Here is a 576,716-nt window from a genome sequence, read left to right on the forward strand (position 1 = left end):
CCTGCTATCGGTTTATGTTCCCCCTGGCCTCCAATCTAGCACCTTCCGGGACCTTGGTGGCGCCATTTTGTCCCTGCCTTCGGGCCTGCTGATCCTAGGGGGTGATTTCAATTCAGTCTGCTCCGGCACTCTAGACCGTCAGCCACCGAGAGACCTCCCGGGTTCCCAAACGTGGCTGCCGACCTTCCTTGACTCTATGGGTCTGGTGGATTGTTGGCGGCTATTACATCCGGCGCTTCGCCAGTTTTCATTCCTCTCCGGGGCCCATCGAAGCCTGTCCCGCCTGGATTATGTCCTCACCCTGGCGGCGCAATCGCCTGCTGTCTCTGAGGCGCGTTTTTTGGCGAGGGGCGTTTCCGATCACTCGCCGCTGTGGATCTCGTTTGATTTTGGTGTCCTTTTGTCCAGCCGCCCGACAGCGGTAAATCCCTGGTATTTCCGCAACCATAACACGCGAGCACTTTTGGCCAAGGCCATTGACCTATATTTTACAGAAAACACTGGCTCAGTGGGCTCTGCGGTCACCCTTTGGGAGGCCTTCAAAACGGTGTTGCGGGGTGAAGCCCTGGCTCTCATCGCGGCGGCTAAACGTACTCGTGATGCGGATCTCCTGCAGGTTGAGGAGGAGGTCTTGGATCTCGAGTCCCGTCTGGGGCCCGGGCCCGAACCCTCTCTCCTGCATGAACTCTCTCTGAAACAATCGGAGTACCACGATCTCGCCACGAACGCAGCTCTGATCTTAGCGAAGGAGCAGCAAGGCCGCATCTATGATGTCGGGGACAAGGCTGGTAAATTGCTGGCCTGGCTGGACAGGCGGGAAATGGCAAGCCGGGTGGTCCCGGAGGTCCGGTGTGAGGACGGAGTGGTGGTTACTGATCCGAGTGCCATCGCCGAGTCTTTCGCTGACTATTTCCGGGGGGTCTATACCTCCGGTCCGGATCGCTCCGAGGCTGACTCGGCTGAATTCCTCTCGGCGATAGACCTTCCTTGCCTCTCTGAGGAGGATAGGGTAGACATTGACCGGGATATCACTGCGGACGAGATCGCCCTGGCGATCCGCGCACTGCGTGCGGGCAAAGCAACCGGACCCAATGGCATACCGGTTGAACTATACAAGATCCGGCCGGACGTGAACTCCCCTCACCTGAAGGATATGTTCCTCCGTGCCCGTGAGGATGGCGTCTTCCCCCTGGACCAGCGACTGGCCACTATAGTGGTTATTCACAAGGATGGCAAGCCGCGGGATGTCTGTAGGTCCTACCGCCCTATTTCTCTCCTCAATGCTGAACCCAAGATCCTGGCCAAACTGTTGGCTAATCGATTGATCGGGGTTATTAGTGACCTGGTGCACCCGGACCAGTCTGGTTTTATACCCCGCCGCAATACTGCCCTTAACCTGAGACGCTTGCACGGGGTTATGGCCAGAGTTCACGCCATTACGGAACCGGCGGTGCTGGCCTCCCTTGATGCCACAATGGCCTTTGATTCCTTGGAATGGAATTATTTGTGGGCAGTGTTGACGAAACTTGGATTTGGACCGGGTTTCCTGGGCTGGGTGCAACTCCTTTACGCCAGCCCCCTGGCTGCTGTTACGGTGAACGGTCGCATGTCTGCTCCCTTCGCGCTTCAACGCGGCACCAGACAGGGCTGTCCCTTGTCTCCGCTCCTGTTTGCGCTGGCTCTAGAGCCCCTCGCGGCGATGCTGCGCTCGCACCCTGACTTGCATGGGATCTCCTGGTCTCCGGGCTTTGAGGACAGGATCTCCCTGTATGCAGACGACATCCTGCTCTACCTCACCTCCCCTTGCAAGTCGCTTATGGTGGCGTGTGATGTGCTCAGACTGTTTGGGCGCTACTCCGGCTTGATTATTAACTGGGCCAAATCCTCCCTTTACATCCTCAAGGGTGACACGCCGCGCCTCCCTAGAGGTTGCAACATCCAACTGGCGGGACAAGGCTTTAAGTACTTGGGGATTTACATTTCACACAACCCTAAGGCAAGGTATGACCACAACTTGCTCCCCCCGCTCCACCGACTGCGGCGGGATGTGGAGAGTTGGCGTAAGCTCCCTCTCTCGTTGCTGGGCCGTGCGGCATTATTTAAAATGATGTCCCTGCCCAGGTTCCTGTATGCCTTGCAGAATACTCAGGACCTTGTCCCGGCCCGCTACTTCAGGGAGGTTGAGAGCCTGCAGCGTGCCCTTCTTTGGGATGGACGACCTCGTGTCGCTGTCCGGAAGCTTACCATGCCATGGTATGATGGGGGCATTGCGTTACCAGACGTGCGGAGATACTACTGGGCCTCCCAACTTACAGCTATAAATCATGGTTTTTACGGTCCCGTGGACAGCCCTGGCTATGCCATGGACCGCTGGCTTTTACACGGAGGCAATTACTATCGCGCCCTATATTCTAGATCCTTCGATCGGAACCTCACGGGCCCGACCAAGGCGGCGGTCCATACGTGGCGAACGGTCACTAAGATACAGGGCTGGCAGGGCAGACTGATGAGATTTACCCCCCTCTTTAATTCCGACATTTTGGGCAAGCTTTGGCACACCAAGGGCTTTGAGAAGTGGGACCTCATAGGCATCTCGAGGGTTGAGGACATGCTCTCCAGGGGGGTGGTCAAGACTTTCCCACAGCTGCAGGCGGAGTATAAATTAAGTGGAACGGAGTTCTTCCGCTACGCCCAGCTGCAACACGCAATAACCGCCGCCAGACCGGAGGAGGGTGATATCCCAGAGAGCTCGCCTTTGGAGGACAGGGTGCTGGACGGGCATATGCCGGATAGTGCCATCTCTCTGTCCTACAAGAAGCTGATAAACGTTCAGGTGGACCTCCTCCAGTGCTTGCGGGAGCAGTGGGTGGCCGATGGGTTGGAACTGGACGATGAGGACTGGCAGAGTGCTGCGTCCTCCCCTAAGGAGGTCGCCATTTCCTCACGTCTGAGGCTGGTCCAGTTTAAAATTCTTCACCGAGTATATGTCACCGGCCCCAGGCTTGTGCATATGGGCTTCTCGCCGGATGGCCTATGTCGTCGTGGCTGCGGAGCCCTTGCCACCTTTCTGCATATATTGTGGGAGTGTCCCGTTATTGCCCCTTACTGGGAGAAGGTCCATAGAGTGATGCGGGAGGTGACTGGAGTGGAGTTAGCGGCGGAGGCGCGTAGGTGCCTCCTAAATGTTTGGGAGCCTAATGACTATGATACGGCGCAGACCCGATGGGCTACACTGGGCAATATGGTCGCTAAACGGGACATAGCACAGAGGTGGGGTTCCAACGTGGCCCCCCTGGTGGTACAATGGAAGGCCAACATGGACTGGTGTATGTTGCGCGAAAAGACTGTGTATACTGCCAGGGGGCGGCCTCAGACATGGAACAAGGTATGGGGAGCCTGGAACGCCTACAGAGGGGATTTGTGCCTACCACCTGCACCGTTGCCACGGGATGAACGCTTGTCGCCTTAGACGTTGACAACAGCTATGTTACTCTTGTACTGATTCTCCTGTTCTTCCTTTCCCCCCCCCCGCTCTTTGCTACATTCTGTCTCAGTTCTTTCTACAACTTTTCTAGCCTCTGCCGCCTCCTACCGACTCATGGTCTTTTTCCTTCCACTGCCTTTTCCGCGCCCTCGGGCGCTTTCGTTTATGTTTCTGTGTGTAAAATAAAAAACAACCTGCATTGTTCTGACATGAATCGCTAGGCACTATGGCCGTTCTGATACTTTGCTGCCTTGCCTCCGGGATGTTAGGCTGAATAGCTGTGTGCTTTCTTACAATAAAGGTTTTAAAAAATTTTTAAAAAAAAAATGTCGTTGCAAGTTTAAAAAATCAAAAGCAACATAACACTTGTTTCCAAAAAAAAAAAAGTTCTTTTCAGAACTAACTCTATGTACCAAAACGAGCTCGATGAGCATATTATAAAGGAAAGTTTATCGCCGCTTTCTTTTAGTGCGCGACCGGGTGCGCGCACCCACCTATATATTTCGTGAAAAGTTTGCAATTTGAGCCTATTGAATTTCTTCATAGACCCTTCAAAAAACTTATAGTACATGAAAGAGACTAAACCTAGGCTAATTTTGTATTATTATCAACATTTTCATTAAATACAACCAAATGTCTTTTTAAGCTTTGTACGAGACTGGATGTACACACCTTTGTATTTTTTTAAAGAAATATAAAAGGTTTTATAGTTTAATAATTATATACTTGAATCGAGCTTAAAAGATATACGAAATCCGGATTTGCTTGGATTGACTCCTTTTCACGTTTTGAAACTTTGCTAAATTACACCGCTACTTCAAAATAACGTACGTGACTAGATAGTATCATCGCGTACAGGACCTGAGACGCGCATGTGAAGTCATGTGACTTGAAAACAACACTTCCAATTGGTTCTTAGTAGTTTCTATTCTGGAATTTACACGAAGCACTCCACCCACTTCCCTCACTTTCTTTTCTACTCTCAAGAGAGAACAACGTCGAACATCTTCCGGAAGACTTTGCTGAAATGGCTGCCGTTCCGCATTCATCTTCCAAATCTGAAGAAAATGAGCGACCACCTTTAAGAAGAAAAAATGAATCTTTTATTTGGCAATTTTTCACTTATCCTGAAGATCAAAAGAAAGTGAATGCGCCAAAAGTAACCTGCACGATATGCAAATCAGAGCTCTCAAGGGGAAATCCAAGTAAAAAATATTCCTTTTCCATACATACCATGCAGCGGCATGTCAAACAAAGGCACCCTGAGCATTATGCAAAAGCATTGACAAGAGCCCTGGCCACGCTATTACCATCAGAGGTGGCCAGCACATCTTCTGGTGGACGACCTGTATCTCCATCGAGTGCTGAGATGGACTTGAGACCATATCTTGCGAAGGTGCACATGAAATGCAACGAGTGTGGAGAAATTCTTTTGTACGGAGAGCAGAGCCTCATTCTTATTAAACTCAAAATTGAGAGCCATAAATGCCCCAAGAAAAGATAAATTTCTTCATTTCATTTTGATGGTATGACATACTTAAAAATGTCGTTGCAAGTTTAAAAAATCAAAAGCAACATAACACTTGTTTCCAAAAAAAAAGTTCTTTTCAGAACTAACTCTTTTTACAAAACGAGCTCCAAGAGCATAATATAAAGGGAGTTTAACGCCGCTTTTTTTTTGTGCGCGACTGGGTGCGCGCACCCACCTATATATTTTGTGGGAGGTTTGCGATTTGAAGCTATTGAATTTCTCCATCGACCCATCAAAGAACTTATAGTACGTGAAAAAGACTAAACCTAGGCTTATTTTTTGTTATTATCAAAATTTTAATTAAATATAACCAAATGTCTTTTTAAACTTTCGTGCGTGACTGGATGTACGCACCTATGTATTTTTTTTAAGAAATATAAAAGGTTTTATAGTTAATTAATTGTATGCTTGAATCGAGCTTAGAAGATATACAAAATCCGGATTTGTTTGGATTTACTTCTTTTCACGTTTTAAAACTACGCTGAATTAGACCGCTACTTCCAAATGACGTACGTGACCAGATACTGTCACCGCGTACAATCCTAAGACGTGCATGTGAAGTCATGTGACTTGAAACCAACACTTCCAATTGGTTCTTAGTAGTTTCTATTCTCCAATTTACACGGAACACTCCACCCACTTCCCTGGATAAAAATTTTATCTGAAAACTTTTAAACCCTCCTCTTATCAAACATTCGACATCGTTAACATAACAGTGTAGTAAATAAAACTAGATCCACCCCGTCCCTTAATTACAAGGGACACATTACTGTGTGAAAACAACTTTTGTTTTCACGCGATAATGTGAAATACTGAGCCTGTTACAGGATTTTCTTTCACATATATGTTCCCATTCATCTTCAAGCACTAACACTGTGGAAAATACCACCGATAGCGGTGATATTTTTTAACGCCGAGAACGGGCGATTTATCTCGCTTAGAGCCCTTGCTATTATAAAGGTTTATCTCCTAAGTCTCTGATTCTCCAACTGTGCAACGCGGCTCCCCTGTGTGTCGTAATGAGGTGCTAGGGGCGCCGCGCACACTCTACTGTGACTAAGCATCCATAAATTCCATGGACATCTCTACCCTGCTATCTGCAATTGTAAACATCAAAAGGAGCTGCGCTGCGCCCCTTGGAGAGGCCTCACTCCCACTGCTACAGCGGCTTGGCAGTCGCCAAGATCCACAAGAACAGCGTCTCGGATCCATTGAACTTCTATGACGGTCTCAATGAAAATAAGCACTGAAGAATATTCAAGTATGTAGTAGTCCTCCTGCTACAGCATACAGAATGCATTCTGTTAGGTATAAAAAAGGGAAACACCCACGCCACAATCATACAGAACACTTCCTGTAAAGAAGCCTGTGATTAACTTTAAAACATAAGGTTAACCTTTTTTCACTCTCTCATCATTGTTAAACATAAGTATTTATAATACTATATTAAACAATGCCATGGTTCTTGCTTTTTTATTTGAAGAATCTTGCAATCATTCACAAATCCAATACTCATGCCTTCTTTTTCGTGAGAAAAATCTTGCAACATTATATATCTACATAGAATAGCAGAAAAAACATAACACTGCAAAGGCCAAAAACTCTACTAAATGCAGATTTGTAACATATAGGGCAGATTTATGTTAACTACTTCATACCCAGATATCCACCAGTTAATGTGCACCACAGTATGCTAGTGCTCCGTAACCCATGGTGTGCCACATTTAAAATGAGGCGCACCATGGCACAAAGACAGCATACATGCGTAACATATCTGTGCAGAAAAAATAATACATTACTAGAGTTGTATGGCAAATGTAATGCAGCTACAGCAAGGCTCACCAGTGCACTTTGGGGCATATTATCAAGCAATAGCGATAATTATCGCTATTGCTTGGTTACAGACAAAAATTTACCGCAGCGCTGCGGCGATTTTTACCGCAAATAAACCTTGGTATTAACAAGGTTTAACGCAAATGCGGTAAAAATCGTTGCAAAGCATGAATATCGCTGAAAAGTCAGCATTATTCATGCAATAGCGAGCTAATGCTGTTAGCCATGTTATCCACCTCCCATTGGATGACATGGCTAAGAACTGCTCAGGGCAGGTATTAGCTTTTACAGATATTACCGCTTAGCGCAAATATATCTCTAAAAGCTAGTAATAGGAGATAGCGATGTTAGCGACTGTTTTCAGTCGCTAACATCTTGGCACGCCCACTTTGCATCTCATTAGTGATAAATATAACTGACATGCAAAGTAGGGCCCAAGATGGTCGCTATCTGCTACTAGCTGTCGCTAACTTGTGTTAGCGGCAGCACACAGTTTTGAAACAGCATGGGCCTGAAAGTCACTGAGTAAAATCTCATGGATTACAGTCAGCCACTTTCAAGACGCATTACTTCAGAGGAACACTTCTTTATGATACAGGGCTTTAGAATGTCACATATCTCCTAGATTCATTAATGTTGTATATATGATACTTTATTTCCACTGTCATTATAAAAAATAAAGTGACGAAATTCTAGCGCAAAGAGACGCAACGTCATTATAAAGCTGCCACAATCTGTTTTAAAGTACCCTTTAAATTACAACCAACACTCTCTTTATAGAGACCCCTTAGGTTTTTTTAACAGCTGTTAAATCCTTCCATACTCATCACAAAGCCGCTCCATCACGAGCATTGCCTCAGCTGTCCTCAGGACGGACAACATTTGTAATGGACTTGCCGCTGTGCTTGCGCAACACTAACATTGCGCTTCCATGACACGTTCTATTGACTAAGCAGAACCATGACGGAAGCACTCTATCATGAACACACCTCAACCATGGCTCGGAAAGGAGTAGCTCTATCATGACCATACAAGTACCACTCAGCCCCCCAGCCCCCTAATCCTGAGGCAGAATTACCACTGCAACACAGGATTTAAAGTCCTGCAAAGAACTCTATGTAACATTTAATATCATTTTCCACCAATATTTTCATATATCAGTATTGCTAAACTCACTCACTGAAATGTCGCTCATTTTATTAAATCACTTTTAAAGCATGCCTTATAACAATGCACCCAATCCTATGTGGAAGTGTTTATATAAAACATGACATTGCTTTGACGAGGATAGACAAAGAAATAACACAATGATGTAAACGTTTCTTTATTTTATATACTTACCTAAAAAAAATAAAAAAATAAAGTACATTTCTTTTTAAAACGTAGTACCTGTGGAAGAAAATTAAAAATAAGATTATAAAGTACATTTTATTAAAGAAAAAACAATAGGAGACAATAAGAGAGATGCAGAGAAAACTCTTGGATATTATTAGGTGAACTTACCTTATAAATATAATATCTGTGGAGGACAGTAAAAAAAAATCTGTTATAATACATATTTCTGAATGCAATGTAACAAAATAAGTCAAACAACATATTAAATGGTTTATTTTTGCTGTCCTCAGAATACATTGATTTTCACTATGAAGAGTGATTTCAATATTAATCATCATATAACAGCGGGGAAAAAAAAAACCCATACAAAATCTGCATACATATTATAAATACCTGAAAAAAACATGTCTTAAATGTTTTCCTCAAATTCGCAATTTCTTGAGTAAGCACACTACATCTTCCACAGTTGCAAACTAATTAAAATATACCACTTATTTTTCAAGATATCTCAACAAAGCCCCGTGCAAGTATCTCCTATAAAAAATATATTTGAAGGACACAGTTTCTTCTCTCATACCTTTCCGCGTGGCCAAATTGTATAAGCTAACTCATTATCTTTTAAATACCTCTCCCAAAAACGTGCGTTCATATAAGTTTTAAAATAATTATCTAAAGTACTCATTTTCTTCTCTCATATTTTTCCACGGGGCCAAATACTATGAGTTAAGTACTTTTTTTCTGAAATTATTTAATCTTAGTCTTATCTTCCTACAGCAAGTCATTCTACTAAAATTTGGGTTCCAAAATAACAGATAAGAGTTAGTTAAGGCAAAAGGCAAACGTTTTTTAAAAGTCAATTGGCTATCATTGCAAAGCGTCCAGCAACTAGCACACTTCAAATAAGCTGTATAATGTCCTGATGATGTAGAAAGCCCTTCATGAAAAATAATGGCTACAGTTACAAATGTTCTTCTAGAAATAGAAACTTGAGAAGCCACAAAATTTTTAATTAAAGTTGACAATTTACTCCCATCAGCTCTGCATCGTTGAAACATTAAAATTACATATTGTCCGTATCTATGGATAAATAAAGTTGATAACATTTCAGACTTGCATTGAGAACAGACCATGTTCTGATGCGCATCTTTAACTAGTTTATTAAAAGGCACTTCTTTGCAGTCTGGTAATGTCAAATATAAAAATCTTTCACTGTGTATCTCAGTACTACTTAAAAATGAGCAATTATCACACTTATGTTCCCATTTATAAGAAAGGCCAAAAAGACTATCAATATCTACACCTTCATCTTCCAAAACTGTAAACATATACATGATAAATTCCTGACAATCTTGCTGAATATTCTGAGAAAATTGATTTACTCCTGCACATATGTCTAAAACATTCCTTAGTTCTGAAACACTTGCTACTTCACTATCACCACTACTACATATTTCAAATATATAATTTAAAGAATAGCAAAATGTTTGCTCTTGATTTTCTATAATCTGTTCCTTAACATTTTTCAGAAATAATATTAACTACTACATTTGCATAGCAGTTGACACCAGACCTATTTTCAAACTTAAATACAACAATCTCTTCACTACTAACAGTTTTGCTACGGCTACCAACAACAGCTACATCTTTTTTTCGTCGTTTCTCGACTACTTCAGCACATTTGTCCTAATTTTTCCTTTTCTGACCAACTATACGCCTTTCAATTAAAGGATATTGAGGTAAACTTGGAGCATATTCTCTTCTTAACCTATTATACTCCTTCACACAATTTAAATCTGCACTAATCTTTGTCTCATCATAATCAATTAGATAAAGTCCACATAAAGTTCTAACTCGCGATAAAGCAACATACGCCATACCCTCTTTGAATACAGTGCTTCCAATATTTACCAAAGCACAATCTACACTTAAACCTTGAGATTTATGTATAGTCACTGCATATGCCAAACAAATTGGAAATTGCTTACGACGGACATATAAGTCTTTCACAAGCAAAATACGAGTTGAACATCGACTAATTTGTTGAACTTCCTCAATTCCATCAAATTTTATTCTCAAAAATTCAATCTCATCTCTATTTGTATAATTGACAAAACTAACAACATTACCCATTGCTCCATTTACCAATCCTCTTTCTACATGTAAATTTCTCCTTAAAATTATCCGACAGTTTAAACATACATACCGATTTTTCTCTAAACCAGCAGTTTTAGAAATAGTTTTTGAAGAGAATCCAATTTTAACTTCAACTTTTCAGACAAAACAATAGTACTACCTTCATGCTCTATTCTATCTTTAGCTTCCAGTTTCTTAATTTCTTGATTTTCTAAATTCAACATTTTCTCATTAAAAACTGAACATTCTTTCAGAGTTGGCATCAAGCATATCACTGACTTATCTGCTACCTCTTTACTATATATTTTCTCAGGTACATTATCTTCATTAGGAAACAGCTTGGAAAGTAATCGGGTTCGTAGAGTGTGTTTCGCATCTTCAGTTAGTTTTCCAATCCTAATATCTTGAAGAATATTTCCATATTTAGTATCCTTTGCCTGTCGCATATTTTGAATCAGTTCAGTATATTTGAAATGTGACCATATATTTACATTTCCACTACTGCCCAGGCACTTTCTGGTCTCCTCATGTGTAACAGTTTCAAATACAGGTTGTCCTTTCACAGGAGTTAGCTGCAGTAGATCTCCAAAAACTATGACATGTTTACCTCCAAATAAAACATCATACTCTATCTTAAGTGTCTGTTGCATTCTTAAATGCACAAAAGCAAGCATTAAATTGGATACCATGCTTACTTCATTAATAATAAGAAGTTTCATTTTTTTAAGGACTCTAGAAACTTCAAAACAAGCTTCTCCAGATAGCTTCTGATATTGTAATTTATTTTCATGTTCAACTGGCAGCATCAGTAAACGATGTAAAGTAACACCTTTAATATTATGTGCTGCCAATCCAGTTGGAGCAGTAACAACACACGACAGTGTTGACTGAGTTGTTTGCTGTAAATATGTAGTAATTCCTTTAATTAGGAAACTTTTACCAGTCCCAGCTTCTCCACTTACATATAATAGAATAGATTCAAATGACATACATGAGCAATCTTTTCTCTCATGACGAAAGCCATGCTTAATGTGCTCTGTCGCTTCATCATATATCTGTCTTTGCTCAACATTAAACTGCTTCTTTAATTCTTCTAAGTCGATTACTTCCTCTTAACCTTGCTGCATTGCTCTTTCCACCTCATCCATGGCGGTGGCTGCTTCATTTTGGATAATTGGTTGTCCCAGTGGATCTTGACTTAATGAAGCCGAACTTTGACTACCTTGTGAACTATCTCTAGCAATCTCCGCTGCAATTGTCGCTTCTTGCTCTATTTCATCATTCAACATTTGGAGATAATTACTAAAAACAGGACATTCAATATTAATTTTAGATGAGTTGAATGAATCTTCATAACTATCAAAGTCTCCAAGTAGTTCCTCTTCTCTACGCCATGGTTTAAAGAGTTGCAAAAGAGCAAAATAGTAAAATTGTCTTTTGTCAGGTGTTTCGCAACTCAGTTTCCGATGATTTATCAAGTGTCCTTTTCTTTGTTTCACCAGACATCCTTCATGTCCAATTACAGCGTGTACACCTTTATCAATGTTCTCCGTAACATTCCTTTTAAAAGTATAATTTTGAAGTATTTCATACAGACAAATGTTTTCAAGCAGAGTACTTCTATTTGGATAGCATGTATCCAACATATTTGTTTTCAAAATGTCTGTACTGTTTGGTTCTTTCTGGGCTAAATATTCAATTTCTTGCACAGGTTTCAGAACATGGTTTCGTGTTTCTGCTAGGCCCAAACTCACCCAGAGAATAGTCCTTGATTTAGCATAAAGACTTGCTGATGATAATCTGTCACAACATTCATATGCTCCAATTTCTCGATGAGACAGCATCTTCAAACTGTACGTATACAATTTCTTGCTTAGGCTCTTTTCATGAGAAATGTCTTCCCACATCTCCTTCAATTCCGTCTTTTCAGATTTCGTAATGTAAGACGTTACATATCGAGCCACAGCAATAGAATTGTCTGCAACATATTGTATGTCCATGTTAGCATTCCACATGGACAAAATAACTGGGTTATAGTCATTTATATATTTGGATTCTTCACCTCTTCTTAAATTTTACGTATTTTTAGGTGACCTCCTTCTGATATTATGTCGCAAACATGACATCAAATTGTTGACTCTTCCTTTTGAAAGTACCGGTCGTGCAAATCCAAAGCGACATTTGGTGTAGAATTTGCTCTTTGATTTGAATTTTCGCCGACAATATTTTCCACAACGATGACTTTGAAAACGTAACACTTTTCCTCTTAAGTCCTTATCAGTTGTACTATTAGGTATGTCACAAGTGGCATACTGTTCAATAAAAGACAGTACAGTCTCATCCGAGTCTATTCCAAATTTAGGAGCATCCTTGATCCATAACAGCATATGAATATGAGGAGCACCTCTTGCTTGATATTCTTTTCTCCAAAAGAAATCCAGTACTTGACCAAGAGGCGGATTTTTCTTGTTTGTAATGAAAGACATCATAGCTTCAAATCTATGATTAAAATATCTGCAAACATTAACTGGATCTAATGAACACAGTTCTCCAGGTGTCTTGTAGTTTATGTTTTCTATGTTTGCATTCGCCTCCCGAAGAAATTCAAGTAAATCTTCCCAAGCATACTCTGCACAGCTTAGAGTTAAAAACCATGTGGGTGCTCCTAAGTTTCTAAGCATGCACTTCAAATCTCCATGACGACGGTACCAATACTCATTAGTACCCCGCTGACAAGCCATTAAATTAATTAGATGTGAATCCAAAACACTATCATTCTGTTGCACTTTATCCATAAATTCCTTTGCTGAAATATTTTGCAGATGTACACCACTTTTAAGATATGATTTACTGCATAAGACAGACCAGATAAGTCACTTTCAAACAGAAGATAAAACAAATATGGAATGCATTGGCGAAACCTCGGATCTTCTGCATATAATCTTGTTGTCCGGTACTCAGATGCAGGAATCTGCATAGGTCGTTCATCATATTGTGTACCTTCACCTGTAGGAAATAACTGTGGAAAACAACGAACTTCTAAACTTTCTTCCCACACAGTAATAGGATTTCCTTTCGCCTTTTTCATCTGAAATAATTCAATAGCATTCCCTATTGCTTCTTTGGAATGCAGTGGATGAACACTGTAATGTTCATAAATTTCTTCAGTTCTGGATACATCAACTTTTTCAATTTGTCCACTAGACAAATCACTATCCTCTTCTTCACTTACATCTTCTTGTTCTAGGTATACATCTTTGTAGTACTTATTGTTTTGCACTAAATACAACGTTGCCTTTTTCACTTTCCTAACATCCACTAAATCTTGCCAGATTTTCTTACTCTTTGTAGGTACACCATTAACTAGAATAACTAGAGGTTCCTCTTCTACATTTTCAACACCAATTGTTTCCATATTTTTTTTTAAATCAAGTGGCAAATACACAACTCTACCCTTTAATCCTCTTTGTAAATCTGAAGGATTTAATTTACCAGTCTTAGGCTCCATACGAACAATAGCCTGAAAAGGATGTACACATTGAATCAGAATAGTCTCATAAGTATTTAAATCCATCAATTCTGATGGAATATTTATCAACTCTAGATTATTATGAACAGCTCTAGCAGGCATTTTATTTTCATTTAATTTATTATAACAATATTTACAAACATGTTGCTCAAAACCCAAATCAAAATAGTTTTCCACCAACAAATAAGTTGCAAAATCTTTCCATTGACCATTACTTTCATCTTCACTATGGCCGAGATACCCGCCACCCCCTCTCAACACACTCCCCAAGGATGGGAAAACGGAAACAGTTCTGAACTTTTGGAAGACGGGAGGGAGTGACCCTCCCGGCCGTATTTATTAAAATATGAAACAAAATTAAAACATTAAAATAACAGTTTCATATTATGTACAATTTCATTACCACATTGCGATGTTTGGCTAACCTTAACATATTCTCTAATACAAAGGTTCTCCTAGCCGAACTAACATTCTACAAAACATTAACTTGAAATTTTGAAATTGTACATCCTAACGTTTAAGGGCCAACGGCAAGGTCGTAACCGGTGTCAAGATCCCTAAACCAGAAATATCCCCCTCACTTATGAGGGGCGACCGCACAGAGGTGTACCTCAAGTGCAACTACCAATTTCCCTTGACTTGACGGGGGCCCCAATAAACTCGGCGCCACTTAAAGGTCGTCCGAGGACTCGTGTGAGGTATCTAGAAGGTAGCGTAGACCCCCTCCCAAACCCCACACAACTTACCACATCTGCCGTCGCAGATATCCTGGCCCCGGGAAATTCCCCAGGAGGGGGCTGTAGCCCCTCCTACCCAGGAAGGGGCCTTGACCGCCTTTCCTTTCCTTTCGGCGTCCCATCCTTAGAAGGGACCGCCTACCCGTTGAGGGGCCAATGGCCACCTCCCTCGAGCGCTCCCATCCGTAATGGGTGACGCCCACTCATAGGGATCTACCAATTAGTGCTCACCGATCATGACCTTACCGCCCGACCAAAAAATAAATACGACAATTTTAACTAAAATCACTCAATTACCAACAACCATAAACATTTCACGTATGATCACTGATCATTACTAGTGCAGAATTACTTTATTCACAAAACATACTGTAGCTGACCATTCTTTATTGCATACTCAAAATAATACGACAATCACCATCACCTGCAAGAAATAGAATCACCACATCAAAACTTTATTCAAAACAACTGGCTGTCCTCAGGGGCTGGTGGGTGGGTAAAAATTGGCTCTTCGTTCCGTCTCGAGCTCACGTGCAGCGAGGGGGTGCAGCTTCAGAGCACAGGAACAAGAGGATGCGTTCTTGGCTTGTTGCTCCTTTTAACCGTCTTCAGGGCGGGCGTAAAACCCGCCCCTGCCTGCCCCTAGGGCGTGGCCGTCCGCGTCAGTGTCTAGGCCAGCCCACTCTAGGGCGGGAAAAAGCGCGCCCCGGCTACGCCGCTTCGGGCATACCAGCCGAGGCTCGCCTCCCGCCCAAAAATGGCTTCCCGGGGGGCTCGTGGTACTCAGCCATACGTTCGGGGGGACCGAATGGTCGCCCCTTTCCATATGGCCGAGATACCCGCCACCCCCTCTCAACACACTCCCCAAGGATGGGAAACCGGAAACAGTTCTGAACTTTTGGAAGACGGGAGGGAGTGACCCTCCCGGCCGTATTTATTAAAATATGAAACAAAATTAAAACATTAAAATAACAGTTTCATATTATGTACAATTTCATTACCACATTGCGATGTTTGGCTAACCTTAACATATTCTCTAATACAAAGGTTCTCCTAGCCGAACTAACATTCTACAAAACATTAACTTGAAATTTTGAAATTGTACATCCTAACGTTTAAGGGCCAACGGCAAGGTCGTAACCGGTGTCAAGATCCCTAAACCAGAAATATCCCCCTCACTTATGAGGGGCGACCGCACAGAGGTGTACCTAAGGTGCAACTACCAATTTCCCTTGACTTGACGGGGGCCCCAATAAACTCGGCGCCACTTAAAGGTCGTCCGAGGACTCGTGTGAGGTATCTAGAAGGTAGCGTAGACCCCCTCCCAAACCCCACACAACTTACCACATCTGCCGTCGCAGATATCCTGGCCCCGGGAAATTCCCCAGGAGGGGGCTGTAGCCCCTCCTACCCAGGAAGGGGCCTTGACCGCCTTTCCTTTCCTTTCGGCGTCCCATCCTTAGAAGGGACCGCCTACCCGTTGAGGGGCCAATGGCCACCTCCCTCGAGCGCTCCCATCCGTAATGGGTGACGCCCACTCATAGGGATCTACCAATTAGTGCTCACCGATCATGACCTTACCGCCACAGGCCGGATAGTTGACCGGCTATCCGGACCCCCCACACACTCCTACCTAAAGGTCATGTCTTAAAGTCCCCAGCCAAGCTATCAGGTCTCCTATGAGTAACTCGTTCCCCACCCGGGACAAATGAACACCATCCCCCAAATACATACTGTCCCCTTTAATACAATCTTGCGAAATAGAATGCAGTGTACTTGAACGGAACAATCTACTCACTTTATTATTAATTTTTCTCACTGAATGATTCAGAGCAGAAACAGAAATAGCCCCCGCCACACTTTCCGTGGGATCATATGGGACCATGCAATTGTGCACCCTGGAACTCTTCTCGCCAACCAACTTACTGTGGAAAGCATCGCCTCAAGAAGAAGTCGTCTACCAGTGGTCACCAAATCATTGCCCCCAAGATGTACTATGACTACAGATGGCGGTGACCTCGTCCGCCCTAACAAACCCTCAAAATGATTGAAACTGGTCAATACAGAGCCCGCCCTTTCCGTAGAAGGACACACTGTACCCGTATTCCCCGGCCACGTGAATCATGTCACCTGCTTTGAATACGTCCGCTGCCCGCCTCACGTATGAGTGGCCCACGACCCACACCTCCTTTTTCACAGCCGGTGATGTCTGACCGCTGACCCGGTGTTGGGTCGACTGCACAGTCCGCCCCGCCTCGTAGGCTTGCGCAACTGAAAACCACAGAAAACAAGAAGCGTGAGTACATCATTACAGCTTCACAACATGTGCAACCGCACATACCTTTTATAACAGTTCGAGGACCAACGCCCCACACGTTTAACTTGTTCGACATTCAGACCCCTGGCTGTAGCCTCTGTAGCAGCCCCTATCCGAAAGGAATGGGTCCCAAACTCGCCGGGGTTCAAGCCCGCAGCGGAGATTGACATCGTAAGCACCCGCTGAAACTGAAACCTCGTCAGTGGGGTGGTGTCAGCGTGTCGCAACAATGTCCCCCCCCATGATGCCACCCTTTGCGCTAAATATTCCTCTACGCAACTTACCGGGCACATGGAGGACCCGGGTATCCTTTGTATGATTATGCAGTCCCCCATCGCACCCTGGTCGGTCTTGGACCTGACAAACGAGATGGACATTGTCTCCCCTCTGACCTGAACGTGCTCACGGCACAGTCCCCCCGTCACATCCCGCTTGTTCCTCGCCACTAGTTCGCTTACCCGCATAGCCCCATGGAATGCCAGCGCAAAAGCGGCTCGGAATAACACTGTTTCATACTGGGATGAACACGTTGAAGGGAGTACAGATAATAACAGGGCCAGCCTATCCAGACCTATCGGGCGCCGTTCATCTACTCTGCGACCCTCAAGGCGTTGCCACCCACGTAGCGCTTTTTGTACAACGAAAGACGCTGTCGGGTCCTGGATCCCATAAGCCCTAGCCATAAAGGAAATGGCTGCCCGATGCCTCTGGGCAGTAGCCACAGATTTGCCTGCCTGATGTAAAGACAGCAGGAAATTTACTACCCACTCCTCCTGGCCCCAAAGCTCCCCTCCAGCAGTCCCCAAAAAGGCCAAATAGGAACGAAACGCCCCTTCATATGCCTTCCTTGTCCTGGGTGCTAAACTCTCTCCCACGAGGTTTCGTAGTTCGGGGCACCGAGAGACCAGAGAGCTTCGGGAAAGGGTGCCGCCACCGGGTCCGCTGTGGGCAGAAAACCCCAGAAGGCCTGCATACGGAAACGAGAAAGCGCATCAGCCGCTTGGTTCATCACCCTGTCGTAAATAATTAATTTACCGGTGCTTAATTTCTATAATCAATAAGAATAACTCATAATAAATAAGAGGCAAAATCCGTGATATTTGAGGTTTCTCAAAAGGGTTTTATTCCTATAAAAGGAATTGGGTGATTAGCATATTGGCTCGAGCCAAGGTGGCATACCATTCCGTCACCACATAGGTTCGGGAAGGGACTGACAGACAGAGTCAATGGTAATATGCGAATATGCAAGTATGCGACAATACATTATTGACAGGCATTCATATATATAGTCAATGCTTTACAGTAAAGGCATATGCAGGAGGCGTAACAGCTGAGAAGAGAGATAAGAATGCGTATACGTAATACAAAAAGGCGTTACAATAGGCGTGCATGAAGGCGTGAACAAGAACGTCATTTAACATGATGTCACAGATAGGCGGATCCATGAGTGAATCCGGCAATGTCAGCAGAAGTACATGGCAGAGATGCGCGCGCAGCAGTATGACGTGTAATGTACGTGTAACCTGAGGGGTGAAGGGGGACTTGACATTTAGCCCTACAAGTGTAGACGGATGTCTGGATGTCAGATCAACCTAATCCCAAACCGCATCTAATATCTCATGTTTAAGGAACTGTATTATCTGGAGGGAAAAGGTCTCTCGAACAAGGGGCTATTCTATACTGGCTGTGAGTGCGTGTATGAGCGTCTACGTGTCTGCATGAGACGCGAGGGGAGCGAGGGGAGGGCATGGGCCTACCATGAAACAGGGCCATGAATTACTTGCATAGAGACAGTGAGGCCTAACCCTTTGCTCTGCAGCTGGAAGGATGTTGACATGAATCTACCAGACAGGAATGTATTTTCGAGGAGTGGAGCAGATAATTCGAAGGTTGAAATGCAGTCTTGGCAGGCAACGGGCTGAGCCGAGCACCGTTAGCCGCGCAAGAAGTAAGGCAGGGGTCACTGGCACAGAGGTAGCCTGGGCTGAGGCTCTCAAAGTCAGAAGGCAGGAAAAAGAGGCTCGATGGCAGAATTCAGGCCTACTTCGCCAGAGCTGAAAAACGTGTAAGGTATACCACAAAAAGACGTTGGCATAGCATATTTAGGAACTGAATATTCAATCCGTTCATGGCGGATCTGAAAGAGAACATGTTAATGTTGGACGCAAATGTATTTGCGTCTTCATAGCTAGCACAGGAGGGAAGTTACATGCACTTCAAGCTAGTACATGGAGTCGGTGGGGTCTAAGATAGGGGACACAATCGATCATAAAATTTATATTACCTCATTCCCTCCTTGTCCCCTACGGACCCTTCATGATATATCGATCTGCATGAATCGATCAATCTGTTCATGTAACATCATTTGCTCCTCTTTCTTCTTTTGACGTTTTGAATGGGAATTTGAATGCGGAATACATGATGTGGCGCACAAGCCGCAAATCGCCGGCCCACATTGTAAACACAGGCAGCAACTGAATACTATGAGAAGGCCAATGCCTAGGAAGGATAGGATCTTCCATCCCCAAGCGGATAACGTTGTCCAGAACCAACCGGACCAAGTCCAGGTGCCTGGATCCTGATGTATCAGACTTGCAATTTTATGGAGACGTGTTATAGCGTTATATACCGTTGGCGCGTTTTCTGGAATGAAAACACAGCAACTTGACCCGATGACCTTACAAGCTCCACCCCTATCAGCCAGGATGACGTCAATAACGAGACGATTTTGAAGAACAACAACCCGCATGGCGGACTGCTCCTCTGTTAAGTTACCTAAAGCTGAGGTAGTTTCGTTCACTACTGCTTCAAGGGTTCTAGTTAATTTGCATATCAGTTTACTGTTAAAAACAGCACCTAAGTAGGGGAAGAAACCTTTATTGAAGGCTGTGTATTGCTCCCATGCCGTTTCTGTGTAGTCGACAATCGGGAGGTCTCTTCGGAGTCTAGTGTTTACTAGATTGGTATTTCTGTGATAATCAGGAGGAGCTAGGAAAACAGGTGGCAGAAGGAATGCAATGTAACAGGTACCATCCCAATCTGGAGGCAAACGTATGTATGCGATATGACCACAAACAAAGTAGGAATGACGTGTAGCTCTGAACGTGGACTTGCCTTGATCACTGAATTCGATCACAGTAGTACATTTACTATGACCTAAGTGTATGGAACCATTTTTTCTGATACATAATTCACCTTTGACTGGTAACACTGACATAGCAGGCAATACTGGTGCAGTTTCGGATTCAACAGTAAGAATCATGAGGTTGATTGTATAATTTCCCAATCCATATACTTCATTTTCTAGATCAGTTCCTGTTCTAGTGGGTAGTCCTTTCTTGTCAGGGTAACAGACTTTAAGTAGAACTGAGTTCAGGTTTCCCCAAACCCAATTCCCATCGTAAACAGCAATGTCAGAATCTAAGGAATTAATCAATCTAAACCATGCCCCACAGGAGCCATTGTGAGTGAACGGATACGGAAAAAGGGGCAGAACTCCCTTGTATTTCTGGTAGGGAGGGAGTCGGCCATATATCCAACAGTTTGTAGCATTGTTAGTCTGATGAGAGTAATGTAACATACTAATGAATGTGTTGCTGCGCAGCGCAAGTCTGTAAGAAAGTTCGTGTGAAGGTAATTCACTAAAAGAATGTTCGGCAGTGACGTTATAAGCAGATTGTACATGCTTGAAGATAGGGTAGTAGATGTGCAGCAGGATACTAGCAGCAATAATCAGAAGACTTAGAAAAAACATAATTAATAGTGTCACTATACAGTGACTACGGAGTGATTTACAATATGCACGTTTCTTGAGTATTCTCTGTCTATCTCTCTCTCTGTCTCGATCTAGGGGATACATGTCAGAAACTAATTTAACCGATTCACCTAGGGGAGGACTTAAACAATTAATCTGTCTGACTTGCTAGATCGTAATTTTAGTCTATATCTTTCAGAGGCTGTTTTCTCAACCAAAGGGAGCTTTGAGTCAGTTTGTGTAGGAGGGCAGGGCTTAGAGTCCAAGTCCGAAGGGAGTCCGTGGAACTTCTTCACGTGGCTGGAATGCAGCCACCCCTTCCTGCCCTCTACTTTGACGGCTGTCCTTGTTGTTAGAAGAACCAATTTCGGGGTTTGCCAGCGGGGCTCCAACGGACTTCTCCGATCGAAGTTGCGTACGAAGACATAATCCCCCGGGACCACCTCGTGGGGCTTCACATCGGCGTTGTCGGGAAAGGCTGCAGCTACCTGTGAACGACAAGATTGTAGTGCAGACATCAAGGAGGCAAGGTAATCTGTCAGCATAATACAGTCAACATCTGTAATTTTTCGCGGAATAGGCGTCCCCCACATATTCGGAGGCCTACCAAAGACCACCTCATACGGGGATAGCCCGGTTCGAGAATGGGCAACCATCCTCATATAGAAGAGGGCTACCGGCAAAGCAACTATCCAGTCAACGCCCTTCTCTCTACAGATTTTGGAAAGTCGGATTTTTAGGGTCTGATTATGACGCTCCACGAGACCTGCTGCCTCGGGATGCCGGACACAGTGGAACTTCCACTGATAGCCTAACAGGAGTGTAATGTGTTTCACAAGCTCGGATGAGAATGGCTGACCGTTATCTGAGTACACGATACGGGGCAAACCGTACCGCGGGAAGAACTCGCGAACCAGTTGCTTGGCTGTTGTTGGAGCAGTATAATCTGGGACTGGGTATGCTTCTGTCCATCGGGAAAGTGCACATACGACTACGAGGACATACTTGAATCTTCGGCAGCGGTCCATCTGGATATAATCCATCTGGAGGACTTCAAAAGGGTGATCGGGAGGCTGGAATCCACCTTGCTCTACAGGGATGCTTTTACCTGGATTAAACTGACAACAAATCATGCAAGTACGCACTTTTTGTTTCGCTGCTGCTCGTAAGTTCTTGTTGTACCATATGTGTTGAATGCTATCTAGCATTGCCTTTTCTCCTAGGTGTGCTGGACTATGTATCGTGTTAATGATGACCTGAACCATAGAGTCGGGGAGAAACCATGTAGATTTTCCCTTCGTCATCCATCCCTGATCTGTTTGGATCCCTCCTAGTTCAGTCCACTTCTTGATTTCGTCTGGTGTGGCATGTGTCTGTATGTCAATTACATCATGGGCGGGATCCCTGACTGTCATGCAGTGTGATGGTGTCGGAACTATTGTCTTTGTCAAGTCAGTTGCATGCATTCGATTCTGAGCAGTTTGCTTAGCTGTTCGGTCTGCCAGGTCGTTACCCTGGGAGATCGTATTGGTAATCTTTGTATGTGCCTTACATTTCATGATAGAGATTGCAGTAGGTAGATGTATTGCATCTAATAAACCTTGAATAAGGGGACCGTGTTGGATGTTGGCACCGTGAGAAGTTAAGTAACCTCTCTCTCGCCAAAGGACTCCAAAGTCGTGAACGACTCCGAATGCATAACGTGAATCAGTGTATATGTTGACTCTCTTATTTTTGGCTTGAATACATGCTTGTGTCAGAGCGATGAGCTCTGCTGCTTGAGCTGACAGGGTGTCAATACAATTTGTTTCTATAACTTCGGTGTCTGTAGTGACTGCGTAGGCTGCCACTAATTCTCCTGTACTTGTTCTCATACATGAACCATCCACATAAAGTGTCAGGTCCGGATCTGGTAATGGGACATCTGTCAAGTCCTGTCTGGGTTTTGTTGTAATAGTAATGACTTCAATACAATCATGTGCCAATGGATCTACTCCATTTAATGGCAACAATGTGGCGGGATTCAATGTGCTGCAGCGTCTGATTTCTATGTGTGGTTGAAACAATGTCAATTCATAACCTGTCAGTCTTGCTATGGTCAAGTGTTGGGTCTGTGTGCGATTTAAAAGAACCTCCACAGAATGTGGAACTTGTACTGTCAATTGATGCCCTAATACTATGGCATCGCTCTGTCTGATTGCTAAAGCTGTCGCTGCAACTGATTTCAAACATGCAGGTAAAGCTTGAGCTACTGGATCTAATGTGCTAGAAAAGTAAGCACACGGCTTGTGTGAACCTGCTTGTTCCTGGGTGAGGACTGACAAGGCAGTACCTTCACGTTCTGTGACAAAAAGTGTAAAAGGTTTACTGTAACATGGTGTTGCTAGAACTGGTGCTTGGCATAAGGCTTTCTTTAAGTTTTCAAAAGCTTGTGTATGTTCCTGAGTCCAAGGGAGGACAGTCGATGTCGCTGCCTCCTGGGTTGTCAACTGGATGAGTGGCTTTGCTAGAAATGCATATTGGGGAATCCATTGTCTACAGTACGAGGTGAGGCCTATGAAAGCCCGCACCTCCTTTTGTGTCTTTGGTGGTGACATGTTTACAATTAACTGAATGCGGTCAGGAGTGAGCTGTCTCCCCACTTTGGACAGCAAGTGACCCAAGTACACAACTTGCTGAACACAGAATTGCAGCTTCGAAGGGGACACCTTGTGCCCCTTGTCGGCCAGAAAATTCAGAACTGTCAGTGATGCATTTTCACATTCGGGTTCGCTCCGTGCGGTGATCAGCAGATCATCGACATACTGGAGTAGGGCAGTGTTAACTGGCATGTGAATACTGTCGAGTTGCCTTTTCAGTGCTTGACTATAGATGCTGGGGCTTTCTGTGAATCCTTGAGGTGTGCGTGCAAATTTGAAAGATCGTCCATTTAAACTGAATCCGAACAAGTATTGGCTTTCTGGATCAATTGGGACACTGAAGAAGGCGTTCTTGAGGTCAATTACAGTAAAGAACGTCGCTTCTGAATCAATAGCTGTCAGTAATGAAGAGATATCTGGGACCACAGGATACTGTGGTACAATGCATTTATTCAATTCGCGTAAATCAATAACTAATCGATAAACAGGTGGTGCATTTGGATCAGTACGTTTAAGAACTGGGATGATAGGAGAATTACATACATTGGAGTCGGTTTCCACAACCACTCCTTGTGCAATGAGCTCGTCAATAATTCTCAGTAAAGCCACTACAGCATCTGGAGGTAACTTGTATTGTCGAATTCGTGGTAATACCACTCCTGCTTTGAGTGTGACTCGATATGGTGTAATGTGCATACAACCTACATCAGTGGGGCCTTGTGCCCACAAGTGTGCAGGTACATTCTGTAACCGGGGATCCATATCTCTTAATACATAATGGCCTTTAAAATCTCGCAAAAATAAACGTACTCCTTCCGGAGAACAGCATATAATAGCTCCTAGAGCTTTTAGTGTCTTTATTCCTAATACGTTTTCTGGGCATGATTTTGTGAGCAATAAATCTGTAGTCCGTGTCAGAGGACCAACTGCAAGGGGGAGTGGCTGTGATACTTCATTAATAATAGGTTTTCCTGAAAATCCAAGGGAAACATTCTGTGAGCCTGAGAGGGGTGCCCCTGGAACCTCATTGTGACTGATTGTGGTCCTGCTTGCCCCTGTATCAATCAAAAACTTTCTGTCTTTTCCTAGCACCTGACTGTGTACATAAGGACCCTCTTGATCTACGGGAACTTCAATAAGGGGCAAGTCAAATTCCCTCTCTAGGCTGTTTCATGTGTATCGTTGATAATCAGGGTAGTCGTTCTGTGCATACTGGTACATCTGTTGTGTTGTGTTCTGTGTTGCAGTTATAGGCTGTTGCTGTGGGACTGCCACAGTTTGTGATGAAGCTGGCATAGGCGGAATATGTTGTATATTCTGTGGTACTTGTTGCTGGACCTGATCTTGTCTAGGTACGCGCGGTCTCTCCTTGGTCTTACCCGTGGAGATGTTGTGTTTCAGAACGGCACAATCGTTTACATAATGACCTGGCTGTTTGCAGTAGTTACATGTCCCTTTAACAGGGGCTGTCGAATTACTGGGCTGGGTCCCACCCTTTTTATGTCCATCGGCGGGAACTGACTGAGCAACTAACATTTTCATTATCGTGTCTTTCATACGTCTTTGTTCATGTTCTTGTTCTTCTCTAATTCTATTCTGGTGGTACTGTAACATTTGTAACATTTGTGAAGGGGTGTTAGCTTGCCAAGTGCTTTCGACTTTCAATACTCTATTCTTAACCTGGGGCAGTGAATTCTCGACTAATTTTGTTACAAAAAGATGTGGATATGACTCGCTACTTGCTTTCAGACCGCTATTAATGCCAAAACATTTTTCAAATCTGGTATAGAAATCACTGGTATCTTCCTCGGGTTTCTGTTTACAAGCTGAAATGGCACCCCAATCTTCCTTTTTAGTACTTAGCAAACGTGGCAACACTTGTACTAACAATCCTGGTAATGCTTTAACTTTATCCCCGAGCCCTTGACCCGGAATTCTAGTACTTTCTTCGTTTTCCAATGCAGCCCAATCAATCTTTGTGTCTCCCACCTCCCACTCTTTTTCTTTGAGTTTCTCGTATATACCGGGAGGCAGTAACACTTTCAATATTTTCATAATATCGGGATAAGTATAATCACCCATTAGTATCATGTCTTTTATTTCACGGTGGAAACCTGCGGGATCTTTGTCATGACTAGGTACTAATTTTTTCATTTCCAATAGTTCTATTTTAGTTATGGGGGTGTACACAAACACACGTCTAAATGTATTGTCTGCGTTCTGTACTGGGTGCACTTCTCGCAACGGATTCTGTCCGTCCATGTAATACATTTTTCTTTCCATGACATGTGCTGAGTCGATCTGTGGACATAGGAAGGCGCTATATCTGTGTCGGTGTTCTAGAATTACTTTAATTAGATCGGTACCTAGACCTCTCCATTTGTTCATGAGTAGTTCTATTAATATATCAGGCAAGGGGCCTGGATCAGAATGTTGGCTTCTATACAATAAGAGCAGGTGTTGTATCATGTATGTACCAGCTAAACGCTGTTCACTCGGTGTCAGGTTCAAAAACGTATGCGCTAACGCATCATCACCATATTTCTCAGAATTGTCAGCCCATTGCACGGCTGACCTGGCTAATTCTTGTTCGTCCATAGAATCGAGTACATGGTACCCCATTCGTTCTCGAAGTCTGTTATCAGTAGCTTGGAATAAGTGTTCAGGAGTTCTTGGATTGCACATGGCTTCTTGGAATATTCTTTTACTTTCTGGACGTACTGGCCGTATTGAATTATTGAAAGGTCTTCCCTTACCTACATATGCTATCGTTTCTCTGACTGGTAATTGTGTCTGCTCTGGGGTATGCTCATGCTCATCCTCCTCCTCTGAGGATTCAACTTTGTCTGAATCTATTTCCGGTGGTGGCTGTCTTTTCTCATGCATCTTTTTTATTGCATTTCTGATTCTTCGGTACATGTTTTCTACACAGGCCTCTTTATCGTGATTCCCATCTGCGATATTCTGGCCCCACCGGTGGAGTGCTTTCACGTCTTCCGGGTCCATACCCGGCCTATCCACTTCCCTTATGAAACAGTTTATAAGAAACCGTAATATCTTGGCTTTCGTATCCACTTTCTGATAGGCCATGGCCTCCTTAATACTTTCAGGCCCTACTCCTGTCTGTACGAACTGATATATTCGATCTAGATGATCTACCATTCCAGGTAGGGTTAATAAGAAATTCGTGACTCGTCGTAAACGTACTGATGCGAGCAACATTCTTTCGTCATTCTTTTTACCAGGCACTGGATCATATCTACAGTCTGCAAGACGATCTCCATGTAGTGTAATATCGCCTATTCTAGGTGTACGTTGCTGTGCTAGGTCTCTATAAGTCAGCCGATGGGCCGATGGCGGGGTCTGGTAACCTGTCGCTCCTCCGGACGCGCCTCCTGAGGCGCCAGCTCCGAAGGGGTTCGTTGAGTGAAAAGCGGAGGGAGCAGGCCCAGGAATAGGTGGAAGGACAGCTGGAAGACCAGGAGGAACAGGAGGAGGAGTAGCTTGTCGGGGAGGAAGGGGCTGACCATCTTGGCCGGCAGGAGAAGGTGTGCGTGGCGGTGCGGTATTTACATATGCGGGGGCCACATCGTCTAGATAGGACGAAAGGAAAATGTCCTTTGCTGTTTTCTGGTGTATTTTAGTCGGGAGTAGTGGGGGTGGTAGCTCTTTTGGTACCTCCGGGGTGGCTTTAGGCAAACCCTCAGTCAAGAGGGGGTACATGCCGTTCATGAGTGTGTTTCGCTGTCTGTCTACCTGTTCTAATTTTACTCGGGTACCTTCCTCAACTAATACGTTTTCCTGGACTTTCTCTGGATCCTCCCTCCTTTTCTCTTCTTTTCTAAGTGCTTTTTCTGTACGCCTATGTGATTCTTTACGCCATAATTCAATGGCATCCTTCTGTGACTGTCTGGCTTTCTTTTTCCACAATGCTTCCTCTACCCTCATGATGCAATCTGCATCCCATGTCCCAGCAGCAGGCCATCTCTGATTCTCGGATAATTCTTTAGTGTAGTCCACCCATAAGTCGAGGAATAAAACGGCATCTAGGCCATGTTTGTGGTACATAAAGTACCCTGGAGTGTCCCTAGGTGGAATGGAAACAGCTTCTTCTAATACCCCTTTTCTAGTTTTTATCTGTCTTAATTTGGAAAACAAAGGCATCTTGAAATCTGGCTACTTGGTTCTTACTCAGATATGAACACACTGAACACAATAATCACAATAATTACGATCGAACAATCACTCATACCACGACATTTTGAGACACATTAAAACATTTTAACATGAATGATGACAATTAGAAGGTAACTTGCTAACTGCATAATACTAGATACACTGCTCAACAGTGCAGACTGGATATACTGCTAAACAGTACAGATACACTGTCTAAAACAGTGCAGACCAGGTCTGTGTACCCACACCTGTCTTGACCGGCACAAACTAATGCGCACGTCTAGATGCGTCCCCAGCAACGGTACTCACCGGGAAGCACGGAAACGGAAGGCCTCGGAAACCCTGGACTGGATTCGGACTGGATTCGGACTGGATTCGGACTCGACTCGTGTCGCAGATACTTCGGAACTTCGGAACCTGGTGGGCCTCCGTATACCTCGGATCTTGCTCTCTCAGCTAGGCTCTGGTCGGGATCCTCCGCACTTCTCATCGCCTCGTCTGGGTGTCGATCGCAGCCTCAGTCACCTCCGTTGGCCTGAGGGAGATACAGGAAATCCTGCGGGTACGCGTAGATGTCCGTCCGGCTGTGGCAGGGGGCCAGGCCTGCAACGCACCACCGGCGCGTGAGATGGGGGAGGGGTCCCTATTCGGGCGCCAAATTGTCGTAAATAATTAATTTACCGGTGCTTAATTTCTATAATCAATAAGAATAACTCATAATAAATAAGAGGCAAAATCCGTGATATTTGAGGTTTCTCAAAAGGGTTTTATTCCTATAAAAGGAATTGGGTGATTAGCATATTGGCTCGAGCCAAGGTGGCATACCATTCCGTCACCACATAGGTTCGGGAAGGGACTGACAGACAGAGTCAATGGTAATATGCGAATATGCAAGTATGCGACAATACATTATTGACAGGCATTCATATATATAGTCAATGCTTTACAGTAAAGGCATATGCAGGAGGCGTAACAGCTGAGAAGAGAGATAAGAATGCGTATACGTAATACAAAAAGGCGTTACAATAGGCGTGCATGAAGGCGTGAACAAGAACGTCATTTAACATGATGTCACAGATAGGCGGATCCATGAGTGAATCCGGCAATGTCAGCAGAAGTACATGGCAGAGATGCGCGCGCAGCAGTATGACGTGTAATGTACGTGTAACCTGAGGGGTGAAGGGGGACTTGACATTTAGCCCTACAAGTGTAGACGGATGTCTGGATGTCAGATCAACCTAATCCCAAATCGCATCTAATATCTCATGTTTAAGGAACTGTATTATCTGGAGGGAAAAGGTCTCTCGAACAAGGGGCTATTCTATACTGGCTGTGAGTGCGTGTATGAGCGTCTACGTGTCTGCATGAGACGCGAGGGGAGCGAGGGGAGGGCATGGGCCTACCATGAAACAGGGCCATGAATTACTTGCATAGAGACAGTGAGGCCTAACCCTTTGCTCTGCAGCTGGAAGGATGTTGACATGAATCTACCAGACAGGAATGTATTTTCGAGGAGTGGAGCAGATAATTCGAAGGTTGAAATGCAGTCTTGGCAGGCAACGGGCTGAGCCGAGCACCGTTAGCCGCGCAAGAAGTAAGGCAGGGGTCACTGGCACAGAGGTAGCCTGGGCTGAGGCTCTCAAAGTCAGAAGGCAGGAAAAAGAGGCTCGATGGCAGAATTCAGGCCTACTTCGCCAGAGCTGAAAAACGTGTAAGGTATACCACAAAAAGACGTTGGCATAGCATATTTAGGAACTGAATATTCAATCCGTTCATGGCGGATCTGAAAGAGAACATGTTAATGTTGGACGCAAATGTATTTGCGTCTTCATAGCTAGCACAGGAGGGAAGTTACATGCACTTCAAGCTAGTACATGGAGTCGGTGGGGTCTAAGATAGGGGACACAATTGATCATAAAATTTATATTACCTCAACCCCCGGCACATGTCTTGCCTTAAATAGGACATTCAATTGCATACACAACAAGACAATTTCTTTCAGCAGCCTCAGGATCCATTTGCATCGTGCCGCCTGGCTATTGATACACTCAACCACGGTCATGTTATCAGACCAGAATACCACAGAGTGATCTCTAAACCCCTCAGGCCAAGTTTTCAGGGCCACCAGAATGGGGAACAGTTCAAGAAAAGCAATGTTACTCGTCAACCCATCCTCATGCCACCATGACGGCCATTTTTGAGCCGACCATTGTGTGCCAAAGATGGCACCAAAACCAATGCTCCCTGCCGAATATGTCCACAGCCCCAGCTCCTCGGAGGACACCGCCGGTTTGTTCCAGACAACTCGACCATTGAAATCCGCCAGAAATGCCAACCAAATGCGCATGTCCTGGCGAACCTCGGCTGAGAGCCTCGTGCGATGGTGACCCTCCTTCAGGCCGACCATGGCCTGAGCGATCGAGCGGGAAAAGGGGCGGGCCATCGGTATTACTCTCAGGGCAAAATTCAGCTGTCCCACCAATTGTTGTAATTGCTGCAACTTAACCTTAGACTGACTAATACACGTCACCAGGGATGCCCTGAACCTAAGCACTTTTTCTCTTGGTAAACGAAAACAACCCTCCTCCGAGTCGAGCTCGATCCCCAGAAACTCGAGGCAAGTCGAAGGACCCACCGTCTTACCGGGTGCCAATGGCACACCAAAATGGTTCATTAAGACACAAAATTCATTCAAAGCCTGACCACATTCCGGATCCCCGGCTGCCCCTAGAAACAAAAAGTCATCGAGATAATGCATAACCTGATGAAACCCCGTCTTCCTTGTGAAGACCCATTGCAGGAAACAACTGAACTGCTCGAAATAGGAACAAGATATAGAGCACCCCATTGGCATACATCTATCCATGTAATAGTGTCCCTGAAACGTGAAACCAAGAAGACGCTGATCGTCTGGATGTACCGGGAGCAACCGGAACGCTGACTCGATATCAGATTTCGCCATCAGCGCACCGGGCCCTAGGCGATTCAAAATGGCTACGGCCTCATCGAAAGATGCATACCGTACTGAACACACTGCCGGGTCTATCGCATCGTTTACGGAAAGACCACGTGGGGCTGATAAATTATGTATCAGCCGAAACTCACCCGGGTCCTTCTTGGGGACCACCTTTAAGGGGGAACAAAGTTAACAATCGGTGGCACATTAAACGGACCGGCGACTCGACCTCGAGCCACCTCTTTCCCAATCTTCTCCTGTACCACGGTCGTGTGCTGCAAGACTGATATTTGGTTTTTGCATTTCGCTAAACCCTGAAACTCCCCCACTGGGATGCGGAAACCATATGAAAACCCGTTCCGCAACACCCCAGCGGAAGCGTGGTCCGGGTATTCGCTGAGCCAAGGAATCTTTTTTTTTTTTATTTTTTTTTATTCAATCTTTATTTCGACCATTTGGTCATAAAAGATACACATACAATAAAATCACATGAATCTGTCACAGTTATTAAAACATCAATGCATACTATTCAAATAAAAACCAGACTTTACAAATAATTGTTAAAAAGTAAGCGATTCTACAATCTACCCAGCATTTTTTAAAAGACGACTGCGCGTATGCAAAACATTCGTGAAGAATTTGGAAAGTGCAAAAACAGTTGGGCCGGAAACATCGCTTTTTAAAATCCTGTACATCGGTACATATTCCCTGCCACCCAAATTCTTGATCAATGGCAGCAGCCAGTACTTTCTAGCTGTCTTGTATGCTGGGCAGAAGAAAATCACATGCAAGTCATTTTCCTCTTTGTCAACGCAAAGAGGACAGAACTTGGTAGAAGGGATTTGTGCCCAGGTACTAGTAAAGGACCGTAAAGGCAGAGTGCCGTATCTCCACTGGACAAATAACTTTCTGGTGAGTATGGGGTAAACGGGATCAAGAGCTTTCTCAAATGTATAAAGATCCTTGGTTTGCAGGAATAAGGAGGAAAGGCACCCCTCTGTCTGGGTAACTATAACCCTTACCCTTTTGTGTTCGTGGTACAGCTTCGCCAGTGCTCTCTTAGGAATTCTTGGTGCTGTATTAGCTGGTTCGGTCCACAACTCGGGGAGCCCCAAATCTGTGCAAACTGACTGAATGTTTTGGACCCAGGGAATACTGAGCGCCTTGGGGTGTTTTAGTAGTTCGACCAGTTCCGCCCTGTAATCGGCGAGATCGTCACCGCTCCATAGCCTGCGCCAGAAGGCAATGGGTCTTAGACTTATCTCGTCGGCAAGTGGCCGTAGCCCTAAATCAAGCCTCAGAGGGAGAAGCGGGGTGCTAGAGGGAAGTGCGGTAATTTGTCTTAAAAACCTATTTTCTGTGCAAGACAAATTCCGACATGGAATGTGGCCCCACAATTCAGCCCCGTACAAGATCGCCCCCCTTGCCTGTGCCTTATATATCTGAATTAGGGCCCCCAATGGGCGATAGGTCGAACCGGTCATCATCCGGGAAATGCCCCCGGTGATTTGTACTAGTTTAAGGTTAGCCCTAGTTTGATGGGTCTCCCAGGTCATGTTTTCATTGAGTGTCACGCCGAGATATTCGAACGTGGCAACTCTTTCCAGTCTCGTTGCTCCTAGTAGGGGATTCGGGCGCTGTTTGGGGCTTGGGTTCAACACCATATATTTGGTCTTTGTGGCATTGATTTCGAGCCCTCTATCCTGACAGAAGGCCACAAAGGCATCAAGTATCTTTTGAATGCCCACGGGTGTCTTGGATACCAACAGCGTGTCATCCGCAAACATTATTGCGGGTACACTGTTGCCATTCAGTTTAGGGGCATCTGTATAGTCGGTGGCATTTAGGTGAGCGAATATCCCGTTGACGAAGAGGCAGAACAGGGTCGGCGCCAGCACACAACCCTGTCTTACCCCTCTGCCCACGGGAAATCTATCTGTCAGCTCCCCCGACCTCCCACACCTCACCTGGGCATAATTATTATGATGCAGCCTCTGTAGGGTCAATAAAATGTCTGGTGGAACGCCCATCCCTGCTAAGATGACCCAGAGTTTTCCCCTGGGCACGAGGTCGAAGGCGGCTCTTAAGTCCACGAAAATCGTGTACAGACTACCGCCCTCGAACCTCACTGTCCTCCAGTAGATCAAGTTCAGTCTAAAGACCTGGTCCACAGTCGATACCCCTTTCCTAAAGCCTGCCTGATATGGACTGAGGGCGCCCACCTCCTCAATCCATTCCTGAAGCCTGTTCAGGAGAACCCTGCCGAACAGCTTCTGTGCTACATCTATCAGGCTAATCGGTCTGTGGTTGGCTGGAAGCAGGGGGGAACCTTTTTTGAAAATCGGGACCACCTCAGCCCCCAGCCAAGTACTGGGGATTTCCATCCCACCGAGGACACCATTGAAAAGGGCTGCGAGGTAGGGCGCCCAGACGGTGGTCTCCTGTTTATACAGATCTCCCGGTAGCCCGTCCAGGCCAGGCGCCTTCCCCGAAGCCAGGCCTGAAATAGCAGCCGTAACCTCACTCAGTGTTATCTGATCCGCCTGCAAGCCCTGTCTCACTGGTTCAATTAGCACAGGGGGTTCTCCGGACTCAGCGCTATATAGCGACTGGAAGTGGGCCTGCCACATTCCAGGAGCTATATTAGGCACCACTGCCGAATGTAGACTCCCTGATCCCCCATTCACCATTCTCCAGAACAGGCGTTGGTCTTGTACAGCTAGGGCCTTTGTAAGCTCCTCCCACTGGTTTTCCTCCCATTCTATTTTGGCCTGTGCGAGAAGCTTCTTATAGGCTTGTCTGCATTGCTTGAGACGTTCCCCTCCTTTGCCCTCCTTAATTACTCCAAGGAGTTCTGTTTTGGCCCGCCTGCAGGCTATGTTATACCATTGTGTTTTGCCTCGGGGCCATGGTATCAATCGGAGTAGGTAAAGGCGCCCCTCGGACTATTTCAGACCTGTTTGGCGCCTCCTCTACCCCCGTTATCACCCGTTTTGGCTCTGCACATGGACTCAGGATGGGACGCTTGCCCACACCCGCTACATTCGTGCCTAAATTTGCATGACCCCTGGGGCCTCGTACATTTACCCCTGTTAAAGTTCCAACAACTCCCCTTTTTACCTGTGGTGCCGTTCGGCCTGGACTGGTATTCGTTACTCGGGCCTGATCGAAAGGAGGTCCCAGAATATTGGCGGGAGGACTCCCCCACACTACTCCCTACTAATGGCAAATTCAACATACCAGTATCCGCCATTTTTGACCATGACACAGAATCGTAACAATCCCAAGTTAAGTTTTTATCATGTTCTTTCGCTTTTCTGAAAATATTATCGTAACAGAACCACTGATTGCCCCCATGTGACACGGAATACCCCATGATCCGTGACTATTAAATCGGCAATTCAGACAGTAATTCGGGCCTACGTTCGCCCAGGATGGATGTAAAAATCCCCCACGCCTTGCCCCAATTGCCAATGTTCTCATTTACCTTGAAGGCGGCCATCTTTGCGCGCCAAACACTCGGATGCATGAGCTCCTTTTGGCTCTTAACATATTCCATCTCATAATGATCGGTAAGTAACGAGAAAATGTTTACATACTCATCTGCCCATATCTTCTCCTTAATAGCTAGAGGGACATGTTGACCCAACTTTTCCCTTCTTGACGGGGCAGACTCATCCCTCGCAATCGGCAATGGCCGCTTACCTGAACCGGAAGCTGTATCTGCGGCTGAGCCTATCCCAGGTGGCTTTCCTCCTGCCGCGGCCGGCGTGATGACTGGCGATGCTGCCTTAGCCGCCTCCCTTGTTTCGCGCAGTTGCCTCATCAAAACCCGTGCGTCGTCAGCCGTGGCGCCCTCGTTATTTTTACCCAACCACGCTGCTAATTGTGCTGCCAGCTCAGGCGGCATATCCTCCCCGGACACGGGGGTGACCACCACGGGAATCGGATTCCCCTCCGCCGGCACCGGAGTTGGCTCTTCGAGTGGGGTACAGGGAACCGGGATGTCCCCTCCAGCTGCTCCCCTTCTGGGCCTCTTGCCTTTTCCTCCCGGAGCTGCTCCAGCCAACGGACGTTTCGGTCCCTCTTCCCCATCTTTCTCCGCCATTCGCTTCTTTAGGTCGGTCACCTCTTTCATAAGAACACGCAGCATCTGGTCGGTAGTCATTCGCTTTCCAACTTTCTTAGGCATTCCCCAACAGAGTATCTGTAAGACAAACAAGAAAGATTACCACATTCAAAATTGGCTCTTCGTTCCGTCTCGAGCTCACGTGCAGCGAGGGGGTGCAGCTTCACAGCACAGGAACAAGAGGATGCGTTCTTGGCTTGTTGCTCCTTTTAACCATCTTCAGGGCAGGCGTAAAACCCGCCCCTGCCTGCCCCTAGGGCGTGGCCGTCCGCGTCAGTGTCTAGGCCAGCCCACTCTAGGGCGGGAAAAAGCGCGCCCCGGCTACGCCGCTTCGGGCATACCAGCCGAGGCTCGCCTCCCGCCCAAAAATGGCTTCCCGGGGGGCTCGTGGTACTCAGCCATACGTTCGGGGGGACCGAATGGTCGCCCCTTTCCATTTTTAAATATAAATCAACTAACCTAGTTTGACTTTTGTAATGAATGCGTCGACAACAGACACAAGAAAAATTTGGTTTCTCACCTGCAATTACCTTAAACTTTATTATTTCCTGTTCAAAATTTTCAATATTAACATTTCCAACATTTTCGAACACATTTCCTTCTATAATTATATCAGTTTCTGCATTATCTTCCTCTGGACCAAAATAACTTACCTCAATTTCTGCACAAATCTTCTTAACATCTAATTCACATCCATGCAAAAGAGCACTATTTAACTGTTTAAGTTTAAGTGCTGGACTTTTTGCATAGTACAACTTTCTCACTAATTTTCTCATTTTAGTATGATGCACTGCTAACATCCTGAAATGATGAAACACACTCTGGCATATTTTTTTAGAAAGACAAGCCAGAGAATGGCCTTGCAGACCTATTTTTTCTCGTACTCTGCATTGATCTAATTCTTGCAACATTTTAATTTTTTTTTTAGACTTTTAGTGTACTTACGTAAGAAATTGCGAAAGAAATCAATTGAATCCTGTCGTACACTACAAATGCTACTACAATTCCAACTGTAAACAGGAGCATTAGGACGTACCTCTAAAGCTTCTCTAGCCATAACCTCTTCTGCATTTCTAACCACAATTTTCTCTTTCTCAATAACACAACCATCCTTCACCTCTTACGCTCGACCACTGGTGTCAACTGCATGCAACAGATCGTTACTTTGAAAGTAACTCTCTTCATTGAAAAATGGCTCAGAAGTTGAAGTATGCATCCACTTCCCAGAAAACACTTTACAAAAATGACTCCTATTTATGTGTCTCTTCCATTTACTTTTACCTTTTAAAACTCGAATCGCCTTATTTAAAATATTTATTCTATTAAGTATTAAAATAAATAATTTTCTTTTTGTCTCAAATGCACGCTCAACGATACCCTCTATATATTGTTTCTTCTTAAAAAAAGCAGATCTTCTTTTAGAAACTTTCTCCTTTTGTAATAAATTCGAAACTACTCTGTTGTAAAACATACGCTTCCTGATTTGGCTGAATTGATTAGTCCGGGTTTTACTGTATACTTTTTCTTGTCTCCTAATTCCAGAAACATTTTTATCTTTGATTCCATATCTCTTTCTAGATACTGATATCGTTTTCTCCTTCTGGACTTCAATATTAACATTTTTCCCTCCCAAAATTCCTTTCAAAAACTTTTTAGTTTGCTTACCAGGAGCACTCTTCTTTGTATCCGTCCTCTCTTTCTTAGAAAATTGTTCAATTCCTTTCTTCTTCAAACTGTAAGTCCGTTTGTAGAGTTTCTTTTTTTCAATTCTGGTCGGCATCTTAATTTAAAATTTTGATGAAATTGTCAATCTATAAAACACAAAAATAACAAATATTATAGTTCACTACTAGCATATACCGTACAAATTAAAACCACGGATTCATTTCCTAATAGAATACAGATAATAACAGAAAATCTCTGAACAAAGTAGTAAATCCTGTAGTGAATGTTTGTTCTAAATTTATCACACTCCATATCTGTTTTAACATTATAGACAGTGTTTTATTTTAATTTTTAAAGCATACAAACAGTACACTTTTTTCAAGAACTATTGGTCATCGTAGGTGTTTTAATCTTTTTTACTACAATCTCTTTTACACTTCATGAGAACATATCTTATCACTCTCATGAAGCACATCATCGACGAATATATCAAGAAAACTGTCGTCACGAATGCTTTGCCATCAAATTTTTTTTATTAATTCAAAAGTTCATAATTTAGAAGAACTTCCAACATTAGTTCATCAGGGACTTCTTCAAGTCCATTGTCCTCATCTCCTTCTACCATCTCTAAATAAGCTGAATCTAAAGATATGTCCATGAAATAATTATTTTCATCTGTTTCCTCTTGAAACACCGCGTCTAAAAATTTTCTCCATCAGTTCATTAATGATGTCAAAATGAATTTCATTGTCTTCTGACCAATTCTCCATAACTAGACTGTTTTTATTCTTCTGTATCCTTTTAAAAAAATATAGAGACTAAATAATATCTTTTTTCATAAGTGTATAACTGAAAAGTACCTTTACTAATTTTTAAACTACATATATTTTTATAATCTCTAACTTATTAACTCTATATATTGTAAGATACCACATTCCTCTTGTTTTGAAAAAGAAATTGGCAATATAACCCTAAACATTTACACTGAGCTGTTTTTTTCCATTAAATAATTACTGTTGTTAAAAGACATTTCACTGTAAAATTTATTTTTAGATTTTCTAGATATCTGAAATATTTATTACCTGTACAATAATTTTGAGAGACCCATTTTTTCAGTTCATCACTACAAAGTGCAATATAAATGTATGCACGCTGAAGAAAAGGATCACACTATACAAACCATAGCATTCACTTAACAGATTACTACTTCTCACAGAGACAGTTCCATTTATGTTACAACAGCATACTCACCATGTAAATGTCATAGCATATGCAAAATGTCATACTAACCATGAAGAACCACCTCATAATAAAGCTCTGCATTAATATGTAAAAAAGTGCCTATACATAGTATAATCACAGATATGCAGGAAAGATGACCATCACATTTAGAACCATATCATAATACCTCTCTGTAAATAAAGGTGAAACACTGCCAAACATAATACAACAAGATTTCAAAAATAATGAGCACTTCACAAGAATTGATTAAAGGAAACCTGAAAGAATTATACTCCAATGATTTGTAAATCTCAACTCCTTCCAAAAGAACACATGCACCAAGCTCATTAAAAGATAATTTGAACTGTCAATGGAGAACATCTCAAAATACATATCTAGTATAAGCAGATAGAACCACATGCGAAAACTTTAAGATAAAATCATGTTCCAAACATTTAAAAAATATTCTTTATTATTTTCATCACCACCCACAGAAATTGCCAAAGCAAAAAAAGTAACTCACCTGAAAAAAAGAATATATTCCCTCAAATTGTATAATTCAAAAGGCAGGTTGTGGCTTTCAGGCACCAAACACTCTAAGAAAGGAAATAATAAAATGTTATTAACTAATTACAAACTTATTTCCTACACAATATACAGTCATTATAGCATTGAACAAGCATAACTGATAAGTTCCCCAAAATCCTCTGCATTAAAACAAAATACAAAATTTCTCATTTATAAAAGCATTGAGCCACAGATATGTCACTTTTTTCCATGTTAAAATTGATACACCTGCAACAGTAGGCCTTCATAACTAAAAGCCCAAGTCACAAAAAAACAAAGGCCTTATTTATGAAGACCTTGCGCCGCCAGTGCGTCACTTTTAACATGGGAAAAAGTGACGCACCGGTGGAGCAAGGCCTTCATACATAAGGCCCTATGTTCATAGACAAAAAATACAGGGCCAGCATTAGACACATGCAAGCAGTACACTTGCACAGGACCACCAAACCCCAAAGGCCACCATGTTAATATATATCCTTAATATAATAATCCTCTGAGAATGGATACATATTTGCGTGGCAGCCCATACCATAAATTTGGCGTCCTCTGACTCTGATCCACTACCAAACACCCTGACACCCCCCCCTCTTCACTGAACTCCGCACTCCACCCCACCCGGACCCCCTGTTACAAACCCCCTACCTACCCTCCCTGCCCAAGGCCACCATGAGCCTAGAACCGCCCCTGGTAAATTTATAAGACACAGCATTACTAAAACTCAAAGAATAGGCGACAGGCAGATAAACTAAATAGTACATAAAGACACATATTTTTTACATAATCCCATTGAAAAACATGTAGTAATTTTTTTTAATCTATCATGCAACTGGCCCTCCAGAACCACTTTGAAAACTCCTGCTTTAAACCTTTACATTTCATTTTTAAACCATACACTTTCAATTACATTTTTTATTTAATTACAATTCCTGTAATGTTACACACCTTTTCAAAAATACACCAGTCCCTGTTATTATAACGATTTTTTTTCATTCTTCATCAGTGATACTTTCTTAACATATAATGAAAATCACTATAACTTTATAAACGACAAAACTAACGCGGTAAAAATAACTCTCCATTTGCTTTCCTTTAAGAATGTAGATTATCTACCCCACGCATGTGATCCTTGATATTTGCATTTGGCAGCGAATACCGACCTTGAATCGGAAGACATGAACAACAGCTCCATTGTCACATTTAGAACTTAACGTAGCATCTGCTCACACACATATCTTTCACTTAGCCAATATTCACAGAGAACAGCATTCGTGTAAAAAAAAAAATTGACCTTCCTTTACAATTTGCTCAAATGACTCCCTTATTTTTTAACGCATCCTCCACTTCAAGACAGGCTATTTTTTTGATAACTACTAAGCAATATTTAAGTGACTACTCTGCTAGAAAATTTATCAAGTCATTCTGCTACTCTTCACTCCTTAGCCGGCGACCTATTTCTGTGGAGTTCTTGTTGAACTGGCAGTGCTGCGTCGTTTCCCTTACCATCTTGGTAAATTCAAAATGGATGTCCCTCCTATCTTCGCAAACGAGCCGGACCACTTAGAACTATTTCGACAGAGAATGCTTCTCTACTACGGCACCTTAGCACTCTCGACTTTGAATACTTCATATCGATTATCATTTCGATATTCGTATTTCACCTGTGTGCAGCCTGTATTTCATTGCCTGAGCTGTGATTTCATGTGGGCCCTGGACTTATGTCTCTGCAACTTGGTACCTCCTGAAGCGAATTACAATCACCTCATGAATCCGTTAATTGATCATGAACAGCTTTGTTACAACGGAGGGTTTATGGCCTTTGCAGCGATACAAGGAGTTCTGGGCCATTGGAATATATTCGCAGCGGCGCAAGATTTCCTAACAGAGAGCTACATCGAAAACCCACCAAGCTGTCCTCTGATGGTAAAAGAGGCTCCGATAATAACAAATCATGAATACTGCTTTTCTCTTTTCAATAGGATGGCTGACATGTTTTCAAATGATAACAGTGATTTCCTGTTAGAAGCAGAAGCTACCTACTTTGCCTACACAATGCTTCGATAACTCTTATGCAAGCCATTGACGTCCTCATTTCCCTTTGCCTCCCTATATTCTTCACGTTCTTTTGGATATTTTCTTAACAAGAACAGACCTATTGGCTTTACTAACAGTGGACATTATGATTTCGTGCTGGTTACATTTTGGTCTTTTATGTGGACTAAATTTTTTTCTACAGCTACTCGATTTTCAACTTTATTTTTTTTTAAACTCTAATCTCAACAATTCTATTGCATATCTTATCTTTTGTTATTTCAAACGTACTCGAAGCAAAACTCGCTAATATATGCTACATGTGCCCTGATTAATGTGTAAATATAGAACGAGTTTTTTATAACTGTAAATGCCATTTCGCCTTTCAACTGCTTATTTCCGCCTCACACGCCTCTGCTCCTTTAATTTTCCATAAAAATAATTTTTTTTAATACATAAGAGAAAAATATGTTCTTTCAATAATATTTCCATTGTTTTTCGTGCTGTATTTCAAATGCAATACTGCAACCTTCAAAAGATATCTCAATACAGTAGTTCTTCTCAACAGTGATTTGCGAACCATCCAACCGATTACATACATACACCTCTCGCCATTTTGTCGCTTTTGGCGCCTTTTTTTCCCCTCACACAGTAACATAACACAAACTAGATAGTGCTTTGCATGTAGACAGCTGATTGATAAAGTGATGATGTATAACCACTAGCATTTTCATATATCGTTCCTAAACTGAAAGGCCAGAGACCTTCTTCCATTTATTAAAATATAATATACTTCCTTATAAGAGTGTACAATTAATTTTGCGAAACTATATTCATTTTTCTTCAACTATAGCGTTTGTATTCCATGTACTACTGACTATACCGATTACTTTGTTTTTTGCAATGTCTGTACTCATATTACATAATGATTTGCCTTCAAAACACTGCATTTCTGAATAAACATTTCAAATATACACATTCTCTCTTTTAATCCATAATCTCAACTGAAATGATTATATATTAAAAGAGTATTCATGTGTTCCACATAACCTCAGCTGTACTAACTTAATGTTTTCTTTTGTCGACCTCACTTACTAATACTACAACCCGCAAGCCTATAACGGCCCGTGAACTCTTTCTTAGTAGGTCGCCACCGTACACACAGTTGTACCTCTGTTTTAAAAAAATGTATTACTGTTACCAAGCACCACCACAGTTCCGCTTGACTCAGAGTTAATCACTTCTCCCACGCTTCTACAGGCCAGACGCTATGTCGTATTTCACTCCTTATCACGCTTTCATCTCCACAATAACAAACAGTTCTCCGCCAGACACCAGAGAACAGACTACAGATGCAAAGGCACCAACAAGTGAAATACGACATACCCTCTGCTCTGTGAAAGCAACCAAGCGGTAATTCTGAAAGAAAACATTCAGTAGCGCTTCAAAAAAGCAATGCAATTATATAATTATTTTTTAGAAAACGTTCCAACTACTTTGATAGGACTATCTGTGTGTGCCTCCACAGCAAACTTCCTCAGCCCGGACTGAAGGCAGACACAGACAGACACACACACACAATAACATAACACAGGGCAACGGAGACGGAAAACAGAAGGGACATGAAGATGCAGTCAAACAGCAGGACTGAGAGAGATATTTTTATACTCCGTTTGCTACCTCAATTTACGAACAGATTTACTGCACAAATCTGTGTACAACCTCATGGTCAAAACTTTTCATTTTATTTCACTCGACCACCTCCCCTTCTCACCCCACCAGTGCAAGCCGCGGCCCCCTTCCCCCTCCCTCTCACCCCACCCCCACCAGTGCAGGCCACGGCCACCAACCACACTGTAATTTTGTCGTCTAACAGAAACTTTGTGAATACCTTAATCATTACCACTTTGGCCCCCTTCCCCCTCCCTCTCGCCCCACCCCCACCAGTGCAGGCCACGGCCACCAACCACCCTGAAATTTTGTCGACTCTCTCTTTCTGCATTATCTGTCTCTCTGCTAATATAATTTTTTCACTTCATGAACAACTTCTCTCATTATATATAAACGCTTCAAAATCTCACAAATAATTACTCTCTATATTAAAAATATTTTATACTGCGTATTCAACATTTAAATGAAAAAATTAGTTTTAGAAATACAACACATTATGACAGTCAAAAATTAGTTTTCTTTCAGGCTACGAGGAAAATCAATCAATGTTTGTGACTGAACTATATTTTACGGTACATGATAAAACAAACTGTTACAGACTTACCTTTACCAATGCTTTGTACGATGTACAACAGTGACAGACACAAAACAGATATTCGTTTGACGGAACTCTCTATTAAGCTTCTATCACTGCAACCAAAATTCAATGGCACAGATATCCAGTCAATACAGACTCATATAACTCTCTTCAGCCAATCACATTTCGTCACGCAAAATTGTAAAATCAAATTTACATTTCAATTGGTTGTCCTTCACAATATTTTTAATCTCACGTAAAAGTCACCCATCACCCACTGCCATCTCTGGCTGTTTCCATGGTAACACCTCATTCTGCACCTGGCTGAAGGCACAGGTCAAAAGTTCATATCTCAACTTTCTACAGCAAACTAACAAGACTGTTTTCCCTCCAGAAACACCTGCCAATCCACAGCTCTGTTACATGTCATTTTTTTCACACCCAATAGTACTTTTCGTTTAACGTAAACATTAACATGCAACGTAGTCTTCAATCTCAAGGTATTACAATCAACCAATCATTTTTATTTTTTCAACCACACCCAGCCTCATCCTTTTTTTTATCCTGACTTTCAGCTTCTAACTACCATTCCACTTCCAGAACCCATCGGAGTACGACTGCATATCCCTTGAAAATGAAGGTCTGGCTTTTAGGACACAGTTATATTCACTGGAGTGGAAAATATGCAGCAAGCAGACGAATTTCCAACCTTGATTTAGCAAATGTGCAGATAACGTGGATTGGCCAAAGAGGATTGAAATGTCACCAATTGATTCCATTGGTGAAAACTTTTATGCATCTCCCAGAACCAGACCTTATAATTGTGCACTGTGGTGGGAACGATCTAGGCACAATGACTGGGGTAGGTCTGGAAATGCTTCTAAAAGACACCTTTCGACAATTGATGACACTTTTTCCTCGAACTGCCTTGGTATATTCCAATATATGCCAAAGACAGAAATGGAATTGGTCCAATCAACATTGTGCACAAATTGAGAAAGCAAGGAGACATGTAAATAAATCTGTTTCTGCTTTCCTCAGAGATTATAGCATGGGTTCTTTTTACCACAACAACTTGCGTTACCACATGCAAGACGTCTATAGGAGAGACGGTATTCATTTCACGGATGAGGGAAACAGAATCTTCCTCTGCAACATCAGGGTCTGCATCGGTACTTACTTATAAATGCAGAAAAAACTCAATTAACACAAGGGCTCTTTTCAGAGCCACCTTATATCTAAGCACTCAAACTTCTGATTTATCTCTATTTTCACACTCTTGTAAATAGGTGTGCGCGACCGGGTGCGCGCACCCCGCAACTTAAAAAAAAAATATATATATATCTTTTCGCGTTTAAGGGCCTTACTGCACACCCTAAGAAAACCTACGCAGCAAGACAATCTCTACCTTCTCCCCTTTCCATGTTTCAACGCTTTGAAATGAACAATATATTTACTCGCAGTGACAAAATGGCGGTCAACACTTCCTGATTTCCTTCGAATCGAACGTTAACAGACGTCACGCAGCAAAAAAAAGATCCCGCTCACGCGCAGCCGCTTGGGTGCGCGCGTATAGATATATAATTGACTTTAACTTTAATTATCTCAGCAACTACTGAACGAATTTACACCATTCCAAAAAAAGTGTAATCTGCGAACCGAACTCTACAGTTTTGCCAAATTTCTTATAAATCCATTCAGCCATTCGACCTGTAGCCGAGTCTAAACGTCCTATGGAAAATAACATGGAGAAAACACGTTTTGGGACCCCCCTTTTATCTCAGCCCCCACTTGACCAATCCCCCCCAAACTTTCAGGGAAGGAGCGCAACGGACCGAGCCATCTTCTTTGAGAAATTCGCAAAGATTCATCCACCAGGGCCAAAGTTATTCCAAATAGAATGTTGAGGATTTCCTATGGAAACTAGGTCCTATAACTACCTACTGGCGACCGCCAGTAGGTAATATATATATATATATATTCACTGAAAAAAACATAGGTTTCACACCAGTTATAGTTAGGAATTAGCATTTAAAAAACCTATCAAATTCACTGAAAAAACCATAGGTTTCACACCAGTTATAGTTAGCTGGAAATTTTACTGATATAAAACCATTGAAATTCCCACGTTATAGTTAGTCGGACTCACTATAACTTGCGCGTGCAATGCACTGCTGATGACATCACATATTACATCACTCATGACATGGTCAGTGACATCACTCATGACATCACTGATGACACCATCCTTGTGACACAGTGACAGACCTCCTCTCACTGTAAAGTAACCTTTGAAACACATATTGAAAAATAGAAAGTAACATTTTCAAAAAATTGCATATACCCATACCAGTTACAACAACCAATTCAGTAATTTCACCATCTATATACAAATTCACACATTCACCAACAGTTTTATGTATTCACTCATACATATACTCATTCATCATATGTAGTGATACCCCTATTCATTCTGTTACACACCGACAGTCATCAAAAACTTACTCATACATATACTCACACATGCAAATAAACTAATAAACATCCATTTATTTGCATATACAACTATACACACATTAGCACATTACTTCTAAGGAAACTTACACATACTTACTCTCTTAAACAATGACTTACAGAAACACATACTTATTTAAACAGGAACTCTTTCAATCTCTCACTCTCACATATACTTATTTATATACATCAATGCTCATATATACAAGATTAAAACATATGTAGTTACTCATAAAGACACTAGTGAGAGAGGCATTCACTCACTAACACACACATATACACACTCATCCACCCATACAGTCCTGCACATATGCTGTCTTCAAAACACATATAAATAATGAGTTTTGCATTCATGCATCTATGTGGTAAGTAACACCCCACCAAATCATACAGACACTCATACTGATACTAAAAAAACATCTAATAACCCATATACACACACATGTAGCTACTCACCAACCCATGCAGCCACTTGTACACAAAGTAAAACACTGATACATATATTTAAATATTTAAACATTACTCGCTAATATATGTATTCACTAAGATACACTTAATAAGCCAGTTAACCAATCAATTTTTTTTTAAAAAACATCCATTTAGACACTTATTTAAACATTTATTCTTCCATCGACCTTAACATATACATATATAAAATATATTTATTTTTCAGAAAGATACACATTCACTGGACGATGTCATCAGTGATGTCATTTGAGATGTCATCAGTGATGTCATGAGTGATGTCACTGACCATGTCATGAGTGATGTAATATGTGATGTCATCAGCAGTGCATTGCACGCGCAAGTTATAGTGAGTCCGACTAACTATAACGTGGGAATTTCAATGGTTTTATATCAGTAAAATTTCCAGCTAACTATAACTGGTGTGAAACCTATGGTTTTTTCAGTGAATTTGATAGGTTTTTTAAATGCTAATTCCTAACTATAACTGGTGTGAAACCTATGGTTTTTTCAGTGAATTTCATAGGTTTTTTAAATGCTAATTCCTAACTATAACTGGTGTGAAACCTATGGTTTTTTCAGTGAATTTCATAGGTTTTTTAAATGCTAATTTTTAACTTTTTGTAGGGCTTCATACCTATGTACTTTTTATTGAATTTCTAAGCTTATTTTTTCGCAAATGTCTTTAGCTGAGAAAGGTATGTTTTTCTAAAAATGAACCCTATAATGTATATTAAGATACTATTTTTATTTTAAAAGAGTATTTTACTTTTTTTTTAAAAATTTGACTTTGGAGCGCTCCCGGTGCGCGCACCAGTGAACGCCCTGGTGCGCGTACCGTCAGCGCTCCAACAAAAAAAAAGAAAAAAAAATTAATGAAGGAGTGACCATAAGGAATGGGGACAGAGAGAGTGGTGTTAAGAGAAAGAGAGCTAAAGGGAGGAACACAGAGGGACTGTGTAATAGATAGTAAGACAGATAAAAAGTGTAAGAGGAAATAACTGAGAAAAAAAAATGAATAAGGGAGCAAAAGAAGAGAAGAAATAGGAAGAAGACTAAAGCAGAGGTTTTGAGAAAAATGTGAATGGGTGATGAAAGTAAAAGGAAGGAGAGTTAAGCATGTGAATGACAGGTAGTGACGGAATGAGAGGAAAGGAATAGTAGTGATGGAGGGAAAGTAAATAGCAGTGAATATAAGCAAAGAGGGGTGAAACAGGGTACATGTAAGTGAATAAGGGTAAGACATGGGGAATAATAGAGCGAAAGAAGAGAGAGAGTAAAAGAAGGAGTGTCACAAAGGGACTAAGTGAACCAGTAAAAAAGGTAAGTGAAGGAGTGTGCATAGACAGAGGTACTGAAAGAAGTTGAATGTGGTAGGAAGTAAACATGGAAGAAAAGAATAAGTGAGAAAAGCAAAGTAAGGAAACAGGGGTGAGGTAGGGTGAGAGAAAAATAGTGAAAATAAAACCAAAGGTGATAACAAAAAAGATTTTGTAAACACACTTACCATATAATCAATGCAAACTTGTATCTGTGAAAGATAAAAGAAAAAACACGTTATAATTACTTAAAAATATATAATAAAATAGAAGCAACAGTTCATGAGGTTTAAAAATCTACAAAAGTTTACTAAGAAATGAAGCAATAATGAAGGATACAAAAACAGAAAGGAAGAAATGTAGAAAGAGAAAAAAAAGGAAAAAGAAATAGAAAGAAAACAAATTCCTAAAGATAAATAAGATACTAAAAGAATGTAAGATATCAAAACAAAATCAGTAAAGATAAGAAAATAAAAGAAAAATGAGTGAAAAGGAGAGAAGTCTGATTGAGAAACTATAAATAAAAAAGAGGACTAGAAGATGATTGAGAGTGAGTGAAGTGAAGTCACATAGTGAAGGGATGAAAGGAATGAAGTTAGTATAGAACGATGGATAAAACAGGAGTGAGAGAGTAAGTACACAGAAAGACAAAAGGAAGAACTAAGTGAACTACAGTACAATGAGTGCGAAAGAAAAAAAAATGGAGAAAAAGAAAGAGAGGGTTAGGAAACTAAAGCAGTGGTACTGTGAGAATATGAAAAAGATAAAAAGTGGTGGAAGGAACAGAGGAAATGCAGACAGTTCCTATTAGATTGAGAAGTTGTGAATGAAGTGCACTAAAGAAACAGCGATGAAAAAAGAGTGTAAATTAGTAAAGAAAGGTAAATAAGGGTGAAAAAGAAAATGAGTGTAAGACAATGTGAACACAATATAAATTACACAATGCAAACTACACAATAACTTCTACAATATGTTACATTATTTATTTTTGCTGTTCTCAGAATATATTGAATTTCACTTAAATTAGTGAGATCAAAGTCTTCATCATATAACAGCGGGAAAAAAACCCATTCAAACATACATCTCATATATGTACACTAATCTTTGATTCACTTACTTTTCCGTGAGGCCAAATTGCAGATAGTGAAGGTCCTTTTGGTGGAAAAAAAAGTCTGCTGTGCTCTATAACTTCCATTTCATCGACTTCCTATGAAAAAAGATCTAACAACATCATATCTTACACTTTCCTCACGGCCAATTTGTGTCAGATATATCAGTATTTTTTACTTTGAGATCCACTTAAAGTATCTACATGAGATAAATAATTTAAAATATTAGATTAACTAACTAACTAACTAACTTTTATTATCTATTCCCGTCTTCAAAGGCCAATTCCCTTTACTAAAACTTTGGTTTTAAAAACACTAGATAAGAATTTGTAGAGTCATAAGGCAAACGTTGTTTATAAGTTAAATGAGAATCATTGCAGTAACTCCATCCATTTTCAGATTTTAAGTAGCATGTATAATGTCCTGAGGTTGTCGAAGATCCATCATGATAAATAATAGCTTCAGTTGTAAAGGTTCTTCCTGAAATTGATAACTGAGAAGCTACAAAATTTTTAATAGAAGTTGTCAATTTAGTTCCATCAGGTCTACATCGTTGGAAAACTAAAATGATATACTGACCATAACTTTGTATAAATAATGTGGATACCATTGGATAGTTACATTGGGTAACTGCTGCTTTAACTAGATTTTTAAATGACACTGATTTACAGTCTGGTAAAGTCAAATATATAAATCTTTCAGTGTCTATTCTAGTAGTACTTGATGAACTACAATTGTGGCAGTCATGCTGCCATTGATAAGAAAGACTGAAAAGATTATCTACATCTACACCTTCATCTTCCAAAACACCAAACATATACATTAAAAATTCCTGACAATCCTGCTGAATGTTCTGTGAAAATGTATCTTGACCAGAACACATATCTAAAATATTTCGAATTTCTGTTACACTTTCTATTTGTGCTGTACCACTGCTACATTTCTCAAACACAGATTTCAATAAACCACACAATCTTTGATCCCGATTTTCAACAATCTGTTCTTGTAAACTTTTAAGAAAAAAAACAACATTAATCACTACATTAGCATAGCAGTTGACACCAGAACTATTTTCAAACTGAAATCCAACAACATTTTCTCCACAATTCTTTTTCTTCCTGTTTTCAATTACTGTTTTCTCTACTTTTTGTCTTTTTGCAACTACCTCACTACAATTATCCTCATTTCTTCTTTTTCGGCCTACCACACGTTTTTCAAACAGAGGATATTGAGGCAAATGTGGAGCATACTCTCTTCTTAATCTATTGTATTCTTTAACACAATCTAGATCTGCAGAAATCTTTGTCTCATCACACGCAATCAAGTACAATCCTGATAAAGTTCTGACTCGTGATAATGCCACATATGCCATACCCTCTTTAAACACAGATCTTCCAATGTTCACCAAAGCACCATCCACACTTAAACCTTGAGATTTATGAATTGTCACCGCATACGCCAAACAAACAGGAAACTGTTTTCGGCGAACATATAAGTCTTTTACAAGTAAAAATCTAGCAGAACCACGACTTATTTGTTGTACTTGTTCAATGCCATCAAATTTTATTTTTAAAAATTCAATTCCATCTCTATTTCTGTAATTCACAAAATCAACAACATAACCCATTGCTCCATTTACCAGACCTCTTTCAACATTTAAATTCCTTCTCAAAATGATACGACAATTTAAACACACATTCAGAGTCTTTTCAAAACCAGCTGTTTTTGAAATACTTTTCTCCAATGAATCCAATTTAGTTTTAAAATTTTCAGACAAAACAATTGTTGCACCCATATGCTCTATTTTATCTATTGCTTCCAGTTTCACAATCTCTTCATTTTCTAACTCTAACATTTTGTTGTTGAAGATGGAACATTCTTGCAGAGTTGGCATCAAACATATCCCAGATTTCTTCTCAGTCATTTTTAAAAAAATATTCTCTGGAAGAATGTTTTCATTTGGATACAAATTTGAAATTAATCGACTATGCAAAGCTTTTTTCCCAAGCTCAGTCACTTTTCCAATTCTTACATCTTGTAGAATATTTTTATAATCTTCATCCTTGGCCTGTCGCATATTTTGAAGCAGTTCAGCATATTTAAAATTTAGCCATATATTAACATTTCCAATGCTTCCAAGGGACTTCCTGGTATCTTCATGTGTGAGCATTTTAAACACTGGTTGTCCTTTTACTGGAGTCAACTGCAATAGATCTCCAAAAACAATAATGTGTTTTCCTCCAAATAACACATCATACTCTGTTTTAAGAATTTCTTGCATTCTCAAATGCACAAAAGCAAGCATTAGATTTGAGACCATGCTTACTTCATCAATGATAAGAAGTTTCATTTTCTTCAAGACTCTTGAAACTTCAGAACACGCATCTCCAGATAACTTGTTGTAATGCAATTTATTATCATGTTCAACTGGCAGCATCAATAAACGATGTAGAGTAATCCCTTTAATGTTATGTGCTGCCAGACCAGTTGGAGCAGTTACAACACAAGACAGTGGTGAATCAGTCCTTTTCTGCAGATAACTTGCAATGGCTTTAATTAGAAAACTTTTTCCTGTCCCCGCTTCTCCACTTACGTACAGTCGGACAGGGTCAAATGATATACATGAGCACTCTTTTTTCTCATGTCTGAATCCATGTTCAATCTGCTCTGTGACTTCATCATATATCTTTTTCTGCTCAATGTTTAGTTGCTTTACCAAATCTTCTAAGTTAACTCCATCCTCTTGAGCTTGTTCCATAGCTCTTTCCACCTCATCCATGGAAGTGGCAGCTTCATTTTGGATAATTGGTCCTCCTAGTGGATCCTGGCTCAATGAAGTAGAACTCTGACTATCTTGAGAACTGTTTCTAGCTATCTCTTCAGCAATTGTGGTTTCTTGCTCCATTTCTGCATTCAACATTTGCAGATAATTTAGAAAAATAGGACATTCTATGGTATCCTTAGTTGCATTAAAAGAGTCTTCATAACAGAGAAAATCTCCAAGTAGTTCCTCTTCTGTACGCCATGGCTTAAAGAGTTGCAAAAGAGCTAAATAGTAAAATTCTCTTTTGTCTGGAACTTCACAACTCAATTTTCGATGATTAATCAAATGGCCTTTTTTCTGCTTTACTAGACATCCTTCATAGCCAATGAGTGCATATTTTCCATTATTGATATCTTCTGTGATGTTCCTCTTATAACTGTAGTTTTGAAGAACTTCATACAAACAAGTGTTCTCAAGGTGAGTACTTCTATTTGGATAGTATGTATCCAACATATTTGTCTTCAAAATATCTGTACTGTTTGGTTCTTTCTCCGCCAAATATTCAATTTCTTGTACAGATTTCAAAACTCGGTTTCGTGTTGCAGCAAGACCAAGACTCACCCAAATGATTGTTCTTGATTTGGCATAGAGACTTGCTGATGATAACCGATCAGAACATTCATATGCTCCAATTTCTCGATGCGACAACATCTTCAGACTGAAACTGTATAATTTCTTGCTTAGACTCTTTTCATGTGAAATGTCCTCCCACATTTCCTTCAGTTCTGTCTTTTCTTTTTTTGTGATGTAAGATGTCACATATCGAGCCACAGCAATAGAGTTGTCAGCAACGAACTGAATATCCATGTTAGCATTCCACATGGACAAAATCACTGGGTTGTAATCGTTGATGTACTTAGATTCTTCATTTCTTTTCAAATTATATGTATTTTTGGGAGATTTCCTCGTCACAGTATGTCGTACAGATGACATTAAATTATTTACTCTTCCCTTAGAAATCACTGGTCGAGGAAATGCAAAACGACATTTCGTGTAGTACTTTTCTTTGTTTTTAAATTTTCGACGACAGTACTTTCCACAACGATGAGATTGAAAACGTAAAACTTGTTGCCTTAAATTGTTTTCTTCAGTAGATTTTGGAACAGCACATGTTGAATACTCTTCAATGAAACTCATCACTGTTTCATCTGAATCTGATCCAAATTTGGGTGCATCTTTAATCCACAACAACATATGTATATGAGGAGCACCTCTCGCTTGATATTCCTTCCTCCAAAAGAAATCCAAAACCTCTCCAAGGGGAGGATTTTTTTTGTTGGTAATAAAAGACATCATAGCTTCAAATCTATGATTAAAATATCTGCAAACATTCACTGGATCTAAAGAACACAGTTCTCCTGGTGTTTTCAATTCTATATTTGGTATGTTTTCATTTGCCTCCCGTAGAAATTGAAGTAAATCGTCCCATGCATACTCGGCACAGGTAAGAGTGAGGAACCATGTAGGAGTTCCTAAGTTTCTTAGCATACATTTCAATTCTCCATGACGACGAAACCAATACTCATTGGTTCCACGTTGACATGCCATGAGATTGATTAGCTGAGATTCCAAAATACTGTCTTGCAGATTAACTTTCTCCATAAAGTCCCTTGCACAAACATTTTGAAAATGAGCTCCACTTTTCAATATATGATTAACTGCATAAGAAAGCCCAGACAAATCACTTTCAAACAGAAGATGAAATAAATATGGAATACATTGACGAAACCTTGGATCTTCAGCATATAATCTTAGAGTCCGGTATTCAGCTGCAGGAATTTGAACTGGTCGATCATCATATCGTCCACCACAACCTGTTGGAAATAATTGTGGAAAACAACGAGCTTCCAAACTTTCTTCCCATACACTAATGGGACTTCCTTTTGCTGCTTTCATTTGAAACAAGTCAATTGCATTTCCCATTACTTCTTTTGAATGCAAAGGATGAACAGTATAATGTTCATATATTTCTTCAGTTCTAGACACATCAACTTTTTCAATTTGACCAACTGAAGAATCACTATCTTCTTCTATAGCTGTTTCCTCTGCTCCAACACTTACATCTTTGTAGTACTCATTGTTTTTGACCAAATACAACGTTGCCTTTTTGACTTTTTTAACATCCACTAAATCTTGCCAGATTTTTTTACTCTTTGTTGGAACCCCATTAACTAGAATAACCAAAGGATCTTCTTCTACTCTTTCTACACCAATTGTATCAATATTTTTCTTTACATCTAGAGGCAAATAAACAACTCTTCGCTTTAATCCTCTCAGTAAATCTGATGGAGGCAATTTCCCTGTCTTAGGCTCCATGCGTACAATAGCCTGAAAAGGATGGACACATTGAATCAAAATAGATTCATAAGTATTTAGATCCATCAATTCAGAAGGAATATCTATCAACTGAAGATTATTATAAACTGCTCTAGCAGGCATTTTATTTTCATTTAATTTATTTAAACAATAATTACAAATACGCTGATCCAAACTCAAATCAAATGTATTCTCCACCAACAAATAACTTACAAAATCCTTCCATTCACTATTATTTTCCAATTCACTTTTTGCATATAAATCAACTAACCTAGTCTGAATCTTATAATGAGTCCGTCGACAACACACACAAGTTAAATTAGGCCTTTCACTTGCTTTCACCTTAAACTTGATAATTTCCTCATCAAACTTTTCAATACTTGAAATCTGTCCATTATCTTCTGTATTACCATCCATTACTATATCTATTTCTACACTGTCCTCTTTGTTCCCAAAATAACAAAACTCAATTTCTTCACAAATAGTCTTCACATCCACTTCAGATCCATGCAAAAGAGCACTGTTTAACTGTTTAAGCTTAAGTGCGGGACTTTTTGCATAATACAACTTTCTCACTAATTTCCTCACGTTATTATGATGCACTGCTAACATCCTAAAATGATGAAAAACACTCCGACAAACTTTTCTAGAAAGACAAGCTAGTGAATGCCCATGCAAACCTGTGCTTTCTCTCACTCTACAAGGATCTAACTCTTGCAGGATCTTCATTTTTTGTTTGAGACTTTTCTTACTATATGTACGTAAGAAATTTCTAAGCAAATCGATTGATTCCTGTCGCACACTACAAATACTACTGCATTTCCATGTGTACACTGGACCCTTAGTACGTCTCCCTAAAACTTCATCAGCTAACACCTCTTCTGCATCTCTAGATACAAGTTTCTCTTTTTCCATCACACAACCATCTTTCACCTCATATGCACGACCACTGGTGTCAACTGCATGCACCAAATCATTTTCCTGAAAGTAACTCTCCTCATTGAAAAAAGGCTCAGAACTTGAACTATGCATCCATTCACCAGAAAATATTTCACAAAAATTACTCCGATTAATAATTCTTTTCCATCTACTGTTCGATTTGAAAACATCAATGGCCTTATTAAGGGCCAGATGTAGGTAGGCTTTTACCGGGTGGTAACGGCCGAAAATCTGTAAAATCGGCCGTTACCGAGGAAATGAGATGTAGGAGGCCATGATTTACCGACTTGTGAAAATCCGAGTCGGAAACATACCGACTCGGTAAGAATGACCCGGTAAAATTACCGTGTCGGAATATACCGTATACATAAATACCGAGTTGGTATTCTCCGACTCGGTAAATCAGGAACGGTAAAAATTAGCCATGGAGATGTAGGTAAGCACAAAAATACCGATTCTGCCGAAAAACGGTATTAATTAGTCGGTATTTACCATGCATTGAAAGCAGGTGGTAACCAAGGGAGGGCTATAAAAAAAATCCCAAAATGCACCTCAGGACCCATGATGGCGGCTTTTTACATCATAGCAAGACGGCAGAGACTACAGGCAGCAGGACAGAGAGAATGGCTAAGGGAGGAACAAGTGTACAGGCAGAGGATAACACTGTTCCAATTGACAGAGCCTGAAATACTGCAGAGGTACAGGCTACACCCAGACACCATCAAGCAATTGATCAGGGACCTACACCCTCTCCTGGACCACCCAACACCCAGGGCCCATGCGATCCCACCTCATGTCCAGGTGCTATGTAGCTTACACCTGCTGGCCTCAGGGAGCTACCAGAGTGTGATAGCTGCAGTGGGTGGCGTGTCCCAGGGCTGCCTGTCCCGCTTCTTCAGGCGGTTTATTGACGCCATGATGCAGAGGATGGGGCATTATATTTCATTCCCTGTTACACCGGCAGAATTAGCCAAAACCAAGACTGACTTTTATCACCTGGCACACTTCCCTCACGTGATCGGCTGCATCGATGGCACCCACGTCCCACTCTGTCCACCTGCAGCCACAGAGCACATATACCGGAATCGCAAATCGACGCACTCCATCAACGTCCAGGTCATATGTAATGCAGGTAACCTCATCACTGACATCGTAGCCAAGTTCCCCGGAAGTAGCCATGATTCATACATCTTCCAGAACAGTGGAATATACACGCGCCTACTTGCCGGAGAATTTGGAAATGGATACCTGCTAGGTAAATCACATTGACACACCCTGACACTCACATTAGATCTACGTCTCATGTACTTGCAATTAATGTCTATCTTTCTCCCCCTAGGCGACAGTGCATATGCCCTGCGGTCCTTCGTGCTCACTCCCTACCTCAACCCATCCACCAGGAGTGAAAGGCGATACAACGTGGCTCACAGATCCACACGAAACGTAGTTGAGCGCACATTTGGACTCCTAAAGAGCAGGTTTCGCTGCCTCCACAAGAGTGGAGGTGCACGGCAGTACACCCCAATCATCTGCTGCAAAATAATAGCGACCTGTGCAATGTTGCATAATCTCGCCACCAAGCAAGGCACTGAGGTGGAGCTCACATATCATGAGAACATTGATGACGACCCAGAGGTGGCAGAGCCCCAAGCTACAGTGGCAGCAGCAGCTACAGATGGGAGACTGAGACGGGCAGAGGTTACACAACAATATTTCTGAGTGAGTAAAGAGACACAGGCATGAATGTAACTTTGTTGAAGTAGTTTAATATTCACTACGCCACAGCATTGTTAGCTCACATTGGGCTCACTAATACAAACACTCCATGAGTGTGATGTCACGGTTAACACCACCGTGACTACAGCCTTGGTTGGAGTGCTAAGTCATTGTTTGTGGGCACGGGCCACAGGGCGGGGCTGCTGTGGCTGTGAATCTATGTCCTCACGCTGGCCTGTCACACTTCCACCACGCCTGCCACTCCTCCGTAACTCATGCACAGGAGTGCCTGCACCACTCCTGCTGGCGGACCCCTCGCTTTCGGCAGCACAAGTGTCGCCTCCAGTGCCAGTCTGTTGCGCGAGCACCAGCTCCATTGCAGAGGTCATCCTGGCCATGCCTTCACTTAAATTGTTGCAGCACTGCACTATGGCAGTTGCAAACGTGTTCAGGGCCGTGGTTTGCTTGCGCGCATCCACACGGGCCTTGCGTCTCGCCAAATGGTCCCTGTCCAATTTGTCACACAGGACAGTCATGCACTGTGTGATATCCGATATTCCTGTCGCCATGGATTGCATGCTCTCTGCCATTTCCCCTATGCCCTTGCCTACTGCATCCAGTTTCTCATTTGTTGTGCGTGCGTGCCTCTGAACCCCCATCATTGCTTTCGCCTGCAGGCGCTGCACCTTCACCATGGTGGCCTCCAGTCCGCAGAAGACACCTTGGACTTGCCGCACATCCTCTTCCTCCCGTGGACGTCGCCCTCGGACACTGGCCCGCGTGACTCTGGGAGTGGGCTGCTGCTCGGTATTGCCTCTGTCCTGTGTGCCACCCTCCTCCTCCTCCTCCTCCTCCGATGATGTTTGAAGTATTCTGCGAGGGGGCACATCATGGCTCCTGACTCTTCCCAGCACTGGGGATGGTGATGTGGGGGTGGGTGATAGTTCTGCCGCTCCTGTGTCCTGACTACCGAATAGGAGAGGGGATTGTGGATTTTCAGCAGTTGCCTCCTCAGGTATCGGGGCTGCCTGCTCTTGGTCCTGCCCTGCGTGAGATGTGCTAGGTCCGGCTCCTTCCCTCCTCTTCTCTCTGACCTCAGCTGTGCTGCGCTTTGACTCTCCTGTGGACAGACATGGACATTGTGTCAGTAATGTTGATCACCTGTGTCATGTGATAAAATACACTTCTATTGCACTTTAGCCTGTCTCTCATTTGCCTATGCTACTTGTCTGTTGCTCCCCTTGCTGCAATGCACGCTGACTGCTCTGAGGTATCTACACGTGACTACATTTCACAGGATGCATTGCAGGACATTAGTTAAACCTGTTGTGGAGTCTGATTTGTCCTGTGAGGGGAATAGGTAAAAGGGTAAATGATAGTGTTCTTGCATCTTACCTGGTTTCTTGGCTCCTCTTGCTGAGCTGTCTGCGTCTCCTATTCCGTGTATACATTCCTTCTCAAGGGTGGATGCAACCATCTCCTCGATGTCGGTGAGTCTGGGGGCTCTGTTTCTTCCTCCGCCTGTAGCATCACTTTCCTTGCGGTGGGCAGCAAGCTTTTTTTTGGTGATAATGCGGATGTCATACCACCGTTTTTTTAGGTCTTCTAGGTCACGGTGGGTGACACCAATGGCATTTACCTTGCCTTGTATGTCCAACCAGGTGCTGCGTTTGATGGATTCTGCAACATGCAGAGTTTGCTTTCCTAGAATTTTGCCATAATGTCTGACAACCTCCGAAATCAGCACCTGCAGTTCCTCCTGGCTGAACTTCTGCTTCCTTTTGCGCTCTGCAGCTTCTCTCTGTGCCTCCTGGCTCTCCATCTTGCAGTGTATTTTTGTCTCAGGTAAGGCTGCTCCACACTCTGTCCTCCTGCTCTCCTGACTGTTTGTTTCTGCACCTGCATGGGCGTGGCCTGTCCCAAGTACTGGGGTGTGGTGGTTGGATCTGATTGGTTAGTTCCCCTGTGGCTTGGAATTTCGGTGTGGTTGAAGTACCTGATTGGTTCACAGGCGCACATGTTTGTCAGTTTCAAATTCTTCGGCGGATAGTTCCGACACGGTAAATACCGGGTCGGTGTTTACCTACTCGGTATTTACCGGGTCGGGAGTTGCCATTCATTCCTATGGGCCGTGGCACCGGTGGATCGGTTTGGGTTTTTCCGTCTCGGATTTTACCGTGTAGGTATATTCCGAGACGGTAAATACCGTTTCCGATTACCGACTGGTTCCGAGTCGGTATTTGTTACCGCCTTCATTACCTACATCTCATTTTCCTACTCGGTAATACCGAGTCGGTATGACTCGGTATTTAAGAGGTCGGTAAATAAAATTTACCTACACATGGCCCTAAGTATCCTAATTCTATTGATTATTAAAATAAATAATTTTTTCTTAACTTCAAAAGCCTGATCAACAATCTTTTCTACACTTTTCTTTTTCTTGTAAAAAGCAGCTCTCAGTTTACTTTTCTTATCATTTTTTAGCAAATTTAAAACTACCCTATTGCGAAACATTCGCCTACGAATGTCCCTAAAAAGATTTACCCTTCTATTGCTATCCATTCTCTTCTCTCCTGCTCCAATGGAGACATTTTTTGTGGGCCTCTCCTTCCTTTTTAGATTTGTTGACTTTTTCTGAATATTCACATTAGCAATATCATTTTTTTTTCTACGACATATGTTGCGAAGAAAAGACGTAATTGGCTTACCAGAAACTTTTCTGGTGTTTTTTGAAGTAGTTGTTGAAGAGGATACCATAAACTCTGTTGTTGATGTTCTCCTTTTCCGTATGGTATTTTTGATAATTCTTTGCCTTGAAGGCATTTTTGCTTGCTTTTCAGAAGTTGATTTGAATCTGTTGTTCTGTTAAAAAAACACATGAAAGACCACTATTAGCAAACAACAAAGTAATGTTAAAAAGCAAACAATATAAACAATAAATTGCAACATATTTAAGTTTATACAATAGCAACTCAGGGCCTTATTTATAAAGGCATTGCGCCACCAGTGCGTCACTTATTACCCATGTATAAAGTGATGCACCAGCTACACAAGGCAACCATAAAAAAGGGCCAAATGCAAATACCAATCAATTGCACCCAAAAATCGATTTTTGAATAACATGTAAGAATCACTGCGCAGAACCTATGTACAACCACTCAATATCATCAAACAAAGTCAAGGCCTTATTTATAAGGGCCTTACGCCACCAGTGCGTCACTTATTACCCATGTTTAAAGTGATGCATCAGCTGCACAAGGCAATCATGAAAAAAGGGCCAAATGCAAATTCCAATCAATTGCACCCAAAAATCGATTTTTGAATAACATGTAAGAAACACTGCGCAGAACCTATGTACAACCACTCAATATCATCAAACAAAGTCAAGGCCTTATTTATAAGGGCCTTGCGCCACCAGTGCGTCACTTATTACCCATGTTTAAAGTGATGCATCAGCTGCACAAGGCAATCATAAAAAAGGGCCAAATGCAAATACCAATCAATTGCACCCAAAAATCGATTTTTGAATAACATGTAAGAAACACTGCGCAGAACCTATGTACAACCACTCAATATCAGCAAACAAAGTCAGGGCCTTATTTATGAAGGTCTTGCGCCACCAGTGCGTCACTTATTACCCATGTTTAAAGTGATGCATCAGCTACACAAGGCAATCATAAAAAAGGGCCAAATGCAAATACCAATCAATTGCACCCAAAAATCGATGTTTGAATAACATGTAGGAATCACTGCGCAGAACCTATGTACAACCACTCAATATCAGCAAACAAAGTCAGGGCCTTATTTAAAAAGGCCTTGCGCCACCAGTGCGTCACTTATTACCCATGTTTAAAGTGATGCATCAGCTGCACAAGGCAATCATAAAAAAGGGCCAAATGCAAATACCAATCAATTGCACCCAAAAATCGATTTTTGAATAACATGTAAGAAACACTGCGCAGAACCTATGTACAACCACTCAATATCAGCAAACAAAGTCAGGGCCTTATTTATAAAGGCCTTGCGCCACCAGTGCGTCACTTATTACCCATGTTTAAAGTGATGCATCAGCTGCACAAGGCAATCATAAAAAATGGCCAAATGCAAATACCAATCAATTGCACCCAAAAATCGATTTTTGAATAACATGTAAGAATCACTGCGCAGAACCTATGTACAACCACTCAATATCAGCAAACAAAGTCAGGGCCTTATTTATAAAGGCCTTGCGCCACCAGTGCGTCACTTATTACCCATGTTCAAAGTGATGCATCAGCTGCACAAGGCAATCATAAAAAAGGGCCAAATGCAAATTCCAATCAATTGTACCCAAAAATCGATTTTTGAATAACATGTAAGAATCACTGCGCAGAACCTATGTACAACCACTCAATATCAGCAAACAAAGTCAGGGCCTTATTTATAAAGGCCTTGCGCCACCAGTGCATCACTTATTACCCATGTTTAAAGTGATGCATCAGCTGCACAAGGCAATCATAAAAAAGGGCCAAATGCAAATTCCAATCAATTGCACCCAAAAATCTATTTTTGAATAACATGTAAAAATCACTGCGCAGAACCTATGTACAACCACTCAATATCAGCAAACAAAGTCAGGGCCTTATTTATAAAGGCCTTGCGCCACCAGTGCGTCACTTATTACCCATGTTCAAAGTGATGCATCAGCTGCACAAGGCAATCATAAAAAAGGGCCAAATGCAAATTCCAATCAATTGCACCCAAAAATCGATTTTTGAATAACATGTAAGAATCACTGCACAGAACCTATGTACAACCACTCAATATCAGCAAACAAAGTCAGGGCCTTATTTATAAAGGCCTTGCACCACCAGTGCGTCACTTATTACCCATGTTTAAAGTGATGCATCAGCTGCAAAAGGCAATCATAAAAAAGGGCCAAATGCAAATTCCAATCAATTGCACCCAAAAATCGATTTTTGAATAACATGTAAAAATCACTGCGCAGAACCTATGTACAACCACTCAATATCAGCAAACAAAGTCAGGGCCTTATTTATAAAGGCCTTGCGCCACCAGTGCGTCACTTATTACCCATGTATAAAATGATGCACCAGTTGCACAAGGCAATCATAAAAAAGGGCCAAATGCAAATACCAATCAATTGCACCCAAAAATCGATTTTTGAATAACATGAAAGAAACACTGCGCAGAACCTATGTACAACCACTCAATATCATCAAACAAAGTCAGGGCCTTATTTATAAAGGCCTTGCGCCACCAGTGCGTCACTTATTACCCATGTTTAAAGTGATGCATCAGCTGCACAAGGCAATCATAAAAAAGGGCCAAATGCAAATACCAATCAATTGCACCCAAAAATCGATTTTTGAATAACATGAAAGAAACACTGCGCAGAACCTATGTACAACCACTCAATATCAGCAAACAAAGTCAGGGCCTTATTTATAAAGGCCTTGCGCCACCAGTGCGTCACTTATTACCCATGTATAAAATGATGCATCAGCTGCACAAGGCAATCATAAAAAAGGGCCAAATGCAAATTCCAATCAATTGCACCCAAAAATCGATTTTTGAATAACATTTAAAAATTACTGCGCACAACCTATGTACAAGCACAGAATATAACTTTTGAAACATCACTGTTTCCCAAAAAACAAATCCTTTATCTTTCAAATGTTGATATCAAGCATTATCAAAAATCCAAAATCAAATCAACAGCAAACAAAGTCAGAGCCTTATTTATGAAGGCCTTGCGCCACCAGTGCATCACTTATTACCCATGTTTAAAGTGATGCATCAGCTGCACAAGGCAATCATAAAAAAGGGCCAAATGCAAATACCAACCAATTGCACCCAAAAATCGATTTTTCAATAACATATAAGAAACACAACACAGGGCTTATATACTAGCATACCATTTGACTTCTAAAACATAACTATCTGCTTCTAAATATTCTCCATAGAGCAAACAAGTCTCTATGTAAATTAAATAATCATTACTTACCTTTACAAAAGCTTTGGAAGATTGAAAACAGTGTCAGACACACACACCAATTTCTCTTTAGCAGAGCAAAAAGTGTGCACTCAATACACTGAAACCAAGACTGGCATAGAAAATCTCTAACTTTGTACACATATGCCTTAATTCAACCAATCAAAAGTTTTCCCTCACTATTTTCAAACCAACACCCTTCCCCTCTCAGATCTTTCTATCTGTTTCCATAGCAACTCCCTCCTAACTGAACTCTCAGGTTCAAAAGTTTATTGTACAATGTTGCAAATTAACTCAGCAAGGCTGTTTGACCTCTCAATACACCAGCCTATCCAGAGTATTTTAGCTTTTAGTGACTTTTTTTTAACCATTCAAATTGCTTCTTTAACACAACACAACCATGCACCCTAACTTTAAGTTTTCAACTATCTGAATCCACCAATCATTGCTTCTGATTCAAAAGCAGTGAAACTCCACAATTATTTTTTTTGTAAACTCCTACTGTTCCAACTGCCATTTCATTCCCACACATCATCTGACTGCATCAGAACCATCTCTCATCATGTTTTCTGTCTGGATCCTTGGACACAGCTACATCCACTGGGCTCAAAGGTATGCAGATAGCAGACATTTTCACAACCTTGATTTATCAAATGTGGAAATCAAGTGGATTGGCCAGAGAGGATTAAAATGTCACCAATTGATACTATTGGTGAAAACCTTTATGCATTTGCCAAAACCTGACCTCTTAATAGTGCACTGTGGAGGTAATGATTTAGGCACTATGACTGGGGTTGGTCTGGAAATGCTTTTAAAGGACACCTTTGATCAATTAATGACACTTTTTCCACAAACTGCCTTGGTATATTCCAATATATGCCAAAGACAGAAATGGAACTGGTCCAACCAATTTTGTCCACAATTTGAGAAAGCACGGAAACATGTGAATACATCTGTTTCTGCTTACATGAGAGACTATGGAATGGGTTCAATATACAATAATAACTTGCGTTACAACATGCAAGACATCTACAGAGGAGATGGTGTGCACTTCTCAGATGAAGGGAATAGAATATTCCTCCTGAATTTAAGAATGTGCATTGGAACCTACTTGTAGGTACCTAAATCAACCACAAAACCCAAAAGCTCTTTTCAGAGCTACCCTACCTCTGATCATTCAAAACGTTTATATTTTTCTAACTTTTTTCACTATTTTTCACCATAGTACGCTTTCCGGTATGCTTAACGGTGCGCGTACCAGGCGCTCCCCCCGTGGAAAATGAAAGATTTTTTTTTTTTAACCTTTATGAGCCTCCTAAGCCCCCCTCAGAAAACCTAGAGGGTCAAGAAGTCTCTACCGTGCCCCCTTCTACCCATACCGAACATTGTTTACCCTCCATCTTGTGTCTCGATTGTACCGAAACACAAAATGGAGGACTCCCGTAACGCTGCCGGTGCGCGTAAAGGAGCGCGCACCAGTAAGCGCTCGATAAAAAAAGGTGGGAAAGCAATTTACAAAAAGACCACTGGAGACACTTTCATCAAATATAGAATAGGCCCTACTACATAGCAGTCCCTACCATTTACCCAAATTTGATGGAATTCCATTGAGAAAATTATGCTGTAGGCCTGACTAAATATCCTGAGGTAAATTACATGACAAAAACACATATGAAATGTTAGAATTTACAACCAATTAAAAACTTTTTCATTTTCTACGATTATTTCCTGACGTTTCATTGGTTAAGTACAAGAATATATATAAAAGAAGAGAGGGAAACACAGCCATTTTGACTACTGCTTCCAGAAGTACATTTGAGAACAAATTACACTGACAACTTCAACTGATTTCTCCAAGGTAAATTGTTATTATGGAAGTATATTGTACACTTTAAGTTAATTTCTGAAAAAATATTCTGTTAGTTATATACTATCCCTCTGTAAAAGTTATAGATAGAGATAGACTTCTCTGTAATAGTTATGGATTGAGTTAGGCTTCTCTGGTATACAGTACCCTAACTCTACTAATATAGTTAATTTGTATGCAATTTTCAGAAAGAAAATGGAAGAAGAAAATCAAGGAAATGTTACTTCTATCAAAATAAAGGTGGAAAAACCAGAAGAGCAAAAAGATGAAGTAGATTTCATGGATGACTCTTTGGATGAACAGTTAATAGAATGTTTGGAAGAAATGGAATCATGTACTTATAATTATGAGGAAATTCCGGACAATATTATGTTAGAAATTTTATTAAATTATGAAAAAGAATCAGAGGAATAAATTTATATTTAATAATTTCAAATTGTTTGAGACAATATTCATTTTTATATGTAATTCATAAAGTATTACCAAAAATGTTTAAAATATAAAGTGAGACTTATAGTATACTGTTCAACTATTTTTCTGTTACATAGTAAGTTTACTCATAGTTACTACCTTTCTCCCACTATATTATCTCATATGAATATTTTACACCTCATTTTCATAAGGGAGCAGGATAGACTACTCATGATCCCCTAGAAATTCTCAGGGAGTGCTTAAAAGATCTGTTTCTCCTTTCCAGACAGACTATGTTATGAATTCCATATACCACAAAAAATACAATAACAACATGCAAGATGTCTACAAAGAAGATGGTGTACATTAAATTTAAGTCTCTTCATTAGTACCTACATGTAGGTACTTACATAAAATAAAAAAAATTTAAAAAAACAATTAATAAACATACAATTTTTTGAAGTGATTATTTTTCCATAGTACCCTCCACGATACGCTCCCCGGTGCGCGTACCAGGCGCTTCCCCCGCGAAAATCGAAAAAAAAAAAAAAGGTGAGACCCCGCGGGGCCCTTTAATGGCCCCCACATCAAACCTAGGGGTACAGGGGGTGTCTACTCTGCCCCCTTATGGTCATTTCCCCCTTTGTTTTGGCCACCTCTCGTGTCTCGATCCTACCGAGACACAAGATGGCGGCCGCTCCGGACTGTTTAGAATGTTTACAGACAACTGAGAGCTAATCAGCTTCCTGCGCGCAAGTCGCGTGGCGCGCCTGGAGCGCTCACCGGTGCGCGCACCGGAGAGCGCCTATAGATATATATATTTTTTTGAACCTAAATTACTCAAAATCCACTGGAGCACATATCTTGAGACATAGCAAAGGCACATCGGGCTACCAGTCCCTACAATTTTGCCAAGTTTGGTGGAAATCCATTCAGCCGTTCGGGCTAAAAGTGAAATCGACCGCCCTATGGAAATTAACATGGGGAAAACGCGTTTTGGGACCCCCCTTTTATCTCGGCCCCCGCTTGACGAATCCCCCCCAAACTTTCAAGGAAGGACCGGAGCTCGACGAGGCCATTTTCAGGAAATTTTCAGGCAGATTCGTCAACCGGTGCCAAAGTTATTCCAAATAGAATTTTGAGATTTAACATTGAAAAAAATCCTAACTATAACTACCTACTGGCGACCGCCAGTAGGTAATATATATATATATATATATATATTCAATGAAAAAACCATAGGTTATAGGCCATATATAGTTAGGAATTAGCATTTACAAAACCTTATTTTACTCGCATAAAACCATTGAAATTCCATATATAGTTAGCTAACTATAAGCGCTAACTATATATCGCGCACCCGCAATCCACTGCTGATGATGTCACATATTACATCATTCATGACATGGTCAGTGACATCACTGATGACATCACTGATGACATCTCAAATGACATCACTGATGACATCACTGATCACAACATCCAGTGATTGTATGTGTCTGTAAAGTTTAAATATGTTTCACATATTGAAGAATGAGTGGATGTATAAGTGTCTGGATGAAGAATTTAGTAGGTGCATGACTGACTGTATGAGTGAGTGATTAAATGTGTCTCACTGAGTACATGGGTTAGTGACTAAACTGTCTTAATTCGTGCATCAGTATGTTTGTTGTTGTGTAAGCTGCTGCATGTGTTGATCAGTAGCTATAAGAGTAGCCATATGGGTTATTGATTGGTTGCCCAAATATTTGAATGGGAGGCTGAGTGTGTGTGTGGGTGGCTGGGAGGTGCGTGACTCTGTGCATAGATGTGTAAGCAGTTGATTCACTAGGAGTATGAGTTCAAGAGTGCATGTGGAAACAGCTATATGGGCGGTTGACTGTGCATGGGTGTGTTGGTGAGTGAATGGATTTCTCATTGCTACATGTGCAAGTAAGTACGTATGTAAAACACAATACATGTGAGAGTTGAGATATATAAATAACTGAACATAAGAGCCAGTGAATGTGTGACTGGCTGTATCGATCACTGTGAGCTTGTATCAGGGATTATATAAGAGAGTAAATATGTGTTATTATATGTTTGAATAAGTAAGATGTGTATAACTGTATAGTTGAGGAAATGGAGGTGTGATTGATTCTTTGCATGACTGACTAGGTGTGTGAGTAAGTCCATGGATGAGTGACAGTCTGTGAGTGTCTGTTTATACTGAGTGTATGTAAGATTATATTAGAGTCTGAAGAGGTTCATTGTATTATCACATGAGTGATGTGATCAGTGATGACAAATGAGATGTCATCAGTGATGTCATTTGAGTTGTCATCAGTGATGTCATCAGTGATGTCATTTGAGATGTCATCATTGATATCATTTGAGTTGTCATCAGTGATGTCATTTGAGATGTCATCAGTGATGTCATCAGTGATGTCACTGACCATGTCATGAATGATGTAATATGTGACATCATCAGCAGTGGATTGCGGGTGCGCGATATATAGTTAGCGCTTATAGTTAGCTAACTATATATGGAATTTCAATGGTTTTATGCGAGTAAAATAAGGTTTTGTAAATGCTAATTCCTAACTATATATGGCCTATAACCTATGGTTTTTTCATTGAATTTTCAAGGTTTTGTAAATGCAAATTCCTAACTATATATCCACTATAACCTATGGTTTTTTCTGTGAATTTCATTGGTTTTTTAATAGCAAATATGAAAAGCTTTAAAATGTCAAGTACGTGATAGATAAAAACATTTTCGTATTTATGCACGCTGATGTGCTTTGAACGCTGCCCCCCCCCCTCCCCTCTTTTGCCTTAGTAGTACTCTCTCTTTGCAGATACAGAAGGGTAGTTAACGCAGGCCTTTACCCCCGTTGTAATCCGTCGTACCTCCTTGTCTCTCCATTTGATTGATTGTTGTCCAAGCATTTACTGTTTTAGAATTGGTTCTCTTTGGATCATTCTCTATTTACAAACAAGCACAAAGTCGCAATACTCTGTTTAGTCTTTGCAGATAGTGAAAAATCGTGTAAAAAAATAAAAGTAATCGAGCAAAATCAGTAGGCCACTAATTGGATCTCTTTTTGACCTCGCTAAAATAGAAATATTAGGAACAACCCTTCTTGAGAAATACGAAAATAGTGAGATGAACTGAGCTCCACACCATGAGGGCTGCAAGACAGCTCAGCTCCATCACCCATCCCGCACAAAATAATGACAAACCCTATGCAAATATTAAAAATATAGACAACACACCAGCAAAGAAATAGGGTAAAACATTTTATTAAAAAACTATTTACATAACGTTGGTTTATAAGATGATGTCAGTAGTGGACCGATGTGTGAATAGATCGAAAACAGCACAAGGCTCCAAGATCCGGATAGCAAGCTCCTGGATGTTGGGTGCCATAGTTTAGAGTTCTGAATTTCAGCCTTTTTCAATGCCTGTGCTTTGTTGAATCAAAATGGCGGCTTGACACAAAGCTGACTCAAGCGTTGTTACTGATGCTATGCAGACCAAAACTGGTTTTCAGTTTGTACATTTTTCTAGATTTTTCAATCCAAGTTTGGTTGACTTTGTAGAACGATGGCTTCAGATTTTCAACATACGGTGTGGTGGCGCTGACTGGGAGGGGGCGCTTCGCTCCTGCCCCCTCCCCAAGTAAGATTTTCATACGTGAAAGTACGTTAATGGTTTTGGTCCCTGAGATGCTTCGATGTCACTACCATTCTCAAATAGCATAAGTTCTGGATGTTGGGTGCCATAGTTAAGAGTTCTGAGCAGCGCTTGTAACACTGTCTGAAGCTTATTTCCACCTACTGCAGCTTCACTATTCTCAAAGTAAGTGAGTGTCGTTTGTGGACCTGACTGCATTAGAAAACAATATGATATGTTACCTTCCTAAACAGCTTGACGGAGGCCCCTGAGGGGCGCTGTGATGGCCATGGACTCGGAGAAGACGCTTGGCTCCGACACCCTCCCCAAGTCTTATAGCACTGGTGTAGCCTGAGATCGCCCCCGACATAGGCGGCCGGCTCCCGGGGTCCGGCGGTACTTTTTGCCTTTTGATGACTCTTCAATTCTGGACCTTGTCCCACAATCCGTTTGACCTGAAGACAAGCTGTAGTGAGGCGCCCCTTTATCGTTTTAGTTGCCATTCCGCCCGCTTTTGCTACACTGTGCCTCTTCCGCCATTCAGCTGTTTTCCGCCCGCTCTTGCGACTACAGCGTCTCGCTCACCATGTAGTTGAGATGCGCCCGCTCTTGCGGTGCAGCGATAGGCGGCTGCCACAGGACTCTCAAAATGGCGGCCGGCTCTTCGGTTTTGGGCCTGGTCCACTAAAATGGCCCTGGGACACCTTGGAACTCGGACGCTTGTCTGCTAGGGCTTGGATCCCATTCTCGAAAAGCGTCCCCTCAGCCGTGAAGATTCTACAAAAGTCTTGGGGGCCTCCGACTCCCGCAGGCTTCTGGTGGGGAGCGGCTGCCATGATTGCTCGTGGAATGGCCACGACGGAGCTACGAGATGGTAGTGGTCTCATGCTGACGCCAGCTTTAGTCTGAAACATCCAGAAACACTGTAGACTACCAATTCGATCAGTTCCGGTAGCGCCCCAACATGACCCGGAAGAGAAGAACTTGCCCTCCCCTCTTTGACTGATGGCTCTTGTTGCCTGTCCCCTCTGTTGTCATTTAACAGAACTTTTTGGACTGCTGAAAGGGGTTGTGTTCTGAACGCTGGTTGGTGGAGACATTTAGACTATATTCTTGACCTACGTTGTCGCGTAATGCGTTTTATGACACGCCGCGTTAGCGCACCCGGAAGTGATCCGAGGCGCGGCGCGCAGCGCGTAACGTAAGCATAACAGGTCATGTGACTTGTTAATAAAACTTTTCATTGGTTCATTTTACTTTTGTTAATTTAATGATGAAAAGCTTGGTCATATGACCTAAAAATTACGCTTTTTATTATTTTCGAACAATATTTTTTTTTCAAACATATGTTATAATATTCCAGGCTAATGTACTTTCCCGGAAAATTTACAACTGTCTTGCAAGTAAAATATATTCCTTTTTCGAGAAAAAGGGCGTTTCTTCCTTCCATGACGGAGCCGTTGAGTAAAAGAGATTCGGCCTGCTGTCTTAGTCGCCGATACGCCTGATTATCAGATTCTTATCGACCACTTTATGTTGCAGACATGAAAAACACAACTGCCCTTGACCATTTATCTTTACTGCGTTCCTACATATTATACCTTTTATCCGTCATGTAATTGGACTGCTTTATTTCACTTGCCTTTTACTGATTCGAAAACAGTCACTAAAAGTAAAAACTTTACAAATGAAAATACTACTACCGTGTTTTGTTTTAAAAACCTTTATTGTGAAAATGTCAGTATACAAATACGGGCCTATAACCACGTGGGCCGGCCACGGAGCAAACTCAAATCGTATATGATGAGGAGACATTTACACTGTAGAAGAACGTAACGAGCGGGCCATTAGGTGACAAGAACAAAGGTGTCTAACAGTTGCGGTATCGGTGGACGTACATTTTGTAATTAAAATACGACAGGGCCACTTACAATAACATTTTCTAGATATACATTTGCGGGCAAAGAGTTACGAGTCCCATTTATACCGGCGCCATTTTGGGCGAGGCCGGGCAGGTCCAAGATATAGTCAAAATGTCTCCACCAACCATCGGCCAGACCAGAACCCCTTTCGGCCCTTTATGTTACAAGATGATGTCTTCCATTCAGAAAATATTGGTGGCAGCATTTTGAAAGGAAACAGAAACAGCCGTTCTCCTAGTGAGTTTCACATTGTTACATTTAGGAAGAATGTTGAAGAGTAGTATGTGGAAAATCTGAAGCCATTTTTCTACAAACTCTCAATCAGACTTGGATGGAAAAAAAAACCTGAAGAATGTACAAACTGAAAACCAATTTTTGTCTGTATAGCACCAACAGTAACGCTTGAGTCAGCTTTGTGTCAAGCCGCCATTTTCATTCAATCAATAGCGTCCCCCTGCACACATTCAGGGACCTGGTCGTGTCTTCAGATGAAACGCATTGTAGGAAAAGAAGCAGAAAGGAAAAGGAAAAAAGTTCCGCCGGACCTAGTGAAGCTGCAGCAGGTGCAAATAAGCTTCAGACAGTCTTACAAGCACTGCTCAGAACTCTCAACTGAGGCACTCAACATCCAGGACTTGCCATTCGGATCTTGGCGCCTTGTATTTTTGTTTTGTTTTTGATGGAGGGGAAAGAACAAAAAACAGACATTGAAAAAGGCTCAACAGTGCAGGGCGCCTTGTGCTGGTTCCGACCTATTCACACATCGGTCCGCTACTGACATCACCTCATAAACCAACGGGGCACCCCACGCCGACTTTCGGCGCAGCATTGTAGGATGGCCACACCAGTGCGGCAATTTGCTGGACACCACCTCGGTGCCATCCAGATCTCGGCGCGTTCATTCATTCAATAGCGTCCCCCTGCACACATTCAGGGACCTGGTCGTGTCTTCAGAAGAAACGCATTGTAGGAAAAGAAGCAGAAAGGAAAAGGCAACAAGTTCCGCCGGACCTAGTGAAGCTGCAGCAGGTGCAAATAAGCTTCAGACAGTTCTACAAGCACTGCTCAGAAATCTCAACTGAGGCACTCAACATCCAGGACTTGCCATTCGGATCTTGGCGCCTTGTGCTGGTTCCGACCTATTCACACATCAGTCCACTACTGACATCACCTCATAAGCCAACGGGGCACCCCACGCCGACTTCCGGCGCAGCATTGTAGGATGGCCACACCAGTGCAGCCACTTGCTGGACACCACCTCGGTGCCATCCGGATCTCAGCGCGTTCGAGTCACTGTGCCGGAAGAGTGACCGGAACTCAGCTGAACACGCCGTCTTTCGGCGCAGCATTGTAGGATGGCCACACCAGTACGGCAATTTGCTGGACACCACCTCGGCGCCATCCGGATCTCGGCGCGTTCGAGTCACTGTACCGCAACAGTGACCACAATTCAGCTGGACACGCCGTCTTTCGGCGCAGCATTGTAGGATGGCCACACCAGTGCGGCAATTTGCTGGACACCACCTCGGTGCCATCCGGATCTCGGCGCGTTGTGCTGCCTTCGGCCTATTCGCACATCGGTCCGCTACTGACGCCGCCTCACGTGCCAACGGATTTTCTACGCTTTTTGTAGCCCTATGTCGCATAACAGGTCATGTGACTTGTTTATAAAACTTTTCATTGGTTCATTTTACTTTTGGTTTCCTAAAGATGGAAGGCTTGGTCATATGACCTAAAAATAACACTTTTCATTGGTTTAGAACATTTTTTTTTCCCAAACGATGAAAGCCCCACCTTGTTTCTGGATCATTCAGACTGAAGCTGGCGTCAGCATGAGAGCACCACCATCTCGTGGCTCCGTCGTGGTCATTCCGCGAGCAATCATGGCAGCCGCTCCCCACCGAAAGCCTGCGGGAGTCGGGGGCCCCCAAGACTTTTATACAATCTTCACGGCTGAGGGGACGCTTTTCGAAAATGGAGCCCAAGCCCTAGCAGGCAAGCGTCCGACTTCCAAGGTGTCCCAGGGCCATTTCAGTGGACCAGGCCCAAAACCGAAGAGCCGTCCGCCATTTTAAGAGTCATGTGGCAGCCGCCTATCGCTGCACTGCAAGAGTGGGAGCAACTCAACAACATGGTGAGCGAGACGCTGTAGTCGCAAGAGCGGGCGGTAAACAGCTGAATGGCCGCCACCTGGGGAGGCCCGTTCACGCCGCCTCCCCCCCCCCCCCCGGGCCGCCGCACGCCAATTTTCGGAGCAGCATTGTAGGATACCAAAACCAGTGCGGCAGTTTACTGGACATCACCTGGGTGCCTGTCGTACATGTTGTGTCAGCCATGTGACACTGGACACAGACCGCTACTGACGAGGCCTCCCCCCGCACCACCCGGGACGCCCCACGCTGTTTTTCTGTGCTGCATTGTAGGATCCCTAAACCAGTGCGGCACCCAGGCGACATCACCTGGGTGCCGTCCAGAACTCTGCACGTTGTGCTGCCTTGGGACTATTCGCACAACAGACCGCTACTGACGAGGCCTCCCCCCGCCCCACCCGGGACGCCCCACGCCAATTTTCGGAGCAGCATTGTAGGATCCCTAAACCAGTGCGGCACCCAGGCGACATCACCTGGGTGCCGTCCAGAACTCTGCACGTTGTGCTGCCTTGGGACTATTCGCACAAAAGACAGCTTCTAACCATTGTTGCTTTTTGTGTTAATAAATGTTTAAATGTTTTTAGTTTTTGTTCTGTTCATTATCGTTAAAAGTTAATAAAGTTTTATAACCTTACTTTGTTGGAGTGTTATCTATTTTTTGAAAAACGGGTGAATGGGGCCTTGAATCGGGTTATTGTCATGTGTGGGCTTTGGAAGTGTGCTGCTGCAGGATCGGACATTTCAAACTCAAATGCACGTTCTTTTTCTTACCTTTCCGAAGCATGGAGCGCAATAGCAGGCAGAGAAAGGGTGATGCACGTGTTGAACACTACCTGACCTGGCAAGTTGCTGGCAGTGCCCCCCCGCCCGCTCCTGAAAGAGGGCACACACACACCGCCGCCCCGAGTACTTCACAAATCTTTAAAAGACCATGCGCTTGTTCATGAGGCTTAAATGGTTTATCACCTCTTCTAGAACCCCTACATCGACCCTCTGACGTTTCATGGAAAAATTACCATGTAACACAATACCAAGCCCTATCAGCTGAAACCCCCAAGGAATCGTGGGGCATATTATCAAGGGGGTTTATCTCCGCTTTTTTGGCTTTAAAAACCATGAAAGCGGAGATAAAATTATTTCCCTATTATCAAGCTGTCGCTAACACCAGTTAGTGACACCTAAAAGGAGATAGCGACCATCTTGGGCCCGGCTTTGCATGTCAGTGATACTTATCACTAATGACATGCAAAGTGGCGTGCCAAGATGTTAGCGACTGGAAACAGTCCCTAACATCGCTACCTTCTATTACCAACTTTTGGAGATATTCGCGCTAAGCGCGAATATCTCCAAAATCTAACACCTGCCCTGAGCAGTTCTTAGCCATGTTATCCAATGGGAGGTGGATAACATGGCTAAGAGCATTAGGTCGATAATACATGAATATCGCTGACTTTTCTGCGATAATAGCAAGGTTTATCTGCGATAAAAATCGCCGATCTGCGGCGATAATTTTTGTCTCTAAACAAGTTATAGACAAAAATTATCGCTAGTTGTTAGTAATATGCCCCCGGGTTTTTGCTTGCAGAAATCGGGAGGCGGGAGACTAGCACTGAAATCAGTACTCACACGCCTGAATCAGGAGAATTGGCATGTCTGAATTCTCTACAGCTGGGGCCATAAACTACATCCGCAGGGGTAGGTGATAGCCTGGGACCAGCCTGGCATCTAAAATGGCTGCCGTGCACGACAAAATTGTGGCATTCGAAAAAAGGCAAGATGGCGCAGCCGCTGGAAGAGATATATCAACATATATCAGCCTCCTCAGCCACCCTCAGGAAACATAGGGGATTAGGATATGTCTCCCGCACCCCCTTATACCTAGTACTTTAATTAACGAAGCACAAAATGGCGAATTCCCGTTTCGCTACCAGTTTGCGGCCCAGTTCGCGGCCCGTGAAGCGCTTCTACCGTGAAAAATCATTTTTTTTTTATTTTCCCCACGGGACCCTTTAATAACCCCAACAACATTCCTAGGGGGTCAAGAGGGGGATACCTTGCCCCCTTTCATTAAATTCCCCCTTAGTTTTTCACCTTTTCTTCTCTCTCGATCCTACCGAGAGACAAGATGGCGGCCGCTCCGGACTGTCACGCAGCAAAAAAAAAAAAAAAGCTCACGCACAGCCGCTGGAAGAGATGTATCAACATATATCAGCCTCCTCACCCACCCTCAGGAAACATAGGGGATTAGGATACGTCTCCCGTACCCACTTATAACTAGTAATTTAATTTACGAAGCACAAAATGGCGAATTCCCGTTTCGCTACCAGTTCGCGGCCGCGCTTCTACCGTGAAAAATCATTTTTTTTTTATTTTCCCCACGGGACCCTTTAATAACCCCAACAACATTCCTAGGAGGTCAAGAGGGGGATACCTTGCCCCCTTTCATTAAATTCCCCCTTCGTTTTCCACCTCTTCTTCTCTCTCGATCCTACCGAGAGACAAGATGGCGTCCGCTCCGGACTGTTTAGAATGTTGACAGACACCGGAGAGCCAATCAGCTTTCTGCGCGCAAAGTTCCGATAAGCGAAAAGTAAGCGGACCGGATCGCTGCCCAGAGCGCTGTTACAGATATATATCTTGGTTTGAACGTTAATTTCTCAAAAACTCCTGGAGCACATATATTGAGACCTAGCAAAGGCACATCGGGCTAACAGTCCCTACAATTTTGCCAAGTTTCGTGCAAATCCATTCAGCCGTTCGAGCTAAAAGTGAGTCCAACCGCCCTATGGAAAACTCAATGCAAAAAACGCGTTTTGGGACCCCCCTTTTTTCTCAGCCCCCCCTTGACGAAACCCCACCAAATTTTCAGGGGCTGCTCAGAAACAAAATGTGCCATTTTCCTGAAAATTTCAGCCGATTCCATCCACAAACGCCAAAGTTATTAGACATAGAATTTTCAAAAGTCCCATAGGGAAAAAATTCTAACTATATATACCTACTGGCGAACGCCAGTAGGTAATATATATATATATATATATATATATATCTATATGTGTGTGACTTTTTCGCACATACTTTGTGACTCCCCCTCCATTACATTCAGAAGGGCTCCTTCTATGAGAGACACTTTAGTGAGAACCAGTCCTGAAGTTATGACAGCACCCACCACCTGGCTTTCCCTTAAAGCCGGTTTTTACAAATGCAAAAATTGCAGAGCCTGCAAATTCGGTATCAATAAACAGGAATATACTTATGCATTTGATCCCGAACCTGCCCAAATTAAGGGTCGTTACACATGCTGCACCGACTTTGCGGTCTACATACTTGAGTGTACCTGCCACCTTAAATACGTGGGGAGTACCATGTTGCAGGTATTTAACCGTATCCTGCAACATTTGCGTGCCATTGTCAACACAGATCATAACTACCCCGGTGCCCGACACTTTAATCTGGTTCATAACAATAACCTCAAAGATCTTACTTATTTTGTCATTGATGCTGTCTCCAAGCTACCCTGAGGGGGTAACAGGGAAAGAAGGCTACGGCAGTTAGAGTCACAATATATCTTGACACTGGATACTAAGATACCTTTTGGGTTAAATACGGGCGAAGACTTGCACAATTATTTGTAAATAGTTTTTTGCCCATGTGTTATAACTGAGCGACCATTTCTGTATTTATCTGTTGTGGCCATGCTCTTATTTATTTAACACTGAAACAGACAGGCATATTTCAATGTGTGTATTTATTTTATACATTTTATCCATGGAACTTCTTTTATCCAATATTTATGACCTTGTGACTATCCCCGTTTTACTCAGTTTTAGCCCGTAATGTTGGTTTTAACTGGTGTTATGGGATTTTAGAAAACTTGGTTTTAGTTGGATTTTAGGAGGATCACTTTTGGATGTTATGTATATAAGCAGGAATTGTGTACATATTCATATTTATACTGTTGTTCTAACTCCTGTTGTACTTGCTATTGTATATGCTGCTTCTACTTGGCACTTTACCTGCATATTTGCACACCTGTTTCGCACTGGATTTATCCACGTAATTGCCATGTCATTATGTGTTGCTACCCCTTTGCACTTTACTTGTGTATTTGAACACTCTTTGCAGTATGTGCTGCTACCTCTTGGCGCTGTACCTGCGTATTTGCACACTCTTTTCTAGGTGAAATCTATTCTTGACTCCCTAGTAGCAACTACTATATTTTTATATAGATGACTTTAGTTGCTTAGTTTGCCATTATTTCCAGTTTTTTGCACTTTCCACTATGATTCCAACTTTACTCCATATTTTTCAGATATAGATTTGCTACCTATATGTTCTTTGGCACATTATCAATTAGCTGCCTAAATCCTGTCTCACTGAAACTATTATACAGTACGTGTCACGCACAGCACTTTAAATTGCACCTGCACTTTTTTCTATGTTTCCACTACTCCTCATGGTGGTATTTTGACTACATTTTTGAATAAACAGTGATGTTATGATTCCTGATTGCGAAATGTGCCCGATTAGTTTTGGCCACTCGGCCACACTAAAAGGATATCAATTGTATTTTTTTTTTCCCCTTAATGATGCTTCTCCATTCTGGATCTGGAGTCAATCGTTACTGCCCAGACCAGAACTGGGCATATCTATACTCCTCTCTGTCAGTTCTCTTGCCAGTATCCTTCTCTGATAGGGTTGTGATCTTATTTGTATCCGGGAGTTGTCTGGGGAACAGGTTATGTATTCCAGGGCTATCAAGCCCTCTGCTATCTTCGGGTTTTTTAGGACTACCTCAATACAATCATAGGTGTCGCGAGGAGATGTAATTCTGGTGGTTTTTAGGATGTCCTCCCTGATAACAGACCTACACCACCTGATATACCTAATCCAATAGATTGTCTTATTAGTTAAGGAATCCGGAGTCTCATGGTCTCGTCCCATGGGTATTTTAGGAACGGGTTGTGATCTTATTTGTATCCGGGAGTTGTCTGGGGAACAGGTTATGTATTCCAGGGCTATCAAGCCCTCTGCTATCTTCGGGTTTTTTAGGACTACCTCAATACAATCATAGGTGTCGCGAGGAGATGTAATTCTGGTGGTTTTTAGGATGTCCTCCCTGATAACAGACCTACACCACCTGATATACCTAATCCAATGGATTGTCTTATTAGTTAAGGAATCCGGAGTCTCATGGTCTCGTCCCATGGGTATTTTAGGAACGTTCACCATATAAACCGCCTGTGTGTGATTACGGTGATCATTTCGGTGGAGATTAAATGGTTTAAGGGAACTCGATTTTAGCTCTTGCTGCCAACTTTCCTTTTTGTTCTCGCCCTTTCTATTCCTATCCCCTTGTATGACATGTTTTGTGGTCACGCTTTTGGGCAAGTTTGTCAAACTATTTCCCTTTACATGCGGATTGCCTATCGGTTGGGTATTCCCCCTTTCTTTCCTTGCCAACAAGCTGGATATAGGTGGAGTAGCTGGCAAGGGAGCAGGTGGAACACAGATCTTTCCTCCAGCCGTGCTGTTATTCGCTGGGCCTGTCATGTACCTTGTCCTGAAGAATCTTTTTGGGCATTAACTATAACAGTCAGGAGGTCGACTTTAACTTGCAGCGTCTCCACCATACCACACAGTTGTTTGATAATTACCCAAAGGGAACTGGTTGTGTGCTCGGGGGACACCGGTACATCGATATGCCCAGGCACAGATATAGAATTTTCAATAATGGTGGGCGTCAACGGGACTCCTACTGAAGTCTCACTCCCTATCTGTGACAAAACAGAGTACCTGTTGCAACTAAATAAGGGTTCTAAGTCCACAATACTAGTATCAAATTCTACAGGTGGGTTCGATTGTTCAACACGTGACTCATTCTCAACGTTAGATACAATGTTAACCCCTGCCCCCATTACAGATTTACCCAGAAACATATCCGGAATTTTCGCCGCACCCTTTTCCTGCCTATTGAGCAGATCAGACCCTGTTTTTGTAGTCCCATCATTAGGTTTCTCAGCAATTTTGGGTGCTTGGGTCAGTATGTCCCCCCAATCTTGTATCAGATCGTCTATTAGATCCATGACACAGTTGGCTCCTGCGTTGGTCATTCGTTTGGGTTTGATTTTACATTTTTTGGCTTTTTTTCCCACCCTTTGGCACCCCACCTACTGACTCACCAGAGTCTTCTGCCAGTTTCCGTTTCCCCATGACTCCGGATCACTAAACCACACTGTTAGTTACAAGCAAATCACACAGTACCTTAGTTGTAAATCCAAGGGACTTGGCCCAGCCCTGTCCCTGCCTGTCCCGGACTTTCACAGACTGTCCGCCCTTTGTCAGGGCTTCGTCCGGCGTTGGTCCCGCGCTGCTTCAAGCTGACGTTGTTTTGTGTGCCGGTAGGCAGGTGGGCGTGCCTCCGCGCTCTGCTGTTCTCGCACCGGCTCCTGGGCAGTGGAGTCCCCTGCGGAGTTGTGGCGGGTGTTGCGTGGCTCCTCCTAGAGCGGGAACTACTGGCTCCTCGTTGTGGCGCTACCGGCGAGCTGTTTTGTGCGCCGGTGGGCAGGTGGGCGTGCCTCCGCGCTCTGCTGTTCTCGCACGGGCTCCTGGGCAGTGGAGTCCCTTGCGGAGTTGTGGCGGGTGTTGCGTGGCTCCTCCTGGAGCGGGAACTACTGGCTCCTCGTTGTGGCGAGCTGTTTTGTGCGCTGGTAGGCAGGTGGGCGTGCCTCTGCGCTCTGCTGTTCTCGCACGGGCTCCTGGGCAGTGGAGTGCCGTGCGGAGTTGTGGCGGGTGTTGCGTGGCTCCTCCTGGAGCGGGAACTACTGGCTCCTCGTTGTGGCGCTACCGGCGAGCTGTTTTGTGCGCCGGTGGGCAGGTGGGCGTGCCTCCGCGCTCTGCTGTTCTCGCACGGGCTCCTGGGCAGTGGAGTCCCTTGCGGAGTTGTGGCGGGTGTTGCGTGGCTCCTCCTGGAGCGGGAACTACTGGCTCCTCGTTGTGGCGAGCTGTTTTGTGCGCCGGTGGGCAGGTGGGCGTGCCTCCGTGCTCTGCTGTTCTCGCACAGGCTCCTGGGCAGTGGAGTCCCGTGCGGAGTTGTGGCGGGTGTTGCGTGGCTCCTCCTGGAGCGGGAACTACTGGCTCCTCATTGTGGCGCTACCGGCGATGCGGGACCCGCGGCAGGGGGTCCAGCGAGCTGTTTTGTGCGCCGGTGGGCAGGTGGGCGTGCCTCCGCACTCTGATGTTCTCGCACAGGCTCCTGGGCAGTGGAGTCCCGTGCGGAGTTGTGGCGGGTGTTGCGTGGCTCCTCCTGGAGCGGGAACTACTGGCTCCTCGTTGTGGCGCTACCGGCGGGCAGGTGGGTGTTCCTCCGCGCTCTGCTGTTATCGCATGGGCTCCTGGGCAGTGGAGTCCCGTGCAGAGTTGTGGCGGATGTTGCGTGGCTCCTCCTGGAGCGGGAACTACTGGCTCCTCGTTGTGGCGCTACCGGCGATGCGGGACCTGCGCCAGCGGGTCCGGCGAGCTGTTTTGTGCGCCGGTGGGCAGGTGGGCGTGCCTCCGCGCTCTGCTGTTCTCGCACGGGCTCCTGGGCAGCGGAGTCCCGTGCGGAGTTGTGGCGGGTGTTGCGTGGCTCCTCCTGGAGCGGGAACTACTGGCTCCTCGTTGTGGTGCTACCGGCGATGCGGGACATCAATTGTATTGTACATTGATATCAAATGTTGGGTGCTGACCTTATGATGCATTTCTTTGTATTTACATTTACTTGTCATTTTAAATGCATGGTGGCTACAACCAATATGTTCTCTATGTCATATCAATAAGGAGAGAGGTAGGGAGCGAGCAACATTCTTATTCCCCACTTGACATTATAAACAACAATGAAAGAGTGTTACTAGTTTGAAAACACAAGGGTATTCGAGCACATAGAGAAACAACACCTATTTGGTGTGTCTAGAAAGCCCTCACTCACCGACCTAGTCGGTGACATGCTTCATCATTGGGCCCCACTGGGAGTGACCGAATGCCACCCCAGTGTGCTTCAATGCCAGATTTACTACGGAGCAGGTAATGTGAAGATGTGGGAGCTAGGTGACAATCTAAGTGACTAAGGAAAGTGTAAAGTGGTGAGTTTAAAAATGTCTTTATTGTATCAAAAATTATTTTAATGGCTGATCAAAGAGACATATTAAAAATGTGTTGGAGAACTAGACCAACTAGGTTGAATTGTCTGTTTCCAATAATATTAAGTGACGGTCAACATGTTTCTGCCAATGTCGGTTTTATTTACCTGGCATTCGTCAGGACCTAGGGTGAACTATACCCCGGCGGTATGGGCACGCTAAGGCCCACCCTACCAAGGGACGTGAAAGTTAAAAGTCGTCTGAAAAAAGTGCAAATGAAAGGGACCACACGAAAACAATTTTGGTGGTTGGTTCCCTTTAGTGTCTCTGGATTCTAGAGACCACAAAAATTAAAATGAACTTGTGCGGTGGGAGAAACTCACCACATAGACCTCGGGAGGGGGGTGATGGCGTATTTGGCACACCTCCCGCGACGCCAGGCACCCGAATGTAAACCTGCACGCTCTCTCTGAACCGGGTCTCGACGATGTAGGAGGAGTGGTTTTGTGTATAGCTCTACTTAAGACACACCATTAGTAATGCACGTCATGTGATCAAGACCGGGGCCACCTGGTCGAAACGTGTCATGCAATGGAGGTCATCAGAACAATAAAGCACGAATTCCACCAAGCTGATTGTGGTCCATACCTGTTTTTTCCGCCCGCAAGGGGAATTGGATTCTGGCAACAGGAGATGTTTGCCTATATATATGTGTGTATTTTCTATATGCTCCATGATCCCGCACATGGGCACGGATTATTCATAGATTATGACTATTGATGAGTATCCCCTGGATGAGAACCATACAACTGAATGACCACCAGGTGTGGACACAACAATCATATACTAATTGCAATTCCATGAATTGCATTTACATGATTACCTGTCCCTACAACATGCGTCAGAATGGCATGACCACACGTATGGTCAAAACAAGAATAATGGAACAGCAATATACGCTGCAAGAGGTTCTCAACCAGGCTGAGTAAACACTTTGACAAACCTTACTCCCCCGACCACCTGTCTTGGACAGTACAGGAAATACATCTCAATACGACCAATACCTACCTGTTCCAGAAAGAACAGAGATGGATCTTTTGCTTGTCTACACACGTAATAGACCTGAATGACAATATACCTTAAGGCGAGATACATAAAGGACACTTCTTTAAGCCCCTATACTTCATTACTACTATCTTGATTTCTGAAGACTTGACTCTTACCATCTGATCATAACTAACTGAGTTATCTTTGACATTCCCTCCTCTACACTGACCCTGATCGTACTATAGTGAGCTTAACCACTGACACCTATTCCGCATATAATCGTTATGACAGGGACATGGTTATCCAACCAATTAGGATAACTCCCTCTTGCACAATTTTCAGAAAAAATATTGGTCCTTTGCAAACCCACAACACATAATATTTATTTAGACCCGCAACAGAATTTTAAGACTCAGTCATTCTGGAATATTGGTGGTAATTAAGCCACCTCCTGATTAATATGGTCTCTGCTCCATTTCAAGATGGTGTCGGTTTTTCCCTGCTACCACAATCCAATAGGACGCTTGTCTTTGCCCTTGTTCCCAACCAGCAGCTGTGAGAGAGACTAGTGGTATGGTCAAACCATGATGACGTATCCTGCGATCTCTTCTTTTATCCATTAGACCGGCTACCCCGCTCACAGATGAGCAATAGCCGAGCCAGGGGCAGATCGCACGCTTTCCGAGACGATCTTTAACCGTAAGTAAGACTCAGTGTATGGGTGGTGCCCATCTACGTGGTAAATGGCCACCACATGGGTACCCGACCTTTTTAAAAATTATTTTTTATCTACCCCCACACCAGGCGGCACAACGCTTTTCTAGTGCGACTCCGCCATTGCTCATGGAGCCTTTGCCAATTTCTATTAGCTGTAAAGTCCCTTGCTAATTGTTGGTTTTTACCCTTGTTTTTACCCTTCATTGCGCATGAGAGACCCGATCAATTATATACGATAAGCACCCATTATTGCTAATAGTGGTCACCACCGCTGTATACCTGATGACTTGCATGTTGTATACGAATGAGCCGTGACATTATGTTTGAACTCACGCCCATCTAGTATTTCACATGAGGTGTCTTGAGCTCCTCTCGACTCCGTGTGTGACCACTTGATGAAACATTTTCCACCTTAATAGTTACTGTATTCCACGGCCATGATAGATCATGTTTTGTGATTATTTATGTACTGTTACACCAATTAGGTACTAAACTGAAGCATGCAATTGCATTACATCCCCATTTCTGTTCAGCACCAATACTGACATTGAATAATATTGCTGCTCTCTTTTTCCATTTCTTTCCTAGGTCGGTTTACCTATCAATTGCACCAAGGTATACTATAGGCCCTTATGCACTGGGCCTGGCACGGCTTTTGGTAACAAATGTACTTCTGACCATCATCCCTTTGAGTAGTTTATTTATTTTTTTTTACTTTTCACGGTCCTGACGAATTGCCTTTTTTTTTTTTTGCATAGTTTTATATAGTGCAAACTAGACCTGAACCGAATCGGGTATCAGAACGCTTTACATAGCACCAGTTACGTTACATGAGGACATACATTCATTTTAGGCACGGGGAGAATAAGTGATTTGCCCAGAATCACAGGAGGTTTTGGCTTTGTTGCCGAGACTCAAACCCAGATCCCCCAGGACCAACGCTTGTATTTAGAGCTAATGTGGACCTTTATATCCAACTCTGGCCTATGTCTGTTTTTAGTATAACCAAGGGTTCCATACATTAAATATTGACCTTATTTAACATTGTTATTTTTAACCCTCTACTCACTCACAACACACCTCGTACTTCACTACGGCAACTTAAAAGAACTCCAGTAAAAAGCCCTCCTACATGGCCCATTGGGCATTGCAGCGCCGGCAATAGGCGCAGCCCTATGATGAAGCATGGCAACCCTTGGGGTGTGTGAGGGCTCTAGCTCCTGAAGGATCAGATCCTCTGACTTAATCCCTCAGGCTTCCTCGACCTCCCCCACTATAGGAACTGCGCACCTCTATGTATACATACATTCCTGGGGGTGTGTGTGTTGAACCTTGAACTGCCCTCTGTCCCTCCCAGTGATTATTGATTTAGCCAAGACACTACTTCAGGTTAGACTCGAGAATATTTTCTCTACACCTCTGGGGAGTTACCTGCCAGAGTGACATCAATCCGAAAGCTGCAAAGTAGTCCCGGGGTCGTTGCTGAGTCCCCAGTCATCATTAAGAGACCACAACAACTAACAACAATGGATCATAGTGTCCCATCCTTATACCAACTTCGCAGATGGAGGATGTATATTTTAGGTCTGCTTCCCTGAAAATGCTTTAGGTTGGTTCCCTTTCATGCGCCTTGGCCACACCACCTTCCAGGTCTGACCTTTGTGTGCAAGGCTGCTCTGACCAACAGGACAGTTTCCAGGTGGAGTGCCCACCACAGAAGTGTGAACAGGCTGCCCCCAGCTATTTACGAACCATCTTCATAGAGATCAAGAAGTGAGTCAAGAATCTGTGCCCCTTTTAACGACTCATTTCCCTAACAGATACTGCAGAGGCTTCAGCCTGTTCCCTGTAATCTACCCAACGGCAGCTGCAGTCCGAGACGTTTGCAGCCCAATTTATCAAAAAGACCCCTGGAATTTCGAAGTCTGGCTCATCTTTCTTTCCTCACTGTAGCGTCTGGTGTACCCCCTCCCATTTAGATGTCAGCAATCGAAATGGTTACTTACCAGTAGCAGTTGTCTTGCAGCTTGAAGACTTTTCTGGATTCACATTCTGTGAATCTAGTCTGTCATCTAGTGGTTGGGTCCGGAAAAACGTGCTGTGTCTGTCTTTTTTTTCTCTATTTTTAGGCTTTATCAATCATCATTTGGTGATCAGTCCATTCAGTGTGTGATGTCAGACGTGCACCCTAGAAGTTCCAGTTCGTGGTCGCCATCTTCAGATTCTTTTTTCCCCTTGGCAACCTTGGTAGTTTGAAGCTTCCTTTTTTAAATGGTGTTCACCTCGCTTGTTTGTTCCCCACATTCCCGGGGAGGTGGGTAGGTCACATGTGAATCCAGAATACTCTTCAAGCTGCAAAGCTACTGCTACTGGTAAGTAACCATTTTGTTTTGCAGCATGAATCCTTTTATTGGTTCACATGCTGTGCATTATTATAAGAAAACAGGTTTTTTGCAGGTTTATCACAACTTTTTGCCCCTATTTCTAGCTACTAGGTAATGATTCTGAAATGCCCTGAGCCCTGCTAAATAGGCTCAGTGCATGTGCTTTGACCGTTAAAATGGTTTATGTTTAATTGGCTTGTTCCCAATTAGCATTGCCTAACTTACTAGTAAGCCCACAAGTATATGGTACCATGTGTACCCAGGGCCTATAAAAGAGTGTCTCCCAAGGACTGCAGCACTTATTGTGCCATGTCTGTGTGGAACAAGGTAAAATGTGGCTCCCAGTCTGCCTCTGCAGACTGGAAGGACCGTTTTAAACTGCTAACTCAACTTTGCTATTTAAAGTAATGGCAAAGCCCAAACCTCCCTTTTTAGGTCTCGGCCTGCGTAGGCTGCGCTTGCGCAGTCTCGCTGAGCGAGAAATTATGTCTCAACAAAAAATACGTCCCCCAGTCTGAAAAGGACGAGGCTTATCCGCAGCTGCTGCCACCATTTTGCTTAGAGTTTCAGGGACAGCTAGCGACGCTCCACGAGGCCTTATGGAGGTTCCGGTTTGTGTGTGCAGCCGCCCATTGTCAGTTCTTGTCAGCTCGTGTTTGTTGCCTCTGTCTGCTGAAAACCCAGGAACTCATAACAAAGGCGTTCAGGTCGGATCATGGCCAGAAGCGTGATGGCGGTGACGAGGCGGGCGTAGCTCACCTTTCCATCAGGCCTGCCGGGTGAGTCATGTCAATGCGGTGCGTCCTGTGAAGTCAAACAAGGCGTGCCCGCCTGCTTTGGGACACCCACAGTCCATGGGGATTTGTTTCCTTGTTTGTGAAGTTTTGGGTGAGGAGAAGAGCACGCAGGAGTTTTGGCTGCTGTCCCCTGCAGTCCAACCAGCCCGATAGTTATCGTTTTCGACAAGGGGTCAGTCAGCGAGGGGGCCGGACATTACTGGTTAGCGGGTGCCGTGTCAGGTAGTCGCTGGTTATTGTAACATCCATGTTATGTACACATGAAGGCAGAGCTCTGCAAGTTTGAGGCATCCCTCCGCATATTATGTTTTTGTCCTAGTGAAACTTTAAAACCGTTCAGGCTCGTCCTCCTTTTCTAGACTTTCTTTCTTATATACCCCTCTCACATTCCCCAACGGTCGATCTGTCCTTTTCCAAGTATCTTTTTACCTGCCCGCTTTCGGTCTTCTCCGACCCTTTCTTCTCCCTTCTGTATATTTCCGAAGTTTATATCACATCTCTCTGCCTTCCCTGACAACTTCTCCCTGCCCGCCGTCATGTCCCGCCGTCTCCTCTTCTCATCCACACTGTCTACTTCTGTCTTTATCCATCTGGAGATAAGCTTCCCTCCAAGATTTCCAAAAGCGCGAAGAGGCAAAGGAATTGGTGAACTATGCGAAATATGTAAAAAAACGAAATCTCTCCGCCTTTTATTTCTCTATCTATAATCTTTTCCCATTTCTTTCATTTTCCTCCTTTCTCTCTGAACTTTTTTTTCTTCATGTCCACTTCTCCTTTCCTTTCCTCCTTCTCTGTCTCCTGCTCGTTTTACATATTTTACAGTGTCACTGAGAACAGATGCTCTTTTAATCCGCTTATTGCTGCGTGGGTCACTGCCTGCAGCTTTGTTTGCTCAATGGAAATACTCCTGGACGTGACATTCTCTTACATTTGTAACGTGTTTTTGGTCCTTGTGGTTCAGTTGAGGTGCTCAAGGACTACTGAGGATGTAACTGCCATTAACAAAACCGGAATGGTGATGCCAGCCAGGGCTCTGAAGAACAGACTTCAGGTGGCCACCTCACTCTGTGCAATCACATTGTTTCCATTGTTTGGCTCTGTGTGTGTGGGGGGCTCTGTGTGTGTGTGTTGGAGGGGATCTGTGTGTGTGTGTGGGGGGGCTCTGTGTCTGTGTGGGGGGGCTCTCTGTGTGTGGGGGGCTCTCTGTGTGGGGGGCACTCTGTGTGGGGGGCTCTGTGTGTGGGGGGGGCTCTGTGTGTGGGGGGGCTCTTTGTGTGGGGGGGCTGTGTGTGTGTGTGGGGGGCTCTGTGTGTGTGTGGTGCTCTGTGTGTGTGTGCGGGGCTCTGTGTGTGTGTGCGGGGCTCTGTGTGTGTGGGGGGGGGCTCTGTGTGTGTGTGTGGGGCTCTGTGTGTGTGTGTGTGGGGCTCTGTGTGTGTGTGTGGGGCTCTGTGTGTGTGTGGGGCTCTGTGTGTGTGGGGCTCTGTGTGTGTGGGGGGGGGGCTCTGTGTGTGTGTGTGTATTGGGTTCTGTGTGTGTGTGTTTGTGTTGGGCTCTGTGTGTGGGGGGCTCTGTGTCTGCTAATACTCTCTACTACTCTCTAATGCTCATCTATTGCCATTGTAAATGACAATACCATTTGTTTATTTATGTTTAAATAAAAATGAAAAAAATGCCATTTGCAATGCCAATAGCTCTAACTTTAACGAAGCAGAGGCCATTGCATTGTAAATGCTTGTTAATATGCAAGTCATGCCTATTGCAGGCCTAACGAGTCTCAAGGTAGGGTGCTGTATATTAAAAGGTAAAAAATGCAAAAAGAACAATTGATGGAGAGAATGCAGAACAATGTCATACATTCACCCCAGTACAGAGACTGGGGGTGAATGTTTGCATTGTCCAGCATTCCGTCAATCAATTGTTTCTTTTGCATATGTCGCCCTAAGTGGGAAGGGTATGCCCAGACCTGGGTCCCATGCTCACTACACCACTGGATTCAAGCTAGCCTGGCAGATAAAGGGTGATGTCCTGAAACCGGTCCCAGGATCCTTGTTTCCGGTCCAGGGAGCACCTGGCTTGGTAGTTCGGGCTGGAATGGTCCCACAAGGAAAAGGGCCAAGACTGATTTGTATACGGCTGGGTCTAAACTCAGGTGGTGTGGTGAGCAAAAGAATGATGGATTTAACCCGGATCCTTGTGACTGAGGGTGAATGCTTGCATGGTCAAGCATTCCGTCCATCCATTGTTTCTTTTGCATATGTCTGTCTGAGTGGGAAGGGTATGCCCAGACGTGGGTCCTGTGCTCACTTCACCACTGGATTCCAGCTAGCCTGGCTGATGAACGGTGATGCCTTGAAACCGGTCCAAGGATGCTTGTTTCTGGTGCAAGGAAGACCTGGCTTGGCAGTTGGGGCTAGACTGTTCCCACAAGGAACAGGGTCGAGACTGATTTGCATATGGCTGGGTCTGAACTGGGGTGGTGTGGTGAGCAAACAAATGATGGATTTAACCCAGATCCTTATGACTGAGGGTGAATGCTTGCATTATCCAGTATTCCGTCCATCAATTGTTTCTTTTCCATGTGTCGCCCTAAGTGGGAAGGGTATGCCCAGACGTGGGTCCCGTGTTCAGTACACCACTGGCTTCAAGCTAGCCTGGCTGATGAAGGGTGATGCCCTGAAACCGGCCCCAGGATGCTTGTTTCCGGTCCAGGGGGGACCTGGCTTGACAGTTCGGGCTGGACTGTTCCACAAGGAACAGGGTCAACACTGATTTGGATATGGCTGGGTCTAAACTGGGGAGGTGGGGTGAGCAAAAGAATGATGGATTTAACCCATATCCTTGTGAATACTTGCATTATCCAGCATTCCGTCCATCAATTGTTTCTTTTGTGTATATTAAAAGGTATGCAGACAGAATCTTGAGTTGGAAATGTCGACCAACACAAATATTGAGTTGGAAATGTTGTGACACAGAAAGATTTGACAGCAAGAATATTGTGGTAAAGGATATTAAATTTAAGGTAAGAAATATAATTTTCAAAAATATCAGTCAATGTCGTTTGCAAAAATATAGTTCAAAATATCGATTTTTTTAAATAAGTGTTATGTATTTTAGTGTATATTTTAAATGTATGTGATGTATATTTTTTGTGTTTTTTTTAATCAAAACTATTTTTATTGAAAGTTTGCACAAGGAGTAGAGGCAATATTACATACAACTATTCCCATCATCCCTTCATTATCTAATGAAAACACAGTTGCTCCATGTGTGGCTGCCATCACCTTAAACATAATACCAGTTCTGTGTCCTCTATCCCAAATAGTTGTGTTGTATATATGTACATTTAAAAAACTTCTTCTCAACTATTCCCCCCTCCCTCAAATCTCTACCCCAACAACTATGGTGGTGCCACGGTTGTATCCACATTAGCCTTTGGGTGTATTGCGTGTCTCAGGAAGTGGGTTGTAGGCCCTATCGCCTGAACAGGTGTTGGAATGAGTTGACTCTCTTTGCCTCATTCAGAGTACCAGAAGGCAAAGAGAGTCTACTCAACCCCCCCCCCCCACCCACCCCGGGTAGAACAGATGCATTGCTGTCATAGAGGGAGGGCATACCACCAGACAGAGTCCCTTTGTAAGATATGACAACAATGGTCCTCATTTATATTCAAAATATTTATACTCTTCTCCAAAAATATCCGCTAACCTTTCCATGGTGAGTATTTTCCATAATCGAGAGTGCCACTGCGCCAACACTGGTCCACCTTTTACCAGGCCGCCGCGGTTGCCATTTTTGCGGCCCCCATAATCGCTCTGCCTGCCTTTGTTTGGTGTTCCAACATTAGGTCCCTAAGGCCCAGGAGAACAGTCTCTACAGAAGTCGGGATGGGGTACCCCAACAAGTATTTCATCTATGCAAGGAACTCCTCCCAAAATGTCTTAATGTTGGGGCAGTCCCACCATATGTGGCGAAAATCTCCAGCCACGCCAAAACCCCTCCAGCACAGTTAAGTGGTCTCTGGAAATATATTTTTGAGTTTGGGGGGTAGAGGTACCAATCAAAGAGTTTTATAGGTAGCTTCTCTGAGATCTAATGAGTGATTATTCTTGGCGATATCTGACCATAGACTATTCCATTACCCTTCCAAAATCTCCCTCCCAGGCAGCGATATAGCATGGTCTTAGCAGGGAAAGTAGCAGGCCATGTATGAAAGAGATCACCCCTTTCAGTGAACCCACCTTCCTTACAAAGGACTTCACCGGTGTAGGATCTCGCGTGGCTGCTTCCCTAACTTGTGGGTGCAGAGCCCTTTTAAGTTAGAGATAGTGAAAGTGTTCGTTGGGTGCTACATGAAAATCATTCTGACAGAGTTCAAATGTAAGTATTTCAAAGTTATGAAAGAGGTCCGATAGCATTAGGCACCCTCCCTCCCTCCAAGTGAGGAATGGCCCTTCATGTAGAGCTGGGGGAAATTCCGGGTTAAAATGGATCGGGGTGTATGGGGAGGGAAAAGTTGCACACCCAAGCCTTTTAGCGACATTGTCCCACATTTGGCAAGAGGTCCCCATAGGTGTGCTTAAATAGGCATTCTGAGGTCTATCCTTCTTATGTTTCCAAATCACATCCCAAATCGTCCTCCCAACTATCACCCGATCCATATGTAACCAATGTTTTTTTTTTAAATATATATTTTTATTTTCATCTGTATCAACCAAAAAACGAAAAGTAGAGCGTCACATTTGGTTACATTTGTGCAAAGATGAACATCTATAATCCACATCACGTAAATTCCCAACCCCTCCCCTTTCCGGGCTGTATGAGTCTTTAAGTCCCACTCAATCATTGATCCCTGCAGCGGCATCCCCCACGTTGTCCTTTTCCAAAGAGTCCGAAGACAGGCCGGCCATCTTAACAAAAGTGTAGTATGGCTCCCTCCATTGGCCAGCTAATCATCGCCCAGTGCTCCATCCAGCCCATAATATATCCTCCATTTACCCCAAACTCTACAGAACTTTCGTGGGTAGCCTCTCGCTTTGTATGTGACCCTCTCTGCCACCATGTACATATCCAATCCCTTCTTCCATTCTCGGAGCTGGGGAGGTAATGTCGCCCGTTCTAGTGTGACTTGTGTGGCCAGGAATAGGCGTCCCCTGCCCCGCTCTCATTATAGAAAATACATACATGTGCAAGACGTCATAGTATCGCGTTCTAACCTATAGGTGGGGTGGTCTGCCGTGGCATGTATCTATTCATTCACCGGGGTCAGATGTGCCGCCCAATAGTAGGCCTCAATATCAGGTAGGGAGATCCCTCCCATTGTATTGGTTAGGTTGTAATGTGGTCAGTGCGATCCTCGGCTGTTTCCCGAGCCATAACAGGGAGCGTATAAGGGAAACGAGGTAAGGTAATCATTTTAAACATAGACTCCCAGCCAAGGATCGTGAGGGGGAGAGCTTTCCACCTCAGTGCATCGGCAGCGAAGTTGGTAATGACACGTTGAATATTATTCTGATATGAAAGCCCCCTATCTGTGGTGAGATAAAACCACAAGTACGTGAACCCAGTCTGTGCTATTTGTAGGGCATGGGTAGAGTGGGCCAGGCCTCCAAGGCTCTTGGACTGTATATGACCGATTTGTGCCAGTTTATGGTACATCATGACAAATGTAACCAATGTTGGTCCGATTCCCTCATAGACCATTCTGCTATCACCCTCAGTTGTGCAGCTTTGTAGTAGATGCCAAAGTCGGGTAGAGCCACGCCTCCTTCGCACTTTGGCCTTTGGAGAGTGTGGAACGGGAAGCTTGCCCTATCATTCTGCCAGACATACCATGTGAGGACTTTGCGAAGTCTGGAGAGGAAGTCTCTCTCAAGGTCAATCTGAAAGCCCTGGAACACACACAGAAATGTAGGCAACACTGTCATCTTTATTGCGTGAATCTACCCTAACCAGGATATATATAGTGGTTTGCAGCATTTGAGATCTTGTTGTAGCTGGCGTAGGAGGAGGGGAGATAGTTTGCCCTAAACAACCCTTCCAGGCGGGGGGGTGATCTGAATCTCCAGATATGTGAGTGTATGCTTGGCTCAGTTAAACGGGGTTTCCTCACGTAAAAGAGTTGCCTCTCTTTCTGACAGTGTGAGATTCAGGATGGATGACTTGTTTAGGTTTACCTGGAACCCTACTACGCTTTCGAACTTCTTCAGTTCTTCCTGAAGAGCTTGCAATGAGGATCGGGGGAGGTAAATGTAATCAATACATCGTCCGCAAACAGGGACAGCTTATATTCCTCGCCCCAAATATTTTATCCCCTGGATTGCCGAAGGTGGCTCAAATTAGTGCTGCTAAAGGTTCAATGCCTAGGGAAAAACAGCTGGGGGGCAGCGGGCATCCCTGTCTCATCCCCTTGATTAGGTCCAATGGCCATAAGCACACCCCGTTAACCTGCAATCAAAAACATGGGTGCGCGTAATTAGCTCTGATCATGTTGAGAAATTGCCCCCCAAATACGAAGATTTTCATTGTGTGAAACAAAGCACCAACCCACCCTGTCAAAAGCTTTTTCCACATTCAACCCCACCAATATTGCTGCTATTTTGTGTTTGGAAACTTTCAAAGTGAATTGTCCTGCGGATATTGTTGTGGGTTTGTCTCCCCTTTATGAAGCCTGATTGATCCGGGTGGATTAGGTCGGGCTTCAGTTTTTTTAATCTAGCTGCTAGTATTGCCGAAAATAATTTGGTGTCTATGTTCAACAGGGCAATTGGCCTATAGGAGGCACAGAGTTGAGGGTTTTCCCCTGCATTTGGAATCACTGTTATCACGTCTTCAGCCATTGAGTCTGTCACCTTTGGCCCCGCCGCAATTGCATTAAACTGAGCGGTCAGCTGAGGAGTAATCTTAGATGCATAAGTTTTATGAAAGTGTGCAGTCAGGCCCTGGAGATTCGTTAAGCTTTAACACCGCTATCGCTCACCCCAACTCCTCCTCAATCATAGGAGCGTCTAACGGCTCCGTCCATTCTAGTGAGATATGGGGGCGAGACAGCATGTCCTGATAGTTTTTTGGGGGTATTGGATCTGTGGGCACTTCTTGGTAGAGGTCTCTATAAAGGGACCCAAATATATTAGCTTTACTCATATCTGAGTGTTCTAAGTCCCCCCTCCCCCCAATCGTCGCTGATCCCCTTATGTATTTCTTCTCCCTTTTTTCTCGAAGTTGTCTCGCCAGGTGGAATCCCCCTTTGTTCCCCTGGGCATAGCATATCCGACGAAGCCTAAGGAGTGTGGATTCCACCCTATTGGTGTATATCGAGTTGAATTTCCCTTTAAGGGCGCTTAGTTTACGCTGCAAGATCCAGGTGGGGCTCTTTTTGTGTTTGCTTTCTATTTCCTCGAGTTCTACTTCTAATGCTACGCGCTCTTTTGCTCTTAAGTAGTTTAATGTGTCATTTAGTTAGATGCATTTACCCCTCAACACCACCTTGAAGGCATCACAGTTGTTTAGGGAGGTCGTAGGTTGCTGCTGGTTCATTTGAAAATATTCCTTAATTGCTGCCCTCAATTCGTCTCTTACAACTCTATCCTTTGTTAAAGAGAAAGGGGAAAAAAACATCTTGGTGGCCCCGTAGCAGCTGTTCCCCATTTCATGCAGATCCAGATGAGGCAATGATCTGAGACAGTGATCGGTGAAATCTTTGTGGCTTGCAAGGAGCCCAGGAGGCTTTGAATAATAAATATATAGTCTAGGCGTGAATATGTTTGATGCACGTGAGAGAGAAAAGTATAATCCCTGGTGTTTGGTAACAGAGACCTCCATGCATCGTTGAGGCCCAGCGTCCTAAAGGTCTGTTTCACTCCTTTGGGAAATCTTCCCGTGGATGATCTGTGGGATGTGTGCTATCCTCTGTAGCACACCAGGTAAGAATAAAGTCTCTCATGAGGACTATTGGGCCCTTCCATCATGTTAAACAGAGATGTTAAGAAGGCTGGCTGGCTGGCCTGTATTGGGTACGTATGTCTAAACAAGTGTGCACATTCTTCCCCTCAGTTTACCCTTTACTGTTATCACTCTTCCCTCCTAATGTTTTTATGCCTTCTGTCTGGAACTGAATAGATTTGTGGAAAAGTAGTGCCACCCCTCTCCGTTTTGTCCCAGTGGAAGATCTAGGAAGATCTATATATTAGGGAGTAACTTTTGTACCCGAGTCAGTTTTCTTCAGAGTGCTTTAAGTGAGTTTCCTGAAGTGCCACTATGTGATCCAACAAGTATTTCCAAATGTTTTGGTGCTTGAGAGGGGAGTTCAGGCCCTTGGCGTTCCAGGAGGCTATGCTAATCATCCCGACTCACGTTCCACCTCCCGCACCCACCCAGACTACCCCCGTTTGTGTATCTCATCTCTTCTCACCTGGCCCTCCATGGTTTTCCCAGTCGACACTTTATCAGAACACTTCCCATTATAGCTTTGTTGTGTGGATTGTCTATTTCCCTTATAAAAAATCCCACCCCTCAAACTGTGAAAACCAGAAAAATAACTAAACCTTTGCTCAAGAGCCCCCAGCGACATATTCTCACAGGATGAAGTGAGTGTTGGCAGGTGCCTCGGTCTAGGCCCGCCACCCTGGCGGTCTCGTCTGCTTGATATATATTTTTTATATTCATTTTATTTTTTAACATATTTAATAGTTATTATTTTATTTATATTTAAAAATCGAAATTTTGTAATACTATATTTCAAGCAGCTACCACCACCACCATGCAGCACCAAGGACGAAGACCTGACGTACAGTTTCACCAGAGTTCACTAAACTCGGAAGTTCTGTTGGAGAGTTGCTCGGACCCTCAGAAGGAAAGTTATCAACCCAGGAAGGATTGACCTGTGTCCCCAAAAACAGGCGACCAGTAGTCCAGCGGCAACTTGAGATCACAGAGGGCTTCTGGGGGACGACCTTGCAACCAGCACCCCCACCATTTTGGTGGATCGAGGAAGACCTCTATCTACCACATCGAGTCCACAGCATCCTTAGAGTTTTTCAGCATCCTTCATCCCTTGAAGCAGGACAATGCACAGGTATCCATTCCAACGCAGATAAAAGTGCCTGTAACTGCCCCTCCCTGTGAAGTTAACTGTTCTTGCTCTCCCCACTGACTAGCTCCCTGCCGGAGTTGGTAGGCCCAGGTAATTCTAACCGACTGCACTGCCACTTACCTAAGTTTTCTTTGAAAAAGTTTGTAAGCATCCAGTACATTGACTTTGCCAAGTCTTGTTCATGGCTGAGAAAAATTACACTGATTTATTATTGCTTGTAAAATCTTTATCTTCGGAACTCTCCAAGAGGATCTTTTTCACTCTAGTGTCTAAATCAAGGCTGCAAGGAGAGCAGCAAGGGACGCTCAGAAGGCCAAACGGCAAAAGGTAACAAAGGCTCCAAAAGGCACAGACTCTAGACAGCCACCATGTCCTCGACATTGAGACATGGCACACGTACAAAGGACCGCACTGGTCCTGAACAAAGGACACTGATGGTGTCAAACCTTCGAACCAAACCTTGGCACTAGCTTGAGAAGGGATGAAGGAGAAGGAAATGGACCTGAAGCATAAAGAGCATGTGGAATAAACAGACTCGAAGCAGAGATGACAGCTCTCCTGCAGTGATGACCTCTTAAAACGAGTGAATCCCTCCGAGACCCTCGTATTCGAGGGAAATGGAAGGTGCAAAACCAGGCATCAAGATGCCCTTGATGCTAGAGCACAATGAAGAGGAGCAGGAGGAAACACTCAAGGAATCAGAACCCAATTTCTAGTAATAGATTGTATTTTTAGAAGCATTTCCTCTAATGTATTTCAGTGACTCCTGACCCCAAGACAGAAGTAGGAGAAAGGAAAGTTAGCTTGGGGTGCGGGGGTAGAGCAGCAAAGTAGGGAGGAGAGACCAAACATAAGGGGGAAGACACGAGAAGAGGAAGGAAGAATGGGAAAATGCTGGGCAAAATAAGAAAGGGCTGGGCGCAGAAGAGTATGGACGGAAAATGACAACTAAGTTCCAAAGGAGAGGAATGCGGGAAGAAGGGCACTGCAAGGGGAACTCAGTGAAACGGAGAGAGGATGGAACGGAGCGTGAGAGGGCTAAAGTAAAGCAGACTTAGCCTAGGGAATAGAAAACATCAGGTGTGCAGCACAGGTTTTCTGTGCGAAGTCACCTTCAGGGCCCAGACCTGCTAGGGCAGCTCCTACCACACCTGGATACTTCGAGAGAAAGAAGGGCGAGGCACATTCTTCCGGCGTCCTGTTCACCGCGGCAACTCTTGCTCACAGCCAGAAGTCCAGCAGCACCCCCCCCCCCCCACACCCCACCCCACCCCACCCCATCCCGAAAAAACAAAACAAGAAGCTCACAGCCAATGTCAGCAGGCTGCAGTAGCACAGTCATCCAGGGTTGTACTTAGAGGCCTTAGAAGGCGAGTGTGCACTTGTCTACGAGACCTAAACAGAAAGCGCGGTAAGGACGGAGATCTGCGTGGGTCTCAGCAACCAACCAACCACACAAAAAAAACTCCAATAGAAAACTTAAATGTCCTATTATTTCTCGTGTTTCCCTTTTAAGCGTAGCATCTGCCAGACTGCCATCGCTCGGCCTCTAGCACTGGATGCCTGGGCTTCTCAACGGGGAGTCCAGAGGAGGGCGTAGTGCTTGTGAACACTACCAACCGCAAAGGCAGCGTTAAGGTGACATGCCCTCCGAGGTCGAGTGCCACGAAGTGATGCAAACACTCGACTACGTCATCTTTCTTTAGTGTCCAATTTTCCTCCCTTCTAGCACCAGTGATCGTAACTGCTAAATCTACTAGAGTTAAAACCAGGAAACTGACATTTTTCGTTGTTGCGTTTTTTAATGACCCGACACTCCACAATCTTAGATACAGGGACCTGAGACATATTGGCAGAACCATCATTCACTTCTCGACAGCTTAGCCATTTCACAGGATACACAGATCTTACGGGCTCAGGCAGCAGAGCAATCTTTCATGATACACTTATCCTATAACCTAAGGCGTGGATGTCCAACGTACGTCCAAGAGAGCTCGATTCATGCCAGAATTTTAGGTTAGCGATTGTCTATGTTACTGAGTTCCATAGAGTTTAGTGGATTTAAATAGATCGCATGTCTTTCAGGCATGGATCTGCCCTCTTGGATCTAAGTTGGACTCTCTGGCCCAAAGTCTCAAACACATACAACTCAAGTTTAAAAAAAATGTACACTCATACGGCAGCATTATCCCTCAGATTACTCTCGTCTCTCAGGCTCAGGGAGATATCACTCCAAACATTTACCATTCTACTTAAAAACATTGGCGCAAAAGTAAGCTGTGTCCTATTCTCACATGCTCAGGTGGGTAGGTATTGAGGGTGAGGACTATCGATACCCAACATTAGCTCTTCAGGGCCTGTGGTGAGGTGGGCATAGGCCACAGATATCCCTTATGTAATATTAAAGTCCCCCAAAGCCCATTAAGAACAAAACAGAAACCCAGCACATTCCCACTCAACGGACTTGAAGCCTCTGCACAGTTAAAGCCAGGAGACCCACTTCCAGGGGTCATATCACCCGTCCAGTTAACCCCCGACAGACCAAACCTCCCGCCAGGTTAGAATGAACAAAGTGGTCAGGAGCCCTATGCAGATATCAGGGCCAGGGAGAAAGCAATTTAAAAATATAGGGTTTTGGGTAGAGCCAGAGGTTCATCGTTCGCAACCCATCTCCTCTGGGGTAGTTGTCCAAGATCCAGAGTCATTGCCACTTCTAAAGCACTCCTGAATGTCCGACGCAGTTACATGGCTCATCTTTGGAGGGGCTGCATCTAAGAACCAGCCACCAAAGAGCTCAAGGACACTCAAGCAAAAGTCAATGTCCAGAGGTGACAGGGTGGCCCCCCTAGGAAGCAAAGGCATCACTCGTCAGGGTGTGGCGCAGTCCCCGATACAGCCGCCCAGTGTTCATTGCCATTCAACACGTTACCCAAAGGCCTTGGCGTGCCTGGGCATGGTCCAAGAAAGTCTAGGAAGCACTAAGATCAGAGGCGGAGGCTCCTTGAGCGTACAGGCCCCTCTGCAATACTGTATCCTACTTCTTCTTGGGCTCCTTGCAGGCTACCACGTATCTCTGTGCCACGTTCAGGGGTGGCGAGTATCCGTCGGCGTAGGATGTGTCTTCAAAGAGCACTGAGTAGTCGTCCTGCGGCTGTTGGAGAAAAGGGAGACGGCAATCAGTGAAGCAAAATAAGGTTCTATTTGAATTTGGATAAAATGAGATCAAACACTGAAGGGATGGGTGGAGAGTATAACATAAGGTGGGGCAGAAGCATAAATACTAGTAAAACAAATCAAGCGGCTTTGGTTTAAGATGGATTTGCCTGTGAGAAGTGCGCATCAGCAGTTTTAAGGTTTCTTTAATTACAATTACGTGTCAGTGTATGAATCTCTGGCACATCTTGTACTTCCACAAGTAGCTAGAGAGAAGTCCCACTGGGCCACCATGAGATGAAGTGTAGCATGTTTTAAAAGTCATAGTCTGACTCCAAAAGGCAGTGTTCCTAGAAACAGTTGATTAGAGGCCGTTCAGGATGTCTTCTTAGGGGGCAAATAATGTCAGGGAGTAACACTCACAACAAATGGACTAGTAGATGCCTGTATAGTTTACATTACCATCGCTTTTCATCACATGTTACCAACCACACTGTACCCACCACCCCATATTCTCGGATTAGTAAACAGCTGTAGTGATAAAGAGTTGAAAGGTTAACTTGACCTTTTAGGTCGAGCCTGGGCTGCGCATGCGCGGTTCTGCGAGGTATGCTGTAGTCCGGTACGGCCTTGAAGCACCGTCCTCCCTCCGCCCATATTATTAATTGGCTTGTGCCACTGTCCACTGTAAAATGTGTTTTTTTAATTATTCAATAGGCTTAGTAGTCCCTCCTTGTCTTATTTTGTAAACTCCCATGAGGACATCCACTGTTACGTGTGTTGTTACGCGGTAGGCTTAAATTACAGCCTCTGAGCACGATTTTCTCAAACAGCAGGCAGGACACGGTCTCTAACGCTTTACAAAAAAATATTTATAGCGCAGGCACCAAAAGCAATAGGTCTCGCATTTGCGAGATTTTAAGCTACTTTTATTTATCATTTTAAAAAACAACACTTAAATAAAAGTAATCATTAACAATAGCTCAAACTCTTGTAAATGCGAGACCCATTGCATTGCAAATGCCTGTTTGAGACCTCTAAACGATTACTTGGTGGTTGTTTAGTAGAGCTAAGCTCTTTCCTTCTGCAGTTGCAAACGGAGTTCTCAGTAAGAGGAGAGTGGAATGTGGACAGACGAGTCTTTGTGTCTGGTGGGCTCTGCTGTATTAGGAAAAGTGAACTGTCAAGCAATCTGTATAGGGGGAGGGCCACTTCTTGTGGATTCTGTCACTTCAAGGGCCTGGAACCTGTGGTCATCTTACAAGTAAGGGCACACTAATTTAATGCCAGCACCAGAGGGGCACAAAGTGTACAAGGATAATGTCAGCAAACAAGTGGACGTGTAGGTGTGATGGTACCACCAAAAGGGAGCAGAAATGTAAGATTAAGAGATCCACTCCCCCCACAGTGCCCTCAGAATAATGTCCTTGCAATACAGTACTCTATTGACCTTTGTCGACGGCTGTGTTTCTAATCTAAACCCCAAGATATTCAGTAGTGTGAAAATGCTTGGAGTTCATGTGACTTACAGTTAAAGTGTAAATTGTAAAACAAGCCCTTATTTTTTGCCATACCTGTATTCTCCCACGTACAGCTACCAGGCAACAAGCAACATGTTGCATTATTTACTAATATGACTATTAGACTATTATTTCCAGTACCGTGTAATTTATGTATGTATCTGTGCCTCTACACACTCTGATATCTGGATGCTGACTGATCACTAGTACCACATTGTTAATGTGTAGCTTACTTTACGTACTTGTCTTCCTGTACATGTATACCATTATATTGCAGTCTCCCACACACACCTAAATCACCGCCCCATCATGGATCCTATCGGCAAGCACACATATAAAATCAACTACCCACCGGCACTCACCAAAAAAGCCGCTAAACGCTTTAAACACAACTTCCTTAGGTCACACCATGAAACACCCTTTGCTGACACCTACTTCTCACCGGTCAATGGATCCCTGAACACTGATATCATCTTCCACACCACACGCAGAGCTCAATGGCAAAAGGCGTTCCACACCCTACTCTCCGTCTCTTCCACCAAGAAATCCTCTCACAGCCTAACTCTTTCCATCACGCCATCCCAACTCTTTCCAGGCAGAGCCACCATCACCATCTACAATAACGGGATTGTCCTATCTCAATCCACAGACAGGAACCTGGAACTACTAGACAACTTGTTCCCGACTCTCATAGAGCACCTCTCCAACTCGCGGAACAACATCTCAATGAGGGACACACCTATTACCCCGGACCCCCCATCTCCTACCCGCAACTCTTCTATCCCAGTTCAGCACCGGGCAGGTGACTCAAGCGCATCTAACACTGACTCAGATTGCTCCCCCTCATACACCACCCACACCCCCACCCCTTCTCCCAACTCACGGTCATCCACACTCCTCATCAACACTACTCACACACCTACAGATGGCCTTAACACCCCGCTCACCGCAGACGGCACAGCTCCCTCCCACAGCACACCTAATCTAGTTCAACACCAGAACAACACCCCTATTTACAAATCCCCCTCTCTATCCCCCCCTATACTCAGCCCCCATTACCCTCGAAATAACCACGCAGAACACACACCCTCTCTCAATCTAACTACCCCTCCCCACAACAGGGCCACCTCCAATCTCATCTCCCCTCCTACTCTCAGCCCCCACTACCAGACCGGTTCCCCCACCACCACTATCAGTCTCCCAGACTACACCCTGATCCGCCCGCCTACCATCAATGCCCTCACCCAGACCGCCAACCTCCTACCTACCTCATTCACTCCTCTCCCGCCCAAAACTTCTCTCCCCCCTAACATCACCCAGTACACTAACACAACGCAACCCCGTTCGAACACCAGCCCTCCCTCCCATCAGCACGCAAATTCCCTAGTCGGTCAGTCACCTTTGGCTACCACCCCCAACCCCACCCCCTCCCCCTCCACCTACCTCACGATGGACAACACCCCCTCCACCTACCCCACGATGGACAACATCATGGCCACTCTCTTCCAGATCAAAGAAGACATACACATCATCAAAGAACTACTCTCCATACACCCCACACATCCCTTACCCACCCCCACGACCCGCCCCAAACTGGCCACTCCCCCCCCAGCAGACACCCTCACACACCCGCCCAAATTGGCCACTTCCCCTACGGCCGACACCCACACCCTACACCGGGCGTCAATACCTGTTCATAGTCGCAAATTCTGTCCTCGGCCCCCTCGCCGTCCCTGCAACCCCGCACACAACTTCACCTCCCAACCCATCGTGTCCTCCGCCCTCCCAATCAACTCTCCCCCAACCGGACCTCAATGCCAGCTCGCAATCGCAACAACCGCCCTCGTCGCACCCACAACCCTATTTCTGATCTCGACACACTCACCCTTCTCCGCTCCTATGACCCAGCATCCCAAAATGACACAACCTCCCTACACCTCACCATCCCCTCGATACACTCAAATCCACTTAGACCCCCCACACTAAACAACAGATCCTCCATCCCCAATAACCTCAGAAGAGTCCCCCTCGCTCTTGAACCACCCACCACCCCCAGCACACCCCGTCTCAAATGCACCCTCCTCAATTGTAGATCGGCCTCGAAACATGCCGCCGCCATTGCAGAGCTCCTCTTATCGCGGGACCTCGACATAATCATACTGACTGAAACTTGGCTAACTGAATCTTCTACACCTATAATGGACATTCTAGTTCCCCCTAACTACCACATTATCAGGCTCGACAGATCAGGCCAACTGGGGGGTGGAATCGCATGCATTTACAGGAACAACATCTCTGTTCGGAGAGCCAACTCCACCTCACTACCATCTCCAAATTCCTGTGAATACATCTGCCTCGACATTATCAGTGAGGGCAAACCGATATGCTCTCTTCACAGCATTTACCACCCTCCCAGGGACAACTCCACCTTCTCCCAACAAATCATGGATATGATCTCAACCAATTCCGGGCGGCAGCTCACCCAAATATACCTTGGGGACTTTAACCTCCATTGGAACGATCGTAATGACGCGGTGGTAAATAGTCTTAAAAATGTCCTCGACGCTCTTAACCTCACCCAAATATGCAACAGCCCGACCCACGAGAAAGGCTCTATCCTTGACCGGATCATCTCCAAAGAGGACTCTATCCTACTAGAGTCCATCCAACCCTGTGACTGGTCAGATCACCATATTATCACATTCTTCATCAATGAAAAAGTTAAAGTCAACCCGACTCAATTCCCCAAACCGAAAGTTTGGAAAAGAGACATGAAAAAACTCAACCCAGGCTCTTTGCCCCCCAACAGGCTCAATCTCCTTCTTCCACCGACAGACGATACGGACGTTCAAACCCTGACTGACCACTATCTCAATGCCATGACCACAATAATTAATGAGGCTGCACCTATGCAGCTGAAAAGAGTCACTACTAAAATCTCCAACCCATGGTACGACGGGAGTCTCAATGAGGATAGACGAGACATGCGAATGGCTGAACGTATCTGGAGAGCAGCTCCCTCTGCAATGCACCTAAAAGACCTGAAGAAAAAGAGAAACGCCTACTTCAGGAAAATAAAACGTACAAAATCAGACTTCTTCAGCCGCCAGCTCGACCAGGCAAAAAACAGACCGAGAAAACTATTTGAGCTTATCAGATCACAATCCAAGGAACAACCCCAACCAATTAACACTGCGAGTAAAGCACCCTCCTGTGAAGACTTCGCTGCTTTCTTTATCCAAAAAACTGACAACATAAAAAGCGATCTCCTTATTGATGCAAGCCTCCATTCCAAACCCCAGTGCCCAGCAACCGCTGAACCAAAAAACAATGCTACATGGTCAACCTTTGGCACATACTCGGAAGAAGAAATTGGTAAACTGCTCAACACCCTGAAACCATCCAATCACCTCACGGACCCCTTGCCTGCCTCCGCAGTAAAAGACTTTACCCCTCTGCTTCTCCCTCTCTGGACTAAAATTGTCAACAGCTCTCTCCAACAAAGAAGCATCCCTGACTCCCTCAAAGTTGGTCAAGTCACACCTCTACTAAAAAAGCCCACAGCCGACCCCTCTGACCTCAACAACTACCGACCCATCACCAATATTCCCACCCTCGCCAAACTACTAGAAAAATGCGCACAACTACAATTGACTAAGCACATTGAGCAATTTGATCTCCTCAACCCGCACCAGTCAGGCTTCCGAGCGGGACATAGTACTGAAACGGCCATGACGCACATAATGGACGACGCACTTCAAATGCTAGACCAAAACGACACTTGCCTCCTCATCCTTCTTGATCTCTCTTCAGCATTCGACACTGTTAAACATGAGAATCTGCTAGAATTCCTAAACACAAGAATGGGCTTATCTGGTACTGTTCTCAAGTGGTTCACTTCCTTTCTTCACAACAGGACGCAGAAATTCAAGAGCAACAACCTGATGTCCTCGCCAATACCTGTAACGCTAGGAGTCCCCCAGGGCTCCTCTTTATCCCCAACTCTGTTCAACCTAGTCATGGAACCACTCACCACCTTGCTACAAGCATCCAATGTACACTTTCACATGTACGCCGATGACACCCAACTTTATCTCAAATTACAATCTCCCAATGACATCCTGCTCCTGAACGCAACAATCAGATGCACCCAATCCTGGCTTGCCGATAATCACCTTAAACTCAATGCCCTGAAAACAGAGTTCCTTCTGATCTCACCTCCAGCTAAGAGCTCCACTGCTCAAACCTGGCTTTAACACCTAACTGCACTCAATGTCCAACCCACCATCGTGGACTCAGCAAAATCTTTAGGCATTACACTTGACACCAATCTCAACATGCAGCAACACATCAGCAAGGCAACTAAGGGCGCGAACTTCCAGATCAATACTCTGAGAAAACTTAAACCCTTCCTCCCAGCCAAAGACTTCCAAACCGCAGTACAAGCTATAGTCATCCCCCGAATTGAATACGGCAGCACTGCACTAGTCGGACTCCCCCTAACCACAACGCACCCCTAAGAGCCTCCCTAAACGCTGCAGCGAGACTCATCACTGGGTCAAAAAAGCACTCCCACATTACCCCTGACCTGAGAGCCCTGAATTGGCTGCCATTTGATGCCAGAATACACCTGAAAATCGCCTGCATGACACACAAGGCGGTTCACCTTAAATCACCCGGTTACCTCGCCCAGAAATTGACAATATCTGGCGGAACCAGAAACACTAGAGGCACAAATAATCTTCTGCTGAAACCGCGAAAATTCCGGAAGGAAAAAACATATAAGCGCTCCTTCTCTGGAATGGCACCTAGGATCTGGAACTCTCTCCCTCCAGAAACAAGGCTTATCCCATCCACTACACTCTTTAAAAAAGAAGTAAAAGCTATCCTCATGGCTAAATACACTTGAACTAGTATCTAGAACTCTGTTAACACTGTACTACATGCTTCTACCTGCTTGACCCCTTTGCCTACTTGTATGAGTAGTCTCCCTCACATACCCCGTATGTAACCTAGTTGTACTGTTTGATTTATTGATTTATTTGTATGATTACGCCCCCATCATGTACCCCTCTATGTAACCTATTTGTACTGTTTTGATTTATTGATTTATTGGTATGAGTACGCCACCATCTATGTAAAGCGCTCTGATATCTGCAAAGATCTTGTCCGCGCTATATAAAACTTTTAAAATAAATAAAATAAATAAATAAAATACTAGTTGCAATGTGCCGGCAAATGCAAGGACATAGCACACATTAAGAAAGATCAGATACTTCACAATAAGCAATAACATGTTTTGAAGCAGCTTTCCACCAAGGAAACACTAAAACTGGTCGGGTTGAATAGACATAAACACGGAGTCCAGACACAGTGCCTAACATATTTCTCATACACTAAGTGGCAAAATGGTGGTGTGTGGCAATCTTGTACCAAGATTTGGACATATCCTATGAACCACTTCTTTGTTCTGTGCCACAATACACTTATTGAAAATCAACCCCCACACACGCACACCTCCAGTGTAAGCCTCCCAATCTCCATACATCGACCCACAATCCCTACATTGAAGGGTTGTAAAATAGCAGCATAACTGTTCGTTAGTTCGGAGTTCAGGGTCCAAATAAAAAGACATCTTTTGGGAATAAAAGTACAAAGCATGGCTTTGTTTAAGGATGAAAATCCCAAAGTGTTCCCAATATGCGAGTGTGGCTGCTGCCCTCTTGAACCAGGCTATAGGGTGACGGACGAAGGCAGCATACTTATTGTGAGGGGTATGGGTCATTTATACGTGTAGCCCCGCCAAGAGACAACCAACCCTCTCACTTTTGGAGATCTGTTTGTTGCCTCACAACTCGGACAAGTATAAAGAGTCCCTGTAGCTTGGGTACTGTGTGTTGTGGGTCTGCCTGTACGCAAGCCGAATGGTCAGTGTTTGGGTCAAATGGAATCCATGTTTATGTATTTGACAAGGTTGAGGTGTCCTTTGTACTATACTACTGAAGCAAGTCAAAAACAATTTTGAGTGATTTTATGATATGGAAACAAGTTTCAGCAACTGCCAGTGATTGCTGTTTGAAGGAGGGTGTGGCATCACATTTAATTCCCTGGATTCTGATCACTTTCACTGTGTTTGGCGGGGGGCAGTGGTTAATGATATTGTGAATTCCTCTCTATCCTCCGGCATAGTGCCGGATGAATTGAAATTCACCATTGTAAAGCCACTAAAGAAAAAACAAAATATAGACCCTTCTAATCTCTCCAATTATAGGCCCATATCCTTATTACCCACTTTAGGTAAGATCACAGAGAGAATGGTCTATAAAGAACTTTCCAATGTTTCTGAATCAGCACAGATTTTCCACCCTCGTCAATCTGGCTTTTGCCTGAAACATTCCACGGAATCCGTGCTACTGGAGAGATCGGACACCATGAAATTTATCACAGGCAATGGCAAGAAGGTAGTGCTGATCCTTTTGGATCTGTCTGCCGCTTTTGATACCATCTCTCATAACATCCTGCTAGCCAGACCTAAATCTTGCAGCGTTTCCAACATTGCACTGGCCTGGATCACATCCTTCCTGTCTAGTCGGAGGCAAGCAGCCTCCCTGGGTACTTTTCTATCCTAAGAACGCACCATCACCACGGGAGTCCCACAGGGTACCTCACTTAGTCCACCCCTCTTTAATATATACATGGCCCGCTTATCTCCCTCATTTCGGCTTACAGGATTGAAACAACATCTTATGCTGATGACACTCAGCTGATCCGGTCCCTTGAGAAAAACTCCACGGAAGCTGAAAAAAATTTCAAAGCCTGTCTTACGGCGGTCATCAAATGGATGAAAAACAACCACCTCAGTTGTAACACGGATAAGACAGAAATCCTGTTGGTAGGGAAAAATAACCTCTTTCAACCCAAGGACTGGTGGCCGGAAGAGGCAGCAGCCCCTCCATCCACTGTGGAGGTGGCCAAAAACCTGGGGGTGTGGCTTGACTCCTCCTTCTCCTTCAGACCCCATGCACTTAAGGTGGTGGGTACATGCTTTGGCCTAATTAAAACCATGAAAGAATTCTTTGATTTGATTCCGCTTGCTGCAAGGAAAACAGTGGCAGTGGCTTTAATACTCTCACGCCAAGCCTACTGTAATAGGCTCCTGGCAGGGGTCAATAAATCAACCCTGAGGAGACTACAGGTAGTGCAAAATGCAGCAGCTAGGTTGGTCTTAAAACTGTCCCGTAAGGAGTCAGCCTTAGCAGCTCTGCAAACCCTTAATTCGCTTGCGTTACACAAAATAATTTTATTCATACTTCTCCTCACGACTTTCAGAGCAACTCGCCGATTAGGGCCAGTATCTCTCACCACAAGATTTACACTATACACGACAATGAGGACACTCAGATCTACTTCTGCAAACCTAATTGCCAGGCTACAAACTTAAAACCAGGGGAGGGAAGTCTGCTACGGTGTGAGGGGCAACGGCCTGGAATTTCATGCCAAACAAATTAAGATCAATGGAATCGGAAAAGCAGCTTAGGAAGTCCTTAAAGACATGCATTAATGGAACATCTGATGAATCTTGCTTTGCACTCATCTAAATCCTAACTCCTCACTGCTGAAGCTCATTATCTCATAGCGCCAGGAGGCTCCCTTGGGAGTGACAGTTTGCGCTTCATAAATGCCACATTTCATTTCATTTCAGTGTCAGCTGGCCACCAAATATTAGGGGAAAAAGTGTTCTCTTGTCCTAGTGGTAGTATTTCCGTCTTTTCCGAGTTGCACTTTAGATGATTGGTTTTCAACCATTGGAAGTGGATGGTGAGACTCTGCAAATATGTTATTTAATCACACGCACAGAACACTCATTGTGGGGACCTGAACATGTTACCACTCTTGTGGGGACTTACTCAATAGTGATAATTGGCTATTAAATATAGTCATGGCCACTTGGATAAATGTTCATTTGATCAAATATATGCTCAAATAACATATCCACAGTTAAAATACTGCATGTCCCCTAGAGGTACATAATAGAGTAATTAAGTTACAAATGCATCAGAAAATACCATGCATCAGGATTGCACTAGAGAAATTAAAAACTGTAACCATTTGCTTATGCTCAAAGTCTTAGGAGAAAGGGTCCAGCATATGGAGAAAAAGTATTCAAGCAATGCGGTCAAGTGGAAACTCAATGCGATTAATTACTTTCATTTACGTCAAAGTAAATATTGGATCACATTTCCCTAAGGGTGACATGTTATGTTAATGTCGGCCTAAGGATGGTGTGAGATGATGTTCACAGAAGTGGTACAGGATAATAGTAGTATTATTGCCTCTTAATGGTCTACAAGCATGGCAATAGTCTCCCAAGAGGTAACACGTGAAGCAAATGATGTTCAAGTCCCCACAGAGATAGTGTGTGATTATAGGAAGGTTGAAGTCAAAACTCAACTGTAAATGTATTCTTGTTGAGTCCTACAAAGATAGTGTAGGATTATAGGAATTTTAAAGTTCCCATAGAGATATTGTGTGGCAACAGGGTCGCTCAAGTCCCCACAGAGATGGCGTTTCGTTACTAGAATGTTCAAGTCCCCACAAAGATAGTGTCTGGTCACTGGGATCTTCAAGTCCCCATAGTGACGGTGTGTTATTAGGATGTTCAAGTTCTCACAGAGGTAGTGTGTGGTTACTGGGATGGCATGCTCAAACCTGCACGTTAATAGTGTTGCAATGTCCAAGTCTTAAAACAATTACATGTGAAGATAATGATGTTCAAGTCCCCATGGAGATACAGCATGATTATAGGCATGTTCAAGTCTCCACATATTGTTTGCTTATAGTAGTGTTCAAGGCCCTACTGAGATAGTGTATAGAGATTATCATGGCCAAGTACATACAGTGATAGCGTGTACAAATAATGCTATTCAAGTCCTCACAGAGATACTGTGTAAGTACAAGCATGTTCAAGCACCCATATAGTGTGTTAATATAGTGGTGTTCGGGTCACTACTGAGATAGTTTGTGAAGAGAATCATGGTCAATTAACCACATTTACAGTGTGTAAAGATAATGTTCAACTCCCCACAAATTCAAGTCCCCACACAGTGTGTTAAAATAATCATGTTCAAGTCATCAAAGTGATTGTATGTAAAGATGATGTCTGCATTTCTACACAGCTAGTGTGAAGATACAGATGTCAAAGTGCCCATAGAAATAGTGTGTGAAAGTAATCTTTTTGAAGTCCCCACAAAGATATTGTGTGATTATAGTAATGTTCAAGTCCCCACCGAGATAGTGTGTGGTTATTGCGATGTTTAAGTCCCCACCAAGATAGTGTGTAAAGACAATTGTGCTCAAGTCCCTTCAATAATATTGTGTAAAGACAATATTCAAGTCTCCAAACAAATAGTGAATGAATGTAATGATGGTCAAGTTCAAACAGTACTAGCGCATGACTATAGGCTTGTTCAAAGCTGCACATAGATAGTGTGTGGTTATGGGGATGTTCAAGTCCCTACTGAGATTCTGTGTGGAGATTATCATTGTCAAGTCCATATAGGGATAGTGAGTAAAAGATCGCTATTTTCAAGTTCCCATCAAGATAGTGTATGGTTGGGGGAGGAGCTTCGCGGGCAACCAAGATGGCCGCGTAAGCTCGGAGCTCCGCGGACCTTCCGATCCTCCGCAACTATCCTGCTCGTAATCCTGATCCACGAGGGTGGATACTCGTTGCTGGTGGCTACCTGAGGCGAGCACCGTTTTCAGAACTCAAATCGGTGTCTCCTACGCGGAGCTACGTCGAGTGGGACTCCGTGCCAGCTCGGTGCCATTGTCTCTGCGGACTCCGCTACTACGTCTTGCTGAACTGTGGAGTGCCAGCCTGCTTTCGTCACCGGTAAAGTGAGCCGGATAGCGGTGCTAGTTGGACGGCGAAGCGCACCTGGAACTGTCTCCCGCTGACGTCCCGGACACCGTTCCGGGTTTCTGGGCTTGGACTTGCTTGGCATAGCCCTTTGTTCTTTGAGACCTAACATGGCGGGCAAGGGTGACCTCGACAAGCCATCTAATAGAGGGGGGCGCAATAAACCGCAACAACAACAGCAGAATCGGATTGAGCGCTACACTCAGCTGAAAACACTGCCTGCTACAGGTCCCTCTGCCAAGGGCATCCCACACTCGGGCTCGCCGGACGGCTCTGAGCCCACCTTGAACGACATTTTGGGAGCCATCACTAGTTTTCGGGCAGACATGCAGCAACAGCATGAAGTCCTCACACACAAGGTGGATGGCATGGCCGTTGATTTGTCCCTCATCAGAGCCGACCTGGGCAAGACTAATGACAGGGTCAAGAACCTGGACATTAAAACGGCCAGTCTCACAGAAGACGTTTCGGATATGCAAACGGAGGTCCGGAACCTGCAGAGGACGGCGGAGCACTTCGCGAAGCGGCTGGATGATTTCGAAAGCCGGGCCAGGCGGCAGAACGTCCGCATTGTCGGCGTACCGGAGGGTTCGGAGGAGGCGGCGACGGACCTCCTCGTTGAGGATTTGATCAGAACACATCTTGCCCCGCCTGGCCTCAGTAACTTTTTCTCGGTGGAGCGTGCCCACCGGGTGCCGGGTGGCCCGCCGAAGACTGGCGTGGCGCCTAGACCCATCGTGGCCCGGCTGCTTAACTTTCGCGACAGGGATGCCATCCTGCAGGCCTCCAGGCGCCATGGCCCTCTTAAATTTCAGAACGCTGATGTTCATTTCTACCCGGATTTCACCAGGACAGTGCAGCGACAGCGCCAAAGCTATTCTGGGGTGAAGCGCCGGCTACGGGACCTGGGCCTTAAGTATTCTATGATGTTCCCTGCTAAGCTCCGGATCGAATACGAGGGCCGTGCCCTGTTCTTCGACTTCGCCGAGAACGTCAGTGACTGGCTGGACACTCTACCACCGCGCCGAGAAGCACAGGAGGACCACGAGGGTGGCGCGGCTGGCGGCCCGGACCCATGAGACTTGGTTCTGTAATGGGTGACTAAATGACTCTCTTGCTTGCCTCTGGGGCTATCCAATGTCGCTCTTAGTTCCCGTATTATCTTTCCTGTCAGTACATGGAGGGTGGCGGGAGGTGTTCGCGGAGAGTCCTTACTCCCCTGGGTGTCTTTTTGTAGAGTAGTTATGGGGCGACAGGCACACTGCTGGTTGGGGGGGCTTTTTAGTCACATGCAGGGGTGCAGGGTGGGGGGTGCAATTTCGCGGGGTTTGTTCCTTGTTTGTTCTATTTCTTTTTCTTCTTTAAGGCAATGGACTGTGTGTTTTGTTGAACAATGTATGATCGGGTCGAACGGAGTCGGGTGGGGCGGGTTGCTTGGGGATGGGGGGTAGGAAACTAAAAGTGCTTAGCTGGAATGTCAATGGATTAGGTGATAGGGTCAAGAGAGGGGTGGTGCTACAGCTGATAAAAAGGAACATGCCTGATGTGGTTTTACTGCAGGAAACGCACTTGGTGGGCAACTCTTGCAGGGCCCTGAATCGCAGGGGTTATAAAATGGTCGCCCACTCTGGGTTCTCTTCGGGCTCCCGGGGGGCGGGCGTCCTTGTACGTGCGTCCCTTCCGCTTGAGATAGACGTCACCCTGCTAGATGATAGGGGGCGTTACGCAGCTGTGGCAGGGAGGTGGGAGGGGCGGTCCCTGGCCCTGCTGTCGGTTTATGTTCCCCCTGGTCTCCAGTCTAGCACCTTCCGGGACCTTGGTGGCGCCATTTTGTCTCTGCCCTCGGGCCTGTTGATCCTGGGGGGGACTTCAATTCAGTCTGCTCTGGTACCCTGGATCGTCAGCCACCGAGAGACCTCCCGGGTTCCCAAACGTGGCTGCCGACCTTCCTTGACTCTATGGGTCTGGTGGACTGTTGGCGACTTTTACATCCGGCGCTTCGCCAGTTTTTGTTCCTCTCCGGTGCCCATGGAAGTCTGTCCCGCTTGGACTATGTCCTCACCCTTGCGGCGCAATCGCCTGCCATTTCTGAGGCGCGTTTTTTGGCAAGGGGCATTTCCGACCACTCGCCGTTGTGGATCTCCTTTGACTTCGGTGTCCTTTTGTCCAGCCGCCCGGCGGCCGTAAATCCCTGGTATTTCCGCAACCACAACATGCGAGCGTTGCTGGCCAAGGCCATCGCCTTATATTTTACAGAAAATACTGGCTCAGTGGGCTCTGCGGTCACCCTTTGGGAAGCCTTTAAAACGGTGTTGCGGGGTGAGGCCTTGGCTCTCATCGCGGCGGCCAACAGAACTCGTGATGCTGATCTCCTGCAAGTTGAGGAGGAGGTCTTGGACCTCGAGTCCCGTCTGGGGCCCGAGCCCGAACCCGCCCTCCTGCATGAACTCTCTCTGAAGCAATCGGAGTATCACGATCTTGCCACGAATGCGGCCCTGCTCTTAGCGAAAGAGCAGCAGGGCCGCATTTATGACGTCGGTGATAAGGCTGGTAAGTTGCTGGCCTGGCTGGACAGGCGGGAGATGGCGAGCCGAGTGGTTCCGGAGATCCTGTGCGAGGACGGAGTGGTGGTTACTGATCCGAGCGCCATCGCCGAGTCCTTTGCTGACTATTTCCGGGGGGTCTACACCTCCGGGTCAGACCGCTCCGAGGCCGACTCGGCTGAATTCCTCTCGGCGATAGATCTTCCTTGCCTCTCTGAGGAGGACAGGGTGGACATTGACCGGGACATCACTGCGGACGAGATCGCCTTGGCGATCCGCGCTTTGCGTACGGGTAAAGCAACCGGACCCAATGGTATACCGGTTGAACTATATAAGATCCGGCCGGACGTGATCTCTCCTCACTTGAAAGACATGTTCCTCCGTGCCCGGAAGGATGGCGTCTTCCCCCTGGACCAGCGACTGGCCACTATTGTGGTTATTCACAAGGATGGCAAGCCGCGAGATGTTTGTAGGTCCTACCGCCCTATTTCTCTCCTCAACGCCGAACCCAAGATCCTGGCCAAACTGTTGGCTAACCGATTGGTCGGGGTCATTAGCGACCTGGTGCACCCGGATCAGTCCGGTTTTATACCCCGCCGCAATACTGCCCTTAACCTGAGACGCTTGCATGGCGTTATGGCCAGAGTTCACGCCCTCACTGAACCGGCGGTGCTGGCCTCCCTCGATGCCACAATGGCTTTTGATTCCTTGGAATGGAATTATTTGTGGGCAGTCTTGACGAAACTTGGTTTTGGGCCGGGCTTCCTGGGCTGGGTGCAACTTCTTTATTCTAGCCCCCTGGCTGCTGTTACGGTGAATGGTCGTATGTCTGCTCCCTTCGCACTTCAGCGAGGCACCAGACAGGGCTGTCCCCTGTCTCCGCTCCTGTTTGCGCTGGCTCTGGAGCCCCTCGCGGCGATGTTGCGCTCGCACCCTGACTTGCATGGGATCTCCTGGTCCCCGGGCTTTGAGGACAGGGTCTCCCTGTACGCGGATGACATCCTGCTGTATCTCACCTCCCCTTGCAAGTCGCTTATCGTGGCGTGCGACGTGCTCAGGCTGTTTGGGCGTTACTCCGGCCTGATTATTAACTGGGCCAAATCCTCCCTTTACATCCTCAAGGGCGACACGCCGCGCCTTCCCAGAGGCTGTAATATCCAGCTGGCGGGACAGGGCTTTAAGTACTTGGGGATTTATATTTCACATAACCCTAAGGCAAGGTATGACCAAAACTTGCTTCCCCCGCTCCACCGTTTGCGGCGGGACGTGGAGAGTTGGCGTAAGCTCCCTCTCTCGTTGCTGGGCCGGGCGGCGTTGTTTAAAATGATGTCCCTGCCCAGGTTCCTGTATGCCTTGCAGAATACTCAGGACCTTGTCCCGGCCCGCTACTTCAGGGAGGTCGAGAGTCTGCAGCGTGCCCTTCTTTGGGACGGACGACCCCGTGTCGCTGTCCGGAAGCTCACCATGCCATGGTATGATGGGGGCATTGCACTACCGGACGTGCGGAGATATTACTGGGCCTCTCAACTTACCGCCATCAATCATGGTTTTTACGGTCCCGTGGACAACCCCGGTTATGCCATGGACCGCTGGCTTTTGCACGGAGGCAATTACTATCGCGCCCTATATTCTAGATCCTTTGATCGTAACCTCACTGGCCCGACTAAGGCGGCGGTCCATACGTGGCGGACGGTCACTAAGATACAGGGCTGGCAGGGCAGACTGACGAGATTTACCCCTCTCTTTGATTCTGACATTTTGGGCAAGCTTTGGCACACCAAGGGCTTCGAGAAGTGGGATCTCATAGGCATCTCGAGGGTTGAGGACATGCTCTCCAGGGGGGTGGTCAAGACTTTCCCACAGCTGCAGGCGGAGTATAAATTGAGTGTTACGGAGTTTTTCCGCTACGCCCAGCTGCAGCATGCAATAACTGCCGCCAGATCGGAGGAGGGCGACATCCCCGAAAGTTCCCCCTTGGAGGACAGGGTGTTGGACGGGCATATGCCTGATAGCGCCATCTCTCTGTCCTACAAGAAACTAATCAACGTCCAGGTGGACCTCCTCCAGCGCTTGCGAGAACAGTGGGTGGCCGATGGGCTGGAACTGGACGATGAGGACTGGCAGAGTGCTGTGTCCTCCCCTAAGGAGGTAGCCATTTCCTCGCGTCTGAGATTGGTCCAGTTTAAAATCCTTCACCGAGTGTATGTCACCGGCCCCAGGCTGGTGCACATGGGCTTCTCGCCGGATGGCCTCTGCCGCCGTGGCTGCGGAGCCCTTGCCACCTTTCTTCATATACTGTGGGAGTGCCCCGTTATTGCCCCTTATTGGGAGAGGGTTCATAGAGTGATGCGGGAGGTGACTGGAGTGGAGTTGGCGGCGGAGGCGCGTAGGTGCCTCCTGAATGTTTGGGAGCCTAATGACTATGATACGGCGCAGACCCGATGGGCCACACTGGGCAATATGGTTGCTAAACGAGACATAGCGCAGAGGTGGGGTTCTAATGTGGCCCCCCTGGTGGTACAATGGAAGGCCAACATGGACTGGTGTATGTTGCGCGAAAAGACTGTGTACACTGCCAGGGGGCGGCCTCAGACGTGGAACAAGGTATGGGGTGCCTGGAATGCCTATAGAGGGGACTTGTGTTTACCACCTGCACCGTTGCCACGAGATGAACGCTTGTCGCCATAGACGTTGACGACAGCTATGTTACACTTGTACTGATTCTCCTGCTCTTCCTTCCCCCCCCCCCGCTTTTGCTACATTCTGTCTCAGTTCTTTCTACAACTTCTCCAGCTCCTTCCGCCTCCTACCGACTAGTGGTCTTCTTCATTTCCATTGCCTTTTTCGCGCCCTTGGGCGCTTGTTTAAGTTTTTGTTTAAAAAACAGTAAAACAACCTGCATTGTCCTGAAATGAATCGCTAGGCACTATGACCGTTCTATACTATGCTGCCTTGCCTCCGGGATGTTGGGCTGAATAGCTGTGTGCTTTTTACAATAAAGGTTTTAAAAAATTAAAAAAAAAAAAAAAGATAGTGTATGGTTAAAGGTTGGTTCAAGCCTCCACATGGTGTATGATTATAGTGTTGCTCAAATCTCAACTGAGATAGATTGTGAAGATAATCGTGTTCAAATTCGGAGATGGATAGTGTGTAAAGATGATGTTCAACTCCCCACATGTTCGAGTTCCCACATAAAGTTTGTGAAGATAATGATGTTCGAGTCACCAGAGTGATAGTATGTAAAGATGATGTCCACATCCCCACACAGATGGTGTGTGAAGATAATGATGTTCAAGTTCCACAGGGAAGTGTATGCGCATAAGAATATTTAAGCCCACAATGAAACTGTTTGTGAAAGTAATCTTGTTGAAGCCCCCAAAGAGATAGTGTGTGATTATAGAAATGTTCAAGTTCCCACAGAGTTAGTGTTTGTAGGAAGGTGGAAATCCGACTATATGGTTACCCCAACTTTTTGCCTAGTGTTTAGCTGGTTTTCGACTTAGTTGGCCTGGGATCCTGCTAATCAGGGGCCCAGGCTATCTGCTATGACTGTAAAATGGACTCCATGTACTTTAGGTACATCTCCAATTGGATAGTGGGTCATCTTTGTGAGCCCCTGTATAGTGTTCCTTAGGTACCCAGGGCATAGGTGCATCCAAGGCCTACCAGGGGCTGCAGCATTTATTATGCCACCCCTGGCTGGCCATCCAAATTGACACAACTGGCTGATCACTCAGCTGGGGCAAGGTCGTGTAATCACCCCTTGCTTAGATACAGTATTCATATATCTAACCTTATATATAGACACATATGCACCTATAAGTCACTCCTATGGCAGGCCTTAACAATCCTGAAGGCAGTGTGCTTGGTTTTATGTGAGATGGTGCTCTAGCATGAGCTGAGCCTGTCTGCAGCTTTCGGAACCATGTCCTTATAGCTGTTCTATGATATAGCCATACAATATACTCTTAAGTGCATTATAATCCTCGCGGGTAATGCTAACTTTGGTTTGGCTTCATCAAAACATGTCGTGTAAGGTGTCATACGCTTTGGAATACTACCCCCCTTGCCAGTTCTGGCGACGGGAGTAGCATTCCACCCTTCTAGAGGGAGAAGACATGTTGTTCCCGTTAATCCCGGTTAAAGTTAACCAGAGCCTCAGCATCACAAAATGGATGCTGCTGCCACAGACACAAGTCTGACCTCCTGCTGCTGGGAGTCCTTCCAGCGAGGGAGGCTTGGACAATAGGTTTCCTGTCTTGGGAGGTGCTAGCACCACCCCAGACAGGCCATAGTGTATTGGGGCAGGGAGGGCTGAATTAAATGAGACACTGCCTGGGGCACACAAGGTGCTCCATGCATAGCCCGGTTCAAACCAGTTGCTAGGGCACTCCATCCCCAGCTCTGGCGCAAAACTGGACAAAGGGAAAGGGATGTAACCACCCCCTTCCCTGGTCCCACCCATAGGTTGGACCTAGCAGGTAATCCAGCCCCTTTAATTCGTATAAAGCTAGGAGCTGAGTCTAGAGACTTTAGATGTATCCTGAACTGAAACTTGAAACAAAACTCTGGACCTTCGACATTCTACTGCAACTAGCAGACTGAAGAATCTCCCTTGTGGTCAAGAAGTGACCACCCTGTGCAAACAGACACCAACAGCGACATGCCGGTTTGCTTTGTTGACGCTCCCGCCAGAGCACAGAGCCAGACAGGAACTGGACTTCCAGACTTCTATGACCAGACTCACATCTGCAGCAGAGCTGAGACCCGTGGAGGCGACGAGAGACGTGGGACCGGACGTCTTGAAAAACCTGCTTATTGCAAATTGTGTAGCTTCTGAGGCACCCTCGAAGTTGTGCATTGGGGATTGAGAAGCCCCAGCCCGAGCCACATTTGCACCAACGCACAGCCCTCCATGAGCGCCGCGTGGGGCCTCCTGTTGCCTTTGAGCTCGACGCGCCTTTCCAGTCACTTGCCCGTTGGCTAGTGACCTCTGTGAAGGCGATCCTTTGAATCTACACTGCTGGCCTGGTTGCTTCAGGCCTGCTCCTGCTTCTCTGAAAAGGAGAAGCCCCCCAACCCTTGCTGGTCTGAATCGAAGCGAATATTCGATTCCTGCTTGGGTCGCATTTGCCAAGGCTCGTTGGGTCCAATCCGGGTCCCGACGACGCAGACATCTCGATCCATCGTGGGACAGCTCGATTCCAGCGCCTGGTCGTCGTCGACCTGGACCTCGTGGCTGCAGAGACAAGCTTCACGACATCACCTGATTGCTTCACAATATCGCCTTGTTCCTTCCTGGTCACTGGCTAGTGACCCAGACTCTGTCCCCTCTGCTTTCAGGTACTCTTCACCCTCGATCCCATCTTGGATCCAACCGGACACTTCTCTCCTGGTCGTTTGCAGCCTCTTTTCACAGGTCTCCATAGGATTCAGCGACGAAACCCAACACACCTATGCACCCGGCTCCTGTGGGCGAGGTAACGAGAGTACTCCGGTGCTCCTGTGGGTATTGACTATCTAAGTGTCCTAGCTTTCAGTAGCCTTGTTGCCACCTGCTGGTTTAGTAAACCCCTCCTACATGGTCCCTGTGCAAACACTCCACGGGCCCCCCCCCCTCCACCACACTGGCGTGTGAAGTTCTTGAAGAGCCCAAGAAGTCGGCTAGTTAACCTCCAGGCCACCCGATTACCTGGCTCCACTTCTCTGACACCCTCATTCCCGCAGGATGTGCGTGGGAGGGATCAGACTCCACCGCATTGGCTGATGAGGTGAAGACGTGTGAACGTTACCTGCTGCTGGGGTGGACGGCTGGAAGGGCATTGGATGATGAGGCTACCTGCTGCTGGCGCGGATGGCTGGAAGGGGATTGGATGATGAGTAAAACCAGAGAAACAAACTCCTGATGTTTGATGACTGCCCACGAATTCCACATTTAAGACACTAGCCTTCTGCAACCGGAGAGCTGCTCACGGCCAGGCTTTGCTCCGCTGTGCGCTTGTGCTGGGCGGCATCATCGTTGTGGTCAGAGGAGGGCCTGGCTTTGCTCCACTGGTGGCCTGGCCGGGCTTGGCTCCGCCGGGTCACAAAAAACCACAACTCCCAGCAGCCCCTTGCGGCAAGGAAGCCGCCGACGCCCTCGAAACCAGGAAGTGCCTGGGGGCATAAAGGAGCACCTGCGAGAGAGTGCTGCGGGAGCCTTCTGCAACCGGAGAGCTGCTCACGGCCGGGCTTTGCTCCACTGTGCGCTTGTGCTGGGCGGCATCATCGTTGTGGTCAGAGGAGGGCCGGGCTTTGCTCCGCTGGTGGCCTGGCCGGGCTTGGCTCTGCCAGGTCACAAAGAAACCACAACTCCCAGCAGCTCCTTGCAGCAAGCAAGCCGCCGACGCCCTCGAAACCAGGAAGTGCCTGGGGGCATAAAGGAACACCGGCTCCCTCGTCCCGCGGGCCTGCCCGGGAGAAGCCCGGGACAAGGGCGGGGCCGTCTGCGGCCGTCAGAGGCCGGAGGAGGCTGGGCTGGGCCACGGACTTTGGCTCCTGTATTTGGTCTATGGACATAGAGTAAGCCCTACTTTTTTAATCATTGATTTATGTCTTGTTTTAATAACTTGGTCTTATTGTCCTGATAGTCCTTTGTACCACAATCAGGCTTGACTCTTGCTACCTCATTTACCCTAAAATTTGCATCTGTAAAGCCTCATTATGTCTAAACTCAGGTCGGCTAAACCAGCGGCAGCAAATGAGGTCCGGACAATGGATAATTATCTTGTTAAGGTTGCAAGCAAAATTAATAAAGACAGGAGATTATCACTAGGGAGGGGTAGTCCAGATAGTTCACCTATAAAGCTGAGTGCACCTTCCACACTGTTGCCTCATATAGACAGTGGTTTGCCCGCTGCAAATAATGATGACATAATTAATGACGATTCCATTATAATGCCAACAGAGGAGCGGGAAATTGTAACTGAAACTACCCCTAGTCAGAGATCATCACCCTCCCCAAGGCCCTCTCCACCTCAAACACCTGTACGGAGGATAGTGCGTGCCTGCAGGAAGGCACCTGTCAAAAGGGTGGTGGGTAGGAAGACTAAAAAGACAGGCCCAACACCACAGAATAGGGAAGATAGCCCAGAGCCTGTAAATACAGTGGGTGGGAGCACTTTACATCCAGCCCACATTGAACTCTTGGTTTCCATTATGGAGACTAAACTAAAGGCATTGATTAGACCCCTGGAGGAAAAGATAGATTTAGTTGCCAGTGAGGTCTCTAGACTTGGTAGTCTTATAGATTCCCACATGACCCGGCTCCCTACTCAGATGAGTCCTCAAACTGGCCTACAAGGTCATTTGGGTAATACTGCAGAGGGACCTGTTGGCCTAGCACCAGTTAGCTCTAGGGATAATGGCCTAGGGGTTACTGCTCAGGTGCCCACAGTTGTACATGCACCGAACATCTCAACTGCAAACCCACTAATAGTGGCAACACCTATAGTACAAACACCAGCACAACCCCAAGTAGCACTAAATGGTACCCAAAATAAACTAGCAGGGGGAGATACGGCCGGGCGAAGTAGGATTAGGAGGAAGAACTCTGTCAACCTCCCACCGGAGTGTGTTCCATACACAGTGGTTTTAACAAATGTACCTGAGGTTGACTCCTGCCTAACAGACCCTAGGCTAGAAACACATGCAGCCTTAAAAAATAAAACCCTTGCTTGGTTGAATAGGAACTGTGGCTTTCCGTATGCCTTTTCTAACGATATAATATCTACACGCTGAGTCAGTTGGATTGGCAATGGTAGGAAAAATACAAGTGGGGACTGTATTATTATACATTTTAAACATCCGCAACACGTTGCAACTGTCCTCCTTAGAGCTGCCTCCCTACCAAACCTTGATAACTCAGTATGTGCTAGACCTCTTGGTTTTTTCTATAATCATCTGGACAACTCCCAACATAGAGTGCCTCATAACCAAAGGTATCTTGCACAGGGGCATGGGAGGGGAATGACTGGTTGTGGGTCGAATGCTCCTTTAAATGTACCCCTGCAACACATTAGAGCGGACTCTTACTGTTATCAGGTGGCAAACAGGCAGTTTGATCACAGTTTACCTCTCTATAATCGTTTTTCTGCCCTGTCATCATTAGAGGAAAACGATTGACTGCCTGTTGTTCCGGAGAATTCTAGTCAGATATTAACTCAGTCTTTTAAAATTGCTACTTGGAACATAGCTGGCTTGAAGAACAAAATTGGGAATGACGATTGGCTACAGTCATTAAAATCCTATGATATCATTGCCCTACAAGAGACTTGGGACCAAACAAATAGTTTCTCTTTGGATGGATTTTGTCATTTTTTCAACCCAGCCAGTAGTAGTGTGGCAGGAAGATCTAAGGGGGGTCTGTTAACCCTTTTCAAATTGGACATAAAAGGAACTTTAACTCAATGTTCTTCGGGCTCGGAAAACTGTCTGATTGTTGAACTATCTATTCAGGATAAAACCAAGATTATGTTTGTTAATTTTTATAATTCACAGGCAAATGAGCATACCAGTCAAAACTTGGAACTATTGGATACATTTTTGTCAACGTACAGTACTAATGTAAATGCCTTTGAATTGATATTACTAGGGGACTTTAACATTCACCCATGTACACTACCCTGCATTATTCATGATGCTGATGGTCCCCCCCCTCTCCACACCTGTCCATCTGGAACATACTAGGCGAGGAGAGCTCCTCGAAACATTTCTTGCAAGATGGAACCTACATGAATCAGGATGTGGGGATGGGAAAGATAGGTCCCCTACTTTCAAGGGTAAAGACGTGGGCACTATTATAGATTATATTTTTGTGTCTTCTTGTTTGTTAAATAATGTGACAAAATACTATACAGAGGTGTCAGTTTTTAGCGATCATAATCCTGTTTTAATTGAAATGATGCATTCGGATTTAATTTCTTTAAAATCAGTAAAAATTAGAGGGGGACAAAATGTTATGGTAAAAGATCAAAACTGTAGGCTGAAATGTACAAAAATAGTCCCTGAAACTTTTCTTCAAGAGGTCTTGTCCAAAGTGGAGGATGAAGTTGCAATATGCTTAGCGAATAGAATAGAATGTAAGGATGCTATAGCAGCATTTGATAATATCTGTATTGAAATTAACCAAAGTCTGCAGAAAAAAATCGAGGCAGCCCCCGCAACAGGGAAAAAGATGGTTCGATAGGAAATGCTCAAAAGCGCATGGCGTGCTATTAAAAACTCTGAAAGCCATCCCTAAAAACCGCACAGATATTGCTAATGCTAGGATTGCTTATAAAACAAGCATTGGAAATGCAATAGGTATCGCATTAGGAAAGTTTGAGCGATTGGTATTGTAAATGACACTTTTTTTATTAATGTGTTGGTTTTGAAAATAGCAAAATTAATAGCTTTGTCAGTTACAATGTCAATAGTATTAACTTTCGCAAATGTGACACCTATAGCATTTGTAATGCAATGTGTGTTGTATTTACGTGACTTAGATGTATTGATATTACAAATAACAATGGCTTTTAATTTTGTAAATAATTAATACTTAAATAAAAGTTATTGTAATTTATAATGGCAATAGCTTAAATGTTTGTAAATAACTTTTCTGAAGATTATGTTCAGTGTATTTTATTGTGACGAAAATCCAAGAACATTGCATTTGCACCTACACACAAACAGAGGCACACACACACACATAGATGTGGTGGTGGTGGATCTGGGGGATATGGTGGTGGTGGATGTGGTGGTGGATGTGGTGTTGGTGGATGTGGTGGTGTTGGTGGATGTGGTGGTGTTGGTGGATGTGGTGGTGTTGGTGGATGTGGTGGTGGTGGATGTGGTGGTGGTGGATGCGGTGGTGGATGCGGTGGTGGTGGATGCGGTGGTGGTGGATGCGGTGGTGGTGGTGGATGCGGTGGTGGTGATGGATGTGTTGGATGTGGTGGTGGATGTGGTGGTGGTGGATGCGGTGAAACTGGTGGTGGATGTGGTGGTGTATGTGGTGGTGGTGGATGCGGTGGTGGATGTGGTGGTGGATGTGGTGGTGATGTGGTGTTGGTGGATGCGGTGGTGGTGGATGCGGTGGTGGTGGTGGATGTGGTGGTGGTGGTGGATGTGGTGGTGGTGGAAGTGGTGGTGGATGTGTTGGATGTGGTGGTGGATGTGGTGGTGTTGGTGGATGTGGTGGTGGATGTGGTGGTGGATGTGGTGGTGGATGCGGTGGTGGATGCGGTGGTGGATGCGGTGGATGTGGTGGTTGCGGATGTGGTGGATGTGGTGGTGGATGTGATGGATGGGGTGGTGGATGTGGTGGTGATGGTGGATGCGGTGGTGGATGTGGTGGTGGATGCAGTGGTGGATGTGGTGGTGGATGGGGTGGTGGATGTAGTGGTGGTGGATGCGGTGGATGTGGAAGTGGTGGTGGATGTGTTGGATGTGGTGGTGGATGTGGTGGTGGTGGGTGTGGTGGTGGGTGTGGTGGTGGGTGTGGTGGTGGTGGATGCGGTGTTGGTGGATGCGGTGGTGGATGTGGTGGTGGTGGATGTGGTGGTGGTGGTGGTGGTGGATGTGGATGTGGTGGTGGATGTGGCGGTGGATGTCATGTCTAGCGCTTGGACGCCTCCGGGCAGCAATTCGCGCTGTATAAATTCACATCCTATCCTATCCTATCCTATGTTGGATGTGGAGGTGATGGTGGATGTGGTGGTGGATGTGGTGGTGATGGTGGATGTGGTGGTGGATGCGGTGGATGTGGTGGTGGTGGATGCGGTGGTGGTGGATGGGGTGGTGGTGGTGGATGGGGTTGTGGATGTAGTGGTGGTGGATGTGGTGGTGTTGGTGGATGTGGTGGTGTTGGTGGATGTGGTGTTGGTGGATGTGGTGGTGGTGGATGTGGTGGTGGATGTGGTGGTGGTGGATGCGGTGGTGGATGTGGTGGTGGTGGATGCGGTGGTGGTGGATGCGGTGGTGGATGCAGTGGTGGTGATGGATGTGTTGGTGGATGTGGTGGTGGTGGATGTGGTGGTGGATGTAGTGGTGGTGGATGCGGTGGTGGTGGATGCGGTGAAACTGGTGGTGGATGTGGTGGTGATGTGGTGGTGGTGATGTGGTGTTGGTGGATGCGGTGGTGGTGGATGCGGTGGTGGTGGTGGATGTGGTGGTGGTGGAAGTGGTGGTGGATGTGTTGGATGTGGTGGTGGATGTGGTGGTGTTGGTGGATGTGGTGTTGGTGGATGTGGTGGTGGATGTGGATGTGGTGGTGGATGTGGTGGTGGATGTGGTGGTGGATGTGGTGGTGGTGGATGCGGTGGATATGGATGTGGTGGATGTGGTGGTGGATGTGATGGATGTGGTGTTGGATGTGGTGGTGATGGTGGATGCGGTGGTGGATGTGGTGGTGGATGCAGTGGTGGATGTGGTGGTGGATGGGGTGGTGGATGTAGTGGTGGTGGATGCGGTGGATGTGGAAGTGGTGGTGGATGTGTTGGATGTGGTGGTGGATGTGGTGGTGGTGGGTGTGGTGGTGGATGTGGTGGTGGTGGATGCGGTGGTGGTGGATGCGGTGTTGGTGGATGCGGTGTTGGTGGATGCGGTGGTGTTGGTGGATGCGGTGGTGTTGGTGGATGCGGTGGTGGTGGTGGATGTGGTGGTGGTGGATGTGGTGGTGGTGGTGGATGTGGATGTGGTGGTGGATGTGGTGGTGGATGTGGCGGTGGATGTCATGTCTAGCGCTTGGACGCCTCCGGGCAGCAATTCGCGCTGTATAAATTCACATCCTATCCTATCCTATCCTATGTTGGATGTGGAGGTGATGGTGGATGTGGTGGTGGATGTGGTGGTGATGGTGGATGTGGTGGTGGATGCGGTGGATGTGGTGGTGGTGGATGCGGTGGTGGTGGATGGGGTGGTGGTGGTGGTGGATGGGGTTGTGGATGTAGTGGTGGTGGGTGTGGTGGATGTAGTGGTGGTGGGTGTGGTGGATGTGGTGGTGGTGGGTGTGGTTAAAGTGTTGGTGTATGTGGTGGTGTATGTGGTGGTGTATGTGGTGGTGTATGTGGTGGTGGATGTGGTGGTGGATGTGGTGGTGGATGTGGTGGTGGATGTGGTGGTGGTGGATGTGGTGGTGGATGTGGTGGTGGATGTGGTGGTGGTGGATGTGGTGCAAGTGGTGTTGGTGGATGTGGCGGTGGATGTGGTGGTGTATGTGGGGATGGATGTGGTGGTGGATGTGGTGGTGGATGTGGTGGTGGATGTGGTGGTGGATGTGGTGGTGGTGGATGTGGTGGTGGTGGATGTGGTGGTGGATGTGGTGGTGGTGGTGGATGTGGTGGTGGTGGATGTGGTGCAAGTGGTGGTGGTGGATGTGGCGGTGGATGTCATGGTGGATGTGGAGGTGATGGTGGATGTGGTGGTGGATGCGGTGGTGGTGGATGCAGTGGTGGTGGTGGATGTAGTGGTGGTGGGTGTGGTGGATGTAGTGGTGGTGGGTGTGGTGGATGTGGTGTTGGTGGGTGTGGTGGATGTGGTGTTGGTGGGTGTGGTTAAAGTGTTGGTGGATGTGGTGGTGGTGGATGCGGTGGTGGTGGATGTGGTGGAAGTGTTGGTGGACGTGTTAGATGTGGTGGTGGATGTGGTGGTGGTGGATGTGGTGGTGGTGGTGGTGGTGGATGTGGTGGTGGTGGTGGTGGTGGATGTGGTGGTGGTGGTGGATGCGGTGGATGTGGTGGTGGATGTGGCGGTGTATGTCATGGTGGATGTGGTGGTGATGGTGGATGTGGTGGTGGATGCGGTGGATGTGGTGGTGGTGGATACGGTGGTGGTGGTGGATGCAGTGGTGGTGGTGGATGGGGTGGTGGTGGATGTAGTGGTGATGGGTGTGGATGTGGTGAAAGTGGTGGTGGATGTGGTGGTGGATGTGGTGGTGGTGGATGCGGTGGTGGATGTGGTGTTGGTGGACACTTACCTCGAAAGAAACAAGAGGGAGGGCATTGCTGTGGGGAGGGGGGAGGAGAAATGCGACACGGCCGCAGCAGGGGGCGGAGCAGGGAGAGCGGCCTTTGAAGTGCACTTTACACGTCCGGCCGGCCGGCCGGCCAGCCGTGAAAGCCTTTGATGTACAGTCTAATGTACTGTGTTCTTGCAGTGTGGACTGTTGTCAGTTTCTCAGATTTACAGTACAGTTGCAGTTGATTTTCCGCATAAACCTTTTAAGTAAAATGTGGCAAATCGATATATAGTAAATGGTTTCTGAAACGTGTGGCTAAGCTCTGGATATGACACATCAATGCAATATACACTCTGCCATTGTAAGTGAGAGCCTGAGCCTGCTGATGGCTAAAACTGGCTTTTTTGCTTCTTCGGGGCATGCAATCAGGCATGTAGCCGGGAATGCAGTCGATGAACAAAAGTCCACGGATGATGCAAATGCAAGGACAGCCTGCGTACATGCACCCGTCTGGCATGATGGCAGGAATGGGCCCTGGACAGATGGGTCCTGGAGGCATGCCACCCTCTCAAATGATGCCTGGCCAGATGCCGCTTATGCAGCCGGTGAGTGCTTCTTTGTGTGCTGAATTGAGATTATTTTATTTTTTCCAGCTCTCAAAATGTTTATCCATGTACTTGCCAGCCTAGTTAGAGTATTTCGTTTGCAATCACTATCTACATGGCCATCTTTTATTTGTATATCTTGGAATTAGAATAAGTTTGAGCATTACATTACCTGTGGCCCAAAGAGCCGAATTCAAAGCCGGGTGCATCATTTTTAAGGCACTGCAAGGTAAGGGCCCTCTATTCATCAGGCAGCTGATTGGCAGATACGTCCCCTCACGCAGCTTGAGATCAGCCCACAAAGATCTACTTGCGGTACCACGCTTTAAGAAGAAATGGCAGGGAGGTAGCAGTTTTCATTTTTTAGCAGCCACCCTGTGGAACTCTTTGCCGCTAGCCCTTAGACAGAGCAAGGATCTCCTTGCCTTTAGAAAGGCATTTAAGACTTACCTATTCACACAGGCATATTTGAAATAGAGACTTCTGTTGATCCACCCTTGTTATGTTGTGTCTTTTTTTTTATCCCTTTCCAGCGCCAAGAAGCCCCTGGGCGTACGCGCGCTTTATAAATTTTAAATAACATAACATAACATGCCATGAAAGTTGTTATTTTCTTGGGTCGAGGGTGAAAGAGATGCTCGCTAATATTGAGGTAGGGAGTTTCCTGTTTTGGGCTGCATGCTTTTCTCTTTGCTCCTTACCGTCTACAGATTAATGCATTTGTCTCATGTCGAGCACTTACAGGGGGCGGAGCAGGGAGAGCGGCCTTTGAAGTGCACTTTACAGGGCCGGCCGGCACTAGCACGTGGGTTTTCCAATCAACTAATGACGGAGGGGGTGGATTTTAACAATAATGGAGTTCAGTGGAGTGCCAGTATGGCTTAAAAGGAACAAAATGGAATCTTAAGACCAACCTCCATATACTTGTATGATGCCTGAAAAATATTCGAGGGCTACAACTTCCACAATGCTATGTACTTTTGTACTTATGACTAGTCACAACAGCCCGTGAAAATGCTTTAACTGTTTAGGCCACTGTGACCACTGTGACCATTTGGCTGAAGAAGCAAGGAGAACGGTTCAGCACCAATACACTGTACACAAACATTGTGAATTCTAAAAAATGTAAAGCATGCTCAGAAAATCGGAAACAAAGTGAACGCTCATGAAACAGATTTAACTGGGACAGGAGAAACCTATATCTGAAATGCGCATGGCTAACTTTGAACAAGTATAGTGTGTACATGTAGCTGGCAAATTTTTAAGACTAAAACAAAAGACATTGGCAAAGACAATAAGTTTTGCCTACGTGAGACCTATTAAGTGTAAGGTACCGTAATTTTGTATTATGCATGATTAATTAAAACCATTCCATATACATTTTGCATATAGTGAACAGGATTTATACAAAGTTATAAATAAAATACAAAATTCTTATTTAGTCTATAATAACAGATTACGAGAGATTTGAGCTTAAAACCAAAGGACAGCGTCTCTGGATTCAGATTCTCAATTTCATCCAGTGGTTTTATTTTGGCTACGAAGGAAACCTTCAAAAATGTATTATGCAAGTTACCACAGTGCAAAATAGGCTTTCTAAAAGTGTAGGACCAAGTTCCCCCCATGACTGTCTTGCACCCACTGTCCTTGTCCTATTGGCTCGAGGTTTGCAGTTCAGCTCTTTTTGCTGTAATTAATGGTGTTGTGTATTGTGCAAATTATCTGATGTGCACAGCTGGCAAAATGATGCAATAAAAGGTTTCGGGTGGCTCATACTTATCAAGCTTGTATAGTCTTATGTTTGTGAGACCTACTGGTGTTGGCAATGCTTTTTAATGATGTTGCACAGCAGCGCCGGCAACATTTACTGCTCCATAGCGCTGTTTATGTTTACTTTAATCCATGTTGCATAGCAGTACGCGCTGTGTAACATGTAAATAAAAACCAAGAATTCCAAAACCTTCAGGTCGATTTTGCGCTATATAAATGTGAAAAAAAACCAGCAAGAGGCTGGGAAACAAAGAACGTGTAGCTGGAGGGGGCGGGATGGATTACAGAGAAGGACGACGGGTGGGAGAAATGTTCGAAAAAAGAATGGAAACTGGTGGAGAGGAGGTTTAAAAGACCAGAGGAGCGGGGATTTCAGGGGTGAAGGAGATTGAGAGCAGAGGCATGCACTTTCTAAAAGTGTGTGCTGAAGAGTAAAACAAGAGCACTTACAGGGGGCGGAGCAGGGAGAGCGGCCTTTGAAGTGGACTTTACACGGCAGAGAAGGGGAGGGGGGAGGAGAAATGCGACACGGCGGGCAGGGGAGGGGGCAGAGCGGGGAGAGGGTGTGAAAGCAGCAGGGGCCTGGAGTGCGGCTGAGGGAACAGACGGCGATTTGGTGATGTGCACGCGCATTTTAGGTCAATGCGCTTGCGCATTGACCTAAAAGCCACGGGCACAGCACCAAATCGCCCAGTTAGTTAAAGTTTGTTTAAAGCCCTATATCGTCGCAAGCTCGATGCGTGCGCATCGAATAGCGAGACCTAAAAACTATCCTGGAAAGGAAGAGGGTCCTAAAAGACAACGCTTTGGCCCAACTACTTGAACCAGAAACTTCAAAAGATAGTGGCCTTTTTTGGAAAATTATAAACCAGCCACTCTTTTCGGATGAAGAAAATACCCCCCTAGAGGCAAATATTCCAGATGAGGTCTGGATTGAACATTTTAGCCAAATATACTCGGAAGCTAGCACTGCCACCACTTCTATTCCCATCATAGAAGCTGAGGAAATCACACCATTTACCCCTGTGGATGCAGTTATTTTTGTTGCCACAGAAGTGGAAAAGGCGATAGATCTGACCTTAAAAAATAAGGCACCGGGTCCCGATGGGGTACCAGGGGATGTCTTTAAAAGTGCCCCGAAATTTTGGTCTAAGGTCTTATGTAATGTTTTTAATGCTCTTTCATCTGATAAAATCCCGGATTCCTGGAAAAAATCCATCATTATACCGGTCTTTAAAAAAGGTAACAGGCAAGACCCATCATGTTACAGACCCATTTCATTGATAGATTCATCGGTGAAAATACTGGGCCGGGTTATTTTATCAAAACTGAATGATTGGTTAATAGAAAATAGAGTCCTATCAAACGTTCAGTATGGCTTTAGATCAAAAAGGAGCACAATAGATCAAGGCCTTAATTTGCACTTGTTGGTAGAAAAGTATACAAGGGCTAAAGAGGGGTCCATGTACTTAGGTTTCATGGATCTCTCGTCAGCCTTTGATCTGGTAAACCGCACTAAATTATGGAGAATTCTGCTTGAGATAGGATTAGATAGGGCACTTGTTTGCCTTTTAGCAGATTTACACACTGACCTAATAGCCTCTGTCAGAGTTACCCAGGAGGGGCGTTGCACAAGCCACTTTAAATCAGAAAGGGGGGTTAGGCAGGGGTGTATTTTGGCCCCTCTTTTATTCACAGTCTACATAAATGCCCTGGAACCAGCACTTAGCGAGGCATCCATTGACATTCCACGTATAGGAGAACTGGGAATCCCGGTTCTCCTATACGCGGATGATGCCGTCCTGCTCTCGCGTACTGGTGTCGGTCTCCAAAGACTCCTAGATGCCTTTGAGGACTTCATGGGGTCATTGGACCTAAAAATTAATGTAAAAAAGTCTCAAATAATGATACTGGGTAAGGGTACAAAAAATAAGCTCACAAAAACATTTACTTGTGGCAAACAAGAACTTTGTAGGGTTGCCACTTTCCCTTATCTAGGTATCACTTTTGATGACAGAGGCACATGGGGCCCCCAGATAAAAAATAGGAACATCTCCCTTGCCAGATCTTCTTCTGCATTACAGGGCTTTTCAAAAAAACTGGGAGCAAGGCCAGTAGCAACTCTTCTAAAAATGTATAAAGCTAAATGTCTTGCCGTTGCTACATATGGAAGCGCTATATGGGGCTATTGTTCCATGGAAAATTTACAGATTGCTGAGAACAAATTTTTAAGAGCTGTTCTCTCTGTACCACAGTCCTCCTCAACATATATAGTTCACACTGACCTTGGTTTAGGTTATATTTCAGACCTGATTAAAGTGGCTCCTGTTCTGGCTTGGTTAAAGACATGGCTGAACCAAGAAATTCCCCTTAATCATATTATTCTAAAAGACTGCTTGCAACTGGACAGAGTAAATAAAATCCAGTGGCTAGCCTACATTAAGAACTGTCTTGTCAAAATGGGGAGACCAGATCTTAACTGTTAAAGATATTGAGCTTATTAAGGGCCTGATGGGAGAGTCTTTAAGGCTGGAAAGGGAACAAGTAGAGCTCGAAAAACCAACAGTGCGGACTAGTATTATTCTGAGCACTCATGCTGGACCAGAATCATACCCAATTACTGTAAATCAACCTTTTCATCGCTTTCTTTTGACGCGTTTTCGGTTCAATTTGATACATTTAACTCTCGGACATTTCTCAACCTGGAGTACTCCCGAAAATGCTATGCCGTGTACCTTTGACAATTTTTCAATCCAGAACACTCTACATTTCTTAATGTTCTGTGATCATTACACGGCACCAAGAAGGAAATACTTGATCCCCATCTTAAAGGAGGCAGGTTTTATGCAGGTTAGGCCAGCGCTCCTGTTCCTACAGTTATTACAGAACCCCAGGATTATGTTCCATGTTGCGAGTTTTTTAGTAGGGGCTGTTAGGATCAAGAAAAGGATGTTGCCCGATAATATAACAAATATGACCCCATAAGTGATGAAATCAAATACTGGTCATAGGTAAATTTTTTACAACATGAATTAATATCCTGAAATGCAATATGTATATATGGTTTTAACTTACTGACATCTTTTTAATACTTTTTAAAAAAAATTGAGTTTGTTATATGATAATGTGTTTATCTTTTTCCTTTTGTATAAAACTAGAGAATGTAAATTAATTAAGATCTGATCATGTATAATTATGTGTTGTTGTTTGTATAAGATTGTATTTTGCCTATGTCTTTTTATGATATTAATTTATCGAAAATAAAGTATTTTGACTGACTGACTGACTGACTGACTCCACCGCCACTTCCCTGCTGCGAGAGGGAGAAGCCAGAAGGGCCGTGGACACTGCTGTGGGGCTGAGCAGGGCTCTTCAAGGTTCCACAAGCTGCACCAAGACCTAACTGGGCTGCTTCTGTCTAGTCCTCGGGGCCCTCTCTCTGCGGCGACCCACTAAAGTTGCGGCACTCACACCGCACACCTAGTTGGGCAGGGGGTCTGGAGGCGGTCCAAGCAGACCACAGCCGACTCTCGCAGGCTTGCAGGTTCCTGTGCCCCTGGTCTTTTTGAGTGTCTGGTCCTCTGTGCCTCCTCACACCACCGGGCTGTTGCTACACCGGCTCCGTCCCCAGGGCTCTCGACGGCCACTCCTCAGCTCTGCACTTCTGGTTCACTTCGGAAGCGGACACTGCCTACTTGAGCCAAACTGCAGGCGCTTCCGCCCCATAATGAACCACCATCACAGACCTGAAGGTGCAAGGATGCCGGAGCCGGGCAAAATCAAAATCTGGTCACCCTGCTACTGGTCACCCCTCTTCAAGCTTTCAAAGCGAGGGGCAGCTACCCCCACCCCTCCATAAGACCTTTAGAGCTCCTTTCTCTGATCAGCCGTCGACAGTCTTTGGCGTGTAATTGTACATCTGTGATGAATTCTAGCGTCCATCCCACATCGTAACTCCTGAGGCGGAAGCCGGGAGCGCTGACAACTTCTTGAGCAAAAATTGTATTTGTGCTTTTAAATACCTCACTTGTGTGTCACGTAATCTGTGCTTTTCAACTTTGAAAACTCGTGCGCTGCGGAGCTTAGCGCAGACACGAGACTGTTGATCAGTTTCTGCTGCGGAGGCCACGCCCTCTCGAGGCCAGGCCCCCCTCCCACGCTATATAAAGGCGCTGAATTCTAGCGTCCATCCCACATCGTAACTCCTGAGGCGGAAGCCGGGAGCGCTGACAACTTCTTGAGCAAAAATTGTATTTGTGCTTTTAAATACCTCACTTGTGTGTCACGTTAATCTGTGCTTTTTAACTTTGAAAACTCGTGCACTGCAGAGCTTAGCGCAGACACGAGACTGTTGATCAGTTACTGCTGCGGAGGCCACGCCCCCTCGAGGCCACGCCCCCCTCCCACGCTATATAAAGGCGCTGAATTCTAGCGTCCACCCCACATCGTAACTCCTGAGGCGGAAGCCGGGAGCGCTGACAACTTCTTGAGCAAAAATTGTATTTGTGCTTTTAAATACCTCACTTGTGTGTCACGTTAATCTGTGCTTTTTAACTTTGAAAACTCGTGCGCTGCGGAGCTTAGCGCAGACACGAGACTGTTGATCAGTTACTGCTGCGGAGGCCACGCCCCCTCGAGGCCACGCCCCCCCCCCCTCCCGCCCCTGCCCCCTTTAAAACATGTGCATCTGGAGGAAGCGCAGCGGACGAGCGCAGCGGGAGCGCCTAAGGCAAGCCCGTCTGCGCCCGTCATCGCCAGAACATCGCCTCTCGCCAGTCCCCCTGCTCAACTCGTACCACACAAACTTCAGTACGATAGAAAGTCCCTCCTCGCACTCAAACCAGATTCAAGATGCGATAAACTTGAAGGCTGCCTTGGACAAACAGGTCTGTATTGCAAGCCCTGCAGTTTTAGGACACCTTCACCTGGGCTAGCCAGCTACAATACTACTGCCCATAAGCAATACACCCGTACTATCCTCCAACTTAATGTCAGATCCCTGGTGAAACACCATGCCGAAGTGTTCACCCTCATTACAGAGGAACGTCCAGACATCATGTTTATATGCGAAACCTGGCTCCACGACGACCAAAACAGCATCCTAAATCTCTCGCTGCCCGAGGGCTTCTCTATAAAAACCATCAATAGAGACTCCAGGAGTGGGGGGATAGCTGTTATATACAGATCGTCATACAACTGCACCTTTGAAAAGGAGTCTATCTGGGGCTGTGAAAGCGCACAATTCAAAATCTCTACTAGTCCCCATTTCACCCTTTCCGGACTCCATATTTACCGACCTCCCGGCCCTACTGCCAGGTTCATTGAGGAACTCCTAGATGTGGCGCACACTCTAGTGATATCCTCTCCCAACTTTACCATCCTGGGAGACCTTAATCTACACTTCGACTCCCTGACCGATTCTACCATTAAGAACCTTCAGGCAGATCTCACCGCCCTTCAGCTAAGCCCACTCATCCTAACCTCCACGCACTCTGCTGGGCACCTATTGGACCCTGTTTTCTCCAACCTTTCAGACGCCCTGGCTGACCCCCCTAAACCCATGGGGTAGACTGACCACTCTCTTATCAAATTCTTCTTGAAGATCAGAGACTCGACTATGAAAAACCCAACTATCTCCCGATACAAGAGACCCTGGCATAAACTGAAACCTAGCGATCTTACTAATAAACTAGGCAACTTCCACCTCAACCCCTCTGACGGAGACATTAACTCAGCCTATGCGGCCTTTCAAAAATGGATCAACTCAGGACTTGATTCCCTAATCCCTGCAAAGTGGATCAAAACTCGTAACACTCCATCTAACCCATGGTACAACGAGAATCTTTTAACCATGCGGAAAGACTGCAAAAAAGCTGAACGCCAGTGGAGGAAAGAATATAAGGAGACGGATAAAGCCGCCTACCTACTAAAACTAAGGTCGTACCACAAGGCGGTTCGCACTACCCGTGCTTCCTTTTACGCGGTAGCAATCAGCTCCAGTTCGAATCCCTCAAAAACTATTTTTAAAATCGTTCAAGAACTTAGAGATACTTCCATCCCAGCCCCATGTATTACCTCCGCACAACAATGCGATGAACTTGCCACCTTCTTTACGGAAAAGGTAAAGAAAATCTATTCCACCTTTCCTCTGAACCCTCCAGACACCTCCAAACCTCGTGAGCCTTTGCCGGACTGTCCCAGTCTGTCCCTCATCCCCAGCATAACACATGACGAACTTGCTAAACTGTGCACCAAAGTTAAATCTGGCTCTCCCACAGACGCCATGAGACCCGACAAATTCCTAGAATCTCTGGAGTTTTTCCTTCCTCCTCTGACTACCCTACTTAACCTTTCATTCTCCTCAGCGGTGGTTCCCACTTGCTGGAAGCAGGCATGGGTCTCTCCAATCCTAAAAAAACCCACCCTAGACCCATCTAAACCAGAAAATTTTAGACCAATTTCACTGCTTCCATGGGCCTCAAAATTAGCAGAAGCCCACGTGAACAAGGTTCTTGCCAACTATATGACGCAACATCAAATCCTTGATCCATCACAGAACGGCTTCAGGCCAGGATTCAGCACCGAATCCGCCCTGCTGACCACCGTAGAACACCTACGGGATATCCTTGACGCCGGTCAAAGTGCTGCGCTGATTTTACTCGACCTTAGCGCAGCCTTTGAAACGGTCTCCCACTCTATCCTACTTAAACGCCTCGAAGCCATAGGAATTCAAGACCTTGCCTTAGAGTGGTTCCGATCGTTCCCGATGGACAGAACTTTCCGGGTCTCTGTCCCCCCTTTCACCTCCCAACCTCACCCCATAGAGCAAGGCGTCCCCCAGGGATCGGCGCTCAGCCCGTCCCTATTTAATCTTTATGTCCAGCATCTCGCTGAAATTGAAAAAGAATGGGACCTGACACTGGTGTCGTACGCTGACGACACCCAGCTGGTCATCTCCCTGACCGAAGGCCCCTCGATCTCAGCGGCAAGATTCAAGAACGGATTACAGGAAGTCGCACGCTGGATGTCACACAACTGCCTCCAGTTGAATGCTGGCAAAACGGAGGTGCTGCTCCTAGGAAAAAATCCCGACTACTGGACTGATCACTGGTGGCCGTCTGCACTGGGCCCCATCCCTCCCCCCAAAACCGTGGTAAAAAACCTTGGTGTCTGGGTGGACGCATCTCTTAACTTCCAGACCCACACTAAGAAATTTGCTGCCACCTGTGTGGGCCTGCTGAGGAGCCTTAATCCAATTCTTGGTTTTTTTGACCACCATACACGCCAGCTGATTGTCCAGTCTACCAACCTGGCTCGACTGGACTACGCCAATGTCCTTTTCCTTGGCCTTAACAAAGCTGAGATGGTGCGGCTACAACGCATACAAAACTCTGCTGCCAGGGCAGTTGTAGGCCTCCCTCGCAGGTGTTCTGCAAGAAATACCATCCAGAAACTACACTGGCTGCGCATGGAAGCCCGAGTTCAGTTCAAAGCTCGGACTACTGTCTTTAAAATTCTTAAGACTGACTGCCCTGGTCTCTTGCGCCCACTCCTAGAGCCTTACATCCCTTAGCGTGCCCTACGCTCCTCGGGTCAAAATTTGGTTGTGACCCCACGCATAAGGCTAAGCAGAATAGGCGGCCGCTCTTTCAGAGTCTTGGGGGCAAGGCTCTGGAACTCCCTGCCACCCCACATTCGCTCCATGACCAATTTACTGGCCTTCCGCAAGGCGATTAAAACCATTCTATTCTCCCCATCCTAATCCCTTCTGTCCTTCCTCCCCCTTCCCTCCCTCAGGTTACTGTTATGGTTCAGCGCCGGGACGCCTCGTTGCTGGGGCAGCTGTTCGCGCTTAATAAACCTTAAGAACATAACATAACATGAACACCGACTGGAGACATCCTGCTAAGCAGCTCCCAATCGTGGTATCAGCACGGTCTGCAGCCTCCGTTAAGTCAACAGTTAATGCAGGGACTGGATTTTATAGCTGTTTACAAAAATTCTATTTTGTATTCGGCAGGGCTTTCAAAGAATCTGTGGAGAGTTTATGTGTGCTATGTACTCAGAATAAACTGTAATTAAATGCACAGAACTAGACAGGGAGCGGGTAGGGAGCCTAGGCTTAGAGAAAAGGGGCGGAGACTGCAACGGCAGCGAGAGGAAAAGCTGAAGGGAGTGTGCAAAGTGCACAGAAATAAAGAACTGTGGAGAGAGCACACAGGAGCGGTGTAAAGCCTTCTGCCAGACCACACACCAAGGACTAGTGCATCCTGGTCTTCTTCAGCATCAGTAAATATTCGCCCAGGCGCCCTATGGGGCTGTGAACCACTGCCACATTGCTAGCAGCGTAGGGTGGCTCAGTGAGCGGAGCACTCGCCACTGACAAAGGTTCTGCTCTGGAAGTCATGAGACCGAAACCAACAGGGCACACTTAGATCTTCATCTTTCTGTAAATTCAGTGATTGGTTATTTTGATTTGATCCTGTAGTATCATACAAGATTAAAACAGCTTGAACCCAGTTACCACACTTTCCCTTAGACAGCCGTATAAAGCGAGCTATGCTTCAGTGTATTTGTCTAAATATTCGCATTAGCATAGGTCAGTTTTATCTAATTATGTGTTTTCGCTATGGTGAGGCAGGGAGTGGAGTGTGTCTCTTAGGCAATCGTCGTTCTGAGTTGTGGAATTGACTGGCACCATTATTGGGCTGCACCAGGTTACTTCGATGTCTTCTCATTCCAGTCAGATGAGTGCGCACCAGCGACTGGAAAATGGTCTTTTGGGGGTTCTAGTGCCCAGTAAATTGCATATTTGGGGACCGAATCTGGCTGTACTGTAATGGAAGCCTTAAAAAGCTTTAGTAAGCTTTAGTAAGCTAGCCTTTTTCTACAGAAAGCAGTGCAGCGGCATAATAAATTGAAAATACCAAGGAATGCGTTGCTTTGCCTCTAAATCACTTTACCTCATTTAAAGCTGAAGTTAATTAACCATGGTTAGAGAGGCTGAAGGCTGCCACTCTGCTCCAGATTTGGAGTGAATGGACCATGTGGTAAATTACTGGTATTGAGAAAACAAAACACTATTTAATATTGGCCTGGCTAGTTGACTATTGATCTGGTTTGCATATATAACTTACAAAGTCTGCCTTCGGTTTGAGTTGCTCCTACTATCAGATGTTTAACATGCATTTAAACAAAATGTTGCATAATCGTTTTGGCTGCCAAGTCTGTCAAGGCAGTCGACCTAATAATTTAAGTCACCTTAATGTACGCATTTTCTTTAGCTGTTAATGTTGCCAGTAGTTTGAACAGTGCATCTGCCATAAGAATCTCACTGCCAGGTGATGTAATTGTAAACCACAGAAAGTGTAGTCGGGAGAGAAGCGTGTGCTTACACAGGTGACTCGCATCCCACAAGTAGGCATATTGGAAATCAAATATACAGAAAGGTATTGTGACAGTGAAGTTAGAACTGGCCTTAACAAGAGAGCTATGGGTAGGTGGGCTAAACTTTCATGCAGCACATAAGCACACCATTACAACGGTACATGCCTACCTCCTCAACAAAAAGAAAGCTGTCTTTTGACAATCATTTGGCCACTTCCTGGGTGGCATGCTAGATGCAGGAGAGTGGGAGGCAGTTACAGTTTTTTGTTTTCTAAGCCCGTTGTAGTTAATGCCAAGTGTTCTTGGTTTAGCCAACACTTAATGGAGATTGCTGACAGGTTATGGAAGCTGATTCAGATTTTGTCAGACTCCAGGAGCTTTTTATCACTAAACATAAACAACAATACCCAGGGGTATACCATTTATCGGGTGAGATAATTAGCACCTATTAAGAGTTTCTGGGGCCAACATATGGTTTTTGATGCTTACCACCTCAAAATTGGCATGTTACAGTAACTATGTATATGTTCCCTTAGTTAAACTCAGCAAATTTCACCTACCAAAAATGTAATGACAGGTGAGATATTTAATGCACCCGATAATTACTGAATGTGTTAAAAGCCACCCAACTTGAAATTCCTACCCTTGGCAAACGGGCTTACGCAGAGGTCAGAAAACACCAACCCACCTTTAATTGGGGCCTGTGACTGCTTATTGGGAAGAAGAGATAAATGTCTCGCCAATCAGAATAATGTTTATGAAGCTTCCTTCACTGAGCCAAGGCTTAATTCTAGCATCCAAAATTCAACAATTATTTAATAATTGGCTTTTGTAAAGGCTTAGTTTCATTCTTCTGCCATGTGAGAACTTATTTTCAGGATATTCTTGGACAAGATCTCAGGAGTTTTCAGAGGCTTAACACCATTGTGACTTTAAGGGTGCTCTGCTACGGTAGGCTCATTTTGTCTTCCAGGAATGATGAACAAGGTAATGATATAAGGGACTCGACACTTATCTCTGGGTGGGGTGTTTCTTAAAATAAAAAAAGGAAAAATTAAGGGTTCAGTTGCAATGTCTACATAAACTGGCTTGTGTTGTGTTGCAAAATACATAATTGTGAACAGAACATTGCCTAGTGGTACCCTTTTCAAGACCCAGAGTACATCACACTGAGTGGTTAAAAAGTAGAGAAACTTCTTCTAAGTAATGAAGCCCAGAAGTTACTAGTAGATCGGGACTTTGAGCAGTCTGAACAAAATGGACCTCTTTCATAATTCTTTTACAGCAACTTACATTGCCCATAAAATTCTGTACTTGTGAATTTGAACATATGTCAACTTCATCAATCAGTTAATATCGAAGTAAGAAGAGCAAAGGTTCCATAATACGCGGGAGCAACTTAGGGCAACATGTATGTTGAAAAGGGAAGGTGGCCCTGCTGGGGACAGACAACACCACAGCAATATACCATAGCCAAAGATGGGAAGCTTGAAGTCACATCTCTTTGCAAGGTAACAGTGTTTCTCGTTGTTTGAAATACCTCTTTTCCCCACAGGCTCAGTCCTTTGAGAATGTTCTTGAGACTGTCTGCACTGACTAACAAGCATTTGTAATGCAATAGGTCTCGCAGTTACGAGAGTTTCAGCTAATGGCATTGTAAATACCAATGCCTTTTATTTATGTTTTTAAAACAAAAATAAAAGGCAATATTATTTGCAATGTCAAAAGCTCAAACTCTCGTAAATGCGAGACCTATTGCATTGCAAATGCTTGTTTTAGGATGGGGTGACTACTAATTTTTAGGTTCTCCAGGATGGAACCTTGCGAAAGCGATGCATTGATGAATTTGGTCCAGCGAGGGGAGATGATATGGGAGATAGGCGATTTGAGGGGAGAGGGTCATTGAAGTGGTTATTAGGCTTGATAACCGCTAAGGTGTTTGTATTATAAAGGAGATCATAAAGTTTGAAGGTTGACCAATAGGAGTTATTTTTTGGCATAGGCAGATCAGGTTGAATTGGATCTTCAATTTAAGAGTTCCTTAGGGTAGCTGAGTTGTTTGCATTCATCCTGAGCTTGCTTTGTAGGGAGTTGGCTTTAGCTATGAAGAAAGAAGAACATTCTTCACTACATAGCTCCGATTTTGAAGTCATGAATGTGGTTTTGGCCAATTTGTTTGATTGTTGTTTTAACATTTCGAAGAGTCTCTTCGGTCTATTTTTGGCATGGTCTAGTTCCGATTTAAAGAAGTCTTTTTTGGATTTTAGAATAATTTTGTTATAGGAGTTTCCAGACTTTCTTGGCAGTTTGAGTTGATAGGAGGAGGGATTTCATCTCCATTTCTGTTCAGTTAGTCTCAGTTTACATCTTTCTTCATTCAGGTCTCCGATGAACGACAGGTTTTTGTCTGTTTGGTATTCTTTTGTGTTTTGGTGGGGCTACGTGGTCAAATAGTTTGGTCATCATGGAGTTGTAGTAATCAGTGAGATCACTGACGTCTGACAAGTTATTAGGAGGAATGAGTACGTTCTCACAGGAGGAAGCAAGATTGTTCCAGTTAAGGTTTTTCGTGTCTCTAATCCAATGTCTGGGCTTGATGTGCTGCGAGGAAGTTTTCCTTTTAGTTTAGGGTATTCGGAAAGGAGTAGTTTCTGTCCTGTAACTCCAGTTCTGTAGTAGGGGTATCTCTGCTATAGTCATAATCTAGTGAATAGTCCCGCCCATGTGCGTGGACCCCGGCAATCAAAAATAATCTCTTAAGTTGTCAAATCATGCAGAAACTGCAAAGACACTTAAGAGAGAATTTAAAGACAAATAATGCAGCCTATATCCACAGGCTACACTGTCCAATACTTCAACTAGAAATTCCACCAAACAACTCCACACACAACCCAGCCTGCCCAGTTTCTACCATAGAGAAACTTGCCTCCACCAGTAAAAGACTCTGGAATGATAGAGAGGAAGGCATGGACAGACAAGCCCCATATGTTGCCATTATGTGGCTTAAATAGGATACTGTGCCTTTAAGAGAACTTTCCAGAACTTTCTCCCAGTATCCCAGAATGCATAGCAGGTCCCTCTTACTTTCAGTTCTTTTTGAAGGCGTAGCACGCCAGACCTGTAGCATTCCTTACATGAAGACTTATCTCCACCGGGGAGGAGGGCGGGCGCTTATGACTAGAACAGAGATACCCCTACTACAGAACTGGAGTTACAGGACAGAAACTACTCCTTCTGTAGTAGGGCATCTCTGTGTATAGTCATAATCTAGTGAATAGAACTGCAAGCCCATCCCCACACCAAAGCGGCGGTGGAGAAAGAAATTAACACCACTATTGTGCAAACAAATTCCGCATCAAAGCCTGTCCAACCTGAGCATCTGCCCTGGCATCAGTGTCCAGACAGTAATGCTTAGCAAAGGTATGAACCGACTTCCAAGTGGCTGCTTTACAGATTTCAGCAATCGGCACGTTACGGAGCAAGGCTGTCGTGGCAGCTTTGCTCCTGGTGGAATGAGCCTTAGGCTTACCTCCTAAGGTCTTATTAGCTTTTTGGTAACACAATTGTATGCAGGACACAATCCACCTAGAAATGGACTGCTTAGAGGTAGCAAGACCTGTCCTGACTCATCCATAATTGATAAACAACTGGTCAGACCTACGAATATCTTTGGTTTTATCTAGAAAAAATTTCAACACCCTCCTAACATCCAGGGAATGGAGAGACCTTTCCGCTGGAGATGGAGGATTCTGAAAAAACGTAGGCAAAGTTATGGTCTGGTTGACATGAAAAACAGAAATAATCTTGGGAAGAAATTTAGGGTGAGTACGCATAACAACCGTAGCAGCATGAAATACAGTATAAGGTTCTTGGCAACACAACGCCTGAATTTCACTCACCCTGCGGGCCGATGTAATGGCCACGAGGAACGCCGCCATCCAGGACAGGTGCTGCAATGAAGCCTTATGAATAGGTTCAAAAGGCTCCTTAATCAACCTGGACAGCACCACATTCAGTTCCCATGAAGGCGAAGGAAGCCTGACAGGAGGGAATACTTTCTTCAAGCCTTCCAGAAAATCTTTGATCACAGGGATCTGGAAGAAGGAAGTCTGTGAAGGGCATTTCCTGTAGGCAGTCAATGCAGCAAGAGAAACCTTAATGGAATGATCATTAAGTCCAGACTGCGCCAAATGTAGAAGGTAAGGAAGGATGACATCTTCCTTGCAAGTCGTCGGGTCATGGTTCTTAGACTGGCACCAGATACAAAACCTCTTCCACTTGTAAGCATAGGAAGTCCGAGTGGAAGGTCTCTTAGAATCCTTCAGTATGACCATGCAATCTTCGGGCAGATTCAGATGGCCATGTTGCACTATCTCAGGAGCCATGCCGCCAAACTCAAAGACGAGAGGTTGGGGTGTAACATCTGTCCCCCGAACTTCGTGAGAAGGTCCGGCCTGCACGGCAGCCGAATGCAAGGAAGGAGAGACCGGTGAAGCAGGTCCGTGAACCACCACTGCCTGGGCCATTCCGGGGCAAAGAGTATCATCTGAGCCCTGGACCGGGCCAGCTTGATGAGCACCGCCGGAATCAGGGGAATGGGTGGAAAAGCGTACAGAAAGCTGTTCGACCAGTTGATCCATAACGCATTCCCCAGCGTTCCCTGCTGGTAGTACCTGGAGGCGAAGTCTCGGCATTTGCTGTTTTCGGCGGTGGCGAACAGATCTACATCTGGAGTTCCCCACCTTGCGAAGACTTCTCCTAGTACTTTGTCGTTTATGACCCATTTGTGGTTTTCCTGAACCAGTCTGCTCAGTGCGTCTGCCTGAACATTCTGCACACCTGGCAGATGGGTAGCCGTTATCGCCAGTCCACTGGCTAGGAGCCAGTGCCAGATAGTCTGCGCCTCCTGCGACAGAGTGCGTGAGAGTTGGTCTGGAAGGACGGAAGAAAGGCCTTCAGTGCCAAGTGAACAGCTCTGAGTTCCAGGAAATTGATGTGATACCTGGCCTCCATCGGGGACCACGTTCCTTGAATCTGTAGGTTTCCGGAGTGCGCTCCCCACCCCAGGAGAGAAGCATCCGTCACAACAGTCTGCGTGGGAATGTCCTTGTGGAAGGGAACCCCTCCGAGGAGATTCTCCGCTGAACACCACCACTTCAGAGACTGAAGAGCATGTAGAGACAGTCGTACCTTGTCGTCCCAAGATCCTTTCCTCTGATCCCACTGGTCTTCCAAGCACTCCTGCAGCGGTCTCATGTGCAGCCGTGCGTGTGGCGTCAGGAAGATACAAGAGGCCATCGATCCCAGTAGAGAACACTGTCCTCACTGTTGTAGATGGAGTTGCCATAAGAGCCTGAGCCTTCCGAAGGAGTGATAATCGTCGCTCTTCCGAAGGAGACACGCTTGCTGACAGCGTATTGATGGAGGCTCCCAAGTACTGTATGCATTGGACCGGAGTCGGGACAGACTTGGACATGTTGACGTGCAACCCCAGCTTGTTCAAGAGAACGCGCGTCTTCTGGAAGTGTGCTCGCGCTTCCGAGAAGGAGGATGCCTTGATCAACCAATCGTCCAGGTACGGGTAGACAAACACCTTGTTCTTCCGTAGGTGTGCTGCTACCACAGCCATGTACTTCGAGAATGTTCTCGGCACAGACTTAAGTCCGAATGGGAGTACTGTGTATTGATAATGATTGGCGCCGACTTGGAACCGCAGGAACTTCCTGTGTTTGTGTGCAATGGGCACATGGAAGTACGCATCCTGTAGGTCTATAGCACATAGCCAGTCTCCCTGTTGCAACGGAGGATAAATCTGATGCAACGACAGCATGCAAAACTTTTCCCTGCGAATCCATCTGTTTGCCTGTCGCAAGTACAGAATGGGCCTGCACTCGTTCTTGTCCTTCTTGCGAACCAGGAAGAACCGGGAGTACAGACCTCTTCCTCTCTGAGACAGAGGTACGTCTTCTATTGCCCTTTTCCTTAACAGGATATCTGCCTCCGCCTGAAGCTCGCGCAGCTGAAACTGCGAGCTGACCGCTGGAATTGCTGGAGGCGGGCTGGTGAACCGAAGACTGTATCCATTGCAAACAATATTCAGCACCCACTTGTCCTTAGTAATTTTTCTCCACTCTGCCACAAAAAATGTAATGCTTCCCCCTACCGGAGTGGGTAACAGATCGGGGGGAAGTAAGTGCTCAGGGCCTAGACCCGACCGGCCTTTGTCGCTGGAGCAGACTGTTGGCCTCCTCTGCCCTTCTGGCGTTTCTGGAACGGCTTACGGAACTGTTGATGTTGCTGTGACTATCCCGAAGGTTGGCCACGTCCTCTGCCCTGCCCACCGAACCGCCGTTGGAATGGGCGGTACGATTTCTTCGCTTCTTTGGGCTTTTCCAGGCCCACAGCCGTGAGCGTTTCGGCCTCCGCCTTCAGGCGGGCCATTTCGTCATCCGCATGTTTCCCAAAAAGGGTCTCGCCAGAGAATGGAAGGTTGGCTACCCTTTGCTGTGCATCGTCGCTGCTTAACTCCATGGCAAAAACCATGTGCCGCTAATAGGGATGAGTCTGCTGCAGCGCTGATAATCTGATTCGCTACCAGCATCCCTTCATTCAGCACTTCCTGGAAGTCCTCCCGCTTCTCGCGAGGCAAGTGTTCCGCAAACTGCTGGAGGGAGTCCCAGAGGGCGCGGTCGTAGCGTCCCAACTAAGCTGTGGCACTCGTAGCCTTCATAGAGGTCGCCGATGTTCCACATACTTTCCTTCCAGCTGAATCCATCCACCTAGACTCTTTATCCGGGGGAACCGTAGATGACGGGGTGGTGGCATGTTGTTTGTGGGCCGCCGTAACAATTACAGAATCCGGAGGAGGTTCCACCCTTAGAAAGGCCGGGTCCGAATCGGGAGCCCGGTATTTTTTCAGCAATCTCGTTGGAGCCGCCTTCGTCACCGCAGGGGTGAGGAAAAGGTCCATGGCCGGTTCCTCCAGGCCCGGCACCAGAGGCAGCAGCGGACGAGACAGGTGTTTCTGGTGCAGTGTCTCGAAAATGACTGATGTCTTAGGCGTGGGCACCGTCAAAGATATGCCCAATTTTGCAGCGCCTCTCAAAAGAACATCATTGAACGCCACCAGGTCATCAATCGGAGACACCCTCGTGTCCGGTGATCCCGACAAGGTCGGAGAGTAGTCCCTGGTCCCGGAGGACCGCGTGCGAGAGCGAGATCTGTGCCTCCTATGGCGGTGTCTCGACCGCGTGGACGACCTTTGGCGCGATCGCTCCTTCCTGCGAGAGCGTGATCTGCCGGCCCGTGGACATTCCACAGGTTTCCGTGGGGGCGTCATCCTCGGTTCCTCCTGGGGTCTAGGTTTCGGGGTCCCCTTAGGAGGTGTCGGCAGAGGAGGTGATGACGTGGACCTCAGCGGAGGGACCGGAGGTATCACCGACCGAGGGGCAGGCCCATGCGGTGGAAGCGGTGGTAGTGGTCGGCCTGGCGGAAGTGGAGGGTTGGTGGGAGGGTCCCCCTTAGGTACAGGCAGAGGGGGCGACCTAGGCCGAGTTGGCGTGTATACCACTGAGTACACCGAGCCCGGTGACTCCTTCGGCGAAGGGGGCTGAGAACCAGCCCCTTCAGCAGGCGATCGCTTCCTCTTGCGTCCTCCACTAGATCCAGCCTGACTTCTGGTGCCAGAACTCCTCTTGCGCCGCTTAGGAGAGGTGGAGCGACTCCTAGACGCCGATCTCTTCCTTCTCGAACACCGAGCGTCGCTTTTCCGGCGTCGAACGTCGCCTCCGGCGTCGAACGCCACCTCCGCGACGTTGATCTCTTCCTCCACGACGTCGAACGCCGCCTCCGCGACGTCGACCGTTCCATTCTCGACGACTAGTGTTGATTCCTCCTTCTCGAGGTCCTCGACGTCGAGGAGCCCCTCGACGCCGACCGTTGTCTCAACGGCGATCGGCGGTGTCGCCTCGACGGCGAGCGCCGATGCCTGTCGCTCCGTCTTCGACGTCGATAGGTCGACTCCGACGTCGACGATGACGATGCAGTAGACTGGTTTCGACGGCGGCCTAACCCGGCGCTTCGACGTCGAATCTTCACGCCGTCTCGACCCGGAGCCCCGGGGAGATGGGGAACACACCGTCGTCATCCCTCACGACGTCGTCGTCGATGCAATCGACGCCGACGGAGACCGGGACCGTTTGTTGGCCTTTCTGCCTCTGGGGAGCCCCCCAGAGGCCTCAGCAGAGGCAGAGGGAACCTTCCCAGCCTGCCCAGACCCACCTGCAGCCTGCAGTCGTCTCTCTTCAAGGCCTTGAAGCCTAATCTTCAGCCTGCCCCTCAGGGTCCTTGCTGAAAATTGCTGGCAGATGTCACAGTCTTCAGGGACATGTGTGTCAGGGAGACAGACGATGCAGACGTCGTGTGGATCACTCTTGGCCTTCTTCCTTCCACATGCTGGGCAGTTGTCGAAAAGACCAGGCATTTTAGAGCCCTAAAAAGCCTGAACCAACACACAGGAGAGAAGAGAAGCACCAAGAAAGATATACGCAAACACTTTTATACAAGAAAGTGACAAAAATCCAATAAACCCTTGAAACAAGGGAGAGCTCAATGCTAGGGTCCTGTTAGGAGGAGCCGGAAAAAAGAACTGAAAGTAAGAGGGACCTGCTATGCATTCTGGGATACTGGGAGAAAGTGATGGAAAGTTCTCTTAAAGGCACAGTGTCCTATTTAAGCCACATAATGGCAGCCTATGGGGCTTGTCTGTCCATGCCTTCCTCTCTATCATTCCAGAGTCTTTTACTGGTGGAGGCAAGTTTCTCTATGGTAGAAACTGGGCAGGCTGTGTTGTGTGTGGTGTTGTTTGGTGGAATTTCTAGTTGAAGTACTGGACAGTGTAGCCTGTGGATATAGGCTGCATTATTTGTCTTTAAATTCTCTCTTAAGTGTCTTTGCAGTTTCTGCATGATTTGACAACTTAAGAGATTATTTTTGATTGCCGGGGTCCACACACCTGGGCGGGACTATTCACTAGATTATGACTACACAGAGATCCCCTACTACAGAATGTGATGGTCTTAACAATCACATGGGATGATATAGATTCAACCATTTTTTCTTTAGAGTTGATCCAGTCGAGTGTAGCACCTTTGGAATCGGTTGGTAGTGAACATGCTTAGATCAGGGAATAGTCTACTAGGAAGATTTTGACAGCATTGACCTGCTCATCTAAGGGGTCTTCCCAATGAAGATTGAAGTCGCCGAGGTATAGGTCACTAGAGCAAAAGGTCGAGTTTGTTGTAATGATTTGCATAAGTTGGTCGTTGAATAAGGCGCTTTTACCTGGGAAATGATAAAGTACATGTAGTTTGTAAGGGAGGTTATCTGAGGATTTTATGAAGAGCCTGAGGTATTCACAAGAATCAAGGGGTTCGGAGTGAAACTTCGAGATTGGGATGTTGGATCAATGTAGGCAAGTGATGCCTCCGCCCTTTTTATGTGGTCTGTCTAGTCTTATGATGTTGTAGTTAGGGAGGACTAGAAGGTCTAGGCATCAGGAAGATGATTCCGTGAGCCATGTTTCTGTTAAGATGGTTACGTCCACTTTCCAGTTCAGGATGAGGTTGGCGATGTCAGAGGTGTGTTTCATTGCTGAGTGGCAATTGAGTAGGAGGCGGGAGATCTGATTTGATGCATTCTCCAGGGTAAGATCATGATTTTCAGAGGTTAGGGTTATTCTTTGTAGGTTATTCGGGATCATCATTCTGTGTTTCGGTTGTGAGGTTCTATTTTGATTGATGGGGACTGGGTGAATAGAGAATTCATCCTTATTGGTGAGGGGACATGGAGTAGAATCATAGGATAGTAGTAAGGTTTTATTGGTCTTAATTTTGGCGCTGCCTCCTATTTACGCTGCTCTTGTACATTGGGGGCAGGGTCAAAATCTATGGGTGTTTTGGTGGAACGCCCGCAACAGCCATTGCCCACCCCCATCACGCAAAATGTAGAGTGAAAGAGGGCCTTATTTACAAGGCAGTGTTAAGGCACATTGTGAGAAAGTGGCTCTATATATACTGGACAATAACGAAGTACAGTGTGTATAGAGTCCACAAACCCCAAAGGTATAACAGAGGTTAAAGTCAGGACTGACGTTACTCTCAAAAGTGGTAGCTTGGTCGAGCTGTAAGGCAGTACCAGATGGCAGTGCAAAGCATTTGTTGTACACACTCAGTCAGCAAAGGATTTCACACACTCAAAGACTGAACTCCAGGCCAATGGTTTTTATATCCAAAGATATAGTTGTTTTGTTTTTAGAAACAACAGGCATAAAAATATACTTTGCTAGATATGAGAACTTGTGTGCAATTACTGTGCAAGGAAGCAATAAAGTTGGTGAACACAATAGGTACAGGAGTTGCTGAAGGCAACTCAAGTCTAGACACACTTTAGCATTGAGCTCAACGGATTGTTACCATAAAAGTACAGTTGATTACAGTACAGATTACTTTAGTAGTTCCAGGGCTAGATCCTAGATTCAGTCCTGGGGTTTAAGCTGAAACCAGATTAGCACAAACACTTTAGTTATTGTGGGGAATTTTCATGAATATAAAGCTGTTTTAAAAGTTCATACTTAGAAACTTTACAATGACAATCTGGAAATGTTATTCAATGGGAGAAAATTCAGGTTGCAGGTAAAGTATGATCGCGTTACTTTTGTAATCCAGTACCAGGCTTCTAGGGCCAGCACTGGGGTCTGAACTTAAAACAGGTAGGTAATTGTGTTTCAGTATTTCGTATGATTTTTAAAGAATATTTCAAGTTTTCAAATGTAGGCACTTAGAAGAAATTTCATAGAAAAGCATACAATGGGTTCCTATAGAGAAAATACAGATTACTAGTAAACCCAGTACGGATTACTTTTGCGTTTCAGTACTGGGCTGCAAGGTACAGTACTGGCTTCTCGCCTGCTTGCAGGTGAATACTTCGGAGATTAGACTTCGGCTGACTCGATATGAATATTTCTGTTTTCAAAACTTCACACTTAGAAAATTTTCGAGTCAAAATGGGTCAATGTTATCCAATGGCAGGTAAGTGAGTTACCGGTTTCCAGGTGAGTACTTGGCTGGTGAAGTTAAGATTCCGGGTATAGACTCAGGGGTCCCCCAGGGTCAGGTAAGTACAGTTGGTTCCACCCCAGCAGGGCCGGCCGGGTGCAGAGGTAGGTAGGACCAATGATATCCAATGAGGGAAAGGGGGCCTCCTGTTGGTAGCTGCTGGCTAGCTGGGCTCCTGGTCACTTGCTCAGGGCAAGGGGGGGGGGGGGAGTAGGCTAGGACAAAGGTGGCACAGCCAGTGGCACTCGGGCGGCTGGCTGCAGGGTGCTCTTGAGCCGTCGGGCGCTCAATGTTATCCAATGGGAAAGGTCAAAAAAGAACAAAGGCTGCAGGCTCGGGGAAGGAGACTCTCCAGGGGCGACCAGCACTTCGAGAGGTAAGTTGGGATCTTGGAGCACAGGTAGGTACCCCAAAGGGAGGCACAGGGGGCTGTAGGGCGCCGGGTGCAGGGGTGTCTTTGGGTGTCGGAAAAGCTTACCCTCGGCTAGTCGCGGTTGGGGTGGCCCCTGGTTCTGAGACTGCAGGCGTCGGCTGGTTCGTCGAGGAGGGTCTTTGGGCACTGGACTTTGGGTCCAGGTCGCCGGGGAGACGTCCTCGTGGTCTTGGTTCGGTTGGGCCCGGCCCGGGCTCGGCGGGTGCAGAGTGGGCTAGTCCGGAGCTTCCTGGTTGGCACCAGGTGGGTTGGCAGGAGCAGGTTCCAGGATAGACAGGCCAGTAGGGCAGGGGCCAAGTCACCAATGGGTCCCTGTTCTGGGGTGAGTACACCCCCTGGCCTGCTCCTCTCCTGTGGGAGGGAGGCAGGAGCCTAGCTGGGATTGGGCAGGGCTCCGTAGCTACAAGATAGCCGGAGCCTGTTGTTGTGCTTCACCTCGTCTCCCCCACCCTCGGCTAGTCGCGGTTGGGGTGGCCCCTGGTTCAGAGTCTGCAGGCGTCGGCTGGTTCATCAAAGAGGGTCTTTGGGCACTGGACTTCGGGTCCCAGTCGCCGGGGAGATGTCCTCGTGGTCTTTGGTTCGGTTGGGCCCGGCCCCGGCGGGTGCAGAGTGGGCTGGTCCGGAGCTTCCTGGTTGGCACCAGGTGGGTTGGCAGGAGCAGGTTCCAGGATAGACAGGCTAGTAGGGCAGGGGCCAAGGCACCAATGGGTCCCTCTCCTGGGGTGAGTACACCCCCTGGCCTTCTCCTCTCCTGTGGGAGGGGGCAGGAGCCTAGCTGGGATTGGGCAGGGCTCCCTAGCTACAAGATGGCTGAAGCCTGGGGTCGTGCTTCACCACGTCTCCCCCACCTGAGGGGTGGGGTTGGCACCCCCCCCCTTCCTGACGTAGTTTGTCCCGCCATAGTAGGGGTAAGAACTGGTGGGGGCCAGTTGCTGGGTACAGCAAATGGTCTGGAGAAGCTCACAGAGGCGGCATGCCTTTGAAGCTTGCCCCTGCCCATCCTGGGGGAGGAGACCTAGCACCTCGCCCAGGATGTGCATTGTTGCAGGCCCAGGAGAGCGGGGGCTTCTCCACCCACTGGTCCAGCAACATGTCTGCTGTGTGGCAGCCTCTGCAGCCACTCAGCCCAGACGTGGATAGTAGGTTAGGTTTTCAGAGGGCATCTCTAAGATGCCCTCTGGTGCATTGTACATTAAATCCCACACTGGCATCAGTGCGGGTTTAATGTGCTGAAAAGTTTGGTACCAAACTTGTCAGTCTTCAGTGTAGCCATTATGGTGCTGTGGAGTTCGTAATGACAACCTCCCAGCACCATATACTCTCAATGGCATCACTGCACTTACAGTGCCCATGAATGACCCTGGGTACTGTAGGGGCACAGGGCTCATGCACCTGTGCCCACACCTCTGGCATAGGGCACCAGATCGAGGGGTGACTGGAGTATGCTAGGGCAGTGGGTTTCTTGGGCATGGCACACAGGGATGTGTGCCATGTCGACTCTTGGTTTAGTTCTGTACTTAGGCACAGTGTGTGGGTGCCAGGGTACAGGGTCCCTGAGGGTGGCACAATAAGTGCTGCAGCCCTCAGGGGTCTTCTCAGGTCACTATGCCCTGGGTACCTAGGGTACCATTTACTAGGGGCTGACAGGTGGCTAGAGATGCCAATTGGGTTTTTAGTGTCAGCTAAGTTTTAGGGAAGGAACATAGGCCCTGGGTACCTGGTTGGCAGGAACCCAGGGCACACTCAGTCAAAGCACATCAGCAGTTCAGAAAAAAGTGGGGGCATACCAAGGCAAGAAAGATGGCATTTTCTCACACACATTAAGTGGCTTAAAGTGGCCTTGTAAATAAGGCTCCTATCGCCATCACAACGTCACTAAAAGTAACATTGTGGTGGTGATCAGGGCTTCTACATATGCCCCGCAAGAGTCTCCCTTTCCCAGATTCTGAATAAATGAAACATGGACTCACTGTTTGACTTCAAGACTCAGAGACTAGGTTTCGTATGCTTAGTGAATGTATCCAATTTTGTAATATGCTTCTAACATCATATCCCAATTTACCAGACCTGGATGACCCTGCCACCAGAATAATGCCTTCTCAGTTGCACTGACACTGGTAGAGGAGGTATTCAATTGATGCAGCTTTCTGTGGATGCTCATGTTCCAAAATTATATAGGCCAAACTGATCCCTAAAAGTATGGAGGGGCCTAGTGTTCCCCTTCTGTTTGCAGCAAGGCCTTAAGCATATCCATATAGACTGTACATATATCGTGGTCGATTTAAAGAATAACTGATCTTCATTGCGTTAGGAAATAAAAAATTCTTTTCTAGAGCATGTACATTTGATAAAGTGCTCATCCTTCTAGTTAGAGATCTGGGTTCATCTGATGAAGGAGAGATTTTCAAACTATTTTGGATAAGACCCCTTGACCAAAATGTTTTCAAGTAATGCCCCCACCCTCCAAGACTACCGGGTCGAGATGGGCCTATTAAATCTTTTGATGCGTGCTTTTTATTTAGTCCATAATACACATTAGATGTGGAAGCAATTATAACTCAAATGCATGAAGAGAAAGAAAAGGTTGACAACAAATATGCAAAGGGACTTTATTTTCTTTAAACTAAATCTAACAATAAACAGAGCCTAACAATAATATTGTGCCTAACAGTGTAGATACTGCATAGAATGAAACTGGAACATTAAAATAGTGAGAGAAGGCAGCAGGATGAGTGCTTTACACCCCCAGGATGCCACTCTACAGGTAATAGACAATCTCTTATATAACTCAGAATGGGATTATGTCACAGCTATCTAGGAATGTGCCACAATTGCACTACAGGAAAAGTACTTTAAATGTTGGGATACTATTTTATATTATGTCATTTAAATAGGGTATGTGTTGCCCCAGGTAAGGGGTAATGCCAGAGGGAGAGACACACAGAAAGGAAGCACAAGAAAGCCCATAGTTAGGGTTGCTGAAATAACCATGTCCCCAGCCTATTTCTATGGAGAGCGTAATTAGGGTGCTTTCGTAAGGAGGGGGTAGTCTCAGATTTTAGCTGTTAGCTCTGAAAAGGAGTATTCACTCTAATGTATTCGATAGATCCGGGGGACAGCTGCCAGGGCAGGAAATGAAGAGTGGAGAGAACAGGAGGCATAATATTTTAACAGGTTGTTTGAGATATAGAGGACCACGATCATTCAGAGTACTGAAGGCAAAGCGGAGAACTTTGAAATTAATTGGGAGCCGATGAAGATCTGTAGTAAGTGTACCTTTCTAGAGGTTCAGAATAAGGTCAACTGCAATGTTTTGAACAATTTGAAGCCTGTATAGGAGAGACGCTAACATACCTAAATACAATACATCCCAAAAGTTGGGATGATCGCTTTCTTCGGTCTAGAGAGTGGGAGAAAGTTGAATGTTTTCCTAAGAAATGTAAAATGGTCAAAGCAAGTTGCAATATCTTGAGTAACTCCTGAGCCACTGAAAGATCTCAGTCAATAAAAAAAGCAAGATTTCTAAGTGAGGAGACAGGCATAGGTGCTCATCCCAAATCAGTTGGCCACCAGACTGGAGACCAAGAGTATGTCAGTTTGCCAAACATGAAGATTTATGCTTTACCTGAATTCAATTTCAGACAATCTAATCTCATTCTGGTAGCCACTGATGACGTAGAAGAGCAGAGTTTAGTCTGTGTTTCCATGAAATTATTACATAAGGAAATGATGATTTCATTTTCATACACATAGAAGACAATCTCAAAGCCAAAGAAGTGAGCTAATTCAGCAAAGAGAGGCAACATAAATATTAAAGAGATTAAGGATCAGAGAAGATCCCAGAGGTACTCCACAGGAAATAGGTTGGTTAGAATAAACAGAAAGGAGAAACCGAGATGGATTGGGAACTGGCTATCAGAAAGGAGCAATGCCATGTAAATGCCTATCTGAATGTGTCTATGCTGTAAAGGTGTGATGACAGAATGGCCTGGGACACTGTATTCAATGATGCAGAGAGATCAAGCAGGCCCAGCACAGCAGATCCAGCCCTGTTCATGATATTACTTAGATCATCCATAGCAGCAATTAAGGCAGTTCAGGTACTATGCTCTGCACAAACACCTGAGCATCCAGCAGAGTATTATCTTCCAGATCATTTGAAATCTATTTATTGAATGTCTTGTCTATAGTTTTAGCAGGCAAGGGTAGGAGAGATACAGTTAATGTGATCAGTAGGGTCAGCCAAAGGTTATTATTTTCATGAGTAACTGCTGACCAAGTTTCCAGATGTCAGGAAGAGAGGCCTGAAGAAAAGAAGAATAGCTTTGGGTGGTCATGAATAGCACGAAAATCTATGCAAGTAATAGGAAGAAGCTGGGGAGACACGGGCCAAGGGGAGCAATTGATTTAACCTTTAATAAACTAGAATTGGTCTCAAACTCAGAGAGCAACTTGAATACTTCCAGGAATTAACAAATGTCAGCTTCTGAGATATCATCTATGTAAATGAAAGAGGCGACTTGAGCTTCAAAATTCATATGGATTTTAGCAATCATCTACGTACAGAAAGTTGATAACGTTGTAGTAAGTTCTTGAGGAGTCCGAGAAAGGAAAATGTTACTTACCCAGTAAGCATCTGCGCTTGGCATGTAGAGCTGTAGATTCACATGCTTTGCATACTCCTGCCATCTAGTGTTGGATACGGACATCTTCAACAAAGCGAGCTCCATCATCGCACCCCAACTTCGTAAGATCCTCAACAGCTCATTTGAGACCGCCACCTTCCCAGAAAGTTGGTAACACGCAGAGATCAATGCCCTGTTCAAGAAACCCAATGCAGCCCAAAGGACCTCAAGAACTTTCGGCCCTCTCCCTGCCCCCGTTCGCAGTAAAAGTCATCAAGAAGATCACCAACAGACAACTGACCCAATTCCTCAAACAGAACTCCACCTTGGACTCGTCCCAATCCGGATTCCGCAGCAACCACAGCACCCAAACTGCCCTCTTCGCCGCCACCAACGTCAGGGCCCTGCTGGACAACGGTGAAACCTAAGCCCTCATCCTCCTGGACCTCTCAGCCGCCTTCGACACAGTCTGCCACCACACCCTCCGCACACACCTCTACAACGCAGGGATCCGCTACAAAGCCCTCAACTGGATCACCTCCTTCCTCACAGACAGAACCCAGAGAGTCCGCCTCCCTCAATTCCAATCTGAAGCCACCAAGATCACCTGCCGCGTACCCCAAGGATCATCCCTCAGCCAGACCCTCTTCAACGTCTACAGGACACCACCTGGCAACATCGTCCGAACGCACAACCTCAACATAGTCTCATACGCCGACGACACCCAGCTGATCCTCTCCTTCACCAAAGACCCCGCCATCGTCAAATTCAACCTCGACGAGGGAATGAAGGACGTCGCAGAGTGGATGAAGAGCAGTCGCCTGAAAATGAACTCGGACAAGACTGAGGTCTTCAGCTCCACCCCCTCCGCCTGGGAAGACTCCTGGTGGCCGGCCTCGCTGGGAGCTGCACCGACACCCACTGACCACGCACGCAACCTGGGGTTCATCTGGACTCATCACTGTCAATGACCCAGCAAGTCAACAACGTCTCCTCCTCCTGCTTCAAAACCCTCTGCATGCTTCGCAAGGTCTACAGATTGATCCCCACTGGAACCAGAAGGATGGTCACCCAGGCTCTCGTCACCAGCAGGCTGGACTATGGCAACGCCCTCTACGCGGGAACCACAGCCAAACTCCAGAAAAGACTTCAACGCATACAGAACACCTCCATACACCTCATCCTCGACATCCCCCGCCACAGCCACATCACTGCCCACCTGAGAACTGCACTGGCTCCCTGTCAACAAGAGGATCACCTTCAAGCTCTTCACCCACGCTCACAAGGCACTCCACAACACCGGACCAGCATACCTCAACAACCGACTCACCTTCTTCACCCCGAACAGCCAGCTCCGCCCCGCCGACCTCGTCACCGTCCCACGCATCCGCAGAACGCCCGCCGGCAGCAGATCATTCTCCCACCTCGCCGCCAAGACATGGAACACCCTCTCCATCCACGTTCGAGAGACCCAGGACCTGCTGACCTTCAGGAGACTCTTCAAGACCTGGCTGTTCTATCAGTAGCTGCTGAGGTGGAGTGGAAGGGCGTTCCAGGCTTTGGCCGCAAGGAAGGAGAAGGAGCGGTCTCCCGATCTGGTCTTTCTGGTGCAGGGGACCATGGCGTAGGAGAGCTGGACTGATCGTAGGGTTCTTTGCGGTGCGCGGAATTTGAGTCAGCTGTTCAGGTATGCTGGCCCGGTGCCATGGAGGGCCTTGTGTGCATGGGTGAGTATCTTAAAGGTGATTCTCGCCTCAACGGGGAAACAGTGGAGTGTGCGCAGGTGATGGGAGATGTGGCAGTGTTTTGGCAGGTTGAGGACCAGTCTTGCGGCGGCATTTTGGATGTTCTGTAGCTTGTGGGTGAGGTTTTTGTTTATGTCGGCGTAGAGTGCGTTGCAATACAGGACTTGGAAATAGGATTACCTTTGTGGGGTACAGAAAAAACAACAAACAGTTTGTTTTCCTGAACTCTTTGGTTCTTTCTATGTAGTAAAGTAGAGTTCGCCTAACATCAAGTGTATGCAGAGCTTGTTCTGCTACAGAGGAAAGAAGTCAGGTAACTCAATTGATTGATTGATATGAAAAGCAGAAACTACTTTAGGGAGAAATGTAGGATTAGTACGGAGAACCACTTTATCCTTGTGAAGCTGAAAGAAAGGCTCCTGTATAATCAATGCCTGAAGCTCACCAACTCTCCTTAGTGAAGTTATCGCTATGAGGAAAGTGACTTTCCACGACAGGAATTGCAACTGACATTTCTGCTTGGGTTCAAAAGGTAGACCCATTAGCCGTGTAATAACTATGTTCAAGTTCCACTCTGGAGCAGGGGGAATTCTTGGTGGTATTACCATTTTTAATCCTTCAATAACGGCTTTCATCAGTGGAACTCTTAATAGGGATAGGTGTTGTCTGTTTTGCAAATATGCAGCCACTGCTGCTAGATGTAAACAAATGGATGTGTAGGCTAATTCACATTGCTATAAATGCAACAGATAACAAATTATGTTTTGTACAGAATCATCAAGTGGATTGATAGGGTTGCTGTTACAATAGACAACAACACCTTCCCATTTATCGGCATAACATGCTCTAGTACTCTGCTTTCTAGCCTTTTAAAGAATATTAATACAGTCTGGTGGTAATTGTAAATAACCAAACTATGACTTCAGGAGCCAAATCGCTAGGTTGAGTTCTTTGGAATTTGGATGTCTGATTTCTCCGTGGCTCTGAGTGAGAAGAGACGGTGTCGAATGTAACCTTTGATGCAGAACCACAGAGCTCTAACAGGGTATTGTACTAAGGTTGGCAAGCCCAAGTGGTGGATATTAAAATCAGTGTGGGGGACATTTGTCTGAGCTTTTGAACCAGTAATTAGTGGGAGAGGCCGAAAAGTGTAAGCAAATATACCCGACCAATTAATCCATAGAGCCTTTCGAAGCTTCGTGATGGAACCTGGATGCGAAGTTTAGGCATTCTGCGTTGTGTACTATGGCTAACAGATCTATTTGTGGGAATCCCCATTTTTGGAAGTAAGGAAGAAGAACTTGGGGATGAAGTTCCCACTCCTGGATTTGCTGCCTGTGTCTGCTGAGCATGTCTGGAACTTGATTATCTACTCCTGCAAGGTGTTCTGCTAGGTTTTGTGGTGAATCGCCCAGTGCCAAATGTTTTGCCCACGATGCAACAGCTGAAGAGTGTGTCCCTCCCTGTTTTTGTAGGTAATACGTTGCTGTCATGGTGTCTGTGCGGACTAAGACAATCTTGCCTAGAGGTTGGGTGAGAAAAGCTAGAAACACTGCTAGCAGTTCTAGGTAGTTGATGTGGAGACGTTTGTGACTGTGTGACCACAACCCTTGTACTGTGTGATGTTGAAGATGAGCACCCCAACCAGTTACAGTTGCGCCCGCTGTCAATACAATCTGTAGATTCGGGTCTATGAAGGACTGCCCATTTCCTAAGTTTTGTGGGTTCCACCACTGCAGAGAGAGATGGGTGCGGCTGTCTACCGACACTAGATAGGTTAATAGACCCTGTGATTGATTCCATTGACTTGCTAGACATTCTTGCAGAGGAAGCAAGTGAAGCCTTGCATGAGGTACGTTTGCAATGCACGATGTCAGCAGTTGCATGACGACTTTGGCTGGTAATGATTGATTGGGGTGAAACTGTAATATTGTGGCCTGAATATTGTGAATTCTAGTTACATTGGGAGTAGCTAGAGTACTGAGGGAAGCTCCTAGATAAGACTGCACCTGTGCTGGACACAGGTGAGATTTCTGTGCATTTATTGTGAAACCCAATGTATACAGGTTTGGTAAGTACATGCTTTGTAAAGCCGGTCATCCAGGCAAGGAAAGACATGCATACATTGTCTTCTGCAATGAGAGGCAACTACCGCTAGACATTTGCTGAACACTCTGGGCGCTCTGGTGACGCCGCCAAATGGAAGTACCTTGAACTGGTAACGTTTGCCCGCCCAGCTGCAACAGGGGAAGTACTTGTTGAAGAGAGACCATGTGAAAATGCTAAGACAATATGCATATGTTTAACTTTCTGAGATCTAGAATTGGTCTGAAGAGCCGTCCTTTTTGAGAATGAGAAAGAAGAGGGAGTAAACCCCTGACCTGTGGTATTGGAGTGGGAATGGGTCTATAGCCCCTTTGAGTAATAACGGGTGCACTTGTTGTTGAAGCAAGTGCTGGTGGTCTGAGACATTTTGTGTGGTTGTGGAGGAACGTTTGGAGGATTGTTGGTAAGCTCCAGGCCATAGCCATGTTATATATATATATACATATGCCTGTTTGTTTATGGGTTGGTGGGAGGAGCTGGTCCTAAGGAGACAACATAACACCTACAAAGACAAAGTTATATCGTGGCTACGATATATAGATGATCTAATGATCATATGGAAAGGGACTAAGGAGGACTAAGGAGGAGGCAGAGAAATTCATTGAAGAGCTAAACGATAATGAAATTAATCTCAATTTTACTTCACATATAAGTGAGGAACAAATACCGTTCCTAGATGTCCGGATCAGAATAGACAATCAGGCAATGAGCACTACACTATACAGGAAAGAAACATCTGGAAACACACTTTTGCACGCAACAAGTGCTCATCCTGTTCATCTTATCCAAAGCATCCCCTATGGGGAAATGCTTAGACTACGTAGGATATGTAGTAGTGAAGCAGAATTGTTTAAGAACCAGCAGGCAAGTAAATTGAGATTTATTCAAAGGGGCTACAGTGCCAAATCTATCAAGAGCGCAATTAAAAAATCTAGAGCTAGATCAAGGGAGGACTTATTGTTAAACAGTGATAAGAACCTGGAATCCCACAAATCTAAAACAGCAGAAATGGATGGGAATCCAAGACTTATACTAACATATAATCGTCAGCATAAGTCCCTGCGCCAGATACTTAAGAACAATTGGCACATAGTTAAGGATGACCCCATCATTGGGAAATCATTATCAGAACAGCCCATTATAGCATTTAGAAAATCGACTTCAATGGCAGATATCTTAGTTACGAGCAGCCCGGAATGTGAAAATACCAGAGACTGGCTCAGTACCAGAAAGGGGTTTTTCAAATGTATCAGCTGTAAAGCATGTACATAAGGAAAAAATACAACGTCATATATGACAGCCTTCAGTCCCAAACCATACATGATCAGACAACACCTCACATGTAGAAATGAATATGTGGTGTACGTTCTAGAATGTAGCTGTGGTCTCAGGTACGTAGGAAGTACAAAACTTCCTGGATATCGGAGAGTATTGCAACATATCAGGGCGATAACTAACAGTGACCTTAGCTATCCAGTAGCCCGCCATTTCAAAGAATATCATGGTGGAAAACCCAAAGATCTGAAATATTACCTAATAGACAATGTGCCAGTACAAAGAAGGGGAGGTAATAGGGAAGGGGCACTGCGTCGCCTTGAGACCCATTACATACTGCTACTAGATAGCAAACAACCAAATGGGTTGAATATGGGGGAAGATTTGTACACCTACTTGGATTAGAAAGAGATCAATACACCATGCTGTTAATATAACAATCTACACACTGAGGAAAATTGTCGGAATAAGAGAGTAATAAGGATCAAGTCAGAATGTGAGAGAAAACTGGAACTCGTTGTATGAAGTAGATCTGTAAATTAGGTAATTTTATGTAATGATTTGACAATCATTTTAATTCATTGGGAATGTTAACTGTTGAAACCATATATATTTTTTTACTATGTGTAATTAAATGTTGGGTTTTAAAATCTTAAATGGATTGGAAATTTTAGCGATCTAAACATGAAATTGATTTTTAAGAGATTTTATTGAAATGTTTTTTAGAAATTAATTATGGGAATCATGTTTTATAAGCCCAGTAAAATGATAGTCCATTTAACCTGTATCCCAATTGGAGTGAAAATTGCCGACCGTCATCGAAATACAAGAATGTAGATATAAACTGCACATATGAGATGATTGCACAGATTAGCACTTTATTATTTATAAGCACTCACAAAGCACTTTTTGGTGTAAAACACTAAATAGGCAAATTATGGGTTGTTCCTAGGGAAGCACAACATTATGAATTAGAGAAGAGAGCGTAACAAGAGTACAAATTTAGATATACTTTCGATAAATAAAAAAGATACATTCAGGCAATCATGGTTATCCTCAGCAATATGAAAACATTAGGCTCATATATGTATTTATACAAATCATTGCAGCAGATGTATAGAGTGAAAATTGTATTTTACAAGTATTATTGGTGGCTACTATAGTATGTTAAATGTTATCATTGTTATGAATAACCATGTATTTCCCATATTGCACAAATGTATTTTACATATAATTGCAAAAAATGAAAGAAAGTTTTAAAATGATTATAGAAAGACAAACTATCGTTATGTATATATGTCAATACCTCTTCTATGTTTAGTAATGGGCACTTGCACTTTAAAAAGGGATGTGCTTCACTGACGTGTTGTCATGTGATCAAGGCAGGGATCTGCCGAAACGCGTCGTGAGGACTGGTGTGTGAAATAAACTAAAAACTGCACCGAGAAGGGTCTGCCTCGTTTTCCTTTCTGACCCTTTTGGAGTTGGTGTTTGAAGCGAGCATTATTGAAAAATTATACTGGCCGACTTTTCCCAGTAGAAGCAGACCCCCTCCACACAAGATTGGCACCGTGGAAATACAAGGAAAGTCAAAGGCACCTGAATCCCGGAGAAAGTGCTTTTCGGGAAGGTGCCGGCTGCAAAACAAACCGGAGACGAAGCAAAACACGGAGCCCTCTGCCACACTGGAAGGAAAACGCCCAGCTGAGCAAAACAGAAGGTGACACGCCCACAGGTTTCCGAGTGCAGTTCGGAGGAGCTGGGACGAGGGAGCCTCGGTATCGGGTAAACCGGACGGCGCTAGCAAAGGACGAAATCCAAGACAAACGGCAGGTGAGGAGGAGTGCTGAGCCTAGACTGGCGGTAACGCGAAGCGTGTAGAGTCAGAGCACTGTGCGTTTTACTGCAGTAGTGGGCGAGTAATAATAAAACAACATTTAACACCATGTCCGCGACAACACTAAGGAACAGGGAGAGTGCGGCGGCTGACGTGTTCTCGGACGAGACACCGCAATCAGCGAACGTTAATAAGACTGCCGGCACAAGTAACACCAATGCGGGAGCAGGATTACGGGACAAATATAAACAACTGGAAAAACTCATTCGCAGGGAAACAGCGAAATGGTGGGAGTCCAAATCGCTCAGAAGATACTTGGATGTGGGTCGTATACCGAGGGGGCTACGAATAATGATTGCCCCAAGTTACGATACCCCAAACCCGCGATTAATGGCAGAATGGGCACAATGTAACCTAGATTCCTCTCGAAAACTGGTGGAGTTACTAGTTAAATATGCAGAAAGCGACAGAGAGGAACTAGTGCCTCAGATTGAGAACCTAAGGAAAGAAATAGAAGCCATGAGTGACCCACAAGAACAGAAAACTAAGTACAACGAGGAAATGGAACAAAAACTTGAAAAGGAAGAGGAAAAAATCAAAGCAAGAAAACAATACAAATTTAGGCGAGATAAACAGGATTATGAGGATGGAAAAATCTTCACTTTCGCGAGAAAATTTGATGCAATGCGAAAGACAGCAGCTAAAAAAGCTAAGAAAGGTATACAAAATGGCAATAAACCACCTGCACACATGGATGAATCAGAGCCTGAAATCTCATCACTGTCAGATGGCAGCGGGATAGTGGAAAGTAATTCAGACTCTGAGGGCCTGGATGATATTACCAAACTGACCATGGCTGAGGAATTGGAATATGTAAGGCAAAGCCGGCGAGAAACTCTACGCTCAAGCACCGTACAATCGGCAAAAAACGGCGCACAAAGAGGAGAAGGGCGAGGAGGAAGGCAAACAAACAACGCAACAAAGAGAGGAGGCAGAGGCAGGGGGTCATGGACAAACAAGAAGACAAAATAAAGGAAACCACAACTACCCCATGTAATGCCAACACTATTATCAATTTGGCAGGAATTGACTTAACAATTGCAGAAAAACAACTTCTATCGCTGGGCCTGTCGTATTGCCCGGAATCCAATTTCCAGTACACGAAAACTAGGGCTGACGTGTACCAATATATAAGAAAATTAAAACTGTGCAAACACCACAAACAGGCGAACACTAAAGCAAAGTCCAACAATCCATCATAGGACACAGCGGCCATGCCTAACCTACTAGCTGGTGATTTTGATTTGCTAAGGGATGTTCAATCCATTGTAAATACTACACCAGGCACTCAGACTGGTAGTACCCCGCAAGGAAGTCAAGTAAGTCAGGGGGAATTTCCAATTTTGAACACCCAAGATATAGACAATATGGGAAATAAAAAACCTGAAACCCCATTTAAGAAGAAGTCTAAGTTTGTGCCACTAATGACGAAAGATGCCATCGATGTTTTCAATGATGTGGTTGTTTCACAAATAAAAAAATTGACCATGAAAATAACGAACGCAAAAAGGAAACTTACCACTCAGGAAAGAAATTATGGGGCTTTAATGGAGAAATTAAAAAAGCAAAAAGACATTGTGATAAGGAATTCAGATAAAGGGGGGAATATAGTGCTGTGGCCCCTCAAAGACTATCTAACTGAAGCAGAAAGACAATTAAATGATACACAATGTTACCACCACAGTACGCCCCTTAAATATAAGCAGATGCAAGATGAACTCTGGAGTAAATGACTTGCGTGGAAGAGCAAAGGATTATTAAGTTTGGAGGAATTCAAATTCTTAAAGAAGAATTTTCCCAAAACACTGGTAATTTATTTTATCCCGAAAATCCATAAGAGTAAAGATCATCCACCAGGGCGCCCCATTATTGCAGCCTGTGATGGACCTCTTGAAAATGTATCAAGATATATCGACTACTTCCTCCAAGAACATGTACAAGGTTTAGATTCCTATGTGAGAGATACTGGAGATTTCTTGGGTAAAATAGGGAAAGTCAAATGGGAAGAAGGATACATGTTGATTACTCTCGATGTAACGTCATTATATACTTGCATAAGAAATATTGATGGCATAAAAGCAGTAGAATACTTTTTGGCAAGGAGACCCATTGAATACACTAGTCATAACAAAATGCTTATGGATCTCTTAGTCTTCTGCTTAGAGCACAATTTCTTTCTCTTCAAAAGACAAATGTTCCGACAAGTGCAGGGTGTAGCAATAGGGGCCAGCTTCTCCCCCACATATGCCTGTTTGTTTATGGGTTGGTGGGAGGAGCTGGTCCTAAGGAGACAACATAACAACACCTACAAAGACAAAGTTATATCGTGGCTACGATATATAGATGATCTAATGATCATATGGAAAGGGACTAAGGAGGAGGCAGAGAAATTCATTGAAGAGCTAAACGATAATGAAATTAATCTCAATTTTACTTCACATATAAGTGAGGAACAAATACCGTTCCTAGATGTCCTGATCAGAATAGACAATCAGGCAATAAGCACTACACTATACAGGAAAGAAACATCTGGAAACACACTTTTGCACGCAACAAGTGCTCATCCTGTTCATCTTATCCAAAGCATCCCCTATGGGGAAATGCTTAGACTACGTAGGATATGTAGTAGTGAAGCAGAATTGTTTAAGAACCAGCAGGCAAGTAAATTGAGATTTATTGAAAGGGGCTACAGTGCCAAATCTATCAAGAGCGCAATTAAAAAATCTAGAGCTAGATCAAGGGAGGACTTATTGTTAAACAGTAATAAGAACCTGGAATCCCACAAATCTAAAACAGCAGAAATGGATGGGAATCCAAGACTTATACCAACATATAATCGTCAGCATAAGTCCCTGCGCCAGATACTTAAGAACAATTGGCACATAGTTAAGGATGACCCCATCATTGGGAAATCATTATCAGAACAGCCCATTAGAACATTTAGAAAATCGACTTCAATGGCAGATATCTTAGTTACGAGCAGCCCGGAATGTGAAAATACCACAGACTGGCTCAGTACCAGAAAGGGGTTTTTCAAATGTATCAGCTGTAAAGCATGTACATATGGAAAAAATACAACGTCATATATGACAGCCTTCAGTCCCAAACCATACATGATCAGACAACACCTCACATGTAGAAATGAATATGTGGTGTACGTTCTAGAATGTAGCTGTGGTCTCAAGTACGTAGGAAGTACAAAACTTCCTGGATATCAGAGAGTATTGCAACATATCAGGGCGATAACTAACAGTGACCCTAGCTATCCAGTAGCCCGCCATTTTAAATGAATATCATGGTGGAAAACCCAAAGATCTGAAATATTACCTAATAGACAATGTGCCAGTACAAAGAAGGGGAGGTAATAGGGAAGGGGCACTGCGTCGCCTTGAGACCCATTACATACAGCTACTAGATAATAAACAACCAAATGGGTTGAATATGGGGGAAGATTTGTACACCTACTTGGATTAGAAAGAGATCAATACACCATGCTGTTAATATAACAATCTACACACTGAGGAAAGTTGTCGGAATAAGAGAGTAATAAGGATCAAGTCAGAATGTGAGAAAACTGGAACTCGTTGTATGAAGTAGATCTGTAAATTAGGTAATTTTATGTAATGATTTGACAATCATTTTAATTCATTGGGAATGTTAACTGTTGAAACCATATATATTTTTTTACTATGTGTAATTAAATGTTGGGTTTTAAAATCTTAAATGGATTGGAAATGTTAGCTATCTAAACATGAAATAGATTTTTAAGAGATTTTATTGAAATGTTTTTTAGAAATTAATTGTGGGAATCATGTTTTATAAGCCCAGTAAAATGATAGTCCATTTAACCTGTATCCCAATTGGAGTGAAAATTGCCGACCGTCATCGAAATACAAGAATGTAGATATAAACCGCACATATGAGATGATTGCACAGATTAGCACTTTATTATTTATAAGCACTCACAAAGCACTTTTTGGTGTAAAACACCAAATAGGCAAATTATGGGTTGTTCCTAGGGAAGCACAACATTATGAATTAGAGAAGAGAGCGTAACAAGAGTACAAATTTAGATATACTTTCGATAAATAAAAAAGATACATTCAGGCAATCATGGTTATCCTCAGCAATATGAAAACATTAGGCTCATATATGTATTTATACAAATCATTGCAGCAGATGTATAGAGTGAAAATTGTATTTTACAAGTATTATTGGTGGCTACTATAGTATGTTAAATTTTATCATTGTTATGAATAACCATGTATTACCCATATTGCACAAATGTATTTTACATATAATTGCAAAAAATGAAAGAAAGTTTTAAAATGATTATAGAAAGACAAACTATCATTATGTATATATGTCAATACCTCTTCTATGTTTACTAATGGGCACTTGCACTTTAAAAAGGGATGTGCTTCACTGACGTGTTGTCATGTGATCAAGGCAGGGATCTGCCGAAACGCGTCGTGAGGACTGGTGTGTGAAATAAACTAAAAACTGCACCGAGAAGGGTCTGCCTCGTTTTCCTTTCTGACCCTTTTGGAGTTGGTGTTTGAAGCGAGCATTATTGAAAAATATATATATATATATATATATATATAAACATAAACATCGGTCACTGACCGTAGTTTAAACCTCCTAGACAACATCTTTCCCATCATTAAAGAACAAGTCGACAAACCGCAAACTGCTTCACTACCCACCTACGCCCACACCAACACTACTAGGGATGATATCATCCCTCCCTTCCATCCGTCCGTCCATCTCAGGCTTCTGATTCTTCTGATTCATCTTCTTCCGCGACCCCAGCTACCCGGACGTCCACCTCCACTTATACACCTAGTAACACCACACCGAAACAGCTCACGCTCCCCCTACCCATCATGGCCGAGACCACTCTTGCACCTCACATTTCTACGGATACCACTCTAGGCCGGACTATAGCTCCCCACCCCTCACCTCCCTCTATCCCCCCCTCCATCATCTCTCCCCCCAAACCAGTCACACCTCACTACACCACAACCAACACCGACCCCCTACATCTCAACTTATCCCCCTCCAACTCTACCTTTTCTACTTACTTACCCCCATTAGCAACAGAACCCACTACGGGAACCACCACAGCTCACCCTCCTTCCACTACTCGCATTATCACACCTTTCAAGGACTCGACACGCGCCAACCATTCCACCACAGCTCAGTTCCCTGCACGCCACGGTCCACCCCTTGACTTCTCAGACACCAGTCCACCCTCTGAACAACCGATACCTCCTCCCACACCTCTCACTCCTGCCCACCGACATGGCAAACCCTCTATTCAGCCATTTACCCACCATTGCCTACCACACGCACACACAGCTGCACAGTTGAACGCATGCACCCCGGTACCAGCACATACACACAACCAGCCGACCCCCCATCGCATCTCCCCCCCATCATAACCACAGTAGCCATAGATTGGATGAGATCATGTCCACACTTAATCTAATCAAAGAGGACCTCCACGCTTTTAAAGTCATGCTATTAAGTCATCCATGGCCCCCAAGATCCTACAGAACCAACATTCCTAACAAGTCCCCCCCCGCATTCACCAAAAACATTGCTCCCAGGTGGATATCAGTTCCCTCTCGTAACCTACCCTCCCGCTCATCGCGTAGTCGCGTACCAACAACCACCTCTACGAGACCGATCTTCTCGCTCTCCTGCTCTCATACGAACCGGTCATTACGACCCCCGATCCTCTCACAAACATGCCCATCCCCTCTATCCTCGCAAACCCTCACAGGCCCTCAACTCACAACAGAGAAATCATCGACAATCTCAGTAAAGTCCCGCTCATCCAGGAACACACTTCTTCCCCCGCCACCCCTAGTCTTAAATGCACACTCCTGAATTGCAGATCCGCATCGAAACACGCCACTGACATAGCCAACCTCATTACCTTGACCTCATAATTCTCACTGAAACATGGCTTACAGAATCTTCCTCACCCCTCATCGACATTTTGGTTCCCCCCAACTATGACATCAGACTAGACAGGTCTGGAGGCAAGATTGGAGGTGGTATTGCATGCATACAACGGAGCAACATTACTGTAAACAGAGCCATACCCTCGTTACTTCCTTCCTGTGAATACATCAGCCTCAACATCAACAGTAATGGTAAACCTGGCTGCTCGCTCCACATCATCTATCACCCACCTGGCAACAACCTCTTATTCACAGAACACCTCATGGACCTGATCATATCACTCACCGCTCGACGAAACACACACATTTTTCCTGGGTGACTTTAACCTCCACTGGAATGACCCTAACGAGACAGTGGTCAACAGCCTCAAAAACTTCCTCAACGCCTTAGACCTCAACCAACTGTGCAACAGCCCGACACACAATAAAGGCGCAATCTTAGACTTAATAATCTCTAAGACGGATTCCACACATCTGGAATCGATCCTCCCTTGTGATTGGTCTGACCATCACATCATCACCTTCTTCATCAAGGAAACAATCAAACTGAACTCGGCCCAAGCCACAAAACCTAAGATATGGAAAAGAGATTGGAAAAGCTCAACACAAACATGTTACCCACCTCTACCCAGAATCTACTTCTACCCCCTGCTGGAACTTCCAATGTAATTGACCTCACCAACCACTACCTAAACTTCATAACCTCTATAATTAACGACTTTGCTCCCCTGCTACTAAAGAGTCTCCACGAAACGCTCTAAATCCTGGTTCAGCGGTCTCCTTAATGAGGACAGACGTTCTCTCAGAACTGCCGAACGCAACTGGAGATCAGTACCATCCACCAAGTTCCTCTTGACTCTAAAAAGAAAGAGAAATGCTTATTTTCGAAAGGACAAACGCACCAAAGCAGACTTCTTCAGCCAACAACTTGACCAGGCAAGAAATCGACCCAAAAAACTTTTTGAATTAGTCAAAACACAATCTAAGGACCAACCTCAACGGCCACAAGAACTAACTCACCCACAACCAACATGTGAGGACTTTTCTAACCACTTTAATCTAAAGACTGAGATCATCAAGAAAGATCTCCTCAAGGACCTAACCTCTCACTCTTGCCCTCTCACCAAAACCTCCCCCCTACCCCAAACGCTTCTCAACAAATCCCATCACAGTTTACCTTAAAAAACGACGCAACATGGTCATACTTTTACACCTATTCTGAAGAAGCTATAGGCAAATTTCTCAGTGCACTGAAGCCTTTCAATCACCTTACTGACCCCCCTCCCCGCAAATGCGGTTAAAGATCTTACACCTATGCTACTACCCCTCTGGACCAAGATCATCAACAGCTCACTTCAACAAGGCTGCCTCCCTAACTCCCTAAAGGTGGGGCAGGTGTCTCCCATCCTTAATCAACCCACAGCTGACCCCACGGACCTTAAAAACTTCCGCCCTATCTCCAATATTCCCACCCTGGCCAAACTTCTGGAAAAATGTGTCCATCACCAACTGACAAAACATATTGATCACTTCAACCTCCTAAATAAACACCAATCCGGCTTCCGTGCAAATCACAGCACGGAATCAGCCATGACACACATCATTGATGATGCACTTCAATTACTTTATCAAAACGAAGCATGCCTCCTCATCCTACTAGACCTCTCCTCAGCGTGCGACACAGTCAAACACAAACACTTGATAGATCTGTTGAAACACAGAATGGGTCTCAGGATCAGTGCTCAAATGGTTTACCTCTTTTCTGCATAACCGGACAAAAAAATTCAAGGTCAACAACACCCTGTCCAAACCAGTTCCTGTTACGCTAGGAGTCTCACAAGGTTCCTCGTTATCCACGACACACTTCAACCTATTCATGGAACCACTCACCGATCTGCTACAAACATCCAACGTGCAATTTCACATGTATGCCGATGATACCCAACTTTACCTCAAGATCAACACCTTGGACGACATTAGTTTGCTTAACAATACTCTTAAGACCACCCAAACATGGCTGGCAGTGATTCACCTCAAACTGAATGCGTTAAAACGAATATGCTACTTACCAGTATGCATCTGTTCTTGGCATGTAGGGCTGCTGACATTCATATCTGTGCATAGATCGCCGCCTAGTGTTGGGTCCGGATGATCGCACATTGTTGTCCTGGAAGAGTCTTCGAAGTATCACGAGATAGGTGGCTCCTCCCCTGGACTACAGTGCGCATGGGCATCGACTCCATCCTCAGATTGTTTTTAGCCATTGTGGCCAAGATGGAGTGAAACTTAGTGAATGATGACCATGCTAGAAGTATGTGTGAATGCCGCAGCTGCTACAGGCGCCGTGGAGGAGGGCGGGCGATATGAATGTCAGCAGCCCTACATGCCAAGAACAGATGCATACTGGTAAGTAGCATATTCGGTTCGAGGCATGTGGGCTGCTGAATTCATATCTGTGCATAGAACACATAGCAGTCCCTCCATTAACGGCGGCCGCCCGTGCCAGCTGCAGCAGTTTGGAAAAGTGTTTTTAGAACAGCCTGCCCTACAGCTGCCTGCTGTTTGGAGTGCACATCAACTCAGTAATGTTTTGTAAATGTGTGTGTGGTAGACCATGTGGCTGATCTACATATGTCTTCCAAAGGAATATTTCCAAGGAAAGCCATGGAGGCCCCCAACTTTCGAGTGGAGTGGGCCCGTGGTGGAATAGTGAGAGTGCGCTTGGCTTTCAGATAGCAGATCTGAATACCGTATTTTCTGGCGTATAAGACGACTTTTTAACCCTTGAAAATCTTTTCAAAAGTTGGGGGTCGTCTTATACGCCGGTGTCATTTAAAAAGCAAGCGAATATAGCCCAAACCCTATATTTTAAAAGGAAAAGTAGGGGGTCGTCTTATACGCCCAGTCGTCTTATACGCCAGAAAATACGGTACATTTAACGATCCACCTGGCTATACCAGCCTTGGAAATGGGGTTACCTTTGTGTTGTGGCGCAAAGGCAACAAAGAGTTGTTTAGTCTTCCTAAAATCTTTGGTCCTATCAATGTAATACATTAGGGCCCTTTTGACGTCAAGTGTGTGGAGCATTCTCTCCGCCAGTGACTCTGGATTTTGGAAGAACACAGGTAGTTCTATAGTCTGGTTGATATGGAACTGAGACACTACCTTAGGAAGGAATTTAGGGTTAGAGCGAAGCACCACCCTGTTAGAATGAATTTGAATAAATGGCTCTGGGATAGTTAGTGCCTGGAGTTCACTAACTCGTCGTAGCGACGTAATTGCTATAAGGAAAGCCAATTTCCATGTCAAAAATTGAAGCTCGCAGGAATGCAGGGGTTCAAAAGGGGGACCCATCAGCCTGGTGAGGACCACATTGAGGTTCCACTCCGGAGCTGGTGGCGTCCGCGGAGGAATGACTCGTTTGAGTCCTTCCAGAAAGGCTTTGATGGCAGGCACCCTGAAAAGTGAGAGGTGCTGTCTGTTTTGGAGGTAAGCAGCCATTGCGGATAAATGGAAGCATAGGCCACATGACATTTGTACAAATGTAAGAGATAACAAATGATGTTCTGAATAGATGCATCCAGCGGGTTAATGTTGTGGCCTGTGTAGGAAGGTGGATACCTGACTATGGTTGCCCCCAACTTTTTGCCTGGTGTTTTGCTGGTTTTCCGACTTAGTTGACCTGGGACCCTGCTATTCAGGACCCCAGGCCTACTGCTCTGTCTGTAAAATGGATTCCCTGTACCTTAGGTACATAACCAATTGGTACTGGGCCACCTTATCAGACCCTGTAACTCAGGGCATAGGTGTACCCAGGGCCTACCAGGGGCTGCAGCATGTATTATGCCACCCCTGGCTGGCCATCTAAATCTGACACAACTGGCTGCACGACAGCTGGGGCAAGGTGGTGTAATCACCCTTTGCTTTAGATATAGTATACCTATATCTAACCCTAAAATGGACACACAGATTCCTATCAGTCACTCCTATGGCAGGCCTTGACAATCCTGAAGGCAGAGTGCTTGGAATCGTGTGAGATGGTGCTCTGGCATGAGCTGAGCCCGTTTGCAGCTTGCGGAACCAAGTCCTGATAGCTGTTCCATGATAACGCGTACCATATACTCTTAAGTGCATTATAATCCTCGCGGTTATATGCTATCTTTGGTATCGCTTTATCAAAACATGTCGAGTAAGGTGTCATACGAATTGGAATACTAACCCCTCGCCAATTCTGGCGACGGGGTTAGCATTCCACCCTTCTAGAGGGACACGACATGTATGTAACTGTGAACCCCGGTTAAAGTTAACTCAAGCCTCAGCATCACAAAATGGATGCTGCCACCACAGACACAAGTCTGACCCCCTGCAGCTGGGAGTCCTTCCAGCGAGGGGAGCTTGGACAAAGGGTTTCCTGTCAGGGGCGGTGCTAGCACCATCCCAGACATGGTTTTGTGTATCCTGGGTAGGCAGGGCTTTAGAGGAAGGTGACTGCAAGTGGCACCCCGGTGCTCACTATGCATCTGCCGGCTAGAACCAGTTCCAGGGGCACACCAGCCCCTGAGCTGGGGAAAGTCCGGCATGGGAGAGGGGTGTAACCACCCCCCTTCCTGGTCCCCACCCATGGGCAGGACCTAGTCGCGTGCCAGCCCCTTTTCCTAGTATAAAGATAGGAGCGGACCCCCTTCCAAATTAGATCATCTTTGAATCAAGAAACTACTTTCTACGAAAGGAACTCTCGACTTCTTCTCAAGATTTCTCCCTTGTGGCTAAGGAGTAGTCACCCTGCATCCGCAGGCACCATCCAAGCATCGCGGTCTGCTGTAAGTCTCTCCTCCGGATCAAGACTGCCCAGCTTGACGAGAACCGGCTTCCCTAGCACCTCTGACCTCTACCCACATCGTCAGCTCAGCTGAGACCCGTGGGTGCGACGAGACCTCGAGGGACCGGCCATCTTCAGGACTGCACGACGCTTGTCCAGCACGACCGCCGAGGGATCCTCGAGTGAGTGCTTTGGGGTCCGAGAAGCCCCAACCCTGAGCAGCGCCAGCACCGAAGTTCAGCCCTCCAGCATCCACCAGATCTGCGTGGGGCCCTTCTGCTTTTTGCTGCTCACCGCGTTGTCTGGCTACTAGCCCGCTGGCTTGTGGCCTTCCGGACAACGACCGACGACAACAACACTGCTGGTCTGGTTGCTCCAGACTGGCCCTTGCTCCCTTCCAAAAGAGGAGCACCCCGGACCCTCCTGGTCCACTCCAGACGCCATTTTGAGTCCACCGCGTGGGCTTGAATTTGCCAAGACTTGTTGCCCCAATCCTGGGTCCAGCGACGTCGACAGCAGCAACCATCGTGGGACAGCTCGCACCTCCATCCTGGTCGCCGACAACGCCTCCTTGTCCGTGAGACTGCAGAGCCCAGCGTCGCCCACTCACCTGGTCGAGGTGACTCCATCCGGTGCCATCCTGGTGCCCATCTAATCACTGGCTAGTGATTCAGAACTTGGTCCCCTCTGCTTACAGGTGTCTTCCATCTTCGATCCAGGCTTGGATCACTCCTTACTTCAACACTGGTCGCCTGCCAGCAACTTCTTCTTTCAGGCTCCTGGTTCGTCAACGAGGGTTTCCGACGACACTTGAACCCTATGCAGCCGCAGCCCCTGGGCTAGGTAAACCGAGTACCCCGGTGCTCCAGCGTAGAACAACTCTCTAAGTGCCTAGATCCACTTTCGTTTTTGACCTACCTAGTCGGGTTCGCCCGAGAACACTAACTTTGCATTTACTAGTAACCATAGACTTTGTCCCGCATCCCGCGTGAGAGTGCACACTCTGCATCCGAGTCCCCTAGCCCTCCTGCTAGTAATCTGAAGGTTCAGTAGTCCAGTCCTAGCGATTCCAAAGCCTATTAGTCCAGTACTTACCTGCTAGTAATTCGGCATTCCACTTTTGTAGTATATGGTTTTCCGTGCCCCTCGGGCATTTGTGTAATTGTGCAACTTAAAGTATTTTCGTAAGAGTTTTGTTGTGTGCTTAGTACCCTGTCCTCATAAAGAGTACAGGGCTGTTGTGATCTAAATAAATACACTGTTTATTTTCATAACACTTGTGTGGTGTCCTTTCACTTGGTGTTCAAGGGGTATATGTGATGGTATAACAGCTGGCTTAACACGCCCCCTCTAGAGTCTAGCCTAAAGACTGCTCTTGTCCACGCTACTAGGATAGCTGGTCTACGGTTGACTTACAACCAATCATCAATAAGGGTTGTTTGGACTGATACATAGTGATCACTAGAATAGTGAGCACTGCATATCAGGCCAACTTCTCACAGCCTGCACAATAAATGACAAACCGCTTCCACTTCGCCGCATAGCATGCTCTGGTGGTGGGCTTCCTTGCCTCCTGGATGATGTCCATACAGTCAGGAGGTAAGTTGAGGTAGCCAAACTCTAAGACCTCAGGAGCCAGATCGCCAGGTTGAGCTGTTGCGGATCTGGATGCTAAATGTCGCCATGGCTCTGCGTCAAAAGCCTGGGTGTGAGGCGCAGCGTTTGATGCGGTACCACGGACAGTTCCAGAAACGTGGTGTACCATGGTTGGCGAGCCCACGTTGGAGCAACCAGGATGAGAGTCATCGGGTGCTGCTTCAGCTTGCGTGCCACCAGCGGTATTAGAGGTGCTAGGGGAAAAGCGTACGCAAATTTGCCTGACCAGTTCATCCATATCGCATTGCCTTGCGACTGTGGGTGTGGAAACCTGGCGGCAAAGATTCAGCATTTTGCGTTCTCCTTTGTGGCGAACAGGTCTATCTCTGGATGACCCCACATTTGGAAGTACGGGTGGAGTGCCGATGGATGTATCTCCCACTCGTGCATTTGGTGGCTGTACCTGCTGAGCAGGTCCGCCATCTGATTGTCTTTGCCTGGGAGGTGTTCTGCCATGAGAAAGATGTTTCTCTGAATGGCCCACTTCCACATGCTCTGAGCCAGATGAGACAGCTGTGGAGAGTGTGTTCCTCCCTGCTTCTGAATGTAGTACATGGCCGTCATGTTGTCCGTCCGGATCAACACGACATTGCTGCACAGATGTACTTTGAAGGCTTTTAGTGCCATGAAGATCGCCATCAGCTCCAGAACATTGATGTGCATCTTCCTTTGCTGTGGTGTCCATAGTCCCTGCACAGTGTAATGGAGTACATGAGCTCCGCATCCCTGGAGAGAATCGTCCGTCGTCAGGATGATCTGTGGCACAGGCTCTTGGAACGGCCGTCCCTTGCAAAGGTTTTGTGGATTCCACCAATGCAGAGAGTTGTATGCCCGACCACTCACCAACACTAGGTCTTTCAACTGTCCGTGAGCCTGAGTCCACTCACGTGCTAAGCACTCCCGAAGCGGACGCATATGTAGTCTCGCGTGCGGGACTATGGAGATGCAGGAGGCCATCATGCAGATCAACTGCATGAACACTCGTGCTGGAAGTGAGTGTCGAGGTCTGAATCTTTGTATCAGCGATTGAATGCTGTTGACCCTCACTGAATTTGGCTGTGCTGTGGCTGCCAGAGTGTTTATCGTCGCACCCAGATACTGCTGTATGTGGGCGGGTTGCAGGTGGGACTTTGGGTAATTCAGTGAGAATCCCAGATCGTGAAGGTGAAGGGTAGACGTGAATGTTTTGTCTTCTTAGGTGCGCCGCCACCGTCGCCAGGCACTTCGTAAACACCCTGGGTGCCGTGGTGACCCCAAAAGGCAAAACCTTGAACTGGTAATGTTGGTTTTGGATGGTGAACCGGAGGTATTTTTTGTGTGACGGGTGCAGCGGAATGTGAAAATACGCATCCTTTAGATCTAAAATTGCGAGAAAATCCCCCTGACTGAGCAACGGGAGTACTTGCTGCAGGGTCAGCATGTGAAAGTGCTCCGATAGACTGTACTGATTGAGGGGTCTAAGGTCCAGTATGGGTCTGAGGGACCCGTCCTTTTTTGGTATCAAGAAGTACAGTGAGTAAACTCCTGTGCCTCTTTCTTCCACAGGCACGAGCTCGATTGCCCCTATTTGCAGCATGACTATGACCTCCTGCTGCAATAAGTGCAAGTGCTCGTTGGACATAGGACGGTGTCTTGGGGGCATGTTGGGTGGATTAGATGTTAACTCCAGACAATAACCGTACTGTATGAGCTGTGTGACCCACCTGTCTGTGGTGATGGATTTCCAGACTGGCAGGAACTGTTGAAGTCTCCCCCCGACTGGTGTTGCGTGGTCGGGGGGCAGTGACAAGTCGTCACTGTTTGTTGGTGGCAGAGGATCTGGAGTTGTTGTTTCCACGACCCCTGCCTTTGGCGCTGTTTCCACGATATCCACCTCGACTTTGTTTGGTGTATGTGGACTGTGTGTTGCCTTTATAGTACTGCGTGGTTTGGGAGAGCTGGCCTCTGGAAACATCTCTAGTGCTTGAGCGATGAAAAGAACCACCCCTGAATTGCTGGGACTGCAAGGCCCCCATGGACGTAGCAGTTTCAGTGTCCTTCTTTATCTTTTCCAAGGTGGTGTCCACCTGTGGGCCAAACAGATGATCAGGGTTTACTGTCTGATTAAGAATGGTGGTCTGTATCTCTGGCTTAAATCCTGAGATTCTAAGCCAGGCATGTCGTCTCAGCATGACGGGAGTGTTGACAGCTCCTGGCCGCGGTGTCAGCCGCGTCCAGTGCACATTTAATAGAAGCATTGGATATTAGCTTCCCCTCTTAGATGAGCATCTCAGCTGCCTCTTTTTATTCGTCTGGCAGGTGCTGCAACAGGGTCTCCAGTGTGTCATAGTGTGCCCTGTCATACCTCGCTAGAAGTGCTTGTGTATTTGAAATGCGCCAGATATTGGCCGCTTGAGCTGCCACCCTTTTCCCTGATGCCTCAAACACCTTTGATTCTTTATCTGGGGGAGGAGCATCACCCGTTGTTTGAGAATTAGCCCTATACCGGGCATTTGAAACAACAAGAGAGTCCAAAGGTAACTATCCCTTGATGTAAGTAGGGTCAGTAGGCGCTGGTTTATACTTCTTCTCAATCCTAGGGTTTATCACCCTGGCTCTGGTAGGCTCTTTAAAGATCTCCCCAGCATGTTTTAAGACACCCTTCAACATAGGCAGAGTCTTAACAGTTCTCTCTGAGACGGAAAAGGTGTCAAAAAGAAAGTCCACTTCAATGGGGTCAGCATGGAGCTGGACGTCATGATTTTTAGCCGCCCGTTGAATGAGGGCATTAAACGCTGCTGAATCCTCAGTAGGTGATGTTTTCATAGCATAGAGTTGAGTGTCTGGGGCAGAGTGAGGATAACCTGGGTCAGCACCAGCTGCCCAGGGTTCATTGGTATCTTCAGGGTCTGTGTAGACAGGATAGCTGTACTCATCCTCATCATCACCTTCCCCAGCGTCCACGTCAGAGTAAGTGGGCGAGACATCATGGCCATGTGGAGAAAGTGGTTCCACAAGAACAGGAGTTAAAGTGGAATCCTTCTTTTTCTTCAAAGGAATTTTGTAGGACTCCATTGGCTGTTCAGGGGCAATTTTCCGTTTATGGAGGGAAAGTCTGCCCGTTTCGGCATCGATAAAGTGTTCTTGTTGTTCTTCCAACGAAGATTGTCGATGCTTTAAGGTTGGGACTACTGTCGTTGACTTCGGCACCGAGGGCACGCCGGCGCCCATCCTAGGGGTAAAAGCCTTCGGCGCCACTTTCGGCGGCAACGTGAAGTGAATGGGCGTCAACGCCTTGTGAGGTTTCTCGACCGGTTTCGAAGGTGGAGTATCTTTCGGGCCGACAGTCTAGGCCTTCTCCTTGATGCGCTTTAGGGAGTCCACCACCTGCTTGGAGAAAGCGGCGGACTAGATGTGGACTCGTGGGTTGCGCCGCTCTTGGCCTTGTCTTGTTGACACGGAGTCTCGAGAACCTTCGGATCACCGAGTCCTTTGTTGGTGTCGACCGTCTTCGGCGCCGATTTACTCGGCTCGACCACCTTGACCTTTGTCTTCGGCGTGGCAGACTTCGACTCGACGCCCTTGACCTGTGTCTTCAGATCGACAACACCCTTCTGCTTCGTCGGTGCCGACGGCTCCGAGGCCTTCGATCCAACCAAAGTAATGCGCACTTTCGGTTTCGAGGGGGGCACCAGTGCTTTCGCTTGCGTCGAGACCGTTGGTTTCACTTTCGGTTTCGATTTTGCAGGGTGCGGCTCAATGGTAATGTCCGTAGCCGAGCCCGAAGGCGGGGCCGTAGAACCCATTGTAAGATCTTGGGTAAGGCCTAGTGGCGATCCCTCGACCTGAGCCTTTTGAAGCGTTACGGCCCCAATGTCAGTTTGAGTTAGCTCTTCGCTCGAGCCATCTTCCATGGCCCCAAAGGCCCCGTCGTCGTCTCCTACCTCGTCAACGACTTCTTCGGCTTCGAACATTTCAGCGTCCGCGTCGTAGTTATAGTCGACCTCCGACGCGGGATTCGACAGGTTTTCACCAACTTCCCGGTCAGCTCCCTCATCATCCCCGACATCGAAGATGTCCACAGGCGCCGGTGCAGTCTGCTGGGCCTCCTGGCGCGCAGCGCGTCGATGCTTAAACGTCTTCTTGGCTCTGAAACGGGAACAAGCCCTGCAACTGGCTTCATCATGATCCGGCGACAGACACTTGTTGCACACCGGGTGGACGTCGATGTGGGGATACTTGGAGTTGCACACGGGACATCTCTTGAATGGACTCCGATCCATGATGATCAGTCGATAGGGTCTGTGGCGTCGACTGGGCCTTCCGCGTCGAAAGCACGCGGTTCTCTGGAATCCGGCTCGGAACCGAGCTGGAAGAATCAGGCACCGAACGCAAGACTATACCGACGAAGAAAACTAAAGACCTTTTGGCCTTGAGAAAGTTTTTTATCGATTCCCACTAGAGTGAACCAATATACATCCGAACCCTATGAAAGAAAAAAACAATCTGAGGATGGAGTCGATGCCCATGCGCACTGTAGTCCAGGGGAGGAGCCACCTATCTCGTGATACTTCGAAGACTCTTCCAGGACAACAATGTGCGATCATCCGGACCCAACACTAGGCGGCGATCTATGCACAGATATAAATTCAGCAGCCCACATGCCTCGAACACTGAATTCCACCTTTATGCCCCACCCACCAAAGTCCCCACAATGCACAATTTGATCAAAGACCTCACAGCACTCTATGTTCAACTAACCATTGTGGATTAGACGAAATCTCTGGGTATAACTCTGGACTGTAACCTCAATATGCAGAAGCATATTACTAATGCAATGAAGGGAGCAAACTTGCAGATCAATACAATAAGGAAGCTGAAGCCGTTCCTTCCTCCAAAGGACTTCAAGTTAGCGGTTCAGGCTCTAGTTCTACCTCGGCTGGACTATGTAAGTGTCTCGTTATGCGATCTCCCTAAAGCCACTACAGCTCCTCTAAGAGCCTCCACCAACGCGGCAGTGAGACTCATCACTGGCTCGAAAAGAAGGGCCCACATCTCTCCGGATCTAAAAACTTTAAACTGGCTGCCATTTGAAGCCAGAATCCACCTGAAAATAGCTTGCATGACACACAAGGCCTTACATCATAATGCACCCAGCTATCTCACACAAAAACTCAATATCTGGAGGGTCAAGTTCAACAAGTGCGGAAAACCTTCTGAAGCCACAAAAATTCAATAAGAAAAATACTTATGTAAATGTGGCGTATTTGTATAATGTGGCGTATTTGTATAGCGCGAACAGTGACCCGGAGGCATCCCGGTGCTTGTACTCCTACCACAAGGGAACCCCGCCTGGCTTTTCCTTGTGGGGTGTCCACTCCTGGGCATCCCATGGTGAAACTGAGGCGAGAATATCCGGTCAGAGGAATTTAAGCCCGAAACCCGCCGAGGTGGGAATCGAACCCTGGTCACTGGCCAGCGTTCTGCATCAAGGTCTGCCGCTCTAAGCATTGAGCCACACTTCTCCTTATAATCGTTCCTTTTCAGGAATGGCACCCAGGATATGGCATGCCCTTCCACCAGAAATAAGACTGAACCCCCTCCACCTCTTCCTTCAAACTGGAAGTAAAAGGCATCCTTATGGCAAAACGTACGTAAACATAGCCTCACATGACTGTGAGACCCCTTACTCCATTCATCCTACCTATCAACCTATTACATTTTTGCCACTAACATGATCCACGTGTTTTGCCCTTGCTGTGCACCTCACTGCTTGGCTTTTTATATGTATAGTCTGTTCCAAAATTGTCTGACATCTTTATCATCAATGTATTACGATCACCCTTCAGACCGACCTGTCCGGTTCTGCACCTTATCTGATTTGTCCTTCTATCTGTGATTGTCTTTGCTGCTATTCATTATGGTCCTGTTTATCCTTAATGTTTGATTTATCGTTTTGTTTTATTAAGCTTTCTGATGTTATTCTTATAATCCTGCTTAATTTTATTGTTTGTTATGCCTATACACATTTACTGTAAAGCGCTCGGATACCCGCAAGGGTCTTGTTCCCGCTCTATAAAACGTTCTAAATAAATAAATAAATTATATATAGTAACCACTCCCGATTTACGAAAATAAATCGGACACCGACACAGGCATCAGAGTTATCATCCAGCCGTTTATTTAATCTTCCGCTTGACGAGTTTCGGCACACCTGCCTTGAGAATATATATATCTGGAACACTCCAAACTTTCTCATGCAAGTAAGGCACTGACTCCGTGAAAATAGTTGATTCCAAATAAGTTTATTCTCTCATTTAGGCTGCTTGACGCGTTTCGGCGGTAAGCACCCGCCTTGTTCACAACATCATGACAGACTGTGATTGTATTTATACCCCTTAGTCATTGCATTACATCATGCACGTTTAACTCCTGTTTCCATGCACATTTTAGCTTGTTTTTCACATTTCACACTCATGTCTAACCCAGTTCCCATGGTGATATGGGGCGTCGTCCTCTTTAGACTGACATAGACAAGTTACTTTCACTTTCACAGTTAATTGATTACATCATCTGCCCCCATGCGTGGTTTCGTTTCTATAGAAACCCTCCTGCAGCATGAGCCCAGTGATTTCCTCATTCCTGCCTTGCCTGTCACTCGCTGTGTGTGTGCCTCGCTTATGCTTAGCCTGACCGACCTTCACGCGTCAAATCGCGTTTTTAAAAGCTCCCTCGGCGCTGGTGAGTTGGTAAACACAGCTTATTGCCTATTCCGTGGTTATTCCGCACACTAGGATAGTTATATTATTTGTCCTTGTTTCAGAAGTGCCGGGCCTGCTGCGCTAAGCAATTATGTATTTGGCGCGTATCTGAGCGGGTGCAGTGGGGAATGCTATGGGGATATTACGTGCGCGTTTGTAAACACACACGATTCACTTTGTCAAAAAGCGCGCGTTTGTGATCACGCCTAGTATTTTCGTTAATGGGCGCATATCTGAGCGGGTGCAGTGGGGGATGCTATGGGGATATTACGAGCGCGTTTATAAACACACACGATTTACTTTGTCAATAGGCGCGCGTTTGTAAGCACGCCTCGTGTTTTAGTTGATGGGCGCGCGGGGTTAGTTAGGGAAAATTCCTGCTATTGCTTAAGTGTGCTAATGCATTACCATAGCGCCTACGTTCTACTGCTGTTGCCTTATCTCCCAGTGGACAAGGTCACCCATTCCTGAGATTTAACATTTATAATATTAAGTACGCATTTCATTTTTCCATCATTTCCTAGTGGACAAAATTCTAGGCGTTATTCAATGCCTTGCGCTAATGGATATTAACATATCTAGCAATACACTATGACAACAAATAATGGTCCCATTATTAATACATACATGCATTTCTATTCCGATAACCAATGTACAACATTAGCAGAAATTCCCAATGTGTTGACACATTTGTGCGTGTAGTGATTTATCTAAGATGCTGCTATGGCAGGCTAAAACTGCTCTAGGGGTCACGATTGTGCTAGTATATACAGTGATATTAAATTATTAAAACTGAACAAAAGATGTTAACTGGACGGGAGGGGGGAAGTTTTCTCTAACGGGATTTCGGGCGTTGTCATCAAGAACCATGTAATCATAGTTAAAGGTGGACACACACATATATATATATATATATATATAGTTGCAATCCGGTCTCTTCAAATATAAAGAAGGCACCGACTCTGTGGGGTAAGAATCAAAGGTTAATTTATTCCAAAACAACCAGACGCGTTTCGGCGGACAAGTCCGCCTTGTTCACTACATCAGGGTTCACCAAAGAAGTGAGCAATTTTATAGTCTTACAGAGTAACCACAAGGGGGTCCGGTGGGTTGCCAGGGCAACATAGATGTTAGTGATAGACTTGGAAAAGTTTGTGTAGCTTTAAAAGTTGCAAGTCATTGTTGTAACATTTAAAGACATAAAAATGAAATACATTAAAATGTTTCAAATACTTGCTGGTGTTGTTCACGATCAAATGTAATGTTTAGTGCTTAAAGGTTATTAATACATAATGTATTCGCCTCCCCCCGTGGAAAATTCGATAGTCAGTTAATGTCTGCCGCCTGTACGTGTGGTAATTGACAAACAAAATCTTGTGAGGCTTCAGCTATAACTTGTTATGCGCGCGCACGCACTCTGATCTCCCCATTGTGCTGGTGAGTTACGGGTTTGTTTGTGCGTGTTTGGTTGTCTGTGGCTTGGTCCACGTAAGCCCGTATCACATGGATTATTGTAATAACCTTTTTCAGGCCTGGGGCACACGTGCGGCATTTTGATACGGTTCTCAATTTGCCGAAGTTACAACATTGTGTTAAAACCGCTGCCGGAGCACCGAAAGCTGCGCTTCATTGTTTGGGTCTCCGTGCTTAATCTCAGTGCCTCACATTCCCGCTGTTTGTGAAATTTATGATCTGCTTGTTTTGGTTGTTGCAGAAACCCCTTTTGTGTAGGTTAATTCATTAATGGCAAGGAGCGCGTTCGTTTGGAAAAAGGTGGTTCGAAGCAAATGCCAATCTTGGGTGCCTTTATGTGTATTGGTGTGTTACTCGCGAACCTGTAGGCTTGTTGCCCAAGTGGGCATTTTTGCAATGTGCCTTCAGCGTTGGATACTACTTGCCAGGAATGTAGCTGCACTGCATGAGATTTAGTACGGCTTGTCTCCCATGCGAGATGTCAAACTCCCACTTGTGTGTGCATCTGATGCGGCGGTTTCACATGGTGGTGTGGGCATTGGTGTGTGTAGATGCCGGCGACTGGTGCTATGATCGTGATGCACTACTTGGCTAGTAGTTTGGGCGGTGTGGTGAGAGTGTGGTTTCTATGTACATGTGAAGTGGTTATGTATTTACAAATAGATGGAGAATCAAGATGTTACAGTAGAGTGGGTTACTATTTACAGTGGAGCAAGAAGAGGCATGTAAGTAATGTAACAAAGGATTTGGAGGTATTACAGATGTACGCTAAGAGCTTCATCAGCATTCTGCCCATTAGGGATTTCACAATCAAGCATGATTATATATTTGGACTCCAATCTTCGTAGAGTTTGTAGTCTGTTGCCTCCCCTCGGGTTCAGTTTGACACTATCAATCACGAAATATGACAGATCCTCAGCTTTCCCTTCATGATGTGTATTGATATGTCGGGCTACTGGGTAGGATTGATCATCGTTTGGGGTAGCCCTGAGGTGTTGTTGGATTATGAGATGGACGGGGTGGATGGTGCTGCCCACATACAGTTTGTTGTAGGTACATCGCAGTACGTATACTGCTTGGTCCGTCTTGCATGTGTAGTGCTCTCTTATTTCGAACGGGGTTTTTCTCAGTGGTAGGTTTACTGTCTTGGTGTTGCACCCGTGCCTACACACCTTACATTTAGTGCATTTAAAAAAACCCTGTCTGGGCTTTTAGCCAGGAATTTCCTTTATTCAGTGTTGGTGCGTTTTTGACAAGTTCCTGTCTCATGGACTTGGCCCTGCGAAATGTGAGCTGCGGTAGTTTGGTGCATGTTGGACCTATGACTGGGTCACTCCTGATAAGAGGCCAGTGCCTACATAGAATTTTGCGTAGGTTGGCATGATACTTGTTGTACCCTGTTATCATTCGGGTGATCATGGTGGTTTTTGTAGCAATGGGTTCTGGACTCTTGTTCCTGCTCTTGTGAAGCAGATCTGCGCTATTTAGTCCTTCACATTTCTGTTTTGCTTTGACCAAGGTTTCACATTGGTACCCTCTGGCACTTAGTCTCTTGAACAGGCTGTTTATGCTTGTTTGCAGGTCACTGTCTGTGCTACAATTCCTCTTCATTCTTAGACATTCTGCGTAGGGTATGCTTTCTTTCAGGCTAGTGCGGTGGAAGCTGTGTGCGTGACGTATGGCATTCCCTGCAGTGTCTTTTCTGTGTGTACGCGTTTGTATTCTATCATCTGCGTGATAGAGTTCTAAGTCTAGGAACACTATCTTTTCTTAGCTGGTGGTGCAGGTAAATTTGAGATTTAAGGTATTGTTGTTCATCTCAGTATCATATTCGGAGGCGCTTTGTTCGAAGCCCTGCCACACTATCAAAATATTAATGTAGCACCTGTAGATCACTATGTGATTTTCCATTATGTGCTGGTGCAATGGCATGAGTACTTGCTCCTCCCACCAGCCCATATGCAGATTCGCATAGCTGGGGGCGAAGCAAGTACCCATGGCCGTCCCTTGTGTTTGTTTATACAGTAATTTGTTGTAGGAGAAGTTGTTGTTATCTAGGCACCACTCTGCCATCTGAATAAGCATCATGGTATGTTGGTGGAGTGTGATGTGTCTCATGCCTAGATAGTGTTTAAGCACATTTAGCCCATCCCTGTGCCTGATGCTCGTGAATAAACTTTGTACATCAAGGGTGACAAAAACATAATCATTGTGCCAAACAAAATCAGAAACATAGCTCAAAAAGTCCCCAGTGTCCTGTGTGTATGCCGGTAGTGTTTTTCCAAGAGGCTGGAGAAAAAAAGTCTATATATTTGCTGGTGTTCTCAAAAAGGCTACCAATGCCGGAGATTATTGGTCTTCCTGGTGGGCAGTTGATGTCCTTGTGCACTTTTGGGATGAGATATAACTGGGGCGTCATAGGATAATCTTCCTTCAGAAAATCTAGTTCATGTGTTGTGATCAGTCCTTTTCCCCTCCAGTCATACAGATAGGCATGATATCTCTCCTTGATGCTTGTTATGTTTGTATTGCTGGTTCTGATGTACCATTCCCTGTCTTGTAATTGTTTCATGGCCGTTTTGTGATACATCTCAAGTGGCAACAGTACTACATTTCCACCCTTGTTGGCGCAGCGAACTACTAGGTCAGGACGTAGTTTGAGTTTGTCCATTACTTTGGAATATTTGGATTTTAGATCATTAGAGCTTTGGTTAAAGGTTCTGCTGCTTGAAAGTGCCAGGTCTTTGAGGTCTTTAGTGACCTTGTCCGCAAGCATGTCTATGTTATTTCTTGGCATGGGTGGGTTGAATATTGATTTGGGTCTGAAAGGTGTTTTTACTGAAGCATAGAGGGAGACATTGGAAATTGTGCTGGTTAGGGTGTTGCTTAGTGTTCCATTTTCTATGTCCAACTCTATTTCTGTCATTTCTATCAGGAAGTCCATGCCTGCTACACTGAGAGGGTTCAATTCAGATGATGTGCTTGGTTCTTCAGTCAGCGATTTGTCTCTCATGTCGATAAAGTACTTGTTTAGTTTGAGTTTTCTTGTGAAGTGGTATAAGTCTATTCTTGTCTCTGTGTAGTTAAAATGTGTTTCTTTACAAAATGAAAGTCCTAGGGCAAGTGTTTTTTGTTCTTCATTTGTTAGAGCCATGTTGGTTAGATTTATTACTGTGTTGTACTCTTCCATTGGTGTGTTTATCTTCTTTTTTTTCTCCTGTAGGTTGGCTTTGTTCTTTGCGCCATTTCTGCCCCACCATCTGTTGTTCTTCCTCCTCCTGCTTTTTGAGGGTTTGTTTTGTTTTGTGCCTGGTCTTGCCTCGGTGTCCTTGGTCGAAGGCTCAGGAGGAGCTCCACTCGTAAAAAAAACGAATTCGTCCACTGGTGTAGGTACTTTCTTGCGCTGGTTGGAGTTTCCTCCCACATCGGGTTCTGATTCTGCCCCAGAGCGGATTTCTGATTCGCTCAGTTCTTGTGGGCAGGGTAGAGTGTTGTCTGTGGCTGATAGCTGTTGGTCGGCGGATGTTTTCAAACTTGCGCGCAAAAGTGTAGATCCTTCCTTGTAGGTAGTCATTCCTGTCACGTTGGAATTTTTCCGCTTTTCTTTCCTTGATGGTGCTCTCATGCTTTTGAACTCTCGTTTTGATGTCTGTCAAGCCTTTGCTCAATTCATCTTGGTTTGGTAGTTTCGCAAGTTCTGTCATGATTCATTCAATTTTCAAAAGCAGCTTCTCCCAGTCAGTAGTTGCATATTTCATTGATATGCGCAGCATGTTGCGTGAGGATTCCGCACTGTTGTCCGCCCAGTCTAGGAGCATGGCAGGTCAGGGTTTTCGTAGGTTGGTGCCAAAGGGGTTCTTGGACCCCTTGGGATTCTTCCCACTTCCAGATATCTCTTCAGGGAAGTGCATTCCCACCATTTAGCTACTTCTTGCTTGCGCAGTTTCTCCAATTCCCCTAGCAGTCTTTTCACGCCGCTACCTCCGCTTGTTGGATGTGCATTGTTTCTCGTGGACGGTGTAGCCTGTTCCTCATCCTTGTCTTTGAAGAGGTCTAGCGCAGCTTCTTCGCGCTCCTTTTCCCACTCATCTGCCATCGTTGTTGGAAAGATATTTATTTATTTGTATATATATATATTTTTTTTTTGTTACAAAGTGCGCCGCACACAGAACTTAGTTTGTCTCAGTTTGACACAGATCCTAAGTCTACATGTGACTTTAGAACTATATAATTAGTACTTTCTCTTAACCTCCGTTTAGATTCATCAGACGTCCACTTACCTAAAGTATATAGAAGGGCGCCCTCCATCACAGTTCCGTATTTTTCAAAGCCAAAGGTACCTATTAGGCCATTATATGTTTTTTCTTTTCTTTCTTACCCCTGTTTTCTCTCCCCCCCTTCCCCCCACCCTCTTCCCCAAACTCCTTACCACGTCTTACCCTTCCATGAGTGTTAGCTACCTGTATAAGGAAAGAAACTTAAGGATTCATATGTATTTATAATTATGGCATGTTTTTCTTTAAAACAATGTTTTTCTTATCTGCTTTTTTACATCTGTTTTTGTTCTATCTTTTCTTTTATATTGGTTTTTCGCTGTTATTACACCTCTCCACTATGTTGCTCCTGTCAGTCATTAGGTGACGAATAATGAAAGTGTAAATAGTATTGTATAGTTGATGTTTTTTTAAACAGTTCCGTTTCAGAACAATTTGTATATATGATGTATATAGTAGGACTTTCAGTGCATGTACTTACTGTAGTTTAGTTGGACAAACGTTTTGACAACAAATGGTGTTCTTTTGTTTTGTATTTTTTACAGATACCAAAAGTACACGGCTACCCGATGAAGGCTCTGCCGAAACGCGCGTAGATAGTATATTTTTAGCCATGACAATTTTGTGATGATTTATAAGTTGTGTTAATTGATTGTATGAGGAATGTCTTTTAGTCTTTTTTCATATTAGAATGATCCCTTGAAATGTGTAAGTGCACAATTGTACATCTGGCGATCCATGAACCTAATGAATTAAGATGCCAAAAACAAACTGACTAAATAATTATGATATTAATTGCAGTTTATTGAATGTACAGACATTTATGTTTATTTGGTGTCACTGTATCAAAATTCTATATATATCTATTAAACAACCATGAAAGATGAATATGCTACTTACCAGTATGCATCTGTTCTTGGCATGTAGGGCTGCTAACATTCATATCTTAGCATTAGATCGCCACCTAGTGTTGGGTCCGGATGATCGCACATTGTTGTCCTGGAAGAGTCTTCGAAGTATCCTGAGATGGGTGGCTCCTCCCCTGGACTACAGTGCGCATGGGCATCGGCTCCATCCCCAGATTGTTTTTCGCCATTGTGGCAGAGGATGGAGTGAAAAGTGTAAAGGATGTCCATGCTAATGATTGAATACAATAGTATATCTGCAGCTGCGACAGGCACCGGGGAGGAGGGAGGGCGATATGAATGTTAGCAGCCCTACATGCCAAGAACAGATGCATACTGGTAAGTAGCATATTCAGTTCGAGGCATGTGGGCTGCTAAATTCATATCTTAGCATAGAATACATAGCAGTCCCTCCATTAGCGGCGGTTGCCCGTGCCAGCTGCAGAAACCTGAAAAAGTGTCTTGAGAACAGCCTGCCCTACAGCCGCTTGCTGTTTGGAATGTACATCAACACAGTAGTGTTTTGTAAAGGTATGTGGTGTAATCCACGTGGCTGCTCTGCAAATGTCCTCTAGAGGAATGTTTCCTAGGAAAGCCATGGATGCCCCCAACTTGCGTGTGGAGTGTGCCTTTGGGGGTATTGTTAAAGTGCGCTTGGCTTTTTGATAACAGATTTGAATGCACTTAACAATCCATCTGGCTATTCCTGCTTTGGAAATCGGGTTGCCTTTGTGTTGTGGTGAGAAGGCAACAAAGAGTTGTTTCGTCTTCCTAAAGTGTTGTGTCCTGTCTATGTAGTACATCAACGCCCTCCGTACGTCTAACGTATGGAGCATTCTTTCCGCCACTGTTTGTGGGTTCTGGAAGAATGCCGGCAAATCGATAGTTTGGTTGAGATGAAAATGTGACACCACCTTTGGAAGGAATTTGGGGTTAGTACGTAGCACTACCCTATTTGGATGAATTTGAATGAATGGCTCTTGTATTGTGAGCGCTTGCAGCTCACTAACTCGCCTTAGTGACGTAATAGCAATTAGGAAAGCAACTTTCCACGTTAGGAATTGCAGTTCACACGAGTGCAGTGGCTCAAATGGTGGTCCCATCAGTCTGGTGAGGACCACATTGAGGTTCCACACCGGAGCTGGCGGTGTTCTTGGGGGAATGACTCGTTTCAGACCTTCAAGAAACGCTTTAATGGCAGGCACCCTGAAGACCGAGAGATGCTGCCTATTTTGAAGGTAAGCTGCGATGGCGGATAGATGTATCCGAATAGAAGTGAACGCTAGTTTGCACTTATAAAGGTGTAACAGATAGCAAATGATGTTAGGGATAGATGCATCTAGCGGGTTTATGTCATTGTCTGCACAGTAAATGACAAAACGCTTCCATTTTGCGGCATAGCATGCTCTGGTTGACGGCTTCCTTGCCTCCTTGATGATGTTCATGCATTCAGGAGGTAGGTTGAGGTATCCAAACTCTAAGACTTCAGGAGCCAGATCGCTAGGTTGAGCTGTTGCGGATCCGGATGCTGAATTTCTCCATGGTTTTGCGTCAGAAGTCTGGGCGTGAGGCGCAGTCTTTGATGCGGCACCACTGAGAGTTCGAGGAACGTGGTGTACCAGGCTTGGCGCGCCCACGTTGGAGCAACTAGGATGAGTGTCATCGAGTGTTGCCTTAGTTTTCTCGCCACCAGTGGTATCAGAGGTGTCGGGGGAAAAGCGTAAGCAAATTTGCCTGACCAGTTCATCCATATCGCATTGTCCTGCGATTGGGGGTGTGGGAACCTGGCGGCGAAGCTTTGGCATTTTGCGTTTTCCCGTGTGGCGAACAGGTCTATGTCTGGGCGACCCCACCTTTGGAAGTACGGCTGGAGTACCGATGGGTGTATCTCCCACTCGTGCATTTGATGGCTGTATCTGCTGAGCAGATCCGCCATCTGATTGTCCTTCCCTGGGAGGTGTTCTGCCATGAGGAAGATGTTCCTCTGAATGGCCCACTTCCACATGCTCGGAGCCAGGTGAGACAGCTGTGGTGAGTGGGTGCCCCCCTGCTTTTGGATGTAGTACATCGCGGTCATGTTGTCCGTCCGGACTAACACCACTTTGTTGCACAGATGTACAATGAAGGACTTGAGTGCCATGAAGATCGCCATCAGTTCTAGATAGTTGATGTGCATCTTCTGTTGCTGCGTCGTCCATAGTCCCTGCACCGTGTAAGTGAGCAGATGAGCTCCCCATCCCTGGAGAGATGCGTCCGTTGTCAGGATAACCTGTGGCACTGGCTCCTGGAACAGTCGGCCCTTGCAAAGGTTGTGTGGAGTCCACCAATGCAGAGAGTTGTATGCCCGACTGGTAACCAACACTAGGTCTGTTAATTGTCCCTGAGCCTGTGTCCACTGATTTGCTAAGCACTCCTGGAGCGGGCGCATATGCAACCGTGCGTGAGGGACTATGAAGATGCAGGAGGCCATCATGCCTATCAACTGCATGAACACTCTTGCTGGAAGTGAGTGTCCCGGTCTGAACTTCTGGATTAAAGACTGTATGCCGTCTATCCTGACCTGGTTTGGTTGCGCCTTGGCCGTCAGGGTATTGATTGTCGCACCCAGAAACTGCCGGACATGTGCCGGCTGAAGGTGTGACTTTGGGTAATTCAACGAGAAACCCAGGTCGTGAAGGAGGTGAATGGTAGTCGACATGTCCGCGGCGCACTGCTGTTCCGACCTGGCTTGAACGAGCCAGTCGTCGAGGTAGGGGTAGACATGGATGTTCTGCCTCCTGAGGTGCGCTGCTACTGTCGCCAGACACTTGGTAAACACCCTTGGGGCAGTTGTGACTCCGAAGGGTAGGACTTTGAACTGATAATGCGTGCCCTGGATAGTGAACCTGAGGTACTTTCTGTGGGACGGATGTAGCGGAATGTGGAAATAAGCATCCTTGAGATCTAAGGTTGCTAAGAAGTCTCCTTTGTTTAACATAGGAAGAATCTGTTGCAGTGTAAGCATATGGAAATGCTCTGACAGTATGTACAGATTGAGGGGACGGAGATCCAGAATTGGTCTGAGAGATCCGTCCTTCTTTGGAATGAGGAAGTACAGGGAATAAACCCCTGTGCCTTCCTCCCCCACTGGCACGAGCTCGATTGCCCCTTTTTGCAGCATCACCAACACTTCCTGCTGCAATAAGTGCAAGTGCTCTGCGGACATAGGTCTTTGCCTTGGTGGAATGTTGGGTGGAGTGGATTTTAACTCTAGACAATAACCGTACTGGATAAGCTGTCGCACCCACCTGTCTGTGGTGATGTTGATCCAGACGGGCAGGAACTGCTGTATTCTCCCCCCGACAGGTGTTAAGTGGTCGGGGGGCAGTGACAGCGAGTCACTGGCTGCTTGGGGCAGAGGAGCGTGAATTGTTGCCTCCTTTGCCGCGTCCTTTGTTGCTGTTTCCCCTGTAGCCCCTCTTGTTTTGTTTGGGGTACGAGGATTGTGCTCCACCTCTAGGGAACTGTGACTGTTGACCCAACTGTCCTCTGGTGACTCCACGGGCACCTGAGCGACGAAAATTATTGCCACGAAACTGCTGTGATTGTAGGGCCCCCATAGATTTAGCAGTTTGTGTCTTTTTTAATTTTTTCCAGGGTGGTGTCAACATCTGGACCAAACAGTCTATCCGGATTGACTGGTTGATTAAGTATGGTTGTTTGAATGTCAGGTTTGAACCCCGATATGCGGAGCCACGCCTGTCTTCTGAGCATGACACTGGTGTTAATGGCCCTAGCGGCTGTGTCCGCGGCATCAAGTGCACACTTTATGGCCGCGTTGGAGATCAGTTGTCCTTCTTGGATAATCATTTTGGTGCCCTCTTGAAACTGCGGAGGCAGGTGTTCCACAATCTGCTCTAGTGTGTCGTAATGTGATCTATCATAACGTGCCAGTAGTGCCTGTGTATTTGCAATACGCCAGAAATTGGCAGCCTGCGCAGCCACTCTTTTGCCTCCTGCCTCTAGCACTTTGGACTCCTTATCCGGGGGAGGAGCTTCACCCGTTGTTTGGGAGTTGGCCCTTTTGCGTGCGTTTGCGACCACCAGGGAGTCAAGCGGCAACTGTCCTCGAATGTATGCAGGGTCCGCAGGCGCTGGTCTGTACTTTTTTTCAATACGTGGGTTGACCACCCTCGCCCTGGTAGGCTCCTTAAAGATGTCCGCAGCATGCTTGAGGACCCCTTTGAGCATAGGCAGTGTCTTTACAGATTTTTCCGAAACTGAAAAGGTGTCGAATAGAAAATCTTCCTCAACTGGGTCAGCATGCATGTCCACATCATGATTAGCAGCTGCCCTCTCAATGAGTGCATGAAAACCTGCAGAGTCCTCTGTAGGGGATGCACGTGTACTGAAAGTCTGTGGGTCTTGTCCCATATCTTGGGTGCCTTGGTCCCCAATGACATCATATGAATCCGGCTGTGCATCAGGTTCATTGACTGGGAACGTGTATTGTTCATCTTCACCATAGCCCTCACTTTCAGAGTGGTCTGGAGACGGTGTTGGGCTCCTTCCCGGAGGAGGCTGGATAGGTTCCATGAGGCCTGAGGCGTCCTGTGGAAACTTTTTCTTCTTTAGGGGGATGACATAGGATTCCACCGGCTGCGAAGTGATCTTCCTTTTGTAAAGGGTTAGCTTCCCAGTGTCCGCATCTATGAAACACTCCGAATCCTCTTCTTGGTCGAGCACCTGACCTGAAGATGCCCCTGCCGTAGAAGATTCCGACTTCTTTGGCGTCGATTTCGATGAAAAGGCCTTCGGCGCCACCTTTGGCGGTAGAAGGAAGAGGAGTTTACTTGCGGGCTTGACCGGGACGTCTGCCGCCTTCTGCGTCGATGGCGTTGGCGTCGACGAAGAAAAAGCCTTCTCCCTAATTCTTTGTAGTGAAGAAGCAACGAGAGATGCGTCGGTGACCGATGTCTTTGGCACCGACGAGGTGGCCTTGCCTTCGGATGCGACGTTCCGTTGGTCTTTTGGAGGGATGGACGGCGCCGACCCCGAGTCCTTGGAGCGATGCGCAGATGTCCCCGTTGGAGCCGGGGCTGTGTCGCTTGCTTTGGCTTGCTTTGCCGGCGCCGGCGCGCTTGTCTTGTGCGTGCCACCCTTTTTAGAGGATCTCTCCTCCGGCGCCGATTTTGACCCTGTGGAATCGCCGTGTTTCTTCGACTTCTGCGGACCGGTGGTCGACGGAGTCGATGAGGCTGCCGGTTTATTTGTTTTTGCTGTTACGACCGCCATCTTAGGGACGATTGAGTCCTTAACTTTCGGTTTCGGGTCGGCCATTTTAGGTGCAGTCGAGACCGTTGCTTTCAGTTTCGGTTTCGAAACCCTCGGCGCAGCAAGTATGTCCGTGGCCGGGCCAGCAGGCGGGGCCGTGGCTTGCGCTACAGGGTCTTGGGTAAGGCCGACAGGCGATCCCGCGACCCTCTCTTGATGTCCGTCAACTTCGGGGCATAGCTCGTCCCCTGAGCTATCTTCCGCGGCCCCATAAACCATATCGTCGTCCCCTACCTCGTCGACGTATTCAAGGCCTTGACCCACGACCCCGTCGTCGTCATATTCCGGATCAGCCTCGACCTCCGTCTCGGGCGGGGAGATTTGAAGATGATGGCTCTGGTCCTCCTCTTCTTGGTCGTCGAAGATGTTTTCTGGATCCGGGGCCGCCTGTTTGGCCACGAGGCGCACCGCGCGCCGAATCGTGAGAGTCTTCTTCGACCTGAAACTCGCACAGGCCCTGCAACTTCCTTCGTCATGGTCTGGCGAAAGGCATTTATTACAGACCGGGTGCACGTCTATATGTGGGTATTTGGACCCACAGAGCGGACAGAGCTTAAACGGACTCCGCTCCATGTCGGGAACTTGGTGTCGAGTCGCGATGAGAAGGCCTCGATGTCCGAAGAGTGGTAAAAACTCCGCTGATTCCGGCTCCGAGAGACGGAAGAACTCGAGACCGTACGCAAACAATACCGACGCAAAGAACCCAAAGCCTTTTGGCCGTTAAAATTGATGTTTATTCGGTCCAGACGGAGAGGCGTCGAGACCGCATCCGAACCCAATGGCGGAAAAAAACAATCTGGGGATGGAGCCGATGCCCATGCGCACTGTAGTCCAGGGGAGGAGCCACCCATCTCAGGATACTTCGAAGACTCTTCCAGGACAACAATGTGCGATCATCCGGACCCAACACTAGGTGGCGATCTAATGCGAAGATATGAATTTAGCAGCCCACATGCCTCGAACATATATATTTTTATATTAATACGTTTTGAATTGATACTTTTTTGTCCATTTGGTTCAGTACCTTTTTTGTTTTACATATTATTGGTCCACTTGTTGAATTGTTTCCTATAAGTTCATTCACGTGTATTTTCTTTACCCTGGTATAGGAAACGTTATTAGGGGTGCCCCTTCCTAGTTCAAACAGATCCTAGGTCTATCACACCAACGCGTTTCGGCCTTGCGGCCTTTCTCATGGTAGGTGGCACTACTTTTACCATCTGTATTTAAAGAAGTCACATGACATTACATTCTCCCATAGAATTCTGGGAGTTGTAGTTTCCATATTATCAACATACAGAGCACCTTTGTGATAGATTTTTTGTAGTACTTTGTTTTACCCATCGTGGGTTATACATAACTGAAATGCCATTGGTGAAATAGATTATCTTGCGTGCTGTCAGATATTACATTAATTATATATCATATATTGTATATTATGCAACCAGATTTACATTTTGCTTTCTGGATTTTTTCTTAGAGTCCAGGGTATAGTACCAGAGTATTTTAAGCTAACAGCTTACACAATCATATTTACACACATCAATGTATCGTCTTTGCCACCTAGAGGCAAAATGATTCTTGGTTTTGGTTACCAGATTTGGTGGGCAATGTCAATTTCTATAGTTAGTTCCTTTCAATCAACTTTCTCTTGTTCATAAGTGGACATAAAGTTCCTCATCCAGATTGATCCCTTTCGGGTGCTATGTACTCATGCGGATGACGTATTTGGATTCTAGTTGTCGCAATTTATTTTTGCGATCTCCCATTCTTTCATTTGGTTCAACAGTTTCGATGGCAAAGAAACTCATTTTACGCCAGTCGCCACTTTGACAGTTTATGATGTGTTTTGCTGTTGCGTATGATAGGTCTTTATTTTTTACTGCTCTTATATGCTCTAAGATACGCTTTTTCAGCATACAGATGGTGCTGCCTATATACATCATTTCGCAATTGCATTGTATCAATACCACAAACTGGGTGGTGCAGGTTGATTTTGATCAGCCTTCCTTCCGGATCTCTTATATATTTTTTGTTCACTCTGATTTTGCAAGCTTTACAGCCGTTACATTTATTGATATGCCGAATAAATTTCCTAGGAAAGCCATGGATGCCCCCATTTTGCGCGTTGAGTGGGCTTTTGGGTGAATTGTTAAAAGGGTGAATTGTTAGAGTGCGTTTGGCCTTTTGATGGCATATTTGAATGCACTTAACTATCCATCTGGCTATTCCTGATTTTGAAATAGGGTTACCCTTATGCTGTGGAGCAAAAGCAACAAATAGTTGTTTTGTCTTTCTGAAAGCTTTAGTTCTGTCAACGTAATATAATAGAGCTCTTTTTACATCTAGTGTGTGTAGAGCTATTTCAGCCACTGACTGCGGGTTTTGGAAGAAAACTGGCAAATCTATTGACTGAGATAAAATGTTGATATAACCTTTGGCATGAACTTGGGGTTAGTACGGAGCACTACCTTATTTTGATGTATTTGCATGAAAGGTTCTTGAATTGTTAGTGCCTGTAGCTCGCTCACTCGCCTGAGCGAGGTAATGGCCACTAAAAATGCCACTTTCCATGTTAGGAATTGTAATCCGCACGAATGGAGTGGTTCGAAAGGTGGCCCCATAAGTCTGGTAAGTACTACGTTTAAGTTCCAAACTGGCGAAGGTGGATGTCTTGGAGGGATAATTCTTTTAAGTCCTTCCATAAAAGCTTTGATAGGTGGTATTCTGAATAGGGACAGGTGTTGTCTGTTCTGGAGATTTGCTGTTATGGCAGCAAGGTGTAGCCTTATGGAAGAGGCTGCTAGATTGCATCTTTGAAGATGTAATAAGTAACATATTAGGTTTTGGATGGAGGCATCTAATGGATTGATTTGGTTATTATTACAGTAAATTACAAATCTTTTCCATTTAGCTGCGTAGCATGCTCTAGTAGTTGGGCGTCTTGCTTCCTTGATCATGTCCATACAGTCTGGAGGCAAGTTAAGATATCCGAACTCTAAGACTTCAGGAGCCAGATGGCTAGGTTCATCTGATTGGGATCTGGGTGTTTGATTTCTCCACAGTTCTGAGTTCACAGCTGTGGCAATAGGCGCAGCCTTTGGTGAGGGACTACTGAGAGTTCTAGGAGTGTCGTGCGCCATGGCTGTCTTGCTCATATGGGAGCAACTAGGATCATTGTGAGGGGCTGTTGCTTTAGTTTACGTGCCACTAATGGAATCAGTGGGGTTGGCGGAAAAGCGTACGCAAATCTGCCGGACCAGTTCATCCCTATCGCATTGCCCTGTGACAACGGGTGTAGGAACCTGGCGGCAAACGACTGGCATTTTAAGTTTTCTTTTGTGGCAAACAGATCTATCTCTGGATGCCCCCACTTTTCGAAGAATGGTTGGAGGACTTGAGGGTGAATCTCCCATGCGTGTACCTGTTGGCTGTGTCTACTTAGTAGATCTGCGATCCGATTGTCTATTCCTGGGAGGTGTTCTGCCAGGAGAAAGATGTTTTTTGGAATTGCCCACCTCCATATGCTCTGTGCTAGGTGAGACAGCTGCGGAGAGTGTGTCCCTCCCTGTTTCTGTATGTAGTACATGGCTGTCATGTTGTCCGTCCAGATCAATACAGCCTTGTTGTACAAGTATTCCTGTAAGGCTTTCATTGGTAGAAATACTGCTAGCAACTCTAAGTGGTTTATATGCAGTGTCTTCGGCTTGACTGTCCAGAGCCCTTGTACTGTGTATTGAAGTAGGTGGGCTCCCCAACCTGTCAGTGATGCGTCCGCTGTTAGCACTACCTGTGGAACCGGCTCTTGGAACAGTCGCCCCTTGGAAAGGTTTTGTGGGTTCCACCACTGCAGAGAGTTGTAAGTGCGTTTGAGAACAGCCTATCCTACAACTGCCTGCTGTTTAGAATGCACATCTACGCAGTAGTGTTTCGTAAATGTATGTGTGGTGGACCAAGTGGCTTTCTTACATATCTCCTCTAAAGGAATATTCCCCAGGAAAGCCATGGACGCTCCTAACGTACGTGTGGAGTGTGCTCGTGGTGGAATGGTTAGTGTGCGTTTAGCCTTAGCATAGCAAATTTGTATACACTTAACGATCCACCGGGCTATCCCTGCTTTGGAAATGGGTTGCCTTTGTGGAGAAAAGGCAACAAAAAGCGGTTTTGTTTTACTGAAATCCTTTGTTCTGTCTATATAGTACATTAGAGCCCTTTTGACATCTAACGTGTGTAGGGATCTCTCCGCGACATTTTCTGGATTAGGAAAGAAAACTGGCAGTTCTATGGTCTGGTTCATGTGGAACTGCGAAATCACCTTAGGCATAAAGGTAGGGTTGGTGCGTAATACAACCCTATTTGCGTGGACCTGTATGAATGGCTCTTGAATGGTTAGTGCCTGGAGTTCACTAACTCTCCTTAGTGAGGTAATGGCTACTAGGAAAGCAACTTTCCAGGTCAGAAATTGAATCTCACAAGAGTGTAGAGGTTCATAAGGTGGTCCCATCAATCTGGTGAGGACTACATTCAGGTTCCAGACTGGTGACGGTGGGTGTCTGGGAGGGATCACTCTTTTAAGTCCTTCCAGAAAAGCTTTAATGGCAGGCACTCTGAATAATGAGAGGTGCTGCCTGTTCTGAAGATAGGCTGCTATGGCGGATAAATGTATACGAATGGAACTGTACGCTAGATTACATCTGTATAAATGCAACAAATAACAGATAATGTTCTGAATAGATGCATCCAGTGGGTTAATGTCATTGTTGGTACAATACATGACAAACCTTTTCCATTTAGCCACATGGCATGCTCTGGTTGTGGGCCGTCTTGCCTCCTTGATGATATTCATACATTCTGGCGGCAAGTTGAGGTAGCCAAATTCTAAGACTTCAGGAGCCAGATCGCCAGGTTGAGCTGTTGCGGATCCGGATGCTGAATGTCGCCATGGCTCTGCGTCAAAAGCCTGGGTGTGAGGCAAAGCCTTTGATGCGGTACCACGGATAGTTCTAGAAACGTGGCGTACCATGGTTGGCGTGCCCACATTGGAGCAACCAGGATGAGAGTCATCGAGTGTTGCCGTAGTTTGCGTGCCACCAGCGGTATCAAAGGTGCTGGGGGTAAAGCGTACGCAAATTTGCCTGATCAGTTCATCCATATCGCAATTGCCCTGTGACTGTGGATGTGGGAACCTGTTTGCGAAGCTTTGGCATTTTGCGTTTTCCCTTGTGGCGAACAGGTCTATCTGTGGATGACCCCACTGCTGGAAGTACGGTTGGAGCACTGATGGATGTATCTCCCACTCGTGCATCTGGTGGCTGTGTCTGCTGAGCAGATCCGCCATCTGGTTGTCCCTGCCTGGGAGGTGTTCCGCCATGAGGAAGATGTTCCTTTGAATGGCCCACTTCCACATGCTCTGAGCCAGATGAGACAACTGTGAATAGTGTGTTCCTCCCTGCTTCTGTATGTAGTACATGGCAGTCATGTTCTCCGTCCGGATCAACACAACCTTGTTGCACAAGTGTACCTTGAAAGCTTTCATCGCCATGAAGAGTGCCATCAGTTCCAGAAGGTTGATGTGCATCTTCTTTTGCTGTGCTGTCCATAGTCCCTGCACTGCGAAGTGGAGTACATGAGCTACCCATCCCTGGAGAGATGCGTCCGCCGTCAGTACAATTTGTGGCACAGGCTCTTGGAACGGTCCGCCCTTTCAAAGGTTTCGTGGGTTCCACCAATGCAGAGAGTTGAATGCCCGACCGCTCACCAACACTAGGTCTTTTAACTGTCCTTGAGCCTGATTCGACTGACGTGCTAAGCACTCCTGAAGCGGACGCATGTGTAGTCTCGCGTGCGGGACTATGAAAATGCAGGAGGCCATCATGCCTATCAACGGCATGAACACTTTCGCTGGAAGCGAGTGTTGAGGTCTGAATTTTTGTATCAGCAATTGCATGCGGTTTATTCTCGCTGAATTTGGCTGAGCTTTGGCTGCCAGAGTGTTTATTGTCGCGCCCAGGTACTGTCGCACGTTGGCGGGCTGAAGAGGTGACTTTGGATAATTCAGTGAGAATCCCAGACTGTGAAGAAGATGAATGGTGTGGGACATGTGCTGCAGGGCCGTCTTTGCTTGAATAAGCCAGTCGTCCAGATAAGGGTAGACGTGTATGTGCTGTCTCCTGAGGTATGCTGCTACTGTCACCAGGCACTTTGTGAACACCCTGGGTGCCGTCGTTACTCCGAAAGGGAGGACTTTGAACTGATAATGTTGATGTTGAATAGTGAACCTGAGATACTGCCTGTGTGATGGGTGTATGGGTATACGGAAATACGCATCTTTTAGATCAAGTGTTGCGAGGAAGTCTCCCTGACTGAGTAACGGCAGAACTTGCTGTAAGATGAGCATATGAAAATGCTCTGACAGAATGTAACTGTTTGGAGGCCTGAGGTCCAGTATAGGTCTGAGAGACCCGTCTTTTTTGGGTATTAAAAAGTACAGAGAGTACACCCCCGACCCTTGGTCTTCTACAGGCACGAGCTCTATGGCCCCTTTTTGCAGCATGCTGACGACCTCCTGCTGCAATAAGTGTAAGTGTTCTGCGGACAAAGGACGGTGTCTTGGTGGGATGTTGGGTGGAGTGGACGTTAATTCCAGACAATACCCGTACTGTACAATGTCTCTCACCCACCTGTCTGTGGTGATGGACTTCCAGACTGGCAGGAACTGTTGTAGTCTCCCCCCGACAGGTGTTATATGGTCGGGGGCAGTGACAGGGCGTCACTGTTTGGTATTGGTAGAGGATCTGCAACTGGTGTTTCCTCTGCCCTTGATGTTGTTGCCACGATATCCACCTCAGTTGTTCTTATTGTAGGTGGATTGTGTACCTCCCTTATTGTATTGTGTCTGTTGTGTTGACTGGCCTCTTGAGGAGCCCCAGTATTGGAGCGACGAAAGGAGCCACCCCGAAACTGCTGCGACTGCAGAGCCCCCATAGACTTCGCAGTCTCTGTGTCTTTTTTAAGCTTTTCAAGGGTGGTGTCAACCTCAGGTCCGAATAAGAAGTCTGGGTTAACTGGCTGATTGAGGATAGAAGTTTGTATTTCAGGTTTGAATCCTGAAATTCTCAACCAGGCGTGTCTCCTTAACATAACGCTAGTGTTGATGGCCCTGGCTGCAGTGTCAGCTGCGTCTAGAGCGCACTTGATGGAAGCATTGGTTATTAGTTTCCCCTCCTGGATGAGTAGTCCTGCCCCCTCCTTGTACTGATCAGGTAGGTGTTGCAACAGTGTCTCAAGGGTATCGTAATGTGACCAGTCATATCTGGCCAAGAGTGCCCGAGTGTTGGCAATGCGCCAGATGTTAGCCGCCTGCGAAGCAACTCTTTTTCCTGAAGTTTCCATAACTTTTGACTCCTTATCAGGAGGAGGAGCATCACCTGTAGTCTGGGAATTTGCTCTCTTACGTGCATTAGAAACAACCAGTGAGTCCAATGGCAACTGTCCACTTATATAAGGAGGGTCCACAGGGGCCGGTCTATATTTCTTCTCAATCCTTAGGTTTAACACCCTGGCTCTAGTGGGGTCTTTAAAAATGTCACCAGCATGCTTATGGACCCCTTTGAGCATGGGTAGGGTTTTGACTGCCCTTTCTGAAGTGGATAAGGTGTCGACCAGAAAGTCTTCATCCACAGGGTCAGCATGTAGCTCGACTTCATGATCACTGGCTGCCCTTTCAATAAGGGCGTTAAAGGCAGTTGTGTCCTCAGTAGGAGATGTTTTCACACTGTACACATGAGTGTCCGGGCCAGTCTGCGGATCCCTTGAGTCAGCAGGGTCCGTCCATTGTTGGTCTTGATCATCAGGATCAGTGTCCACATGATAGAGGTTATCCTCATTTTCATCCTCCCCAGCATCCACATCTGAGTATGTTGGGGAAAATTTTTGAGGTTCCTGTCCATAGTGATGGAGGGGTTCCACAAGAGCTGGAGACGTTGTTGAAACTCTTCTTCTTCAAGGGAATCTTATATGATTCCATGGGTGTTTCTGGCATTAATTTTCTTTTGTATATGGACAGTCTACCAGTTTCTTTGTCGATGAATTGCCTCGGCTCCTGTTCCTCAGGCTCTTCTGCAGCCTCCATTTCCGCCAACACTTATTTAGTGGCACTGATAGTTTATTTCGGCTCGAACATCTTCGTACGCACCGAGGGTGGTAACTTGAATTTGATAGGTGTCGACGCGGTCTGAACTTGTCCGACCAGCTTTGGCGTCGGGGCCTTCTTCGGTCCGACCGCTGTAGCCTTAACCTTGATGCGTTGGAGTGGCTCCGACACTTCCTTGGCTATGAATGGACTGGGGCGCGTCGACTCGACAGGGTCCTTGGAGCCAGTCGACGACTTGTCCGTAGGCCTCGACCGAGGATCGATCCAGTCGTTCGGTTCGAGCCTTTTGTGCGAATCGACTCCCTTCGGCGTCAGCCTTGGTGGTTCGACTGCCTTGACCTTGGTCTTCGGTGCCCCAACCATCGGCTCGACGACCTTCTTGAGCTTTCCGGCATCGACGGCCATTTTCTTTTTCTTCGGCTCCGAGGGGTTTGAGGTCTTGGAGCAGACCAGAGTCACTTGCACTTTCGGTTTCGATTTCTTTGTATCGACCGATGGCGGTTTCGAAACCGAAGGCTCTTTAGTAATGTCCGAAGCCGGGCCTTTATGCGGGGCTGTAGAACGAGATTGTAGATCTTGGGTAAGGCCTAGTGGCAATCCCTCGACCTGAGCCTTATTGAGTGCGCCATCGTCGGCCCCCGTATAGCCGGTTGGGCCTAGCTCTTTGCCTGAGCCATCTTCCACGGCCCCAAGGGCCTCCACGTCGTCCCCTACCTCATCGACGACGTTTTCGTCTCAGTCTTGCACCTCTTCGTCTTCGGCGTCATACTCGGAGTCATGGCCCGAAGCCGGATCGGAGCAGTGTTCCTGATCCTCCAGATCAACGACCTCTTAGTCTTCGGTCCCAAAGATGTTTACGGGAACAGGCGCTGTTTTCTTTGACTCCAATCGAGCCGCGCGTCGAATCTTTAGAGTTTTCTTGGACCTGAATCGGGCACAGGCCATACAGTTGGCTTCGTTGTCGTCTGGGGACAGGCATTTGTTGCACACCGGGTGGACATCGATGTGCGGGTATTTTGCATTGCAAAGGGGACACCTCTTGACTGGACTTCTTTCCATTTGAGATCGAAGATCGGGTCGAGTGTGGAAAGAAAAACCTGTTGAGTCCTCCTGAAACAAAGGCACCGATACCGAACGAAACGATACCGACGCTGTCGAAAGCGTTTTGGCTTTGTAGAAAGTTTTCCTAACTTGAGCTAAGATAGTAACATCCGAACCCAATGGCAGAAAAAAACAATCTGAGGATAGAGAGGATGCCCATGCGCACTGTAGTCCAGGGGAGGAGCCACCTATCTCGTGATACTTTGAAGACTCTTCCAGGACAACAATGTGCAATCATCCAGACCCAACACTAGGTGGCGATCTATGCACAGATATGAATTCAGCAGCCCACATGCCTCGAACATCTCTGAATTGGAGACTGCATGTTGGCTAACCTGGCTGAATTTGGATATGCTTTTGCCACTGAGATCTCTATTGTTGCTCCCAGAAATTGTTGTATGTGGGAGGGCTGCAGATGTGATTTTGTGTAGTTATTGGAAAAACCCAGACTGTGCAGCAGCGAATTGGCTGGGATGTGTGGCTTGCACACTGTGCGTATGAGTTGGCTTTTATGAGCCAATCGTCCAGGTAGGGGGAACACATGAATGTGTTACCTTCTTAGGTTTGCTGATACTACTGCTAGGCATTTTGTGAAAACCCTTGGTGCTAATGTGGGGAGAACTTTGAATTGATAGTGTTGACCTTCTATCGTGAACCAGAGGTATTTTCTGTGAGCTGGATGTATAGGAATGTGAAAGTATGCATCCTTGAGGTCTAATGTAGCGAGGAAGTCGCCTTGTTGGCGTAACGGGAGTACTTGTTGAAGAGTGATCATATGGGAATTCTCTGAGACTATGTATTGGTTCAGCGGTCTGAGGTCTAATATTGGTCTGAGGGACCCTTCCTTTCTGGGAATAAGGAAGTATAAGGAATATACTCCTGTCCCTTGGTGTTGAAAAGGAACTGGCTCTATGGCTCCCTTTTCTAGCATGGATGTTACCTCTTGTTGTAACAGCGTGACGTGTTCCTTGGACACAGGACAGTGTTTGGGTGGTATGTTGGGTGGAGTAGAAGTGAGTTCCAGGCAATAACCATACTGGATAATTTGTCTCACCCACCTGTCTGTGGTAATTGTGTTCCAGACTGGTAGGAATTGTGTTAGTCTGCCTCCGACCGGTGTTGAGTGGTCTGGAGGGCGTGTGATCAAGTCACTGTTTGGTGGCGGTGGAGGCTCTGGTGTTGTTGCCACCACGTCCTCTGCCCTTGTTATTATTGCCTCTATAACCTCCTATGTTGGAGCCTTTATTAAAGGTGCTCTGGGTATTACTCTTGAAAGTAGAGGAAGTTTATGATGTGTTGCCTCTACCTGAGCCTCATAAGGAGGAGCGATGAAAGGAACTTTTGGATTGTTGGAACTGAAGTGCGCCCATTGACTTAGTATCAGTATTCTTTTTCATCTTTTCCAAGATGGTATCTACTGCAGGGCCAAACAGAAAGTATTGGTTAACTGGTTGGTTGAGGATGGTTGACTGCACTTTATTTTTAAATCCGGAAATGCGTAGCCACGCATGCCGGCGCAGTAATGCGCTAGTGTTAATCGACCTAGCTGCTGTGTCAGCTGCGTCAAGTGCACATTTAATGGAAGCATTTGTTATATATTTGCCTTCCTGTATTAGGACGGTAGCTTTAGATTTGAATGGTTCTGGGAGGTGTTGTAGTAAACCTTCCAGCTGGTCATAATGTGCTCTATGGTATCGTGCTAATAGAGCCTGTGTGTTTGCAATTCTTCAAGTGTTTGCTGCTTGGGATGCCACTCTTTTGCCTGAGGATTCTAGTATATTTGACTCTTTGTCAGGGGGGGAGCATCTCCTGTTTGTGAATTAGCTCGCTTTCGAACGTTTGCTACCACTAATGAGTCTAAAGGCAACTGTGATTTAATATAAGAAGCGTCTGTAGGGGCTGCCTTATACTTTTTCTCAATTCTGGGATTGAGGACACGTGCTCTGGCTGGATCTTTAAATATGTCTGGCGCGTGTTTGATTACCCCTTTTAACATAGGGAGTGTACGTACGCTCTTTTCTGAAGTAGGAAAGGTGTTGAATAGGAAATCCTCTTCTATTGGGTCAATGTGCATGTCTACATTGTGATATTTAGCTGCCCTATCCACTAGTTGGTTAAAGATAATGGTGTCGTCAGTAGGCGACGGCTTTGTGGGATATGTAGAGGTGTCAGGGATGGGTTGTGGGTCGTATGTATCATAGGGATCATTTTGGTCATCCCATGTGTTATCATGCACATCCTGATCCTCAGGGTCTCCAAAGTTATCTTGAGGATCATCCCCTATGTTTTCTGCCTCATCATAATGTGAAGGAGAGTAAGGTACATAAGGCATATCAGGAAAGAAAGGAGGAGGAGTGAAAGGCCTTGAGGGAGATGTTGCAAAGTCTTTCTTCTTTGGAGGAACAGGGGAAGAAGTGTCAGTGCCCAAAGGTCTCTTCTTCCTATGGTAAACTGTTACATGTGCTGTTTTAGGGTCTATATACAGTTTAGGTTGTTCTTCTTCCACTGGATCAGGGTGGAAAAGTTCTTCCTCAACTGTCCGTGGTTTTTGAGCCGATGATTTTGGCTTAGTCACTTGTTTTTGAGTCTTTGGCTCGAGGGCCTTAGGTTGTGGAGCTTCTTTCAGCTCGACTGCAGTCGGGTCGGTGACGTTCGGCTCGGCGACTCCCTTTTGTTCGACGTGTTTCGTCTTTACCGCCTTTTTTGGTTTGACGATCTTCTTTGGTTCGGCGACCTTTTTCGGATCGACCGAGTTTTTTGGTTTGATAGCCTTTTTCGGATCGACCGTTTTTTTCGGTTCGAGCCCTTTTTTCGGGCCGACTGGTGTTTTCGGTTCGATAACCTTTTTCGGATTGACCGTTTTTTTTGTCGACTCGGCTGCCTTCTTCGGGTCACCAGGAATTTTCGTGTGACCTGTTTTGGGGAGGTCAACACTCTTTCGGCTCGACTGCCTTTTTCGGGGCGACTATTCTCTTGGGATCTACGCCTTTTTTTGTTTTGATGGTTTTCTTCGGCTCAACAGCGTTTTTCAGTTCGGCTGCCTTTTTGGGAATAGTGTAGCTAGTTCCCGGGGTCTCAGAAGGCTTGTTTGGTCTTCGGAGCCGAGCCGGAAGACGGGGTCTCTGAAGGAGTTTGTTGATCTCGGCTAAGGCCTTTAGGCGGTGCTTCGACTGGAGCCTTGTCTTGTGATGGAAGCGGGGTAGGGGCGTGGTACTCTCGGTTTGCCCCGGTGTGATCTGGTCATCGGAGTCCGACTGGTCTTCTACGGTGACAATTTCGAGGTCGGAGTCCACCGCTTCTGGGAGGTCGTGTTCGTCATCGAAAAGGTTCTTCGGTTCCGGTGCCTGCCGCTGCATCTCTTGTCTAGCAGCCCGTCTGTTCCGGATAGTTCTCTTCGACCGGAACTGAGCACAAGCTGGAGAATCTTCCTTGTTGTGCTCGGGAGAGAGGCACTTGTTGCATACTGTATGTTTATCAGTATGTGGGAACTTGGAGTGACATAGTGGGCACCTTTTAAATGGGGTCCTTTCCATCGGCAGCAGGCCCACGTGGCATCGAAAAGGCCCAACGGCCCGCGTCGACGACCGGATCGAGATGGAAAGTGTTATTGACTAAAGGTTTACCGAACGAGAACACTACCGTTGAGGTAGAAGGCCTATAGGCCTTAGAAAGTTGAAAAGTTTTGGTTCCGAAGTTGGAGTTGAGGAATAGCATCCGAACCCAAATGGCGGAAAAAAAACAAACAATCTGTAGATGGAGAAGATGCCCATGCGCACTGTCGTCCACTGTAGACTCTTCCAGGACAACAAAGTGCAAACTTCTGGACCCAACACTAGGCGGGAATCTATGCTAAGATATGAATTCAGCAGCCCACATGCCTCTAACATACAATTTCATCAACACATCAATATAAAATAGTGATCATAAAAAAGAGAAACTATCAAGAAAAAGATAACACAGTAAAAGCAGTACTCAAGAGTTACTAAAAACATGATTCTACAGACTATCATAATTGGTACACAGGGGTACACTTGATTGCAAAACCTTTCACCCTGTATCCTTCATCTGCCCACGGGAGCCCTTGCCTGCCTGTTTCATCATCCTGGTGGGACTGGAGTCCCATGTCTGCATCAGACGCTGCCCAGCTCTCTTTTGCACCACCAGTCAGCTGATAGGGGGACGACCGGTCCCAGTGTGCAGAGCGAGCACACACAGCTGCCGCTAGAGAGGAGGAGGCGCCGGATATTGTACTTAAAACAGTGCCTCTTCCCCGCGGAGTGGGACACTTGATTGTAAAACCTTTCACCCTGCAGCCTTCTGCCCACGGGAGCCCTCCCCTGCCTTTGTTATCATCCTGGTGGGACCGGAGTCCCAGGACAGCATCGGACGCTACCCAGCTCTCTTTTGCACCACCAGTCAGTTGATAGGGGGACTACAGGTCCCAGTGTGCAAAGCGAGCACACGCACCTGGCGTTAGCGAGGGGGAGGCGCCTGACATCGCGCTTAAAGCGCTGCTTCACCCCCCACGGAGCAGGCCGTGCGCAGGCAAAGCCCGGGCTGTGGGCAGGCCCGTCCTTGCTAGGAAGAGGCAGGGCAGGACAACCCCTCTTTCGTCTTCCGTCTACCAGCTGGAGCGGAAATAAGGCATGGGCTTATCCCGGACATAAGAGATACTGTCCGCTTGTCTGAAATACCTGTATCCATATTTGGAGGAACTTTGGACGTTGTTTGAGAACTAATGCAGAAGACTGTAAAAATGTTAGGGTGGTCTACATTGTCATGGGTAAAAAAGTCCATGGAAGGGGGAGATGGGGGGGCAGATGCTGCTTATTCCAGCAGATCTTGCAAAGGGAAAAAGGCCAGAAGGATAATAAAGCATGCTGGCAGAAATTGTGTACTTGACCGAATAGATACTTTAATCGAGGAATGCAAAGAGATTTTAGTATCTGAGCCAAGTTTGCACCTAGATAGGGATTTGGCCCACCCTAACTCAACTGAGCTGGGGAGTGAAAGTCCGCTTAAGGGTCCTGCCATTCCTGCCATGTTCCTTACGAAAAAGAAAGGTAGAAAAGCCAGTGGGGTTGGGAGAGGAGCGAACCCATAGAAGGTGAGCCTCTTGGCTGACAGTACTGGTAGTCCCCCACCAAAAGAGGACAGTCATCCCCATACTTGCGAACCAACAGTACTCTGTTCAAATAGGTTTTCCATACTGACAAACACCCAGAGGGAGAGAATCACACAGTTACCGATCAACCAACATAAATAATCAGTGGCCCTGCAACACATCATACATTAGCCCTCCAGGACCTAGTGAAGATGTGTACTTACTGCGGGATGAGATAGGATCCATGAGGGTATTGATTGAAAACCTAACAACCATGGTTAGGCTCCTGTCAAGTGGCGGGGCCCGAAACCCGGACAATTCTTCCCTGAGAGACATTATTTCTGTTCCATCAAGTTGTAATAGTGCCCAGGTAAAATTATTGGGTGCCCCAAATGCTGGTGGACCACTCAATACTATCGCTTTGTACAGTGAGGTGACAAAACACAAAAAACCCATTGCACTATCACCTACTACAAATAGAGTCCCACACGCTACATCAAACAGCCAAAGACCCCCTACAGAGGAAATGTTGAGAGAGTACCCATCACCGAATAGGAGAAGGAACACCTGCCCACCTACAAACCAACAATATAATATTGGGGAAGGAAGGGGGACCTGAATGCAAGCAAAATACCGAATACTAATGAAATCTATATAACAAATGCTCCTAAACTAGCCCCAAATAGAAGCTACGAAAGTGCAGACTCCTTGACTAACAAAGCAATCCACTGCCCACGTTAGGGGATGTCGATCTGTGATTAGGGAAGACATCGCAAAGGCGCGCAGGCTCACTTCCACCACTGAACAATCCGATTGCATTGAATTGACATTCCAGAGAGAGGAGCTGGCTGAAAACCTATTTGCCCTTGAGTTTAGAACTAGCCCCGAGTATTCTTCCATCCAGTTAAGGAGGGCCCTGCCAGGCAGCCTGGGGACCCATCGTCATGGGCAGCAGATGGCAGGCAGGGTAGGAAGCTCCACGTTAGAATGTATTGACTGACTGATAGGAGAACAGGAACAAGGGCCATTCACTGTCAGTGTTGATGGTCTAGCTGCCCCCAATGATAGACACCACATCCGGACCCAACACTAGGCGGCGATCTATGCACAAGATATGAATTCAGCAGCCCACATGCCTCGAACATAGAACTTACATAGAGTCAGTGTTGTATGTTTATAGAATGGAGGAGTATAAAACAAGGTGCATATTTAAGAGAGGAGTTGCGTTGCTCTTGCACCACAGAACATGATGCAAAAGCGACGCAAGTCCAAAATGTGATTTAGGAGGCCACACAAGGCAACCCTGTGTGTCCTGAGTGGCTTCATAAATCTGGAGTAAAGCAATGCAGCGCTAACCCCTGTGTTGCATTCCTTTGCTCCAGGGATGTTGCATGAGTGTTCCCACACAACTCCCATGGTATTTGGCACATTCCCAGGGTTACCAAAATTGATAGACCTGGTAACGCACTAAAAATATACACCTTCCCGGGGGAAGCAAAACGAGGAGAAGGAAAATGTAACTTACCCAGTAAGCATCTGTTCTTGGCATGTAGAACTGTAGATTAACATGCTTTGCATTAGTATTGGGCCCAGATGTTTGAAAGTTGTTTTTCTTTGAAGAAGTGTTTCCAGTCACAGGGTAAGAGGACTCCTCCTTTCGGTGATGGTGTGCATGGGCATTAACGTTTTTGTTAGATTGTTTTCCCACAGAGGGTGAGAATGGAGTTAGTGAGTGTAGAATAGAGATGTCCATGCAGAAGAATATAAATTGAAAACTACAACAACCACAGGAGACAGGGGAGGCAGGTGGGCACACGCGACCTTACAGCTCTGCATGCCAAGAACAGAAGCATAAGTAACATTTTCAGTTCGAGGCATGTGAGCAGTAGATCACATGCTTTGCGTAGACTATACAGCAGTATACTTCCAAAGCGGTGGCTAACCTGTAGTGGTTTGAAACAGTGTTTTAACCACATGACTGCTAAGGCAATTCCCCTCCTGTGCTGGAAAAGCTTGAAATACATTATTTCATGACGAGCTCAGCTCGTCATAAGCACACGACCAGTGTACTGCATGACGAGCTGAGCTCGTCATGAGCAGCGAAGGGGTTAAGTACTGCTTGGCCTACATTTGCTTGGTGTCTCGCGAACAAATCTACACAATAGTGTATGATGAATGGGTGCGGTGTAGACCATGTTGCTACCTTAAAGAGGTCGGCTAGTAGAGTATTCCCTAAGAAAGCCATAGTAGCCCCTATTTCGCGAGTGGTATGTGCTCTGGGGGTATTATCAGAGTTCTTTTTGCTTTAGCATAACATGTTTGGATACATGTTACAATCCATCTTGCAATACAGAATTGGATATGGGATTGCCTTTGTGTGGTGGAGAAAAAGCAACAAATAGTTGCTTTGATTTTCAAAATTCTTTGGTTCTTTCTACATAATATAGTATAGTTCGTCCCCTTCAGTGCAGGCAGTAGGTGGAAACAGGTGTCCTGACTGGTTGCCTATTGAGACCCCCTGCGTTGCACCAATTGTCAGCACTTCACAGTCTGTGCTGTTTTAACTCTCAGCCCCCAAGTTATTCTCACACCCTCAGCCCGATATGAGCTGTGAAAGAGGTGCTAGTAGGTGGCAGAGGGGAGAGCTGCGGCCCAGGAGGAGTCTGCACAAAGCAGCTTCCAGAGCCCTGAAGGTGTCATTTATGTAAATTAAAAGGGTCCTCGCACTTTCCCCTTCGCCCAGGGCCCTAAACATCCTAGAACCAGCCCTTCTCCTCCTCCCTGCAACTTCCTCATGTGGTTTGCCCACAATAGTGTTTTTTTCAAATATACGCACTGCTGGGTATAGTCACTCCAGGCAAGGTGTCCATTGGCGCTACCTGCTACTCCCCTAAAGCGCCTCAGAATTTAGTATTTAGGTGGCTCCCCCATACCAGGAAACTAGATCGGACACAACCTTCTAAAGAAGAAATCCCTACAGAAAAGACTGAATACGATGACTGCCTTGGCCCCAGCCCTACCGACCTTTCTCCAGCTTCGACGAACCTTCGACCAGTCTTGCAGCCAGCGATTTCTGACAACCCTGGGAAGACTGCTGCCTTCGAAAAGGAATTCAATCCCCCAGAACAGGGGACCTGTCTAGAAGAAATCTACTCCAAGGGCTCCTGATCCAGGCGGAACCACTACTCCTGCCCACTCTGCACCTGACGCTCACTGTGTCTGAGTGGCCCATCTACCCATTGAAGACTACCCATAAATCTGGACCTAGAGTCTAGTGTTGAAGGACCGCTCGTGAGATTAACGACAATGCCTGCTGTCTGAATCCAGAGGTTCCACCTGATCGTGACCGGCTCTAATAAGAAGACTCAGACATTGAAAGGCACCCCTGTGTCCGAAGCCCCTGGGCCTGGGTGAGCTGAACCAACAGTGTCCCTGCGACCCCTTACATACCTACCTACCTCTGCTGATGTTGGTCTCCCTCTTGCATCCTCTGGTGCGACATCTACACCCAGTTTGTCAAGAGAAGAAATCCTCCACTGAAAATCATTGGGCAACCGACACCGATTTTGCGCCCTACACCCTGCCGACCCTGTGCCGCTGGTGGTGTATGTTTGGATGATGCTTTGTACTCCCGTCCTTGTGCCAACCCCTAAAGTTCAGCCACCTGCAACCGATTTACCTACCTGCAAGCAGTGTGGCTTCGAGCACCCCCAGTCTCCGTTGAAATATAGTGAGACCAACTCAGATTTTGACCGCTGTACGAGGCCACCCCTGTGCCGCTGGTGGGGCAGTTTTGGGACACACCTGACCCTTGCCCACTGCTAACCTTTGGTACCGAAGACTGGAATTGTAAATGTGATTCTTACCTGTTTAACCACAATATTGTTTTCCCCATAGCACAACACCGAACTGTTCAGAGTGTCGATTTTTGAAAGTGACAAGTATTTCTATTTCGAAACCTACTTACCTTATTGCGAAGATCATAGTCTTAAAATAAAATACAAAGTAAATCTATCTAAAATTGGTGTGGATCTTCTTTTCTATGTGTCCGTTATTGGTTAATGTTGTGCAATAAATGTCTTACACTCCTCTGTGTTAAGCGTAAGGCTGCTCCCCTACACTACCATTAATAGAGCACTTTGGGTTTAATTGAGCCCTGTACACTTTTGGGGAACCCCTGAACTCTGTGCATGGTATAACCACCTAGTGCAATACCATTCACAGAGACAGCCTCTTACACTGCACAAGACCTGAAAAGGTCTCTCCAGGAAGGACTTGGTCTTGGGTACTAGTGGTACATGTTTGAGTCACCGTTGGAACATCTTTCCTTACTTGACTGCTAGCCCAGAGCAAAATCACCACCACCTAAGGTGTGTCATTTATTCCAATGTTATTCACCGGTATTAAGCACTGGAATTTGGGGATATGTTTTCAGATAATCTGTGACTATCATTAGTTAACCCATCGAAATCATACAGTTTTACACTTTATCTTTTCTTAAATGTTTGATTTTCCAAGCTTTTATTCCAGCCTAGAACCTTGTTGTCTTTAGTGCACGTGTATGTTTTTAGAGTCTCTCTATAGTGGTATAAGAGTCCCAAAAAAGATCACTGCTTAGGGATTGGCAAAATAATTATGAACTGGGCACTAGGAATGGCTCAAACTTTGAGAGGGGTGTGAACTGCTAAGTGTAGGTAAGATGGTATTACATGAACATTATACCCAGCTAACCTGATCACGGCGGAGGCGCAGCAGATGTGAGGATGGAGGGGTAGGACAGGGAGAAGGGTAGATCAGCACATTGGCCAAGAAAAGGACACTGGGATGGACATGAGGAAAGCTCACCCAGAGCCTGTAACAGTGGCATGGTAGAGGATATGTGGAGGCAGCGTGCAGAGCTCACACTGTTCAGTGAGAGTGGAATAGAAGCATACATAGGTGTGAGATATGGAAGGGAAGAGAATTAATAAATCTCAAGCAAAGGTGGGGGAATAAGCAAGTAGGTCAGCATCATGGACATTCAAGATACAGTTTGTGGAAAGAGGCAGTATATTCACTGAGCTCACCCGTTGAGGAGGTCCATGAATAAGTGCCCGGTAGAAGCAGGTGGTCTGTGGATACAGCGCCAGCACTAGCTGATCCTTCTGGAACAGAGCCTCTGGATCGGTCTCAGGATTTGCTTTCCATTGCGGCAAGGGGATGATGCGGCGCCGGCTCAGAGTGTGACGCCTGCTGGAGAGAGAACCAGAACTGGAGAAAACAGGCCAAACAACCACACTTACAATCTGGTTCTAACATACCTCAAACAGCACTTAACACTGCAAATGCCAATGAAGCAACCTGTGCAGCCAACTTCAAAGCACCAGATAACTCTGGTCCTGATAAAAGTCGTCAGAGACAGGTCAATGTATCATAGTCATACAGGGAAATAATCAACAATTCCATCCGGTTATTCGTTGTTTTATTTCCTCATTCTTGTCTTTTTAGTAGTCAAAACAGCCACAGCCAGGACGTGTTTCGGCGCTTTTGGGGGGTCTGTTCCTGCAACTTCCTCAAGACTAATGCTTCAAATCCGTAATTTTTGAAATGTGGTGATAATTCCAACCCACATTGGGGTTCCAATTCCCGAGACTGCTTTTAACCGAACGCGGTCACAACGTGGAGCGACGTGCTGTTCAAGGAATACAGTAGTAGAAGATACCTGAATTGAAGTTTAAAAAGAAGATATTGAATTTGACTGAACCGTGTGGGGGCATGACTATGATACATTGACCTGTCTTCGACCATAATAGGGAAACCTTTTGTAAATCGGACGTGTGCTGGGGAGTGAAGTAATTTGTATATGGAGTTGAGGCTCAAAGTTTGTAGAGTTTAGTGGTTCTCTACATCTTTCAGCACCATCCCATATAGTTGCTTTAACCTAATCCACGTGTGTAAATTCCACCCAGAAGTGCCAGTAGCCTAGGATTATTACCACATTTCAAGTGTTTCTGATAAAAGTCGGTGTCGCTACAGAAAAGCTTTCAGTCTTTAGTTGCCTCTTCAAAAACAGGAAACGTTCACTTGCCTGACTCAAGCCATAGAAATGCTAGAGAAGAATGCTCTCTACCTCAACCTCTTTCCAGGCAATACCCTCTTGGAATTCAGAAAAAAATATCTTGGCTAACTCACCTCAGTGCATAAAGCCATTGTTTCAACATCCTAATTCCAGAGTGCTGTGGAACACCCTCCTCTTCTCCCCAACTTCCCCTAACCTTTAACTCTTTGTTACATCTAACATCAAAAGCACCCCATTTCATTGTACATCAACTACTGCCTCTGAAAGCTGGGTATATATAAGCCAAATGAAACCAAACACTAAAATCACACAGCTGATTAGGGGGTACATATGGTTTCTGAAGTAAATGTGTTGGAGGCAAGGCCTAACCAAGTGCATGGTGGTAGCTTTTTGAGGTGTTCCAGACAGGTAGAAACTGTGTTAGTCGGCCCCCTATATGAGTGGAGTGCTGTTGGGGGAGCAGAGGGAAGCCACTGTTTTGTGGTGGAAGAGGTTCTATTATTGTTGTTACCTCGACCTCTTCCTTTATTGTTGTTGCCTCTATAGCCTCCTCTAAAATATCATTTACTGGAGGATGTCTGTGTATTGGATTTGAAGCTGTCTGACTGTTTGGAGCCTCCTCTATAAAAGGAGCGATGAAAGGAGCCTCTAGCTTGTATGGATTGCAAAGCTCCCATAGATTTGCTGTATCTGTGTCTTTCTTCATTTTCTCAAGTGCTGGGTCTACCTCTGGTCCAAACAATTGATGTTGGTTGAATGGCTGATTTAAGATGGTAGTTTGCACTTCCTGCTTAAATCCTGAAATGCGTAGCCACGCATGACGTCTAAGTAGGACACTAGTGTTTACAGCTCTAGATGCAACGTCTGCTACATAAAGTACACACTTGATTGAGGCATTTAAAATTAACTTGCCTTCTTGTATAAGGTTGTTTGTCTGCGCCTTATATTGTTCAGGTAGATGTTGAAGTAGTGTCTCTAACTGATCATGGTGAGCCCTGTCATATCTTGCAAGGAGGGCTTGTGTGTTAGCTATACGCCATGTATTGATAACTTGTGCAGCTATCCTTTTGCCAGAAGCATCTATCACCTTAGATTCTTTATCAGGGGGTGGTGCTTCACTTGATGTCTGTGAGTTTGCTCTTTATCTAGCATTTGTCACGACTAGAGAATCTAAGAGTAACTGTCATTTAATGTAGGCAGGATTCCCAGGAGCAGGCCTGTACTTCTACTCAATTCTAGGGTTTAGGATCCTAGCATGTACAGGATCTTTAAATACTTCTGGAGCATGTCTGATGACCCCTTTAATCATAGGCAGAATTTGAACAGACTTTTGTTATTGTTCAGACGTATCTAATAAAAAGTCTTCCTCTGCCTCATCTGAATGCATGGTGACCCCATGGTAGATGGCAGCCTTATTCAGTAAGTGCCTAAACCCAATATTGTCTTCTGGGGGAGAAGGTTTTGAAGGATATGAATGTGGGTCAGGAATATCTGGCACATCTTGTGGGTTTGGGTACTCCCAATCTGGATCATCAATAGAGTAGGGAAAAGGCTCATCTGCGTCTACCCCTCTCCCTATGCTATACTCATCATCATTTGGAGGTGTATGTGGTGAAGAATGAGAAGGAGAGTTTTCAGGAGAATTTTGAGGTGAAATGTTAAGGGGAACCGGAGATGAAGGAGAAGGAAATATAGGAGAAGAAGGGTGCATAGGAGATGTGGCAGAGTGCTTCTTGTCAGGCACTGCAGGTGTAGGTGCGGTGTCTGATTTACTCTTCCTGTGTGGTGTAGTGGATACATGACCTGTCTTTGGGTCAATGTAGATCATCTTTTGTAGAGGATCAGGTTGGAAAAGGTCTTCTCCTTGTGGAACCTTTGCTGGTGCGGATTTTTCAGGTTCCGGGCATGGTTGCTTCTTGTCTTTAGCCTTAGGAGTTGTTACTGTGTCCTTTGGCGTAGATTTTGGCACCGAAGGTATTGTTTTCGGGAGTCGTAGGCTGTTTCGAGGGCTTGAGCGCATCGGAATCAGACCTTGTAGGTCTTGGTACCGAAGATAATGGCTTTGGAGTGGAAGCTGGTTTTGTCGGCTTCGAGGAGTCAGAAGAAGGCTTCATAGTTTTGTCTTTAGAAGTCGACGGTTTTGGAGCCAGGACTTCTTTTGGTTTCGGTGCCGAGGGAGCTGGTGGGATCGGCACGTGCGGCTTGCTCGGTAAGGAGATACCGGAAGGCTTGAGTATTATCTTCAGAGCCGGGCTCGATGGCGGGGCTTTTGAAGTGTTTTTTTCGGTCTCGACTGGGCCCCAGAGGCGGAGTGTTGACCTTTGCCTTCGATTTGGGTTCTGGGTATGGGACAGGGGCAGTAGTACTCACGCGCTGACCCGATGGTATAGAGTCACCTGAATCTTCTGCCCCAGATAAGATTTGGAGATCGTCTAAATCTTCTTCTGGGATGAGCGGAACTTCTTCGTCGAAGATATCCACCGGTTCCGGAGCAGATCTCTGCATGTCGTGTCGACGGGCCCTTCGATCTCAAACAGTCTTCTTGGATCGAAAGGATGCACAGGCTGTGCAGCTGGATTATTCGTGTTCTGGCGATAAGCACAGGCTACAGACCTCGTGATGGTCACTGTGTGGAAACTTTGCTCCACACTCTGGCATCTTTTGAATGGCGTCATTTCCATGAGGTGTAGGCCTCACGGCGTGGGTAGGCCCAACGGCACGCGTTGACAACCGGAATCGAGTTGCTGGAGTGGAGTCGACGTTTATCGATATCGAAAGTAGTTTGGATACGTTTTTACGCGTCGAAGTAATTGAAAAGTAGATTTCGAACCGGAGTAGAAAAGTTTCATCTGAACCCAGTGGCGGAAAAAAACAAACAATCTAAGGATGGAGCCGATGCCCTTGCGCACTATTGTCCAAGGGAGGAGTCACATATCTCGTGACTACAAAAGACTTCTTCCAAGACAACAACAACATGCAATCATCCGAGCCCAACACCAGGTGGCGATCTAATGCAAAGTCTAGAATCTGAAGCTCATATGCTCGAACATGCTACTTACCAGTATGCATCTGTTCTTGGCATGTGGCGCTGTAGATTCGTATACTTTTGCATAGATCGCCATCTGGTGTTGGTTGTTTGTACTTTGTTATTGTAGAAGTGTTTGTTGTCATGAGATAGGTGACTCCTCCTGTGGTTAGTAGTGCGCATGGGCATCAACTTCATCTCCAGATTGTTTTCGCCATAGAGGGTGATGATCGAATTAGTAAGAAATAGAAAAAGATGTCCATGTGTAATATATCGAAGAAGATAGTACTGCAACACAAAGGTATCCGGGGAGGTGGGAGGGCGTATAGGAATCTACAGCTCCACATGCCGAGCACAGATGCATACTGGTAAGTAGCATTTTCCATTCGAGGCATACGAGCTGTAGATCGTAAACTTTTGCATAGACTATGTAGCAGTCCTGTTTTAGCGGGGGCTACCTGTATGTGATGCGGTAGTTTGAAAAAGTGTTCTTAGTACAGCCTGGCCCACAATAGCTTGTTGTTTTGCCTGCACATCTACACAGTAGTGTTTTGTGAAAGTGTGCGGTGTAGACCATGTTGCGGATTTGCAAATGTCATCCTTGGGGATGTTTCCAAAGAATGCCATTAGCTTGTGTGTGGATGGATAATAAACGCTTTGCTTTTTGGTAGCATATTTGGATGCATTTAACGATCCACCTGGCAATTCCAGCTTTTGATATAAGATTGCCCTTACGTGGTGGTGAGAAAGCTACAAAAAGAAGTTTAGTTTTCCTGAAAGTTTTTGTCCTTTCAACGTAGTGAAGAACAGCTCTTTTGACATCAAGCGTATGAAGAACCCGTTCTGCTACTGAGTCTGGTTGAGGAAAAATGACCGGGAGCTCAACAGACTGGTTAAGGTGAAAAGCTGAAACTACTTTAGGTAAGAATTTCGGGTTTGTCCTAAAAACCACTTTGTTGTGATTTGTTTGCAAAAATGATTCTTGTATGGTTAATGCCAACCCACTCTAAGAGATTTGATCGCCACAAGGAAAGCTACTTTCTATGTGAGGAACTAAAACTCACATTTATGTAAAGGTTCCAATGGGGGACCCATGAGCCTAGTAGGGACAATGTTAGATTCCATACTGGAGAGAGTGGAACTCTGGGAGAAATTATCCTTTTAAGGCCTTCCATGAGCGCGTTGATGGCAGGTACCTTAAACAATGACAAGTGTATGTATGTATGTTGTCTGTTTTGTAGGTAAGTTGCTATAGCAGCAAGATGTAACCGTATGGATGTGTACGCTCGATTACATTTTTGTAGATGCAGGAGATAACCAATAATGTTTTGAATTGAAGCATCTAGTGGATTGATTGTGTTGGGATTGCAGTAAATCACAAATCTTTTCCATTTAGCTGCATAGCATGCTCTAGTGGTAGGACGTCTAGGCTCTTTAATGACGTTCATGCAGTCTGGTGGGACAATGAGGTAACCAAACTAAGACTTCAGGAGCCAGATCGCTATGTTCAGTTGAGCTGGATCTGGATGTCTTATGTCTCTATGGTTCTGTGTGAGAGGTTTTGGGGAAAGGTGCAACTTTTGGTGTGGAACTACTGAGAGTTCTCCCAGTGTTGTGAACCATGGTTGTCGGGCCCATGTTGGAGCAAGCAGGATCATTGTGAGACTGTTGTTTGAGCTTGCACACCAACAACGGAAAGAGCGGGAGAGGCGGAAAAGGGTACGCAAATCTGCCAGACCAGTTCATCCATATCGCATTGCTTTTGGACAGTGGGTGTGGATACCTGGAGGCGAAGCTTAGGCGTTTTGTGTTTAAATGTGTGGCGAACAGATCTATGTCTGGGTGGCCCCACATTTGATAAAAAGGATGAAGAACTTGCAGATGAAGTTACCATTCGTAAAGCACAAGCTACTTACCTTCGGTAACTTTCTATCTGTAAGAAACATTAGTTAGTGATGGTAGGTTAATGTTATAAAGAACTTATAAAGCGCAAGTACACCAAGAGGTTTCATGGCGCTACTCTGTGACTGGTCAGAACCGGGGAAGAGTATAAGTTGTGTGCTTGCTTAAATAGCCATGTCTTGAGCAACTTTCTAAATCTCAGTAGTTTCGTACGAGACCGGATCTCCAGGGGGAAAGGGTTCCACAGTTGTGGGGCCAAGTATGCAAATCGTCAGCCTCCTTGCCGTTTCCGTTTAAAATTAGGAATAGTTAATAACTGGAGATGTTTTGAGCGGAAGTTACGGGAAGGGGTATACCTGGATAGCAAGTTATTAATAAATTTGGGGCTCAGACTAAGTAGTGATATAAAGACTAGGCAACCTATCTTATAGGCAAACCGTTGAGGAAGCGGAAGCCAGTGTAATCTTTTTAAAAGAAGTCTGGCAAATTACCACCTGGGTTGCTGGTGGATCAGTCTTGCTGCCTGGTTCTGCACCATCTGGAGCGGTTTGGTCAAGAAAAGTGGCATCCCGAGGTAGATCAAGTTGTCGTAGTCCAAATGTAATTGTCTTAAACCTTGCCATTGCCATTTTCTTCTACGGGGGTTTTGCTCTTACCTGCCAGCCCTGCTGTTGCCTACTGAAGAGGCTCTGTTCTTCGTTCTACACGCCACGAGTGGAGACTTCCTTGCAGCAGCTCCCGGGCCACTGGGGACTACATTACTCGGCATTCTTCGGTGGCGCGCACTGCACATGTCACCTTACAGCGCCAGGAGGTGCTTAAAACACCGGGGCGCCTCCCGCTGTGCGGCATGGTCTTAAACCTTGCCATTTGCTTCTACGGGGGTATTGCTCTTACCTGCCAGCCATGCTGTTGCCTACTGAAGCGGCTCTGTTCTTCGTTCTACGCGCTGCAAGTGGAGACTTCCTTGCAGCACCTCCCGGGCCACTGGGGACTACATTACCCGGCATTCTTCGTTGGAGCGCACTGCACACGTCACCTTACAGCGCCCAGGGGCGCTGAAAACACCAGGGCGCCTCCCGCTGCGTGGGACGCTTGCGGGCGCGCCCGGGCCGAGGGCGGGTCCGTCCGCGCCCGGAGGGGCCGGGCTGGGCCACATTATTAACATTTCATCACTGAACTGAAAGTTGTGACTTTTTGTGACTCTTGGTCTGGGCCTGAAGGCGAGCTGGGGCGCTTCCACTGACTGGCTTTGGGGCATTCAGATCACCATGAGTAAAAGGAAGGATGGGGATAGGGTGGTGGGCACCCTAGGTGCTTTTTTTAATAGAGCCAAATCTGTCTTAATACACGAAATACAGGCCACAGAGCGTAGGCTCTCACTAGAACCTATACCATCAAGGGGAGGCTCTCTGCCTAGTGCCAAGATACCCCTTTCACAGTCTATTGTTGATTTGGAACCTGCATGCGATACAACCCCTCCCAGCCTACCGGGTGTTATGCCTACGCCCCCTCTTTGGGTAACCCGCAAATTCAGCGTAGCTTACAGAGCCCTGCCATGGTAAAGACTAGGGGGAAGAATGCTTCAGGGGGGACAGGAGCCGAACAGCCCACTAAAAAAAGGAAAGGTCGTGGCACATCTAAACAAAACCTTTTGTCTGTCATCAATGAATCTAGTGGGGTTTATGTTTTTGGAAATCCGGGTGAAAACTCCCCAGGCCTCAATCCCGCTGCCCACTCAAATATCCAGCTCAATCAAGAAGATTTGTGTTCTCTATTAAGAGAGCAAATAGGAGCCCTCATTGATCCTATAATTAAGAGATTAGACTCAGTTGATGCCAGGCTTAATAAGATTGAACAACCTTCAGCTTGTAGCATCCAAAGGGATCTTGAGCAACCCACCACACAGGCTAATGAGAAGGCCCAATGTAACTCATTGGGGGCTCTACATAAGATACAGCGGGGGCACCTGTTAAATGCCCAACGAAGTGCTGATCGGGTAGAACCAGCGACGAGTGTAGCCTGCCCTCCCCCCTACTAGTGCCAATAAAAGTAGTATTCCTCCCTTGTCACAGCAGTGTGGGGCAGATGCTAACAGAAGACAGGATGAGCAAGGTACAGAAGGGGGCTCAGCTATGTTACCTAGTCTCCATCTTCCCCCAGAAGCCACACCCTATATGGTCAACCTAGTGAACGTACCTCCTCTCCCCCCGGGCACTCGAGAACATTGGTCAACACTCAAAAATAAGGCCCTCCACTTCCTGAGCAAAAAGATAGGGATTCGACACAAACTTTTTGATGAGTTTAAAATGGTACGACGTATCAATTGGGTAGGCCATTCATTTAAATCTATGGCTGGTGACTGCGTGGTATTGAGCTTCAGGTCACCCCCCTTGGTCCGTTATATCTTAGAGTTGGCTGGGCACTTTTCCCCTGCTGCAGAGGAAATTAGATTACTCCCCTTAGGGTTTTTCTATAATCGATGGGAGTCATTCAGAAATAGGGAAGTACGGGCCCCTCAAGGGGTCCATAATAGGTTAGACTTCCCCATTCAGACCAACAATTGCTTCTAGTTGCTGTCAACACTCGAAGACATAGACTGACTGAGAGGGAGTGATACTGTAAAGCAGGCTATAGGTAGTTGGGTCAATATGATGGTAGTTGGGAATTTACCAACTGGCACCAGTAGTAATCAGGGATGTAGGTGTGCCCCTCTACGGGATATACTGATAACTGGCTTAGACAATGTACGCTCTGGAATTGAATTGTGGGATACTCCCACTGATCCTGAGGTACTACCTCGTTTAAGATCCCTTAGTGAAGGTCAACCATTAACAATGGAACCAAATATGAATGAGGTATTGATTCCCACTGGGAACGTTGGCCCTAGTCCCTCGAGACCATTTAGGACACTATCCTCCTGGAATATAGCAGGTCTCGAAGCGAAAACAATGTCTACAGATTGGTCCGCATTCATAGAGTGTATGGACGTATGGGTATTCCAGGAGACATGGTCTGTAGAAGGAGTTTTCCATGTTGGCTATCTAAACTTCTTTAAAGCTGAAACTAGGGGAGAAAGAGGTAGACCAGCAGGAGGGTTGACTTGCTGGGTTCGGCAATTTGAGGGGGTAAGGGTAGATGAGGTTTAAATCAACAGCCCTGACATCTTGGCCATAAGGGTCAGCACAACAAAGGGCCTTGATATAATCATTTATAATGTGTACTCGAGGGGCCAACCTGGTGGCAGGAGTTCTAGTGTTATTACAACCTTAGAAAGCCACCTATCCCAGGAGGTTAACACTAGCAGACAGATCATTGCTGGTGATTTTAATACTACCTTCGAACCCTTGGATTTTGAAGATGGAAGGCTTAGTGAAGACGTAGACGCATTATGGGGTGTCCCTCATTTGGATCTTCAACCCATAAGGAAATGGTCTGAGGCTGCCCTTCAATTGAAGGGGTTGTGTTTGGAATGGGGCGTGAGGGCGGTTAATGGCAGGACGAAGTCTGATAGACAGGGAGCTGTGACTTTTGATAATGGCAGGTTTACAGCCGCATTGATTATATTCTTGTCAATGTGGAGCTGTGGCCCCTAGTCTTCGATATGGAGGTACAGAGCCGACCTGAAAGCGACCACAATCCCCTGGTTCTTAAAATTGATGAGAAGTTTTTTTAGCTCTTCTCAGAGGGAAGGTGATAGTTGCTCTAACATGCCAACTATCTCGAATGACTTAAGAAGGGTTCGGTGGCCGCGGATAGCCGCTAATTAAAGGGATGTTGTGCAGATCAGGGCTATGGTATTGAGGTCCTTGGATAAACTCTTGGCCTGTGAGTCTCAGGAGGTGCTAAATGCTAATATACTGGGTGTTCATAATGAACTCTTCAGTGGGTTGAAAGGGTTTTTTACTAAGTCTAACCCACCGAAAAAGATCAGCCTGTTGAAGCCAAGCTCGTGGTATAATAACACGTGCAGATTTGCCCATAAAACACTAGTGGGAGCTATAATATCGAGGTCCCAGGGTACCATCAAGCAGTGCAGAGCTAAATTATAAAATAGAACTAAGACACGCTAAGAGAGACTGGGATGAGGATCGATGGAACAATCTGTTACAAGTCTGTAATGGGAGAAACATGGTCCAATTCTGGGAACTACTTAAGTGGGGGAATAGGCCGCAGGCAAAAACCCAGAGTAATCACGTTGAACCCCAGCATTGGGTGTTATATTTTGAAGCACAGTTTGGAGCGCCACATAGTAGCAATGAAGCCGCTCAGCCTATTCAAATTGATAGTCCACTGGAGTTTACAAATAGTGAGGTGGAGTCTGTGTTGAAAATAATCCCGAGTGGCAAGGCTCCAGGGCCTGATTGTATTCCTGCTGATTTATTCAAGCAGGATCATGAGTTATGGGTCCCATATATAAAGCTATTAGTTAATGCTAATTGCTGGTTTCGGCCTCACATAGGTACCCTCAATCAAGCCTTTAGATTTGTATTAATTTATTGGAAGGAGGTCAGCTTAGGAAGGGGTAGGCTTCTTGCAGCATTTGTGGACTTAAAATACGCCTTTGATCTTGTCCCAAGGGTTAAGTTGTAGTCAAGGTGTGCTAAGCCTTGTTAAACTACAACAGCTGGTGCGGTAGAACTCAGAGTATTCTAAGCTAAGTTATATGTACCTTAACTTATGTGATCTTTCACAAAGATATTCTTAGGATACGTGTGGTAAAACAACAGCAAGCTCAAATCCCAACCGCTGCTCACCAATGTGAGAAGTTGGCCTGATATTCAGTGTTCACTATTCTAGTGTTCACTATGTATCAGTCCAAACAACCCTTATGGTGATTGGTTGTAAGTCAACCGATAGACCAGCTATCCTAGTAGCATGGACAAGAGCAGTCTTCGGACTAAACTCTAGAGGGCGTGTTAAGCCAGCTGTTATACTATCACATATACCCCATGAACACCAAGTGAAAGGACACCACACAAATGTTATGAAAATAAACAGTGTATTAATTTAGATCACAACAGCCCTGTACTCTTTAGGAGGACAGGGTACTAAGCACACAACAAAACTCTTACGAAAATACTTTAAGTTGCACAATTTACACAAATGCCCGAGGGGCACGAAAAACCATATACTATGGAAGTGGAATGCGAAATTACTAGCAGGTAAGTACTGGACTAATAGGCTTTGGAATCGCTAGGACTACGTTACTGAACCTTCAGATTACTAGTAGGAGGCCTAGGGGACTCGGGTGCAGAGTGTGCACTCTCACGCGGGACAAAGTCTATGGAGGCTAGTAAAAGCAAAGTTAGTGTTCTCGGGCGAACCCGATAAGGTAGGTTGAAAACAAAGGTGGATCTGGACCCTTGGATAGTGAGGCTATGCTTTGGCACCGAAATGCCGAAGTTACCTAGCCCAGGGGCTGCGGCTGCATAGGTCTGAAAAGACGTCGGGAATCCTCGTTGACGAACCAGAGCCCGAAAGAAGGAGTTGCTGGCAGGCGACCAGTGAAGATTGTTTGATGGATCCAAGCCTGGATCGAAGATGGAAGACACCTGTAAGCAGAGGGGACCAAGTCCTGAATCACTAGCCAGTGATCAGATGGGCACCAGGATGGCACCGGATGGAGTCACCTCGACCAGGTGAGTGGGCGACGCTGGACTCTGCAGTCTCACGGACCAGGAGGCGTTGTCGGCGACCAGGATGGAGGTGCGAGCTGTCCCACGATGGTTGCTGCTGTCGACGTCGCTGGACCCAGGATTGGGGCAACAAGTCTTGGCAAATTCAAGCCCACGCGGTGGACCTAAAATGGCGTCTGGAGTGGACCAGGAGGGTCCGGGGTGCTCCTCTTTTGGAAGGGAGCAAGGGCCAGTCTGGAGAGACCAGACTAGCAGTGGTGATGTCGTCGGTCGTCGTCGGGAAGGCCACAAGCCAGCGGGCTAGTAGCCAGACAACGCGGTGAGCAGCCACAAAGCAGAAGGGCCCCACGCAGATCTCGTGGATGCTGGGGGGCTGGACTTCGGTGCAGGAGCTGCTCAGGGTCGGGGCTTCTCGGACCCCAAAGCACTCACCAGAGGATCCCTCGGCGGTCGTGCTGGATAGAAGTTGTGCAGTTCTGATGATGTCCGGTCCCTCGAGGTCTCGTCGCACCTACGGTTCTCAGCTTAGCTGTAGAGGTAGGTAGAGGTCAGAGGTGCCAGGGAAGCCGGGTCTCGTCGAGCTGGTCAGTCGGATTCCGGAGGAAGGACGTTCAGCAAACCGCAGAGTTCTTAGATGGTGCCTGCGGATGCAGGGTGACTACTCCTTAGCCACAAGGGAGAAATCTTGAGAAGAAGATGAGAGTTCCTTTCGTAGAAAGTAGTTTTTTTGATTCAAAGATGATCTAATTTGGAAGGGTCCCCGCTCCTGCCTTTATCCTAAAGAAAGGGGTGGGTGCGCGACTAGGTCCTGCCCTAGGGTGGGACCAGGAAGGGGGGTGGTTACACCCCTCTCCCATGCCGGACTTTCCCCAGCTCAGGCGCTGGTGTGCCCCTGGAACTGGTTCTAGCCGGCAGATGCATAGTGAGCACCGGCGTGCCACTTGCAGTCACCTTCCTGTAAAGCCCTGCCTACCCAGGATACACAAAACCCTGTCTGGGATGGTGCTAGCACCGCCCCTGACAGGAAACCCTTTGTCCAAGCTCCCCTCGCTGGAAGGACTCCCAGCTGCAGGGGGTCAGACTTGTGTCTGTGGTGGCAGCATCCATTTTGTGATGCTGAGGCTTGAGTTAACTTTAACCGGGGTTCACAGTTACATACATGTCGTGTCCCTCTAGAAGGGTGGAATGCTAACCCCGTCGCCAGAATTGGCGAGGGGTTAGTATTCCAATTTGTATGACACCTTACTCGACATGTTTTGATAAAGCGACACCAAAGATAGCATTTAACCGCGAGGATTATAATGCACTTAAGAGTATATGGTACGCGTTATCATGGAACAGCTATTAGGACTTAGTTCCGCAAGCTGCAAACGGGCTCAGCTCATGCCAGAGCACCATCTCACACGATTCCAAGCACTCTGCCTTCAGGATTGTCAAGGCCTGCCATAGGAGTGACTGATAGGAATCTGTGTGTCCATTTTTAGGGTTAGATATAGGTATACTATAACTATAGCAAAGGGTGATTACACCACCTTGCCCCAGCTGTCGTGCAGCCAGTTGTGTCAGATTTAGATGGCCAGCCAGGGGTGGCATAATACATGCTGCAGCCCCTGGTAGGCCCTGGGTACATCTATGCCCTGAGTTACAGGGTCTGATAAGGTGGCCCAGTACCAATTGGTAAATGCACCTAGGGTACATGTTGTAATTTAGTGAGAGAACAGCTAGGCTGTGGGTCTGATTAGCAGGCCCACAGCCAGAGAAAGTCGTAAACCAGTGAAACAAAAGCAAAAAAAATCTGGGTGATCATAGGATTGCAGACCCTACTCTCCTACATGACCCCCCCCACCCCCCAAACTTTGGGACAATAAACTAACCTTGACCAGGTGAGTCTTCTTGCTCTAAGTGGAAATACCTGGAGAGCCCATCTGCATTGCCATGATCAGTGCCAGGTCTATGCTCCACTGTAAAATCCATCCCCTGTAGGGAAATGGACCACCTAAGCAGTTTGGGGTTTTCACCCTTCATCTGATTTAGCCACAAGAGGGGCTTATGGTCGGTCTGAATCTTGAAATGAGTGCCAAACAAGTATGGCCTCAGTTTCTTCAGGGCCCAAACCACAGCAAAGGCCTCCCTCTCAATAGCTGACCAATTTTTCTCTCTGGGGGTCAGCCTTCTGCTTATAAAAGCAATGGGCTGGTCATTACCATCAAAATTCAGTTGAGATAGAACAGCTCCCACACCCAACTCAGAAGCATCTGTTTGGACAATGAATGGTTTGGAGTAGTCTGGACTCTTGAGGATAGGTGCTGTGCACATGGCCTGCTTTAGGTCATTGAATGCTTTTTGACAGCCTGCTGTCCACTGAACTTTCTTTGGCATCTTTTTACTTGTCAGTTCATTAAGTGGAGTCACAATTGATCCATAATTTCTGACAAACTTTCTGTAGTAACCAGTCAGGCCCAAGAAAGCTCGAACCTGAGTCTGGGTGGTTGGAGGAGCCCAGTCCCTGATGGACTGTATCTTGCTCTCCAGTGGCTGTACTTGGCCTCCACCTACAAGGTGGCCCAAGTAGACAACCTGTGTCTGCCCTATCTGGCAGTTTGTGGCCTTGATAGTGAGACCTGCCTTCTGCAGAGCCTCTAACACTTTCCTCAGGTAGACCAGGTGATCCTCCCAGGTGGAACTAAAGACAGCTATATCATCAAGATATGCTGCACAGAAGTCATCCAACCCAGAGAGAACTTGATTCACCAGCCTTTGGAAGGTGGCAGGTGCATTTTTCAGACCAAAGGGCATCACCACAAATTGATAATGCCCACCAGGGGTTGAAAATGCTGTCTTGGGCTTGGCATCCTCAGCTAACCTGATTTGCCAATACCCAGCTGTCAGGTCAAATGTACTTAAGTAGTTGGCAGAAGCCAATCTATCTATAAGCTCATCTGCCCTTGGTATTGGGTGGGCATCAGTCTTAGTGCCTGCATTGAGACCTCTGTAGTCTACGCAAAACCTCATCTCTTTCTTACCACCCTGGATGTGAGGCTTTGGCACTAGAACTACTGGACTAGCCCAAGGGCTATCTGAGGGTTCAATGACTCCCAACTCCAACATTTTCTGCACCTCTGTCTTGATGCAGTCTCTAACATTATCAGGCTGCCTGTAGATTTTACTCTTGACTGGCAAGCTGTCACCAGTGTCAACCTCATGGGTGCACCAATTGGTTTGACTGGGTGTTAGAGAGAACATATGTCTGAAGGATTGAAGAACCTGTTTACAATCCTTCTGTTGATGGTCAGAGAGGCTGCCACAAAAGACAACACCATCTACTGATCCATCATCAGGATTCTGAGTGAGCAGGTCTGGGAGAGGGTCACTCTCTTCCTCCTGTCCCTCATCTGTGGCCATGAGCAGACTCATGTCCTTCCTGTCAACATATGCTTTGAGCCTGTTCACATGAAGCACCCTGTGGGGGCTTCTGGGAGTTCCAAGGTCCACCAGGTAGGTGACCTCTCCCTTCTGCTCAAGGATTGTGTGGGGCCCAGACCATTTGTCTTTGAGTGCTGCTGGGGCCACTGGCTCCAACACCCACACCTTCTGTCCAGGCTGATACACAGTCAGGACAGCCTTTTGGTCATGCCAAGCTTTTTGGAGTTCTTGGCTGGCCTTAAGGTTTTCAGATGCCTTTTCCATATACTCAGCCATCCTGGAGCGGAGACCAAGTACATAGTCCACTATGCTGGTTGCAGGCTTTTTGAGAGGTCTCTCCCATCCTTCCTTCACCAGACATAGGGGTCCTCTTACAGGATGTCCATACAAAAGTTCAAAAGGGCTGTAGCCAACCCCCTTCTGTGGGACTTCTCTATAAGCAAATATAAGGCAGGGTATCAGGACATCCCATCTACGCCTGAGCTTTTCAGGTAGTCCATGAATCATCCCTTTTAGGGTCCTGTTGAACCTTTCAACAAGCCCATTGCATTGTGGATGATAGGGTGTAGTGAACTTGTAGTTGACACCACATTCCTTCCACATAGCAGTTAAGTAGCTTGACATGAAGTTTGCACCTCTGTCAGAGACAACCTCCTTAGGAAAGCCCACTCTGGAGAACACTCCAACTAGGGCTCTTGCCACAACAGGTGCTGTAGTGGTCCTAAGGGGAATAGCTTCAGGATACCTGGTGGCATGGTCCACCACCACCAGTATAAACTTGTGCCCTGGTGCTGTCTGGGGTTCCATTGGACCAACAATGTCAATCCCCACTCTTTCAAAGGGCACCCCCACCACAGGCATTGGTATAAGGGGGGCCTTTGTTGTGCCACCTGACTTACCACTGGCTTGGCAAGTGACACAGGAGCGACAAAACTCCTTGGTATCTTCATTCATGTGAGGCCAGTGAAAGTGTGAGACAATTCTGTCCCAAGTCTTGTTCTGGCCTAAGTGACCTGCAAGGGGAATCTCATGGGCCAAGGTGAGAAGGAAACCTCTCAGACAAGGGGATGACCAGCCTCCTGGTTGCACCAGGCTTGGGGTCTCTTGACTCAGAGTATAGGAGTCCATCTACCCAGTATACCTTGTGGGCACTTGTGGCGTTCCCTGCAGCCTCAGCAGCAGCCTGCTGTAGGAGAGTAGGGTCTGCAATCCTATAATAACCCAGATTTTTTTGCTTTTGTTTCACTGGTGTCGCAGGGTTTCCGTTCTCTCACAGAACTGTGCACAGAGATCTAGAACCTGGGTGAGTTAGGGTGACCCACAACTCACCTTTGTTTCAGAAATCCCCTTACCAAGCTAGCTACAGTGTCGCATCGGTAGTAAATACTTCCCAATGACTTAGACAATCCAGAACATGAACTTGGAGTACCTCAGGTATCGTGGAACACATGAACACTCTTTCGTTATATTATCATTCCAAACCGAAACTGGGAGGCAAAGAAAACACGTGCAAGTTTGAAATGTTTATTTTTCAATGCAGCATTCTCAAACGCAGTATCTTGTATAATATCAACATACATATTATAAAAATCAGAGTCAGCAGCATAGTCACTAATCCATAGTAAGCAAAAGGTGATAACATGTTAGGATGCAAAAATCTATAGAATTCTGTATCACCTATATTTCGCGTACCCTAATTAGCATATTATATTATATCTAAGAAGGTCTCATCTGGGTTCTTAGCAGGGCGGACCCATACCTCTAATTCTCAGTAGGAGGAGATCACATCAACACATCAACAGCTACCAGCTCTCAGCATGCTCAGCATCAAGTGTGTTGATTCATTCCCTGTAACTGTATCTTAAACCCACGTAGAGCCAAATGTTGGCACAAACATTATTTGTGTTATGACTAACGTGGTGCGAGGATCAGGCCTGCAGCAATCTTGTGTTAGGTTATTCTGAGAGTGTGCAGTTCTCAGTGTGCAGACAGTTGTACCAAGTGTACCAAGCACGACTGATATCAGTGCAATAACATATTATTCTCAAATAAATCACATCTTTCGTCTAGGTTAAAAGCTGCAATAACAATTAGGTGTCGTGTGCAAACCGAAGCAGAAAGAAAATATGGCGTTTAAACATTTAATAAGCACATGCTAACTTAACACAATATATAGAAACGTAGTAACCATATGACACCCCCCAATGATCCGAGGACGGTTAAAAGAGAAAAATATAAGCCAATACTCTATGAGAGGCAAGACATGAAAGCAGAGTTCAATGATATTGAGCCAAGCTAAATGTATGTAAATGTATGTAAAATTTAAAAACACAAAAATGTATGTATGAATGCCTATAGTGGCCACACAAAATATAAAAAGTCGAACTTGAGGCCTAATTTCAATTAATAGGCCTAGAACATATGAAAAAATCGAATGTTCGTATTGAAAAAGGCACCATTCAGAATTACTAAAAAGTCACGTGCCATAATGATGGAAGTATTCAGAGTCATTCCTCATTGAATGAATATGCAAAATAGGTAGCTACAGCTTCCAACATGAAATCACTGCCATCATCCGAAAACAGCTCAGCCATCCAATTAAGCAATGGGAAAGAACATACGTGCTCCTCCAACACTGATTCCGCTAGCAACATCAGAGGACAACTCAGTGGGTTCTCGAGAACGCTCTGTGCCAGAAAGTCATGCGCCGCTGCGAATATGTCCCACTGACCCATTAGTCCATGCATCGCTGCCACAGCCATAACCCTTTCGCCAGAACAGACCAACTCGTGAGCCACTACGGGGTACATCAGCTGATCAAAGTTGACGTCAGGAGAAGTCGGTAAACAGAGACACAAATCAATGGCCCAGTCGAAATCACAGCTCAGGCAATGAAACACAGGCTGGACACAGGTGAAATAGGAAAATCTGAAGGATAATCCAAAAGCCGTGCTTAATGTCGCAAGCGGCAAGGATCCATAGTAATCAAGCATCCGGTTGCGAAACTGCATCAGTAGGGGCTGTGCGTTTCCTTGCGCATGATGGGCATCCATGTTTTATAAAATAAAATATCACCAGAACGCCTGCAGCCAAAGCCAGCAAAACAGGAAATCCGCCAAACAGGCTAGCAAATATAGAATGAAAGAACGCAGGGATAATACCAAATACTTTTTCAAATGTAGTCACGAGACCACTGCTAACCATTTTAAAAAAATGAGCCAGGCTCGTTGTGGAGGAGGCATTGAAGATTTGATGAACCAGCTCGCAAAAATGAAACGGCAAATTAGTACTTAAAAGTGCTTGTACTTCTGTGCGTGTGTTTGCTATGTGAAGGACATAAGTTTCGCGGGCAGAGCTCAGGGCCACCTGTTTTTGAGACAAAAGGGCTCTTATACGGCCTAAACCATTGAACTCAGCTCTCAAGGTTGGTATTCTCGGCCAAATTAAAACTTCTGAATTCCCATGCGTGGGTGGATACAACACATTCTTGCAGCAAACCACCCTTTCTGACACGGTAACCACATAAGCGATACCAGCCTCTAACCCACAACAAAACTTGTTATTCAAAAGTAAATAACTACCGTTGGACAACAACGTGAACGTGGGAACTATTGCAGGAACTGGTGTCCCTTTCAAAACACAGGCCAAATTAGGTTTGTCCTGATTACAAGAACCATGCAACTGGATGTGTCTGCATATTAGTGAGCGGTCAGGCGACTGTGTACATTCTTCACCATTCAGATTCACTTCATTTCCCTCCTTAAGGCATCTGTAAGTGTATGGTAAAGACCATGTCTCATGGAGGAAAGCGCTGCCTAATGGTTCATATCGCCCAATGGCTATATATTTCATACAATTTGTAAATTTATACAAAGCAAAAGGTAATGTTATAACACCATGAATAAGCCACGTCGCAGCAGTCACTTCAGCCACAGAAAATGGCAGGGATTCTAATTTTTCAATATGTAACATAGAAAATGTTGCATCTCTCATTGATAGCATGCGCTGTTTTTCAGTCAGATTAAACGGGGCAAATAATGATGAGACGTTCATAAAAGTCCATGGCACTCGACCAGACTTAAGAGTCTCGGAAAGCCATGGGGAAAAGTTCGCATCATGTTTAATTAACATCATGTCATGGATGTCGGACTCCCGGCTTAAACTAAACGGGACAAAAACGGAGCTGATGCTTCTTGGTAATCTGTGTACTACACTTCCCAAATCCATGTGGCCGGCCAGTCTAGGTGCCCCTCCAGTTCCCAAAGAAGCAATAAAAAGTCTAGGGGTCTGGCTAGAACCTGAACTGTCAATGACCACTCAAGCTAAACGAGTGGCAGGGACTTGCTATGGACTGCTCAGGTCAGTACGGAAGATCCTCCCGTTACTCCCTGAAAATTCCCGGAAACTACTGGTGCAAGGATTAGTCATGTCAAGGCTGGATTATAGCAATGCCTTATTCCTTGCCTCACCAGAATCCACTCTGAATGTGCTCCAAAGAGCTCAGAATGCGGCTGCACGATTGCTCACTGGTACTGCCAAAAGATCATCAGCTAAGCCTGCTCTTAAGGCCCTGCATTGGCTTCCAATTCGAGCCCGCATAAAATTTAAATCCCTCTGCATCGTGTTTAAAGCTTTGCAAGGATCAGGCCCTCCAATCCTTAGAGACCTGGTGCGCCCTTACAAACCTACGCGAGCCCTTCGCTCGGATGATGGCAATTTTGTGGTGATACCCAGAGCCAAAAAGGTGAGGTCCGGCGGTCGCCGGTTCTCTATTAATGCTGGCCAACTATGGAATGCTCTACCGATGGCTCTGCGGAAAGAATCCAATCTAGTGAGATTCCGCAAAGCATTGAAAACTTATCTTTTCCCCCTTTAGGCTTCCTCTTCAGTTGTATTTGGGTGCTGGTCCTGTGTTTTGTTTTAGCGCTGGGACGCTCGAGGGCAACCATGCGCTTTATAAATCTCTTTTCATTTCATTTCATAGTGTCCACGCAAATTGCATCACAGAACGCAATTGATTTTGACCATGATATAACACGGACACTTCATCATGTACAATGTCAACAACAGAAGATAATATTGTTTAACGTGTAAATTCGGGAAGAAAGCGTGTTAATGCTGTTATCAACAACTGCAAGTACCTTCTCTAAATTTGCTTGATCAATAGCTCTCAGGCGTTTAGCAGCCTCAACCTGGGTAACTTTCCAAATTTCATTGTAAATCGCATACAGCCATCGTTTAGATCTACCTTTAGCTGGGCCTTTTATAAAATCGTTCAAATCCACATTATCATTTAATAGAGACAGATGCAGTTTAACTGCAGCTAAAGTGGAATGTTGTAACCAATTCTGACACAGCTTCCCCACAGAATAAGTCGTGACAGTATAGTCTTCTTCAAAACGGGGATCGAGTCTGACTTTTGTGAACCCCTTAGCCAAACCCAGAAAACGGCGTTGGCAAGAATCAGCACTCCTATGCCACATTAGCCAACCCTTCGAATCCAAACTGGATATGTTAAAGGACGAATTGAGTATAAGAGTTTGCAACTCATGAATGGACAAATCAGTAAAAATTACCCCAACCTGTATATTCCTCTAAATCTGGGATGGTCGGTGTATTCAATTTTTTAGAAGTAGCCAATCCAAAGCATGTTGTTTGGAAAATGGATGAATTTAAAAACAACATGTGATTCGGGATGAGACATGCACGGTGCAAAGCCTCAGTGCCTTGTACCTGCCAATCTTTGGTACCCCAAATCGATTTAAGGTCAATTGTTCCTTTCCAAAACTCGTAGCCATCTACAGCCAACCTGTCTAGAAAGGACTTCGAATACAGCAATTTTGTATCGGTAAGTCTAACTTTGGACATGGACTTTTGTGTCATTTTAAAATAAAATGACTCGGGATTAGATTGATTAAAGTCTGTAAAATAGGTGTATTTTTTCAGAAACGTATTGGAACTGCCCCCAAATGGAGTAGGGCAATGTGCCCATTGTGTATAATTTACAGCAACCCTCCTGGAGTTTGTCTTATGTAAAAAATGATTACCATAGTGTTGAAAACAAAACAAATCACCATAATTAATAGAATCTGTGTACAGATCTTCAGCATCGAAGGCAGCATAATACTTTAAATCAGAGAATAATGCTTCTACGGCCTGAATATCCCAATCATCAGAACGTATATTTTGTTTAATTACATCTCCCATGTTTACTCTAGCATATTTGGAACATTAATCACTTCAGTAGGCCCATGTATCTGAAACCTAACCGCATCCCACACAATCCCATCAAGGACAGGCCAAGCAGTAATGTTAACTGTATTTAAGTTTCGTTTCAGTCTGTGCGCAGAATGTGAAGAGGAAAGAGGGGCCAATGTTCCATTAAGGTACCGAATTCCTGTTCTTTCTTTAACGTAGTGACCATCAATCAGACGGAAAAAATAAAACACAAAACCAATTGACATAAAAAGATAGAATGAAAATAGGATCAACCAAATGTATGTCCAAGGCGGAATTAAAAAATGTTTTTTGAACAACGTGGCATATCTTGCAATGTTTGTGGGTTTCTTTGAAGTTTCCGAAACAGAGTCAAAAGAGAATCTGGACTGGCCTGCCAAACGGGTCTGTAAATCAGGCATCGATAAATCAGCAGGATAAGTGTAGTTTAGCTCATCAATGTTAGTATCAGGAATAGTATTTAATAAAGGACTGGATATGGCAGGCATCTCGAGGGACACCTCCTGTTCTGCACCAGATGTAATAGCCAGCACAGAGTGCCTCACCATGGAAGGACAGGATACAGCCGGTGTCATGCTATGAAGAATCGGCCACCCTGTGTGTCTTGACATTGTCAATAGAAATAAATCTTTTTTCCTTACGACCTGGAAGTGGTGGTAAAATGACTGTTCTTGTGCCCTTCACTCCAAGAACTCGAACCGGTGCTCGATATGAGGGACCAAACTCTTTCTTGTTATCGATCTTCTCTCGAACCAGTTCTCCAACTTGTGGTAGCCAGCCAACTACCGGGATCTGCAACGCATCATCCGACGTGGAGGGCAAATGTTCCTTTGCAAGACTGTCTCTGGTCTTTTGTAGATTCTGTAAAACATTGCAATGTTCATCTACGTCAAAGGCCGTGGCCTGGGCCTTGCGGTCTAGCCCATCGAGGGCAGGTACATACATCTTGATACCAAAGAGCATTTCGTATGGGGTCCGCCCACCCAGAGACCTTCTAGGGAGATTATTAAGCGCACGCTGCACGCCTATGAGGTGGGCTAACCAGTTTCTGCCAGTGCCTATAACTCGAGCTGTCAAAGATTGCTTTAAGTCGCGGTTCATTCGTTCAACTACACTATTACCCTCAGGTCTGTAGGGACTCGAAAATTTGACTTGGACCCCCATCGAAACCATAGCATCCTTATACGCCTTAGAGGCAAATGCCGGACCCTGATCCGAATGGAAGGTACCACAGGCAAAAATTCCCACAAAGACTCGCAAATCCTTAATGACAGTACGTGAATCAGCGCTCCGATGCGGCCATACCCACACAAAGCGTGTGCATGAATCAACTGCTACTAAGATGTACTTATACGCAGTATCAGAAGAAAATGGACCGCAGTGATCCAAATAAACACATCCAAGTGGTTTATTCGAGATGTACAACTGTGTCTGAGGCGGACGCACAGCAGTTGAAGGCTTAATCTGCTGGCAAATGTCACATTGAAGAACATATTCACGCGTCTGTTTGTACAGTCCCCGCCACCAGAACCTCTGTTGTAGCTGAGTTACAGTGGCCGAGACGCCCGCATGCGCAGACGCCACACCTTCATGAGCCGCTGTAATCAAAGCAGCCCTGCGATCCGAGTTGGGAACTAGACGTTTGCCAACTTCAGGGATTTTCACATAAGGAACCTTATCGGGACTTAAGTGGTATGTGTATTTAGAAGGGAACCCCGCAGGATATTTACTTCCCTTCTCCGTTGCAGCAATAGCTGCCAAGATGTCATCATCTATTTTGCTTTTGGACCTCGTGACTGCTGCAACTAGGTATTTCGATACCGCCGACTTCGCTGCTTCATCAGCAAGCGAGTTGCCAACAGCGTGGACCCCCACGCGCTGATGACCGAGAGTATGAATCACAAAGACAAGTGGTAGCTGCTCTTTAAGTTCCGCCACTCGTACCCAGATCGTCTTGTGTTTTATTCTGCTACCTTTGGAGTCACGAAATTCATTCTGAATCCAAAAGAACAAGTTTTCATTGTAAGACTGGACACAGTAGTAAGAGTCACTTACGATCAAAGTCGTCACACTAGGATCTGCGTACTCTAATGCAAGCATCAGAGCACGAAGCTCTGCTAATTGTGCGGTGCAGTCCCCAAGCGTCTGCGTGTGCACGACACTGGACTCGAACTCATTGTTCACCAAGGCACCGACCACAATGGCGCAAGCGGAAACGTAGGCATGTTTAGAGCCATGCGCAACCTGCGCCGAACCATCAGTGTAAATGGTGCAATGGAAATCCTCCAACGGCCACATTGCTAATGGAGCAGGATGAACAAATTCATACTGTAAATACTCCTGTGACCGTAAAGTGGCGTCAAAAATAAACGTGACATCCTGGGACATCAAGGATGCAGCCCATTGAATCCACCGAGGGTGCAAAGCTTTGGAATTAGGTACACTGGCTTTCGTAACCGCCTCTAAGGCTGGACACGGGGTAACAACCAACATGCGCTTTCCTTGTGACAGGGCACGTTCCTTAAGAATTGCCATCTGCACAGCCGTTAAAACTTTCTCCACAGTGGAAAAAAGCAGTTCAGCCGAAGTGTACAAGTGTGACTTAAGCAATAGGTACTGTGTCTCCTTCATTAAAAGTCAGGTACGTGAAACCCACCGCCCCAGGGATTATTCTTATCACCAGGTTGGTTTGGTTATCACGAGTCTGTAAGTATTCAGAAGCGAGCAAATCAGCTTGCAAAGACTGCAGAATGGCCGAATGCTCTGGCAGCCAGCATGATTTGGAAAAAGATGGTTGTATCAAAGCATACAAAGGCTTGATACGCTGGGCATATTCCGGAATGTATGTCCTCCCGAAATTCAGAAAGCCCAGAAGAGATTGTAATTTTTTCAGTGTTGTCGGAGAGCGCAATTGTGCGCATTTCTCCAGGAAATGGGGTGCTAAACCCTTCCCTTAGTTGTTAAGCTCGTAGCCTAGAAACACTGTGTACTCTGCAATGTGCGACTTTGCAAAGTTAAACTTGTAACCCATGTCAGCAAAGTTACAAATTATGCTATTAACACGACACAGATGCTCCCAAAGATCGTCGTCTGTGAGATAAATGTCATCCACATACGAACAAGCAACTGGGTCGAAGCTCTCCAAAAGAGAGACAATGCGTGCGGAAAAAACTCCAGGACTGTTCTTGTAGCCCATTGGGAGTCGTTTAAACATTTTTTGCACACCGGCGCATGTAAAACTGGTCCATTGGGAACTTAGACCGTCTAATCTATGGGCATAAAAACCATTGGAAATGTCAAGCGTGGTTTTGAACCGTTTACGCTCAAGACTATTCACTAACGCAGAGCCATGCGTATTCTGTACTGCACAGTTACGGCAATGCGAGTTCAAATGCCTATAATCCAAAACCAAACGATATGAGCCGTCCGGCTTGTTCACAGTAAAAAGGGGGTTATTCATCGGTGACACACACGTTTCAATTACACCTTGATATTCCAATTGTTCAAGGATAGCTGCGACTGAAGCTTTCGCTTCACGCCGTATGGGATATTGAGGTTAAGGCTGTGGCTGCGACCGTAAAGGAATCTCGTGGCTTGGTGACAATTTATCCCAGCTACACTGATTGCGGTACACAGCCGGCGCAAGCGCCAGAGCCCACTCTTCTGCAAAATGCAGCGCCTCCACCCTCGGCACAGTGTGCGCGAAGCTGGGTAGGATTACCTCCTCCCCTCGCGGAGCTGCGAGAACAAAAGGTGGGGGCCAGTCAGCCTCCGAAAGCAAAAAGTCATACGTAGACGAGAGATTTTCCCAAAATACCCCTTTTACAGTTCGCTGCATGTCACCTTCAATTAACAGGACAATTTCAAAAAGTCGTTCAGGGGGAGCAACATGCGTATCAGCAGTTTCAATCACAACATAAGAATCAGTCGCTGTCACCTTCAACAGTGGACGGAGGGCCTCTCTCACTATGGTAATCTCTGCTGCGCTGTCCAGCAAGGTCAGAGCCCACGTCAGATTCCGAAGCCGCGTTCTCACTATCTGGGGCATAACGATGCGCGGTCAGGGCAGCGACTTTCTTCGTGGCAAACTGTGGTCTCTTGGGCGTAGAGCCTTCCTGCTGATCTCCACTGGCACGCGGGCGGGGCTGACCACGTCCTTGCTGGCTTTCCGGCCCTTACCGCTCCCTCCACCACTGGTTGACGGAGCCGATAAGTCCTGAAAGGAACGAGGAGAGCGTTGGTCAGAAGCCTGAAACCTCTCAGGCGATTTAATCATCGCGCGGTCGCGCAATTCATAAACTCGGTCTGACTGCGCAGGCAATGGAGACGCAGGAGCAGAAACCTGTGTTTGTTGTTGTTGTTGCTTACCCTGATTCTGCTTTTTAGGCCAATTTTGTTTCTTGGACTTTTGTTGACCACTAGTGTCCGATGTCTGACCCTGGGGCTGTTTCTTCTCCTTATCAGGAAAAGCTTTAACCCCCATTGCATTGCGTCCAACCATTTTGTACGCAGCTACAATTATCCTTGCTAACCGTCGGGGTCGTTCGGCCTCGGGAACCAACGCTAATGCGTTAGCAACTTGAAAGTTCACTGCATCCCCCTTGACATTCGCAAGGATCAGATCGCAAACTACATCAAAGGAGCCACACAGGCGCATACCCAACTCAACAGCCGACTCTGGTCCGTGTTCGTCTTGAACACGTTTAAGGACCCCACCTAGATTGGTCACAGACGGGGAGCCATAGCACCTCGCATAGACCGCTGCAAAAGTTTTGCCCCAGTTTTCACAGTCAACAAGTTCAGGAGCCAAATCTTTCGGAAAACTTAGTGTAAGAATCCGGTGCTTATCACCCGGACTCGTGTTGGGAAACACAGCTTCCAGCTGGCCGAATTTCTCAGCAAGCCAGAACGGAAAATCATCCTTGTCCTGGGGCTTTTTACCCATCACGGAATTAACCATGACCGGATTGATTTTCAGACCAGCATGTTCTGCACGAAGCTGTGCGCCCCTAGGGGCCGCGTCCTGAACATTACGGCTAGTGTAATGAACAAGCGCTCTAATCACTTCCACCGCGACTTCATGAAGCCGCCGCAGATCTCCCACGTTACAAGTGGCACGTCGGGGGTGAGGAGTAAATCCAGCCAAAGCGGGCCAAGGAGTGCCCGGAATGGACAATGGACCTAACCTCGGAGCGGTTAAAGTGTGCGGTAGGGCGCCACCAAACCAAACTCCATGCTGCCAAGCGTCAATAGGAACTTCCAGTGCTCTGTACGGAGCGGACGCAGCCGGTACATCTGAAGCAGTGTATGAGTGGAACACACCAGAATTAGCGTCCACCGGCGGAAATGTCACCCACGAATAAAACAGTTCGTACGGGTAAGCATGTTCCGCACTCACCACCAGAACCACAGCCAAGCCCTCTAGAGGAACATCATACATCCGCAAATGGTCACGCACCGAAAAGCGACTATGCTGCAGGATGTCCACAGCTTGAGCCATGTCAGCACAGGAACGAGAAAAAACCAATAATACTTTGTAGCACAACTGGGTAGTAATTCAAAGAAACCGTTTTAGATAGATTCAAGCTTGAAAAAGACCTATTTCAAAAATAGGTAGGTTTTTCCGACACTGCCGTTTTCCGGAAACGGGAATGTAGGCGTTAAGGTTTGAATGATATACTACTCGAGTGTCATGATATAAGGCCAATCAACGTATGGGCGCCATGTCGCAGGGTTTCCGTTCTCTCACAGAACTGTGCACAGAGATCTAGAACCTGGGTGAGTTAGGGTGACCCACAACTCACCTTTGTTTCAGAAATCCCCTTACCAAGCTAGCTACAGTGTCGCATCGGTAGTAAATACTTCCCAATGACTTAGACAATCCAGAACATGAACTTAGAGTACCTCAGGTATCGTGGAACACATGAACACTCTTTCGTTATATTATCATTCCAAACCGAAACTGGGAGGCAAAGAAAACACGTGCAAGTTTGAAATGTTTATTTTTCAATGCAGCATTCTCAAACGCAGTATCTTGTATAATATCAACATACATATTATAAAAATCAGAGTCAGCAGCATAGTCACTAATCCATAGGAAGCAAAAGGTGATAACATGTTATGATGCAAAAATCTATAGAATTCTGTATCACCTATATTTCGCGCACCCTAATTAGCATATTATATTATATCTAAGAAGGTCTCATCTGGGTTCTTAGCAGGGCGGACCCATACCTCTAATTCTCAGTAGGAGGAGATCACATCAACACATCAACAGCTACCAGCTCTCAGCATGCTCAGCATCAAGTGTGTTGATTCATTCCCTGTAACTGTATCTTAAACCCACGTAGAGCCAAATGTTGGCACAAACATTATTTGTGTTATGACTAACGTGGTGCGAGGATCAGGCCTGCAGCAACCTTGTGTTAGGTTATTCTGAGAGTGTGCAGTTCTCAGTGTGCAGACAGTTGTACCAAGTGTACCAAGCACGACTGATATCAGTGCAATAACATATTATTCTCAAATAAATCACATCTTTCGTCTAGGTTAAAAGCTGCAATAACAATTAGGTGTCGTGTGCAAACCGAAGCAGAAAGAAAATATGGCGTTTAAACATTTAATAAGCACATGCTAACTTAACACAATATATAGAAACGTAGTAACCATATGACACTGGTTTATGACTTTCTCTGGCTGTGGGCCTGCTAATCAGACCCACAGCCTAGCTGTTCTCTCACTAAATTACAACATGTACCCTAGGTGCATTTACCAATTGGTGCTGGGCCACCTTATCAGACCCTGTAACTCAGGGCATAGATGTAACCAGGGCCTACCAGGGGCTGCAGCATGTATTATGCCACCCCTGGCTGGCCATCTAAATCTGACACAACTGGCTGCACGACAGCTGGGGCAAGGTGGTGTAATTACCCTTTGCTATAGATATAGTATACCTATATCTAACCCTAAAAATGGACACACAGATTCCTATCAGTCACTCCTATGGCAGGCCTTGACAATCCTGAAGGCAGAGTGCTTGGAATCGTGTGAGATGGTGCTCTGGCATGAGCTGAGCCCGTTTGCAGCTTGCGGAACCAAGTCCTATTAGCTGTTCCATGATAACGCGTACCATATACTCTTAAGTGCATTATAATCCTCGCGGTTAAATGCTATCTTTGGTGTCGCTTTATCAAAACATGTCGAGTAAGGTGTCATACGAATTGGAATACTAACCCCTCGCCAATTCTGGCGACGGGGTTAGCATTCCACCTTTCTAGAGGGACATGACATGTATGTAACTGTGAACCCCGGTTAAAGTTGACTCAAGCCTCAGCATCACAAAATGGATGCTGCCACCACAGACACAAGTCTGACCCCCTGCAGCTGGGAGTCCTTCCAGCGAGGGGAGCTTGGACAAAGGGTTTCCTGTCAGGGGCGGTGCTAGCACCATCCCAGACAGGGTTTTGTGTATCCTGGGTAGGCAGGGCTTTACAGGAAGGTGACTGCAAGTGGCACCCCGGTGCTCACTACGCATCTGCCGGCTAGAACCAGTTCCAGGGGCACACCAGCCCCTGAGCTGGGGAAAGTCCGGCATGGGAGAGGGGTATAACCACCCCCCTTCCTGGTCCCACCCCTAGGGCAGGACCTAGTCGCGCACCCACCCCTTTCTTTAGGATAAAGGCAGGAGCGGGGACCCTTCCAAATTAGATCATCTTTGAATCAAGAAACTACTTTCTACGAAAGGTACTCTCGACTTCTTCTCAAGATTTCTCCCTTGTGGCTAAGGAGTAGTCACCCTGCATCCGCAGGCACCATCTAAGAACTCTGCGGTTTGCTGCACGTCCTTCCTCCGGAATCTGACTGACCAGCTCAACGAGACCCAGCTTCCCTGGCACCTCTGACCTCTACCTACCTCTACAGCTAAGCTGAGAACCGTAGGTGCGACGAGACCTCGAGGGACCGGCCATCATCAGAACTGCACGACTTCTATCCAGCACGACCGACGAGGGATCCTCTGGTGAGTGCTTTGGGGTCCGAGAAGCCCCGACCCTGAGCAGCTCCTGCACCGAAGTCCAGCCCCGCAGCATCCACAAGATCTGCGTGGGGCCCTTCTGCTTTGTGGCTGCTCACCGCGTTGTCTGGCTACTAGCCCGCTGGCTTGTGGCCTTCCCGACGACGACCGACGACATCACCACTGCTAGTCTGGTTGCTCCAGAATGGCCGTTGCTCCCTTCCAAAAGAGGAGCACCCCGGTCCCTCCTGGTCCACTCCAGACGCCATTTTAGGTCCACCGTGTGGGCTTGAATTTGTCAAGACTTGTTGCCCCAATCCTGGGTCCAGCGACGTCGACAGCAGCAACCATCGTCGGACAGCTTGCACCTCCATCCTGGTCGCCGACAACGCCTCCTGGTCCGTGAGACTGCAGAGCCCAGCGTCGCCCACTCACCTGGTCGAGGTGACTCCATCCGGTGCCATCCTGGTGCCCATCTGATTACTGGCTAGTGATTCAGGACTTGGTCCCCTCTGCTTACAGGTGTCTTCCATCTTCGATCCAGGCTTGGATCCATCGAACAATCTTCACTGGTCGCCTGCCAGCAACTCCTTCTTTCGGGCTCCTGGTTCGTCAACGAGGATTCCCGACGTCTTTTCAGACCTATGCAGCCGCAGCCCCTGGGCTAGGTAACTTCGGCATTTCGGTGCCCCAGCATAGCCTCACTATCCAAGGGTCTAGATCCACCTTTGTTTTCAACCTACCTTATCGGGTTCGCCCGAGAACACTAACTTTGCTTTTACTAGCCTCCATAGACTTTGTCCCGCATGAGAGTGCACACTCTGCACCCGAGTCCCCTAGGCCTCCTACTAGTAATCTGAAGGTTCAGTAACGTAGTCCTAGCGATTCCAAAGCCTATTAGTCCAGTACTTACCTGCTAGTAATTTCGCATTCCACTTCCATAGTATATGGTTTTTCGTGCCCCTCAGGCATTTGTGTAAATTGTGCAACTTAAAGTATTTTCGAAAGAGTTTTGTTGTGTGCTTAGTACCCTGTCCTCATAAAGAGTACAGGGCTGTTGTGATCTAAATAAATACACTGTTTATTTTCATAACACTTGTGTGGTGTCCTTTCACTTGGTGTTCAAGGGGTATATGTGATGGTATAACAGCTGGCTTAACACGCCCTCTAGAGTTTAGTCCGAAGACTGCTCTTGTCCATGCTACTAGGATAGCTGGTCTATCGGTTGACTTACAACCAATCACCATAAGGGTTGTTTGGACTGATACATAGTGAACACTAGAATAGTGAACACTGAATATCAGGCCAACTTCTCACATTGGTGAGCAGCGGTTGGGATTTGAGCTTGCTGTTGTTTTACCACACGTATCCTAAGAATATCTTTGTGAAAGATCACATAAGTTAAGGTACATATAACTTAGCTTAGAATACTCTGAGTTCTACCGCACCAGCTGTTGTAGTTTAACAAGGCTTAGCACACCTTGACTACAACTCTTAGCAAGGGATCAGTAGGCAAACATATAGTGTAGGTAGGTGCATCACTTACACCACACTAGAAAAGCATGTCAGACAAAGGAGGAAACTCTGAGTCTCCCCTTGTGTCAGTTGACCCTCCACAGGTCATGTCCAGATATGCAGCACTTAGCTTCCAGGAGATGAGACAGTTGTGTACCTCAAGGAAGCTAAGACAGGGTTCTAACCCTACCATTCCCTTTCTGATTGGTCTCTTAGAGACTTATGACGCCAGGAGGTCTGCTAACACAGATCCTTCTCATCCAGATGGGACTCTGCCCCCCTTAGAGGGTCCCTTTACTAACCCTGACCACCCCCTCCAGGAAGCAGATGATGCTGAGGAGGAGGAGGAGGAAGATGAGTTATCAGGGGATGAGGCAGACAAAGATCAGGTAGAAGTCAGTAGACTCACTAGGACCAACTTAAGTAGGCATGAGAATGGATTTGGGGGATCCCCAGGGCCACTCTCAGGCAGACTTAACATTGGGAATGGACGAGATAGATCTCTATCCAGAGGCTCTAACAGATCCATTCAAACCAATGGCTCTCAGACCTCTTCTCGTAGAGGGATGTCATCCCCTAAGAGAAGGGAGCATGAAGCTAAGATGAGGGAAGCCAATCTGAGGACTGAAAGGGAAGAACTTGCCCTGGCCAAAGAGAGGCTTGCCTTTGCTAGAGAGCAAAAGTTAAGTGGGTTAGATCTCACTGGTGGCAGCATTCTCCCAAGAGAAAAAGACAGGAGTTTAGATACTAGACACCTGAGTAAGATAGTGCCCCCCTTTAAACAAGGGGATGATATCCACAAATGGATGACTGCTTTGGAGAGGGCCTGCACTGTACAGTGTGTCCCCCAGAGTCAGTGGGCAGCTATCTTGTGGCTCTCCTTTGAAGGTAAAGGTTGAGATAAGCTCCTCACTACTAGAGCTGAGGATGCTAACAATTACCAAGTCCTGAAGAATACACTGATAGATGGGTTTGGCCTAACCACTGAGCAGTACAGGTTGCTGTTCAGGGATTGCAAATGCTACTTACCAGTATGCATCTGTTCTTGGCATCTAGGGCTGCTGACATTCATATCTGTGCATAGATCGCCGCCTAGTGTTGGGTCCGGATGATTGCACATTGTTGTCCTGGAAGAGTCTTCGAAGTATCACGAGATAGGTGGCTCCTCCCCTGGACTACAGTGCGCATGGGCATCGGCTCCATCCCCAGATTGTTTTTAGCCATTGGCAGAGATGGAGTGAAGAATGTGAGTGATGACCATGCTATGAGCATATATATATATATATATGAAGACTGCAGCTGCTACAGGCGCCGGGGAGGAGGGTGGGCGATATGAATGTCAGCAGCCCTACATGCCAAGAACAGATGCATACTGGTAAGTAGCATTTGCAGTTCGAGGCATGTGGGCTGCTGAATTCATATCTGTGCATAGAATACATAGCAGTCCCTCCATTAGCGGCGGCCGCCCGTGCCAGCTGCAGCAGTCTGAAAAAGCGTCTTGAGAACAGCCTGACCAACAGCTGCCTGCTGTTTGGAGTGCACGTCTACACAGTAATGTTTAGTGAAAGTATGTGTGGTAGACCATGTGGCTGCTCTACAAATATCTTCTATGGGAATGTTACCTAGGAAAGCCATAGAGGCCCCCAACTTCCTGGTGGAGTGGGCTCTCGGTGGGATAGTGAGAGTGCGTTTAGCTTTAGCGTAACAGATCTGAATGCATTTCACAATCCACCTAGCGATCCCAGCTTTGGAGATAGCGTTTCCCTTGTGGTGTGAGGCAAAAGCAACGAAAAGCTGCTTGGTTTTGCGGAAATCTTTTGTCCTGTCCACATAGTACATCAAGGCTCTTTTAACGTCAAGGGTGTGGAGCATTCGCTCCGCCAGCGTCTCTGGGTTTTGGAAAAACACCGGCAACTCAATTGTCTGGTTCATATGGAATTGAGACACAACCTTGGGTAAGAATTTAGGGTTAGTGCGGAGCACAACCCGGTTAGCATGTACTTGGAAGAAAGGTTCCTGGATGGTGAGCGCCTGCAACTCGCTAACCCTCCGTAGCGATGTAATTGCTACTAAGAAAGCAACCTTCCAAGTCAGAAACTGAAGCTCACAAGAGTGCAGTGGCTCAAAGGGAGGACCCATCAGTCTTGTAAGAACCACATTGAGGTTCCATTCTGGAGCTGGTGGGGTCCTTGGTGGAATGACTCTCTTGAGTCCTTCCAGAAAAGCCTTGATAGCAGGGACCTTAAAAAGTGACAGGTGTTGCCTATTCTGGAGGTATGCTGCCATAGCAGACAGGTGAATGCGGATGGAAGAGTACGCCAAATTGCATTGATACAAGTGGAACAGGTAACCAATGATGTTTTGAATGGAAGCATCTAGCGGGTCAATATCGTGGTTAACACAGTAAATGACAAACCTCTTCCATTTAGCCGCATAACAAGCTCTAGTAGTGGGCTTTCTTGCCTCCCGAATGATGTTCATGCAATCGGGAGGAAGATTGAGGTAGCCAAACTCTAGGACTTCAGGAGCCAGATCGCCAGGTTGAGCTGTTGCGGATCTGGGTGCTGAATGTCGCCATGGCTCTGCATCAGAAGGCTGGGAGTGAGATGAAGCCTTTGATGCGGTACCACGGAGAGTTCCAGAAACGTGGTGTACCACGGTTGGCGAGCCCACGTTGGAGCAACCAGGATAAGAGTCATCGAGTGCTGCCTGAGCTTGCGTGCCACCAGCGGTATCAGAGGTGCTGGGGGAAAAGCGTACGCAAATCTGCCTGACCAGTTCATCCACATCGCATTGCCCTGTGATTGCGGGTGTGGGAACCTGGCGGCGAAGCTTTGGCATTTTGCGTTCTCCTTTGTGGCGAACAGGTCTATCTCTGGATGACCCCACCTTTGGAAGTACGGTTGGAGTACGGATGGATGTATCTCCCACTCGTGCATTTGATGGCTGTGCCTGCTGAGCAGGTCCGCCATCCGGTTGTCCTTGCCCGGGAGATGCTCCGCCATGAGGAAGATGTTCCTCTGAATGGCCCACTTCCACATGCTCTGAGCCAGATGAGACAGCTGCGGAGAGTGTGTGCCTCCCTGCTTCTGAATGTAGTACATGGCTGTCATGTTGTCCGTCCGGATCAACACGACCTTGTTGCACAGATGTACTTTGAACGCCTTTAAGGCCATGAAGATTGCCATCAGTTCCAACACATTGATGTGCATCCTCCTTTGCTGTAGTGTCCATAGTCCCTGCACCGTGTAGTGGAGTACATGCGCTCCCCATCCCTGGAGAGAAGCGTCCGTTGTCAGGATAATCAGCGGCACAGGCTCTTGGAATGGTCGGCCCTTGCAAAGGTTTTGTGGATTCCACCAATGCAGAGAGTTGTATGCCCGACCGCTCACCAACACTAGGTCTGTCAGTTGCCCATGAGCCTGAGTCCACTGACGTGCCAGGCACTCCTGAAGCGGACGCATATGTAGCCTCGCGTGCGGGACAATGGAGATGCAGGAGGCCATCATGCCTATCAACTGCATGAACACCTTCGCTGGAAGCGAGTGTTGAGGTCTGAATCGTTGGATCAGCGTTTGGATACTGGCGATTCTCACTGAATTTGGCTGCGCAGTGGCTGCCAGAGTGTTTATTGTCGCGCCCAGATACCGTCGTACATGGGCGGGCTGGAGATGGGATTTCGGGTAGTTCAGAGAGAATCCCAGATCGTGCAGGAGATGAATGGTGCGGGACACGTGGTCGGCGCACTGTTGTTCTGTTTTTGCTTGAATGAGCCAGTCGTCCAGGTAAGGGTAGACGTGGACGTTCTGGCGTCGCAGATGCGCCGCCACAGTCGCCAGGCACTTCGTAAAGACCCTTGGCGCTGTGGTGACCCCGAACGGCAGAACCCTGAACTGGTAGTGCTGGTCTTGGATCGTGAATCTGAGATACTTCCTGTGGGAAGGATGCAGGGGGATATGAAAGTATGCGTCTTTTAGATCCAACGTAGCCAGGAAGTCCCCCCGTTGAAGCAGAGGGAGGACCTGCTGCAACGTGAGCATATGGAAATGCTCCGAGAGAATGTACCAGTTGAGGGGCCTGAGGTCCAGGATGGGCCGCAGGGAACCGTCCTTTTTGGGGATTAGAAAGTACAGAGAGTAAACTCCTGTACCCCTTTCCTGCAGTGGGACGAGCTCTATTGCGCCTTTTTGCAGCATGACCTGAACTTCCTGCTGCAACAAGAGCAAGTGCTCGCCGGACATAGGACGGCTTCTTGGAGGTATGTTCGGTGGAGTGGAGGTAAGTTCCAGACAGTAACCGTACTGGATAAGAGACTTGACCCACCTGTCCGTGGTGATGGATTTCCACGCGGGCAGGAACTGCTGGAGTCTCCCCCCAACCGTTGTTGTGTGGTCGGGGGGCAGTGACAAGGCGTCACTGCTTGTTGGCGGCGGTGGACCTGGAGCTGTTGTTTCCACGTCCCCTGCCTTTGATGTTGTTGCCTCTGTAGCCACCTCTACCCTTGTTGGTGTATGAGGTTTGGGTATTGCCTTTGTAGTACTGGGTGGATTGCGATGCCTGACCCCTTGAGGTGCCTCTGGTATTGGAGCGGCGAAAGGAGCCACCCCGAAACTGCTGAGACTGAAGGGCCCCCATAGACTTAGCAGTGTCTGTATCTTTTTTCATTTTCTCCAGCGTCGCATCCACCTCAGGGCCAAACAAATGGTCAGGATTAACCGTCTGGTTCAGGATGGTCGTTTGTATATCAGGTTTAAACCCTGAAATCCTAAGCCATGCATGCCTTCTGAGCAACACACAAGTGTTGATTGCCCTGGATGCCGTATCAGCCACATCTAGCGCACATTTTATGGAAGCGTTTGTGATGAGCTTTCCCTCTTGAATTAACATCTCCCCTGCCTCCTTGTACTGGTCAGGCAAGTGCTGCAGTAGTGCTTCTAGGGTGTCATAATGAGCCCTATCGTAGCGTGCAAGTAGGGCCTGCGTGTTTGAGATGCGCCAAATGTTAGCTGCCTGTGCAGCAATCCGTTTCCCTGAGGCCTCAAATATTTTCGACTCTTTGTCTGGGGGAGGAGCGTCACCAGTTGTCTGTGAGTTCGCCCTCTTGCGAGCGTTGGAAACAACCAAAGAGTCTAGTGGCAAGTGTCCCTTGATATATGTTGGATCCGAGGGCGCTGCCTTATATTTTTTATCAATGCGTGGATTGATGACACGTGCCCGAGTGGGTTCCTTGAAGACCTCCTGCGCGTGCTTGAGCACTCCCTTGAGCATTGGCAAAGTTTTGATTGACTTTTCGGCCACAGAGAAAGTGTCAAATAAAAAGTCCACATCCACAGGATCGGAGTGCAGCTCGACATCGTGGTTAGCTGCAGCTCTCTCGATTAGCGCGTTGAAGGCAGCAGAGTCCTCCGTTGGCAAAGTTTTTGCCGCAAAGAGATGCGGTTCCTGACCCGACTGCGGGTCCTCAGGGTCGCCTCAGGCAGACCAAGGTTCATGTTCCTCCTCCGGATCCGAGTACGCCGGATAGTTGTACTCGACCTCCTCCTCGTCGTCACCCCCCACGGTAGAGCGAGTCGGGGAACGCGGCAGGTCACTTGGGGACGCCGGCGCCAGAGGCGCTGAAGTACCCGCAGAGTCCCTTTTGTTCTTTAGAGGAATGCGAAAGTGTTCCAGCACCGGCTCCGTGGTGATTTTTCTCTTGAGGAGGGACAGTTTCCCAGTATTGGCGTCGATGATGACTTCACGACGTTCTTCCTCCGCGAGTGGTTGGAGCCGAGGTTTAGGCACCACCGGAGACGCTTTGGGCGTCGACACCTCCTTCGAGGGCACCCCAGCCACCTGCTTCGAAGCGAAGGCCTTCGGCGTCGACTTCGGCGGTAGGGTGAAGCGGATAGGCGCTTGTGCCTTGGACGGCTTCAGCGCGGGCTTTCGACACCCCAGCTTCAGGGTCGGGAAGCTCCGCGGCCTTTCGAATCCGTTGCAGGGACTCCTGGACCTTCTTCGAAAGGGCTGGAGAGGGAGTGACCGCCACGCTTGATTTCCCTGATTTGGGAGTGGCGTCGGCGAGAGGCACCGTCTTCAGAGTCGACGCAGTACCGTCCTTGGCTCCGACGGCCGGGGCCGGGGAAGCCAGAGCTTTGGGATCGCCTTGACGCTTCTTCGAAGCCTTCTTCGGGTCGTCGACCGCGACCATCTTCGGCGCCGACGCAGCCGCGTCGGACGACTTTGCCTTCGGCACCGACCCTGATAGCTTCGGGTCGGCCATCTTGGCGGGACTGTCCATGTCGGCCATTTTGGATTTTTTAGGTTTTGACGGCTCCAGAGCCTTCTGTACGGCTTTCACTTTCGGTTTCGAAGCCGGAGCTGTTGAACCCGAAGGCTTCACTTTCGTTTTTGAAAATGTGAGTGGCACCTCCAAAATGTCCGTGGCCGGGCTCGTAGGCGGGGCTGCTGGACTAATAACATGGTCTTGGGTAAGGCCCGAAGGCGATCCCTCGACCTGGGCCGCAGGAAGGGGGTCGACCCCCGAGTCAGTCCGGGGGTGCTCCTCCTCAGAGCTATCCCCCACGGTGGCAATGGCCGTATCGTCGTCCCCCACCTCGTCGTCGGCTTCGTCAAACTCCTCGTCCCCTGCGTCGTAGGCCTCCCCCTCGGACGCAGGGCTAGAGTTCGAAACCTGCTGGACATCGTCGCCTCCGACGTCTTCCTCGAAGATGTTGTCCGGCGGGGGCGCAGACAGTTTGGCCTGGAGTCTCGCAGCCCGATGAATCTTAAGGGTCAACTTGCACCGGAACTTCGAGCAGGCCATGCACCTGGCCTCGTCGTGGTCCGGCGACAGACAAGTGTTGCACACTGGGTGCACGTCGAGGTGCGAGTATTTCGCGTTGCAAACTGGGGACCGTTTAAACTGAGTCCGTTCCATGTCTGGAGCGTCGTGTAGGCCCGTCCGCGCCGACAGCACGCGGAAGGGCAGCGAGAGTTCAGAGCTGGAGAAAACAGTAAACCCGAACGAAAACGATACCGGCGCCAAGCCTAAAGACCTTTTGGTCTCGAGTTAAGTGAGTTAACAACTATCGGTTCCGACAGAGGGAACCGACACACATCCGAACCCAATGGCAGAAAAAAACAATCTGGGGATGGAGCCGATGCCCATGCGCACTGTAGTCCAGGGGAGGAGCCACCTATCTCGTGATACTTCGAAGACTCTTCCAGGACAACAATGTGCAATCATCCGGACCCAACACTATGCGGCGATCTATGCACAGATATGAATTCAGCAGCCCACATGCCTCGAACACCCAGAAAACTCAGTCTCAGGATTGGTCTGACTTTGTAGATTGTGCCACTAAGGCTTTGGAGGGCTGGTTGCTGGGCAGTAAGGTTACTGATTATACAGGATTGTACAATCTGATCATGAGGGAACAGATTTTAAACAATTGTCAGAACCAGTTGTTGCATCAGCACCTTGTTGACTCAGATATGACCTCTCCCCAAGAATTGGGAAATAAGGCAGACAGATGGGTCAGAACAAGGGTTAAGCAGAACCAGGGCCAGAACCAGGGTGGTCAGAAGAAAGCAGACCAGAAGGGTAAAGATAACAAAGGTGAACAAAATGACCAGAAGTCTTCAACAGGTCCCCAACAAAACAAAGAGGGCGGGGGTCAGGCTTCCCAGAAGAAGACTCAAGAAGGCCAGTCAAAAAGGTGGTGCCAATACTGTAAAAGTAAAACTCACTGGTTTAGTGAGTGCACCAAGAAAGGAGGGCAAACTCCCGCCACTGCAGCCCCTAAGGCAACTGCACCCCCTAGTACAGTCAGCAGTGGTAGTGCACCTCCCAAGGGATTAGTTGGGTTAACCTTGGGTTCTGAGGGGTATGACAACTTAGTTGGCACACTCACTCAGGCTGTCCTTGTCTGTACAGGGGATGTGGATATATCCCCTGATGTCAGTCCCAATACTTTGGGCAAATACAGGCAGACACCAAATGGCAAAATGGCTCAGGCCTATAGGGACACTTGTGCCAGTGTCACCATGGTGACACCTAACTTTGTGGACCCTGGACAGATCATGCCAGGTACAGATTTCCTGGTGACCAATGCCAGCAACGCCACTACCAGTCATAGTATGGCGATTGTTGCTTTCTCCTGGGGAGGGGTAAATGGCCAAAAGAAGGTTGTAGTTAGTTCAGACCTCCCAGTGGATTGTTTGTTGGGCAATGATTTGGAGTCATCACAATGGTCAGAAGTGGAGCAGAGGACTCACATGGAGATGTTAGGCTTGCCAGCACATGTGCTTGCTGTGACTAGGTCACAGGCCAGAAAATGCCCCACTGAACAGGTGCTGGATCCTGGAACAATGGACCAGACACCTTCCAAGAAGAAGAGCAGTAGGGTTAAGGCATTTCCTTCCCCCTTGCCCCAGGTTGAGGATCAAGTCTCAGAGGAGGCTGACCTACAGGAACTGAGGGAAACTGAGCCTAAAGAATTTGAACTTGATCAAGTTGAATTTCTGGGCTCAGGGGGACCCTCCAGAGCAGACATGGGGAAGGAACAGTTAGCCTGCCCTTCTCTTGAACCCCTCAGACAGCAGGCTGCTGCTGAGGCTGCAGGGAACGCCACAGGTGCCCACAAGGTATACTGGGTAGATGGACTCCTATACTCTGAGTCAAGAGACCCCAAGCCTGGTGCACCCCTCAGACAGCAGGCTGCTGCTGAGGCTGCAGGGAACGCCACAGGTGCCCACAAGGTATACTGGGTAGATGGACTCCTATACTCTGAGTCAAGAGACCCCAAGCCTGGTGCAACCAGGAGGCTGGTCATCCCCTTGTCTCTGAGAGGTTTCCTTCTCACCTTGGCCCATGAGATTCCCCTTGCAGGTCACTTAAGCCAGAACAAGACTTGGGACAGAATTGTCTCACACTTTCACTGGCCTCACATGAATGAAGATACCAAGGAGTTTTGTCGCTCCTGTGTCACTTGCCAAGCCAGTGGTAAGTCAGGTGGCACAACAAAGGCCCCCCTTATACCACTACCTGTGGTCGGGGTACCCTTTGAAAGAGTGGGGATTGACATTGTTGGTCCAATGGAACCGCAGAAAGCATCAGGGCACAAGTTTATATTGGTGGTGGTGGACCATGCCACCAGGTATCCTGAAGCTATTCCCCTTAGGACCACTACATCGCCTGTTGTGGCAAGAGCCCTAGTTGGAGTGTTCTCCAGAGTGGGCTTTCCTAAGGAGGTTGTCTTTGACAGAGGTGCAAACTTCATGTCAAGCTACTTAACTGCTATGTGGAAGGAATGTGGTGTCAACTACAAGTTCACTACACCCTATCATCCACAATGCAATGGGCTTGTTGAAAGGTTCAACAGGACCCTAAAAGGGATGATTCATGGACTACCTGAAAAGCTCAGGCGTAGATGGGATGTCCTGATACCCTGCCTTTTAATTGCTTATAGAGAAGTCCCACAGAAGGGGCTTGGCTACAGCCCTTTTGAACTTTTGTATGGACATCCTGTAAGAGGACCCCTGTGTCTGGTGAAGGAAGGATGGGAGAGACCTCTCAAAAAGCCTGCAACCAGCATAGTGGACTATGTACTTGGTCTCCGCTCCAGGATGGCTGAGTATATGGAAAAGGCCTCTGAAAACCTTAAGGCCAGCCAAGAACTCCAAAAAGCTTGGCATGACCAAAAGGCTGTCCCGACTGTGTATCAACCTGGACAGAAGGTGTGGGTGTTGGAGCCAGTGGCCCCAGCAGCACTCAAAGACAAATGGTCTGGGCCCCACACAATCCTTGAGCAGAAGGGAGAGGTCACCTACCTGGTGGACCTTGGAACTCCCAGAAGCCCCCACAGGGTGCTTCATGTGAACAGGCTCAAAGCATATGTTGACAGGAAGGGCATGAGTTTGCTCATGGTCACAGATGAGGGACAGGAGGAAGAGAGTGACCCTCTCCCAGACCTGCTCACTCAGAATCCTGATGATGGATCAGTAGATGGTGTTGTCTTTCAGGGTTGAAAGGGCTCTGGACTGCGAACCGCTGTCCTCCCTACCTGCTTTGTCGGTTGAGGCTTTTGATACTCTGAGCCTTAAAATTAAATCTGGTTCTCCTCTAGACCCTTTGAAGCCAGAGCTTATTACTCTTCTCCCGCCCCTATGCCGTGAGCCCATACTGGACTTGATCAATCTCTCACTCGCTGAGGGCGTGGTTCCTGCCTCCTGGAAGCAAGCAGTGGTCAGCCCCATTTTGAAGAAGCCTAATCTTGACCCTCTGCTACCCGAGAACTACCGCCCCATCTCCCTCCTGCCCTGGACCGCCAAGGTCACTGAGGCACACGTGAACTCCATCTTGTCTGCCCATCTCTCTCGCAATAATATTCTTGACGAGAGCCAGAATGGTTTTCGCGCACAACACAGCACCGTAACAGCTCTGCTCTTTATGAGCGAACATCTTCGTTCGGTGCTGGATGCGGGGCAGACAGTGGCGCTCCTCTTGTTAGACCTGAGCGCCGCATTCGACACGGTGTCTCATGACATTTTGATGCGGCGGCTGGAGGAAGTGGGAATTGAGGGGAAAGCTCTTCAATGGTTCCGCTCTTTCCTCTCGGACCGGTTTTTTAAAGTGGCCATTCCACCTGGTCAGTCCTCTTTCCACCCTCTGGGTCTAGGAGTCCCTCAGGGCTCTGCGTTGAGCCCCACTTTGTTCAACTTGTATGTGAAACCGCTGGCTGCTGTCGTCAGACAAAGTGGCTTAACCATGACATCGTACGCCGATGACACGCAGCTGGCGGTGACACTCAGTGGGGACCCTGAGGTGACTGCCCCCAGGTTTCGCGCAGGGCTTTTAGCCGTGGCGAATTGAATGCGTATTAACTGCTTACAGTTAAACGCCAAGAAAACCGAAGTCCTGATCTTAGGAAAGCAAGCGGAATTGTGGGGAGATCAATGGTGGCCTCCTGAATTGGGGGTGACTCCCATCCCAGCGGCCGAAGTGAAGAACTTGGGGGTCTGGCTGGATTCTAACCTCTCTTTTACCAGCCATACAAAGAAGATTGCAGCTACCTGCTATGGTATTCTGCGAGGACTGAGACCAGTCCTCAAATTCTTCGACCCCCCCCACTCGGCAACTGGTGGTCCAAGCCTCTATCCTTTCTCGGCTGGACTATGGGAGTGCTCTGCTGCTTGGTGTTAATCAGGCCGAGGCCACCAGACTGCAGAGGGTGCAGAATGCCGCTGCGCGGGCCATTGTGGGCCTTCCGAGACGGTGCTCTGTCTCTGCAGTTCTGACCTCCCTTCACTGGCTACCGGTCAGACAGAGAATCAAATTTAAGGCTCTCTGTCTGACATTCAAGATCCTGAAATTCTCGTCACCTCCTGCCCTGACGGGTCTTGTTTCCCCGTATGTCCCCAGGCGGTCTCTCAGGTCGGAATCTCTTCATCTAGCGAGTACGCCTAGGTTTAGACTGAGTAGGATAGGAGGTCGTTCATTTCGAGTTATGGCGGCTGGATTATGGAATTCTCTTCCTGTCCATATCCGTGCCCTTAACAGCCTGACTCTCTTCAGGACGTGCGATAAAAACTCATTTGTTCACCTCTGTTAACTGATCTCCTCTCTTTTCAGCGGCGATTTGTTGTGTTGTGGTACTTGATCAGGCGCCAGGACGCCCCTTCGCTGGGGCAGCTGTGCGCTGAATAAAAGTTATTAACATAACATAACATAACATTTTGTGGCAGCCTCTCTGACCATCAACAGAAGGATTGTAAACAGGTTCTTCAATCCTTCAGACATATGTTCTCTCTAACACCCAGTCAAACCAATTGGTGCACCCATGAGGTTGACACTGGTGACAGCTTGCCAGTCAAGAGTAAAATCTACAGGCAGCCTGATAATGTTAGAGACTGCATCAAGACAGAGGTGCAGAAAATGTTGGAGTTGGGAGTCATTGAACCCTCAGATAGCCCTTGGGCTAGTCCAGTAGTTCTAGTGCCAAAGCCTCACACCCAGGGTGGTAAGAAAGAGATGAGGTTTTGCGTAGACTACAGAGGTCTCAATGCAGTCACTAAGACCGATGCCCACCCAATACCAAGGGCAGATGAGCTTATCGATAGATTGGCTTCTTCCAACTACTTAAGTACATTTGACCTGACAGCTGGGTATTGGCAAAATAGGTTAGCTGAGGATGCCAAGCCCAAGACAGCATTTTCAACCCCTGGGGGGCATTATCAATTCGTGGTGATGCCCTTTGGTCTGAAAAATGCACCTGCCACCTTCCAAAGGCTGGTGAATCAAGTTCTCTCTGGGTTGGATGACTTCTGTGCAGTATATCTTGATGATATAGCTGTCTTTAGTTCCACCTGGGAGGATCACCTGGTCCACCTGAGGAAAGTGTTAGAGGCTCTGCAGAAGGCAGGTCTCACTATCAAGGCCACAAAGTGCCAGATAGGGAAGACAGAGGTTGTATACTTGGGCCACCTTGTAGGTGGAGGCCAAGTTCAGCCACTGGAGAGCAAGATACAGTCCATCAGGGACTGGGCTCCTCCAACCACCCAGACTCAGGTTCGAGCTTTCTTGGGCCTGACTGGTTACTACAGAAAGTTTGTCAGAAATTATGGATCAATTGTGACTCCACTTAATGAACTGACAAGTAAAAAGATGCCAAAGAAAGTTCAGTGGACAGCAGGCTGTCAAAAAGCATTCGATGACCTAAAGCAGGCCATGTGCATAGCACCTATCCTCAAGAGTCCAGACTACTCCAAACCATTCATTGTCCAAACAAATGCTTCTGAGTTGGGTGTGGGAGCTGTTCTATCTCAACTGAATTTTGATGGTAATGACCAGCCTATTGCTTTTATAAGCAGAAGGCTGACCCCCAGAGAAAAATTGGTCAGCTATTGAGAGGGAGGCCTTTGCTGTGGTTTGGGCCCTGAAGAAACTGAGGCCATACTTGTTTGGCACTCATTTCAAGATTCAGACCGACCATAAGCCCCTCATGTGGCTAAATCAGATGAAGGGTGAAAACCCCAAACTGCTTAGGTGGTCCATTTCCCTACAGGGGATGGATTTTACAGTGGAGCATAGACCTGGCACTGATCATGGCAATGCAGATGGGCTCTCCAGGTATTTCCACTTAGAGCAAGAAGACTCACCTGGTCAAGGTTAGTTTATTGTCCCAAAGTTTGGGGGGGGGGTCATGTAGGAGAGTAGGGTCTGCAATCCTATGATCACCCAGATTTTTTTGCTTTTGTTTCACTGGTTTACGACTTTCTCTGGCTGTGGGCCTGCTAATCAGACCCACAGCCTAGCTGTTCTCTCACTAAATTACAACATGTACCCTAGGTGCATTTACCAATTGGTACTGGGCCACCTTATCAGACCCTGTAACTCAGGGCATAGATGTACCCAGGGCCTACCAGGGGCTGCAGCATGTATTATGCCACCCCTGGCTGGCCATCTAAATCTGACACAACTGGCTGCACGACAGCTGGGGCAAGGTGGTGTAATCACCCTTTGCTATAGATATAGTATACCTATATCTAACCCTAAAAATGGACACACAGATTCCTATCAGTCACTCCTATGGCAGGCCTTGACAATCCTGAAGGCAGAGTGCTTGGAATCGTGTGAGATGGTGCTCTGGCATGAGCTAAGCCCGTTTGCAGCTTGCGGAACCAAGTCCTAATAGCTGTTCCATGATAACACGTACCATATACTCTTAAGTGCATTATAATCCTCGCGGTTAAATGCTATCTTTGGTGTCGCTTTATCAAAACATGTCGAGTAAGGTGTCATACGAATTGGAATACTAACCCCTCGCCAATTCTGGCGACGGGGTTAGCATTCCACCCTTCTAGAAGGACACGACATGTATGTAACTTTGAACCCCGGTTAAAGTTAACTCAAGCCTCAGCATCACAAAATGGATGCTGCCACCACAGACACAAGTCTGACCCCTGCAGCTGGGAGTCCTTCCAGCGAGGGGAGCTTGGACAAAGGGTTTCCTGTCATGGGCGGTGCTAGCACCATCCCAGACAGGGTTTTGCGTATCATGGGTAGGCAGGGCTTTACAGGAAGGTGACTGCAAGTGGCACCCCGGTGCTCACTACGCATCTGCTGGCTAGAACCAGTTCCAGGGGCACACCAGCCCCTGAGCTGGGGAAAGTCCGGCATGGGAGAGGGGTGTAACCACCCCCCTTCCTGGTCCCACCCCTAGGGCAGGACCTAGTCGCGCACCCACCCCTTTCTTTAGGATAAAGGCAGGAGCAGGGACCCTTCCAAATTAGATCATCTTTGAATCAAGAAACTACTTTCTACGAAAGGAACTCTCGACTTCTCAAGATTTCTCCCTTGTGGCTAAGGAGTAGTCACCCTGCATCCGCAGGCACCATCTAAGAACTCTGCGGTTTGCTGCACGTCCTTCCTCCGGAATCCGACTGACCAGCTCGACGAGACCCGGCTTCCCTGGCACCTCTGACCTCTACCTACCTCTACAGCTAAGCTGAGAACAATAAGTGCGACGAGACCTCGAGGGACCGGCCATCATCAGAACTGCACGACTTCTATCCAGCACGACCGCCGAGGGATCCTCTGGTGAGTGCTTTGGGGTCCGAGAAGCCCTGACCCCGAGCAGCTCCTGCACCGAAGTCCAGCCCCCCAGCATCCATGAGTTCTGCGTGGGGCCCTTCTGCTTTGTGGCTGCTCACCGCGTTGCCTGGCTACTAGCCCGCTGGCTTGTGGCCTTCCCGACGACGACCGACGACATCACCGCTGCTAGTCTGGTTGCTCCAGACTGGCCCTTGCTCCCTTCCAAAAGAGGAGCACCCCGGACCCTCCTGGTCCACTCCAGACGCCATTTTAGGTCCACCGCGTGGGCTTGAATTTGCCAAGACTTGTTGCCCCAATCCTGGGTCCAGCGACGTCGACAGCAGCAACCATCGTGGGACAGCTCGCACCTCCATCCTGGTCGCCGACAACGCCTCCTGGTCCGTGAGACTGCAGAGCCCAGCGTCGCCCACTCACCTGGTCGAGGTGACTCCATCCGGTGCCATCCTGGTGCCCATCTGATCACTGGCTAGTGATTCAGGACTTGGTCCCCTCTGCTTACAGGTGTCTTCCATCTTCGATCCAGGCTTGGATCCATCGAACAATCTTCACTGGTCGCCTGCCAGCAACTCCTCCTTTCGGGCTCCTGGTTCATCAACGAGGATTCCCGACGTCTTTTCAGACCTATGCAGCCGCAGCCCCTGGGCTAGGTAACTTCGGCATTTCGGTGCCCCAGCATAGCCTCACTATCCAAGGGTCCAGATCCACCTTTGTTTTCAACCTACCTTATCGGGTTCGCCCGAGAACACTAACTTTGCTTTTACTAGCCTCCATAGACTTTGTCCTGCATCCCGCGTGAGAGTGCACACTCTGCACCCGAGTCCCCTAGGCCTCCTACTAGTAATCTGAAGGTTCAGTAACGTAGTCCTAGCGATTCCAAAGCCTATTAGTCCAGTACTTACCTGCTAGTAATTTCGCATTCCACTTCCATAGTATATGGTTTTTCGTGCCCCTCGGGCATTTGTGTAAATTGTGCAACTTAAAGTATTTTCGTAAGAGTTTTGTTGTGTGCTTAGTACCCTGTCCTCATAAAGAGTACAGGGCTGTTGTGATCTAAATAAATACACTGTTTATTTTCATAACACTTGTGTGGTGTCCTTTCACTTGGTGTTCAAGGGGTATATGTGATGGTATAACAGCTGGCTTAACACGCCCTCTAGAGTTTAGTCCGAAGACTGCTCTTGTCCATGCTACTAGGATAGCTGGTCTATCGGTTGACTTACAACCAATCACCATAAGGGTTGTTTGGACTGATACATAGTGAACACTAGAATAGTGAACACTGAATATCAGGCCAACTTCTCACACCTGCTGTCTGAGGGGTTCAAGAGAAGGGCAGGCTAACTGTTCCTTCCCCAGGTCTGCTCTGGAGGGTCCCCCTGAGCCCAGAAATTCAACTTGATCGAGTTCAAATTCTTTAGGCTCAGTTTCCCTCAGTTCCTGTAGGTCAGCCTCCTCTGAGACTTGATCCTCAACCTGGGGCAAGGGGGAAGGCAATGCCTTAACCCTACTGCTCTTCTTCTTGGAAGGTGTCTGGTCCATTGTTCCAGGATCCAGCACCTGTTCAGTGGGGCATTTTCTGGCCTGTGACCTAGTCACAGCAAGCACATGTGCTGGCAAGCCTAACCTCTCCATGTGAGTCCTCTGCTCCACTTCTGACCATTGTGATGTTGCCCAACAAACAATCCACTGGGAGGTCTGAACTAACTACAACCTTCTTTTGGCCATTTACCCCTACCCAGGAGAAAGCAACAATCGCCATACTATGACTGGTAGTGACGTTGCTGGCATTGGTCACCAGGAAATCTGTACCTAGCATGATCTGTCCAGGGTCCACAAAGTTAGGTGTCACCATGGTGACACTGGCACAAGTGTCCCTATAGGCCCGAGCCATTTTGCCATTTATCAAAGGTGTCTGCCTGTATTTGCCCAAAGTATTGGGACTGACATCAGGGGATATATCCACATCCCCTGTACAGACAAGGACAGCCTGAGTGAGTGTGCCAACTAAGTTGTCATACCCCTCAGAACCCAAGGTTAACCCAACTAATACCTTGGGAGGTGCACTACCACTGCTGACTGTACTAGGGGGTGCAGTTGCCTTAGGGGCTGCAGTGGCAGGAGTTTGCCCTCCTTTCTTGGTGCACTCACTAAACCAGTGAGTTTTACTTTTACAGTATTGGCACCACCTTTTTTACTGGCCTTCTTGAGTCGTCTTCTTCTGGGAAGCCTGACCCCCACCCTCTTTGTTTTGTTGGGGACCTGTTGAAGACTTCTGGTCATTTTGTTCACCTTTGTTATCTTTACCCTTCTGGTCTGCTTTCTTCTGACCACCCTGGTTCTGGCCCTGGTTCTGCTTAACCCTTGTTCTGACCCATCTGTCTGCCTTCTTTCCCAATTCTTGGGGAGAGGTCATATCTGAGTCAACAAGGTGCTGATGCAACAACTGGTTCTGACAATTGTTTAAAATCTGTTTCCTCATGATCAGATTGTACAATCCTGTATAATCAGTAACCTTACTGCCCAGCAACCAACCCTCCAAAGCCTTAGTGGCACAATCTACAAAGTCAGACCAATCCTGAGACTGAGTTTTCTGGGTATCCCTGAACAGCAACCTGTACTGCTCAGTGGTTAGGCCAAACCCATCTATCAGTGTATTCTTCAGGACTTGGTAATGGTTAGCATCCTCAGCTCTAGTAGTGAGGAGCTTATCTCTACCTTTACCTTCAAAGGAGAGCCACAAGATAGCTGCCCACTGACTCTGGGGGACACACTGTACAGTGCAGGCCCTCTCCAAAGCAGTCATCCATGTGTGGATATCATCCCCTTGTTTAAAGGGGGGCACTATCTTACTCAGGTGTCTAGTGTCTAAACTCCTGTCTTTTTCTCTTGGGAGAATGCTGCCACCAGTGAGATCTAACCCACTTAACTTTTGCTCTCTAGCAAAGGCAAGCCTCTCTTTGGCCAGGGCAAGTTCTTCCCTTTCAATCCTCAGATTGGCTTCCCTCATCTTAGCTTCATGCTCCCTTCTCTTAGGGGATGACATCCCTCTACGAGAAGAGGTCTGAGAGCCATTGGTTTGAATGGATCTGTTAGAGCCTCTGGCTAGAATCTACCTCGTTCATTCCCAATGTTAAGTCTGCCTGAGAGTGGCCCTGGGGGTCCCCCTAATCCATTCTCATGCCTACTTAAGTTGGTCCTAGTGAGTCTACTGACTTCTACCGGACCTTTGTCTGCCTCATCCCCTGATAACTCATCTTCCTCCTCCTCCTCCTCCTCCTCCTCCTCCTCCTCCTCAGCATCATCTGCTTCCTGGAGGGGGTGGTCAGGGTTAGTAAAGGGACCCTCTAAGGGGGGCAGATTCCCATCTGGATGAGAAGGAACTGTGTAAGCAGACCTCCTGGCATCATAAGTCTCTAAGAGACCAATCAGAAAGGGAATGGTAGGGTTAGAACCCTGTCTTAGCTTCCTGGAGGTACACAATTGTCTCATCTCCTGGAAGCTAAGTGCTGCATATCTGGACATGACCTGTGGAGGGTCAACTGACACAAGGGGAGACTCAGAGTTTCCTCCTTTGTCTGACATGCTTTTCTAGTGTGGTGTAAGTGATGCACCTACCTACACTAGGTTTGCCTACTGATCCCTTGCTAAGAGTTGTAGTCAAGGTGTGCTAAGCCTTGTTAAACTACAACAGCTGGTGCAGTAGAACTCAGAGTATTCTAAGCTAAGTTATATGTACCTTAACTTATGTGATTTTTCACAAAGATATTCTTAGGATACGTGTGGTAAAACAACAGCAAGCTCAAATCCCAACCGCTGCTCACCAATGTGAGAAGTTGGCCTGATATTCAGTGTTCACTATTCTAGTGTTCACTATGTATCAGTCCAAACAACCCTTATGGTGATTGGTTGTAAGTCAACCGATAGACCAGCTATCCTAGTAGCATGGACAAGAGCAGTCTTCGGACTAAACTCTAGAGGGCATGTTAAGCCAGCTGTTATACCATCACATATACCCCTTGAACACCAAGTGAAAGGACACCACACAAGTGTTATGAAAATAAACAGCGTATTTATTTAGATCACAACAGCCCTGTACTCTTTATGAGGACAGGGTACTAAGCACACAACAAAACTCTTACGAAAATACTTTAAGTTGCACAATTTACACAAATGCCCGAGGGGCACGAAAGACCATATACTATGGAAGTGGAATGCGAAATTACTAGCAGGTAAGTACTGGACTAATAGGCTTTGGAATCGCTAGGACTACGCTACTGAACCTTCAGATTACTAGTAGGAGGCCTAGGGGACTCGGGTGCAGAGTGTGCACTCTCACGCGGGATGCGGGACAAAGTCTATGGAGGCTAGTAAAAGCAAAGTTAGTGTTCTCGGGCGAACCCGATAAGGTAGGTTGAAAACAAAGGTGGATCTGGACCCTTGGATAGTGAGGCTATGCTGGGGCACCGAAATACCGAAGTTACCTAGCCCAGGGGCTGCGGCTGCATAGGTCTGAAAAGACGTCGGGAATCCTCGTTGATGAACCAGGAGCCCGAAAGAAGGAGTTGCTGGCAGGCGACCAGTGAAGATTGTTCGATGGATCCAAGCCTGGATCGAAGATGGAAGACACCTGTAAGCAGAGGGGACCAAGTCCTGAATCACTAGCCAGTGATCAGATGGGCACCAGGATGGCACCGGATGGAGTCACCTCGACCAGGTGAGTGGGCGACGCTGGGCTCTGCAGTCTCACGGACCAGGAGGCGTTGTCGGCGACCAGGATGGAGGTGCGAGCTGTCCCACGATGGTTGCTGCTGTCGACGTCGCTGGACCCAGGATTGGGGCAACAAGCCTTGGCAAATTCAAGCCCATGCGGTGGACCAGGAGGGTCCGGGGTGCTCCTCTTTTGGAAGGGAGCAAGGGCCAGTCTGGAGCAACCAGACTAGCAGTGGTGATGTCGTCGGTCGTCGTCGGGAAGGCCACAAGCCAGCAGGCTAGTAGCCAGACAACGCGGTGAGCAGCCACAAAGCAGAAGGGCCCCACGCAGATCTCGTGGATGCTGGGGGACTGGACTTCGGTGCAGGAGCTGCTCAGGGTCGGGGCTTCTCGGACCCCAAAGCACTCACCAGAGGATCCCTCGTCGGTCGTGCTGGATAGAAGTCGTGCAGTTCTGATGATGGCCGGTCCTTCGAGGTCTCGTCGCACCTACGGTTCTCAGCTTAGCTGTAGAGGTCAGAGGTGCCAGGGAAGCCGGGTCTCGTCGAGCTGGTCAGTCGGATTCCGGAGGAAGGACGTGCAGCAAACCGCAGAGTTCTTAGATGGTGCCTGCGGATGCAGGGTGACTACTCCTTAGCCACAAGGGAGAAATCTTGAGAAGAAGTCGAGAGTTCCTTTCGTAGAAAGTAGTTTCTTGATTCAAAGATGATCTAATTTGGAAGGGTCCCCGCTCCTGCCTTTATCCTAAAGAAAGGGGTGGGTGCGCGACTAGGTCCTACCCTAGGGTTGGGACCAGGAAGGGGGGTGGTTACACCCCTCTCCCATGCCGGACTTTCCCCAGCTCAGGGGCTGGTGTGCCCCTGGAACTGGTTCTAGCCGGCAGATGCGTAGTGAGCACCGGGGTGCCACTTGCAGTCACCTTCCTGTAAAGCCCTGCCTACCCAGGATACACAAAACCCTGTCTGGGATGGTGCTAGCACCGCCCCTGACAGGAAACCCTTTGTCCAAGCTCCCCTCGCTGGAAGGACTCCCAGCTGCAGGGGGTCAGACTTGTGTCTGTGGTGGCAGCATCCATTTTGTGATGCTGAGGCTTGAGTTAACTTTAACCGGGGTTCACAGTTACATACATGTCGTGTCCCTCTAGAAGGGTGGAATGCTAACCCCGTCACCAGATTTGGCGAGGGGTTAGTATTCCAATTCGTATGACACCTTACTCGACATGTTTTGATAAAGCGACACCAAAGATAGCATTTAACCGCGAGGATTATTATTATTATTATTATTATTATTATTGCATTTATAGAGCGCACAGCTACCCGGAGGTTTCCCGGCGCTTGCCTTGGGAACCCGTCCTGGCTTTTCCCTGTGAGATAGCCCCTACAGGGCATCCCCAAGGTGAAAGCCAGGCATCCCGCCGCAGGGGGGCCGATGTGGAGATTAAGCAAGCTTAATGCCCAGAGTTGCAGAGTGAGAACCCATGACTAGAGCAGGCACCGAAGCGAGAATTATCGAGTCCGTGGACATTTGAGCTCAAGATCCTGCCGCGTCGGGAATTGAACCCTGGTCCCGGGTCTGACCTCAGCTTCCGGGTCTGCCTGCTCTACACCGTGAGCCACACTTAAGAGTATATGGTACGCGTTATCATGGAACAGCTATTAGGACTTGGTTCCGCAAGCTGCAAACGGGCTCAGCTCATGCCAGAGCACCATCTCACACGATTCCAAGCACTCTGCCTTCAGGATTGTCAAGGCCTGCCATAGGAGTGACTGATAGGAATCTGTGTGTCCATTTTTAGGGTTAGATATAGGTATACTACCCCCAGCTGTCGTGCAGCCAGTTGTGTCAGATTTAGATGGCCAGCCAGGGGTGGCATAATACATGCTGCAGCCCGTGGTAGGCCCTGGGTACATCTATGCCCTGAGTTACAGGGCCTGATAAGGTGGCCCAGTACCAATTGGTAAATGCACCTAGGGTACATGCTGTAATTTAGTGAGAGAACAGCTAGGCTGTGGGTCCGATTAGCAGGCCCACAGCCAGAGAAAGTCGCAAACCAGTGAAACAAAAGCAAAAAAAATCTGGGTGATCATAGGATTGCAGACCCTACTCTCCTACAGCACTGTCTTGTTTTGAGGTGTTCTGCCACGAACATGAGCTTGTGGTCAACGTAGGGAAAACCAAGTTTATGGTGCTCCATGGGTCAAAGTCAGTAAAAGCACACGTTTTTATGGATGGCGAACCCTTGGAGCAGACAGATGTTTTTACCTACTTGGGTGTTACATTTAATGATAAATTGAATTGGAAGCCCCAAGTAGATATCCTAGCGTTAAAACATGCTCATCTGGCTGGTGCCATGCTTAAGGAGCTCAGGCTGTCCCTCTCCAAGCCTATTGCCCCTATTGTTAAAATTTATAAGACTAAAATCTGACCAGCAATTTTATATGGTGCCGAAATGTGGGTTTTTTCTAACTTATCCTCACTTTCCACAGCCCAGAATAAATTCATGAGATCTATAGTGGGTCAGCCCCCATCCTCTCCTCAAATTCCACTGCTCTTCGATCTTGGTTGCCAGAACTCGAAGATGTTGCCAGTTATAGACCGCTGGCATTCTGGAGGCTCCTCTGGATTACTCCAGAGGTCCACCTGTATGCCAGATCCCATGGTTGATTGGTGTTAAATCCCTGTTGATTGATATGGGGATGAGTAACCTTTGGGATCACCCTGAGATTGCGGAATTTCCATAAAAAAGGCTCTACAAAGCAGCATATTGGGAGTTGATCAAAGTAAGGAGATTTTCCTCCCATATAAGTCCGTCCTTGTCGAGGGACCACCTTGACATCAGGGATGAACCCCACCTGGAGGGCTACTGGGACCCTATAACGAAACAACTTGACCGCAAGCTCTACCATCAGTTTAGGGTTGGAACTTTACCCCTGCGATGGTTAACTAGCAAATGGAATACTTCTATTAGTAACAAGTGCCTATTCTGCCAAGACCAGACAGAAGATATAGATCACTTTTTATTTGTATGCCCGGCTTATCACAAACCAAGAAGGACCTGGTTGAAACCAGTTTGCCTGCTCATGGGAACTAGATCAGCAATGGTTGCAAAGAGAATATTGAAATCTGACTCTTCCAACCTCGCTGTGATAGGAGATGCTAAGTTCTTGAGCTGAGCATGGGTGCTACGTGATAAAAATGGGGGGCAAAATACTTATGTAAAGCTCTGGTCTATCCCTTTGAAATTGGAATTTGTAGCTGGTTTTTTAAATAGAATATATAACTGATATTAATATAGGCCCAACGTCTTTATGCTGGATTACATATTTAATACCTTTTTAGAACTGGTTTTAAAAATGAGAATGTATATGTATTTATTTATTATCTGCGTTGGTGTAATATTTGTGAGTTTTAGATTTTCATAGTTTTGGACTATCACTTTTTGGATTAAATATGTAATAATGTGCTATTTATTATCTTTTACGATGAATAATCGCAATAAAGACTTAATGATGATGATAGTACCATAGCTATCACCACCTGTATCAGTGCTGCATCAGTGAGCAGATAGCGGATCCTTAAAATCTTTCGTAATTGAAAGTAACCGGTTGATACTACTGTGCCAACCTGTGATTTCAGCGGTGCACAAGTTACTACTTGTGTAACGATATATCAGTAAGAGACATTAGTGATAGATTCCTTACCTTAGAATATCCCCAGGCGTCGGACTGGATCCGGAAACTTTCGCGTAGCAGTACCCTTGCGCGTCGGTAGGCGTCGTCTGCGGCTCCGCGTCCGTCGTCGTGGGCGCCGTGATGACGTCGTCGGAGTACTTAGACGCTGCCTCCGCGTGCTGACGTCAGTTCTTAGACACAGCTTTTCCGCGCCAGAAGTGCAGAGGCATGCCAAAAACCAACACTGGTGCCATGACACTAGGGCCCTGAAAGGGGATGACCTTAACCCTAGATATCGGTTCGCAGAATGGGGAGGATGGGTGGGTCGGTAAGGAATCTATCACTAACTAATGTCTCTTACAGATATATCGTTACACAAGTAGTAACTTGTGCATCTGAAAGAGACACGTTAGTGATAGATTCCTTACCTTAGAATAGATACCCCAGCAATACCAACCCCGTGGTGGTGGGTCTGCGAACCAATAATCACACCAGAAAGTCCTGGAGGACGGAACGGCCTAAGTAGCCATCCCTCCGGACTTGACTGTCTAGGCAATAATGTTGTGCAAACGTGTGCAGCGAGGCCCACGTAGCCGCCTGGCAAATGTCCTGCAAGGGCACACCTCAGCCCAAGGCAGTTGTAGTGGCTGTGGCTCGAGTAGATTGAGCCCTCAACCCAACAGGGGGTTCCTTCTTAGCCAAGGAGTAACACGCCTGGATGCACAAGATGATCCACCGGGAGATGGTCCGCTTGTGCACCACTTTCCCTTTCTTAGCGCCCGCGTATCCAACAAAGAGTTGGTCATCCACCCGGAACTGTTGTGTGCGGTTCAAATAAAACGAGCGCGCACGTTTTGGGTCCAGACGGTGGAGCCTCTCTTCCTCTCTCGAGGGGTGCGGAGGCGAAAAGAAGGTGGGCAAGGGGATGGATTGCCCAATGTGGAAGGCTGTGACTACCTTGGGTAGGAAGGAGGGCGTTGTTCGCAACACAACCTTGTCCGGATGGACTGAAACGAAAGGAGGCTCACAAGACAGAGCCTGGAGCTCACTCACTCTCCTGGCAGAGGTGATGGCTACCAGGAAGGCAGTCTTCAAAGAAAGAAGGCGAAGAGGACAGTTGTGAAGTGGCTCAAAGGGAACGCATATCAGAAACGTAAGAACCAGGTTCAAGTCCCACTGAGGCATCACGAAGGGAACAGGAGGGAACGTATGAGTGATGCCCTTCAGGAATCGATTAACGATAGGTAACTTGAACAAAGAAGGTTGATCAGGCAGCCTCAGAAAGGCTGAAAGAGCTGAGAGATAGCCCTTGACAGTGCCCAGAGCAGAGCCCTGCTGGGCAAGAGAGAGAAGAAAGAGGAGAACCTCAGAAAGAGGGGCATTAAGGGGATCCACAGCCTTTGCTGTGCATCATGCCACAAATCTGTTCCACCTGCAGGCGTATACCGACTTTGTGGAGGGACGCCTGGCTGCCAGAATGATGTTGCAAACTTCAGGAGGCAAGTCAAATGGCCTCAACTGTAGCCGCTCAATCTCCAAGCATGGAGGTGGAGACTGGACAGGTTCGGGTGGAGGACCGTCCCCTGCTGCTGCGACAGAAGGTGCTCCTGAAGAGGCAGACGAACCGGGGGATCGACTGACATACTGAGTAGCTCTGGATACCAGTACCTTCGTGCCCAGTCCGGAGCCACAAGGATGACTTGTGCCCGCTCTCGCTCGATCTTCTTCAGCACTCTGGGCAGAAGTGGTATAGACGGAAAGGCGTACAACAGACCGCAACTCCACTTGCGACGAAAAGCGTCTCTGAGCGAGTGCCGCCTTGGAAATTCCAACGCGCAGAACTGATGACATTGCGCGTTCTCTTCGGTGGCGAATAGATCTAACCATGGCTCTCCCCACTGCTGAAAGAGACCTTGCGCCACGTCCGAGTTCAGACGCCATTCGTGATCCATCATGCACCGGCGGCTGAGTTCGTCCGCCCTGGCGTTCAGAGAACCTGCCAGGTGTTGAACCATCAGAGTCACGCCCTGATGTTCTAGCCATTGCCAGAGGCGCAGAGCCTCCTGGCAGAGGGTCCACGACCCCACCCCGCCCTGTTTGTTGCAGTACCACATGGGGGTGGTGTTGTCCGTGAACACCTGCACTACACTCAATCTCACAGTCGGGAGGAATGCCTTCAGTACTAGACGAATCGCCCGCAGCTCCAAAAGGTTGATATGGAGCCGGGACTCCGCCGGAGACCAGAGGCCTCTGATCTCCGCCTCTCCCATGTGGCCTCCCCAGCCCTGGAGGGACGCGTCCGTCACAACTACGTGCTCCAGTTGGGGAAGGGAGAGGGATCTGCCGTTGACCCAATCGCGGTCCGTGAGCCACCACTGCAGCTGTCTCGCAGTGCCCTCCGAGATCAGGACATGGTCGGACAGGTTGCCCTGATGCTGGGCCCACTGAAACTTCAGGTCCCACTGCAGAGCCCGCATCCGCCACCGTGCGTGATGCACCAGAAGGATGCAGGAGGCCATCAGCCCCAGAAGCCGCAGCGTCAACCTGACCGAAACCCGGGATAAAGGCCGGAAGAGTGGAATCAGGGCCTGTATATCCCGAACCCGCTGTTCGTGCGGGAAAGCCCGAAACAGCGCCGAGTCGAGAACCGCTCCGATGAAAAGGAGCTTCTGAGAGGGACACAGGTGTGACTTCGGCTCATTGATGGAAAATCCCAGCTGGTGCAGGAGATCCGCCGTGGTCTGGAGGTGGCTGACGACTGTCTGAGGCAAGCCCGCCTTCAACAACCAGTCGTCGAGGTAGGGGAAGACTGAGACCCCCAACCTGCGCAGATGAGCTGCGACCACCGCCATCACCTTCGTGAACACCCGTGGGGCGCTGGTAAGGCCCAAGGGGAGCAGGGTAAACTGAAAGTGCTCGTGGCCTACCGTGAACCGCAGGTAACGCCGGCAGGACGGGGATGTGGGAATACGCATCCTGCAAGTCCAACGCTATCATCCAGTCTCCTGGGTCTAGGGCAGCTAAAACCTGAGCCAGAGTCAGCATTTTGAACTTCTCCTTCCGGAGGAAGCCGTTGACGTTCCTCAGGTCCAAGATAGGGCGTAGGCCCCCTTTGCCCTTCTTGGGTACCAGAAAGTAGTGGGAGTAGCAACCACGTCCTACTTCTGGCCCAGGAACGCGCTCAATGGCCCCCTTGGCCAAAAGGGCCGAAACTTCCTCCTGCAGGAGCGGCAAGTGATCCCCCGATATGCGGTGGTGTTGCGGTGGCATGGCTTGAGGGGTCGTCTCGAAGGGGAGGGAGTAGCCCCTCCGGACGATCTGCAGCACTCACCTGTCCGAAGCGACAGTGCGCCAGTGAGAGTGGTGATGGCGAACCCTGCCTCCCACTGGCGTCACATGGGCCGGAAAGCACGGACTAGGAGGGTTTAGTGGTGGATGCTGCGGGGGAAGGTGTGGACTGACCTCGCCTGTTTCCCCGACCACCTCCGCGGCGGTTTCCACGGCCGCCGTCGCGCTGGACGACAGTCTGCGGCGAGTGGCTGGCGGCACGTGTGGGGACACCCCTTTCTTGGCCACGAAAGGAGCGAAAGGAACCCGTTTGCTGGCGCGGGGCCGAGAGGCCCAAGGACTTGGCCGTAGCCCTGGAGTCCTTAAATCGAACGGCATGTCCATCAGAGTGTTCTGGACATCAGCCGAAAAATTGGCGGATCTCAGCCAGGCGTGGTGTCTCACAGCCACCGTCGTAGCCATCGCTCTGCCTAGCGAGTCGGTGGTATCCAGCCCACACCTGATCGAATATCTGGCTGCATCTCGGCCCTCCACAAGGGCTTGGCCGAGTTTGGCCCGTACCTCCAACGGGCACTCTGGCAGCACCTCCGCCACCGTCTCCCACAGAGAGTGGGCGTTGCGGCCCAAGAGCCATGCAGTGTTGGAAGACCGCAGTCCCAGACTAAGGGAGGAGAATATCTTTTTACCATAATTCTCATACCTCTTGGATTCCCTGTCGGGCGGGGCCGACGGGAATGCGGTCTGGGAATTGGAGGCCTGGATGACCAGACTCTCGGGGGTGAGGTGGGAGGACAGGAAACATGGGTCGCCCGGAGCCGGGCCGTGGTGTCTGGCCACGTTCCTATCTACGGGCGAACCTGTAGCGGGCCTGGACCAAGTGCCCAAAAGAACGTCGGTCAAGGCCTCATTAAAGGGCAGCAGAGGCTCAGCCGAGCAGGACTGCGGTTTAAGGACCTCTGTGAGGAGGTTAGTCCTCACGGAAGCGACGGGGAGCTCAAGGCCCAAGGCCTTGGCAGCCCTCGTCAACTCCACACGATAGGTAGCCCCCTCCTCCGAAGCCACGGTAGGAGGAGAGACAAATCCAGTGTCTGGAGAGGTGTACAGGCCACTGGCCTCCCCAAGGTCTCCTGCCCAGTCCATATTAGACTGACACTCCTTGGTCAGAGGGTCCTCAGACCCCTCCCAATCCTCCTCATCACCCATCTCCTGAGATTCAGGGTTGTAATTGAATGAGGTCGGTTCATAGAAGTAAAAATCTCCAAACGGCGTCAGGTGCGGCGCCGATAGGCCCCGTCCCGACGTCGGAACCGAAGCAAAGGTGGTATCGGGGGCGGCACCGCCCGAGGACGGCGCCGGAGGTGACACCAGACGGACCGACGCCGGGGAGAGGGGGGGGGGGGGGGGGGGGGGGGGGTCGTAAGGTCCACCGGTGACGATCCAGAGCCCGAGGAAGGCCCAGCGGCGTCGGGCCCGAAGGTGCCGCTGTTCCCTGTGGCGCCGGCGGCGTCGGGGCCGAAGCACCAAACGGCTTCGGGGTCAAAGCCCCCGACCCACTAGGGCCCCCAGACGGGTCCGCTGGGCCCGGAGGCGCTGCGGAGCCCGTCGGAGGAGAAAGGGACCTCATGGCCATGAGGAAACGCTCAAACTCCTCCGGCGCCGCGTTCAGCCCAGGGACCGGAGGGTAAGGGGCCGGACGCGACGCCCGCGACTCCCGAGGAGCCGCGTGGGCGGTGTCACCCGAACCCCCGGCCGCATCACGCGAGCGTCGGGGGGGGGGGGGGGGGGGGGGGGGGAGTCAGAAGAGCGATGATGCCTCTTCGACTTCTTGTGTTTTTTACCTGACGACTTGGACCCGGAGGAGTGGTGCCGACTCCCGGAGCTTTGACGGCTCCGTCCCCGCGACCTGTCCCTCGTCCTCCCGTGGGACCGGGACCTCACGCGGCGCGGGCCGACTGCCGGAGTTAGAGCCGCCTGCGGACCGCTCCCGCCTGGCTTTCCTCGAAAGGGCCCGATAGTCGGGGCAGGCCTCGTCGTCGTGGTTGACGCCCAAACACGTCAGGCACAGGCGGTGAGGATCCGTGACCGACATGGTGCGGTCACAATCGTCACAATGCTTGAAGCCGGGCATCCCTACGGCACCGTCGGAGTCGCAAGACTTCGAAAAGGATCTAAAATGATCACCAAAAAGTTATTCGAAAATTGACTGGGTTACTGCTTTTTCCAGATCTGCGCTGGCTGGCGCGGAAAAAAGAAGAACTGACGTCAGCACGCAGAGGCGGTGTCCAAGTACTCCGACGACATCACGGCGCCCACGATGCCGACGACGGACGCGTAGCCGCAGACGACGCCTAACGACGCACAAGGGTACTGCTACGCAAAAGTTTCCGGATCCAGTCTGACGCCTGGGGATATTCTAAGGTAAGGAATCTATCACTGACGTGTCTCTTTCAGATAAATCACTGTCTATAAATCACCCCAAGACTGTTTACAGAAGTGGAGGGCTTAGGAGGAGAGCAGAGTTCCGCTGGCCAGTAGTGAGGGTCCCTGAATATCTGGCTCCCCCCTGTTAACAGCAGCTCAGTCTTACCTGGGTTGAGTTTCAGGTGATTATGATCCATACAATGGCGGATGTAGAGCATAGTTTCCTAAACGTTGATAACTGAATTATGGGAGTTATCAATGGTAAATGTGAGCTGAAGGTCATCGGTATAGTTGAATGTAGTCACATTCCTTTCCTTCAGAGACTGAATCAAAGGGAGGAGGTACAGATTAAACAGATGGGGGGATAATGAGGAGCCCTGCGGGACCCCACATGTCGTAGTAAGCTTGGGTGCTGTGAAGGTGGCCAAGCGTACTGCTTGAGTATAGCCCTTTAGGAAGGATTCAATCCAATTGAAGGCTCGGCCCTGGATGCCAGCCTGTCTGACACGGTCCTTCAGTATCCTGAGGTCGACTGTGTCAAAAGCGGCAGATAGCTCCAGAAGCACCAGCGACTGTGGGATACCCAGGTTTGCTTTACCGCGCAGATCATCCAGAACTGCCAGTACCACTGACTCCGTAGAGTGGGCGGGCGGAATCCTGCCTGATGTGGGTCTAAGTAGCTGGATAGTTCCATCAAATTAGAGAAGCATTTGGCCACTTGGGCGTCCAAGATTTTGGCTAAATAGGGGAGCAGGGATATAGGGCGGTAATTTGAAGAGTTTAGTGGGTCCGCTCCAGTTTTTTTTTTTAGGAGAGGGACCACAATGGCATCTTTAAATACTTCAGGGACACGGCCCTGTGACAGCGACTCATTCAGAAGGGACACAGTACGATGGCATTAGAATGGCCGTCGACGAGGTTTGTCCACTAGTCGTCGACTAAGTCGTCATCGTAGATGTCGACGATGCATTAGTCGTCGAGATGGTCATAGACGACGCGGTCGACGTCGAGGTAGTCAACGTCTTCTTCGGCGTCATGACAGAAGACACTCCTGTCTTAGTCGATGGAGCCTTTGCCTCTGAAGGCTTCTTGAGGGGTGTATGAGGCAAAGAAGAGGACAATGATTTTTTGGCTTTAGATCTTTCAGTTTTCTGCTTCTGCACCTCAGCTTTTTCCTCAGACAACTCCCTTTTATACTTTTTAGAGGAGTGTCCTTTAGAACCCTCATCAGACTCGGAGTCCGAGGTGGCCTTTTTCTGAAGCCATAATAACAAGCAAGCTTCTCTTTCTTTTAGAGTTTTAGCCGAGAAGTTGCGACAGTGTTTGCACTCCTTGGGGACGTGCTGAGGGTAAAGGCAGTATAAGCAGTCTTTGTGATGGTCCTCAGAATATAATCTGGCCTTTCCCACAAGATCTGCAAGGTCTGAAAAGCCTCTTGTTAGAGCTGTCAGGCATGGTGAAGACATAGAAAAGCAGTACCTCAATCCAAAACTGTACAAAGGTCAAAAGTTCACCAAGCAACCAAAAACTGAGCAGTGCTCAGGGAGACTCCTTCTCACACGATGGTGGTTGGAAATCTGAGTATGGTGGCTCTGCTGGGGATTGTGATCTCAGGGCTGGCAGCTGATTGGTTGGTATTTAGACCACATAATAATGATAAGCTATTAAACTCAATACGACCCTATTGGTTTTATGCAGTTTTTTCTCTACTGCTTTGGTTATTCTTTTACCGCGAGACTCCCACCATGACTACGGGAAAATACAAGCATGTGAATCTATGAAAGATTCTGTACTGGAGAACACTAATTTTGCCCTGGTTAACATTGGACACCGACCACAAATCTGACCTCTGCACCCAGTCTCCCCCCTGTGCCGCTGGTGGTGCAGTTGTGGTGCCAATCAAAACCTTGCCTAGTGTTTAACTAAAATCCCAAAGACTGGAACTGTAAGTTGTGTACTTAACTGAAAAAACACCTTCCCCCTATTAATTAAAATTGCAAAACTTGAAATTTGCACTAAGCGTCCACTTTTTAAAGTATTAAGTATTTTTCCTGAAAAACACTTAAATTTTTGCGAACAACTTCGTCTTAAAATAAATCTTGAAAGAAGCTTACTTTTCTAAAAATTGTGACATGTTTTTGAGTCATGTATTAGTCACGGTGTGCATATCCAATGTATTATACTCCTCGGTGTTGGGCTATCTATGCCAAATAATAACAAAAATAGAGTGCTTTGGGTTTACATTGAACCCTGTAAACTTCTGGGGGAATATCTGGACTCTGTGCACTGTATAACCATTTAGGGATATACCATATACCAAGCCAGCTTCCTACCCCATTCAAAAAATGACTGAGGATAGCTCAAATCAGCATTATCTTTCACGTAAAGGAAAGAACAGACGTCAGAGTGTCAGGGTGGTGCCTATATAGGCACTGTGTACGTCACTTTCACCACGGACAATGCAGACGCGGAGTCAAAAGTCACCACCTACCGGCGGGCAGGGGTGCTGCTCAAATTTTTTCCAGATCCAGTCTGACTCCTGGAGATATTCCAAGGTAAGGAATCTGCATCTAGCATTCTCTATCAAATACTGTTAACAAGTAAAGTGCATCTATACCACGGGTATAAATGATATATAAATCTCTAAACAAATTTGTTGATTTATAACTAACATGCACAGAGTTCTATTTTTATTTTACTTAAGTGGCTTCCAAGAGGTGTGGTCTAAGACACAGGGTTCTATCAATAGTATTCCTTCCCTGTGACACTCCACCTTCAGATCGACTTGAGAATGTTAAGTGCATGTGTTAAACAGGAGATTGACAGGACAAACACAATTCTAACTTTGTGCTCACAAAAGCACTTTGAAGCAGAAGCAGCACGAGCCCTCCACCACAATAATGCTTGTCACCAGGGAAACTCTTGTACCCGATAAAGTTGAGCACTCATAATATCAAGCCTCGTCCAGATACTTAGCTGAACTGGGCCGAACGTGTATCTATCGCCCCAGAACACACACAAGAGCTCAGTGATGTCAACATAAAAAATTGCCCACAAATACAGAAAGCCCATTGCTGTCTTTGTAAATATGTACACTCCTTCTACAGCACTATCAAAATAAGCACAGTACATAAACTGCACTACAACATCCCTGCATAAAAATGCTGAATCCAGCCCTTCAATTGTAATTATTTCCTAGTTAGAAACAATGAGGTCCCAAAAAGCTGCTGCAAATACACCTCCCTCAACAAATGGTGCCCACTACTACCAACGTTCGTTTTTTCTCAATAAATGGTGCCTGGCTGTGCCACCATAGATGAGACACTTCCATAAAACCCAATAGCCGATTGAAAGTCACAGAAATATGCCCACTCCAGTTAAAGTAAGAGCACTATGCATGCACTGATTACGGATATACTGAACAAGGCTTACACCATAAACATGCACAGCCCTCACTCAAGTCCACCCTAAGGTCCCAACATGGCCCTGGAACATCCACACTTACTCCTTGCCCTCCTCGTCAATGTCATCTACCTCGTACCTGCAGAAAAAAGAAAAAAGGTAGTAAAATACTTGAGGCGCCATACAATCAGCACTACAGATGTAGAGCTTTTACCCCGCCCCCTTTCTGAATGCACCAGCTTTCAAGTAAGTTTAGTGCGATAGGATTAGCGTCCGGATGATGGCTCTGACTGAACCTGTGTGAAAACTGCAGAAGTGACATGTATGCAAGGTGCACTGATGCCAATCACCCCCTCACAAAAAAACGGTCTCAGGTGAAACATCCTTCACAAACAGGAAATTAGGTTAATCTGAACTGAGTTTTTGGTGACATTGGGTAAGACAATGCAGTTTCGAAAGAACAATCCCTTCCTGAGAAGCAGACAGCCACAAACCCCAAATGAACCCCTGCGAAGCTCTGCATACTCACACATTTTACACTGCTGAATAATGTGTGTGGTCGTAACTGCGATAAGGCCATGCTACGGTGGATCCTCTCGGAGAAGGATTTCACTAATGTACCCAGATCGCTGGCCATTCAAATGTCCTTCTGAGTCAGTGAAAAACCTGCCAATTAAGTTCTCTCCCCGTTTTACACTACAAATCTGGAGGCAGTACAAGAACTCCTCACACAGCCGAAGCTAAGGTTGAATCAACCTTTCAGCTAATTGCTTTTGGGAGATGCAGGTTTTGTCAGCACAAGAGCCAGACACAGGCTTAGAAGAACAAAACAAATGCCAGATGTTAGCTGTATCCAACCGGCCTGCGTCATCTGAAGGAATTCTAACCAAGGCTGTAGTTAAATGCACTCTTGCCGCCTTTAGTAACGGACCATTTAAAAATAAAAGCTGCATCTGCCAAAGCCTTCGGAAGGAAAGCCTCTGTATAATAATGAAGTTGCAGTGTTGACGTTCCTATTCGTCCTCAATGCTTGCGCAATGCTGCCCCCTAGGGGCATGACGTAAGTGAGGGACTACAGAACACTTGAGTAGCATCCGTGGTCCTTTAAAAGCTCTACTAGTTGGGAAAAGGTGATGAAGGCCAACTCCTTCTCTTCTGCGGGGACCTATGCAAGCGCGGAGGGAGAGACTCCCCCTTCTCTTCAGCAGGAGTCAATGCAGGACAAGAAAGTGCCTAAATGAGGTTTATGCAGGATTGTCTCATGTGTGAAGCTTGAACCAGGGGATGCAACACTGCCCTCCTTGAATATCTGTTCTAGTCCCTCTACGAATGGAGTATCTGGTGGCTATGAAACCTATTAACCCCAGCTGGTGCATTCTTCTTCACAGTGAACATCGACAATGCTTCTTACTTGTTGGTGGCATGGCTGTAACTGACCACCTCCGCCAGGATCCACTGCTCGTCCCCATCCACAGCTTTCACCCGGGCAGCAACCTTGTCACCTGGCTTTGCCACATAGTCGCTGGAGGCAGGAATAGCTCCGCAAAGAGGTGGTGGTCTACAGAGGAGTAATAAGATTCAATGTGATAACTAGACTGGAGTTCTCTTACCTGGCCCTCCGGATCTCCCTCTCTAACCTATACTAATAAACAAGCATTTGCAATGCAATAGGTCTCGCATAAGGAAAGTTTGAGCTATTGGTATTGTAAATGACAAATTTTATATTTATGTGTTGGTTTTGAAAATAGCTAAATTAATAGCTTTGTCATTTACAATGCCAATAGTTTTAACTTTCACAAATGTGACACCTACAGCATTTGTAATGCAATATGTGTTGTATTTACGTGACTTAGATGTATTGATATTAATAATAACAATGGCTTTTAATTTTTTTAATAATGAATACTTAAATAAAAGTTATTCTAATTTATAATGGCAATAGCCTAAACTTTTGTAAATTACTTTTGTGAAGATTATGTTCAGTGTATTTTATTGTGACGAAAATCCAAGAACAGAAGAGAAATATTAACATCTTTTTATGACATTTGTAATAAAGCTTCATAAATTGAGAGAATATATTTGAACCAGTTATTGTTGAATGGTTGCACAGATTGAGTGATGCTGTGGTGTCCCTGAGTGATGCTGCGGTGGTGCTAAATGATGCTGTGGTGATACGATAGATAAGATAGAGTGAGTGCGATAGATAGAGGGAGGGTGATAGATAGAGGGAGGGTGATAGATAGAGGGAGGGTGATAGATAGATAGAGGGAGGGAGATAGATAGAGGGAGGGTGATAGATAGAGGGTGATCGATATATAGATAGAGGGAGGGGGACAGATCGACAGATATAGTGAGGGTGATAGTGTGGGTGCGATAGATGGAGTGAGGGCAATAGAGAGGGCGACAGATGGAGTGAGGGCGACAGATGGAGTGAGGGCGACAGATGGAGTGAGGGCGACAGATGGAGGGAGGGCAACAGATGGGAGGGCAACAGATGGGAGGGCAACAGATGGGAGGGCAACAGATGGAGGGAGGGCAACAGATGGAGGGAGGGCAACAGATAGATGGCGATAGGCAGATAGAGTAAGGGTGTAATTATGTGGCGTGTAATTATGTGGCACTGAGTGGTATTTGGAGTGTATGTTGCATTGAGTGCAGTGTAATTATGTGGCGTGTAATTATGTGGCACTGAGTGGTATTTGGAGTGTATGTTGCATTGAGTGCAGTGTAATTATGTGGCGTGTAATTTTGTGACACAGTGGTATTTGGAGTGTATGTTGCATTGAGTGCAGTGTAATTATGTGGCGTGTAATTATGTGGCACTGAGTGGGATTTGGAGTATATGTTGCTTTGAGTGCAGTGTAATTATGTGGCGTGTAATTATGTGGCACTGAGTGGTATTTGAGGTACATGTTGCATTGAGTGCAGTGTAATTATGTAGCACTGAGTGGTATTTGGAGTGTATGTTGCATTGAGCGCAATGTAATGTGGCGTGTAATTATGTGGCACTGAGTGGTATTTGGAGTGTATGTTGCATTGAGTGCAGTGTAATTATTTAGCATATAATTATGTGACACTGAGTGGTATTGTCTGGAGTGTATGTTGTATTCAGTAGAGTCTAAATATGTGGCGTGTAATTATGTGGCACTGAGTGGTATTTGGAGTGTATGTTGCGTTGAGTGCAGTGTAATTATGTGGCGTGTAATTATGTGGCACTGAGTGGTATTTGGAGTGTATGTTGCATTGAGTGCAGTGTAATTATGTGGCGTGTAATTATGTGGCACTGAGTGGTATTTGGAGTGTATGTTGCATTGAGTGCAGTATAATTATGTGGCGTGTAATTATGTGACACAGTGGTATTTGGAGTGTATGTTGCATTGAGTGCAGTGTAATTATGTGGCGTGTAATTATGTGGCACTGAGTGGTATTTGGAGTGTATGTTGCGTTGAGTGCAGTGTAATTATGTAGCATATAATTATGTGGAGTGTATGTTGTATTCAGTAGAATGTAATTGTGTGGCACGGAGTGGTATTGTTCGGAGTGCAGTGTAATTATGTAGCATATAATTGGGGCACAGAGTGGTATTGTGTGGAGTGTGTGTTGCATTCAGTAGAGTGTGATTATGTGGCACAGAGTGGTATTTGGAATGTATGTTGCGTTCTGCGCAGTGGAATTATGTAGCATAATTATGTGGAGTGTATGTTGTATTTAAGAGTGAGGGCGATGGATAGAGCGAGGGCGATGGATGGATAGAGCGAGGGCGATGGATGGATAGAGCGAGGGCGATGGATGGATAGAGCGAGGGCGATGGATGGATAGAGCGAGGGCGATGGATGGATAGAGCGAGGGATGGATAGAGCGAGGGATGGATAGAGCGAGGGATGGATAGAGCGAGGGATGGATAGAGCGAGGGATGGATAGAGCGAGGGATGGATAGAGCGAGGGCGATGGATGGATAGAGCGAGGGCGATGGATGGATAGAGCGAGGGCGATGGATGGATAGAGCGAGGGCGATGGATGGATAGAGCGAGGGCGATGGATGGATAGAGCGAGGGCGATGGATGGATAGAGCGAGGGCGATGGATGGATGGATAGAGCGAGGGCGATGGATGGATGGATAGAGCGAGGGCGATGGATGGATGGATAGAGCGAGGGCGATGGATGGATGGATAGAGCGAGGGCGATGGATGGATAGAGCGAGGGCGATGGATGGATGGATAAAGCGAGGGCGATGGATGGATGGATAAAGCGAGGGCGATGGATGGATGGATAGAGCAATGGTTGGATGGATGGATAGAGCAATGGTTGGATGGATGGATAGAGAGAAGGGCGATGGATGGATAGAGCGAGGGCGATGGATGGATAGAGCGAGGGCGATGGATGGAGCGAGGGCGATGGATGGATAGAGCGAGGGCGATGGATGGATAGAGCGAGGGCGATGGATGGATAGAGCGAGGGATGGATAGAGCGAGGGATGGATAGAGCGAGGGATGGATAGAGCGAGGGATGGATAGAGCGAGGGATGGATAGAGCGATGGATGGATAGAGCGATGGATGGATAGAGCGATGGATGGATGGATAGAGCGATGGATGGATGGATAGAGCGATGGATGGATGGATAGAGCGATGGTTGGATGGATAGACCGATGGTTGGATGGATGGATAGAGCGATGGTTGGATGGATGGATAGAGCGATGGTTGGATGGATGGATAGAGCGATGGTTGGATGGATAGAGCGAGGGCGATGGATGGATGGATAGAGCGAGGGCGAAGGATGGATGGATAGAGCGAGGGCGAAGGATGGATGGATAGAGCGAGGGCGATGGATGGATAGAGCAAGGGCGATGGATGGATAGAGCGAGGGATGGATAGAGGGAGGGCGATGGATGGATAGAGCAATGGATGGATAGAGCGATGGATGGATAGAGCGATGGATGGATAGAGCGATGGATGGATAGAGCGATGGATGGATAGAGCGATGGATGGATAAAGCGAGGGCGATGGATGGATAAAGCGAGGGCGATGGATGGATGGATAGAGCAATGGTTGGATGGATGGATGGATGGATAGAGCAATGGTTGGATGGATGGATGGATGGATAGAGCAATGGTTGGATGGATGGATAGAGCAATGGTTGGATGGATGGATAGAGCGAGGGCGATGGATGGATAGAGCGAGGGCGATGGATGGATAGAGCGAGGGCGATGGATAGAGCGAGGGCGAAGGATGGATGGATAGAGCGAGGGCGAAGGATGGATAGAGCGAGGGCGAAGGATGGATAGAGCGAGGGCGAAGGATGGATGGATAGAGCGAGGGCGATGAATGGATGGATAGAGCGAGGGCGATGAATGGATGGATAGAGCGAGGGCGATGGATGGATGGATAGAGCGAGGGCGATGGATGGATGGATGGATAGAGCGAGGGCGATGGATAGAGCGAGGGCGATGGATGGATGGATAGAGCGAGGGCGAAGGATGGATGGATAGAGCGAGGGCGATGAATGGATGGATAGAGCGAGGGCGATGGATGGATGGATGGATAGAGCGAGGGCGATGGATAGAGCGAGGGCGATGGATGGATAGAGCGAGGGCGATGGGTGGATAGAGCGAGGGCGATGGGTGGATAGAGCGAGGGCGATGGGTGGATAGAGCGAGGGCGATGGGTGGATAGAGCGAGGGCGATGGGTGGATAGAGCGAGGGCGATGGGTGGATAGAGCGAGGGCGATGGGTGGATAGAGCGAGGGCGATGGGTGGATAGAGCGGATAGAGCGAGGGCGATGGATAGAGCGAGGGTGATAGATAGATAGGTAGGCAGGTGGGGGCTGAGCCTATGGCACAGAAACCTAAGCGTGGCTGACAGCAGAGGAGCCTGCAGGAGGAGCGGACTATGTCGAGGCTGCCAGAGGCTGGAGCAGCCTGGCAGCAGAGGCAGGAAGGAGGCGACTGGCAGCAAGGGGAGCTGGTGAGGACCTACTTTGTTACCCCTCCCTTATATTCTCAGTTTAATATTATTTGTTGGTGAACCACTGGTAATTGAATCTGAACTAATTGATCAAATATTTCAGCGGCCTTGGGAAGATGTTGAAAGACAGAGGGAAAAGCTGCATTTTGGGGCATCCTGAATGTCAGAAAATGTTGCAAATGATGTCTGTGTGAATTAAAACTGAGTGATGTCATTGTTTAGGGGCGAAATACTTTTATTCCTCAATTATGTTAGATACCTTACACCAGGCACCAAATAATAGAACTAGCAGAAACGAAAAGATGTGTGCACATGCTCATTTAAAAATATTCAGTGCATATTGTGTGCATAAGTACATTTAAAAATAATCAATGCATAGTTTATCGCCATTTACAAAACAAATTCGATCATTCTAAATCTAGCCCCTAAAAAGGCAAAGACAAACCTACAGATCTATAAATGCTCCCATTTTTCTGATTAAATACATCTTGTCAGGAGATATTACATTTCTACATTTCTGCAATTTAGTGCTGCAAGTTTGGTAACTAAGTGGTTATTCTAGATCTATTAACTGTGCCGTAAAGTGTATCTCCCCGATTTCACAACGTAAACAATTTAGTTGCATTTTATCCATGTGTACGTCGATTTCCTGCATTATCCTATTATATTTTTTATTGTATCGATTGGAGAATATCCCCAATAAAATGGTCTTCCCCATGCGAATCCTGAATGCTTAGAATTCAGTGTGCCCTCTATGGAAAGCAAAGATGTGCGCGCTCCATACGTGGCCGCACAATCACTTTAAGTGGAGAAATGCCCCCTGGCCGCGGTAGATGGACGTTGGCGTGGATGTGCCGCAGGGGGTTCAGGGGCCGCGGGGGAGCTGCGTTCAGTTTCTCCAAATTAACCCTCGAGTGTGGGACCTTTGGTACTGCTTCCAAGGATTAGCAGGATGTAGGGCAGTCTAAGGAGCGCTGGAGTGGAAGCGGTCGGTACAGAGGCCGGTTCTGCACTGTCGTTTCCAAATACTGCTTGTCAGATTGAATATAACGTCACTAGACTATATGTTCCAGGATGTGCAAGTCTAATACCATCATGTGCAGAAGAGTGTCTAAAGGAACACAACCTCCTCGGTATGGAATACTGTTATTTCTATCGCAATCTTAAGAACTTCTTCACGGGTGTAGCATAACCTCAGTGGAACTTATTTTGGTATCATTCCTGCAGGTAGAAGCCAAGCTACCCCTGATTTGGGAAGGCTGACCTTGCCCTGCCCCCCTCCCTCTCCACTCCCCCCATCTCATTCCTTGAGGGCAGACCGGAGAAGTAGTATGGAGAAAGTCCTGTGGATTCTGTGCTGCTGGTGGGTAGACTGGGCAAACCAGAAGCACATTAAATGCAATGACCTGTTTTTTGTTTGCAAAAAGTAGAATGTGACCTATTTTTGGGGACTATTTAATTTACAGGGACCCTGGTTTGTCTGTGTTTTCAATAAACCAAAACAGACCCTAGCAATCATTAGCAAAGCCAATCGGTCTTGCCTTACCAATGCGAATGGCAGGATGGCCGTGTGTCGTCACAATCGTAGCCTTGACCAGGCAACACATATTGTGTAACACAATACAACGGTCGTCCCGAAAGTATAGAAAACAGCATTGTCATTTTTCTGCCCACTTTTAACCCGGCCAGTCGCCACTATTAGCTTTGCCAGGGCCACAGGAGGTGCAAAGGCTTTTACATTGGAAAACCTAATCGTAGCTATGACCACGGAGGGCAGCAGGGCTGAGCAGTGCAAGGGGACAACGTCCAGGGCATTGCCAAGGCTGGAGGTGGCACCTAGCCCTCTGTGGAAAAGCATCAGGAGGGAGGGTATCGGGGAGGAGAACAGTGCCTCACCAAGGCTGCACCTGGAACACCACGGATGGACATCGGGGGGGGATCTTAGAGGGTAGCACAGGAAAGAGTTCAAGCCAAGACATGCAATCCTATGGACGGCTGAAGCAGTAATGACATTAGAAACAAGGCAGTGCTGGGAGGGGGGCTGGGCAGAAATGCGAGTCACGGCCTGGTGGCAGTGAAGTGTGAAGCAGTGGGCGGGGAGCCAGGAGCAAATGGTAAGGGGAGCCTTTGAAGAGCAAGGTAGGGGGATAGAAGCGCGTTCACGAGCACGTGCACTTCTACAAATCCGCATCGTGAACTCAGCTTTCTGGTTTGACTGCAATAGGTCTCTCTGCGAGACTTAAAAAGGCTGCCTGTTAGCTTATAGCTCCCAATTTGTACTGGAGAGGTTGATTAGAGGCACCCACAAACGCTTCTGGCCAGTACTAAAAGGGGATCTCTACCCCTTAGTGAAGAGATCTAAGCCTCACCCCAGAGCTCCTTCAGTCTCTAGTGCTTCTTCACAATTTACTTTGTTTTCACTAGAGTGGCCGACTACACACCCCAAAGCTTCACAAAGGTAGGGGGGGGGGGCGGGGGGGGGGGCTCAATTTCCCTTACTCCTCTAGAATACCCTAAAAGGTTGGGAGGGGGGCGGAGGGGCCAATATACCTCATCCAAGAGCACCATCAGAGGTATAGCTTAGTGAGTGAGATTCTGGAGATATAAATCTCAACTTTCCCAACTAAATATTGGGCTATAGGGTGAAAGGTTGAGATGACCAAGATTCTGAACAGACTGTCCACATGATGAACCGGGTGAAAACTATTTTGCATAAGCTGGACCTCTGTCTAAAGTGGCACAATGGGCGAAAATCAATGGGTTGAAAATAGTGGTATTGGAAATTTAAGTAATTCACATAATGATGTGAAATTATGCAAACTGCAATTCTGTCGTTTTATGCTATATTCTATGCAGTCTCATGTCAATTTCTAGTTCAAGGGTGCAATTAAACAAAAGCACTGTTAACAGCCAATCGCTGTGAGATTTTCTTGTGAATTGCACTGTTCATTCAAACATTTTACTTCGAACGGAGCATAACGAATATGCTACTTACCAGTATGCATCTCTTCTTGGCATGTAGGGCTGCTGACATTCATATCTGTGCATAGATCGACGCCTAGTGTTGGGTCCGGATGATTGCACATTGTTGTCCTGGAAGAGTCTTCGAAGTATCACGAGATAGGTGGCTCCTTCCCTGGACTACAGTGCGCATGGGCATCCCCTCCAACTTCAGATTGTTTTTTGCCATTGTGGCAGAGATGGAGTGTAATACAGTGAGTGATGTCCATGCTACATTGTAATTCTGAATGCTACAGCTGCTACAGGCGCCGGGGAGTAGGGTGGGCAATATGAATGTCAGCAGCCCTACATGCCAAGAATAGATGCATACTGGTAAGTAGCATATTCGGTTAGAGGCGTGTGGGCTGCTGAATTCATATCTGTGCATAGATTACATAGCAGTCCCTCCTGTTGCGTTTAGCCGTAGCATAGGAAATCTGTATACACTTAACGATCCACCGGGCTATCCCTGCTTTGGAAATGGGGTTGCCTTTGTGTTGTGGAGAAAAAACAACAAAAGCCGCTTTGTTTTTCTGAAATCCTTTGTTCTGTCTATATAGTACATTAGAGCCCTTTTGACATCTAACGTGTGTAGGGATCTCTCCGCGACATTTTCTGGATTAGGAAAGAAAACTGGCAGTTCTATGGTCTGGTTCATGTGGAACTGCGAAATCACCTTAGGCATAAAGGTAGGGTTGGTGCGTAATACAATCCTATTTGCGTGGACCTGTATGAATGGCTCTTGAATGGTTAGTGCCTGGAGTTCACTAACTCTCCTCAGTGAAGTAATGGCTACTAGGAAAGCAACTTTCCAGGTCAGAAATTGAATCTCACAAGAGTGTAGAGGTTCATAAGGTGGTCCCATCAATCTGGTGAGGACTACATTCAGGTTCCAGACTGGTGACGGTGGGTGTCTGGGAGGGATCACTCTTTTAAGTCCTTCCAGAAAAGCTTTAATGGCAGGCACTCTGAATAATGAGAGGTGCTGCCTGTTCTGAAGATAGGCTGCTATGGCGGATAAATGTATACAATGGAACTGTACGCTAGATGACATCTGTATAAATGCAACAAATAACAGACAATGTTTTGAATAGATACATCCAGTGGGTTAATGTCATTGTTGGTACAATATTTGACAAACCTTTTCCATTTAGCCGCATAGCATGCTCTGGTTGTGGGCCGTCTTGCCTCCTTGATGATATTCAGACATTCTGGCGGCAAGTTGAGGTAGCCAAATTCTAGGACTTCAGGAGCCAGATCGCCAGGTTGAGCTGTTGCGGATCTGGATGCTGAATGTCGCCATGGCTCTGCGTCAAAAGCCTGGGTGTGAGGCGTAGCCTTTGATGCGGCACCACAGATAGTTCTAGAAACGTGGTGTACCATGGTTGGCGTGCCCACATTGGAGCAACCAGGATGAGGGTCATCGAGTGTTGCCGTAGTTTGCGTGCCACCAGCGGTATCAAAGGTGCTGGGGGAAAAGCGTACGCAAATTTGCCTGACCAGTTCATCCATATCGCATTGCCCTGCGACTGTGGATGTGGGAACCTGCTTGCGAAGCTTTGGCATTTTGAGTCTTTTTTGTGGCGAACTGGTATATCTGTGGATGACCCCACTGCTGGAAGTACGGTTGGAGCACTGATGGATGTATCGCCCACTCGTGCATCTGGTGGCTGTGTCTGCTGAGCAGATCCGCCATCTGGTTGTCCTTGCCCGGGAGGTGTTCCGCCATGAGGAAGATGTTCCTTTGAATGGCCCACTTCCACATGCTCTGAGCCAGATGAGACAACTGTGGAGAGTGTGTTCCTCCCTGCTTCTGTAAGTAGTACATGGCAGTCATGTTGTCCGTCCGGATCAACACAACCTTGTTGCACAAGTGTACCTTGAAAGCTTTCATCGCCATGAAGATTGCCATCAGTTCCAGAAGGTTAATGTGCATCTTCTTTTGCTGTGCTGTCCATAGTCCCTGCACTGTGTAGTGGAGTACATGAGCTCCCCATCCCTGGAGAGACGCGTCCGGCGTCAGTACAATTTGTGGCACAGGCTCTTGGAACGGTCGGCCCTTGCAAAGGTTTCGTGGGTTCCACCAATGCAGAGAGTTGAATGCCCGACCGCTCACCAACACTAGGTCTTTTAACGGTCCTTGAGCCTGATTCCAGTGACGTGCTAAGCTCTCCTGAAGCGGACGCATGTGTAGTCTCGCGTGCGGGACTATGAAAATGCAGGAGGCCATCATGCCTATCAACTGCATGAACACTTTCGCTGGAAGCGAGTGTTGAGGCTTGAATTTTTGTATCAGCGATTGCATGCGGTTTATTCTCGCTGAATTTGGCTGAGCTTTGGCTGCCAGAGTGTTTATTGTCGCGCCCAGGTACTGTCGCACGTGGGCGGGCTAAAGATATGACTTCGGATAATTTAGTGAGAATCCCAGACTGTGAAGAAGATGAATGGTGTGGGACATGTGGCTGGCACACTGCTGGGCCATCTTTGCTTGAATAAGCCAGTCGTCCAGATAAGGGTAGACATGTATGTGCTGTCTCCGGAGGTGTGCTGCCATTGTCGCCAGGCACTTTGTGAACACCCTGGGTGCCGTCGTTACTCCGAAAGGGAGGACTTTGAACTGATAATGTTGATGTTTAATAGTGAACCTGAGATACTGTCTGTGTGATGGGTGTATGGGTATATGGAAATACGCATCTTTTAGATCCAGTGTTGCGAGGAAGTCTCCTTGACTGAGTAACGGCAGAACTTGCTGTAAGGTGAGCATATGAAAATGCTCTGACAGAATGTAACTGTTTAGAGGCCTGAGGTCCAGTATAGTTCTGAGAGACCCGTCCTTTTTGGGTATTAAAAAGTACAGAGAGTACACCCCTGACCCTTGGTCTACAGGCACGAGCTCTATGGCCCCTTTTTGCAGCATGCGGACGACCTCCTGCTGCAATAAGTGTAAGTGCTCTGCGGACATAGGACGGTGTCTTGGTGGGATGTTGGGTGGAGTGGACGTTAATTCCAGACAATACCCGTACTGTACAATGTCTCTCACCCACCTGTCTGCGGTGATGGACTTCCAGACTGGCAGGAACTGTTGTCGTCTCCCCCCCCGACAGGTGTTATATGGTCGGGGGGCAGTGACAGGGCGTCACTGTTTGGTATTGGCAGAGGATCTGGAACTGTTTCCTCTGCCTCTGCCCTTGATGTTGTTTCCACAATATCCACCCCGGTTGTTCTTATTGTAGGTGGATTGTGTACCTCCCTTATTGTATTGTGTCTGTTGTGTTGACTGGCCTCTTGAGGGGCCCCTAGTATTGGAGCAACGAAAGGAGCCACCCCGAAACTGCAGTGACTGCAGAGCCCCCATAGACTTTGCAGTCTGTGTCTTTTTTTAATTTTTTCAAGAGTGGTGTCAACCTCAGGTCCGAATAAGAAGTCTGGGTGAACTGGCTGATTGAGGATAGAAGTTTGTATTTCAGGTTTGAATCCCGAGATTCTCAACCAGGCGTGTCTCCTTAACATAACGCTAGTGTTGATGGCCCTGGCTGCAGTGTCAGCTGCGTCTAGAGCGCACTTGATGGAAGGATTATAATTCAGTGCTTATGACTATTAATGAGTATCCCTGGGAAGAGAAGGATTAGTTACTTACCTGTAATCCTAGTTCTCTTCCAGGGGTATACTCATTAAAGTCATAAGCACTGAATTATCTCCGCCCATGAGCGGGGACCTTTCCGGGTCCCCGCTCATGGGCGGAGATAATTCAGTGCTTATGACTATTAATGAGTATCCCCTGGAAGAGAAGCATTGGTTATCAGTTTCCCCTCCTGGATGAGTAGTTCTGCCCCCTCTTTGTACTGATCAGGTAGGTGTTGCAACAGTGTCTCAAGGGTATCATAATGGGACCGGTCATATCTGGCCAAGAGTGCCTGAGTGTTGGCAATGCGCCAGATGTTAGCCGCCTGCGCAGTCACTCTTTTTCCTGAAGTTTCCATAACTTTTGACTCTGTCAGGAGGAGGAGCATCACCTGTAGTCTGTGAGTTTGCTCTCTTACGTGCATTAGAAACAATCAATGAGTCCAATGGCAACTGTCCCCTTCTATAAGTAGGGTCCGCAGGGGCCGCTCTATATTTCTTCTCAATCCTTGGGTTTAACACCCTGGCTCTAGTGGTGTCTTTAAAAATGTCACCAGCATGCTTAAGGACCCCTTTTAGCATGGGTAGGGTTTTGACTGCCCTTTCTGAAGTGGAAAAGGTGTCGACCAGAAAGTCTTCATCCACAGGGTCAGCATGTAGCTCGACATCATGATTACTGGCTGCCCTTTCAATAAGGGTGTTAAAGACAGTGGTGTCCTCAGTAGGAGATGTTTTCACACTGTACACATGAGTGTCAGGGCCAGTCTGCGGATCCCTTGAGTCAGCCCATGGTTGGGCTTGATCGTCGGGATCAGTGTCCACATGATAGAGGTCATCCTCGTGTTCATCATCCCCTGCATCCACATCTGAGTATGTTGGGGAAACATTTTGAGGTTCTTGTCCATAGTGATGGAGGGGTTCCACAAGAGCTGGAGATGTTGTTGAAACTCTCTTCCTCTTCAAGGGAATCTTATAAGATTCCATGGGTGTTTCTGGCATTATTTTTCTTTTGTATATGGGCAGTCTACCAGTTTCCGAGTCGATGAATTGTCTCGGCTCCTGGTCTTCAGGCTCTTCTGCAGCCTCCATTTCCGTTGACAGTTGTTTAGTGGCGCCGATAGCTTTTTTCGGCTCAAACATCTTCGTACGCAACGAGGGTGGCAACCCGAATTTGATAGGTGTCGACGCGGTCTGAACTTGACCGACCAGCTTCAGCGTCTGGGCCTTCTTTGGTCCGACCCCTGTAGCCTTATCCTTGATGCGTTGGAGTGGCTCCGACACTTCCTTGGCTATGAATGGACTGGGGCGCGTAGACACGATAGGGTCCTTGGAGCCAGTCTTCGACTTGTCCGTAGGCCTCGACCGAGGATCGATCCCATCTTTCGGTTCGAGCCTTTTGTGTGAATCGACTCCCTTAGGCGTCGGCCTTGGTGGTTCGACGGCCTTGACCTTGGTCTTCGGTGCCCCAACCATCGGCTCGATGACCTTCTTGAGCTTTCCGGCATCGACGGCCATTTTCTTTTTCTACGGCTCCGAGGGGTTTGAGGCCTTGGAGCCGACCAGAGTCACTTGCACTTTCGGTTTCGGTTCTGGCAATGATGCTGTCGGTTTCGTTTTCTTTGTATCGACCGATGGCGGTTTCGAAACCGAAGGCTCTTTAGTAATGTTCGAAGCCGGGCCTTTATGCGGGGCTGTAGAACGAGACTGTAGATCTTGGGTAAGGCCTAGTGGCGATCCCTCGACCTGAGCCTTATTGAGTGCGTCATCGTCGACCCCCGTATAGCCGGTTGAGCCTAGCTCTTCGCATGAGCTATCTTCTACGGCCCCAAGGGCCTCCACGTCGTCTCCTACCTCATCAACGACGTTTTCGTCTTCTCCTTGCACCTCTTCGTCGTCATACTCTGAGTCATGGCCCGAAGCCGGATCGGAGCAGTATTCCTGATCCTCCAGATCAACGACCTCTTCGTCTTCGGTCCCAAAGATGTTCACGAGAACAGGCACTGACTTCTTTGACTCCAATCGAGCTGTGCGTCGAATCTTTAGTTTTCTTGGACCTGAATCGGGCACAGGCCATACAGTTGGCTTCGTTGTGGTCTAGGGACAGGTATTTGTTGCACACCGGGTGGACATCGATGTGCGGGTATTTTGCATTGCAAAGGGGACACCTCTTGAATGGACTTCTTTCCATTTGAGATCGAAGATCGGGTAGAGTGTGGAAAGAAAAACCTGATGAGTCCTAGATGTCCTCTCGAAACAAAGGCACCGATACCGAACGAAACGATACCGACGCTGTCGAAAGCCTTTTGGCTTTGTAGGAAGTTTTCCTAACTTGAGCTAAGATTGTAACATCCGAACCCAATGGCGGAAAAAAACAATCGGAAGATGGAGAGGATGCCCATGCGCACTATAGTCAAGGGGAGGAGCCACCTTTCTCGTGATACTTCGAAGACTCTTCCAGGACAACAATGTGCAATCATCCGGACCCAACACTACGCGGCGATCTATGCACAGATATGAATTTAGCAGCCCACATGCCTCGAACCTACCCAAAGTGGAGTAATAGCTACATTTTTGGAATTACGTAACATATTATGCAGGCTTGTCGAAAAATATAGCCCGGTCTAGTTAGAATATACCTGAACCAATTGCCAGTGGTTAGAAGATTTCCAAGAATTCATCCCATAACAATTTCGGGTCAAATTGCTAGTATTCCTGTAAACTGAAAATAGAGCGGCTTTCCAAGACTAATAATACAAAAGTTTGTTAATTCCAAAAAGTTGTAAATCTGCACCCAGTCAATAAATACTTCTATAGGTGCAGATTTACTACTTTTTTGGTCCACCACTCACTGTATATACAGATATTTAAGTTCCTGATTCAAAAAACGAATAAATTAAAACCAGTAAGTAAAATGAGAACAAGAAAAAATAAAATAAACCTAGCCAACCAAACTACCAAGCCAAAAATGCATTTATTTGGGTGGTGTTCCACCCCAAACACCACCCTGAAGCTACGCTCCGGAGCCTGGTCTCACACTCCAGTGTTGGTCTCTATCATAGTAAATCACCATCTTTACCCCATGATGCGAGGGTAGGGTGATCAGGCGTCCCGGATTTGCCAGAACGATCCCGAGTTTTCACCTGCTGCCCCAGCAGATTTTAAGAAATTTAGCTCATGTGCCGGTTTTTAAAGAGGGTTGACTGAAAACGGAGGGAGTTGATTTTTAATGTTTTACAAAACAGGGATAGTTTGCAGTTGTTTCAAGAAAGCAATGTAATTAACAGGCAAGCTACAGGGTTTAAAAATGGCATTTTATATATGTTCTTACTGCCTGTTCTGTCATTCTCTGCTGAGGAGCGCTGTCATTCTGTGCGCTCACTTAAAGTAAAACTGTAGTCCTTCTATTTTTGTGAAATGTACCGGTTTATGGCTTTAAAATTCTGGTCACCCTATGAGAGGGTCTATACCTCAGACACCAGAGCTTCCTCGGTCTTGCAATTAGGGCTGAGTCAAAGGATATTAGGGGAGGGGAAAGGAACAGTTCAGCAAGTGGTCGTAAGCACGTGTGTTAAGTTTCAACTCACTTGTCTCCAGGTTTGCCAATCCAGAGCGGCAGGGTCATGGCACACTGCTGAAGCAGAGTCATCAACACCCCTCGACGCATGGTCTTCCGGGGAGGCTCAGATTCACTGTACAGACCTGCGATCTTGGCAGCTGAAGAGAAAGAATTAATATTTTAGGTACATCCCTTTGAGCTTACTGATGCACAAAGCAAATGTAACATCTAGGTACTAAGACCAAATTCATCGAACAATTGATTGATATCATTACTACTAACGCCAATAAGCATACGAACGATATTTTTTTAGGAGACTTTAACATTCATTGGGATGATCAGGAGGACCATCAAATCACCCTGTTGAAAAATTTCCTGGACGACCAATCGTTAATCCAAGGATGCCATCTCCCTACCCACAACAAAAGGTCCATATTGGATTGGATAGTAGCTAAAGAAAAAGCCATTGAGAACATTGTAATCAACCCATGTGATTGGTCAGACCACCACATAATTACCTTTGAAATTCCCATCAGTAAATATAAATCGTCCACACAAGCTACTAAACCCAAAAAGTGGACCAGGGACACTAGAGGAATTAATATGGAATACTTGGCCACACGTTGCAAAACTGATCTGCAGCCACCCAAGAGCATGGTTGACGTCAACGACCTCGCGCTGCACTATAACAAAACTCTGTCCTACATTATGGAGGACATAGCCCCACTAAAACTGAAAAGGCTCTCGGAGAAAGACAATATCCTTGGTTAAATGGTGCCCTTAATAAAGAAAGAAGGTCACTGAGACTAGCAGAACGGAAATGGCGTCAACACCCTTCTTCACCACATCTATCCTTACTGAGACAATCCAGGAAAGCGTATAACAAAAGCATCATTAAATCTAAAAAAGAATTCTTTAGGAAAGAACTGGATAGCGCAATAAATAGACCCAGGAAACTCTTCGATATTCTCAAAGTACAATCAAACAAGGCGACCAAAATGGCTCCAGTCATCTCCAAAACTAACCTAAATAGCGAAGACTTCTCGGTCTTCTTTTCAGACAAAGCTAACTCATTGGAGAAGGAACTCAAAAAAGCAGCAGAGGAAATTGAAATGGGAAAGAGCCAGGGAGATGTGGTACCTGAGCTACAGGAAACAGCCAAACCTAAAAACAATGCCAGGTGGTCAGTCTTTAGACAGGTCACTGAACTAGACATTTCAAAGATCATGGCCTCCTCGAAACCAAATAATCACTACAATGATTCCCTACCGGCGAAATGCTGGTCCTCCATAAATCACCTGCTAATCCCAACTTGGTCTAAGATCATCAATGCCTCTCTATCACAAGGTCAAATACCTGCTTGCCTAAAAACAGGCCAAGTAACCCCTCTCCTAAAAAAACCGACTGAGAACCCCTTAGATCCGAACAATTACAGACCGGTAACCAACATCCCCATGTTGGCCAAAATTCTAGAAAAATGTGTACAACAACAACTGAGCTTACACATATCGGACTTCAACCTGCTAAACGACTGCCAATCCGGCTTTCGCCCAAACCATAGCACGGAAACTGCGATGCTACACATAGTTGATGACGCCTTACTGGCTCTTGACCAGAATGAAACATGTCTCTTAATACTGCTGGACCGGTCGTCTGCCTTCGACACGGTTAATCATGCCTATATACTCGAGCGTCTGAAAAACAGGATGGGTTTTGAAGATACGATACTAACCTGGTTTAACTCCTTTCTGGAAAATAGATCACAAAAAGTCAATTTCAACCAAACCCTTTCAAGCCCAACCAACAATAATATAGGAGTTCCGCAAGGATCAACGCTATCTCCGGCTCTTTTCAATCTCTATGTAGAACCTCTCACAGAAATTCTACAAAAAGACAACATTGCTTTCCATATGTATGCTGATGACAATCAGCTGTACATCAAGATCGCTTCAGAGGATGACAAAGTCAATGAATCTAGCCTTAAAGAGAACCCTACTATGGTTATCCAAGAACCACCTAAAGCTAAACCCTCAGAAAACTGAATTCCTACTGATTACTCCACAGAAAAGTAAAAGAATGATTGCAGACTGGGCCAACCTCATCACTGCTCTAAATTGTAATCCGAAGATTGTGGAATCAACCCAATCTCTGGGTATCATTCTGGACAAAAATCTTAACATGTCAGCGCATATTAACACAATGGCAAAAACACTAGGTTCCACTTAAGCTACTTACGAAAGCTAAAACCTGTTCTAAATAAAGCTGACCTTAAAACCGCAGTTCAGGCACTGGTCATCTCAAGGATTGAATATGGTTGCACTACTCTAGCAGGGCTCCCCAAAATCTCAACAGCCCCACTGAAAGCATGCCTTAATACAGCCACAAGATTGATAGCGGGATCAAAAAAACTCGACCATATCTCTCCGCATCTGAAAGCTCTCAACTGGCTCCCATTCGAAGCACGAATCCAGTTCAAACTAGCGTACATCACTCATAAAGCAGTGCACAACAAATCCCCAGTCTATCTTGCCCAGAAACTCACTCTGTCAGGAGGGTCTCGCGCATCCAGGAGCAAAGAGGACATTCTACTGAAACCGGCACGTTTCCATAAGAAAAAAACCTATGACCGAGCATTCTCAGGGGCAGCACCGAGAATTTGGAACGCCTTCCCTCCGGACATAAGAAGAATTCCATACATCTCAACATTCAAAAAGGAAGCAAAACTATTTTACATGAAGAAATTTCTTCCCTAATACCCTACTGCCGAACTTTGTAAGTGTTATGCTCCCGTGCTGCTCGAAGGCGAACTCAAGCCCTCCTTGCAATCATGAGACCTGTTCAATCATGATGTGTTTTATGGCACCAACTACAGGAACTGTATAATCTTTTTAGTGTCGTATTACCAGTAATGACTCGGAATATGTATGATTTGGATTTTTATATGGATCTGTAAAGCGCTCTGAAACCCTGTTTCAGACACATGTTCGCGCTATAGAAAACAAAAATAAATAAATAAAAATCTAGGAAAATACAAATAACCACTCATTACAACAAGTCAGTGCTGGAGACAGAAACACAGTAACAGTCAAGTTGAGGAGGAAAGCACATATATGATTATATAATTTAGTGAAAGGGTTGCTGGATAAGGATGGCAATCTTTGCCCCACCAGCATCCCACAACATCGGATATCTCCTCCTCCATTTCTTCCACAGGTTTAAAGTGTGCAGAACAATCCTCCAATTATTTATCTTGGGAATCTCGAATCCCAGGCTTGATGGGGGTCCAATTTGCTGGTTCTTCAATAATCAGGTTGATGCGGGCACTCTTAACTCACTGGAATGAGAAGGTGAATGAGGAATTGGTCCAACAAAGCTTTTGGGAATTTTGGTAGCCTCACCAGCATGGGGTATTGAGAAATCATCGGGCTTCCAACTGCCATGAAGAAACAATGCACTAAATCACAACCAGTGGGGGTAGCTGAATCCTTTTTTAACTTTGCCCCCAAACCTTTTCCACAGTATTTCTTACTTTTCTGAACATGCTGAATGTTCGGAGGTTGGTATCGGCCAAAACAGCTGCTGTTTGTATGCGCTCCGACATGCGCTTGGCTAACAGAATGTGTAGGATGCTCACAGTTATGTTTTCCCTAAACCCTTGCTATAGATGCAAAAGCACCTGCTGTAAATTTGGTAGCATTAGTACAAATATAAAAAAACACAGTGAAAATATTACGGCCCATGTGAGAAAGTGCCCTCCTTCTGCATAGTTGCCCCCACTTTTTGCTGATTTGCTGATGTGCTTTGACTGAGTGTGCCCTGGGCTCCTGCTAATCAGGTACCCAGGGCATATGTTTATTCCCTAAAGCACAAGTTACTTACCTTCGGTAACAATATATCTGTAAGAGACATTAGTAAGTGATAGATTCCTTACCTTAGAATTACCCCCAGGCGTCAGAATGGATCCGGAAAGTTTGTCGGCAGTACCCCTGCGCGTCGGAAGGTGGCGTTGTGCGGCTCCGCGTCCACCGTAAGCGCTGTGATCGCTGACATGACGTCGCCGCAGCTACATAGACGCCGCCCTCGCGCTCTGTCAGTTCTGTGTACGACTTTCCGCGCCAGGAACGCAGCGCCATGCAGGATACTGACCACTGGTGCATTGAAACTAGGGCCCTGAAAGGGATGACCTTATCCCTAGAAATCAGTTGGTAGAACGAGGAGGACGGGTGAGACGGTAAGGAATCTATCACTAACTAATGTCTCTTACAGATATATATTGTTACTGAAGACAAGTAACTTGTGCATCTGAAAAAGACACGTTAGTAATAGATTCCTTACCTTAGAATAGATACCCCAGCAATACCAACCTTGGTGGCAAGTCTACGGACCAAGATCACACCAGGAAGTCCTGGAGAACAGAACGGCCAAAGAAGCCTTTTTTTCCCGGACTTGGCTGTCTAAGCAATAGTGCTTAGTAAAAGTGTGCAGCAAGGCTCACGTAGCTGCCTGACAGATGTCTTGCACGGGGACACCACGTCCTACTGCTGCAGTGGCTGCCATCGCCGTGGTGGAATGGGCGCGCAGTGCCACTGGAGGCGTACACCAGTGGAGGGACGCTTGGCTGCCAAAATGATATCAGACTTCAGGAGGCAACTCAAATGGTATCAACTGTCGCCACTAAATCTCCCCGCAAGGAGGTGGTGCCTGGACAAGTTCGGGGGAGGGATCGCCCCTGCTGCTGCAACAGACAATCCTCCCGAAGAGGCAGTCGGATCGGGGGATCCACGCTCATACTGAGTAGCTCGGGATACCAAACTCTTCGAGCCCAGTCCGGGGCCACAAGTATGACTTGGGCCAGGTCGCGCCTGATCTTCTTCAGCACTCTGGGTAGAAGGGATAAAAGGCTGAAAGACGTACAATAGACTGCAACTTCACTTGCGACGAAAAGCGTCGCTGAGCGAGTGCTGCCTTGGAAAGTCCAACGCGCAGAACTGCTGACATTGCGCCTTACCTTCGGTGGCGAACAGATCTAACCAAGGTTCTCCCCACTGTTTAAAGAGACCTGGCGCCACCTCATGGTGAAGACGCCATTCGTGATCCATCAGGCACCTGCGGCTGAGTGTGTCCGCCCTGGCGTTCAAAGTACCTGCCAAGTGTGGGACCACCAAGGAAATGCCTTGACGTTCCAGCCATGTCCAGAGACGCAAAGCCTCCCGACATAGGGTCCACGACCCCAACCTGCCTTGCTTGTTGCAGTACCACATGGCGGTGGTGTTGTCTGTGAACACCTGCACAACTCTCCCCTTGACAGAGGGAAGGAATGCTTTCAGTGCAAGAAGGATCACCCGGAGCTCCAGAAGGATGATATGGAGCCTGGACTCCGCCGGAGACCAGAGGCCTCTGATCTCCTACTCTCCCATGTAGCCGCCCAATCCCAGAAGGGACGCATCCGTCACCACAGTGTGCTCCAGTTGGGGAAGGGAGAGTGATCTGCCGCTGACCCAATGCTGGTTCTTGAGCCACCACTGCAACAATCATGCAGTGCCCTCCGAGATCTGGACGTACTCTGACAGATCCCCTTGATGCTGCGCCCACTGGAACTTCAGGTCCCAATGCAGAGCCTGCATATGCCATCTGGCATGATTGGTCATTAGGATGCAGGAGGCCATGAGGCCCATCCGCCTCAAGGTCATCCTGACCGAAACCTAGGACAAGGGCCGAAAGATCGGAATCATAGCCAGAGTGTCCCGGACTCTCTGTTCGGGAGGATAAACCCGAAACTGCGATGTGTCCAGAACCGCTCCGATAAAAAGGAGCTTGAGAGGGAATCCGGTGTGACTTTGGCACTTTGATGGAGAAGCCCAGCAAATGGAGGTCGGCCGTAGTCTGGAGGTGGGAGACGACTGCCTGGGGCGAGCCCGCCTTCAACAACCAGTTGTTGAGATAGGGGAAGACTGAAACCCCTGACCTGCGCAGATGAGCTGCGACCACCGCCAGCACTTTCATGAACACCCGAGGGGCACTGGTAAGGCAAAAAGGGAGCACGGAGAACTGAAGGTGCGCATGGCCTACCGTGAACCACAGGGAACGCTGGTGGGCCGGTAGGACGGGAATATGAAAATATGCGTCCTGTAAGTCCAACGCCACCATCCAGTCTTGCGGGCCTAGGGCAGACAAGACCTGAGCAATTGTGAGCATATTGACCTTCTCCTTGACGATTGACTTTCCAAAGGTCTATGATAGGACGCAGGCCCTTATCTACCTTCAGGACCAGGAAGTCGTGGGAGTAACAACCACAACCTACATCTGGCGTCTGAAGGCGCTCGATGGCCCCCTTGGCCAAGACGGCCGCAACTTCCTGCAGGAGAAGTGCCAAGTGATCCCCCGACATGCACTGGTACTGAGGTGGCATAGCTGGAGGGGTAGTCTCTAAGGGGAGGGAGTAGCCCTGTGGGACTATCTGTAAAACCCCCCTGTCCGAAGTAATGGTGCACCAGTAGGGGAGGTGATGGCAAATCCTGCCGTCCACCGGAGTCTGGTGGGCCTGAAACACCGGGCTAAGAAGGTTTGGAGGTTGTGGTGGCAGGGGAGGTGGTGGACTGACCCGTCCGCTGGGCCCGTGACTCACCTTGGCGGGTCCCACATCCGCAGCGGACCTGAGACTATTGCTGCATAGGCCTATGGCTTTTAAACTAACATGTTTGTGCACCCTTTTCAAAGGAGTTCGCCTGTCCTTAAAACGCTCCAATGCACTGTCTGCCTTGTCGCCAAAAAGGCGAGTGCCATCAATAGGCATGCCCATCAGAGTGTTCTGGACATCCCCAGAACAGCCAGTGGTCCTCAGCCAGGTGTGACTGTTGTGGAAATCGCTCTACCCAGCGAGTCAGCGGTGTCAAGGCCACAACTAATCGTAAACTTTACTACATCTCTCCCCTCTGCAATCGTTTGGGAGAGCACCGTCCGGGCCTCCTCCGGACACTGAGGCAGCACCTGCGCCACTGTATCCCACACAGAGTGGGAATAACGGCCCAAGAGGCATGCAGTGTTCACAGACCGTAGCCCTGAAGAGAAAATCTTCCCAAACTGCTTCAGTTTCTTGGATTCCATGTCCGGAGGTGCGGAAGGGGATGCGCTATGGGTCCCAGAGACTTGGACAACCAAGCTGTTTGGGGTAGGGTGATGGGAGAAGAAAATGGGGTCGCCCGGGGCTGGGCGATGGAGTCGGGCCACGTTCCTGTCCACAGGAGCCCATATGTTGGGTCTGGACCAGGTGCCCAAAAGGACGTCTGAAAGTGCATCATTAAAGGGCGGCAGCGGCTCTGCAGAGGAAGCCGCCGGCCGAAGCACTTCTGTCAGGAGGTTAGTCCTGACAGCCACTGTAGGGAGCTCGAGGTGGAGAGCCTCTACTGGCCTACGCAACACCACTGACTAAGTACCACCCTCCTAGCCACAGTAGAAGGAGACAGTGCACCAGTTTCTGGTGAGAAATCAGGATCACCGGTGTCCCCCAAATCCTCTGCCCAGTCCGGGTCTAACTGGCATTGGGCTGCGAGAGGGACTTCAGACCCCTCCCAGTCCTCCATAACTTGCTGGGCAGGTGGGAAAGATGGAGGAGGATGGATAAAGGAATACGAATTCCCCATCGGCGTCGGAAGCGGCATCGACCGACACTGGTCCGCCACCATGTTGAGGTGGAAGTCGGGACGATATGAGCCGGGGAGCCGGCCGACGCCATTGTCAGACGTCGGTGGAGGTCATACGAGGTCAACCGACATAAGCTGGGAACCAAGCATGGATCCATGGGGGTCGCGCAGACTTCCAGACTTCTCTGACCCAGACCCACATCCACAGCAAAGCTGAGACCCGTGGCGGACACGAGAGACGTGGGACTGGACTACCTGCAGTACCTGCTTTTTGTTAACTGTGCAGCTTCTGAGGTGTCCTCAAAGTTGTGCATTTGGACTTGAGAAGTCCCAACCCCGAGCCGTAAGTGCACCGAAGCTCAGCCCTCCACACTCCACGAGTGCCGCATGGGGCCTGCGCCTGCATTATTCCTCGACGCGTCTTTGCGGTTGCTAGCCCGTTGGCTAGTGGCTCTCCTGAAGCCATCTTTGTGAATCAACACCGCATGCCTGGTTGCTCCGGGCTTGCTCCTGCTTTCCTGTAAAGGGGAAGCACCCCAGACCTTGCTGGTCTGAACAGAAGCCAATCTTCCCTTCCTGCGTGGGTAGCCTTTGCCAAGGCTTGTGGACTCCAACCCGGAAGCAGACACCGCCAACAGCGAGATCCTTAGTGGGACAGTCCGTGTCCAGCTCCTGGTCGTCGTCGACGCCTCCTTGTCCACGTGGCCGCAGAGACAAGCTTCACTTCTTCACCTGTTTGCAGCTCGACATTGCCTGGTTCCTTCCTGGTCACTGGCTAGTGGCCCAGACTCTGTCCTTTCTGCTTTCAGGTTCTTCACTGCTTCGATCCAACCGGACATCTTCCTCCTGGTCGCCTGCAGCTTCTTTGTGCAACTCTCCATAGGATTCGACGACGAAACCCGACACGAAAGAATACCTATGCACCCGGCTTCCCTGGGTGAGGTAGGAATATGCTACTTACCAGTATGCATCTGTTCTTGGCATAGAGGGCTGCAGAGTGGTACATTATGAATAGATCGCCATCTGGTGTTGGGCTCGGATGATTGCACTTTGTTTTTCTCTTGGAGAGTCTTTTGTATCTTGGTGACTCCTCCTTTGGTTGGTAGTGCGCATGGGCATCGGCTCCATCCTTAGATTGTTTTGCCATAGTAGCACGTATCCTGTAGGACTCCTGCTTCCTAACCTTTGGTTAACCCAGTGTAGTCCCAGCGATTCCCTAGGCCTATTCACTTTTCCTGAAGTGGTTCTTATACCACTTATTTAGTATATGGTTCGTGAGGCCCCTAGGGAAGAATTGTATTTGTGCAACTTATAGTATGCTTAATGAGTAACTTGTGCTGTATCTCGATCTCTGACCTCATAAAAAGGTGCAGAGGGGTTGTGTTAGTAATAAATACATATATATATTTGATATATACCTTGTGCGGTGTCCTTTCATTTGGTATTCAAGGGGTCATTATTGGTAAAACAATTGGCTTCACATGCTCTCTTAAGTATTAGCCTAAGACTACTTTGTACATGCTACCACTAGGATAGCTGATATATAAGGTTGGCTTTACAACCATCACCATAAGGGTTGTTTGGACTGATACAGGGTGTCCACTAGAATAGTGGACATCACATATCAGGCCAACTTCTCACATCAAGGACAATAAGTTTTCATGTTTATCTAACCTCTGGTAAAAGTTGGGACACCTCCAGGCAAACCCTTTGGCTGCCAATTCACATTATCACGATATGGAGCTGCAAAAGAGAATTGCATGCCACTTATGTAAAGATTGTATACCTTTGTATAAGTTCTTCAAACTTTTAAGTATGGTTCACTAATTCAAAACTTTTACTACAAAATGCAGTGAGATCAGTTCACATTTCTATCAGCGATTCAGTATAAAAGGGTGTACACGTGTTTGCAAATTTCACAACTTGGGGTGTTTTATAATGCTTCCGGAATCCTTCCTAAGTGGCAATACACATACGTATTTCATTTCAAGAATATGAGCAGAAGAGCAAGACTGAGGATTGCTTTCTTTCAAAAGTAAGCATGAACACCAAAAAATTGCAATATGAAAGAACACACAAAAACATTTTGTTAAACTACTGAGCATCTTTAAATGCCATTTCTTATACGCATCATTTAATAAATCACATTTGATGCTTTCCAGTATTTTATGAAAGTTAAGTGAAGATTAGGTGTAATCCAGTATGGGCAAAATGAAAATAAATTAGGGGTAATGTTCTCAAAGAAAGTGACAAAAGTGCACATGCCATCTGACCAATATTTTACCAGCCCGGTATTTTACATCAAGATAGGTATATAAAAAATAAAAAAAAGTAAAATCACAGAAATTAGGTCTTTTTAGGGCTAGCATGAGCCAGTGCATGCGCTGCCCTGGCGAGACTTTTAGTAAGTGGGCTTCAAAACTCCGACCACGCGCTTTTTGTGTGGCCTATAGAGTGCAGTTACGCGCACAGGCTCCATCTGGCTTTCCTCTCGCACAGGCGCCATCTGGCTTTCCTCGCTTTTTTTCATTTTTTTTTAATCTTTCGAGGAGCCATCTGGCTTTCCTCTCTTGTTCCATTTCTTTACTGTTGTACAGTAAAGAAATAGAAAAAAAATCTATTTCTTTACTTTTGCAGACTGCGCTAGCTCGTGTATTAACGTCACCAGCACCATTTTCAGCTCCCACTACATTCACTTTGATGCCGGGTGCTAATTACCGCACTCGGGTGCTAATTACCACACATCCTGTGAGTAATCTGGGCTGACCTATCACTATAGTGGCAGTCATTAATGCAATGGGCACAAATAAACACCCCAACGTATTATATTACCTATTTCTTCACATCTGCTCCATCCGCAGAAACAGTGTATTGATTTTCAGCGCTCCGGGCAAAATAGCTATATAGACCATATCTCGCTTTTCTTGTCTGTTACCGCCATCTACTGGTGATGCATCAAAACTACTGACCCTACTTTGCACTTTGGCAGGGCTGTCCTCGGTCTGTCAAAACATCTCCTACAACTCAGAGCCCAGATTTGTAAGCGACGGGAGAAACGGCGACCAGCTTTGAAATTAATCTGACCCTGTATTTCATATCCATTCACAGAGAATTAACACCTTCGACGCTCATGACGAGCTCAGCTCGTCATGAGGTACACATCTCGTACACTGATGCCGAGCTGAGCTCGTCATGATTAGTAGGATTTTCAGATTTTCAGCACAGGGGGGGAAAACCATAAGCGTCGATGGTGTTAGGTTGTTTTAATTTCCAGCGCTTATGCCATAGTCGCCATAAATTAGCATGCCTGCCATTTTTAAAGCCACACTTACATTCTTGTTTACACACCAACCCATAAGCTTTTACACAAAAAACTAAGATACACTGACTTTACGATCTGTTTTAAAATAGTCACATCCCTGCCAAGTTAAGGCAGGTCGTGCACTTTAATCCCCCTATCAAGACGGTGTCTTCTATGTGAAGGGATCAAATAAAACAAAGAAGGATGGGGGTTGAGTATTCCGGCTGCAGGCAGACTGCTGCCAGCGCCGTCCGTCCCAAGTTAGATTAGTGCACAGTATCATGGACGGTACAGCGTCACAACGTTACTTTATATGTATGCGGTTTGAACGGTTCAAGCCAGGAGTTTGATGGCATGAAAGGATATGAGGACACCCATGATCTTTTGGTGTGGGAGGGGGGGAAATCATATTTCCACTTTTTTCTACAAACAAAGTATTTTTAGAGCTGGACAGGAAGTTGCAGCAGCTCATGCCAGCAGCCACTTTTTCCTAAAGCACGTGTTGTGGGTATTAAAGTGAAAGAGGAAATTGTGGTGGTTCATGTTCGATGCCATTTTGAAATTCCACCCGTGTGAGGCCTTTGTGCGGTGAGCAGGTGGTGGCTGTCCACCTATGCACCCACAGCTACTACATGGCACTCATAGCCGAGGCAATATTTAATACGTCCAAAAGCAAACTGAAAGCGTTGGACATGCCAAATCTGAAATGACAATCTGCTCGGAACAAGAGGTCAAAAAAAAAAAAAAAAAAAAAGTGGCGGCATCTTGATAAAAAAAAAAAAAAAAAAATCAAGGACTGCCCCCGGAAAACAGGACACGTCGCACCTCTCGCGAGCGCCCTGAAACACAGGTGGACACTTCTGTCTGTGACTTAAAATTCGGCTATACTCACCTTTGGGACCGTACAAGTGTTTAGTTATCCAGCACAATATCCTTGATGCAACAACATCAACTGTTGCAGTCAAGCCTTTGGGACCTTATAAGTGTTTAGCTATGCAACACTTGATGTTTTTGCACCAAGGATATTGAGCTGGATAACTAAAGACTTATAAGGTCCCAAAGGCGAGATCTATTGGCCATGCCAATGCTTGTTTTACTTTTGAAGTGTAACAAACATATGCAATGAGAAAACATTTCAAAGTAGGTTAGAGAAGTCTAAACTATTGCTAAATGATTTAGAAGTGAATGGTGGCATTATTGCCTTGTAATAATAATAATATATATATTTTCTTTTAACTACAGACTTCAAGCTGACGTCTATAAAACTACCTGCTCCTAACCCTACTAACACTTCAAAATGCATACAAAGGACCAATATTTTTAAATAAGAAAGGTTGCAACCATACTACGGGTATAAGTCCAAGCATTGGTGCCAATTTACGATTTACAAGAGTTTACAGAAGTGGACCTGGAAACCGAACTTCTAGCAAACGTTAGTGAATTCCATTTTGTAGGGGCAAGTGTGCAAGTGTTATATTCAATACATTTATGTAACATTCAACTATTCTCTTAAATACAGCTGTCATTGGATTTGTGATGTCATTACATCGTGTTACTCTTGGAATGTTATGATTCAATTCAGAAAGCTGTCTTGGACATGGATGTACCTGGCAAATCATAAGCTGTGTAGTCTCTTAATGAATAAGCCACTCTTTAAACTGAATGCTATTATGTGGATTACTACAAAGTGTATATTTGTGCATCTGAAATTCTGCTCCGCTATTACAGCTTTACATTTCTTAAATCCCCTTCTTTACATACCTCGAAAATCTGTCCCTTGTCAGGAGTAAATTCCCAACCTTTTTGAGTGTAGGAAGAGATTCCAAAGGAAATGGTGAATTTAACCCAATCCAATGTGTTTGTGCACCCGAAAAAACGGACAGCTGGATTTTAAAAATAGCACTGCTACATATCCAATGTTATTGTTAAGACGTGTTTACATTACTCTATATAAACAAGACTGCATTTTAGTGTTTAAGCAGAACCTGGAGTGTTCAAATGGGAGAATTTTGCAAGTGACCGGAACTGGTTATAAACGTATCCAAAAAGACACGTACTCTCATTCTGCAAGCCCATGAAACAAAAGCTTTCACCTTAACACCCATATTCAAGCACACAATTCACAAAGGTAGACCTACACAAAAAAGTTAAAAAGCATGAAGTGATAAAGTCTCAAAAAAGCATGCTGTCTTTTTCTGCACAAGGGGAACACTGCTCACCCTCATTGATAGGCAACTGCTGAGCACTTTCATAAAACGACAACGTATTCATTAAAAGTTTCTAAAAGGTATGATAAAGCAGAACAGATTTTTCCAAGATCATATATTGACCGCATTACACTGGAAACTATTTTTATTTATTTTAGAGGTTTTATATAGCGCTTGCTGGACCCAGAGGTATCAGAGCGCTTTACAATTGTAACAGAAAGGTGTTTAAATACAGGTACAGTGTGATAAGTACAGAAAGTTGATTCATAAATGAGCAGTCCACATAGGATAAAGGTTAAACTAGATGAAAAAGTAAAAAACAATTGCTAAAAACACAATGAGATATACAATATAGAGGTCGCAGTTTGGTGGGAAGGTTCGATATAGTATACTTAAAAGCAGGAAGGACAAAAACGTGAAAGAAAACTGAAGGTCATAAAGTGTAGTTAGGAACGGGAGGTAAAGGAGAGGCAAGGAGGGGAGGTAAGGTGATCAGATTGAAGAGGAAGGGAAGGAGAGGGGGGCAGGAGGGGGGTCACTAGCCGTAGGCGGAGCAGCTGGGTGGGGGGATGCTGAGAGGGCGAGGCCACTCGGGAGGGATTAGAAGCCCCGTATTTATTAAGGAGAAGAAGTTGGAGTTCTTTTTTGAAGCTGGGGTAGGACGGGTTACAACGGAGGTCTGTTGGGAGGGCATTCCAAATAAGTGGGGCATTGCCTGAAAAGGAGCGTGACTGACTGGAATTCTTTTTTCTGAAGGGGGGGGATAAGTAGGAGGGTGTTCGAGCTTCTCAGGGATCGCGTATAGCCTGCCTTGGTCAATTTGTTAGCAAGGTATGTCGGTGTGTTTTGGTGGAGGATTTTGTGCGTAATACAGGCGGTTTTATAAGTGGATCTGCCTTCAATGGGGAGCCATTTGAGGGTTTTGAGGGCGGGAGAGATGTGGTCAAATCGTTTGCGGTCGTTAATAAGCCTGGCCGCGAGGTTGAGCACTGATTTTAGAGGTGCCAGGTGGGTTTTGGGAATTCCGGTGAGGATGGCATTGCCGTAATCAATGCGCGATAGAACAAGAGATTGAACTGCCAGTTTAAAATCATCAATTGGGATGAAGGGCTTAATTCTCTTAAGGTTACGGAGGGTAAAGAGGGCTCCTTTGGCAGAGTTTTTGATGTGTACGTTCAGAGTTAGGCTGTTGTCAAGGGAGATGCCCAAGGATTTGACTGAGGTGGCTAGGGACAAGGGGCAGTTGAGGGCATTAAGGTCTGTGATCCAATTTTGAATGGGGAGCTGGTTGTTTTTTGGGGAGAAAAGAATAATTTCAGTTTTTTTTAGGGTTAAGTTTGAGGTGGAACCAGGCTTGAATTTTGATGAGGGTGTTGTTGAGTTGGAGGATGTCAGCATGGGTTTTTATCTTATGGTAGAGTTGTGTATCGTCAGCGTAAAGATGGTAGTTGATCCCGGCTTGTTTGAGAATGAGTGTGAGGGGTTCCATGAAGAGGTTAAAGAGAGAGGGATAGAGTATGGATCCTTGCGGAACTCCTAGAGAAATGGGGGAGGGGTTCGATAAGCAGTTGTGGATTTTAATTTGTTGAACACGGTGTTGCAGGTATGAGACAAACCAATTATGAGTCATACCATTAAGGCCGAATCGTTCTCTAAGGACTTTGAGTAGAACAGAATGGTTAAGGGTAGTGAACGCTGCGGAGAGATCGAGGAGGATCAATAGGATAGATTTGCCATTGTCGAGGGAGTGGTGAATGTCATCTACAATGTTAAGCATGGCGGTTTCAGTGCTGAAACCTTTCCTGAAGCCTGATTGGAGGGGGTCAAGTAAGTTAAAAAGTTCAATGTGTGTCAAGCTGAAGGACACATTTTTAAAGGGCTTTCGAGAGAAGGGGCAGATTGGAAATAGGACGGAGGTTGTTGAGGTCATTAGGGTCGGCAGTAGGGTTTTTGAGAATGGGGGTGATTTGGCCCAGTTGTAGGGAGGTGGGGACACAGCCGGTGGCTAGGGAAGTGTTAATGATCGAGGTCCAGGAAGGGGTAATGTTGTGTTTGAGGTTTTGGACAAGTATAGAGGGGAGGGGGTCTTTGGTGTGGGAGGAGGGTTTAAGTTTCGCAATGATGTCAAAGACATCTTTTTCAGTAACTGGCTGGAAATTATGCCAGGCAGCGTTATTGTTAAGGAGAGTGTTAGGGGGGATTGGAATCATGGAGGGTAGAAGGAATGGAGGGGAACGGGAGATCAGTGTTATGTAGGATCCTGGAGGGAGCAGGGGGGTGGAGGGGGAATGCAAGTGAGTTTGGGATGATGTCCAAAATGGAGGCAGGGGTCGAAGTCTGGAGGAAGGATTGTTCTATTCTAGCAATTTTATCAGAGAAAAAGAGGGCTATTTCTTCACATCTAGTGGTCAAGGCCAGAAGTATAGGAGGAGTGGATGAGGTTTGATTGCGAACAATGTTAACAGTTCTCTGGGTCTATTTTTGGCTCGGTCCAGTTGTGCTCGGAAAAAGGATACTTTTTGTTTAAAGATGTGTTTTTTGTAAGATGATCTAGCAAGTTTGAGGCAAGCTAGGTGCAAAGGGGTAGGCTGCTGTCTCCACGTTCTTTCCGTCCGTCTAAGTGAGCGTCTTTCATTATTTAGCTCAGTATTAAACCATGGTTTTGAAGGAATGGTTCTTTGGTTTTTAAGCTTCAGTGGGGCCAGGAGTCCAGGGTATCCACAACTGCTTTGTTGTAGTGTTCTGTAAGCTCATTCGCGTTCAGTGAGGGAGGGATGGCGAGAAGTTGGGCATGGAGTTTGGATTCCAGTAAATCATAGGGGATATTATTAAGATTTCTGGACAGTTTCATGGGTTTAATAATTTTCGTGGGAGGGGGATGGCAGAGACCGCTACAAGGAACAGTATGAGATGATGGTCGGACCAGTAATGGGAACGATGTTGGATAGGAGGGCTAGATCTTGGCTTGTAATGATGGCATTTAGGATTGCTCCTTTGGAATGGGTCGATGATTTACAAAGTTGCTCGAGGTTATTGATCTCGAGAAGGTTGGATAGGAGGGTGATAGAGGGGTTATTCTCATTCCAAAGGAGGTTGAGGTTTCCCAGGAAAATGTTTTGGGAGTTGGAAAGTGACGATTGTGTAAGAAGGTCGGATAGCTCATCAACGAAGGGATGTGTATTGCAGGGAGGGTTATATATGTTGTGAAGGCGAATGGGTTCGGAGCTGTGAATTTTGAGTTCCGCTTCGAGATATTCAAGGGCAGAGTAATTAGTGGTATTGACAAGGGAAAGTTGTAATTCCTCTTTGAAGATGATGGCAACACCACCGCCTTTTCGGATGGGCCGGTCTTTCCTGAGAATAGAGTAGCCCGTGGTCATTGAGCCAGGTTTCCGTTAGGAACGCGATGTCGATGGATTCACTAAGGGCTCCTCCATGCCTACCTTAAACATAAACAGCATTGGCATAGCCAATAGTTCTCACCTTCGGGACCTTATACGCGTTTTGAAAGAGCTATTGTCTTTGTTAATGTGTTTAAGCTATGTTGAGTAGGAGTTATGTTGATGCCAAAGCAATAAATGGCCAATGCAAACCACTGAACGAATATACTGGCATATAAGGCGGTCCGAAATTACCGATGAGGCCATCGGTAGTGGTTTGGCATAGTCATGGGTGGGTGGGGGGGCGACATTTATTTCTTTTTTTCCAAAAACCCACGGGAGAAACAGCATTGTAAATAATAGGCAAAAACAGCTAGCAACAACAACTGTATGCAATTCCCAAGACGTATTTTCTTTACTGCAAATAAACCTGCTACCCAACTGACAAGCACAGACATACATTGGTCAGCAAATCAAACATTTACAGAGCACTTCAGTGAGATGTATGCAGTGCCCAGCCCTGAAAAAATGGTTATGTGATGTAAGGCATGAATATGTTGCCTGTACGATGGAATGGCCCAGACAGGCAAGCAAGGATGGGGAAGTGGGGTTTGGTATGGGCAAGCAACAAGGACTGGGATGAGTGGGGACAGAGTGAAGCAACGTGGAGAAGTGGTGGGTGGTTGAGGAAAGAAGCACCACGCACAAAGGGGAGTGAGGGAGGGAGAAGAAATAGTATCTTAATCACAGCGCCAGTGGCAGATAGGCACTAATTAAGCTTAATCAATCTGTGCTTGGTCCATACTCCACAAAGGAAAGTAAGTGACGCTTGGCATATGCTGACCAATTAGGAGGCAACAAATAAAATGGTAATGAAGCCAACAATCAATAAAGCAGTGGGTAGGCTCCAAGCCCTTTTTGTAAACAAGCATGCAGGGTTGCAGGCTCAACCTGAAAAGGAGGTGTGGATTTCAGAAGTAGATGAAATGTGATCCGCAGAATAGGAGGGATTAGGACTACAGCGATGCATGGAGGCAATAGATACCAAAGACATAGCTTACCCCAGGAGGTATTGGTACATCGCAAAAGGAATTTGGGATTACACAATGGTAACTTTTGTGTTCAGGACACTCTTCTGGCGTCTATCTTGTGCCTTAGGCTTACCCTTCAAGGTTGGCAAAATCTATCAATGCAATTCCACGTATGCACTTCCCTCAAGCCATTAAAAGGTACTCAGGAAATTAGTTTGAAGGATTTTAATAAAACCTTCTAATATAGCCATCAAATTAAGGATGATTTATAACCTGTGAAATAAACAGTTTGAGGCTTTTCTGATTTTTGCTGCACTTTTTAAATAAATAACTTAATTTAGAAATGTGTTAAATGCAGATTTGTTTTACACTAATTGCACAGACGATCAAGCAACCCTCCTGCCACCATAGATATGTTTTAAGCTGTCTCTAAATGATGTGGTCTGAAAGACGAGAGCCTGAGGTGCACATTAACAGACTTTCCAAAGCATGCAAACAGACTCGTAGGACGTAGGTGTAGTGTCAAATAAAATAATTTACCTTAAACTGCCCAGCTGAAAACTGAGTCATGGAAATGGCACGGCGTAAAAAAAAGTCCTTTCTGGCACAAAGAAAACTCTCTCTTTTTGTTAAGATGGAAATGGCACGCCCATGGTGCATTGTTACAACGCTACTTCAGTTTGTAATGGCGAAGATAGACATGCCTGTGCAGCTTCCTTCCAAACCTTGCCTGTGGCAAAGCGGAATGATGGTGCAAATTGTCCTTAGTCTCAGACATGCTGCACCATAAGCGGCACAGCAGGCAAACCAAAAAGATTGTTAACCCAGTTTTGTGTTATTATTCGGTACCAAGGCTCCATCGTGTTGGAAAATCACATGCTGTAAATGCGGTGGATTTACTATATAAAAATGGTGCACAGCAGAGGTCTACACTAGCAGCCATCATGATGGGTATTAGTCAACAAATGGCTGCTCTGTGCATGCAAGTGCCTGGACATGTACTGCACAGACCACATTACCAGATTACCAGATAAAGCCGGGGAGCAGGGGGTGCCGCACTCATTCACAGCCCTGGATACCTCGCCCAGGCACAAAAGCCAAGATTAGTAAGTAGACCCTTCATTACTGTGAGAACTATGCTAGGTACAGGCACATTTTTTAGTGTCTCCATTGCAACCCTCAGTACTACAATACCCAATCCACCTCTTGCAAGCACACAAACGATCTATACTCCTTAAAAAAAAAAAAATGTGTATATAAATCACACAATATATAATGGTATTTGCACTGTTCAGCACCCTCGGATCTCTGCAATGCAGATGCGGCAAAGAGAACAAGAATTCAAGTGTGTTAAGAGCCATATATTTACAAGTAACTTTTCACCCTTTTCCGTGGAGCGGTCACACAAGTTTGAAAATCCCAAGGAACAGTGACACCTGAGTACGTCTACTAAGAATGACCCAGCCCCCAACAGTTGCCATACACTTTGCTCTAAACACGGTGGGCTATATAATAACAAGCAATTTGGAATTCTCGAGAATGAAGAGAGCCTCGGACCAGCTCCTATTATTGTCAGAACACGCCAGGAAGACCAACAGGAAGCAGAGAAACCCAGAGTTGTTATGACCGGACAAGCAGTGCAGTGGGTAGGAGTCACCCCAACACACACAGGAGAGCGAGGCTCCTTCTGTTAAACTTATTTTTAGATGTGCTGATGCCCAGGGCAGGCGGAGAGATAGAAATACGGGCTAGCAGCATGTGAACCGAGAACAAGAGCCAAGACTATGCATCTAGGCCGGGAGTTAGGCGCGCGCGCAAAAAGGAAATTAAAAAAAACACGCGAGTGGTGCGTGCGAAAGTGATCACGTTCTGTAAGGGTGCCGTGAGCGCTTAATGAGCCATGACGGAAAGCCAGATGGCGCCTGTGCGCGTAACCGCAAGCTTTAGGCCATGGTAGGATTTCTAAAGCTCACTTACTCAACTCTCGCCAGACCAGCGCATGTGCTAGCTCAGAAGAGACCTAAAAAATGCTAGGACAGGAATAAGAAAGACGGGGTTCTCAGAAACCCTAGGCCAAATGTCATTGTTCTGAACCCCCTTAGCAAATTTAGCAACTTTGGAAATATCTTCAAGACTTACCAATCCGCCGCTCGTCCAGCAGTGCTTTAATCTCTGCAATTTTGTCTAAAGCCTTCCGAAGGATGCTGTAAGCAAAACATAAAAATAGAGTAGGGCTAGAGCCAAGCAAGAATTAAGTTATGTGCAAACTTCGGCTTTCCCTTTTCATACTGTCTTTTCGTAACAATTTGGTACTAAGTGTAGACCACCCCTGCTCGCTCTGCAGATGACTAAATATGCTCTCACTGTTCCAGTCAAGATATGCTCCTGTTCTAAGGTCAACGTTGGACTGCTAAAGGGCGTGAACTTGGAAGACAAGACTACTTAGCCATAACTCCTTGGCTTTTTCTTTTAGGACAGAGAACTTTAAACGCTTGGGGTGTTACTTACTTGCATTCCGCTTCAGCATCAGCCTTTGCAGTAGTGTAGAGGCCTCGTAACTTCGTTCGGTAATATGGAGATACTGCAAGAGTAGGGAGGGCAAAGTGAGAGATTCTGAAAGGTTGGGAAGAAAACAAGTGAAAGCTGCAAGAGCAATGAAGAATAAGTATGGATCTTGAACTATCTAAGCATATCTAAACATGTCTGTGGGGTTGATGCAAACATTTAAGCACACAAGAATTAGCAAATTAGGGAAATTAAACCAGATCAACTAAGATAAAGCTGAAACAGAGGATTATTTTTCATACAAATAATTCAAATAAAAAATAATTGGCTGTACGCTGACGACAAATACAGAGTTGTGGTTTCCATAAGTAAAGGAAGGGGTTCGCGGCTCAGTACATAACACATTAAGAAGTGAAAATAGCAGAAGAATGAAAGGTATGGCAAGATGCCTTAATGAAGAGCATACCATCATAGGCTCAGGAGTTAGGACCGTCATTCAAATTTTGAGGTGATGAATGTGTTCTAACATTGGATGCAACATAGAGGCTCTGTCACTTTGGGTGCCCCGGGGTCATAACTTGGGGGTACAAGCACTATACCCCAAATCAGGACCAAAGATAAAATAAGTCACATTAATCGCATGGACTAAATGCCACAAACAATTGGGAAATCAGTTCTGCTTTTCACAGTACTAGATCACATCTGCTCCTTTTTCTCCACATACCCCTCGAAAGAGGAACCATCCTGTTAAGCCTAAAGAAGTACCAACGCTTCACTGACTCTGCCCTAAGCTACAGTGTCACATTAATCCTACTTTGAAACATCAAGCATCACTTACTAACCATTAATCCTGTCCACCAGTGCTTTCACACTTTCATTTAACTGTCTACATTGTTATGGCACACTTGTATCCGTAATATTTTACCACCATATTGGCCTCCTACTGTTGCTAAACGGAGGCTGGTGTTCACCCTGCCCTTCCTCATAACAGTTTAATTGTAGACACCAATTCACGTTGTCAGTCTCATAAGTACATACAAAATATACTTTCCTAGATCATCATCACTTGTAAAGAGTTCTATGGGTTGTTCATTCCGTAGCTTAGGACATTGCAGCCTTCCGTTTATGAACTAGCTTGATTTGAACGTCCTTTAATCCTGCAGTATACTTTCAATTTGTTAATCTCAATACAAAATTACAAAATCAATTAATATCCTCCTTAAGATCTTTCTGTAATTACTAGGAACCAGGTTTCATCTACTGTAGGGAATTCCAGGTTTGAAGCCTTCACTGTTTTTCCTCAGTCTATGTTCTCTGGGGGTGAGGGGAATTCTTTCAATTCTTCCATTATTCTTAGTCTATCTGGTCTCCAGTAGTAAAGAGGACAGTGATGCTTTCCCCTTGTCCCCTTGTCTTTCACTTACTTTTGTTTTCTGTTTGCATGCGTTCATGAGTCTTCTGAATGTTCACCAGGTTGTGTTCGCTTCGCGATCTTTCCTCCTAGAAAAGTGAAGAGATACAACATTACACTATTTGACCACAAGACGTTTATCTGCTACCCAGGTTCTAAAGCAGCATCATCTAATCAGATTTTCAATCCAGGTCAAAATTCCTCTACACAGTACATATCAAGATCTTGCTAAAACACGAAGAGCAATTTACAGACTGAAAGCCATCAGGTCGTAAGTGCTCTTTCACACCCCTAGCAGAGTATGTGAATTTAAGAGAAAAAAAGCAACACACCTACAGTCAACTGTTGAGACAAACCAAGGGATAATTTACTTTTCCTGATCTCAAAATAATTCAGTCTCAACCCTTTACCTTATCTCCGTGTCCAGCCCTAACACTGCTACAATTCATGGTTTGGGATCTGCGGAGATGCATACGCTGAATCCCACACTAAACTCACAAGGAGTCTGTGAAATTGGTACAAATCACATTGTTTTTTATTTGAGAGAAGATATGCCACAGTCCTAGTTCCACAGCACCACCACTATGGGCAAAAACGTATGGTCATAAGCTTGGCTGATATAGGTTTGATACGCCTGCTGCGAGCCGGCAGAGCGGAAGCCAGAACAGGCAGGGGCGTTGAATGTGAGGGGCGGCACGAAGTTTAGCAGGAGATGTAGCACAGCAGGAGCTGCGCCTGACCTTACACCTGGTTTTAAAAGAACGGTGCAGCTGCAAAGACAGCAGAGGGAAGCAGCATGAGTCCGCTCTCGCTAAACTGTGTTCTAGCCAGCTTGATTTCCGCCCACCCTACTGCCTTGCCAGTGTGCGGCCCCCTGAAGTGCAGCAGGGCCAGGTACACATGGGGAACTAGTGGTCAGAGGCTTGCCACAGAAGGCATAGATGTACAACGGCTTTTAGCAATCTGAAATGGAAAATCGGGCTGTTTGCTACAGCTAAATAGCCTTTATACATGTGCTAACCCTATTTAGCTTGTCAGGAAATGCAAATGCTACTTACCAGTATGCATCTGTTCTTGGCATGTAGGGCTGCTGACATTCATATCTGTGCATAGATCTCCGCCTAGTGTTGGGTCCGGATGATTGCACATTGTTGTCCTGGAAGAGTCTTCGAAGTATCACGAGATAGGTGGCTCCTCCCCTGGACTACAGTGCGCATGGGCATCGACTCCATCCCCAGATTGTTTTTAGCCATTGTGGCCGAGATGGAGTGAACTTTGTGAGTGATGACCATGCTATGAGAATATATGTGAATACTGCAGCTGCTACAGGCGCCGGGGAGGAGGGCGGGCGATATGAATGTCAGCAGCCCTACATGCCAAGAACAGATGCATACTGGTAAGTAGCATTTGCAGTTCGAGGCATGTGGGCTGCTGAATTCATATCTGTGCATAGAATACATAGCAGTCCCTCCATTAGCGGCGGCCGCCCGTGCCAGCTGCAGCAGTTTGGAAAAGTGTCTTAAGAACAGCCTGCCCTACAGCTGCCTGCTGCTTAGAGTGCACGTCTACACAGTAATGTTTTGTAAATGTATGTGTGGTAGACCATGTGGCTGCTCTACATATGTCCTCTAAGGGAATGTTTCCAAGGAAGGCCATAGAGGCCCCCAACTTTCTGGTGGAGTGGGCTCTTGGTGGAATTGTAAGAGTTCGTTTTGCTTTTGCATAACAGATTTGAATACATTTCACGATCCACCTAGCACTACCAGCCTTGGAAATAGCGTTACCTTTGTGGTGTGACGCAAAGGCAACGAAAAGCTGCTTAGTTTTTCTAAAATCCTTGGTCCTGTCAATGTAATACATCAGGGCCCTTTTGACGTCAAGGGTATGGAGCATCCGCTCCGCGAAGTGACTCAGGATTTTGGAAAGACACCGGCAACTCAATTGTTTGGTTTATGTGGAATTGAGACACTACCTTGGGTAGAAACTTAGGGTTAGTACGGAGCACTACCCTGTTAGCATGAACCTGGAAGAATGGTTCCTGGATTGTGAGGGCCTGCAGCTCACTAACTCTCCGTAGCGATGTAATTGCTACTAGGAAAGCCACCTTCCAAGTCAAGAATTGAAGTTCGCAGGAATGTAGTGGCTCAAAGGGAGGACCCATCAGTCTAGTAAGAACTACATTGAGGTTCCACTCTGGAGCTGGAGGGGTCCGCGGTGGAATGACCCTTTTTAGTCCTTCCAGAAAAGCCTTGATAGCAGGCACCTTGAAAAGTGAAAGGTGCTGTCTATTTTGGAGGTATGCGGCCATTGCAGACAGGTGAATGCGGATGGAAGTATATGCCAAATTACACTGGTACAGATGAAACAGGTAACAGATGATGTTCTGAATGGAAGCATCTAGTGGATTGATGTTGTGGTTTGCACAATAAATGACAAACCGCTTCCATTTGGCCGCATAACAGGCTCTAGTAGTGGGCTTCCTTGCCTCCCGAATGATGTCCATGCAATTCGGAGGAAGGTTAAGGTAGCCAAACTCTAGGACTTCAGGAGCCAGATCGCCAGGTTGAGCTGTTGCGGATCTGGGTGCTGAATGTCGCCATGGCTCTACGTCAGAAGGCTGGGTGTGAGACGAAGCCTTTGATGCGGTACCACGGACAGTTCCAGAAACGTGGTGTACCATGGTTGGGGAGCCCACGTTGGAGCAACCAGGATGAGGGTCATCGAGTGCTGCCTGAGCTTGCGTGCCACCAGCGGTATCAGGGGTGCTGGGGGAAAAGCGTACGCAAATTTGCCTGACCAGTTCATCCATATCGCATTGCCCTGCGATTGCGGGTGTGGGAACCTGGCGGCGAAGCTTTGGCATTTTGCGTTCTCCCTTGTGGCGAACAGGTCTATTTCTGGATGACCCCATGTCTGAAAGTACGGCTGGAGTACTGATGGATGTATCTCCCACTCGTGCATCCGGTGGCTGTGCCTGCTGAGCAGGTCCGCCATCTGGTTGTCCTTGCCTGGGAGGTGTTCTGCCATGAGGAAGATGTTCCTCTGAATGGCCCACTTCCACATGCTCTGAGCCAAATGAGACAGATGTGGAGAGTGTGTCCCTCCCTGTTTCTGAATGTAGTACATGGCCGTCATGTTGTCCGTCCGGATCAACACGACCTTGTTGCACAGATGTACTTTGAACGCCTTTAAGGCCATGAAGATTGCCATCAGTTCCAACACATTGATGTGCATCTTCTTTTGCTGTAGTGTCCATAGTCCCTGCACTGGGTAGTGGAGTACATGCGCTCCCCAACCTTGGAGAGAAGCGTCCGTCGTCAGGATAATCTGTGGCACAGGCTCCTGGAACGGTCGGCCCTTGCAAAGGTTTCGTGGATTCCACCAATGCAGAGAGTTGTATGCCCGACCGCTCACCAACACTAGGTCTTTTAATTGGCCATGAGCCTGAGTCCACTGACGTGCTAAGCACTCCTGAAGCGGACGCATATGTAGTCTTGCGTGCGGGACAATGGAGATGCAGGAGGCCATCATGCCGATCAACTGCATGAACACTCTTGCTGGAAGCGAGTGTTGAGGTCTGAATTTTTGGATCAGCGATTGAATGCTGTTGATCCTCACTGAATTTGGCTGTGCTGTAGCCGCCAGAGTGTTTATGGTCGCGCCCAGATACTGCCGTATGTGAGCGGGCTGGAGATGGGACTTTGGGTAATTCAGTGAGAATCCCAGATCGTGCAGAAGGTGAATGGTTTGGGACACGTGGTCGGCGCACTGCTTGTGCGACTTTGCCTGAATGAGCCAGTCGGACAGATAGGGGTAGACGTGGATGTTCTGACGTCTTAGATGCGCCGCCACTGTCGCCAGGCACTTTGTGAAGACCCTGGGCGCCGTGGTGACCCCAAAGGGCAGAACCTTGAACTGGTAGTGCTGGTTTTGAATGGTGAACCTTAGATACTTTCTGTGTGAAGGATGCAGGGGAATGTGAAAATATGCATCCTTGAGGTCCAGAGTTGCCAGGAAGTCCCCTTGCTGAAGCAGTGGGAGAACCTGTTGCAGAGTAAGCATATGAAAATGCTCTGACAGAATGTACGTGTTGAGAGGTCTGAGGTCTAGGATGGGTCTGAGAGATCCGTCCTTTTATGGGATTAGAAAGTACAGGGAGTAAACCCCTGTTCCCCTTTCTTGCAGTGGAACGAGCTCTATTGCCCCTTTTTGCAGCATGACTTGAACTTCCTGCTGCAACAAGTGCAAGTGCTCGCCGGACATAGGACGGTTCTTTGGAGGTATGTTTGGTGGAATGGAAGTGAGTTCCAGACAATAACCGTACTGAATAAGAGATTTGACCCACCTGTCCGTGGTGATGGACCTCCACACGGGCAGGAACTGCTGGAGTCTCCCCCCGACCGGTGTTGTGTGGTCGGGGGGCAGTGACAAGGCGTCACTGTTTGCTGGCGGTGGAGGACCTGGAGCTGTTATTTCCACATCCTCTGCCCTTGACGTTGTTGCCACGGTATCCACCCCTACCCTTGTTGGTATATGAGGATTGGGTGTTACTTTTATAGAATTGTGTGGATTGTGACGCTTGACCCCTTGAGGTGCCTCTGTTATTGGAGCGGCGAAAGGAACCACCCCGAAACTGCTGGGACTGAAGGGCACCCATAGATTTAGCAGTGTCAGTGTCCTTTTTCATCTTTTCAAGTGTGGCATCCACTTCAGGTCCAAACAGGTGGTCTGGATTTACTGTTTGGTTAAGGATGGTAGTCTGAATGTCTGGTTTAAAGCCTGATATTCTGAGCCATGCATGCCGGCGCAGCAGAACGCTAGTATTTATTGCTCGCGAGGCGGTATCAGCCACATCTAGAGCACACTTGATGGAGGCATTGGTAATAAGTTTTCCCTCCTGAATCAGCATTTCAGCGCCCTCTTTATACTGATCTGGCAAGTGCTGTAGAAGTGTTTCTAGGGTGTCATAGTGTGCCCTATCGTAGCGTGCAAGTAGCGCCTGCGTGTTTGATATGCGCCACATATTGGCTGCCTGCGCAGCAATACGTTTCCCTGATGCATCAAACACCTTTGATTCCTTGTCAGGGGGAGGAGCATCACCCGTGGTCTGTGAGTTGGCTCGTTTACGTGCGTTGGAGACAACCAAAGAGTCCAGTGGCAACTGTCCCTTGATGTACGTTGGGTCAGTGGGTGCTGCCTTGTATTTCTTGTCAATGCGAGGATTGATGACTCTTGCCCGGGTGGGCTCCTTGAAAACCTCTGGCGCATAATTTAGCACACCCTTGAGCATTGGCAATGTCTTGACGGTCTTTTCAGCCACTGAGAAAGTGTCAAAAAGAAAATCGACATCCACTGGGTCAGCATGGAGGTCGACATCATGATTGGCTGCAGCTCTTTCAATTAAAGCGTTGAAGGCTGCAGAGTCTTCTGTTGGGGAAGTTTTTGCAGCAAAAAGCTGCGGCTCGTGTCCTGACTGAGGGTCCTCAGGGTCGCCCCCGGCCGACCATGGCTCATTTACATCCTCTGGGTCCGAGTATGCTGGATAATTATACTCGTCCTCCTCGTCTCCATCACCCTCCCCAGCGTTAGAGTGAGTGGGTGAGAGCTCCAGACCCTGTGGAGATGCCGGCTCCATAGGGGCAGATGCACCCGCAGAGTCCAACTTCTTTCTAAGGGGAATGTGGAAATGCTCCAACGCAGGCTCCGGGGTGATTTTCCTTTTGAGGAGAGAGAGCTTGCCTGTGTTGGCGTCGATGATGACCTCTCGACGCTCCTCGTCTGCCAGTGGTTGGTGCCGTGGCTTTGGCACCACTAATGATGGCTTCGGCGTCGAAACCAGCTTTAAGGGCACCCCGGCCCCATGTTTCGGAGCGAAAGCCTTCGGCGCCGTTCTCGGCGGCAGCGTGAAGTGAATTGGCGTCTGCGCCTTTGCCGGCTTCTGTGGAGGCTTGTGCGGCACAGTGTCCTTCGGCTCGATCGCCGCGGCCTCCTCCCGAATCCGCTGAAGGGACTCCGTGACCTTCTTGGTGAGGGATGGGGAGGGCCGGATCGGCTCGAGCGAGTCCTCCGAGTCCGGATTAGGGTCGGCGACCAAAGCAGCCGTCTTCGGAGCCGACGCGGCACCTCCCTTTGCTTTCTCGACTGGGATCGGTGCAGTCATAGACTTGGGGTCGTCCTGACGCTTCTTTGGGGCCTTCTTATGGTCATCGACCTTCTTGGCGTCGACGCGACTCTTTAGAGCGTCGACCAGCTTCGGCGCCGATGCCGCCGCGTCGGGCGTCTTCGCTTTAGGCTTCGACACCGTGGTCTTCGGATCGGCCATCTTGGCGTGGCTCTTGAGCTCGACGGCCATCATGGATTTCTTCGGCGCCGAGGCCTCTGGCGCCTTTGATCCAACCAGTGCGACTTGCACTTTCGGTTTCGATCCCGATGGTGTTGACCCCGATGGCTTCACTTTCGGTTTCTGGACCGGGAGTGGCGCATCACCAATGTCCGTGGCCGGGCCCGGAGGCGGGGCCGTGGGATGAGCATTGAGGTCTTGGGTAAGGCCCGAAGGCGATCCCTCGACCTGGGCCTTATGATGGGGTTTGGGGTTTGGCCCCGGAGTCAGTCTGAGGATGCTCCTCCTCCGAGCTATCCTCCACGGTGGCAATGGCCCTGTCGTCGTCCCCTACCTCCTCGACGACTTCCTCGAACTCCTAGTCTCCCGCGTCGTAGTCTTCCTCGCCCTCCGACGCCGGGTTAGAGTCCGAAACATTTTGGATGGTGTCGTCTTCAACATCCTCTTCAAAGATGTTCGCTGGTGGGGGTGCCGAACTCTGGGCCTGCAGTCTTGCGGCCCGGCGTAGCTTGAGAGTCTTCTTCGACCGGAACTTGGAGCAGGCCATACACTTGGCCTAGTCGTGGTCCGGCGACAAGCACTTGTTGCACACTGGGTGCACGTCGATGTGCGGGTACTTTGAGGCACACACTGGGCACCTCTTAAATGGACTTCGTTACATGTTGAAGTAGTCTGGAGCGTCGTGTAGGCCCGTCCGCGCCGACAGCACGCGGAAGGGCAGCAGTTGATCGGAGCCGATGAATAACCAACCCGACCGATAACAATACCGACGCGAGATCCTAAAGACCTTTTGGTCTCAAGTAAAGAAACTTAAACAACTATCGATTCCGACAGAGGGAACCGAAACACATCCGAACCCAATGGCGGAAAAAAACAATCTGGGGATGGAGTCGATGCCCATGCGCACTGTAGTCCAGGGGAGGAGCCACCTATCGCGTGATACTTCGAAGACTCTTCCAGGACAACAATGTGCAATCATCCGGACCCAACACTAGGCGGCGATCTATGCACAGATATGAATTCAGCACCCACATGCCTCGAACCTATTACAGAGATAGGGTTTGCAAGTTGCTATTAGGAAGGGGCGTGCCAAGGGAGTGCCCCTTCCTAATAAGTTGTAAAACAATCACAGTTTACCACCTACTTCAATAAGTAGTAAGCCATTTGCATATGGGAAGGAATCTCCAGGTAGCAAAAACGTTTTTAAGAGCAGGCAGTGGTGGCACAGACCACTGCCTACCCTGAAAAAATGAAACAAGTGTTTAATTTTTCTTTTAGAAACGCATCCCATTTTGCTTTAAAGAAAAAGGACTGCATTAAAAAAAAATAGCTTTATTTAAAAACAAACAGACATGGTGGCCTGTTGTCCCTAGCATGCCACCATCCCCGTGTAATTGCCCCTTTCCAAGAGTCGTAAATTGCAACCGACTCATGAAAATTGATGAGGCAAGTCAAATGGGACCCCTGTGGGAATCACAAATGTGTCTAAGGCACATTAGTACATTTCAAGAGTCTCTAATTGCAAGTTGAAATATATAAATCACAATTAGAGACATTAAATGATCGTACATATGGCCCAGAGTTCCCTCTTCCTGCAGAAACTTTGCCCCAGCACAGAGAACTGCTCCCTCATTCACAGTAAAAATATCTACTAGCAGATATAGATTATTAGCGTGCATCACATCTAAAATTACCGGACCCTTCTGGAAGATATTTTTGTATCCAATTAAACTTGCTGGCAACCCAACAACACTGTGTCCAGACATATAAAACACACCATAATATGACCAGATGAAACAAACTCATTAAACCTGCACAATAAAAATCCAGGATTAAAAAAGGTCCTTGTGAAAAGTAAACCCAGCTCACAGATATTAGGCAGCCTCGCTAAGATGGCAGTATAGAATATAGAACTCCTCTAGAAAATATTGGCAGATTAAACCGTATAATCCTTCGTCTGTACCCTTCACATCTTCAACTTTAATCAAATTCGAAAAAATGATGAACACTTTATCACCGAAAAAAGTTATAGAATAAGTGTCAATCCACTCACTCAATTGCCAACCTCAAGAACAATTGATCACCCAGGATTAGCTCGCCTGATCAGAATAGGGCCGGGAAATCAATAGGCAGTGCCTCTTCACAAAATTGAAATGCTAATGAAAGCGAAATGGCTTGATGGCTTAGGTCTATGGCACATTCTCCTTCATCTACAGAAGAAAAATCACAAGCGGTCTGGAGACTACTTTTTGCACTCTAGACACGAAGATTAACTGCATCGCTGCTGCGGTCATTTTTGCGCTGTGCGGCTTTTTTCGCAAAACCGCGTTACATCACGAGCTCAGCTCGTCATCAGCACACGCCCCCCCCCCCCCCCGTGGCTGATGACGAGCTGAGCTCGTCATCAGCACGAAGCAGTTAAACACTGGCCTATCAGTCGGCCAAATCTGAAATACAAATAGCCTTACTAGAATATCTGGTGCAGTATGCAGCTGCAATAGAGGCCAGAATATAAGGTCTCAATTTAAATAAAACAATTTGATGCAAACAGGCATCTCATCTGAACTAAACCAGCACACTTGCTCATTCACCCCCAAGCAACCCCGACAGCAAGAAAGTCGCATGGTTCACCAACGCCATCCGAAAACACCACCAGCTGATCCTCACCACCAAAAGGTCATCTTTCAGAGAACGTCTGGACAACAACACCCACAACAGCAAGGAACTCTTCAACATCGTGAAAGAGCTCTCCAACCCAAACCCCAGCATCAACGATATCACGCCATCGCAAGACCTCTGTAACGATCTCGCCACTTTCTTCCACCGCAAGATCGCAGACATCCACGACCGCTTCGGCGCTCAGAACACATACCCCACCACCGAACCGTCGCCCCCCACCACCGCCCTCTGCGCCTGGACCCCCTTCAGCACGGAAGACACCACCCACACGATGAACATCCACTCTGGCTCCCCGACCAACCCCTGCCCACACCACATCTTCAACAAAGCTGACTCCATCATCGCACCCCAACTCTGGGACATCATCAACAACTCCTTTGCATCCGCCACCTTACCGGAGAGCTGGAAGCGTGCGGAGATAAGCGCCCTCCTGAAGAAACCCACCGCAGACCCAACAGACCTCAAGAACTTCCGCCCCATCTCGCTCCTCCCCTTTCCCGCAAAAGTCATCGAGAAACCGCCAACAACCAGCTGACCGCCTTCCTCGAGACTAACGGCGCCCTTGACCCATCGCAGTCTGGATTCAGAGCGAACCACAGCACCGAGACCGCCCTCATCGCAGCCACAGATGACATCAGGACCCTGCTTGCAAACGGGGAAAATGCAGCCCTCATCCTCCTCGACCTATCGGCGGCTTTCAACACTGTCTGCCACCGCACCCTGACAACCTGCCTCCACCACGCCAGGATCCAAGGAAAGGCCCTGAAATGGATCACCTCCTTCCTCTCCGACAGAAACCAAAGAGTCCGCCTCCCGCCCTTCCGCGCAGCAGCCACCAAGATCATCTGCGGCGTAACCCAAGGATCCTCGCTCAGCCCCACCCTCTTCAATGTCTACATGAGCCCCCTCGTAGCCATCGCACGCAAGCATAACCTCAACATCATCGCCGACGATACCCAACTGATCCTCTCCCTCACCAATGACCCCGCCACCGCCAAAGCCAGCTTCCAGGACGGATAGAAAGACGTCGTGGAATGGATGAAGCTCAGCCGTCTGAAACTGAACTCAGACAAGACGGAAGTCCTCATCCTCGACTCAGCCACCTCCGCCTGGGACGAATTCTGGTGGCCCCCTGCTCTGGGCACCCCCCCCCCCCCAAGCCCACGGACCACGCACGCAACCTTGGTTTCATCCTAGACTCCTCCCTCACAATGACCAGGCAAGTCAACGCCGTCCCATCCTCCTGCTTCAACACCCTCCGCATGCTCCGTAAGATCTTCCGCTGGATCCCCACTGAAATCAGGAAGACTGTCACCCAGGCCCTCGTCACCAGCCGTCTGGACTACGGGAACGCCCTCTACGCTGGGACCACCGCTAAACTACAGAAAAGACTTCAACGCATACAGAACACATCTGCACGACTCATCCTGGACATCCCTCGTCACAGCCACATCTCCGACCACCTGAGGAACCTGCACTGGGTCCCCATCAACAAGAGGATCATGTTCAGACTCCTCACCCACTCACACAAGGCTGTCCACGACCTGGGCCCTGAATACCTCAACAACCGCCCCACGTTCTACACGCCCACCCGCCAGCCTCGTCCTCGCCACCGTCCCACGAATCCGCAGAACCACCACCGGAGGAAGATCCTTCACCTACCTGGCTGCCAAGACATGGAACACCCTCCCCACCCACCTACGACTAACCCAGGACCATCTCTCCTTCAGGAAGCGCCTCAAGACCTGGCTTTTTCGAGCAGTAGCTCACACACTGCTCACCCTACACGCTCACACACTGCTCACCCTACACGCTCACACACTGCTCACCCTGCACGCTCACACACTGCTCACCCTGCACGCTCACACACTGCTCACCCTGCACGCTCACACACTGTTCACCCTGCACGCTCACACACTGTTCACCCTGCACGCTCACACACTGTTCACCCTGCACGCTCACACACTGTTCACCCTGCACGCTCACACACTGCTCACCCTGCACGCTCACACACTGCTCACCCTGCACGCTCACACACTGCTCACCCTGCACGCTCACAAACTGCTCACCCTGCACGCTCACAAACTGCTCACCCTGCACGCTCACAAACTGCTCACCCTGCACGCTCCTCTCCCTACACACTCACACACTGCTCACACTACATAATGCGAAAAGACCTAGCTCTGCCCTTTGGCCTGTGTTGTAATCGTACAGTAGGTTGTGAGGCATGTAGAAGGCTGCTGTAGGCCAGAAAGGGTGTCTTTTAATGGCTGAAGGATGTATGTGCCTCATTCTCAGTGCCAGAATGTTGGGCTGGCCAATAGTTAATTGTGGATGCGTTAACAATTGATGTGTGCATTGATGGCTGGTGGTGTGTGTGCCTGTTGAAATTGTGCACTGATGGCTGGTGGTGTGTGTGCCTGGTGGAAGCGTGCACTGCCGGCTGGAGGTGTGTGTGCCTGGTGAAAGCGTGCACCGACGGCTGGTGTTGTGTGTGCATTGTGAAAGCGTGCACGGACGTCTGGTGGTGTGTGCCTGGTGGAAGCCTGCACTGACGGCTGGTGGTGTTTGTGCCCGGTGAAAGCGTGGCACTGACGGCTGGTGGTGTTTGAGCCCGGTGAAAGCGTGGCACTGACGGCTGGTGGTGTTTGTGCCCGGCGAAAGCGTGGCACTGACTTTGTGGTTGTGTGTGCCAGTAATGGAATAGCGACGTCTGTCCGAGTGACGTGGGGTCACCTGGTCACTAAGCAGGAAGGAGTCTCTTCCAGACCGTCCGGAGGCAGGCGCACTCTTCCACACTTTCAACCACATTATGGGAAGTGGAGGTGGACTTGAAAAAGATTCACGTGATCCACCGCAGGGGATTGCGGGAATGTTCTCAGCCTTGCCCGCATGTTTTCTGGCAAGGGCCAACCGACAGGAATTAAAGCCTCCCGCTATGAATATGCATGAAGGGCTGGGGAGGGGAGGGCGGACATCTGCACGCTGAATGTGTTGCGTGCTAATCTAGGACCCTGATCGATACTGTGACCTTATGCCCCTATTCGGCTATAAATCCATTTGTTCCCTATATTGGCATAACCGTTCAAGTGCAATATTCAGAAACTCATCTCTGGCCTCACACGAACAGAGCCACATTCCAGAATAGCTTTCTCTGCCACTTTGCAACCAATTAGTGCAATGGCAGAGCAGAAGTTACTATCTGAGATTCCTAGATTAACACTCCGAGTTCTTCAACAAGATAAAAACTCAGCAAACCTGGAAATCCCCGCTTGCTGTGTTTTGATTAGTAATAGAACTCTAATGAGCACTGATAGACGATCACTTCCTAGTGACATCTTTATTGACGTCTTATGTCCAGCAAACTTACGTCAAACAAGGCACCTTTCAGGTATAAATATTACCAACGTTGCCTTAAGCAAACGCTAGCTGCCTCAATGCCATCGCTGCTATCTTCGCTGCTGCTGAAGAAGCTGTCATGCTGATGATACCATAGCTGCTATCGCTACTGCTATCGCTGCTAACTAGCGAACGATGGTGTGGTGAACCTAGGAGCTGAACAGCTGTCCTCTGCAAGAGCCCAGCAGATGCAAGCTGCCCGCGGACGCTGCCCCTCCTCCTCCTCGACGCGCTGAGAAGAGACGCCGTCTTTCTCCTGCAGAGAAATCCAGCTCCGGCGTTTCTAGTCTACCCTTGCGGGTGACTGGGATATCGAGCCCTGAGGGAGATACCAGACCTCCATCATTCTATTCCAGAGGTATGGTGTTGACTAAACCTTTGAGAGAGAATTCTTGAAGCAAACCTTGGCAAAACCAACTTAACTTAAAGCTACTTACTTACTCCCTTCCCAAGTATTAGGCTTAGGTCAGGTACACTGGGGTAGGCGTAGTTAGAAGCACCAGTTGAGTATTTTAGCCTAATGTATATATGAATGTATATATGTTTTATTCCTTTTAAACCATTGTATGGCTAAGAAACCATATCAATGCTTTTACAGTATTATTTCGCAATACTTATCTTACTGTACGTACTTTTTATAATAACAAGTCTTGCAATTGTGGCAATTCATTTCTCTTGTACGAGAAGAAAGACTGTTCAATAAATGTTAACCTTTTATTGACAACGCCCGTCTCTCTATTCTCTACATATTGTGAAAGTAAACTGCACCAACCTGACTGAGTAAAATAACGGTCTATTGTTTCACACGACCCTAGAGATTGACTCTTGATCTGAGGAGCAAAGTTGTCATGTTGCACGGTTGTTGAAAAACTGAATCCCTTCTTGTCTGTGCCAGGGAAGATGATCACTTCCTATTTCAGTAAAGAAAGTTTCCAGTGACCTCTGAGCTAGTTGGTAACAAACCCAATTAAGTTTAGCATAGTCAGTAGAGGCCTGGAAGATCCGCACTTCTACGTCGATACTACTGTTTATGTTATTCCAATGCGCAGGGCCTATTGGGAAAATAGGAACTACGCTACATGGCGCCCAACGTTTGGTAAGGCGATAAACTAACGCAAGACGTTAGAGTAACTCAGTCGTGCATATTTCACACAGACCCCTTTCTCCCGTAAATACTCCAATAGACGTCTGGAGTGGGTGAAAGGTTAAAATCCGCCCGAACTCAGTAGGAAGAGATTCCTATGTAAAGCTCTGGTTTATTCAACGTTGAAGGATACAGTGTTCCAAAATATTGTGCACCTAATCTTTGTCTCCTTGGAGACCTACTCTGCAAACCTTGCATTTATACAATGACAGGAGAAAACGGAACCACTGGGGCCGCAGCAGATGCGACTCAGCAGGGTCCCGAAGACACTGACCCGGATGCAATTATCATCCCGGTACACTTAAGAAAATCTATAACTTTAAAACTTACAGAAAACGGACTGACACCACAAGGTGGTACAGTAATTTTCGTGATAGAGGCACACGAATATCGGCAGACAGAGGTATTCTATTCATGGATAAACTTTCCAGCGGCAAACGCTAGAACAAAAGAGTTTCACTATTATAAAATAGAGAAACCTCCGGAAGAGTACGCTCCTTTCGAGGAGACTGAAATCCCACTAAAATTCCAAGAGCACCTTCTCTGGTTTAATGGCCCCCTAAAACATAATGATCATATTACCAGGCTCGGTCCACTAGGTAGACCAGGAGCAACGTGGCCGGTTCTAGCCAGCTACACACCACATCCGGACATTGCAAAAATGTCAAAGGAAGAGCTGTTAGTACAGCTAAAAACACTTATAAAAATACATAGGCAATTAGTCCAATATGTAATGCGGACTGCAACAGTCCAACCAGCTGTTAATGTACCACAGCTGACCCCTCATCAGGGGAACACTAATAAAATTACACCACAGAACATACAGTCATGTCTTGGTAAAACACCCGTAAAACGGGAACAAATTCCTTTCTGGTTAGCAAAGAAAATCACTCCAATAGAGGCAGTATTTCCGGATACTACCCCTATCGAGAAACACAGAATCTTGACCATTTGCCTTCCTATGGGAATCGCACCACACATGGAGGACTTGGGGTACAGTCTTTGCTTCCATTTACACAAAAACACACGGTGTTCCGTCTATAGCGGTAATACCAGAAGTGCTAAAATAGATTCAGAATGAATACGGTCCAGAACCAGCTTTAAATCTTGGTATGAAATTACTGAAAGACTTCAAGCAGGTCTCGGCTATATTATTAGCCAATATAAAGGGAGAAGCAGCATCTGTGGCGATTCGCCAGAAGTTGAAGGAAACAGATATAACAGATCAGCCAGTTGAGCTTGCCAGAATCATAGAGAAATGCTATGAAGAATTAGGTAGAGACAGCTTGGGTGGAAAACCAGTAAAGCCCCAACTGCTCGAAAATCCTGAAAAATTATTTATTAAAAATAATTCAAACACTCCTAAAAAGAGCTGGGATGGAAATAAACAATCCACTCCCAAGGAAAGAGTTTTCCAGTCCAGAGGAAGGTCTCCTCGATGGAGGGAAAGAACTCCGACTCGAGAACACCAGTCTCCCCAGAGGGAGCCCTCTGAGAAAAGATATAACCTTAGAAATAGGGATAATTTGAAAAAACCTGATAGATATCAACGTATTGATACACGTCCCTCTCGATCTTTTCCACAGAATTCGGAAAGAAGAGGACGGTCAGACCCAGGAGAGCACACCAAGTCCAAAGACAAGGAACCTGCTCAGAGTAAAAAATCTCAATTTCCAAAAAAGAAGGTAGCCAGTATTAGAGTAATCAACCATGCCGAGAATACTGAGGACACAGTTGAAAAACGGGGAGTGGGCATTGACAATGTTGGACAGTGCAGCAGAGATCAGTATAGCCCGCAAGATCCTGATGAGTCATCTGGAGACAGTGGACACGAATGAATACATTCAGGTTGAAACTGCCGACACCAGACTTAGCGAGGCCCATAAAATATACGAAATAACATTGCGTATAGAGGGTGATAAGACAAGGAAAATAAAGGGTCTATTTTGGGATAAACTCTCAAAAGGCTATGATATTCTGTTAGCTGAAAAAGATTGGCCCCCAGAGTTTGTCAGGGAGTGCCCTCGTGGCGAAGAAATGATTATGCCTGCCTCTCGAATCACATTCCGATTCACAAAAAATATACTTATGCAAGGAAATGGGCAGTAGCCCAGGCACCGGCATTATATAAAAATCATGTAGGATGGGATGAGGACTCACCTCCTCACAAAATCCAATTAAAAAGTGAACCAACTGCCCAACGGCAGTATCCCATAAAGCAAGAAGCTAAAAAACAAGTCAGGGAGATCTTAGATCAACTTGAATACCAGGGGGTGATTGAAACATGCACCTCTCAAATGAACACTCCTTTGTTTCCTGTCTCCAAGCCAGACAATTCATATCGTCTAGTTTTGGACTACAGACATCTTAATGCATGTTGTAAAACTTTTGCAGTACAAAACTCGCATAGTGCAGCCCTAATGAATAACATAGTTAGGAAAAAATATAAAACAACATTAGACATATCTAATGGTTTCTTTTGTCAAAACATTGCACCAGAAAGCAGATATTTGACCGCTTTCTCAGCATTTGGGTCGCAGAAAAATTCTGTCGACTCCCACAGGGGTTCAAAAACAGCCCAGGACTATTCTCAGCTAGAGTAACAGAGTTACTACAAATATATGATGATGAGGCATTATCTTACGTAGATGATATCTATCTCACAGACGACGACTTGGATACTCACTTGAATAGAGTGAACACCATTATACTTGGGTTCGCAGCAGAGGGTTACAAATTCAACTTAAAAAGTCTCGAATTGCCCATCTGACAGTATTATTTTTGGGATACGAATTATCAAGTGAAGGAAAAAGCCTAGCGGACAAGTTCTTAGAGAAGTGCGCTGTACTCCAAGCTCCAAAAACGCTGAAGAATTTACAATCCATACTAGGTTTTCTGAATTTCGGAAGAACTTACATTCTAAATTACGCGGAGAGGGTTAAACCTCTCTACAAACTAATTAAACCTGATTTTAAACAAATCAATTGGACTCAAAAACACACAGTAATTTTGAGATCACTGCAAACAGACATGTTAGCAAAAACAAAATTAGATACACGTGACAACACACGCGATCTTGTAATCCGAGTCATCCCAGGAAGATGCGGATTCACGTACCTGACCTCTAATGAGGGAGAAAAGGTACCAATTTCAATTAAACCTCACTTGTACACACAAGTCAAGTCAAAGAATTTATATAGCGCTCTACATACCCAGAGGGTCTCAAGGCGCTTGAGGAGGGGAGGGGAATTACTTGTCAAATATCCACGTTTTAAGTTGCTTTCTGAATGCTAGGTGATTCTGAGTAAGGCGAAGGTGAGTGGGAAGGGAGTTCCAGGTTTTAGCTGCCAGGTAGGAGAAGGATCTACCTCCCATGGTGGTTTTGTTGATGCGGGGTACAGTGGCAAGGGCTTGGTTGGATGATCGTAGCTGGCGGGAGGGGGAGTAGAAGGACAGTCGTGTGTTGAGGCATTCTGGTCCGATTTCGTAGAGTGCTTTGTGTGCGTGGGTTAGGAGACGGAAGGTGATCCTCTTATTGACGGGTAGCCAGTGGAGGTTTTTCAGGTGACCAGAGATATGTTCTTTACGCGGGATGTCTAATATGAGCCTGGCTGAGGCGTTTGGATTCGTTGGAGTTTTTTCTGGAGTTTAGCGGTAGTGCCGGCGTAGAGGGTGTTTCCGTAGTCCAGTCGGCTCGTGACCAGGGCGTGGGTGACCGTTTTCCTAGTTTCGGTGGGGATCCAACTAAATGTTTTTTTGAGCATGCGAAGAATGTTGAAGCAGGATGAAGAGACGGCGTTGACTTGTTTGTACATCGAAAGTGAGGAATCCAGGATGACGCCCAGGTTCCGTGCGTGGTCTGTCGGGATGGGTGCTTTTCCAAGGGCTTCTGGCCACCAAGAATCGTCCCATGCAGAGGGGGAGGTACCTAAGATAAGGACTTCTGTTTTATCAGAGTTCAGTTTCAGACGGCTATGTTTCATCCATTCGGCAACTTCTTTCATTCCTTCGTGTAGGTTAGTTTTGGCGGTGTGAGGGTCATTGGTGAGTGATAGGATCAGTTGAGTGTCGTCGGCGTAGGAGATGATGTTGATGTTGTGTTGGCGTGCAATGGTTGCGAGGGGGCTCATGTATACGTTGAAAAGGGTGGGGCTGAGTGAAGATCCTTGTGGAACGCCGCAGATGACTTCAGTGGCCTCTGACTTGAATGGTGGAAGGCGGACTCTCTGGGTTCTTCCGGTGAGGAACGAGGTGATCCATTCTAGTGCTTTTCCTTGGATTCCGATGTTTCTGAGGCGCTGTAGAAGGGTGTTATGGCAGACTGTGTCGAAGGCTGCGGAGAGGTCGAGGAGGATGAGGGAGACTGTGTCTCCATTGTCCAGTAGGGTTCGAATGTCATCTGTTGCTGCGATGAGGGCGGTTTCAGTGCTGTGTTTGGCTCGGAAGCCGGACTGTGAGGAGTCGAGGGAGTTGTTGGCTTCGAGGAAGGCGGCGAGCTGGTTGTTGACGGCTTTCTCGATGACTTTGGCCGGGAATGGAAGGAGCGAGACGGGACGGTAGTTTTTGAGTTCGGTGGGGTCCGCTGTGGGTTTTTTCAGAAGGGCGCTGAGTTCTGCGTGTTTCCAGCTTTCCGGGAAGGTGGCGGAGTTGAGGGAGCAGTTGATGACGTCTCTGAGGTGCGGTGCTATGATGGAGTCTGCTTTGTTGAAGATGTGGTGAGGGCATGGGTCTGTGGGGGATCCTGAGTGGATGGAGTTCATCAGGCGGATAGTGTCCTCAGTGGAGATTGGGTTCCAGTCATTAAGGGTGTTCGAGGGTGGTGAAGGTCCAGCAGATGGTTGGGTGGAATGGTCTCCGGGTTGGTTGTCGAAGCTGTTGTGGATGTCTGCAATTTTGTTGTGGAAGAATGAGGCTAGGGAGTCGCAGAGGGCTTGAGAGGGGGTGATGTCGTTGGAGTTGGCCGAGGGATTGGTGAATTCCTTGACGATGTTGAAAAGTTCCTTGCTGTTGTGGGCGTTGCTATCTAGTCGGTCCTTGAAGGCGGTTTGCTTGGCTTTTCGGATCAGTTGGTGGTGTGTGCGAGTGGCGTTTTTGAAGGCTTCCTTGGTGCTGGTGGTTGGGTCTTTTTTCCAGGCCTTCTCCAGGGAGCGGCAGAGTTTCTTGGATTTCTTAAGATCATCGTTGAACCAGGAGGCTTTCTTGCTGCCAAGTTTGATTTGTCGTTTTTTCAGTGGTGCTAGGATGTCGGCGCTGTTGGATAACCATAGGATGAGGTTGGTGGCGGCTTGGTCGGGGTTTGAGGAGTGGGCGGGGGGCTTTTGAAGAAGCGATGAGGAGATCTGGTCGATGGTGATTTTGTTCCAGTTTCTTTGCAGAGTTGGTTGTGGGTGGTTGTTGGGTTTGGGCTTGTTGTAGGTAAAGTGGACGCAGCTGTGGTCAGTCCAGAGGAGAGCCGTAGTGTGGCTGAAGGAGACATGGTTGCTGGAGGTGAAGATAGGGTCGAGTGTGTGACCTGAGATGTGGGTGGGGGAAGTGACCAGTTGTTTAAGTCCGAGGTTGGCGAGGTTGTCCAAAAGGGTGGTGGAGTTATGGTCGTTGTTCTTTTCAAGGTGAAAATTGAGGTCTCCCAGAAGGATGTAATCTTTGGATGGGAGGGCGTGTGGAGTGATGAAATCCGTGATGTCTTCACTAAATTGTGCGCGGGGTCCTGGAGGTCTGTAAAGGAGGGTGCCTCTGAGTGTGGTTTTGGGGTTGGTGTGAATCTGGAAGTGAAGGTGTTCAGAGTTGGCGAGATTGACGTCAGAGCTGGTTGAGATGTGGATGGATTTTTTGTGGACGATAGCGATTCCTCCTCCTGTGTGGCCGGTACGGTCCTTGCGTATGATTTGATAGTCTTCTGGGATGGCAATGGTGATGTCTGGGGCGGAAGAGGCGTTCATCCATGTTTCTGTTAGGAAGGCGACGTCCGGAGAGATGGTGTCTAGTAGATTCCATAGGTCAATGGCGTGCCTGTGGACCGAACGGGTGTTGAGCAAGATGCATTGTAGGTTGTTGGGGTCGGGAGTCTGTGGGGTGATCGTAGCGGAGTTGTTGACGGTGCCGATGAATTTGCAGGAGTAGCATGAGAAAGGTCCATGGGCGTGTCCAGGAGCGGCTTGGACGCAGTTGGGGGAGCGGCCGGGGTTAAGGGCTAGGAGGGTGGGGGCATCGTAGGTAATGCGGGAGTGCTGGGCAATGCGAGGGCCAGGGGGTATGGCGCTGGGCGCGGTCCAGGCGCGGACGGGCGTAGACGGGCTTACCTTTGGCGCACCTTCGGCGCGAATTGGGCGTGGTCGCTGCGCGTAAACGCTGCGCGCGGGAACAACTGTCATATATGGAGAGTGGAGGGGGAGGGGCGAGGGCGGCTCAGCTGGGAGGCGGGGCGGGCTCAAGGGAACGGAGCACAACAACAACAAAATCAAAATGGAGGGGAGGGCAGAGCAGGGCGCCGGGGGATGTCACAGAAACAATGCGTAGGTCAATATCACAGCACGCCAGTAAAGCAGCGACCAAGCAATGTGAACGCAATAGAATCCTGGCGCTATTAAAAAATCAAAACTTTGTCACAATGCAGCTTCTTAATACGATACCACGTTACAGCGCAGACAGGGGAGCGACCACTCAAGGCAGAAGCAGAAAAAACATTCAGTCACACAGAAAGAACTGCGAAAGCAGTGCAAATTGCATTAGCAAATGAACGAGAACTAGCACACGGCAAAAGGATTAATATCCTCACAGCGGAATCCGCCTTCGAGATGCTATTCAGCCCAGTAAACCTGCCTACAGTGTCACTGGATCCGAAATGGATACAGTGTGTAGATTCTCTAGGAGCGGAAGATGTGAAATACTATTTCGCCCCGCAATTCGAAGAACTGAATGATTTAGAATATGAAGAAGAATATCTTCTGCCAATCGAGATTCTGCCTCTCCCACAATACACCGGTATAATCTATACAGATAGGTTTGTACAGCATTTCAACGTAGAGAGTAAATCCTACGATGCAGCCTGTGCGATTGTTAAAGGTCGTTGGCTGTGCGGTAAATTCAGACCGAAAGTAACAAAAACTGAATCAGTAAGAAACTGTTCGGCTCAGAGAGCTGAAATCAGATCTTTAAAGATGGCGCTCGAAAATGCAGAACGTGAATTCCCGACACTTATCGTGTGCGATTCTCATTTATGCGTCAACTCTTACAATAATAAACTGCAGAGTTGGATTGAAAACGATTACAAAGATGACACAGGTGCCACAATAACGCATAAATTGCTCTGGAAACAGGTAGCTCTTTTACAGAAAGAACTACAAAAGACTCACATGATACACGCACAGAGTCTTCAACGTGATGGCGTTCACGTTGCAGGGAATTCATTGGCTAATACAGCCACAGCGGAAGCAACTAAACCGGCTTCCATAGCCACAAAAAAGCGTACAGAAAAATACATAGACAGGGAAACCATGCTGGCAGTAAAAACGACCGTAAAAGGCGACTGTGCAGCACTGCCCGTGAACTATCCACTCAATTATGCATCAGTAATTGATGCACACTCCGTTCCTTTTGCTCGAATCCCTGGAGTGGGGGATAGGGTAATTCCAAACAGGGACCGGAGGGGCTTCCTATTACAGGAAGCACACATGGGATTAGGTCTGAGACACCAAACAATCAGGGACTCTCTGAGAGAATTGCAATCAGTATACTGGTGGCCGGAAATGAGTGAAGGCATTCATGAGTTTGCAAAAAACTGTGAAAACTGCAACAGAGATCGCAGTGGAGAACCGGCCAGTGTAGTGTCAGAAGCCATGATAGAAAGCATCAGGCAATCTATCCGCGCTATCAAAAAAAGAGAAGCGCGTCCCATTGTACATCGTTAAGGCTAAAACACACTTAAAAAATGCTCGGCGCTCGGCTGACGCTAGAACGGTTATAAAAGATCTGCGAGTCTTTATCGGCACATACGCAATTACCACGTTCCATTCTGACCAGGGTCCTGCTTTCAGCTCTCGAGCTTATAAGGAGGCCATGGCCAGCATGGGAATTGGGTTGCGGTATTCTTGTCCGTCGCACCCCGAAGGGAATAGTGTGGTTGAAAGAAAAAAACGGGACATAAAGCGATCTATAACAGCGTAGGTATTAGGTTCAGGCGCTGGGTGGGTCAAACATTTAATAAGTGTCCAAACCAGTCTTAACAATTTGCCAGAAAATCTCTAAAAGGTTTCAGCCCATACGAACTATTGTTCGGAATTAGAATGAGAATTCAGGACTTAGATAGTCAGGTATCAGTGGTACAAGATAAGAAAACAGACTTTGACATCAAAGATCGTTTGGCTGTTTTACAGGAACTGAATGAAACAAGAAAATCCTTAAGCAACATAAAGTTAAAGCAACAGCCAGATACCACTGACGAGGCACCACAAGCAACAGCCCCAGCCAGGCCTGTCTGGATTCCAAAGATTGGGGATCTAGTCAGAGAAAAAATCGCGGTGAAGAAGAAATTTGGGCCTTCTTACAAGAAAGCAGTACCTGTCTTGGCCCCTTGCTGGTAAAATGGAGAACAGAGTTGTGTCTATCGACCTGGTAAAACCACAAGCATGTGGCCTATAATCAACAGTAGGCCCAGTGGACTCCCAAGAAACAACAGAATACCCAAACTTGCAACAATCCAAGAGGTTCAAACTGAAAGACTAATCACATTCGATCAGCCTGCAGTACACAGAGAAGGACTATGCAATGATGCCATGGAACTCGTGCCTCTTGAGACACAGACTGAAACAGTTCGTCAAGAAACACCAGTCTACAATAATGTGGCATCAGAAAGTGCTACAGAGAGACAGATTGAAAGAACAATCCCAACAATTGACAGAACTGCCTCTGGTTATTTCATCAACTTCGACAACTTCTCTGAAGATCAAAACGACCCCGAAGTGATGCCAGAAACAAAAAAGACTTTTAAAGAAAAAGCAACGGAACTCTCATCAACTGAAGGAAATCTACCTTATTTCCCCTTGGTTAGAGTTCTGGTTCGGTCTAGGTGTATTTTTCCTCCTGCTTTGGCTCATCATGGTACTTTGTTTGGGAAAATTCATTGAGGGAAAATATAGTACAATGGACACAGCAAGTCAGAACATCAACCTAGTCTTCAAACCACACAGATCATCCCACGTGAAGAAAAGAGAACTGTCAACAGTAAATGTCACAGCAATTCCAATACCTGGTGGGGTAGTATGGGAGAAAACTGACTATGAGATCTATGGTCCGGTCGAAATCCTGAAGTATCCTCATCAACTGAAGGTTTCCTTAAGTGACTTTGTAAAACGTAGTACATTCTCTGATGATTGGGACTAACAGTATTAATGACATGATGTCTGATTTAGTAATGTCAGCTAGATTTACAGAACATGATTAATTTCAAGGTTCGTCTACTTATGAACAGTTATTCTGCTACACACATTATGGCGATTATTTGCATAAATCTGCACAGCCTAGAAATGTTTTTAAGTATAATCAATGGGAACATTGTGCTACACCACCTAAAAGCAGTTCGAAAGCATTTTTTGAGAAATTCAAGTACTTCTCAGGGTTTAACACCAGTGATGCAGAAACGTTTTACAAACTGTTAGATAAAACAGGAATGAAAACAATGCTGACAAACACTAAATTAATATATTCAGAAGCATTTTATGACAAAATGACGACATTTGGTTTTGATTATTGGAAAAATAACATTGAAACAAAAACCATTTGGGGTACAAAAGATTGGCAGGTACAAGGCCTTGAAGCACTATTCAGAACCTGCATGATACCAGAACAAATGATGTTTTTAAATGACACAATTCACCAAACATCCTGTCTTGGCCTAGCTAAGAACAAAGACCTTAACAAACCGTCTATTCCAAAGCCAATACCTGATAATGCAACAACAGAAATTGAGATAGACGTAACAAAAATTTTACATTTTAACAGAACACATCCTGATTGGAAAAAGTGGTTAATCTGGCCTACTGACACAAACAACTGTCAAGATAGATTCCTGAACAAAACACAGGGGTTAAAAATGACCAGACTAGACCCTAGATATTCCCAGAGACAACATCCAGGGATAGTAACAACATACAGTGTAGGGAAACTCTGCCTCGAATGGCTAGGATCATCCACACTGGCTGAAATTAAGCAACACTTGTCTTTACTAAAAGATGGTGCTGATTTGCGCGATTTCCTTCTTGGACCACGCAAACAGCGTCAAAAACATTTCATAGCGGCCAGCATCTATGCTGCGTACAACGAGGCTTGGAAAGTCACACAAATTGAAACAGCTGAAAAAATACGAGAAATTGATCGTATTAATTTGGAAAAATCACTTTCTGTAGTGGACAATGGGTTAATGACTGTCCTCCAGAATATATTCGTTGGACAATATTGTATCTTCTGCCTTTGACATAATAGACAGAGACTTGCTAATGTTACAGCATGGCCAATCTCAATTACGTTCTATTATACAATTAGGCTGGACGCTGCAAAATCTTCGTTCAGGCTATGTGCCTTGGCGTTTAATCAACACAACGTCATTATTTTCCATTTTTAACCTTACTGATAAACAAATCAGTTTGGCACAGAAAGGAGCAGACTATACAATCCTGAGCATCGAAAAACTTGAGAGATTACCATTGACAATGTCAGAAAGTCCTGTTATTGAATGGATAATACACGGAATTATCACTATTCCGATAACAACTTTCCGATTTAAAAAGTGCCTTGAATACATACATACCTACTGGCCAGTATGAACGATTGGGTAAAGGATATGTAAAATCAGAATGGAAATTACCATACACACATTCATGCTACAGTGACAGTGACAAAAATGTATTTCTTAGTGGTGAAAACTGTAAACGTTCACTAAGCGGTATACTTTTGTGTCAGGGTATTAAATTTACACGGAGCCTGTGAAGGTAATTCTAACAACCTTTCATGCCACCAGCTTGTCACACCTGCAACGCAGATGGAGCCCTTCTTTATGCAACTCGCGAATGGGAGTTACATTCTAAGAACGGATCACAGATGTTGTGGCCTTGTTCCAGGGAGAAGTTATCTCGTAAGCGTAACATCCACGGTCAAATGATGTATGCAAGCATTGTTCCCGAGCGGGCCTGGAGACACAGAGACTCCCATCTGGCCTCGTCTGAATCTCTATTCTATACAAATTGATACTTTAAGCAAAATGAAGTCTGTGCTTTTACAGACAACAGTGCCCATAACGTCATCAAAAGAGACGTATGATCTTCTAGTTGCAAGGACAGCTACGGAGGTTCATGACCATTTATCAACAAATTGCCCCGTGCATTTCGTAGAAATGCTTAGCCAACTCCTTAACATGTCTAGTGCCACAGGCATCCCAGGCATATTTAAGACTATTTTTACGGGACTGCTAACACCATGTCAAGCAATTCTGGGAATTGTTCCAAATTTTGTCCACTCTGTTTTTGGCGGCATACCCCTATTTTTGGGACTTGTAGCAGGGATTTTATTTTTGACCCTCCTGCTTCGTTATGGCAAGCCAAAGCTCAGACATGACTCCCATGGGAATGGAAGAGACAATCCTAGCAATCCGCTACCGGGACAGAATAACTAGAGTCCTTGGATTGGCCAGGCTGAGAGATCTAAACATGACCTGGTTCCTTTCATTCAGACCTATATGGCAGACCTGTATCTTACCGGTACTTCGATGTATGCTATGCGGAGATGAGTGCGTGTTGGACATCTGTCTTTCACTTCAATCAGCAGTACCAATGGACGTCGATACTTTGCACAGTCCGATAACGGCTCACGCATTGTGTTGTCCGCAGCGGCTACCAATCCTGATGACGGCATTCGTTGAGACTCCTGTGCTACGACTAGGTGGCAACAGTGGAGCGAGTGACAAAAGCAGCATCACCCAGGTACGACCATCTGTGAGCATTGCTGATCCCGACTATGATGACAGCAATCATTCTCACACTTGCCAAGTTACAGCACTATCGAATTTGGTCGAACTGTCACCTGACTTTGTAGACCAATTCTTTGAGAGCCTGTCTGATATGATGTTCTCACCCGGACAGAAATAATAACTTTGGAGAAGCTTTCCGACACACAGCGTTCCCATGAACTCTGAATTCGGCCTTCAGTTTTGAACAACAAAAACTGCTAAAAGCGTTGGAACTCTATTTCCCCGTTCAAGCATTAATTCTTTTGAATTGAACACTTTTTTAATATTCACCCTTTTTCTGGCACGAAAAGTTCTTTGCTTAAAGTAAAAACTATTCATAGAGAACAGAAGCTTCGAACTTCTATTTCTACATACATCTAGAGACATAATAACTTTACACCAGCCTCTAGCACATTTTATTGCAATGCATTTATATGTGATGATTTATCTCGCCCTTCTTCTGTTTCAGAGATATTTCATGTGTAATTCTTTTTGCATAATCGTTCATTGATTTCATATGCTATAAATTTTGAATGATTTCTATGCTTCAAAAACGTACAGTACCTAAATTTTCACGTATTACAATAAACGCCTATTTCAAATGCATATATGTATTTTGGGGTGGGCAATGTTACACATGCATCTTATTGCTCTAGTTTTAGTAATTTGATGGACATGAATTCGTGGAGTGGGTGTTGCGTGCTAATCTAGGACCCTGATCGATACTGTGACCGTATGCCCCTATTCGGCTATAAATCCATTTGTTCCCTATATTGGCATAACCGTTCAAGTGCAATATTCAGAAACTCATCTCTGGCCTCACACGAACAGAGCCACATTCCAGAATAGCTTTCTCTGCCACTTCCTTTGCAACCAATTAGTGCAATGACAGAGCAGAAGTTACTATCTGAGATTCCTAGATTAACAATCCGAGTTCTTCAACAAGATAAAAACTCAGCAAACCTGGAAATCCCCGCTTGCTGTGTTTTGATTAGTAATAGAACTCTAATGAGCACTGATAGACGATCACTTCCTAGTGACATCTTTATTGACGTCTTATGTCCAGCAAACTTACGTCAAACAAGGCACCTTTCAGGTATAAATATTACCAATGTTGCCTTAAGCAAACGCTAGCTGCCTCAATGCCATCGCTGCTATCTTCGCTGCTGCTGAAGAAGCGGTCATGCTGATGATACCATAGCTGCTATCGCTACTGCTATCGCTGCTAACTAGCGAACGATGGTGTGGTGAACCTAGGAGCTGAACAGCCGTCCTCTGCAAGAGCCCAGCAGATGCAAGCTGCCCGCGGACGCTGCCCCTCCTCCTCCTCGACGCGCTGAGAAGAGACGCTGTCTTTCTCCTGCAGAGAAATCCAGCTCCGGCGTTTCTAGTCTACCCTTGCGGGTGACTGGGATATCGAGCCCTGAGGGAGATACCAGACCTCCATCATTCTATTCCAGAGGTATGGTGTTGACTAAACCCTTGAGAGAGAATTCTTGAAGCAAACCTTGGCAAAACCAACTTAACTTAAAGCTACTTACTTACTCCCCTCCCAAGTATTAGGCTTAGGTCAGGTACACTGGGGTAGGCGTAGTTAGAAGCACCAGTTGAGTATTTTAGCCTAATGTATATATGAATGTATATATGTTTTATTCCTTTTAAACCATTGTATGGCTAAGAAACCATATCAATGCTTTTACAGTATTATTTCGCAATACTTATCTTACTGTACGTACTTTTTATAATAACAAGTCTTGCAATTGTGGCAATTCATTTCTCTTGTACGAGAAGAAAGACTGTTCAATAAATGTTAACCTTTTATTGACAACGCCCGTCTCTCTATTCTCTACATATTGTGAAAGTAAACTGCACCAACCTGACTGAGTAAAATAACTGTCTATTGTTTCACATGACCCTAGAGATTGACTCTTGATCTGAGGAGCAAAGTTGTCATGTTGCACGGTTGTCGGAAAACTGAATCCCTTCTGGTCTGTGCCAGGGAAGCTGATCACTTCCTATTTCAGTCAAGAAAGTTTCCAGTGACCTCTGAGCTAGTTGGTAACAAACCCAATTAAGTTTAGAATAGTCAGTAGAGGCCTGGAAGATGCGCACTTCTACGTCGATACTACTGTTTATGTTATTCCAATGCGCAGGGCCCATTGGGAAAATAGGAACTACGCTACAAATGTACCAGTGCAGTGCTGCAGAACATGGGCCGTACCAATGCAAGGGGGAGCTCCCGCGCTCCCAGATCTGCACTTAGATTGGGGATAACACCATTGCAGTTACTACCTTGACCCCCAGTTATTTTCCTTTCGACTACATGCAGGTGGCAGGAGTCCCTTTTACTTCTAAATTTCTGTTCACCAGGCGTCCGTCTTGGGACCGCGTCCTCGATCGTTGACATTAAGTCTGGAGAATTGCATTGTTGGAGCTGTAGTCTAGTCACACTTTAAAATGTAAAATGTAAAAAATGTAAATTGATACTTGTATAGCGCACTACTCACCCGCAAGGGTCTCAAGGCGCTTTTACGAATACCGCTGTGGAACCCATCCTGGCTTTCCCTGTGAGGCGTCCACTCCTGGGCACCCCCAAGGTGGAGGCCAGGTATCCTTAGCGTTGTGGTGGCCGTTGTGGAGATAAAGCAAGCTATTGCCCAGAGTTGCAGAGTGGGACTCCATGATTGGAATAGGCACCAAGGCGAGAATTATCAGGTCCGTGGAATTTTGAGCCCAAGACCCGCCGAGGCTTGGAATTGAACCCTGGTCCCGGGGCAGACCTCTACATCAGGGTCTGCCGCTCGAACCATTGAGCCACACTTCTCCATTTTCATTGGTCCGATTCCGCGGAAGGCAATGATATGTAGTTGAAAATCCCCAGGCTAGACACGTGGATCCCGGATCAGGTCTAGCACGGTTTGGCACAGCAAAGCGCCTCGATGAAGTTTAGTTTAGGCGCTTGACAAACACATTAAACTCTACATTGAGTGGCTGTGGTCGATTATTTTTTTTTATTGATTGGGAGTTTGCAGAGGGGCATCTCCCGTGCCTTTATAGGACAGCCCACTGATCCCAGGTTAGCAGAGGGCACGCCAAGGTCTTAAGTCCTTGCTAGGGTATGTGGAAATGTGTATTTTATGTGTTTTCTGATTGGAAGAGAAGAACGCGCGTGCACAATGGGCACGTGTCGACTTTGTGGTGGTTGGGGACACACTCCCGAGTGCCTAGAAGCGCTGTTAGTTAGATGTGGCGCTTTACACAAACAATGGGATACACACTAACAAGTGCTTGTATGGGAGAGTGCCAACAGCAGCACATGGTGGCTGCTATATTGCGCGTGAAAGTAGAGTTCCTTGCACACCTCGCAAATATTCGCGGGGTGTTCTGTACCTAGCAGGTCTTTAATCCCCTCGAGTGCAGAAGGGAGGCGTCTGGGCTGACTCCCCTCTCCTCGTCAGAATTTGTATGAAACAGCCAACATTTTTGCGAGACGTCCGGACAGGTGATCGGCGCTCCGTACACAGCTCCCCCACGCGTCTCCAGTGACAAAGAAACGTGGCAGAGGCGGATTAGGCAACATGGAGTCCTGCATGTGTGTTCTTGTGCTTCTGAAGGGGCGGCCAGTTAAATGCCACGTGATAGGTCATCCAGCCAACGATGCAACGGCCTGTCACATTTAGCGGATGAGATCACAAAAGGGTCCCATCCAGAGAATGAGGTCACAATACATTTCCTCCGGCGAGTGATGTTGAACTGGGTCTCGTCCAGGACGTTTTCAGTGTATCTCATTAATCGAATGACGTCACAATGCGCCTATTCCACAAAATGATGTCACAATCTGCATTATCGGCTGTCACAATGGATATCGGTCTCACCCAGCAGCGAGCAGTGTCGGTGTCGCTCCCTCGGGGAAAGACGTCACTGTATGTCTCATCACTGAATGAGCAAACAAAACAGGTGATGGACCGAATGTGGATCAATGTCACACATTCAACCCAGTCCAAAGATCTGGGCCCAAATCCATAGTTTTTTTGCACTCCACACCACCCTGGGTTAGACAATGGCGATATGCAAATCAGCTCTGACCCTGTGCCCCATGGGAACAGTCCAGTCCGAACTACAAAAGCCATGTCCTTCCCAGAACGGAATCAAGCATCCGAGGACCGGACCGGTTATCAGCCCGGCTAGCTTGACTCCAAGTGGTGTGGAGTGCCTGGGACCCACGTCTGAGCATCCCCAGCGCACTTATGGCGGCAATTGCAAACAAAACAGGTGATGGACCGAATGTGGATCAATGTCACACATTCAACCCAGTCCAAAGATCTGGGCCCAAATCCATAGTTTTTTTGCACTCCGCACCACCCTGGGTTAGACAATGGCGATATGCAAATCAGCTCTGACCCTGTGCCCCATGGGAACAGTCCAGTCCGAACTACAAAAGCCATGTCCTTCCCAGAACGGAATCAAGCATCCGAGGACCGGACCGGTTTCGAGGTAACACCTCTCATCAGCCCGGCTAGCTTGACTCCAAGTGGTGTGGAGTGCCTGGGACCCACGTCTGAGCATCCCCAGCGCACTTATGGCGGCAATTGCAAACAAAACAGGTGATGGACCGAATGTGGATCATCTGTCCATCAACTGTGTTTTTTGCAATTTTCACCCCGAGTGTGCTGGGTATACTCAGACGTGAGTCCCAGGCTCTCCACACCACTGGAGTCAAGCTATCCAGGCTGATGAAGGCCGATAGCCAGAAACCGGTCCTTGGATGCTTGATTCCGGTCTGGGAAAGACATGGCTTGGTAGTTCGGACTGGACTGTTCCCATGAGGCACAGGGTCAGAGCTGATTTGCATATAGCCAGTGTCTAACCCAGGGTGGTGTGGAGTGCAAAAAAACGATGGATTTAGGCCCAGATCCTTGTACTGGGTTGAATGTATGACATTGTTCTACATTCTGTCCATCAACTGTGTTTTTTGCAATCATCACTGAATGAGGTCACAATCTGCAGTGGTTGTCACAGCGGACGTGGGTCTCATCCAGTGGATGATGTCCCTACATCTAATTCAAAATGTGCATTACACTGCAGGTGTCTCAGACCTCCAAACAGATATCTTCGCAGCCCGTTTCATCTAGCGCATGATATACTCATATGTGTCGTCGCAGCACATTGGGATATATCTGTCTCACCAATTGAAATACTTTATAGTTTGTCACGTTCAGAAAAATTAAGTCACAGTAGGTCTAATCCAGGAATCTTGTAATCTGTTTTTTTTTTTATCAAGGCGACGTCACAATGGGTTTGAAAAGCAAAGCGGTCATCTAAAGATACTCTGGAATGTTTATCGTTAGTGACTGACGGTGACGCAGGACTACGTGAGATGCGTCCCTTTTGATAGGAGCTCCCGCCAAAAAAAGTAGTTTATCGAGCATGATGGATATATGATGTTTCTGACCTAATTATGTCCTTCATTCAGACTGTGTGTGGGGGGGAGGGGGTATTGGTAGTACAAGAACAATTAGCAACAAGCGGCACTTTAACAGATCGCGAAAGCGATCCAATTGTAAAAAAAAAAAAAAAGCCTGCAGTGGTGCGCGCGCGCCACTGCGAGCATATGTTTTGAATTATCGCAGCTGTCAAGCCGCGATAATTCAAAACATATGGCCTCTGGTGAGAGTAATAGACACCAATAGACCATGGGCGGAGCTACGCGACCGCCCTTGGCCTATTGTGTGTTCTGTTACAAAACATCACGCACCCGAAGGCCAATGAAATTGGACCTTGGATTCCACAACGGCACAAGCGTTGTGGAATCCAAGAGGAAATGGCTAAATATATATTATCGAAAAGACAAATCTTCTACAATTGGTGAATCTCCATCATAAAAGAAGTACCTGAACGCTACCCTGTGGTCTTTCAAGAAGCGACACAAAAATAGTATTTCCAACAAGTTTTTAAGAACCTGAAAATGGTATTGGTCCACTCGAAGCAACCGCACTGATCTACAATTTAATTACAGTTCCCTGAGATTTCATATCAGAAAGTCATGTAAAGATGATTCAAAGGGCAGAGACCGCAACAAAAGATGGCTGTTGGAATGGATTAAGTCCAGCAGCCAGTAAATTAATTCTACATCCCAGCACAGAGATCAAATAGAATGGAAAATGTCAGAGGGGGTCGCAATTTATATAACAGTAGCAGCATTTTAATAGAGATCAAGAACTTATCGATGTTGGAGATCTTAATCGAGCATTGGGCATGAACCAGCCAGCATCTCAAGTATAATTAACTTGTTTGTAAAGCCATCGTCCAAACTAAAGAAATAGAACATTAAAACCATCACCAGCTTGATAGAACTGAAATTGCAATAAAAGGATTTTCAGTGGATACTTACAGGAGACTTCTATTATAACCTAAATAATTCCATGATAAGAGGAGCTCACTACAGCATGAAAAATGCTATTTTGTAGAGATTGCTGCAAACCACATGCCAACAGACAAAAGACACCAATGGAGAACATCTGCTGTCCATCTTAAAAAGCCTCTGCTTGTGGGATTTAAATGGGCGTTTTGTTGGTGATCAACCCATGTCACATACTCATTACTCAACCAATAGCTGTGCAGTACTAGACTACACCTTTGTTTCTTGTTCAATTTGTTAACAAATCACTTTTTCAATCCTAAAGCGTTATGAAAGTGATACTTTTCCACAAATACTATCACTATACAAACCCTTATTTGTATACAGTTATAGCTATAGGCCATGTAATGATGACTGAAGTTTTAAAAGAATACAATGTCCTTTCAAAGCAAAGAAGGAATATGAAAAGTGGAAAACACATTTCACCGGCCTATTTAGTGGAAGGAAACAACAAGAAAGATATATGCTAGACCCCCCCAACCACGCTAATACACTGTACAATCAATCCTTGAAGAGCACTGGTGCCCTACTAAACAAGGAATTCAGAAAACTAACAAATGAACCAGGAAATGAGGCCGAGCACAAATTGCAAAGGATGCAAAAAAAGCAGTCTGGGTGGTCAAAAGGATTCTAGAGAAAGAAAGGACTGCCTAGAGCTATAGGTCGTCACCATAAGCCAACAACAAGCGAAGGTTTGGCAGACTATCAATAAGAAAGTTCACTCTAAGATGCTCATGCATGGCAAATATATATATCTTACTGGCGGTCGCCAGTAGGTAGTTATAGTTAAAACCTAGTTTCCATAGGAAAAGCAGTTATTGATTGGCCAATATCTTTGGCGCCTTTTGACTAATCTTCGCGAAATTTTCAAAAGTAATGGGTAGGCCCTCAGTTTCTCTGTTGAGTTTCGGGGTGATTCGTGCAGCGGGGCCCGAGAAAAAAAGGGTGTGCCAAACCACATTTTCTCCATGTTAATTTCCATAGGAAATTTTGGAACAGGCTACAGCCCGAACTGCTCAACGGAATTACACCAAATTTGGAAAAAAGGTAGGACTTGGTTCAGAAAGCACCCTTTTTTTTAAAAATGGTGAAATCCGTTCAGTAGTTTTTGAAATATTAAAGGAAAAAGAAATATCTGGGCGTAGCCTAACCATACATCTCCTCCCCAGCACGAGCGTTATTTTAATTGGCTGCCAACACTCCAACTCAGGACGTGTTGCCAACCATCTTGTGCCTCGCATCGAGTGAAAATCAAAAAGGTGAGACATACATTACAAACAAAACAAGCATTTACAATGCAATGGTCTCGGCATTGTTAAAGTTAGAGCTATTGGCATTGCTCATGACATTTTTATTTATGTTTTTGTTTTAAAACATAAATAAATGGCATTGTCATTTACAATGCCAATAGCTTAATTGCTCGCAAATGCGAGACCTATTGCATTTGCACCCACACAAAGCCACCCACACACGCAGAGCCACCCACACACACGCACAGAGCCACCCACACACACGCACAGAGCCACCCACACACACGCACAGAGCCACCCACACACACGCACAGAGCCACCCACACACACACACAGAGCCACCCACACACACACACAGAGCCACCCACACACACACAGCCACCCACCAACACACAGCCACCCACCAACACACAGCCACCCACCAACACACAGCCACACACACACACGGCCACCCACACACACACACACAGCCACCTACACACACACACACAGCCAGCCAGCCACCCACACACACACACACACACACACACACACACACACAGCCACCCACACACACACACACACACACACACACACACACACACACACACACACACACACACAGCCACCCACACGGACACACAGCCACCCACACACACAGCCACCCACACGGACACACAGCCACCCACACACACACAGTTGCCTAATTCAACAACTTAGAGGCAGGGCCAGGTTTATCGCCTGCACATTATTGCCTTAGTTTTAACTCAGCAATACTCCTTCAGATGTCAGTAAAATAAGTACCATTGAGTCGAGTGACAGTAACACTATACTACGACTGTTAATAATATTTTATGAATTGTATATGTTACTGCAGAACACGGAGACCTCAGATGCAACAACGGACGACGTAAACAATGTTGTTAACAACGAAGTTATGGATAATTTACAAAGGGGAAGTATGTACCATTGTTTAGTGCTCTCTTGGAAATCAGATATCAGATAAATCCAAACCAGAGTTATTCTTTAACCGCGGGGTTCATAATGTACTTAAGAGTATATGGTATGACAATATCCTAGAACAGCTATAAGGACATGGTTCCGAAAGCTGCAGACAGGCTCAGCTCATGCTAGAGCACCATCTCACACAAAACCAAGCACTCTTTCTCCAGGATTGTTAAGGCCTGCCATAGGAGTGACTTACAGGTATATATGTGTCTAGATATAGGAATACTATATCTAAGCAAGGGGTGATTACACGACCTTACCCCAGCTGAGTGATCAGCCAGTTGTGTCAATCTGAGTGGCCAGCCAGGAGTGGCATAATACATGCTGCAGCCCCTGGTAGGCCTTGGATGCACCTATGCCCTGGGTAACTATAGTACTCTATAGGGGCTCACAAGGTGACCCAGTATCCAATTGGTAATGCACCTTAAGTACATTGTAGTGAATTTAGAGAGAGAGCGAGCAGCTGGGCTGTGGGTCTGATTAGCAGGCCCACAGCCACATAAAGTCGAAAACCAGTGGGGTGACCACAGGAAAGCAGACCCTACTCTCCTACACAACCCCCCACCCCCAAACGGGACATTAGACTAACCTTGACCAGTTGTGTCTTCATGTTCTAAGTGGAAGTACCTGGAGAGACCATCTGCATTGCCATGGTCAGTCCCTGGTCTGTGCTCCACTGTAAAGTCCATCCCCTGTAGGGAAATGGACCACCTGAGCAGTTTGGGTTTTCACCCTTTATCTGATTTAGCCACAAGAGGGGCTTATGGTCGGTCTGAATCTTGAAGTGAGTGCCAAATAAGTATGGTCTTAACTTCTTCAGGGCACACACCACAGCAAAGGTCTCCCTCTCAATGGCTGACCAACGTTTCTCTCTAGGTGTCAGCCTTCTGCTAATAAAAGCAATGGGCAGGTCTTGACCATCTACATTAAGTTGTGAAAGCATAGCTCCCACCCCCAACTCAGAAGCATCTGTTTGGACAGTGAACTATTTGGAGTAGTCAGGACTCTTTAAGATAGGTGCAGAGCACATGGCCTTCTTCAGGTCATCAAATGCCTTTTGACAGCTTACTGTCCACTGAACCTTCTTTGGCATCTTCTTGGAAGTCAAATCATTAAGTGGTGTCACAATGGACCCATAGTTCTTAAACTTTCTGTAGTACCCAGACAGGCCCAAGAAAGCGCTGACCTGTGTCTGGGTGGTTGGAGGAGCCCAGTCCTTGATGGTCTGGATCTTACTCTCCAGTGGTTGAACCGGACCCCCACCTACAAGGTGGCCCAGGTACACAACCTCACTCTGCCCTATCTGGCACTTTGTGGCCTTGATAGTTAGGCCTGCCTTCTGCAGGGCCTCTAAAACCTTCTTCAGGTGGATCAGGTGATCCTCCCAGGTGGAGCTGAAGACAGTAATATCATCTAGATAAGCTGCACAAAAGTCACCCAACCCAGTGAGGACTTGGTTCACCAACCTTTGGAAAGTGGCAGGTGCATTCTTCAAACCAAAGGGCATCACCACAAATTGATAATGACCTCCTGGGGTTGAGAAAGCAGTTTTGGCCTTGGCATCCTCGGCTAACCTGATTTGCCAATAGCCAGCTGTCAAATCAAATGTGCTCAAAAACTTGGCAGAAGGCAATCTGTCAATGAGCTCATCTGCTCTTGGAATTGGGTGAGCATCTGTCCTAGTGACAGCATTGAGACCTCTATAGTCCACACAGAACCTCATCTCTCTCTTCTTGGGTGTGAGGTTTTGGTACAAGGACTACTGGGCTAGCCCATGGGCTCTCTGATGGCTCAATCACTCCCAGTTCCAGCATCTTTTGCACCTCAGTCTTTATACAGTCCCTGACATGGTCAGATTGCCTGTAGATCTTTTTCCTCACAGGCAGACTGTCACCAGTGTCCACCTCATGGGTGCACCAGTTAGTGAAAACATAGGTCTAAAAAACTGTAGAACTTGTCTGCAGTCCTGTTGCTGCTGGCCAGTGAGACTGCCAGCAAAGGCCACACCATCAACTGAACCATCGTCAGGGTTCTGAGACAACAGGTCTGGGAGAGGGTCACTCTCTTCCTCCTGCCCTTCATCTGTAGCCATGAGCAAGCAAGTTTGGCCTGTCAACATATGCTTTGAGTCTGTTGACATGGACCACCCTGTGGGAGCTCCTGGGAGTTCCTAGGTCCACCAGGTAGGTGACCTCTCCCTTTTTCTCAACAATGGTGTGGGGTCCAGACCATTTGTATTGGAGTGCTGCTGGGGCCACTGGCTCCAACACCCACACCTTCTGTCCTGGCTGGTAGTCAGTCAGCATAGCCTTTTGGTCATGCCAAGCTTTTTGAAGTTCTTGGCTAGCCTCAAGGTTTTTAGGAGCCTTCTTCATATACTCAGCCATCCTGGAGCAGAGACCAAGTACATAGTCCACTATGTCTTGTTTAGGTTTTTTTTTTTCTTTTTCAAATATAAAACAAAATAAATCAAAGACGTATCTGGGACATCACATTCAGTTACAAGAATAAGCAAACATTTTCAGATATCAGGATTTCAGTAAAAAACAATGGGCGGCGTTCAATAATGGTTGACTGCACACAATTAAGCTACATTTGATGTGCTACGGTACTCAGTCCCCGCCACCCAACAGAACGGGATAAAGAAAGGCCTAGTGCCCCTAGATACGAAAAAACTAAATCAGGATAAATGACAAAAATATTCACGCCACAGCCTAAACTAACTACACTAACACCCATCCCCCCACCCTGCACCCCTGCATATGGCTTTCGCTGAACCCCAACTAGCAGTGTGCCTGTCGCCCCATCTAACTAAATACTAAAAATAAAAAATGGAGGAGGGCACCTTCGTACGTGCCCCCGGTCCCCCCTCCCTCCTGCCAGAACCAAGAATCCCCCAAAGTAAATCCACAAATCTATTAAGAAGCTAATGCAGTACGCAACAGGGGAAACTATAAACACCGCCCAACTTCCCGCACGCATCATGGTAGCAAATCCCACATCCATCAAGACCACGATGTCAAACCCAGTCAATCAGTCTCATCCTTGACCCTTCCGATCGGACGTGCAAACCCCTTCCGGGCGAACTGCCGCCTCCACAGGATAGTCAGAATACGAGAAAAGTGCAGCAAAGTTCAAACTGAGATCAAGCAAAGATGTTAAGTCACTGGGAACTCCATCAGGTCCAAAGACTCTCCTCACCGTCACATACTCCCAACGTTGTTTCCTCCGCCATCGTAATGGAACTGGCGGATAGGGGAGAGACGTGTATTCAAGCCCAAAATAGTTCTCATCAAAAGTCTCCGGAAAGGGAACACCGATTAGTCCTTCCACGGTCAGCATTGATAGTAGGCTTGTCAATCCATTCGAAGCACTGATCTCGCTCCTATCGGCCATCACACCGACCGGAGGCTCCAACACCTCTCATTGCACGGGGTCCGCTTCCTCGGTCAAAATGGCCATCGTGGGTATCTCGAGCGGCTTCATTCCTTGTAGTGGAGCAGGGTCCGGTCCAATCCGCCCAATTTCAAACGAACGCGGTATAATTTTATGAATAAGGGCTTCCACGTTAGTATGAAGAGCCCCAATGGCCGCCAGCACAGTTCGCAACGACTGTTCATTCTCAGTCCGCTCCACGGATCCTCGCTCGATATAGACCATTTTCACGTCTCCCATAGAGCCCGGTCTCCCCGGGGGAACAGTCAAAAGTGGAACGGACAACAGCAGAGGGGGACTCAATGTTCACAGCGGCATCGATCTATGCTTTGCCACCGAAGATCCCAACCCAGCGAACGCCACCTGGTGGCTAACCGGGCCACCGGGTCAGGGACCTCCGCCCACAGCCTCAGTCGTGCATCGTCACCCCTCCTTCGATGTTTACCAACTCAGCAGACCGCCATCAAAATCGGGCCAAGAAAACCTCCACTGCAATAGACCGGACCCTGCCACACGCTCACGGCCGATGTTGTTCAACTGGAACCCGGCTGGGCCAGTACTCGAGACCCCGGCTTCCAAGCTGTGTTAGGCCGCAAACTTTAACACAATATAACTCGGTCTACAAAACCGGTAGAAATTTCGGGATCACAGCATCGAGCTGTAGTCCGGTTCATACACACGGAGGCAGGGCGTAAAGACAGGATAAATGACAGGATCATTTGGCAGGAGACTGAGGTAGGCGGAGCCGGGAGCCTAAGCAACCATCTTGTTCGCTAGCGTAGCTCCTCCCCCTCGTTTAGGCTTTTTGAGAGGTAACTCCCATCCTTCCTTTACCAGACATAGGGGTCCCCTTACAGGATGTACAAACAAAAGTTCAAAATGGCTGTAGCCAATCCCCTTCTGTGGGACCTCTCTGTAAGCAAACAGAAGGAAGGGTAGAAGGATGTCCCATCTTCGCCTAAGCTTTTCAGGTAAACCCGTGATCATACCCTTCAAGGTCTTGTTGAACCTTTCAACAAGTCCATTGCACTGTGGATGGTAGAGAGTAGTGAATTTATAATTTACACCACACTCCTTCCACATTGCAGTCAAATATCCTGACAAAGTTTGCACCTCTGTCGGATACTACCTCCTTCAGAAAGCCCACTCTTGAGAAAACTCCCAGGAGGGCTCTGGCCACAACAGGAGCTGTTGTGGTCTTTAGGGGGAATAGCCTCTGGATACCTGGTGCCACAAAGGAAATCCCTAAAGGACTGAGGTATAACCAACCTCCTGGAAGCACCAGGCTTAGGGTCTCTAGCCTCAGAATAAAGGAGTCCTTCATCCCATTACACTTTGTGGGTACCTGTAGCATTCCCAACAGCCTCAGAAGCAGCTTGCTGTCCAAGGGGTTCAAGAGAGGAACAGTCTAACTGTGCCTGCCTCAAGTCTGCCCTTGAGGTTCCCCCTGTCCCAAGAAACTCAACCTGGTCAGGTTCAAGCTCTTCTGGGACAGTTCCCTCAGAGGTCTCAAAATCAGCTTCCTGTGAAGGCTGATCTTCACTTGTAGACAGGGGGGGAGGCACTGCCTTTACCCTACTGCTCTTTCTCTTGGGAGGCACTTGGTCCATAGTTTCAGGATCCAAGGCCTGTTCAGTGAGGCACTTTTTGGCCTGTGACCTGGTCACAGCAAGGACATGTGATGCTATACCTAACATCTCTGTATGAGTCCTATACTCTACTTCTGACCATTGTGAGGATTCAAGGTCATTGCCCAACAGACATTCATCGGGGAGATCTGCACTTACCACAACTCTTGAGGCCAGTTACACCTCCACAGGAGAAATTAGCAATTGCCACACTAGGTGTAGTAGTGACATTGCTAGCATTGGTCACTAGGTAATTATCACCCAGTACAATCTTCTGTCCAGGGTCCACAAAGTTAGGTGTCATCCATTGTGACACTGGCACATGTGTCCCTGTATGCTTGAGCCGCTTTGTTATTTATCAAAGGTGTCTGTCTGTACTTGCCCAGAGTACTGGGACTCACAGTAGAGGACATAGCCATGTCCACATCACTGACAAGAACAGCCTGAGTTGGTATTCTGACTAGGCCAGAATCCATCTCAGTTCCCATGGTTAACCCTACTATAGCCTTGGGTTGAGAACTACCACTGTCAGCTGAACTAGGGGGTGCAGTTGCCTTAGGGGCAGCAGTGGTAGGGGCTGAATCTTTCTTGGTGCGGTCACTGGTCCAGTGACTAGTGGATTTACATACATTACACCAAGGTTTTCTTTGGCCATCTTTCTTCTTGAAAGTTTGGGACCCCCCCCCCCCCCCCCCCCCCCCTCATTGGACTTTTGGGGCCCTGTAGAAGACTTCTGGTCTTTTTGTTTCTGATCTCCACCCTTCTGGTCTGCCTTTTTCGGATCACACCTTGGACCTGGTTTTTCTGCTTAACCCTGGTTCTGACCCACTTATCTGCCCTCTTTCCCAATTCTTGGGGAGAGGTCAGATCTGAGTCAATCACGTGTTGATGCAATAACTGGTTCTGACAATTGTTATGTATTTGCTCTCTCATGATCAAATTATACAATCCTGTATAGTCCTTAACTTAACTTCCAAGCAACCAGCCTTCCAGAGCCTTAGTGGCACAATCAACAAAATCAGCCCAGTCCTGAGTCTTCTGGGTATATCTGAACATCAACCTGTACTGTTCAGTGGTTAAGCTAAACCCATCAATCAGAGCACTTTTCAGGACAGTGTAGTTGTTAGCATCCTCTTCACTAACTGTGAGGAGCTTATCTCTACCTTCTTCTGAAAAGGAGAGCCACAAGAATGCTGCCCACTGACTTTGGGGTACCTGCTGTACTTTGCAGGCCCTCTCCAAAGCAGTTATCCATTTGTGGATGTCGACCCCAATTATGTAGGGGGGGCACAATCTTACTCAGGTTTCTATTTTCATAGGTCCGGTCTTTATCTTTAGGGATATTGCTGCCACCAGTGGGCTCTAGTCCACCTAACTTCCTTTCTCTCTCAAAAGCAAGTTTTTCCTTGGCTAGGGCAAGTTGCTCCTTCTCAATTCTGAGATGGACTTCCCTCATGCTAGCCTGGTGTTCTCTCCTCTGAGGAGAAGTCATTCCCCTCTGAGAACCCCTAGAAGCATTGGAGCGAAGAGATTCACCTGAGTGAGATCTTTCTCTCCTATACCTCTGATTAAGCCCACTTGAAGGCCTGAATGGTGCTGTCCCATTCTCAGCCATAAAGTGGCTTAGGTTATCCTGGCTAAGTCTTCTGACTGGTACCTGGCTGCCTACCTGTTCCTCAGACTCTTCCTCAACCCCATCCTCATCATCATCTATGATAGGGGGGTCAGTGGCATCATCTGAAGATGGCAGGACCTCATCTGCATTCCCAGTAGGGTCTGTGTCAGAGGCTTTTAGAGCTTCAGACTCATCTAAGAGCTCTAGGAGTTGCTGAAGTGTAGGGTTAGACCCTTGTTTCAGCCTTCTTGTGGTACACAAGTGTCTCAGTTCCTTGAAACTGAGGATAGTAAATTTGGATGGTGCCCTGGGAGGGTCACTCTCCACAGGTGGAAGTCCACTGGACTCTCCTGTGCCAGACATTGCTCTAGTGAGGTTTGGGTGTATGCACCTACCTACACGAAGTGTTTTCCTACTAAACCTCTCTAGGAGTTGTAGTCAGGGTGTGCTAGGCCCTTTGCTCTACAACCACGAAGTTCAGTAGAACTTAAGTATTCTAATCTTGTTTTATATGTACCTATAGGTACCTGTGTGATCTTTCAAATGATACTCTCAAAGATTGTAATGGTAAAACAACAGCAAGCTCAAATCCCAACCGCTGCACACCAATGTGAGAAGTTGGCCTGGTATATGATGTTCACTATTCTAGTGAGCACCTTGCACCAGTCCAAACAACCCTTATGGTGATGGTTGTAAAGACAACCTTATAGACCAGCTATCCTAGTGGTAGCATGGACAAAGATGTCTTAGGCTAAACTCAAGAGGGCATGTGAAGCCAGCTGTTTCACCATATGTAACCCCTTTAATACCAAATTAAAAGGACACCACACAGGATATATATAAAATATATATGTTAATTATTTCTAGACAATCCCTCTGAACTCTTTATGAGGTCAGAGGCACAAGCACAATACAAGATATTCAATTAAAATATAACAAGTTGCACAAAATACAGTAGGGCCCTAGGGGCACGCTAAACCATATACTAAAATAGTGGTATAAGTACCACTGTTCGGAAGGTGAATAGGCCTAGGGCATTGCTGGGGCTACGCTGTACTACCATGAGTTAGGAAGCAGGAGGCCCACGGCAGGTGTGTGCAGAGTCTGTACTCACACGCAAGTTACCATAGGGAATGAATGGGAATGTAAAAGATGGAAACTAATTCTTTTAGGGCATTTCTGACTGGACTCAGTGAAAATGACTTGAAACCTAGACAGTTGGATAGTCAATACCCACAGGAGCACCGGAGTACTCTCGTTACCTCACCCACAGGAAGCCGGTGCATAGGTGTCAAAGTGTGTCGGGTTTCGTCGCTGAATCCTATGGAGCCTGGAAGAAAGATGCTGCAGGCGACCAGGAGAGAAGTGTCCGGTTGGATCCAAGGGCAGATCGAGGATGAAGAGTACCTGAAAACAGAGGGGACAGAGTCTGGGTCACTAGCCAGCGACCAGGAAGGAAAGGGGGTGGTGATGGACTGAGCATCTGAATCAATCAAACACTCACACCCAGTCAAAAGATCTGAGTTTAATCCATCACCGTTCTTTAGCCCACTCTGCCACCCCAGTTCAGACATGGCTATATGCAAATCAGTCTGACCCTGTGCCTCATGGGAACAGTCCAGCCCGAACTGCCAAGCCATGCCTTCCCTGGACAGGAAACAAGCTTCCGAGGACCAGTTTCTGGCATTCCAGCCGTCTTCAGCCAGGCTTGCTTGATAAATTTCTTCATGGTTCTTTCCACCAACATAGATAGATGGTCTCTGGGAGACCTGGTTCACAAGGGTGTTTTGCATATTTATAAAATTGTCAATCGGTCTGTAAAATGTACAACTACTGGGTGGACCAGTATGAATCACTAGAAATTTTGCATGCTCACTTAAAGGACACTAATGTTTCAACTTGATTGGAACAAACGATTTCTTGATGGATATGTATCAATATCTCATTTGCAGCCTTGAAAAAGCCCTGTGGGCGAAACGCGCGTCGGCTGCTGTCTTCATCTTGTGATTAGTGAAATTAAAAACAGACTTCGACCCATGAAGATTTGTTTGGATCATTCACTCATTTCCTCTTGAAACTTTTCGGACTGAATTGCATAGGGCACTGAGACTTTACAGACTGTTTGGAGCAATATTTACATTAATATTGGTAATAATGATACTGGTGTGCTCAGGTATTCTGTTTGTATATGTGTGATCCAGGTTCTTTTTGATTCTGGGACCGAATGACACTTTGGTGGGTAGGTGTCATATACCTTACGAGCACCCTAGCCATAGTTGCATTTGCATTACTAATTGATGTTCCTATTACAATTGGCATAACTTTTGGGATGTACGGCTCAAGTTAGGCAAACCCATTTAATCTGTTTATAATACTTCAGAGCATGGTGTAGGGGCTGTTCTCTCACAGATGACTGAGGAGGGTTGGGACCAATCTGTAGCCTTCATCAGTAGGAGGTTACTTCCCCGGGAACGTAGGTGGAGTGCAGTAGAGCGAGAAGCTTTTGCTGTGGTCTGGGCACTGAAGAAGCTAAGACGCTACTTGTTTGGGTCTCACTTCCGGGTTCAGACAGACCACAGGCCCCTCAGGTGGTTGATGCAAATGAGGGGTGAGAACCCAAAACTGTTGAGGTGGTCCATCTCCCTACAGGGTATGGACTTCACAGTGGAACATCGCCCTGGCAAAGATCACGCCAATGCTGACGGTCTGTCCAGATTTTTCCGCATTAGTGATGAGGAACTCCCTGGGGAAGGGTAGTTCTCCCCACATTTCAACTGGAGGGGACACGTGTTAGACCTGGCACCTTGGCGTGAGTTTTCCTTCCACCTTTTGCTGATGTGCCTCAGATGTTTTTGCTGGTATCTGCTGCTCAGGGCACTGCGCCACGGCCAATCCGTGCCACAGTGCAAGTGCTCCCATTATAAAATGTATATGTGATAGATTTCCATGATTGGCTCATTGGATTTACTGTCAGTCCCCAGTAAAGTGCACCAGGAGTGCCAGGGCTTGTAAATGCCAATACTGCTAGTGGGCCTGCAGCGCTGGTTGTGCCACCCACAGAAGCAGCCTTTTAAAATGTGTCTAGGTCTGCCATTGCAGAACCTGCGTGCAGTCTGGTACTGTCATGCTGGCTGGGCAAGTGCACACACTTGCCAGCCTCAAAACCTTCCCTGTGCTTCATATTAGTCACCCCTATGGTAGGCCCTAGGGCAGGGTGCATTGTAAGTGTAAGGTAGGACAAGCCCTGATGTGTGTGGCATGTCCTAATAGTGAATTACAGCCAAATTCGTTTTTCACTATTGTAAGGCTACCTGTTCTCTTAGGCCAAGATGAGCTGCTGGAATTATTACACCCTCTAATCCCAGCAGGCTCGGGAACATGGTAGAAAGTCAAGTTTAGTATGCCTGAACTCAGAATAATAAAATACATCTTTTAGTAAAGTTTATTTTAATATCCTGTGTTTGCAAATGCTACTTATAGAAAGTTAGCATTTGCTTGCCTAACCATTTCAGCCCGCCTCTGCTAGGATGTGTATCTGCTGTCTGGGTTGTGCGAGTGACAGGGCTGGGGGATGACAGGTGGTGAATGCAAGGATTACACCTTAGTGGGAGGTGGGAGTGCCCCTGGACTCTGAATAGGGCTGTACTCTGCCACCACAATGCTGGCTCCAGCTCCTGGAGAGTGACTGATTACTCAGCCCGACACCTGGCCCAGGAAGAGGACAGCCTGTCAACAAGATCATTCTGGCTGCCCCTGTCCACACAATGCTGGCTCCACCTCCTGTGGAGTGTCTGATGTGCCATCCCTGCTCCCTGAAAGGAGAGACCAGAGTACACCCAACAAAGTGCTCAGAGACTGAAAGCAGTTATGCAAAGGCCCCCCTGGCCTGTAAGAACAAAGAAAATGCTGTATAAAAGTAGGAGCCCTGCTCCTTGCAAACTAGAATCCTGTTTCCCACAATGAACCTCTGCCAAACTAGAAGGAGAAGATGACGCTGGAAGGACTGGCCTGCTGATTGCCTTGCTGAGGAAGGAGAGGAAAAGACTTTGCAGACTTGTGCTAGAAACTTTCTCCAAGGGCTTGACTGAGCTTGCCCCCTGACCTGAGCCACAGGACCATCTGGCTCAACCTGCTCCCTGCTCGTCTGCAGGTAACCGTGAGGATCTCTGTTACGCCAGAGCCATGACCCTGGTGCCCCCAGCCCCTTCCTGAGGCCGTGACCAACTGTGTTTCACCATCCCCGCCGAGGAAGAGCCCCGCTCCGCTGAGCCGCTCTTCCCCCCGCCGAGTGAAATCGCCGTGTCACCTCGCCGCACAAAGGCTCGCTGGTGTGCCCCCCACGCTCCAGCTTGAGGCCCCCACCGGACCCAAAGACCCAGAGACCAGACTCCGTGAAGCTTCGGGAGCCCCGGACGCCGCCTCGCCCTTTACTAAGAGCCGCTGTTTGCCCCGCACCCGCCTTCACAAACATCGACCCCAAGGTACGTCTCTCTCAAAACGGGCTTGGGGCCCGCAACGTTCTTATTTCCCCATTTCACCACTCTGAGCTGGGACCCTGTGCCAACGTCCGCAGGTTCCCCTGAGGCTGGTACGCCTCTCTGTGCGCTGGGACCCTGTGCGCAACGTCCGCTGGTTCCCTTGAGGCTGGTACGCCTCTGTGCGCTGGAACCCTGTGCGCAACGTCCGCTGGTTTCCCGGAGGCTGGTACGCCTCTCTGTGCGCTGGGACCCTGTGCGCAACGTTGCCTTCACCCGCACACCTCCTACGGCCCGTTTACCTGTACGTTTAGAACTGTACGCCTCGTCCCATCCTCTGCGAACTGTACGAGACGTACGCTTGCTCCCGTGAGATGCTTGAGAGTTGGTAGGGCCTTCGGTACGCGACTCACGCGAGATGCGTGAGACTTAGTAGGGTGCCGTGATTCCTCCCGTTTTTTGTGTACAGAAGTGCTACGAAGCGGCCAGTGAGTCCTTAAGAGACCATAAAGAACCAAAGCACTGTTTTTAAAGTAAAGAGAGACTAACAGGAAGCAGCATTAATTCAGAAGAAGAACTTTCCATATTTTTATGATCTTGTGGCCTAACAAAAATCGTTATAGTGTGGTTTGGATCTTGAAGCACACTGAAAACACAACTGCAGGGTGAAATGATTCAAGTGAGAATTTCACTTGTTTTAAGGGCCAGTGAGGGAGGCTCACTAAAAGCAAAACAAGCATATCTGTTCTCTCGATCTGGAGTCACCAAAAATGACAAGAAAGTAAATATCGCCATCTGTCCACACATGCCTGCAGGCTGCCGGGAGAACACGCACAGCATAGTAGAGAAGGGCCGATTTGGGAGCTTAATTTGTACTGTAAATTAGCAGCAGAAGGAAACAAGCTCTCTGCATTGCATGGCAGGGGGGTGGGGGAGCGCATTCCTTTGAAGTCTGATGCGAGGGGCGGGGGAGCAGATTCCTTTGAAGTCTGAGGCATGGGGTGCTATGTGCACGCGCCCGGCTCACTTACACTGTAGGCAATCCGCCTTTGGGTGCATTTTTTAGAGCCCCTACATAATATCTCACCAACAAGCATTTCTAAAGCAATGCCGTAGGCTCGAACTAAAAAACATCTCCAGAGTGATCACAAACTTTGTGGAAGATGCGCTTAGGTTGAAAGCTCTCCCTCTCACGATACTGGGCAGAGCTGCAATGTTTAAAATGATCACGCTACCTCGCTTCCGGTATGCTCTACAAAATAAATACTTTCTGCTCCCCAGACAGACGTTTATGACGATTCACGCAGAATTGCGCTCCCTGCTTTGCCTGGGATTCAACCTAGAATAGCTCTGGCCACGCTTCAGAGGAACCAGTATAATATGGGGGGGGGGGGGGGACATTTCTCTACCAGATACAGAAGCTTATTACTGGGCGGATCACCTGGCGCCGATCAATGAATGGCTCCATGCCTTGGCTGACCACCCTACCTACCGCTTGGAAAGGGACACCATGGCACGACGTACTAGCTTGCACTATTTAACTATTTATACGGCGGTACTGGCAGGAGGCAATTACTCCCAGCCACACAAATAACCATAGCAGTCTGGGAGAGGGCAACAAAGATGATGGGATGGGTAAATAAGCCTACAAAACAGACGCCGATATGGTCCTGCTCATGGCTGAGGGAGCTCCAGAAACTCCGAGGGTTCAAAGGGTGGAATGATATTGGAATCTCCACGCTGGGGGATCTGGTGGCAAGCGGGGGAACTTAAATCCTACCAAACCTTGGCGACGGAGTATGGCCTTCATCCCACACAGTTCCTTAAATATGTGAAATTGCGCCATGCGTGGAGTGCTGAACCGGCGCTTTCCTCTCCATTGCCGGAGTATGCCCCGCTAACGGGCGTCTGTTGCACGAACAGGTGACCAACAAGCTGGTATCCTTGACGTATTAACACACCTGATGGTCTGGGGAAACTGAGAGCAACCTGGGAACAGGACGTGGGAGAGATGGACACAGTAGATTGGGAAGCAGTCCTAATGCAACACAAAGAGGTTGCGATAAAATCAAGGCTAAGACTCATCCAATACAAGATACTACACAGGGCTTACTAGGATAGGGTCAGGCTACACCGCATAGGACGAGCCAGTGACTCTTGTTGCCTTAGACGTCGACACCCGCAGGGGGACTTTTACCATATCATATGGGAGTGCCCTATCATACGGGCTTACTGGACGCAGATACTAGGAGAGTTGAGTGAGGTGCTGGAGACAGAGCTTACTATGGTACCTAAGTTTGTCTTGCTAGGAATAACCAATGATGTGGATCTGAGTCGTCCACACTTGATCTTCACTGTGCTGGCGAAGAGGGATGTAGCGAGTGAGTGGAGAGCGCCTTCACCGCCCCGGGTGGAGGAATGGAGGCGAGGTATGGATCTGAATATGGCAGCGGAATGGGTCACCTATAAAGCTAGAGGCTGTCCCCGAAAATTCCGAAGAGTATGGGGAAAGTGGAGAAGGTACCATGGCCTTGACGGAGGGTTGGGTTCCGATTGATGTGCTAAGGGTCCTGCTGACTGGGACAGTGTTCTGGGGTCTTGAGGGGTAGCAAGGGGGTCTCGGACTCAAAGCGGGCCGATGGCCGTTTAATAGACTATGCGAACAGATGTACTGTAGGTGGGGGTTGGATTTTGATATGCTGATGACTCTGGTGCTGTTATTATGGTGGGTGGGTGGGGGGCCTGGGGAGCACAGAGATGTATGGTTAATCGCTTGTGAAGTGTCAGATGGGTTTATGTTGGTTACAAATGTGAACCAACCAAGAAGTTTTCAAAAACATAACAGATTTTCCCATCCACTGTGGTTTAAACCTGAATCCTTAATGCAGTTGTCCAAGATTATTTGTGTATTTATAGTGCAAATTTGCCCACTTTTAGCAAACTCACAGAGAAGTATGCCAATTCTTTATTGGCTACTTTCCTTGAGGATAACAACCTTTTTCATACTACGCAGACAGGGTTTAGGAGAAATTAAGGCACTGAAACAGCGCTTATTGCAGTGGTTGAGGAAGCGAGGAAGATAGTAGACAGTGGGAATCATGCGGCCATACTATTATTAGATCTCAGCGCGGCCTTCGACACCGTGAACCACTCCATTCTGCTTCACAGGCTGGAGGAAGTTGGTGTCTCGGGGCGCGCACTACAGTGGCTGCACTCCTTTCTGTCTGATAGGACCTTTGTGGTCTTTGAAAATGATGCTCCCCCCCAAATGTGTCTTAACTGCGGTGTACCCTAGGGCTCATCCCTCAGCCCCACCTTATTTAATATCTATATAAGGCCTTTGGCTGAATTGGTGCTTCCCTGGGGAGTACAACTTGTCACATACGCAGATGACACGCAATTGATTATCTCACTATCTACCCATGATGCCCCCTTTGAAAGACTCTCCAGCTGCCTTTAATAAAGTTCGGGAATGGATGGATGAATCCTTCCTTAAACTTAATGGGTCAAAAACTGAGGTGATGATGCTGGGATATAAGGCACCTACCACAGTGGAGGGTTGGTGGCCGGACAAGCTGGGCCAACCACCCAAGCCTAAGACCCAAATTAAGAGCCTTGGGGTTTGGATGGACCCAGCTCTTAATTTTTCAGTGCAAGCCCGGAAGGTAGCTGCCACATGCTACGCACTTATGAGGCTTCTGAGGAAAATCATCATCCTTCTTCCCTTTGAAGCCAGAAGGATCCTAGTACAGGCGCTGATTTTATCACGCCTAGATTACTCCAATGCGTTATATCTAGGCTCCCCCCAAGGGACAATTAAGATACTGCAGATTGTTCAGAATTGTGCAGCACGTATGCTGCTGAACATCCCGCGAAGGACATCTGCCAAACCTGCACTCCGCCAGTTGCACTGGCTTCCAGTGCAGCAGAGGATCGAATTTAAAACCCTTGTCACGGTCCATAAAGTAATTGACAAAAAAGCACCCTTACTGATACAATCATTATTTTGCCCTTACCTTCCTAAGCGGGAATTAAGATCCTCTAATAAGAATCTCCTCTCAATTCCAAAAATGAGAAAAGTGCGTATGGGTGGCCGACGTTTCTCCCTACAGGCCTCAAGACTCTGGAACAATCTTCCACTCTATCTCAGAATGGAAAGCAACAATCGTAGTTTCAGGAAGTCGTTGAAAACCCTGCTGTTTGTCTGATCTTGGTGAATGAACGTTGTCTAAAGCGCTGGGCTGCCTCTGGGTAGCCATGTGCGATACAAATACGTAATCATTCATTCATTCATTCAAATCCAAAGTGCCCATGATGTTCCTAGGTCATGCCTACTCAAAAGAAAATCCAGCCAAACCTCATTAAACATAACGTGTATTCATAACCCCAACTCTGCCAACCATATAACCAGGGTGAGAGGTATCTCCTGATGTGTCAAATGCTGTGCAAAATTTGAATTACAAACAAGATACTGATCCTACCAAGGCATTGCGTAATTCAACCGATTGAAAGATTTAGCAGTCTCTGTAAAACAGCATGAGTACCCATCAGAGTGACTACAATGCTTAACGCGTTATGTGAATTACATACAACATAAACGTACTAAGCCAGCAGCTGTGAGCAAACACGTCAACAGTCACTATTGCTTCCGCCGGATTGCCAATTCCTAAGTGAAAAACAAGGAACCCAGAACAAGAACGTGACTCGGTTATCCATTCGATGAGATTTTGGTACACTGTTCTCGTACTTACTGCAAGTCGCAGCGCCACTGTGTCTCTCGTGTAAACAGTGAGGTGACTTGAAAAAAGCGCCCGGTCTTGCTAGGTTAATTACGTGTTAGGTGAATGCGTCCCTCCCATCTTTAAGCTGTGCACAATGAATAGTGAAAACAGACTTTTCTGAGTTCCGTAATATTGTGATGTTATGCAATAGTAATAATTGGGAGTTGACCAAAATATCAAATTTAAGAAAAAACGAAATTAAAAGTGAAAATCTACAAGAAATAAATGAAAGAATGTGTGGTAAACAAGTAGATTACCAGACGCATGACCCATCGCCCTTGCCACTAGCTGTGTCCCATTACACAACGGAGAAAACATAATACATTTAAAAATTCACATCAATTGAGGTTAATAAAAACAAACTACTACAAAGTTTAATGACTCCATATTAATAGTGGGAAGAGGAGTTGGCCTAACGGCTAGGGCGGTCGACCTCGAATCTGGGGAACTAACTTCGAGTCTCTGCAACAATCCTGAACATCCTGTGATTCTGGGCAAATCACCTAATCTCCCCGTGCCTAACAAAAATGAATGTGTCCTCATGTAATGCAATAGGTTCTACGCTGGTGGTGTACTGTTGGTGCTGCCTTGAACCCTGCCCACCACTCACCTGAACTCAAAGATTGGTCCCATAAGTTGCTGTACCTGTTGCAGAACATGTTCTTCCTTTCATAGGATAACAGCTTAGAAGTAAAAAAAATGCACGGTGTCCACTTTTTAAACAGAATTTATATTTTAAAGCGTTCCTACCTGAACGATTTCTCTCTGTTGCCTAAACATATATAAAGATATTTGCTATTTTTATAAATCGTGTGAATCTCCTTCCTGAGCTGTCTGTCATTTATTGATCATTATGTGTATTTGTAGATGTCTTGCACACTCTTGTGTTAAGCTCAAGGTTGCTCGACCACACTACACCCTAATAGAGCCCTTTGGGATTGCATAGAAAGCCCCTGTCCACTTTTAATGGAACCACTGCACTATTTACGCAATATCAGATTATTGATATATCACATAAACAGCCAGCTTCCTACACTCACGAGGGTTATAACGCGATATAAAAACAACTGGGCATTAGGACCACTTAGACCAGCACTTTAGACCTTGCAAGGGGTGTGAAAGCCACTATATAAATACCAATATGGTATGGTAGCAAGCATTGGCACAGACATTATGTCTGGCATGGCTGCCTGTCTTTTGGCTTTGTCAACGCTTTATTTTGTGTAAAATTGTATTGGGGGAATCTACTGGGATCATAACCAAAAAAAAAATAACTTTGGCTAAAAGCGGATTTTTTGGTGTAAAAAAGTGTGCATTGCCAACATAGTCCCTTCACTGAGAGGGAACTACTTTGTGTGAGGATGTGCTACTTGTGAAAGGACAGAATGCCAACACTCACTTTAAACTTAGCCAGTGGATGATGCAGGCTGATCCACTGTCCAACACTGTAGTGGGTGGAAGTAAAAAAAAAATAGAACACAGACACAACAGACCAATGGCTTAAGAGGGCTGATCGTAACGCTAGCTTTTAAATTGCACCCTCAACATTTGTGCTCTGCATTTTGGTGACGCTTATTACCATTAGTCGTGCCCACATCACGCGAGTGACTTTTATTCATTGATTTTTTATTCCAGCTGCGCGAGTTACAAAGCAAATTGCCTGCTGCGCTTGTGACTATTGTTGACTCTGCCCGCTTGTAAGTTTAGCTGTGCCTCTGCCCACTTGTATGTTTCAATTCCCTGATTGCCGATCTTGTAGTGTTTGTGTATAGGACTTCCGGCCATTTTGTTTGTTGTTGTGCCTGCCAGCCCGCCCCTCCACCACGATCACACCTCCCTGCGGCCCCTCCCTCCCACGGACTGTAGAGAGCTGACCCGCCTGAGCCTCCTCTGTGACCAGCCTGACTCTTGCAGCATCGGTTGCTCCCCCAGGCTCCCTGAACACTGGGTATCGTAGCGCTAGCTTTTAAATTGCACCCTCAGCATTTGTGCTCTGCATTTTGGTGACGCTTATTACCATTAGTAGTGCCCACATCACGCGACTCTGCCCGCTTGTAAGTTTAGCTGTGCCTCTGCCCACTTGTATGTTTCAATTCCCTGATTGCCGAGCTCGTAGTGTTAGTGTATAGGACTTCCGTCCATTTTGTTTGTTGTTGTGCCTACCAGCCCGCCCCTCCACCACGATCACACCTCCCTGCGGCCCCTCCCTCGCTCCGCCCCCTCCTCTTTCCATTTATGACTGATGCCCCAACGCGCAGCGTCCACACGCTGCGTCCACGCCGAAGGTGCGCCAAAGGTAAGCCCGTCTGCGCCCGTCTGCGCCAAGCCCGCGCCCAGCGCCAGACCCCCTGTCCCCCGTACCACCCACCCCACCCGCATCACATACGACGCCTCCACCCTCTTAGCCCTAAACCCTGGCCGTCTCCCCAACTGCGCCCAAGCCGCTCCTGGACACACCCATGGACCCTTCACATGCAACTCCTGCAAGTATGACGGCTCCAAGACCAACTCCTCATCCACGAACACCAAACAGAGATCTGACACCAACCACCTAAAATGTATCCTGCTCAACACCCGCTCGGTCCACAGACATGCCATCGACCTTTGGAATCTACTAGACACCATCTCTCCGGACGTCGCCTTCCTAACAGAAACATGGATGAACACCTCCTCAGCCCCAGACATCACCATTGCCATCCCGGAAGACTACAAGATCATCCGAAAAGACCGTACCTACCAAACAGGAGGAGGCATCGCCATCGTCCATAAGAATTCCATCCGCATCTCAACCAGCTCAGACGTAAACCTCGCTAACGCCGAACACCTTCACTTCCAGATCCACACCGACCCCAAGACCACACTCAGAGGCACCCTCCTCTACAGGTCACCAGGACCCCGTGCACAATTCAGTGAAGACATCACTGACTATCACCCCACACACCCTCCCCTCCGAGGACTACATTCTATTGGGAGACCTCAATTTTCACCTGGAAAAGAGCAACGACAGCAACGCCACCACCCTTCTGGACAATCTTGCCAACCTCGGACTCAAACAACTTGTTAATACCCCCACTCACTACGCAGGTCACACACTCGACGCCATCTTCACCTCCAGCAAACATGTCGCCTTCAGTCACACCACAGTTCTCCATTGGACGGACCACAGCTGCGTTCACTTTGTCTACAAAAAGACCACAACCCACAACCATCCTCAACCTACTCTGCGAAGAAACTGGAACAAAATCACCATCGACCGGATCTCCTCATCGCTGCTTCAAAACCCCCCTGCCCACTCTTCGAACCCCAACTAAGCAGCCATTAACCTCACTCAATGGCTAACCAACAGCGCCGACAACCTAGCACCTTTGAAAAAACGTCATATCAAACTAGGCAGCAAAAACGCTTCCTGGTTCAACGATGATCTTAAGAAATCCAAGAAACTCTGTCGCTCCCTTGAGAAGGCATGGAAAAAAGACCCAAACTCCAGCACCAAGGACGCCTTCAAAAACGCCACCCGCACACACCACCAAGTGATCCGGACTGCCAAGAAAGCCGCACTTAAAGACCGACTAAACAACAACGCCCACAACAGCAAGGAATTATTCAACATCGTCAAAGAATTTACCAACCCCTCAGCCAACTCCAACGACATCACCCCCTCTCAAACCCTTTGCGACTCCCTAGCTTCGTTCTTCCACAACAAAATCGCAGACATCCACAACAGCTTCGACAACAAACCCGGAGACCAACCCACCCAACCTTCTGCCGTACCTTCACCCCCCTTGAACATTCTTAATGACTGGAACCCAATCTCCACTGAGGACACCATCCGCCTGATGAACTCCATCCACTCAGGATCCCCCACAGACCCATGCCCTCACCACATCTTCAACAAAGCAGACTCCATCATAGCACCACACCTCCGAGACGTCATCAACTGCTCCCTCAACTCCGCCACCTTCCCGGAAAGCTGGAAACACGCCGAACTCAGCGCCCTTCTGAAAAAACCCACAGCTGACCCCACCGAACTCAAAAACTACCGCCCCATCTCGCTCCTCCCATTCCCGGCCAAAGTCATTGAGAAAGCTGTCAACAACCAGCTCGCCGCCTTCCTCGAAACCAACAAATCCCTCGACTCCTCACAGTCCGGCTTCCGAGCAAAACACAGCACTGAGACCGCACTCATCGCAGCAACAGACGACATTCGAACTCTACTGGACGATGGAGACACAGTCGCCCTCATCCTCCTTGACCTCTCCGCAGCCTTCGACACAGTCTGTCATAGCACCCTGTTACAACGCCTCAGAAACATCGGAATCCAAGGAAAAGCACTGGAATGGATCACCTCGTTCCTTACCGGAAGAACGCAGAGAGTCCGCCTCCCACCATTCAAGTCAGAGGCCACTGAAGTCATTTGCGACGTGCCACAAGGATCTTCACTCAGCCCCACCCTCTTCAACGTATACATGAGCCCCCTCTCGGCCATCGCACGCCAACACAACCTCAACATCATCTCCTACGCTGATGACACTCAACTGATCCTCTCACTCACCAAAGACCCGAACACCGCCAAAATCAACCTACATGAAGGGATGAAAGAAGTAGCCGAGTGGATGAAGCACAGCCGTCTGAAACTGAACTAAGACAAAACAGAAGTCCTTATCTTAGGTACCTCCCCCTCCGCCTGGGATGACTCTTGGTGGCCAGAGGCCCTTGGAAAAGCACCCATCCCGACGGACCACGCACGGAACCTGGGCGTCATCCTGGACTCCTCACTCTCGATGAACAGACAAGTCAACGCCGTTTCATCATCTTGCTTCAACATTCTCCGCATGCTCAAAAAAACATTTCGCTGGATCCCCACCGAAACTAGAAAAACGGTCACCCACGCACTGGTTACAAGCCGCCTGGACTACGGAAACACCCTATACGCCGGTACCACCGCAAAACTTCAGAAAAAACTCCAACGCATCAGCCAGACTCATACTAGACATCCCGCGTAAAGACCACATTTCTAGTCACCTGAAAAACCTCCACTGGCTCCCCGTCAATAAGAGGATAACATTCCGCCTCTTAACCCACGCACACAAAGCACTTTACGAACTTGGACCTGAATGCCTCAACACACGACTTTCCTTCTACACCCCCTCCCGCCAGCTACGCTCCTCCAACCAAGCCCTTGCTGCTGTACCTCGCATCAACAAAACCACCATGGGAGGAAGATCCTTCTCCTACCTGGCAGCTAAAACCTGGAATTCACTTCCCATTCACCTTCGCCTCACTCAGAACCACCTAGCATTCAGAAAGCAACTTAAAACTTGGATATTCGACAAGTAATTCCCCACCCTTCTTCAAGCGCCTTGAGACCCTCTGGGTATGTAGCGCGCTATACAAATCATTTGACTTGACTTGACATTTTGAGAAATAGTACGAGAATATTCATAGTGGGAAAGATTTGTCATTCTGCAGTAAAAATGTGTTCTTTGTACAGCACTTTTAATCAAAGCGTCTATAATAGACATATTTATAGTAATGCATCAGTCATTTTAACACGGTCCTCATGGCTCTTATCCTAGTACTCAATTTACCATAGAAAGCTGAAAGGTCGAGTTGGCGAATGAGAATGTGTTTCAAAACAAAAGGGGAAGTGTAGAGGCAATGAGAGAATCACCCTCCTAAAAAATCTTGTATAAACAAAGAGATTCTATCAACGTGTAATGGTTTTTATTTTTATTTTGATGTATTTCAGTGGGAAAGCTCTCTCTTATACAGTGAAAAGATGAGAGCATTTATGTGCTTTTTAAAATACCCCTCACACACTAAAAAAATCCAATAGTGTCATGCTTCATCATGGGGGTCTTCCCGTCCCTCTACGGGGCGGGGCGTGCTACGACCTACGGACTACACGGGAGCACTAGATATTAGTGACAAAGGCTATGTGATGGTGCAAAAGTGTCAGTGAAGTGTAGGGACCTAACTAGTGAAAGTGAAAAAATTAAAAATTAAAAATTCCCTGGCTAGTAGAAAAAAATGATTTATTCACTTCTCTGGCTGGGAATATTAAGAAGGGGGTTTTGTGGTAGAGCAATTAGCTAGCTACCTGGTCAACATGTTCGTAGGCAGTCCCCTACTGCCTACTCATCAGGACCTTCTAATGGTCCCTACTGGAAAATGCTCGGTTATAAATTGGTAAGCCTATTGTCCTACAAACTGGCAGCAAAAATAGGCTGCTAGTTTGGACTATGGCGCATGAGCTGGCCCCATTAAATACTTAATAGTTTCTCAATCTTTGTCAAAAATATTGACCTATTGCGGTCTCTGTAAAAGAAAATGGAAAAAGAGACAAAGCACAGTGAATACATGCGTGTTGGATACTTATGTACATGATTTAGTATCCAGAAAACCACTATTTGTTGGCAAAATTACACATAGGAAGCACGCACTACAGGCTTCATATGTGAGGGGGTGGAATGATGTCACTCCCCTGATTCTTCAGGTCGTTAGCCTCATTAGTATGTAGGCTATGTCATCTCCAAATACACACACACACACGTCACTGAATGCAGACAGGTAGCATCTTTAAAAAGGGAAGGGTCCTAGGAGACCGAATACACTCTCGGTTAAAAACTATGTACATCTTCGCTTTTTGCGTAAATCTATCCCTGGTCAAAGTAAAGATGTTAATACATACTCGTTAAACACAAGTTTCATGCCCCATGAGTCGGCAGACGAAGGGTTTTTCTTTTGGTGGTCTGTAAAAGAAAACCGCACCCTTTCGTGAATCCCCGATCTCTACGTAATTAGTTTGTTGCCTCCAAGACCAAAATTGTTAGAGACTCATGGTCAGAGTCTATTACTTACATATACCGCCCGAGTTCAATGCCTCATTCCTACCCTTGTGCCGCTCCGTGAGTTACTGCCATCTCGCTCTTCGCGGTTTTTTAAAAACAAACAAATTGTGTTGTCATCCAGTGTGTCTCGTGTCAACGAGACGCTGAACCGCTAACCCAAGATGGCCGCCTTCTAATGGGACAACGGGCGAAAGGGAGGTTGGTTCCGGGTAGTCTTTCTTCTGCATTAAAAAACCTGTGAGATAATTGTTACTTCGAGGGCCAAAAGAGAATAATAAAATAATGTTGAATACCCATTATTGAAAAACGGGACTTGATAGATGAAAGCATAGTGTTGCAAAGTCAATGGATGCGCCTAGTTCATTTTCGGTTTTTCAAAAAATGGAGAAAAAACATTGGTATGTTCATGCCGGCAGATAACCTCGCACCCATGTATGTTGAGGGATGTGGAATATCGGAGAGAAAATAAAGCAAAAAAAATGTTTGCGTCAGAGGACTAAATAAAATCACATTACACCAGAGTTTCTAATGAGGCATTGGTGGTGACGCTGGTGTCCTACATGTAACGGTCTTTTTCTGAAGAGACCTAGAGATATCGCTTTCACATTGGTCTTGTTATCTGTGAAGTAGATGTTGTGGGATCACTTCCATGTTGGGCATTTACGGGTGGCTAAGCAAACATAGGTAAATTATGGCGCTTGATGTTACACACAAGTTTGGTACAGGGAGGACATTGGGACAGGCATTGTGGAGTCACTAGGGATTTTTTTTATCAGACTTTCTGATGGGTGATTGCGACCTTGATCATAGTTGGCCCCATGGTATTTCATCGTTCAGACCATTCTTGTTGGATTTGATTCGGAAAACCCACCTTAGTTCTTCAGATCCCACATGCCAAATATGGTAAGACAGATCCCTGATCCTGACCCGGTGCCTGAAGTGCGGGCAGAGGCGCAGGTGGAAATTGTTGAGCAAATTAAAGAAAGCCACGAGGTATACATCTCAAAGTGGCCAATGAGGATAATAAGAAGAGGGGAGATGGCTAGACGTGGGAAAATAACAGGAGCAGGAGGGGCAGGTAGGAGATCACTAGGGAAAGGGAGGGAAATTCCAGAGAAACGGTTAAGGGTAGAAAAGGAAGTCGGTGAAAAGGGGAATAAAATAAAGGGACCCAAACCCGGTACGAGTACAATAAAGAAGAGAACCCTAAAAAAACAGGAAAAAAATGTGTGCCCTCATAACATCCCAGCACCTCAGATGAAACAAGTTAATAAGAAAATTACAACACAGACCAAAGAGGCCGGGAGACAGTTAGGAGGGAATCTGCAGACATGGGTCACCCGGGAGGTGCGAGCCATCAGGCCTAATATTCAAACATGCAAGGCAAATAGAATAGAATCTCTGATTCCAAACAGGATAATGAAAGAGGGGAGTGAGGATATGAGGCTATACCTAGAACCAATACCTTTAAGGAAAGGGGGTAAGAAATTAGAAAAAAGATTGCCCCTTAATAGGTCACAACTTCTGCAGGGCTTTGCCAAATGCCATAATCTGAAAGCTATAGGATCGAATGACCTTAGACAAGTGGGCTTTAGCCAAACAAAAGAAGGGAAAGAGGTCACTAAAATTATGCTGTATTCAAAACTGGTAAAAAATATGATTAAGAAAGCAGCAAATGACCTGCAGAATGAGGGAATTCGACTACTAACCGAAGAGGAGGTACTGGGAGAAATAGAAGGAATTGGATGGCAAGGAACTAATTTCCTAAGATGCCACGCAGGGTTGGGAAAGAGGCAGGTAAGGATAAGGGATCCAGAAGAAGATGATGAAACCTCCCTGGGTAATATACAAATAGTAGCAAATAACTCAAACTTAGAAAATTGGTGGGGAAATTGGAGCAGGGTTACGGCCCAGGCGGGTCCCTCATCTAGAGCTTTTGAAGGTCAGGGGGAGGAAGGATGGCTAGAAGATATGGAATAGGTAGAGGATATGCCACATGGCATAAGACTGGCCTCCTGGAACATAAACGGCCTAGGAGATGAAGTTAAACAAAAAAATATAAAGGCATTAGGTGAAAACACAGAGATTATATGTATCCAGGAGACCTGGCTATGTGGCAGAATCCCGACAATCGATGGCTTCGTCCAGCTAAATCGATCGGCTAAGAAACAGAGATTTGGCCGCCCAGCTGGGGGAATAATGACCTTGGTGTCAACCAAAATTGTGAGAAAGGTGACAGAAATTACTGTAAAATGTAAATGGCTACTGGTCTGTAGAACAATGTTATCAGGATGTATGAAAAAGAATATGATATTGCTAATAAATGTTTATATGCAATGGGATACTGTTGAGGAATATGCTGGGGAAATGGGGTTATTTAAAGAAGATATAGATACGATCTGTGAAAAGTATAGTATGGATGTGATCATGTTAATGGGCGATTTTAATCATAAAATGCATCCCAAAAATGTAGACTGCTGGTTTCAAGAATTACTAGAGGCCTACGAGATTCCGCAAGCTATTTTTCCAGATTGTATAACAAGTGCTAAGGATACCCAGTTGGGAAACTTCTTGGGAACAAAAAATCTTTTCTGTCTAAATGGAAGATTCCCCTTAGACTGTCTTGCAAAAAAAACGTTTAAAGTGGGCACTCAAAATTGTCCAATTGATTATATATTTGTGTCCCCCTGGAGTTTCCAACTAATAACAGGGTTTAGGATCCTGAACAGAGAAGGAAGTGACCATAATATTGTAGTCCTGGAGCTCCCAAATATACAATTAGAACCTTGTACCCAAGTTATGGAACAAAGGATGGATTACCCTAAGCGACGTACAACCAGGTTAACGGAAGAATATATGGCCAAATTAGTGCAACTACAACAGAATTTAGATCTGGATGCAGTAAACGGCCAGGGCCTGGATTGGTACGTAGGGAAAATTGAGGAGATAGTCCAAATCCTCAGTGAAGGATTGAGATCCGGCCAAAAAAATCCTAAAGGAAACAGTTTAAAGGTGGAGAAACAAGGAGGTTGGTTTACAAGGGAATGTCGAGAAAAGAAAAGAGAATTGAGGAGAATGGTACGCCGTAAACTGTTAAAAGGTGGGCAGGGAAGTGGAAATACATTATTATCCCTAAAAAGAGAATATAACATGTTAATCAGGAAGACAAAAAGGGAATTTAAAGAAAGTTGTTGGCGAAAGTTATTAGAGGCCATCGAGGCAAAGAATTTACGCCAGTTCTGGAAACTAGTTCATTCAGCAGCAGATCATCAGCCGGCTGGAATGAACTGCGTTGTGGAGGAAGCAGCCTGGGAGAAATACCTACAGGATTTATATAAACCTGGGAGTTACCGGGAAGAGCATCGGCACACAGATTGGAGCGGTCTGGTAGCCGATATAAAACTGGACTTCACGGTCTCTATAGTTAAAAAAACGATAAAGGGCCTGAAATTAACAAGGGCAGCAGGCCCCGACAATCTCCCGGCACTAATAATTAAAACCCAAACAGACTGGTGGGCGGACTTTTTTGCTAATATGTTCAGAGTAATTTTAGACACTGGAAGGTTCCCTGAGAATTGGAAAGGAGCAATAATAAGGCCCATACATAAAAAAGGTGATAAGCACACCCCAAAAAACTACAGGTTAATTAACCTGTTAGATATTGGGGAGAAGATATTTACTAAGATAGTGCTGGCCAAACTAAAGACTTGGGTAGAAGGGAACTTAATTGTCCCGGTAGAACAGGGGGGATTCAAAGAAGGGCACTCCACGGTGGACCACTGTTATGCCCTGTGGGCACTTGCCCGTAAGTCGACGGAACAAACGGGGAACATGTTCTGTTGTTTCGTCGACTTCCGGGCAGCCTTTGACTTGGTGGACCGCGGGAAGCTATGGGAGTGCCTGACTAAATATGAAATCCCAGTGGGACTACTAGCAATCCTAAAGGAATTGCACAGAGAGAACTGGGCTCAAGTAATTAAAGACACTCAAGGGGCACTGACAAAGAAAATAGATATAGCAAACGGGCTAAGACAGGGATGTGTCCTGGCCCCACTCCTCTTTTCTATTTTCTTAGCAGATCTGCCAGCAGCACTGGAAGTTGAAAGAAGTGCTAGTCCAAGAATGAGTGGCAGGAAGGTGGCAAGCCTGCTATATGCGGACGACCTAGTCATTATTGACCAAACAGAGCTAGGGCTACAGAGAAAATTAAATGTATTCAGTGACTATTGTAAGGCTAAACTTTTAGTAGTAAATATGGATAAAACAAAGATTCTATGTTTTGGTAAAAGGTCTAAAAGTTTTAGCTGGTACCTAGGCAAAACAAAATTGGAAACTGTAAAGGAATATAAATACCTAGGCCTATGGTTTGAAAGCTCCTTAAAATGGGACATACATATTGAAGCCCAAATGGCAAAAGCATCATCCTCTATTTGTGGGTTGAAAAAATTTAATAGAGATTATGGGGACCGGTCGCATAAACCCATGTTAAAGGCTTATGAAGCAATGATCCCTCCCCAAGTATTGTATGGGGTGGAAGTTCTCCACTTCAGCGGCAAAGTGAGCTGGGATCGAGAGGAAGGTAAGGTGTTGAAAATGCTTCTGTCCTTGCCGAAGTCAGCAATGATTCAGGCAATTAGATTAGAGACCGGAACAATAGCATGGAGCATTCAGGCTAAAATGGCAGTGGCAAGGTTCTGGAAACGACAATTACTAGAGGAAACCCAGAAGGTGTCCCTTTGGTGCAGTAATGAAATCCGGCATAGCAACCTAAAATGGGCAGCGGAGGCAAAAAGGAAAATAAAGGAGGTATCCGGTAGTTTAAAGGTGAGAGTCAACCAGAATCCTGTAGAAATTGCATTCACCAAGGGCCTACTTAGAGTACAAGGAAGGGAGCTATCAAGAAACCAGGACATAAAATACTTGAGAAAGAAAAAGTCAGTCCAATGTATGTTAGAAGCATGGGAAAATGATGCATGGTATCCATACTTAGAAACCCTGCCGAACTACGGATTGAGGTGGGAAATTTTGAAAATCCGAATTGGAATTAACCCATGGCTATTGGAGGGGAGATTAAAGGCAGAAATGCAATATCCTGACGGTCGATGTAAGTGTGGACTGGAGATGAAGTGTGATATCATGCACACACTGTTAGATTGCCTTACAAGTTTAGGAGTGAGAAAGCAGTTTTTACGGCCATTATTTATAAAATATGGCATAAATTCACGAGGGCAAGCTGCTATTCTACTGATAAAAATGGAAAAATTGGATACTGCAATTGCACTAGGGAATTATCTGAGAGGTGTAAATTGTTTGGCCAGGGAAAAACTCAAAAAAGTATTGTGATTCATTTTTACCTACTTTTGCAGGAGATAATGTGAAAGACCGATGTACGTTTAGTTAAATGGTTTTAACTTTTGTAAAATAATAATGATGTATGTAAAGGGCTTTTTAAAGATTGTAATGCTTATTTTACTAAGTTCAGATGTTTTTAACATTATTTTTACGGATTCTTTTTTAAATTGGAAATACTGAAAAATATGTGCCAATGGTATCTTATGGCTTGCTATAAAGGTATAAGTAGAGCAGCTCAGAAAAGTAACTGTGGGATTTTAGAGATCATTACGCATCAATTGTCATTGATGGGATTGTAATGTTTTATAATTTTTATGAACTCGAAGTTTAGAGACCACGGTCTAAATAAACAGATTTCTCTCTCCCACCTTAGTTCTTTTTCGAGAAGGCAGTTCTCATTATCCACCTGTTCTATGACAGTCCAAGAGATGTCCTCAGGTTTGTGACCCTTCTCTATAAAGTGGTTGGTCAGTTTTGTGCTGGTTTTTTGCATTTTATGGTACTCTTGTGTTCGCCTATTCTGATCTTCACAGCCCTGCTAGTCATGCCGACATATTCAAGTTTGCACGGGCAGGTGATCAAGTACACAACATTGAGACTATTGCAGTTACTGAAGCCTCTCTGTTCCCATTTCGTTCCATTGTTGAAAGTAAGTGTCTTGCTCTTTTTGGTTAGGCAACACACCTTGCATCCTCCACATGGATAGTGTCCTTGTACAAAATTGGGATTTCTTGATGGGTTGATTCTTTCTGATTTTGGTCTGGTATGCACCAGAATGTCTTTGACACTTTGCGCTTTCTTGTGGGAGAAAATACATTTAGGTATCTCTAAACCACCACTATTCAGAATTTTCCAATTTTTTGTTATGATTTTGGTTACCTGATCTGAGCTTGTATTATAAGTGGTGACACAGATGGGTCTACGTTCTTCCTCCTTCGGTGTCTTTTCTTCAAGGAGGCTTTCTCTGCAATTGTTTCTTGCCCTCTAATAAGCCTGATCTATGATTTTGCTAGGGTACCTCCGGGTTTCCAATTTCCTTCGCAGGTCTTTTGACTGTTGTTTAAAATTACCAATTTCTGTACAATTCCTGCGAAGGCGCAGGAACTGGCCATATGGTAGATTGTCCCGTAAATGTTTCGGGTGGAAGCTCTGATACATGAGCAAACAGTTTTTAGAAGTACTCTTAAAATGGGTTGTTGTCATCAGTCTGCCATTTTTTGGAAAGATGTTTAAATCCAGAAACACAAGGTTTCTGTTGGAGGTGACGCTGGTGAATTTTAGAAATTCGTCTTGGAAGTTTAACCAGGTTAGGAACTGTTTTGCGGTCCTCTCATCTCCATCCCAGATGATAAGGATATCATCGATGTATCTTTTCCAAACCCTGATGTTTGGTCTGAAAGGGTTCCTGGGGTTTAGTATCTTCGTGACCTCCAGTTGGTGCACATAGAGACCAGCTATACTAGGAGCAAATGTGCTCCCCATGCTGGTCCCGTGCTTTTGGAGGTAGAGGGTGCCATTATGTTCCAAGAAGTTCTCTTTCAATGCCAGACAACAGCATTCTGTAACCACATTCCGTGGGGTTTGGTAGTCCCAATCATCTTCAAATAATACATCTTCAATTATCGCAAGAGTCTCGTTGTGGGGCAGACTAGTATAAAGGCTCTCCACGTCGCAGCTGATTAGAAGCTGTGTGTTCGGGTCAAATGTCAATTCTTCAAGTAGATTCAACACATCCTTTGTATCTTTTAGATAGGTTGACGTTCTCTGGACAATAGATCTGAGGAAGGCGTCCGCAAACCTAGATACAGGTTCCAGTACCAACCCAATCCCTGAGACGATCGGTCGCCCCGGGGGGTTCTGCAGGTTTTTGTGGATCTTAGGCAGGGTGTACAGGTATGGGGTTTTAGGTTTTTTCTGACAAAGGAAATCTCCTTCTTTTTTGGTGATCCAGTTGTGGGTCAAAGCTTCCTCCACCATTGTTTTGATCTTGATGGTTATATTCTCGGTGGGGTCAATGCAGAGGACCGTGTAGTTGCGTTGTTCTTGTAACAGTCTGGTGCATTCCCTGTCATATTGTTCTTTACTTTGTATCACAATGGCACCCCCCTTGTCTGCTGGTTTTATTACGATATTTTTGTTGTTACTCAGTTCCCGCAGTGCTTGTCTTTCTTCCTTGGAGATGTTCTGGAAGACTTTTTTGTGTCGTGGGTCGAGTTCATCAAGGTCCTTCATGACCGCTTTTTCGAAGGTGAGAAGTTCGATGGGAAGAGTGTTGTCCATTGGGGTGAATGTAGATTTAGGTTTTAGTCCGGTATCGCCTTGCTCACGGTTATCCTCTTTGTCTTTGAAAAGGACCTGGAGTTTTAATCGTCTTATAAATTCTTGAACCTCTTTACAGAGATGGAATTTATCCATCCAATTTATTTTCTCTACGATATTCCACATCCCTCAACATACATGGGTGCGAGGTTATCTGCCGGCATGAACATACCAATGTTTTTTCTCCATTTTTTGAAAAAACGAAAATGAACTAGGCGCATCCATTGACTTTGCAACACTATGCTTTCATCTATCAAGTCCCGTTTCTCAATAATGGGTATTCGACATTATTTTATTATTCTCTTTTGGCCCTCGAAGTAACAATTATCTCACAGGTTTTTTAATGCAGAAGAAAGGCTACCCGGAACCACCCTCCCTTTCGCCCGTTGTCCCATTAGAAGGCGGCCATCTTGGGTTAGAGGTTCAGCGTCTCGTTGACACGAGACACACTGGATGACAACACAATTTGTTTGTTTTTAAAAAACCGCGAAGAGCGAGATGGCAGTAACTCATGGAGCGGCACATGGGTAGGAATGAGGCATTGAACTTGGGCGGTATATGTAAGTAATGGACTCTGACCACGAGTCTCTAACAATTTTGGTCTTGGAGGCAACAAACTAATTACGTAGAGATCGGGGATTCACGAAAGGGTGCGGTTTTCTTTTACAGACCACCAAAAGAAAAACCCTTCGTCTGCCGACTCATGGGGCATGAAACTTGTGTTTAACGAGTATGTATTAACATCTTTACTTTGGCCAGGGATAGATTTACGCAAAAAGAGAAGATGTACATAGTTTTTAACCGAGAGTGTTTTCGGTCTCCTAGGACCCTTCCCTTTTTAAAGATGCTACCTGTCTGCATTGAGTGACGTGTGTGTGTGTGTATTTGGAGAGGACATAGCCTTCATACTAATGAGGCTAACGACCTGAAGAATCAGGGGAGTGACATCATTCCACCCCCTCACATATGAAGCATGTAGTGCGTGCTTCCGATGTGTAATTTTGCCAACAAATAGTGGTTTTCTGGATACTAAATCATGTACATAAGTATCCAACACGCATGTATTCACTGTGCTTTGTCTCTTTTTCCATTTTCTTTTACAGAGACCGCAATAGGTCAATATTTTTGACAAAGATTGAGAAACTATTAAGTTTTCAATGGGGCCAGCTCATGTCCCATAGTCCAAACTAGCAGCCTATTTTTGCTGCCAGTTTGTAGGACAATAGGCTTACCAATTTATAACCGAGCATTTTCCAGTAGGGACCATTAGAAGGTCCTGATGAATAGGCAGTAGGGGACTGCCTACGAAACATGTTGACCAGGTAGCTAGCTAATTGCTCTACCACAAAACCCCCTTCTTAATATTCCCAGCCAGAGAAGTGAATAAATAATTTTTTTCTACTAGCCAGGAAATTTTTAATTTTTCATTTTTTCACTTTCACTAGTTAGGTCCCTACACTTCACTGACACTTTTGCACCATCACATAGCCTTTGTCACTAATATCTAGTGCTCCCGCGTAGTCCGTAGGTCGTAGCACGTCTCGCCCCGTAGAGGGACGGGAAGACCCTCATGATGAAGCATGACACTATTGGATTTTTTTAGTGTGTGAGGGGTATTTTAAAAAGCACATAAATGCTCTCATATTTCCACTGTATAAGAGAGCTTTCCCACTGAAATACATCGAAATCAAAATAGAAATAAAAACCATTACACGTTGATAGAATCGCTTTGTTTATACAGAATGAGAATGTGTAACAGGTCAGCAGTTGATACACTACACATTGAGCTTTGCTAAGATGCATATTGGGTTTCAATGGTAAACTGTAACAAGTGAGAGACAAAGGTATTCGTTAGGAATGCCTCGAACTATAAAAACCTGTATGTGCAGGGAGCCACAGTTACAAGTTGGTCAAAGATGACTGCACTTGGTTATTGATGGATGCTATCAAGCTATACGGCCGATGAATTATGGCAGGTCAAACCTTGCAAAATTTCCTTGCGGGAAAAGACAATTGAATACCAGGGCGTACACTTTACGGCCAATTTGTAGGCACAATAGTTATGCGTTTAGATCACTGGTAATTGAGGCCAAAGAACAAAAACAAAATATGCAGTATAAAACACTTGAGAAAAGTAAGCAAATCGCTTTTTTATGCTGTGTATCTGGATAATAAAACAGCTTCCATTGTCATCTTACCTGAGTTTGCTTAATGAGCTGGTGCAACTCGCCTAGCAACTCCGAGATACGCGAATCAGCTGACACTAGCGCCATTGCAGCATCACTCACAGCTGACACCCTGAAAAGAGGGTATATAGAAAATACTTCAATACGGCCATACACAATTGTAAAGGGAACAGGAAATACAAAGTGTCCCTTTTTATTAGAGCGTGCAGTCTCTTCAGACAGAGGTAGGTACAAGATATGCACCTAGCCAAATGGCCGTAGGCTACAAATAAAAATAAATAATGAGGACACCGTAGAATGGTGATGTGGGGAAAAAAATGAAAGGCGCCGGCTACAGAGTTGAGTGAACCCTACTAAAAGGCCAGGAACATTGTAACCCTAAAAACAGAACCACTTACCACACTCACTGATAAAAGCCCCCCACCTACCAATAATCAAAACGTATGCAAACGTAAGGAGAAATCTGAGGCAATCGGTTTATTAAAGTGTCGATCAATATACGTTAAAAAGTGCTGAAAAAAAGTGTTGCGCTATTCTTTATTAAATAAACTACCTCCAAATGAGAAGAGGTCACACAATGCTTGTCAGAGGAAGTCAGTGGTCGGTGTATTACCCCTTAACTATCTCTCACAATTTTTAACCAGCGCCCCAAACATATACAAAGAAGAGCGGCAGAGTTGAAATGTTTGTTCACGAAATCTATTAAGTGCATGCCAATGAAGTGAGAGGTTAATAGGTCATTTTCATCAAGGGACATTACTATATTCATATGCACATGAAGGGAGGGAAATGGCAAATTAATCCCTACATAAAAATATATAACATCAAGTATATGTTAAAATAATATATCAAAGGCGAGTGAGCTCTTATTTCGTCTAAAGGACAACCCTAAGTGTGCAAATGAGAAAAGGGGATCACTGTGAACCTTTCATTCGTAACTAAAGGGAACATCCCAAGTATATTTAAATGAGGAACGGGGTCATTGGCCGAGCTCCCTTAAAAGCCCAGCACCCATGTTGTGGAAGTTGGTATATTCGCCTTTTCCTCGTGTTGGCGTTCATGGCTGCTGCTCCTTTCGATTCCTTCTCTCCCTCCTCCTCATCGGCGACACATCAGACGCACACACCGACAACCCGGCGCTGGCGCGTACTAATGACGATTTGGTAATAATAGTGTCTCAGCGTTATGTAGCCCGCATGCGCCAAACAGTGTACGTTTAGAACGTATCCCAGCAACCCTCGCACATGCGCAGTAGGTAGAAGAGGCACCACCGCATACACTAGGAGCGTTCTTATCACTTTTCTCACTGTAAATGTTGAGGTTAGGGTTTCATTCAAGTGGGACGAAGAAAGTAGAGTCTCTCGAAAAAGGTCGTGGCATATATAAGTAAGGGTGTGGCTTAAGCATGTAAACCAAACTTCACATTGGCCATAAATGCCAATATTTAAAAAAAAATCCAAAATTTGCCAGCATTCGCGCCAAGAATTTTCAATTCTATTAAGGACACGGAGGCGAGGATTATGCTTTCTCTCTCTTTACTGCACAAAACAGCAGCCAATAAAAACATTTTTTACAACAACAGTAACATTCCCAGAATGCTTAGCATGCCTTCCATAACAACCATAGAGACTAGCCCTATATAATTCTCTTGCCTAGCGAGCACTTCCTCTTTCTTTGCCCAGCGAGCAGAGTCCAAACTTAAATGCTCATTAGCCACAGAAGCGAAGTAGAATAAAGCTGAACAGGAATCATGAAAACCAAAACGTCCATCTTGAGCTCGGACACTGGAGACCAAGACGTCCAAGAAGCACTCTGCTTGTCATTACTCGCCTTTCTGATCAGCACCTGAAATAGAAGCGAGACCCGTAATAGTTGTCACACTCACAGGGAGGGTAACATGGCATTAACAATATTACATGCAACGTGGGCGGGATAATCCTCGCCTCCGTGTCCTTAATAGAATTGAAAATTCTTGGCACGAATGCTGGCAAATTTTTGATTCTATTACAGGACCGGAGGCTTCGGATTATGCTAGTTTAACGCTTATCCAACACCACAGAAGCAACATCACCCACAGGTTTGTAGTAAAACTGTTTAAATGTCGAACTAGATGACGAATCATCCGCTTTCATGATATCATGGATACTAGTTCCAAGCATAAAAGATTTGGAGGCCATAGCTCCCCTGACAGAATGCGCGCCAAACAAAGCTATGTCAATGCCCGCCTCTGACATAACAAATCTGAGCCATCTGGCAATCATAGCAGAGGTAACAGGCTTGAAGGGCTTTTGTAAAGATATCAACAACTTTGAACAACCTACCGGTCTGAGAGGCCGGGTACATTCTTTGTATGCCTTGAGGCACTTCACTCACATAGCTTAGAATTCGAAGAAAAAGCATTGTAATCAATGGACCTAGAGAACGTTTTTGTACGAGCCGTGATAACAAAAGAAACTCCCTCCGGAGAAAAAATTCTGCCCTCCAGGCCCAAGACTCTAATGTCAGAGACCCGTCTGCAAGACGACAAACACAGGAGCATAGCTAACTTAGCAGATAATTGTTTTCTAGACAAGATTGCATTCTCAGGCCACGTATCAAACAGAGTCAATACCTTAGAAACATCCCATAAAGATGAATACTTAGCCTTAGGTGGGTTTGCAACACAAATTCCTTTGAGAAGTTTACAAACCATCGGATGCATGCCTAGCGGTCTGCCATCGATCTGAGTATGTCCTGCTGAGATGGCAGACCGGAAGTTATTGACTGACCTGTAGGACAAACCGTCAGCTGCCTTACTCAATAGAAAATTCTTTATGTGGGAAAGGCCTGCCTCCACGGGATCCAGATGCCCCTCCAGGCACCAACAATACCAAGCCCGCCATGCGGAGGAATAAAGTTTCCTTGTGGAAGGGGCCCATGCTTGCTGGATGAACTCCGCAGCTTCCTTCAAAATCCCGGCAGCGACCATTGTTGCCTCCAAGCCTCCAAGCCATCAGGTGCAGCTGCCCCTCTAGCGCTAGAGGATGCCGCTCGCCCTGAGGGCCCTGGAGCATAGTCGGAAAGGACGGAAGAAGGAGAGGAAGGTCGCACACCCGTTCCAGGAGAACCGGGAACCAAGGTTGCGCCTTCCAGATTGGAGTTATCAATACCAACTCCGGCGATTGTAGGGAGATCTGATTGGCCACTTCTGGAATCAGAAGAAAAGGTGGAAAGGCATAGTTGAGGGATGTTGACCAATCCTGAGAAAAGGCATCCGTGGCCCTCACCAGCGGATCCGGCCTCCAACTGAAGAACGCCTTCAGTTGACTGTTCAGTCTGGACGCAAACAGATCTATGTGGCACGGACCCCAAATCGATTGAGTCATTTGGAAGAGCGATGGATGAAGTTTCCAATCGCTGTAGTCTTTTAAATGACAAGAATTCCAGTCTGCAATCATATTTTCCTTGCCCGGGAGATACTCTGCCACCACTGTTATCTGATGGGCTAGGCAATAGTGCCAGAAGTCCTTGGCTATTTCCGCCAACATCTGAGATCTGGTGCCCCCCAGTTTGTTTATATAATGCACCACGGAGATGTTGTCCATCCACAGTAGAATACCGCAGGAAACCTTCTTGGGGGAAAACGTGCGGATCGCAAACGACCCCGCAAGAAGTTCAAGACAGTTGATATGTAATTCTAGTTCTTGAGATGACCATCTTCCCCCTGTCATCATCGTCCCACACCGGGCTCCCTTGCCCAACCGACTGGCATCCGATTCTATCACGATCTCCGGGTGAGATCCGAAGATTGCTCGCCCGTTCCAAGCTTCTACATGGGCTAACCACCATCTGATCTCCTCTCGGGCGTCCTCCATAAGGGGAATCATGTCCGAGTAAGAGAGCCCTTTCTGGAGATGCCATATTTTCAGGTGCTGCAAGGCCCGGTAATGAAGGGAGCCCGGAAATATCGCCTGCATGGAAGAGGCCAGAAGGTCCACCAATCGCCCAATCGCTCTGACAGACATCTGTTGAGATTCTAGCGTCTTCCGAAGTTCTCATTTGAGGTCCTTCAGCTTGTGCTTGGGCAGGAGCAACTGCGCCGATTGAGAATCGATCACAAAGCCCAGAAATTCCAAGAATTGGGTTGGGGTTAACACCGATTTCTTCTTGTTGATCACAAATCCCAAATTCTCCAGCAGAGACATCGTCTTGCGAAGATGTTGGGAAGCTAATTCCTCGGAAGCTGCGATGATCAGGATATCGTCGAGATATATTATCAGACAAATCCCCTGCTCCCTGAGGAGTGCCATGACCGGTTTCATCAGCTTGGTAAAACACCAAAGAGCTGAGGAAAGACCGAAAGGCAGGACCAAATATTCCAGTCATCTGCCTCGCCAGAGGAATTGCAAGAATCGCCGATGAGGGGGAAAGGTCGGACCTGCCAAGTAGGCGTCCTTAAGGTCCAGGCGGGCAAGCCAGTCCCCTTGCCTCAAAATTTCTGCCAAAAGATGGATCCCCTCCATCTTGAAATGCCTGTAGAGGACGAAGTCGTTGAACCCTTTCAGATTGAGAACTAAGCGATAGCCGCCGCCTCTTTTCTGGACCAAGAAGACGTTGCTGCAGAAACCGCCCGGTTTGCCTTCGCAGTAGGCTACCGCGTGCTTTTGCAGCAACTCTTCTATCTCTTGATCTATAAAATTCATGTCTAGTTGGGAAAAATACAGCGGAGGGGTTGGAGTGTCCTGCACTGGGATTTGATAAAACTCTATGTGGAAACCCACCACTGTCTATAGAACCCACGAATCCTGTGTAATTTGAGACCAATTGTGTAGAAAGTGCTGGATGCGACCCCCCAGAGGATGAGAGAACAAAGATGCTGCACTCACCTACAGTAAGTTTTGGCTGGAAGTTACCCCTTTGGCCGCCACAACGAGATCTGCCTCTGAATTGGCGCCTGGAGGGGTAGAAGGTTCCACCTCTGGTGGTGTCCTGAAAGTCCCCTCTGCCTCTGCCATATACACCTCTCTGTGGGCCCTGGGAGTAAGAACCGCCTGGCGAACGGCCCCTGCCTCGCCCGGCCCTTCCAAAAAGGCCAGTCTGGAAAACCTTCCGTAGATTGGCTTGGGCTTTATCAAGTGAAGTAAAGGTCCCCACGTACTTGGAGACGTCCTTCACAAACTTATCCCCGAACAGCAAACCCTCTGCCAAAGGGCCTGGTTTGGCCGATGCCAGCTCCGTAAGGTTTCTGTCCATCCTCATGAGTAAGGACTTCCTACGCTCGGATGAAATAGCACAGTTGGCATTCCCTACGAAACAAATGGCGCGTTGCGCCCATCCCTCCAGGATGTTGGGGTCTATAAGCGCTACCGTTTCCTTGGCAACCAGAGCCAATTTGAGGATCTTAGCCAGCGGACCAACGGTGTCCAAGAGCTTATCTTGGCACCCGCGCCAAGCTCTGTCGATACCTTTCTTCGGGTCTTTGGCAAATTTCTTAAGGAACGCCAGCATGTTCGGATCTATCTCCGGCGTTTCTGCCACCCCGTTTGGGACATCCGGGCGAGGACACTCCGAGCGTAGCCTGCTCCTGACCTCCCTGTCAAAGCTACACATGAGGTTCTGTTGGAGGTAGCCGGCAACCTCAAGGGGAGGGGCCCAATCGAAGGAACAAGGGTGGACAATGTCTGCCGGGTTGAAGTCAAAAGGTGATGTAGACTGGTACACCGGCGCTACCTGGGAACCCCCGGAGCGCTTCTTGGCTTTCTTCTACTTGGGGGAAGCGGTCTTACTCTTGGAGTCTGTGTCAGTGTCCGTGTCCCTATCTGTGGTGGTATACACCATGGTGGAAGACGATTGACTAGGGCCCGCCACCGCGTATTGGTGGTCACTAGCGGGCAGAGGGGGCAACTTGTCAAAGCCGGAGCGTGTGGCCAATTAGAAGAAGAGGTGTTAGCAGAGGCGGTAGCAGAGGTAGCACCAGAAGAGGCCGGAGAAGGCTCAGGGAGCATGCCATGCCTCTTCGCAAATTGCTCAAGTTGCGCTGTAACCGGTTTTAGAGCGACAGCCAGCGCCTTGTTCACCGACTTGGGGACCACCACCTCAACTGCCCTACTTACAGACTGCTTCACAGATGCGTCCAACGCATCCAATAGGTTGTCCTCCAGAGGCGTAACTTGCACCTCCTCGTAGAACCCGTATTGATCTTCCTCACAGTAGACCCAGTCTTCCATCGTGCGACTGAAAAGGCAGTGCTAGATATATATAAAGCTTGAACCAATCCAAGCAATCCCAAAGGGATTAATCAAGGGGGAGCCACCCTATGTGCAAGAGTATGGGAAAATTAGAAAGATGCTCCTCTGCAAAACTGTAGACAGTCACCAGCCAAATATAGTTTTAACAGCCTGCACACAGCTTTGGCCTGACTCCAATATTATAACCAGCCCTTGGAAGGCGTCAGCAACGGGACCACAGGACAACCTGTCACCTAAGCTACTTGTCACCATGAAGCTCGTTTGAAAACGAGCGAGAGGAAAAATAATCGGCGCTTGGGCTGCACGCAGCCCAAAAGGAGCCCAATTGGGCTACGTGCACCCGGCTGGTAATCGGCAATCAGCAACGCGGGCCTGAATGAGGGAAGGCTCTGCAGTGACAGACGGGACCGGGACCGAAGGAAACAGGGGAAAACCACCGTCGGGCGGAGGCGCGTGGGGAAAGAGATTCTCCCACTGACCTCGCCGCGCACCACCGCTCGAGGGCAGAAACACGCGGGGAAGTTAAACGCCCTGAGACGTTCCTCACACAAACACATGGTCAGTTCACAAAGCTGCAAGGCAGCGCGAAACAGCAGCGCCGTAGCACGAACATTCACCAGAGTTCAAAACCAAGATTAAAATATACCAAGCATAAGCAGCGCGCTATGAGCAGACAGAACACAAGAAGCACTTATCTTTGACTGAGAGCAGCAAAGAAAGAGGAAGTGCTCGCTAGGCAAGAGACTTATATAGGGATAGTCTCTATGGTTGTTATGGAAGGCATGCTAAGCATTCTGGGAATGTTACTGTTGTTGTAAATAATGTATTTATTGGCTGCTGTTTTGTGCAGAAAAAAAAGAGAAAGCATAATCCGAAGCCTCCGGTTATGAAATAGAATAGAAGGCATCAGGAGTATCGAATGTATTACCCACACTGACTCCCATTGAAGGAGAGGCAATTTCAGACGGGAAACAACCAAAATAAAGCAATTCTTTTCCTTGAGAAATCGGTAGTCTACCGCCACACCAATTTTTTATTAATGATTGGTTTAGACCACATCTGTGGTCAACAATTAGACTAAATATGGTGAATATATTGTTGTAAAACTCATTACCAATGACGACAATTTCTTTCTAAAACAATGATAAAAATATTCTTTTAAATGTATACAGATTATGACAAACATTAATTTGGGGGTAAATTGATTAAGACAATCAAATCCTTAACGGTAAATACATTATATCTAAACATATGGGTTTAAAAAGCAAAGTTGAACTTCTACTACAACTTTATTTTGGAAAATAAATAGATGATGGGCTACATCTTATTCTCCTGCAATAAAAAGCTTGCATAATCCTGTTTTGTCACTTGTTTTATCCCAACATATTCATTATAGGCATCTAAAGGCAAAATCCCCAAACAAAACAAGATGATACAGCATCAAACGCTGTGTTCGATTGTATATCTTAAATACTGTTGAGAACACTCAAGAGAAGCTGTATAGGATCTTAAGTGGTTTAGCTGAGTACAGTGAGCGGAGTCTAGGTCAAGGCTAAGGTGCAGCGTCATTAAAAAAAAATAGCTTTAGATGTGCCTGCGGACCAAGACTGTAAAAGTGATATAGTGCATTTGAAGTGTAATAAAGCCACTGCAAGATTTTCATTAAATGTGTAATTAAACAAATCTGCCTCAAAGGTTTCTTGCTTTAGAAGGGCTTGCAAAGTATCTTTTTCTGCTTGTAACATATTATATGCCCACCTAATTACGTTGGCCAAGGCATTAGTATAGGTACTGGTCAGCAACGATTCTATTCGAGTGCCTGAACCGGAGTAGCCTGACTTGTAGCAGTTATTTTCCATAGTAGTTTCCCTTTGCTCTTATTTAGAGTTTGAAATTTGTTTATTGGTAAATATTCTAGTGTGTATGTCAGAGTAGTGGGGATGTTAGCACAGTATATTTCTAAGAGAGGATACAAATGTCTCTTTCCTGAGTGTGAGAAGTTGGCCTGGTATATGATGATCACTAATTCTAGTGAGCACCTTGCACCAGTCCAAACGACCCTTATGGTGATTGGTTGTAAGTCAACCTTATAGACCAGCTATCCTAGGGGTAGCATGGACAAAAGCAATCTTAGGCTAAACTCAAGAGAGCATGTGAAGCCAGCTGTTTTACCATATGCAATCCTTTTAATATCAAATGAAAGGAAACCACACAAGTTATATATTATAAAATATATGTATTTATTTCTAGAATAATCCCCTATACTCTTTATGAGCACAGAAGCACAAGAGTTAAACAAAAGAACTTAATATAACATACAATAAGCTGCACAATTATGGATAGCAGGGTGGCCACTCAAACCAAATATTAAAAAAGTGGTATAAGTACCACGTCATGAACAATGGTAAGGCCTAGGGCCTTGGGAATCGCTGGACCTACACTGGACTAACAAAGGTTAGGACATAGGAGGCCCACAGGATGCAGGTGCAGTGTCTACAGGCAACCGCGTTTACCATACAAGTCAATGGTGCGTAAAAATCAGAAAGTTATAGGTTTGGAAGTCTTCCGACTGGACTAGTACTTAGCCACTTGAAACTAGGACACTAGGGATGTAAATCACTACAGGGGTACTGGAGTACCCTCGTTACCTCACCCACAGGAAGCGGGTGCATAGGTGCCAAAGTGTGTCGGGTTTCTTCGTGGAGTTCTATGGAGCCTGGAGGAAAGATGCTGCAGGCGACCAGGAGAGAGAGGAGTCCGGTTGGATCCAAGGGTGGATCGAAGATGTAGAGTACCTGAAAGCAGAGGGGACAGAGTCTAGGTCACTAGCCAGTGACCAGGATAGAACCAGGACGGAACCAGGCAATGTCGGGTTCCGATCAGGTGCTGTTGAGTAGTTTGTCTCCGCTGCCACGTGGACCAGGAAGTATCAATGACAACCAGGAGTTAAACACGGGCTGTCCCACGAAGGCTCTCGCTGTCGGCGGTGTCGGTTCTCGAATCGGAGTCAACAGGCCTTGGCAAATGCAACCCACGCAGGACTCAAAGATGGCTTCTGGATCGGACCAGCAAGGTCAGATCCGTGGCTCCTTTTCAGGGGAGCTAGGGCCAGTCTGGAGCAACCAGACCAGCAGTTTAAAGTTGAAGGTTCATCGTCTCAGAGGCCACTAGCCAACGGGCTTCTCAATCCCCAAAGCGCAGCCTCGAGGGTGCCTCGGGAGCTGCACAGGAAGCACTTTGCTGGCTTTCCAAGATGGCCGGTCCCACGTCTCACGTCGCCTCCACGGGTCTCAGCTTTGCTAGGACTGTGGATCGGGCTGTTGGAAGTCTGGGAGTCCAGGTCTTGTTGGTCTCTGTCGTTTGAGCTCCGGCGGGAGCAACGGCAAAGAAAACCTTTGAGCGCTGATGGTGCCTGCTTGCACAGGGTGGCCACTCCTTGACCACAAGGGAGATTCTTCAGTCTTCTACCTACGTCGAGTAGGATGTAGAAGGGTCCAGAGTTTTGTATCAAATTTTCAGTCAGGATGATCTGATGTGCCATGGCACAGCTCCTACCTTTTGTTCCAAATCAAGGGGCTGGATCACCTGCTAGGTCCCTCCTATGGGTGGGACCCAGGAAGGGGGTGGTTACACCCCTTTCCCTTTGTCCAGTTTCATGCCAGAGCTGGGGCTGGAGTGCCCCAGCACTGGTTTGAACTGGACTTTGCATGGGACACCTTGTGTGCCCAGGCAGTGTCTAGTTTCATTCAGCCCTCCCTGCCCCAATCCACTATCTGCTGTCTGGGGTGGTGTAACACCTCCCTGTGACAGGAAACCTTTTGTCCAGGCCTCCCCTGCCGGAGTTTCGGTCAGCAGCAGGAGGCCAGACTTGTGTCTGTGGCAGCAGCATCCATTTTGTGATGCTGAGGCTCTGGTTAGATTTAACCGCGTTTAAGGAAAGTAACATGTCTTCTCCCTCTAGAAGGGTGGAATGCTACCCCCGTCGCCAGGACTGGTGAGGGGGTAGTATTCCAAGGTGTATGACACCGTACACAACATGTTTTGATAAAGCCAAACCAAAGTTAGCAGTGAACCGCGAGGCTCATAATGCACTTAAGAGTATATGGTATGGCAATATCCCAGAACAGCTATAAGGACATGGTTCCGAAAGCTGCAGACAGGCTCAGCTCATGCTAGAGCACCATCTCACATAAAACTAAGCACTCTGCCTCCAGGATTGTTAAGACCTGCCATAGGAGTGACTTATAGGTGCATATGTGTCCAGATATAGGTTTAGACATAGGTATACTATATCTAAGCAAGGGGTGATTACACCACCTTGCCCCAGCTCAGTGATCAGCCAGTTGTGTCATTTTGGATGGCCAGCCAGGGCTGGCAAAAGATATGCTGCAGCTCCTGGTAGGCCTTGAATGCACTTATGCCCCGGGTACCTATAGTACACTGTACAGGGGCTGATAAGGTGACCCAATCCCAATTGGTAATGTACCTAAAGTACATGGTTGTGAATTTATAGAGAGAACAGCAGGGCCGTGGGTCTGATTAGCAGGCCCACAGCCACATTAAGTCGAAAACCAGTGAAGCAAAAAGTGGGGTGACCATAGGAAAGCAGACCCTAATCCCCTACATAACCCCCCCCCCCCCAAACGCAGGGACATTAAACTTAACCTTGACCAGATAAGTCTTCATGTTCTAAGTGGAAATACCTGGAGAGACCATCTGCATTGCCATGGTCAGTCCCTGGTCTGTGCTCCACTGTGAAGTCCATCCCCTGTAGGGAAATGGACCACCTGAGCAGTTTGGGATTTTCACCCTTCATCTGATTTAGCCACAAGAGGGGCTTATGGTCTGTCTGAATTCTGAAGTGAGTGCAAAACAAGTATGGTCTCAACTTCTAGGGCCCAAACTACAGCAAAGGCCTCCCTCTCAATGGCTGACCAACGTTTCTCCCTAGGGGTCAGCCTTCTGCTAATAAAAGCAATGGTCTGGTCTTGACCATCTACATTAAGTTGTGATAGCACAGCTCCCACCCCCAACTCAGAAGCATCTGTTTGGACAATGAACTCGTTGGAGTAGTCAGGACTCTTCAAGATAGGTGCAGAGCACATTTATTTATTTATTTATTTATTGACATTTGTAGAGCGCGGCGAATACCCGTGGGCGTCTCGGCGCTAGTTAAGGGATGGATCAGCAACTGGGGTAAAGAAGATATACAAGGCTATTGGTCAAATAACCACGTCTTTAGCATGGACATCTTCAGATCATCATATGTCTTTTGACAGCTAACTGTCCACTGACCCTTTTCTGGCATCTCCTTGGATGTCAGATCATTTAATGGTGTCACAATGGACCCATAGTTCTTTACAAATGTTCTGTAGTACCCAGTCAGGCCCAAGAAAGCTCTGACCTGTGTCTGGGTGGTTGGAGGAGCCCAGTCCTGTATGGTCTGGATCTTACTCTCCAGTGGTTGAACCTGACCCCCACCTACAAGGTGGCCCAGGTACACAACCTTACTCTGCCCTATCTGGCACTTTGTTGCCTTGATAGTTAGGCCTGCCTTTTGCAGGGCCTCCAAAACCTTCTTCAGGTGGATCAGGTGATCCTCCCAGGTGGAGCTGAAGACAGCAATATCATCAAGATAAGCTGCCCAAAAGTCATCCAACCCAGAAAGGACTTGGTTCACCAACCTTTGGAAAGTGGCAGGTGCATTCTTCAATCCAAAGGGCATCACCACAAATTGATAATGACCTCCAGGGGTTGAGAAAGCTGTTTTGGCCTTGGACTCCTCAGCTAACCTGATTTGCCAATAACCAGCTGTTAAATCAAATGTGCTCAGAAACTTGGCAGAAGCCAATCTATCAATGAGCTACTCTGCTCTTGGAATGGGGTGAGCATCTGTCCTAGTGACAGCATTGAGACCTCTGTAGTCCACACAGAACCTCACCTCTCTCTTACCATCTTGGGTGTGAGGTTTTGGTACAAGGACTACTGGGCTGGCCCAGGGGCTCTCTGATGGCTCAATTACTCCAAGCTCAAGCATTTTTTGCACCTCAGTCTTTATACAATCCCTGACATGGTCAGGTTGCCTGTAGATCTTACTCTTCACAGGCAGACTGTCACCAGTGTCCACCTCATGTGTGCACCCGTTAGTCTGGCTAGGTGTCAATGAAAACATATGTCTGAAAGACTGTAGCACTTGTCTGCAGTCCTGTTGCTGCTGGTCAGCGAGGCTGCCAGCTAAGGCCACACCATCAACTGAACCATCATCAGGGTTATGAGATAACAGGTTTGGGAGAGGGTCACTCTCTTTCTCCTGCTCTCTATCTGTAGCCATGAGCAAGCCCATGTCTGCCCTGACCAAATATGCCTTCAGTCTGTTTACATGGAGCACCCTGTGGGGGCTCCTAGGGGTGCCAAGGTCCACCAAGTAGGTGACCTCTCCCTTTTTCTCAATTATGGTGTGGGGTCCAGACCATTTGTCTTGGAGAGCTGCTGGGGCCACTGGCTCCAACACTCACACCTTCTGTCCTGGCTGGTACTCAGTCAGCACAGCCTTTTGGTCATGCCAAGCTTTTTGGAGTTCTTGGCTGGCCTCAAGGTTTTTGGAAGCTTTCCCCATGTATTCAGCCGTCCTGGAGCGGAGACCAAGTACATAGTCCACTATGTCAAGTTTAGGCTTTTTGAGAGGTAACTCCCATCCTTCCTTCACAAGACACAAGGGACCCCTTACAGGATGTCCAAACAAAAGCTCAAAAGGGCTGCAGCCAACCCCCTTTTGTGGGACCTCTCTGTAAGCAAAGAGAAGGCAGGGTAAAAGGATGTCCCATCTTCGCCTACGCTTTTCAGGTAACCCTTTTATCATCCATTTTAGGGTCTTGTTAAATCTTTCAACAAGCCCATTGCACTGTGGATGGTAGGGTGTAGTGAACTTATAGTTAACACCACACTCTTTCCACATTGCTTTTAGATATCCAGACATGAAGTTGGTACCTCTGTCTGAAAGTACCTCCTTTGGATAGCCCACTCTGGAGAAAACTCCAAGTAGGGCCCTTGCCACAACAGGAGCTGTTGAGGTCCTCAGGGGAATTGCCTCTGGATACCTGGTGGCAGGATCCACTACCACCAGTATAAATCTGTGCCCAGATGCTGTTTGGGGGTCCATCGGTCCAACAATGTCTATCCCCACTCTCTCAAAGGGTACCCCCAACACAGGTAGTGGTATGAGGGGGGCCTTTGTGGTGCCACCTCATTTGCCACTGGCTTAGCAAGTAGCACAGGAGTGACACAACTCCTTTGTATCTCCTGACATGTGAGGCCAATGAAAGTGAGGGACAAGCCTGTCCCAAGTCTTGTTCTGACCTAAGTGTCCTGCTGGAGGAATACCATGGGCCAAGGTTAGAAGGAAGCCCCTAAATTGCAGAGGTATGACCAACCTCCTGGAAGCACCAGGCTTGGGGTCTCTAGCCTCTGAATAAAGGAGCCCATCATCCCAATACTCTTTTTGGGTACCTGGAGAACCACAGCCTTTAAGGCCCGGCGGCGCAGGGTACGCCTGAAATCCCCGGGATTCACCTGCCTTGTCAAAAACAGAGACACGGACTCTTCGTCTGGCGTAGAAGATGGTATTTATTAGCTGCAGCTAGTACAGTGGTCTTAGAAGTCGTCAGTATAACCTGTGAGGTAGTGTGGCTCACTGGTTAGAGGCAGCAGACCCGAGAGCAGAGGACGGCCCGGGACCAGGGTTCGATTACCGGCGAGGCAGGTTTCTGGACCAGGGTCAGCGGACTCGATAATTCTCTCGCCTCGGTGCCAACTCTGATCAGCGATCACACTCGGCAACTCTGGGCATTAGCTTGCCTCATCCTCACTAACGGCCCCACCAGACCGCCGGGGATGCCTGGTCTCACCCTGGAGGTACCCATTAAGGGACCATCTCTCAGGGAAGCCAGGAAGGGTTTCGCAGCGGTCGAAGCGCCTTGGGACCCTCCGGGTAAGTAGTGCGCTATATAAATGCCTATACATACATACATACATACAACGAGGTTCAAAAGAGACTGCCACTTAACTCCGTGGCGCACAGGTTTATATACAATACAATACATTGCAAAATGCAATCACACAAGAGCATGAGCTATAGGCAAATGTTATAGACAATGTTTTAAGACCAAAGCAACTCAAGTTCCCGGTTCTGTTTGTCACTCGACCCCTTAAGTAACTCACAAATGAATCCACACAATTCGATTTACAAGCAGAGAAAACACAGCTGCGTGTTGTAGAAGAACAGTCATGAAACAGGAGAATGCATGAGACATGGAGCAAAGGACATCAGATAAGATAACTTAAAGGAAACAATGGTGTGAAACGACATGTAGTCCGGGGATTAATCAGCTCAGACAGGAATTAGTGTACTCGGCCAGACCCTGACACTCGTTAGTAAACCTAGGCGAGGAAGCCACCTAACACGCAAAGGCAGAAACGACAAAAACATCGCGTTCGCCTAGCTGCCTGAGTGAGGGCAACATAAAATGGCGGCGATCACAAAATAATTTACAGAACCTCAGACCCTCCTTTTGCCATTACTCAGGCAAAAAGAAACCAACTCATACTAATCAGAGTCAGAATCAACACTAATGTTCATGAGATCTTCAAGCTGTTGCTGCACCATCATTCTAATATTCTCTGTCTTCTGAGTCGCAGGTTGTGGAACACATAAAGTAGCCAACAGGCCACAAACTGCAGGACCACACTGAACGCATAGGCAACAAGAAAATATGATGGCTAAAAATTGCTCCAAGGAACGTTAAGATCCTCCATCCCCAAGTTGACAATATTCCCCAAAACCATCCCATAAAAGACAAATCTCCTTCGTCCTGATGAATCTACTTGGAGACAGTGTGCAATTTGGAAATGGCTTGGTATACTGCCGGAGCGTCATCTGGAATTTAAATGCAGCAACTAGATCCGATCAATCTACAGACACCTCCTCGGTCTGCTAAGATCACATCTAGCGCAATTCGATTTTGCAACGTCATAAGACGGTCAGCCTGAAGTTCTGCTGTAATGTTACCTATCGCACCTGCAGTAACATTAATAGTGGTCTCAACCACTCGAACCAGTTGCCTGATGTGTCTGCTGTTGACCATCAGGCCCCAAAATGGAAGGAATTCTTTAAGGAAATCTCCTCCCTCTTGTTCTGCAGTGTCTTTGGCATGAAATACACCTCTGCTATGTCTAACTCTGTGGTGGTCTGACGGAGCCGTATATGTAGGGGGAAGGAGAAAAGCTATGTAACAAGTTCCAGAAAAGTTGGAAGGTAGCCAAGTATAAGCTCGATCATTACAGACAAAATATATTCCTTGAGACGGAACTAACGGAGGGAAATCAGGAGACGAGAAAATATATGTGTATGAACATTTCTGACGTCAGCTTTCTTACTGTTGACTTGGAGACAAAAATTACCTTGATGGGGCACAGTCCACACTGGGGAAGACTCACCCTTTCTAGTTTTGTCGCCAAGGATAGAAACATAGTGGGTAACATTCCATCCGTCATAGGCTCTCTTCTCATCTAATGGAATTTTATTATTTTCTATAATCTTAGCCATTACCACTATACCTTTAATTAAAGAGCTATGACTGAAATCTAATCCATTCCCAGAAGTTCTCACAGGGCTTCTAAGTCTGTTGTGGTATGCGGCTGAAAACATTGTCAAATAGGCCCAAGCTGAACCTTCGTATGAGAAAGGGAGAACCAGATATGGCATTCCCTTTTGTGTATTGTGTGGCATGAGTCCGCACACCCAACAATCAGTCATATTAATGGCCAACTGATGTTGGTGCAACAACTGAATAAACGTATTATTCATATATTCGGCTCTCCTTATCTGTTCATGAGGGGGTAGAGTATGCATTTTGTGTGAAAAGACAGAAAGACGAGAAGGCAAAGAAGTCGTAGAATTAGCAACATTTCTTGATTGCAAAACATGTATGATCCAACCTGTGCAAGCTAATAAAATACACAAAAACATAAGAACACACAAAGTTACGCCAAATCGACTACTCAATAATTTACAATACTTTGATCTCATTTCCTGCTTCCTATTTTACCTACCTACGATTGTTGTACCATCCATCTTTATCTAAAAAAAAATGTCGCTCACGGCAATCTTCCTTAATCACTCAGCTACTCACTTCTGTATATCCTGAGGCACTAGCCACTTACTAAAAGAACAAAAATCAGGTTACAGTCTGAGTCTCCTACCGTGACCCTGCGACGGAGACAGATGGCACATCTAATACTAAGATCACATCAAAAGCAAGCAAAAAGGACCAAAAAAGGAATGTCTTTAAGTAGTAAAAATTTTCCAAATATTCAGTTTTCCTTGTTAGCTCTCGGTCTTAAGTTGTAAAGTGTTTTGCTCGGCACGGTCTGATCCTTGAACAGAGTTTCTGGATTGGTGGTGTCTATCCGACGATGCACAGGCACAGCGGCTTGAAGAATATCATCATCTGCTTTTTCAGACTGAGTCCCATAAATCTGAGCATCACTGAAAGGAACAAAACAAGGAACCGCTGCAGTGTCCGATTCCCATACACCACTGCGAATCCATTGATCAAAAGGTAATGGAAGTGGCACCTTTTTACAGTGCACTCCATGCACCCAGTTACGCTTGCCAACCACTTTCACAGCCGTGCGAGTGACGAGCAGAACTTGCATAGGCGTAGACCAGCGAGGCTTCAAATTCTTAGTCCGTTGAAAGTTCTTGACGCAAACCCAGTCACCGGGCAAGATGGTGTGACCTGGGTCTTTGGAGGCCTCCGGCAAAACACTTTGTACCTGTTGGTGAATAACACTTAATTTAGTAGTCAAATCATGCAAATAGTCAATTAACAGAGAGTATGGTATGTCTGAGGATCTTTTGGGGCGGGGGACGCCCCAAACATTAGCTGGACGTCCAAATACCACTTCATATGGGCTAAGTCCCATACAAGAGTGCACAGTAGTTCTGGTTGACAAAAGAGCTAGGGGCAACGCATCAGGCAAAGCAAGACCTGTACTGGCTTGAATCTTCGTCAGCTTAAGCTTGACCGTACCATTGTAACACTCAACCAAACCCGCTGACTGAGGATGATTTGCCGCATGGAAATTTTGTCTAATACCGAGACCAGAACACACTTTCTGCATAATCTGGCCCACAAATTCACTTCCATTGTCACTTCAGACAATGTGCGGCAAACCAAATCTAGGAAAGAATTCCTTAATCAGTATTTTAGCAGTCGACAGAGCAGTGTTATCTTTCAAGGGGTAGACCTCTATCCAACGGGAAAAGGCACATACCACCACCAGAACATACTTGAGGTTGTTGCAGCGATCCATGTGAATGTAATCGATCTGCAAAAACAACAAGTGATGGACCGAATGTGGATCAATGTCACACATTCCCCCAGTCAAAAGATCTGGGCCCAAATCCATCGTTTTTTTGCACTCCACACCACCCTGGGTTAGACAATGGCGATATGCAAATCAGCTCTGACCCTGTTGCCCCATGGGAACAGTCCAGTCCGAACTACCAAAGCCATGTCCTTCCCAGAATGGAATCAAGCATCCGAGGACCGGACCGGTTTCGAGGTAACACCTCTCATCAGCCCGGCTAGCTTGACTCCAAGTGGTGTGGAGTGCCTGGGACCCACGTCTGGGCATCCCCAGCGCACTTAGGGCGGCAATTGCAAAAACAACAAGTGATGGACCGAATGTGGATCAATGTCACACATTCCCCCAGTCAAAAGATCTGGGCCCAAATCCATCGTTTTTTTGCACTCCACACCACCCTGGGTTAGACAATGGCGATATGCAAATCAGCTCTGACCCTGTTGCCCCATGGGAACAGTCCAGTCCGAACTACCAAAGCCATGTCCTTCCCAGAATGGAATCAAGCATCCGAGGACCGGACCGGTTTCGAGGTAACACCTCTCATCAGCCCGGCTAGCTTGACTCCAAGTGGTGTGGAGTGCCTGGGACCCACGTCTGGGCATCCCCAGCGCACTTAGGGCGGCAATTGCAAAAACAACAAGTGATGGACCGAATGTGGATCAATGTCACACATTCCCCCAGTCAAAAGATCTGGGCCCAAATCCATCGTTTTTTTGCACTCCACACCACCCTGGGTTAGACAATGGCGATATGCAAATCAGCTCTGACCCTGTTGCCCCATGGGAACAGTCCAGTCCGAACTACCAAAGCCATGTCCTTCCCAGAATGGAATCAAGCATCCGAGGACCGGACCGGTTTCGAGGTAACACCTCTCATCAGCCCGGCTAGCTTGACTCCAAGTGGTGTGGAGTGCCTGGGACCCACGTCTGGGCATCCCCAGCGCACTTAGGGCGGCAATTGCAAAAACAACAAGTGATGGACCGAATGTGGATCAATGTCACACATTCCCCCAGTCAAAAGATCTGGGCCCAAATCCATCGTTTTTTTGCACTCCACACCACCCTGGGTTAGACAATGGCGATATGCAAATCAGCTCTGACCCTGTTGCCCCATGGGAACAGTCCAGTCCGAACTACCAAAGCCATGTCCTTCCCAGAATGGAATCAAGCATCCGAGGACCGGACCGGTTTCGAGGTAACACCTCTCATCAGCCCGGCTAGCTTGACTCCAAGTGGTGTGGAGTGCCTGGGACCCACGTCTGGGCATCCCCAGCGCACTTAGGGCGGCAATTGCAAAAACAACAAGTGATGGACCGAATGTGGATCAATGTCACACATTCCCCCAGTCAAAAGATCTGGGCCCAAATCCATCGTTTTTTTGCACTCCACACCACCCTGGGTTAGACAATGGCGATATGCAAATCAGCTCTGACCCTGTTGCCCCATGGGAACAGTCCAGTCCGAACTACCAAAGCCATGTCCTTCCCAGAATGGAATCAAGCATCCGAGGACCGGACCGGTTTCGAGGTAACACCTCTCATCAGCCCGGCTAGCTTGACTCCAAGTGGTGTGGAGTGCCTGGGACCCACGTCTGGGCATCCCCAGCGCACTTAGGGCGGCAATTGCAAAAACAACAAGTGATGGACCGAATGTGGATCAATGTCACACATTCCCCCAGTCAAAAGATCTGGGCCCAAATCCATCGTTTTTTTGCACTCCACACCACCCTGGGTTAGACAATGGCGATATGCAAATCAGCTCTGACCCTGTTGCCCCATGGGAACAGTCCAGTCCGAACTACCAAAGCCATGTCCTTCCCAGAATGGAATCAAGCATCCGAGGACCGGACCGGTTTCGAGGTAACACCTCTCATCAGCCCGGCTAGCTTGACTCCAAGTGGTGTGGAGTGCCTGGGACCCACGTCTGGGCATCCCCAGCGCACAACGATGGATTTGGGCCCAGATCTTTTGCCTGGGGGAGTGTGTGACATTGATCCACATTCAGTCCATCACTTGTTGTTTTTGCAATTGCCGCCCTAAGTGCGCTGGGGATGCCCAGACGTGGGTCCCAGGCACTCCACACCACTGGAGTCAAGCTAGCCGGGCTGATGAGAGGTGTTACCTCGAAACCGGTCCGGTCCTCGGATGCTTGATTCCGTTCTGGGAAGGACATGGCTTTTGTAGTTCGGACTGGACTGTTCCCATGGGGCAACAGGGTCAGAGCTGATTTGCATATCGCCATTGTCTAACCCAGGGTGGTGTGGAGTGCAAAAAAACGATGGATTTGGGCCCAGATCTTTTGACTGGGGGAGTGTGTGACATTGATCCACATTCAGTCCATCACTTGTTGTTTTTGCAATTGCCGCCCTAAGTGCGCTGGGGATGCCCAGACGTGGGTCCCAGGCACTCCACACCACTGGAGTCAAGCTAGCCGGGCTGATGAGAGGTGTTACCTCGAAACCGGTCCGGTCCTCGGATGCTTGATTCCGTTCTGGGAAGGACATGGCTTTTGTAGTTCGGACTGGACTGTTCCCATGGGGCAACAGGGTCAGAGCTGATTTGCATATCGCCATTGTCTAACCCAGGGTGGTGTGGAGTGCAAAAAAACGATGGATTTGGGCCCAGATCTTTTGACTGGGGGAGTGTGTGACATTGATCCACATTCAGTCCATCACTTGTTGTTTCTGTAATCGATCTGCAACACTTCAAAGGGATATGACGGGGGAGCAAAATGACCTGCAAGGGTTGGGGTACCCTTTCCTGGGTTATGCATTAAACAAACAATGCAATGCTTAACCACATTTTCTGCGCATTTCGGGATTCCTTCATTCTGCCCCACAGGAGCCAAAAGCTTACATATGCCTTTTGCACTAATGTGAGCTGGACCATGAGCCATAGTCACGACCGATAACACATAAGCGTCCGGTAACAACCATCGCTGATGTTCTGACAACTCCGTCCAGCAACCTGTCGAATCTAACATTCCCATACTTTCTTTCCACATACTCAATTCCTTCTCAGTAGCCTCTCCCTGAATCGTTTTCACACTCTCAATAGTGTCTTCACACATTCCAATTTCCCTCACCCAGTTTGCAGGACCTGCCACATACATTCGACTAGTGGTGTTTCTAGCTGTAGTTTTCGCTACTTCGTCTGCAAACGCATTTCCACGACCCACATCATCTGTGACTTACTTATGTGCACTGCACTTTATGATCGCTATCTGTGCAGGTAAGGTAAGTGACTCAAGAAGTTCAGTCACTAACTGACCATGCTGAATCTTTGTCCCGTGGGAGGTAAAGAATCCTCTTTCCCTCCACAACTTGCCAAAACTATGTGCAACACCGAAAGCGTACTGACTATCCGTGTACACATTCACTCTCTTTCCCTTCGTCAGCACACACGCTCTAGTCAAAGCTATCAATTCAGCTGCTTGGGCTGAATTATGTCCAATACGTGCCGTCTCAACAATTGTGCATAAGGTGGTGACAGCATAGGCAGAAGTGGTTTCTCCATTTGGAAGCTCAAAACAAGAACCGTCCACCCATAGGATCCCGTCCGGGTCCTTGAGCGGAGTGTCCTTTAAATCAATCCTACCCCTTCGTTTCTTCTTCTGTTCGAAGAAAACAATCTTGCTTTTCCTGATTGTCTTTCTCAATTGGGAGTGGCAACAGTGTAGCTGGATTTAACGTGTTACATCTTTTAATATGTATATGGCTCGCTAGAAGTGTCAGCTCGTAACCAGACAAACGAGCACTCGTGAGATGCTGCGTCTTGGTTCTATTTAGCAAAGTATCCACTGCATGTGGAACCATAACAATAAGTGTGTTATCCAACACTAATCCGGCAGACTGTCTAATAGAAATTGCGGCAGCTACCGTAGCTCTAAGACAACTGGGAAAAGCTTTAGCTACTGGGTCTAATGTAGCGGAAAAATAGGCACATGGCCTCTGCTTTTCTCCAAATTGCTGTGTCAAAACTGACAACGCGCAACCATCTCTCTCGTGAATGTACAATGTAAAGGACTTACTATAATGTGGGGTACCCAACACTGGAGCAGAACACAAAGCAGTACGTAGGTCAACAAAACTTTTCTGACATTCATCCGTCCAAGGGAGCCGATGGGGTGTATCTTTCAACGTTAGTGCCACCAATGGTTTCACCAAAAGTGAAAAATTGGGAATCCATTGTCTACAGTAGGAAGTGATACCCAAAAAGGCACGCACTTCTCTTTGTGTGGTGGGTACAGACATCTGTGAAATAGCATGAATACGTTCTGGGGTCAATCGCCTTCCCTCCTTCACCAAGAGATGACCTAAATAGGTCAATTCTTGTCGGACATACTTCAACTTGGAGGGCGATACTTTATGATCAAAACAGCCAAATGGGAGGAGCTTCGCGGGCGACCAAGATGGCCGCGTAAGCTCGGAGCTCCGTGGACCGTCCGATCCACCGCAATTATCCTGCCTAGAATCCTGGTCCACGTTGGTGGCACTGTAAAGCTGGCGGCCTCCTGAGGCGGGGGCTGCAATCGGGTCCCGAATCGATGGCTCCTGAGCGAAGTTACGTCGAGCTGAATTCCGCTCCGTAACGATGCCATTGTCCATCCGGACTTCGTCACTTCGCCACCTCGCTCGACCGTACTGCAGGGGCCTTGCCTGCCATCTCCTTGGTGAAGACGCGGTGCTCTAGCCTTGCCCTGGTCGACCTGATTGTTCTTTCTGATCTGATTGACTCCTGGCTGTGGACCCTGACCTGCGACCACCGGTCCTTTGTTCTCGAGGACCCAACATGGCGGGCAGAGGCGATCCGGAGAGGGCATCGAATAAAGGTAGTCGGGGCAAGCCGCAGACGCAGAACAACCTTATGGAACGGTATGTTAATCTCAAATCACCACCTACGTCGGGTGCTGTCTCCAAGGGAACCCCAGTGATTGCCCCGCCGGACGGCTCGGATCCTACCCTGGTGGACATTATGGGTGCCATCACCAGCCTTCGTGCCGACGCACAACACCAGCACGAGATTCTGTCCCACAAGGTGGATTCCATGGCCATTGATATTTCTCTAATCAGGACCGACTTGGGCAAGACGAACGACCGTGTGAGAGCGCTAGACATTAAGACCACTAGTCTGACCTCGGATGTCTCTGAACTACAAACGGAGGTCCGGAACTTGCGGTCGACTGCCGATCAGCTCTCGAAACGGCTGGAGGACTTTGAGGGGCGAGCCAGGCGGCAGAACGTCCGCATAGTGGGGGTTCCGGAAGGGTCCGAGGATGGCGCAGCGGATCTCTTTGTGGAAGAACTGGTCAAGACGCATCTGGCGCCCTCTGGGCTGAGCAACTTCTTTTCGGTGGAACGTGCCCACCGTGTGCCCGGTGGTCCACCTAAAACAGGGGCGACGCCGCGACCTATTGTGGCGCGCCTTCTCAACTTCAGAGATCGAGATGCGATCCTCCAAGCGTCCAGATCGCACGGGCCACTACAATACCAGAACGCGGAGGTGCATTTTTACCCGGATTTCACCAGGCTGGTGCAACGCCAAAGGCTGAGCTACGCGGGAGTCAAGAGACGCCTCAGGGACATGGGTCTCAAATACTCTATGCAATTTCCTGCGAAGCTCCGTGTGGAATTCAAGGGCCGTGCCTACTTCTTTGATTACCCGGACAATGTGAGCGAGTGGCTGGACACTGTAACACCAGAACGGGAAGAGCGTGAGGAAGATGTTGGAGGAGCCTCAGGCGGAGCGGAGCGGCAAGAATGAACTGGGGGCCGGAGCTACCCCTGCCTCGAATGACCGCCGGACTACTGTTTTGGTGTGATTATTCTATCCTTTAATTTTATGGTGGGTGGCGGGACGATTCCACGGGGATTCCTTCCTCCTCTGGGTCTTCGGTAGAGTAGTTAATGGGGCGACAGGCACACTGCAGGTTGGGAGGGCTTTTTAGTCTAACGCAGGGGTGCAGGGTGGGGGGTTGGTTGGGTACAGTTTTGGTTTGTTTTGTGTTTCTCTTTTCCTCTTTCTTGTGGCACACGGACAATGGTGATCCTGGACTTTTTCTGATGCAAGTGTCTTTGGGTGATGGGTGGGGCGGGCGGCGGAGGGATGAGGGGTAGGGTGTTGAAAATTCTTAGTTGGAATGTTAACGGGTTGGGTGATCGTATCAAGAGAGGGGTGGTTATTCAACTGGTTAAACGGCATATGCCGGATGTTGTACTTCTTCAGGAGACGCACTTAGTGGGCAATGCCTGTAAAGCCCTGAATCGCAAAGGTTATAAAATGGTGGCTCATTCAGGGTTCTCTTCCGGCTCCAGGGGGGCGGGGATTCTTGTGCGCGCATCCCTTCCCTTAGAGATAGGGACCACCTTGATAGATGATAGGAGGAGGTACGCCGCCGTATCCGGGAGATGGGAAGGGCGTTCCCTCACGCTGTTGTCTGTGTACGTCCCCCCAGGGCTTCAGTCTAGTACTTTTCAGGACCTTGGTGGTGCCATTTTGTCTATGCCGGCTGGTCGTTTGATTATGGGGGGTGACCTTAATTCGGTTTGCTCTGGTCTCCTTGATCGCCAACCGCCTCGCGACCTACGTGGACCACAGATGTGGCTGCCGTCCTTCCTTGAATCTACTGGGCTGGTGGACGCGTGGCGGCTTTTGCACCCCACGCTTCGTCAATTCTCTTTCCTGTCGGGCGCGCACGGGAGTCTCTCGCGGATTGACTATGTCCTTACGCTGGCTTCGGATGCACTAGCTGTGTCGGAGGCCCGCTTCCTTGCACGAGGCATTTCCGATCATTCCCCGTTATGGGTCTCCTTCGACTTTGGCGTGACTCTGTCGGAACGCCCGGCAGCGGTCAATCCTTGGTATTTTCGTGATTTTAAGACCCGCACCCTTTTGGCCAAATCTATTGACCTATATTTCACTGAAAATGTGGGCTCGGTGGAGTCGGCCGTTACACTGTGGGAAGCTTTTAAGACGGTGCTCCGTGGTGAGGCTCAGGCACTCATCGCGGCCACCCGCCGTGATAGGGACTCGGCTATGTTGGCCATTGAGCAGGAGGTGCTACACCTCGAGGCCCAGCTGCGCTCCGATCCGGACCCCCTGGCCCTCCACAATCTCTCGCTGAAACAGGCGGAGTACCACGCCTTGGCCACTAATGCCGCTCTTGTTCTCGCCAAAGAACAGCAAGGCCGCATCTACGATGTGGGCGATAAGGCTGGGAAACTGTTGGCTTGGCTCGACAGGAGAGAGATGGCCAGCCGAGTGGTGCCGGAGCTCCTTGGAGAGGACGGTACGATCCTTACGGATCCCAGCGCCATAGTTGACTCTTTCGCGGACTATTTCCGTGGAGTCTATGAGTCTGCCTCGGTGTTCTCGGAGGCGGATACTACGACCTTCCTCGCTGATATCGACCTGCCCAGTCTCTCCGAGGAAGAAAGGGAGGACCTGGATAGGGACATTACCGCGGACGAGATTGACCTTGCGATCCGCTCCCTTAATTCAGGCAAGGCCTCTGGGCCCAACGGTATACCAGTGGAACTGTATAAAATCCGATCGGATGCGGTTTCCCCGCATCTCCGCAAGATGTTCCTTGAATCCTTTGAGAGAGGCTCCCTTCCCCTGGACCAACGACTGGCTCCCATCGTGGTCATCCACAAGGAAGGTAAACCACGGGACGATTGTCGTTCTTACCGTCCTATTTCCCTCCTTAATGTGGAGCCCAAGGTCCTTGCCAAGCTCCTGGCTAATCGGTTGATTGGAGTTATTAGTGACCTCGTGCACCCCGATCAATCTGGATTCATCCCCCACCGTAACACCGCCCTGAACTTGCGCCGCCTCCATGGAGTTATGGCCCGGGCCCACACTCTTAAAGACCCAGCGGTGTTGGCGTCCCTGGATGCCACCATGGCCTTTGATTCGCTAGAATGGCCTTACTTATGGGCGGTTCTGGCTAAACTCGGATTCGGTCCGATCTTCGTTAGTTGGGTGAAACTCCTCTATGCGGACCCGATGGCCAATGTGGCGGTCAATGGTCGCCTGTCGGCGCCCTTCCCTTTGCGCCGTGGCACCAGACAGGGTTGCCCCTTGTCCCCCCTGTTGTTTGCCCTGGCTCTCGAACCCCTTGCGGCGCAGCTGCGTTCCCATCCTGACTTGAGAGGTATTGAATGGGCCCCCGGCTTTGAGGACAGGGTCTCTCTATACGCTGATGACATACTGCTGTACATGTCTTCACCGGGTAGATCCCTTATTGTGGCCTGCGATGTCATCAAACTTTTTGGGCGATACTCCGGCCTGGTTATCAACTGGGCCAAGTCGTCCCTCTATGTCCTCAAAGGGGATACCCCGCGCCTCCCGGGGGGCTGCGGTATCCAGATTGCTTCGCGCGGCTTTAAATATCTGGGTATATACATATCCGGTAATGCCAAGCTCCGGTATGATAACAATCTGCTCCCTCCTCTTCAGCGGCTGCGACGCGACGTCGAAAGCTGGCGCCACCTGCCACTCTCCCTCCTAGGCCGCGCTGCCCTTTTTAAGATGATGGCTCTCCCCAGATTCCTCTATGCACTGCAGAATGCGCAAGACCCTGTCCCGGCCCGCTACTTCCGCGACATCGAAGGCCTTCTTCGCAATCTCCTCTGGGAAGGTCGCCCCCGTGTAGCCCTCCACAAACTCACGCTCCCTTGGTATGATGGGGGCATAGCCCTCCCCGACGTGCGCCGGTACTATTGGTCGTCGCAGCTCGCTGCCCTGAACCATGGGTTTTACGGCCCAGCGGAGAACCCTGGATACGCCATGGATAGATGGCTGATGGGCGGCGGGAATTATTACCGTGCCCTATACTCCAAGTCCTTTGACCGCAAACTGACGGGCCCCACTCGCACGGCGGTTCGCATGTGGAAAGCGGTTACCAAGGCGCAGGGATGGCAGGGCAGGCTCACGAGGTTCACTCCCCTCTTTGACTCCGACATCCTGGGTAGGCTGTGGCACACCAAAGGTTTTGACAAGTGGGACCTCATTGGCATCAGCAGGGTTGAGGACATGATCTCTAGGGGTTTGATTAAGACCTTCCCCCAGCTACAGGCTGAGTACCAGCTGGGCGCGACGGAGTTCTTCCGCTATGCACAGTTGAGACATGCGCTACTTTCGGCCTCCCCGCCGGATGGCGTCATTCCTGAAAGTTCCCCGCTGGAGGATAGGATCCTGGATGGGTATGTGCCAGACAGTGCGATTTCCCTTTCGTACAAGAAGTTGATGAATGTACGCACAGACCTCCTCCTTGGCTTGAGAGATCAGTGGGTGGCGGATGGCCTTGAGCTGGACGACGAGGATTGGCTAAGTGCGGTTTCCTCTCCTAAGGAGGTTGCCATTTCTTCCCGTCTTCGCCTCGTACAGTTTAAGATCCTCCACCGGGTGTACGTGACTGGGCCCCGATTGATACGCATGGGTTTCTCCTCTGACGGTCTTGCCGCAGGGGTTGTGGGGCTCCTGCCACCTTCCTACATATCCTCTGGGATTGCCCGGTGATCGCCTCCTATTGGAGGAGGATCCACCGCGTGATGGCGGAGGTTACTGGCGTGGCTTCCCATGCGGAGGCCCGTCGATGCCTCCTAAATGTCTGGGAACCGTCCGACCATAATGTCGCGCAGACTAGGTGGGTCACCCTTGGGAACATGGTGGCGAAGAGGGACATAGCCCAGCGGTGGGGTGCGACTGCGGCCCCTCTACTGGTGCAGTGGAAGGCCAACATGGACTGGTGTATGTTTAGGGAAAAGACAGTCTATGTAGCCAGAGGGAGGCCGCGGAATTGGACGAAAGTCTGGGGAGCATGGAATGAATATAGGGGGGGTGTGTGCCAACCACCTGAACCAATTGACCAACAGGATGCTGAATTTCCCTGACCTGTGACGCCAACTGAGCTTCGAAGTGATTATTTCTCCTGATGCCCTCCCCCACCTCCCTCCATCCCATCCTGTATTCTTCCATTCTTGATAGTATTCCTGCCTTATTCCCTACCCATCCCCGACACCCAGCGTCACAATTTATTTACTGCCACTTTCGCGCCCACGGGCGCCAGTTGTTGTTTCTCTATCATAAAAAATAACCTTTGATGATTATGTTTCTAATGTTGAACACTAATGACCTCCTCCATTTTTGCTGCCTTGCCTCCGGGATGTTAGGCTAAATAGCTGTGTGTTCTGATCTCAATAAAGGTTTTCAAAAATTTAAAAAAAAAAAAAAACAGCCAAATGATGCAACAACGCAACAGTCACATTCCTACACACATCTTCTGTATCAGCAGCCACCAGTAAATCATCCACAACTGAACAAGCGTAGCACCTGGAGGCAGGTCCAGGCGCCCGACCGCGCCTGGACCGCGCCCAGTGCCAGGATCCCTGGCTCCCTCAGACCCCAGCCCACCCGCCGGACCTACGACGCCACCGAACTCTACGCACTCAATGCCGGTCGAACCCCGGGATGCTACCGAGCCACCCCGAGACGCACCCACAGACCCTTCTGCTGCCACTCCTGCAAGTTCACCTGCATCCGGACCTGCACTACACCAGCAACGACCAAGCCGAGCAGCAGCAGCAACCACCTCAAGTGCATCCTGCTCAACACCCGCTCCATCCACAGACACGCCGTCGAGCTCTGGGACCTGCTCGACACCACAGCCCCAGACGTCGCCTTCCTCACGGTAACCTGGATGAACCCCTCCTCAGCGCCCGACATCGCCATCCCGGACGGCTACAAGATCATCCGGAGGGGACACGTCAACCAGACAGGAGGAGGCATCGCCATCATCCACAGGAACACCATCCGCACCACGACCAACACCGACGACACCCTCGCACCCGCCGAACACCTGCACTTCCTGATCCACATCAACCCCAAGACCACCCTCAGAGGCACCCTCATCTACAGACCCCCGGGACCATGCACACAATTCAGCGAAGACATCGCCGACTTCATCAGCCCGCACGACCTCCTCTCCGCTGACTACATCCTCCTCGGGGACCTCAACTTCCACCTGGAGAACAACAACGACCGCAACACCACCACCCTGCTGGACAACCTCGCCAACCTCGGTCTCAAGCAGCTGGTGACCACCCCCACCCACTACGCCGAACACACACTCGACCCTGTGTTCTCATCCTGCAAGGACATCACCGTCAGCCACTGCACCGGACTCCACTGGACGGACCACAGCTGCGTCCACTTCAGCTTCAGTAGGACCACGATCCACCACCACCAGCAACAGGTTGCATGCAGAAGCTGGAACAAGATCACAGCCGACCAGCTCGCAACTTCCCTGAGCATGAACCCTCCCACCAGTGCAACGAACCCAAGCCAGGCGGCCACCAACCTCGCGAAGTGGATCAGCAACTGCGCAGACGACCTCGCCCCTCTGAAGACCCCGCCTAGCAGACCCGGCAGCAAGAAAGCCCCATGGTTCACCGACGAACTCAAGAGCTCCAAGAAGAACTGCCGAGCACTTGAGAAAGCCTGGCGCAGAGACCCAACACCGACCAACATGACTGCCCTCAAGCTCGCCACCCGAAAACACCACCAACTGATCCACGCCACCAAGAAAACTGCATTCAAGGAACGACTGGACAACAACGCACACAACAGCAAGGAACTCTTCATCATCGTTAAAGAGCTCTCCAACCCCAACGCCGGAAACAACGACATCACCCCTTCGCAAGACCTCTGCAACTCCCTCGCCTCCTACTTCCACAACAAGATCGCGGACTTACACAACAGCTTCAGCACTCAACCGACGCACGCCACGACTGAACCACCGCCCCCCACCACCACCCTTCGCGCCTGGACCCCGATCAGCACCGTAGACACCATCCGCACGATGAACTCCATCCACTCCGGATCTCCGACCGACCCCTGCCCTCACCACGTCTTCAACAAGGCCGACGCTGTCATCGCACCCCACCTATGGGACATCATCAACACCTCCTTCGACACCGCTACCTTCCCGGAGAGCTGGAAGCACGCAGAACTCAGCGCTCTACTAAAGAAGCTATCAGCCGACCCCACTGACCTCAAGAATTACCGCCCCATCTCGCTGCTCCCGTTTCCTGCTAAAGTCATCGAGAAGACCGTCAACAAGCAGCTGGCCGCCTTCCTCGAGACGAACGGATCCCTCGACCTCTCGCAGTCTGGCTTCCGGGCCAACCACAGCACCGAGACCGCCCTGATCGCAGCCACCGATGACATCCGAGCCCTGCTCGACAACTGAGAAACAGCGGCCCTCATCCCCCTAGACCTCTCTGCGGCTTTCGACACTGTCAGCCACCGTACCCTAGTGCAGCGCCTCAGCAACTTCGGAATCCAGGAGAAGGCACTAGAGTGGATCATCTCCTTCCTCGCCGGAAGGACACAGAGAGTCCGCCTCCCCCCTTTCAGATCAGAAGCCACCGAAGTCATCTGCGGCGTTCCTCAAGGCTCCTCACTCAACCCAACCCTCTTCAACGTCTACATGAGCCCCCTCGCAGCCATCGCACGCCAGCACAACCTCAATATCATCTCCTACGCCGACGACACCCAGCTGATCCTCTACCTCACCAACGACCCGCCACCGCCAGAGCCAACCTACACAAAGGGATGACAGACGTAGCCAAGTGGATGACGAACAGCCGCCTGAAACTGAACTCGGACAAGACGGAAGTCCTCATCCTGGGATCTTCACCCTCTGCCTGGGACGACTCCTGGTGGCCCCCCGCCCTGGGCTGCGCACCCAAACCAACAGACCACGCACACAACCTGGGCTTCATCCTGGACTCCTCCCTCTCCATGACCAGACAAGTCAACACCGTCTCCTCGTCGTGCTTCAACATCCTGCGCATGCTACGTAAGATCTTCCGGTGGATCCCCACCGAGACCAGGAAGACGGTCACCCAGGCCCTCGTCACCAGCCGCCTGGACTACGGCAACTCCCTCTACGCCGGAACCACCGCCAAACTCCAGAAGAGACTCCAGCGGATTCAGAACGCCTCAGCACGACTCATCCTGGACATCCCCCGTCGCAGCCACATCTCCGGACACCTGAGAGATCTGCACTGGCTCCCGGTCAACAAGAGAATCACCTTCCGTCTCCTCACTTACGCACACAAAGCCCTACACAACCAAGGCCCAGGATACCTCAACAGCCGCCTCAACTTCTACGCTCCCACACGCCAGCTTCGATCGACCGGCCACGCCCTCGCCGCCGTCCCCCACATCCGAAGAGCCACCACAGGAGGAAAGTCCTTCTCCTACCTGGCCGCCAAGACCTGGAACTCCCTCCCGACCCACCTCCGCCTGACCCAGGACCACCTGGCCTTCAGGAAGCATCTCAAGACCTGGCTGTTCGAGCAGTAGCGGACCCCCCCTCCCCCAGCGCCTTGAGACCCTCCGGGTGAGTAGTGCGCTATATAAATGCTTTGATTGATTGATTGATTGATTGATTGATTGATTGATTGAAAGAGAAAGTATCAAGTTGACATTTAAGAGCTTTGCTATAGATAGAGGGACTTTCACAATAGCCGTGAGGAGCTCTTTTAAATCGGAAACTTCGCCCACCCAGAGAGAAACCAAAGATATCCCTACTTTCAAAAGCAATGGGAATGCTAAAGAAAGCGTTCTTAAGGTCTATCACCGAAAACCAAGCCGCCGAAGCAGGAATCATTGTCAATAAAGCTGTAATGTCCGGAACAACAGGGAACTGTGGTACCACTATTTTATTGACTTCTCTCAGGTCAATAACAAATCTATAGACAGGATGCTGTGAAGGATCCGTCCTCTTAAGGATCGGAAGAACAGGGCTGTTACAAACATTGCCTCTGGTCTCTTCGACCACACCTTTCTGAATAAAATCATCAACAATAGCCAACAGTGCTCTCTCTCCGTCACTAGAAATACGATATTGAGGAATGCGTGGCATTCTAACATTATCCCTAACTGTGACAACATACGGTGGGATCGCAAGACGACCCACGTCATTCGGGCCCGTGGCCCAAAGGCTTTCTGGGAGAGAAAGTAACTCAGGTGGAAACTGGTCTCAAGACAAATACATGGAAGACGTTAATTTCTTTCCCAATGTAAGATGTACGCCAGAAGGAGAACAATACAATGTTGCATGTAGTCTTTTCAACAAATCCAAACCCAGCAAATTCTCACCTCAACCAGTTGTAAAAATAAGTGAAGCATCCAAATCATAAGGGCCAATCGAAACAGGCAAAGGGCAAGAAACCGGATTGCGGACTGGGGCGCCAGAAAATCCCACAAAGGTATTCATTAAGCCAGACAAAGGTGCCCCAGGGAGTTTAGAATGAATAATAGAACTTCTCATCGCACCAGAATCCAAAAGAAACGGTTCTGAAACACCCATTGTATTGACAGTGACATACGGCCCATTTTGATCTACTAGAATCGACACAACTCCCTCACTTCGTCCATGGCTGTCCTATTCAGTCTAAAAATTATCAGCCCTCTCTTCAACGTAATAATCACCATTGTAATACTGCGTAGACGGAACTGTCTGCTGATCAAAGTAATTCGAGGTAGATGGGGGAAAAGAACGCTGCTCCTGAGAGGACGCACCTCGTCCTCTACCTCTAGATCCTGTCTGAAAATTACCACGAACTCGGGAAGCAGACATCCCATTATTACGCTGTAATAAAACCGGACAACTATTCTTGAAATGTCCTTCTTCCCTACAATATGCACATTGATTAGGACCTAGAATTATATACACCAAGCACAGGGGTTTGAGGCTATAGGATATTGCACCTATCCACTAGTGTCACGTTAATATTCTTAATTTTTAGGTGCTAGGGACAGGAGATCCAGACCCCTAGGTCTCCCTGAGACTAAAAAGTCTCAAACATACAAAATTTAACACAATGTCCGGCACTCTACAAAAGTGTAAGGGATCTATTTCTATATAGTATAATAAACATGAGGAAAACAATGTTCTTTATGGAATCTACACCATATAATCACAGCATTATGTTCATGCAGTCCAGGTGAGTCAAGAGTCTTCAGTGGTAGAGTAGTAAATTCTTTATTCAGATCAAAAGTGCATGGATTCTATCCTCGTAAAAACAATGTTGTAGCCGGTGCCTACGCGTTTCGTCCAAACGGACTTCTTCAGGGCAGGTAATTCACTGTCTTTATTCAATCTGCCGTATCATCTAGGTAGTTATCTGCGAGTTACTTTCTCATCAGGCTTACACAAGCATTGTGTTAAGTATCTTGTTAAAAAGTATTATCTTTTAGGTTGGGGATCCCGTATCTTTGAGAAGCGTCTCGTGATGTCTTTGGTAAAAATCAGGACTGAGCCGGGTTATAGTAGGTCCAACTCATTGATTTAGAGTGAGAATCCCAAACTTCATGGCATCGTAACCGCATCCGCTTGCCAGCCCTGAAGAAGTCCATTTGGACGAAACGCGTAGGCACCGGCTACAACATTGTTTTTACGAGGATAGAATCCATGCACTTTTGATCTGAATAAAGAATTTACTACTCTACCACTGAAGACTCTTGACTCACCTGGACTGCATGAACATAATGCTGTGATTATATGGTGTAGATTCCATAAAGAACATTGTTTTCCTCATGATTATTATACTATATAGAAATAGATCCCTTACACTTTTGTAGAGTGCCGGACATTGTGTTAAATATTGATTAGGACCTAATGAAGGTCGCGGCGTGAAATACTCAGGCTTCTGCAACAATCTCTGAAACTGTGGAGGCTGCTGAAACTGAGAGTTTTGCTGATGCTGATTCGAGCGAGGCGGATATGCCTGCTGTAAAAGAACTTTTGTTTTCAAATCTTTATTTTTCTTCTCTTGCTTCTCCTTCTCCTCCTTATCCCTATTCTCGTAATACTGTGCAGTAGCCAATATTTTAGCAGGAGAAGAGACAGCTCATGCACTTTCAGAACTCTTTAGTTTATTCGATAACTCAGGAAGCAAATTATATACAAACTTGTCCACAAAAAACCGCTGACCACCCTCTACACTCAAATCCTGACCACTGTGGTCTATAAACGTTTCTTCGAAGCGAGTGAAGAAATCCGAGACGCTTTCATCTTTGTTTTGCTTGCATGCGGCCAGCTTATCCCAATTTACTCGCACCGCAGGCATCATTGTCTTCATTAATTCAATTATTCTACCTGGAAGAGCCGTAATCAAATCCTCGGGTTTTGCACCACCCACCTGATTCGCATCCGCAGCTCTAATAGCAGCCCAATCACCACCTAATTCAGCCACATGATTTTCCTTACGAATCCGTGCCCATATACCTTGCGGAACAACATTTCCAAATAACATATCAATGTCTGCCAAATTCATAATACAAGCGTCAACTGTTTAGGACAATTCTTTGTAATATCCAGCAGGATTTTTACGGGGGTCGGGAAGAGTTTGCTTAAGCGCCAATACTTCAGACCTTTTCCAGGGTTCGTGGATCCATATACGCTGGAAATGAGCAGGGACAGGAGGTGGACCAAGCACCGCTTCTCTCCATACTGGAGGAACTTCACGCATCGGATAATTCTTACTACCTTGTTTATTGGCGGGATCAGCCTCGGAAAAGGACAGGGACAAAAACATTGTTCGAAACGCAATGAGTCTATTCACTGCCTCTTCAACTTGATGTCCTACAATAAAACCCTTAGCAAAATCAGCTTGTAATTTCAGTAGTTCCGAAGGAACTATATCTAACTCCATATCTTCCCAACCTCTAATAAGAGTTTGACACATAATGTTGAAAACATATCTCTGCGTGGGCTCTCCCCATTGATAAAAGCAACTCATTATATCTTCAGTACTATATTCTGGTCCATGCTCAATCCATTTACGAGCGAGAGAACCCAAAACTACTTTCTCGTCCGCAAGAGGAAGTTGACAACGAGATTGTCGTTTAGAGAAAGCTGGAGACATTTTTAAAGACCTAACAAAAGGAGAAAAGAAACTTGAAACAGCATCTGCTATCCTCCTCTGTGAAATAGGAGAATCCCTCGAGAGGATAGGAGGCATTACAGATGTAGAAGGCAACGGACACTGAACCGTAGCAGACTGAAGAGTAAGAGCGGGAGAAGGTGGGGGCGGAATTACAGACTGTGAGGGTGGAGCAGAAGTAGGCAAAGAAGCATTAAGAGGCTGAGCCGGTTGCTGGACAATCGGTAATTGAGCAACCACTTGTTGAGCGACGGGAGGGGGTAACGGAAGTGCATTAGCATTTTGGGCATAAGGCTGAAGGGAATTCAATAAACAAGACATTAGGACATCTTCTAATTCCTTACTTTTATCTGAAGAGGAAGTAGGCAGTATCGGATAGCATCTATCTATCGCCATACAATGTTGTCTCTCTAGTACCTCCTTCGCACCATCTACTTCATTGTCTTTAAACTGCTGGCCAGCCTGTAAAATTGACATATCTTGTGCTTTCTTATCCTTTTTTGCTTGTTTGATTTCTTTCTGTTTGGCTTCTTTACGCCAAAGGCGAAAGGAGTCAAACATAGCCGGCCGGGCTTTTCTTCTAAACAGAATCGTTTCCAAATTATCTAGTATAGCAGGGTCAAACCTACCATTCTGGGCCCATCTCAAAACTCCACTATTTTTCGTGTATCGGACCCATGTCTCGTTAAAGGTAATGGGACCAATACCATGTTTCGAATAGAGCTCATAAGTGGGAGTTCCATCTGGAGGGATCGGACATGATTCCTCCAACTGGGAATCCCTTGTACAACCCAAACAACAAAATCTTTTTAACTTACTCAACCCAGGCATCGTCACTTCTCTAGACTGATCACAAACAACAAGGGGTATAGATCAGTGAAACAGTACAATCGTACTTACCCTTTGGCTTCAGCTATTGCAATACCTGAATAAAAACACAAAAACAAAACAAAACAAAGGTCTGTGAGAGCGATCCACCAAATACTTAACTAAGAATCGTTCTGCACCAGCGAAGGTCCGTCTATCGTCTCGCTCTACCAAAACTCATCAGAAGAGTCCAAGGCAGGGCGACAGTCAGGGCAGCAGTCGTCAGCAGCCGTCGGAGAGGAGCAGCCGCGCTGTCAAAGACCTTCGGTCCACTTCCGACATACAGGGGTCGATCACGTGCTGCGCTTCCTCCGGAGTTTTCTTGCGGGGCTCCTCACGACCCTCAGGCTCAACCGCTACCGCTAAAGTCGCCCCACGTAGGGCGCCAGTTGGAGAACCGCAGCCTTTAAGGCCCGGCGGCGCAGGGTACGCCTGAAATCCCCGGGATTCACCTGCCTTGTCAAAAACAGAGAATCAGACTCTTCGTCTGGCGTAGAAGATGGTATTTATTAGCTGCAGTTAGTACAGTGGTCTTAGAAGTCGTCAGTACAACGAGGTTCAAAAGAGACTGCCACTTAACTCCGTGGTGCACAGGTTTATATACGATACAATACAATGCAAAATGCAATCACACAAGAGCATGAGCCATAGGCAAAGGTCATAGACAATGTTTTGAGACCAAAGCAAATCAAGTTCCCAGTTCTGTTTGTCACTCGACCCCTTAAGTAAATCACAAATGAATCCACACAATTCAATTCACAAGCAGAGAAAACACAGCTGCGTGTTGTAGAAGGACAGTCGTGAAACAGGAGAATGCATGAGACATGTAGCAAAGGACAGCAGATAAGATAACTAAAAGGAAACAATGGTGTGAAACGACATGTAGTCCGGATGGGGATTAATCAGCTCAGACAGGAATTAGTGTACTCGGCCAGACCCTGACACTCATTAGTAAACATAGGCGAGGAAGCCACCTGACACGCAAAGGCAGAAACGACAAAAACATCGCGTTCGCCGAGCTGCCTGAGTGGGAAGGCACTGCCTTTACCCTCTTGCTCTTTCTCTTGGGTTGTGTCTGGTCTATTGTTTCAAGATCCAGCACAGGTTCAGGTAAGCACTTTTTGGCCTGTGACCTGGTCACAACAAGGACATGTGCTGAAATACCTAGCATCTCTGCATGAGTCCTGTACTCCACTTCTGACCATACTAAGTCCTCTAGATCATTGCCCAAAAGACATTCAACTGGGAGGTCTGCACTCACCACAACTCTCTTGAGGCCAGTTACCCCTCCCCAGGAGGAGTTAACAATTGCCACACTATGGGGAGTAGTGACATTGCTAGCATTGGTCACTAGGTAATTATCACCTAGTACAAGTTATCCAGGGTCCACAAAGTAAGGTGTCACCATAGTGACACTCAGTGGCGGTTCTTCCATGGGGGCGTTTGGGCGCCGCCCCCCTGCTTTCTCGCCGTGCGAGAAGAAGGCATAAACAAATGGTAGTTTTTTATTTATAACTACCAATTGTATCTGCCTGCCTTTCTCGCACGGCGAGAAAGCAGTCAGCAGAACTTCCTGGGTTACTCGAGCCTCAGGGCAGGGGGGAGTGGCTTGGGGCAGTGGCTTGCCCACTGTTGTTAATAGTGACTGTTTGGACAGCTTGAGAGGCTGTCCAAACAGACAGTATTAGCAACAGTGGGCAAGCCGCTCCCCCAAGCCACCTCCCACTCTCCGTTCTGCAGGATACAGACTAGGAGAAATGACGCGGTTAGGGCAGCCGGCCGAACCAATCAGCGCCGGCTGCCATGGAGGGGAGGAAGGCTGCCTGCGGCCTTCAGTGACGAGAGCCCATACCACGTCAGACGCAGCGGCGGAATTCAAAATCCAGGACGGCGGGAGTCTGCAGTCTCGGGATTCTAGTCTGGAGTCAGCGCGGGAAGCCAAGGTAAGTTTTTTATATTTATTTTATTATTCTCTTGGGGCCAAACAAGGCTGTATGTTGGAATATTTTCTGTGTACATTTTGAGTGGTTTACGTTTATCTGCTATATGCTTACATAGTATTACTACCTGGAGAGTTGATATAGTTTATTGTGACGAGTGGTGTTTATGAACACAGGGCTGTCATAAGAGATAGACTATGATAGTGGTTCATCCTACGTGTGGCTGCCTGAGCATGGACTTCTGTTTCTTTTCCCCTCATTGTATGCTCGCAAAGAGAGGTTGGATTTTGCACCAGTGTGAGCTCTACCTGCATACAGTAGCAAGCAGTATCTGTGCATCAAAGATATGTGGGTGCATTTTTGACAATACAGTGAGCAGTCTGTGAAGTGGACGACATCCATTGTTTAATCATAATTGGTTGTTGCTCCCTGTACATTAAATGAAGCAACCTGGGGGAGCTTGCTGGGTCTGAAGGAGTACTAAGGCTGCAGAATTAACACTGCCGTTAATCTCACCGTTTTGCTTTACACTGCAATATTTTAGCTTTATTTAAATCATTTCATGTGAGCTGTTGAGAAAGTTAAGTTATTACATGAGCCTTTCCAATAAGAATTGCGATTATGTCAATTTATTACAGAATTTGGGATGGATAATGCACCAGTTTTATTAAGGCACCAAAATCCATTAATTAACATTTGTTAATTTGTCTTACGCCCCACAACTTTCAAATTCCACCAACCGCCACTGGTGACACTGGCACATGTGTCCCTGTAGGCCTGATCCACTTTACCATTAATCAAAGGTGTCTGCCTGTACTTGCCCAAAGTATTGGAACTCATAGTAGTGGACATATCCATGTCCCATCACAGATCAAGACTGCCTGAGTAGGAATCCTGACTAAGCCAAACTCCATCTCAGTACCCATGGTTAATCTTATTTATTTATTTATTTATTTATTTGGCGATTTTTAGAGCGCGCAAATACCCTTGGGTGTCTCGGCGCTATAGTTGCAGAACTCTCATGGGGGGGTAGGGAGGTTTAGGCAGGGAACAACCAGGTCTTTAGTTTCTTTCTGAAATTCAGAAGGGTCGGAGCACACTTGATGTGTAGAGGGAGGGTGTTCCACAATATGGCAGTTGCCACTGAGAAGCGTTTGTCGCCCCAGTTGGCCCTTCTTGTACGGGGGACCATGAGTAAATGTCCTGAGGATGACCGCAAGGTTCTTGTGTGTTCAAGCGGTCGGAAGGCTCTTTTTAGGAATAGGGGTCCGTGATCGTGGATAGCCTTATATGCTATGCATAATGCTTTAAATTTGATACGGCTCCTCACCGGTAGCCAGTGTAGCTGTCGGATGTAGGGGGAGACCGATGCAAATTTAGGGATGGATAGCAGTGTCCTGGCAGCTGCATTCTGCACAGTTTGCAGTTTATTGAGGACTTTTTGTTGTGCATTGAGAAACAGTGCGTTGCAGTAGTCAGTTTTGGAGAATACTAAAGTACTGACCAGGGTTTTGCCTGCATGAGAAGGAAGGTATGGGATTAATTTTTTTATCCTTTTTAGTGTGTGGAAGGAAGAAGAAACCACTGCATTAGCATGTTGCTGAAATGACAGCTTGTTATCGAAGATAACGCCCAGGTTGCGTACCTTCGTTACAGGTTCTGGGGGTTGTCCCATCTGGTGGGGCCACCATTGTGGGGACCAGGTAGGTTGAAGCCTCCCGAATGTCATCACTTCTGTCTTATCAGAATTGAGTTTAAGACAGTTGGATGACATCCAGTGGCTCACTGGTTAGAGGCGGCAGACCCGAGAGCAGAGGACGGCCCGGGACCAGGGTTCGATTCCCGGCGCGGCAGGTTTCTGGACCAGGGTCAGCGGACTCGATAATTCTCTCGCCTCGGTGCCCACTCTGATCAGCGATCACACTCGGCAACTCTGGGCATTAGCTTGCCTCATCTTCACTAACGGCCCCACCAGACCGCCGGGGATGCCTGGTCTCACCCTGGAGATACCCATTAAGGGACCATCTCTCAGGGAAGCCAGGAAGGGTTTCGCAGCGGTCGAAGCGCCTTGGGACCCTACGGGTAAGTAGTGCGCTATATAAATGCCTATACATACATTGCCTTCATTCCCGTTTGGAAGTTGGCTGCCACCGAGATTCCATCGTTGTATATTGACAGCACCAATTGGGTGTCGTCGGCATAGGTAGTCAGGGAGATTCCGCAGGATTTTATGACCCTCGCCAGGTCCGACACATAGTTGAATAGTGTCGGACTTAGCGAGGATCCCTGCGGTACTCCACATGGCAGGGAGAAGGTCTGGGATGTGAAATTGCCTAGTTTTACCCTTTAGGCTGGGGGCTGCCACTGCTGACTGTACTAGCGGGTGCAGTTGCTTTAGGGGCTGCAGAGGCAGGGGCTCCACCTTTCTTAGTGCACTCACTAAACCAGTGAGAAACTGACTTACAGTAGCCATCATTCTTCTTCTTTTTCTTTCCAGTTTGGGACCCCCCCTCATTAGTAGTATTTTGGGGGCCTGAAGAAGATTTCTGGTCTTTTTGTTTCTGATCTCCACCCTCTGGTCTGCCTTTTTCTGATCACCTCCTTGGTTCTGGGGTTTCTGCTTAACCCTGGTTCTGACCCATTTGTCTGCCTTCTTTCCCAATTCTTGGGGAGAGGTCAGATCTGAGTCAATCAGGTGTTGGTGCAACAACTGGTTCTGACAGTTATTAAGGATTTGCTCTCTCATGATCAACTTTACTACCAAGCAACCAACCTTCCAGAGCCTTAGTGGCACAATCAACAAAATCAGTCCAGTCCTGAGTCTGAGCTTTTTGGGTGTCTCTGAACAACAACCTGTATTGTTCAGTGGTTAGGCCAAACCCCTCAATAAGAGCACTCTTCAGGACAGTGTCGTTTATAGCATCCTCAGGTCTAACAGTGAGGAGCTTGTCTCTCACTTTTTCTGAAAAGGAGAGCCACAGATTCCTGCCCACTGATCTTGAGGAACCTACTGTACCATGCAGGCCCTCTCAAGAGCAGTTATCCATTTGTGGATGTCATCCCCATCTCTGTAGGGGTCACAATCCTACTCAGGTTTCTATGTTCATAGGACCTGTCTTTGGGCCATATGTATCATAGTTCCGTTTTGCGATTCCTAAATAGGTATTTTTAAGGAATCGCTATTTAGGAATCGCAAAATGGTATGTATGAAGAAATTCGCTTTTTATTAGTGATTCCTTAATCTTCCTTAATTGCTAATTTGCATTTTGCGAATTCGCAATTAAGGAATAATTTCCAATGTATTCCTATGGGCCAGGAGGCCCATAGGAATGATTTCCAAATAATTCTCAAATTGCGAATTTGCAATTTGCTAATCGCAATTTGGGAATTATTGCAAGGGTGCAGGGGTGTCTCAAGGACACCCTGCTGCACCCCTGTAAATCACATGTGTGTGCATATGGCGCACATTCATGCCCTATGGGCATGTATATGCATCACATGCCACATTCAAAAATACAAATTAATGTATTTTGAACAGAAATCGCAATTTACCACCAACTGGAAGTTGGTGGTAAATTGCGATTCCTTAAGCTGAATTCGCAACAGTAAAATGCTTCATACATAGCATTTAAGGAATCGCAAAATTGCGATTCCTTAAATGCTATGGCAAATTAGGAATTGCAAGTATTTGCGATTCCTTAAGATGCGATTGTTTGATACATATCAATTCATGCTAATTAGCCTTTTGCGATTCGCAAAGGCTGAAATCCGGCGAATTTCGGCCTTTGCGAATCAAAAAAGGCTTGATACATATGGCCCTATATCCTTAGGGATACTGCTGCCACTAGTGGAATCTAATCCACTTAATCTTTGCTCCCTTGCTAAAGCAAGTTTAGCTTGGGCCAGGGCTACCTCTTCCTTCTCAATCTGAAGATCGACAGCTCTCATCCTAGCCTCATGTTCTCTTCTCTGGGGGGAAGTCACTCCCCTTTGAGATCCCCTTGAGGCATTAGATTGGTTAGACTCCCTGGAAAGAGATCTATCCCTTCTATTGCCAAGGAGAAGTCAACTATTAGGTCTGGGAAGGGATATCACCTCTCCATCCCCACGTAGGCTTACATTGGCCCTGCCAAATCTTCTGACCTGAACTTGGCCTTCACCCGGATCATCTGTCTCATCCCCATCTCCCTCCTCATCTTCTGGAGTGATGGTGTCATCTTCTCTGGGGTCCCCTTCTCCTGTAGTAACTTGGAGGACTTCTTCAGCCTTCCCAATATTAACTTTCTCAAGGATATGTATCAGGATGGAGATTGTGGGGCTATGACCCCTTCTCAGTCCTCTTGAGACGCACACGGCACTCAATTCTCTGAAGCTGAGTTTTTCATAGCTGGATGGTGCTTTGGGAGGGTCACTAACAGGTAGAGAACTGGATGGTTCACCTGTGCCAGCCATGACTAGTGAGGTGAAGGTGGTGCACCTACCTACACTATGTGTTTACCTACTTGAACCTCTCTAGAGGTTGTAGTCAGGGTGTGCTAGGCCCTTTGGTCTACAACCACTAAGTTCAGTAGAACTTAAGTATGTAAAGCTTTGTTTATATGTACCTAAGGTACTTGATGTGATCTTTCAAATGTGTGAGAAGTTGGCCTGGTATATGATGATCACTAATTCTAGTGAGCACCTTGCACCAGTCCAAACGACCCTTATGGTGATTGGTTGTAAGTCAACCTTATAGACCAGCTATCCTAGGGGTAGCATGGACAAAAAGCAGTCTTAGGGTAAACTCAAGAAGGCATGTGAAGCCAGCTGTTTTACCATATACAATCCTTTTAATATCAAATGAAAGGACACTACACAAGTTATATATTATAAAATATATGTATTTATTTGTAGAATAACCCCCTATACTCTTTATGAGCACAGAAGCAGAAGCGTTAAACAAAGAACTTAATATAACATACAATAAGCTGCACAATTATGGATAGCCCGGGTGGCCACTCAAACCATATATTAAAAAAGTGGTATAAGTACCACGTCACGAACAATGGTAAAGCCTAGGGCCTTAGGAATCGCTGGGCCTACACTGGACTAACGAAGGTTAGGACATAGGAGGCCCACAGGATGCGGGTGTAGTGTCTATAGGCAACCACCTTTACCATACACGTCAATGGTGCGTAAAAATCAGAAAGTTATAGGTTTGGGAGTCTTCCTACTGGACTAGAACTTAGCCACTTGAAACTAGGACACTAGGGATGTAAATCACTACAGGGGCACCGAGTACCCTCGTTACCTCACCCACAGGAAGTGGGTGCATAGGTGCCAAAGTGCATCGGGTTTCTTCGTGGAGTTCTATGGAGCCTGGAGGAAAAGATGCTGCAGGAGACCAGGAGAGAAGAGTCCGGTTGGATCCAAGGGTGGATTGAAGATGTAGAGTACCTGAAAGCAGAGGGGAGAGAGTCTAGGTCACTAGCCAGTGACCAGGATGGAACCAGGACGGAACCAGGCAATGTCGGGTTGCGATCAGGTGCTGTTGAGTAGTTTGTCTCCGCTGCCACGTGGACCAGGAAGTATCGATGACAACCAGGAGTTGAACACGGGCTGTCCCACAAAGGCTCTCGCTGTCAGCGGTGTCGGTTCTCGAATCGGAGTCAACAGGCCTTGGCAACTGCAACCCATGCAGGACTCGAAGATGGCTTCTGGATCGGACCAGCAAGGTCAGATCGGTGGCTCCTTTTCAGGGGAGCTAGGGCCAGTCTTGAGCAACCAGACCAGCAGGATCGTCGTCTCAGAGGCCACTAGCCAATGGGTAAGTGACCGGAGAACGCGTCAAGCAGGCAAAGTGCAAAAGTGCCCCACGCAGCACTCGGTGAGTGTGGAGAGGTGATCTTCGGTGCAAAGGCTGCTCGGGGCTGGGGCTTCTCAATCCCCAAAGCACAGCCTCAAGGGTGTCTTGGGAGCTGCACAGGAAGCACTTTGCAGGCTTTCCAAGATGGCCGGTCCCACATCTCACGTCGCCTCCATGGGTCTCAGCTTTGCTAGGACTGTGGATCGGGCTGTTGGAAGTCTGGGAATCCAGATCTTGTCGGTCTCTGTCGTTCGAGCTCCGGCGGGAGCAACGGCAAAGAAAACCTTAAAGTGCTGATGGTGCCTGCTTGCACAGGTGGCCACTCCTTGACCACAAGGGAGATTCTTCAGTCTTCTACGTCGAGTAGGATGTCGAAGGGTCCAGAGTTTTGTATCAAAGTTTCAGTCAGGATGATCTGATGTGCTATGGCACAGCTCCTACCTTTATTCCAAATCAAGGGGCTGGATCACCTGCTAGGTCCCTCCTATGGGTGGGACCCAGGAAGGGGGTAGTTACACCCCTTTCCCTTTGTCCACTTGCGCGCCAGAGCTGTGGCTGGAGTGCCCCAGAGCCGTTTTGAACTGGACTTTGCATGGGACACCTTGTGTGCCCCAGGCAGTGTCTAGTTTCATTCAGCCCTCCCAGCCTCATTCCACTATCTCATGTCTGGGGTGGTGTAGCACCTCCCTGTGACAGGAAACCTTTTGTCCAGGCCTCCCCTGCCAGAATTTCGGTCAGCAGCAGGAGGCCAGACTTGTGTCTGTGGCAGCAGCATCCATTTTGTGATGCTGAGGCTCTGGTTAGATTTAAACGCGTTTAAGGAAAGTAACATGACTTCTCCCTCTAGAAGGGAGGAATGCTACCCCCGTCGCCAGGACTGGCGAGAGGGTAGTATTCCAAAGCATATGACACCTTACACAACATGTTTTGATAAAGCCAAACCAAAGTTAGCAGTGAACCACGAGGTTCATAATGCACTTAAGAGTATATGGTATGGCAATATCCCAGAACAGCTATAAGGACATGGTTCCGAAAGCTGCAGACCGGCTCAGCTCATGCTAGAGCACCATCTCACATAAAACCAAGCACTCTGCCTCCAGGATTGTTAAGGCCTGCCATAGCAGTGACTTATAGGTGCATATGTGTCCAGATATAGGTTTAGACATAGGTATACTATATCTAAGCAAGGGGTGATTACACCACCTTGCCCCAGCTGAGTGATCAGCCAGTTGTGTCAGTTTAGAATGCCAGCCAGGGGTGGCAAAAGATATGCTGCAGCCCATGGTACGCCTTGGATGCACCTATGCCCTGGGTACCTATAGTACACTGTACAGGGGATGATAAGGTGACCCAATCCCAATTGGAGATGTACCTAGGGTACATGGAGTCCATTTTACAAAGAGAGCAGATAGCCTGGGGCCCTGATTAGCAGGATCCAAGGCCAACTAAGTCGAAAACCAGCTAAACACTTGGCAAAAAACTGGGGTAACCATAGTCAGGAATCCACCTTCCTACATAACCCCCCCCCCAAACGAAAGGAGATAAGGCTATCCTTGACCAGGTAAGCCTATATTGCCTAAGTGGCCATATAAGGAAGTACCTACACTAGCATGGTTACCCCCTGCCTCATGGTCCACTAAGCAATCCCTCACCCTAAGGGTATCAGAGGGTCTCCACCATAGGAAATCTCTACCTGTGGTGTGTTTTGGCAAAGTAAAAGGCCGGTGTGGGAATGGAGTATTGAAGTGAGGCTCCACTAATGTAGGGCTCAGATTCCTCCAATCACTATCCACCATGGATGCCTTTCTTTCCAGGACTGAGTTGCACTGTGCTCTTAGGGTCAACCGCTGGCTGCCTACAGCGGGAGGCTGGGTCCCTTTTGTTGGTTTACTGAAGGGACAGGTCAGGTTTGGGGCCTTTGGCTCCCAGGTTTGGATGTGCCCAACAGAATCCATCTGGGGGAGGCTTCTAACTAAGGGTAAGGGAGATCCCTCAGGAGGTTTTGACCTTTTCACCTTGCTAGGGCTGCTAGCTTTGGTGCCCCTAATCTAGTGATGGGGTGGTTCTTGTGGACAGGTGGCCCTTTGGGGTCCATCACTGGCCTCCCTGAACTCTGCAGCCCTGGGCTGGCTGAGGCAGGGTAGAGAGGGGCAGGTCACCTTCTCCAGACTGGGTCCCACCTTGGAAGGGTCCACTGACATCAGAGGCTCTGCCAGGCTAGGCCTGACCACATCTGGGGCAGTTCCTTCACAAGGGGTAGTGTCAGTTCCCTGAGGAGGCTGACTCTCACCTAATGTCTGGTGGGGGGGAGACTTTTCTTCCTCCCCAATGCTCTCTGTTTGAGTGGAGTGATCCATAGTTTCAGGCTTCACAACACAAAAACCTTTTTGAGTTTGGGCTGTGACCATCACAGCCCCACCAAACTTGTCAGGAGGGACCTCAGTTTGGGTATGGGCTGTGACCATCACAGCCCTGCCAACCTTTTCAGGGAAGTCTGCCTGAGCCTGGGCTGTGTCCATCACAGCCCTTCCAACCTCTCTAGGAAGGAATTCTGCTTGGGCTGGGGCTGTGGCTATCACAGCCCCACTAACCTTTTCTGGAAGGCCTACCATTCTAGAATGGGTTTCTTGTTCAACCTCAGCCCAGGCTGAGATCTCTAGATCATTCCCTAGTAGATAATCTATAGGCAAGTTTGATGACACTGCCACTCTCTTGGGGCCAGTGACACCTCCCCAGCTGAGATTTACTACTGCCATGTGATGATCTTTCTGCACTCCATCAATGTTGATCACCTGATAGGTGAACCCAGGTAAAAGTTGTCCTGAGGGAACTAGACTGTCAGTCACCATAGTGATGCTAGCCCCTGTATCTCTGTAGGCTTCATCTTTCTGGCCATTGATGTGGGGCTCTTGTCTGTACTTGCCCAAAGTGTTGGGACAAGCAGTGAAGTTGGCAAACCCCATGCTATTTTCACAGACAAGAGTAGCTGTGGTAGGGGACCTGATTAGGCCAGATTCTACCTGAGTTCCCCAAGTAAACCCAGCCAAATTCTTTGGGGCACTTCCACCACCTGGGGGATTACTACTAGTAGTAACAGGAGGTGTTGGAGTATTACTTGGAGGAATAGTCTCCTTATTGCTGACCTTAGGGCAACTGCTGTCAGTCTTCCAATGGCCAGGCTTTTTACAAGCATGGCAATAAGGTTTCTTAACTGTAGAGGAAGTGTTTTGGGACCCACCCCCCTCTTGGGAATTTTGGGGCCCTGGGGAAGTCTTGTCTTTAGATTCATCCCCACCTTTCTCTTGATTTTTGGAATTATCTTTCTTTTGATCACTACCCTGATTCTTAGGCCTAATCCTGGTTCTGACCCATTTGTCTGCCCTCTTACCCAATTATTGTGGAGAGGTCAGATCTGAGTCCACCAGGTGCTGGTGTAAAAGCTGGTTTTGACAATTACTAAGGATCTGCTCCCTCATAATCAAATTATCCAATTCTGAATAGTCATGTACTTTGCTGCCAAGCAACCAACCTTCCAGAGCCTTAGTAGCACAATCTACAAAATCAGTCCAGTCCTGAGTCTGAGCTTTCTGGGTATCTCTGAAAAACAACCTGTATTGTTCAGTGGTTAGGCTAAAACCCTCAATAAGAGCACTCTTCAGGACAGTGTAGATTTTAGCATCCTCAGGTCTAACAGTGAGGAGCTTGTGTCTCCCTTTTTCTGAAAAGGAGAGCCACAAGATTGCTGCCCACTGATCTTGGGGAACCTGCTGTACCATGCAGGCTCTCTCCAGAGCAGTCATCCATTTGTGGATGTCATCCCCATCTCTATAGGGGGCACAATCTTACTCAGGTTTCTATGATCATAGGACCTGTCTTTATCCTTAGGGATACTGCTGCCACCAGTGGAATCTAATCCACTTAATTTGTGCCCCCTTGCTAAAGCAAGTTTAGCTTGGGCCAGGGCTATCTCTTCTTTCTCTATCTGAAGTTGGACAGCTCTCATCCTAGCCTCATGTCCTCTTCTCTGGGGGGAGGTCCTTCCCCTTTGAGAACCATTTGAGGCATTAGAAAGGATAGACTCCCTGGAAGAAGATCTATCCCTTCTATTGCCAGGTAGAAGTCTACTATTAGGTCTGGGAAGGGATACCACCTCTCCATCCCCATGTAGGCTTACATTGGCCCTGCTAAGTCTTCTGACCTGAACTTGGCCTTCCCCCTGATCATCTGACTCATCCCCATCTCCCTACTCATCTTCTGGAGTAATGGTGTCATCTTCTCTGGGGTCCCCTTCTCCTGTATTAACTGGTAGGACTTCTTCAGCCTGCCCAATATCAGCTGTCTCCAGGATATGTATCAGGATGAGGATTGTGGGGTTATGACCCCTTCTCAGTCCTCTTGATACGCACAAGGCACTCAATTCTCTGAAGCTGAGTTTTTCATAACTGGATGGTGCCTTGGGAGGGTTACTCACAGGTAGAGAACTGGATGGTTCACCTGTGCCAGCCATGGCTAGTGAGGTGAAGGTGGTGCACCTACCTACACTATGTGTTTACCTACTTGAATCTCTCCAGAGGTTGTAGTCAGGGTGTGCTAGGCCCTTTGGTCTACAACCACTAAGTTCAGTAGATCTTAAATATGTAAAGCTTTGTTTATATGTACCTACGGTACTTGATGTGATCTTTCAAATGATATTGTCAAAGATTGCAATTGGTAAAACAAACAGCAAGCTCAAATCCCAACCGCTGCACACCAATGTGAGAAGTTGGCCTGGTATATGATGATCACTAATTCGAGTGAGCACTTTGCACCAGTCCAAACGACCCTCATGGTGACTGGTTGTAAGTCAACCTTATAGACCAGCTATCCTAGGGGTAGCATGGACAAAAAGCAGTCTTAGGCTAAACTCAAGAAGGCATGTGAAGCCAGCTGTTTTACCATATGTAATCCTTTTAATATCAAATGAAAGGACACCACACAAGTTATATATTGTAAAATATATGTATTTATTTGTAGAATAATCCCCTATACTCTTTATGAGCACAGAAGCACAAGAGTTAAACAAAGAACTTAATATAACATACAATAAGCTGCACAATTATGGATAGCCAGGTGGCCACTCAAACCATATATTTAAAAAGTGGTATAAGTACGGCGTCACGAACAATGGTAAGGCCTAGGACCTTGGGAATCGCTGGGCCTACACTGGACTAATGAAGGTTAGGACATAGGAGGCCCACAGGATGCGGGTGCAGTGTCTATAGGCAACCGCGTTTCCATACAAGTCAATGGTGCGTAAAAATCAGAAAGTTATAGGTATGGGAGTCTTCCGATTGGACTAGAACTTAGCCACTTGAAACTAGGACACTAGGGATGTAAATAACTACAGGGGCACCGGAGTACCCTCGTTACCTCACCCACAGGAAGCGGGTGCATAGGTGCCAAAGTGCATCAGGTTTCTTCGTGGAGTTCTATGGAGCCTGGAGGAAAAGATGCTGCAGGCGACCAGGAGAGAGGAGTCCGGTTGGATCCAAGGGTGGATTGAAGATGTAGAGTACCTGAAAGCAGAGGGGACAGAGTCTAGGTCACTAGCCAGTGACCAGGATGGAACAAGGACGGAACCAGGCAATGTCGGGTTGCGATCAGGTGCTGTTGAGTAGTTTGTCTCCGCTGCCACATGGACCAGGAAGTTTCGATGACAACCCGGAGTTGAACACGGGCTGTCCCACGAAGGCTCTCGCTGTCGGCGGTGTCGGTTCTTGAATCAGAGTCAACAGGCCTTGGCAAATGCAACCCACGCAGGACTCGAAGATGGCTTCTGGATCAGACCAGCAAGGTCAGATCGGTAGTTCCTTTTCAGGGAAGCTAGGGCCCACCTGGAGCAACCAGACCAGCAGTTTAAAGTCAAAGGTTTGTCGTCTCAGAGGCCACTGCCAACGGGCAAGTGACCGAAAACGCGTCAAGCAGGAAAAGTGCAATAGGGCCCTATGCAGCACTCGGTGAGTGTGGAGAGGTGATCTTCGGTGCACAGGCTGCTCGGGGCTGGGGCTTATTATTGCCCAAAGCACAGCCTCGAGGGTGCCTCGGGAGCTGCACAGGAAGCACTTCGCTGGATTTCCAAGATGGCCGGTCCCACGTCTCATGTCGCCTCCACGGGTCTCAGCTTTGCTAGGACTGTGGATCCGGCTGTTGGAAGTCTGGGAGTCCAGGTCTTGTTGGTCTCTGTTGTTTGAGCTCCGGCAGGAGCAACGGCAAAGAAAACGTTTGAGCGCTGATGGTACCTGCTTGCACAGGGTGGCCACTCCTTGACCACAAGGGAGATTCTTCAGTCTTCTACGTCGAGTAGGATGTTGAAGGGTCCAGAGTTTTGTATCAAAGTTTCAGTCAGGATGATCTGATGTGCCATGGCACAGCTCCTACCTTTATTCCAAATCAAGGGGCTGGATCACCTGCTAGGTCCCTCCTATGGGTGGGACCCAAGAAGGGGGTGGTTACACCCCTTTCCCTTTGTCCAGTTTCATGCCAGAGCTGGGGCTGGAGTGCCCCAGCACCGGTTTGAACTGGACTTTGCATGGGACACCTTGTGTGCCCCAGGCAGTGTCTAGTTTCATTCAGCCCTCCCTGCCCCAATCCACTATCTCCTGTCTGGGGTGGTGTAACACCTCCCTGAGACAGGAAACTTTTTGTCCAGGCCTCCCCTGCCAGAGTTTCGGTCAGCAGCAGGAGGCCAGACTTGTGTCGGTGGCAGCAGCATCCATTTTGTGATGCTGAGGCTCTGGTTAGATTTAACCACGTTTAAGGAAAGTAACATGTCTTCTCCCTCTAGAAGGGTGGAATGCTACCCTCTTCACCAGGAATGGCGAGGGGGTAGTATTCCAAAGCTTATGACACCTTACACAACATGTTTTGATAAAGCCAAACCAAAGTTAGCAGTGAACCGCGAGGTTCATAATGCACTTAAGAGTATATGGTATGGCAATATTCCATAACAGCTATAAGGACATGGTTCAGAAAGCTGCAGCCAGGCTCAGATCATGCTAGAGCACCATCTCACATAACACCAATCACTCTGCTTCCAGGATTGTTAAGGCCTGCCATAGGAGTGACTTATAGGTGTATATGTGTCCAGATATAGGTTTAGATATAGGTATACTATATCTAAGCAAGGGGTGATTACACCACCTTGCCCCAGCTGAGTGATCACCCAGTTGTGTCATTTTGGATGGCCAGCCAGGGGTGGCAAAAGATATGCTGCAGCCCCTGGTAGGCCTTGGATGCACCTATGCCCTGGGTACCTATAGTACACTGTACAGAGGCTGATAAGGTGACCCAATTGGCAATGTACCTAAAGTACATGGTTGTGAATTTAGAGAGAGAACAGCAGGGCTGTGGGTCTGATTAGCAGGCCTACAGCCACATTAAGTCGAAAACCAGTGAAGCAAAAAGCAAAAAGTGGGGCGACCATAGGAAAGCAGACCCTACTCTCCTATACTGAGGAATAATAAAAACTCCTTAATGCACTTACGTTGGCTGCAGCTGTAAATTCCAAGTGCTGAAGATGAGAATTATTTTCGAGCATCTATGCGAATACTCTCCCTAAGTATGTGTATGCCTTCACTACTTCTACTGACTTCTCTTCCAGTTAAAATGAACATAACATTTCCTGCCTCGTCTCCCGCCAGAATCGGATCTATTGGCATGTATGTATTGCGTGCCACCCTACCCTCACAACTGCAACTGGCATACATTACCATTACTCTGTGTTTTCTTCAGAAAAGCTAATGATTGGATGAGCATATATTCTGAAAACCTTTTTGGCCCACTGACAGGCACTGAGAGAAACTCGCACTGCCTACTGCCACAAGTCAATCGTGGCTCGTTATAAATACCTGGCAGTGACTCAGTGTAAAGTATGCAACATTCTGGAAATAACGTACACTCTTAAGGAATGCAAGATTAGGTAAAACATGTGAATTATAAGTAAGAGTGTGTAGAGGATGTAGCCTAACGGTCAGCACTGTCGACTTTGGAACTGGAGAACCAGGTGTGAGTTTCTGTGTGCGCTCAATATCCTGTGATTCTGAGCAAATCACTTATTCTCCCCTTACCTACCAAAAATGAATACATGATTTGTATTGTATTTGGTGTTCATGTAAAGCATTCCAGCTCCAATACCTTTGGGTCGAGTTTGCACTATATAAAACTTTTTTTTCAAAGAAATGGATTACAATAACGCTTTTTACACTCATTGTTCAAAAATCGATCTGTGGTTTGGCTGTAAAATGTGGAAATGAAATACAGGGTCCAAAAGGAATCCATGTCAAAGTCTATTTTGAATTACTACCGGGTCTAAGATAGGTGGGACCCAGCCCATTTTTTAACGTTTTTAAAGATAGGAAACAATTCCTAAAAAAATTAGATGGTAGAAAAATTAGCATCAGCAGTGTGAATAAATTTCACTTCATCATTGGAAGGGCTGTTTCAACCTCATTGGTCACTTCTTCACACTCATAGATGAGATATGAAACTTTGAATTTGTTTTATATATGCATGTAAATATGCAATTCACAGTGCATATTTTCATATATAAACCACGTGCACATAATTGAGAGCTTTATGATCATGCTTCTTTTACTGGTGCCCTTATGAAGTCTTCTGACTGTTTGAGAACTATAACAACAAACATTGCAATGCAATAGGTCTCGCATTTATGCAAGTTTAAGCTATTGGCATTGTAAATGGCAATGCCTTTTATTTATGTTTAAAAAAAAAAAACATAAATAAAAAGCATTGTCATTTACAATGCATATAGCTCAAACCTGCGTAAATGCGAGACCTATTGCATTGCAAATGCTTTTTTATGTGTTTTGCAAACACGTTGTTGTGTGTTTTGCAAACTAACACATATATAAAAGGCATTAAAACAAATTAAAGGTATGGGAGAGCGGGGCCAGGGAGACATAAGGGAGACCGAGGAGTAGGTCATAGGGTGTGCGAAGCATGAAAAACGATTGACCTACTCGGTAGGTGATAGCTCTTAAGAGGTGCATGTGTGTTTGTACTGAGGGGAAGCTGCCGGATTAAGAGCTCTGAGTCTTTAAAGCACTTTGGTGCGTCCTATTTATTTATCAAGTTTTATATAGCGCAAACGTGACCCTCGAGGGTATCAGAGCGCTTTACAGTATATAGTTGAAGACATAAGAAATGAGGTAGTATACATGCATTTGATACTCGTCGTTACTCACAAAAGAGGTAAAAAGTATAAGATAACATAGGTGACCAGTGGACGACACATGATGATCATAGAGGGTAATAGCACATTACAATCTAAACGGTTATTGTGCCCTAGGTCAGTATTGTGGAAATAAACAAACATATAATGTTCTCTTTCACGAGGTAACCAGTTATATGAGGATAGTATCATCTTAGGCCGAAAATTTGTTCATTAGGAGTTTTTTTTATCTATTCTTTTTATTAACAATTGTAGTGTAGTTCCTAGTTTCCCACTAGGCCCTGCGCATTGGAATAACATAAACAGTAGTATCGACGTGGAACTGCGGATATTCCAGGCCTCCACTGACTATGCTAAACTTAATTGGGTTGTGTTACCAACTAGCTCAGAGGTCACTGGAAACTTTCTTCTCTGTATAGGAAGTGATCAGCTTCCCTGGCACAGACAAGAAGGGATTCAGTTTTCCAACAACCGTGCAACATGACAACTTTGCTCCTCAGATCAAGAGTCGATCTCTAGGGTCGTGTGAAACAATAGACATAGATTTCACTCAGTCAGTCTAGTGCAGTTTACTTTCACGGTATGTAGAGAATAGAGAGACGGGCGTGTATCAATAAAGGGTTAACATTTATTGAACAGTCTTTCTTCTCGTACAAGAGAAATGTATTATAACAATTGCAATAACTGTTATTATAAAAAGTACGTACAGTAAGATAAGTATTGCGAAATAGAACTGTAAAAGCATTGATATGGTTTCTTAGCCATACAATGGTTAAAAGTAATAAAACATATATACAGTCATATATACATTAGGCTAACATACTCAACTGGTGCTTCTAACTAAGCCTACCCCAGTGTGCCTGACCTAAGCCTAACACGTGAGAAGGGGAGTAAGTAAGTAGCTTAAGTTAAGTTGGTTTTGCCAAGGTTTGTTTCAAGAATTCTCGTCTAAGGGTTTAGTCAACACCATACCTCTGAATAGAATGATGGAGGATTGGTATCTCCTTCAGGGGTCTCTCTCGATATCCCAGTCACCTGCGAGGGTAAACCGGAAGCGCCGGGACTGGATTTCTCTGCTCGAGAAAGGCAGCGGCTTCTCTCAGCGCGTCGAGGAAGGAAGCGGGGGACAGCGTCCGCGGGCAGCTGGGCTGGATGTCTTCGCAGAGGACGGCTGCTCGGCTCCTCAAGCGTACTGCACCATAGGTCGCGCTTTAGCGGCGATAATGGTAATCAGTAGCTTCACCACCACAGGATAGCAGGCTGCAGCGACAGAGTGCTAGTTTTTACCAACACGGGGTCATGCAGGCAGCTGGCATCAGCAACAGGTTCTCGCTCATTGCTTAAGGCAACGTTGGTAATATTTATACCTGACAGGTGCCGGGTTTGACGCAAGTTTGCTGGACATAAGACGTCAATTAAAGATGTCACTAGGAAGTGATAGTTATCAGTTGCTCATTAGAGTTCCATTACTAATCAAAACATAGCAAGCGGGGATTTCCAGGTTTGCTAAGTTTTTATCTTGTTGAAGAACTCGGAGTGTTATCTAGGAATATCAGATAGTGACTGCTGCTCTGTCATTGCACTAATTGGTCGCAAAGGAAGTAGCAGAGAGTCATGCTGGAATGTGGCTCTGTTCGTGTGAGGCCAGAGATGACTTTTCAGAAAATCGCACTTGAACGGTTATGCCAATATAGGGAATAAATGGGTTTATAGCCGAATAGGGGCATAAGGTCACAGTATCGATCAGGAACCTAGATAAGCACGCAACACCCACTCCACGGGTAATGTCCATCAAAATTACTAAAACTAAGCAATTAGATGCATGTGTAACATTGCCCACCCCAAAATACATAATGCATTCGAAATAGGCGTACTTGTAATACATGGAATTTAGGTACTGTACGTTTTTTAAAAGCATAGTAATCATTCAAAAATTATTGCATATGAACTCAATGAACGATTATGCATAGAGAATTACACATGAAGTATCTCTGACAGAAGAAATGCGAGATAAATCATCACATAAAAATGCATTGTAATAACATGTGTGCTAGAGGCTGGTGTTATGTTGTTATGTCTCTAGATGTGTTTAGAAATAGAAGTGTGAAGCTTCTGTTCTCTAAGAATAGTATTTACGTTAAGCAAAGAATTGTTTGTGCCAAAAAAGGTCAATATTAGAAAAATTGTCCAATTCAAAGAAAATAGATTTCCAAAGCTCCTGGCAGTTTTTGTTGATCAAAACTGAAGGCCGAATTCAGAGTTCATGGGAACGCTGTGTGTCGGAAAGCTTCTAAAAAGTTATTGTTTCTCTATGGGTGAGAACATCGTATCAGACAGGCTCTCAAAGAATTGGTCTACAAATTCAGGTGATAGTTCAACCAAATTAGATAGCGCTGTAACTTGGCAGGTGTGAGAATGATTGCTGTCATCGAAGGCAGGACCAGCAATGCTCACAGAACGTTGTACCTGGGTGATGTTGCTTTTGTCACTCGCTCCACTGTTACCACTTGGCTGTAGTACAGGAGTCTCCACAAATGCCGTCATCAGGATTGGTAGCCGCTGGGGACAACACAATGCGTGAGCCGTTATTGGACTGAGCAAAGTATCGACGTCCATTGGTACTGCTGATGGAAGTGAAAGACAGATGTCCAACACGCATTCATCTCCGCAAAGCATACACCGTAGCACAGGTAAAATGCAATTTTGCCATATCGGTCTGAATGAAAGGAACCAGGTCATGTTTAGATCTCTCAGCCTGGCCAATCCGAGGACGTTAGTTATCCTGTCCCTGTAGCGCATTGCTAGGATTGTCTCTTCCATTCCCATGGGAGCTATGTCTGAGCCGAGGCTTGCCATAACGTAGCAGGATGGTCAAAAATAGAATCCCTGCAACGAGTCCCAAAAATAGTGGAATGCCGCCAAAGATGGAGTGCACAAAATTAGGAAAGATTCCCAAAATTGCCTGGAAGGGTGTTAGCAGTCCCGTAAAGACTGTCTTAAATATGCCTGGGATGCTTGTTGCACTAGACATGTTAAGGAGTTGGCTGCACATTTCTACGAAATGCACGGGGCAATTTGTTGATAAAAGGTCATGGACCTCAGTAGCCGTCCTTGCGACTAGAAGATCGTACGTCTCTTTAGATGACGTTATAGGCACTGTTGTCTGTAAAAGTACAGATTTAACTTTGCTTAATGTATCAATTCGTATAGAATAGAGATTCAGACGAGGCCAGAGGGGAGTCACTATGTCTGGAGGCCCGCTCGGAAACAATGCTTGCATACAGCATTTGACCGTGGATGTTACTTGTACTAGATAACTTGTCCCTGGCGCGAGGCCACAGCACCTGTGATCCGTTCTTAGAATGTAACTCCCGTTTGAAAGTTGCATAAAGAAGGGCTCTATCTGAGTTGCAGGTGTGACTAGCTGGTGGCATGAAAGGTTGTTTGAATTTCCATCACATGCTCCGTGTAAATTAATACCCTGACACAAAAGTATACCGCTTAGTGAATGTTTACAGTTCTCACCACTAAGAAATACATTTTTGTCGCTGTCACTTATAGCAAGAATGAGTGTATGGTAATTTCCATATAGATTTTACATATCCTTTACCCAATTGTTCATACTGGCCAGCAGGTATGTATTCAAGGCACTTTTTAAACCGGAAAGTTGTTATCGGAATTGTGATAATCCCGTGTATTATCCATTCAATGACAGGACTCTCTGACATTGTCAATGGTAATCTCTCGAGTCTTTCGATGCTCAGGATTGTATAGTCTGCTCCTTTCTGTGCCAAACTGATCTGTTTATCAGTAAGGTTAAAACTGGAAAATAATGACGTTGTGTTGATTAAACGCCAAGGCACATAGCCTGAACGAAGGTTTTGCAGCGTCCAGCCTAGTTCTATAATAGAGCGTAGTTGAGACTGGCCATGTTGTAACATTAGCAAATCTCTGTCTATCACATCAAAGGCAGAGGATACAATATTGTCCAAAGAATATATTCTGGAAGACAGAGTCATTAACCCATTGTCTACCACAGAAAGTGATTTCTCCAAATTAATACGATCAATTTCTCGTATTTTTTCAGCAGTTTCAATTTGCTTTACTTTCCAAGCCTCGTTGTAAGCAGCATAGATGCTGGTCGCTATGAAACGCTTTTGACGCTGTTTGCGTGGTCCAAGAATGAAATCGCGCAAATCAGCACCATCTTTTAATAAAGACAAGTGTTGCTTAATTTCAGCCAGTGTGGATGTAGCTAGCCATTCTAGGCAGAGTTTCCCTACACTGTATGTTGTTATAATCCCTGGATGTTGTCTCTGGGAGTATCTAGGGTCTAATCTGGTCATTTTTAAACCCTGTGTTTTATTCAGGAACCTATCTTGACAGCTATTTGTGTCTGTAGGCCAGATTAACCACTTTTTCCAATCAGGATGTGTTCTGTTGAAATGTAAAATTTGTGACACGTCTAATTCAATATCTGCGGTTGTATTCTCAGGTATTGGCTTTGGTATAGACGGTGTTTTAAGTTCTTTGATCTTAGCTAGGCCAAGACAAGATGTTTGGTGTACTGTGTCATTTAAAAATAACATTTGTTCTGGTATCATGCAGGTTCTAAATAGTGCTTCTATGCCTTGCACCTGCCAATCTTTTGTACCCCAAATTGTTTTCGTTTCAATATTATTTTTCCAATAATCAAAACCAAATGTCATCATTTTGTCATAAAATGCTTCTGAATATATCAATTTAGAATTTGTCAGCATTGTTTTCATTCCTGTTTTATCTAACAGTTTGTAATAAAACGTTTCTGCATCACTGGTGTTAAACCCTGAAAAATATTTGAATTTCTCAAAAAATGCTTTAGAACTGCTTTTAGGTGGTGTAGAACAATGTTCCCATTGATTATACATAAAAACATTTCTAGGCTGTGCAGATTTATGCAAGTAATGATCCCCATAGTGGGTGTAACAGAATAACTGCTCATAACTAGATGAACCTTGTAAATAATCATGATCTGTGAATCTAGCTGACATTACTAAATCAGACATCATGTCATTAATACTGTTAAAGTCCCAATCATCAGAGAATGTACTTGGTGTCACAAAGTCACTTAAGGAAACCTTTAGTTGATGAGGATACTTCAGGATTTCGACCGGACCATAGATCTCATAGTCTGTTTTCTCCCATACTACCCCACCAGGTATTGGAATTGCTGTGACATTTACTGTTGACAGTTCTCTTTTCTTCACGTGGGATGATCTGTGTGGTTTCAGGACTAGGTTGATGTTCTGACTTGCTGTGTCCATTCAATTGTAATGAACTTCCCTAAAATTAAACTAAAATTAGGCATAGTAGGAGTATGAATACCCCTGAGATAATCCAATGCTCAATCAACGGTGAATCCAGATATAATTCTTTGATTTGTTGAAGGAGTCCTGTTGTATTTTCTTTAGAATACTTTTTTGTTTCTGGCATCACTTCGGGGACGTTCAGATCTTCAGAGAAGTTGTCGAAGTTGATGAAATAACCAGAGGCAGTTCTGTCAATTGATGGGATTGTTTTTTCAATCTGTCTCTCGGTAGCACTTTCTGATGCTACATCATTGTAGACTGGTGTTGTTTCTTGACGAACTGTTTCAATCTGTGTTTCAAGAGGCACGAGTTCCATGGCATTATTGCATAGTCCTTCATTGTGCACTGCAGGCTGATCGAATGTGATTAGTCTTTCAGTTTGAACCTCTTGGATTGTTGCAAGTTTGGGTATTCTGTTGTTTCTTGGGAGTCCACTGGGCCTACTGTTGATTATAGGCCACATGCTTGTGGTTTTACCAGATCGATGGATACGATTCTGTTCTCCTTTTTACCAGCAAGGGGCGGTAGCACGACTGATCTTGTTCCGGTGACTGCCAAGACAGGTACTGCTTTTCTGTAAGAAGGCCCAAATTCCTTCTTCACCGCGATCTTTTCTCTGACTAGATCCCCAATCTTTGGAATCCAGACAGGCCTTGCTGGGGCTGTTGCGGGTGGTGCCTCGTCAGTGGTACTTGGCTGTTGCTTTAACTTTATGTTGCTTAATGATTTTCTTGTTTCATTCAGTTCCTGTAAAACAGCCAAACGATCCTTTACATCAAAGTGCTTTGTTTCTTCTTGTACCACTGACATCTGACTATCGAGGTCCTGAACGTTCATTCTAATTCCGAACAATAGTTCGTATGGGCTGAAACCTTTTAGAGAATTTCTTGGCATGTTGTTAAGACTAGTCTGAACACTTATTAAATGTTTGACCCACCCAGCGCCTGAACCTAATACCTTCGCTGTTATAGATTGCTTTATGTCCCGGTTTTTTCTTTCTACCACACTATTCCCTTCCGGGGTATGACGGACAAGAATACCGCAACCCAATTCCCATGCTGGCCATGGCCTCCTTATAGGCTCGAGAGCTGAAAGCAGGACCCTGGTCAGAATGGAACGTGGTAATTGCGTATGTGCCGATAAAGACTCGCAAATCTTTTATAACCGTTCTAGGCGTCAGCCGAGTGCTGGAGGACTCATTTTTTAAAAGTGCTTTTCGTCTTAACTAATTAGTAGGACGCAAGTTGGGGTGCAGGCAGCGTTACGCTCTTTCTGACTGGTAGCCGGTAGCAAGGTTCGCTACTGCGATCCCTATTACAGTCTTCACATTTGTTTGCATATATTTGGTGTTCTACACTCATTCCCGGCCACCAGTATACTGATTGTAATTCAGTCAGAGAAACCTTAATTGTTTGGTGTCTCAGACCCAAACCCATATGTGCATCTGCTATTAAAAATATTCTCCTGTTCGTGTTTGGAATTACTCTATCCCCCACTCCAGGGATTCGAGCAAAAGGAACGGAGTTTGCATCGATTATGTATGCATAATTGAGTGGATAGTTTACGGGTAGTGCTGCACAGTCGCCTTTTACGGTCGTTTTTACTGCTAGCATGGTTTCCCCGTCTATGTATTTATCTGTACGCTTTTTTGTGGCTACGGAAGCCGGGTTAGTTGCTTCCGCGGCGGCTGTATTAGCCAATGAATTCCCTGCAACGTGAACGCCATCACGTCGAAGACTCTGTGCGTGTATCACGTGAGTCTTTTGTAGTTCTTTGTGTAAAAGAGCTACCTCGTTCCAGAGCTTTTTATGCTTTATTGTGGCACCTGTGTCATCTTTGTAGTCGTTTTCGATCCAACTCTGCAGTTTATTGTTGTAAGAATTGACGCAAAAATGAGAATCGCACACTATAAGTGTGGGGAATTCGCGTTCTGCATTTTCGAGCGCCATCTTTGAACATCTGATTTCAGTTCTTTGAGCCGAACAGTACTTTACTGATTCAGTTTTTGTTATTTTCGGTTTGATTTTACCGCACAGCCAACGACATTTAATGATCGCACATGCTGCATCGTAGGATTTTCTCTCTACGTTGAAATGCTGTACAGAGCTATCTGTATAGATTATACAGGCATATAGTGGGAGAGGCATAATTTCGATTGGCAGAGGATATTCTTCTTCATATTCTAAATCATTCAGTTCTTCGTATTGCGGGTCGAAATAGTATTTCACGTCTTCCGCTCCTAGAGAATCTATGCACTGTATCCATTTTGGATCCAGTGACACTGTAGGCAGGTTTACTGGGCTGAATAGCGCCTCGAAGGCGGATTCCGCTGTGAGGATGTTAATCCTTTTGCCGTGTGCTAGTTCTCTTTCATTTGCTAATGCGATTTGCACTGCGTTCACAGTTCTTTCTGTGTGACTGAATGTTTTTTCTGCTTGTGTGTACAAGTGAGATTTAATTGAAATAGGTACATTTTCTCCCTCATTAGAGGTTAGGTACGTGAATCCGCATCTTCCTGGGATGACTCGGATTACAAGATCGATCGTGTTGTCACGTGTATCTAATTTTGTTTTCGCTAACATGTCTGTTTGCAGTGATCTCAAAATTTCTGTGTGTTTTTGAGTCCAATTGATTTGTTTTAAATCAGGTTTAATTAGTTCGTAGAGAGGTTTAACCCTCTCTGCGTAATTTAGGATGTAAGTTCTGCCGAAATTCAGAAAACCTAGTATGGATTGTAAATTCTTCAGCGTTTTTGGAGCTTGGAGTACAGCGCACTTCTCTAAGAAGTTGTCCGCTAGGCTTTTCCCTTCACTTGATAATTCGTACCCTAAGAATAGTACTGTCAGATGGGCAATTCGAGACTTTTTAAAGTTGAATTTGTAACCCTCTGTTGCGAACCCAAGTATGATGGTGTTCACTCTTTTCAAGTGAGTATCCAAGTCGTCATCTGTGAGATAAATATCATCTACGTAAGATAATGCTTCATCATCATAGATTTGTAGTAACTCTGTTACCCTAGCTGAGAATAGTCCTGGGCTGTTCTTGAACCCCTGTGGGAGTCGACAGAATTTTTTCTGCGACCCAAATGCGGAGAAAGCGGTCAAATATCTGCTTTCTGGTGCAATGTTTTGACAAAAGAAACCGTTAGATATGTCTAATGTCGTTTTATATTTTTTCCTAACTATGTTATTCATTAGGGCTGCACTATGCGAGTTTTGTACTGCAAAAGTTTTGCAACATGTATTCAGATGTCTGTAGTCCAAAACTAGACGATATGAATTGTCTGGCTTGGAGACAGGAAACAAAGGATTGTTCATTTGAGAGGTGCATGTTTCAATCACCCCCTGGTATTCAAGTTGATCTAAGATCTCCCTGACCTGTTTTTTAGCTTCTTGCTTTATGGGATACTGCCGTTGGGCAGTTGGTTCACTTTTTAGTTGGATTTTGTGAGGAGGAGAGTCCTCATCCCATCCTACATGATTTTTATATAATGCAGGTGCCTGGGCCACTGCCCATTTCCTTGCATATGTGTATTTTTTATGAATCGGTATGTGATTCGAGAAGGCAGGCATAATTACTTCTTCGCCACGAGGGCACTCCCTGACAAACTCCGGGGGCCAATCTTTTTCAGCTAACAGAATATCATAGCCTTTTGAGAGCTTATCCCAAAACAGACCCTTAATTTTCCTAGTCTTATCACCCTCTATACGCAATGTTATTTCGTATATTTTATGGGGCTCGCTAAGTCTGGTGTCGGCAGTTTCAACCTGAATGTATTCATTCGTGTCCACTGTCTCCAGATGACTCATCAAGTTCTTGCGCGCTATACTGATCTCTGCTGCACTGTCCAACATTGTCAATGCCCACTCCCCGTTTTTCAACTGTGTCCTCAGTATTCTCGGCATGGTTGATTACTCTAATACTGGCTACCTTCTTTTTAGGAAATTGAGATTTTTTACTCTGAGCAGGTTCCTTGTCCTTGGACTTGGTGTGCTCTCCTGGGTCTGACCGTCCTCTTCTTTCCGAATTCTGTGGAAGAGATCGAGAGGGACGTGTATCAATACTTTGATATCTATCAGGTTTTTTTATATTATCCCTATTTCTAAGGTTATATCTTTTCTCAGAGGGCTCCCGTTGGGGAGACTGGCGTTCTCGAGTCGGAGTTCTTTCCCTCCGTCGAGGAGACCTTCCTCTGGTCTGGAAAACTTTTTCCTTGGGAGTGTATTGTTTATTTCCATCCCAGCTCTTTTTCGGAGTGTTTAAATTATTTTTAATAAATAATTTTTCAGGATTTTCGAGCAGTTGGGGCTTAACTGGTTTTCCACCCAAGCTGTCTCTACCTAATTCTTCATAGCATTTCTCTATGATTTTTGCAAGCTCAACAGGATCTTTTATATCTGTTTCCCTCAACTTCTGGCGAATCGCCACAGATGCTGCTTCTCCCTTTACGTTGGCTAATAATATAGCCGTGACCTGCTTGAAATCTTTCAGTAATTTCATACCCAGATTTAAAGCGGGCTCTGGACCGAATTCATTTTGAATCTGTTTTAGCACTTCTGGTATTACCGCCATAGACGGAACACCGTGTGTTTTTGTATAAATGGAAGCAAAGACTGTACCCCAAGTGTCGCAGTCCTCCACGTGTGGTGCGATTCCCATAGGAAGGCAGATGGTCAAGATTCTGTGTTTCTCTATAGGGGTAGTATCAGGAAATACTGCCTCTATTTGAGTGATTTTCTGTGCTAACCAGAAAGGAATTTGTTCCCGTTTTACGGGTGTTTTACCAAGACATGACTGTATGTTCTGTGGTGTAATTTTATTTGTGTTCCCCTGGTGAGGGGTCAGCTGGTGTGAATTAACAGCTGGCTGGACTGTTGCAGTCCGCATTACATATTGGACTAATTGCCTATGTATTTTTATTAATGTGTTTAGCTGTGCTAACAGCTCTTCTCTTGACATTCTTGCAATGTCAGGATGTGGTGTGTAGCTGGCTAGAACCGGCCACGTTGCTCCTGGTCTCCCTAGAGGACCGAGCCTAGTTATGTGATTATTGTGTTTTAGGGCGCCATTAAACCAGAGCAGGTGCTCTTGAAATTTAAGTGGGATTTCAATCTCCTCGAAAGGAGCGTACTCTCCCGGAGGTTCCTCTATTTTGTAATAGTGAAACTCTTGTGTTGCAGCGTTTGCCGCTGGAAAGTTTATCCATGAATTGAATACCTCTGTCTGCCGATACTCGTGAGCCTCTATCACGAAAATTACTGTACCACCCTGAGGTGTCAGTCCGTTTTCTATAAGTTTTAAAGTTATAGATTTTCTTAACTGGACCGGGATGATAATAGCATCCGGGTCTGCTTGTTCGAGACCTTGCTGAGTCGCATCTACTGCGGCCCCAGAGGTTCCGTTTTCTACTGACATTTTAAAAAAAAAATGCAGGTTTTGCAGAGTAGGTCTCCAAGGAGACAAAGATTAGGTGCACAATATTTTGGAACACTGTATCCTTCAACGTTGAATAAACCGGAGCTTTACATAGGAATCTCTTCCTACTAAGGTCGGGCGGATTTTAACCTTTCACCCACTCCAGACGTCTATTGGAGTTTTTACGGGAGAAAGGGGTCTGTGAAATATGCACGACTGAGTTACTCTATAAGTCTTGCGTTAGTTTATCGCCTTACCAAACGGTTGGGCGCCATGTAGTGTAGTTCCTAGTTTCCCACTAGGCCCTGCGCATTGGAATAACATAAACAGTAGTATCGACGTGGAACTGCGGATATTCCAGGCCTCCACTGACTATGCTAAACTTAATTGGGTTGTGTTACCAACTAGCTCAGAGGTCACTGGAAACTTTCTTCTCTGTATAGGAAGTGATCAGCTTCCCTGGCACAGACAAGAAGGGATTCAGTTTTCCAACAACCGTGCAACATGACAACTTTGCTCCTCAGATCAAGAGTCGATCTCTAGGGTCGTGTGAAACAATAGACATAGATTTCACTCAGTCAGTCTAGTGCAGTTTACTTTCACGGTATGTAGAGAATAGAGAGACGGGCGTGTATCAATAAAGGGTTAACATTTATTGAACAGTCTTTCTTCTCGTACAAGAGAAATGTATTATAACAATTGCAATAACTGTTATTATAAAAAGTACGTACAGTAAGATAAGTATTGCGAAATAGAACTGTAAAAGCATTGATATGGTTTCTTAGCCATACAATGGTTAAAAGTAATAAAACATATATACAGTCATATATACATTAGGCTAACATACTCAACTGGTGCTTCTAACTAAGCCTACCCCAGTGTGCCTGACCTAAGCCTAACACGTGAGAAGGGGAGTAAGTAAGTAGCTTAAGTTAAGTTGGTTTTGCCAAGGTTTGTTTCAAGAATTCTCGTCTAAGGGTTTAGTCAACACCATACCTCTGAATAGAATGATGGAGGATTGGTATCTCCTTCAGGGGTCTCTCTCGATATCCCAGTCACCTGCGAGGGTAAACCGGAAGCGCCGGGACTGGATTTCTCTGCTCGAGAAAGGCAGCGGCTTCTCTCAGCGCGTCGAGGAAGGAGGCGGGGGACAGCGTCCGCGGGCAGCTGGGCTGGATGTCTTCGCAGAGGACGGCTGCTCGGCTCCTCAAGCGTACTGCACCATAGGTCGCGCTTTAGCGGCGATAATGGTAATCAGTAGCTTCACCACCACAGGATAGCAGGCTGCAGCGACAGAGTGCTAGTTTTTACCAACACGGGGTCATGCAGGCAGCTGGCATCAGCAACAGGTTCTCGCTCATTGCTTAAGGCAACGTTGGTAATATTTATACCTGACAGGTGCCGGGTTTGACGCAAGTTTGCTGGACATAAGACGTCAATTAAAGATGTCACTAGGAAGTGATAGTTATCAGTTGCTCATTAGAGTTCCATTACTAATCAAAACATAGCAAGCGGGGATTTCCAGGTTTGCTAAGTTTTTATCTTGTTGAAGAACTCGGAGTGTTATCTAGGAATATCAGATAGTGACTGCTGCTCTGTCATTGCACTAATTGGTCGCAAAGGAAGTAGCAGAGAGTCATGCTGGAATGTGGCTCTGTTCGTGTGAGGCCAGAGATGACTTTTCAGAAAATCGCACTTGAACGGTTATGCCAATATAGGGAATAAATGGGTTTATAGCCGAATAGGGGCATAAGGTCACAGTATCGATCAGGAACCTAGATAAGCACGCAACACAATCAACAAGAAGAAAAGGAAATAAACAAAACAAAACAAAAACATTAGGTGAAATACAGTTTCAGCAGCGGACAATGACACAGTCTCGATCAAAACAGTATCGAAATATCAGGTCACTGGGATTCTTGCGCTTCCATTTCTATTCGCCGTGCCAGGGGCGCACAAATCTCTCCTCGGTAATTATTCCAGGTCCCCCAAACCTTCCTCCATTTCTCGGGACAACCCCTGGCCACATACACTGACCTCTCCCGAAACATACACCAGTCTAAGTTCTCCACCTATTTGGAGACCTGGGGCGATTGACTGGCTCCCCACAACTGAGCGATATTTCGTTTTGCTACCATACACGCCAGTGTTACCCATTGTTTCCCGTATGTATTCCATTCCGAGGGCTCCCACACATTCAATATACATCTCCGGGCCTCCCGCCGTATCTCCACACCCAGAGCGCCTCTCACCTCGTCATGGATCTTTATCCAATACTACTACACTTCCGCGCAATACCAGAGAATATGCATAAAGGTGCCAAGCTCTCCACATCCTCTCGGCATTCACCACTCTCCACTAGACCAATTCGTACCAGGAGAGGCCCTGTGACATATGTCCTATGTAGTATCTTTAATTGTACCAAATGAAGTCGCATCTGAATCGCGACCACTCTCGGAGAGGAGATCGCCTCCGTCCAATCTTCATCATCTAGTTCCACCCCATCTGCACTCCACTGTGTTCTAATGTGCCCCAGCTGGTCCTCCATATTATTAATGAGCTTTTTATATATTAAAGAAATTGTCCCTCGGGGAGGTATATGTCTAACACACGATCCTCCAGAGGAGAATCCTCGAGAAGTGTGGTGTCTCTAGGTATGTGGGTAAGGAGTGCGTGCTTGATCTGGAGGTACAGCTAGAACTCGCTATCTTGTAGGCTGTATTGCTGCCTGAGTGAGGCGAATGTATGCACTGCACCCCCCTCCCATACATCTTTAATCTGTGTGATCCCGATTGGGTCCCACTTGTCGAACCCCTTGGTCTTCCACAAGCTCCCCAATCTCTCAGAATTCCATAGGGGGGTGGCCAAGGTGAGTCTCCCCTCCCAGGCTAAGTATCTATTAGTCGCGTGCCACACATGGACCGCATGTGCCGTTGGACCCACTAGGGAAATCTGATTAGGCCTGGCATATAGCGCCCTTGTGAAATCACCACCTGGCACCAGCCCATGGTCCATGGCATATCCTGGATCCTCTGGAGGTCCGTTTATAACATGATTTAGGGGGGTTTGCCAAAACTTGGGCATGTTCAATCATAGTCCCTATTTTTAAAAAGGGCCAAAGAAACGACCCCAAGTGCTTTCGACCTATATCCTTGTTGGATTCTTCTATGAAGGTCCTGGGCAAAGTTCTGTTGGCAAGAATTAACAGTTGGTCTTTAGATAATGATATTTTAACAGATGCCCAGTACGGGTTCCGTTCAGGCAGAGGAACAGAGGACCAATGTTTAAATCTTCATTTGATAATCTCAAAATATACAACAGCAACAAAGGGGTCAATTTTTGTTGCCTTTATGGACTTGTCCACGGCCTTTGATTTAGTCAACAGAGCCCGGCTGTGGTCTATGTTGTTAAAATTGGGACTTGATCCTCCCCTTGTGCACTTTTTGGCCGAACTCCACAAGGACTTAAAAGCATCAATTAGAATGGACCAAGAAGGAAATCGCACAGCTTGGTTCAAATCGAGCAGGGGTGTACGGCAGGGCTGCATCCTTGCTCCCATGCTGTTCACTCTTTACATAAATTCTTTAGAGAAGAATCTTTTAACTGCTACCTTGGATACACCGCGTGCAGGGGATACTCGCATCCCTGTTCTCCTGTACGCGGATGACGCTGCTTTGATAGCTCGGACACACTTAGGCTTGCAGAGACTCTTAAATGCTTTTAGTGATTTTATGTCTTCACTTGACTTAGTGGTAAACAATTCCAAATCTCATGTATGGCATTTGGGGCTGTTAAAAATAATACCAAACAGTTTTATTGTAATGGTGATGTGATCACTAATGTCAAAATATTTACTTACCTTGGTGTAATTTATGATACTAAGGGTAGCTGGGCTCCTCAAATTATAGCCAAAACTAAAGCGGTTAGGAGCTCGGCAAACGCAATTTTAAGCTTTTCCAGGAGACTTGGTGGGAAGCCGAGTGGTGCTTTATTAAGTTTGTACAGGGCAAAATCTGTGGCAATAGCCAGGTATGGCTCAGGTCTGTGGGGTTATGTGAATAGTGAATCTATTCAAAGGGAAGAAAATAAGTTCCTTCGATCTATACTAGGGCTCCCCCAATCAACAGCCACGTTTTCAGTTCACCAGGAGCTTGGTTTAGGGTATATCACCGATATCCTTTTAATGGCACCTATTTTGTTATGGATTAGGACCTGGACCAATAACAACCTAGGTTTAAATCATAAAATACTGATGGACTGTTTAAAATTGGACAAATCTAAAGATATTGCTTGGCTATCATACATTCATAAGTGTTCCTTGGACCTTGGTCGTCCCGAGATTTTTTCCGCCCCTCAAGGTCTAAAGAAATCTGATTTAGATTGGGTCAAGCTTAACTTCTCTAAATTGAAAACTTTGGAGAGAGAGGAACGCCAACTTATATAGCCCACGGTTAGAGCCCATTTTTTGACTATTACCTGCCTTGCTATACAACCGTATCTTGCCATTGTTAACATCCCTTTTCACAGGTGGCTTCTGGTAAAATTCCGGTTTAACCAGAATTATACGGTTCTTTGTGACAGCCAAGGTTGGTATAAGCAGGAGGATGCATCTGTGTGTAACTGCGACAACTTTTCATTGCAAGATAATATGCACCTTATGCTGTTCTGCCATTTCTACATTGTGCCCAGACAGAAATACCTGGTACCTTTATTGAAGGACAAAGCTTTCCATCAGGCAAAACCAGCCCTCCTGTATCTCCAAATGCTGGATTCAGCTCTGGTTATGTTTAGCGTGGCCAACTATCTTGTTGCTGCTGTTAGGATCAGGAGGAGGCGACTTCAAATGTAATATAGGGGTCTGCACTGGAGGATGAAATGTGTTCCTTGTACCTGTAATTTTTAGCTAATATTTATTTTTCTTTTAGCTGTTTTTAAATCGTGTATATATAAATTGCTATTGATGTATGTAACTTCTCATGAACTTGAATTGTCCCTTTTTAAATTGTTTGTAGAATGCTTTTATGATTTTTAACTAAATCAAATAAAGTGGTTTTTGACTTGACTTGAACATGATTTACTGCCGCGAGCTGAGAAGCCCAATAGTATTTCCGTAGGTCAGGCAGCCCAATCCCACCGCCGTACCACGGGAGAGTGAGCTTGGAGAATGCTATGCGGGATCTTCCATCCCAAAGAAGCTTCCTCTGGAGAGCCTCAAAATCTTTGAAATAGGGTGCCGGTACCGGATCCATTGTATTCTGTAATACATATAGAAATCGGGGAAGGGCCATCATCTTAAACAGAACTGCTCTACCCAGCAGGGAAAGTGGAAGAGCCTTCCAGCGCTCCACGTCTCTCTTAAGCCGGTCCAGGGAAGGTCCCAGATTATTGATACATCGTAGCTTCGGGTCAAGTGTAACGTATATACCGAGATATTTAAACCCGACCGGCTCAAACTATGTAGGGCATGACTGTGGGAGCGCTGGCGGCTCACCCCTGAGGACGAAGAGCACCGATTTCGACCAATTAATTGCAAATCCGGAATATCTTCTGAATATGGCAAGTACATCTAGAAAATTGATCAAAGAGTCCCTGGGGTTGGTGAGCTAAAGCAGGATATCGTCCGCATATAGTGAGATTTTGTCCTCCCACTCTGGTGTCCACCGCAGGCCCCGTATTGATCGGACCCATCTAACCCATGCCGCCAGAGGCTCCAAGGCGAGAGCAAAGAGAAGCGGGGACAGGGGGCATCCTTGTCTCGTGCCCCTTCCAAGGGGAAAGTCAGCCGACTGTAGTTGTTAACGACCACTCTGGCCAAGGGAGTAGCATACAACAAACGTACCCAGCCTACAAACTCCGGTCCAAAGCCCATCTTCACCAATACCGCAAACAGGTAGGACCAATCGACCCTATTTAACGCCATGGTGGCATCTAAGGAAACTAGTACCGCCAGTTCCTGAATCGACGGGGAACCACCCAATATCCCATGCAACCTGCGCAGATTGAGAGCTGTGTTTCGGCGTGGCATGAAGCCCGACTGATCCGGGTGTATCAAGTTGGTGATTACCTTAACCAGTGGCCAGTAGCTTCGCCAGGATTTTAGGCTCAGCATTGAGCAGCGAGATTGGCCTCTATGAGCAGCAAAGAGTCTTAGGTTTGCCCTCTTTATGTATAACTACTACATTCGCCACCCACTGGTAATATGGGAGTCAACCCCTCCCTTTACTTTCCGTGAACATGGAGCGGATATATGGAGCAAGTTTATGGGCATTTAATTTATACAGCTCTATGGGGATGCCATTCGGCCTGTCGCCTTCCCGGATCTTACCCCTCTAATCACCTGCGCCACTTCATCATCCTTGAAAGGGGAATCTAGATACCCCTTATCGTCCTCTGACAGTCTAGGCATACGGATGTCCTTTATCATATCACTGTTTTCAGCCTCCGAATATCCACCAACCGAAGTGTATAAACCTCTGTAGTATTCGGAGAACTCTTCTGCCACTGCCTAGGGATCTGTGACAGCGCTAGAATCTGCTCCTTGTACCTCCGGCACAAGCCGCAACGCCCATTCCCCTCGCTCGAGCCAAGCAATCAATTTACCAGCCTTGTCTCCATGTTATATTCGACTTTGGGTGATCCTATTCTGAGCTACCGCCCTGTTTTTGGCAAAGCCTCTGTACTCATCCTGTCTTAATTTCAATAGATGCACGTCCGCCGGAGCGGCCGCCTTGGCCACCAATTCTTACAACCGAGTTACATCTGCTTCCGCCCTCTCGACTTCCGCCCGGTGTCTCTTTTTCTTTCCCGCTATCAAAGATAAGACTTCCCCATGGACAAACGTCTTATATGCTTCCCACAATGACTGTACCGAATAGACAGTACCTACATATTCTTGAAAATAGCGATATGAAATCTTAACAATCTCCCGCTTAGTCGCAGTGTCTTTCAAGTGCCACGCACCGATAGGAGCCACTCTACCTGGGAAACATCCTTTATGACGCAACTTTCACTACGCAGTACCTTTACAATGCAGGTTTAACAACGAAAGTCATTACAACGAATTGCGCTGGGGGGGGCGCTGCACGATAGGGAATAGTTTAATTAACTATCCAAAACCTTCCCTACTACCCACGGGGACTGGAGTTGGAATAGTAAATTAAACTATTCCACTATCCAGCGCCCCCCCAACGCAAGTCGTTGTAATGACTTGCGGTGTAAAACCTGCGTTGTAAAGGCATGCGTAGTAAAAGCATGCATTATGATGACATACATGCCTCTACCTACTGCCGGGTGTCCGAGTTCCACACTCACCCACATAGGAGAGTGGTCAGAGATCCCCCTTCCAAGATATCGTACCTCTCTGACCGTAGCTGCCAGGGCCGCTGGTATCAATATGTAATCTAGCCTTGACATGCTGCCGTGCGCTGCTGACACGTGTGTGAAGTAGGCCTGTGTCGGATTGCGTATCTGCCAGCTGTCCACAAGCCCCATCGTTGCTAAGAAGTCTGAGAGCCATCTATGTGCGGTGAACATCCTTTACAACGCGGATGTTACCCCGCAGTGCAGTTACGACGCGTCTTTTACAACGCAAGTCATAGCCACGACTTGCGCTGGAGGGCGCTCTAGGCTAAGGAATAGTAGATTTACTATTCCAACACCTTCCCTACTGCACGTAGGCTGTTGTTGTAATAGTAAATTTAACTATTCCTAAGTCGAGCACCCCTACAGCGCAAGTTGTGGTAACAACTTGCGCTGTAAAAGACGCGTTGTAAAGTACCCCGATGTAATACATCGCGTAGTAACAACATACATCCTCTATGTGCAGGTCTGAGTATTTTTGCCGGGTGCCTGTCTATCTCCCCGTCTAGCACTGAATTAAAGTCACCCCCCAGCACCAGAAGGCCTAATTGCAGGGTGGGAAAGACAGTCCCCAGGTCACGGAAAGGGTCCGATTGAAGGCCAGGCGTGACATAAATCTAGAAGAAGGTAACCGTCTCCCCTCCCACTGACCCGAGATTCCAATGTAACGGCCCCTCCGGTCTGGCAATGTAGCTTGGATTGTTAAGGGAAGAGAGTTCTTCTGGAGAAGTGTGGCTCACTGGTTAGAGGAGGCAGACCTGAAAGCAGAGGTCAGCCCGGGACCAGGGTTCAATTCCCGGCTCGGCGGGTCTTGAGTCCTAAAATGTCCACGGACTCGACAATTCTCGCTCCGGTGCCTACTCGATTCACGGGTTCACACTACTCTGGGCAATAGCTTGCTTAATCTCCAAAACGGCCCCTCGCGGTGGGATGCCTGGCTTTCACCTTGTGGATACCCTGCCGGGGTTATCTCACAGGGGAATACCAGGAAGGGTTCCCTAAGCAAGCACTTAGATACCGGGTCGGTGATTTGCGCTATATAAATACATGTACATTTACCAATATTCCTACCCCACTAGACCTCGAGGAAAACCCAGCGTGTGCCACCAACCTATATCCGCCTTTATGGAGAGCCACGCAGCGATCTCCGATTAGATGTGTCTCCTGCAATAGCACTACATCAGGAGAATGCCGTCTTATCAACTGATTAACCATTCATCTCTTGATCTGGTACCCCAGGCCATTCACATTCCAACTCAGCACCTTTATCCCCGACCTCCTGTTAACGTTCGACATTCAACCAACCCGACTATGACAATGCCACTTTCATGCTGACATAAAATCCACATTTTCAATACTATCACTGCATTTGCCTCTGTTGTCAAAAATGAAAAAGGGGAAATAAAAAGTAAAACATTCTGAAAGCAATTCATCAAACAAAACAAAACAAACAAAAACACTAAAACCAATACAACCCCTACCCTCCTGTCACCATCCCTGCACCCCTGCACACGTCATATGCCCATCCCCAACTAGCAGAGTGCCTGTCGCCCTACACACAAAACTACAAAGCTACTAAAGGTAGTAAAGAGGGAGGAGGCCAGCATCCCATTCCCACCCCCCCAACCCCACACCCATTAAGCACAATTGTCCCCCTGAGCTCACATGGCTGGGCATTGTTCCGCACCTCCCGGGAGGAGCTCGCCAGTCCAGCGGTAGTGCAACAACCCAACCCAATACCTGAGAATGAACACATAGTCTGAGAGGTCATCCACCAGATCTAGTCCTGTTCTCCGGATGCCTGCTCACCACCTCGGTCTCGAGACTCAGATCCGTCGGGGGATGGCTGTCAATCCAGTCAGACGCGATATTTGGGTTATCGAAGAACCACGCCTTTCCCTTGACCTCCACTCTTAGCCGCGCCGGGAACATCATTGCATATTTGTATCCCCTGTCTCGTAGTTTTTTCTTGACCGAAAGAAAGTTCCGGAGTTGCTGCTGCACCGGTTGCGTGAAGTCAAGAAAGTAGGAGAGGGAGGCATTCTTGTACCGTAGGGGACCAACCAGTCGGGCCGCTTGCAGGATAGCGTCTCTATCTCTAAAATTCAGTACCCTGGAGATCATAGGACGCGGGGGCGCTCCGGGCTTCGGTCTTCCCCCTGAGACCCTGCTGCAATGAGGCGGTGGTGGGGGGAAGGGGAGGGGCGAGGGGGGAGGGGGGAGGGAAAGATTGCGGTCCCAACTCACCCTCAGCCCCCTCTCAGGGTGCAATCCGCCACCGCTCTAGCCCCTCCAAGTTTGGTTGCATCTTCACTGCAATTTCACGGGCTTCCATACACACCCAGCTGCCTTTTGATGGTACACGGGAGGGGGTTATTGCTCCACAGGTGCTACTGTCCGCCCGTCCCGTCGCCTAACTCCGCCTCGTTCACTTGCGGTATTCTCTGTCCGCGCCCACGGGAGGACCAGACCGGCGACTTCCTGTCCGGGTCCCGCTGTTGCCTCACTGCTGCACCCTTACTCCAGTCCCCAGTTCCAGGCCCAAGATCTCGCCGCCCATAACTTCGGTCGCCGATGTCCCCGGGGAGGAGGAGTTGGCTCCGGGTGCACCGCGCACCGTCTGCTTTCGGTTTTAGAGCTCTGAGGGCAGTATCAAGATCAGGATGATGAGGCTGGGGGACGACAACGGAGGAGCCAGGAGCTCACGCGGCCACCATGGTCCGACGCGAATCTCCTCCTCTTTTTTCCTGTGCATTAGGAGTATTTTTACCTCTTTTTTGAAGGCGGTAAAGAAAGAGATTCCCCAAACCACTGGAGGTAAGGAGTTCCAAATCTTTGGAGCGAACCCTGAAAAAGCTCTGCAACCAGTTCTCTTTTTATGAAAGGATTGTGGTTTCCGAAGTAAAGAACTCACGCTTCAGAGTTGTCTGCAACCTCCGGATCGTTCAAGCTTCAGGGCTAGGTAACTGGGTGTGTTATTATATAGTGCTTTATGGGTCATGCAAGCAACCTTTAGTTGTATTCTTGCCTCATATGGCAGCCAATTCAGTGTTTTCAAGATCGGGGAAATGTGGCTATTTCTTTTAGATTCTGATCCCAATCTTGCTGCAGCGTTAAGTGAAACACTCAGCGGAGCCAGCTTGTACCTGGGGAGACCACAGAGAGTGGTGCTTCCATAGTCTAATCTTGATAGAACCAATGCTTGCGCTGCCATTTTTAAGTTGGTCTGAGGGAGGAAGGGTTTAAGCTTCCTTACAAAACTGATATGGTGATTGGCTCCCTTGGTGGCCTTAGTGATGTGCGACTGCATATTCAGCTGTTTGTCTATGGTGACTCCCAGGGATTTCGCAGAATCAATGATGTGGGGAGCACAGTCAATGGCTGTTAGGTGTTTCAACCATTGCTCTATCTTTGGTGTGTGATTGGGTGGGGAGATGAGAATGGATTCAGTTTTTTTTGTATTGAGCATGAGGTGGTTGTTCATGAGCCAACTTTGCGTGTTCTGTAGAATAGCGTTGAGGGAGATGAAGTCTTCTGGAGTGGAGATTTTCAAATACAGTTGGGTGTCGTCTGCATACAGGTGATATAAGATATTCGCTGAATTCAATGCGTTCGCCAGAGGTTCCATCAGTAGGTTGAAAAGAATAGGTGATAGGGCTGAGCCCTGGGGAACGCCTATGTCGACCCCAGATGGTTGAGAGTGCATTCTTCATCTTGATTCTTTGAGTCCTGTTATTAAACAAGAAGGAGAACCATTGTAACACTGTGCCCAAGAGGCTCATCCTTCCTTCCAATAGTGACAGTAGGTTGTCATGTTTAACCGCATCAAAGGCGGAGGATAGGTCAAGCAGTATCATTAGGCAGGATTCGTTGCGGTCAAGCATTATTAGTATGTCATCCAATATGTGTGTGAGTGCAGATTCTGTGCTGTGACCTTGACGGAAACCAGATTGGTGAATGTCTAGGATGTTATAGTTCTCAATATGGTTGCGTAATTGTATTTGTACTTGGCAAAACTAAACCTATGCTAAAGACCATACTCCCTCATACTTCCTCCTTCATACTAGACTTAGGTTAGGTACATTGGGGTAGGCGTATTTTAGAAGCACCAGTTGAGTATTTTAGCCTATGTATTTATGTATGTCAATTCAATTCAATATTGCTTTATTTCGATTTTGGTTGCAAATCATAAAAGCATACATTACAAAACATACATATTTCATCAATACATACTATCATTTAACCATTTATAATACATTTAAAAAGTACATTATTTACAAGCTAAAATGTAATTCGATTGGCAACCGGCAAGTTGAATTGAGATATCTAAGCATTACTTATTAAGTCTGTAAAATTCAGGTTTCAATTTGTTTTGGTGGGTGCTCAAAGGTCAGACGGTGGCAAACAACACATTTAAGGAAGTTTGCCACTAAAAAAACAATCGCTCACCCTGTAACAATTGTAAGAACAGCAATGCTGGACGATATTGTTTAAAACCAATGCTCCTTAGAATGGGTACAAGCCATTTTTCCTATGGTTATAATAAAATGTACAAAAAAATAAAATATGGGAAGTGGATTGCAGCGAATGCCCATCACAAGGACATGGGGAGAGTACTTTTGCCCAATTGTTTCTTGTAGGGTATGTGACCAATCTATGAAAGGAATTCATTCTAAACCTTACCAACAGATGTCGTTCGTAACTCGTGGTGTTATAGGTGAGGTATGGTTGTATTGAAGGTTCTGTTTGTGTAAGCAAGGCGTGAGTAACAGAAGGTTTCGTAATCTCACTGCTTAATCTCAGAGCATCTAAATGAGCCAGACATTTCTTTTTTAGAACCTTTTTCGGTACCTCACGAATTAGGGAGGGATTAGAATAGTATTGGTCCCAACCCAAATCTTGAAAAAATCTTGCTACATAACACAGCCACCTTGAGTTACTGGCGTCATCCATTTTCAAGCAATCGGAGAGAATGTGCTGGGTAAAAATTGCCTTTTCTGAGGTCCATATCCTGTGCAACAATAACAGTGGTTCAATTCTTGCTAGGTCCGTGATGTATGAAAGACCTAGCTCGATGTGGCAGGCAAGAGTACCCGTACTACCAGGTACTCCTAGTAGATATCTAAGAAAAGTGTTTTCAACCTGTTGGATGCTGTCGAGTGCAACAAAACCCCAAAGGCCCGCCCCGTACAGAGCCACAGAAAGACATTTGACTCTGTAAATCTTTAACATTTCCAAGGGTGCTCTCTTCCCCAACTTTCTAGCAAAGTTAGTTAGGGCTGCTGTGGTTCTTAGGAAAGGCAGCTTACGTGTGTCCACAGCAGCTCTCCATGAAAGTTTATGATCAATTGTTATACCTAGATAGCAGTATTTGTCAGTAGTCGCTATTTTTTCCTTATTGAGGTAGATCCCCCTCATTTTATTTTTGCGACTTGAACCCACCCTCATAACGAAGGTTTCGCTAATATTTATTTTTAAATCCAGACCTGCCATAAACTTTGAATACCTATCCAGGATCTTTTGCAATTCAATTGGGGTGCGGGCTAGTATTACTGTATCATCTGCATACAGTAATGCGGGGATTGGGCGATTTTCCACCATTGGGAGATCTTGGGAGTTTTCCAACATCTCTCTTTCTAGCCCATTGGTATATAAGGTAAAAAGAAGGGGAGCCAGGACACATCCCTGCCTCACCCCTCTTTCTATAGGGAAATCCTCCGTCAACTCTCCTCCTGTTCCATAGCGGACTTTGGCGGTGGCATTGGAATAGAGTTCCCTCAGGAACTTCACTTATATTGATGGTGCCCCCATATCGGTCAACAAGGACCAAAGTTTAGAATGGATGTATTTTTATATGGCTTAGAAACCATACAATGCTCTTACAGTATTATTTTATAATACCATTCTCTCTGTACGCATTATACTTTGCATTCTGTGTAAAGATTGTAGCAGTTCACCTCTCGTGCATGAGAAAGTAGACTGTTCAATAAACCTTTTATTGAAAACGCCCATCTGTCTATTTCTCTGCAGCTCTGTAGAAACGAAGCATGCACGATTGACTGAGTGAAATACTTATCTATTGTTTCCACGACTCTGAAGATAGTTATTCCAGTCCTAGGGAAACAAAGTTGTCATGTTTATGCGGTTGTCAGAAACAAATCCCTTCTTGTGAATTTGAGAAAATTTCTAGTGACCTCTGAGGTAGCTGGCACTCACTATTAAGTTTAGGATATTCGATAGAGACCTACTGACCTAAGTCCTACGTCATATCTATAGGATATACTATTCCAATGCGCAGAGCGTATTGGGAATATAGGAACTACACTACATGGCGCTCAGCATTTGGTAAGGTACTAATTTAACGCTAGATACTAAAGTAACTCAGTAGTGCTTTTCTCAGAGACCCCTTTTTCCGTAATACTCCATTAAAAGTCTGGAGTGGGTAAAAGGGATAAAATATCCGCCATAGCTGAGTAGGACAAAAATTCTATGTATTAGCTTTTTGTTTTTTTCAACGTTGAAGGATACAGTGTTCCAAAATATTGTGCACCTTATCTTTATTTCCTTGAAACTTGTTCTGCAAACCTTTAGTCAACAAAATGGCAGACAAAGTCATTCCTGGGGCCAGTGGAACTACAGGCGACAACAGCGTACACATTCTAGAATACACAGGTTTCCAAGAAACCAATGAGGATGCTGTAAGCATTCCTGAAAATGTAATAAAAGCCATCACTATAAAACCTATATGAAATGGCCTATCAGCAAGAGGTGGTGGGACAGTTTTTGTGATAGAGGCACATGAATATCACCAGACAGAGGTATTCTATTTGTGGATAATATTCCCTGAAGCAAATCCAGTAATTAAGTGTTTCATTTCTACAAAGAAGATGAACCACCAGAGGAATACATTCCTTTCGAGGATATTGAAATTCCACTAACATACCTAGAGCATGCGCTCTGGTTTAAAGGCGCCCTAAAACATATAAATCACATTACCAGGCTCGGTCCACTAGGTAGACCAGGAGCAACATGGCTGGTATTAGCCAGCTACACACCACATCCTGAAATTAATATAATGACAGATGCGGAACTACGAGCTCAACTAAAAGAGCTAAACAAAATATATAGACAACTGGTTCAATATGTCATGCGGACTCTTACAGGACAACCGGCAATAATGATTCCACAACATCCCCCTTACCAGGGGAACCCAAATAAAATTACACGACAGACTCTACATTCAGTCATTGGGAAATTACCCGCAAAACGGGAACAAATTCCATTCTGGATAGCTCAAAAAATTACTCAAATCGAAGCAGTATTTCCTAATACTACCTCTCATTAGAAACACAGGATTTTAACAATCTGTTTACCAATGGGGATCGCACCACATCTGGAGGACTGCGACACTTGGGGTACAGTCTTTGCTGCAATCTACACTAAAACACATGGTGTTCCGTCTATGGCGGTAATAACAGAAGTCCTGAAACAGATTCAAAATGAATACGGGGCAGAGCCTACTTTAAATTTAGGTATGAATCTACTGAAAGATTTCAAACAGGTCTCAACAATAATATTAGCTCATATGAAAGGTGAAGCAGCATCCATGGCGATCCGCCAAAAGTTAAGGGAATTTGATGTAACTGAGAAACCACAAGAACTAGCCAGAATAATTGAAAACTCCTATGAAGAATTAGTCAGAGACAGTCTGGGAGGGAAACCAGTGAAACCCCAACTGTCTTAAAGTCCTAAAAAGGTCTTTACTAAAAACACTCCTACTCCTAAAAAGAAGTGGGAAAACACTACACAAACCACTAAAGAGAAACGTTCTCAATCCAGAGGTAGGTCGCCTCAAAAGGAGCCCTCTGAAAGGAGGTATAACCTCAGGAATAGGGATAATTTAAGAAAACCTGATAGATATCAAGATACTGATACACGTACCTCTCGTACCTTTCAGACTTCGTCACAGAAATCCGAAAGAAGAGGACGATCAGAACACAAGGAACAACACGTGAAGTCCAAAGACGATCAACACGTTCAGAAAAACAAGAAAGCTCAATTCACCAAAAAGAAGGTAGCAGGTCTAAGATCAAACATGCCAAGGATCTTGAGGACACAACTCAAGAACGGGGAGTGGGCTCAGACAATGTTGGACAGCACAGCAGAAGTCACCATAGCTTGCAAGAACTTGAAGGATCATCTGGAAACAGTAGACTTGAATGAATTCATTCAAGTTGAAACTGCAGATAACAGGGTTAGTCGTCCACATAAGTTATATGAAGTAACACTCCGAATGGAGGGAGATGTAACAAGAAAAGGGAGAACACTCTTTTGGGAGCAACTCTCTCAGGATTATGACATTCTTCTTGCTGAACAAGACTGGCCACCAGAATTTGTTAGGGAGTGCCCACACGGCGAAGACATCATTATGCCAGCCTTCTCCAACAATATTCCAATTCACGTAAAATAAACATGTGCCAAGAAATGAGCAGTAGCCCAGGCTCCTGCATTATACAAAAATCATGTAGGGTGGGATGAGGATTCTCCTCACCATAAAATCCAATGGAAAACTCAACCAACTGCACAAAGGCAGTATCCAGTTAAGCAGGAAGCTAAAAAACAGGTCAGGGAGATATTAGATCAACTTGAATACCAAGGGGTGATTGAAACATGCACCTCGTCCATGAACAATCCTTTGTTTCCTGTCTCCAAACCAGACAATACATATCGTCTAGTTTTGGATTACAGACATCTAAACTCCTGTTGCAAAACTTTTTTTTATTAAGAAATTGAGAATTGCCCATCTCAACATCCTTTTTCTAGGATACAAACTTTAAAGTGAAGGCAAAAGCCTGGCAGCCAACTTTTTAGAAAAGTGTGCACTGCTCCAACGCTGAAAAACCTACAGTCAATTCTCGGTTTCCTGAACTTTCGAAGAACATACATTCTAAATTACGCAGAAAGGGTGAAACCTCTCTACGAATTAATCAAACCTGATTTTAAAACAGTTAATTGGACTCAAAAACACACAGAAATTTTGCGTTCACTCCAAACAGGCATGTTAGCAACAAAACATTTGCAAACACGCGTAAACGTACGCAACCTAGTGATCCGAATCATTCCAGGTCGATGTGGATTCACATACTTAACTTTTAACGAAGGTGAAAAAATACCTATAGTTTACATATCACACTTGTACACACAAGCATAAATGAAATTTACATCACAGAAAAAATTCTGACAGCGGTTCAAACTGTAGTAGCAAAAGAGAGAGCCCTCGCACAGTGTAAACGCATCATGTTCGTTACACCTGTACCTGCCTTAAAGGCAGTAACGAAAGCGAGCATTCCATATACTAAAGCTTTACATCCGAAATGGATACAATGGGTTAATTCTCTTGCTGCAACAGATGTTGAATACGTTTTTGACCCATATTGGAAAACACAAGAATTTCTACAATACGAACAAGAATGTCCTCTGCCTACTGAAATTCTGCCTCTAGAGCAGTATGAATGTATAATTTATACTGACGGATCAGCACAGCCCGCTGCGGGGGGTAAACACGCTTATAGTCTGCATGCCCGATTCTTGAAGGTCATTGGCGCGATGGCAAATTCGGACCAATAGTCACTAAAACTCAATCTCTAGGAGACTGTACAGCTCAGCGAGCTGAACTACAAGCATAAAAGATGGCGCTTGAAAATACTGATCGCGAATTCCCCACACTCATAGTGTGTGCGTTTCGTATTATTATGTTCAATCTTACAATGAATATTTGCAAAACTGGATTTAAAACGGTTGCAAAGATGCAAAAGGTGGCACAATCAAGCATAAGTTACTTTGGGAACAGGTAGTTCAGTTGCGACAAGGACTACAAAGCACTCACGTGATACGTACACTGAGTCATCAACGTGATGGCGTTCTCGTTGCAGGGAATTCATTGGCTGATGAAGTCACGAAGGCAGCTGTGCAAACGGCTTCCATAGCTGCAATCACTCGTTCAAAAACAAAAATAGACAGCAAAATAATGCAAGCTGTCAATACCACAAGCAAAGACAGTGGTAAAACATTACAAAAAGGCTTTCCACCCAAATACTCATACATAACTGATGCAAATAATGTTCCGTTTGCTTGAATCCTTGGGGTGGGGGATATAGTAATTCCAAACATGGAACATAGATTAGGACTAATATTAGCAGCACATGAAGGGCTCGCCTCTGCACATGCAGGTGTTTCCGCCACTGTGTCATTATTAAAACAGAGATACTGGTGGCCGCGCATGAGGAAACAGACCAGAAACTACATTTTGGAATGTGAAATCTGCCAAAAGATGAAAGTCTCTACTGTGAAACGTCCTGCGCAGACGCCCCTGTTAATTTCAAATAAATCACTAGCTTGCGTTTACCTGGACCACTGCGGTCCCTTACAAAGGGATGATAACAACAAATATATCATGGTCGCAGTGGATTTGTGTTCAAGATTCATTTGGATGTGGCCTCAGCGCTCGGCTGACGCTCGAACTGTTATAAAAGATTTGCGAGTCTTTATCGGCACATACGCTGTCGGCACGCTACATTCTGAACAGGGTCCTGCCTTTAGCTCTCGAGCTTATAAGGAGGCCCTGGCCAATCTGGGCGTTGCATTGCGGTATTCTAGTCCATTCCATCCTGAGGGAAATTCGGTAGTGGAGAGAAAAAACCGGGACATGAAGTAATCTATAACAGCTAGGGTATTAGGTTTGTGTGATGGGTGGGTCAAACATCTAATAAGTGTCCAAGGTAGTCTTAACAATCAGGGGGTATAGTAATAATAATAATAATAATACAGAGTTTTATAAAGTGCGAACAGCTACCTCACGAGGAGGTGTCCCGGCGCTATAGCAACAGTGTTGTGCCCGTTTAGGTAGAAGAGCTGGAGTCTAACGTGGTGCCTAGCGTGGTTGGGCAAACAGCCAGGTTTTCAGTAATCGCTTAAAACATGCTTCGGATGGAGCCTTTTGGAGAGCAGGGGGTAGCGAATTCCATAGTACCGCCACATTGGCCGAGAAGGTGCGTCCACCTAACCTGGATCTTTTTGCTCTAGGGGCTGTAATGCGAACACTGTTGTTGGATCTAAGGGACCGGGCTTGGGTGTATCTTGGTAGTCTAGCTTTCAGGTAATTTGGGCAGTTGCCGAACAGAGATCTAAAAGCCAGGGTGAGTGCTTTAAATTTTATTCTGCTTGCCACTGGTAACCTGTGAAGGGAAAGGAGATGCGGAGAGATAGAGTGTTTGTAAGGAATCCTCATTAAAAGTCTTGCAGCCGCATTTTGGACCATTTGGAGTTGTCGTATAAGATACTTTGGTAAGCACAGATACAAGCCATTGGCGTAATCCAGCCTTGAAGTAACTGTGGCATGGATTACAGTTTTTCGGCAGCTAGTTGGTAAAAGTCGGAGAATCTTGCGAAGATTTCTCAATTTGCTCATGCAGCAACCTGCCACTTGCTGGATGTGTGAAGCAAAGGACAGCTTGTCGTCCCACCAGACTCCACGGTTTCTTGCTGAGTGGCTGGGAGAGGGGGCGTGTCCCATCTCTGCCGGCCACCATAGTTCAGATGGTGGAGGGAGGCTTTTTCCGAAAAAGATCACCTCTGTCTTGCTGGCATTGAGTTTTAGTTTATTGGTGTTCATCCAGCAGGCCACGTCTTGTAGGCACCCCTTCAGACTCAGAAAGGATGTCTCTGACACCTCTGAATATGGAAACACCAGATGGGTGTCATCGGCGTATGAAATTGCCTTGATCCCCCAGTTGGCAATTAGCGTGAAGAGTGGAGCAAGGTAAACATTAAATAGGAGTGGGCTCAGGGCCGAACCCTGGGGGACACCACAGCTGAGGGCTTTTGGAGAAGAGGAGACATTCTTTAGAGCCACCTTCTGAGTCCTTTGAGTCAGGTATGATTGTATCCACTCCAAAGCCTGGCTCTGGATGCCTAGCTTCGCCAGTCGCAACAGCAGAATATTGTGGTCGACCGTATCAAAGGCGGCCGACAGATCCAGGAGCACCAATATAGCTGAGTCTCCCGAATCCATCGACCACCTCACTGACTCGGCCACCTCAATTAGTGCTGTTTCAGTGCTAAAACCGGGTCTAAAGCCTGATTGTGTCTCGTGTAATATATTGTTTTGCTCAATAAATTGATTCAATTGGCGCTGGATAACTTTCTCAAGCATTTTGCCTGGCGCTGCCAGGAGGGAGATCGGGCGGAGATTGTTGAGGTCCTTGGGGTCCCCATTTGTTTTTTTCTTTAGGGGGAGTAAAGTAGCATGTTTCCAGATATTCGGGAATGTCCCCGAAGAGATGGATGAATTCCATATATGCTGAATAGTGGGGGCCACGAAGTCGGCTATGCGACTCCAAAGTTTGGGAGGGCATGGGTCGTCCGGCGAGCCCGATTTGCATCGGCTGAGTTCTAGCTTAACTGTACTCAGGTCTATCGGAGCAAATTGTGTCAAGATAACGCGGTCCGATGTAGTGCCAGCTAGATCGTTTTTTTCCGTGATCTTCTCTGGGCCAAAGGACTCATAGACTTTCTTTATTTTAGAATCAAAGAAGTCATAGATGCTGTTACAGAATGAGACCGATGAGAGGATATCCCTCTCAACACTCATAGGTTTAAAGAAAGACTGTACTATTTTGAAAGTTTCCCTACTTGGGTGTTCAGCTTGCTGAATAGAGTTCACATAGAACTGTTTTTTGCTTTTCTAATAGCTCTATGCAATTCTTTGGATGCTTCCTTATAGTAAGTCTTCTGTAGAGGTTCGTAGTTTTTCCTCCATAAGCGTTCCAGTTTTTTGCAATCTGATTTTTGTAGTCGTTTAAGCTCCTGAGAGAACCAGGGAGCACATGGAGAGTCTCGTTTAGATATAGCGGCCGTCGCAGGGGCAATATCTGTTACCATATTGCCAATCCAGTCATTGAGTAGTCGGGCATCCGTCTCCACATTGGAGGTGAGGGTCGGAGGGTTCTGGGCAAGAACTGGACCCATGATATCGGGGACTAGTTTGCTCCACTGTCTTTTCATAAAAGAGAACTTGCTTTGCGCCGGTTTATCAACTGTTACTTTGATTAGGAAAGGTATCAGAAAATGATCTGACCAAATTAGAGGTAGCGGTATATTTGCCGACACGTTTGGAATGTTGGTTATTATTAGGGCAAGCGTGTGGCCCGCTCTGTGTGTGGGGGCCTTATTAACGAGTCTGAGGTTAGCTGAGATAAATGTAGATCTCAATAAATTTGCTGAAGGACAATCTGCCCTGTCCATGTGAACGTTGAAGTCACCGACAACAAGAAACTGAGGGTGAAGGAGGGAGCTTTGTATGATCATATCCATCAGAGTAGTGAGGTTGGATTCTTCCCCCCCCCGGAGGCCTGTAGATAGCTAGTCCTGCTAGGGATAGCTGAGATCCCACCTGGAAGCAGAAGTGTAGTCCCTCTAGACCCTGGGTGTATCACTCCCTATGAAGTCCTTTTTGGGACCAGAATGATAATATCGGACCTCGATTGTCAGACTTCAGTGGTAAACAAAAACTCTTTGATATCAAAGACCGTTTGGCTGTTTTGCAGGACTTAAATAACATAAGAACAAAACAAAGTAACATGTTCCTGAAACCAACAACCACTGAAGAAAAATCGACTGTCCCAGCAAGGCCTGTCTGGTCGCAAATATTGGGGATCTAGTCAGAGAAAAGATTGCTGACAAGAAGGAATTTGGGCCTTCTTACAGACAACCAGTACCTATCCTATCAATCCACGAATCAAGAACAGTAATCCTGCTCCCCTTGCTGGAAGAAAGGAGAACAGGTTTGTGTCTATCGACCTGGTCAAACCACATCATGTGGCCGATCATAAGCAGTAGGCCAAGTGGACTCCAACGATGTAGCAGACACCCAAATCTGGCTACTATCCAAGAGGTTTAAACTGAGAGACTCATCACCTTTGAAGAATTTGCAGTGCAAAGTGAAGGACTAAGCAACAAAGCTATAGAACTTGTACCTCTTGAAACTGTCATGGCCAGGAATCCTCAGGATCGTACATTGCTATAATGGTCCACCTCTTGACACCACCACAGTCTGAATATTACACACAGACTGCATGGAGTGGTCAAGCGGGGGAAGGGGAGGAAGGGGAAAGCAGGGAGGGAGACCTGGAATTACAACAAGACAGATTTCAATAATAATGCATCCCACAGTCGTTTTCTATTCTACCCTGACCCCACTGGAAGGATAAACAGCCTATGTACATATAGATCTCAACTAGTACCTGTAAAGAAAGAAAATAAACGTTTCTTCTAGTTTCTGTGAGGTTTCTGGAGGTTGAAGTATGTGGCTAAATCTGGTGGAAAAATATCTTTATCAGTAGTGTGCCCACAGATAAGGAAGAACAAGTAAAGGTTATGTACACATAAATCATCTACATACCATTCATACTGTTTCATACGCTGAAACAGGGGTGTGGAAGAGCCGTCCATTTGCTCTCTCTCTATACCCCTGCTACAAGACAGAAATAGAGAAAACCACAAATGACTCCAAAGTAATAGGATATGTAAATCAGCAAATAAATGAAAGAACACAATCCTGTATTCTGCCTCCCGCAATGCAGCTTGAGTAATGCTGTATTCCACTAGTCTCTAGAAATCTTTTGACCCAAACAAAGAAGAGAATAACCAGCCGCCTTTAGTTCCTGGTGAAATTTAAGAATAAATGTTTTGGCTTCTGAACTGAAACAATAAAGGCTTTCCCTGCATGAACCGATTGTAGGTTCGCTAACAGGGTAAGCGGATTTGGGAAGACCTGCCCCTTTTCAATCCACAGGAAAAGCGTTACCGGTTGAAACCAACAGAGGCTACCAACATGGAAAACGTTAGCGGATTGTTAGCTTCCTCTCCGCTGTCAAACGATGACGGGAGCAAGCTTCCGAGGAAGACCAAGGTGAGACAGCACAGGTCTTTCCTAAGAAGGAGTGCCTTCAATGAGGCTCAACGCGAAATGCTTGCTCCGCAAGGAACCGACACGGGGTTCCGCCAACGGAGCATGCTGAAATAACAGCATGTCCTCGTGGGGTGATAGCGGGCTGGAAAATCAGGCAAGGAGGAGGAATATAGTGGGCAATGACCGATTCTTTATTTCAACACTAGTAGTGGCCAAATCAAGTGACAGTGGGGAAACACCAAAATAACAAGGCTCCAGAGGGTGGCGGCTCGGCTTCTTCCTGGGTCGCTCTGGGGTTGCTGGGTCTTCGAGGAGCTCCGGAGCTGGGGCGGTCCTTGGAGGTATGGGGGAGAGAGAAAACAAGGGAGCCGTTAGTCCGACCGGACTATAATACACGCGAACCGCAACCAATACCGGGGTCAGGTGAGAGGATTAAAAGCGACCGTGAGGGAGGGGAAGGTAGGGTAGGAGGTAGGGAAGGAAGGGACAGGGTACAGAGAGATAAAGGGTGTCTCGTGAGGGGTCCGTGAGGGAATGGGCTATCGCTAAGGTGCTATACAAGTGGAGAAGTGCTATACAGAATGAATACAGTGTCGGGCCAGGCCAGGTGATACTAAAGAGTTATATATACAGAGCACCTAGTGTAATATGGAGGTTGTTCTGGGGTACTCACACGCTCCGCCGCAACTTTTCGGTGAGTTGCGGCCGCTCTCCAGCTTCCTCCTGTGGACTAAACCAGTCCTCACTCCACACGTCTTCGGCTTCTTCGGTCTCCTGTTCCGCTTCCACTCCGGTCCAAGTCTCCTGCCACGAGATCGCTGCTCCGACGCTGCTTCTGCCTCTGCTCCCGCTTTTTCCAGTGTCTGGGGCTGGAGTGGAGGAGGGACTTCCGGGGTCACGAGTGTGTGTTTCCTGCGAGAGGATGTTCCTGATTGCATCCTGTAAGTAAGGACAGAGGGGTGGGGTGCAGCTTGTCATGTCCGTATCTAGGGACGCCTCGGTGCCGGATTCATGGTAAGAACGTCAGAGCGGAGAAGGCTCGGTCGAGGCATGAGAAGACGCCGCATCACACACCACCACAGAGAGACTTGAGCAATCTCTGAATGAAGAAGGAACAAATAGTCGGTGCACATAGCACCCTTACCAGAACCCTCGTCCGCAGAGTGGCTCCTCGGGAAAAAAGTAAGCGGCAGCGTCCTACTGCCCAGACAGTGATTATCACGGGAAAAGCCGTGCACGCGTCATGACGTCACCGATGTCAGGATGCCCAGGCTCATGGGAATTGTAGTTCCTCGGGCGGCTAGGTCCGTTTAGCACGCTGAGTCAGTGTTCTTTGAGTGCCCCTCTGGTGGGTTGCAACAGTACATCCCTCTCCCGAAGAACACCGACAGAGGCATGGTTTCCTCAGGAAGCGTCGGTGGAACTGCTGAATGTACCTTGGGGCATGCACTCCTACTGCTGGTTCCCAGGTATTCTCTTAATCCCTGTATCCCTTCCAAGGTATTAAGTACCACAACTTGGTACGGTATATCTTGGAATCGAGAATACCACTCACTTTGTGTTCCAGTTCCTCATTCACCAGCACCGGAGGCAAGCCTCTTCTGGCCATAGAACAAGCAGGTTTCAGTAATGAGGTATGGAAAGATGGATGGATTCTCAGCGAGGAGGGTAAGGCTACTCTCACTGCCACAGGGTTTATGAGTTTTATGATCTTGTACGGGCCTATGTACTTGGGATTGAAAACGCTATACTTCCTAAACCTAATGTTCCTAGTGGACACCCATACATAATCTCCCAGTTTATAAACAGGCCTGGGATGCCTATGCTTATCTGCGTAGGCTTTGTAGTGTATCTTAGCCTCTCTCAACCTGCTCTGTATCTCTCTTAGTGTCTTTTGAATGTGGAGAACTCTTTGTCTCACTTCAGGTAAAGCTTCAGTCCTAACCGGATGCAAAAAAGGAATGAACCTAGGGTGGAAACCATAAGAGCAGTAAAAAGGGGAGTGTTTCGTGGAGCTATGTGTAGCGCTGTTGTAAAATATTTCTGCCAACCACAGATTGTCGACCCAGGCTTCGGTAGTATTATCCACATAGCACCGCAGGTATTGCTTTAATGTTTGGTTCACCCTCTCAGTTTGGCCATCAGTCTGAGGGTGAAAACTCGTAGACAGATTGGGTGTTACACGAAGAGCAGTACACCAGGCCTTCTAGAATCGGGCGGTAAATTGAGACTCTCAGTCCGACACCACCACTTGTGGTAATTCGTTCAGTCTCACAACGTGTATCAATAGTAAGTGAGCCAACTGGCTTGCTGTGGGAACACTTTTACAGGCTACAAAGTATGCCATCTTTGTTAGATAGTCCACCACAACCAGTATAGTCGTGTGCCCCTTGTCTGGCGGCATACCCACAATAAAATCCCGGGAAATGTTCTCCCACGGGTGTTCTGGAGTATGCAAGGGTTGTAGAAGTCCTGCTGGTCTAGCATGTGAGGTCTTCATCTGAATACACATTACACATTCCCTGACCCAGGTACGAATGTCAGTTCTTACTGTGGGCCACCAGAACTGGATCATGACTCTCTCGATGGTTCTCTCTACCCTGTTGTGACATGCGCTGGGAAGGGTATGACACCAAGTAAATACACGCTTCCTTAGCGAGTTGAGGGGTATCAGCAACTGGTTCCCACGTACCAGAAGACCTTCCTTTATGATCCAGTCTGAATGCCTTGCCAGCCAGTCTTTCCAACTTCGGGTGCGGATACTCTGTGCTACACTTCTGAGGAAAGGCTCCGAGGTGGTGGCGCAGATGACTTGTTGTGGGTCTAGGATGGATTTTTCTTCTGATTCGCCCGGCATTAGGGGGGTGGAGGGAGGGAGCGTCTTCTTATGGCTGTCATTTCAGAAAGCTAGGAGGGGGGTGATTCCTTTTCGTAGGTACTGGGGGTGAAGGTAGGGTAGGGTGGAAGATAGAGAATGGCAGCCTCCCGCCTCTAGTTGATTTGGTGGAACAGCAGGAGGGGAAAGGGGCACGCAATGGGGGGGAGGCGACCGAATCGCGAGTACGGGTATTGTTTGAGGTCTGGTTTAAATACATGTGTTGGAATGTATCAGGCTGGAAAGTACCGGCTAGTAATGGAGGAGCTTTGTGCATTAAATCCTCACATATTAGATCTCACAAAAACGCATTTAGCCTTTAAGGATAGAGCTCTCCAAAACAGCTTAGTTATGATTCACTTGTATGTACTACGCAAGTGGTTTCGATTCAGGGGTGGCTATATTGCAATCTAAAAACTGTAGACTGACGGTTTTGCGTACACTGGCTGACTCTAAGGGGAGGTGGGTAATTGCATAATTGTTGATCACCGGGCGTAAGATTACAATTTGTGTGGTATAAGGCCCCAATACTGATAGTCCAGAAGTTTTCCATCATCTATGTTCCGTACTTTTGGAATGGGCGGGTGAGTTGATAGTCATGGGGTATTTTAATTGCATTATAGATAAAACGATCAATACCACTAATACTGCTACTCGTGCTAGAATGGGCAGAACTAGGGCAGCTATCTTAGAACTCCTTCAATACACAGACTTGAGGATGCCTGGAGGAGATTATTCCCAACCATACTGGGGTATACGTATTATTCATCCCCACAAAAACAATATTCCCGAATTGATATGATCTTTGCTAACAGAACCACGTTGGAAAATGCATCCGTAGAGGTATGCCCAAAAATCACTTCGGATCATAATCCGGTGTTGCTAACTGTTCAGATCTAGTCAGGGGATAACAAACCAGCAAGGGAATTTTAATTTCCTAGGCACCTCCTCAGTAATCCAGATGACTTGAAATGTATGTGAGGAACACTAAGTGACTACTTAGAGAATAATTGGGGCTCGGCATTTGCAGCAGTAGTATGGGATTGTCTGAAGGCCTATGCTAGAGGGGCTACGCTACAGTATATTAAAGTGCAGAATAGTCAGGGTGCGTGTAAAGTGGAACAAGAGCATAGGCTCTATCTAGATCTAGAGCAACACCATGCTAGAGCGATTTCCCTAAGGGATATGGGGGAACAGCTAATATATCAGCAGGTTATTGAAGTAAGAGCCAGGCTCAAGAGGGGGTTTAAGGACAAAGTAGCCAACAATTAGCTCAAGTATAAACCTAAGCAATATGAATATGTGGAAAAGGTTGGCCAGATGCTAGCCAACCAGATCGCCAACCAAAGGGCTAGAGCATTTATTAAGCTAATTAAAGTAGCAGATGGCTTATCTTACACTCAGTAGATATAGTGGAACGATTCAGGCTTTTTATGCCAATTTATATGGCGTGTCAACTCCTATTAGCCAGCAAACTGTTATGCATTACTTAAAGTAAAGTGCAATGCCTGTCTTAAACTCACTGGAACATGAGCTCTTGCAAAAATACATTGATCTTATGGAGGTTGAGGAAGCGATTGGTGCCTTGCCAACAGGTAAGGCTGTTGGTGAGGACACCGTACCGCTGAAATGTTATCATATCTTTAAGGACGTCCTGGCACCTGTCTTTTTGGTACTATTCAATAAAATCACTGAAGGGGAAGACGCTCCCCCTTCATGGAATACTACTAATGTTATAGTTTTTCCAAAAAAGGGGAAATCTGTAGAGGACATGAGCTCGTACCGGCCTATATCGCTGATAAATGGTGATGCAAAAAAATATTATACAATTTTTGCATCTCGGCTGGCTCCTGTTGTACACTACTTGGTTTCAGAACAACAGCATGGCTTTGTTCCAGGCAGAGACACAGCAGCCGATATTAATACAGCTATTGCTGCATTTGATGTTTCTGGACAGCTAATATAGCTGATGTTGGACGCCAAGATAGCATTTGACAAGTTGCTTGGGGAGCACTATGGCCGCATATGCCGTCGTTTGGCCTTGGTCAAAGATTTATCTCGGCCGTTCAGAAATTGTACCGCGATCCGAAAGCTGCAGTTAAGCTTAATGGCCTCACCTCACCCTGTTTTGATATTCGGCGGGGCTCGCTGCAGGTCTGCCCGCTGTTGCCACTATTATTTGCTCTATACATTGAGCCCTTTATAAAGCACTTGTTGCAAAATGTTAGGATAGCCCCAGTGTCCCTAAGTGGTCTAGAACTAAAATTAACTGCATATGCGGATATTGCGATCTTCACTACTAGAGCAGTTGATGCCATAGCTGAAATCACAACTGAGGCGCAACGCTTTGGCTCCTTTTCTGGCTATAAACTAAATTTGAACAAGACACAGACAATTTTAAATTTTCAACTCGAGAGTGCCCCATTAACATTAGGGATCGGGAGGAGCTACGCGCGCATCCAAGATGGCCGCGTGAGCACAGGGCTCCCGAGACCCTCGTAGCCCCCCGAACATATCCTGCCACTTATCCTGTTCGTCGTTGAACTCTCAATGTTGCTGAACCACAGGAGAATCGAATGCTGTAACCCCTGTCCCGGAAGGACCCCGGATGCCAGAGTTGTGAGGTTAAAGAGTTTGCGGCTTCTACCTCCCGGATGCCTGGCATTTGAATTGGCTAAGTGCCCAAGGTGTAGTTCAACAACAACGGTGCAGTCTACTGGAAGTGGCCGGTCTAGCCCTACTTTTGCTTTCGATTTCATCAATCGACATCGACTTCGGATTTTGGTGCATTACACTAGCGCGGACGACTCTACCGCTGTTAAAAGAGCTGGTTGACTGCACAGTCCGATGAGGGACAAATTCTTGCCTTGAGAGCTGGGTTTCTGACGGACAATCGCCGGTGCTCTGCGTTGAGGGCTTCCTGTACCCTACCTCCGTGGGAGCGGTGTGAGCGTGTTCCGCGGATCGGAGGCTGAGAGATCGATCTTGTCTTTTCATAAAAGAGCACTTGCTTTGCGCCGGTTTATCAACTGTTACTTTGATTAGGAAAGGCATCAGAAAATGATCTGACCAAATTAGAGGTAGCGGTATATTTGCCGACACGTTTGGAATGTTGGTTATTATTAGGTCAAGCGTGTGGCCCGCTCTGTGTGTGGGGGCCTTATTAACGAGTCTGAGGTTAGCTGAGATAAATGTAGATCTCAATAAATTTGCTGAAGGACAATCTGCCCTGTCCATGTGAACGTTGAAGTCACCGACAACAAGAAACTGAGGGTGAAGGAGGGAGCTTTGTATGATCATATCCATCAGAGTAGTGAGGTTGGATTCTTCCCCCCCCCCCCGGAGGCCTGTAGATAGCTAGTCCTGCTAGGGATAGCTGAGATCCCACCTGGAAGCAGAAGTGTAGTCCCTCTAGACCCTGGGTGTATCACTCCCTATGAAGTCCTTTTTGGGACCAGAATGATAATATCGGACCTCGATTGTCAGACTTCAGTGGTAGACAAAAACTCTTTGATATCAAAGACCGTTTGGCTGTTTTGCAGGACTTAAATAACATAAGAACAAAACAAAGTAACATGTTCCTGAAACCAACAACCACTGAAGAAAAACCGACTGTCCCAGCAAGGCCTGTCTGGGCGCAAATATTGGGGATCTAGTCAGAGAAACGATTGCTGACAAGAAGGAATTTGGGCCTTCTTACAGACAACCAGTACCTATCCTATCAATCCACGAATCAAGAACAGTAATCCTGCTCCCCTTGCTGGAAGAAAGGAGAACAGGTTTGTGTCTATCGACCTGGTCAAACCACATCATGTGGCCGATCATAAGCAGTAGGCCAAGTGGACTCCAACGATGTAGCAGACACCCAAATCTGGCTACTATCCAAGAGGTTTAAACTGAGAGACTCATCACCTTTGAAGAATTTGCAGTGCAAAGTGAAGGACTAAGCAACAAAGCTATGGAACTTGTACCTCTTGAAACTGTCATGGCCAGGAATCCTCAGGATCGTACATTGCTATAATGGTCCACCTCTTGACACCACCACAGTCTGAATATTACACACAGACTGCATGGAGTGGTCAAGAGGGGGAAGGGGAGGAAGGGGAAAGCAGGGAGGGAGACCTGGAATTACAACAAGACAGATTTCAATAATAATGCATCCCACAGTCGTTTTCTATTCTACCCTGACCCCACTGGAAGGATAAACAGCCTATGTACATATAGATCTCAACTAGTACCTGTAAAGAAAGAAAATAAACGTTTCTTCTAGTTTCTGTGAGGTTTCTGGAGGTTGAAGTATGTGGCTAAATCTGGTGGAAAAATATCTTTATCAGTAGTGTGCCCACAGATAAGGAAGAACAAGTAAAGGTTATGTACACATAAATCATCTACATACCATTCATACTGTTTCATACGCTGAAACAGGGGTGTGGAAGAGCCGTCCATTTGCTCTCTCTCTATACCCCTGCTACAAGACAGAAATAGAGAAAACCACAAATGACTCCAAAGTAATAGGATATGTAAATCAGCAAATAAATGAAAGAACACAATCCTGTATTCTGCCTCCCGCAATGCAGCTTGAGTAATGCTGTATTCCACTAGTCTCTAGAAATCTTTTGACCCAAACAAAGAAGAGAATAACCAGCCGCCTTTAGTTCCTGGTGAAATTTAAGAATAAATGTTTTGGCTTCTGAACTGAAACAATAAAGGCTTTCCCTGCATGAACCGATTGTAGGTTCGCTAACAGGGTAAGCGGATTTGGGAAGACCTGCCCCTTTTCAATCCACAGGAAAAGCGTTACCGGTTGAAACCAACAGAGGCTACCAACATGGAAAACGTTAGCGGATTGTTAGCTTCCTCTCCGCTGTCAAACGATGACGGGAGCAAGCTTCCGAGGAAGACCAAGGTGAGACAGCACAGGTCTTTCCTAAGAAGGAGTGCCTTCAATGAGGCTCAACGCGAAATGCTTGCTCCGCAAGGAACCGACACGGGGTTCCGCCAACGGAGCATGCTGAAATAACAGCATGTCCTCGTGGGGTGATAGCGGGCTGGAAAATCAGGCAAGGAGGCCGAATATAGTGGGCAATGACCGATTCTTTATTTCAACACTAGTAGTGGCCAAATCAAGTGACAGTGGGGAAACACCAAAATAACAAGGCTCCAGAGGGTGGCGGCTCGGCTTCTTCCTGGGTCGCTCTGGGGTTGCTGGGTCTTCGAGGAGCTCCGGAGCTGGGGCGGTCCTCGGAGGTATGGGGGAGAGAGAAAACAAGGGAGCCGTTAGTCCGACCGGACTATAATACACGCGAACCGCAACCAATACCCGGGTCAGGTGAGAGGATTAAAAGCGACCGTGAGGGCGGGGAAGGTAGGGTAGGAGGTAGGGAAGGAAGGGACAGGGTACAGAGAGATAAAGGGTGTCTCGTGAGGGGTCCGTGAGGGAATGGGCTATCGCTAAGGTGCTATACAAGTGGAGAAGTGCTATACAGAATGAATACAGTGTCGGGCCAGGCCAGGTGATACTAAAGAGTTATATATACAGAGCACCTAGTGTAATATGGAGGTTGTTCTGGGGCACTCACACGCTCCGCCGCAACTTTTCGGTGAGTTGCGGCCGCTCTCCAGCTTCCTCCTGTGGACTCCACCAGTCCTCACTCCACACGTCTTCGGCTTCTTCGGTCTCCTGTTCCGCTTCCACTCCGGTCCAAGTCTCCTGCCACGAGATCGCTGCTCCGACGCTGCTTCTGCCTCTGCTTCCGCTTTTTCCAGTGTCTGGGGCTGGAGTGGAGGAGGGACTTCCGGGGTCACGAGTGTGTGTTTCCTGCGAGAGGATGTTCCTGATTGCATCCTGTAAGTAAGGACAGAGGGGCGGGGTGCAGGTTGTCATGTCCGTTTCTAGGGACGCCTCGGTGCCGGATTCATGGTAAGAACGTCAGAGCGGAGAAGGCTCGGTCGAGGCATGAGAAGACGCCGCATCACACACCACCACAGAGAGACTTGAGCAATCTCTGAATGAAGAAGGAACAAATAGTCGGTGCACATAGCACCCTTACCAGAACCCTCGTCCGCAGAGTGGCTCCTCGGGAAAAAAGTAAGCGGCAGCGTCCTACTGCCCAGACAGTGATTATCACGGGAAAAGCCGTGCACGCGTCATGACGTCACCGATGTCAGGATGCCCAGGCTCATGGGAATTGTAGTTCCTCGGGCGGCTAGGTCCGTTTAGCACGCTGAGTCAGTGTTCTTTGAGTGCCCCTCTGGTGGGTTGCAACAGTACATCCCTCTCCCGAAGAACACCGACAGAGGCATGGTTTCCTCAGGAAGCGTCGGTGGAACTGCTGAATGTACCTTGGGGCATGCACTCCTACTGCTGGTTCCCAGGTATTCTCTTAATCCCTGTATCCCTTCCAAGGTATTAAGTACCACAACTTGGTACGGTATATCTTGGAATCGAGAATACCACTCACTTTGTGTTCCAGTTCCTCATTCACCAGCACTGGAGGCAAGCCTCTTCTGGCCATAGAACAAGCAGGTTTCAGTAATGAGGTATGGAAAGATGGATGGATTCTCAGCGAGGAGGGTAAGGCTACTCTCACTGCCACAGGGTTTATGAGTTTTATGATCTTGTACGGGCCTATGTACTTGGGATTGAAAACGCTATACTTCCTAAATCTAATGTTCCTAGTGGACACCCATACATAATCTCCCAGTTTATAAACAGGCCTGGGATGCCTATGCTTATCTGCGTAGGCTTTGTAGTGTATCTTAGCCTCTCTCAACCTGCTCTGTATCTCTCTTAGTGTCTTTTGAATGTGGAGAACTCTTTGTCTCACTTCAGGTAAAGCTTCAGTCCTAACCGGATGCAAAAAAGGAATGAACCTAGGGTGGAAACCATAAGAGCAGTAAAAAGGGGAGTGTTTCGTGGAGCTATGTGTAGCGCTGTTGTAAAATATTTCTGCCAACCACAGATTGTCTACCCAGGCTTCGGTAGTATTATCCACATAGCACCGCAGGTATTGCTTTAATGTTTGGTTCACCCTCTCAGTTTGGCCATCAGTCTGAGGGTGAAAACTCGTAGACAGATTGGGTGTTACACGAAGAGCAGTACACCAGGCCTTCTAGAATCGGGCGGTAAATTGAGACTCTCAGTCCGACACCACCACTTGTGGTAATTCGTTCAGTCTCACAACGTGTATCAATAGTAAGTGAGCCAACTGGCTTGCTGTGGGAACACTTTTACAGGCTACAAAGTATGCCATCTTTGTTAGATAGTCCACCACAACCAGTATAGTCGTGTGCCCCTTGTCTGGCGGCATACCCACAATAAAATCCCGGGAAATGTTCTCCCACGGGTGTTCTGGAGTATGCAAGGGTTGTAGAAGTCCTGCTGGTCTAGCATGTGAGGTCTTCATCTGAATACACATTACACATTCCCTGACCCAGGTACGAATGTCAGTTCTTACTGTGGGCCACCAGAACTGGATCATGACTCTCTCGATGGTTCTCTCTACCCTGTTGTGACATGCGCTGGGAAGGGTATGACACCAAGTAAATACACGCTTCCTTAGCGAGTTGAGGGGTATCAGCAACTGGTTCCCACGTACCGGAAGACCTTCCTTTATGATCCAGTCTGAATGCCTTGCCAGCCAGTCTTTCCAACTTCGGGTGCGGATACTCTGTGCTACACTTCTGAGGAAAGGCTCCGAGGTGGTGGCGCAGATGACTTGTTGTGGGTCTAGGATGGATTTTTCTTCTGATTCGCCCGGCATTAGGGGGGTGGAGGGAGGGAGCGTCTTCTTATGGCTGTCATTTCAGAAAGCTAGGAGGGGGGTGATTCCTTTTCGTAGGTACTGGGGGTGAAGGTAGGGTAGGGTGGAAGATAGAGAATGGCAGCCTCCCGCCTCTAGTTGATTTGGTGGAACAGCAGAAGGGGAAAGGGGCACGCAATGGGGGGGAGGCGACCGAATCGCGAGTACGGGTATTGTTTGAGGTCTGGTTTAAATACATGTGTTGGAATGTATCAGGCTGGAAAGTACCGGCTAGTAATGGAGGAGCTTTGTGCATTAAATCCTCACATATTAGATCTCACAAAAACGCATTTAGCCTTTAAGGATAGAGCTCTCCAAAACAGCTTAGTTATGATTCACTTGTATGTACTACGCAAGTGGTTTCGATTCAGGGGTGGCTATATTGCAATCTAAAAACTGTAGACTGACGGTTTTGCGTACACTGGCTGACTCTAAGGGGAGGTGGGTAATTGCATAATTGTTGATCACCGGGCGTAAGATTACAATTTGTCTGGTATAAGGCCCCAATACTGATAGTCCAGAGGTTTTCCATCATCTATGTTCCGTACTTTTGGAATGGGCGGGTGAGTTGATAGTCATGGGGTATTTTAATTGCATTATAGATAAAACGATCAATACCACTAATACTGCTACTCGTGCTAGAATGGGCAGAACTAGGGCAGCTATCTTAGAACTCCTTCAATACACAGACTTGAGGATGCCTGGAGGAGATTATTCCCAACCATACTGGGGTATACGTATTATTCATCCCCACAAAAACAATATTCCCGAATTGATATGATCTTTGCTAACAGAACCACGTTGGAAAATGCATCCGTAGAGGTATGCCCAAAAATCACTTCGGATCATAATCCGGTGTTGCTAACTGTTCAGATCTAGTCAGGGGATAACAAACCAGCAAGGGAATTTTAATTTCCTAGGCACCTCCTCAGTAATCCAGATGACTTGAAATGTATGTGAGGAACACTAAGTGACTACTTAGAGAATAATTGGGGCTCGGCATTTGCAGCAGTAGTATGGGATTGTCTGAAGGCCTATGCTAGAGGGGCTACGCTACAGTATATTAAAGTGCAGAATAGTCAGGGTGCGTGTAAAGTGGAACAAGAGCATAGGCTCTATCTAGATCTAGAGCAACACCATGCTAGAGCGATTTCCCTAAGGGATATGGGGGACCAGCTAATATATCAGCAGGTTATTGAAGTAAGAGCCAGGCTCAAGAGGGGGTTTAAGGACAAAGTAGCCAACAATTAGCTCAAGTATAAACCTAAGCAATATGAATATGTGGAAAAGGTTGGCCAGATGCTAGCCAACCAGATCGCCAACCAAAGGGCTAGAGCATTTATTAAGCTAATTAAAGTAGCAGATGGCTTATCTTACACTCAGTAGATATAGTGGAACGATTCAGGCTTTTTATGCCAATTTATATGGCGTGTCAACTCCTATTAGCCAGCAAACTGTTATGCATTACTTAAAGTAAAGTGCAATGCCTGTCTTAAACTCACTGGAACATGAGCTCTTGCAAAAATACATTGATCTTATGGAGGTTGAGGAAGCGATTGGTGCCTTGCCAACAGGTAAGGCTGTTGGTGAAGACACCGTACCGCTGAAATGTTATCAAATCTTTAAGGACGTCCTGGCACCTGTCTTTTTGGTACTATTCAATAAAATCACTGAAGGGGAAGACGCTCCCCCTTCATGGAATACTACTAATGTTATAGTTTTTCCAAAAAAGGGGAAATCTGTAGAGGACATGAGCTCGTACCGGCCTATATCGCTGATAAATGGTGATGCAAAAAAATATTATACAATTTTTGCATCTCGGCTGGCTCCTGTTGTACACTACTTGGTTTCAGAACAACAGCATGGCTTTGTTCCAGGCAGAGACACAGCAGCCGATATTAATACAGCTATTGCTGCATTTGATGTTTCTGGACAGCTAATATAGCTGATGTTGGACGCCAAGATAGCATTTGACAAGTTGCTTGGGGAGCACTATGGCCGCCTATGCCGTCGTTTGGCCTTGGTCAAAGATTTATCTCGGCCGTTCAGAAATTGTACCGCGATCCGAAAGCTGCAGTTAAGCTTAATGGCCTCACCTCACCCTGTTTTGATATTCGGCGGGGCTCGCTGCAGGTCTGCCCGCTGTTGCCACTATTATTTGCTCTATACATTGAGCCCTTTATAAAGCACTTGTTGCAAAATGTTAGGATAGCCCCAGTGTCCCTAAGTGGTCTAGAACTAAAATTAACTGCGTATGCGGATATTGCGATCTTCACTACTAGAGCAGTTGATGCCATAGCTGAAATCACAACTGAGGCGCAACGCTTTGGCTCCTTTTCTGGCTATAAACTAAATTTGAACAAGACACAGACAATTTTAAATTTTCAACTCGAGAGTGCCCCATTAACATTAGGGATCGGGAGGAGCTACGCGCGCATCCAAGATGGCCGCGTGAGCACAGGGCTCCCGAGACCCTCGTAGCCCCCCGAACATATCCTGCCACTTATCCTGTTCGTCGTTGAACTCTCAATGTTGCTGAACCACAGGAGAATCGAATGCTGTAACCCCTGTCCCGGACGGACCCCGGATGCCAGAGTTGTGAGGTTAAAGAGTTTGCGGCCTCTACCTCCCGGATGCCTGGCATTTGAATTGGCTAAGTGTCCAAGGTGTAGTTCAACAACAACGGTGCAGTCTACCGGAAGTGGCCGGTCTAGCCCTACTTTTGCTTTCGATTTCATCAATCGACATCGACTTCGGATTTTGGTGCATTACACTAGCGCGGACGACTCTACCGCTGTTAAAAGAGCTGGTTGACTGCACAGTCCGATGAGGGACAAATTCTTGCCTTGAGAGCTGGGTTTCTGGCCGACAATCGCCGGTGCTCTGCGTAGAGGGCTTCCTGTACCCTACCTCCGTGGGAGCGGTGTGAGCGTGTTCCGCGGATTGGAGGCTGAGAGATCGATCTTGTCTGGGGCACTTGGAAGTCTTACCTCCTCCCTGAATGGTACGAGGAACTGTGGATTGTACCGAAATGGCAAATAAACCGGAGGGGGATAAGCAGAAATTGAAGACCACTAGACGGGGAGGATACACCCAAACGAATGTTATAGACCGTTATGCCCAGGTTAAGGTATCGCCTAGTGGACCGGGTGGGACTCGTGATGAGGCGAGGAATTCCTCTGGTCCGGTAACGGAGCCAACATTACAAGATGTAATGGCCACCATTGATGGGATTAAATCCTCCCTCGGGAAGCAAATGGAGACTCTAGCTCATAAGCTGGACACGGTGTCCATTGAGGTGAATTTGATTCGTACAGACCTCACGAAAACTAGTGAAAAGGTCAAATCATTGGACATTAAAACATCAAATCTATTCGGATGACGTCACGGAATTGCAGACTGAGGTCCGGAATCTGAGGGCCTCGAATGACCTCGTCGTCTGTCGCCTGGAGGATTTCGAGGGGAGGGTCCGGAGGAATAACGTACGCATCATCGGAGTAGCGGAAAAGGCGGAGGACCAGGCGGCAGACCTCTTTGTTGAGGATTTCATTGTCAACCATCTTGCACCCAAATGCCTGAGCCAGTTCTTCATTGCCGAGCGGGCACACAGGGTCCCTGGTGGGAGGCCGCGAGTGGGCGTCACGCCTAGGCCTATTATAGCTCGGATATTTCATTTTCGGGACAGAGACACCATCCTCCAGGCCTCCCGAGCGGGTGGGCCCTTGAAGTATGAGACTGCGTCCATCAGTTTCTACCCGGATTTCACACAGACTGTTCAAAAGCAGAGACTCAGTTTTCTGGGAGTGAAGAGAAGACTTCGGGACATGGGACTCAAATATGCTATGCTTTCCCCTGCTAGGCTGCGGATCGACCACAGTGAGCGGGTCTACTTCTTTGAAAAGCCGGAGACCGCGGCGGACTGGTTGGACACCTTGTCGGCTCAGCAAGAGCCAGAGGGACAGAGTGGTGGTGCGGAGGGGGGATCGCAGGAGCAGGAATGAACACTGTGTTTCTGGTATCTGGGGACACCTTGGGTGCTGATTATTGTGATGGTTCAGATCTTATTATATTGCTTCATGTAGTAAGGTGGGGGGTTAACAGGCAATCAGGGGGTCTTTCTCCTCCTCAGATCTACTTCTCGTAGTTTAGTTTAGATTTGGGGGTGACAGGCACACTGCGAGTTGGGGTGGCTTTATAGTCGGAAGCAGGGGTGCAGGGAGGGGGGTATTGTAACGGGAAGTTTGGGGGTGGTGGGGGGTATTGTTTTTTTTGTTTTGTTTTGTTCATGTTCCTGCAAGGCACCATATCTCGAGACTTTATCATTAATGTGCTGGACTCAAGGGAGGGTTGGGTCTTCTTTCTCTTTCATGATGGGGGTTAGGGGGTTGAGGGTGATGAGCTGGAACATAAATGGGTTGGGCGATAACAATAAACGCAGTGTAGTATTGCAGCTACTTAAAAGGCATTCTCCTGATGTGGTACTGCTTCAGGAAACCCACTTGATAGGGAATACGTGCAAAGCGATGAATAGAAAGGGATATTGCCTAGTAGCTCATGCTGGATTTACGACTGGTTCCCGAGGAGTTGGCATCCTTCTCAAAAATTCTCTTCCATTAGAGGTGGAATCTATTGTTTTGGATGATAGGGGGCGCTATGCTGCTGTATTGGGACGCTGGGAGGGCTTTACGCTTTCTCTGGTGTCTATTTATGTTCCTCCTGGCTTGCAGTCTGCGACATTTGCTGACTTGGGACGGATTATACTGGATCTTCCAGGTGGTTTCTTGATCCTGGGTGGTGACTTTAATGAGGTGGTTTCCGGTGTGTTGGATCGATATCCCCCTATGGATGTCGGAAGACCCATAGGTGGTTGCCTGACTTTATTGAGACGATGGGCCTGACAGATTCCTGGAGGTTGCTCCACTCGAATCAGCAGCAATATACATTCCTCTCGGGCGCCCATGGCAGTCTTTCGAGGATAGACTATGTTTTGGTACCTGCGGCCCAGGCGTTGTATGTCGCTGAGGTCAGTCATATGGCTAGGGGTGTTTCGGATCATTCCCCGCGTTGGCTTAGATTTGAACTAGCTCCTGGTTCAGCGGGGAGGGTAGCCCCCATTAACCCTTGGTATCTGCGCAACCCTAAGATTCGGAATGATTTGGTAAAAGCGTTGGAGCATTATTTCCAGGATAATGAAGGCTCAGTCTCCTCGTCGGTCTCTCTATGGGAGGCTTTTAAGACGGTGCTTAGAGGCCAGGCTTTGTCCCTTATTACAGGTGTCAAAAGCAGGAGGAGGAGGATGTGGTTAGAATTGAGACCGATATCGTCAGCTTAGAGCGGGAGTTTGAGCAGGAGGTGACCCGTGCAAGACTACATGTCCTGCAGTTGAAGCAGCTAGAATACAGAACGTTGGTCACGGACGGGGCGAAGGCCCTTAGTCGGGAACAGCAAGGGCGTCTTTATGACTTTGGTGACAAGGCTGGCAAATTGATTGCTTGGCTGGACAAGAAAGACAGAGCTAGTCACGTAGTTCCTGAGGTTGAGGCGGAGGGTGGTGTTTGTATAACTGATCAGCAGGGGATAGTGGACTGCTTCGCCGATCACATTCGCTCTATTTACTCTTCTGTATCTGATAGACCAGAGGAGGATTCTCGCTTATTGTTAAGAGACATAGCGGTTCCGTGTCTATCTGTCGAGGATCGTGACCTCATTGATGGTAGGATTACGGCGGAGGAAGTGTACTTAGTGGTGCGCTCCCTGAATTTGGGTAAGGCAATGGGCCCCAATGGTCTCCCGTTTGAACTCTACAAGCTTAGGCCAGACAAGATTGCTCCCTATCTGACGGTGTGACCAGCAACATGATTCTATAAGACGTGACTCTCCGGAGCTCCCGGCAAACTGCACCCGAATCCACCTTAATACTTAACCCGGAGCCACCAAAATCGCGAGAGGGTCGCCGCAAAGCAGTCGGACCCCCTACAGACCATTTATGCTGCTGTTGAAAGGCAGTGGCCAGCTAACAACGGACTTGGTTGCTCCGACTGGGGAGGCCCGGCGGCGGCAAGATGGCGGCCGCCACCGCAGAACCCTGAGAACGACGTTGCCACCGGGTTTCCAGGCCCTGAAGTGGACCGCAGCAGAGAGAGCCCTGGTGAGGGTGCCCCTGAGTGGTGCTGCGCGGAATCTGGAGGCCCTGGGGCGGCATCTGCGAGCTCCGGTAAGACCGGCGTACTGCACCAACATGGCGCCTGAAATGGTGAGGCCGAGGTAGCGCCGGCCCAGAGACTGTCCGGCGGACGGAATGTTGACTGGGAGGTGAGAGCGTGAGGCGCGACTGATGAGAGCTGAGGGCTGGAGACTGGACGAAGTCAGGGCCCAGAGAGACCGCCAGGACTTCTCCGACGGGCGGCCACTTTACCAAGATGGCGGCCGTACTTGAGAGATAGACTTTGAGTGCGCTCCTGACATAACCTCGTCCCCTGCTGCTGTCCATAGGCCGTACAACAACGCAACCCCTCCAAAATCAGCAGACTGGGGTGGAGCCTATACCCACTGGCTCGTCCCTCCTCCTACACATGAGGAAATCGCCCCCCCTGGGGCCCCCACGAATACCTACCTTACTGGGGAGCCCTTACCCCCCCTGGAAGAGTCCTCCGGCTCTGTTGGGGCCTGGGAGGCAGTAGGGGAGCACCCCAGACACCAGTGGGGAGGGAGGCACAGACATTGAGTGTGACAGCTAACACGCCCTGCAGCCCTAAGTAGCGGCGGACACGGGAGCGCGATCTGGGCCCTACACTCGGCCGAACATTTGACCCGGGGCCCCCCGGGAGCAGGAAGACGACGATAAAAACACACGAAGTCTACACTGAGAGGAAGCGGGACTGCCCCACGTCGCAACGGACCGTGGACGACACTGGCACCTGACTCCGGCCGGATAGCGTGAGGCGGAGGGGAACATAAGTGGCCCGCGGGCTAAACGCTGAGACATCGTAAGGCATGGGGAAGAAGGACACACTCCCCAAACCCGCTAAGCAGGGGCCAATGGACATTTTCGCCGCTCCTAAACAATCGACGGATACCCTCCACTCTACCTCTGGAGTGCGCTCAGATACCGACCTCCTTATGGGAGCCATTCAGGCGTCACGAGCCGATATCCAGGAATCCCGGGCGGCTCTAGAAGTTAAGATCGGCGAGGTGGGCTCCGAAGTAGCACTTCTGAGGCAAGACTTCCGGAACTTAATGGACAGGGTGACCACAGCGGAGACACGCTTAGGCGAGGCCGAAGGTTCGATCTCCACCCTGCGGAAAGACATGGCAGAACTCAAAGCATCCCATCGCCAACTGATGTGGAAGGTGGACGATGCTGAAAACAGGGCGAGACGCAATAACCTGCGCTTCGTAGGTTTTAGAGAGGGAATTGAAGGAACAAATATGGCAGCATTCCTCCACTCCTGGCTAACCCAAACCTTCCCAACGGTGCGGTTGTCGTCCTGCTTCATCATCGAAAGGGCGCACAGGGCCCTCCTGGTGAGGCCATCGGAGGGGGCGAGACCTAGACCGGTCAACGCAAGGTTCCTCAACTTTGCGGATCGGGACCTGATCCTGCGAGAGGCTAGAAAACTGGGGGAGATCCGACTGGAAAACACAAACATTATGATTTTCCCAGACTATAGCCAGGAGGTCCAGAAGCAGCGTCGCTCTTTTGATGCAGTGAAGGCGAAATTGCGGGAACTTTATATCTCTTACATGCTCCTCTTCCCAGCGAAGTTAAAGGTCATCTACAAGGAGAAGTCACTCTTCTTCACCCACCCGGAGGATGCCAGGCAGTGGTTGGAGGAACGCCCTATCCTTCATCACAGAGAGCCCACCGTCCGTGAGGGGATGGACAAGTCGCCACAGCACAGACCCCAATGGGAAGTACCGAAAGCACAGAGATTGAAGTCCCTGCGGACAAGAAGACAAACCCCGGCTACACCTTACCAAGGACATGGTTCTGGAGGCGCACGCCTTGGGTGATTGGCATCACCAAGAGGAACCGCCCCGATGGGATCCAGATACAACTGTTTGCAGAGCAAAGCTTGATCAGAGGGAGATGATGAGGACGAGACCGGGAGTCGGAACTCTGGGGGGGGAGAAGAAGAAGGGGGGTCGTGCTCAATTCACCCGTTGGTAGAGGCGATCCGAGACCTGGAACAGGATGATTCAGGGCGAAGCAGTGTCCCTGATCCTGACACTCAAGACTCTCGCTCGTAAACAATGGTGAAACTGGTCCTGATATCTGCAGCTCGTCGCTGGGGAGCACGCAAGTTTGAACGCCCCTTTATATTTACACTTTTTGTCCGTCCTGGTTCTGTTCTTAACCACTTCACAAGACTTTCCAGGTTGTTGATAACTGTGTTTGTTTAGGGAAAGTTGTGTTGCAAGACTAAGGGAGAATTAATTAGAGCAGAATAAAGGGGGGGACAACGGGAGGGCGATAGGCCTTCTCCTCCTGCCGGTTCTATCTTGTGAGGTGATGGGACTGGAAGGGGTGGGAGGGGTTAAACAGAAATGGGGTATTGTTGTCCGGTTGGGGGTTGGACATGGGTGAGGGAGGGGGGAAGTTGCGTTTGAAAGGGAGAGACAATTATAGGGCTAACAATGCATACCACAAGACTCCACAGGCTGCCTTCTACTGGGTGACTGACCACATGAACAAGCACGGCCCACATTATGGTAGGTGACCATGAGACACAAGGAGAAGACAGAGGAGGGCTTATCATCCTGTCCTGGAATGTTAATGGCTTGGGTAACAAGATCAAGAGGGGGCTGGTCAATTCCTACCTTAAACGCTTAGGCCCAGACATCACATTGTTGCAGGAAACCCACCTCAAAGGCACCAATTGCGCCTTCCTAGCCAGGGGACACTTTAAGCTCCTAGCGCATGCGGGATACACAAAAGATTCCAGAGGGGTGGCCATCATTCTAAAAAAGACCAGTCCGTTTTCTATAACCCAGACGTGGACGGACCCCTAGGGAACATATGTGGGTATCAAGGGAATGTGGAACAGGCGCATGTACACCATAATCTCGGTCTATGCTCCCCCGAAACTTCAAGCATTCACATTGAAAAAAGTAGCAGACATACTACTAGAAACGGCTGACACTATACAGATTGTCGGGGGAGACTTCAATGATGTCTTGAATGTCACACAGGACAGAACGGGTACGTCCCACAGAGAAGGGACTCAGACACCCCTGTCCCAATGGTCGGCAAACCTGGGACTTACCGACGCCTGGAGGTGGCTTCATCCAGAACAGGAGGCTTACTCATATTTCTCGGGCGCCCATAAGGTGTTCTCGAGGTTGGATTATATATTCATGTCTAGACAAAACCTGACAGTGTAAGACTTAGCAGAATATAAAGCAAGAGGCGTGTCGGATCACTCTCCATTGCTGGTCAGAGTGGGCATGAGACGTCAGAGTGGAACACAACTGTTGCGCCTGACGGCTTGGGACCTGCAGAATGCGAACATCCTGAGGGGACTGAGAGCTGACGTGAAAGTCTATATCGCCGAAAACGAGGGCACTGTCACCTCAAAAGTGATATTTTGGGAGGCACTGAAGGCGGGTATGAGAGACAGGGATAAAAGCAGACTGGCGGAGGAACGGAGAAAGCTCCACTCTGAAGCTGAACTGATAGAACAGAACATACTAGAATTGGAAAAGGAGTACCAGACCTCGAGGGATCCAGTAGCCCTTAGGAGACTGACGGATAGGCAGACGCAGTATCGGGAAGTAGTGACTGAGGAGGCGAAAACCCAAGCTTTAGCCACCCTACATCGCCAATATGACATAGGGGACAAATCAGGTAAACTATTAGCGTGCCTCAGTAAAAAGGAGCCCGCAGAACGATGGGTGGAGCAGATCAGGGGCCCCCAGGGAGTGATTCTCAGATCGGATGCACGCATCGCAGAAGCATTCGCGGAACACTATGAAAGCTTCTATGGAGCTAGGGAATTAGGGACCTGTGACGAGGCCATACAGTATATGGACCAAACCGAACTGCCGACCCTGTCAGCAGATGACATTAAAGACCTGGACTCTGATATTACCCTAGATGACATCTCTGAGGCCTTGGCCAGACTGCGACCAGGGAAAACCCCGGGACCCAACGGCTTCCCGGCGGAATTCTTCAAACGTACCGCGGACCTCTTAGCGCGACACCTGAAGGGACTCTATGAGGGAGCCCTGCAGGAGGGTAGACTTCCTCCAGACCTGGCCATGGCGACCATAATCCCAATCTATAAAGAGGGTAAACGCAGGAGGACTGTGCGTCCTACCGCCCCATCTCGTTACTGAACACGGAAACAAAACTCCTAGCAACTGTCCTGGCGATGCGGCTCCGCTCGGTGATATCGCATCTGATCCATTTGGACCAGACGGGCTTCCTTCCGGACAGGGCCACCAGAATGAACCTCCGGCGCACCCACAACTGGCTGCAGGAGGTCCGGGACAGAGAGGACCCACACTGGTTCCTGTCCCTCGACGCAGCAAAAGCCTTTGATGCAGTTCATTGGCTGTTCCTTGAAGGGGTGTTACAGAAATTCGGTTTCGGGCCAAATCCGGCAATGGGTTCGGTTGCTATACACCGAGCCAAGCGCCAGAGTACGGGTGAATGGTGTCTTGTCGCGTGAATTCCGGGTGCGAAGAGGGACTAGACAAGGTTGCCCGCTGTCCCCACTTTTGTTTGCCTTGACTATCGAGGTCTTGGTGACTAGGATTCGTCAAAACACGGGCATTAGGGGATTTAGAATGAGTGAGGGAGACATGACCGAAGAAAAAATCTCGCTATACGCGGATGACGTCCTTCTGTATATCACATCACCGGAGACGTCAATCCCGGAATTGTTCCTTGAACTGGAGCAGTACGGCAGTTACGCTGGCTACCAGATAAATTGGCACAAATCGGTTCTATACGACCCACAGGGACGGGACGCCTGGCCGGAACTCTCAAGAAGGCTACTGATGACAACAGAGGGATTTCAATACCTCGGTGTATATCTCACCCTCGACAGACACATAGCGTACCAACGAAACATAGAACGCATTATGGTGAATTCCGTTGTAGATATGGATCTCTGGAGGCTGCTCCCGCTCACTCTTTTGGGCCGCGCGGCTAGGTACAAGATGATCATCCTCCCCAAGTACTTGTACGCCTTACAAAATGAATGCTATCCACTGCCCCCAAAAGTTTTTACCAGAATACACGCGGACCTACGGGCCTTCCTCTGGTTGGGCAAACAACCTAGAGTTGCGTTGACCACGCTCCAAAGGCATCAATACAGTGGGGGGATCTCACTCCCGAACCTAGAGGCTTATTATTGGGCGGAGCACCTGGCCCCGATCAGCGACTGGTTGCATGCGCCAGCTGACCATCCCTCCTACGTGTTAGAGAGCCACAAGTTAGCACCCCAACACATACTATCTTATCTATATGGGGGGACAGGCCGGAGACGACTTCTACCGGCTACAGAAATCACTCTACAGGTATGGAATACTGCAGTGAAATGCACGGGCTGGGGAAGGAAACCCACGAGACAGACGCCAATCTGGCATTGCACGTGGCTGGCGGAACTGCACAAGCTAACGGGATACCAATGATGGGACGACATAGGAATTTCTACCCTAGGGGATATTGTGGCCAAGGGGGAACTGAAATCGTTTGCAGCACTGACCTCAGAGTTCGGACGACATCCCTCATAGCGCTACAAGTACACAAGACTTAGACACGCCTGGGGGGCCCAAAATATCAGGACTGTAGAACTGGTGGAATTCACCCCACTCGAAGGCAGACTCCTACAGGAACACATTCAGCAAAAGGCGGTATCCCTAACGTATAAAACCCTCACAAATAACAGGTTAGGCGATTGGCCAAACTTAGACAGCTTTGGGAGACGGACGTGGGTGGCATGGAGGTCATTGACTGGGAATTGGTGTTAACACATCCTAGAGAGGTGGCCGTTAAATCCAGACTCCGCCTAATCCAATTTAATATTTTACACAGAACCTACTTTGATAGGGTGCGGCTCCAGAGGACGGGGAAGGTAGAAGATGCAGGGTGTTTAAGATGCCAGGACCCTCGAGGGGACTTTTTCCATGTCTTGTGGACATGCAGTAAAATACAGGGATACTGGACAGACATTTTTACGGAATTAAATGCAGTACTGGAGAGCCAAAGTCAAACTGACCCTAAGCTGGCCCTCTTGGGCATGATGAATGATGTAGATCTGGCATGTCCCCTGTTGACCTTTCTGGTGCTAGCTCTGGTGGTGGCCAAAAGGGACATAGCAAAACATTGGTGTGCACCGGAGATACCGATGTTAGAAGAATGGAGAAGAGGATTGGACTTATATATGGCGGCTGAGAGAGTCACATATAAAGCAAGGGGGTGCCCTAGGAACTCTCGCAAGGTGTGGGGGAAATGGCAACAATATCATGGCCTGGATGTAGGGTTGTAATGGGGCGAGGTCTGGAGACACACAGTTGGTTACAAGGGGATTGCAGGACAGATGGAATGTCTACGGCATGGGGAAGTTATGGTCTCGAGGTCCTTTTAATTTGGAAGCTATCTGAGTTGAACTGGGCAGTGAAACGGGGGAGGCAGGGGAGGGGGGTAAAAAGGTGTGCTATGCTACTGACATGATTGTATTGTTTAGCTATAACAAAATGCAAATAAAAATTGTTTAAAAAAAAAAGATTGCTCCCTATCTGAGAGACATGTTTTTAGAATCTCTGGAGTGTGGTCTTCACCCAGGAGATCAGAGACTGGCGTCGATAGTGGTGATTCATAAGGAGGGGAAGCCTAGGAATAGATGTGCTCCATATCGGCCGATCTCGTTGTTGAACGCAGAACCCAAGATTTTGGCTAAATTGTTAGCTACCAGATTGCTTAAGGTCATTAGTGAACTTATCCATCCAGATCAATCTGGCTTTATCCCGCACAGGAATACTGCGTTGAATCTTAGGCGCCTACATGGGGTTCTTGCGAGGGCCTCTACGTTACGGGAGCCAGCCATTTTGGCGTTGTTAGACGCCACAATGGCTTTTGATACCGTTGAATGGCCGTATCTATGGGCAGTATTGAACAAGTTTGGTTTCGGCCCTGACTTCATCAGTTGGGTGCGTCTTCTCTATACCGCACCCCTTGATCAAGTAGTGGTTAACGGTCATGTTTCGGCGCCATTTTGTCTTGGGAGGGGCACCCGACAGGGTTGCCCCCTTTCCCCTCTTTTGTTGCTTTGGCCCTTGAACCTCTAGCGGCTTGACTTCGCTGGGAGCCTTCGATCAAAGGTATTCGATGGTCTCCGCAGTTCGAAGATCGCATTTCATTATATGCAGACAATATTTTATTGTATCTGACCTCTCCCAGGAAATCATTGAATGCTCTCTGTGATGTTTTGGTTTCCTATGGTAGAAACTCAGGGTTGGTTATAAATTGGGCGAAAACTCATTTATATGTCCTGTGTGGTGATGCGCCTGTGTTGCCTCGTAATTTTCCAATTCAAATTACAAAGGATGGGTTCAAATATCTCGGGATATATGTCTCTATGGATCCCGTCGTCAGATACGAACAGAACCTTCTCCCCCCGTTGATTCGGCTGAAGCGTGATGTTGCGTGCTGGCAGAGGCTTCCGCTGTCTATGTTGAGTCGGGCTGCCCTCTTTAAAATGATGTCACTTCCTCGTTTTCTTTATGCCCTTCAGAATACCCTTGATATCGTTCCGGTAAAGTATTTTAGCGAATTGGAGGGATTACAACGGAAGTTGTTGTGGGATGGTAGACCGCGTATAGCATTGGCTAAATTTACACTCCGGTGGTATGATGGGGGGATTGCTCTCCCTGATATCAAAAGATAATATTGGGCGTCGCAGTTGGCGGCTATTAATCATGGTATGTACGGGCCTGTGTCGGATCCCGGCTATGCCACAGATAGATGGATACTTCCTGGAGGCAATTACAACAGAGCGTTGTATACTAGGTCTGTGGAGAAGAGTTTGACTGGGCCGACTAGGACGGCAGTGCGGATATGGCATGATGCTACTAGCTCACTTGGATGGAAAGACCGTTTGACTTTAGCGACCCCGCTTTTCGGCTCTGAGAGGTTCGGCAGACTGTGGAATGCAAAAGGTTTTAACAAATGGGATCTTATTGGCATTTCCACAGTAGGCGACCTCTGGGTGAAAGTAAAGGTTAAATCATTTGTAGATTTACAGACTGAATACGACTTGGGAGAGTCAGAATACTTCCGATATGCGCAGGTTCGTCATGCACTGACATCGGTTTTCCCTGAGGGGTTGGAGATACCGAAGACAGCTCCATTGGAGGACCGTATATTGGACGGTTATCTGCCTGATAGTACCATTTCCCTTGTCTATAAGAAGCTGATTAATCATAGAGCAGACCTTTTGACACAACTACGGGATAAGTGGACCCAGGACGGCCTAGAACTTGATGATGAAGATTGGCAATCAGCGATCTCCTCACCAAAGGAGGTCGCGATTCCAACACGACTGAGATTGGTACAGCTTAAAATACTACACAGAGTATATTTCACAGGTCCTCGTTTGGTACGAATGGGTTTCACAACAGAGGGTCTGTGTCAGCGGGGATGTGGGCACTTGGGAACATTTCTCCATATCATATGGGAATGTCGATATGTGGTTGAATTTTGGGGCAGGGTCCACGGGGTAATGCAAGAAGTGACAGGTGTGGCTCTATTGCCAGAAGCTAGGCAGTGTTTGCTGAATGTCTGGAAGCCGACTGATCTCAATGCGGCGCAAACTCAGTGGGTGACTTTGGGGGCCATGATTGCTAAACGGAACATAGCACAGCAATGGGGGTCCCAGAGGCCGCCCGCTATTGAGGTGTGGATAGAAAACATGGATTGGTGCATGTTCCGGGAGAAAACTGTGTATTTGGCTTGGGCCGCCCGAGGAAGTGGAATAATGTATGGGGCCCGTGGAATCGATACAGGGGGAACATATGTGTACCACCTGCGACTGCAACCTTTGATGTCGCACTTTCCCCCTGACCCCTCAATATTGACGCTGTTGTTGGGTCTCTTTATTACCCTATCCTCCTCTCCCCTCCCCACTCCCCCCTCAGTTCATCACTAACTGTATTATATGTTGATATTGTGGACGACCCTTGTATGTTCTATGCACTCATGTATTCTGTGGTTGCCTTGCTTTAATAAAAAGTAATATAAAAAAAACAAAAAAAAACATTAGGGTTCACGACAATGGAAATATATCTTGGAACCTGTCTTAGTAGCCGAATAAGAGGTGGTTAATTTGAACTATGAGCCATTGCTAAACAAGACTGTGGCTAAATTACGTAATTGGCACCGGCTTCCACTTAGTATATTCGGGAGGGATGTATGTCAGTACAACGCAATCTTTTAGATCGCGGTACTTGACATCGCAGGTTTTACAACGCAAGTCGTTACAACGACTTGCGTTGGAGGGTGCGGATTTCGGAATTTTTTAATTTTATATTCCAACACCAGTCCCCGTAACAGTAGGGAAGGTGTTGGACTATAAAATTAAAACATTCCTTATCCCACAGCGCCATCCAGCGCAAGTCGTAGTAACGACTTGCGTTGTAACAGCTGCGGGGAAAAGGTCGTGCGGTGTAAACACCGCGTTGTAAACGACATTCCCCATTCGGGAGGTGAAATGTGGTGAAAATGAATATTCTCACAAAGTTCTTGTATTTTTATCGCACCATCCCATTAAGGGTACTGGTAAAAAAATGTAAGCCCCTGGATGGTGCTGTAGGCAGCTTTATATGGGACTATAGACGCGCAAGGAGGGTCCTTCGGTATATAAACTTAACATATAAACAAGGAGGCTTCAAGCTTCCAGACTTTAAATTGTACTTTTGGGCCATATTTGTCGGTTGAATTCAAAGTCTAATCAACGGGCCCGATACTGGTAATGCATGGCTCTCTTACCAACTGGCTTGTGGATTAAATAAAGGGTTCTACTGTACAAAACTGCCGACCCCAATTATTACAAGCAGGTGCGATTTAAGATAGAGATATTACCAGGATATGGCAAGACATTTGTAAAGAACACTCTCTACCAGTGTTGCACGTCTACACGATCTTGTGGGGCAATCCTAAACTGCCGGATATATTTCACGATTACACTGGTAGATGTTGGCAATGTAGGGGTATACCCCAGCTTGGTCAACTGTACGATGGACAAGGGTGTCGACCTTTTTCAGCTGTAAAAGAAGAGTTTGGGTTGCCACAGAGTACATTTTTTAAATACCTACAAATAAGGGACTATCTCTTACATGGCCAGAGTCTGGTAGAGATGTTGAGTCCTTCTGAGATTTTATCTATATTCTTTCAGACTATAGGATAAGGAACTATTGCCATAGCATATCAGAAACGATAAGCAGCTATCAGCGATGATGGCTTACAGGTAGCAGCGAAGTTAAGTCGAGTTTTTCAAACAGATTACAAATGGGGAATTGCAGGAATCATTGGAGACAATAGATTTAGTAGTAATGTCAGTTCACTTGAAGCTTCAGCAGCATAGGACTATGTTTATGCTGTATTATACTCTCGAGATCATTTCTAAGTGGGTTACGACACAGTCATCGGTTAAATACTTTTCTCCTAAATGTCATGAATATGCTAGAGATTTGCGTCATATGTTTGTTACTTGTCCTAGGCTGAACAGATTCTGGTTAGATATATCTAGCATGCTCACAATACTGGTCGGTCATGATGTCCAGTCAGCAGAGAAGGAAATAGTGCTAGGGGTAATACCCAATACGGGCAACCATATGAAAGTAATAGTTCTTATTGTTATAGAAAGCGCCCACTTGTGTGCAGCTCGAGCATGGATTGAAAAGACGGGTCTAAGCATTAATAACTTTTGGGTTTCACTGAGACAAATATTTCAAATGGAGCTGGCGCTAACTAAAACCAGAGGCCCACGCTCTAAGGGTGTAGGCTAGCCTGCAATATGATTAATAACTTGCAGTCTGTTTTTGACTCTTGTACTTATGGTCTCTCTGTAACTTGATTGATGTTAATTCTCTAAAATGTAACGATTATTGGAGACTTTCTTTTGTAATTTGCTTGTGCAATGAATTATAATTGTGGCTTATGAAATAAAAATAAAAAAGATTTTTAAAAAAGGAAAGAAAAAGGAATCATACCTCCACACTGGTAACCGGTGTGAGAGGTATGATTCCACCCTTCTGAAATGAGTTTCTTGGGGTTACTGGTCTTCCCTGTGCCAGCCTTCTCGACCGAACCTCAAAAAATGGATGCTGCCGACCAGAGACACATTTCTGCCCTCCTGCAGCTGAGCCAAGTTCGAGCAGAGGAAGGCAGCATAATAGGCATCCTGTCACAGGGCGGTGTGACCAGCACCCAGACAGGATTTAGTGTATTGGGGTGGGGGCACTGCCTCAGTGCCTGAGAGTCTCCACCTGAGGCACATTGGGTGTCCCTGTGCATAGTCCAGCTCAAACCAGTTCTGGGAGCCGTTGGCTCCTGCTCTGGTGCAAAACTGGACAAAGGACATGGGTGATGGGGAAATACTAGCACCCTCCCAGGAGCATATAAATGAAACTCACCAGACATAGCAGGTTGCTCAGAAACAGAGTGACATTTATTTAATGGTACCAAAAGCATGCATCATTGCTAATTAGCAAGGAAGAAGTCAGATCTGCCACCTTAGGGGCTCTCAGACCGCTTCTTCCCAGAGTGACAAGTTTCTAGGTGTTATATACTGTATGAAGTGCCATTTCTGCTGAAATAGAATAAGGCACCAAGCCAAATATGGCTGACATGGATGTGCAACGTCTGCACCATGCAAAACAGCCAGATATGGGAAGACCAGAAAGGCAGGCTCTACACTTTGTAACACTTGCATATCATGTAGTCAAGACAAGCAAGGTGACCTGAAAGGGTGTACAGAATAGCTTGTTGAAGCTTGTCCAGTCAGGGTCAGATAGGAAGCCATTTTGAGCTCCAGGCCTCATGTTAATGTGATCTTATATAATCATGAACTCTTTGGAAGTACATGCAAATGAATTTATATGGCAAATGCGATGTAACAAAAAATAGCACCCCAAAATTAAGGAATCACAAAATTTGCAATTCCTTAACTTTGCGCAAGCATTTAAGATATCGCAAATTGCGATTCCTTAAATGCTATGTATGTAGTATTTAAGCTTTGCGAATTTAGGGTAAGAAATCGCAAATTACCACCAACTTGTAGTTGGTGGTAATTTGCGAATTCTTTTAAAAAAGCACTTTTTGAAATGTCTAAAGGTGCCATGTGACGCTCATACATGCCCTTAGGGCATGTATGTGTGCCATATGCGTACACATGTCAATTTCAGGGGTGCAGCAGGGTGTCCTTAAGACACCCTTGAAATTATTCTCAATTTGCGATTAGCAAATTGTGAATCGCAAATTGAGAATAACTGTCCATTCATTCCTATGGGCCTCCTGGCCGATAGAAATGAATGGGAAATGAATCCCTAATTGCGATTAGCAATTTGCTAATCGCAATGAAGGAATTTTAAGAAATCGCAAAAAAATTGCGAATTTCTAGATACATACCATTTAGCAATTCTCAAATAGCGATTCCTTAAAAATCGCTATTTGAGAATCGCTAAAGGGTATCTTGACACATCTGGGCCTTTGTGAAAAGAGAGTTCACAATCATCTGACGGGCACGTTTGGGTGAAGAGTGAGGGTCTGGATCATCTCCACAGCGCTTCAAGTGTTTTTGGGACCGCACATGCATATCCACTGTGTGTTTCCAGATGTGGTCCACCGCCACATTGCACACACTGCAAAACAGCACGCCACCATCAGCATGCATTACGGTGCTGTACTCTCTGGCCCGATCTGCTGTGGTTATATGGGTAGGTAGGTGTGAATGGTGCTTCACAGCCTTCACAGGTTACAGAAACTTCTCCATTGTGCTTTTGTTGTGGTGGCTTGTTGCTCCCTTGGAATCCAAAAGATCTCGGGCTTGTGGCGCAGTCACGTAACTCACCTACAAATATATTTAGTGTTACTAATTGTGTTTCAAAGGGGAAAAGGGCCTTACAGTTAAGGAAACGTAGGGAAGCAATGATTAAAAATGCATGTAACTCTGAAGCACCTGCAAATGGCAAAAAAATGAAAACTTGTTGGGACAGATCCGCAATGGGAAACAGCACTCCCCAAACAGCGTTGAACAAATAGTGTTAAAAGAGCATGGTCAGTTGCAAAGAAAGGAGAACGTGAAACCCTTTGTAGCAAAGTTGCATACACGGGGCATTAATATATACAGGTAGGCAGAGGTCCTTCGAAGTGGAATGGCACACTTGTCTTGTTGGTTCCTTTAGGCAAGTCTGAGTACTCTTTATGGGATGTGGCGCAGTCACGTAACTCGCCTACAAATATATTTGGTGTTACTAGATGTGTTCCAAAGGGGAAAAGGGCATTGCAATTGTTGAATGGAAAGGTAAGAAAACGTAGGGAAGCAATGATTAAAAATGCATGTAACTCTGGAGCACCTGCAAATGCAAAAAAATTGTAAACTTGTTGGGACATATCCGCAATGGAAAATGACACTCTCCAAATGGCATTGAGCAAACAGTGTTAAAACAGCATGGTCAATTGCAAAGAAAGGAGAATGTGAAACCTTTTGAAGCAAAGTTGCATACACGGTGTGTTAATACATACAAGTAGGCAGAGGTCCTTCGAAGTGGAATGGCATACTTGTGTGGTCCCATTAGGCAACTTTGAGTCGTCTGTGGAGGGCAGTAGGGCTGCGAGGTAAACAAAAAAAAACATACGCCAAAAGTGTTTCCCCCCCAAAAAACAACCCTGCCCCAAAGTGCCTGCAAATACAAAATAACATTAGAAAGGTTGCATGGGTGGAGAAAAACAAAAAAAAGGGGAAGAATGAGCCACCTGCAAAGAAAGTAAAACCTAACCGTCCAAAACAAATTTGTTCAAGTGTACTTTGTAGGAGCACATAAACTAGGCGTTTCCGCCGGGGGGTGGGGGGGGGGGTGGCAACAGTGCTTAACGGGTGTGTAGGGAAAGGACAGCCCCAAACCATCCCCAAGAAAAACTAAAAACTACATAACAATTATGAAACCTGCATGATCACACAGAATCCCATCGACAAACCATGCACAGCCCTTCCACCCATCGCAAGTAGGACTTAAAAAATATTGGTGGCGACCTCAAGGTTCTGCGCTTTAGCATATGTAGTATTCATCTCCCCGGAAGTGTACAGAAACCAAAACTTACCCGTGCTGTGCAGCAGCAAGCATATATTAGTTGCCAGATGGCCCAATGGCTCTTGCTCCAGCAGATTCTTTCTTCTGAGACTCTACAAAAGAAGAAAAAAGAGTAAGAGCAGGCTCGGCTAGCCCTTCCCATGTCACCTATCCCACAATACTGCCACTTACCCCACTAGGCCTCTATAAAAGCCACAGCCCCCCATATGCCCCCTGGGTCCGCGTGCCCAGCGGGCCCAAAAACAATACCCCCACACTGGGTATGCGGCAGGCCCAAAACTTACCTGTGATGTGCAACAGCAAACATATATTAGTTGCCAGATGTGCCAAAGGCTCTTGAACCAGCAGATTCTTCCCTCTGAGACTCTACAAAAGAAGAAAAAAGAGTTAGAGCAGGCTTGGCTAGCCCTTTCTATTTAAAAAAAAAAAAATTATGCCCCCCAGGGCCCGCCGCACACAGGGCGGGCCACACAGAATATTTTTTTTTAATTGCCCCCCATGGCCTGCTGCGTGTGCGGCAGACCCAAAATAATGACCCCATGGGCCCGCTGCACAATGGGCATGCGGCAGGCCAACAGAAAGTTAAAAAAAAATGATGCCCCCAGGGCCCGCCACGTGCCCCGTGTGCGGCGGGCCCATAAATAATGCCCCCCATGGGCCCGCTGCACACTGGGCACGCGGCGGGCCCAACAGAAACTTTTGAAAAGAATATTATGCCCCTCCAGGACCCGCCTTGTGCCCCGTGTGCAGCGGGCCCAAAAATAACGCCTCCCATGGGCCCACGGAACACAGCGCACTTGGCGGGCCCAACAGAATCTTAATAAAAGAAAAATTATGCCCCCCACGGCCCGCTGTATGCCCAGTGTGCGGCGGGCCCTAAAATAATGTCTCCCATGGGCCCGCCGCACACTGGCAACCCTGTTCGCTCTGAACAAGATGCCGTTTTCAATGATTGCACAGTGCGGACTAGCATCCGGCACTGTGCAATCATTGAAAACTGCATCTTGCACAGTGCGAACTGTAGTTTTTCTGCCGCTCGAGTAGATTTTAACTGAAGCGGCAGCTTTCTCAACGCGGACTGGTAGTTTCTCATTGCGAGCGGTCGCCAGCATACGCGACCACTCGCAATGAGAAATCTGACCTCCCCGTGTTGAGAATCTCGCCGGGAGGTTTATTTTCCACGATGGCGATCGGCTACTAACTATAACTCGTGCACCCGCAATCCACTGCTGATGATGACACTTATTACATCATTCATGACATGGTCAGTGACATCACTGATGACATCACTGATGACATCTCAAATGACATCACTGATGACATCACTACCATATTTAAAACAATCACATACCAATACAACTTTCTAAACACCCACTCACTGATTTGTAGATCTACACACACATCTAAACACTTGCCTATAGATTCACATATACATGCTGACAAAGATCAATAGAACAATATTAAATATACTTATACACCTATATTGACATTACACACCAGCACTCATCCTATGCAGTTATGCAGCCATCCTTCTCACTTATGCAAACAATTGATTATACTTACATTTACTCAGCTACACACTTATACAAACAGTACTTTATTTATTCATAGACATAGAAAGTCATACTTTCAGGTACATGCATCATTAAATGAGTTTGCGATTCCTTATTTGCGATTTTTAAGGAATCGCAAATAAGGAATCGCAAAACGCTATGCATCATGAAATCTGCGAATTTTTAAGGAATCGGTAAAATTCGCAGAACATATTGCAATTTCTTGTTTTTGTGAACTCGCAAATTGCGAAATCGCAATTTGCGAATTCGCAAATTGCGACGTCGCACATTGATGCATATTGATGACATCAGAACCAGGAAGTGTGCTGTCCAAGCCTCATTTTCATTGCTGAAGCTCAGGGGGAAGAGGGAGCTGGCTCTGGGAACCAGGAAGTGTGCTGCCCAAGCCTCATTTTCATTGCTGAGGCTTCTGGGGAGGAGGGAGCTGGCTCTGGGAGCATAGGAGAGTGAGAGGGAGAGAGACTGAGTACACCTGCAAAGAACTGCAAAATGGAACCTGAAAATCAAGTAGAGGACAGCCAAAGTTCAAGGAAGAGAAAAATTAAATTCTCTGAAAAAGAATTACAAACTCTAATTGAAGGTGTAGTGCACAGCAATGACAAGCTGTTTGGAAAAGCCTCACTGAAGGTACCTGAGCAGGAAAAAAGGAAGATATGGATCAGGATTCAGAACCGAGTAAATGCCATTGGGGTGACTCACCGTATCACAGAGGAACTGAAAAAGAGATGGTCCGATTTGCGCAGTCGTGCCAAGGCGTGCATTGCAGACCGTTTGAAGGAGGCACATAAGACAGGAGGGGTCACACCACCAGACACTGGAAACACTCCCATGGAAGAATTGGTGGAATCAACCATCCAGCCTGAAGCTGTTGTTGGAGTCACGCAGCTGGACACCTCCGGAGCTGCACACACGTCTGAAGGTAAGAGGAATGCATGTTTAAATTTCCCCAAGTACAGAAGTCAGGATGTCAGCTCAGCACAGCGTAAGCGCACACTGTAAAGCAAGTAGAACTATTACATTACTAAGGGAAGTGCATCATGGGAGTTGTTGTCAGGCCAAGTACTTACAATGACACACACACACAGACAAGCCAAAAATGCTTTGAAATAGTGTAGCAGATGTCCAAAAGAGCATGAAATTTATTATTTGTGAACTGTACTTGTGAATATCAAAGGCCCCCTGAATTCTAAGTCGTAAAATTCCTAGGACAGGGAAAACAACAATGCGAGAAAATATATTTCCTAGGCAATTAGAGAATAATAATGACAATACTGTATGGAGAGCTCGACAAAAAACAAGGAAAACAAATATCTAAAAATTACAGCATATTTTATTATATATTATGTACTGACATTTAGTACATGGGAATGGTGTAACATAACAAATCAAATCTCATTATCACAGATAATACATAATATCCGCATAAAAAATCATCTAAGTTAAAAATGTATAATATAGTAGTAATTATCGACGCGCGTTTCGGCGTAACATACGCCTTCTTCAGGAAATTACCACACCTGTAAAAATAAACATATTGTAAGGGAAAAATCCACATTTACATAAAATACCAACATTACCTAACAAAATTTTAAAATTCATATAGTCTAATATATAATGTATCGACATTTCTATATAATCATACAATCAAGCAAATTAACACAAACAACGTACTATTTCTGCGAGCACCTCCATCGATTCTTTTGTATGACAAAAAGATGAAATGCATATTATATGCCTGTCTATTAAGAGTAAAAAATTGCATCACCGTGACTGGAAGGATTCAAAAGTTATTGGGAGACGAGTTCTTATGTTTAATCTAAAGAATTACAGCTTCACTCACTTGTAAGGATATAGACAGCTAAAAAGTCATATAATGATAGGTGTCTATAATGAATTTCTAACAAGGATCAATCTGATGGATACTGAGATCTAATTTCTAAACAGCATACTGAGATATTCATGAGGTATGCTGAGTCTTTTTTGATGTGATCAATGTCACCTTACTTAAAAAAGAAAAGACACACAGCAAGACAAGGATGGCTCTGCTATATTTCTGAGTAGCTCCTCCTGTCCGAGCAAAGTTATGCGGACTCCGAAGATGCGCTCATTAATTTGCCTCCCTCTCTGTTGAGCAGCTTGCAGCCTCATCCTCCTCGCCATCAGGTACAGACCAGCCATTTTGAAATCTGGGACCTCATTGTGGGTGTGTTTATATCAGTTTCTGTTGGTCTTCAGCTGTTTCTGATTTGCAATCATTTATACCACCTGGTTGTGTCCCTTCTTAAATTGCGTTAGCAATTTTGCGATTTTTGATGAAATCGCTAATTGCGATTTTTCATGCATTTCTATTGCGATTCCTTATTTGCGATTCTTTATTTGAAGAAATCGCAATGGTTTTCGCAGAATATTTTTGCGAATCCTTAATTTTGCGAAAATGTACACTTTTTCGCAAAATTTAGGTTGATGCATTTCTACACTTGGAATTGCGATTGCAATTGCGATTTTTTTGCGATTCGCAATTTTAGCGACATCAAAATCGCTTGATGCATGTACCTGTTAGTGTGTTATAAAATCACTATTATAAATATACAGTTTTATATGCAGTCCCTTATACAATCACTGAGTTTTATATATACTTACTTAAATACAAGAACTGTCACATACACTGCCTTTTATATTTCTTCTTTATTGAACATGTATCATTCAGAAATATATTTACTCATCATCTCACCCATAAACATATTCACTCACCGAAACAACTGTTTCCACATGCAGTCTTAACCTCATATACCTACAAAATCAACTATTTACACATCTTTGGACAGTCACCCACCCAAAGATACATTCACTCTCCCATACAAATATACACTTAACTAATTGAAAACTAATATAGAGTTTCACATAGGTTGTAATCAACTTATGCAGTAGTTTACACAACAAGACACAGATTGATACAGATATTCCCACACTTTAATCCCTATCCCATATATTTAGTGAGACACTTTAAATTAGTCATTTAGGCAGTCAATCACACTACTAGTAAATTCTTCATACAGGCACTAAAACTTCCACTCATTCTTCAATGCAAATTTCTATATATATAATACATATTTAAATGTCAAAACAAACCACATTCACTGGATGATGTTATCAGTGATGTCATCAGTGATGTTATTTGAGATGTCATCAGCGATGTCACTGACCATGTCATGAATGATGTAAAATGTGACATCATCAGCAGGGGATTGCGGGTGCGCAAGTTATAGTTAGTAAAACTAACTATAACAGAGGAATTTCAATGGTTTTGTACGAGTGAAATGTCCAACTAACTATAACACCCCCAAAACCTATGTTTTTTTCAGTGAAAAAATATATATAAATATATATATAAATATATATAAAAGAATAACGCCTCCCATGGGCCCACGGCACACAGCGCACTTGGTGGGCCCAACAGAATCTTAATAAAAGAAAAATTATGCCCCCCACGGCCCGCCGTATGCCCAGTGTGCGGCGGGCCTAAAAATAATGTCTCTCATGGGCCCGCCGCACACTGGGCATGCGGCGGGCCCAACAGAAACTTTTTTTAAACAAATTATGCTCCCCCAGGGCCTGACGCGTGCCTCGTGTGCGGCGGGCCCAACAAGCAAAGCAGCAAGCAGCAGGAGTGCCTACCTGGATGATGCTCCAGCCAGACCAGTACTTCGCACTATGAGAGCTACGCATAGCACTACGCGAACTGCGTAGTACCCTGTTCGCTCTGAACAAGATGCCGTTTTCAATGATTGCACACTGCGGACTAGCATCCGGCACTGTGCAATCATTGAAAACTGCATCTTGCACAGTGCGAACTGTAGTTTTTCTGCTGCTTGAGTAGATTTTAACAGAAGCGGCAGCTTTCTCAACGCGGACTGGTAGTTTCTCATTGCGAGCGGTCGCCAGCATACGCGACCACTCGCAATGAGAAATCTGACCTCCCCGTGTTGAGAATCTCGCCGGGAGGTTTATTTTCCACGATGGCGATCGGCTACTAACTATAACTCGCGCACCCGCAATCCACTGCTGATGATGACACATATTACATCATTCATGACATGGTCAGTGACATCACTGATGACATCACTGATGACATCTCAAATGACATCACTGATGACATCACTACCATATTTAAAACAATCACATACCTATACAACTTTCTAAAAACCCACTCACTGATTTGAGGATCTACACACACATCTAAACACTTGCCTATAGATTCACATATACATGCTGACAAAGATCAATAGAAGAATATTAAATATACTTATACACCTATATTGACATTACACACCAGCACTCATCCTATTCAGTTATGCAGCCATCCTTCTCACTTATGCAAACAATTGATTATACTTACATTTACTCAGCTACACACTTATACAAACAGTACTTTATTTATTCATAGACATAGAAAGTCATACTTTCAGGTACATGCACCATTAAATGAGTTTGCGATTCCTTATTTGCGATTTTTAAGGAATCGCAAATAAGGAATCGCAAAACGCTATGCATCATGAAATCTGCGAATTTTTAAGGAATCGGCAAAATTCGCAGAACATATTGCAATTTCTTGTTTTTGTGAACTCGCAAATTGCGAAATCACAATTTGCGAATTTGCAAATTGCGAGGTCGCACATTGATGCATGTTGATGACATCAGAACCAGGAAGTGTGCTGTCCAAGCCTCATTTTCATTGCTGAAGCTCAGGGGGAAGAGGGAGCTGGCTCTGGGAACCAGGAAGTGTGCTGTCCAAGCCTCATTTTCATTCCTGAGGCTCAGGGGGAGGAGAGAGCTGGCTCTGGGAGCAGAGGAGAGTGAGAGGGAGAGAGACTGAGTACACCTGCAAAGAACTGCAAAATGGAACCTGAAAATCAAGTAGAGGACAGCCAAAGTTCAAGGAAGAGAAAAATTAAATTCTCTGAAAAAGAATTACAAACTCTAATTGAAGGTGTATTGCACAGCAATGACAAGCTGTTTGGAAAAGCCTCACTGAAGGTACCTGAGCAGGAAAAAAGGAAGATATGGATCAGGATTCAGAACCGAGTAAATGCCATTGGGGTGACTCACCGTATCACAGAGGAACTGAAAAAGAGATGGTCCGATTTGCGCAGTCGTGCCAAGGCGTGCATTGCAGACCATTTGAAGGAGGCACATAAGACAGGAGGGGTCACACCACCAGACACTGGAAACACTCCCATGGAAGAATTGGTGGAATCAACCATCCAGCCTGAAGCTGTTGTTGGAGTCACGCAGCTGGACACCTCCGCAGCTGCACACACGTCTGAAGGTAAGAGGAATGCATGTTTAAATTTCCCCAAGTACAGAAGTCAGGATGTCAGCTCAGCACAGCGTAAGCGCACACTGTAAAGCAAGTAGAACTATTACATTACTAAGGGAAGTGCATCATGGGAGTTGTTGTCAGGCCAAGTACTTGCAATGACACACACACACAGACAAGCCAAAAAAGCTTTGAAATAGTGTAGCAGATGTCCAAAAGAGCATGGAATTTATTATTTGTGAACTGTACTTGTGAATATCAAAGGCACCCTGAATTCTAAGTCGTAAAATTCCTAGGACAGGGAAAACAACAATGCGAGAAAATATATTTCCTAGGCAATTAGAGAATAATAATGACAATACTGTATGGAGAGCTCGACAAAAACAAAAAAAAACAAATATCTAAAAATTACAGCATATTTTATTATATATTATGTACTGACATTTAGTACATGGGAATGGTGTAACATAACAAATCAAATCTCATTATCACAGATAATACATAATATCCGCATAAAAAATCATCTAAGTTAAAAATGCATAATATAGTAGTAATTATCGACGCGCGTTTCGGCGTAACATACGCCTTCTTCAGGAAATTACCACACCTGTAAAAATAAACATATTGTAAGGGAAAAATCCACATTTACATAAAATACCAACATTACCTAACAAAATTTTAAAATTCATATAGTCTAATATATAATGTATCGACATTTCTATATAATCATACAATCAAGCAAATTAACACAAACAACGTACTATTTCTGCGAGCACCTCCATCGATTCTTTTGTATGACAAAAAGATGAAATGCATATTATATGCCTGTCTATTAAGAGTAAAACATTGCATCACCGTGACTGGAAGGATTCAAAAGTTATTGGGAGACGAGTTCTTATGTTTAATCTAAAGAATTACAGCTTCACTCACTTGTAAGGATATAGACAGCTAAAAAGTCATATAATGATAGGTGTCTATAATGAATTTCTAACAAGGATCAATCTGATGGATACTGAGATCTAATTTCTAAACAGCATACTGAGATATTCATGAGGTATGCTGAGTCTTTTTTGATGTGATCAATGTCACCTTACTTAAAAAAGAAAAGACACACAGCAAGACAAGGATGGCTCTGCTATATTTCTGAGTAGCTCCTCCTGTCTGAGCAAAGTTATGCGGACTCTGAAGATGCGCTCATTAATTTGCCTCCCTCTCTGTTGAGCAGCTTGCAGCCTCATCCTCCTCGCCATCAGGTACAGACCAGCCATTTTGAAGTCTGGGACCTCATTGTGGGTGTGTTTATATCAGTTTCTGTTGGTCTTCAGCTGTTTCTGATTTGCAATCATTTATACCACCTGGTTGTGTCCCTTCTTAAATTGCGATAGCAATTTTGCGATTTTTGATGAAATCGCTAATTGCGATTTTTCATGCATTTCTATTGCGATTCCTTATTTGCGATTCTTTATTTGAAGAAATCGCAATGCTTTTCGCAGAATATTTTTGCGAATCCTTAATTTTGCGAAAATGTACACTTTTTCGCAAAATTTAGGTTGATGCTTTTCTACACTTGGAATTGCGATTGCAATTGCGATTTATTTTGCAATTCGCAATTTTAGCGACATCAAAATCGCTTGATGCATGTACCTGTTAGTGTGTTATAAAATCACTATTATAAATATACAGTTTTATATGCAGTCCCTTATACAATCACTGAGTTTTATATATACTTACTTAAATACAAGAACTGTCACATACACTGCCTTTTATATTTCTTCTTTATTGAACATGTATCATTCAGAAATATATTTACTCATCATCTCACCCATAAACATATTCACTCACCCAAACAACTGTTTCCACATGCAGTCTTAACCTCATATACCTACAAAATCAACTATTTACACATCTTTGGACAGTCACACACCTCCCACCCACCCAAAGATACATTCACTCTCCCATACAAATATACACTTAACTAATTGAAAACTAATATAGAGTTTCACATTGGTTGTAACCAACTTATGCAGTAGTTTACACAACAAGACACAGATTGATACAGAAATTCCCACACTTTAATCCCTATCCCATATATTTAGTGAGACACTTTAAATTAGTCATTTAGGCAGTCAATCACACTACTAGTAAATTCTTCATACAGGCACTAAAACTTCCACTCATTCTTCAATGCAAATTTCTATATATATAATACATATTTAAATATCAAAACAAACCACATTCACTGGATGATGTTATCAGTGATGTCATCAGTGATGTTATTTGAGATGTCATCAGTGATGTCACTGACCATGCCATGAATGATGTAAAATGTGACATCATCAGCAGTGGATTGCGGGTGCGCAAGTTATAGTTAGTAAAACTAACTATAACAGAGGAATTTCAATGGTTTTGAACGAGTGAAATGTCCAACTAACTATAACACCCCCAAAACCTATGTTTTTTTCAGTGAAAATATATATATAAATATATATATATGTCCGGGGTACCGGGATTCAGAAACCCACCCCCTGATCTGGGAGAAATTACGGCGGTGTGGAAGTCAATCGGCTTCACGCTGGGCAGGGTGTATTGCACCCCTGTCCCCGCTTAAAGGACACCAGACAATGGGAGGTTGAGATGATAGGGGACTGGAGGCGACAGCGTGTTCCATGGCAGCAGAGGGCGGAAAAATTTGCCAACAGTAAAGCGCTTTCCCACCCCATGCAACATCGACCAGGAGGTGCAAACAAGATGCATTCTGGGACTGGTAGTCGCGGTACACCATGTGACTGACCAGGGACATTTGCAATTGGTATTTGTGCCAGAAGGGGCGGGGCAGCGCCAGACAAATCAGGTGGGGTGTGATACTACATCAGAAAAATTGCCACCATCTGAAGCAACTACACCCGTGGCGCTGAAGAAGGCTGTTTCCAAGCCGAAATGCATTCGTCTCATAGCGGGTGTCTAATACTTTTCCGACTTGCTGTCTGAGGAATAAAAGCTGTTCATACCTGTTCCCTTGGTTGGCCTCTTCACTCTCGTCGTGGGCGGAGGTGATGGATTGTTAAATATATATAAATATATATATATATATATATATATATATATATATATATATATATATATATATATATATATATAACCACAGCTTCTTCTCTCCACTTCTTGCAGATCAAAGGACACGGCACAGCAACAGTAGGTTTTTAGCGTTTTTATTATTTACACACCAGTGCAAATATAACGTGCATCAAAGAAAAGGACGGTCTACGCGTTTCGGCTCCTGCCTTCCACTGGACCATAGAGTCCCTAGGTCTAGACCTTGTTTAAATAGTGTGTTATAGTGTAAGTACCCTCTACCATTTCCATGGTCATCTTGACCAACCCGCCCAGCAATCTATACAAGGCTAGTACATGTTAAAGGTATATACACAAAATTATGTACAGTCAACGTAAAGTACTCTACTACTTATTCAGGTCTGTGCATTCTGAAATGAAGTATTTACATGAGTTATCCTTCGTACACATTTGTGTTCAAAATTAATGTGAAGTACCAAAAAAGGAAAAGAATTGAACCGGTGATTTGAATAAGGTATTAACAATTATTTACAACGTGATCCTCTCTAGTTACATGTGGTATTGACCCATACCAATTGGTAAATCTAGACAATTGTGGGAGAAAAGGGTTATTTAAAGTAAGTATTGGGGTGGGGATTTGTATGGCAGTTATATTACGAGATGATGACGTTTGAAACTAAGGAAGGATTGGGAGAATTTCTATATTAGACAAAATCAAGTATTAAACTACATCAGTTCATCCCATTCAACTTCAAAAAATTAGAAAGATTCCTATGGTAAAGTACCTGTGTCAAATTATCACATCTCCTTCTCATAACCCATACAATCCCAATTTACTATATCCCACAATTCCTCCCTCTTGGTGAAAAGAATATATATAGGATCCTCAACATTAACCGGTTCAATATCTGTATAGTTTGCAACATGTACACATTCCAGCATCAATTAGGTAGAGACGTCATTCCCTTGGAAATCTATACATTCAAATGACAGCATCATTATTGTTTCTTCAGAAAATCACAAATGTACATGCAGTTCGGCATCCAAGTTATGGCCAAACGGTGCCTCCGCATATATATATATATATATATATATATATATATATATATATATATATTACCTACTGGCGGTCGCCAGTAGGTAGTTATAGTTAGGATTTTTTTCAATGTTAAATCTCAAAATTCTATTTGGAATAACTTTGGAGCCGGTTGACGAATCTGCCTGAAAATTTCCACAAAATGGCCTTGTCGAGCTCCGGTCCTTCCCAGAAAGTTTGGGGGGGATTCGTCAAGCGGGGGCCGAGATAAAAGGGGGGTCCCAAAACGCGTTTTCTCCATGTTAATTTCCATAGGGCGGTCGATTTCACTTTTAGCCCGAACGGATGAATGGATTTCCACCAAACTTGGCAAAATTGTAGGGACTGGTAGCCCGATGTGCCTTTGCTATGTCTCAAGATATGTGCTCCAGTAGAATTTGAGTAATTTAAGTTTAAAAAAATATATATATCTGTAAACGCGCACCGGTGCGCGCACCGGCGAGCGCTCCGGTCGCGCCACGTGAGGTGCGCACTGAAAGCTGATTGGCTGTCGGGTGTCTGAAAACATTCGAAACAGACCGGAGCGGCCGCCATCTTGTGTCTCGGTAAAATCGAGACACAAGAGGTGTCAAAAACAAAGGGGGGAATTGACCATAAGGGGGCAGGGTAGACCCCCCCTGACCCCCTAGGTTTAATGTGGGGGCCATAAAAGGGCCCCGCGGGGTAAAAAAAAAAAAATATTTTTTTGATTATCGCGGGGGGCGCGCATGGTACGCGTACCGGGGAGCGCACCAGGGAGAAAAGAGAATGGCAGAGTTTTAAAATTTAAGTCATTTTATATAAATGGGAGGTAGTTCTGAAAAGAACTGTTTTTTTATTCTTTTTGTTGTTTTATATTTTTTTTGGAGTTTTTAAACTTTTTTTGCTTTTTTTGGTTTTTCTGAACATTTTTTGTTTTTTTTGTATTTTTTAAGGAGAGAAACAAAAACCAAGCATTTCAAACGGGCTCAACAGGAGGAAAAAAAAAGGGCAACAAATTAATATTTCCTTTGGCACTTGTGGTTTTCCCAAGCACGATTAATAAGAGTGATGCATTGCTCACCATAGCAAATCGTTTGACCACAAAATTTACAAACCATTTTAAAATTTGAAAAGTTGGTTTGTATGATGGAGCATGTCTCCCTAACTTCCGGTCCTGATGGGGTGGGAACAGTAGTTTTGGAGGTGCTGGCAGAAGATTGTACAGGGTTTTTGGCCAGTTCCCTGACCTCTGCCCTAGAATAGTTGTTGGGATGTTTTCTAACCATATGCCGAATCATTGTGTGGTTGCCGAAGGAGTACTTCTTGTTGGGATTCCCCCTTGACATCTCCTGATGACAGATAAGGCAGGTTGCTTTAGGTGCATTCACTTTTTTTTTGTCACTCGGGATAGAAAAAAATTGCCAAATGATGTGCTCTTTTGGTTTGTATGTTATGTTGTCCTCTGGGACGAATCTACTGTCCTCTTCGTCCTCATCCTCCTCCTGTTCTGGATCTCCACCACTGTGAAGTTGAGGAGGTCCTTGTGGTGGTGGTGGTGGTCCAGAAGATCCAGCAGCTGCAGCTAATGTAGCCATTTTCTATAGATAAAAGTAAAGGTCTTCCTCTCTCAAAGCAAAAAGGTAGAATAAGGAAAAAAGGTGGGGGCTTTCCTCATTTTGAAAAAAAAATATCCTGAACCAATGAGAAGTGTTAATTTTAGGTCACATGACTAGGGGTTTTATCATTATGAAACCAAAACTGTTATGAACCAATCAAAAGTATTATTTTTAGGGCACATGATCCGACGCGCTTACGCTACGCGCCCAGGGGCGTGCCCCGGGTCACGTAGCGTAAGCGCGTCGGTGCGCTTACGTCGTGCGTTTCACGCATACGCAGCTACGCGATACGTCACGATCATGTTTTCGTTCGCGATATTGGCGCTTACGGGACGCTCCCCGGTGCACGCCCCGGGGCGCTTCATATAATTGCGCTTTCCGGGGCGCTCCCCGGGGCGCGCTCTGGGAGCGCTCCCCTCCCCCCCCCCAAAAAAAAAAATGAATAAATAAAAAAAAATGGGGAAAATTGTATGGACTGGAAGCCCTATTTTTAAGTTGTTTTTACGAAAATTAACTTTGAAAAAATATATATTGGGATACATTGGGCTATATATATGTTAGTGCCCAAACGTAGCCCAATGTAGCCAAATATAGCCCAATGTAGCCAAAAGATGGCCACCAGAGACAAAAAAAAATTGCCCAAATATCAGCCAGATGTAGCAGAACTGTAGCCCAATGACAGAATGTACCAGTATTAAAAAAAACCTATGAAATTCACTGAAAAAACCATAGGTTTCACACCAGTTATAGTTAGGAATTAGCATTTAAAAAACCTATTAAATTCACTGAAAAAAACAGAGGTTTCACACCAGTTATAGTTAGCTGGAAATTTTACTGACATAAAACCAATGAAATTCCCACGTTATAGTTATTCGGACTCACTATAACTTGCGCGTGCAATGCACTGCTGATGACAACATCCTTGTGACACAGTGACAGACCTCCTCTCACTGTAAAGTAACCTTTGAAACACATATTCAAAAACAGAAACTAACATTTTCAAAAAAGTGCATATACCCATACCAGTTACAACAACCAATTCAGTAATGCCATGTCATGAGTGATGTAATATGTGATGTCATCAGCAGTGCATTGCACGCGCAAGTTATAGTGAGTCCGAATAACTATAACGTGGGAATTTCATTGGTTTTATGTCAGTAAAATTTCCAGCTAACTATAACTGGTGTGAAACCTCTGTTTTTTTCAGTGAATATATATATATATATATATTCGCTCCACTCTTCCGAATTTTTGAAGAATTTACCTCACTCACGGGGGAGGCTTTGCACAGATTCTTTTTTTTGGCAAACCAGGAAACAAACGTTTCGGCACAAAGCATTCTTCTGTGTTTATGATTCCTTGAAAATAACATGTTTATAAAGCATTGTTCAGACGGGCATAGAAATCAAGAAGGGACACATTCCTCTTGTTCCTGCATACGCGCCATTTTGAGAGAACAAACACCTATTGTTTTCAAATGTAAACATCTTTTAGGTGAGTTTTCGGCAGAGAATTAAAAACATTATCGTATTTCATTACCGCTATTTAGATGTAAGATACATTTCATTTATATTTCTCACGCCTTTCATTTTCGATCTGGCCGTGGATCGGCCGGTGTCCCCTCTCATATTAGCTTGATACATAGCCCCCTTATTTGTAGCTGGATGCTTTAGTATGAATTAAGTGAAACCCCCCCACACCCCCTAAAAAATCATAATCCAAAGACATGTCAAAAAGCAACTAAAACAGCTAAAACCTACTATTTCATCAATTAGGAAATAATTAATTACTTCAACCTTTTTATCTCTTTTTTTCTACATGCTATCTCGAACTCCAGATCATCATTTCATCATTATTCTCTGCTTGTTATTCTCTGCTTGTTAATACATTCATTTTCCCAGGTGCACCCCACAATTCATACCTCTAGGGAATTTAGTATGGAGGTCAATAATATTCCTTGACTCTAGGCATCTCAAACTACGCAGTCTGTCACCCCCACGTGGATTCGTTGGAACAGAATCTAGGCCATAGTATTGTAGTTTATTTCTGTCTCTACCATGATGTTCCGCAAAGTGGCGAGCCAACGGGTAAGCCGGATCTGCTTTATCTATGGCTCTTTGGTGTTCCAAATTCGTATCTTGAGTTGGTGAATGGTACTGCCTATGTATTTTAGCCCATAGGGGCAGACTAGACAATATACTGCGTATGAAGTACTGCATGTCAAAAACTTTGTGATTTCCTTTAATTCACCTGTGTCCGGTATTGTATATGTAATGACCCTTCTACTATATATATATATATATATATATATATATATATATATATATATATATATATATATATATATATTACCTACTGGCGATAGCCAGTAGGTATATATAGTTAGGATTTTTTCTCTATGGAACTTTTGAAAATTCTATGTCTAATAACTTTGACGTTTGTGGACGGAATCGGCTGAAATTTTCAGGAAAATGGCACATTTTGTTTCTGAGAAGCCCCTGAAAATTTGGGGGGGTTCCGTCAAGGGGGGGCCAAGAAAAAAGGGGGGTCCCAAAACGCGTTTTTCCCATTCATTTTTCCATAGGGCGTTTAGCCTCACTTTTAGCTCGAACGGCTGAATGGATTTGCACGACACTTGGCAAAATTGTAGGGACTGTTAGCCCGATGTGCCTTTGCTGTGTCTCAATATATGTGCTCCAGTGGATTTTGAGAAATTAACGTTTAAAAAAACAGATATATCTGTGACAGCGTACCGGATAGCGCACCAGTTCGCGTACTTTTCGCGTAACGGAGCTTTGCGAAGCGAAGCTGATTGGCTCTCCGGTGTCTGTCAACATTCTAAACAGTCCGGAGCGGCCGCCATCTTGTCTCTCGGTAGGATCGAGAGACAAGAGGAGGCCAAAACGAAGGGGGAAATTAAGGAAAGGGGGCAAGGTAGACCCCTTCTGACCCCCTAGGATTGATGAGGGGGATCTTAAAGTGCCCCGCGGGGCCAAAAAAAAAAAAAAAATTGCGATTTTTTGTCGTAGAGGCAGAAATCGGTACGTGAACCGGGCCGCTAACTGGGCAGCTAACCGGCAGCGTAACGGGAGTCTGAGGAGAAGCTGATTGGCTGTCAACATTGTAAACAGTCTGGAGTGGCCGCCATCTTGTCTCTCGGTAGGATCGAGAGACAAGAGGTGGTGAAAAACAAAGGGGGAAATGAAGGAAAGGGGGCAAGGTAGACCCCTCCTGACCCCCTAGGATTGATGAGGGGGATATTAAAGTGCTCCGCGGGGCAAAAGAAAAAAAAAGAAAATTGCGATTTTTCAAGGTAGAGGCGCTTCCCGGTACGCCAACCGGGCAGCTAACCGGCAGCGTAACGGGAGTCCGACATCTTGTGTTTTTGGAGCGTCCGGTTTGCGTACCGGGTAGCGTTACGGTAAGCGTAACAAGGGGAAAACCAAGAGAAACAGTAAAATAAAATTTAAAGGAATAGATTTCCACCAAACTTGGCAAAATTGTGGGGACTGTTTGTTTGATGTGCCTTTGCAAGGCCTCAAGATATGTGCACGTGTGGATTTTGTCTAATTAAGGTTAAAAAAATATATATATATCTGTAAGCGTCCTCTGGCGCGCTTACGTTACGGGTTTTGTTTGCGCTGCAGAGACGATACGTCACGTTTATGCGACGCGTCATGAGGCGTCTCACGTGGCTACGTGATACGTCACGTAATAAAGAATATATTTTACAGCTATAGATATTAGCTTTTAAAAAAACAATGAAATTCACTGAAAAACCATAGGTTATAGACCATATATAGTTAGGAATTTGCATTTACAAAACCATGAAAATTCACTGAAAAAACCATTGGTGATAGACCATATATAGTTAGGGATTAGCATTTACAAAACCTTAATTTACTCGCACAAAACCATAGAAATTCGCATATATAGTTGGTTGCAATAACTATATATCGCGCACCCGCAATCCACTGCTGATGATGTCACATATTACATCATTCATGACATGGTCAGTGACATCACTGATGACATCACTGATGACATCTCAAATGACATCACTGATGACATCACTGATGACAACACCCAGTAAAGTGTATGTTTCTGTAAAGTTAAAATATGTCTTACATATTGAAGAATGAGTGGATGTATAAGTGTCTGGATGAAGGATTTAGTAGGTGCATGACCTACTGTATGAGTGAGTGATTAAATGTGTCTCACTGAGTGCATGGGTTAGTGACTAAACTGTCTTAATTTGTGCATCATTATGTTTGTTGTTCTGTAAACTGCTGCATGTGTTGATCAGTAGCTATATGAATAACTATATGGGTTATTGATTGGTTGCCCAAGTATTTGTATGGGAGACTGAGTGTGTGTGTGGGTGGCTGGGAGGTGTATGACTCTGTGCATAGATGTGTGAGCAGTTGATTCACTAGATGTATGGGTTCAAAAGTGCATGTGGAAACAGCTGTATGGGCGGTTGACTGTCTGCATGAGTGTATTGGTGAGTGATTGGATTTCTCAGTGCTACATGTCAAAGTAAGTCCATTGATTCTTTGCATGACTGACTAGGTGTGTGAGTAACTCCATGGATGAGTGACAGTCTGTGAGTGTCTGTTTACACTGATTGTATCTAAGGTTATATTAGAGTCTGAAGAGGTTCATCGTATTATCACACGAATGATATCATCAGTGATGTGATCAGTAATGTCAAATGAGATGTTATCAGTGATTTCATCAGTGATGTCATTTGAGATGTCATCAGTGATGTCATTTGAGATGTCATCAGTGATGTCATTTGAGATGTCATCAGTGATGTCATCAGTGATGTCACTGACCATGTCATGAATGATGTAATATGTGACATCATCAGCAGTGGATTGCGGGTGCGCGATATATAGTTATTGCAACTAACTATATATGCGAATTTCTATGGTTTTGTGCGAGTAAATTAAGGTTTTGTAAATGCTAATCCCTAACTATATATGGTCTATAACCAATGGTTTTTTCAGTGAATTTTTATGGTTTTGTAAATGCAAATTCCTAACTAAATATGGTCTATAACCTATGGTTTTTTCAGTGAATTTCATTGGTTTTTTAAAAGCTAATATCTATAGCTGTAAAATATATTCTTTATTACGTGACGTATCACGTAGCCACGTGAGACGCCTCATGACGCGTCGGATAAACGTGACGTATCGTCTCTGCAGCGCAAACAAAACCCGTAATGTAAGCGCGCCAGAGCACGCTTACAGATATATATATTTTTTTTATTTAACCTTAATTAGACAAAATCCACACGTGCACATATCTTGAGGCCTTGCAAAGGCACATCAAACAAACAGTCCCTACAATTTTGCCAAGTTTGGTGTAAATCTATTCCTTTAAATTTTATTTTACTGTTTCTCTTGGTTTTCCCCTTGTTACGCTTACCGGAACGCTACCCGGTACGCAAACCGGACGCTCCAAAAACACAAGATGTCGGACTCCCGTTACACTGCCGGTTAGCTGCCCGGTTGGCGTACCGGGAAGCGCCTCTACCGGGAAAAATCGCAATTTTCTTTTTTTTTCTTTTGCCCCGCGGGGCACTTTAATATCCCCCTCATCAATCCTAGGGGGTCAGGAGGGGTCTACCTTGCCCCCTTTCCTTCATTTCCCCCTTCGTTTTTCACCACCTCTTGTCTCTCGATCCTACCGAGAGACAAGATGGCGGCCGCTCCGGACTGTTTACAATGTTGACAGCCAATCAGCTTCTCCTCAGACTCCCGTTACGCTGCCGGTTAGCTGGCCAGTTAGCTGCCCGGTTCGCGTACCGAGACGCGCCTCTACGGCGAAAAATCACAATTTTTTTTTTGCCCCGCGGGCCACTTTAATATCCCCCTCATCAATCCTAGGGGGTCAGGAGGGGTCTACCTTGCCCCCTTTCCTTCATTTCCCCCTTCGTTTTTCACCACCTCTTGTCTCTCGATCCTACCGAGAGACAAGATGGCGGCCACTCCAGACTGTTTACAATGTTGACAGCCAATCAGCTTCTCCTCAGACCCCCGTTACGCTGCCGGTTAGCTGCCCGGTTAGCTGCCCGGTTCACGTACCGATTTCCGCCTCTACGACAAAAAATCGAATTTTTTTTTTTTTTTTTTGGCCCTGCGGGGCACTTTAATATCCCCCTCATCAATCCTAGGGGGTCAGAAGGGGTCTACCTTGCCCCCTTTCTTTCATTTCCCCCTTCGTTTTGGCCTCCTCTTGTCTCTCGATCCTACCGAGAAACAAGATGGCGGCCGCTCCGGACTGTTTAGAATGTTGACAGACACCGGAGAGCCAATCAGCTTCGCTTCGCAAAGCTCCGTTACGCGAAAAGTACGCGAACTGGTGCGCTATCCGGTACGCTGTCACAGATATATCTGTTTTTTTAAACGTTAATTTCTCAAAATCCAATGGAGCACATATATTGAGACCCAGCAAAGGCACATCGGGCTAACAGTCCCTACAATTTTGCCAAGTTTTGTGCAAATCCATTCAGCCGTTCGAGCTAAAAGTGAGGCCAAACGCCCTATGGAAAAATGAATGGGAAAAACGCGTTTTGGGACCCCCTTTTTTCTCGGCCCCCCCCTTGACGGAACCCCCCCAAATTTTCAGGGGCTGCTCAGAAACAAAATGTGCCATTTTCCTGAAAATTTCAGCCGATTCCGTCCACAAACGCCAAAGTTATTAGACATAGAATTTTCAAAAGTTCCATCGAGAAAAAATCCTAACTATATATACCTACTGGCTATCGCCAGTAGGTAATACATATATATATATATATATATATATATATATATATATATATATATATATATATATATATATATATATTCACTGAAAAAACCATAGGTTTCACACCAGTTATAGTTAGGAATTAGCATTTAAAAAACCTATTAAATTCACTGAAAAAACCATAGGTTTCACACCAGTTATAGTTAGCTGGAAATTTTACTGATATAAAACCATTGAAATTCCCACGTTATAGTTAGTCGGACTCACTATAACTTGCGCGTGCAATGCACTGCTGATGACATCACATATTACATCACTCATGACATGGTCAGTGACATCACTCATGACATCACTGATGACACCATCCAGTGAATATGTGTCTTTCTGAAAAATAAATATTAGTGAGTTATGTTTAAATATTTAAATACATATATTAGTGTTTCACTTTGTGTATAAGTGACTACATGTGTTGATAAGTAGCTACATGCGTATGTATATGGGTTATTTGATATTTTTATTAGTATCAGTATGAGTGTCTATATGGTTTGGTGGGGGTATTACTTAGCACATAGATGCATGAGTGACTGACTCTTTGTTTGTATGTGTTTTGAAGACAGCATATGTACAGGACTGTATGGGTGGATGAGTGTCTATATGTGTTTGTTAGTGAGTGAATGACTGTCTCACTAGTGTCTTTATCAGTAACTACATATGTTTTAATCTAGTATATATGAATATTGATGTATATAAGTGAGTATATGTGAGAGTAAGAGATTGTAAGATTTCCTGTTTAAATAAGTATGTGTTTCTATAAGTGATTGTTTAAGAGAATAAATATGTGTAATTTTCAATAAAAGTAAGGTGGAAGTGTGTGTATAACTCTATATTCAAATAAATGGTTGTTCAATAGTTTATTTGCACGTGTGAATATGTGTGTGAGTAACTTTTGGATGAATGTCGGTGTGTAACAGGAAGTATAGGTGTATCTCTTCATATGATGAGTGAGTATATGTATGAGTGACTATATAGAACTGTTGGTGAATGAGTGGATGTGTATATAGATAGTGGAAGTACAGAATTGCTTGTTGTAACTGATATAGGTATGTCCATTTTTTAAAAATTTCAGTTTCTATTTTTGAATATGTGTCTCAAGGGTTACTTTACACTGAGAGGAGGTCTGTGACTGTGTCACAAGGATGGTGTCATCAGTGATGTCATGAGTGATGTCACTGACCATGTCATGAGTGATGTAATATGTGATGTCATCAGCAGTGCATTGCACGCGCAAGTTATAGTGAGTCCGACTAACTATAACGTGGGAATTTCAATGGTTTTATATCAGTAAAATTTCCAGCTAACTATAACTGGTGTGAAACCTATGGTTTTTTCAGTGAATTTAATAGGTTTTTTAAATGCTAATTCCTAACTATAACTGGTGTGAAACCTATGGTTTTTTCAGTGAATTTCAAAGGTTTTTTTAATGCTAATTCCTAACTATAAGTTTCACTTTATAAATAAGACTGTTAGCACTCTAGTTGTTCTTTTTAACACTCTGGTACATTTTCTCATTGGGCTACAGTTGGGCTACATCTAGTTGAATTTTGGGCTACATTTTCAATTTTTGATCTCTGGTGGCCATCTTTGGGCTACATTGGGCTACTTTGGGCTACATTTGGGCTACATTTTGGCTCTAACATATATTAAGCCCAATGTAGCACAATACATATTTTTCTAAAGTTAATGTTTTTTACAAACCACTTCAGAATAGAGCTACCTGTCCCTACAATTTTCCCAATTTTTTTTTAAAAAATTATTTTGGGGAGCGCTCCCGGAGCGCGCCCCGGGGAGCGCCCCGAAAAGCGTATTTTTACAAAGCGCCCCGGGGCGCGCTCCGGGGAGCGTCCCGTAAGCGCCAATATCGCAAACGAAAACATAATCGTGACGTATCGCGTAGCCGCGACCGCGTGATACGCACGGCGTAAGCGCACCCGGAAGTACTCGAGCGAATACGATCGCACAACGTAAACTTCCGACGCGCTTACGCTGCGCGACCCGGGGCGCGCCCCCGGGCGCGCCCCGGGCGAGTAGCGTAAGCGCGTCGGGTCATGTGAGCAGAAAATAACACTTTTCATTGGTTCATAACAGTTTTGGTTTCATAATGATGAAGCCCCTGGTCTTGTGACCTGAAAATAACACTTCTCATTGGTTCAGGACAGTTTTTTTTTCTAAATGATGAAAGACCCCACCTTTTTTCCTTATTCTAACTTTGTCCTTTGACTGAGGAAGACCTGTTTGTTGCTCTGTCTACTTTTTTGCTCTTTGAGTAATATTTTGTACTATAAAATGGCTTCATTAGTAGCATCAGCTGGTGCATCTGCCCCACCACCACCACCACAACCACCAAGAGGACCAGCTCCAAATTATGTTGGTGGTCAAGAACAGGAGGAGGAAGAGGAAGAGGAAGAGGAGGAGGGGAGAAGAAGATGGCTGCCTGAAGAAAACACACCTTATAAACCCAAACCACACTTCATTTGGGAGTTTTTTTCAATTCCAGAGGGGAAAAAAAAGGTGAATGCGCCCAAAGTCACTTGCCTCATCTGCAATGATGAACTTTCACGGGGCAACCCAAATAAGAAATATTCTTTTGGTAACTATACCATGATTCGGCACATGACAAGAAAGCATCCAAACAACTACTCTCGTGCAGAGTTCCGGGAACTGGCCAGTAACCTCCCCCATTCATCAAGGACCCCCTCCCAAAGAAACCAACCCACTTCCTCGCAACCAGAAACATCTGAGGTGATGCCTTGCATTCAGCCGAGGTTTGCTGATTTTAAAATTACTTGCAAAGCTTGTGGCAAACTTATCTCCTATGGGGAACAAAGTGTGAAACTCATCGTCCTTGCAGGTGATAATCACAAGTGCCCCAAAAAGAAGTAATTTTTTGGGTTTTTTGTTTTTTTGCTCCAGTTGAGCCAGTTTCAATTCCCTTTTTTTGTTTCTCCCCCAAAAAAATACAAAAAAATATATAAAACTGTTTTGAAAAGCCAAAAAAAGTACAAAAAGTTCAAAAAACACAAAAAAAATATAAAACAACAAAAAGAAGAAAAAAAAAAGTTCTTTTTAGAACTACCTCCAATTTCTAAATCAAAACTTCATTTTTTAAACACTCTGTCACCTTTTTTCATCATAGTGCGCTCCCAGGGCCGCTCCCCGGTGCGCGCACCGTGCGCTTCCCCCGCGCAAAACGAAAAAAAAAAAATATTTTAAATGCCCCGCGGGGCCCTTTTATAGCCCCCACATCAAACCTAGGGGGTCAAAGGGGTCTATCCCTGACGCCTTATGGTCAGTTCCCACTTTGTTTTAGCCACCTCTTATGTCTCGATTTTACCGAGACACAAGATGGCGACCGCTCTGGACTGTTTCGAATGTTTACAGACACCCGAGAGCCAATCAGCTTTCCATGCGCACCTCGCGTGGCGCGCCTGGAGCGCTCCCCGGTGCGCGCACCGGTGCGCTGCTATAGATATATATATTTTTTTGAACCTAAATTACTCAAAATCCACTGGAGCACATATCTTGAGACATAGCAAAGGCACATCGGGCTACCAGTCCCTACAATTTTGCCAAGTTTGGTGGAAATCCATTCAGCCGTTCGGGCTAAAAGTGAAATCGACCGCCCTATGGAAATTAACATGGGGAAAACGCGTTTTGGGACCCCCCTTTTATCTCGGCCCCCGCTTGACAAATCCCCCCAAACTTTCAGGGAAGGACCGGAACGCCGCGAGGCCATTTTCAGGAAATTTTCAGGCAGATTCGTCAACCGGCGCAAAAGTTATTCCAAATAGAATTTTGAGATTTAACATTGAAAAAAATCCTAACTATAACTACCTACTGGCGACCGCCAGTAGGTAATATATATATATATATATATATATATATATATATATATATATATATATATATATATATATATATACATATATATATATATATATATATATATATACATATAAAGAGAGAGAGAGAGAGAGAGAGAGAGATTTTTTCACTAAAATAAGAAAGTTTACAGGGATGTTACAGTTAGGCTAGATTTCACTTGTGCAAACCAGTGAAATTCAGCAGTTATAGTTAGCTGAGATAATTATAACTTATGCCGCCACACTATACTGTTTATGACCTCACATATTACATCCCTCATGACCTTGTCAGTGACATCACTGATGACATCTTGAATGACATCACTGATGACATCACTGATGGTGTCATCCATAGAACAACTCACACACCCACTCACACCTCCATACAGCTTCTCATACGCCCACTCACACACCCATACAACCACTCATGAATGGGTCTATGATTGGGTGTATGAGTGTCTCAGTGGGTCTGACAGTGGGTGCGTGAGTCTCTAAGTGGGTCTGTAAGTGGGTGTTTGAGCATCTGAGTGCTCTCTGTTTTGCTCTCGTTTGCTCTGTTTTGCCTTTTCTGCTCATTTTTTGCCCTCTGTTTTTGCGTTTTCTGCTCATTTTTCTGCCCTTTGTTTTGCCTTTTCTGACCTCTTTTTTGCACTCTTCCACAATGCTATGCCTTTTCTTCTGGTTTTTCTGCCCCGTTTTGTTTGGGGGGCAATTTGGGAAAGGGGCTGTGAAGCCCACCTCCCTGGTCCAATTTCTGCCCGAGGACACCATCCCCCGGCCAAGAATCAAAGCAAGAGAGGGCCCATGTGGGCCCCCTTCCCAAGCCTATTTTGCCCCAAGGACCGCATCCCCCGGGGTTTGGTATGTTTACCTCGAGTGCCCTTGCCCCTCCCAGGGCACACAATGTGTATAGTACGGGACCGCAGGATAAGCTCCAAGGACCCCACGTTCCCAGCCGGCTCCTGCAGGTGCCGGTATTGCTCCCGCACAAAGGGAGCTGATAAATTTGCAGCTCCCTGTGTGCAGGAGCAATTGTGTCATCTCTATCCCTGCCCGCATGGCAGTGGGAAGGGAAACAGATGAGAACTCCGCCTGCTGCCAGCAGAGCAGAGTTAGTGTTTGCTCTTGCTTGGCGGGAGCTGTCAAATCCGCATTGTTAAGGTTGTTTCCCATCGTGCTGTTAGAACGGGGACCTGAGAGAGTTAGGCGGAGAGTCCCAATATGGCGATTGCAATCACAGGCTTTAAAAGACCTAGAAAACAGTATCAGAATACTTCAGTGAGAACTGGTCTACTACCAGAACTAGAAGTAACGAGTGGGATACTTTCAAAGTGGTCACTAGGGGGGACTGACTGTCCAGGGTGGGGGTCACCAAGAAAAGATTGGAGGCAGAGCTGAGTGCGGCGGAAGACACGTTGGCTAGGCTACAACACAAGGGGTGCGTGATGGATCAACCTTCAGATGCCCTCTTACAGGCGCAGCGCGTAGTGGAGGAGACCTGGGATAGATTGGTTTGCTTGACCCATCGGAAATACCAGCAGCTACTGCATAGGGAAGGGGATAGATCGGATAGGTTGCTTACGTGGTTGGTGAAAAATGAACACCCACCCGATAATTCTTACACTGCATCACCTTGAGGGAGGCACAGCGAATACGCAGTTCGGTGTTAATGCAGTTTTATTCACTCACCTGGCGGATACATACAGCAGGAGCACGTATGACGATAGCTCAGACGGACCTGACTTCCTCTAAGGGTTCCACTGCCACGGCTTTCGGACAACCAGAGGCAGGAACTAGAAGCGGCATTAAAACTGGAGAACCTTCAAGAAGCCCTGCGGGGATAGCCAGGTGCAAGGTGCCCCGCCCAGATGGTCTCCCAGTTGAATGTTATCAGGCATATGCCAATGTAATTCTTCTGTGTCTGTTGGACACGTTGGAGGAGGCTAAGCAGGCTGGAATCCTTCCCCTCTCCATGACTGAGGCGCAGATTATCATGCTCCCCAAACCTTACAGAGACCCCCGAGGACCCCACCACATACAGGTCCTTGTCCATGCTGGGAGTAGATGCTAAATCACTAGCCAAAGTTCTGGCTCCAAGACTACAGAGAGTAGTGAACTCGTTGGTGCATGAGGACAGATGCGGGTTCATGCCTGGGAGAGGAACACATATGAACTTGCGTAGACTATCACATGTCCTCCACTCTGTAGCAGACATGAACCTCAAGGAGCCAGTAGTCGCCATGGATATTGAAAAAGCCTTTGATACTCTCCGGTGGGACTACCTCTGAGAAGTGCTGCAGAGAATGGGGTTTGGAAGGGAGTATATAGCCTGGGTCAAACTTCTATACCACAAACCAATGGCCAGAGTGCGGACTGGGAGGCACGTGTCGGACACTATAGAGGCTGGGAGTGTCACACGGCAGGGGCGCCCATTATCCCGGCTGCTGTTCGCTCTGGCCATGGAGCCTTTGGTGGTACGCTTGCGCAGGGATATGCCACCATGGAGTATTGAGGTAGAAGGTCGTACTCATGTGGTTTCCATGTATGCCGACAATGCTCCTCTCTATCTGTGCGAGTCGGAAGGGGCGGTCCCAGCGGATATGGAAATACGGAATTCATTTGGGGCTTCTTCTGGCCTCCGCATTAACTGCCAGAAAACAATCTTGTTTACGCTCACTGCATTGACGCGGGGGGCGTACACTATCTCCCCGTAATTGGCATGGATTGGAAGTACGATCGCTCTCGTTATCTCGGAATGCAGATTGCCCATTGGCCGGAGTCCCACCATGATTTGAACATGGGGAGGGTCCTCGATGGACTGCAGGCATCGATAACATTTTGGAACAAGTTACCACTGTCGGTAATGGGGAGGGTGGCGTTGTCAAAAATTGTACTATTACCTCTCTGCCTCTACGTACTCAAGAACTCCTTTTGCAAAATCCCTAAATCAACGTTCGACACACTGAACAGTCTCCTGACTTCTCTACATTATAAAGGGGGGTAGAACCCATGCAATCGCGGGGACCTGGGCGTCAAGTAGTAAATGTATAGAGGGGTCCCCGTGAGGAGGAATTATTTATGCACAAACAATAAAAATTCAAAGGAAACTAAGATAGTACTCAAAGGAAAAGATGTTGTCATTTATTCAACAACACAAGATAACAATTTAAAGCAATGTTTGCAATCATTTAGAAGTGAAACGAGAAATCGAAAAAATGAAAAGGCCCCAAGAAGGGGAAGAGGGAAGGGAGTGTGCTCAAAGGCTGTGTGAAAGATTATAAAGATAGTACACAGACTTAAACATAATGTACATATATCCCAAAATCAACAAGGAAATACAAGTTATTCCAAAAAACCAAAACGGCCTACATCAATTAAGGCAAGTATTGGGCAAGTATTTCAAAAGAGATGGGGCATTCCACGGTCACATGTATAAATCAATCAAATACAGGGAATGTGCCGGATGTCCCAAGGTGAAGAGGTGTCGACGTTTCGACCCCTGTTTGTAGGATAAATTCAGTCCTTTGCCGGGGTCTTCATCAGGACCGTAGTAGTGGGGGAAGGGACGAAGGGGGGCCGTCCTATCTGAAAAATGAAAACCCATGTCAGGGAATGGAGTATAAACTTTAAAACCTAAACAGTCTTAGTACTGTACACCAGGGAGGTGACTTAGTTGAAAACAAACTAATGCCATGAAGTCCGGGTGGTAGGACCTCTGGACAAAGGGACCAGAAGCTGAATATGTAATTTATCCATAAACATGCTTATAAATTAATTATACAATACAATACATCAGGGGCACATTAGCCAAGGATTAATGATGTCCGCTCAAAATGGGGGACCAATTAGCAGGTCATGTAGTGATACGGGACTCAGATTGACTCTAAATCCAATAAAGACCTTAGTTCCAGAGGTGGGTCTCAATGTGTTATTTCAATGCAAGGGCAAGGTAGACAGGTAAAGAAAAATGTGGGCGATTACCTGAAGTGGAATAAAACACACTCCGTAAAATTCAACTGACAGAGCTACCGGTTTTGAATAATTACAGCTGGGCAAGTCTAAATAAAACCATTGAGTTCACGTTAGTCAGTGTTACCTCAGCGGGTGCTGATTTTTAGCTAAGACGATTAAAGAGATGGGATTACCTTAGTTTATTTTACCCAACTTGTTGTAAGATTGTAGGCAGGCATAAGCGCTGTGCTGATTCAATTAGCTGTAGAAAAGTATAGACACATTGATTAAAACTCAAGCGCAACGTGAAAGTCTGACAGGCAGACACCACGTTCGCGTATGTCCGTACCTTTATGGAGTCCGTACAATGCTTTACGGATTGGAAAGCTGAATGCAGAAGGACCGGTCGACTCCGTGTCGTCACAATCAGGTCCTAAAACAATCATGAGGGATCGTAAGTAACTAAGTACTAACTCCTCGGAAAACCGTAACAAGCGGGACCTAAGAGTTCTACACTTACTCAGAAATCCGGGCGCGAGTCAGCAGAGCATCTTGCTGCAGTCATGACTCCAAACACTGTTCACCGCTACGCGAAGCAGCAGAGCTTCTCGCTAAGGGTAAATCACCACACTCCGCAAGCCGCTACGCGGAGTTTGGGGGCGGGGCTTACGGCGTAGCGTGAGTCAGTAAAATTAGAGGAAAGACTCGAATGTGAAAGGGACATGATCCTCTCCTCAATGGCTTGCAAAAATGAAAAAAGGCACATGTAAAATATTTTTTTTGTTGTTGTATAGCTTTATTTCGAAATATTTCATTTCATAAAAGCATTACAGTAAAATCTTCATACGAGTAAAACACAGTTATACATCAAGACTATAAAAAATTTCAACAAGAATCTTATAAATATACAACCTAGTGAAAAGCGTCATTTTTAAAAACATTTGTGCAAATATACAAATAATCATTTCTGCATAAACAAAGGGGCGCATACAGGAAGTAGCCGGGGCACTATAATGTCAGTTGGCATCCTTACTGGAGGAGCTTCCTCCTCGCGGTTCTTATCCTCCAGGCCCACCCCAGAAATTTTGCCAGACCACAAGCAAACAGTGGTTGAGGGTCGGATTTTAACAGCTGTAGGGCCTCTAAATGTGACCGAGTGCCCAGCCTTGTGCAGAGCGGTTTCAACCATCTGCGACGGGGAGCAGCGTAGGCTGGGCATTCGAATAACAAGTGAGCAATAGATTCTACCCTGGTTGTACAGAAAGGACAAGTTTCCACAGTTTGCCATGGTGGTTTCCACTTAGCTGTCCTTGAGCTTAGGGGCAGAACCCCTGCCCTAAATTTGAAATACAACGCCCTATCTGTTGGATTCAAGATCACATCGAGGTAGGGTTCTCTAGAGGGGCGGGATTTGATAACCAAGAACTCCTTAGCTGATCTACATATATTCGGTTGTGAGACTCTCTCGTTGTCCACCCACAGCCAGAATATTTTCTTGAGCAGCTGTTTGGGTGGCGAGGATCTGCTAGCCCAAGCATCGCCGAGGCCTAGATCGCAAAGGAGGCGCTTTACACCAACGAGCCAACCGATCTTATGCCAGCCCGGGGTTGAAAGAAGCTCACCTAGTGCATCGGCATAGCTTGAAAGCTCAGGGACATTCCATATACGGGCCCACAGGAGGAGGGGACGTAACTTGGCCTGGTCAGCTATGGGTCGTGTACCTGTGTCGAGTAGAAGGGGTAGGGTAGGAGAGTTGTGAGGGAGCCGCATTAGGTCTTTATGAAATTTATTCTCCAAATGGGATAGAGCATCCAGTTTCAGGGTACCCCACAATTCGGCCCCGTAAAGGGCCGCACTCACAGCCTTTGCCTTGTATATGTCGAGGATCACCCCGATGGGTTTGAGGGGTGAGGCGCGATGCTCTTTTAAGAGGGCACCCGTGACCCTCCTGTATGTCAAGGTGGATTTTTGGTGGTGCGCCTTCCAAGACATGGTGTCACAAAGTCTGATTCCCAGGTAATCAAATTCCCTGACCCTTTCTAAAGGTACTGCGTCAATTGATGGTGGGTGAACTGTCTTCCTGGGGGGGTTCAACACAAGGAACTTGGTTTTGTTGATGTTAATAGCCAAGCCCCTTGCGTTGCAGAAGCCCTGAAACCTCGTTAGCAGGGTTTGGAGGCCCTTCGGGGATTTCGAAATCAGCAGGGTATCGTCTGCGAACAGGAGCGTTGGTATCTTCCTGCCCGCCAGAGAAGGAGCATCTGCTGATAGCTGGAGAAGGTGCTCTACCACTCCGTTTAGATATAGGGAAAACAGAGTGGGAGCTAGCACGCACCCCTGGCGGACGCCCCTGTCGACAGGAATCCGAGATGTTTTTTGGCCTTGCTGACCCCATCTAATTTGGGCAAAATTGCTTTCGTGGAATTTGATGGTTAGGGCTAATAGGTACGCGGGCATGCCCATGCCCTCAAGTGTGGCCCACAGTTGGTTACGTGGAACAAGGTCAAAGGCAGTCCGTAAGTCGATGAAAGCGAGATACAGACTGCCCTTGCCCAGTTTGACCACTTTCCAAAAAAGCATCAGGAATCGGAATGTCTGCTCAATCGTGCCGGTTCCAGATCTGAAACCGGCCTGAAAGTCAGACAGAACCTTCATTTCCTCAGCCCACTGCAGGATCCTACCCAGAACTACCTTCCCTGCTGCCTTCTGGGTGGAATCAAGCAGACTTATGGGTCGGTAGTTGGCCGGATCGTCCCTGCAGCCCTTTTTAAAAATGGGGACAACTTCCGCACCCCTCCATGAATCCGGGAAACCACCACCCACCATTGCCTCGTTCAGGAGTTTAGCAATGTATAGGCTCCAAACCTCGACATTGCTACGAAGCAAGTCTCCAGGGACTCCATCTGGGCCTGCCGCTTTGTTGGGAACGATGCACCTGATTGCTATCTCCACCTCCCTAGGTGAAAAAGTGGGGCCAAGGTGAGAGCTATTAGCTAGTACTAAGTCACTAGGGCTCCAATTGGGACCCAATACCCCCGGAGAGTTGGAATATAATTTGGCAAAGTGGGCCCACCAAACCTTCCCAGGAATATTACATGTAATCAGGGAGTCGGCAGGCCTATCCCTCGCTCTAATCAGAGCCCAGAAAGCCCTTGAGTCTTTTCTAAAACCAGCCTCCATTAGATCGCTCCAGAAGTTAGTTTCATGAGTGATCTTTGCTGCAACTTGAGTTTTCTTGTAATTTTTCCTTGCTTGGGAAATCAAAGCCTGGTCTTTAGTGCTGACCGCCATAATTAGTTCACTTTTTGCTTGTCGGCAAGCGTAAGAATACCATTGGTCTCTGCCCTTTGACTCATTTCTCCGCTTGGACCTCCCCCTCCCCTCAGGAACCAGGAAGAGATTGCTAAGTGATACAATTGTCTCCACAAATGGCACAAGGATAGGAGAGTCACAATCCAACGTGCTTGCTGTACACTTGGCTTCCATCATTATGGATTGAACTTGTGCCATTCTTGTAGCATCCGAAGCGACCTTAGCCCATTTTAGTCGCCTCCCGCAGTTTGATGGAACAACTTCGTGGGATGATTTCCAAGTTGGCCGAGGTGGATCTGCTGAGGCCCCTTGGTCCCACGGGAGAGCAAGCACAAGGATCAACGGGTTGTGGTCACTATCCGTGGATTTTTGGACAACCATATCAAGGGCGTATTCCCACAGGTTAAAATTTAACAGCACGTAATCGATTCTGGAGGTATGTCCAATCCTGTTGTAAGTGTGTACTCCTCCAGCGTCTGACTTACAACGACCATTAGTGGCTCTGAGTGAGTGTTCCAAGCAGAGTGCGTTGATATCAATGGCATTCTGGGTCCATTTCCTGATGGGATCGAGAGCAAGCAAGGGAATGCCTCTCTTGGCATCGTCCTCCCATGTGTCCAAGATGTCCTCACAGGCCAAAGGCTCAAAGCAACAATTGAAATCCCCGCCCAAAATGACAAGGGAGTCAATGTTGCAGCTGGTTAGCTCCTCTTCAACTCCAGTTAGGGACAGAGGGCTCAGGTTCCCTGCCCTAGCCCCCCTTAGGTACATATTGAAGAGCTCTAGAGTATTACCCCCCGGGCACTGCATAGTAAGCCTCAAGAGATCTGGAGATGGTGAATTTGTATATTTTACTACTAACCCCAGTGCTACACTTACCCAGATTATAAGGCCACCAGAAGGACGGCCTTTACTGCCTTTAGACCTGGAAGCCGGCACATAGTAGGTGGTGAAGCCGACCCTGTGCACAGGCTCCAAGCACCAAGTTTCCTGTAGAAGGCAAATCCCGAAGGGCTCCATAAAGGAGACCCAATCAGGTTTGTTAAAGTTTCGGGCAAGCCCTGCCACATTCCAGCTTAATATTTTAAGCTGGGAAACACATATCAAGGTCTTACCAGGCTGTGGCTCAGCAACTGGGGAGATGGTGTGGATATCAGTGACCCTGGCAGAGTGGAAAGAAGCTGCAGGTGGTGGGGTTCCAGGGACAATCAGATTTACTGCTACGTGTGTAATAGAAGGGCATACAACAGAGGAAGGGTGCGTCGGCGGTTCCAGTGTAGGGGGGGCCTGTGTTGGGGACTGGGAAGGGGAGAAGCAACTTGCCGTACCCACACTAGCCGTCAAGGATAAACTCCCCTTCCCCGATGTGGACCCATTGTGATTGCTAGGTAATACTCTAGTTGGAGTCGTTAGGAGTCAATCGACATCCTCCAGGCTACCAAACCCATCAGCATTTACACTTCCAGGCCAGCAACTGCTTAGGTTAAGCGCGGTGGAAGGGAAACCCCAACTAGGCTGTTGGGGAACTGTGGGCCAAAAGCCCCCCTGCGGACATACAGCACGGGGAGGATAAAAGAATGATAAGGGCTTCGGGGCAATAGAGGAGCCCCAGTCTTGATTCCCAGGAGCCCAAATGTGCCTGGCTGTATACACGTCGTCAAATGTTACGACTATACAGTCACCAGGGGTCGATTTCCTCGTAGTACCCACCCAGGGAACTCTTCGAGTCGTTAAGACTCTACTCCTCCTTCCATTGGGAATAGGCCTATAAGTGTTGAGCCAGTACATAACTTTGTTACGTAGCGAGTGCTGGTCTTCATATTGGCCATTCTCCAGCTCCGGGACGCCCGTCAAAACCACCATATAATCATTTGCTTCGGGAGGAAGGTCTATATAACCTCCTCGAAAGTTGCTCCTGGTGTTGGGGCCCCTAGCAGAATGAGGTGGGGGTCTATTCCGGGGGGCCTTGGCGGGACGTGAGCTATTATTGGCTGGATTTTGGGCTCTCGGTGTCACTGTTGAAGTATTGGTGCGAGGTGCCTGGGCAGGGCCGGTGCTAGAGCTAATTGGGTTCCGGGCTCTTGGTGCAGCTGATGTAGAGCCAGTATGAGTTTGTGTAGCTGGAGCATTTGGGGTATTAGCCCTGGCCTGAGGGGGCGGGTTAGCAATAATGAGATTCCTAGTGCGGGGTTTGGGGATAGGGTGGGTAGGACAGGGCAAAGGGGGATTAGGGAGCAAACCAGGAGTAGCTGTGTGGGATTGGGTAGGAACCTCTGTGCGTGGGTCACTATCAATCACCCCCTGGCGTTCCAGGCCTCTTAGGCCAAGAGTGGCCAAGGCGATGATACTTTTCTCCATTTCGAGGAGATTGTTCTCTATACGGGAAAGCCTTAAGTCCAGGGGAGATAAGAGATTTTTTAGAGACTCCCACACCACTCCTATAAATTCCCGCTCCCTCCCATCCTGGTTTGTCCAGCCCGTATCTAATCTTTCAGGTTGAGAGGTGCCTCCAGAATCTACCATGCCTTGCCCCACCATGTTTTCGCCCCCGGGAGCCAATGGCGAGAGGAGAGACATGGCCGGACTGATAGCGGCTATTGTATTTCCACTGATGGGCAGATTAGCACCCTGTGTTGGCAATTTCTTCCGAGGGGAAGTTGGGCTGGGGGAACGTTTTCTCTTATTGGGATTCCCCGGGATGTTATCGAAACCGCCATATGAGGTAGAGGCCAGGGATATATCAAGTGATTGTTGGGAACAAGTAAGGGAAACAAGAGGACTGTCCTCAACAGTGAGCGGGCCGTCGGGCAAGGCGGGTAGACCTAGAGATGGGAGTGGGAGGGAGGCAATGGGCAGAACAGGCATATCATGGACATTAACCACTGCTATAACACCCTCCCGCTTACCAATATGACTAGGGGAAGTAGCTGTAGCTATATGGCCAAGAGAGGATTTCTTACGTGAGGCAAAATCGAGTGACAACTTCCTGGCCGCTTCCAGGTCAAGGGACACTCTGGTTTGCAATTTGTCAATTTCATGGTCTATAGCCTTGGTTGTCCGCGTGATAAAATCGTCCATGGGCCCGTTAGGTGCCGGCCCCCCCTTGCCCGCCCTATTGCGTGTGACGCGGGTACACATATTGTCAATTATGGACTAACTAAGTCTAACAGCCCGGGCAGGAAAGAATAAAAGGCAAACACAAAGTGCGAGGCGAAAATGCAAGATGGGGGGCCCAGACCAGACCGCTCAGACCTCGAACGGCCTCAAACGGCCCGCTCTTTGCCCGGTCTTCGCCCCGCGCTTAGACCCGCGCGCGTCCCGCGTCGCGGAAGCCTCAGAGTAGGATATATAGGGCGTTTGTGGGCGGTGGGCGGGGCACGGGGAGAGCGGACCGGAAGGTCTTGCTGGTCACGCAGGGACTCCTGGACAATGGAGTCCCTGCACACGCTCGCAGCCCCGCTGCGCCTCGCTCCCACCACCAGCCTCAGGCTTCCTCGAAGGTCTCCCAAGCAGCCCCCAGCCAACAGGGCGAAGCGGCACCCGCGGAGCGGGTGCGGCGAGTGGTTTTTGCAGGTCCAACAGGCAACAACGAGAGAGTCCAGGTGAAGCGCCAGCAACAGCGCTACAGCAGCAATAAGCGTCCCAGGGAGCAGAGCAAAAAGAGGAGGTAAAGTACCCTCCTGTGGGCGGTGGGCGGGGCACGGGGAGAGCGGACCGGAAGGTCTTGCTGGTCACGCAGGGACTCCTGGACAATGGAGTCCCTGCACACGCTCGCAGCCCCGCTGCGCCTCGCTCCCACCACCAGCCTCAGGCTTCCTCGAAGGTCTCCCAAGCAGCCCCCAGCCAACAGGGCGAAGCGGCACCCGCGGAGCGGGTGCGGCGAGTGGTTGTTGCAGGTCCAACAGGCAACAACGAGAGAGTCCAGGTGAAGCGCCAGCAACAGCGCTACAGCAGCAATAAGCGTCCCAGGGAGCAGAGCAAAAAGAGGAGGTAAAGTACCCTCCTGTGGGCGGTGGGCGGGGCACGGGGAGAGCGGACCGGAAGGTCTTGCTGGTCACGCAGGGACTCCTGGACAATGGAGTCCCTGCACACGCTCGCAGCCCCGCTGCGCCTCGCTCCCACCACCAGCCTCAGGCTTCCTCGAAGGTCTCCCAAGCAGCCCCCAGCCAACAGGGCGAAGCGGCACCCGCGGAGCGGGTGCGGCGAGTGGTTTTTGCAGGTCCAACAGGCAACAACGAGAGAGTCCAGGTGAAGCGCCAGCAACAGCGCTACAGCAGCAATAAGCGTCCCAGGGAGCAGAGCAAAAAGAGGAGGTAAAGTACCCTCCTGTGGGCGGTGGGCGGGGCACGGGGAGAGCGGACCGGAAGGTCTTGCTGGTCACGCAGGGACTCCTGGACAATGGAGTCCCTGCACACGCTCGCAGCCCCGCTGCGCCTCGCTCCCACCACCAGCCTCAGGCTTCCTCGAAGGTCTCCCAAGCAGCCCCCAGCCAACAGGGCGAAGCGGCACCCGCGGAGCGGGTGCGGCGAGTGGTTGTTGCAGGTCCAACAGGCAACAACGAGAGAGTCCAGGTGAAGCGCCAGCAACAGCGCTACAGCAGCAATAAGCGTCCCAGGGAGCAGAGCAAAAAGAGGAGGTAAAGTACCCTCCTGTGGGCGGTGGGCGGGGCACGGGGAGAGCGGACCGGAAGGTCTTGCTGGTCACGCAGGGACTCCTGGACAATGGAGTCCCTGCACACGCTCGCAGCCCCGCTGCGCCTCGCTCCCACCACCAGCCTCAGGCTTCCTCGAAGGTCTCCCAAGCAGCCCCCAGCCAACAGGGCGAAGCGGCACCCGCGGAGCGGGTGCGGCGAGTGGTTTTTGCAGGTCCAACAGGCAACAACGAGAGAGTCCAGGTGAAGCGCCAGCAACAGCGCTACAGCAGCAATAAGCGTCCCAGGGAGCAGAGCAAAAAGAGGAGGTAAAGTACCCTCCTGTGGGCGGTGGGCGGGGCACGGGGAGAGCGGACCGGAAGGTCTTGCTGGTCACGCAGGGACTCCTGGACAATGGAGTCCCTGCACACGCTCGCAGCCCCGCTGCGCCTCGCTCCCACCACCAGCCTCAGGCTTCCTCGAAGGTCTCCCAAGCAGCCCCCAGCCAACAGGGCGAAGCGGCACCCGCGGAGCGGGTGCGGCGAGTGGTTGTTGCAGGTCCAACAGGCAACAACGAGAGAGTCCAGGTGAAGCGCCAGCAACAGCGCTACAGCAGCAATAAGCGTCCCAGGGAGCAGAGCAAAAAGAGGAGGTAAAGTACCCTCCTGTGGGCGGTGGGCGGGGCACGGGGAGAGCGGACCGGAAGGTCTTGCTGGTCACGCAGGGACTCCTGGACAATGGAGTCCCTGCACACGCTCGCAGCCCCGCTGCGCCTCGCTCCCACCACCAGCCTCAGGCTTCCTCGAAGGTCTCCCAAGCAGCCCCCAGCCAACAGGGCGAAGCGGCACCCGCGGAGCGGGTGCGGCGAGTGGTTTTTGCAGGTCCAACAGGCAACAACGAGAGAGTCCAGGTGAAGCGCCAGCAACAGCGCTACAGCAGCAATAAGCGTCCCAGGGAGCAGAGCAAAAAGAGGAGGTAAAGTACCCTCCTGTGGGCGGTGGGCGGGGCACGGGGAGAGCGGACCGGAAGGTCTTGCTGGTCACGCAGGGACTCCTGGACAATGGAGTCCCTGCACACGCTCGCAGCCCCGCTGCGCCTCGCTCCCACCACCAGCCTCAGGCTTCCTCGAAGGTCTCCCAAGCAGCCCCCAGCCAACAGGGCGAAGCGGCACCCGCGGAGCGGGTGCGGCGAGTGGTTGTTGCAGGTCCAACAGGCAACAACGAGAGAGTCCAGGTGAAGCGCCAGCAACAGCGCTACAGCAGCAATAAGCGTCCCAGGGAGCAGAGCAAAAAGAGGAGGTAAAGTACCCTCCTGTGGGCGGTGGGCGGGGCACGGGGAGAGCGGACCGGAAGGTCTTGCTGGTCACGCAGGGACTCCTGGACAATGGAGTCCCTGCACACGCTCGCAGCCCCGCTGCGCCTCGCTCCCACCACCAGCCTCAGGCTTCCTCGAAGGTCTCCCAAGCAGCCCCCAGCCAACAGGGCGAAGCGGCACCCGCGGAGCGGGTGCGGCGAGTGGTTGTTGCAGGTCCAACAGGCAACAACGAGAGAGTCCAGGTGAAGCGCCAGCAACAGCGCTACAGCAGCAATAAGCGTCCCAGGGAGCAGAGCAAAAAGAGGAGGTAAAGTACCCTCCTGTGGGCGGTGGGCGGGGCACGGGGAGAGCGGACCGGAAGGTCTTGCTGGTCACGCAGGGACTCCTGGACAATGGAGTCCCTGCACACGCTCGCAGCCCCGCTGCGCCTCGCTCCCACCACCAGCCTCAGGCTTCCTCGAAGGTCTCCCAAGCAGCCCCCAGCCAACAGGGCGAAGCGGCACCCGCGGAGCGGGTGCGGCGAGTGGTTGTTGCAGGTCCAACAGGCAACAACGAGAGAGTCCAGGTGAAGCGCCAGCAACAGCGCTACAGCAGCAATAAGCGTCCCATGTAAAATATAGAACGCAGCCCTTTCACGCAGAATTTGCATATTAGCTCACACATATAATTAAAAGAATCTTTCAGAGAAATTGCGCTCGCACACAGCCCCAGTGAGCGAGCGAAGGTTAGGTTACACATATAGATAAGAGACATTGTCAGAGAATTAAAGCTCGCGCACAGCCCATGCAAGGGAGTGAAGGCGAGCGCGCACGGGGGAATTTACTTATTTAAAAGATGTCAAATCAGTAGGTGTTGTTAAAGAGAAGTGAGATCACACAATATTAGCACTCAATATTAAACATTCGAGTCTTTCCTCTAATTTTACTGACTCACGCTACGCCGTAAGCCCCGCCCCCAAACTCCGCGTAGCGGCTTGCGGAGTGTGGTGATTTACCCTTAGCGAGAAGCTCTGCTGCTTCGCGTAGCGGTGAACAGTGTTTGGAGTCATGACTGCAGCAAGATGCTCTGCTGACTTGCGCCCGGATTTCTGAGTAAGTGTAGAACTCTTAGGTCCCGCTTGTTACGGTTTTCCGAGGAGTTAGTACTTAGTTACTTACGATCCCTCATGATTGTTTTAGGACCTGATTGTGACGACACGGAGTCGACCGGTCCTTCTGCATTCAGCTTTCCAATCCGTAAAGCATTGTACGGACTCCATAAAGGTACGGACATACGCGAACGTGGTGTCTGCCTGTCAGACTTTCACGTTGCGCTCGAGTTTTAATCAATGTGTCTATACTTTTCTACAGCTAATTGAATCAGCACAGCGCTTATGCCTGCCTACAATCTTACAACAAGTTGGGTAAAATAAACTAAGGTAATCCCATCTCTTTAATTGTCTTAGCTAAAAATCAGCACCCGCTGAGGTAACACTGACTAACGTGAACTCAATGGTTTTATTTAGACTTGCCCAGCTGTAATTATTCAAAACCGGTAGCTCTGTCAGTTGAATTTTACGGAGTGTGTTTTATTCCACTTCAGGTAATCGCCCACATTTTTCTTTACCTGTCTACCTTGCCCTTGCATTGAAATAACACATTGAGACCCACCTCTGGAACTAAGGTCTTTATTGGATTTAGAGTCAATCTGAGTCCCGTATCACTACATGACCTGCTAATTGGTCCCCCATTTTGAGCGGACATCATTAATCCTTGGCTAATGTGCCCCTGATGTATTGTATTGTATAATTAATTTATAAGCATGTTTATGGATAAATTACATATTCAGCTTCTGGTCCCTTTGTCCAGAGGTCCTACGACCCGGACTCCATGGCATTAGTTTGTTTTCAACTAAGTCACCTCCCTGGTGTACAGTACTAAGACTGTTTAGGTTTTAAAGTTTATACTCCATTCCCTGACATGGGTTTTCATTTTTCAGATAGGACGGCCCCCCTTCGTCCCTTCCCCCACTACTACGGTCCTGATGAAGACCCCGGCAAAGGACTGAATTTATCCTACAAACAGGGGTCGAAACGTCGACACCTCTTCACCTTGGGACATCCGGCACATTCCCTGTATTTGATTGATTTATACATGTGACCGTGGAATGCCCCATCTCTTTTGAAATACTTGCCCAATACTTGCCTTAATTGATGTAGGCCGTTTTGGTTTTTTGGAATAACTTGTATTTCCTTGTTGATTTTGGGATATATGTACATTATGTTTAAGTCTGTGTACTATCTTTATAATCTTTCACACAGCCTTTGAGCACACTCCCTTCCCTCTTCCCCTTCTTGGGGCCTTTTCATTTTTTCGATTTCTCGTTTCACTTCTAAATGATTGCAAACATTGCTTTAAATTGTTATCTTGTGTTGTTGAATAAATGACAACATCTTTTCCTTTGAGTACTATCTTAGTTTCCTTTGAATTTTTATTGTTTGTGCATAAATAATTCCTCCTGACTTCTCTAGTCTGGGCTGGAAAGCGGAGCAAAGCCAACTTGGATACACTAAAACTAGACATGGATGGGGGCGGCCTAGGATTGCCAGACCTATGGCTCTACTATATGTATGGCCTGCTGCAATATGCCGCTCCATGGTGCATGGGGGAGCACACAGTTGAGACAGACCTACTAGGAAGATGGATCGAGGGGATACAACTGCAGCAGTTCCTAATGATGGGCTCTCGGGTCCCTAAATTGTGTTCACATATAATCCGGTGGGTTACGGAGGTCTGGGAGTAAGCAGTGACCTATATTTATTTATTTATTTATTTTAAGAGTTTTATATAGCGCTGGCTAGACCCGGAGGTATCAGAGCGCTTTACATGAGGTTCCACAAAATTACAAGATTACATCAGTTCCAATTTACATCAGTTGCTAGACAAACAATTACAAGAGCATAGAAAACAAGATAAGTGAAGTGTAGAGGGGAAGGGGGTAAGGGTAAAGGGGTGGGAGGGAGATACGGCAGAAAGACAAAGGAAAGTCTGCCCAAAGTCCGGCTGGGTAGGTGACGGTCGAGGGAGAAGTCCCAAAACCCATCTCCTCTATAGCTATCAGGTAGCTCCATCGGGCTTTGGCCAAATAGCTAGGTCTCAATGGGAAGCATTTAAAGAACATGGAGGGGAAAATAAATGGAGCATAGAGGGGAGGGGACAGGGAAGGTGAGAAAGGGAGTATAGGGGAAGAGACAACAAGGAGAGACGAAATGAAGTCTGTCTAAAGGCCGACTGGGTAGGTGAAGACCAAGGAGGGAGTCCACGGCCCTTCTCCCCTATAGCTAAACCAGGTAGCTCGATCTGGCATCAGACAAAATAGTTCAGTCTCAATACATTGAGAGAGGAGAGAAGGAGTGACATAAATAGAGGGAGGATACGGGAAGAGATGACAGGAAAGACGAAAGGAAGTCTGGCTGAAGACCGACTGGGTAGGTGACGTCCAAGGAGGGAATCCCCGACCTGTCTCCCCTATAGCTAAACCAGGTAGCTCCATCCGGAATCAGACAAATAGCTAGATCTCAAATGACGAGGTCAATTCCACAGGTAAACAGGGAGTGGACTAGGGCCAGGACAGGTGGGGCAGAGGTCAGTAGCAGGAAAGTGGAGAGGAGTAGAGTGGGGAGGGGTAGGGGGTAGGTAATTCGGTAAAAAGTTACATGGTTACAAACAGTTACTGGAGCATGGTGATGCAAAAAGACAAACAAATAGCAATGTTACAAAGGTACATGATACAGGACAAATGTGGCATGGGAGGAAGAGGGGTGAGGTAAGGGATCAGAAGTAGGGGTAGAGACGAGGAGAACTATGTCCAAGGTCCGGCTGGGTAGGTGATGGAGTTGATGCGGGAGTGAACAATGCCCTAGAATATGGCATCTATGATACAGCGTTTGTGCGTGCTTCGGTGTTTACTCGTCAGTGCCACAATAAATGGCAGTTTATGCCCCCGATGCGCTTTGGCAGCCGCCATTTTGAGCTAATTTGTTTTCGGGGGCTGTCCGCTGGCAATTCAATCCTCAGTTAAAGCATTTGATGTCAAATTGAGGATTGTGTGCTTACTGGAATGCTGGTTCTGCTTCGCTCCTCCGCATACACAGAGTGTGAACATTGAACGCGGCTCCAGTAAGTTGCCACTAGCCACCATTATAAAGTCAGGCAAGCTGACGGAGGCATCGCCGAGTATCGTCGAACTCAAAAGAAGGTTTAAATACCTTATCGGAATACAAATGCGGTATGAATCTGTTCGTGCGGGAAGTTCATGCAGCATTTTGGTGTTATAAATCAGCTGATCGACATCTTTGAGTGTTGAGTATTAGTCAGCCGCCATTTTACGCCGACAGTATTCGGTTCCTTGGTGTCTCAAAAGTCTTTCGAATGCCCCTGCTACATTTTTCTCGTCAAACTGGATTCTTCAAACCAAAAGCTGTTCTAGTTGTAAAAAGAAACTGTACGGATCTGGAGTCCTTGTTTGCAGCGCAGATCACAACACAATCCTCACTCTGATCGTCCAACAAAAAACAAAAATGAATAAATATCACGTATCTCCAAGTCTGGTTATGGACCAGCGCCTTGAGGTTCCCAGTGCACAGATCCAGGCGCTACACTGACCACAAACAGTATGTTGTCTAGGGTGAGAGGATGCGCGCTGCTTGCCATGATGAGAGATAAGCCAGGGGGAGGATCGGCCAAGCAGAGCATGATCTGCAAATTTACAGGCCCGGGGGCTTCTGCGGCAGCAACAGGGGGGACGCATGGAGACGTGCCCGTCAATGCCCTCTCATGGCTGCTAACACACAGTCCAGGGACGCCCTCGATGCCAAGATTGGGGCAGTTGGTTCAAACGTCATGCTGTTGCGGCAGGACCTACGGAATGTAGTTGCACGCATCACTGAGACTGAAACAAGAATTGCGGGAGTGGAAGATGTAGTTGCCACCCTTCAGCAGCGGGTGACTTCTCTGGAGACCACCCAACGTGGCCTAGCATCGAAAGTGGAGGAGGCCGAGGGGAGAGCTTGGCGCAACAATCTATGCTTCGTTGGATTTCCGGAGGGATGTGAGAATGGTGACATGGAACAGTTCCTCACTCAATGGTTGGAGAGCTGGCTTCCCCCGGAATCCTTATCTAAATGTTTTGTTGTGGGCCTTAATGCAGAAGCCCCCGCCGGGAGCTCGCCCGAGGCCCATCATTGCAAACCTACTCAATTATCATGATCGGGACGCTATCCTGAAGCAGGCCAGGGCCAAAGAACTGTTACTATTTGACAATGCCCGCATTCTGATATTTCCCGACTATGCAAAATTGGTTCAGCAGCGGAGGCAGTCCTTCCTGGCGGTCAAAGCCCACCTCTGAGAGCTCAAAGTTCCTTATGCTTTACTTTATCCAGCTAGGTAGCGGGTAGTGCATCGATCCCGTACTCACTTCTTTGACACCCCGGAGGAGGTGTTCTAGTGGACGGTGCGGCTGTGCCCACACACACCACCCGGGAGGGAGTCTGATTCTTCCTCGAGTGGGGTTGCCCGGAATCAGCTCAAATTGAAGGGAAGGGGGGCACCAGGCGCTCCATATCCAGACGGTGATCCCGATCCTGCGGTGCCTCGTCTCTGGCTGGGTTGGCTTCACGACAGCATGAGTCAGCGGACTAGCTGATAGACGGGACTATGGTCTCAGGGTCTCTGTTTTGCTGCTTCGACCGGAAAAGAACAGAAGCAGGGCGGTATCTCTGTGGGACCTTAACAAACAGAGAGAGGACCAGCAGACAATGGACTGTAAGTTGGGGATCCATTGGCAGGTGAGGGGTGGGACCTCCTGTTGGGGTCAGCCTGCTCTGCTTGCCGCAACAGGTACTTCACTGTTATTGAGGTATAGGATGGGGGGACTTGTTGGGTTGTTTTGGGGAGTTTTCGTTCTTCCAATGCACTGTCTTACATTACTTCAGAGTTAGTTCGCCTTTCTAGTATGATGTCATCAGTGTCTTTAGCCTCTACTGAGCCCCCCAATGGCAGGTATGTTGGGTAGTTCACAGGATCCCCCTGGGTCCCTTCGGAAAATTAGCTGGAACATCAGAGGGGCGCTTGACAAGATTAAACGCGGGGCTATCCTTAAACAAGCAAAGCGTGCCCATGCAGACATACTAATGCTGCAGGAAACGCACTTCATGGAGACAAAGGTGCTGTGCTTTCAACGCTTTGGCTATGTACATGTCTTCCACTCTGGGTTTGTGAGGGGGTCTTGGAGGGTTGCAGTCCTGATCCATCGCCGGGTTTCATACACGCATGTTAAGACATGGGGAGACATTCAGGGCAGGTACCTATTCTTGCAGGGTACAGTGGGTGATGAAACTGTGGTACTGGGGAATGTATAAGCCCCCGCTACTGTCCTGGGGATTATTGGAGAGACTTGTGACCTTGTGGGCGGATCTACCAGATGGCCTGGCAGTTGTGTGTGGGGAATGGAACGATGTGATGGATGTGGCCACAGATTGGTGGAGGCCCGAGGGTCCACTGGAGGCCCGACACCCCGCCAAACGTCATTCCCTTGTGATGAGCCTTGACTGGGCAGACCCTTAGCATAGGTTACATGGCACAGCACCTACCTTTAAGCAGTGCAAGACTCATATTCCTGCATCGACTACCTATTTGTTCCCCGGGTGGTTGACAGCAGGGTGGTGGCAGCTGATATTCTTCCTCATGGACTTTCGGACCATTCGCCGGTGGCCATCGCTATACGTGCGGGGATGGCACTCGGGCCTTTTAGGTGGCGCCTCTTGGCTTGGAACCTCCAAAAGGAAGATTACAGAGAACATATGGAAGATGCCATTGATCAATATTTGACGCTTAATGTCAGTACGGTAAAGGGGACTGAATCTCTCTGGGAGGCAATGAAGCCCACAATGCGTGGGGTAGAAATTTCCCTCTGTGTGGCGGCCCATAGAACACGTAGAGAATCCCTCGTATGAGCGGAACCTGAAATTCTGGGGCTGGAGGCCCGCAGTAGGGAGGATGGGGGCGGCAGGTCCACCGCCAATTGGTGCTCGCGTAAAAGGGTTATTCGCATCTCCTGGTGGTCAGAAAGGCCCCATATGTTAGTGCACTACCTCTGCATTGGTTGACGGGTTTCCTGAATATCCAAGAGGTCACGGATCTCTCAAAGTGGTACGAGAGGGGTTGTGGGACCACAAGAGATCTACACTAGAACGGCATGTTCATGACCTTTCAGGAAGCTCAGGACTGGTTTCAGGTGCCACCGGGGCATTTTGTACAGTACACCAAAATATCATGCATTGTACAAGAGATGTGGAAATTTCCTGATGAACCTGGAGAGTCCTGCACTTTGGTAACATTGCTAGACCCAGGTTCTAGCCGAGGGCTCATCTTCTGCATATATATGACATTAAAGGAGGACCGGGGACAAATCTAGACATGATCAGGGTGAGATGGGACGATGACTTGCCCGTCCCATTGACAGACGGTGAGTGGAAGAGAGCACTGGCACAGGTAGCAGAAGCTACAAGTAACGCACATTTCCAGTTAATCCACTTCTAATACCTGCACCGTACATACCTGACCCCACAGCAGGGAGCGCAGTTCACCGAGGGTTGTCTTCTGGTTGTCCGGGAAGTAGAATGGACCCGGCCACGTTCCTGCATATGGTCTGGAATTGTCCACGCATACAACGGTTCTGGCACGAGGTGGTGCTGTCCCTTAGCACAGCAATGGCGGTGCAAATCGACACCTCCATAAAATGCTGTATCCGGGGCGTGCTTCCGACGCCCCAGAAAAAGACTAGAATGCGCTATAAGTTTGCGCTATTAGGACTGGTCCTGGCGAAACAGCAGCTAGTGATCCACTGGATACATCCAGCACCACTTAAGTGGGAAAAATGGAGGGATGACCAGCGGGAGCTGGGGGTGTAGCTGAGGAATACCCCCTCAGAGCAGAACAGACCGATGAGAATGCAGAGAGCGATCTCTTGGAATGGGGACAAATGTTGACTGAAGTGTCCATATCAATGAATGAGAGTGAGAATGAGAGCGCACACACAGTTCACCAAGCACTGGGCCCACTCCAACACCTGCCGTGCAACATTGCCACACACACCATGAACACATCAACCATAAACAAGTCACGAGTGCACCGCTAGTTTTGTCCTATGTCAGAGGTTTTGTGCCGCCTGTCTGTCGCTGCCACAAGGGTGGAGGGACGGGGGTGGGTTTAGATATGGGGGATCTAGATTCCCTATTATGGTTATTGTTATTCCTATGTTGTTTTAGGACTCAGGTCGAATTGTTAACAAAAAATTGTACTGCTGCTAAAAACGAGAGTAACTTGGCTCACGGGTAATGTGATCGAGCCAAATAATGGGATGTCATGTTCAAAGCATCGGATGTAAAATGGCTATAGATGTTGAAAAAGTACATGCATGTCCTTGTTATGGATAAGCTGGAAGCAGTGATTAATAAAAACAAGTTTTTAAAAAAGTACACTGGTGCACTGTTTTGAAACATTTTGTGAAGATTCGTCAAATGGTTCCAAAGAGATAGGCAGGTCAAAAAAATGTTTTTCCTATGGAAACATGGTCCTAACTATAACTACCTACTGGCAATCGCCAGTTGGTAATATATGTATATCTAATATAATACATAATATAGAATACAAAGCAATGTCCGAATTAAAAGATGATCTGACAATAATAATCAAATCATCGGATAAAGGTGGTAATCTCGTTGTGCAGGATGTGTCAGCCTATATTTTAGAAGCCAATAGGCAACTTGACAACCAAGAACATTATGAACAATTAAAGAGGAATCCAATGGAAGAATGGACCAGTGAATATCACTCTTTGTTGTTAGGTTGGAAAGAGAGAGGCCTAATTGACTTCGACGAATATTCTTACTTAAAAACAGATAGTCCAATAATTGCCACCATATACTTTTTACCAAAAGTTCATAAATCCCTCATACAACCCCCAGGAAGACCAATTGTGAGCTCCATAGGATCATTATTAGAATCAACATCAAGATTCATATATATATTCTTAATGAACTATGTGACAGCACTACCTTCTTTCCTGAAAGACACAATGGATTTTCTAAAAAAGATCTCTGAGACTGAATGGAAACCGACTTATTTGATGGCAATCATAAACGTTGCCTCTCTCTACACCTCAATACGCCATGAAGATGGTGTGAAAACTGTAAAAAAGGCGCTTGAAGCACGCTCAGTAAGCCTTTTGGAACATTCAGCAATGCTGTTGGATATGCTTAACTACTGCCTGACACACAATGCTTTCCTGTTCTTGGGGAAGATGTACCTCTAAAAGCAGGGGACCGCAATGGGAACATCATTTGCGCCCACATATGCTAACCTCCTGATGGGGGCCTGGGAGAGTGAGGTAGTGAGAAAAGAAAAAGAAAATGGATCTCGAATTAAACTTTGGTGTCATTTCATAGATGACTTATTCATCATATGGGAAGGAAACAATGAGTCACTTCAATTATTTATTGATTCCTTGGAAGAAAATGAATACAATCTACATTTTACTTCAACCATCAGTGCCACAAATCTCATCTTCCTAGATGTGGAGATATTTGTAAAGAATAACAAATTGTGCTCCAAGATCCATAGGAAACCAACATCATGCAACAGCATCCTCCACGCGAATAGTGGACATCCCGTGAAACTAAAGTGGACTATTCCATATGGACAGATGCTACGGGCAAAAAGAAACTGCTCAGAACAAATGGATCTAGAAGATGAAATAGAGAAAATGAGCCATCGGTTTATGGAGAGGGGGTATCCAGAGGAGGTGATATCCACTGCAAGATCGAGGATGGCTGTGAAGAAGAGAGTGGACCTGCTGGTACCAAGAAACAAGAGAATATAAAACATAATCGATAAATAAACTGAACAAAAGAACGAAGTGACAAGATTGATCATTGATTTTGACAACCAAAGTGGAGAAATGAAAAGAGCATTACAAAAACATTGGAAAATCCTGCTCCTAGATGAAACAATAAAAAGCAATTTAACATCATATCCAAGCATTGCTTATCGGAAAACTTCATCTCTTGGAGATATTTTGACACAAAGCCATCTCGAGTTAAAAGAAACAAATAAACCAACCTGGCTAACAACTCCAGGATTCTGGAAGTGCTTCAAATGTAAGGCATGCAACCATGGCGTCAATATCAAGGAATAAAAACTTCAAAATGGCAAAATAGAAAAAAGAAAGGATCACATCACATGTGAATCAAAGTGTGTGGTTTACAGATTACAATGCCCCTGTGAAAAATCATATATCGGGAGCACGATCAATAAATTGAAATTAAGAATCTTGCAACATTTACGGGCAATCAAAAACAAAGACCCTAGCTACCCGATGGCCATACACTTTGCCAGGTATCATCAGAGCAACCCAGATTTACTGAGCTACTCAGGGATTAAATTAAGTAAAGTCTCCGAAAGTGGTGGAGATCGAACAATACAACTTCGAAAACTTGAATCTAGAATGATACTGGGAATGGGAACAGAGGTCCCATATGGACACAACTTGGATGCCAAACTGTTTGTACACCCGTAGATAAAGGAGATGAAATGGTGGGGAAACGAGAGACTTGATTCATAATCAGATCAATGTAAATATATGTAAACAGATGTGTTGAGGCAATGAACTGGACATTAAGATGTAGTATATCAGTCAGACCTAAAGCAAAAATATTTATGCATCCTAGGATTAAGGAGTTGTCAATCATGAATCATTGTTTGAGTGATAAAATACAATAATGAAATGGATAACCATGAAATAAGATGGAATGTAGGGTTTACAAGGATATGAATCAGTAGATGTAACAACCTGTACTTTACAGAAATCATAAGAACTTATTCTTATTTCTAATTAAGTCAGCTTTGAAAACGGTACTATCATGTATGTACGGAATTATGAAACACTAAACAAATTATGTGGAGATATTGGTATAATTGTAAATAGTGTACATATATACCCAGAAAGAATGATTTTGGTGAACAGTAATGGAGATGTACCCCCGGAATTTCCAATAAGTAATGGAATGGTTGATATCTTGATATTTTGATTTAAAGTACTTTACGTAAGCTAATCAAAAATAATCTGATACATGATTGAGGTAAAAACAGAACAGGATGAAAAATTTGAACAATGTAAATAATGTATATAATATGGTTTTGCTTTGAGTTTCTTTAAATAATTAGAGTACTTTACTGGAATGTTGAAATGAAACAAGGTGTACATAATGGCTGACCCTAAAAGCCGGTAAAACTGTGCGAGGTTGATGGTCTAGATGACTATGGAAAGGGAAAAGGGTACTTACACTGAGCACTTTAAATAAGGTCTAGACCCAGGGACTCTATGGTCTAGTGGAAGGCAAGGAGTTGCCGAAATGCGTAGGCCGTCCGTTATTTGATGCACGCTTAACTTTGCACATGGTGTGTAAATAAAACTTTCTACAAATTGACCTGTTGCTGTGCTGTGACTTCAGCCATTATATATGTGGTGAGAAGAGACGAGGCAATATATATATATATATATTACCTACTGGCGTTCGCCAGTAGGTATATATAGTTAGGATTATTTGGCTATGGAACTTTTGAAAATTCTATGTCTAATAACTTTGGCGTTTGTGGACGGAATCGGCTGAAATTTTCAGGAAAATGGCACATTTTGTTTCTGAGCAGCCCCTGAAAATTTGGGGGGGGGTTTCATCAAGGGGGGGCCGAGAAAAAAGGGGGGTCCCAAAACGCGTTTTTCCCATGTTAATTTCCATAGGGCCTTTGGCCTTACTTTTAGCTCGAACGGCTGAATGGATTTGCACGAAACTTGGCAAAATTGTAGGGACTGTTAGCCCGATGTGCCTTTGCTAGGTCTCAATATATGTGCTCCAGTGGATTTTGAGAAATTAACGTTCAAAACAAGATATATATCTGTAACAGCGCTCCGGGCTGCGCTCCGGTCCGCTTACTTTTCGCGAAACGGAACTTTGCGATGCGAAGCTGATTGGCTCCCCGGTGTCTGTCAACATTCTAAACAGTCCGGAGCGGCCGCCATCTTATCTCTCGGTAGGATCGAGAGAGAAGAAGAGGTGAAAAACGAAGGGGGAATTTAATGAAAGGGGGCAAGGTATACCCCTCTTGACCCCCTAGGAATGTTGTTGGGGTTATTAAAGGGTCCCGTGGGGAAAATAAAAAAAAAAAATTTTCACGGTAGAAGCGCTTCACGGGCCGCGAACCGGGTCGCAAACTGGTAGCGAAACGGGAATTCGCCATTTTGTGTTTCGTTTTAATTAAATTACTAGGTATAAGGGGGTGCGGGAGACGTATCCTAATACCTTATGTTTTCTGAGGGTGGCTGAGGAGGCTCATATATGTTGATACATGTCTTCCAGCGGCTGTGCGTGAGCTTTTTTTTTTTTGCTGCGTGACGTCTGTTAACGATCGATTCGATGGAAATCAGGAAGTGTTGACCGCCAATTTGTCAGTGCGATAAAATATTTTGTTATAAATGAATCCTTATTGATAAACATTGTCATCACTCATGACATCACTCATGACATCATCTATTAAATGGGTTAGTTCTGAAAATTAAATATATTTTATATATGTATATCTGAAGGTTGGTGGAACAGGAATTGAGTATATAAGTATATAAATGGCTGCTTTATTGATGAAAAATAGATTGTATAACGGACTGAATAAGTATATCTTAATGAGTACATGGGTTAGTGAGTAATGGTTAAATATATACATATCTGTGTCAGTCTGTCAGTTTCTGTGTAAGTGGCTGCATGTGTTGGTGAGTAGCTATATGAGTGATACATTATGTCTATATAGGTTATTGTTTGTTTGATTATTAGTTAGAGTGTCTGAGTGTCTAAGTGTTAATATGCTACATTAGGAGATCTTACATAGTGCATACATGCATGAATGAGTGACATACTGTTTCTATGTGTTGTAGGCAGCATATGTCCTAGACTGTATGGGTGAATAACTGTGTGTGGGTAGTAGATATATAGGTTATTATTTCTTTCTTTTCTGTATGAATGTTTATATCAATGTGTAAGTGAATAAATTAAGTTTTTAATAGTGTTGTTCTGACTAAGTACATATGTTTTAAACTAATACATATAAGTTATGTGTGAGTAACTCTATGGTTGAGTGTCGGTGTGTAACAGGATGATTTGGATGTATCAATGTATAAGAACATATGATGACTGAATACATATATGAGTCACTGTATTTAATATATGAGTGACTGTATATGTCTGTTGATGAATAAGTGGTTGTGTATATATATTTTCAAATTACTAAATAGGTGTGTTTAAGTGGCATTGGTATGCTTATTGTATTTAAAATGTTATTTTCTATTTTTGAGTGTGTGTAATAAAGGTTATATTAGGGTGAGTAAAGGTCTTCCACTCTTCTACAAAGATGATGTCATAGGTGATGTCATTTTAGATGTTATCAGCGATGTCATGAGTGATGTCACTGACCATGTCATGAGTGATGTAATATGTGAAGTCATCAGCAGTGCATTGCGGGCACGCGAGTTATAGTTAGCTGAAGTAACTATAACGGGGGAATTTCAATGGTTTTATATGAGTGAAATGTCCAGCTAACTATAACATGTGTCAAACCTATGTTTTTTCAGTGAATTTCATAGGTTTTGTAAATGCTATTTCCTAACTATAACGTGTGTAAAACCTATGGTTTTTTCAGTGAATTTCATAGGTTTTTTAAATGCTACTTCCTAACTATAACGTGTTTAAAACCTATGGTTTTTTTAGTGAATTTCAAAGGTTTTTTAAATGCTAATTGTTAACTATATCGTGACTGCAACCTATAGTTTTATCAATGAATTTCGGCAAATGTTTTTATCCGCAAAAAAGTTTTCTTGACTGGCAGAGTTGTTTAGGGACTCCTTGTAAAGCTCTTGAGGATTAGGGAGGCTCTACCTTGCCTTCTTTTTAACGTTTTGAAACTTGTCAGTAAATGGAGGAGAATGCCTTTTTAAACTTTCGTGCACGACCGGGTGCGCGCACCCCGCTATATTTTTGGGAAAAACATTGGGTTTTTCGACCTATCGAGATCCTTCATAGACCCCCAGAGAAGCTGTAATAGGTCAAGGAGTCTCTACCTTGCCTTCTTATTAACGTTTTGAAACTTTTCTCTAAATGGAGCAGAACGCCTTTTTAAACTTCTGCGCGCACCCCAGTATTTTTTTAAGACTAAAAAAGGTTTTATACTTTATCAATATTCTTCTTGGAGCCCCCTGAGAAGTTGTACAAGATCAGGGAGTGTCCACCTTTCCTCCTTCTCACATTTTGAAACTTCAGTAAATTAGACCGATACTTCCAAATGACGTACGTGACCGGGTACTGTCACCGCGTACACGTCCTAATGTGCGCATGTCAAGTCATGTGACTCGAAAACAACACTTCCTATTGGTTCATAGTAGTTTCTGTTCTGGAATTTTGCAGAACCCCACCCACTTCCCTCACTATCTTTTTTACTCTCAAGGGAGAAAAACCTTTTACATCTTTCCGAAGACTTTGGTGAAATGGCTGCCGCACAGAATTCATCTTCTGAATCTGAGGAAAATTATCGGCTACTTCTAACAAAAAGGAAGGAATCATTCATCTGGCAATTTTTTACTTATCCTAAGGAACAAAAAAAGGTGAATGCCTCGAAAGTTACTTGCACAATATGTGACGCAGTTCTTTCAAGAGGAAATCCTTCGAAAAATTATTCCTTTTCGATACATACGTTGATGAGGCATGTCAGACAAGTGCATCCTGAGAAATTTGCACAGGCATCTACAAGAGCTCTGGCAACACAACTACCATCAGCTGTGGCCAGCACATCATCTGGAGGACGACCTGCATCTCCATCCACTGCACAGTTGGACTTGAGACCATGTTTGTCATCAGTGCATATGAAATGCAACTTGTGTTCAGAAATTATTGTGTACGGAGAGCAGAGCCTCACTCTTATTGAAAAAAGAATTAATGAACATCAATGCTTCGACAGAAGATGATTTTTTTCAATTTATTTTGTTCCTGTTTCACAGTTTTACAGTTCAAAATTTCGGTCCCAGTTTAAAAAATCAAAAACAATATAAAACTTGTCAAAAAAAAACAAAAAAAACCTACAAAACAAAAAAAAAAGTTCTTTTCAGAACTAACTCATTGTACCAAAAAGAGCTCTATTCACAAGCTGAAGTATCGCCGCTTTCTCAGCACAATTATTCAAATAAGCGGCGATACTTGGGGCATATTATGAAGGAGATGTGATACGTTATCGTCTCTTTTATCGTCAGGACACTGCCGATAAAGCGACGATAATGGCCTTCATAATATGTTCTATGAATTCCAATCGAAACCTATGTTAGGTGTCTTTATATCTAACATTAGGTTCGATTGCAATTCATAGAGCATATTATCAAGGCTGTTATCGCCGCTATATCGGCAGTTTCCTGCCGATAAAAGCGAGGATAATATTTTGTCTATCCTTGTAAATATTCCCCAGCACCGTATTGAAAATGGCATTACAACGCCTGCCGTAAGACCACTTTGCATGTCTGCCGCACAGAAAGTTAATGACATGCAAAGTGGGCGTACGTCAAACCACATGCAAAATGTGGTTGGAGGGGAAAAGACCCTATCACGAAGACAGGCGTTGCAAGAAAAAGAGCTGGAATAAACTTGTTTATCGTACGACTGCCAAGGCGTGCTCTGATCAAGCATTCGGCATCGTTAACATGGGGGTGTGGAAAATAAAACTGAATCCACCCCCTCCCCTAATTATAAGGCACACATTAGTGCGTGAAAACAACACTTGTTTTCACGCGGTAATGTTAACTGCCGCCGGCTGTTACAGGATTTACTATCACATATATGTTCGCATTGATAATAACGCACTAACACCACGGAAAATTCCGGCGATAGCCGTCGAAAGTCAAATGTGCGATCTTCGGGGTATATTACCAACAACTAGCGATAATTATTGCTATGTTGGTTTAGCGGCGATGTTTTTATCGCCGAGCTGCGGCGATTTTTATCCCATAGGAGCCTTGCTATTATCAAGGTTTATCTCCTAAGCCTGTGGTTCTCAAACTGTGCACCGCGACTCCCCAGTGCGCCGTAATGAGGTGCCAGGGGCGCCGCCCACACTAGGGTCACCAACCGTCCGTAAATTCCACGGACGTCCTGACCCTGTTATCTGTAATTGTAGCCATCACAGGGAGCAGCGCTGCTCCCCTGTGAGAGGCCTCACCCCCGCTGCTGGAGCGGCCTCGCACTCCTCCAGGAGCACAGGAGCAGCCCCTCCCGCCCATTGAAATTCTGTATGGGGCTGATTGCCACTTACTAAATGAGAATGGGGCAGTCAGGGGTGTTCAAGCATGTGGCGCTCCTCCTGCCTCAGAGTACAGAAGGGATTCTGTTAGATAAAAAAAAGTAAAACGCCCACGCTGCAATGTTAGAGAACACTTCATTTAAAGAAGCCTGTGAAATAAGTTTAAAAGAACAGGTTAACGTTCTTTCACTGTCTCATCATTTTTGAACAGAAGTATTTTCAATATTATATTCAACAATGCCATGGTTGCTGAGTTTTTATTTTAAGGAACTAGCAACCATTGACAAAGCCAATAGTCCTGGCTTGTTGTTCGTGTAAAGATACTTGCTGTATTACATATCTGCATGCAATAACAGAAACAACATAACACCAGTCGGGCGCAACACTATGCTAAGCTCAGATTTTTAGCCTAGGTGTTTTAAACTGCGTTCTGAATTACATCCAACACCCCCTTTGAAGAGACCCCCCCATATTTTAAACACCGCTTAAAGCCCTGGAAACAACACCATTTTACAGTAACCTCACATCCTGGCACTGTACATCATGTGTGACTCATGACTTCTACGTTTTCAGTCTGCCTATGTGCAGGGGCATAGTGAACTCTCCCCCACCGCACCCCACCGCTTGCTGTAGTTTGTTCTTGATAGGCCTCTTCTCCCTGCAACTCTGCAGACAAAGGCTCAGCTCATAATGTGGAAAGGTGGGTGAGTAAATAAGTATGGAATGTCTGAATGGCTGGATGGATTACTGAAAGGATAAATGGATGAATGAAAGGGAATGGATAGATAATAAAAGAAAGGATGGATGGATAAGCGAATGAGTGGAAGTATGGATGAGAGAAAAGGTAAATAGATGGATGTATGGGTGGAAGGGTGGATAGATGGGTAAAAGGGTGGATGGGTGTGTTAAAGGATGGATGGATGAGTGAAAGGGCACCTGATGGGTGTGTGAAAGGATAAATAGATGGATGAATGAAAGGGTAGATGATGGGCAAGTGAATGGGTGGATGGATTAATAGATAAGTGAAATGGTGAATAGATGGATGAGTGAAAGGGTGAATGTAAGGATTGATAAGTTAGTGAAAGGGGGTAGATGGACAAAAGGATGGATAGATGAGTGAAGTGAAAGGGTGGATGGATGAGAGAGCGGATGGCTGGATGAGTCAACGGATGGTTGGAAGAGTGAAAGAATGCGTCCCAATTACTTTAAGGAAGATAACAGGAGGTGCATACCACCCACCCACCGGTAAAAAAAATGGTGGGGAGCCACGGCCAACTGCCGATTAGGTCAAGGGAGCCACAGGTCAAAAAGGTTTGGGAACCACTGTCCTAAGCGTTAAAAATCGGTCGAAATGCATGAATATTGCTGTAAAGTCAGCGATATTCATGCATTACCGAGCTACTGCTCTTAGTCATGTTATCCACCTACCATTGGATAACATAGCTAAGAACTGCTCAGGGGCAGGTGTTAGCTTTTGGAGATATTTGCGCTTAGCGCAAATATCTCCAAAAGTGGGTAATAGGAGATAGCAATGTTAGCGACTGTTTCCAGTTGCTAACATCTTGGCACGCCCACTTTGCATGTCATTAGTGATATCACTATCTCCTACTAGATGTCGCTAACTGGTGTTAGCGACAGCTACGTACTAGAGAGATAATTTTATCTCCGCATTCTTGGCTTTTAAAGCCAAAAAAGCGGAGATAAACCCCCTTGGTAATATGCCCCAAAGTTCTTTAACACACATCATTTACCTCCAATGTTTTCACACATCAGCATTGGTGAACTGACTCAGTGAAATGTTGCTGATTTCATAAAATCACTTTCAAGGGGCTCCTTGTTACAGTGCAGCCAATCCTGCGTGGAAGTGCTCACATAAAACATGACACTGGTATGACCAGGATAGACAAAGAAATAACACAGTGTTGGAAAAGTATTTTTATTTTTTATACTTACCTAAGAAATAGTAACAAAGTAAAACTAAAATTCTTTGAAAAACATAGTATCTGTGGAAGAAAAGTAAAAATATGGTTATAATGTACATTTCATAAAACAAAACAAAGTAGAAGTGAATGAAACAGAAAGTTAAAGAAAAAAGACTGAGGGAGAGAGAGAGACAGAGACAGAATGTGTAGTATATAAATCAATGAGTAAGATAATTAATTGAAAGAGATAATGGCACTGAAGGAATGACTGTCTAAAGGAAAGTAAAGTGAGAGAGAAAATGAGAGTATGATCAGTGATAGTACACGAAACAAACAGTCTCTAATAGAAACGGACTAAGAGTACGGGAATGTCTTAAGGAGATGGATAAAATAAAGGAAGAACACTAAGAGAAACAGAGTGGAAAGGGTGAGTAACAGAAGATGAATGGGGTAGAAACAGACAAGGAATGTAAGAGACAGATAAACAGAAATGAAGTAGGGTAAGGGAACTAAAGTAAAGATTTAAGTTTGGGAATTGAGCATAATTAATGAAAGCAGAGTAAGGGAACAAATATTAAGGTACGGTAAGACAAAGGAATTAAGATTCAGGAAACAAAGGTGATACAGGGTCAATAAAGGTTAGTCACCATGAGACAAAGGAACTAACAAACTGAAGAGATAGATAGACTGAATGAAATAGTGACAGAAAAGATGTAAGAGAAACAGGAAAGAAAATAAAACAACGCAAAATGTGGATGAGTTAAAGGGAGTAAGCGTGACTCAACAGCACTGACAAAGGAAGGGGATGAAAGGAATAAGGATAAGAGAGAGGCAGAGGAAACTCTTGGATGTTATTAGTTGTACTTACCTTATTAATGTAATATTTGTGGAAGACAATAAACAAATCTGTTATAATAAATATTTCTAAATCCAATGTAACAAAATAACTTAGACAACATATTACATGGTTTATTTTTGCTGTCCTCAGAATATATTGATTTTCACTATAAACAGTGATTTCAATAGTAATCATCATGCAACAGCGGGGAAAAAAAACACAATCTAAATGATTGTGTTTAAAAACCCATACAAGATCTCTATACATAATATAAATACCTGAAAAAAACATGTCTTAAATGTTTTTCTCTAATTCGCAATTTCTTGAGTAAGCACAGTACATATTCCACAGTTACAAACTAATTATACCATACCACTTACTTTTAAATACCTCTCAACAAAGTTCCGTGCAAGTATGTTCTAAAAACATTTATCTCAAGTACACATTTTGTTGTCTCATACTTTTCCGCGTGGCCAAATAGTATGAGTTAATTCGTTATTTTTTAAATACCTCTCAAATAACTTCTGTGCAAGTATGTTCTAAAAACATTTATCTCAAGTACACATTTTGTTGTCTCATACTTTTACGTGTGGCCAAATAGTATGAGTTAACTCGTTATTTTCCCAAATTACTTAATCGTATTCTTATCCATTCTTTTCTCAACCTTTCGAGTAAAAATTCCAACATGCTCTGTACCATCAAACATTAATTAAACCTGTACCTGATACTATCACTATGCCAAATACAAGTTTCATTTCTAGATTTGCACACCTTCAGTCACATGATATTTCGAAACAACAGAGTTCCATATCTTTACAGTATTAATCTTCCTACACCAAGTAAATTTACTGAAATTTGGGTTGCAAAAATAGCAGATAAGAATTTGTTAAGTCAAAAGGCAAATGTTTCTTAAAAGTCAATTGACTATCATTGCAGAGTGTCTAGCCTGTTGGAGACTTCAAATAAGCTGTGTAATGTCCTGATGATGTTGAAGGCCCTTCATGAAAAATAATTGCTACAGTTACAAATGTTTTTCTAGAAATAGATATTTGAAAAGCCACAACATTTTTAATTAAAGTTGACAATTTACTCCCATCAGATCTGCATCGTTGCAACATTACAATTACATACTGTCCATATTTGTGGATAAATAATGTTGATAACATTTCTGAGTTGAAAGCAGACCATGTTCTGATACGCATCTTTAATTAGTTTATTAAAGGACACTGCTTTACTATCTGGTAATGTTAAACATATAAATCTTTCTGTGTGTATGTCAGTACTACTTGAAAATGAACAATTGTCGCAGTTATGTTGCCATTTATAAGAAAGGCCAAAAAGACTATCAATATCTACACCTTCATCTTCCAAAACTGTAAGCATATACATAATAAATTCCTGACAATCTTTCTGAATATTCTGAGAAAATTGATTTAGTCCTGCACATATGTCTAAAACATTCCTTAGTTCTGAAAAACTTGCTACTTCACTATTACCACTGCTACATTTTTCAAAGACAGAATTTAACGAACAACAAAATGTTTGCTCCCGATTTTGTACAAACTATTGCTGTAAATTTTTTAGAAAAAAAACAACACTAACCACTACATTTGCATAGCAGTTGACACCAGACCTGTTTTCAAATTTAAATCCAACAATCTCTTCAAGACTAACCTTTTTCTTTCTGCTACCAATGACAGCTCCATCTTTTTTTCTTCGTTTCTCTACTACTTCACTACATTTTTCCTCATTTCTCCTTTTTTGACCAACCACACACTTTTGAATTAGAGGATATTGAGGTAAACTTGGAGCATATTCTCTTCTTAACCTATTATACTCCTTCACACAATTTAAATCTGCACTAATCTTTGTCTCATCAAAATCAATTAGATAAAGTCCAGATAAAGTTCTAACTCAAGATAAAGCAACATACGCCATACACTCTTTGAATACAGTGCTTCCAATATTTACCAAAGCACAATCTACACTTAAACCGTGAGATTTGTGAATAGTCACTGCATATGCCAAACAAATTGGAAATTGCTTCCGACGGACATATAAGTCTTTCACAAGCAAAAAACGAGTTGAACAGCAACTGAATTGTTGAACTTCCTCAATTCCATCAAATTTGATTCTTAAAAATTCAATCTCATCTCTATTTGGGTAATTCACAAAACCAACAACATTACCCATTGCTCCATTCACCAAACCTCTTTCTACATGTAAATTTCTCCGTAAAATAATCCGACAATTTAAACATACATACAGATTCTTTTCTCAGCCAGCAGTTTTAGATATAGATTTCTGAAGAGAATCCAATTTTAACTTTAACTTTTGAGACAAAACAATAGTACTTCCTTCATGCTCTATTCTATCTTTAGGTTCCAGTTTATTAATTTCTTGATTGTCTAACTTCAACATTTTTTCATTGAAAACCATACATTCTTTTAGAGTTGGCATCAAGCATATGACTGACTTATCTTCTACCTCTTTAGCATATATTTTCTCAGGTACAATATATCATTGGGAAACAACTTGGAAAGTAATCGTGTTTGTAGAGTTTCTTTCGCATCTTCAGTTAGTTTTCCATATTTAGTATCCTTTGCCTGTCACATATTTTGAATCAGTTCAGTATATTTGAAATGTGACCATATATTAACATTTCCAATACTGCCCAGGCACTTTCTGGTGTCCATGTGTAACAGTTTCAAATACAGGTTGTCCTTTCACAGGAGTTAGCTGCAGTAGATCTCCAAAACCTATGACATGTTTGCCTCCAAATAACAAATCATACTCTGTTTTAAGTATCTGTTGCATTCTTAAATACACAAAAGCAAGCATTAAATTGGATACCATACTTACTTCATCAATAATGAGAAGTTTCATTTTTTTAAGGACTCTAGAAACTTCACAACAAGCTTCTCCAGATAGCTTGTGATATTGTAATTTATTTTCATGTTCAACTGGCAGCATCAGTAAACGATGTAAAGTAATACCTTTAATATTATGTGCTGCCAATCCAGTTGCAGCAGTAACAACACAAGACAGTGTTGCTGTAGATATGTAGTAATTCCTTTAATTAGAAAACTTTTACCAGTTCCAGCTTCTCCACTTACATATAGTCGAATAGGTTCAAATGACATGCATGAGCATTATTTTTTCTCATGACGAAAACCATGCTCAATGTGCTCTGTCACTTCATCATATATAGGTCTTTGCTCAAGATTAAGTTGCTTCTCCAATTCTTCTAAGTTTATTACATCCTCTTGAGCTTGCTCCATTGCTCTTTCCACCTCATCCATGGCAGTGGCTGCTTCATTTTGGATAATTGGTTGTCCCAGTGGATCTTGACTCAACGAAGCAGAACTTTGACTATCTTGAGAACTGTCTCTAGCAATCTCCGCTGCAATTGTTGCTTCTTGCTCTATTTCGTCGTTCAACATTTGGAGATAATTACTAAAAACAGGACATTCGATACTACTTTTAGATGCGTTAAATGAATCTTCATAACCATCAAAGTCACCAAGTAGTTCCTCTTCTGTACGCCATGGTTTAAAGAGTTGCAAAAGAGCTAAATAGTAAAATTCTCTTTTGTCTGGAGTTTCGCCACTCAGTTTTCGGTGATTAATCAAGTGTCCTTTTCTTTGTTTGACCAGACATACTTCATGTCCAATTACAGCGTATACACCTTTATCAATATTCTCTGTAATATTCCTTTTAAAACTGTAGTTTTGAAGTATCTCATACAGACAAATGTTTTCAAGCAGAGTACTTCTATTTGGATAGTATTTATCCAACATATTTGTTTTCAGAATGTCTGTACTGTTTGGTTCTTTCTGTGCTAAATATTCAATTTCTTGCACAGGTTTCAAAACACGGTTTTGTGTTCCTGCAAGACCTAAACTCACCCACAGGATAGTTCTAGATTTCGCATAAAGACTTGCTGATGATAATCGATCACAACATTCATATGCTCCAATTTCTTAATGAGATAACATCTTCAAACTGTACGTATACAATTTCTTGCTTAGGCTCTTTTCATGAGAAATGTCTTCCCACATCTCCTTCAGTTCCATCTTTTCAGATTTGGTGATGTAAGACGTTACATATCGAGCCACAGCAATAGAGTTGTCTGCAACATATTGTATATCCATGTTAGCATTCCACATGGACAAAATGACTGGGTTATAGTCATTTATATATTTAGACTCTTCACCTCTTCTTAAATTGTAGGTATTTTTGAGTGATCTTCTTGTCGCAAAGATGACATAAAATTGTTGACTTTTCCTTTTGAAAGTACCGGTCGTGCAAATCCAAAACGACATTTGGTATAGAATTTATTCTTTGATTTGAATTTTCGCCGACAATATTTTCCACAACGATGGCTTTGAAAGCGTAACACTTTTCCTCTTAAGTCCTTATCAGTTGTACTATTAGGTATGTCACAAGTGGCATATTGTTCAATAAAAGACAGTACAGTGTCATCCGAATCTGTTCCAAATTTGGGAGCATCCTTTATCCATGGTAGTATATGAATATGAGGAGCACCTCTCGCTTGATACTCTTTTCTCCAAAAGAAATCCAGAACTTCACCAAGAGGTGGATTTTTCTTGTTTGTAATAAAAGACATCATAGCTTCAAATCTATGATTAAAATATCTGCAAACATTAACCGGATCCAACGAACACAGTTCTCCAGGTGTCTTGTAGTTTATATTTTCTATATTTGCATTCGCCTCCTGAAGAAATTCAAGTAAATCTTCCCAAGCATACTCTGCACAGCTTAGAGTTAAAAACCATGTAGGTGCTCCTAAGTTTCTTAGCATGCATTTCAAATCTCCATGACGACGGTACCAATACTCATTAGTACCACGCTGACATGCCATTAAATTAATTAGGTGAGAATCCAAAACACTGTCTTTCTGTTGCACTTTATCCATAAATTCCTTTGCTGAAACATTTTGCAGATGCACTCCACTATTTAAGATATGGTTTACTGCATAAGGAAGACCAGATAAGTCACTCTTAAAACAGAAGATGAAACAAATATGGAATACATTGACGAAATCTCGGATCTTCTGCATATAATCTTGTTGTCCGGTACTCAGATGCAGGAATCTGCATAGGTCGATCATCATATCGTGCACCTTGACCTGTAGGGAATAACTGTGGGAAACAACGACCTTCCAAACTTTCTTCCCAGACACTAATAGGACTTCCTTTTGCTTTTTTCATCTGAAATAATTCAATAGCATTCCCCATTGCTTCTTTGGAATGCAGTGGATGAACACTGTAATGTTCATAAATTTCTTCACTTCTAGACAAGTCGACTTTTTCAATTTGTCCAATAGAGAAATCATTATCCTCTTCTTCACTTACTTCCTCTTCTTCTACGTATACATTTTTATAGTATTTATTGTTTTTGACTAAATACAACGTTGCCTTTTTGACTTTTCTAACATCCACTAAATCTTGCCAGATTTTATTACTCTTTGTAGGTACACCATTAACTAGAATAACTAGAGGTTCCTTTTCTACATTTTCAACACCAATTGTCTCCATATTTTTTTTTAAATCAAGTGGCAAATATACAACTCTACCCTTTAATCCTCTTTGTAAATATGAAGGATTTAATTTCCCAGTCTTAGGCTCCATACGAACAATAGCCTGAAAAGAATGTACACATTGAATCAGAATAGTCTCATAAGTATTTAAATCCATCAGTTCCGATGGAATATTTATCAACTCAAGATTATTATGTACAGCTCTAGCAGGCATTCTATTTTCATTTAATTTATTATAACAATATTTACAAATACGTTGCTCAAAACCCAAATCAAAATAGTTTTCTACCAACAAATAATTCGCAAAATCTTTCCACTGACTAATGTTTTCATCTTCACTTTTCAAATATAAATCAACTAACCTAGTTTGACTTTTGTAATGAATGCGTCGACAACACACACAAGGAAAATTTGGTTTTTCACCTGCAATGACCTTAAACTTTGTTATTTCCTGTTCAAAATTTTCAGTATTAAAATTTACGAAATTTTCTAACACATTTCCTTCTATAACTACATCAGTTTCTGCATTGTCTTCATCTGGACCAAAATAACTTACCTCAATTTCTGCACAAATCTTCTTAACATCTAATTCACATCCATGCAAAAGAGCACTATTTAACTGTTTAAGTTTAAGTGCTGGAATTTTTGCATAATACAACTTTCTCACTAATTTTCTCATTTTGGTATGATGCACTGCTAACATTCTGAAGTGAGGAAAAACACTCTGGCATATTTTTTTAGAAAGACAAGCCAGAGAATGACCTTGCAGACCTGTTTTTTCTCTCACTCTGCAACGGTCTAATTCTTGCAACATTACAATCTTTTTTTTAGACTTTCCTTAGTGTACTTACGTAAGAAATTGCTAAAGAAATCAATTGAATCCTGTTGTACACTGCAAATACTACTACAATTCCAACTGTAAACAGGAACATTAGGACGTCCCTCTAACACTTCTCCAGCTATCACCTCTTCTGCATTTCTAACCACAATTTTCTCTTTCTCAATAGGACAACCATCCTTCACCTCATATGCTCAACCACTGGTGTCAACTGCATGCAACAAATCGTTACTTTGAAAGTAACTCTCTTCCTTAAAAAATGGCTCAGAACTTGAAGTATGCATCCATTTCCCAGAAAACACTTTACAAAAATTACTTCTATTTATGTGTCTCTTCAATTTACTCTTAGCTTTTAAAACTCTGATTGCCTTATTCAGTGTATTTATTCTATTAATTACTAAAATAAATAATTTTTTTTGTCTCAAATGCGCGCTCAACAACATCCTCTATATATTTTTTCTTCTTATAAAAAGCAGATTTCCTTTTAGAAACTTTTTCCTTTTTTAATAAATTCGAAACTACTCTGTTATAAAACATACGCTTCCTGATTTCCGCAAACTGATTAGTACGTCTTTTACTGTACATATTTTCCTTACCGCTGATTTCAGAATTTTTTTTCTTTTTTCTCGCATTTCTCCTTGTAGATACTGACAACTGTTTTTCCTTTTGAACATTATCCAATTTACTTTTCCTTTGAGACAACTTTTTTATAAAATCCTTGCTTCTCTTACCAGGAGCACTCTTTTTTTTATCCGTCCTTTGTTGATTAGGTAATTCTTCTAATTCTTTCCTCTTCAAATGGTATGTCCGTTTATACAGCTTTCTTTTTTCATTTCTGGTCGGCATACTGATTTATGTTTCTGATAAAAATGACAATCTGTTACGAAAAAAGATAACAAATATTATGGACCTCTACTAGCATATAACATACAAATTATAACCACTGGTTTATTTTATAAGTAGAATAAAGACAAAGAAACAGTCTCTGAACAGAGTAGGAAATCCTGTAGTGAATGTTGGTTCTAAATTTATGACAGTCCATAGCTGTGTCAGCATTATAGACGTATTTTCTGATTCTAATTTTTCAGGCATACGAACAGTACACTTATTTTCAAGCACTGTAGATGATCCTAGTGCTTTTAATTTTTTTGACTATAATCTCTTATACACTTCATGAAAACATTTATTCTCATTCTCAGAAAGCAGATCAACGACGAATAGTACAAGAAAACTGTCTTCAAGAATGTTTTTGTATCAAAAATAATTTTATTCATTTAAAAATTCATATTCTAAAAGGACTTGTAGCATAATTTCATCAGGTACTTCTTCATAATCAAAATTTTCATCATCCAAATTCTGTTCTTCCCCTTCCACCATTTCTAAGTAAGCACTGTCGAAAGTATTGTCCATAAAGTCCTCATTTTCTGACTCTATTTCCTCCTCAAATACTCCATCTAGTAATTGCTCTATCAATTCATTAACAATTTCAAAATGTAAATCAGTGTTCTCGGAGTAATTTTCCATTTTTGGAATCTTTTTGTTTCTTCTGTATCCTTTTAAAAAAATATAAAGACTAAATTATATCTTTTTCATGAATAAATAACTAAAAACTACCTTTACTAATTTTTAAACTACATACATTTTCATACTTTGTAACACATTCACTACATAGATTAAAATAGCACCTTCCTCTTGTTTGAGAACAAATTGACACTATGATCCTAGACATTAACACTATCCCTTTTAATTTTTTTAAATAATTACTGATGTAAAAAGACATCTTACTGTGAAATTTGTTTTTAGGTTTTCTGTACTGTAGAACTGTTGATAGACTTTATAATTTATTTTTAGGGATCGATTTTCTGAGTTCACCACTACAAACTGCTATTCAAACTAAATACAGTCTGAAGGGGGGCTCACAATGTACAAATCAAAACATTTACTAAACAGATTACTACTTCCCACAGAGACAGTTGCTTTTACGTTTCAACAGCATACTCAGCATGCGAATTTCATAGCATGTACAAAATTTCATGCTAACCATGAGGAACCACATCATAATAGACCTCTGCAAATGCATATAAAAGGGTGCAGACAGATAGTACAGTCAGATATGCAGAAAAGATGCCCATCACACCAACAGCCATCACACCAAGAGCCATATCATAATACACCTCTGTAAATGAAGAAAAACGACTGCACACAGATGATACAGCATGAGTTAGAGAGATAATGAAGACTTAGCAAGAATTAATCCACGCAAACAGCAAACTCTTACAGTCAAAGGATAGATGAACCAGAACTGCATAGAAAAGAACACATGGACCAGGCCCATAAAAAGATAGTGCCAACAGACAGCGGAAAACTATGTCAAAATACATATCTAGTGCAACCAGATACAGACATGGTAAAAATAGAAGATAAAACCCTCCAGCAAAAGAGAAACAGTGCAAATATTCTAAAAAATCTTGCTTATTATTTTAATCTGCACAAAAAAAATTGCCTTTAAAAAATACCAACTCACCTGTAAAAAAGAATTTGATCGTTGAAAAGTCTATCAAGTAGAAGACAGGTTGTTGCTTTTCAGCACCAAACACTATAAAAAAGAAAAATACTGAAATTTAATTAACATATTACAGACATATTTATTACACAACATACACCCATTGTAGCAAACAACAAGCTTAACAGATATAGTCCCTAAGATTCTCTACCATTAGATATCCTAAAGCCTAAGTAAGTTCAATAATTGTTTTTTAAACACATCAAATACCCACATTTTTTACCCAGATTTAGTTAAAATCAAACTTCATTTACAGTGTAATCTCCCACACATTTCCAGGATACTACATGCAATATTTATGATTTGCACTGCTAGACAATCTTACTTAGCATATCTGTTACCCATCTTACTTGCCAAAATAAATCACCATGGAACACCAACATCACACTGTGATTAAAGCTTCTTTTTACATATTTTTGGGTGAATAATTTGCTTTTGAGTTTTATATTTAGATTCTGCTAATTTTAGTGATTTGTTTTCTTTCCTACATTTTGACAATCACTAGTTGCACAAACCTAATGACAAAGATGGAGAGAGATGGAGAGTAGGAAAGAGACACAGGACAGGAGGGACACAGACCACAGGAGAGAGACAGTAGCAGCGAGAGGAACATGCAGAGAGAGACCAGCATTGAAAGCACAAATGGAGAGAGAGAAAAATAACAGGAGGCAGAGAAAAGTCAAGAAAGAGAGAGAGGGCAGGTACAAAAAAGAAAAAGATGAACATGGACAGGGAGTCACAGAGTAGAAACAACAGACAGGGCACAAAGGAGACAAACGGCAGGAGGCACAGGGAGAGAGAGGACAGCAGGCAAACAGTACAATAGGGAAAGAGAAAGCAGAAGGAATGCAGAGATGGACAAGCAGAGCAGAAGGAAGAGAGAGATGGAGAGAAGGAGGGTGAATAGGAGGGAGAGAGAGATACACCACCATAGAGACAATGCTGGAGAAAGACTGAGTAATGAAACAACAGGGGGTGGTGATGGACAGAGTTTCTGAATTAAGCAGAATACTCTCACCCAGTCAAGAGATCAGGGCTTAATCCAACACCGTTTTTTAGCTCACCGCACCATCCCAGCTCAGAACCTGGCTATATGCAAGTTAGTCTGTCCCTGGCCCAGTGCATCATGGGAACAGGGCAAACCAAACTACCAAGCCAATTCATTCACCGGGAAGGAAACAAGCTTCCGGGGACCGGTTTCTGGCATTACAGCCGTCTTCGGCCCGGCTTGCTTGAATCCTGATGGGACAATGAGCAAGGGACTCACGTCTGAGTATACCCTTCCACGCTTATGGTGGACAAAATAATGAAACAACAGGGGGGGGAGAAAGACTGAGAGCAGGAGACAGAGAGAGATACAAAACAAGCACGGGAAGGAGAGAGAGATCACAAGGAAGAGGGAAGGCAAGAGCTTGATTCAGGCCAGAAAGGAAAAGAAGGACAGAAGGGAAAAAAAGAATAGTAAAAAGGACAACAAAGAGAGGAAGAGCAAGAGAAACAGAAAGAATAGGACAAAGAGTGAGGGAGAACAAGAACAGGATAGAGAGAAAATATATGAGAGACAGGAAGGGTAGAAATCAGAGGGTAGGCAACATGGAGAGAAACTACACAATAGACAGAGATACAGAGGGCGAGCCGGACACACTGAAATATATGAAGGAAGCAGCACAAAGACAGAGATGTTGAGAAAAGGGAAGGAGGAACACAGATATATGTATGCTGACTCCACTAACTTAGTGCATGAAGGCATCTGCTGCAGGAACATCTGCATAACCTCATAGTCACAACTCTTTGTTTCCCATTAGCCCCAACCCTTTCCACTCTGACCTCTCACCCACCAGTGCAGCCCTCGGCCACAAACCACACTGTAAATTTTGCCCTCCATATCATTGCATGTAGGTATGGTACAACAGGTAACATCATACCTACAGCAACTGAGGACTATTGCCTTTGACACAGATTCATAGCTGCACAAGTTAAATAAACATACATTTTGACCTCTCAATAATTTTCAGAAAACTTCAACTTACAGTCCGGGTGACGCCACAACAATATTCTTGTACCTGAGTTTCAAAAAAAGAAGGGAAATCCACACTAAAAATGACTCTCTTTAAAGAATTTCCCTTCCTTTACTACACTCACCTACCATGATCTCATTGCGTCACTTCTCCACTAGTCACAACTAGGCAATGTCAAAAGTATCGATACCACACATAATCTACCTGCAGTTTCTGAACGTGTCTGTATCGGGCTCTGTTTTTTGCTCTGCCACTTTTTCTTGAACTACTGCAACAGCAGGCTGTCACTACAGGCCGGCAAAAAAAACAGTCTGCCTATGCCGGGGCTCAAAAGTGGAGCCCGATAGACACCGAGCCTACCTTTAAGAAACTGCCTGTGCTGAGAACCGAAGAGACCCGGCCAACTTAAAGCCCTGAAACTATCTTAATGTCTCCTCTCTCTTTGGACCTTTAAATTTGACTTTCAAACCACGTTTGCTTTCCATGACACACACTTCTTTTTCGGTGTTCCACTTCAACGCCTAGACACTTTACCCTTTTTAGTATCAGAAGCCGCAGCTGCAACATGGCAAATCCACGAATTAATTAGTCTATCTTTCGCGCTTTTTCAGTGTTCAAATTCCATAAATTATTTTCACATAAATAGATACGAGCGGCTCAGTACCTCCTACTGGCACGAACCCAAGTCGCTCCCTTTCACTTACAAATGCCTTAGAGACGGTAAAAAATTATATCTGTATAGAGATGAGTGTACTGAAAGATGGGATTAGTCGTTCACATCCAGGCACTTCCAATTGCATGACTTGTTTAACTAAAACCGCTGTAATGTTGCATGTGTTTTCAAAGGTACACCGGTGCCTGCTATAATGCCGACTTTTACCTTATTGGTCAACAGTGGTTATTTATTTTCAAGCAATGAGAATTACTATGAGTTATTAAACGACAAACCTTACGCTGTAATAGTCACTCTGCATATGCTTCCCTGTAAGAATGTAGTTTATCCACCCCCGCATGGGAACCTTGATGTTTCCAGCTGGCCGCGAATTCCGGCCTTGAATTCAAAGTTCAATCACAAGACATGAACAAGAGCCTTATTGTCACAAAAACAAGTAACCCTAGCATCTGTTCACAAACATATCTCCTTCACTTAGCTAACACTCGCAGAGAAGTGCATACCTTATTAAATAGTGGCCTTCCTTTACAATTTGCTGAGGTGACTCCCATAATCTTTAACGCATCCTCCACTTTAGGGCTGGCCTATTTTTTTTATAAGTACTAAGCAATGGTTTAGTGACTTCTTTGCCAGAAATTATTTGAAGTCATTCTGCTACTCTTCACTCCATATTCTCCGACCTATTTTTGTGGACTTACTGTTCTACTACCAGTGACTGCTGCTTTTGTGTTCCTATTTTGTTTATTACAAAATGGATGTCCGTCCTGTCTTCGCAAACGAGCCGGAGCACTTAGAACTGTTTCGCCACAGGATTCTTGAGTACTATGGCATCCTGCCACTCGCGACTTTGAGTGCATCATATGGATTATCATTTCGATTTTCCTATTTCACCTGTTTGCAGCCTGTATTTCATTGCCTGAGCTGTGATTTCATGTGGGCCCTGGACTTATGTCTCTGCAACTTGGTATCTCCTGAAGTGAATTACAATCATCTCATGAATCCGTTAATTGATCATGAACAGCTTTGTTCCGACGGAGGGATTATGGCCTTTGCAGTGATACATGGAGTTCTGTGTCATTGGAATATATTCGCAGCGGCGCAAGATTTCTTGGCACACAGCTACATAGAAAAGTCACCGAGTTGTCCTCTGATGGTACTAGAGGCTCCGGTAATTGAAGAGCATGTATGTTCTTTTCCTCTTTTGAATTGGATGGCTGACTTGTTTTCGGATGATAACAGTGACTTCCTTTTAGAAGCGGTTGCTGCTTATTTCGCCTACTCAGTTGTTGGATGACTCTTATGCAAGCCATTGACGTCTTAATTTTTTTTTCCCTCCCTATCTTTCTCACTTTTTTTGGACTTCTTTTTTTATATAAACAGACCTATTGGCGTACTAACAGTGGACATTACAATTTCGTGCTGGTCAGATTTTCGTGTTTTATGTGGACTACATTTTTTTTCCTCACCTACTCGATTTCGAACTAAACATTTAATTGAACTCTAATTTCAACAATTCAGTTGCTTATCTTATCTTATTTGAAACGTACTCGGAGCAAGACAGGGTAATATATGGTTAAATGTGCCCTGATTAATGTGTAAAGTTACCATGAGTTTTTTATAAGTTTAAACGCCATTTTCCCTTTCTGCGGCTTATTTGCGCCTGACACACATCTGCTGCTTTACTTTTCTGCCTAGTGAAATATTTTCGATTCATACAAGAAAAATATGTTGTTACACTGATATTAGCCTTGCTTATCGAGCTGTATCTCACATCGAGTACTGAAACCTTCAAAAGATATCTCAATACAGTAGTTGTTCTCAACACTGATTTTCGAACATCCCTACAGATAACATACATGCAGCTCCAGCCAAGTTCTTGCTTTTGGCACGTTTTTTATTTCCTTACACAATACCATAACACAAACTTGATAGTGCTTCGCATGCAGAGAGCTGATTGTTAATGAGGTGATGTCTAACCACTAGCATTTTCATATATGGTTGCTGAACTTAAAGTCAAAAGTCACCTTCTTAGATTTAATATAATTTAATATACTTATTCAGGAGGGTGTAGAATATGTTTTGTTAAACCCTATTCATTTTACATCATACTATGCTTCCACCTTTTGTGTTCTATGGACTAGTTACTATGCCGATTACTTTGTTTCTTATAATATCTTTACTCGTATTAGATAAGAAACTTCGCTTGAAAGCATTGCATTAGTGAATAAACATTTCAAATATACACGTTCCCTCTTTTAATCCATATTCTGATCTGAAATTATTGTATACTGAAAGTGTATTCATGTGTTCCACGTAACCTCAGCTGTACTAAGTTCATGTTTTCTTTTGTCGACCTGAGTTACTCATACCGCAACCCGCGGGCCTGTGATGGCCCGTCAAGCCTTTCTTAGCGGGTCGCGGACCATGCAAACCATCGTACCTCTGGTAAAAAAATAATTTATTACTGTTACCAAGCACCGCCGCAGTTGCGCTTCACTCGGACTGATAATCACTGCTCCCCCGCTTCTACAGAGCAGACGCTATGTCGTATTTCACTACTTATCACCCTTTCATCTCCACTATAACAAACACTTCTCCGCCAGCCACCAGAGAACAGAGTGGAAAATCAAACGGACTAAGAAGTGAAATACGACAAACCCTCTGCTCTGTGGAGCCGAGCGAGCGGTTTTTGTGAAAGTAGACATTCACGAGCGCTTCAAAAAAGCATCTCAATTATATAAATAGTCTTTTGAAAACCTGCCAAGTACTTTGATGCGACTATCTGTGTGTGCCTGCAGAGCAAACTTCCTCAGCCCGGACTGAAGGCAGACACAGACAGACACACACACACTAAGATAACACAGGGCAACGGAGACGGAAAGCAGGAGGGAGATAAAGATGGAGTCAGACGGCAGGAGGGAGAGAGATCTATGTATACTCGGTCTGCTACCTCAATGTATGAAGGCATGTACTCCACGAACCTGTGTACAACCTCATGGTCACAAGTTTTCATTTTATTTTACTCGGCCCCCTCCCCCTCTCACCCCACCCCCACCAGTGCAGCCCGCGGCCACAAACCACACTGTAATTATATCGTCTGACAGAAAGTTTATGAATACCTCAAGCATTAGCACTTTTTGACGACGGTATCACATGTAATCTACCATTTCTCTCTCTACCTGCATTATCTGTGTCTCTGCTATTACCATATTTTGATCTCCAAACCAATTTTACAGATTATATGGAAACGCTTCCAAATCACTCAAATAATTACTGTCTATTTTAAACATATTTTATATACCATTTTTTCAGTATACCAAAAATATATGCAAAACTGTAATTCACACTTGAAAGAAAGTGAAGAAAGGGTGCGCAACCCCCATTAAATTCACAGGACTTCAGCCCCCCCTCCCGTCTGGTGTGGCAGCCCAAGATAACATAGATCGAAGATACACACAGAGCCGCACCTGAACGTTTCACATCTCTGTAAATAACCATTTGAATGTTAATTGGGCCTTGCAGTTGTTTTACCCCTTCTAAGAGCCCCTGCAGCTTTACTCTGCCTACTAATTAAACGTTCATGTCCCCCTAACCAAAAAATGTTGTTGCCCCCCCCCCCCCCCCCGAAATTTCGTTCCAGTTCCGTCTCTGACTGACAGTGAATAAAAAGAACTAACAGTAAGGGATTACATAAGAACATGACTGAAGACCATTCAGCTTAATCAAATTTATTAATCGAAATTTAAAACTAATAATTGCAAACAAATAATGTATATAAAGAGTGATGAAACGAAATGGAAGAATAGTTGAAAAAATGCAAAACAGTGCCAAAGTCAAAAATGAGGTTACTCGGAGTCTGTGAGGGAAATAAACAATTATTGTGACTAAACCACATTTTACGGTACATCACAAAAGAAACAGTTAGAGACTCACCTTTACCAATGCTTTATAAGATGTAGAACAGTGACAGTCACAAAACAGATATTCGTTTGACGGAACTCTCAATAATGCTTCTATCACTGCAACCAAAGATTAATGGCACAGATGTCCTCTCAATACAGACTCATATATGTCTCTTCAACCAATCATATTTGTTCCCGCACAATTTAAAAATCAAATTAACATTTCAGTTGGTTGTCCCTTTCAATATTTTCAAAGTCACATAAAGGTCACCCTTCACCCTCTGCCTTCTCTGGCTGTTACCATGGTAACACCTCATTCTGCACCTGGCTGAAGGCACAGGTCAAAAGTTCATATCTCAATGTTCTAAATCAAAGCAAGAAGGCTGATTTCCCTCCAAAAACACCTGCCTATCCACTGCTTTGTTACATTTAATTTTTTTTCACAACCAATAGTAGTTTTCATTTTAAAAAAACATTAACATGCAACGTAGTCTTCAATCTTGAGGTATAAGAATCAACCAATCATTTTTAGTTTTTCAACCACACCAAACCTCATCCACTTTTTTATCCTGACTTTCAGCTTCTAACTGCCATTCCACTTCCAGAACCCATCGGAGTACTACTGCATCTGCTTTGAAAATGAAGGTTTGGCTTTTAGGACACAGCTATATTCACTGGAGTGAAAAATATGCAGCAAACAGACGAATTTCCAACCTTGATTTACCAAATGTGCAGATTACGTGGATTGGCCAGAGAGGATTGAGATGTCACCAATTGATACCATTGGTGAAAACTTGTATGCATCTCCCAGAACCTGACCTTATAATTGTGCACTGTGGTGGGAACTATCTAGGCACATTGACTGGGGTAGGTCTGGAAATGCTTCTAAAGGACACCGTTCGGCAATTGATGACACTTTTTCCTCGAACTGTCTTGGTGTATTCCAATATATGCCAAAGACAGAAATGGAATTGGTCCAATCAACATTGTCCACAGATTGAGAAAGCAAGGAAACATGTAAATAAATCTGTTTCTGCTTTCCTCAGAGAATATAGCATGGGTTCTATATACCACAACAACTTGCGTTACAACATGCAAGGCATCTATAGGAGAGATGGTGTTCATTTCACGGATGAGGGAAATAGAATCTTCCTCTGTAACATGAGACTCTGCATCGGTCCTTACTTATAAGTGCAGAAAAAACTCAATTAACACAAGGGCTCTTTTAAGAGCCACCTTACATCTAAACACTCAAACTTGTAATTTATCTCCATCTTTCTGTATTTTTTTGTTTGCCGTGCGCGACCGGGTGCGCGCACCCCGCAACTTTTTTGCAAAAAAAAAGCTACTTTTAGACTTTCAGCGTCCTTAATAAACCCCTGAGGAAACCTACGAGATCAAAGAGTCTCCACCCTGCTCCCTTTCCATGCTCTCATGTATAGTTTTTCACAGTCTTGTAAATAGGGGTGCGCGACCGAGTGTGCGCACCCCGCAACTTTTTTTCAAATTTTTTTTTTCTTTTCGCGTTCAGGGTCCTTACTGCACCCCCTGAGAAAACCTACGCGGCCAGACAATCTCTACTTTGTCCCCTTTCCATGTTCTAACCCTTTGTTCTGTACAATATATTCACTCGCACTAACAAAATGGCGGTCAACACTTCCTGATTTCCTCCGAATCGAATGTTGACAGACGTTACACAGCAAATCAAAATTCCGCTCGCGCACAGCTGCACTAGTGCGCACACCCGTGCGCGCTTACAGATATATAATTGAGTTCAACTTTAATTTTCTCAGCAACTACTGAACGGATTTACACCATTCAAAGAAAAGCGTAATCTGCGAGCCGGACTCTACCTTTTTGCCAAATTTCTTATAAATCCATTCAGCCGTTCGAGCTGTAGCCGTGTCCAAACGTCCTATGGAAAATAACATGGGGAAAACACGTTTTGGGACCCCCCTTTTATCTCAGCCCCCACTTGACGAATCCCCCCAAAACGTTCAGGGAAGGAGCGCAGCGGACCGAGCCATCTTCTTTGAGAAATTCGCAAAGATTCGTCCACCGGGGCCAAAGTTAATCCAAATAGAATGTTGCGGATTTCCTATGGAAACTAGGTCCTAACTATAACTACCTACTCCGCCAGTAGGTAATATATATATATATATATATATAATTTTTTTTTCTTTTCTTTTTTTCTTTTCTTAAAGGGAACCTGTTGTCATTTAGGTACTTGTGTTCTTTCATTACACTTAAAATAACAGGGTTTCTATGTTTGCAACACAAATATTTATATCCTACATGTAGGTTCCCATTTTGGAGGGCCTGTCTCCAGTCGTAATCCTCTTGTACTTGCTTTTCTTCTCCAATGCCCCAAGCAGAGGTTATAAGAACATTAGAAAGAGAGTGGGATAAGAGGTGACCATGTATGGATCCTTCCATTACTATGAAGAGTTCAGAAGTAGGACCATTTGTTCAGACAGAGTGCTAAGACTATCCTTTTTAATAAAGGCAATCATAAGACAGTGGGTGCATATGGCTCAGAGGTTACACTCCTCTTGTTTCTGATATGAGTAAATAGTCTAGTCTTATTGTTGGATTGCCTGCTTTTCTGTAGCATCACATTCCATGAACAAGTATTTTTGTCGGGTTTAGGGTCTTTCTTATCAGTCTTGAGGCGTTGGTATGGTTGCCAACTTTGTTTCTTGTAAGTCCTGGTTTGACCAAGATAAGGGCGACCCCTTCCAGTAGCCACAGTGCTGCCGACAATGAAAGCCTAAGCAGCCAGTTCCCTCCAGAAGGGGTCCCAATAGGAAAAACCGCAGAGGGAAAAAACCTCTGATGTTGATGATGAGACTCCAGGAATGAAGGAGAAGACAAGGAGCCAGAAAACATTGGAAATCAGGAGCCCAAAGGGGAACCAGGAGAAGACTGGAAGACTGGAAGACAAGCTGGAACAGAAGGCGGAAGGGGAAAAATAAGCACCAACAAGAAGGAAGGAGTCACCAAAAGAGGAGTCACGGATACAACAGGAGTGAGGACACACCAGCAGGAACCAACAGGAGCGAGGACACACCAGCAGGAACAAGGAGTGTTGCAACGCAAGGAAGAAAAGGTTCTGATCCCTTAAATACAGAAAAAATAAGAAGTGACATACAGAGTAGAGTGTTTTGGACTAAAGTGGAGTAGTGTGGAATGGAGTAGAGTAAATCAGATCAGAGTGGAGTGGTGTAGAGTGGAATAGAATGGCATAGTGTGGAAGGGTGTGGAGGGGCACAGAGTGGAGTAGCATAGGGTAGCATAGATTGGGGTGGCATGGAGTAATTGTAAATTGTAAATTGATACTTGTATAGCGCACTACTCACCCGCAAGGGTCTCAAGGCGCTTGTACGAATACCGCTGTGGAACCCATCCTGGCTTTCCCTGTGAGGCATCCACTCCTGGGCACCCCCAAGGTGGAGGCCAGGCATCCTTAGCGTTGTGGGGGCCGTTGTGGAGTTTAAGCAAGCTATTGCTCAGAGTTGCAGAGTGGGACTCCATGATTGGAATAGGCACCGAGGCGAGAATTATCAGGTCCGTGGAATTTTTGGAGCCCAAGACCCGCTGAGGCGGGGAATTGAACCCTGGTCCGGGGCTAGACCTCTGCATCAGAGTCTGCCGCTCTAACCATTGAGCCACACCTCTCCACGGAGTGGTGTGTCGTTGAGTAGAGTGAAGTGAAGTGACATGCAGTGGTGTACAGTGGCTTGGAGTGTCATAGAGGGAGGAGGAAGGACGTCAACAGGAGATTCTCCCTTTCCAATTTATGACTCCACAAGATATAAAAGAGAGACTCTCAATCTATGATTTAAAAGAAGAGGGGGGTGCAAAGAGAAATAAGTAAAAATACTCCTCGCTAAGAATAGAAGAGAGGAGACTAACAAAATAAATAGCCCTTCTTATAACCTTCAGAAAATAATAAAGATAATAAATAACGTTAAATGACGAAAGCAACTTGAAGTATAATGAATGAGTGACAGACAAAGCGTAATCTACGTTTCAAGTGTAATAGAATCCCTGAACATTAGAAGAAGGTTCAACATGATGAGAACATAGAGTGATATAACATATGAATTGATCATTTAGAGCATCACTCTGTTTTGCCCTTATGCACTCAAGTACCGCAATAATACCGGTTGCCGATTGTTGAAGGTTTCCTCAAGAGTGAAAAAACTCAGTTGCTTTTAACTTGAAATCATTGTCCTGAAGAAGGTGACGATATTTTAGAACACTGAAATGCCGCATCAACAGTTTTTTTCATAAGTTTTTCATGAATTTGCTTTATTATGTAATGCATATGGTTTTAATAAATAATATGATTACGTTTTTTAATTGTTATGAATCAAGAATATTCTATTGGTAAATAAAATAGAAAAACATCTAATTCCTTAGTATATGTGTATGTGACTCGTTATGATTGTACAAATCCCAGAGTATAGAAATAAGATGTTGTAAATTTGGTAACCTGGACAAGACTTTATCTCACAGCAGTCCCCCCTCTCACAAGAGAATAGGGATTCTGGAGAAGATAACCTCTTCCCGAGTATATTATTAGGAAAAGGGAACTTGTTGTTTTTCGCTTATATACCCATCCCTTTTCCACAAAAAGGGTACCTCCCTCATTACTTTTAGAGTCAACTCCATAAATAGCATGCTTTGGTTCTACAGGACCACTCCACACTCCACGACTAAAATTTCTCCTTTTGAATTATTCAGAGGGAGAAAAGCAAACACTCGTTTCAAACCAGCATGGATGAATAAGTGGATTAAGACCATTCCTGATGTTAACAGTCTTATGAAGGTTGTAAAAGAAAATTTTCTTAATTCTCAATCCAAACCGAAATCTTGGTTTGACAAGAAGAAGTCTGCAAAAATTGTACATGTATTTGTGGGGGATTGTGTCCGTGTTAAATCTTCCATTCATGTTATGAAGGGTAAGAGTAAGTTTGGTCCACCTGTTTTGGTCACCCGGGTGGGTAATAATGCTTTACAGGTTGAGGGAGGCAACTGGTGGAATGTTAAGGTAAAAAATGTTTGTTCCATGCTCTTCAGATGTAATCCCAAGACAGTTGGTCTTCAGGTTCCTTTCAGGAGGAGCACATGATCCTAGGTGATTCCTAAAAGATATAAAACGTGAACTGTGAAAGATATCTATTTCGAGCTTTTGTATTATTTTTATTGTTTTTATGTTCTAATGTTTATTGTTGTTTTGTTTATTTTATTGAGTAGAGATGATATGTTATACTCTCTCAATAGTTCTTTAGTCTTAAATGATTAACACTGTGCTCAGATAATGTGTACTGCATTCCAGGCTCTGTCATGTGGAATGTAACGGTTGCCTGGATGCACTGTCACTGGGTTCTAGGTTTTGAATCAGTCAGAGAGAGCGGTTGAGACCCAGCTGTTTAGCATCCATTTTGCTGTCTCTGCTGTGTAGCTGTTCTGCATTAAACTCAATTCAACTTCCTGGCTGTCTACTTGAGTTTATCACTACAGTATGCATGGTGCGGTAGGGCACTGCCATTACAGACAACAAATTTTCAATTGAAATTACAATTACATTTGCACAAACATACCGTTTTTCTCTTAGAACACTGTACAGGGCAAAAACACCGATGTGTGGATATTGCATCACCCAGTGTATTGATTTGTTTTGAGTGTATCAAGTATTTTTTTCCAGCACACTTAAAAGTTACAAAAATATTGCTTAGTTCATGCTTTCCTAAATCTGATATTGTTAGACCTGTCAGCCCTAGGGTGGTCTTATCCCGCATTTTTTCCCTTTCTGCCTCGATTTTGACTGCAATTTTTGTTAGACATAGGACTTTGGGCACCTTATCGCTGCTGAACAGTGCTGAGGTCCGATTTTGAGCTTTCAGCTCTCATTAGCCAGGATAGCTTGATTCCAGTGGCATGGAGAGCACGGGACTCACGTCTGGGCATACCCGTCCCACGGTATACACCTGTTACAACGCAACTTTTACAACTACCTACCATTACAACGCAACTTTTACAACGCATACCATTACAACGCATTGCGCTGGGGGGCGCTCTAGGATAGGTAATAAGTTTAATTTACTATCCAACACCTTCCCTAGTGTCCACGGGGACTGGAGTTGGAATAGTAAATTATACTTACCACTATCCAGCACCTCTAAGCGCTATGCGTTGTAATGGTATGCGTTGTAATGGTCGCGTTGTAATGGTAGGTAGTTGTAATGGTATGCGTTATAACGTCATACATCCCCGTCCCACTCGAGGTGACAAATGCAAAAACAACAGTTGATGGATAGAATGCAGAACAATGTCATACATTCACCCCAGTACAGAGATCTGGGCCTAAATCCATTGTGTTTTTGCTCACCATGCCATTCCAGTTTGAACCCAGCCATATGTAAATCATCTTGACCCTGTGCCCCATGGGAACAGTCCAGCCCGAATTGCCAAGCAAGGTCCTCCCTGGACTGGAAACAAGCATCCTAGGACCGGTTTCAGGGTTTCAGCCCTCATCAGCCAGGATAGCTTGATTCCAGTGGCATGGAAAGCACGGGACTCACGTCTGAGCATACCCATCCCACTCGAGGAAGAGAGCGAGCCTCTTCCGGACCTTCTGGCATCCCAAGAGAAAGATGGATCGGTGGAGGGAGTGGTCTTCTACCCATCCCTGACGCCGGAGCAACAGAGGGACTTCTGACAGGTATTGGAGCTGTACGCCTCCTTGTTTGCCCTCACTCCTGGGATCACCCACTTGTGTATCCATGACGTGTACACAAGAGACAGCCCCCCTGTCATGACCAAGTCGTATCGGCTGTCAGACCAGGTGAAGACCAGCATCTAGCGCGAAGCCACCAAGATGCTGGAGCTGGGAGTGATCGATCCGTCCAGCAGCCCCTGGGCCAGTCCGGTGGTTCTGGTACCAAAAGCGGCCCCACTGTGCACCACACCCGAACTTTAGTTCTGTGTGGACTATCGAGGACTCAACTTCGTGACCAAGACGGATGCTCATCCGATCCCTAGGGCGGATGAGCTCATTGACCGGCCAGGGGCAGCCCGATACTTAAGTACTTTTGACCTCATGTCAGGATACTGGCAGATCACCATGGCGGATGGAGCCAAGGAGAAGACTATGTTCTCCACCCCAGAGGGCCACTTCCAATTTCGAGTGATGCCCTTTGGAGAGAAAAACGCTCCTGCCACCTTCCAGCAGTTGGTAAACCAGCTACTTTCTGGCCTAGAGGCCTTCTCTGCTACCTACCTGGATGACATAGCTGTCAGCAGCAGCAGCTGGGAGGACCATCTGGAGCATGTCCAGGAGGTGCTGCAGGCCCTGCAGCGGGCTGGCCTGATCATCAAGGCCAGCAAATGCCAGATCCGACAGGGATCTGTCGTCTACCTGGGACACCTGGTGGGCGGGGTTAAGGTGCAGCCCCTCCAGGCCAAAGTCAAGACCATCCTGGCCTGGGAGCCCCCCAATACCTAGACGGAGGTCAGGGCTTTCGTGGGCCTCACAGGTTACTACTGCTGGTTTGTCAAGGGTTATGGCACCATCATCGCACCCCTGACCGAACTCACGTCCAAGAAGCAACCAAGAAAAGTGATTTGGCCTGATGCTTGCCAGAAAGCTTTCGATACCCTGTGTGCACTGCTCTGGTGCTTAGGGCTTCAGACTTCAGTAAGGAATTTATTGTTCAAACAGACGCCTCTGAGGATGGCATCACGGCAGTACTCTCACATCTCAATGAGGAGGGCTTAAACAAGACTGTGGCCTTCATATCTAGGAGGCTACTCCACCGGGAACAGCGGAGGAGTACTATCGAAGGGTAAGCTTTTGCTGTGGTTTGGGCCTTGAAGAAGGTGAGGCCATATCTCTTCGGCTCTCATTTCCTGATTCAGACCGCCCACCGGCCGCTTCGCTGGCTCATGCAGATTAGGGGCGAAAACCCTAAATTGTTGAGGTGGTCCATTTCCCTCCAGGGTATGGACTTCAGGGTGAAACACCGCTCCGGAGTAAACCACGCCAATGCTGACGGTCTACCTCGGTTCTTCCGCCTTATTGACGAGAACTTCCTAGAGGTTGGGTAGCTCCCCCCACTTTTGGCTGGGGGGGAGCGCGTGTTTGATCTGTCAGCACTAGGGTGGTCTTACCCCGCATTTTTTTTCCTTTCTGCTTTGATTTTGACCGCCATTTTTGTTGGACATAGGACTTTGGGCGCCTTACCGCTGCTGAACAGTGCTGAGGTGCAGGTGCTCTCTCCTAACAACATGGTTGCCACAGGCCCCTGCTATTGCGGAGTGGCCACTGTTCTATCTGAGCACTAGTAGTTGGGATAAGGCTGGGACATAATGCTACTGTAACCCTGAGCGTCCTGCCTATTTTCACCAGATACAGCCACCACAGAGTCCCCAGAGCCTTCTAGAACCTTCCAACCAACCCCAAGTTGGCGCCAGAACTTGCCGCCTTTTTGGAAGGGTCACCTGACCTAGGGGTATAAAGGTAGAGGAGGGAAACCTCACAGTGAGTTTGTTCACTACTGGACCTGGGATACCTCCGTCGGAGTAAAGGCTGCTGAGCCAGGGGGAGGCTACACTACTGAGGCTGACTGATCTTAGGCCCTGCTGCCCCAAGATAGATTATTGATCCTGCCAGCCTGCTGACCTTGCCCTGTGTGAGGGGAACCAGGGATACCAACTCCAGTGTGCCTGCCTGAGACTACCATCTTTCCTCCCACTGCAACTAACTTCTGCAACTAATACCTGCCATCTACTGCCATTGCTGAGACTGGGAAGCGGTGTGGACCTGACACCTGAACCTCCCCAAATAGCGCTGTGATTCCTGAATGCTGGAGAACCTGCAAGCGCTGCTGCTGCTGGGGATCACAAGGTAATGAGCGCTGTGTCTGCAAAGCGCTATGCCACAAGAATCCTGCTAATATTCTCAAGCGCTGTGCACCCAAAACCTGCCAGTGAACCCCAGCGCTGAATTGGCGAAGTGGTGCATGCTCACAACTCACAACTAATGCTAAGCGTTGTGATCGTATAGCGCTGGACAGCCTAAACCCTGCAAGTGACTCAGTACCTGAAATTGCTGTTGGGCCATCCTGGATGGAAGTGCTGTGCCCGTGAACTTCGATTCAGGAAAGGGGTTGGTGATGAACAGAGTGTCTGAATTAAGCAGACCACTCTTACCCAGTCCAAAGATCAGGGCTTAAACTACCAAGCCAATTCTTCACCAGAAAGGAGACAAGCTACCGGGGACCGGTTTCTGGCATTTCAGCCGTCTTCGGCCCGGCTTGCTTGAATCCTGATGGTGCAGTGAGAAAGGGACTCATGTCTGAGTATACCCTGCCACACCTATAGTGGCCAAAATCGATTCAGAAAAGGGGTTGGTGATGAACAGAGTGTCTGAATTAAGCAGACCACTCTTACCCAGTCCAAAGATCAGGGCTTAATCCATCACCGTTATTTATCTCACTGCACCATCCCAGCTCAGAACCTGGCTATATGCAAATCAGTCTGTCCCTGGCCCAGTGCATCATGGGAACAGGGCAGACTAAACTACCAAGCCAATTCTTCACCAGAAAGGAGACAAGCTACCGGGGACCGGTTTCTGGCATTTCAGCCGTCTTCGGCCCGGCTTGCTTGAATCCTGATGGTGCAGTGAGAAAGGGACTCATGTCTGAGTATACCCTGCCACACCTATAGTGGCCAAAATCCCGTGAACTTGAGCGCTATACCAGAACGCGCCCTGGGCCCCCAAGTCACCGCCGCTGACCGGGCATCTGCCTTCCAGCGCCTTGCACCCGAGAAGCGCTGTGGAAAAAAATCACCGTCGTGGCCCGGTTGCCGCTGAAGGAAGAGGCGCTGCGGCCGAAGATCACCACGCCGTCCAGGCGTTGCTAAAGAAGAAGACAGCAGGAATCTGAACGCCGCCACGGCCCTCGGAGCGGAGGGAGGGCCACCGCGGCTACTGCGAAGGCCGCAGCAGGCCTGAAGAGCGCGAAAGAGAGCATTTCCTGGCAACCAGGGCGACAGCCGTGTCATCGGCCGCGCCCCCGGGAAACCACGCTCTAATTGGTTCTCGGGCCCGGAGGCAAACAGGAAGCCCGGAGCCTGCCCAGGCATCGGCGAGGGGTCTCCGAAGAGAGCGGGAGTAGTCCCTGACATCCCCTGGTCGGGTCCGAAGAAGCATAGAGGCCCGTGAGAGTGAGGAGGTGGACGGTGCCTCTCAGAACCAGCGTTGGCTTGACAGCTGACTTTTCCCCCCCAGGTAACAGCCCCGCATGGAGGGTTGGGAAGTGATGAGCCCTCGCCCAGGCAGTGAGAGACCCATGCGCAGCGGGGATAGCCAGCTACATGTCCCCCGGCGCTAGACAGTTTCTGCTGTCCTGTCTTCCATGCAAGGGCCCCAAGTTCCCAAATGACAACTTTTTCCCATGTTGGAGCTATGCACCAGAATGACTACCTATGATAATGAGTGCAGTACCTCTGTTAAGGCCCTGCACAAGAATTGTGATCTGTAGTGCAAATCTCCCTAAAAGTTGTGATCTGAAGTGCATATCCGCATAAGAATGATTACCTGTAGTTTATACACTGCATAGAAAATGTTGCCCATGTTAATCGCATACCTGCCTAAGAGTTATTCCTTGTGCTGCATATCTGAATGAACCATATTACATGCACTGCATAGGAAATGTTACCTGTATTGTCCTGAGGTTACAAGAAACAGTTTATCCTGACTAATGTGAGAACCCTACGTTACCTACCTTAACAAGAAGTAGATAAAGATACTTGTTTTTGAAAATGACATTGGAGTGGTGTCTCTTTATTGTGTGTGCTTTACTGTGTCAGAGTGGGAGTGTGCTGCACAACTACTTCACACATAGCCTCGGGCGGGCCTACCTGCTTCGCGCCAAGCTACCGTGTCGGAGTCGGTGGTCCCTGGGACCCTGGGTCTAACAGATATATTCTGAAATATTTGCACTGTTTATTTACAGACATTCAAATTTTATTGTGTTAGAAAAAAAGCCTTTCTTTTCACACCCCCAGACTGTCAGATAAATCCTCTCACTTTGAAGTCAGAGAAAGACAAGTAAACACTGAGCTCCAAAAGACAGAGCCTGAAATTTGACCTCTGTCTTTGAATGCCCAGTAAATGGACGAGATAAGAACAAAATTGAAAGGCCTGTTTACAGGAAACAAGCTCTCATAGCTATGCACAGGCTGTGCTCCAGGTGAGGAACATGCTGGACAGCCTAAAACAAATAAAGCCAACAAATAGAAAGAAAGCAAATGTGAGTTACAGACCACAAATCCAATTGTAAGCAATGGGTGGAACATATTCTTAGGTCAGCTTTCAGGATGTCCCCAAGAAGTCATTAGCAACCAGGCAGATGTGTTGTCTGGTAGGCTTCGACCTTAAAATGTGGCCCATGTTTGAAATGTGGGGCAATTGTCAACTTGTTAAAACTCACTGTTTAAGTGTTTTGCAAGTTATGAATGGCTGCACAGGATTTGATCTTACTGATGGAAATGTTCGTTCGAAGATATGGGAAATCAACAGTAAAAAGCATTGGCAAAGCCAACAGGTTTCACCTATGCAAGAGCTATTGGCTTTGAAAATGTGTTTTAGCCATGTTGTACACCAGTGTGTCTGCTGTTCTGCATGGCTAAAAGTTAGTGGCATGGAGGAGCATGTCTTGGAGTGTCATAAAGTGGAATGGCAAAGAGGTGAGTATAGTGTCGTAGAGTGGTGTAGCATGGAGTGTTGTGTATTGGAGTGGCATAGAATGGAGTTGTGTGGCTTATAGTGGAGTGGAGTAGAGTAGAGTGAACTGGTGCAGAGTGCATTGGTGTTGCAAGGTAAAGTGGCATAGAAATCAGTGAGGTACAATGCAGCATTGTAGAATGCAGTAGCATAGATTAGAGCGTTGCATAGTAGAGTGCAGTTGCGTAAAGTGCAGTAATGCAGAGTGCAGTGGTGCAGAGTAGAGAGATGTAGAGTACAGTAGTGTAGAGTGCAGTCATGCAGAGTTGAGTGGCATAAAGTGCAGAGACATAGAGTGGTGCTGAGTAGAGTGGCATATAGTGGTACAGAGTAGAGTGGTGCAGAGTAGAGTATAGTGCCATAGAGGGCAGTGGCATACAATGCAGTGGCATAGAGTGGAGTTCTGCAGAATAGATTGGCGTAGAGTGCATTGACAAAGAAGACGATCCATAGGGTAATTGTCACGAGTTCCCCGGACCCAAGGAAGGAACAGATGAGAAACAGGAAT

At 46.2% G+C, this 576,716-nt stretch overlaps 1 protein-coding gene and 1 pseudogene across 6 annotated transcripts; both read right to left on the reverse strand.

Annotated features, from left to right (window-relative positions):
- Positions 1-95,416: 95,416 nt before the first annotated feature.
- On the reverse strand, positions 95,417-377,730 carry SGF29 (SAGA complex associated factor 29). 6 transcript variants are annotated; one of them, XM_086932174.1, is made up of 10 exons: positions 377,619-377,730; positions 376,593-376,692; positions 309,740-309,815; positions 308,319-308,391; positions 307,950-308,014; positions 288,280-288,409; positions 273,524-273,670; positions 272,216-272,251; positions 209,284-209,446; positions 95,417-96,785 (listed from the first exon to the last, which is right to left on the reverse strand). In XM_086932174.1, exons 1-10 carry the CDS (start codon positions 377,639-377,641, stop codon positions 96,669-96,671), a joined length of 930 nt encoding a protein of 309 aa, XP_086788300.1. In that variant the 5' UTR covers positions 377,642-377,730; the 3' UTR covers positions 95,417-96,668. The 6 variants fall into 6 exon arrangements, with proteins under 6 accessions (XP_086788300.1, XP_086788298.1, XP_086788297.1 ...); XM_086932172.1 differs by having other exon boundaries at positions 209,284-209,449; XM_086932171.1 differs by having other exon boundaries at positions 209,284-209,449; positions 377,506-377,724.
- Positions 377,731-380,614: 2,884 nt separating this feature from the next.
- Positions 380,615-382,786, reverse strand: LOC147705729 (uncharacterized; annotated as a pseudogene).
- Between the last annotated feature and the right edge of the window lie 193,930 nt (positions 382,787-576,716).

Source organism: Lissotriton vulgaris, chromosome 7 (assembly GCF_964263255.1).
Source record: "Lissotriton vulgaris chromosome 7, aLisVul1.2, whole genome shotgun sequence".
NCBI lineage: Eukaryota > Metazoa > Chordata > Amphibia > Caudata > Salamandridae > Lissotriton > Lissotriton vulgaris.

Excerpts from the sequence above, each read along its gene's own strand:
- SGF29 (XM_086932169.1), bottom strand. The coding sequence starts at position 377,641 with ATGAACGCCAACACGAGGAAAAGGCGAATATACCAACTTCCACAACAT. Across the intron at positions 308,015-308,318 it reads GATGCTGAAGCGGAATGCAA|CATCCTTCGGAAGGCTTTAG; the intron begins GTAAGTAACACC and ends TTTTGCTTACAG. Across the intron at positions 272,252-273,523 it reads TACAGCCATGCCACCAACAA|GTACGAGGTAGATGACATTG; the intron begins GTAAGAAGCATT and ends TTTTTTCTGCAG.